The sequence below is a fragment of the Giraffa tippelskirchi genome, chromosome 14 (assembly GCF_054371585.1).
Source record: "Giraffa tippelskirchi isolate mGirTip1 chromosome 14, T2T-mGirTip1v1.2.pri, whole genome shotgun sequence".
Classification (NCBI taxonomy): domain Eukaryota; kingdom Metazoa; phylum Chordata; class Mammalia; order Artiodactyla; family Giraffidae; genus Giraffa; species Giraffa tippelskirchi.
In genome coordinates this window covers 41,128,136-41,704,851 of record NC_137288.1, presented here as the reverse complement: position 1 = coordinate 41,704,851, position 576,716 = coordinate 41,128,136, and the positions used below count along the sequence as shown (strand labels likewise).

Below are 576,716 nucleotides of genomic sequence, written 5' to 3'. Positions count from 1 at the left end.
TTCAGACATCACCTCTCCTGGGAGGTGTCCCAGCTTCATACAGCCTGGTCTCCTTTCTGTAGGCACCTTCATCTAGATTTTACTTTAGCCCTTGACACCTCTTCCCACCTGTCACCTTGCCACTCTTCCTCTGAACTTGACTTCATGTCAGAACTCCCAAGGATCGCCAATTTAAACCCAAAGTTAAAAACAAATTCAAGTAACAAATAATCGGCCTAAATTTAATAAGGATGTTGGTATCGTTTGCTTTTTGTTACAACGTCACCAGGTATAACAAAAGGTGATCAGTCAACAAGATGGTGATTTTCATCTTGAATATTCCTTGACCACTAATTTAAACAAAATCCTGGAAATATGATCTAAAACCATATTAAATGTCTGTCACAGGCCTTCTGTATTCCCTATTTGTAACTACAAAATAATGAATTCTGTACTACAGGAGTACCTGTGATCACCCATGTCACTGACATTCCCATTGTTTTCTGGACTGCAACCGCTTTTTAAGTAAAAGACATATAATAAATAGGGGCTTCCAGCTGTAACTTGCCACCTCTCCTCCAGTGTGACAGGTTTTTAGTGAAAATAATAAGGGTTTGGGGAACTTAGGACACTCAAGTCTTAACTTATATAGCTCTCCTCAGAGTTTCTTGGTAGAGAGATTTGTGTTGAAAATGTTTTTAGAACAACTGAAAGATAGAGGTCATTTTTCAAGCAATCATCACTTTTTTCAATACATATTTATCTTTGAACAGAGGAAATTCTAAGTTCCCTGAAGTTGAACTGTGATCTCACAAACCATCACGTGATGGACTGTGGCTCAGATGGTAAAGAATCTGCCTGCAATGCAGGAGACTGAGGTTTGATCCCTGGTCAGGAAGATCCCCTGGAGAAGGAAATGGCAACCCACTCCAGTATTCTTGCCTGGAGAATCCCATGGACAGAGGAGCCTGATGGGCTACCATCCATGGGTCTGCAAAGAGTCAAACAAGACTGAGTGACTAACATACACACAGAGGAAAGTCAGGGAGGTGGGAAGCTGAAGGGCTACACATTGCCTCCTGATTGTCATGTAGGAAATATAGGTTCTGATCAAAACCTTAGTTTCTAACTATACCTGCCTCATACAATCGTACTGTGAAGATTTACAGAATACATATGAATGTACCTAACACTTAAAAGTTACTCGAAAGGGTTTATTCTCTCCTTTTGTCTCCATCCTATCTCCACTCGACCCATCGTCATCTCCTTAGCACTTTCCATTTATGAGCCATAATTGTTACCTAGGAAATGTTGACATCTGAGATATTCTTTGTATTTAAAATATGATAGGCATTCAGAAACGTTATAAAATAATACATTAGTAAAACCAGTTCTGATCAAAAAGAAAGCTTTTACTGATTTATTCTGCAGTCACAAGAAATAAAATATATTTTCACTTCTTCACCCATCTTCTGCACAGAAGAGAGTATAATCAAAGTGTTCTAATATGTAATTTTGGTACCATGGTTCCTTCATGCTGCATGGGCAGATCGTGAATCCACAGAACTTCTCTGAACGTTGATATTCAGTCTGGCAACTCCACATCACAAACACTATAGAAAATGAGATCTAAACTGACATTCCCACGTGGCGGTCTATCTCCAGGTGTCTTCCATGCCCTGATTCTTTCAGCAACAGAAAAATCACAAAACATTCATCATAAGAAGTCCATCGCGTGTGTGGTTTATTCCCAACGCATTGAACTGTGAGGAGCTCTGACATTAAATGCAAACTAGTACAGCCACTATGGAGAACAGTGTGGAGATTCCTTAAAAAACTGGCAATAGAACTGCCATATGACCCAGCAATCCCACTGCTGGGCATATACACCGAGGAAACCAGAATTGAAAGAGACGCGTGTACCCCAATGTTCATCGCAGCACTGTTTACAATAGCCAGGACATGGAAGCAACCTAGATGTCCATCAGCAGTTGAATGGATAAGGAAGCTGTGGTACATATACACAATGGAATATTACTCAGCCATTGAAAAAAATACATTTGAATCGGTTCTACTGAGATGGATGAAACTGGAGCCCATTATACAGAGTGAAGTAAGCCAGAAAGAAAAACAACAATACAGTATACTAATGCATATATATGGAATTTGAAAGATGGTAACGATAACCCTATATGCCAGACAGAATAAGAGACACAGATGCATAGAACAATTTTATGGACTCTGAGGGAGAAGGTGAGGGTGGGACGTTCTGGGAGAATAGCATTGAAACATGTATATTATCATATGTGAAACAGAACACCATTCCATGTTCGATGCATGAGACAAAGGCTCAGGGCCGGGGCAATGGGATGACCCAGAGGGATGGGATGGGGAGGGAGGTGGGTGAGGGGTCCAGGAAGGGGAACACATGTAAACTCATGGCTGATTCATGTCAATGTATGGCAAAAACTATTACAATATTGTAAAGTAATTAGCCTCCAACTAAAATAAATAAATTTATTAAAAAAAACAAACAAACTAGTAATTGCTCATATTCAGATAGAATACATGAAAATCATACTGTGTTACAGTGCATACAAGGATGCCTTGCTGTCCTGCTCACATCTCTTAGTGGAAATGAAAGGATTATGTCACCCCTTCTTAGGATGGTCTCTGAATCTACATAGCCCTTTGGCTTTTTCAGGGAGGCTTTAAATTCTTAAATGAGAGTCGAGTCACTCTCAGATACCTACATCAGTGTCTTACCAGACTGCTGGAAATTTCTGATACTGGCATCGTTTCTTAGGGGCCTTTAAAAATCTTTATTATTTTAACTTGTTTTACGTATTGTAAAGTTATTGGGAACTACAACCTATCGGGTCATAGGATTCTTTGGTCTGATGAAGCCTGTATTACTTTCTTCCACAGAGAAAGCATGGTTCTGTAGAAATGGAGTGCAAAAGCCATGTAATTATATTTCAGAGGGAGAAGAGGAAAGGGAAAAGTTAGATTGTCTCTGAACGACCCTTTCAGGATGTAGCGAACACAGCAGGACAGACAGAGCAGAAGGCAAGCGGCTCCACAAAGCTGAGAGAGAGACTAGACTTTGCCTACTTCAAATTTTGCCTAGGCCTGAATATCTCTGCTTACCCTACAGACATTTGATAAGCACCAACTTCCTGCTGGGAGCAAAACTCCTTCTGTAATTTGTTTAAACTACTTCAGCTTCCATGAAGGCAAATGTTGACCTAAGCAAACTGATACATTCTACCTTCATGCTGGAAAAACCATCATGTAGATAACAACTGCTCATCAAGAACTTTGAAGATTTTTTATCACTTTCAAAAATATCCTGCCTACAGAAAATCAATAAGATAGACACTCATTATATGAAATTAATTTCTCCATGAAGAGACTTAAGTCTTTTTGCCTGTTATCTTTACTGTGTCCCTGCTGATACCAACTGCTGACTCAGGCCCACAATGCTGGAGTCCATACTTAGTCTTTCATAGACAACATCCAAGTCTGTGTCAAGTTCAAATGCTCTTTTCCTCAATTTTTTTTTTTTTTGCTTTATTTTTATTCATGTACTCAACAAATATTTAAAGAGTGCTCACAATGTGCCTAACTGATGCAGAACACTGGGCTATGGCTCTGAGCAAAACAGATCAAACTTCTAGCTTATATTCTAATGGGCACAAAAAGACAAACAAGTACAATATGGTAATTGATGGTAAAGAGGATAGGTATGCAACGGGTAAGGATAGGTGTGCAGCAGGTATGGGAAAAGGGATTAGAATTGGAGGAACAGGGCTTCCCTGGTGACTTAGTGGTTAGGAATCCACCTGCCAATGCAGGAGACATGGGTTCAGTCCCTGGTCCCGGAAAGCCCCACATGCCACGGAACAACTAAGTTGTGTGCCACAACTGCTGAGCCTGTGCTCTAGAGTCCATGAGCCACAGCTACTGAAGCCCACATGCTGCAATTACTGAAGCTTTCGCATCCTAGAGTCTGTGCTCCACAACGAGAGAAGCCACCACAACGAGAAACCCTCACACCACAACCAGAGTGTCGGAGTCGCCCCTGCTCACCACAACCAGAGAAAAGACCACGTGCAGGAACAAAAACCCATCGCAGCCAAAAATAAACTATTAATTAATTAGTTAAAAAAAAAAAAGAACTGGAGGAATGAAGGATGATGTGGGGGTCTCAGCTCCCATAGTGACTGATGTCAACAGGGATGGGAGATATATCAGTGCAGTCATACTCTCAAAGCAAATGCTGGCTTAGGTCTAGAGGGAAGGGATGTTATCCAAGCTCTATAGCTGACTGTTTTTGGAACACCTTCTTTATTCTTGCAAATGATGACACAAAGACAGTAGAGGGCCTCGGAAAGTGACCTTCTTATCTAGAGCCAGGGAACTCAAGGGCTCCCTCCTGCCTCCTTGGTGCACTGACAGATTCTTTGCTAAATTCCCTGGTGGAGTTGTATCCAGATCCCTGTCCTCCAGATAGACTGAAATAGAAAATTTCTTCTTTGAAATCCCTGGAGAAATTACTAAAAATATACATGCAAGTAAGAAAGCTCGAACGTCTTCTTAAAAATTTTGACATTTGATGGCTTTTGTCCTCCCAAAGAAATGAAATACTATCCATAACTAAATTTACTCTTCTTTTTATTTCGTTTCCAAGTGAGAAAGGAAAAAAAAAAGAAATCAATTATTCCTGTTTCTGGCATACTGTGATTAAACTGTGCGTTTCTAACTGTGAGCTATCTACTCAAATTGAGAAAAAAAAAAATGTGTTAAGTTTTCAAAACATAACGAACACCACAAAATTATACCTAAGTCCCAGAGTGCAGTGGCAGGAATTAGCTGACTGAGTACATCAACAAAGGATAAATGTTCTTTATAATGGGATTACTGGGCGCCTCACACATCAGCTGGGACTTTTCTACATGGATGCTTCTGTGGGCCCTGGGGAGGGAGTATTTGGAGAGAGCTCAGCTTTGGGCATCGACTAACTGATTTTCTGGCTATAAATAAGAAATACATCTTGAACAGAGGAAGGGAAGTGGCTGAGCACAGAGGACAAAGCGAGTGGCATGAACGTGGAGCATTTTCTCTAAGTGTTACTACAGCAGGTTGTATATGGAGAGTGCTGCCGCGTATCTTTGTATAGGTTGCAAGTTGCACATGGGAACCGAAATGAAGCCCTCACTTTTCTATTCACCAAACCATGTACTCCAGTGAGGGGGTCACAGTCTACATCCACCAAGGGATGTACTTTTGTCTAGACATCATGTGGACTATTGGAAGAGCTCTGTGTGTATGCGGTGTGTGTCTTACGACACTTTCCACCCTCCCCTATATACCTAAACTTCCTTTCTCTTGGGTATTTCCACGTAGCCAGGAAGCACTCTGTAAAATATGTATGCATTGAAACTTAGCACTCTGCTTATTCATTCCTCAAGCCCACTTCAGTCTTTAATTCCTCTTCATTCACCATCTCCAGCACCTGCCCCCTCTTCCTACCCTACAATCTGCATTCAGCTGCTCTGCTGAAATTTCACCTTCAATCTCAACATTCTTTCCCTTGGTATCAAATTTTCCCATCTCTTCAATGATCCTTTTCTTCTCCAACAGCCCACTGCTGATCAGTATCTCTTCATGGTAAATCTTTCCTCCCTGGCACTGTTCATCCTATTTCTTTCGTTCCTTGGAATCGTTTTTTCCCTGACCTCACCTCTGGTCTAGCTCTCTGTCTCAGGCCCCTGGAGTTCTCTATTAAGCCTTTGTCTCCATTCTCTGTCTTCTAGGAAAATGTATTTACTTTTATCATTTCAATTATCAGACTTCCAAATAGCTATGGAAACTTTTGACTTCTCTCTTGAGCTCTAATCTCAAATATTGAATTGTGTACTGGATCAACTGGCAAAACCAAACTGATGCAGCTTGCAGCTGGGCCTGGCAAAGGCACTTTTCTCCAACTAGAATAAGACCCAGAGCAGCCACAGCTTCACTCTTTTCTGAAGACTCTACAGAAAAGCAAATTGTGATGGAGGGAGATAGGAAAGAAAAGCTGGGGCAAGAAAGAGAGCTAGAATGATGCTTAGATGGGCATTGGCTCCCACTCAGTGCTCAAAGCTTGGATTTCTGCTAACAGTTCCAAGTTCATCTAGAATAAGTGAATTTGTCATCCTCCCTCCCATCTTTTAGTTCTTCTCTCTGGGTACCATGTTTATGTCAGTTCATCTTTTGATTCACCTGGGTTCCAAACATCTACACAACTAGTTCCTTTCCAGTTTTACCTAACCTGTATGTTTTCCATTATATCTTCTTCCATCTTTAGACTTCACCTTGGTTTCAGTTCCTGCTGCAACTAAGCCTGGACTGTTACAGTAGTGCTGCGTAACCATTACTCCCTACTCTAAAGATTCTACTTCTGTATGCCATTTTCAGAGGTCTAGTCTTACTCCAAACACTCCCTGTTTATATGGACATATTTTAATAAATACACAAGTTCTGAGAGGTCTCAAGACAAATAATTAAAACTATAAGGGTTGAAAATAATATAATGCTAAAAAATCAGGCAGGCAATTTCCTAAAGTAAGGTCATGCCCTGTTTCCGGGTGCCAGCACCCAAAGGGTAAATATTATAAATATTCTTCTTTCTATTGAATAGTGTACTCCTCCTAGCTATAAACAAGGGCCATTTATTACTATAATATATATATTTTTAAATGTTGTTGTAAAGATTCTTTGGTGATCCAGGAGAGAAAGTCTGGGAAAAGATCTACCAGTAAATAAAAGATTTTGTTTGTTGGGAGATGGAAATGTGTACCAACTAAAGAAAGTCTAAGTAAACCAGGAAAGCATGTTATTCTGCAGAATAAACTAGAGTCTAAAGTCTTACTGTGAGATAAGAGAATAGGGGAGGGTGTGTGTGAATGTGAATGTGTGTGTGTGTGTGTGTGTGTGTGTGTGTGTGTGTGTGTGTCCCCAGCTAAATAGAAGAGCTCCATTTCCTCAAAATCACCAACTTTGAGTGGGAAGAAACCAAACTCAGAGTAGTAAGCAGGAATTCCAGAACATAAGAAATCAATGTTAAGACTATTCTTCCTAATTAACGCTAAACTCTGTAAACACAATTTTCACAGTTGAACTTGGCCAATATGTGGTGCCTGATCACCATATATTGAAGAATGTTCTTTCAAAGAGGAGGGGCATCAGGGTCAGTCCTACAAACTTCTGGGACTTCCTTCACATTCTTGGAGAATGATGCCAATCACAACAGTACCATTTACACAGAATATAGTATGAATGTCCCCCTGGAGTTGTGTAAAAAAATCTGTCAATAAGGAGTCACTATCATGGGCCACTTTCCAATTCCCACATCCCCTACCCTGCAAAAGAACCAGGAAATGCCCCTAAATTAAGCATTTGTAAAAACAGAAGCCCCCTGCTAGTGAGAGAGAAGCAAGACAGAAATCTGCGATTTTGTTTGTATTTTCCCATGAGAAGTTTTAACAGTATTGGTGATCTAACATCGTATGTCCTTCTCCCAACATCCCACCTTCTTAGTCTCCTGGCTCACAGTCCATTCCCCACCTCCCAACTTCACCCCACCCCGCCACATTACACCATCAATCATCTCCTTGAAGGCAATCTGTCTTATTTACCTTTGATCTGGCACTTGTGTAATACTGTGTAAGTGAATCAATAAATTGATGAAATGGTTCTCAAAACATGAGGTTAAAATATCAAAATATGGTATTAATTGGACATAAATTATATTTGTATAAAAGTATTGCTATCCCAAATTGTAAATTTCAGAATTAAGTAGGAGAATACATACACCCAACGACACGCACTTTTCTCTATCTGATTATATCCAGCTGACCCCTGTCTACACTTTAACTCAAATCTTCCCAATTTCCTTCTTGCCTTTTAGACTCAGTCTTTAAACATCTTTCAATGCCTCCAACTCTCCGCAAGCTCACGGGTCTTTGTGACTCTACAGGCGAGGGAAATATTTGCCCCTTTTATCTTCTTAACACTCAGGTCTCAACTTGGAGATGATGTCCTAAGGAAGGCCATTTTTGACACCTTCTTTATTACATCTCTTATTTGTTACAGCCCTGGACAACTACATTCCTGAAGTCCTTCCTGTGTAAACATGATATTAACATTTGGCATCAATTAAGCTATTTTGCTATGTAACAACACACAGTACATTATGTAGTAGATAAGTTTCCAAAAACATCTAAAAAGAAAATTACCTTTTCCAAGTGAAGAGCATTGTCATCTCAAGGATTAAGTTTTCTTCATTTTTATTGTGCCTCTGTTGGCAGTACCTCTTCACACTTTGTTTCTCTAGAATCTTTATCTTGGTTCATTAGTTATGCACAAACTAGGCTTAAAAGTATTGGAGGAATAGCTATTTAAATAAATATTTCAATGAATCCTTTTGTGTTAATGAATGACACATGATTCAACTTTTGTGTAATGATTCTTCGCTAAAAAACCCACACATACCTGGGATGTGATATGCCCTTTCACTAAGAACGTATCAACGTTTCATTTTGCAGTGATGACATTCAGATTCAGTTTTCCCTTTTTTGAAGTTTTTTTCCTTCACTCTAACATTGCCAATATTGGAGTTGCCACTAACAGATTTTTCAGGAGTCAGGATGAAACGATGTGTGAGAGAAAAAAAAAATTATGTGATAGGAAAGTTTGACAAAGTGTTTTAACTAAGCAGAGGCTGAAATTAGAAGGTGGTTATATGAGACATAGCTAAGAAGACATGACATAAAATATGCAGTGATATACAGAAACCCTGTTCAAATAAGAGATCATCACAAGGAAAGGTATAGGAGTTTTTCCATGAAAAATAAAATAAGAATTAAAATATCAGAAACTTTCCGAATTTGAACCAGAATAATATTAATGCATTCATGACTGGAACAAGGGAAAGACGAATGTAGCCCCTGTGCGAACTCTGTGCTTCCTTGGTGGCTCTGGTGAAAAATCCACCCGCCAGTGCAGGAGACACGGGTTCAATCTCGTGACCAGGAAAATCCCACATGCCACAGAGCAACTAAGCCCATGTGCCACAACTTCTGATGCCCGCAAGTCTAGAGCCTGTGCTCCACAACAAAAGAAGCCACTGCAATGAGAAGCCTGCACACTGCAAGTAGGGAGTAGCCTGAGCAGCAGCGAAGACCCAGCACAGCCAAAACTAAATAAACAAAGCAAGGTGGACTGCTGAAGCAACACTTGCATTTTTATACCTATTTCTAAAATCCTGTGATCAAAAACATTTTATTCCCCATGTTAGGGAAGTTGATTCGTTCACCTTTAAACTCTACCAGCTCCTCAGAGAAAAGAACAAACAAAAAACATCCTAATACATCTCATATCTCTGCAGCCACAAACAGGAAGAGAATATGTCCATGACATGTGATGAAAAAATAGGTGACTTCTATTTGGAGGAAGAAAGAGCAAGTCATCTCAAAACACAGGTGAAGGCAGAAGTCATTTTTGAGGACTGTATACAAAGAAGCCGGGGACACAGAAGAAACCAATAAAAGGCAACATCTTGTCTCCTACTAGGTAGTGATTTATCATCAGTGCAAAGGGAGAAGTGCTGGTTGGCTTCCTAGCACCACTTACTGCAACTCCCCAGGAGATCCTGCATCTGCCACCCAGGAGCTGACTTGGTCTGCCCTTGTTTTATTTATAAGATCCGATGAGATTGTAGTCAAACGGATTTGACTGCAGGGTTCCTAAGTCCCTTGGCACACAGACACTTGGATCTTTTTCATCAAAAACACGATCAGCTCAACTTGTGGTGGTTTCGCTTTTTCCGTGTCCGTGCCCTGGAGGGCAGAGTCAGCCAAGGTGATATGATTCTCCTAATGCTGGTGTAATTTAGTTTGAATTTATAACATGACAAGAAACCCAAGATAGATCTCACAAGAGCCTGTTACTTCGTCTCTAGGATTGATGTGTGTGTTAGTTGCTTAGTTGTGTCAGACTCTTTACTACGCCATGGTCTGTAGCCAGCCAGCCTCCTCTGTCCGTGGAGTTCTCCAGGCAAGAATACTGGAGTGGGTAGCCATACCCTTCTCCAGGGGATCTTCCCGACCCAGGGATCAAACCCAGGTCTCCTGCATTGCTGGCAGATTCTTTACCATCTGAGCCACCAGGAAAACCCCTAGGATGACATATCCAGCTACAAATTGGAAAGTTAGCTGGCTTATATTTTGGTTGGTCCTCAACCAACCAGTATGACTAATAATTGTCACTAAAATGAATTATTTTTCCAAAGTCTCACCACATAGCTTGTCTAAATCATGAGATTTAGAGAGCCCAAGAGTAGCTGTCTGGTTGATGACTGGTACCAAGGGCAGTGCCTTCATCATGCACTGAGATGCTTGGTGATCTCTAGTTTCAAATCAGTGCTGACTTAAGCCTGGGAAAAAGCTGATCAGACAGTTTTAAAGGTCAGAGCAGAAGAAAAACTAGCACCCTCAGAAAGAGTCAATACCAACTAAATATGAATGATTCCAGTAATGCTACATTTACGGGTTCTTAGAATCAACAAATGACAGGTAAGTGTTATTCCTGTTGGGGCTGTTCCACTGCCTTGGTCACAGAATCACCTTGAAAAATCAGAGATTCTCATTTACCAGCTGAGAAGGATGTGAATCTACTACTTGGCTAGGGGAACATGTTAAATTGTAAATGGGAGCCTAACTCTAACATACATGGATGCTTCCCAAATGACCCTATACATGGAAAGGCTTTCTCCGCTTTGTCTGCAAGGAGATAGCCCTGCATGGAGCCAAAAATCTGCATTCTGAGTGGGCCTCTAGCCCGATCCCAAGGATGTATAAACAACTTGTGTATCAACTCTGGAGTCTCTTTCTCAGTTCAGTTCAGTCACTCAGTCATGTCCAACTCTTTGCACCTCCATGAACTGTAGCACATCAGGCTTCCCTGTCCATCACCAACTCCCAGACCTTGCTCAAATTCACATCCATTGAGTCGGTGATGCCATCCAACTATCTCATCCGCTGTCGTCCCCTTCTCCTCCTGCCCTCAACCTTTCCCAGCATCAGGGTCTTTTCAAATGAGTCAGTTCTTTGCATCAGGTGGCCAAAGTATTGGAGTTTCAGCTTCAGCATCAGTCCTTCCAATGAATATTCAGGACTGATTTCCTTTAGGATTGACTGGTTAGATCTCGTTACAGTCCAAGGGACTCTCAAGCATCTTCTCCAACCATGATCTTAGTTTTCTGAATGTTGAGTATTAAGCAAACTTTTTCACTCTCCTTTTTCACTTTCATCAAGGGGCTATTTAGTTCTTTTTAGCTTTCTACCACAAGGGTGGTGTCATCTGCATATCTGAGGTTATTGATATTTCTCCCAGCAATCTTGATTACAGCTTGTGCTTCATCCATCCCAGCATTTCGCATGATGTACTCTACATATAAGTTAAATAAGCAGCGTAACAATATACTGCCTTGATGTACCCCTTTCCCAATTTGGAACCAGTCTGTTGTTCCATGTTTGTTCCTAACTGTTGCTTCTTGACCTACATACAGATTTCTCAGGAGGCAGGTCAGGTGGTCTGGTATTCCCATCTCTTGAAGCATTTTCCACAGTTTTTTGTGATCCACACAGTCAAAGGCTTTGGCGTAGCCAATAAAGCAGATGTTTTTCTGGAACTCTCTTGCTTTTTCTATGATCCAACAGATGTTGGCAATTTGATCTCTGGTTCCTCTGCCTTTTTAAAGTCCAGCTTGAACATCTGGAAGTTCATGGTTCACGTACTGTTGAAGCCTGGCTTGGAGAATTTTGAGCATTACTTTGCTAGTGTGTGAGATGAGTGCAATCGTGTGGTAGTTTGAACATTCTTTGACATTGCCTTTCTTTGGGATTGGAATGAAAACTGACCTTTTCCAGTCCTGTGGCCACTGCTGAGTTTTCCAAATATGCTGGCATACTGAGTTCAGCTAGAGCAGTAAACAAACCTCCTGAGATTTCCCTGGTGGTACAGTGGATGGGAATCCACCCGCCAGTGCAGGTTTCAGTCTCTGGTCTGGGAAGATTCCATACCCTGAACAGTAATTAAAGCCGATGTGCCCACCACTGCTGAGCCTGCATGCTGCAACTACCAAAACCAGCACACCCTAGAGTCTGTGCTCTGTAACAAGAGAAGCCACTGCAGTGAATAACCCGTGCACCACAATGAAGAGAAGCCTTTACTCACTGCAACTAGAGAAAACCCATGTGCAACAAGGAAGACTCAGTGCAGCCAAAAATAAATGAGTTAAAAACAAAAAACTCCTAGAGTCAGATCTTCAGAAGTCATATAAATAAGGGATTCTTTGATCAAACTAAATGCAACCCAGATTCAAAGGATTAAGAGGAAATATACAAAGTTAGCTAAACTGTTTCAAATCCAACAAACATCTATGGTTATTGTCAGGAATATGCCTGCTATTTTTCACAATAAGCCTGTTGGGTAGCTTTTATTATCTCCAGGTGAGAAAAGTTTATCTCATCCATTGGTTAAGGAAGAAGGTACAGAGCTGAGATGCCAACCCAGTGCTATCTGCCTCTGAAGATTTATCTTTCCACTAAGAGCTGTTATTTCTCTGTTAAAGGCAAATTTAGAAGAAGACTGGCAGAATAATGCTAGCAGTGTTAATGGAAACATTAATTACAGTTACTGTTGCCATTGCTCAAACTCATTCTCCACCCCACCTCTGTGACGATGGTGCTCAGTTTTTTTTAATTTTCTAATCACCATATATAAAAAAAATCAAGGCTCACAAAGAGGAAATGATATACTCAAGTCCATGAACAAGTCACTGACAATGTTGTCACTCTGTTTCCATCACTAAATCTCTTCTTACCTCAATATTCTAATTAGTAAAAAGATCTCCCCTCCTCCTACATCAGTGGTCAGGGAAGGAGCCAAGAAAGAAATTCAGTATCCTTCTTTCTCTGTCTAAATGTTTTATCGACAAAACCATATCTACATGCTTGAATTCAAGCTAGGGCAGAAAAAAAAAAAAGAAAAAAAAAAACCTCAAAAAGAGCAGGAAGGGCGTGGAAAAAGCAGCTCATTTTCTCCTTCCTCAAGCAAAAGGAACAATGGCATTGATTCATTTGGAGGTAAAACTTTGGAAAATTCAAGAACTATGGCATTGACAGTTGAACTCTGTTACCCACTCTGCCTTGTCTGCCGATGGCAATTTAGGGCAGAAACTGCCCCATAAAACATGATCCCAGATGCAGGGCAGGGGTGCAGAGCTATGAAAGACACCCCCCACACACACCCCTAAATATTCAGTTGCATTCTTTATTTCTGATTCATGGAAAGGAATCATCTGGGTATGTTGATTACCTTGGGATTTGCAGACTCTTCTGCCAGAAGCACTATAAGCTTATTTCCAATTTACCCTCTTGGACAAATCAGGAAGCTTCTAGTTCATTCGCCCTTTTCTAGAGGATCTGAGCACCTTTGTGCCCAGAGTAAAATCATTCTAGCAAGTTTCCATCTGTGGGTATAACTAAGCAGTGGGTGTAACAATCTGGAATTTAAGAAACACAGTATCAAGACTCACACCGGGTGGACAGTATATGACTTTTTTCCCCAAACTTCCAATTTTCTCACCTGTAAATGGAAGTTTTAATATTATTTTCATAAACCATGGGAAGAATCTAATGAAACTATAGATAGGTCTCCAACATGAAATGAATGCCCGTTAACTTTCCTGATGTACTCTATACACTCGGATATATCTTTGGGGGCTCTGTACCCATTACAGATACCTACACCCTATTTATCCTACAGATCTCAACTCAAATATCTTTTCCTCAGAGCAGCATTCCTTCTCTAAATAAGCTCTCACAGTAACACTTTACTGTGCTTTGTGGTCTGCTGGCCAAGTCCTAAAGCAACAAAGGCAAGCTTCCTCCTCCATAATCACACTTGGGCACCCAGCACCAGGTACACACACGTGTAAGACAGCACACACACACGTGTGTGTGAAAGTGAAAATGTTAGTCGCTCAGTTGTGTCTGACCCTTTGCAACCCCATGGACTGTAGCCCACCAGACTCCTCTGTCCATGGGATTCTCCAGGCAAGAATACTGGAGTGGGTTGCCATGACATTCTCTAAGGGATCTTCCTGGCTCAGGGATCAAACTCAGGTCTCCTGCATTATAGGCAGATTCTTTATGGTTTGAGCCACCAGGCAGCTAAATGCAATCCTGATAGAATTCTTCGAAGTTTAATTTCCACTCTATCCCACACACACACACACAATGTAAATCTTGATGACTGCTGACTTGGGGCCTGGGATACATGTGGGATGAAAGTGGCTGGCATCCATGGAGTGTGTGTGTGTGGGTTTGCGAATGTTCCAGCCCCGCACTGACACCCACTGGAGAATTAAAAAGTTAACCTGGATCCCAGGTGGCCCCCAGAGTGCTTCTCTTTATATAGTAATTCTTTTCCTTGTTTACTCACTAAGTTATGTCCGACTCTTCTGAGACCCCATGGACTATAGCCCACAAGGCTCCTCTGTCCATGGGATTTCCCAGGCAAGAATACTAGAGTGGGTTGCCATGCCCTCCTCCAGGGAATCTTCCCAACCCAAGAATCGAATCCCCATCTCTTATGTCTTCTGCATTGGCAGTTGGGTTCTTTACCATTAGTGCTGCCCAAGAAGCCCACTGTCTGAACCCCACTGTGTGCCGTGCTGTGCTCAGTCACTTCAGTCGTGTCCACCTCTTTGTGACCCTATGGATTATGGCCCGCCAGGCTCCTCTGTCCATGAGACTCTCCAGGCAAGAATACTGGAGTGGGTTGCATGCCCTCCTCCAGGGATCTTCCCAACCCAGGGATCGAACTGGCCTCTCCTGTGTCTCCTGCACTGCAGGCAGATTCTTTACCGCTGAGCCACTGGAGAAGCCCGAGCCCCACTATAACCGTGTACTATTCCCTCTGTCACTCCACCCTGGCTGTGCCTTAAACATACTAAGTCTGCTCCCATGTTGTCTCTTCTGGAATACTGCCTCCTTCTGACCTTGTATATCTAGCTGCTTATTATTTAGGTCTCAGACTGAAAACAAACAAACAACAAACAAACAAACAAAAAACCACCTCCAATCCTATCTAAAACAGCCTCCACCTCAAACCATTATCATATCATCATATAGTTTTTTCTTTATATCAATTATCTCAGTCCAGGCTGCTATAACAAAACACAAGACTTTACATAACTTATAAACAACAAACATTTAATTCTTACAGTGCTGGAGGCTGAGAAGTCCAGGATCACTGTGCCAGCAGATTCCATGTCTGATGACACCTGCTTGCTCATTGACAGCTATTTGGTCACTATAATCTCACATGGCAGGAGAGGGCAGGGGGGCTCTCCAGGGTTCCCTTAGCAGGAGACATAAGAGACATGGGGTCTATCCCTGAGGCGGGAAAATCCCCTGGATGGAGGGCCCAGGAAGCCACTCCAATATTCTTGCCTAGGAAATCCCATAGACAGAGGAGCCTGGTGGACTACAGTTCATGGGGTCAAAAAGAGTTGGACTGAAGCGACGTAAGCACAGGAGCATGTGAGGGCACTGATCCTATTCATGAGGGCTCCAGCCACATTACCAAACACCTCCCAAAGGCCCACCTCCTAATACCATCACACCAGGCATTACATTGTCATTTAGTCACTAAGTCATGTCCAACTCTTTGAGACCCCATGAACTGCAGCACTCCAGGCTTCCCTGTCCTTCAATATCTCCCAAAGTTTGCTCAAATTCATGTCCACTGAGTCAGAGATGCTATTAAATTACATTATATACAGCAAAATATACAGTGTTATATTATGCATGTGAATTTTGAAGGGAGCAAATAATCAGTCCGTAGCAGCAATTATCACTATCTGAATTTATCTTGCCTCTTTATTATTTATTTCCTATACCCTTAGGAAAATATAAGCTTCATGAGACAGAGTTGGTCCACAATAAATGTTTAATGAATAAACAAGTGCTTGGCTCCACTAACTCTGCTGTGCACACATCTTGTGGACTTAGATAAACAGTGTGCCAGCAACCAGGACTGAGCCACAGAGACATTCACCTACATCGTCTTCCTAAGGTTTCTCCGTTTTTTTCTTTTCTTTATATTTTTGGGAGGAGGAAGCAGGCAAGGGTTCAATCCTTTTCATTCATTCGTTTATTTGGCTGTGCTGGGTCTTCATTGCTGTGAGCAGGCTTTCTCTAGTTGCTGTGTGTGGATTTCTCATTGCAGTGGCTTCTCTTGTTGAGGAGCATGGACTCTAGGGCAAATGGGCTTCATTAGTTGTGGTGCACAAGCTTAGTTGCTCTGTGGCATATTGAGTCTTCCCCAACCAGGGATCAAACTGATATCCCCTGCATTGGCAGGTGGATTATTAACCACTGCATCAGCAGGGAAGTTAGTTTTTCATTTCTTTAACCAGCAATAAAAGGCTAGAACTCAAGTCTTGGGTTCCTGTCTGCACTCCATTGTGTTACAGCCTTGAAGCCATTTGTTATTGTTGTTACTTTAAACAACATTTGAAGGTTCAGAGCACTGAGATAGTTTTCCCTTTCCCTGTGCAAAGGCATAGAGAAATTCACTCTACCTGTCCCTCTCTCCTGGAGAAAGCCCTTCCATAGCCTACTTCCCTGCCAGTTCCTTAATTCTTAACCCATCTACAGATTTAACTACATGCCTCTTTTCCATGCAGAAAAGACTATGTCTTACTCATCTTTCTAGACCCACACGCACCATAGGAATGAGCACATAGTAAGTATTCCACAATATTTATTAAAACAATTAAACATAGTTCAAAAACTTATGGAGAAGGCAATGGCACCCCAGTCCAGTACTCTTGCCTGGGAAATCCCATGAACGGAGGATCCTGGTAGGCTACAGTCCATGGGGTTGCAAAAAGTTGGACACGACTGAACGACTTCACTTTCACTTTTCACTTTCATGCATTGGAGAAGGAAATGGCAACCCACCCCAGTGTCCTTGCCTGGAGAATCCCAGGGATGGGGGAGCCTGGTGGGCTGCCGTCTATGGGGTCGCACAGAGTCGGACACGACTGAAGCGACTTAGCAGCAGCAGCAGCAAAAACTTATTAAGCTAAAGTCCTAGTCTCTCACTCATGTCCGACTATGTGCAACCCCATGGACTATAGCCCACTGGGCCCCCCGTCCATGGAATTCTCCAGGCAAGAAAACTGAAGTGGGTAGCCATTCCCTTCTCCAGGGGATCTCACTGATCCAGGGGTCAAATCGGCGTCTCCCACACTACAGGCATATTCTTTACTGTCTGAGCCACCAGGCAAGCCCCTATTAAGCTAAAAGAGAGAGACTAAAAGGGAAAAACAAGTCCCTCCCCATAGGGGGAAAATAACTCTCTTGGATGGAATGAAATTTACTGAATCAAAATATATATAACCAGTTAGACAGAAAAAGCCTTCCACAAGATCAAAATTACCTCCCAAAGGATATAATGAATGTTTCCATCTTGGAGTCACTTCAAACTATACTGAGTAATCTAAAACACACAATTATAAAGTCCTGTAGAAATAAAACTCTGGGTTCCAAAGAAAGATGCTGGGCTTCTGATTCAAATCCAAGATGGGCCAGCATTCACTGTGTGTTAATCTCCTCAAACCTCAGATTCCACATCTGATAGCACTTACCTGTCTCCCAGGACTGTCAGGAAGTGGATGAGCTCGTGTCTGCAAAGCACATGAAGACTTTTACATAAAAGGTGTTCCAGAAGGCCAAGAAATTCATCCTGGCATTTGTTTCCATTGGAAAATTCCTTCAATTATTATAGGAAAAAAATTCCACATGTGACTCACCAGGTTTTGACCCTTTGTAAATTTTAAAATCAAAAGATCTTTTAGCTTTACAATGTAAATCTAATTATAGATAAAGGTTATAGGAGATTCTGTAGCACTGTATAAGGCCAAGGGCTCTGGTAATGGCCAGCCTGAAACACTGGCATATATTGTCTCTAATGGCTGTGAATATTCATTGGAAGGACTGATGCTGGAGCTGAGGCTCCAATACTTTGACCACCTGATGTGAAGAATTGACTCACTGAAAAAATCCCTGATGCTGGGAAAGACTGAGGGCAGGAGGAGAAGGGGGCTGCAGAGTATGAGATGGCTAGATGACATCACCCACTCAATGGACATGAATTTGAGCAAACTCTGGGAGATGGTGGAGGACAGGGAGGCCTGGCATGCTGCAGTCCATGGGGTCAAAAAATCGGACATGACTGAGTGACTGAATAACAACAATGGCTGAAAGGGGGATCACCTCTTTATTCTTTGCTGTGGTTTTCAGGCAAAGGACCAATGCTTACATTAAAACATAATTATCACCAACCATCCTACAGACCCATGAAAGACACTGCAAGGAAAACTCCAAAGTGGATGCCCTTGTGGACAGAGTGGATAAACTCTGTCATTTATATTCTCCACTCTATATGACTGACGGAAACCAACCTTATCGCTAAAAGATGATTGTTATGAGAAAGTTTTTTCAAGTCTTTTCAGACTTCACATCAGGAAAAAAAAAATGCTGTCATTCTATCCTTTCCTTCTGAGTCTAATTCTCTGAAAAGAACAAGGTCATATATCATTTAAGTGTATGTACAGAGGAGAATATAGTTTTGTTACATTTCAAGATAAGATTTTTTCTTTAACTTCCCTTCTGTTGTATTATATAAAAGAAGATACAAAAAACTGTTTTTGAGTATTTTTTAAAAATATGTTTTTCTACAAAAACCATGCTTGCCTCAAATTTATATTAATGATAAATGGCAGTGGGTTAATAATATGAAAATTCAGAATGAAGGCATGGAATCAAAACATTTGAATTCCATCTCTGTGACTCCTATCCCACTAAAACATATGATTTTTATCAAGTTATAACATCCCTTAGTTTCCTCATCAATTTTAAAGGAGAATGTATTTGATCTAAAGTATTTGATCATTTAATAGTGTTGTTATAAAGGTTAAATAAAATAACTTATCAGAAAGCATTAGTAAAGGGTAATTTATAATATTTTTAAACAAAACACACAGACATCATTAATACTCCTGACATCTAGATCACTTAGTTCAAAAATTGTTCTTGTCATAATATATCAGTCAGAAAAATTGTATCCAATTTCTGCCCTTTTGAAAGAAAGGAACATTTTAATTACAATCATTGTGATCCTACCTTACTTTTTGTGTTGTTCAATATTTCAATTCTATCTTATTTTTCTCCCCAAATTTGATATTACTGTTGTTTTACTCAGTCAATATTGGTTTGCTGTGCTGAGCTTAGTTGTGTCCGACTCTGTGACTCCACGGACTGTAGCCCGTGAGGCTCCTCTGTGGGGATTCTCCAGGCAAGAATACTGGATGGGTTGCCATGCCCTCCTCCCAAGGATCTTCCCAACCCAAGGATCGAACCCAGGTCTCCTGCATTGCAGGCAATTTCTTTACTGTCTGAGCCACCAGAGAAGCCCAAGAATACTGGAATGGGTAGCCTATCCCTTCTCCAGGGGAACTTCCGACCCAAGAATCGAACCAGGGTCTCCTGCATTGTAGGATTCTTTACCAGCTGAGCTACCCAGGAAGCCCCCAGTATTGGTTTAGGTTAACCTAAAGTTCACCAAATGATTTGCTTGAGTTCCATTTTAGTCTCAGACCTCTCCTCAGAGATCTTTCTCTTCTGCCTCGTAAACTGCCTCAGGAACAGTGATTCTCCCATTGAAACAGCATCAGAGAACCTGGAAATGTGGATATAACACAATTACAACCCACTCGAGAGTTTCTGGGGCTTTCCAGGAGGCGCCAGTGGTAAAGGACCCACCTGCTAAAGCAGGAGACATAAGAGACATGGATTCGGTCCCTGGGTCGGGAAGATCCCCTGGAGGAAGGCATGGCAACCCACTCCAGTGTTCTTGCCTGGAGAATCCCAGAATGGACAGAGGAGCCTGGCGGGCTAGAGTCCATAGGGTCACACAGAGTTGGACACAACTGAAGCGACTTAACACGCACACACATTGGGCAGGGAACAGTGTCATTGTCACCCTGGAAGCTTATTGAGGTCTTTGCTAAATTGTTACTACCCCAAATACACCAGATCTCCTGTGACACTTTCTCTTCAGAGCACTAAATTAGGTTCCCTTATAACTTGCTAATGGGAATCTTCCTCTTACCCTGTTGTAACACTCCTCAAACATGATATTATTTGTGCCATGTCCATCTTCCCTGTCACACTGTAAACTCAATGAGGGCAAAGACTATGACTATTTTTGTTCAACACTTAATATGCATGATGAATACTAAATATATATTTGTTGAAAAAAAAAGCAAAATATCATAGGTCTCTACCCCTATTTTATTTCCAAACTTTCCTCTGAGCATCAGACCCAAATGTAGTCTACCAGACATTACCACTCAGGAATCTTGATACCGCTCTAAGATAAAACTCTCTTATGGAGGAGTACAATTTTACTATAGGGTTAGCTTCTAAAGCAAACACAAAAGCCACAATCAAAAATAGACAAGAGTGCCCTTAGAAATACTTAAAGCACAGTGATAATCAGAGACACTGTCTCTCAAGTAAAACCAACACAGTACCTAAGGCTTATAATGGAACTTTTCAGAAAGTAGGTAAGATAAATAATATTTATTTATTGACTATATGAAGTTGTACGTTTGGATGTAGTCAGGGAGCAGGGCAAACCAAAGAAAAATAATCATATTGCCAAAAAGGAAGCATTCCAAATTCCTCATGCCTTCTAATCATGCCTGTCTAGAAAAACCTGTCATCAGCTCTAAAATGCTGATTTACATCCTAATTATGCATTCACTAAGCCCAACAACACAACATGGATATTTTCTAGTTTTTCATTTGGACCTAAAGGACACAGACCCCATTAAACAATTAGAAATGCAAACCGCTATGGTGAAACTGCTTCCAGGCAAACAAATATACCCGGAAACAACCCATCAATTTTGGAGACTTGTCTTTAACTGTGAACATTGTCTTCTATTACTGGAAACCACTTAAGGATCCTCTAAAGTGGTCACTTAAAAAGAGGGTATTTCCTCTTACAGAGACAACTCTGTGATTCCTACCTTCTTAAGGTTCTCTTGAAAGACTGACCAAGGCTTTACTGTTTTACTGGTTAGGACAGAGGTGGGGTGGGAGATATGGAAATACACTTTTGTCAGGAATAGCACCTGGTATTCATTCAAAGTAACTATTTTAACCTGATTTTTTCTATCATGATTCATGAAATTCTTTCCTTCCGTGGATTTATGAGCTGGCACAGCTCCAGGCTCTGGGTCTAGGGAGATAAAATAGAGTTAAGTGGGAACAAGAGTATATCATTCTCTAGTGGAGAAGAAAGAAAATAACCTTATAGATGATAATACCACAGCAGCAGCATGAAAGAAAGAATTTCTCATGCCTTTCCCTGGTTCTACATTCATCTTAAGGCATTTCTTCCATAAAATGTCTATCGTGAATCATAGCTGAGAGATTCATGAGGACCATTTTCAGGCCCACCATGGAAGGATGCTGTGGTTGTACACTGCACAAAAGTGTGACAACTAGGGAGCCCATTCCCATCATGGACGTATCTTGACATGGGCAGATATGAAGGCCAAGTCTCCGGTGTATTCAGGCGTGTCTCCAGTCACTTCTTTCCTGTGCTTCTACTTGACAAGTCCAGTTCCTTTCATCCAGTTAGATTCAAATCTATTATGGTTGTTTACCCTGGGGGTAGGTCAGGAAGATCCACTGGAGAAGGGATAGGCTACCCACTCCACTATTCTTGGGCTTCCCTTGTGGTTCAGGTGGTAAAGAATCTGCCTGCAACGTGGGAGACCTGGGTTCGATCCCTGGGTTGGGAAGATCTCCTGGAGTAGGAAATGCCAACCCGTCCCAGTATTCTTGCCTAGAAAATCCCATGAACAGAAGAGACTAGTGGGCTACAGTCCATGGGAACTGCAGAGCTGCACATGACTGAGCACATACACACACACACACACGCTTTCTCCATCTCTTCAATCCCTCTGTTTGAGTCTTCCTGCTGCTGTTGGCTTTATAGGGTATGAGGGGGGCTGGAGGCTGGGGACTGGGGGCTAGGGTAGGGGCTGGGGATGGGGCGTGGGAGGTAAGCAGGCAAGCGTATAGGTATGGGTAAGTGTCTGGCTAATATCATTGTCTGTGGGGCTCCAGAAAACTCCCCTGATGTAGAGCTATTTAAGTTACCTAATTTTTTTTCTTTTTTTTTTTTTTTAACCTTAAGAACCAAACAACTCCTTGTAATTCCCAGACAGGTACTAACAGCAACCATCATCCCATTTCACTTTCCCACAAAACAAAACTGAACAAAATAAAACCAAAACCACACATCTTTCCCTTTCCTTTGTATACGCTCCTTGACAGAAGATGATGACAAGACAGCAGAAACCCCAGCATCTAACCAGCACCGCCTTCTGTGCTGCACACGTGTAAAACTCCTTTGATCTGCAGCTGCGGCTGCTATTTCTAGAGCTTGGCTCTGACTGAGGGATTCCTAGTCAGCCCAGAACTTTCACTCTTGAGAAGCTGTGCAGGGCTGCCCCAGCAGCCCCTCTGGTCTCCCAGCTGCTCATGACTCCCTGTGAAGTGGGACTGCCCTGGGCCTGCCCAGGATTCATCTGTCTCTCCTGCTTGTGGCAGCTTTGCTGCAATTCACTAAGAATCTAGGGAGCAGCTACAGCTCTTTTGCTTTCTTGCTTTTCTATCCCTCTGTGCTAAGCTGCTTCGGTCGTGTCTGACTCTTCGCAACCCCTTGGACCGTAGCCCACTGGGCTTCTCTGTCCATGGAATTCTCCAGGCAAGACTACTGGGTTGCCATTTCCTGCTCCAGGGGATCTTCCCAACCCAGGGTTCAAACCCACGTCTCCTGTGTCTCCTGCATTGTAGGTGGATTTTTTACCAGCTAAACCATAGGGGAAACACTCTAGGGCTGGGTTAAACAGGTATAGGTAGAAATGTGAGTTTTGTTTTATGGATACAAGCACTTTTCTGGAATACACACAGTTTCTGTCTCCCAAGTTACCTCCCTTGACTCAGTAAAAATCTTAAGACAACAAGAAAGGAAACAGTAGTGTGTAATTGTATTCATTCCCCAGAGGCCCATAGTAAAAGATCAGAAATGATGACCTTTGTTACCTGAAGCAAGAATAATTCCTGTGGCTCAGTAACGACCTCATCCCCATCAGACTGGATCCTCAGTAACTAGAAATCCTGAGCCATATAAACTGCACAGCCTGGGGAAATAGGACAAAGGGAAAAAACATTATCCGTGATCTGGATTTGAAGGACCTTAAGCCACCTTGCTTCTGATTTCAGGATGGTCACTGCTGCAGAAACCCTCCTGCATGAGCAAAACTGTTTGAAAAACTATCCCTTTAAGGTGTGATTGGTTTAGTCATAAATAAATCCTGGAGGGAGTGTCCTGCTTTTTGCCAGGATGGTCAGCTCACACGAAGAGCATGTTCTTTCACACGGAGATATTTGATAGGCCCCAGCACTGGCTAGAAAATGTAATTTGCTCAGTGAGGCGTGTCCATCCCTTTCTTCTGATGACTCCCCTATTCCTTTAACCAATGCACCAGCCCCTCCCTTCTTGGGATCCATCAGGGCTTATTATTCGCAGAGGGTGAATAGTTATCAGATTGGTGATCATTTTTATTATAAAGAAAATACATGGGCCAAACAGCCATGTTGATTCAATTATAGAAATAATATCTTTTCCTCCAGGTAATTCCTCACTAAGTAATGATAAGGCTTCCGATCCCCTGGAGGAGGAAATGGCAACTCACTCCAGTATTCTTGCCTGGGAAATCCCATGGACAGAGGAGCCCGTGGAGCTACAGTTCATGGGGTTGCAAAGAGTTAGACACGCCTTAGCAACTAAACAACAACAGCAAGGCTCATTGAGACTTTCCTGGACACCAGTGATCCCCTCGTCTTTTTCTATGAACCTTTTTCTTGGTATTTCTCTTCTGAGAGAAGGTTAATCTTTATCAGTAAAGTTTCAACTGAGAGGACATTGGTGCTCATCAGTGTTATCACTCTGGTGAGTCTGATTTTCATCAAGAGCCTTTTAAAATGAATAGCCTCTGGGTTTTCTGTAAACACCCAAATGCACTAACGTGAAATATTGCTGAGTGGGTCAGGGATCAAAGTGTGTTTCCATTTCTGCCAGCCTGCTACTGTTCTTTCAATTACTGCTCCTGCCTTCAGTCCCAGTTCTTAAGGTTTGTGTCCTATAGGCAGAGGGAATAGCTATTCTTATCTCTGCAGGAGTGGAGTGCTGTCTGGTTCTTTCAACTAGATAACAAGTGCAAATGATTATAATTTCTTGAGATTCAAATTTAAACTTTGCTATATAGCTAAGTGCATGATGAACACAGTTTTTTTTTATTGCTCAACCAGAGAAAAGAGTACCTTGACAAAGCACTAGAAAAATATGAATACTAAATAATGGTCTATAATAAGCATGTGTTTTTGAAAAGGAGATAAAAAGGCACGAACAGTGACATAAGTTGTCTCCAAATAATCCTCCAATTTTCAGTGAAGACCACTTCTGTTGCTATACTCTACTACTGAATATTGTTACATGCATGTTTGGACAGGGTTTGAGTCACAAATGGAGGGGATTTTTTGTAAGGACAATGATCCAATAGTCTGTGCTTACTCGTATCCAACTCTTTGGGACCCCATGGACTGTAGCCCGCCAGGCTCCTCTATCCATGGGATTCTCCAGGAAAGAATACTGGTGCGGGTAGCCATTCCCTTCTCCAGGGGATCTTCCTGACCCAGAGATCGAATCCTGGTCTCCTGAATTGCAAGCTGATTCTTTACTGTCAAGTTACCAGGGAAACTCAATTACACCTGTAACGACCCTATTTTGCAGTAAGGTCACATTCTGAAGTCTTGGGTGGGGAGTGGGGAGGGCATGAGGTGGGGAGTAGGACTTCAATATATAAAATTTGGAGGGATGGATTTCAGCGCATAACAGATTGGTAAAAAAGTCTCTAAATTCCCACTCAGGTTCCAAATTGTATGAGTTTTTCTTAATAATTCAGAAAAACAAACCATAATTGTCTTTTGAAGCCAAAAATGAGGAGTAGGTAAGCTAAATTCTATTAATTAGTTACTTGCAATAATAAAGTTACCAGGTCATGCCTCTTCTCTTTGCCACTCTCTTTAGAGTATAGAGACTCGCCAGCAGGTTCACTCACAGGTCTGTGTCCCAGCTGTCCCTTTGGGTGGTGCAGCCATAGTTGTTAAAATCCTGCCTTCCTCTGCTGACCCAGGCCCCGGGTCAGAACCTGTCACTGCTGCTCTGAATGACCAGAGACTTTATTTTATTTAATTTATTTTTTACTAACTGAATCACATTCCTAGATGTGTTTACTGTGAGTGCATCTTTTCTTCCTGAGCTCCAGAAATCAGAGCAGCTTGTAAAACACACAGTGGTAGGTGCTCCAACACTGTCTGGTGGTGACATGAAGCTTTACGTTGTGCAACTAACAGCTTTATCTGGGGCCTGAGTACGGTAGAATGTTTTGTAACTTCCATGTATTACACTGAGTATGTGCAAAGTACTATGTGTCCAAAACATACATATAAATGGTACATGTTCTTTTTAAAAAAATTTTTTATATTTATTTATTTATTTTTGTCTGTGCTGGCTCTTTGTTGCTGCACATGGGCTTTCTCTAGTTGCGGTGAGCAGAGGCTACTCTCTAGTTCTGTTGCCCGGGCATCTCACTGCGCTAGCTTCTCTTGTTGCAGAGCATGGGCTCTAGGACTCACTGGCTTCAGTAGCTGTGATGCATGTACTCACTTGCCCTGTGGTATATGGGATCTTAGTTCCCAGACCAGGAATCAAACCCCTGCCCACTGCATTGGCAGGCAGATTCTCAACCACTGGACTACCAGAGAAGTCCTCTAGGTGATCTAACAGTTGATGTGGTCAGATGGGGAGGGGTTGAGATGCTTTCCTAGCTGGGTAGAGGCACTGGTGAGGAATTAACTTAGAAATGATCTTTGGTTCATCTCTTTTCAAAATATATCTGCTGCAGAAGTGCTGAAGCATGATATTTTAAGAGAGGTTTTGGGTATTATTAAAAGAATATATCTTTAACTGGAATTTGGTAGTATACCCAAGTCACTTAAAGGGAAGATTAAGGTTTCTTTATATAGTCTGAACTAAAGGCTCAAAACCTTCAAAGTATCTTCATTCTGTACAGAGTCCATCACAAAGACAATTCAAGTAGGGAAAAGACGTACACAACCTGGGAGGATTTTGAATGTTCACATTTCCTTAACATTGGGAAATAGTTTTTACTCAATCTGATAGAAAAGTTGCAGTGACCCAGAAAGAATTGGATATTCACTTGATTTTTGAATGAGAAATGAAGTACCAGGACGTTTCATTATAGCCACGGGCTCTAGATTCATTCTGAACATGAACTCTTTGATTGATTTCTTTATGTGTACGTAGCCCCAGTGCCCTTCTCTGTACACATCTGATGCATGGGCACTGTTCCCCACCAGAGAAGATTCCTCTAAGTGGCTTCAGTGACTCCCAGTCTGAAGATGGCGATTGCTGAGCCACGTCTTGAAAGTATGTGATAAAGAAACAAAACAGTATAAGCCTTCTCTACGTGTGTACACCTTTTGTCTACTGAGGAGAAGAACCGTTCCTTGGAACTTATGTTCTGGATTATCAGTGTTAAGAAGTTCTCATGGGTTTCCCTGGTGGTCCAATGGTTAAGAATCTGCCTGTCAGTGAAGGGGCATGGATTCAATCCCTGGTCCAGGAGGATCCCCCATGCCTCAGGGCAGAAAAGCCTGTAAGCTACAACTTCTGAGCCCCAACTACTGAAACTGGTGGGCCTTAGAGCCTTAGAGAAGACAGCACAATGAGAAGCCTACACACCACAACAGAAAAAGCTTACAGGCAGCAATGAAGACCCAGCACAGCCAAAAATAAATAATAAATAAATAAATATATATATATATTAAAAAAGAAACGAATTCCTGACAAATTAGAGAGTAACTTTCGAATCTACAAATATTGCAGTTTTGGAGTAGAGCCCTAGAGATTTTTAATAAGTAAATCCTGTAGCTAAAGTATAGGGTGAGAGATGATTGTATTATGTTCCCCCCACAGATAAAATTTATAACTATTAATATGGTATAATATGTGAATACTGTATGTAGGATCTTCTTTAAAAGAGTATATGGATTGGATTCACACTTAGTATGCTTACTGTTAAAGCCTACGAATGCTGAAGATGAGTGGGTTAGAATTGTAAAGAAAATAAGTGATGTATCAATATGTAATCCAGTCATTTATAACATCATCTCTAAATGTAGGTAAATCTATTTTTTATTTAGCCCACCAGAAGCTTAGGAAACATGATCTTCCAAACATTCTTCAAAAACATAAAATAATCACTGTTAAAAATATACTTGTCAACTTTTGTTTATAAAGCATTTACACTGTTTCATAATTTAATAAATACATGATAGAAGCATTGAATTTTATGCTTAAAAAAGACATTCAGTTCAGTTCAGTTCAGTCACTCAGTCATGTCCGATTCTTTGCAACCCCATGAACTGCAGAATGCCAGGCTTCCCTGTCCATCACCAACTCCTGGAGCTTAGTCAAACTCACATCCATTGAGTAGGTGATGCCATCCAACCATTTCATTCTCTGTCATCCCCTTCTCCTCCTGCCTTCAACCTTTCCCATCATCAGGGTCTTTTCAAATAAGACAGTTCTTTGCATCAGGTGGCCCGAGTATTGGAGTTTCAGTTTCAGCATCAGTCCTTCCAATAAATATTCAGGACTGATCTTCTTTAGGATTGACTGGTTGGATCTTCTTGCAGTCCAAGAGACTCTTAAGAGTCTTCTCCAAGACCACAGTTCAAAAGCATTAATTCTTCAGCACTCAGCTTTCTTTATAGTCTAGCTCTCACATCCGTACATGACCACTAGAAAAGCCATAGCTTTGACTAGATGGACCTTTGTTGGCAAAGTAATATCTCTGCTTATTAATATGCTATCTAGGTTGGTCATAGCTTTTCTTCCAAGGAGCAAGCATCTTTTAATTTCATGACTGTAGTTACCATCTGCAGTGGTTTTGGAGCCCAAGAAAATAAAGTCTCTCACTGTTTCCATTGTTTCCCCATCTATTTGCCATGAAGTGATGGGACCAGATGCCATGATCTTGGTTTTCCGAATGTTGAGTTTTAAGCCAACTTTTTCACTCTCCTCTTTCACTTTCATCAAGAGGCTCTTTAGTTCTTTGCTTTCTGCCATAGGGTGGTATCATCTGCATATCTGACATTAGTGGTCACCGAATCCTCTTCTGTTATAGAAATACTTCATTTTATCATGCTCGACTTTGTTGCACTTCAAAGATGCTGTGTTTTTTACGAATTGAAGGCTCATGGCAACCCTGTATCAAACAAGTCTATTGGTATCATTTTTCCAACAGCATCTATTCGCTTCTTTTCTCTGTGTACAATTTTCACTTTTTCACTAGTATCATACTTGTTATGGTGATATGTGATCAGTGATCTTTGATGTTACCATTGTAATCGTTTTGGGGCACCACTAGCCATGCCCATATAAGACATTGAACATAACTGATAAATACTGTATGTGTTCTAACTTCTACCAACTAGCCATTCCCCCATCTCTCTCCCTCTCCTAAGTCCTCTCTGTTTCCTGAAAAACAACAATATTGAAATTAGGGCAATTGACAACCCTAAAATGGCCTCTAAGTGTTCAAGTAAAAGGAAGAGTCACTCATCTCTCACTTTAAATCAAATGCTAGAAATGAGTAAGTTGAATGGGGAAGGCATGTCTCAAAAACCAAGAGAGGCCAAAATCTAGGCCTCTTGCACCAGTTATCCAAGTTGTGAATGCAAAGGGAAAGTTCTTGAAAGAAATTCAAAGAGCCTCTCCAGTGAACACAAATAATAAGAAAGCAAAACAGCCTTATTGCTGATATGGAGAAATTTTGAGTGATCTGGATAGAAGATCAAACGAGCCCCACATTCCCTTCTGCTGCTGCTGCTGCTGCTAAGTCGCTTCAGTTGTGTCCGACTCTGTGCGACCCCATAGACAGCAGCCCACCAGGCTCCTCCATACCTGGGATTCTCCAGGCAAGAATACTGGAGTGGGTTGCCATTTCCTTCTCCAGTGCAAGAAAGGGAAAAGTGAAAGTGAAGTCGCTCAGTCGTGTCCGACTCTTAGTGACCCCATGGACTGTAGCCTACCAGGCTCCTCCATCCATGGGATTTTCCAGGCAAGAGTACTGGAGTGGGGTGCCATTGCCTTCTCCGCCACATTCCCTTCAGCCAAAGCCTAATCCTACATTTTAGTGAGGTCCTAAATCTCCTCAATCCTATGAAGTCTGAGAGAGGTGAGAAAGCTGCAGGAGAGCTTGAAGCTAGCAGAGGTTGTAAGGAGAAGTTATGGAGAGGAAGAAAGCCCTCTCCATAACATCAAAGTGCAAGGTGAAAAAGCAAGTGCTGATGCAGAAGCTACAGCAAGTTATACAGAGGATCTAGCTAAGATAATGAATGAAGGTGGCTACACTAAACAACAGATTTTCAGTGTAGGCAAACCAGCCTTCTATTGGAAGATGATACCATCTAGGACTTTCATAGGTAGAGAGGAGAAGTCAATGACTTGTTTCAAAGCTTCAAAGGATAGGCTGACTCTCTTGTTAGGGGCTAATGCTGCTGGTGACTTGAAGTTGGAGCCAATGGTCATTTACCATTCCAAAAATCCTGCAGCACTTAAGCATTATCTACTCTGCCTGTGCTCTATGGAACAACAAAGCTTGGATGACACCACGTCTGTTAACAACATGCTTTACTGAATATTTTAAGCCAACTGTTGTGACCAACTGCTCAGAGAAATGATGCAACATACATTGCTTGTTGACAATGTACCTGATTACCCAAAAACTCTAATGGAGACAAATAAGATTCATGTTTTCATGCTTGCTACCATACTACATTGGAGCTTCAGCTTCAGCATCAGTCCTTCCAATGAATATTCAGAGTTAATTTCCTATAAGATTGATTGATCTCCTTGCAGACCAAGGGGCTCTCAAGATTATTCTCCAGGATCACATTTCAAAGGCAGCAATTCTTCTGCACTCAGCCTTCTTTATGGTCCAACTCTCACATCCATACATGACTAGTGGAAAAATCATAGCTTTGACTCTATGGACCTTTGTTGGAAAGTGGTGTCTCTGTTTTAATACTCTGTCTAGGTTTGTCATAGCTTTCCTTCCAAGGAACATCTTTTAGTTTCATGGCTGCAGTCACTGTCTGCAGTGATTTTGGAGCCCATGGATCAAGGAGGCATTTTAATTCTCAAATGTTATTATTTAAGAAATACATTTCAAGAGGCTATAGCTGACAAAGATAGTGATCCTAACCATATAAATTCATAGGCCAAATACATTTCACTATTCTCATGACCCTTGAAAACTATTACACCTCTAGCCAAAATGGTATTTTACCATATTCTTAACATAAGTATGCACCTTGAAGTCTGTGATCCTAGTAGGGAATGTTAGAATGCCTAAAAAAGGATTGTGATTTGGGGAGAGGACTAAAAATGCAACACAATCTGTGATTTTGCATGAATCAGCAAATGATTTTTAATGTGATGTGTGTGTTAGTTGCTCAATCGTGTCCAACTCTTTGAGACCCCATGGACTGCAGCCAGCCAGGCTCCTCTGTCCATGGAATTCTCCAGGCAAAAATACTGGAGTGGGTTACCGTTCCCTTCTCCAGGGGATCTTCTGGACCTAGGGATCAAACCTGGATCTCCTGCATTGCAGGCATATTCTTTACCATCTTAGCCACCAGGGAAGCCCTTTTAATGTGATAAGAACCTCTAAATTTTAGAGGCTTTTAAATTCACACATCATTATAATGAAAACCTATCCATGTTAACTGGCTAATTATTGACTGATATATCAAAATCAGACATAAAATAATGTGTATGTGTATCTTCCTTTGAAAAATTAGTGATTTGTTCTTCTTAAAGGGATACAGTCAGGGCCAGTCACTGTAACATTCCAAAAAAATTGAGAATGTTTCCAAATGATCATTTTATTTATTATTTTTCCTCTACCAAGAAGATTCTCTAGAAACTTTGGTATTTTTCACATGCATTGTAAATGCCACAACCTCTCTTTGGGATGGTCATAATTTTATTTTGTGATGCTCTTAACATAATCTTGGCAGGAGAAAAGTTCCCAGGTGCACCTGCAGAGAGCAGATGGCTTGAATGGCCCTGCTTGAAGGGAGGTCTCCGTTCCCTGCGTGCATCACCCTTTCTGGGGAGCAAAGCACCAGGTGCTTCACAAGCTCCATTTATATTCCACACACACTGCATTTCTCTTTTGCATCCAAACTTGCAGAAAACTATTTTGCCATCATTTGGTATTGACAACATCTGTTTTTATTTTTTTCTTTTTTAGAGAGAGTTGGTGGGGATGACTGAAAGGGAGTCTTACTGATCAGAGGGCAGGGCAAGCTGGAATGGGAATGGAGATATTTCCACCAGTTCATCATAGAACTGAGAGGGGTATGGGAGGAATTTTAAAGAGAAAAATATTAAATAAAAAAATTATTTTTTGTTTTTTTTCTCAGTACTTATCCTACAAGCTGAGTTCATACAAATTAATAATATCACCAACAGATAAACTGAAGAAGGCTATGGCTATGGTCATCCCACAGAGGAGATAATACATTGTAGGCAAGCTTTTGAAAACAAGTAATCTCATTTTATTTTCTTGGACTCCAAAATCACGGCGGACAGTGACTGCAGTCATGAAACGAAAAGACCCTTGCTCCTTGGAAGAAAAGCTATGACAAACCTAGACAGCATATTAAAAGCAGACACATAACTTTGCCAACAAAGGTGCATATAGCCAAAGCTATGATTTTTCCAGTAGTCATGTATGGATGTGAGAGTTGAACCATAAAGAAGGGTGAGCACCGAAGGATGGACCTTCAAAAGTTCAAAAGTTCAAGGATGCTTTTGAACTGTGGTGCGGGAGAAGACTCTTGAGAGTCCTTTGGATTGCAAGGAGATCAAACCAGTCAATCCTAAAGGAAATCAATCCTGAATATTTATTGGAAGCACTGATGCTGAAGCTGAAACTTCAATACTCGGGCCACCTGATGCCAAGAGCCAACTCATTGGAAAAGACCTTGATGCTGGGAAAGATTGAGGGCAGGAGAAGAAGGGGGCAACAGAAGATGAGATGGTTGGATGGCATCATCAGCTCGATGGCCATGAGTTTGAGCAAACTGCAGGTGATGGTGATGGACAGGGAAGCCTAGCGTGCTGCAGTCCATGGGGTCACTAAGAGTCAGACACAACTTAGCAACTGAACAACATCTTTTTCAAAGGTATGAAAATTAAAATGCTGTATCATTATCTCTCTATTAAATTATTTAAACTTAAAAATAATCATACCCAACCCTGTTATATACTCATGTCCTGTAAGTAGCAGTTTTAAATTAGAAAGTAGAAACTCTATCTTAACATTTTTGATAATGCTTTTATCATTTTGCCAAGATTTCCAAATTGTTGGAATGTATCATTTTAAAAAAGTTACAAAAGACAGGATGATACCAACATACATCATGATATTCAGGGCAGTTATTATGTTAATAATAAATTGGAAAATAGAAACTTACAAGTTCAATAAGACAATAGTCAAGTCCATAGTTGCAGATCACCAACTTTACAGGATACAATGCTGTTAAAACAGTTCTTTAACATAATATAGCAATATGGAAATGCATTTATTATACAGTGCTACTTAATACAAATTATCTCTTGACTGTGATTACATCAGTGCATAACTATGAAATAGACTTGAGTAAATGAAAACAATTTGGGTATTAGAAAAATATAATTATGGATATTTGTTCTTTTTTGTTTTCTTTTTTTATAATATGACAATATTTTAAAGTTTTGTTGTTGTTCAGTTGCTAAGTTGTTCTGACTCTTTGCAACCTCATGGACTGCAGTACACAGTTTTAAAGTTTATGATACTAATATACTTGTCTCTCAAAGCCGTAGTCTAACCTTTAACAATTCATTCAGTCAAAATCTTCCTGATTGTCACCAAAATTCAAGTGTAACCAAAACAGCACATATAATAAGGAATGCTGTTTTTTAAGGAAAACTGCTTTTCCTAGTACCCACAATTTCAGTATTAATTTCATGTTAGAATATTATCTGTGGTAGTTAAACTGAAATAAAATAACTCAAGCAATATGAATGATTTAAAACTCAATTTGGTTTAGCTTCTTAGGCAGCTTCACTATGGCCTTTCTTATTGACTCTGGCAACTTTCCAGATTCTGAAGTATCGTTAAAAATTGTAAGAAAAAAAAAAAAAAAACTATACACATCAGGTATAACTTCGTCAAAATTAAGCTGAAAGCCCATCTGGCTCCATTGTCTTATTGAATTTGTCACATTTTATAAGCAGTTGAGTTTCTTTCCTAATAATCCATCTTTCCAAAGGATGACAAGAATTACTTCATTGTTTAAGTAAAGTGCTACAGTTGGTCACATCAACATTACATTTTCTCTCAGAATTTCACTGCTTATATAAATTTTGAAATTTTTATTTTGAAGATGTCATTTTGAAACCACCAATAGGCCTCAAAGGAGTCATGTTATCTCTACCACCACCCAACTCCAGCCACCATCACATCTCACCCTGAATTTCAAAGAGCCTCTTAATGGATCATCTCATATAAATGCCTTCTTACTTCAGTAAGTCCTCACTTAGGAGTCAGAGTGATATTTTCGAAACACAGTTTGAATCATTTTACAAAATCACCAACTTCACCCTCTATCCTCTTATTTTTCCCTGTGTGTGTGTGTTTGTGTGTGTATGTGTGCTAAGTTGCTTCAATCCTGTCTGAATCTTTGCAACCCCATGGACTGTAGCCCATCAGGCTCCTCTGTCCATAGGATTCTCCAGGCAAGAATACTGGAGTGGGTTGCCATGCTCTCTTCTGGGGGATCTTCTCAACCCAGGGATTGAACACAGGTCTCCCACATTGCAAGCGGATACCTTATCATCTGAGCCACAGGGATCTAACCCACATCCCCTGCATTGCAAGGCAGATTCTTAACCACTGGACCTTCAAGGATGTCTCAAAGACGATTTTACTTGCTTTTCTATTCATATTTTTTCCCTTTCTTGCTCTGACAGGTTTTATGTCAACTCCTTTTGGTATTTATCTAATCATATTTTTCTAAATTCTAGTTTAACGTTTAATTACTCAACCTCTATACAGTACTGGGCTTCCCTGATAGCTCAGTTGGTAAAGAATCCGTCTGCAATGCAGGAGACACTGGTTCGATTCCTGGGTTGGGAAGATCCACTGGAGAAGGGAAAGGCTACGCACTCCAGTATTCTGCCCTGGAGAACTCCATGGACTGCATAGTCCATGGGGTCCCAAAAAGTTGGACAAAACTAAGGGACTTTCACTATACAGTACTATCAATCTGTCTGATCTTTTCTTGTCTAATCTGATCTTTTCCTTATCTAATCTTGTTTGCTGTTGTTTAGTCGCTAAGCTGTGTCTGACTTTTTGCCACCCCATCAGCCTCCTCTGTCCATGGGATTCTCCAGGCAAGAATACTGGAGTGGGTTACCATTTCCTTCTTCAGGGGATCTTCCCAACCCAGGGATAGAACTTGTGTCTCCTTCTTGGCAGGCAGGTTCTTTACTGCTGAGCCACCCCAATTGCCTCCTATTAATATGGCCTCCCATTCCTTTCCTGATCTTGCCCCAACCTAACCCTCCAGCTCCATCTCATATCAACCTTTCACTGTTCTTGCTGCTTCATTCCCATTGGCCTTCCCCCATTTTCCTCAGTAGTTCCCCATCCCACCAATCCACTCAACACCACAGCTTTAGCTCCTACTGCTCTTTGTTCACCTGACTATTGCTTGATCCCTCACTGAGTAAACTCTATTGACCATTCAGATCTCAGTTAAAGGAAGGCTTGCCTGACTCTCCAGCACAGTTCAGATCAACCATTGTACTTACTCTTTGCACCCTCAACTTCTTCCTGATGCTTATCACCAGTTTATATAAACTGTGTACTTTATATAAACTTGTGTACTTGTTTGATTAATGTCTTATTCTTCACTATCTTCTGTTGGTTTGTTTGTTTCTTCCAACATTGTATTAAGAAATTTTTCAACTATGCAAAAAAGTTGAAAGAATTTCAGAGTGAACATGAAACCTATATCTACAATTTATAATTTTTTAATTGTAGTTACTTTACAACATTGTCTTAGTTTCTGCTGTACAGAAAAATGAATCAACCACACATACACATATATCCCCATTTTCCTTGGATTTCCTTCCCATTTAGGTCACCATGGAGCACAGAGTAGAGTTCCCTGTGCTCTATAGTCAGTTCTCATTAGTTACCTATTTTATATGTAGTAGTGTATCTATCTTTTAAGCCCCAGTAAAGCAGAGACCACATTAGATTTTCTTATTAGTATATTGTCAGCATTCAGCAGAGTTCTGCTCATTAAGTGAGAACTTGATAAACGAATGAATGTAAGCCAAGAATAGATTATATTTTCCTGTTTCTTTATGTTTCTGAGTTTTTCCCCCTAAAAGCCAAAATGGTGTTTTTGTTATTAACCTAATGCAGATTTTAGGGATTGCCCCAACGTTACTTTAAGTGATAGATATTGATATTACTTGCTAACACAAAATTTTGATGTTTGTATGATAGGCCCTCAGAAAAACTTTGGTGAGCAACAGAAATATCTGTATACATCTGGCCAACAAGTCAAATAAGGGCAAGGGTTAAATGTCAATGTCTCCAGTTATTATATTTCAGCTATGTGATGGGTAGAAGTCTAAAAACCAAAAATAGCCCTTTTGCTTCTTATTTTTCAAGAATCCTTTGGATAGAGTGTTGGTCTCAGACACTGCACAGCTTGGACACACAGGTGATATAAACACAACCCCAGTTCTCAAGGAACCCTGGTCTCACATGGTTCTTGCTCTGGATAGATCTTCTAATATTTATAGTCTTACAATCCAAAATTTTAAACCTGAAGTTCTTTCTCTGATATATATATATATATATATATATTCTAACTTAAATGTATTCCAGTTTTACAAATAGACTGATAACCTCTGTTTCCACAACAAGGAGAGTTAAAAAAAAAAATCTTTAACTACTCAATAAATTTTGGTTGAATGGACTAAATTACCTATCTATTCATCTATCTATCTGTTTTATAGCAATTTTAAAACAAAATTTTACTAACAGTTTTGTTCACCCTCCTTAGCTTTATCTGAAGTTTCTTCAAGATGTTGGTAACATGCAATTGTAGTGGAAAACAGGTAACTCTTAACTGTACTTGGGTACACTTATGGGTATGAGAAACATATAGGCCAGATCAGAACATCTTAGTTGCAAATGCCTATTCCCAACTCACTATATAACCTTCAGAAATCTCAAGATACCTTGAAATAACAGGAATGAGATGGCAACTTCTGATTAGAAGCAAATAACAGCAGGAGTCCAAGTCAGAAAATCAGACATGCACTAGATCAAGGATGTAAAAGTCTACGGATTTCCCTGGCAGTCCAGTGGTTAGGACTCTGCACTTCCAATACAGGGGGCACAGGTTCGATCCCTGGTCAGGGAACTAAGATCCATCATGACATGTGGCATGGCCCAAAAATAAATAAATAGTAAAAATTTACAGAAAATAATTTTAAAAACCCAATAATAAGCAACTCTGCTGAGAGAGATGTATCTTCAGCAGTAAAATAGGGGTAATAATAATTGTATTTTCTTCAAGAGTTTTCGAGGATGCCTGGGTTTGATCCCTGTGCACACCAGGACTCAGACGCCCCATGGAAACTGAGCCAGAACTGTGTTTGAGTGTCTCCTGTGGAGTATGGATCAACTACAGGGGTGGGGGCTCTGGGCGCAGCAGACCTGGGTATGGCATAAGGCCTCTTGGAGGAAGTTGCCATTAACCCCACCATAAAGCCATCAGAACTTACACAGGACTAGGGAAACAGACTCTTGGAGGGCACAGACAAAATCTTGTGCTCACCAGGACCCAGGAGAAAGGAGCAGTGACCCCACAAGAGACTGACCGAGACTTGCTCGTGAGTGTCCAGGAGTCTCTGGCGGAGGCGTGGGTCAGCAGTGGCCTGGTGCAGGGTCAGGGGCACTGAGTGTGGCAGTGCATGCATGGGACCTTTTGAAGGAGGTCACCATTATCTTCATTACCTCCACCATAGTTTGGTCTCAGGTCAAACAACGAGAAGGGAACACAGCCCTGCCCATCAACAGAAAATTGGATTAAAGATTTATGGAGCATGGCCCCGCCCATCAGGACAAGACCAAGTCTACCCCTCATCAGTCTCTCCCATCGGGAAGATTCCATAAGCCTCTTATCCTTATACATCAGAGGGTAGACAGAATGAAAACCACAATCACAGAAAACTAATCAAACTGATCACATGGACCACAGCCTTGTCTAATTCAATGAAACTATGAGCCATGCCGTGTAGGGCGACCCAAGATGAATGGGTCATGGTGGAGAGTTCTGACAAAATGTGGTCCACTGGAGAAGGGAATGTCAAACCACTTCAGTATTCTTGCCTTGAGAACCCCATGAAGAGTACAAAAAGGCAAAAAGATAGGACACTGAAAGATGAACTCCCCAGGTCGGTAGGTGCCCAATATGTTACTGGAGATCAGTGGAGAAATAATTACAGAAAGAATGAAGAGACAGAGCCAAGGCAAAAACAACACCCAACTGTGGATGTGACTGGTGATGGAAGTAAAGTCTGATGCCATAAAAAACAATATTGCATGGGAACCTGGAATGTTAGGTCCATGAAGCAAGATAAATTGGAAGTGGTCAAACAGGAGATGACAAGAGTGAACATTGACATTTTAGGAATCAGTGAACTAAAATGGACTGGAATGGGTGAATTTAACTCAGGTGACCATTGTATCTACCACTGTGGGCAAGAATCCCTAGGAGAAATGGAGTAGCCCTCATAGTCAACAAAAGAGTCCAAAATGCAGTACCTGTGTGCAATCTCAAAAATGGCAGAATGATCTCTGTTCATTTCCAAGGCAAACCATTCAATATTACGGTAATCCAAGTCTATGCCCCAACCAGTAATGCTGAAGAAGGTGAAGTTGAACATTCTTGGAAGACCTACAAGACCTTCTAGAACTAAGACCCAAAACAGACATCCTTTTCATTATAGGGGACTGGAATGCAAAAAATAGGAAAGTCAAGAGATACCTGGAATAACAAGCAAATTTTGCCTTGGTGTACAGAATGAAGCAGGGCAAAGGCTGATAGAGTTCTGCCAAGAGACCACACTGGTCACAGCAAACACCCTCTTCCAACAACACAAGAGAAGATTCTACACAGGGACATACTGAAATCAGATTGATTATATTTTTTGCAGCCAAAGACGGAGAAGCTCTATACAGTTAGCAAAAACAAGACCAGGAGATGACTGTGGCTCAGATTATGAACTCCTTATTGCCAAATTCAGACTTAAATTGAAGAAAGTAGGGAAAACCACTAGACCTCAGGTATGACTTAAGTCAAATCCCTTATGATTATACAGTAGAAGTGACAAATAGATTCAAGGGATTAGATCTGATAGAGTGCCTGAAGAACTATGGACGAAGGTTCATGACATTGTACAGGAGGCAGTGATCAAGACCATCCCCAAGGAAAAGAAATTCAAAAAGGCAAAATGGTTGTCTGAGAAGGGCTTACAAATAGCTGAGAAATAAGAAGAGAAGCAAAAGACAAAGGAGAAAAGGAAAGATATACCCAACTGAATGCAGAGTTCCAAAGAATGGCAAGGAGAGATAAGAAAGCCTTCCTCAGTGATCAATGCAAAGAAATAGAGGAAAACAAGAAATGGGAAAGACTAGAGATCTATTCAAGAAAATCAGAGATACCAAGGGAACATTTCATGCAAAGACAGGCACAATAAAGGACAGAAATAGTATGGACCTAACAGAAGCAGAAGATATTAGGAAGAAGGGGCAAGAATACACAGAAAAACTATACAAAAAAAGACCTTCATTACCCAGATAACCACAATGGTTTGATCATTCACCTAGAGCTAGACATCCTGGAATGTGAAGTCAAGTGGGCCTTAGGAAGCATCACTATGAACAAAGCTAGTGGAGGTAATGGGATTCCAGTTGAGCTATTTCAAATCTTAAAAGATGATGTTGTGAACGTGCTGCACTCAATATGCCAGCAATTCTGGAAAACTCAGCAGTGGCCACAGGACTGGAAAAGGTCAGTTTTCATTCCAATCCCAAAGAAAGGCAATGTCAAAGAATGTTCAAACTACCACATGATTGCACTCATCTCACACGCTAGCAGAGTAATGCTCAAAATCCTCCAAGCCAGGCTTCAATAGTACGTGAACCATGAACTTCCCGATGTCCAAGCTGGATTTAAAAAAGGCAGAGGAACCAGAGATCAAACTGCAAACATCCGTTGGTTCATAGAAAAAGCAAGAGAGTTCCAGAAAAACATCTGCTGCTGCTGCTGCTAAGTCGCTTCAGTCATGTCTGACTCTGTGCGACCCCATAGATGGCAGCCCACCAGGCTTTCTGCTTTATTGATTACGCCTAAGCCTTTGACTGTATGGATCACAAAAAAACTGGAAAATTCTTCAAGAGATGGGAATACCAGACCACCTGACCTGCCTCCTGAGAAATCTGTATGCAGGTCAAGAAGCAACAGTTAGAACTGGACATGGAACAACAGACTGATTTCAAAATGGGAAAGGAGTATGTCAAGGCTGTATATTGCCACGTTGCTTATTTAACTTATATGCAGAGTATGTAAGTTATATATACTTATATATGTAAGTACATGTATATATATATATATATATATATATATATACATATATATAAGTACATTTCAGGAAATGCTAGGTTCGATGAAGCACAAGCTGGAATCAAGATTGCTGGGAGAAATATCAGTAACCTCAGATATGCAGATAATACCACCCTAATGGCAGAAAGTGAAGAAGAACTAAAGAGTCTCTTGATGAAAGTGAACTCAATGTTCAGAAAACTAAGATCATGGCATCTGGTCCCATCACTTCAAGGCAAATAGATGGGGAAACAATGGAAACAGAGAGAGACTATTTCTTGGCCTCCAAAATCACTGCGGATGATGACTGCAGCCATGAAATTAAAAGACTCTTGCTCCTCAGAAGAAAAGCTGTGACTACCCTAGACAGCATATTAATAAGCAGAGACATTACTTTGCCAACAAAGTTCCATCTAGTCAAAGCTATGGTTTTTCCAGTAGTTATGTATGGATGTGAGAGTTGGACCATAAAGAAGGCTGAGTGCCAAAGAATTGATACTTTTGAACTGTGGTGTTGGAGAAGACTCCTGAGAATCCCTTGGACTGCAAGGAGAGCTAATCAGTCAATCCTAAAGGAAATCAGTCCTGAATATTCATTGGAAGGACTGATGCTGAAGCTGAAGCTCCAATACTTTGATTACCCGATGAGAAGAACTGACTCATTGGAAAAGACCCTGATGCTGGGAAAGATTGAAGGCAGGAGAAGGGGATGACAGAGGATGAGATGGTTAGATAGCATCACCGACTCGATGGGCTTGAGTTTGAGTAAGCTCTGGGAGTTGGTAATAGACAGGGAAGCCTGGCATGCTGTAGTCCTTGGGTCACAAAGAGTCAGACATTACTGAGTGACTAAACTGAACTGAACTGAACAGGAGTTTTAATTAATATTCGAAAAGTGCTTTAATCCAATGTTACAAAGGTGTTATGGAAGAAAAATATGTTTGAGGTGTGGCATGTGTGTTTGTGGTGTGTGGGAGAGTGTTGGTTCTTCTCAACAAGCATCCAGTCACAGCTTTTCAAGAAAGTGGGAATTCAAAGAGGTTTTATTTCCAAAGCTTATTTTAAAAGTGAGAAGATTTTTGCATGATTGTGTTTTTTTACATAACATTCCTTAAGCTATTTATCAAGGCACAGAATTGAAGAAACATGATAACAGCTGATACTGGCTAGGAATTACTGTACTTAATTAAAAATTAGATGTAGATACTGGCAGTTTTGGTTTCACAAGGTACCTGTCCTACCTACTGAGGAAAATTTAAATTTCACTTAGTAGAATCAGTACATCAATACAGGGAAGAGTGTTGTAAGCAGATACTCTGCAGGGAGACAGAAGACCATCTACAGCTGACTAGGAAAACAGATGGAGAACTATAAATATTTTTATTAAGACTATTTAAATTGTGTTTGTTTTTGAATGATGATCAGAAATATGTGCTAATTTTCATATTCAGAGGATTGGGAAATGTATAGGAAATAAGGCGGGCTTCCCTGGAGGCTCAGTAGTAAAGAGTCCACCTGCCAATGCAGGAGTTAGAGGTTCAATCACTGGGTCAGGAAGATCTGGAAAAGAAACTGGTAACCCACTCCAGTGTTCTTGCCTGAGAAATCCCTTGGACAGGAGCCTGGTGAGCTATAATCCATGGGGCTGCAAAAGAGTCATACATGACATAGCAACTTGATCAGAACAACAATAGGAAATAAGATCAATTCCTAGAGCTATGACAGTACTATAAACCACTGTTAAAATGCTATTGTTTCCCTTCCCATTTTTTGTATGCATATAGACATTTAATTTTTTATGCAAAATTGTGACTATGATTATATATTTAGATTGCAAAAATTAAATTTAATATTGAGTTTACAGATAGACAAGGTCAAGGTTATTGCTATAAAAACTTTATCTTACTGTAGTAAATTTTCTTATAGGTTTTTAATAACTATATAATAATTTTATAGTGATGCTATGTTTTAATCTGTTTCCTACTGTAGATATATAGAGGGTTAATATGTTTGTTTATTTCTCTTATACATTGCTAGGCTGTCTCTAAAAGTAGACTTTTGTGATCTAAATCTTTAAATATAATGTATAGGCTTTTTAACATGTATTACAAAACTGGTTAAAAGATTTGTAATGCCCATAAGAAATATATCAAAGGATCCATTTCTTCGCAAACTTGATATACTTGAATATCACAAATTTTATCTCTCTGCAAAATTAATAAAAAATATATACAAGTTTATTACTGTAATTGAATTTTTTATACAGTGCAGTTCCATCATTTTGTACATATATTTTTGTAAATTACTTAAAATATGATTTTATATATATATATATTTTTAATAAATTTATTTATTTTAGTTGGGGGCTAATTACTTTACAATATTGTAGTATATTTTTTAATAGAGATGTTAGTATTTTTATTTATCTTTAAATAAATACATCTCAAATATATTAATAAACGAATACATTTTAAACCATTTCCCCAATTTTTATTTCTGTCTTAATTTTATTCAGAGTACCTTTTGACATACATTCATGAAATAATTATTGAAATCTTGCTCTGGATTTCACACTGTTCTAAGTCCGGTGACACAGAAATGAAAAACAGTTAAAAAAAAAAAAATCTGGCCTTTCTGAAGCTAAAACAAAACAGTCAAAAACCCTGGAGTTCAGGAAGTTTGTATTCCAGTTGAAGGAGAAAGACAACAGATGTTTTTTAAAAGTAACAGATACTATGTTAGAAGATAGTGATGCTATGAATAAAAATAGAGGAGGAGATAAAAGATGCTAGTGATGGTGACTGCAGCTTTTAGTGGGGTGGTCAGAGGGATGACACCTGAGCAAAAACCTGAAGGAGAGGTGGGGCCAGCCAGGCAGAAGAAACAGGGAGTGCAGAGTCAACAGATGAGACACCACAGTTATGTTTAGGGAAGAGTGAGAAACCACTCATGCAGCTGGACTCAATCAAGGTTGAGATACCATTAGAGGTTACAGGGATCCAGATGGTGAAAAACCTAGTGCACCATTGTTAGCCTGAGGCATGCACTTTTTTGAATGAAGAATGGGTCATTGCAAAATTGTACATACATAAGTGCCATGGCTTGACTTACAGGCTCATTCTGGGTGCCATATTTAAAAAGGTGAAAGCAGGTACCATGGTTAGAAAGCTACTGCAATAATCCAAACAGGAGATCTAATAGGGTGATAGTAATTTGAAATGGCAGACACTAGATATACGTTGAGAAAGTGCTGGCAGGATTTACTCAAGGCAAGGTTTTAGAAGGTGAAACAAGTCAATGATGACCAAAAAAAAAAAAAAAAGATTTTTGGCCTGAGCGACTAGAAGGATGGAATGGTCATGAAGATAGTCAAGTGAAAGAAAAAAGGCTATCCGATGAGCTGAGATGACTCAAGGAATGATTGTAGATGTAAAAGAGAAGAGGAGAAAAGTCTGAAATCTGGGGAATGTCAGCCAGCAGAAGAGTCTGAGAAGTGGCCATCTGCGAGGAGGAAAGATAGAAGATTCTTGAAATATTAGGAAAGAAACAGTTTGAAGAAGAGAGAATAATCAGTTGGGCAAATGCTGGTGACTGATCGGACAAAGCAGTAACTGAGATTCAGACATGCCATAAAGATAACAACATGAAAGCTGTCAATCACCTTGCCGGAAGGATTTTAGTGAAAGCCTCTTGGAATGGGTTTGAGAGGAAAATAGGAGGAAAGAAGTTGGAAATAGTAAGTAAAGACCACACTTAGGTTGAGTTTTGCTGCAAAGAGGAGCAGCAGTAGCTAGAGGGGAAACTGGATGAGAGTTTTATTTGAGATGAGACTAAAGTGACTGGTTTTTATTTTGATGAGAAAGGTTTAGAGAGGTGAAAAAGATTCAGAATAAAGAAGATTTAATGGAGCACTATATTTACTTGGAAAGAGACCCAAGGATCTGCTAGATAAATGGAAGACTTTAGATAGAAATATGGACATTTTATTCATAGTGACATAGGAGAGAGGGGATAGATATGGACATAGGTGCTGGTATAGGGGTAGATACAGTGGTGGAAACTTGAATGTTTCATCTAATTGGACTTTATTTTCTTAGTAAAACAAAAGGCAAGTTTATCAGCTGAAAGTGACACATCTAATTTTTTATAAGGGCAAATCTGTTGAGTTTTGGCGGGAGTTGTTTTGGTGTGTTTTTTTTTTTTCATTGCTTGTCAGTTTTGGAGTCCTCTTTCACATTAAGGTCAGTTTTTTAAATTTCTCATATTTTCTTAAGATTTTTAATGTATAAGTTTTACTTTTAAATTTTAATTGGAGGACAACTGCTTTACAATATTGTGTTGGTTTCTGCCATACATCAACATGAATCAGCCATAGGTATACATATGTCCCCTCCTTCTTGAACCTCCCTCCCACCTCCGACCCCATCCCACCCCTCTAGATTGTCACAGAGCACCAGGTTGAGCTCCCTGCGTCATACTGCAAATTCCCACTGGCTATCTATTATACAGTTTAACTTTTGTTTTTAAGGGAAAAATAATCAAATAAACAAGTCTAACTAAGACACCAAACCCAGGATTCATAAATTATTAATTGGCAAATTTTACTACTTAAATATTTATGCATGGCAAAAGTGTACTACGATGCTGCTGCTGCTGCTAAGTCGCTTCAGTTGTGTCCGACTCTGTGCGACCCCATAGACGGCAGCCCACCAGGCTCCGCCGTCCCTGGGATTCTCCAGGCAAGAATACTGGAGTGGGTTGCCATTTCCTTCTCCAGTGCATGAAAGGGAAAAGTGAAAGTGAAGTTGCTCAGTCGTGTCCAACTCTTAGCGACCCCATGGACTGTAGCCTACCAGGCTCCTCCGTCCGTGGGATTTTCCAGGCAAGAGTACTGGAGTGGGGTGCCATTGCCTTCTCCAAAGTGTACTATAAGTAAGGTTAAAAGACAAACCTAAACTAATTCTGCATTAGCTGGCCTGCATTTGAGACTTATAAAATGTAACGGTGTGCCAGTTTTAATCCTAGGCAGGCTTCTATGTTGTCTCAACCATCATGTGAGCAACCCTGGGTTAGCCTCCTTGAGGATGAGAGGACATGTGGTGGAGAGTCCAGTTGACCTTATGCATCATGACCAAGTCATGTGAGAGACAAACTCCACTCTGCAGCCACATTTGCCTGCAGCCATGTGAATGAGCCCAGCAAAGACCAGAATAACCACCCAGCTGAGTCCAGTCTGAGTCATTAACCCATGAGTTAAATAGATGATTGTTACTGTTTTAAGCCCCTAAAGTTTGGTGGGCTTGTTATGCAAACACAGCTAACTCAAACACTTGTTATGAGTATTTCCAAATGTTGGTGAGAAGATAGAAAATGCTTACATAGCATCCTCTCCAGTCCTGAGAAAGATTTAACTCTGTAATTATTAACAAGCAGTTGGTCAACTTAAATCTGATGTTAATTATAAGGTGAAATGTGAGTTTAAGTCATTCTTTCCCAAACTGTTCTCTTCTATGCATTAGTGTTATTATGTGTTCATCAAAAGAGGGTTCTCCCTGGTGAAATAATTTTAAGAAAGGGTACATATTACAGTGTGTTACTGGAGCTTCACAATGTACATTAGCACAAAAAGCCTCTGAGAAGTTTTAGTTCATGGCCTAAAGCCTAGGAAACACTCAACAACAAATACTCACAACATCATCAGTAATCAACATCCTTATTATTTGCTGGCTACAAATTAAATATGTCAGTTCAGATCCTTGAAACTTCATAGTTAATTGAGTTAATTGATTTACCTCTCAGAGTCTTCCAGTCAGTTGAATTTTTGTCTTAATATAGACTAAACAATAATTTCATAAAATTATTTTATATACTAAATGATTTTGTCATTTTAGAAGTTAAAAGAAAGAAATGAACTTATATTGGTATGCCAGTGGGAGTTAGTTATATAACACACATTTCTCAAAAGAGAATTCTAAGTAAGTAAATACAATTCCTATGAATAGCCTATGAACCTGGAATTTGGTGACACTCGTTGGAATTCACTACTCCAATGTGATGATGGCTAACTGGAAAATGTCACAGGTAAATAGTCTCTGCTCTTTTAAAAAACTGGGTAAGTGAGAGGCAGATAAGTTAATCATCTTACTTCCCACCAAAAAACAAAAAGAACCAAGAAGCAAAGTTTTAAGTAACTCTGGAAAGTCCCCTTGAAAATTCAGCTCTGATGAATGCTAGTGGCCATGCATTGTAATAACGAACAGAGCAAAGAAAAGGAGGATACTTTTTCAGAGTTCAACTCGATCTATAAAAACAATGACCTTTCCTGAAAGAAATAAGAACCACAGTTTGCATCTTGCGTCTTCTCTTTAAGTATTTCTCATTTATTGAATTCTTCCTTTTTGGCGTTGATTCTCATTGGTTATTCAATGTTTATGTTTCTTCTGCCTTTTTACTTGCTCATTAATTATTATCAATCGATTAATTTTTATCTTATAGCCACTTTCTTCTTTGATCTAAGTACCAAAACACTTGGCAGTCTTTACTGGTCAACAGACAGAAGAAATGTCCTAGATTTAATTTATCTGTTTCTCCTGCCTAAGAGCTTGGAATGCAGTTGACTTAATACACTTGAATAGTAACAATTCTATTTATTTAGATAGCACCTCCAATTAATACTAGTCATAGGGATTATGGAATCAATTTATTCTACATGTTACCTTAAGCCCTTATCCTAGGCTTGTATTAGTTTACTAGGACTGCCATAAGAAAAAAAAAAAGTACCATAGACAGTGACTCAAATAGAAATTTTTTTTCTCATAATTCTGGAGGGAAAAGTCTGAGCTCAAGCCATTGGTAAGTTTACTTTCTCTGCAGTGTATCTTTACCCATGTTTTCATATGGTCTTCCCCACATCCCTGGCTGTGTACAAATTTCTTCTTCTTATAAGGACACTGGTCATAATGGAATAGAGCTTACCTTAATTATACCTATAAAGGCCCTATCTCCAAATAAAATCCCATTCGAGGGAACTAGTGGTTAGGACTTTTACATATGGATCTAGAAGGGCCACCGGGCTCCCTGAGAGCTCAGCTGGTAAAGAATCCGCCTGCAAGGCAGGAGACCTGTTTCGATTCCTGGGTCGGGAAGATCCCCTGGAGAAGGGATAGGCTACCCACTCCAGTATTCTGGGGCTTCCCTTGTGGCTCAGCTGGTAAAGAATCTGCCTGCAGTGCGGGAGACCTGGGTTCGATCCCTGGGTTGGGAAGAGCCCCTGGAGAAGGGAAAGGCTACCCACTTCAGTATTCTGGCCTAGAGAGTTCCACGGACTCTCTAGAGTCCATGGGGTCACAAAGATTCGGACACAACTGGGCGACTTTCACTTTCACTTTAGAAGGGCCACAACATCGTACTTCACAACTTCCTTCTTAGTCTTCTTCCTTAACCTTCTTACTCACATGCTCTGTTCTCTAGTCTTTAAAATAGGGATAATGAAGCAGTTAGAATAATGCTGGAAGTACCATAAACCATAAAGACTCAGTGAGTGTTAGCGTATCCTATCATGGTTGTTTTTGTAGTCGCTGTTGTGTTCGACTCTTTGTGACCCCATGGACCGCAGCACTCCAGGCTTCCCTGTCCTTCACTATCTCCCAGAGTTTGTTCAAATTCATATCCATTGAGTCAGTGATGCTATCTTACCATCTCGTCTTCTGCTGTCCATTTCTTCTTTGGCCTTCAATCTTGCCTAGCATCAGGGTCTTTTCTAATGAACTGACTCTCTGAATCAGGTGGCCAAAGTATTGGACCTTCAGCTGCAGCATCAGTTGCAGCATATTCAGCATATTCAGGGTTGATTTCCTTTAGGATTGATTAGTTTCTTCTCCTAGAAGTCCAAGGGACTCTCAAGAGTCTTCTCCAGCACCCCAATTCAAAAGCATCAATTCTTACTCACTCAGACTTCTTTATGGTCCAGCTCTCACATCTGTACACGACTACTGGAAAAACAGCTTTGATTATACAGACTTTGTTGGCAAAATGATGTCTCTGCTTTTTAATACGCTGTCTAGGTTTGTCGTAGCTTTCCTTCCATGGAGCAAGGAAGGCAATATTCTTGTGTGGTGAACCCCATGGATGGTAAGAAAAGGCTATACATTTTAGGTTTCTTATAAATCCATGTTTCTCATCAAGTTGTTGAAAAGATTAGAGGAGATAAAGGGAGGAGATGACTGGGGATGTTCTTGGCCCACCTGGGTGCTGGATAACCAGTGGCTGTTATTGTTAAACTGCCTCCAGGCTAATAAAGAGTTCCTTGTATTACACAAAAACAAGACCAGGAGCAGACTGTGGCTCAGATCATGAACTGCTTATTGCCAAATTCAGACTTAAATTGAAGAAAGTAGGGAAAACCACTAGACCATTCAGGTATGATCTAGATCAAATCCCTTATGAGTATACAGTGGAAGTGAGAAATAGATTTAAGGGACTAGATCTGATAGACAGAGTGCCTGATGAACTATGGACAGAGGTTCGTGACACTGTACAGGAGACAGGGATCAAGAAAATCCCCATGGAAAAGAAATGCAAAAAAGCAAAATGGCTGTCTGAGGAGGCCTTACAGATAGCTGGGAAGAGAAGAGAAGCGAAAAGCAAAGGAGAAAAGGAAAGATATTTCCATCTGAATGCAGAGTTCCAAAGAATAGCAAGGAGAGATAAGAAAGCCTTCCTCAGCGATCAGTGCAAAGAAATAGAGGAAAACAACAGATTGGGAAAGACTAGAGATCTCTTCAAGAAAATTAGAAATACCAAAGGAACATTTCATGCAAAGATGGGCTCGATAAAGGACAGAAATGGTATGGACCTAACAGAAGCAGAAGATATTAAGAAGAGGTGGCAAGAATACACAGAAGAACTGTACAAAAAAGATCTTCATGACCCAGATAATCATGACGGTGTGATCACTCACCTAGAGCCAGACATCCTGGAATGTGAAGTCAAGTGGGCCTTAGAAAGCATCACTACGAACAAAGCTAGTGGAGGTGATGGAATTCCAGTTGAGCTATTTCAAATCCTCAAAGGTGATGCTGTGAAAGTGCTACACTCGATATGCCAGCAAATTTGGAAAACTCAGCAGTGGCCACAGGACTGGAAGAGGTCAGTTTTTGTTCCAATCCCAAAGAAAGGCAATGCCAAAGAATGCTCAAACTACCGCACAATTGCACTCATCTCACATGCTAGTAAAGTAATGCTCAAAATTCTCCAAGCCAGGCTTCAGCAATACGTGAACTGTGAACTTCCAGATGTTCAAGCTGGTTTTAGAAAAGGCAGAGGAACCAGAGATCAAATTGCCAATATCCGCTGGATCATCGAAAAAGCAAGAGAGTTCCAGAAAAATATCTATTTCTGCTTTATTGACTATGCCAAAGCCTTTGACTGTGTGGATCACAATAAACTGTGGAAAATTCTGAAAGAGATGGGAATACCAAACCATCTGACCTGTCTCTTGAAAAACCTGTATGCAGGTCAGGAAGCAACAGTTAGAACTGGACATGGAACAACAGACTGGTTCCAAATAGGAAAAGGAGTGCGTCAAGGCTGTATATTGTCACCCTGCTTATTTAACTTATATGCAGAGTACATCATGAGAAACGCTGGGCTGGAAGAAACACAAGCTGGAATCAAGATTGCCGAAGAAATATCAATAACCTCAGATATGCGGATGACACCACCCTTATGGCAGAAAGTGAAGAAGAACTAAAGAGCCTCTTGATGAAGGTGAAGAAGGAGAGTGAAAACGTTGGCTTAAAGCTCAACGTTCAGAAAACCAAGATCATGGCATCTGGTCCCATCACTCCATGGGAAATAGATGGGGAAACAGTGGAAACAGTGTCAGACTTTATTTTTTGGGGCTCCAGAATCACTGCTGATGGTGACTGCAGCGATGAAATTGAAAGACGCTTACTCCTTGGCAGAAAGGTTATGGCCAACCTAGATAGCATATTTAAAAGCAGAGACATTACTTTGCCAACAAAAGTCCGTCTAGTCAAGGCTATGGTTTTTCCAGTGGGCATGTATGGATGTGAGAGTTGGACGGTGAAGAAAGCTGAGCGCCGAAGAATTGATGCTTTTGAACTGTGGTGTTGGAGAAGACTCTTGAGAGTCCCTTGGACTTCAAGGAGATCCAATCAATCCATCCTAAAAGAGATCAATCCTGGGTGTTCATTGGCAGGTCTGATGTTGAAGCTGAAACTCCAGTACTTTGGGCACCTCATGCGAAGGGTTGACTCATTGGAAAAGACCCTAATGCTGGGTAGGATTGGGGGCGGGAGGAGAAGAGGACGACAGAGGATGAGATGGTTGGATGGCATCACCAACTCGATGAACACGGGTTTGGGTGGACTCCGGGAGTTGGTGATGGACAGGGAGGCCTGGCGTGCTGTGGTTCATGGGGTTGCAGAGAGTCGGACACGACTGAGCGACTGAACTGAACTGAACTGTATTACACTTAACTTCTTTGTATCCAAAGAAGTGAATTTGAACATTTATCAAGCCAAACACTATATTATTGTTATTAAAAATGATAAGCCAAAGAAATGTATCCTTCTCACTTAGGAAAAGGAGTGATGACTATGAACACACTGTTTGTAAAGAGTTCTTAGACTTAAGGCTCAGTTCTCAAGCTTTGCAGGCTATTTCTTACATTCTGCACACAATTTCTTCAAGTCCAGGAAGTAACCTCACAAAAAATTTAGTTGATCCCATTCACTCACAAAATAAGTAATTGGTCGCTTAAAAAATGTCCAAATAAGTCCAAGTATTAGCAGAAAAACTTTTATTTTGGTTTTGAAATGTTGTATCTAGTGAGAAAATATATAACATTAGAAGTGCTGCTTGATGACAGTATGCATGATCAAAGCAAATTGCATAGATAATATAACTTTCCAAATATTATATATTTTAATGTATAATTTTAAAAGTATCTTGGAATACCTTTATTTTATTTCATAGTAGAAAGGGACAAAAAGAAAAAATATTTCTGTGTGATTGTAATGAAAGCACAAGTTAGCTTATCTACCTTTGAAAGGGAGAGAACTGCATCTAAATATTATATTTGGGGTATTTTATTTGCCTCTAAATTTTGAAACACAATAATAACATTTGCTTTTACCAAACTTCCATTGAATTGAAGTGATATTTATGTTAAAGTAAAAGTCACTCTAGAAGCAATACAATAGTGCTCAGAAATGTGAAATGATTCTTTTTCTTTGTGCTTAGACACCTCTAATGAGCTTCAATATGCAGTTCACTCATCTTTTTTAATAGTAGAAACTTTGGGGATTGAATGAAATAGCTGTGAACCTAGTAAAGAAAAATTAGGCAAGAGGTATTGAACAATCATGTCTTATTTATTCAGTTAACAATTCCTTTTATTAAAAATTTTATAGACAAATGAGAGGAATTAGAATGGGTTATCCAGGAAGTTTTCTATGAATTTCTTTTCAACTATGTTTGGCATTTAGCAGAGATTTGTCACAAAAGTGCATCTATTGCTTTCATCCTTAGGAGTCTAAGAATAAGGCAAGGAGCGTGCAATGAAGAAGATAACTCCAAAATTAAATGTTAAATTTTCATCTCTAGCAGAATCTTTGAGTGTTTCCATTATTGGAAATATCTTTTTTTTTTTTTTTTAGGGAGGAGAAAAATAATTCAGTGTTTCTTTTCTGAAGGTAAAGAGAAGTATTAATATTTCCTTAAATTCAGACTCTCTGTAATCATATCTATTTATATCAGCCTTACTGAATATAGCAATATCAGCATGTTATCTTGTAAAGAAGGATAAAATTATGCATCCCACTTGCTGAATTATTAATGGTGTTTAATTTCACCAACATTCACTTTTGATTTAAGGGTCATACACAGAAATGCATTTGCTGATTCACAAGAACAAAAGTGGAAGAATTAGCCAACACTCTCCAGTATCTATGGCCAATCATTGTCCTACTCTAAGGCCTATTTCAAACCAAGTATGTTATTCAGAAAAACTTTGGGGAATGAAAAAGTAGTCTTGAGTTTTTAATGCAGAGTGGTAAAGAAGAAATGGTGTTTGGAGGAGGCCAAAGAAGTGGAACAAAATCCTTTCAAATGCAAACAATCACAGTTTAGAGATATGCTTGCCACTCCAGAGTTCACTAGAAAGGGTAATCAGAATTTTATAGTGAATTTCAGTATATACACTTAATATGACTGTTAGAGTGTTTCATCAAGGTAGCCAAAGGCAATCCTTCTATTTCTGTCACTGGAGTTGGTTTAACTAAAGGAATAAAAGAATAAGGTGACCACATTAAATATGAAAGACAAATAATCCAACACATCAATAAACAACAAAACTGTCTCTTGAAAATGTAGCTTTCCAGAAAAATCTTAGGTTGTATGATTTCATTTAACCTCTCTATTCCTGCAAATGTGTATACAAAATGGTTCTTCTGTATGGTTGCCAGGGGGAAGGATGGGGGGAAGAGATATGTAGTTAGGGAGTTTGGAATGGATATGTACACACTGCTATATTTAAAAGGATCTATTGTATAACACATGGAACTCTGCTCAATGTTATATGGCAGCCTAGATGGGAGGCAAGTTTGGGGGAGATTGGGTACATGTACATGTGTGGCTGAATCCCTTTGCTATTCACCTGAAACTATCACAAGTTTGTTTGTTACTCTGCCAAACCCCAGGAGAAAATTAAAAGTTTAAAAAATATATTAATTAAAACAAACTAAAAGAGTAAAATCTGGTTAATTTCAGCCACAAGGGAAAAGGGGACATTGCAACCTACAGGGGATCAAAGAGCCAAAAAAAGGAGTCAGACCTAGGGGAAGCTAGGTGCTGGGGTAGCTTTGATGATGTCAACAAGAGGGACATCGGACCACCTTGTAGGCTCCTAGCATGAGAATAGTCAACTTCAGTCTCTTGTGCCCTTGGGTATCCTTGTTCAAATTCACATTATTGAGAAAAAATCCACAGCCCTTGCTTAGGAAGTGAGTATATCCCTGTGGTAAGCTAGGGGGGTAAGGCATGGGAGCAGGAATGGAGAAGAGAGCAGAGGGGAAAATTATAGGGAAGTATAGGATGACAGCGGAGAAGGCAATGGCACCCCACTCCAGTACTCTTGCCTGGAAAATCCCATGGACAGAGGAGCCTGGTAGGCTGCAGTCCATGGGGTCGCTAAGGGTCAGACGCAACTGAGCGACTTCACTTTCACTTTTCACTTTCATGCACTGGAGAAGGAAATGGCAACCCTCCAGTGATCTTGCCTGGAGAATCCCATGGACAGAAGAGCCTGGCGGGCTACAGCCCCTGGGGTTGCAAAGAGTCAGACACGACTGAGTGACTAGGCAAACATTCAACCTAATGATGTTTTTGGACATCTTCAGGATTATCAGGAGGCCTAGAATAAACTAAACAAACTCAGGAATGCAGAGTGTGTCTTTTTTGTGTGGCCGCAAATATTCTTTTTAAACATTTCCAAACTTAATTAATTTTCAGTTTCCCTAGGATTCTGGAAATCCTTTTGGAATTGCTCCACTGTCAGATGGAAATTTTTTTTTTTTTTAACCATGCCCTGCAGCATGTGTGGCTTCCCTGGTGGCTCAGCTGGTAAAGAATCTCCTGCAATGAAGGAGACCTGGGTTCGATCCCTGGGTTGGGAAGATTTGCTGGAGAAGTGAAAGGCTACCCACTCCAGTATTCTGGCCTGGAGAATTCCATGGACTCTTTAGTCCATGGTCCCAAAGAATCGGACATGACTGAGCGACTTTCACTTTCACTGTAGCATGTGGGATCTTAGTTCCCTGACCAAGGATCAAACCCATGCCCCCAGCACTGGAAATGTGGAGTCTTAGCCACTACACCACTAGGGAAGTCCCAGAAGGAGCCCTTTTTAATCAGTTTACCCACATGGTCAGTATCTTCCTACCCTTATCATCCAACCCTTATCAAAACTCCTCTTGAGTGCTTCCTCTGGACTGTTTACATTCAAACAGAAATAAGACACTTATAGGAAAAAGAAGAAAACTCTAACCTTAGAATTCCAGCTCCTTCAGAATGCACAAGATTTGATAGGTTGTCCATGTTTTAGAAACTGGGATGTTCTCAGGGGAAAAACACTGAAATAAGCAAGAGCCTGCTCTAATACAAGTCGTTCTTCTTGTCCACAATGTCAGTATGAGATGAAGATCTTCCCAAGTCATTCTAAATGGTTGATCTATCAGCCCCTCCAGTTTTCATTTTCAGAGTCCAATCACCATATGACATCACTCAAATGCAATATTTCATTTGAATTTGGTTACCTGGTGACTCTGGGTCATGTCCTCTGTGTTTGATCCTTTGTATTTTACTGTTGTTTTCTCCCTCCCTTCTTTCCTTCCTTCAACCTTATTTCTTTTTCTTTTTAACTAGACACAGGAAAATGCTATATAAAATCTGGCTTTAATGAGGACACAGTAGAGTGCAACAAAAATCATTTAAAAAGGTGAGACTTATAGTTTCTACATGTTAGTCGGTCACTAACTAGCTGTGGGATGAGAAGAAATCTCTTAACCTTTCTGACCCTGCGTTATCCTCTCTAAACTGAGAAGATTGTTTAAAACAACAATCCACTAATGTCCCCCTTGCTCTCTGCCCCAGCCAGTTCTGTGCCAAGTGGTGAATCAGAATGCCCTGCCTGGCACTGGCATTTAAAGTGATACAGGTGCTTTACTACCCTCCCAAAGTCCTGTAAGGCCCCTCTCTGGGCTCTCACCTGAAGAATCCCTTCACCATACTCCACACTCGATGTTACTGATGGGCTATGTTGTTTTCTTTAGGGGAATGGAGGCAAAGTCAAGTTTGGGAACCACTTCGAAAGTCTTTTCTGAAACCAATTCTACGTATCTTTGAGCTGGTGACATTCTTTCATCTCTTAGGCTTAATCAAGGACTCCTCTTACTCCAAGAGAGGAATATACTCCAAGGACACATAATTAGGCTACTGCACTAAGGCACATGGCTTCCCAGGTGGTAAAGAGTTTGACTGCCAATGCAGGAGACAAAGGTTCGATCCCTGGGTTAGGAAGATCCCCTGGAGGAGGCTATCGCAACCCACCCCAGTATTCTGGCCTGGGAAATCCCATGGACAGAGGAGCTTGGTGGGCTACAGGCCATGGGGTCACAAAGAGTCTAACATGACTGAGCAGCTGAGCAAGCACTAAAGCTCACACTAAGGGGTGTAGCTTTAAAGGGGAAATGAATTATAAAGAGTATAGGACTGGGACAAGTCCTTTAAAACTTAGTTTTTTCCCATAGTTCTCTGCTTTCCTCCTCCTTCTCTCCTACATGGCCAGTATCATAAGAGTCTTCTCTTCTTTTTGAAAATAGACTGTAGAAAACAAACTTAGGGTTATCATAGGGGAAAGGTAGAGGGGAGGGATAAACTAGGCATTTGGGATTAACATATATAACTACTATATATAAAATATTAATAGCTAATCAACAAGGGCCTACTGTATAGCACCAGGAATACTCAATATTTTGTATACTCAATATTTCATAATAACCTAAAAGAGAAAAGAATCTGAAAAAAATAGATATATATGTATGGATAAATTAATCACTTTGCTGTACACCTGAAATTGACCCAACAATTATACTTCTATGAAAATAAATATGTATATAAATAAATATATGCAGAAAAAAAATGAGTGGGACCAGGGGAGGGTTCAGAAAAATGAAGGCAGGATCAAGCCTTCTCCTGTCTGCTCTTCGCCAAGTGGACCACTGTACTGCACCCACGGAATAATGGAGTAACGCAGCTCAGCAGTGCAGAAGCCCAACCAGGGACTCAGAGATGAAACCCAGGCAAATATGAAGACTGTGTATCTGCCTGGTGTGCATTTTCTGCATGTATCCTATGGGAACGTAAAGAGCCCGTCAATAGCTAAATTAGTGTCTGAGTCAAGGACTGAGCATTTTAGATGACCTAGGAAAGATGACCAAAAATGGACTATTAGATGGCCCTGGTTTTCTAATGGCCAGAATTGTGACTGGCTAAAGTAAGATTTTTAAAATCGTGAGAAAGGTAAGTGTGTAATTTGAATTTCCTGATGTCATTCAGATATTAGAATTCCTTAAAAAAAAAAAGCCTGCAGTGGGTAAAAGAGTTTAATTTCTCACCTGGATGATACATAAACATTCCACCAAATCTTCCATAAAAACAAGTCTATTTAATAATAGCAAACTATTCCTTGTTTATTACTTCTTCTCATTTTTATTCATTGCTAGTTCTAGGATTATAGGAACAATTATGCTTGCAATTGAGGCTGTATCTGCAGCAAAGATCTGCTTGGAGAAATAAAAAGCATGTTTGAACTTGGCAAATAACTGCTTATTTTGTAAACAACTGTTTAGAAAGTAGTGTATTTGATCTATATTAAATATTTTTCCTTTAAAACAATGTGTGCTGATAATCAATTAAGTTCAAACAATATTTACATTACACCTACTATGGATGTGGTATGATAATCGAGATATTTTTATTACCTTAAAAGAATTTAGACTATAGCAAAAGAAACTGAGTTAAAATGGAAAATATCTCACATAACATAGGTCTTATGATTAGGCTATGCATAAACATTTTGGAGTCACTCTAATGATAGAACTGGTCAATCTTAAACATAAAATATAATACTTTAATGTTAAAATTCAGATCCTTCACATGATATACAAGGTTCTCGCTCATCTAGTCCATACTGACATTTCCAATCACTTGCTCTTGTTTCTATTTATAATACAAGAATACTGGCTCAGTTCAGTTCAGTCACTCAGTCTTGTATGACTCTGCAACCCCATGGACTGCAGCACGCCAGGCTTCCCTGTCCATCACCAGCTCCTGGAACTTGCTCAAACTCATGTCCATCGAGTTGGTGATGTTGGTGATGCCATCCAACCATCTCATCCTCTGTAATTTCTAAAGATGGACATTGTTCTTTTATGCCTCTATTCATGACTGACTGGTTATTTGTTTATGTGTCTGTTCCCTGGTTTGACTATGAGAGCCTTGCAGGGTGGCTTAATAGACTCTCATAACCCCAGCACCTCGCCACAGAACCAGGCATTTAATTGCTGTCCATAAAGATTTATGAAATTAAGCTGAGTTAATTGACTTATTCTCCACAAGATCTTGCAAGTAAAAATCATTGTTCTGTTCAGTGCTTGCACAATATTTTATTCTTCCTATCCTTTTATTTTTTCTTCTTTTTTATCATGTAAACTGTAGAGGACAAAATTGATGTCTTTTTTCTTCTTTCACCAGCTCCTTGCACAGTGCTCAACCTTCTACTGGTGTCAAATATATTAATGGAATTAATGAGAAGGAGTCTTGCCTGGGAAATACCATGTACAAAGGAGCTAAAGCTACAGCCATGGGGTCACAAAAGAGTCGGACACAACTTAGTGACTGAACAACAACAGACTAGGCTGATCAAACACCTTAGCCTGGAATCTCAGTGGATGACATCTTAATTATTTCTCCCAATTGCCATTTTTGAGGGGCTCCCAAAGCTTCAGACCCTATATTGGATGCCATGAAATGTAAAATATTATATTCAGGATCATTAAAATCTACCCTAGTGAGAAAAGCAGCAAAAGTTAAAATAGTCAAGTATTTAGAGGCTCAAATAATAAAACAAGAATATATAACAAGTGTTAGAAAATGCAGCTCTTAACCAAGTGATTTTTTCAGGAATGCACTCATCAGGACTACACTTGGTAGAACTTACTTGTTGTCACCAAGACAATTTCAGGCATAAATAGTGGTGAAAAAACACCATCCCCTGATCCCTCCCTGCAGTGCAGCATCCTCATCTCATGAAAGTGTAAGCTATACTAGAAATACAGTTTAAAATGTATGTTATACTAAAAACCTTTTTTAAATATATAAAATGTAAGTTATGCCAGAAGTAAATACATTTAATCTAATTTTCAAGAGTTTCATAAAGTGAAATGAGAAGACAAAATATTCCAGCACAAAAAGCTCAAATCTAATCAAAGCTAATTCTAATATAATTTCATTTAATACTTGACATGGGGCTTTCCCAGTGGCTCAGCAATAAAGAATTCACCTGCAATACGGGAGATTAGGGTTCAGTCCCTGTCTTGGGAAGATCCCCTGGAGAAAGAAATGGCAACTCAGTCCAATATTCTTGCCTGGGAAATCCCATGGACAGAGGAGACTGGCAGGCTGCAGTCCATGGGGTCTCAAAAGAGTGGGTCATGATTTAACAACCAAACAACCAACAATCCTTGATGTAGGCCACTAACAGAGCCAGAGTCTTCCCTGGTCTTGGATAAAGGAAAGTGGGTGTGGACGCCAAAAATAGGAGAGCAGGGAGGAGCAGACTGAAGTGACAGGAGGTAGGGGGGCGGCGGGGAAGATGGAGGAGAGCAAGGCAAATCAGGAGCCAGAGAGGCAAAGAAATACGCTACTTTTATTCTTTGTTACAGAAAATAGCTTCACTTTGAAGCAGTTGCTGCATGTTTTCTGCCCCTGGTTGCCTCTATATCTATCACCCCACTCACCACAAAATTTATAGACATTTAAGGGGAAACAGTGAACAAAAACATCAGAAGGTTACCTCTTACTTTTCACATTTTATTTTAAATCAAACATACAAAATGTAATTAGTTAGCTTTTAGTGGTAGCCTTTTTTGAAAGGTGGTTTTTATCTACCACTTAATTGACATCAAATCTTTGAAACTCTGTTGATTGGTGAGCACTCAAGAATATCCCTGCCCCCAAATTCTTACCTTGGCACTTGAGTGATTGTCAAACCTAGGAATGACAAAGAATATCCAGGCCTTCCTTTTCGAAGCAGACTTGATAATAGCAAGCCAAGGGTCTACCTTGTTTTTGTTATTGTTATTTGCTTGTCTGGTTGATTGATTTTTATTTGTGTATGTGGTTTGATCTAGTATCTGACAATATAACAGGTATTTGGGTACAAAGACTTGTCTTTCCCCTGAATAGCTCATAAAAGTCAAGCTCTTATTCAGTGACAAAAAATACATTTTTTTAAACTCTATCTTCTTCCCTATTTGGAAAAATTTCTAGCTAAACTACTGGGCTTTGCAATGATTATATGGTGATTTTCAACAAATTACTTGTGGTCTCTGTATTGAAGACAGCATGATTAAATTAAGGAGGAAGCATTCACGATTCATCTGTTTTTCAGTGTGAAGGGAAAGGTTCATTAGGTCATAGCTATATCATCCTTTGAGCAATTCAGTAGACAAGAAATATTTTGTTACAATTTCATTAATCATTCATCATCATCCATTAGATAATGGACATTAGAATATCCACATAAGTTGTATGTTCAAAATAAACCATTCTGGGCTGAAATCAAACCGTATCTGTCCAGCGGTACATTCTGAAGCAAAGCAAATTCAGCTGATCGTAGCAGCATAACTTTAAAACCTACTGAATTCCACTGAAGCCTTTCTCAAATTCACTTCTGAACCCAAAGTACAGAAGATAAATTATATATCCAAAGGTGTTCTTCTGAGAAAATTATTACAGAATAAAAATTAGAAGTGAGCTTGCCAGGGCCTCAGCATCACTACTGTTGTCCCTTAAATTAGATTTTCATCAAGGTCTGCTACTACTATTCTGGCCTTGGTCTTGGTACATGATGTGCCATGGAACTGAGGACATCAGAAGATGCAAATAGATCAGCTAAGGTGAGTGTGTGCTTCTGTGCTATATTTGTTGTGGTTGGACTACAAACAATATTAAACAGTAGATCATAAAGATCATAAGCTGATTCTACATCTGATTTCTTTAATGTACTATATTTCATTTTAATCTTGAGGTCTTAGTGGATCTAGAGAATAGTTCTTGGGGGACTGGCAATTAGGTCAAATAAGAATCACCTGTGGAGGTCTTCCCTGGTGTTCCAGTGGTTAAGAAACCACCCGTAATGGAGGGGACACAGGTTCGATCCCTGGTCTGGGAAGATTTCACATGCAGCTGGGCAACTAAACCCATGTGCTACCACTACTGAGCCTGTGCACTAGAGCCCATGCTCTGCAACAACAGAAGTCACCACAATGAGAACTGCATCCACCACAACTAGAGAGTAGCCTCTGCTCGCCACAACTAGAGAGAGGCTGAGTACAGCAACAGACAGAGCGCAGCCACAAATTAATTAGTTAACTTTAAAAATTATATTTAAAAAACCCTGAGTTCTAACAAAAATAATAAGAAAGAATCACCTAGGGAGTTTTGAAAGCATATAAAATACTCATACACCTAATTCAACCTTCCATCCCAATTCTCTAACTTTCTCCACCCCAAATGTGTGTAAGGTGAAAAAAATGTGATCTGATATTTTGGATACCCGGCAACTTCTAATATCACAAATTATAGAGCTTGCCACCCTGGGGTTTATGTTGCCAAACTTGGATCTGAAATAGCATGGAGTTTCTCACTCAGCAAAAATAATAAAAAAGGGAAATCTTTTTGCCCCCGATTATAGGTGACACTTGCTTGCTCCTTGGAAGAAAAGTTATGACCGACTTAGACATAATATTAAAAGGCAGAGACGTTACTTTGCCAACAAACTTCTGTCTAGTCAAGGCTATGGTTTTTCCAGTAGTTATGTATGGATGTGAGATAGAAAACTGAGCACCGAAGAACGGACACTTTTGAACTGTGGTGTTGGAGAAGACTCTTGAGAGTCCCTTGGACTGCCAGGAGGTCCACCCAATCCATCCTAAAGGAAATCAGTCCTGAATATTCATTGAATATTCATTGAAGCTGAAACTCCAATACTTTGGCCACCTGATGCAAAGAACTGACTCATTTGAAAAGACCCTGATGATGGGAAAGATTGAAGGCAGGAGGAGAAGGGGATGACAGAGGATGAGATGGTTGGATGGCATCACCGACTCAATGGACATGAGTTTGAGTAAACTCCAAGAGTTGGCAATGGACAGGGAAGCCTGGCGTGCTGCAGTCCATGGGATCTCAAAGAGTCGGACACAACTGAGCGATTGAACTGAACTGATAGATGACACTAGAGGTAAGAACCCACCTGCCAATGCAGGAGGAGCAAGAGATGCTGGTTCAGTCCCTTGGGTTGGGAAGATTATTTCCGGAGGAAAGCATAGCAACACACTCCAGTATTCTTGCCTGGGGAATCCCATGGACAGAGTCGCCTGGTGAGCTATAGTCCATGGGGTCACAAAGAGTCAGACATGACTGAAGTGACTTAGCATGCAACACATAGAGGAGAAGATCAAAAGGATGTGAGACAAAAAGAGTCAGGATTGTCGTGTCCCAATAGCCAGGAGTCACCGTTGTCCATAGCAGAATCAACATTCCTAAAATCAGTCTATAAACGGATGGTGCTTTCTAGGTTGGAAGGTATCATTCTCTTCCTGTAGATGAGGTTGACCAAAAACTTGTTTGGAATTTTCCATACGATATTATGGAAAAAGCCAAATGAACTTTTTGGCCCAATATATCAATCTTGAATTTTCTCTGAAACCCCATCCAAGAAAAAATAACACCATACATGTTGTTATCCACAAATTCTTGCTTTATGGTATTATATGAGTGGCTTCTTTTCTACTTGAAAAGAGGGAAATGTGAGCAACTATGAAAATATTCTAGTGCCCTTGACAGATTATTGACTAAAATAGAGAAGGACCTAGAAAATGACTAGTCCTGAAATGCATGTCTGAACTCAGAGGTGATCACTGAGTTAGCAGAATATAGCACTTGATCTTATTTACTAAATTTTATGAATTCACGATGATGACTCTTTCACTGAGACTTTTGTGACACCCATATCTTTTGGACCCACTTTAAAAAAATTTTCACCCACGAAATCAGTTTCCTTTTGCCATCTTCCTAGACATTAAAAGAAAGAAATCATTTCCCAATTCCTTAAAGGCTGAAAATCCTGCCATAGTTATTTTTGTATTCCACACAGTTAACATAGATAGTCTGTAGATATCCAAAGGAATTGCTACATTTGAAGTTTTCATACATTTATAGATCAACACCCTCCATTTGGTAGCTAAAGATTGACACCTGAGTATAGCAAAGTAAGAGAAAGGCCAGGAGACACCTGAGTATAACAAAGTAGGAGAAAGTTCAGTGTTATATTCTTTTAAAAGAGGAATAGATAAAGAAGATGTGGCACATATATACAATGGAATATTACTCAGCCATAAAAAAGGAATGAAACTGGGTCATTTGTAGAGACGTGGGTGAGTCTAGGGACTATTATACAGAGTGAAGTAAGTCAGAAAAACAAATATCATATATTAACACATATAGGAAGAATCTAGAAAAATGTCAAGATGGACCTATTTGCAGAGCAGAAATAGAGACATGACATAGAGGACAGATGTATAGACACTAAGCAGGGAAGTTGGGGACAGGAGGTAAATGTGAATTGGGAGATTGAAGTTGACGTATTTATACTACTGTGTATAAAATACTTACTGTATAGCAGGGGGAACTCTACCCAGTGCTCTATAGTGACCTCAATGGGAAGGAAATCCCAAAAAAGGGGGATATATGTAACCCATGTACATGTATACATATACCAGATTCACTTTGCTGTACAGCAGAAACTAACACAACATTGTAAAGCATCTATGTTGCTGTTTAGTCACTAAGTTGTGTCCGACTCTTTGTGACCTCATGGACTGTAGCCTTCCAGGCTCCTCTGTCCATGGGATTTCCTAGGCAAGAATACTGGAGTGAGTTCCCATTTCCTTCTTCACGGGATCTTCCTGACCCAGGGATTGAACCTGTGTCTCCTGTATCTCCTACACTTCGGGTGGATTCTTTACCACTGAGCCACCTGGGGGTGGGGGGAGGGAATTAAAACTGTGCTGTCCCTCATTCACTCAATAGTCTTTGATGGGTCCTCAATGATATGCCAGGCTCCATTAGACATTGGGGATACACAGAGAATCTCATAGTCTAATGAAAGCTAAAGCAAAGAGAGAAAAGATTAGCCTATCTACTGCATATTTTTCAATCCTCTTTTCTTTATCTCACACATTCTTTATTAGAACATTTATTCTTTGATTGTGTGAAACAAATATGCTTTAGCAGCTCGTTTGGGAGAAGATGTGATTCACTTTCTCCCTGGCTTCTGTTAGACTTGAGCAGACGTCCAGCCTAGTGACCACTGTCTGTTATGGGAGTTTGGTATGAATTTAGCCAGCACACTTTACCTAATTATTACTGCATCTCACACAGACCTGAGTCATAGAGAGGTATCTGAGTATTTTGACTTCTCTGCTGTCAAATAATCCTGTAAGGCTTGGTCATTACAGGATAGACTGACAACTGTAACAAGGAGAAAATATGTGATTTGAAATCATTTGTTGGAAAGAAGAGAAGACTCATGCTTTGTAAGAAATAGCCTCATTAACAACTTTACATTAAAAACAAAAGCTAGACTGCACTATTAAAGAGAAACAGAGGAGAGAAATAATCTTAAAAATATAACCCAGTAATTCATTTCCCAGAAAGCAATAACAGAATATTGAAAGGTCTGTAACTCAGATTTATTTTCCAAGTTTATGGCACATATGTGCAATATCATACTAGGAATACTAAATAATATTTGATTGCCTGGAACATCTTTGATTAATTAAAGAACAAAAGCTTTTAACAACTGCTTTTCTTGGAGCCCAGGAAATATCTGAAATATTCTCGGAGGAAGTAAAAGCACCTGAGGTAATGATCTGATATATAGTGAGGGATATTACACTCCACAGTCAAAAACCAGATCTAGCACCATGCAGTACTTGGCATGTGGGAAAAGAACGATAAAACAGAATGAACAGTGTCATTGCAGAAGAAGAGTTCATGGATACATCTCAGTGTTTGAGAAGTAAATATGCAACTTGACGAAAAAAGTTGAGATAGATATGTTCAAATTTGTCTGCAGGCTGCTTCCCAGATCCTCTGTACCAACTGGGAATTAGGAGATCTGTACTCACTTGGCTTCAGGAGGAAAGGAAACACCCACCCAAGGGCACAGAACCATTCTCTGCTGCTGTCCTAAGCCGGCATACTGGGTCCGATACTCCCATTTTCTGACATCATTTGCCCATCTTCAGTTCAGTCGCTCAGTCGGGTCTGACTCTTTGCGACCCCATGGAATGCAGCATGCCAGGCCTCCCTGTCCATCACCAACCCCCAGAGTTTACTCAAACTCATGTCCATTGAGTCGGTGATGCCATCCAACCATCTCATCCTCTGTCATCCCCTTCTCTTCCTGCCTTCAATCTTTCCCAGCATCAAGGTATTTTCAAGTGAGTCAGTTCTTTGCATCAGGTGGCCAAAGTATTGGAGTTTCAGCTTCAACATCAGTCCTTCCAATGAATATTCAGGACTGATTTCCTTTAGGATGGATTGGGTGGATCTCCTGGCAGTCCAATGGACTCTCAAGAGTCTTCTCCAACACCACAGTTCAAAAGCATCAGTTCTTCAGTGCTCAGCTTTCTTTATAGTCCAACTCTCACATCCATACATGACTACTAGAAAAACCATAGCCTTGACGAGACGGACCTTTGTTGACAAAGTAATGTCTCTGCTTTTTAATATGCTGTCTAGGTTGGTCACAACTTTCCTTCCAAGGACTAAGGGTCTTTTAATTTCATGGCTGCAGTCACCATCTGCAGTGATTCTGGAGCCCCCAAAAATAAAGTCAGCCACTATTTTCACTGTTTCCCACCTATTTGCCATGAAGTGATGGGACTGGATGCCATGACCTTAGTTTTCTGAATGTTGAGCTTTAAGCCAACTTTTTCACTCTCCTCTTTCACTTTCATCAAGAGGCTCTTTAGTTCTTTTTTACTTTCTGCCATAAGGGTGGTGTCATCTGCATATCTGAGGTTGTTGATATTTCTCCCTGCAATCTGGATTCCAGCTTGTGCTTCATCCAGCCCAGCATTTCTCATGATGTACTCTGCATACAAGCTAAATAAGCAGGGTGACAATATATAGCCTTGACATACTCCTTTTCCTATTTGGAACCAGTCTGTTGTTCCATGTCGAGTTCTAACTGTTGCTTCTTGACTTGCATACAGATTTCTCAAGAGGCAGGTCAAGTGGTCTGGATGTTGGTCAAATTCCCAACATCCACTGGATCATCGAAAAAGCAAGAGAGTTCCAGAAAAACATCTATTTCTGCTTTATTGACTATGCCAAAGCCTTCAACTGTGTGGATCACAATAAACTGTGGAAAATTCTTCAAGAGATGGGAATATCAGACCACCTGACTTGCCCATCTTATCAGCCTGGAAATGTTGCATGAACCCTCCCAAGGATGTTTGCAAACACTGTCACCTTTGGTAGGTACTGCTGTCTCTTTTCAAAGATTTCTATATTCTTACATTTAAAGGGCTTGTGACTTTGACTTTGGACCTTTTTCTTTTTTAATATTTATATATTTATTTGGCTACACCATATCTTAGTTGTGGCTTGCGAACCCTTAGTTGCGGCATGTGGGTTCTAGGTCCCTGACCAGAGATTGAACATGGGTTCGCTGCATTGGGAATGCAGAGTCATAGCCACTGGATCACCAGGGACATCTTGCCTTTGTTCCATTTGGTGAACAAATTACATCAGGACTGTAAAACGTGGTCAGCTTGAATAGTCACAGCTTGTCACTAGAGTGGAATCACATGGAACTAGAAATACTAATGTCACCATTTGTTGTGGCTTTCTGAGCTACAGACCAGTGAAATGACCTGGACAAGTGTCTCCTCATCCAATCATGCATCTGTCTGCCTGTGGCAGAACTCTAGAGTTTTCCCCGGGTTCAAACTTTACTAGAATTCAAAGTATGCAGGCAATTATTAATGCTCAGTGTGTCCTGTAATGGTTTTATCAATATTTTCCTGTTATTTATTATGCCCTTACCTCACAACAATTTTAAAACATGTTATAAAAGCAATTCTAGTTTGTGATGTAACAAACTGAGGTACAGACAATAGAAGTGCAGACTATAATTTATTTGCCAACACAAAGCTTGACATTTAAATATATTTTTATAATTTAATATTCACGGCAGTTAGGAAGGTTAGAAATTACTATACCCACTTTCAAGGTGAAGAAACTCAGTCTCCCAAAAAGACTATATAGCTAGCCCCAAGTAATAGAAATTGCTCTTTTTTTTTTTTAATTTACTTTTAATTGGAGCATAATTGCTTTATGATGTTGTGTTAGTTTCTGCAGTGCAACGTGAATCAGCCATAAGCACACATATATCCTCTCCCTCTTGAACCTCCATCCACCCTGCTATTTGAAATTATTAAAAATCATGGCACAAATAAAATTACTCTCTGCAATTCTAATTGAGATTTTAACTTGGACACAATGTTGTTTTGTTTTTGTTGGTAGTGTTTGTTTTGTTTGGCATCTACTTTATGCCTGCATTACATTTTTTAAGTACATTTCACTAAAATAGTCTAACACCCCATAAAAGCCATCTAAGGAATAGATCATGAATCAATTTGCTTTACAAAAAATGTAAGAGACATGTACTTTCCGGAAAAAGTCCAATATTTTGACATCACATTTGTAGGTTCATGGACATTTATAAGGTCTTACAAATCATAGGTTTTAAAGCTTGCACCATTGGTAAGAGATACAGAAAAGAGTGGACCCAAAGAGAGAGATAAAACTGAATGACACAAAGCTGCTCAGAGCCTGGGGACACAGTTTATTTATTCACACATGTTTATTCAATGCTACTGAATCCCTTGAGGAAGCTTCCATGTCCTCCTTCTAGGAACTTCTCTCTCTCTTTTTAAAATAATTTATTTACTTTTAGTTGAAGGATAATTGCTTTACAGTATTGTGTGGGTTTCTGCCATTTATCAACATGAATCAGCCATAGGCAGAAGGACTTCTCTCTTGAGTATGATGGATCTTGACTGAATCCAGGACTCTGCCCAGCCCATTTCTATTCCTGCTCTGTTAAAGTAAGAAAGAAAAAAACTCTTCTATTCACATCCTTTAGATCGTGGTAGTGGAGTTGGGTCTATCCTGAGAAGGCCTATGGATCAGACATTTGGATAATGACTCACTGCCCCTCAAGGAGGAATTTACCAAAGAATTTTCTAGGAATCATTTGCCTTTTGTCCCTTTTGTCTGGCTGGGGTTAATAAATTTTTAGGAAATAATTTCAGTTAATCTTTCCTGCATCACTTGTTTTGTTACATGGATGTCAATCTTACCAGGTCAACCTCCAAATGCTTCAGAGGTGCTTAGACTGTTGAAGCAAATGGAAATGATTTGCCCAGTCAGGGTTACACAAAGTCAGAGGCTAAACTTGAAAAGTATTTCCTCATTCCAAGACCAAAATTCTAACCTCTCTCACGGCCTTGCTTTTTCTTTTGCTGTTTTTGTTGTTTTGGTTTGGTTTTTTAATTAATAAAATTTATCTAGCTAATTACTGGATTAGTGAGCCTAAAACTACATAAACATCTCTAATGCCCACAGAGGTTAAAATGGGAAGAAGCAGGGTGCATTTGTGTGCTGATTACTATTGAAGGACAAAAGTCTTCTTGAAAGTTGTGTTCTTCTCTAGCAACTAGCCCTCGTAATGGGCCTCCACCCATAGAGATTAAAAGGCTGCAGGGCTGGACAAATAATAGTTATCAGATCAGGAACTGTTAAAAGCATGAGACAGATAAAACCCAATGAGAAACCTTCAGAGGGAAGCAGATAAGCATTGCATCAGAGGGAAAATGTCAGTGAAGCTATTCTGTTCTGAAATTTTGTGTTTTTTTTTTCTCTTCAAGAGAGTAGGAAGCACTGATTAGAAACAGAAAATCCGCATGCATTTTAAACAAAAAGATAAGTCCCATAGAAGACGTATGTGCCTGGTAGACTAATGTCCCTGAGAGTTTGGGGTTCCTTTTACATCTATCCTTGTGCCATGGGCTTCCCTGGTGGTTCGGCCAGTAAAGAATCTGCCTGCGATGCAGGAGACCTGGGTTTGATCCCTGGGTTGAGAAGATCCCCTGGAGAAGGGAACGGCTACTCAGTCCAGTATTCCGGCCTGGAGAATTCCATGGACTATAAGTCCATGGAGTCTAAAGAGTGGGACACTACTGAGCAACTTTCACTTTCACCAGAGGGTTTCCCTGGTGGCTCAGGCAGTAAAAGCATCTGCTTGCAATGCAGGAGATTCGGGTTTGACCCTAAGTCAAGAAGATCCCCTGGAGAAGAGAATGGCTACCCACTCCAGTCTTCTTGCCTGGAGAATCTCAAGGACAGAGGAGCCTGGTGGGCTAGAGTCTATGGTGTCGCAAAAAGTCGGACATGACTGAAGTGACTTAACACTTTTCCTCCATTATGCCATGGCAACTTCCTCATATCTTTTTTAAAAAGTTGGGCCCAGAAAATGCATGTCAGTCAGGTAGAAAAGTAGACATTAAAAACATTAGTGAATTTAAAATGAGGGAACAGGCGTGGCTGAAACACACTCATATTCAAAGTTGGGTTGTCAAATAGCAACAGATAAAGTGCTGATATATTTAACATTCCTTCACCCAGGTCAAGTATCTGGCAGGGCTTCTCTTTAATTTACCTCTTCAGAATCTTGATTGCTAAGGAAAAATATGACATGATTCCCTGATGTAGATACGTATTATATCTGCCTCAACATCAACACTTGCATTTGATACTGCCCTGAGTGTCTGACTCATTTCTTTAACAGGTTTATTAAGGTATAATTTACATACCATAACATTTACCCATTTTAATTGGACAATTCAGTAATGTCTTATAAATTAATAGAGTTGTGTAGGCATCACCACAACATTTTCTCTTTGTCTATGGCTTTCTGCAGTTTGAATATAACCTGCCTGGATATCCCCTGGAAGTGGGCATGGCTACTCACTCCAGTAGTCTTGGCTGGAGAATCCCATGGACAGAGGAGCCTGGTGGGCTACAATCCATGCATGCATGCTAATTCACTTCAGTCATGTCTGACTCTTTGTGACCCCATGGACTGTAGCCCCCAGGCTCCTCTGTCCATGGGATTCTCCAGGCAAGAATACTAGAGTGGTTTGACATGCCCTCCTCCAGGGGATTGTCCCCACCCAGAGATATAATCCGCTTCTCTTATGTCTCCTGCATTGACAGGTGGGTTCTTCACCACTAGTGCCACCTGGGAAGCCCAGGCTACAGTCCATAGGGTTGCAAAGAGTCAGACACAACTGAAGCGACATAACACGCACACACACACAGGTGTGTTTTATTTGGTATGTATTGTCCTAGATGTTCTCTGACACTCCTGGATCTAGGGTTTCCTATCTGCCATTAATTTTGAGAAGTTGTCGGTGCCATTTTTACTTCAACTGTATCTTCCTCTCCATTTTCTCCTTCTTATGATAATTCCAGTTATGTGTAGTGTAAGGTACTCCTTTTACAATTGCCCATGGTTCTTTCAGGCTTCCCAGGAGGAGGGAGATAGTGAAGGACAGGGAAGCCTGGTGTGCTGCAGTTCACGAGGTAGCAAAGAGTTAGACATGACTTAGCAACTGAACAACAACCATCATAAAAACAAAAAACAGTAAGTGTTGGTGAGGATGTGGAATAATTGGAAACTTTGCACCATTGCTGGGAATGTAAAATGGTACAGTCACTTTGGATGTGGCAGTTTCTCAAAAAATTAAAAGTAGAACTACCATGTGATCCAATAATCCCTCTTCTAGGTGTCCACCCAAAGGAATTGAAAGCAGCATCTCAAAGAGATATGGTTACATCCATTTTCAAAGCCACATTATTCACAGTAGCTAAAACACGCACACAACCCAGGTGTCCATTGACAGATGAGTCTATAAACAGAAGGTAGTAATTAATACAACAGAATATTATTCAATCTTATAGAGAAAGGAAAATTTGGCATATGCTACAATGTTGATAAAACTTCAGGTCATTAGGCTGTGTGAAATAAGGCAGTCACAAAATGACAAAAGTTTGTAATTTCACTTATATGAGATACATAGAATAGTCAAAAATCATAGACAGAAAGCATAATGGTGTTTGCCAGGGTCTGGAGAGAGTGAGGAATGAGCAGTTATTTTTTAACAAATGTGGAGTTTTCGATTTCACAGAATGTTCTCTACGAAGGTGATGGTGATGGTTGTACAACGTTATGAATATATTTAATACCACTGAACTATACACTTAAAAATACATAATATGGCAAATTTTATGTTATATTTTACCACAATAAAAAAAGAACAAGGAAGAAAAAATTAACTAGAAAACTCCATGTGATTAAAAGTTAACAAGCACTCTTTTTAAAACTACTGGAACTATGAATTGAAACAGCTTATTTGGAAAGAAAGTTGATATTATCTAGTTAGATTGAAAATGTTTATATTCTATCGTCCCCAAATTCCATTTATAAGTACATGCTCTAGGGAAATCTTTCATTTGTGTGATAAAGGACATACTCTAGATTGTCTAAAACAGCAGAGATTCTGATAATAAAATAGTAAGAAAATCTAAATGGCCATCAACTGTAGAATGGATAAATTGTGGTATATTCTATAATGGAATATTACACAATAGTGATAAATAACTGAATTATACCTATGCAAAAAGACCCAAAAATTAATAATAAAAATTGATATGATACTAAAGCCTATGTAGAAAAACACTGAGAGGAAAACTAAAAGGAAAACCACCAGTACCAGGTATTGAAACATAACGATTCTGTAATTATGTGCTCAGTACACTTCTACTGTAACACTCTGTTCTCTGCTAAAGTGTCTATAAATAAACTGTTGTGGTACTGGTACATGATTAGATAGAACAGTGAAATAAAATAGATACTCCTAAAATAAATTCAAATACATATACAAATTCAATATGTGATAAGGTGGCATTTCAAATCACTGGGACAAGATTGACTTAAAAATAAATGGTGCCAAGATAACTGTTTAGCAACTTGGAAAAAGATACAAGTAGATCTATATCTCACCCCATACACAAAAATATACTCCAAATGGTGTAGGTACTTACATGTAAAAAATTAAACCATACAAACACAAGAATAAATCACGGATAAATGAATCTTGAACTTCAGGGTAGATGAAATCTTTCTAACTATGACTCAAAATACAGATGCAATAAAAGATTAAGTTGGACCACATAAAAATTGAAATTTCACGTGGCACAAAATACCAAAAATAAAGTCAAAAGGAGAGAAAATATTTGCAACCTATGTAATAGAGGACTAAATTCCTAATTTATAAAGAACTCAAACATTGAGGAACAAAGAGTCAAATCTTCATAGAAAATTCTGAAAAGACATAAATAAACAATTCAAGCAAAAAAGGAGATAAAATAGTCCCAAAACATATGGGGAAATATTTAAATTCAATCACAGTGAGATATGTGAATTACAACAACAGTAAATGCAATGTAAGATCCTGGATTGGAATATGGAACTGAAAAGAGCATTGCTGGAAAAAATGGTGCGATTTGAAAAGGTCTGTAGTTCATAGTATTTTTCCAATGTTAGTTTCCTGGTTTTGGTAATTGAACTATGCAAGATGATAACTTTAGGGGAAGCTTCATGAAGATTACACTATACAGGAAAGCTCTGTTGTATTTTTGTAACATTTCAGTGAGTCTAAAATCAATTCTAAATTAAAAGTTGTTTTGTTTTTTTTTAACTGTATATTTAGGGTCACATTATTTGGGGAACACTGTTAAAAATCATGAAGGGATGATAAGTATAAAATATAGGCTGGTGGTAACATCTGAGGGTGACAGATGGGAAATGAATTGGGAAGGAACACTCAGGGGAGTTCAGTGATAATTTTAATATTATTGTTCATTGAATGGGCGTGAATACATGAGTGTTTATTATAACAGGATTATACCTTTTATATATTTGATAGGTGTTTTGAATTACTTAAATATATTTAATAAAAGTGAATGTGTGAGATACTAGCAGAAAGAGTGTTTACATTAGAAACAGACTTTTTGTAGCAACTTGAAGTCGAATCACATTAAATTAGAAGACTCCTAAAAAGACCTTTCGACATTACAACTTAAAGCATTAGGATTGCTTATTCCTCCATCTGTAGGTCCCTAATGTGAGCTGGCTTCCATTTGAATACAGTAAAATCTTGGCAGTAACACAGTTTAGTTCTGAGCATGGTATCAATGGAGAAAGGGAAGCAGTTGGAATATTTGCCTTTGGATACAATTTTGAGAAGAGCAAATGGAAGACACCACTTATTGGCACATCCTGGGAAAAGTCCCCCTGCAGTCAGTCTCAAGATACCTAATTAAGACAAAGTTAACTCATGCAAATATTGATCTAGCTAAATTTGCCAGGGGTGAGTCTTATCATCAGTCAACTTTCTTTATATCAAATGGCAAAGAACTGTAGAAAAAAGCCAAAAATGTTTTATATATTTTTTAAATCAGCAGGAAAAATAATCATGAAGAAAAACACTTCATTTCACGTTTATGACTTGCATTGGTTCTTGACTTGTAGTTTTGCTTATTATGACTGATTTCATGTAAAACATCACTCTTCCCCAGGTGTTTAGCACTATCGTAAGTAATGCTTTACCCTCAAGGAACTGGCAATTTTGTTTGAATAAGATACACTCAGTTTAGGTAGTTTGCACATAAAATAGGCAGCAGAGTATCAATGAGAACTACAATGGCGTATGTGTGCTGTGTGTCCTTAGAAAAATCTCAGTGATCATTGATCAAAGTAATTGTTTATACTTTCATCATTGATTAAAATCACTCTTTGGGTCCAACTGTGGTAGGAAAATATGTATTTATTTCCCCAAATGCGTTTGAACAAGTGTGTGTGAAATTCCTTCATAAAAATTTTCTCTTTAAGGATATAGCTTCCCAAAGCAAAAATTTGCATTACAATTTTGCAATAGAACAAACTCAAAATAAAAATCTTTCATAGGAAAGGTACAGGGGGACTTCCCTGGAGGTCCAGTGATTAAGATCTGAGCTCCCAATGCAGGGGGCACAGGTCTGATCCTCGGTTGGGGAACTAAGATCCCTCATGCCACGGGGTGTGGCAAAAAATAAAAAGGTACAGACAATAGTTCTGAGTTTGCTTAATATTGGTTTCATTGTTTACATCATTATTCCAATTTGTTGGCCATATAATCTAATAGGTATGTCTGATGAGGAAAGTGGCTGATTTATTTGAAGTCTACCAAATTTTACATGTTGGTGTGAGTATAGAGCACAGAAAGCACTACCTTTGGAGATCACATTTACCACGATGCTGAGCCCTGGCCAAAACACTTTGCAGTTCCTCTTGGAATTTCTCTCAGAGCTCACAAGCCATTCAGGGGAAACCTCAATGGAGAAGCTTAATCCTTTGACAGTGGATTCTATTTTTGCAAAGAAAGTTACATGGAGTTCAGAATGGTTCGTAAAATAGGTGATGAATCTGGTTAGTAGGATTCAGGGAGGAAAATGAGAGACATAGTGATGCATGATAGTGAATTTTGCACAAATGGCACCTTCATTAAAATGAGCATATAAACTTCCAGCAAATCTATTTTGCAGAACAATATTCATTTTTTTGTTGCATTCATCATGGTATTAACATTTCAACAAATTTGGTATGACATGGAGGGCTCGTTAGAGTTTGCTGTCTGGTGTTGAAGGAGACTTGCCGACCTCTCTGACCAAACTATTCTGTTTCTGCAAGGCTAGGGCTCTTCCTTAGAAGCCACTTCAGCACCAACACACCTGTGGAGCACTGTCACCTCCATGGAGCACTGTCACCTCCATGGAGCACTGCCACCTCCATGGAGCACTGCTCAGGGTTTCCATCTCTTCTTCCAGACCAGGTTGAAGCACAGAAGACTGAAGCTACCTTTTCTTTCTTTACCAAGCCCTCAACCTAAACGAAAGGAAGCCAGAAATCAAGAATGTGTCCAGTTGGAGTGATGACAATGAAAACCATAGGTCACCAATTCCCCCCAACCTGCCAACTTGTTGAAATTTGATTCAAATGAGATGGAAAACATGTTCACTGAAGGAAGACATACAGCTGAGAGATGTGTTAGGATGGAGGAAGGGATATTTTCACCCAAAAAAGCTAATCACACGCACATAAACCTCAGTTTCTATTCAGAGTCAGTTGGCAGAAAGTTTTCCTCTCCTATCCTGACTGCAACTTTCCTCCATAACTTGCAGCTCACCTCCTCCCTCCCCTCACCCCCCAACCCTCCGAATTGTCACAATCCAATCTGGCTGTCATCCCCCAGCTGGGGTCGGGGAACGGTCCACGGAGCTCAGGGCAGCTGATTGCTTGGGTTAGTTGGTCATATCCTGATTTTTCTGCTGCCTCTCTCCTGCACTTTTTTCTAAAATATCAGGCCAGTGTCTCTTTCCATTTTCATATTTCTTCCTCATTACTTTTCAGGCAGTAACAAAAGAGGTTAAGTGTGAGAGCTTGAATCCCAGCCTAAGAACTTAAATAACCTTTTGATCTACCTCACAGAGCTGTTACGAGGATTGAATGAGTTTGTGTACTAAAGCGTAGCCCAGATTAGGCCCCCAGTGAATGTTAGCTATTATTTTTATGAACACTTTATTTTCACTGTGCTCAACAAACACAACCTTCGTGGGCCACCACTGTAGACACACTAACATGCATTCAAGGGTTCAAGGTCCCACCCCCTTCGCCTCAGGCCTGTGAGGAGCAGGAGGGAAAAGGAATGCCTGTCACCTTCCAAGACTTTTATCTGGAACAGCCTTTATCTCTTTCACTGTGGGGATTTTCCCCAGGCTCTTTTGTCCTCTAGTTCAGAGCTTTATTTTTCCTCCCCTTTGTGTTACATTTGCTTCTATAGGGGGGTAGAGTTGCCCTATTTACAGGAGTAGCTATCACCATGGTGACTTGGTATTTTGATACAGGCATGAAACAATTCCGAAGGAAAAAGAGGTCCCTTATTTTTCAACTTTGGCATGTAGATGTATGGGAATCAAAATCCTTGCCCCACATTCTATAGCTGGTTCAAATGTCAAAGCAAAGAAACAAGTTTTGTTGGTATTTTAAATAAGTATTGAGCAACCCCAGCATGCCATCAACTGAGCGGAACATTCTCACAATTAATTTCTGCCTCTTAGGCACTGACGCTTGCAGACAACATGACATATACTTTAGTGAACTCATTCTCTGAATGAAAAAATTGGTACCCATGGTCAGACAAAGATTGTTGTGTTCACTCACATTGCAAACGGCATTGAGGCATTGAAAGGGCAGTAAAAGATGTCATTTGGAGTTTCTGGGAGATTTTGGTGGTTTATTGAGAGGAAACAAGACATAGACATGAAAGTTGGCCTGTTCTTAACGGTCAGAGGAACACAGTTGCTGTATAGGTAACTCACACATTGTATCTGGAAGCAGGAGCGGACTGGTTTTGATTACTAAATGCCTACTGTGTTCAAGGCTTCCTACTACGAGCTGTTAACATAGGTGAGTGCATTGTTACTTCTGCCTTTGACACCTTTCATTTGGTGAGGAAACACACTTAAAATACAATGTGATGTCTCTGTAAAGGTAGCTGTATTATAATACACTATCAGAGAAGAGAAGGAAAGAAGACTTCATAGTAATGAATTTTGAACTGTATTTTTAAAGGATGGCTAGCAGATGACATTAGAGGAAATAGCTTCTGCCTAGATACTGGTGGCGCTCACACACCTCACATGCATTTGTGCTCAGTCGTGTCCTATTCTTTACAATCCCATGGACTGTAGCCCTCCAGGCTCCTCTGTCCATGGGATTTGCCAGCCAAGAATACTGGAGTAGGTTGCCATTTCCTCCTCTAGGGGATCTTCCTGACTCAGGGATCAAACCAGAGTCTCCTGCATCTCCTGAATTGGCAGGTGGATTCTTTACCACTGACCCACCTAGGAAGCCAAGAACTGCTTTTATTCCCTCAGCCAAGAAAGGACAAACACAACCCTGATCTTCAGTTGTTGTTTAGTCACCAAGTCGTGTCCAACTCTTTGCAACCCTATGGACTGCAGCTCACAAGGCTTCACTGTCCCTCACCATCTTCCGGAGTTTGCCCAAGTTCATGTCCATTGATTCAGTGATGCCATCCAACCATCTCATCCTCCTGTCGCCCTCTTCTCCCAACCTTGGCATAATCCAATAACCTAGGTATTCTCAGAACCAGGCTTGCAAACAGGTCTTGTGTGAATTTCCAAGCTGAACTATTTCTAATTTGCCTACTGTGCTGTCTTTTTTTCCCTTATATTTGTTCATTTTGTTCCATCTATCTGAAATCTCCTGTCTCCTCCTCACGATGCCACACATGCATGCTTCCGCTATTAACCTCTGTTGAACTTCAGGCGTAGCTTTGATGTTTCTCCCTTGGGTTAACCATTGCTGAAGCCTGGAGTGTGCTCATCCTCCTATTTGTTGCTGCAGTATTCTCCATGTCTCCTTATACTGGTGTTTATAAAAGTGCTTTGTCATTGCCTATTTTCTGGTATGACTCATTCAATTTCATTCACTCCTTTCACTCACTTCACTAGGATGCAATCGGGATTTTTCCCTTTTGTGTTCCCAAGAGCCTAACTTAATTTTCATTGAATAGATGTACAAATGAATAAAATGAGACATTGTCTATTATGTTCAGCAATAGAAAGAGCTACCTTGTCATATAATGCTTTCTCAGATTTGTTATAGAGGATCTTCCTGCAAGATATTTTGATTTGGGAGTCATTTAATTATTGAGTTCTAAGAGTTAAATATTTTGTGTACAACTTATGTGTCGAAATATTTTGAAAATATTTTCTTCAAGGCTGAAATGTGTCTATTTATTTTCTTTAGAGTGTCTTTTGATGAGCAGAAAAATTTAGTTTTGATGAAGCCTAATTTATCAGTTTTTTCCTTTGTGATTGTTGCTTTCTGTGTCCAAGGAGTCAATGCCTGTTGTAGAAATATTTTCTTCTATTTTCCTTTAGAATCTGTATAGTTTTCCCATTTTTGTTTAGGTCTTTGATCCAACTCAAGTCAACTTTTGTGTACAGTGTGAGATAGGAGCCGAAGTTCACATTTTTGCATATGGGTATCCAGATCTAGTGCCTTAGTTAAAAGATTTTTCTTTCCACATTATGAATTGCTTTGGCAAATTTGTTGAAAATCAGTTGATTATTGTAGGACTATTTTGTTTCACTGATCTCTTTGGTCTATTCTCTAACAATACTACACTGACTTGATTATAGTATTTTTATATTAAGTCTTTAAGTCAAGTATTTAAGACCTCCCAAGTTTGCTGATATAATTATTGGTCAACCGATTAAGAACTGGCATCATAACAATATTATCTTACAATCCATGAGCATAGTGTATCTCCCTATGTAGGTAGCTCTTCACTTTCAATATGTTTTAGATTTTTACATATAAAGGTCATAAATATCTTGTGTTAAATTTATATCTAAAACTTTTACATTTTTCTCACCAGTATAAATAGAATTATATTTTACTTTTATTTCCCAATTGTTTGTTGCTAGCTTATAAAAAATAACAATGAGTTTTTTACATTGATACTGTATCTTATGACCCACTAAATTTACTTGTTCAATTGAATAGATTTTTTTAATGTCCCTTAGGATAGTCTATAATGCATTATCTCTTTCTAATGTAAAGATAAAGTATAAATCATTTGGAAAGTGATCACTCTCCAAGTGCTCTTTTTCATCAAGAAATAGTGTAATAATAATTAAAATGGTAGAAGCTAACATCCTATGAGCTGTCCCTGTATACTCAAGGTACTGTTCAAAGTACTTCATACATATTAACTCATTTAATGTACAGAACAATGCCATGAGATATGTATGATTGTTAATATCTCTATTTTCTGGTTGAGGAAATTGACACTTAGAATAAGCTGAAGATATTTTATGACCTTTATTTTTGTAACCAAGAACTTGCTCTGTGAATAAAGACTATAATCTCTATCCCCATACTTATTTCTTGTACCTTTATTTTACCCACCCTTTGCTTCTTTAATACCTTGTGTTTGCCTTTTACACATTTCACTTAATATAATTTTAGTAATGATAAGTTACCTAAAATTTAATTTTTCTTTATGCTTAAAAATACTCTCTGGTCTTGGCAAATATACTCTTATCTCCCTGCAGTGAGCTTCATTCCATTTTGTCTTTTTAACTGTCATACCTGCCTGTCACTAATACTAACTTTGGCTACAACAGGTAATCTTTTTCACACTTAAGAAGTGATAAGCAGTTTATGTTTGCAGAACAACAGTCTTCAACCTATTTTCAGTAGGTTGTCCTCCATGTGTAATTACCTGTAACAGGGAAATTGATGTGCATTGCTACCCAGTAAGGATTGACCTGGCACCGCCAACCTCTCTTTCACCGAGTCCTTAGGTCCTAACACCTTCCAAGTGGCAATGATAAGTTCTTTCCATTTTGGTTTATTTTGTCATCAAGCACTTAAAATTTGAAGTTTACTTTTGATAAGAGGTACAGTAAAAAATTTTTGCAAGCTCATAAGATATGCTTTACCAAAACTCAGGAAAGCAGTACTATGCTGTACACAAAGAACAATTAAATAATGATAGCTTACTGATGTTGCAATATCTGACATCATCTGTGTTCTAATATTAAAAACTAGTAATAGTCTTAAGTAGCTCACCATCTTGTTATGAGGAGATTTAATATACATTTAAATCAGTATACTTAGTTCTACCTGCAAAGAGCTGGCAACACACTCAGAAACATGGAGATGGCAACCAATAAAAGGGAAATGGTTTCTTTCCCTGAGATACTTATATGAGAAAATATTACTAACAATAATGGAAGTTAGTCATTCACATTGAGAGGGCACTACACCCATAAGTGCCCTTGAAACCACACGTCAAATTTGCCTGTTTTTAAAGTTCTGATTTATGTAGTGCCTTATTCACTGTGTAATAATATCAGTCTCTGAAGTGCATCCCATCATTATACCAGCAATAACCATTTCTTTTTGTTTATAAAAATAACAGTGAGTGAGCAGCTGAAATGTAATTTCCTGGAGCAGAGATCTAAGAATTGATAGTATCTTTTTAAAACTCTCTTTCTATCATATTCAAACCCCAGTTCAAAAGATCAAGGTTTCTGTTTGTGCAATTTCTAAACTATGTTGTCCCATAAAGTAATGGAATTAGCACTGATTGAAAATTACACATCTCTTTCATGAATAGCATTTAATGAATATGTGAAAATATTAAAATATAAGCACCCTTCAGTTATTCAGTATAGTATAAGGGACAAGACATTCTATGTCTTTGAATTTTCTGGTAGGCGAGGTTTGATTCATTTGTGCTAGACGTGTGAACCAGTTCACTCACCTTATCTCATGGAGTCACTTCATATATTTTAAAATATAGACATTAACAAAACACCAGTGTTGAATTTAGAGAATAAAATATTCATTACATGGTCAATAGTCTTTAGAGAAGTATTATAAACACAGAAATTTAAAGTTCCCTCCAAGTCTCATAGGAGAGAATAATTTTTCTCCCCAAATTGATTTGATTTAAAATATAAATTTTAACTCAAAGTTTAATGCAAAACAAAGTTTTAAAAACAACTGGATAACATAGAATTTATGCAATCTTATTTTAAGAGGTGATAATAAAAATGCAAATATGAAATTGCCTCTGGCTCTCTTAGTTAACAGAATAAATCTTAGTTGAATCATTTATCCCTCTTTATATGTATTCATACTCTTGCTGTAGCTTGAAAACTCAGGGCTAATAGTAAAGGTCTTTTGGGGTATCTAGCACACTATTGGTAAACAGATTTAAACTCATGATATTTGGCAATGTGCCTTCTTCCAGTGTCTTCTCATTATCTATGCTTATCTCCATATGGTACCTCTGTCTCAAGTTCAGTGGGATCTTGTCTTCCCCAAATGAACCAGGATCAAATACATATTTCATGTTAATCTGCTTATTCCAAGTAATAAATGCCACCATCCCACATGCAGAATGACATGTCTCCAGGTAAACTGTTAGCATAATATATGGCTTTACCCTCTTCGAATGGCATATTTATTTGGGGGGCTTATTGTGTAGAGAGACCAAGTTTACTAGAGATTTTTCTATTATGTCTTTAAGACAGTTGATTGATATCATATACTATATATTGAAAAATATTTAAATGAAGTTTACTTTGCTTTTTCAGGAAATTCTTCAGCTAGACTCTTTGAAGATTATGAATCAATTAACCTTCCTTGATTTATCTTTGAGACTTCCTGGCTACCAGTTATATTTCTTAGGGCTTCTTTGGTTTTAGGTTAAACAAAATTGTTTTAAGCAATGAGTCAAATTTAATGGTTCAGTGGTAAAGAATCCGCCTGCAATGTAGAAGACACACGTTCAATCACAGGGTTGGGGCAGATCCCCTGGAGGAGTAAATGGCAACCCACTCCAGTATTCTTGCCTGGAGAATCTCATGGACAGAGAAAGCTACTGGGCTACAGTCCATAGGGTTGTAAAGAGCTGAATATGATTGAGCACTCGCTCACCCACCCACCTACCAAATTTAGAACCAGGATTCAGGAGTCTCTTTTGGAACCTACAGAGGGCAATGGGGCTGGTGATAAAGAATGTTTGACAAGGAGGTACTGGACTCCTCTCTCAAGGAGTTTCCTATCCCCTCTGATTTCTGTCTGTGCACAGTTGCTGGATTAGTCCCAAGTGAAGGCCAGTTCCCTCTGTTTTTCAACCCATATGATAGAAAGTGGCTATTTAATAACTTTAAGCATACATTGGCCCCACTGACAGATGAACAAGGTGCAGCTGAAGTCTCACGTGCAATGAATGGCAAGTTTTCAGAAGCAAACTGGTATTAGCCCCATTCATTCTGGCTTGAAGGCTGAATTGTGTTGTATAGATATAGCTGCTCCAGTTAAAAAACATGTAAATGATGGAGAAAGTTGACACCAACACAAGATGCCTTGGTCTTAACTCTTAAATTACTTACATGGGGTTTTAACTTACAAAAGACATAGGTAAGTGGAATATTAGGTCAATCAGTTCTCTTCATTGATTTTTAGTACTTATGAATGACCAACCAGATACCATTCAAATAAATACAGAGCTTTATTTAAGAGAAAGCTAGAATTAGCTCTGATTTGTAACCAGGCCTACTGAATCCCACTACACTTGTCCAGAGATATTAATAACATTCGCCATTTGAAATCATATTTTATAGCAGATCACATAATATATTTGCTCCTTTTTATTTTAGAAATAAATAGCACTAGACATGGTTCTGAAGAATCTATTTACAGGGCAGCAATGGAGAAACAGACATAAAGAATAGACTTATGGACATGGAGAGAGGGGAGGAGAGGGTGAGATGTATGGAAAGGGTAACATGGAAACTTACATTACCATATGTAAAATGGCCAATGGGAATTTGCTGTATGGCTTAGGAAACTCAAACAGGGGCTCTGTATCAACCTAGAGGGGTGGAATGGGGAGGGAGATGGGAGGGAGGTTCAAAAGGGAGGAGATATATGTATACTTATGGCTGATTCATGTTGAGGTTTGACAGAAAACAGCAAAAATCTGTAAAGCAATTATCCTTCAATAAAAAAATTAATTAATTAAAAAAATAGCACTAGACAACGATATTACTGAAAATGCAAGCACACGGGTTCATATGTAGTTATAACTCTAAAATATTAATTGTCAACTGTGGCACTCTTCTCTGATGTAATGTGGTCATATTCCTTAGGTCAAAAGGCAGAGATGATAGATGGATTGCTGAGATCATGGTGTTGATGAAGCCAAGGTCAAAGGTGAAAGCTCTGCATGGGCCAGAATATTTTTAGAGAGAAAATGGAGAGCCTGAATCTCCAATCTCATCTATTCTTATTAACATACACCATCAAACAGGAAGGAAAACTGTGATAATGTTAATTAAGAGACTGCTTACACAAAAATGTATGTCTTTCTCTGTACCTAATGTCAACTTGATAGATAAAGAGAAATTTTCCCTTTAATCAAAGAATGTCTTGGTCAAGAGTAAATCCAAGGACTTCCCTGGTTGTTCAGCGGCTAAGACTCAGTGCTTCTAATGCAGGGGGCCTGGGTTCAATCCCTTGTCAGGGAACTAGATCCTGCATGCTGCAACTGAGAGTTTGCATGCCGTGATTAAAAGATACCACAGGCTACAACGAGGGTATAAGATCCAGCATACTGCAGCTAAGACCTGTGCAACCAAATCAATTAATTAAAAGAAACAATTAAAAAAAAGCAAATCCATACATTCTGGTCTTTATGGAAATGGCTCCTTTTCACTTTCAACTATAAATCTAAAAAATGTAAAGAATATTGTCAACTGATAATTGTTTAGCCATTCCTATGACCTAAATAAATCATAATATTATGATTTTGCTGCCATAACTAGCGATCTGTTTGAATTTGTGTAATTCCATTTCTTAGGCTGGAAAAAGAAACAAGAGAAGTAAAGAGTGAGAGAGATATTTATTTCCTTAGCAGAAAAGTTTTGTCTTCAGACCCAACACACTGCTTTTACTTTGAGATGTTAAACATTGTGCAACTCTAATCCATCCTGGATGTCCAAAGCCAATGAGTTTTGAAACTGACTGAGTCGGGGGATGTTTTAGGAGAAGCAAGCTAGAGGTGTTCGGGATTTAAACAACATGGCATTAGGCCTCAGTGTATATTTTCTTAGATATTTGAAATTATTCTTAACTAAGTCTTTCCAAATCTGGGTAAGAATTTACCACAACTTGTTGACTTTGATGCCACAATTCACTAGCAAGTGCCAATAATTTTAGGTAGCTTTGATTGAAGAGCTTGACCTATTTGGGTTCCATGTGAATAATTTCATTGAGATAATGTAAATGAAAATCAGAGAAGATACTGTCAGCTAGTACACACTAAGTATTTCTCACAATTGTGAAGGTGTGAAAAGATGAAAGACCTGCCTACATCCTCTTCATTTATATGAACGGGCTTCCCTGGTGGCTAAGATAGGAAAGAATCTGCCTTCAGTGTGGGAGACCTGGGTTCGATGTCTGGGTTGGGAAGATCCCCTGGAGAAAGGAACGGCTACCCACTCCAGTATTCTGGCCTGGAGAATACCAGGGACAGAGGAGCCTGGCAGGCTACAGTCCATAGGGTTGCAAAGAGTCAGACACGACTGAGCAACTTTCACATAATGGATAAAATATGCTCCAAAATTGTGATTGCTCTATTTTTTCATTCATTATTTCAAGTATGCTAATACTCTCATGTAGACACAGATATGTATTGTAAAGACTATTTCTTTTCCTGGTTCTGCCTATTTCCATTCTAGGTCTGATTTATGCTATTGTCTGTGTCTTTGTCCATCAAGCAAGCCAGTAGGTTGTGCAGTTAACTCCCCATTGCCTTCTGACATGATTCTGAGAGCAATCTCAGTGCCATTCATGCTCTGATGTATGGATTTCCTTTCAAGATAGAGAAGGTTCCATTACTGCAACTAGGAGGAATAGATTTCTTTTTCTACCAGAATCAGAGTGGTCTCTTGTCTCTCTGATACTACTGGATTTTCCTTCAGGGACCCTTTCCAATTTTAGCGTATCTCCTTCCTGCCCTAAAGATCAGTTATTTTCTAAATCAAAATCTCCCTTCAAAGGCCATATAACAATATTAATAATAGATTGATTATCAAATAAAGCAATCATATTAAGGACTGAACTATCCAATAACATGAAAATACAATGAAATAGTTATATACATGTACTTTATTTGGTCATTGGCCACAGAACTTTAGGAGAATCATTTTATTTTAATCTAACATTTTCCAGATTTTGAGATATAATTGACATGTAACATTGTATAAATTTAAGCTGTATAATATGTTGATTTGATACACTTGTATTAATACATTGCAAAATGATTACCACTTTAGCATTAAGGCTTTTGAACTGTGGTGCTGGAGAAGACTCTTGAGAGTCCCTTGGACTGCAAGCAGATCCAACCAGTCCATTCTAAAGGAGATCAGTCCGGGGTGTTCATTGGAAGGACTGATGTTGAAGCTGAAACTCCAATACTTTGGCCACCTGATTCGAAGAGCTGACTCATTTGAAAACACTCTGATGCTGGGAAAGATTGAGGCAGGAGGAGAAAGGGACAACAGAGGATGAGATGGCTGGATGGCATCACTGACTCGATGGACATGGGTTTGGGTGGACTCAGGGAGTTGGTGATGGACAAGGAGGCCTGTCGTGCTGCAGTTCATGGGGTTGCAAAGAGTTGAACATGACTGAGCGACTGAAATAAACTGAACTGAATACCTTCATCAAGTATTACAATTACCACTTCTTTTTTTTTCAATGAGAACACTTACGATTCACCCTCTCAGCAACTTTCTAGTATATAATACAGTATTATTAACTGTAATTACCATCAGTTCAATCAGTTCAGTTCAGTCGCTCAGTTGTGTCCGACTCTTTGCAATCCCATGGACTGAAGCACACCAGGCTTCCCTGTTCATCACCAACTCCCGGAGATTATTCAAACTCATGTCCATTGAGTCGGTGATCCCATCCAACCGTCTCATCCTCTGTCACCTCCTTCTCCTTCCGCCTTCAACTTTTCCCAGCATCAGGGTCTTTTCCAATGAGTCAGCTCTTCACATCAGGTGGCCAAAGTATTGGAGTTTCAGCTTCAACATCAGTCCTTCCAATGAACACTCAGGACTGATCTCCTTTAGGATGGACTGGTTGGATCGCCTTGCAGTCCAAGGGGCTCTCAAGAGTCTTCTCCAGCACCACAGTTCAAAAGCATCAATTTTTCTGCGCTCAGCTTTCTTTATAGTCCAACTCTCACATCCATACATGACTATTGGAAAAACTATAGCTTTGACCAGACAGACCTCTGTTGGCAAAGTAATGTCTCTGCTTTTTAATATACTGTCAAGGTTGGTTATAGCTTTTCTTCCAAGGAGCAAGTGTCTTTTAATTTCATGACTGCAGTCACCATCTGCAGTGATTTTGGCTGCTGCTGCTACTGCTGCTAAGTCGCTTCAGTCGTGTCCGACTCTGTGCGACCCCATAGACGGCAGCCCACCAGGCTCCGCCGTCCCTGGGATTCTCCAGGCAAGAATACTGGAGTGGGTTGCCAGTTCCTTCTCCAGTGCATGAACGGGAAAAGTGAAAGTGAAGTCGCTCAGTCGTGTCCGACTCTTAGCGACCCCATGGACTGTAGCCTACCAGGCTCCTCCGTCCATGGGATTTTCCAGGCAAGAGTACTGGAGTGGGGTCTCTCATTCTTTCCATTGTTTCCCCATCTATTTGCCATGAAGTGACGGGACCAGATGCCATGATCTGCATTTTTTGAATGTTGAGTTTTAAGCCAGCTTTTTCATTCTCCTCTTTCACTTTCAAGAGGCTGTTTAGTTCTTCACTTTCTGCCATAAGGGTGGTGTCATCTGCATACCTGAGGTTATTGATATTTCTCCTGGCAATCTTGATTCCAGCTTCTGCTTCATCCAGTCTGGCATTTCACATGATGTACTCTGCATATAAGTTAAATAATCATGGTGACAGTATACAGCCTTGATGTACTCTTATCCCAATTTGGAACTTGTCTGTTGTTCCATGTCTGGTTCTAACTGTTGCTTCTTGACCTGCATACAGATTTCTCAGGAGGCAGGAAAGGTAGTCTGGTATTTCCATCTCTTGAAGCATTTTCCAGTTTCTTGTGATCTACACAGTAAAAGGCTTTGGCATAATCAGTAAAGGAGAAGTAGATGTTTTTTCTGTAATTCTTTTGCTCTTTCGGTGATCCAACGGATGTTGGCAATTTGATCTCTCGTTCCTCTGCCTTTTCTAGATCCAGCTTGAACATCTGGAAGTTCATAGTTCATGTACTGTTGAAGCCTGGCGTGGAGAATTTTGAGCATTACTTTGCTAGCATGTGAAATGAGTGCAACTGTGTGATAGTTTGAACATTCATTGGGATTACCCTTCTTTGAGATCGGAATGAAAACTGACTGTTTCCACTCCTGTGGCTGCTGAGTTTTCCAAATTTGCAGCATCATAATTACAATGATGTACTTTAAATGTCCAAAATGTATTCACCTTATAAGTGAAAGTTTGTACATTTTGACCAACATCTCCTATTTCCCCAGCCCTTCAGCATCTGTTAACTACCATTCATTCCACTGTTTGTTTTGACAAATTCTTTTCTTTTTTTTTTTTGAGATTCTACAAATACATGAAATTGTACTTTGTCTGACATTTCACTTCACATAATACCTTCAAGGTCCATCCATTGTTGTTGTGAATGTCAGAATTTTCTTCTTTCTCAGGACTGAATCATAGTCCACTACATGTTTGTTATCCATGCATCTGCTGATGGACACAAGTTGATTCCATATCTTGACTATTGCATATAATGCTGCAATAAATAAGCAAGTGCAGATTATTTCCTCAAGATTCTGTTTTCATTTCCTTTGGATATATACTCAGAAGTGGCATTGATGAATCATATGGTAGATCACTGTTAATTACTTGAGGAATTTTCATACTGTTTTCCACAGAAAGTGAAGTGAAAGCGATAGTTGCTTAGTCGTGTCCAACTCTTTGTGACCCCATGGGTTATATAGTCCATGGAATTTTCCAGGCCAGAATACTGGAGTGGGTAGCCTTTCCCTTCTCCAGGGGATCTTCCCAACCCAGAGATCGAACCCAGGTCTCCTGCACTGCAGGCAGATTCTTTACCAGCTGAGTCACAAGGGAAGCCCAAGAATACTGGAGTGGGTAACCTATGCCTCCTCCAGCAGATGTTCCCAGCCCGGGAATCGAGCTGGGGTCTCCTGCATTGCAGGCAGATTCTTTACCAACTGAGCTATCAGGGAAGCCCATTTTCCACAGTGGTTGTGCCAATTTACATTCCCAATAACAGTGCACAGTGTTCTCCTTTCACCACATACTCACCAACACTTATTATTTCACCTTTTTGATAATAGCCATTCTAACATTTGATTTCTGTGATGATTACTGATGCTGAACACCTTTTCATGTTCCTGTTGGCCATTTTACTATGCTCTTTGGAAAAATGTCTATTTGATTTCTTTGCCCACTTAGTAGTCACATTATTTGGCATTTTGCTATTGAGTTTTATGAGTTCTTTATGTATTTGGATATTAACCCCTTATCACAACTTTCCATAACTTAAGGCATAAAAATCTAAAACTTTTTAGGATGCTATGCAGGGTTGAGCATTATCTGAACGAGACGTCACTTTAAGCAAATCTATTTCCTTGCCACTCCATTATATTCTACAGTCCCGTCAAATGACAAGATCATTCCGAAAATATCTGTTGCAATCTCACCTTGATGTTTTTGATTATGTTGTTCCCTTCTAGAATATTCTTTTTCTCCCTTTAGGGTTTGGGAAACTTATCCTTCTACACTCATGGTAAGTATTGCCATGATGAAGAGATAATCCAAAACAGAGTCGCATATTCTATTTCATAGTTCCAAGGGAAATCAGGTCCATTTCTGCCGTGCACTTACCACCTCATGTAGTAGCTAGTCATGTGACTTTTCTCTCCATAGAGACAGAAGCTGCTGGAGGGCAGATCTCAAGTCTTAATTACTTTGTAGATTTCACACATGGCATCTTGCTTGTACAGCAGTGAGGCTCAATCTACTGGCTGCTCAACAACTAAGTATCTTTCCAGGTTAAAGTACAAAGTAAAATATGTTTCCTTAATGCTTTGTAGTTTCTTGCACCACAAGATTTGTCTCTTAAGTATTAAAAAATATTTTCTATTCCCATCTATAAAGTGTTAATTTTAACAAAACCTTTTTAAGAATGCTTCACTGAAACTCAGACTCTTTGATTTATGTGAATGACTATATTATTCTGCTGTACTATAAACACAGCTATAATATTGACAGAAAGTAGATCATCTAGGGAAGGTCAGATATTTTTAGTTTAATGTTTTCAGTTTTTCTTTTGCTTGTCTGTGGAAAATTAAGCTGAAGTTATAGACTCAGTCTGTAGGCTTATTCATAATGAACAACTGCTGTGATAATCACCAGTCAGGTTAAAAGATCAAAATTAATATTTATATACATTTACATTTTACAATGAGTTTTCATATACCTATTCTTTTTGCCTCTCTTAATGGTGTGGTGTGTGTGCTCAGTCATGTCTGATTCTTTCACAAACCCATGGACTGTAGTCCCCCAGGCTCCTCTGCTCATGGGATTTCTCAGGCAAGAATACTGGAGTAGGTTGCCATTTCCTTCTCTAACCACTCATAATAATATTTTAAATTAAGAATATGACAGACATTGTTATGCCCATAATAGTAAAAAAGGATGCCAGTGCTGACAGAGTTTGTATGGTTCATATGTGGTCATGACATTAGTAACTGACAATTAATTCTGGAGTGATAACTCAGGACTTCTAGCCCTAAAATCCTTCTCTTTCCACTAAACTTTGTAACATCCCTGATTCCGTGATTCTGGCTACTTACAAACTCCTTCTAGAAACAGACTAATCTATTCCTCACTCATTCTTTCACAGATTATGTATTTTTCTTTCTTATTTCTTTTCCCCTATTGAACTACTTCTGTTACTTGCTGGGAATATTAGCAGCATTACAATTATAAGGTCAACTTTCAAATATATTAAAAGGTTGACTTCTTACCAGAACATGTACAATTTACAAGTGAAGCCTGAAATTTTGCTTTATTGGAGATAAAACCAGTTTTATGAATATTTATTACAATGAAAATGAAAATTTATTTAAAAGAATATGTGGTAGTTAAAAGTACTGGATTTTAGAATTAAATATGCATGAGTTTTCCTCCAAATCACATAATCCACAATGTGATTTTAGATAACTTGCTTATTTTTTTTTTTTGAACAGTAGTTTACTCAACTGTAAGATGGATTGATGTTTGGGTACTTTTAAAGGAAAACAATGCATTTCAAGCACATCAATAAGTGTAGGATATGTGTAACACAAATGACTATGTTATTGCTACTATGGCATTTAGCCTATTTATATTTTATTTTTAATATGTCTTTTTAGTGTTTTATTCAATAATCATTAACATGTACCACTGGATGACATGAAAACAGCCTACATTCTCAGTCACTTGGTCTAATTTTTTTCCCAAAATTCCATTCACTAATTGTTGGAAAACCTATAGTGTACACAACACAATGGTAGGATTAGAAGGAGTCAAAGATGTGAAACTACATTTTCAGCTTTCTTGATCTAAATTAAATAGCTCGGTACTTCAGGTAATCAAAAAATACATATAATCCAGATAATCAAGACAAAAAATCACCTGCTATAAATGAATTGCAGTTAGCATTTAATTTTGAAAACCCCAGTAAATTAGTTTTTACTTTCTTTAAAAATATAGGCAAACATTTTGAATACCACACATGGGGTACATAAGTTGGGTAGGCATTTCGACTATACAGTCAATATTTGTTGATCATGACTGTTCTCACATATCTTAATACATTTTATAATGGATAATTCTTACATCTGACACCTACGTTTCTAAGGTGATAACAAAGTTGGAAGAGAAAAATAAAATGAAGAAAACTTGGGTTATTTTTTCTAATTGCAAACATTTTTTTTCAAATCTCTGAGATTAATGTCAGTTTCAAATTTGCTCTGGAAGATGAGACTAATGTCTAGTAAGAATTAATTATCTACTATACTTCTTTACTCTAACAAATTGTACTCTATTACTGCCTGAATATTTCTTTTATCTTGAGGAACCAAACCTCTAAGAATTTTTTTTTAATTAGCTCCCTATGCAGCATCGAACAGTATGGTGCAATATCATATCTAAACTTCTGTATGTATAATCTAACAGAATTTAAGGCATGCTTATCAATCAGTTGGTCTACTAACATGTATGTGCATGCTAAGTTGTTTCAGTTGTGTCCGACTCTTTGTGACCCTGTGGACTGTAGCCTGCCAGCTCCTCTGTCCATGGGATTCTCCAGGCAAGAATGCTGGAGTGGGTTGCCATGTCCTCCTCCAGGGGATCTTCCCCACCCAGGTGACGAACCCGTGTCTCTTATGTCTCCTGCTTGGCAGGTGGGTCCTTTACCACTAGTGCCACCTGGGAAGCCCCTACTAACATGCAGGTATGCACATATTTTATCAGCTAAATTAGGATATTTGAAGGAAAGCAAAACCATTTTTAACAAGGAATTAAAAAATTCAGGGGGCATAGTATTTACAGTCTGGATAGAAGGAACTCCTTTAAATTATAGAAATACATCCCTAGAGGTTTACACAAAGAACTTACCTCTGTTTGTCAGGAGGATGTTTGTGGGCCTTCTGGATCAGATACGCCTTCTTTCAGTGTGTATTTTGGAATGAATCCTGCATTTCCCACCACTTTTTTCTCTTAGACACTCTCTCCTCCCAATTTTACTGTACATTAGGGTTCAATCTTTCCCCTCAATCTTTCTAAGCATCAGGGTCTTTTCCTATGAGTCAGCTGTTTGCATCAGATGATAGAGGGCAGAAGAAGAGGGTATCAGTGGATGAGATGGCTGGATAACATCACTGATGCAATGGACATGAACTTGGGCAAACTTTGGGAGATGGTGAGGTACAGAGAGGCCTGGCATGCTACAGTCCATGAGGTCACAAAGAGTTAGACATGACTAGGTGACTGAACAACAACAACTTAGCATTCAATCCCTGGGTCAAGAAGATCCCCTGGAGGAGGACATGGCAACCCACTCCAGTATTCTTGCCTGGAAAATTCTATGGATGGGGAGCCTGGCAAGCTATAGTCCATGGGGTTGCAAAGAGTTGGACACAACCGAGCATGCACACAGTAGAACCTAGTGAATTTCCTGTTTCTTCCTTGCATCTATGTGCTATTTGCCATTGACAAATGCTGGAGGTAATCAAAATAATAGCCATTTAAGATGTCTCCTGGTGTTTCAGAATCTTTAAGGGCTTCTCAGACAGCGGTACTTGTAAAGAACCCAACTACAATGCAGGAGACGTAAGAGACAAGAGACGTGGGTTCGATCCCTGGATCCAGAAGATACCCTGGAGGAGGGCTTGGCAACCCACTCCAGTATTTTTGCCTGGAGAATCCCATGGACAGAGGAGCCTAGCAAGTTACAGTCTATGGGGTCACAAAGAGTCGGACACGACTGAAGCGACTTAGCACACGTGCAACAGCTCCATTACTTCTGTGTCAAGATGTCACCTTCCCGCTGTATCAACATTTCTGTTGTATCTATAATTGATTTCCACAAAACACTGGAAACACACAATGAGACAAAAAAAAAAAAAGAGCACGCCCCCCAAACTCTCCTACATGTGTTTTATGGTGGAAATGGAGGGGGTAGTTTACACGCTAAAACAAACTGAATATCAAATATCCTTGATATTAATCTTTTTTTACCAGTGCTATTTAATCATATATATTCTCTAATCTTTATCCTTATGCTCTTCCTACCCCCTCCACCCTCAGCTGGTAAAGAATCCCCCTGCAGTAAGGGAGACCTGGGTTTGATCCCTGGGTTAGGATGATCCCCTGGAGAAGGGAAAGGCTACCCACTCCAGTATTCTGGCCTGGAGAATTCCATGGACTGTAGAGTCCATGGGGTCGCAAAGAGTTGGACACAACTGAGCAACTTTCACTTTCACTTTCACCCCCTCTACCACCAATCTCCTTCCTTTGGGTTTCAAATATGATTTTCTTTATTCATCTCTTTTGTACTCAGTCTCAACCCCAAGAAGTTATGTTCCTACACAAAGCCTCACTTCATATAAGAGGAATTTTTATACCAAGTGGCTTAATTTTATTTTTACTAGACCACATAATAAAATGGCTAAGTTACTGAAGTTAAAAAAAAATTAATAAGTATTTATTATGATGTGCCTCCCAAAACTTTCTAGACAATTGAAGAATGTCCTTCTCTCGTAGCTGTGAAAGCTGCTGGCAGACAGTCTTACTGACAGCCTTCTCTCAAGACTGCTTCCATCAAAGAGTGCCCAATTACTCTAGGTCAAAAACCCTCTAGGTGCCACGCATCCTGTGATTGGTCAACATAGGACTGCAGAGATCCAATGTCCTTGCCATATTTTGGAACAGCTCTGAAGAAATGCTGTACCTTTATAATAGCCTGACCCTTCAGCTGAGGTCTTCATTGAGTCTACATGGCAGCTCATCATCTCTTTATGCCTCATCTGCTTCTTTCACTTCTTTTTCACACACATCGATCCCCAAAGCCCTCCCTGATAACTTTCAGCATGCCAATCATCTCAGAATCCGCTTTCTTTGGAACGCATCCTGGGACATGTTCTTAATTAATCATTTCTCGAAGTAGTTATCAACTCTGTCAAGCCAGAAGGGACCCCAGCAATACATTTAGGCAAACCTGGTCTGGTTCTTTGCTTGAGTGATTCTGCATGGTAGGTTTACTTGCTCAGACTGTGGCCTTGGGTACTTTTGTGATGGGAGCCAGGCATTAGTATTTTGAAAATATTGCCAGTGATTCTAGTGTGTAGGTCAGTTCAGGAACTACTGGCCAATAACTCTATCACTCTTCATCAAGTCTGTCTTCCTGGTTGTGCATCCTTATTACAGCAACACTTACTATCTCTTTGGAGTTCTTGTATTTGATTTGGGGAATAGTTTATTTAATGCTCATTTGAGGAATCATGCTTTTTTCATCCTGAGACCCATGAGTGATTTCAGTCTCTTTGGCTCAGGTAAAGAATTAGTGTAGACATGCTAGAATTATGATTTGACAATAGAAGAATCAACTTAACATGCAAAAAATAGTAGAAGACACCAGGCATCAAAAGACAAGGGATTATTTTGTCACACCATTTAATTATTTTATCCCACCATTAAGAAATTTGTAGTGACAACAAATTATTTAAGAAAAATAAAAATTATCGAGCAAACAAATGCTGAAACAAAAGAAAAAAGTTAATAGCTTTATCTCTGTCCTCTCTGGGTTGTGACATCAGTAAATTCTAGGATAACTAGATATTAGCTTCTATTACACAAGAGAGACACACTTTTGAGATTTCAATTTAAGTAGTGTCTTTTTGAAGATACATCTGTTGTTCATTTTTCCAAGTTATGAATTTAATATTTGAGACCTAACATTTATACTGCCCTTTACACTTTATAAAATATCTTCACATCAATTATCTCATTTGACATTCTCCAATTGCACCGAATGATTTAATAAACTGGGTGATACTGGCATTAAGTTCTTGTATAGAATGTAATCATGATTAACAAAAAGCAATTTGATGTATTTGCTTCTATGCCCTGTACATCCAGTTATTAAGGTTTAATGTTGCATGATGACCTAATTTTTGAAAGATTTCTATATAAAGTCAAAGGGCTTAAGAGGAATGGTACTATTAAGAATGAAAATATTAGAAAGTGGATTTAGAATTAGGTGAGCCAAGCTAAAATAGATGATTCTGCTCACATAGCTGAGTTATTAAATCTGAATTTTTTATGCCGAGGTCCACAAGGAAAATCTCCAAAGTAATAAAGTTTGATCTCTTTAGGATCTATCATTTCCAGGGAATTTAATCAATTTTTAGAATTTCTGTAGTTCCAAGTTTCCTGGGTGTACTTGGATGTTCTTAGTCTTGGTGATTAAGGAAACAGTGTTGACAGGTATTGAAGCAGCCTGGTCATTGGGGCCTGGAATCATGGACTATTTTGCTTCAATAAACTTGACTATTAGACCCAAATACATTATATAAAACATATTTAATGCTGCTCTTAAAAAAGATAACCGAGTTTAAAACATAAACTGTAGAAAGCTAACACTGAGATTTTCTTCAACTTAAAGAAGTAAAATTAAGTCTTTCATCAAGGTAAGCACACACAATGAAAAAGGTGAAAAGAATATGTATTATAGAATCCGAAACTTTCTTATGAAAGTTCTGACTGAACTAGGTCAATAATCTTTGGAAAAAATAAGTGATGCCATTGAAATTTAAAGGAAAAATTTTCTGAGAGTGAAAGCATTTTATTCTTTTGTAAATTACAAGAGAACATATGGGTATGTAGATAAAGATCTCTTTCTCTCTCTCTTTAGTTGCTAAGTCATGTGGGACCCTTGCAACCACAAGGACTGTAGCCTGCCAGGCTCCTCTGTCCATGGAATTCTCCAGGCAAGAATACTGGAGTGGGTTGCCATTTTCTCTCCAGAGGATTTTCTCGACCCAGGGATCGAACTCGGGTCTCCTGCACCGACTGAGCTACAAGGGAAGCCCAGAGATAAAGATGACTGGGTCTTAATGACAGCAGATAACAACAGGTAACTTTTATGGAGCACTTCTATGATCCAGCTCACAGGCACTGTTCTCCCAACAGCCCTGTGATGTACCTCTCTATTTTATAGACAAGGACACTGAGAAACCAAGCAAACTATCAGAGGATATGCAGTCATTAAAGAACAGAAGCAGACTCTGAACTCAGGGAGGATCATGTTGACCTGTTCCTTCTGAGAAAGCTTAGTTTCCCCCTAAGGCACCTGAGGTTGTTGCAGTGTCCAGACCGTCAAGTCTACTGGAAAAACAAACCAGCTATGTTGGATAAAGGAACAGAATAAAAGATTCATCTTAGTCGAGAAGAAAATGAGTTTCTGCTGGCAGACTAAATGTTCCCCCAGAGCTTTGGAAATGTTACTTTTATTTCCAAAATTGTTCAGCCTACACCAGAAAATGAAACATTTGGACCAGAGATGGCAGGCTGGTCTCCTATGAATGAATGAGTGAGACCCTTAATAGAGGCTGCGAGTGAAAGGATGCGTGGAGCAGCTTTGCAAGTCCTAGGTTAACAAGGCACAGGGCCATCTGCTTAGGATTGGGGAAGGGATCAATGAGTAAGAATGCTAGGAGTGTACTAGTCTCGGTGTAAACAGTCTGGGAAATGGACTTAGTGATTATAGTGAAAAGTGAAAGTGTTAGTCACTCAGTCCCACTCTTTGCAACCCCGTAGATTGTAGCCTGCCAGGCTCCTCTGTTCATGGAATTCTCCAGGCAAGAATACTGGAGTGGGTATTCCCTTCTCTAGGGGATCTTCCTGGCCCAGGGATCTAACCCAGGTCTCCTGCATTGTAGGCAGATTCTTTACTGTCTGAGCCACCAGGGAAGCCCTTAGTGAGTATAAGTAATGATGAAATGAAAAAATTCCCCTCTCAACTTGGAATCTTCGATTCCCCTCCCTCCCACATACATTCTATGTTCTCAGTGTTTCATAGGATATGTATGTTTCCCCGTAAAATATTTTATTTATTTTTAAAATTTAGGTTAAACTAATTTAAACGTTTAACTGAAGTATATGTAAATTAAAGTTATTAGACTGTCTTGACATCCTCAAATGGTCATCCTATGTGGTACACCTAACATATAAGGAAGTGTGTGCAAGAGTTGCTTTTTCCTTTGTTCACTCAGCCCTGTGGTTTTTCACTCTTGCCTGCTGCCACCGAGTGACAGAGATAGTATCAACTCAGGAGCCAGACAGTTGGGCTTAAATCTTGGCTCTGTCGCTTACTAGCTGAGTGTTAGTGGACAAACCATGTAACTTCTGCTTTGGCTTCTTTATCTAAAGAAACTGGGGAAAACAGAAGTGAACTTGTTTTCCAGTTGCTAAGTTGTGTCTGACTCTTTGCGACCTCATGGACTGCAGCACGCCAGGCTTCCCTGTCCTTCACCATCTCATTTGCTCAAACTCATGTCCATTGAGTCAGCGATGCCATTCAACCATTTCATCCTTTGTTATCCCCTGTCCCCTTCTCCTCCTGCCTTCAATCTTTATGTACTTTAATATATGTATCATAGACTCCAAGACATTCTGATGCTAGTGTCTTATTGTTGTTACCAAAAGGTGTCACTGGGCGTTTTCATACAACTGTAACAGAGTAGGACTCTATGGTGCCTTCTTGAGACAGATTACCCCTCCACTCGCCCCCTACCTCTCATTGCCCCTACCCCCTGCCTCTCATGTCCTCTGCCTGTCTCTTGTTTGTTAAAAAAAAACAACAAAAAAACCCCAAAACTCTACCTCCTGGGGCTTCCACGAGTTCCAAGGAATAAACTTGATCAGAGATATGAGAAAATACAGAAACAAAGGAAAATAGTCAAGCAAGACAAAATAATAGTTTAGCCTTTGAACAATGGCTCCTCTTCAAGGGCCACACACATAATATTCTGAGCCTTATCTGCTAAGCTGTTTTGCAGATACTGAAACCCCCCTACCAGGTGAAATAAGTTAACTGTGTGCTGACCACAAGCATGTAGACCCTAGGCCAGATAGAACCAGAAGGACTAGCTGACCAGAGATTTATGACTCAGATAAAGTTCCAACCACAAATGAGACATGACAGCTACTTGAAACTGAGTTATGGAGATGATTATCTCTGAAAATAGGAGACATGTAGCCCCAGCATGTAGCCCTTTCTACTTTTCCCTGTATAATCTCCAAGCAAACCTGGGAAGTGATGAGTTGGTCCTTTGGAACATGAGACCACCTTCTCCCCAGGGTTTCTGGCTTCCTCAATAAAGCTATCTGTCCTTTTATCCAACACCTGTATCTTGGTATTGCTCTTTACAGCATCGGACTTTGTGTCTATCACCAGTCACACCCACAGCTGGGTATCATTTTTGCTTTGGCTCCATCCCATCATTCTTTCTGGAGTTATTTCTCCACTGATCTCCATTAGCATATTGGGCACCTACGGACCTGGGGAGCTCATCTTTCAGTGTCCTATCTTTTTGCCTTTTCATACTGTTCATGGGGTTCTCAAGGCAAGAATACTGAAGTGGTTTGCCATGCCCTTCTCCAGTCGACCACATTCTGTCAGACCTCTCCACCATGACCCATCCGTCTTGGGTGGCCCCACACGGCATGGCTTAGTTTCATTGAGATAGACAAGGCTGTGGTCCGTGTGATCAGATTAGCTAGTTTTCTGTAATTTTAGTTTCAGTGTGTCTGCCCTCTGACGCCCTCTCGCAACACTTACCGTCTTACTTGGGTTTCTCTTACCTTGGACGTGGGGTATTTCTTCATGGTTGCTCCAGCAAAGTGCAGCCGTTGCTCCTTACCTTGGACAACCGGTATCTACTCACGACGGCCCCTCCTGACTTTGAATGTGGAGTAACTCCTCTCGGTCCTCCTGTGCCCACGCAGCCCCTGCTCCTTGGGCCTTGCGTAATTCCTCTAGCCACCGCCGCCGGCCCCCGGCCCCTGGCCCGGCCTAGCCCCTGTCGGCCGCTGGCCCCCGGCCCGGCCTAGCCCCTGTCGGCCCCCGGCCCCGCCTAGCCCCTGTCGGCCGCCGCTCCCGGCCCCCGGCCCCGCCTAGCCCCTCTCGGCCGCCGCCCCCGGCTCCCGGCCCCCGGCCCCGCCTAGCTCCTTTCGGCCTCGCTTCCGCGCCGGGCCGTCGCAGCCGCCTCGCTTCCGCGCCGGGCCGTCGCAGCCGCCTCGCTTCTGCATAGGAACAGGTTCTGCATAGGAACCTGGAATGTTAGGTCCATGAATCAAGGCAAATTGGAAGTGGTCAAACAGGAGATGGCAAGAGTGAACGTCGACATTCTAGGAATCAGTGAACTAAGATGGACTGGAATGGGTGAATTTAACTCAGATGACCATTATATCTACTACTGTGGGCAGTCCCTTGGACTGCAAGGAGATCCAATCAATCCATCCTAAAGGAGATCAGTCCTGGGTGTTTATTGGAAGGACTGATGTTGAAGCTGAAACTCCAATACTTTGGCCACCTCATGCGAAGAGTTGACTCATTGGAAAAGACCCTAATGCTGGGAAGGATTGGGGGCGGGAGAAGGGGACGACAGAGGATGAGATGGCTGGATGGCATCACCGACTCGATGGATATGGGTTTGGGTAGACTCCGGGAGTTGGTGATGGACAGAGAGGCCTGGCGTGCTGCGATTCATGGGGTCGCAAAGAGTCGGACACGACTGAGTGACTGAACTGAACTGAACTGTATCTTGGTATAGAATTCTTGAATGATGAGCAGCTGAACTTGAGTTCTGTAGCACAAATACAGCATTGCTCTACCAGGTTGGGATTTACTCAGTAAGTGTCTATGATGCTTTCTGATTTTAGAATTGTTACATCGTGGGGGGAAATGATAAGTCTATTAGAAGCAATGAAATAGGGTAATCACTGTAAGGATTAAATGAACCAATATGGCAAGTGACTACAGAGGTGTCTTTGCACATAAGAAGAACTCAGCATGGTTAAAGTTTATCCATGTAGTTGAGTGTGGATGTTTTTATGGGTATAACTGAGCAACAGGTTTAGTTCAGTAGAGTCTATGAGGCCATATTTTCTCCAAACAAACAGAAGTAAACTGTAATTTATCAAGTTCACAGGGGACCTGGGAAGATACGGCATTTATTCAGTTTGACTTACTTCAAGGTCACAGAGATCCAAGGCAGGGATATGAACTAAGTAAGTAAAACAGGTGAAAAAGGTGCACGCTCAGTCATGTCCGACTCTTTGCAACCCCATGGACTATAACCCACAAAGCTCTTCTGTTCATGGAATTCTCCAGGCAAGAATACTGGAGTGGGTTGCCATTTCTTACTCCAAGGGATTTTCCCAACCCAGGGATCAAACCTGCATCTCTTGCGTCTCCTGCACTGGCAGGCGGATTCTTTACCACTGTGCCAGGTGGGAAGCATTAAGTAAGTTTGGAAGATGAAAATACCCTGGGGCAAAGGAAGAAGTTTCTTTCAGTCTCTGGTTATTGATGCCTTTATTGATACTAACAATCAAGAGGGAGTTAAAACAGGAAGGTAAAAAACAATCCTATGAAACAAAACATTATTAAAATAGAGTCTCAAGTAGCCCTCCAAATACAGAAGCCATTTAAAATGAAAATAAACTAGAAAAAATTCTCATCCAAACCAGTCAATATCTCTTCTGACTCAGATGTTACTATGATAAATGTCTTTGCCACACATGATCAAAAACCCTATTGGGAAAATGTAGCAAACTCTAAAATTGTACTATGTCAACTATCTTTCCCACAAAGTAGAAACTGAAAAAACAAACTATCATATATATATATATATATATATATATATATATATATATATATATATATAAACATACAAGATAAAGGTAATGTTTTTAAACTTGAAGATTCTTATTCAAAGTACATTAGTTTCAGAAAAAATAAAAAACTAAATTACTGTAGAAGCTGACTGGTGTCCATTTGGTAATTAAGTTTATAAAGCATTCCTGAACACATAAATATTTCTAAGAATTATCCTTAAGGTCATGTTCAAACTTTAAAAAATTGAATAAATTAAACAAATATATTAAAATACATATTGATTGGGTATTAGAATATCTCAAAAATATCTAACCATTAATGGTTCTGATTCATAAACATGTTTCTAGTCAAGAGACCCACTTCACCTCAGTTCATTCCCTATCTATGAGTAGGCACTTAAAATAATCAGTATCACAATCCTTATGTGGATTTGTATTTTGTTAAAGCAAATTATGAGGAGTAAATATATTTTCATACTTTTAAGTTGCACCTATAGTCAGCACAATCATTTGTTATTAAGAGAAATTAAGGAAATGTGAATTAGTTTAAATCTAGAGATAATCTTCCCCAAATTTATTTTAGCTGCTGTAGCAGCATCTCTTCCTCCACCCAGAGCTTTTAATTAGATCAGCTAACAGAGAAAAATGGTGATATATGAACTTTCATTACCAACTTTATAGAAAAGCTCATGATCAATCACAAAGTAGCATCTATAAAAGACTGAATTTGCTGCATCAAGAAAAAGAGAAATAGTTTTGTTGCTTTCTTTCTCCAAATACCTTCTTAAAGGAGGTCAATCAACTGATACTTTCCAAGAAGAGTTTTTTCTGTTGTTGAGCACATGGTAGAGATACACTCGTCAAGTATTTTATATTCATATGGCATCACTGACTCAATGGACATGAGTTTGAGTAAACTCCGGAAGTTGGTGATGGACAGGGATGCCTGGTGTGCTGCAGTCCACGGGGTCAAACAGAGTCGGATATGACTGAGCGACTGAACTGAACTGAACTGAACTGATTATCTCACCAGCATTCCCTAAGACAGTGACACTTCAGGTTAGTATGGCTTTCTTTAGGTTTTCCAGTTTTTTCCTTTGAATACAAAAATGATACATTCTCTCTCAATGATGAAAACCTATTTAAACAAACAACTGTAAAACTGCAAGGTAAAAACGAAAGTAGAAATGGACCTGTATTTTTAATGCCTTTACTACTTTTATGCCATTGAGGTCAATCAGTTCACATGCCATTGGTCTGGAGAAGAGTAGTGAAGTATTAGTGGGAGAGTTATCTCACTTGCCCAGTTCACTAGGTTACCTCCAAAAAATACACGATTGGAGATTACTGGTTCCAAAGATGGAGAATTGCAACGACCAAATCATTATCAAGACTGATGTTTTGGCCAATCCTAGTTTATAATGCCCATTTGAATATGGCAGTAAAACAAATCTAAATTTATATGCTGTTTTGAAGATATAAAAGGCAAAATTATTCAAAAATCCTTAACAGTAAAGAGATGGACCAAGTGATAATCAGACAAATGCAAAAACAAAACAAACAGAAAAAAGAAGACAGGTATGACTATATACAGGACAGACAAAATGCCCAAAGCACTAAAAGTCGTCAAGCAAGACATTTCTTATAAAAACTAAAATTCAAACTAGAGAACAGAACAGTTTTAAGCAGACATCAATATGGCCTGAAATACAGAAATTCAAAATGTTACAGAAATTGACAAATACTAAAAACAGTAAAACACTATAGATATTTGAAGAATAAAGCTAACAGGATTAAAAAAAGGTGTACACTATAATGAAGTGAATAAATAGTCTATATCAATAAATCAAAAAGTTAGGTCTTTGAACAGAAAAATAGAATTGTAACTACTCTGCTGAAGAAAAAAAAGAAAAAAGTAAAAGAAAGAAAAGGACACATAACTTCAGATATGAAATAGATTTTTTAAATGCTATATGGAACTTTCTATCAATAAAATTTTTAAATGTTAGATACTTTTTGAGGAAGATGTGAATTGTGAAAATTGGTCAAAAAGAAGGATAATGTCTAAATACACCAAGTCCTACCCAGGAAAGCCTGTTCTTACAATGGTAAAATTGTAGGAGAAGTATAACAAATTTTTGTGAGTAGATAATCCCAAATTTATATAAATTATTTCAGAGCACAAAACACAATGGCAGTCTTCCTAATTCTTTATTTGCAGCCATAATAAATTTAGGACTAATACTGAACAAGAATAATGGAAAAATACAAAAGTATAAAAAAATTGCATGTAATTTTAAAGTCTTAAGTAAAATCAGAGCAAATCAAATACATCAGTCCATTAAAAGAATAACATTATGACCAAGTTGCTTCAGTCGTGTCCAACTCTTTGTGACCCAGTGGCCTGTAGCCCATCAGGCTCCTCTGTTCATGGGCTTCTCTAGGGAAAAATACTGGAGTGGGTAGCCATTCCCTTTCCAGGGGATTTTCCTCACCCAAGGATCAAACCCGGGTCTCCTGCATTGCAGGCAGACTCTTTACCACTGAGCCACAGGGGAAGCCCTTGATCAAGGAGGGTTTATTCCAAAAAAGTCTGATTCAATATTGGAAAACCTAATGGGATATTTCACTGTATTAATGGATTAATATTTTATTATCTCTGCGGATGAAGGAAATGCATTTTATAAAATTCAACATGAATACTCATAAAATCTCTAAGTAAGCTAGCTATATCTATACTTACAGGGAATGTTATACATAATGATGAAATACACAAAACCATCCTATTATAAAAATGTTAAAGCTTATGATTTACATTACTACTAACTATACAGGAAATAAACTATTGATTTTGGAATAAGGACAAGAACCTCATTATATACAAAAATGATTATCAGAAAAACCTGAGAAAATCATTTAAAAGCTATTGAAAATCATACAAGAGTAAAATGAGGGTTAGAAACAAGAAAGATAAATAAACATGAATAAATTTCCAATACAGCGGTAAAAGAATCACTTGAAAAAATGCTGCAAAAGCATATTGTTTTAATAAAATTAAAATTACAATATAATAAAATGTCTAATGAAACTTTATGAAAGTGTATATATGATCTGAAAAGTGAAAAAGATTATAATATTAGATAGGATAATAGATGAAGCTATTAACTCTTCACAGCTGTGTAAAATTTCCAAGAAAAATTGTTATAGAAATTGACAAAACTTTCTAAAATTAATGCACACAAAAAATATAAATAAAGAAAATTTTTATTAGAAGTAAAGAACAGTGGGAGAAATGGCTTATCAGAAATGATATTTTAGTATAAAATACTAAACATTAGTGCAGGAATTAAGTAAATGATCAATAGAACAGAATAAATGATCTAGAAACAATCATACATTTCTATGTATAAGATAAAGGTTGGTTATGATTGGGTTAGGAGAAGGCAATGGCACCCCACTCCAGTACTCTTGCCTGGAAAATCCCATGGACGGAGGAGCCTGGTAGGCTACTGTCCATGGGGTTACTAAGAGTCGGACACGACTGAGCGACTTCACTTTCACTTTTCCCTTTCATGCACTGGAGAAGGAAATGGCAACCCACTCCAGTATTCTTGCCTGGAAAATGCCAGGGATGGCGGAGCCTGGTGGGCTGCCGTCTATGGGGTCCCACAGAGTCGGACATGACTGAAGCGACTTAGCAGCAGTAGCAGCACCATGATTGGGTTAATGAGTGGTGCTTAGAAAATAGACCACATATCTACAAGTATTTTAAAAGTTAGATTTCTACCTCATACAAAACAATTTCCAGGTGAATTAAAGAGCTACATAAGTGCAAAGCAAACAAAACAAAACAAAACAACAACAGAGGATAGTAATTGTATAATTTGGAGGTGAGAAGACTATCAAAAACCTACAGTTGAAAATACTGACAGAGTAGATCACAAAAAACAAATGTTTAACCAACAAATCACAGAAGAAATCAAAAAAGAAATAAAATTATGCATAGAAACGAATGAAAATGAAAACACAACAACCCAAAACCTATGGGACACTGTAAAAGCAATACTAAGGGGAAGGTTCATAGCAATACAGGCGTACCTCAAGAAACAAGAAAAAAATCAAATAAATCAACTAACTCTACACCTAAAGCAACTAGAGAAGGAAGAAATGAAAAACCCCAGGGTCACAATAGCCAGGACATGCAAGCAACCTAGATGTCCATCAGCAGACGAATGGATAAGGAAGCTGTGGTACATATACACAATGGAATATTACTCAGCCATTAAAAAAAATACATTTGAATCAGTTCTACTGAGATGGATGAAACTGGAGCCCATTATACAGAGTGAAGTAAGCCAGAAAGAAAAACAACAATACAGTATACTAATGCATATATATGGAATTTGAAAGATGGTAACGATAACCCTATATGCGAGACAGAATAAGAGACACAGATGCATAGAACAATTTTATGGACTCTGAGGGAGAAGGTGAGGGTGGGACGTTCTGGGAGAATAGCATTGAAACATGTATATTATCATCTGTGAAACAGAACACCATTCCATGTTCGATGCATGAGACAAGGGCTCAGGGCCGGGGCAATGGGATGACCCAGAGGGATGGGATGGGGAGGGAGGTGGGTGGGGGGTCCAGGAAGGGGAACACATGTAAACCCATGGCTGATTCATGTCAATGTATGGCAAAAACTATTACAATATTGTAAAGTAATTAGCCCCCAACTAAAATAAATAAATTTATAAAAACAAAACAAAACAAAACAAAAAACAAATGTTTATCAGTAAAACACCATAGGCAAATTTACAATATTGGCAAAAGACCAGGAAAAAAAATGCACATAAGTTCTTACTAATCAATTGGAAAAAGCCAACTACTTTAATAGGAAAACAAACATAGGCAATTCAAAGAAACACAAATGGCTAATAAACATAAGAAAAAAAATCACCAACTAATCTCATTAGTAACCAGGAAAGTCTTAATTACATGAGATTATTTTATGTTGTCTATCACATTGGCAAAACTTTTAAACATGTGTAATGTTTCAGATTGTTGAAGATGAGGATGCATAGACTTTTATATGGTGTTGTTGGGAGGGTCAATTGGAGTAGTATTTATTAGGGCAATTTGGCCATGTCTCATTAAAATTTAAAATGCACACATTTTTATCATGAAAAATAACCCATTTCACAGAGATTCTAGCACTTTATATGCAAGTTTATTATTGGCAATGTTGCAGAAGCGACTCAAATCACTAGAAACGACCTAGAAAAACATGTTTCTGGATGGGCTCCATAAACCACATTCATAAATATAGTTTTCAAGGTTTTATTACATCACATGGTTACAATCACTTTACAGAGTATTTGAAACTAGTACTGTGGCCTGACTTAAAGGCTACTTTCCAAAGAAAAAAGAAAAAAAAATCCTTGGCTAGATTGTCTTATATTCTGTGGTTACTATTTTGAGCAGCATAAAATCATTTTGCTAAAAAAGGAAGTTGTTGGCTTTTAGAAAGCCTTATCATCTTTTAGCTAAAAGGCACTTTAGAGTAACATTAAAACACTTATAACTTTAGCCATATTTAATTAACTACTCTCCATGTTCTTTCATCTAGCAATTCCATCTCCAAACATCTCATTTAGAGAATGCTCCCAGGCAGAGAAACATGAACAAGGCTATTAACCAACTGCAGCATTTTCTACAGCAGCGAAAACATCAGAAACAACCAGTTACTTAGGAAATGGTTAAACTATACGGCCACATTAAGGAATACTACATAGCAATGAAAAAGGATGAGGTAGATATATACACTCATACGAAAAAACTTCCAAGATTCACTCCTAGTGAAAAAGACAAGCTACAGAAAATACATAGTGTATCATTCCACTTTCATGAAAACAAAATAAAATCTTTATGGAAATCTGTGTGTAAAATGTTTTTTTGGAAAAGAATATAAATTACATGTCATTAATAAACAGCTAAACAGAAGTTCCTCCTGTATCAGAGCAGAGGGTTTCTACTTTCTGTTTCCCATTTTTTTTTTCCCCACAAAGGAAACCTAGTCATGCATTACTCCAGCAAAATACGGAAGTTTTGAAAACAACTGTGTTTACATTTACTGATTGCGTATATATAAAATGCTTATTATTACTGCTAAAAATTAGTACATTGAGAATTTGGTTACAGACCACTACAATAAAGTGAATATCACAATAGTCAGTCACAAAATTTTTAGGGGGTTTCCCAGTGCATATAGGTATGGTTATTATACTATACTGTATTAAGTAGGCAATAGCATTATGTCTAAAATATGCACATACCTTAATTAAAAAGTACTTTATTGTTAAAAATTGCTAACCATTATCTAGCCTTCAGTGAGTGATAATCATTTTTGTTGGTGCTGAGTTTAAAATGTTGCAGAAATTACCAAAATGTGGTAAACTTGACTCAATGGACATCAGTTTAAGCAAACTCCAGGAGATGGCAAAGGACAGTGAAGCATGGCATGCTGCAGTCCATGGGGTCGCAAAGAGTCGGACACAACTGAGTGACTGAACAACCACCAAAATGTGACACAGAAACAAGACCGAACAAATGGTGTAAAAATGGCACGATAGGCGTGCTTCACGCAGGGTTGCCACAAATTTTCAATTTGTTAAAAAAAAGCAGTATCTGTGAAGCCCAATAGGGCATAAAAGGGCATAAATGGCATAAAACGAGGTTTGCCTGTGTTAGAGATGTATGTACACGTTTAGTCGATCAGTTGTGTCCAACTCTTTGTGACCCCATGGACTGTAGCCCCCCAGGCTCCTCTGTCCATGTGATTTCCCAGGCAAGAATACTGGAGTGGGTTGCCATTTCCTTCTCCAGGGCATCTTCCTGACCCAGGGATCAAACCCAAGTCTCCTGAATTGGCAAATGGGTTATCACTGAACCATCAGGGAAGCCCCTGTGTTAGAAATAGTCTGTCACTGAACATCAATCCTAAGAAAATAATTGGAAGTGTTTGTTACCCGAATGCTATTAATTTTAAATGTTGAGATGTTTGAATTTAAAAAGACAGTTTTCATTTGAACGTACAGTAGTACAGAGGTGCAGTCTAAAGACTCATTTTAAAAAGACTATTCCAATCAGCAAATTTACTAAGTTTCATTACGGAAATTCCAGAGACAACCTCTGGCATTTAAAGATTAGAAAAGTGAGAAGAAAATATTGCTTACAGAGCAAATTGATAGAAAAGTAATTTTACTCTCTAGAATGAAATTAAAGTGAAAACCCACATGGAGTTAGAGGAGGTATACTGTATTAAGTTTTTTCCAAAGTGTACAATACAATATAAGTATATGTAATGCGATAATGATCATAAGGAATATAGGAAAAAAGCAGTGAGGATTTTTCAAGATTCTTAAAATTCATTTATGAACTACAGAGTGCACTGAACAATTTTACAAAACTGAATAAGGTGATTTTGCTTTTTTGTCCTCTGTGACTGTATCAGCTAATGCTGTACTGTGTGCTTGAACTTTGTTAAGTAGATTTTACATGTTCTCACCACATACACATACACACACACACAAAGTGTAACTATGTGAGGTGATAATATGTGGTAAGTGACATGACTGTGGAAATCATTTCATAATGTATACATACATCAAGTCATCACATCATATGCTTCAAATATACAAAATTTTATTTGTCCATTATACCTCTTTAAGAAAGTTAGGGAAAAAATTGGTCCAGTTAATGAACAGAAGTCCAGCCCAAGTGTATTTCACCAGATACATCGAACAATGGCTTCAATGGATTGCCTTGGAATTCCCAGCATCCACTGCACTTTCCAGGGCCAAGTCTATCACTTTTTGGTGAGGTTTTCCTGCAGTGGGCAGTCTAGTGCAGTGGTCCCCAACCTTTTTGACACCAGGGACCGATTCTGTGAAAGACAATTTTTTCACAGAATGGGACTAGATAGTTTCGGGATGATACACACACATAATATCTATGATGCTACTGCTAATCTGACAGGAGGCAGGGAGTTCAGATGGTAATGCGGGTGATAGGGAGTGGCTGTAAATACAGATACAGCTCTGTGGCCTGGAGGTTGGGGACCCCTGCTCTAGTGGGAAAAGCCTGTTAGAGTCAGCATAACCACAGACAGAAGCGGAAGGGAATAAAAGCACAAATGATGTTAAGAATTACACAAAGTTCACTGATGTGATTTGCATACACCACCTTCAGTGTAGTTGATTCCTGGGTGGCTTGATGTTTTCCTTCTATGATCAGGGTTTCTCCACTGCTCACCGGACACGGCTGGCTGCACGCTAAGGGCTTTTAGATGGTGAACAGTGCAAGAACCAATTCATACTTTTGTACTGCAGTTCTCAATGCAACTCCAGGACCTGGGATTTTTGAAACATTCAAAGCATCTCAAGTAGAAAAGAAAAAGTTCAAACCAGTCACCAGATCCAAAATTAGCATTTTATTCAGAATGCTGGGGTCAGAGGTGTATTATTTATATTCTGGTACACAATACAGAGGCAAAGCTGTTGTCAGAAGTCTCTCCAGTTTAAAAGCTTTTTTTTTTTCATTTTTTTTTAAAAACACACACTGCAGTAGTGCCACCAGTGTCAGGCCACCCCTTTCATTTCTTGTCTTTCCTTTTTTTTTTTTTTTTTGGTACAAATTATGTAAAACATTTGTGCTAAGAACTTTTCTCCCTTCCCAAACAAAAAAAGAAAATAAAAAATAAAAAAAAATTAAAAAATTAAAAATTGAGTATTCTAACTACAGCTCAACAATTGAATCAAATGTCACTTTGTTTTGTAAATACTTTATCCATAACGAAAGATATAAACATGCAAAAAACCTGAATCCATAGTCCAAATAATACATACACATGTTCTGAAGTTTCTGCACTTCTCCATAGACTATGCCAATAAAACATTATGTACACATACCATTTTTACAGTGAAGTGGAAAAAATACAGTAAATAAAAAAGTGTACATGGATTAAGACCAAAATGTGTCTAACATTCTAGTTTATGAAAAAATTCAATTTTGCTACAAATTGGTGATATGAAAACTCCCTTTATTTGCAACCAGCTGCGTAAGTTTTAAGATTTTAGTGGAAAAAAAAAAAACAAAACAAGAAACTAAAGTCTAAAACTAGAAGTAATGTACATTTTCCAATCTCATGGTCTCAGCCCCCAAGATAATAAAATTGCTCCATGAGTGGTTTGTCTGTTTAATTCCATATTTTTAATAAAAGCAAATGCGATGTAACAAAAAGCGTGTCGAAGCATATCATGGTTTAACTTACTGCTCCCACCACAAAATATTTTGTCTTTTACTTATCATTTCAGAAATCAGTACCATTAAAGCCTTAAACATAAAACTAATTCCAATCTGAAAAAGGTACAAAAAGGCACATAAAATCCCAGTGCTTCTGTACTGTAAAATTCAAGTGTAACTGAGCTCAGTGTTTTTCCAAACAGTATTGGATCACCGATATTCCCTCTGAGCCCAAATTGGTTTGCAGCCTCTGCCAAAGCCTCCAGCAAGCACTGTGCTAGTAGACTACAAAGTTAAAGCCTAGCTTCTGAATGCTTTTTGGGAATATCAGTTGCAATTGTTTGTACTTGTCCAAAAACCAAGTTCACCCTGAAGTTCAGTCATCACCTCCACCGTACATGTCAGCAAGTTTCTTGAAGCGGGGCCCCCAGTCGTTCAGATAGTCATAGTCCTGCTCACCTCCACTACTGGAGGAATTAAGGGAGCTCAAGGACCCGGCCGTGGAGCCACTGCCTTCATAGTCAAAGACTAAGAGGGAGTCGTAGGGCGGAGCGGTGGGATCGTTGTCAGCAGCTTTAAGGCCCTGCAGTTGGGAAGACAAGGAAAGGATGAAAAGAGGGTTACAGTGAGCGAATCCACAAGCAGACGCTAGTGGTCCTGTGGCATCAAACACCTGTTTGTAAGTTTCCATCTGCAGACCACCACATGCGCAACCCAGAGAAACTGGGGTTACCACCATGTTTGAAAGTTAGACAAAAATTAATGGATGTGTTTCCTCTGCAAAGAAAGAACTGTAAGGAATCTAGCTCAGTGAGGCTGAGACATACCACAGGACAGGGTTAACTGGAGAAGGCAGTTCACAGAAATGACAGAAATGAACCACCAATGGCCTGAAGCTAGAAAGGGAGGATCTTAAATGAAGTTTGGTAATGCATCAGTATAACACTGCATAGGACTAGTTTTGAATATCACTCGTGGAGTGAGTTACATGAAACAATATGGAAGGTTATGAAATCATGTGATATGCGGACCCTGATCTATGTCGAGTCAGAGTCATAAGATTTTGACAACGAACTGGTTTAGCGGGAATTATATGCAGGGCAAAAAGAGACATAGAAATGAGTGCCATAGTGTCCCTGCCCTCTATAATTTACAACCTAGTAACAGGCATTATTATAGTATGACACAAATGATAAATAGGTAACAAAACTATGAAATTTAGGCAAAAATCATCAGGATGCTAAAAACAAACACTGATTGGCTCGGAGAGCTGGGTATTCAAGGAAGAAGTGGCATTCTATCTGACATAAATTTGGAAGGGTATCAAAGGAATAATAAAGACAGGCCAGATGTGATTATAATACAAGGAAAGTTAGTCACTAAGTTAATAAAGAACAGAGTGACTTCTACCATCCACAGACTAGAAAAGTCATGATCCAATATCAATACACAGTATAAATATTGGGGAAGTGGATCCTAACAATCTAAAATTATATACATACACACACACACACACACACACAGCTCTTAAAAATAATTGAAAAAATAAGAATCAGTGAAATGATTATCAATAAACTTAACTCTTGCACAAAGATGCTTTTTTACATATAACCCATGTATCTCCAGTTAATTCATAATTACTCTACAAAACCTTAAGAATTTAATGTATGTCTATTTGCCACATACTAAGTATTTATTTAATTTTTTCCCACTTCCATTCTAGCTGTCCAAGATAAACCACGGTTAGTCTCCAAACAGTCACTCTCTCTCCCCACAACTCTGCTTTTTGAAATTTTGGAGGGCTCATTGTGGCTCCTCGTGTCCAAGATGTGATGAACTGTCCATCTTTAGATCAATCCTTCCAATCCACATGTGTTTCATGAATACATAATATTTTTTTTTAATTGGAGGAAGAGGAAAAAGAGCATGAAAATTATGGTCAGTATGTGTAGTGTTAGATAGAGGTCAGACACCGGGGTGACACCTCAGCTCTGCACAGTACAAGTTTTGGGACCTTGGCTGAGTTCCACCAGCCCCATTTCCTAATCTGCAACTGTAATCACAGTAGTACAATCATTATGAAGCCCAAATAAAATAAAGGCGACCCAAGGGTATCTTTCCACAGGATCTGGCACTTGTTACAGCTCAGGAATATTAGTGAATTTTTAAAAAAAATTTTAAGTTTAGATAAAAAAAAAAAAATTCTTGCTTTGGAATTTGAAAAAAGAAATGTGGAGACGTGTTTTAGGGGAATGATCGAAGGCAAAAGGAGAAGGGGACAGCAGAGATTGAGATGGTTAGATAGTATCACCAACTCAATGGACAAGAATTTGAGCAAATTCCGGGAGACGGTGAAGGAGAGGGGAGCCTGGCATGCTGCAGTCCATGGGGTTGCAGCGTTGGACTTAGAGATTAAACAAAAACAACAAAGGTTTTAAGAAACAAAATGGCAGCTGCTTGACTTCAACCAAAAACCTTGGAAAAAAGTACACATTACCACTTCCTCATGTCCGAGTCTGTCTCCCCAACAATCCTAACCTTTAATTAAATACCACTTCTTCTCAAGTACACTATAACCCAGACATGCCTGTGCAAAGTAAAATAAAGCCAGTCTTCCTCAAACTACATCCATATATAACACATAAATAATTTTAGATAGGATTTTCTTGACTATATTTATAGAATAAGCTAAAGGACAATTCTGTTAAGCCTGAGATGGGCAAACTCCAATTTCTCAAAATTCCTGATCTCTTTTTGTGGTAGATTGTGTTACTGTCCTCAATGATTCACCATCCTCTCCCCATGGGTGGATCACATGCCCACAGCACCACAAAGGGCCACCCCGGAGCCAGTTGACTTCCCCAACCCACGGTCAGGCTTGGCCACCCGACTGGCACTGGCCAATGAACGGAAACAGGAGCATGGAGACCAGAAGAGTCTAACGCTCTGTCAGCCCCCTCATATTTCCCCTCCGCCTGCCAGGAGAAGGGCCTGCCCCAGAGGCGAGTTTTCCTTCTGCCTGGATCCTGAAATACAGAAGACATGTGGATCATGGTATCAGCACAAAACTGGAAGTACAGAAAGGTGAACATGAAGATGAACTAGAAAGCGACAATGGTGTGGCACCACGTGTGCCTGGATCCCGGGATATGAAAGCCATGGCCTGTGTTTCCTGTGACTTAGAATAATTACTGGAAGCTGCCTGGTTTTCACTGGGGTGTTAAAGGGCCTGAGACGTTCATCAAATGTCAACAACACCTAATCGATATCCTCAAAATAGATACTAGTTCAGTTCAGTTCAGTTCCTCAGTCGTGTCCAACTCTTTGCAACCCCATGGACTGCAGCATGCCAGGCTTCCCAGTCCATCATCAACTCCCAGAGATAGCTCAAACTCATGTCCATAGAGTTGGTGATGCCACCCAACCATCTCATCCTCTGTGTAACCTTTATCCTCCTGCCCTCAAGCTTTCCCAGCATAAGGGTTTTCTCCAATGAGTCAGTTCTTATCAGGTGGCCAAAGTACTGGAGTTTCAGCTTTAGCATCAATCTGTCCAATGAATATTCAGGGTTGACTTCCTTTAGGATGGACTGGTTTGATCTCCTTGCAGTCCCAGAGACTCTCAAGAGTCTTTTCCAACACCACAGTTCAAAATCATCAATTCTTCAGCATTCAGCTTTCTTTATGGTCCAACTTTCCCATCAATACATCACTACTGGAAAAACCATAGCTTTGACTAGATGGACCTTTGTTGGCAAAGTAATGTCTCTACTTTTTAATATGCTTTATAGTAGGTTGGTCATAGCTTTTCATCCAAGGAGCAAGCATCTTTTCATGTCATGGCTGCAGTCACCATATGCACTGATTTTGGACCCCCTCAAAATGAAGTCTGCCACTGTTTCCCTTGTTTCCCCATCTATTTGCCATGAAGTGATAGGACCAGATGCCATGATCTTAGTTTTCTTAATGTTGAGTTTTGTGCCAACTTTTTCACTCTCCTCTTTCTCCTTCATCAAGAGGCTCTTTAATTTGTTATATCAAAACAGATATAACACTGGTGATAATCTAGTCCTATACTCATCATCAAGAGTCTCAGAAGTATTTCCCCCTTTTTTCTACTGGAGCTCTACAGTGTTGTATTAGTTCCTGCTGTACAGCAAAGTGAATCAGCTCTAAGTATACATATATTCCCTCTGTTTGGGATTTTCTTCTCATCTAGATGACCACAGAACACTAACTAGAGTCCCCTGTGCTATACAGTCAGTTCTCACTGGTTATCTATTTTATGCTTAGGAAGGTGGCACTAGCAGTAAAGAAGCCGCCTGCCAATGCAAGGGGTGCAGGTTTGATCTCTGGGTCAGGAAGATCCCTTTAAGTAGGAAATGGCAACCCACTCCAGTATTCTTGGCTGGAAAATTCCATGAGCAGAGGAGCTTGGCAGGCTACAGTCCATGGGGTCGAAAAGAGTCAGACGTGACTGAGCACAGCACAGCAGTGTATATATGTCAATTTTAAACTCCCAATCCATCCCACCCCATTACCCACTTGGTATCCATGTTTGTTATCTATGTCTGTGTCTCTATTTTCTGCTTTGAACATAGGTTCATCACTTTTCTAGATTGCACATATATGCATTCATATATGGGATCTGTTTTTCTGTTTCTGACTTACTTCACTATCTATGACAGTCTTTAGATTCATCAAAAATATTTCTTAAAAATTTTTAATTCCTACTGTGGCTTTCTGATCATTCTGTTAGTTGCTGAACCTATGTTTTATTTCTACATTGAAAAAAAAGAGGTTAAGGCTATAAAACCCATGAGAGGTCACTGCTAGCCAAAACATCAAACGCTGTCTCAGGTTCTTCTGATTACAAAAGGGCAAATCCCACTGAACTTTTCAAGAATTCTTAGGCGAGCCATCTTTCTGGGCTGAAGGTTAAGTACTTTAAATCCCTGCCACTTGGAGATCACCGATTTTTATCCGAGAATAAAATATGACTTTTCTGGGTAAGGCATTATATAAATTCCGGCTACTATTTTGGTAATTCTAAAAAGATCATAGTCAAGTCCTTAGAAAGTGATCATGACAGGCAGGCAACCAAGCGAACACACAGATAAATCCAGAGTGGTGGGGGCACAGAAGCTCTGGTTTTTCCTTATGGAATTCCTTTTTTTTTAAAATTTATTTTTGGCTGTGCTGGGTCTTCGTTGCTGCGCGGGTTTTCTCTAGTTGTGCTGAGTAGGGGCTACTCTTCTTTGCAGGGCACAGGCTTCTCACTGTGGTAGCTTCTCTTGTTGCAGAGCACAGGCTCTAGGGTGCTTGGGCTCAGTAGCCATGACACACAGGCTCTGTCCTTGCTCCACAGGACATAGAAGCTTCCGGGGACAGGAATGAAACCCAAGTCCCTTGCATTGGCAGGTGGATTCTTATCTACTGTACCACCAGGGAAGTCCCTGGGATTCCTTTATTTGTTGGTGTGGACACCATTTCACATGATGTCTGACACACTTTTGCCAAATTTACAAAAAAACTATCTGTGTTTCTCTCTCCCTACTGGGTCTGACTACATCTACAAGAGGATGTGTTTGTTTCACCTTTCCTGGAGAGGCAGATCTTGAACTCTGGATAAATTTGAACTAGTTTCTGCAGTCAGCTGCCTCTGTCAAATCAAAGCTGCAGCTCTGGCTGAATTCTTGCTGAGCTTATATTTATAGACTTCTGATCCCATGTTTTATGGTGGAGACATGCTTTACAGGGACCATAAACACCCACATTCTTGTGTGAAGGAACACATAAGGGATATAAAACCCAAGAGTCAATCCCTAACAGTCAGTCCCCTAAGGTCTCAAATCCACTGCCTCAGTTCAGGTCATCATTACATTCTGCCTCAAAGAGTTAGTTGCTCAGTGCAGTTCAGTTCAGTTCAGTTGCTCAGTTGTGTCTGACTCTTTGCGACCCCATGAACGGCAGCACGCCAGGCCTCCTTGTCCATCACTAATTCCCTGAGTCCACCCAAACCCATGTCCATCAAGTTGTTGATGCCATTCAGCCATCTCATCCTCTGTCGTCCCCTTCTCCTCCTGCCCTCAATCTTTCCCAGCATCAGGGTCTTTTCAAATGAGTCAGCTCTTCACATCAGGTGGCCAAAGTATTGGGGTTTCAGCTTCAACATCAGTCCTTCCAATGAACACCCAGGACTGATCTCCTTTAGGATGGACTGGTTGCATCTCCTTGCAGTCCAAGGCACTCTCAAGAGTCTTCTCCAACACCACAGTTCAAAAGCATCAATTCTTCAGTGCTCAGCTTTCTTTATAGTCCAACTCTCACATCCATACGTGACCACTGGAAAAACCATAGCCTTGACTAGACGGACCTTTGTTGGCAAAGTAATGTCTCTGCTTTTTAATATGCTATCTAGGTTGGTCATAACTTCCCTTCCAAGGAGTAAGCGTCTTTTAATTTCATGGCTGCAGTTGTATCCAACTCTCTGTGACTCCATGGACTGTGGCTCACCAAGCTCCTCCATCCATGGAATTCTCCAGGCAAGAATACTGAAGTGGGTTGCCATTTCCTTCTGCAGGGGATCTTCCTGACCCAGGGATGGAACCTGGGTCTCCTGCACTGCAGGCAGATTCTTTACTGTCTGAGCCACCAGGGAAAATCTCCAGGGAACATCCTGCCTGGACCATGGCAAAAGCCTCTCTAAGCGGGTTTCCATGTCCCCAGGACTCTATTTGCTTCTATCTTGCCAACTACTATTGGTTCCTCGCTCAGACATTATTTGATTATTTGATGTCACACCCCCAACCCCAATTAAAACTTTCTGAGTGCTATGCCCTGTAGCAATGCTTCCAAAATAAGGGAGGAGTCCCCCTGGGGGTATGCAAGATGATTTTTAAATGGCACACAGGCATTTTAAAACAATTATTTTTATGTAAAATAAGTTAAAATTGATAAAAAATTTAAATACATCATAAAAGCTGTTTGCTGACATGGAAAAGACTAGGAGGCCTTACCTAAATGCCTGAAGCTGGATGTTAGGGTAACCTACAGGATATAGTCAAAACCCTTCAAGGAGCATTCATTTCACCTTTCCCTTGCAACTCTTCTCAATTTCAGCAACCATAACTGAATTATTCACTAAATTATTCAGCAAAATCCCCTCAAACCTAAAAACACCTTATTTTTGGAGTATCTCTATGTTATTTACATATTCATTTCCTGCTAGCTGAAATGTGATTCCTTTTGCTTAAAATGTCCTATGTCAAATTTTTTTTCATTTGATTAATTTCTATCCATCTATCCATCTGCTTAAAGGCCATTAAAAATGTCACTTCTGTTTCCTGGAATTCTTCCCCAAACCGTGGCTGAGAGTAGTTCCTGGGGTCTCTCTGGTCCTCTTTATTTCCATCGCCATACTTGGTTATACTGGATCATGACATCCCTTTCTGCTGAGGTGGTTCTGTATTCATTTCAGATGCTGCACACGCTGCTTGACATCCAACAGCTATTCTAGATGGTAATTTGTACTGTTGTCCTGGGCCTCATTTGCTCACTTTGGCACCTTGCTCATGTTTATATTTATACCTTTCAGAAGAAGCCAGGATTTAGGTTCAAAATATCTGCAAATATAGAAGTATATCATGACCACATGACAGTGAAATTCTGTGACTTATGAGTACCAACATTACAACATCCTTTTCTGGAAAATTCACTTTACTTCAGCATTTTTTTTTTTTTTTTGGGAACTAGAGTTTTTTACTTGTTTTATTTACAATTAAAGGGCAGTACAAAGTTTTTACTCCTGAATAGTAACTTGTAATGATAATATGATACTGATAGTAATTAAGAGATTTTACAGTCACTATACTAAGCACTTTATGTGAACTGTATTATTTAATCCTCACTGCAATCTTAAAAGGAGGGTCTGTTATTATCCCCATTTTATAAATAAGGAAACTAGAAATCTAAGTGATTATATCCAAGGACCCTAACCTTGTACAAGGTAACAGAGCTGTTAAAGGAGGCACCTGGATTTGAACTTCAACGCCTAACTCTTGTAAGAGTGGACAGAGATATGTTTAAAAGAATATATTAAATTTAATTATTAGGAGAAAAAAGGCAAATATTTTAAACTTTGGTAGTTTTAAACAAGTTATTCCAGGAGTACCTTCCATACATTTTTAAATAATATTAATTGAAAGTTGGTCTTTTAACAGAAATATGCCCTTGGTTTTTATATTTCTGAGATAAAGAAATATACAGAATTAATATAGTTATTGGAGGTATGCTAACATCTACTGTTGGCCTGAGATTAAATTACTTTTAGTTTCAACTTTTCACCCTCCAAAGACCTTATTTAAAAGTCTCAAAACAGAATGAAATTCTGTGCTTGAAACTCAAAATGTGTGATTTGTTTTACGCTATCCACCAGTATAGAAATGTTATCATTTTTGAGATTCACTATTTAAATAAACAAAGTAGAAACTGTTCTCATGAGCTTACCTATTCTTTACATCTATAAAAACACTCCAATTATAATCTCTAGTATATCCTTCTTCCTTTGGAACATTCAGTACTATGCTAAATCAAATAAAACCTGGAGATAAAGAAATGTTTGCATTTTAAATGTAGTTATAAAACGTGCTTAAGTTCTTTCTAGGTGCCTTCAACTCAAAACTTTACCTGTATTTATTTTTATCAGTATAGTTATAGAAAGATACCGAACAAGTCTTAGTGAGTGTGTTAGATGGAAGAATCTACATAGTGAGTTTGAATGTTATCTTTGATTTAGGTCTTTTTTTTTTTTTTTAATTTTTTAATTTATTTTAGTTGGGGGCTAATTACTTTACAATATTGTAGTAGTTTTTGCCATATGTTGACATGAATCAGCCATGGGTTTACATGTGTTCCCCTTCCTGGACCCCCCACCCACCTCCCTCCCCATCCCATCCCTCTGGGTCATCCCATTGCCCCAGCCCTGAGCCTTTGTCTCATGCATCGAACATGGAATGGTGTTCTGTTTCACATATGATAATATACATGTTTCAATGCTATTCTCCCAGAACGTCCCACCCTCACCTTCTCCCTCAGAGTCCATAAGACTGTTCTATGCATCTGTGTCTCTTATTCTGTCTCGCATATAGGGTTATCGTTACCATCTTTCAAATTCCATATATATGCATTAGTATACTGTACTGGTGTTTTTCTTTCTGGCTTACTTCACTCTGTATAATGGGCTCCAGTTTCATCCATCTCAGTAGAACCGATTCAAATGTATTTTTTTCAATGGCTGAGTAATATTCCATTGTGTATATGTACCACAGCTTCCTTATCCATTCGTCTGCTGATGGACATCTAGGTTGCTTCCATGTCCTGGCTATTGTAAACAGTGCTGTGATGAACATTGGGGTACACGCATCTCTTTCAATTCTGGTTTCCTCAGTGTGTATGCCCAGCAGTGGGATTGCTGGGTTATATGGCAGGTCTTTTAACGGTTTGATTCCACTGAACTTTCTCACAGAACTGATCGTCACATCCCTGGACCCACTTTGTAGTTGTTTTCTGTGACACCTTAAACGCCTTAGACTTTCTTCTTTCTGTGCCCAAAAGTAGGGCATTTCTAGGTACAGACTCTGGGTTCCCCTTTCTCCTCCGTATTTCTCTGCCTTACAATCACGTTCAGTTTTGAGGATTTAGCAGTCATTTGGAGGATGATTTCCAAAAGCAGTCCTTTTGTCCATTCATGTACTCACCAAACCAGCTTGCCCACAAGGGTCCCCCAGGGATGCACCCTTCCCCCTGGACCACCGGAGGGCCCTGAGGGATGAGAAGGGATGCTTGGATAGGAGTAATGGAGGGAGGTGAGCTGTAGGTACAAGCGGATGCCGCTGGATGGCGCCCATCCGTACTCTGTGTGCCTGACCCTTCATGGGCTGATAAAGAGGGACTAATATATAGAAAAAGAGCAAAGGGCATTCCAGGCAGGAAAACTGTGTGGGGCCTGGCATTGGCATGGAATTACAAGCTGAGGTAGGGAACTAACTACAAGTAGAGGTCTCTGTTGCCTGCCTGTAGAATGCAAGTGGGGGAGAGGCCTGAGATGAAGCTGGATTGCCAAGTTAAGAACCAGATCCAATAGGGCATCCTGTGCCTGGCAAGGGGAGAATTCAGATTCTGGAATATTTGCCTGATATGGAGATTGTGCTAGGAGCAACTTGGGGAACTCATACCGAGAGCCTCGCCCTCTATTGTCTTATCTATGTATCACTGGCACTGGATGTACACAGTAGCTAGATGGTAGTTATCTGCTGAATGGATGATCCTAAACCAAGCTCAACAGGACTGCCAAATGAGCCATTTCTAACAAAGGCAGACAATTTTCAAATTATGAATGGGCTGTATTTCAGAAGTTGATGTGCAAAGTTAGTTGTTCGGAACAAACTTTTTCATTTAGGTATTCACACGTTTGTTATAATCTCCAGCCACTTTTCAAACTGTGTACCTGGGAAAGGAGATTTCCACATGGAAATTCCTACCGTGTACCTCTTCCTACTGTGCCATTAGAACGGTTGGGTAACTGAACCTTATTACCTAAATACTCTCCTCTCTTTACTGAAGGAAGTCCAGTCATATTTTTTCAAAAATGGGGACATCCTTGGGGGCTCAGTGGCTAAGAATCCGCCGGCCAATGCACGGGACACAGGTTCGATCCCTGGTCTGGGAAGATTTCTACATGCTGTGGGGCAACTAAGCCCGTGTGCTGCAACTACTGAAGCCCAAGTGCCCTAGAGCCCACGCTCCACAACAAGAGAAGCCACTGAAATAGTTCATGGTGCACAACTAGAGGGTAGCCCCTACTCGCTGCAACTGAAGAAAAGCTGCACAGCAATGAAGAACCAGCACAGCCAAAAATAAATAAATAAATAGTGCATGCCCCACACCTGTCACAGTCCTTGAATTCCTTGAAACAACAGAATCTAGGAGATACTCAACACAGTAGATGCTTAGGTTACACAAAGAAGGTCAGAAAATAACCCTCGTCCCAGAGAGAATGGACACGCTGACATAGGAGAAAGAAATACCAACAGTTACACCCCATGGGAGGGCTATGACCCAGGGAGCGTCTTGGTATTAATAATAACCCTTCACAAAGGTATCATAACAGCTTCAGAGAGAAGAGGATATTTGAGCTGCATCTGAAGGCTAAATGAGTATCTCCTGATAGTTAAGAAGGAAGGGCTTTGGAAAAGCTGTTGCTGTTGTGAAAGTTGTTGTTCAGTTGCTCAGTCTGAAAAGTTAATTTATATTTAAGCCTGTGATGCTTTTGAGGGACTACAAATAGTTTGGTGGGGCCACAGCACAAGAAGGGAATATGGATGGAAAGGAGGGCAGGACACAGATTACAAACAGCCTTAGAAATGACCCTTAGTGCTTGAACTTTGTCTTGAGAAAAGAGGAGTGTCCCAATGGAATGGAGGAGTCCCACAGAACAGTGATACTTCAGGGAAATCTTCAGGTGAGTATTTGTTGAATTTCACTGAAGCCAGAATTCTTGCTTTATGAAAGTCCAGTGACTACAACTACATTTAGAAGATTCACCGTGTCTTGAAATCCAACAATCACAGGAATAAATAATAAGGATGAAAGCTAAATTAGAAGTAAACTCATCAGGCATGCTTACATATTCAAAAATATCTAGTTATATACGTGTGTGTGTATGTATATTCCTGCTAATTTCCCTAACCAAGCATACTGTATAATAATCTGGAAAAGTCAGGGGATATTTTTATACATAAAGGAGTTACCTGCACTCTGTTTTTGCCTTCTGTTAGCTTTTAAATCATGTCTACTACAAATTAACCTATTAACTATTTAACAGAATTGAATAGATATGTTCAAAAAGCAGCATGTATTTTACGAATAGATAGTAATGAAAATTTTAAAGACAGATTAGCTAATTGTGTTTCAAAACTTTTCCTGCAAACTATAAGAGCAGCTAAAAACCTAAGGTAGATTGATTATGTAGATGTAATTTACGATTGTTTCAAGGAAGTCTACAAAATGGGGCTTCCCTGGTGGCTCAGATGGTAAAAAAAAAAAAAATCTGCCTGCAATGTGGGAGACCCAAGTTTGATCCCTGAGTCAGGAAGATCCCCTGGAGTAGGGAATGGCAACCCACTCCAGTATTCTGGCCTGGAGAATCCCAAGGACAGAGGACCTGGTGAGCTACAGTCCATGGGGTTGCAAAGAGTCGGACACGACTGAGCGACTAACCCTTTCATTTTCAGGACATGAATCTTATCAGCACAGGATTGAAGGCAATAATATACAACAGATGCTTTCCACTGAGAAAGGCACTGAGACCAATCCTGGTCTTGCTGTTTCTGAATGCCAGGACACGGCCAGAGAACATGAGTCCTGTCATATATTCAATCAATATCAATATCTATCATTCTCTTAAACTAACAATAAAAATTCCAAAGAAGAATTGCAGTAAAACTGTAGACATGATCAAAAGAAACAGTATTAAATCATTTGACTTCAAAACTTCAGGATTAAATGTAGCAGAACTCTTGGTCAGTAATGAAATAAAAGAATGCCATAATAATTTTGACAGTGGAAATCATTATCTGTTATATTCAACAAGGAATTAGCCTGTCTCTTGCAGAAGCTCTTAAAACTCCTCAACTAGACAAGTATTTAAATCACTTACATAATATTTAATTTAGCTGCGCTTCCTGCTAATCTTATTTGATGGAATTCTCTAGTTGTTGGGGGCATGCGTGCTCAGTTGCTTCAGTCCTGACTGACTCTTAGTGACCCTAGGAACTATAGCACATCAGGCTCCCCGGTCCATGGGATTTTCCAGGCAAGAATACTGGAGTGGGTTGCCATTTCCTCTTCCAGGGGATCTTCCTGATCCAGGGACCAAACTTGCATCTCCTTCACTGGCAGGTGAATTCTTTACCACTGAGCCACCCGGGAAGCCTCAATAGTACTAACTGTTAGCATCCAATAAACACCCTTATAAAGAAAGAGAGTCGCTCTCGGCACCTCATTAATGAAATCCCCGATGTCCCCTGGGTGTGGGGCTGCAGATCGAACTGGATACTGGGGCTCCGCATGGATGGGCCTCTCATCCAACCGTCGGATTCCAACCGGCTTGATGGCATCTGGCTCCACCGTATCAGGCTGCTGGAGCTGGCTCAAATCATAGTCCTGCAAGAGACAAGGCCAAAACCCCATGGGAGATGGGCATGAGGATGGAAACTTACAACCTCTGTTTTTAAATGCATACCCAGAATGCACAGAAATGAATGAAATTTAACATAATGGAAAAGTTGCCACTACGAGCTTTTCATGTTATGATTAAATATTGCTTTCACGCAGCTCTTTCTTCTGTGTTTTTCATTTTGACAGTCTGTGCGCCATCTGCTTTCCTATGTTCCTCATCAGCTTCCAATGGGAAACAGCAGTGAGAGGAGGTCCCACTACAAAATGACTAAAAAATCGACTAGGAAATACGGTAGTACCACAGAAGCAAAGTGCTCATTAAATGTTGATGAGGTTCAGAACAGGCTGCCCTCAGATATGGCAACGTGGCATATTAAATATCTGAAGCTCAAGCACTCTTTTAAAAAACAGCTGAAACAGGAAAGTCACTCTGACTCTCCCCATCTCACCCTTCTTCTCTGAAACAAGTCACAAAACCATCCTCATTACCAAAGACTCGCATTTGGGACTGAGAACTCTGTACAAAGAAATTTCCTTTTTTAATGATAGTACAATTATGTGTTTATGATATAAAACTCAGAAAATTAAAAATTATAAAGAGAAAGTGATCTCATCTATAATTCCACAATGTAACAGTCATATTTGGGTGTATTTAGTTATAATAAAATGCTATTATTTTTTAAAAAAATTTTATTGGAGTATAGTTGATTTACAATGTTGTATTGGTTTCTGCTGTACAGCAAAGTGAATCAGTTATACATATACATATATCCACTCTTTTTTAGATTATTTTCTCACATAGGTCATTATGTGAGCTACAGTCGGTCCTTATTAGTTATCTATTTTATATATAGTAGTGTGTATATGTCAACTCCAATCTCCCAATTTATCCCTCCCTGCTCTTACCCCCTGAGAGTCACAGGTTTGTTTTCTACATTTGTAACTCTATGTCTGTCTTGTTGATAAGTTCATTTGTGCTCTTTTTTAATGTCCCATATATAAGCAATCGGAGAAGGCAATGGCACCCCACTCCAGTACTCTTGCCTGGAAAATCCCATGGATGGAGAAGCCTGGTAGGCTACAGTCCATGGGGTCGCTGAGAGTCGGACACGACTGAGCGACTTCACTTTCACTTTTCCCTTTCATGCACTGGAGAAGGAAATGGCAACCCACTCCAGTATTCTTGCCTGGAGAATCCCAGGGATGGCGGAGCCTGGTGGGCTGCCGTCTATGGGGTCGCACAGAATCGGACACGACTGAAGCGACTTAGCAGCAGCAGCAGCAGCAGCAGCAGCATATAAGCGATATCATAATGATATTTGTCTTTCTCCAACTTACTTCACTCAATATGACAATCCATGTTGCTGCAAATGACATGATTAATATTTTTTAAATGGCAAACTTTCTCAAACTAACCCTTATTTTCCTAGTTACTTCTTCACCATTTACTACTCTAAGCCCAAGACCTTTGTCTTATTAATTCTCTACAAAGTTACTGTTTCTTCGTCTACAGGGTATAAACACTCCCGGTTGGGTCACTCCTTCCAGGGCCTGCATTCTCTTGTGGAGATTTCCACATGGAGGTAAAAGTTCCATCAAATGTGTTTGTTCTTCTCCTGTTAATCTGTCTTTGTTGGTTTAATTTTCAGACCAAGCCAGGGACACTAGGAGGATAGAGAAGACTTTTTCCTCCCCTACGATATTATATTGCTTTAATACTACAAAAAAAAAAAAAAAATTGTTGTAAGTGTATTTTCCTTTACTTAAAGGAAAGTGTTATATCATCAAGATTTCAAGACCACTCTTTCTTCTCTTCAAACGTCTGTAGGAAGTGTGTGCATGCTCAGTCGCGTCTACCTCTTTGCGACCCGGGGGACTGTAGACCGCCGGGCCCCTCTGTCCATGGCATTTTTCAGGCAAGAATACTGGAGTAGGTTGCCATTTCCTCCTCCAGGGGATCTTCCCAACCCAGGGATTAACCCGAATCTCCTGTGTCTCTTGCATCGGCAGACAGAATTTTTACCACTGCGCCACCTGGAAGGCCCCCTCAGTGCCTAGAGTCTGACACTATTATCGGTGGGACCAGTCTGATCTGTGGCCTTTTTTCTTAAAGAATGGCTTTGACATTTTTAAAGGATTATTTAAAACAGTGGTAACAACAAACAAGAAGAGTATCCTACCGAGACTATATATGGGCCCCGAAGCCTTACTATTCAGCCCTTTACAGAAAAAGCTTGCCAACCTCTGGCTCAGAGGTATGAGGACAGGGAGTGTGTCTTCTCTTCCAGAACATTCCTGGGAGCATGTCTTTGAAATACAGCCTGTCCACTTTGAGAGGCAGAGAAGAACTCGGGAAGACGGATGCTCTGGGCACTGGTTGGACCCTTAACTATTTTCAGCTTTAGCATCAGCCAGCTAGACAGGAATGTATAAAGACACTAAGTATAATGTGGAAATGTATCAAAATTTTAGGTTTGGGCAAATACTTTATAGTTTTCAAACCTCTAAATTCTGGTAATAAGAAACATCACATCCCCAGCTTAACCAAAATTATCTAATTCACTGTTGATATTTACAGAAAGTACAGATTTTATGGTACTCTTTTTAGTTCAGGCTTCATCTCTGTCTAAAACCAGCTCGAAACTGTTTACAGTATTTCTATAGTGGTTTTGATTCATTCAAAGCTTGAATATTTACCACGCTCTGGCAATGCTCAAGATCCTTTATATATGTTCACTCATTCATGCTCTGAACAACACTGTGACACTGAGTTTTATTATCCTCTTTTAAGAAATGAGGAAACTGAGTCTAAATCACTCAAGTCATTTGTCAAAGGCTCCAGATCTACTAAGACACAGAGATATGCCAGGACTTCAAACAGATTAGACTCCAAAGTTTAGCTCTTGTCCCAGCTACAAGGTTGGGATGGATGAGGGAGGAGGGGCAGGAATATGAGGAATGATTAAAACAACAGAGGAGACAAGAGGGGAAGGGTCACTGATATTCAACCCACTCTGTACCAGGTGCTACACCAGCCTCCTGTAAGTGTCTTCTCATTATCATAATCTGAGATAAAGAAACAGACTCAGAAAGGCTGAGTAACATGTACAAGGTCACACAGCTGTTATCCTATCGACATGAGCATCAGAACTAGGTGTGGCCGATTTCAAAATGTCAGTCTAAAACTGAACACTAGGAACTTCCCTTGTGGTCCAATACTTGAGACTCTGCCTTTCAATGAAGGGGGTGTGAGTTCAATCCTTGGTCAGGGAGCTAACATCCCACATGCCTCATGGCCCAAAAAACCCAAAACATAAAGCAGAAGCAATGCTGTAACAAATTCACTAAAGACTTTAAAAATGGTCCACATAAAAATAATCTAAAAAATATATTAAAATAAAAAAAAATAAAACTGAACTCGGTTGAGATGCCTTCATTCTACACTACCCTCCCCTAAACAACTCCTTACCAAGGGCGTCAGCTAAGCTAATGAGTGAAGGCACTCAGAAAAAGCTCCTCCTCTGAGGGATGGACACGGTGACACGGGAGGAGGTAGGCAGGTATACAGAGTAGGACAAGTCAGAGTGGGGTATAAACTCGGTACAGTGCCAAATATAACATGCTCAGAAAAGGAAAGAACACAGCAGATTTGCACCTTGAATGACATGTGGGTTCAGGAGAAAAGACCGTTCTGGGGGAATCCACATTGTGAGCAAAGGCATGCGGATGCTGTCTCCTGTCAGGGGAGCATATTTCAAAGCATCCATACAAAACTTGAGTGAAAACACCTTGATCTTGCACACATGTGCCTCCATTTAAAATTTTATAGAATGTATGAGTTATTTATAGAATATCTGAAAGCAGAGGCAGACAATGACACGACAGAGGCGAAAGCCTTTGAAATGTTAAAATGCTTTTCACAGAATAGAAAGAGGGATTCATTTAGAGAATTCTGAATGCTTGCATGCGAAGAAGCATGGTTTTCCATGCCATGTTTAACTACATAACTACCAAACTTAATAGAGGGGGTAACCATGAGTAAGCGTGTCTTCTGATGGAAGCTTTTTGCAGAAAGGGGAAAACAGACTGTAAGTATATGGATGATGACAGTTAATAAATATTTTTACACTGAGAGTGTAAAATGCTTTATTAGAGGTCTCAATTACATGAAATTAAGTAATTGAATCTTATGCTTAAGGACCGTCTTTAGTGTTAGTCACTCAGCCATGTCTGACTCTCTGTGACTCCATGGACTGTAGCCCACCAGGCTCCTCTGTCCATGGAATTCTCTAGGCAAGAATACCGGAGTGGGTTGCCATTAACCTGGTGACATATTTCTTGACAGTCCTCAGTATATCATAATCATTCCATGTAAGAATACAGAGTGATTTCTGTGGCGTAACTGAAGACATGAGAGGCGGTGAGATTTGCCTGTGCTATTTCTTACACGGAAAGAACTTGTCCACCCTCATTTCTTATGTAGCTCCCACCATACCAAAGTGACGAATAGAAATCCATTATGTTTGGTTGACAGTGCAGAAAAAGTTTTCTAATAAGTTGTCAATCTATAGATGTTGGGATATTTTACCTGAAAACAGGAAGATCTGGCATAAAACCAGGCTTCACTTCTGACACAGCTATTTGTTACAGCTGAGAGTATCTAGCTTCTTCAGACAGGGACAGCCTGTCTACCTGGTCTGTTTCACTTATTAGTGTACACCTACAACAGCACGTTCATTGATAGATTCTTACTTTCGACAGCCCTTTCCTACTATCCTAAGAACCAGAGCAGGTAGTTTCAAGATGTCTGTGGTCAATATGTCAGGCCCATAGAAAGTGCTCATTAAAAACGTGTTGAGAATGTCAGCGGATAAGAACCCTCCGGCCAATGCAGGTGACACGGGTTCAATCCCTGGTCCAGGAAGATCCCACATGCCGCAGAGCAACTAAGCCCATGTGCCACAACTTCTGAGCCCACACATTACAACCACTGAAGTCTGAGGGCCTAGAGGCTGTGCTCTATAACAAGAGATGCCACTGCAAGGAAGAACAGCTCCTGATCTCCCCAACTTAAGAAAGACCATGTACAGCAGCAAAGATTCAGTGCAGCCAAAAATAAAATAAATAAATATATAAATAAATAAAAGTTTTAGAAAATGTGTTGAATGAAAGTCTCAGGGATGATATTCAAGCTGGATGTGCACAAGAGCAACCAAATCAAGAAAGCTGCTTTGGATCACATGACATGCCATGGCAGTAATTCTTCAGGGGAAGGAAGAGAAAGACCCACTGCTGAGACTTATTGCCATGGTGAGTACCATCTCCCATGATGCAAACGTGTCATGTTCCTCAGATACACTGACATCATAAAAAGAGGCACAAAACCACTGATTTACAGGAAACTAGAGTCTAGTTTAGAACATGTGGCTTAACTTTTCTCTGTGATGGTTTGCCTTGTCAATTTCAAATACAGGATATAAAAATCTGATGGTGGGATGAAGTGGGCAGAAGTGTCCTCAGGACACAGGGATGGGATTTTTCTGTCCACATCCATCTGTGCTATATGGCAGAGTCCTGACCTGAGGATACAATTTTAAGCCTTTTGATAAGGGGTCAGTCTATGTGAACCTCTTAAATTATACATCTTCATAATCTCATGATGCTTTACTTACACACACAAATTACAACATGAAGGATAAAAATTATAAAGAGAATTGCGGAGACTGGAGACATTCTCAAGGTCATTGGGTTCATGGACTTATTTCTGAAGATTATAAAGACACAGCCCCAGAAGAAATCTTTGTTTGGTTCCTAAGAGTCTCTAGAGAAAAAGTGGATCTGAAAATTCTCTTATGATTGTCAACCTTTTTAACGTCAACTTTCCCTGAGAAATCTAACTTTCAAATGAAGGCCACAGAAAATCTTAATGTTTGGAATGTGTTATTTGTCAATGATCACGAGAAGTAGGGGTTTCCCTGGTAGCTCAGCTGGTAAAGAATCTGCCTGCAATGCAGGAGACCCCGGTTTGATTCCTGGATTGGGAAGATTCCCTGGAGAGGGAATAGGCTACCCACTCTGGTATTCATGGGCTTCCCTGGTGGCTCAGATGGTAAAGAATCTGCCTGCAATGTTAGAGACCTGGGTTTGATTCCTGGATTGGGAAGATCCCCTGGAGGAGGGTATGGCATCCCATTCCAGTATTCTGGCCTGGAGAATCCCCATGGACAGAGAAGCCTGGTGGGCTACAGTCCATGGGGTCACAAAGAGTTGGACACAACTGGGTGACTAAGCACATACACCCATGAAAAGTAGGCATGGAATTAGTGTTTTTCCAATATTAACATTGCAAGTAACTGAAAGACTTTGTTTGGGTCTAAGATTTAAAATATCTTAAAGGTGATACAATTCTGGGAGAGTCAGGAAGAAGTTAGTCAGCAGCTTAAACTCTGGTTCTGCCTTTTCTTATTAAATTCTCCTGACTTGAAATGATTTATAACTGGTTCAGAAAAAGATACCAGGAATTGACCTTAAAGCATTTGGTTATGTTTAAATAGAGTAAAATGCTGCTTCAAGATAAAGTGAAATTCTGGAGTCCCAGGCAAAAATTTTAGAAAGTCCCATGACCTGCAGAAACTACAGACTTGTGCAATTATGTGTTTTACAGAGTGATGGAAATACTCCTTTACCAATTCACAAGTATCCTAAGGGAGCCTACTGGGTGTCTGATGCCATTTTCAGCTCTGAGAGTGTGAAAGCAGGAAATCAGCCTTCATTGGTGTCCATCATCGGTCAGGAGTTACCTTAGGTGCCTCCTCACGGGATACCTCAGACACTCTGAGCAAAACCCTGCTGTTCTGTCCCACTAATTCCTATAACTTGGAGAGGTCAATGATTTGCCCAAGGTCTCGGACTGAGTTAGACAGTGTGGAAGAGGCAAACAGAGACCAGCAGAGCAAGCAAAGTAACACATACAAAAGCTGTATCTTCAGATACAGAGAACAGACTTGTGGTGGCCAAGGGGGCAGGGTGGGGGAGGGAGGGACGAGTTCAGGATTAGCAGATGCAAACTACTCTCTACAGGACGGATAAACCACAAGGTCCTACTGTGTAGACAGGCAACTATATTCAATATCTTGCAATAAACCATCATGGAAAAGAATATGAGAAAGAACATAAAAGTGAGTCACTTTACTATATAGGAGAAATTAAACACAACATTGTAAATCAACTAGACTGCAAAAAAATAAAAAGCTGTATCTTGTTGTCTGGGCCACTGAGGAAATGAATAGAAGAGTCTGCTGAGCGGGGTGGGACATGAGGCGCTTTAAGAGCCAGAAGGGAAGTTCAAGGTAATCATGCCAAGAAGGCACGGGGACCTAGGACTCTGATCTGTGCATAGCTCGCTAAAGCCTCACTGACTTTTAGTCAGAAATGAGTCTTCACTTGGGTCTGAGAGTCTGGCATGTGAGGCACGGGGAGGGGCCAAAGTTCCCGATCCTTTCTCAGCCTCCACGGGTGAGAACCGGGGGTGGAACACAAGAGCCAGTTTAGCTATATCCCAGGCAAGGGGTAGTTCAAGTGGAAAATATTCCTTTTACAGTAGCAAGTAAATTTTCAAATTCCCAAGTATATAAGGTCAACATTTTTTTTTTTTATTAAACTTTTTATTTTGTACTGGAGTATATCGCTGATGAACAACGTTGCGAGTATCTCAAGTGGACAGCAAAGGGACTCAGCCATACACAGATACGTATCCATTCTCCCCTCCCATCCAGGCTGCCACATAATGTTGAGCAGAGTTCGCTGCGCTAGACAGTAGGTCCTCGTTGGTTTGCTATATTTAAAATGGATAACCGGTAAGGTAAACATTTTGAATGTTTCAAGACTGAGAGAAATAAAAATACTAACATGAAAGTAAATGGACAAAATTCTCAAGGGGAAAAAAAAAAAGGTTACCCGGAAAAGAGCTGACCATGGGACAGGCAAGAAACTCTCAAAAAGAAACGGGAGACAGAAAAGGAGAACATTATCACCTCACCCTATATAGCTCCAGGCATTAAAAATAATTGAATAAAATAGCAATAAGGCGTCAACACATTACCATACAGCTGCTGAGAGGTAAGTCAAATACCTGTGCAACTTTATGTCAATTACATTACAACCTGATTTTCTTCCCCAGTGAGATATGGTTTTGATGGTAACTATCTACACAGGTGAATTGCTGTGGAAAACTAAGTGGATTCTATGGATTATGAAAGGCCCCAAAACAAAAAAAAAATTGCTAACATCTTTTCTGGTTTAACTGATAAGCCTAACATAAATAAAATAACTTGGAGATTTAATGTACAGATGAAGGTTCCCCATTCTCAGTTTTCATCCATGTTTGTCTCACTGCAGAGCCAGTTTTCCACTCCCCACAATGGAGGGAGGTGAGCCTCCATTAAACACATTGTTTCTGCTTCCTTGGTTTACTGTTCATGCTACTCTGGTGTCCACTGGTTAAGACTCTGCATTTCCAATGCAGGAGGTGCGTTTTGGGGAATAAAGATCCCACCCTCTAAGGGGCACAGCCAAAAGTATATATATATATGCATATACGGTTATATTTAAAAAATAAATATAATAAAAACTTTATAGGTAAAACTGTTATGAAGCTGTGAAAGAGGTGCTGTTGAAAGAAACGAGGATATGGCTACCAGTGCATTTCTAGCAGAGTAGAGGGCTTCCCTCATAGCTCAGTTGGTAAAGAATCTTCCTGCAATGCAGGAGACCCTGGTTAGATTCCTGGGTGGGGAAGATCCCCTGGAGATGGGAAAGGCTACCTACTCCACTATTCTTGGGCTTCCCTTGTGGCTCAGCTGGTAAAGAATCCGCCTGCAATGTGGGAGACCTGGGTTCGATCCCTGGGTTGGGAAGATTCCCAGGAGAAGGGAAAGGCTACCCACTCCTGTGTTCTGGTCTGGAGAATTCCATGGAATTCCATGGGGTCAAAAAGAGTCAGACACAACTGAACAACTTTCATTTCCACTTTCAACAGGGGCTTCAGAAAGATGATGTTTCTTCAGAAATTTGAGATTAATTATTATACTATATTTTAATTTCCCATTCTTTCCATGTCATTCAGTGACAAGTGACAGCCCTATATACATGGACGTATTTTCTTAACCCTTCCAAGCACTGTGTGTCTTGAGAGAAAAAGTGTAACCTTCCAAATGCATCTTCAGTAATATTTTTATCCCAAGCCCCAACTTTAAAAAAAACAAAAATGCCATCACACTGATAAGGTCAAAGTCATTCTATCTTAGCAGGACCTATTATTCTAGCTTGGAGGATATCTAAAAATAGGTAATGAAGTAATGGCAATATTTGGTTGGGAATATGGTGACAGAAGGAAAGTTATGACCAACCTAGATGGCATATTAAAAAGCAGAGATATTGCCAACAAAGGTCTGTCTAGTCAAGGCTATGGTTTTTCCAGTAGTCACGTATGGATGTGAGAGTTGGACCATAAAGAAAGCTGAGCGCTGAAGAATTGATACTTTTGAACTGTGGTGTTGGAGAATACCACAGAGAATGTTGAGAGTCCCTTGGACTGCAAGGAGATCCAACCAGTCCATCCTTAAGGAGATCAGTCCTGGGTGTTCATTGGAAGGACTGATGTTGAAGCTGAAACTCCAATACTTTGGCCACCTCATGTGAATAGTTGACTCACTGGAAAAGACCCTGATGCTAGGAAGGATTGGGGGCAGGAGGAGAAGGGGACGACAGAGGATGAGATGGCTGGATGGTATCACCGACTCGATGGACATGGGTTTGGGTAAACTCCGGGAGTTGGTTATGGACAGGGAGGCCTGGCGTGCTGTGGTTCATGGGGTCACAAAGAGTTCGACATGACTGAGTGACTGAACTGAACTGATGGTGACAGAGCAACCAAGTCCTTCACTTGTTTATGTCACATCGGTTTGGAATTTCCTTTAAGATAAATGTAAACATAAAATCAGTACAGAAAAGGGAGCTTCATGTCGTGACTTTAAAAAATGGATTCTAAAACCAGAGAATCTAGATTCAAATCCTGGCTCTCTCTGATCTAACTGAGGGACTTAGGTGGATTACATACATTTCCTGTGCTAACTTACGGAGTAGTCAGCCTTTGGACAAAAAATGTGAATGAAGACTTTATTAACAGAAAAAGTCTATAGCAGCGATCAGCTTTTTCTGCAATGACTTAACAGTAAATATCTGGGGCTTTGGGGGCCATAGAGTGTCTGTCAAAATATTGGGTTGGCCAAAAAGTTCGTTCAGATTTTTCAGTACTATTTTATGGGAAAACCCAGAATGAACTTTTTTGCCAACCCAATCCTTCACCTCTGCTGTTGCTGTGTATTAGTATCCATAGACAGTATGTAATCTATGGACTTGGTGCAAGGCTGTGTTCCAATACAACTTATAAAAATATATAGTCGGTAGATTGGGCCAATTGGTAGAACTTTGGTATATTTACCACTTAGCATCTTAGGTTTTGGTTTCTGTTTTCTTTTTGCTTGCTTTTGTACACTGGTAACACATACTTGGCATACAAATCTTTGCTACTTTATCATTGGGTAGTTTTCCATACTTCTTAAACCAAATGTGATAAACATAGTTAGGAAGAATGAATATTAAGATGAATTACATAAAATATGATGTTCATTTATGTGAAGTGATCAGGGTAGCAAATAAAAATTCACATGCAAATCAAGTCCATATTAAAAATACTGAGTACCAAGTAGGGAATGGATATCAGCCAGTTCAGAACATACGTTGTTTGTAGCCCACCACTGTGAGGCACCTGGCCAGGAAGGTTTTTGAAAATAGCATGAAAAAGGGATGGCAGTGTGCTAACCCAAATTCCTGGTGAAACTTTCCTCTGGTGAAATCAGTGTCACTCTTTCAATAACTAATATATTCTGCTGTTTGCAGGTGGGTATAAATGGATGAATAACTTGGGAACACATTTAACAGAGTGTGCTTCAGCCAACAATGAGAATGCTGAAAGTGGTCTCCATAGGTATGTCCAGAGTCAGCCATCTGTTTGCTTATAAAGCAGAAAGATTTTGTAAAGCAGTTATTTCAAAGGATCAAATACAGCAGTTCTATTCTCTGCTTGAGTCAGAGGGTCGGGCTTGGTTGCCCACACTGGGGGTAGTTCCTGAGACTGGAGGGTAAACTTTAGAGACCATCTTGGCTCAAGCAGAGATCTCTGGTCTCAGGCAAGTGGCTGGTTTGGTCTCCAGTGGTCTCTTGTACCTGTGCCTCACTCTTCTGTTTAGACATCCAGCCTGGATTTTAGATTTTAGTACCTGTTGCCCAGACTGTACCTCAGACCTCTTAATAACTTGGCTGCTCATATTGTTTCTCCAGATTCTACGTCTGTCAATGTCAAAATGTGCTCCATTTTGCAAGCCATGCTTAACGAATTAATTAGGTCTTACTCTTTGCCTGTTCTAAGGCAAGATTAGCAGTGGTCATCTAACAAGTTGAGGCTAAGTGTTCAGCCTCATTGATTTTATCTAGTAGTATCTGCCTGCCATAGACCAGCAAAAGTAAATAAAACATCTTTCATCTGACCTCTATACCAGCCCACACAAGAGCTGGGCCTCTCTAGTCACACAGACCTGGGTTTGAAAACTGGACTAATGCACAGGTTTGTTGGGAAGATTATAAAAGACACGTCAGCTGAGAGCAGAGCCCAGTGCCTGACACAGAATATGTAATAAACAAGTATGTAATGAATCACAAGTATTTATGAACATGATCATCATTTCCTGAAGCCATGAGAGATTTCAAAAAAATGAGAGCAAAGCTATCAGGCTGCAATGGCTCAATGAACCTTGTAGAAAGACTTACAAACTAAGAGATTCCAGAAGAGGGCCCAATGCACAAACATTCTATGTATGAGTGACTGCCAGGTGCCAATTGTCTTAGATAGTGGAATAAAAAATGAATGTGACAATTTCCTGCTCTCATGAGGTTTAAGGTCAGGACCAGTGCTGCACATAAGATCCCAAAATAGAGGCAGTCAGAGCATGCTGCTAGAGTACAGAGCAGACCCACTTGATTCAACCTGGGACCCCAAGAGAAGATGTCCTGAGATGGAATCTTGGTGGCTGGCTAGGCTGGGAAAGACCTCGAACTGAGCCATGAAAGTGGGAAATAGCATGACACAGGTTAGATGTACAGGAAGTTCAACTCTACTGTGGTTTAAAAGGCAAGGTGGAGGATCAATGAGAAGAGAAACTAAGTCATCACTCCAAAGAGACCCTCTTCCTCAAAGCCAAACCTGGAGTCACAGGAACTGTGGGTTCTTTCTCCATCTCAGGAGCTTCAACTCTGTTGAAAGTGCTTTCGGTGTCATGGGGCTGCTGGGGATCTGATCTACTGAAATACTGAGCCTAATTCCTAGAAATCACGCAAGACAATAATTTCACTGGGAAAAAAATTCAATTGACACTCATATGGCAATCACATCTTTTTTAACGACCTTTTATTTTTTTGTATATGGACCATCTTAAAAGCCTTTATTGAATTTGTTACAATATTGTTTCTGTTTTAAGTTTTGGGATTTTGGCCGTAATACATGCCGGATCATAGCTCCCCCGCCAGGGATTGAACCTGCACCCACCCCCTACATTGGAAGGCAAAGTCTTAACTGCTGGGCCACCAGGGAAATCCCAGCAATCACAACTGAGTCTCTTGGGTTTCGGAATCCAGGCCACTAAAAAGAGCTCCTGTCATGACGCCCTTTTATCCTGAAATGATATATGATGCCTCACACGTGCACGTCTGGGTCTCAATCAAGGAGACTTTATAGTATCCCCATGGTGTATGGACACCAGGTAGGGGAGAGCTGCTCTCTCTGGATTTGGGTGAGCCTGACACACCCTGTCCCATTTTTCTTAGCTGCTGGACCTCCTGCATCTCCTCTGTGTCCAGAGACCTCCTTCTTCCTGACACATCTGGATGAGTGAGATGGATCCTACGGATCTAGAACCTGCTTCATAGTTACTGTGAGAAACACTACTCTCACAGAACCTCAGAAGAGATTCTCTAACCTGGAGATCAGTGGAGAAATAACTACAGAAAGAATGAAGGGATGCAGCCAAAGCAAAAACAACACCCAGTTGTGAATTGGACTGGTGATAGAAGCAAGATTCGATGCTATAAAGAGCAACATTGCATAGGAACCTGGAATGTTAGGTCCATGAATCAGGGCAAATTGGAAGTGGTCAAACAGGAGATGACAAGAGTGAACATCAACATTCTAGGAATCAGTGAACTAAGATGGACTGGAACGGGTGAATTGAACTCATATGACCATTATATCTATTACTGTGGGCAAGACTCTTGAGAGTCCCTTGGACTGCAAGGAGATCCAACCAGTCCATCCTAAAGGAGATCAGTCCTGGATGTTCACTGGAAGGACTGATGCTGAAGCTGAAACTCCAATACTTTGGCCACCTGATGCGAAGAGCTGACTCATTGGAAAAGACCCTGATGCTGGGAAAGATTGAGGACAGGAGGGGAAGGGAACGACAGAGGATGAGATGGCTGGATAGCATCACCAACTCAATGGACATGGGTTTGGGTGGACTCAGGGAGTTGGTGATGGACAGGGAGGCCTGGAGTGCTGCGGTTCATGGGGTCGCAAAGAGTTGGACATGACTGAGCAGCTGAATTGAACTGAACTGAACCTCAGGAATCCAATCAGGGTGGGCAGAGTTTTCCAGTTGGTCATCAAACCCATTTATTCTTTTTAAAAGTACTTAAGTTATTCATGGACTTCCCAGGTGGCTCAGTGGGTAAAGGATCCGCCTGCAGTGCGAGAGACATAGGTTTGATCCCTGGGTTGGAAAGATCCCCTAGAGGAGGGCATGGCAACCAACTCTAGTATTCTTGCCTGGGAAAACCCATGGACAGAGGAGCTTGGTGGGCTACACTCTGTGGGGTCGCAAGAGTCAGACACGACTGAGCAACTAAACAACAACTGTGAGTATTATAATACACATTCAGTATATGTTTAATATAAGAACAACTATAGTTTGTTTAATCTAAGAACAACTATGTTCTTTAATATAAGAACAACAAGCTTTAAGTCCAAGCTTTAAAGAGCAAGAAGTTACCACTTACTGTTTTCCATCCTGGGGCTAAAAGGGGACGGTTCCAGAAGCAGTGTCAGTTATCAGTTGGCTATACTGTACATTCACCCTGATGTTATTAGTGATGCTGATAGGGAAGGAACTAGATACGAAGATCATTAAAAAGGATACAGTGTCTGCAACCAGTCCCACTGGCCAAAAGGGCACTGAAAGACATTTACTAATGAGGATAATTAAGCATGACTTGATAACCACCCAAAGTCCCGCTGGTCCCAGTAGTGAAACAGATAAAGTAGGGACCTCACCCTCTGAAAAGAGACTGGGCATTATACTGAGTCTGTCCAACTGCCAACGGCACTGTGAGGAAATGATGGTCGTGTTCAGAGCCCATCCAATGCCAGTCTCAAAGATGGGCCCGACCTCGTCTCCTGACTATGGAAACCAGAGAGGAATAGCCACACACACTGAGAAAAGTCCACCGAACATAAGACAAGGAAGAAAGACATAGAGGGCTTTGTTTGTTTGTTTGTTTCATTTCTCTTTTCTTGGGCTCTATATTTTCAGTATTTTTGTTAAAGAAACTAGCAACCTGTGTTTGGGCACAGAAATTAAACAGAGATGGTAATCAACAGCAGTGAAGATAAAGGCTTCCTTGTAAAGGACTGTTTTGCTTTGTGTTCTTTCTAAGCAGTTAGCTCCTTAAGGATACTTCCTCTTGGCAGCAAGAATAAGGATCTTGGCTAAGCCAGCTTTAAGCTAGGCATCCCAGCCTCCTGGCGACAGGTGCTGCAGACCTGACTTCCTCTATAGCCTCAAGCCTCCACTGACCACCTCCACTGACCTCTGAGATCTTCCCATCTTTGGATGCTGATGATTTTGTAAGACTGTCTGGCTGAGATGTCCAGGAGACCACAGCCTGATCATGACAAGCTGTCTGCTTCCTATAGCACAGTCTCCAGTCACATCACAAGGTAACACCCATGCTCCATAAAATACCAGTTATGTGTAGTAAAAATCGACCAAAACTTGTCTAGAATGTAACATGGCACCATTTCCATTTCCAAGGCTCACTCTTGTAAAGAAATAATGTCTTTAAAAAAAACTAACAAAAGAGTTTGAGCCAAAGTCTGTTGCCAAGAAGGCTTAATGCATGCTTCAAAGAAATAGAATTTCTAACAGGAAGCCACTTGTGAATTATGGACAATCGTATACAATATATTTCACAAAACTGAATTTCTCAGGAACCGACAACGATTTTCAGATTTAAAAGCAATGGCACCTTATTTAGAACATGGAGAAGCATTTGGCATAAATCCACTTAGAAAGTAAGAGTACTAAATAAAGGGTGTTTTTTTCCTTAAGGAAAAGAAGTAAATGATAAAATCCACCCAAAACTTTAAAAGACAAATCTTGATGAATTCAGTTGGAGAAATCACCCTAACAGAAAGATATATTAGAAAGCTACAGAAATGAAAAGAGCACGGTACTGGCCCAAGAGTAGACAAATAGGACAAATAGACTAAGAATACACAAATAGATCTGGAATCTTCCACATAGACCCACATGTATAAAACTGCCCGCTGAAGCGACTTAGCAGCAGCAGCAGCAGCTTATGACAAATGAACCCTCCCATGCAGTGGAGATGGGTTATCTGTTTCATAAACAGTGCTGGATAGCCCTCTAAGAAGATAAGGCACCCCTGATCCATAACTTATACCACATGAATGATCCACTACAAACGGATTGCAGATTTAATATGATAGGTTAAACAATAGTTCAAGAAGATTTTATTTTATTTTTTTTAGGGAGGGATCCATTAACTCAGGGAGATAAAGTTTTCTTAAATAGGTATAAATGCACTAACTATGATGGGAAAAATGGACAGGTTAGACCTCATTAAAATTAAAAACTTCTTTTCATCATAAGGTACCAGTAAGAGAATAAAAAAGCTACAGAACAGAAGATATTTATAATACATTTATCTGACAAAGAACTGATATCCATAATATATGAGGACCTCCTACAAATCAATAAGAAGACAACCCAATAGAAAAGTCAATAAATAAGCTGAACAGAAACTTCACAAAGAAGATACAAAAATGGCAAGTAAGTTGGTAGGAACATCCCAATTAAATCACAATGAGGCACACACCATCAGAGTGGCTAAAATTTTGAAAGGCTGAGAAAAATCCAAGTGCTAGTGAGGAGGTTGGGCAATTGGAATTCTCACACACCACTGTGGTTGGGGGAGGTATAAACTGGTATAATCACTTTGGAAAACTAGCAAGACTGTACTAAGCCTGCACATATATGCAAATTCCAGGACCTAGAAATTCAACCCCTGAGCACATACCAACAGAAATGCACCAAAACACATGCCTAAGAACACTCATAGCAGTTTTATTCATAACTCAAAGCCAAATCCACTGAAATGTCCAATTTTAGTAGAAATGATAAATGTGGTTAATTACCACAACAGAATAGTATTTGGCAATGACAAAAAAATGAACTACTTCCAAAGGTAGGATGGATGAGTCATACAGATAAAACTGAGTAAAAGAATCCAGACAGAGAGAGTATCTACTGTACACAACATTCATTTTTATAATAAAATCCAAAACCAGGTAATGCTGATCTATGCGATAGAAATAAAAACTACTGGTTACTTTTGACTGAGAGCATATTGCCTGGAAGTGGGGTACACAATAAGTTTCTGGGGTGAGGAAACATGCTCCTTTTTAAAGATTTTTTTGATGTGCACCATTTTTCAAGTCTTTATTAAATTTGTTACTATATTGTTTCTGCTTTATGCTTTGGTTGTTTGGCCATGAGGAATGTGGGGTTTTATCTTCCTGTACCAGGGATTGAACCCACACCCCCTGCATTGGAAGGTGAGGTCTTAACCACTGGACCTCCAGGGAAGTCCTAGTAACATGTTTTGTTGACATAAATGATGGTTCTACTCTTAAACCAGGAGGAAGCCTTCTGCTTCTGGTTGGAATGAAAAAAAAAAAAATCATGTGATTATCATTCATACTCTAATGCTAAGAATGAGCCCAATATGTTACTAAATCACAGATTTCTGAGACTATAAGATAGCCGAGAGCAAAATGAGATATAACCAAATGAAAATAAATTGATAAGCCCTTTCTAGAAGAAAGAAGTACCATAGCTGCTCTTATTCCTGGAGGAGGAGTGAGAAGAACTGTTATTAAGTGATGGAAGGACAAATCACCTTGACTTTGAAGGAAACTTTAATGGCCATGAGTGCACAGGCATGATGGAGTCACATCCCCGGGGAAGCTTTACCCACCACCAATTCTTCCCACAGGCCTTTATCCCACAGGCATGAGGAAGTCCATCAAAGGATGGGTGCAGGGCCACAGATATGTTATGCTAAAGAGGGGTTTGATAATTTCCAAAGAGCAGGAAAGTGAAAGTGAAAGTCGCTCAACCGTGTCCAACTCTTTGCGACCCCATAGACTATACAGTCTTTGGAATTCTCCAGGCCAGAATACTGGAGTGGGTAGCCTTTCCCTTCTCCAGGGTATCTTCCCAACCCAGGGATGGAACCCAGGTCTCTCACACTGCAGGTGGATTCTTTACAGGCTGAGCCACCAGGGAAGCCCAGGAAATCTACCCAGAATATTCACTGGAAGGACTGATGCTGAAGCTGAAGCTCCAATTCTATGGCTACCTGATGCGAAGAGATGACTCACCGGAAAAGACCCTGATGCTGGGAAAGGTTGAGGGCAGGAGGCGGAGAGGGAGACAGAGGATGAGATGGTTGGATGGCATCACGACTCAATGAACATGAGTTTGAGCAAACTCTGGGAAAGAGTGAAGGACAGGGAAGTCTGGCATGCTGCAGTCCAAGGGGTCACAAAACATCAGGCATGGCTGAGTGACTGAGCAACAACAACAGAGAGCAGATGGAGTGTGTATCTAGAGACAGGACACTCCTGAGAAGGCGAGGGATGATTATGACCTAAGGGAAGGCAGTGGCCTTGATGATGGTGAAAGTGAACGGATTTCATGAATCATTTTAGAGGCAGAGGAGACAGAACCTTTGGTGTAGCCTTCCAATGCTGCATATTTTATTCCACTATTATGAGGTAAAAATTAGAGTGAATTAAAAATCCATTATCAATTGTGTCTCAATCTTCTATAATGAGAACTGCAAATGGGAAACGTAACAGGATCGGAAATGGGCAGATCTCAATCTGGACTAAAATGCCATCAAGGAACCAAGAGGCAGCAACAACAAAAAATATGACAAGATTTCCAGGACTATTTCAATAAAGAAATGATTGAAAAAAAAATTAAAAAAGGAACTTCCCTGGTGGTCCAGTGGTTAAGAATCCACCTGCCAATTCAGGGGACACGGGTTCAATTCCTGTTTGGGGAACTAAGGTCCTTGGGGCAACTAGCCTTTGAGCTGTAACTGCTGAAGCCTATGCACTCTACAATCTGTGCTTCATAAGAGAAGCCACAGCAATGAGAAGGCCTTGCACGGCAACTAGAGAGTAGCCTCTGCTTGCTGCAACTAGAGAAAGCCCATGCAACAGCAACAACCACCTAGCATAGGCAAAGATAAATAAATAATTATAAAAAAAGAACATGAGCCACTGAGGTCAATACAGAGAGAGTTCCAGAAAAGTCTTTGGTCTATTAAAAAAGTGTGTAGGAAGCAACACATTCATGTCCAAGAGTTGATCTGGGAGCAAAGAAAACTTTCAGGGTCACGTAAAGAAGAGGTTGAAGATTTATGATAAGAGTTTTAATTAAACTGGCAATAGGTAAGTTTTACCATTTGACATCAAGCATCAATCTAAGCGGATAAAGTGAGGAAAGGCTATGTCCCAGGGCACATGGGATCTCAGTTCCTGAGCAGGGATCAAACCCATGTCCGCTGCATTGGAATCTCGGAGTCTTAACCACTAGACCGCCAAGGAAGTCCCAGTAATGGAAGTAAGTCTTTCCTAGAATAACTACGACAATAAAACTTCATTAAACAACTTTTTAAAGTAATTGGTGGGGAGGAAGGGGGGAGAAAAAGCCAATTCAGGTGACATCACGTGCCCTGGTCCAGACGTTCAGATGCTGAGAAATATCTCGCTTCTTGATTCTATGCAGCATCCAGTCATGACTAGTGTCCTTCTACTTATTGCTATTTCTACCGAAACTCCATGGAGTTGGGTTTAGGTTTATGACTAGAAAATTATGCACAGTGACATGAAAAATAAAATGCTGCAAGAAGAAGATTTACAAGATAATGTGATCAGATAACGTTTGCTGTTCTTGAACATAGCTCAGGAAAGTGAAAGGACAGATTAATGAGGGATTAAGCCAAACATGAATTTTAATATCCAAAGACATTCATAAGCAAGAAACCCTGGGGCATATTTATAGAGCCACTTTAATTAGTCAGTATTCAAAACAGCTTTACACACAAGTCAAGTTTTCAACAGATTTGAAATATGCAGCTTTCCTAAATGAGAGAGTCAAGGTATTGTAAACCAAGCACGGAATTGGATATCAGAAGACTGCGGGCTTGACTTCTGACTCTGCCAGTTACAGACTTGGAGAGTAAATCGCAAAACCTGTTCAAATGGAAAATGGAAAACTCTGATGGGCCCACCACCAAGATGAAACACAACAATGGGCGTGAATGTGCTTTGTAAAACAGAGAGTGATATATTATTTCCTCAAAGGAGTAAAGAAGAGAAAGAGAACTCATGTTCATGAAACTTGCTCTTTTTCAAGTTAACAGTCCTACCTCTAATACCTAGACAGAGGACCTTGAATTTACTGATAATGATTCAAGATCCAGGGATTCTTGGTTCTTCACCCAACTGCTACCCAAACACTTGTATCAGCAAATGGACCTGAGAGTTATCAAATGTACCTAAGAAATACCTGTCACAGTGGTCGCTCATGGTTTATACTCAAATCTCTCAGATAATTTCAAAAGGAACTAGATCAGAGCAGTGAGTTTAGACAGTAAAAACAAATAGACCTGGATTCAAATCCTACCTCTATCACTTCCTAGCTTTATGAGTTTACAGAATCCCACCAGGGCTTCCCAGGTAGGGATAATTGTAAAGAACTCACCTGTCAATGCAGAAGACATAAGAGACTTGGGTTCAGTTCCTAGGTCAGGAAGATCCCCTGGAGGAGGGCATGGCAATTCACTCCAGTATTCTTGTCTGGAAAATCCCATGGACAGAGGAGTCTGGTGGACTCCTATGGAGCCTACAGTCCATAGGGTCGCAAAGAGTCAGACACAACTGAGAGACTAAACACCATCCCTAGGCTCTGTTTTCTAACACAAAAGTGGAGATGGTCATAGTACAGTATGACAGGTTTCAAAGATTTAAGAGATAACAGCATTTAATGTACTTAGCAGAATGCCTATTAATAGTACAGATCTTTGGTATCTAAAATGTTGCTTCCCAGGAGATAAAATTTTTCACTTTCCACCTACTAGTCATTCCCATCCTTGAACAGGGATGCAGCTCCTTATATACACACAGAAACTCACGTTATTTTACAGCCAGTCATGAGCTCAATGCTTTCTGTGCTCAGTCACTTCAGTCATGTCCAGGTCTTTGTGACCCCATGGACTGTAGCCCACCAGGCTCCTCTGTCCATGGGATTTTCCAGGCAAGAATACTAGAGTGGGTTGCCATGCCCTCCTTTAGGGGTTTTTCTGACCCAGGGATTGAACCTGCATCTCCTGCCAGTGGATTCTTTACTGCTGAGCCACCAAGGAAGCCCCAACATTTATTAAGCAACTACGATAAGCCAGACCCCATGACAGACATCACGGATACAGATGTGAACTAGGTATTGTCTCTAACTGCGAATATTTCTCAAGAATATGACTCTTTGGAATTCCCTGGTGGTCCAGTGGTTGGGACTCTGAGCTTTCACTGCTATGGCCTGGGTTCAATCTTTGGCTGGGGAACTGAGATCCCACAAGCCATGTGCAGAGTGGCCAAAAAATGTAAGACTCTTCAGTGCAAATCATTGTTGGCTCTGCCCACCGCTGTATCCCCAATGATTAAAATAGTGCCTAGATTATTGACTATGCTTGGTAAATGTTTATGAAGTGAACAGTCTGTGCTTTTTCTGCCACAGAAATATCCAAATCTCAATGCAGAACTACTTTTACTTTTACTTTGGATATCCAGTGAAGAAACACTGCAATGAAAAACATTTTTATCAGTACAGCTATAACTGGCATTAGGTGTAAATCTTGGGCTCCTCAAAACAATGTTAACAATCCTCTCATAATAAATACAGTGACATTTAGCACTTTAGAAAAAAATTCAGTGGGCAGGTTGGAAAGAATTCACCAAGACTTTGATAGTGTGATCAAGGAAAAGACATTTGATACTATTCTTTTACTGTATGTATTAGTATTTTCCCCACCATTTTAAATGTAAGATGGTAAGATTTCACTTAGAGATTTAAAAACACTGCTCACCTGGTCTTCTTCTCCTCCACCTTCTTCATCATATTTTAAAATATTATCTCTTACATCGTCTTCTGGATCAATTAAAAGTTGTTTGGCCTGACGTTCTTTATCCCGGCGTTTCATCCATACCACGAACATCAGAACAAGAACTAGGCAGAAAGACAGTAAAGACATATGATACCATAATTTTAAAAACTTGACTTTATCTAATCACAGTTTTCAAGACTAATAATTTATATTCATATGGCTGGAAAACTTGCAATGCATCTTCTACACTGTTACCTAATCCTAGCCTCATATGACAAGAAACAATACAGTACGGATACCCTGAGAACTAGGTTTAGATTGTTCTAGAAACTAGTACCCTATGAATTCACTGAGTGGATGTCTGTCCTCAGTTTTACTATCTGCAAATGGGGACAATAACTATTTCTATCTTTTGCTTTGTCTTGCTAGAGGATAGGATATGCGTCATATAATGGATTGTAAATTCTAAAACAAAATACAATAGGTGAATTTGCCACTCATTATTTAATTGCTGTTTTATTCCAGTTGATCAGTCATCATTCTCCTCCCCAAATCAGAGAGAAGCACACTTATCAAGGAGGGGGAGTGCTTGCCAAGATGCCTCTGCAGCAAACTAGACCTGGATCAGAGACTTGATCTTGACGATTTTTGACTCCCAAGGGCCTGGGTCTTTCTATCACGCTGTTGTGCTTTTCTCTTTCCTGTTCAACAGCATGCTTCAGGTAAAAAGGCCAGGGGATTAGTTTGAGCACTGAAATAACATCCCTGGTTACGATGGTAAAAGAGTCTGCCTGTAATGTGGGAGACTTGGGTTCCATCCCTGGGTCGGGAAGATCCCCTGGAGAAGTAAATGGCAACCCACTCCAGTATTCATGCCTGCAGAATCCCATGGACAGAGGAGCCTGGTGGGCTACAGTCCACGGGGTCGAAAAGAGTCAGACACGAGTGAGTGACTATTACTAACACTTCCTGCTCTACATTTCTGCACCAGGATTAGAATCATAAATTTTCCAGCTGGTTGATGTTAAAATCAGCACTGATTCATTTTCCTTCAGAATGGCTCGAGTCACTTCTTCATGCCACAATCCATCAGCTCTAAGTTTTTCTTGATAAGGTTGGCTTGTATGCCTCTTGTTAGTTGAAACTGAAACATATCCCTAAGTGCACATCTAGGAATGCATTCCCTCTAAAATCTGGAGCTATCAGTTTACATCCTGAAGCAAAAAGATTTAATGACTCTTATTTGAGCACATTTTTATTATTGGCCATAAAAGTAAATATCCTCCTTTTAAAGCCAGATACATGATCTCATTTGCCATTGTTCCAGGACTAAATCTAGCAAGTGGATTATCAGTATAGCATGTAGGTTTCAAATTATAGTCAAAGTAGTCTCCACATAGGAAGTAAAAAATGCTCAGGCTTCTACAGTAATTGCTTAGGAAAAAAAAAAAGGACAGGATTCTAAATTACCAGAACACTCGTAAATGGAGAAAACATAAAAGAAATGGCCAACATTTTGAAGAAAGTGATTGGTGCATAGCATGACTGCACAATAAACTAAGTCCTGCTGCTACTCAACAATACAACATGGGGTCCAGGCAATTTGTTCTTTTAACCTGCATACTTACAAGTGGTTCCTAAAGTACTTTCCAGTGGTTAATTTCTTGCATTCCACTGAACCAAAGACTGCAAAGTATATTAAAAAGGAGCAATTCCTTAATCTAGACTGGCTCTAAAGACAGACAATGTATTGAGCTGTGTAATCATTTCTATTATCTAATGTGCTGTATGAAGTACAATCTCTCGCTATTTTATGCAGCCCATCAGAAACAAATACCTTGATCCCTGCATGACTGGAGCAGTTTGCTGACTGGGCTTTCTATAAAGGAAAGCAAAGGAAAGCAATATACTTATTTTCCTAAATCATCAACTACATGCCATAAATTCAGACACAAATCCTAAGAGAAGTGCTTCAACTTAGGACTGTCTAATATTTTTCTATGAAGAGTTTGCTGCAGCTCTGCAAGTGATCAACATCAGAAAACAGCAACGGGCGTGGAAGAGGCTGGCTGGCTGGGTTTGCTGCAAACAGGTAAGTGCATGCAAGGATGCTCAGGGTTTTCCTCATTCTAAAGTGGGCTTGGCTGTGAGAAATTATTCAGAGGTGGTAGAGAGTTGTTAGATTCCATTGAAAGGCAACAATAAAAATTACTTTTTATTGAGCACAGCTGGTGGGATGGCACAGGGATGGTCTCAGGATCTGTTCTGTCTCTTGCAGAGAGCACTGTCAAAGGAAGTGAAGGAGCAAGTGGCACTGACCAGTTAGGGAACAAACAGTTCTATATCCCTGAGTACAAGACCTGGAGAGGACAAACTATTCCAGAGAAAAGAATTATCTAGAAGTAGCAAATGAAAGAAACAGACTATGAAGTAGAGGATATCCCAACAGAATGGGAAGCTTGGATCAGAAAAAACAAGGACTCTGCCCACTATGGAGGAAATAATGAAAGAAATGAAGAATGAAAAATGCAGGGTAGAAACTAAAGGCAAAAGCGAAGATTTTTACAGCAAAGAAAAACTCCTTAGAGAAGAGAACAACAGGGAACTCTTGGCTCCACCGGTTCAAACTCAGATGAAAGCACATGCCTCCGCTCCATTCTTTGGGAAACAGGAACCCTTCGTGGCTCCCAGCATCACTGGCAAAAGCTTTCAGCCAGGATCCTGGATGCCACAAGATGGCAAGAGCCACAATCAGTGAATGCGCTGAGGTCAGCTCATGATATTTATATGTATGTGACTATTTTAACAAATAAAAGCAAAAAAAAAGTTGCTCTGTGTTTTCCAACTGTAAAGAAAAAAGTTACTTTGCTAAACATCCTGGAAGCAAAAGGAATTCAAGCTGAGAAACAGGGAAGTACTCACTGAGCAGGATGATGATGCAAAGCAGGATGGCGATGATGGCACCGGTGCCCAGCCCCGCTCCCACTATTCTATCCACATCCGTGCAGTCCCCGTTGGAATCACACTGGCAAACCTTCACCCGGAGGATGGAGATATTCGATTTGGGAGGATTACCCGAATCTGTGATTATGATTGGAACTTCGTAGATCCCGGCCTCAAGAAATTTTATCTTTAAGTTAAGCTGAGCAAAATCACCTATACAATAAACGGGAAAAATATAGTCGGAGAGTTTATATATCATAAGACTCAAAAACGCATAACATTTTCTAAACTGCATCATGGACTGAAGGGTACATATAAAGCAGGTTTCAACTATCCTGCACTGTAAAGTTTTTTTTTTTTTTTTTTTTGGCTTTAAGGGCTTTTCGTATCTTATTTAAACTTTAAGTAGCTTTTAAAATATATTTAAGGAGAAAGATGATAAAGCGCTTAAAATGGACTTTTCATACCGGGCTTCAAAGCCTCTCAGATGCACATATATTCAAATAATGAATCTGTCCTTACCATTAAGCCGAGTGATGGTCCAATTTCTCTTAATAGTCACTGGAGACAAAGGAAGATCAAAAGCAAATGGTCCAGCATTTGGATCAATGTCATAATCAAGCGCTGTGATGTTAATTGAATTGGGGTCCGGAGTTTCACAAATCTCTGCCTCTTGAGGTAATACTTGAGGGGCATTGTCATTAATATCAAGTAAATAGATCTGCAGTGTTCCCGTTCCACTCATAGGAGGAATTCCTGAAAAGGGAGAAAAATCACAAACCAATGCTCAACAATTCTCTCCCTTGAGTCTCAATTACAGTGAAACTCTCAACGTTTCTAGCTTTCCAGCCCTTATCACTGCATAACCTTGGAAAAATCTTGTTGCTACAGCATCTCTGCTGTTTTGGTACAAGGCCACTTCCTGCGTCTCTTCTAGGATGATCCTGCACTCCTCCCACTGGAGGTTCAGGCACAGAGGGAGGTAACAACGCACATGCGCCAGCCCCCATCCCCACCAGCTGTGGTCCTGTGCCCTTGCTGTACTTACTCTGCGCCCCCGTGTGCACGCGGCTCCTGTAGGCACTGGGGGATGTAAGCAAGCAGAAACCCGGGCTCATGATTGCATGGACCCTACTCACTGATGGAGAACCAAGAGGTGTGCTTTTCAAGCCCAGACACAACTCTGAAATATTGAAGCAGTCTGCAGACCCACAGACCTTATCTTGAGGAGGAGCCGGATCACTTGCTTGAGAGTATTAGGTTGCACTCTATACATCATTTCATTGTCATCCCATGAAGCTGGTTTAAACAGACAGGAACCTGAGTGTCTCTATAAACTGGTTATGGTTGCACCTTCTTAGAAGTATTGGGGTTGCTAGTGGAGATGGGTCTGCCTGACCCCAAATCCATTTTCATTCCACTATAACATGTTGTCTCTACACTTATCTTCTGATAATTTAGATCGGTGAGTTGGACTCTACTATGTTATAAATATTTATGAATAAATATATAATAAATATATAAAACATAATGGAAATGTTATATGTAAACATAATGATGATATTCTTTGAATATACAGTACATAATACAATTATATTTAACTATATAATGTATACACTTAAGAGAATAGAAATACAAGGATTTTCTAAATAAGGCTGCGTATTGAGACCCAGAGGTTTAAGTGACCTGCCCAAGGTCATGAAACTAGGAAGAGGCACACATACACTCCTCAGGAGACGACAAGGAGAAATCTCTGTGGACCTCTCTAAGGAGTAGGGATGGTTCTGAGAGCAGGGAGGTTAAGATGGAGGGCTAGCATGGCTGTTTACAATATTCTAATACTGTGGTCCAACCACGAGGGCCACTATGTTTCCCTGTAGTTTGAATTACTTTCATATTTATTATCACATTTCATATTATTTGACTCTCATAACGACTTCACAGAATAGCAAGCAGCAAAAACAATGATCAATAATGAAATGAAGGCACACAGATTATAGTAGTTTGTCCAGACATTAAGGAGCAGAACTGGGGCTCTAAATCCAGCCTTGTGATTTAACATCGAGTGCATTTGCAAAACATCACAGCTACACAGATTTAACTGCTCACTTCTCTCATATCAAACACCCTTTCAATTAGGAAACAATCCACCTTGGTGAATGAAAAATCTGGTTGTAACTCACAATTCACACATATACATATAATTTTATAGCTCTTTAAATCTCAACATAATGGTGCAAGATATATTACTAAAAGTTTCAGGGTGGAGAAAGCTACCACTTACAGAAAATGTAGAACAGACACAAATGCTCCGCTTTGATGCGAAATGGCAGAAGTGCTTCCCACCAAGTTTCAACTCTAAATATGTTAACAGTAGGCCTCACATTAGAAAGGATAAGAAATATTGTTTTGGTCTTGTCACCTCATAGATTTATAACAGATAATGATCTCATTGACTCTTATTATAACAGGATTAGGAATGGTTCTTTGAAACTGTTCTTATCAAAAATGTTGACAGGCAATGTTTTTCAAAAGGCACGTCTTGGCCACCAAATAGAAAAAGCCTACTATTTTTATTGGATGCTAACATTCACAGTCCAACATTAAAACTATTTTAAAAAGATGGCTGTGCTTTAGTTTTAAAACTACTAACACATCACAGAAATATTTACTTGAGTGTATAGTTTGTGCCAGGCGCTGTTTTAAAAGCTTTATGTATACAAGCCTTGTTATCTTCCCCTGTACATGAGGGGAAGATACACCATTATCCGTATTCAACTGAAAAAGGAAATGGACAGATTTAAAACCTCATTGCTAACCCTGCAGTTAGAAAAATGGTATAAATGGAGTCTGGATCCAGGGGGTGGGGAGGTCAGGTGGAATTTCAAAGCTTCACTCTTAAACCATATCATATTGAGACCTAAAATGAATCCAACTCCAGTTTAACGTAAGTCATTTTTATCTTATAGATCTAAAGAAAAAAGTGCTATCTATTAACCTTGGCCATTTAGAATTCAGAAGAGACCAAGAAAGAAAGAAAAAAAAGATGCTAAACTATATGTTTATGTTTTTCAAAACCAACATACTAAAGCTCAAATATTCAATTATTTTAACTTATGCAAGAAATTAAGAGTTTCCTAGCCATGGCAGACTAGAGTTAGAGAATTAGAGGAAAAATGCTAAAGACAGACAAACTGATGGTAGCAAACATGCTGATTAGAAGAAATCTAAAAAGATCACCTGGGAAAACACAGTGTGTGGGCTACTGTGCCATCAAGGTATATAGTGTATATAGTGAAGTCGCTCAGTTGTGTCCGACTCTTTGCGACCCCATGGACTGTAAGCTACCACGCTCCTCCGTCCATGGGATTTTCCAGGCAAGAGTACTGGAGTGGGGTGCCATTTCCTTCTCCAGAGGATCTTCCCAACCCGGGGATCGAACCCAGGTCTCCCACATTGTAGGCAGACGCTTTACCATCTGAGCCACCAGGGAAGCCCATCAAGGTACAGCAGGGCAGAACCATCACGAAGCTCTGTGATCACAGTACTAGGTGAACATGGAGGGTGTAAGGACACTGGGGACATTCATTACAGAAGACAGCAGATACAGAAAGCCCAAAGGAAGTGGAAAATAGAAGTTGGGGCCTCAGAGGAATGAGGGTCATTGGCGCCTTAGAAGGAATGAAATTTTTCTAGATAATTGGGTTTCCCAGAAAACCTCATTTCCTGATGATGTATTTGTGATGAGGATCTACTCTCTTTAACAACATCCAGGACAAGTACAGTGACTATATTTAATTACGTACCATTGTCAGAAGCAAGGAAAGTAGCATTGTATATATTGTTTTTCACATTCGGTGATTCTCTGTCCAAAACAGCAATGGTAGTTATCTGCCCATTCACAGAGTCTATTTTTAGCCAGTTGGCAGGATCAGATAATTTTGTGTATCTACAAAATGAAAGTGCAATAAGTTTATTCTTTTTGACACGAAATTTAAAACAGGAAGCTGATTTTTCTGGTTTAGTCCCAGACACAACCAGTGTGTTAACTTGCATTTCTGTAGGTGATGGTTGGGACAAACAGCTGTAATGTGGGTATTTCTGTGGCAGTGGTTTGGGAGGCAACATGAAGTTGGTGTGTTGCATGGCCAGGCATGAAGTAAACGTTACACAGGTGGTAGAGGGGAAAGATGAGGAACTCAGTTTCTGTACTGTGGGTTGGGGCTAGGGAAGATTTGACAGGTCTCATTATAAGCTCTTACGTAGTTCATAGGAGAGCAATGGTCCATATAAAATAGTTCTAATGTATCTTCTAAGTGAGCAGTAGCCCCAGTGTATAGGGCTCAAGAGAAATTATAATAGAAGTTGAATTTTCTATCACAGAACACTCCTTAAACATTTACTACCTTATCATGGTGAGGATTCGGTCACAGTGAGGAGACCACCTTCCTTTCCCCCCTCCCATAATCCCATCCCTCCCAGGATTGCCCACCTGGGCCAAGCCCCAGAACTACACCCTTCAAGGGGAATCCTGTGGTCTGAGTAGATTTATCTGTACTTGCTTAACCTCCTTTTTTATTTGGGGTGGGGGTGAGCTTTTCAAGCTTGGATAACCAATATGCAAATTGGAAAACATATCCCGTTGGAGAGGTAAAAAGTTACGAGTTCAATACACCTGTTCACTAGCTATTCACCTGTCTTGATTCCAGTGTACAGAGAAATGAAGAAGGAGATACACAGTTATCTGTTATCAACAGTACTGAAAGGAGTTAAATAAAATATGAGCTAATTTTAAAAATTACCATCACCAGCGATGGATAATAGTCGTGTGGGGTATGCTCTGCCAACCCTCATCAGGAAGGATAAATGAGATTTTGCTGAGGCTGGAAATCTTTACAGATATATTTTATAAGTCCTATAACCACTGCACAGGTGAGGGATGAAAATAATTAGCTCTTATATCTTGGTGCTGGCATGAGTTTTCTTTTCTTCCTGATGTGTGGAGAAGAGATAAATGTTATAAGCTTTCTGAGACTCTCCTATTTACTCATGGTAGAAGCTTTTTGTGATGGTTGGCATAAAAGCACAGGGTAAATTATTACTAAAGATGTTTTAAAAGGAGCAAGGACAGAAAAAAGAGGCTGAAAACTTTTGTTTCTTTAAATGATAAAGAGTAGATCCATTTATATATTTCCTGTCAAATAAACTCATTGATCCACTGAAAAAATTTCATCAAATAATTAAAAATAATCTTGTAATAAGGAGTATCGGTGTTAAGGAAAGTTTCTCACCCAAATGGTGAAAAAATTTTATGCACTCCATAGAAAATAATGTAAATGACAAAAACAACATAAATGGCATTTGATACCTAATATTTTGCTGCATATATCGATCTGGGTCCTGAGCAGTAAACGTTGTTAACATGGTACCGGCGTGAAGGCCTTCTTCTTGGCGAATGATCTTTGGATTTGGGGCAAAATAAGGATTTTCATTCACATCGATAACTGTGACAGACACAGTCGCAGTTGACTGAGGTGGATGCTGAATGCCCTTGGCTAATGGCACTTGATTTTCTGCAGCGACAGTAAGGACATACATCCTATTTGTTTCAAAGTCGATTGGCTGGAAAAACCAAAAAAAGAAAATTTTTTTTAAAGGGGAAACCATATTTTTGCAGGGAATAAGAGTATTTGCACTTTGCAGTTGATCCTTCTAGTAACTCCATTTCTAAAACATTAATTTTTTATTCACTACACCATAGGTTTCTCTCAAATTTCTGGAAAACAGGCATTAGCATGGCCAATGATTGAAATGTTTATCACAACATAATCTACTTCTACAAGATATTTATGTACCTTGTGCATTTCAAAGATTTACATTCACAAAATAATGCTTATTACTATTGCACACTGCATTTATTTAGCTACATCTAAGAATTTACATATTCTTAAGAGCAGCGTTGTTCACCAAAAAACAAAAAAAAAGCAACTAAATAATCTGGGATTAAGTGAGAATATGACGATCTAGATTGTACTCTCAAACATTGGTACAAAGAACATTCCTCACCCAGGAAAGCTTTTAATCAGTCTGCAATGAAGTGGGCAAAACAAAAACTAGAAAACGTGATTTTTTTTTCACAAAGCTAAACTTTTCCTATTTAAAAGTTCATTCATAATTTCAAGTGCACATTTTAGAGTACACACATATATACAATTAAAAAATAGTGTTCATAGATAGAAGGACTTTTCATTTTTTCCTTAGTTAGCAAACTAAATCTATGGCTGTTTTCCAAAGTAATTTTGAAGATTTTACTGGTCTGTACAAATTCCAAATCTAAGAATGCCACTCGAGATAAAGGCAATGCATAGATAATGTAAACATTAGCTCTCAAAGTTTCACTGAATCTCATTGTCAATAGAAAAGTTACCAGGAGTCAAGTGACCAGACTGGACTTGCCCTCTTAATTTCATTGATGATCTTCCAGTTAAGATACCCATAAGCATTACCACATGTAATATTAATAGTATGAGAAAAAGAGCTCTCCTGCCATCCTGGGGAGTCTAAGAAAGATCAAGGGCCAAAGCTACTGAGAAAGTCACGAAATGAGCACAGACCACACCAGTTTCTTCACCTAGACCCCCTCCTCTACTCTGATTCAGAAGTTTTTTTATTTTCACTCTAAAACCCCCAGTTCAACTTCCCTTTCTGAATTATTTTAAACAAGACAGCAAAGAAGCCAGGAAATACTACAGAATTCTTTTGAGTGAGTATACTAGACCCATGAAACATCGCTGACAACGTTTACTTATCTAAGATCTTTGGAAAAAAGTGAAAGTGTTAGTCACGTCTGACTTTTTGAGACCCCATGGACTGTAGCCCACCAGGCTCCTCTGTCCGTGGGATTTTCCAGGCAAGACTACTGGAGTAGGTTGCCATTTCCTCCTCTGAGATTTTCCCAACCCAGGGATTGAACCTGCATCTCTTGCATTGGCAGGCAGATTCTTTACCACCAGGGCAATCTGGGAAGCCCCAGAGTGCTGGAATGGGAGGCAAAGAAGCAAACTCTTGCCTGGGTGGCTAGAAAGAGATGCTCACTTCACAGAGGTTTTTCATTAGCACTGTCTGTTACACTTGAAGTTAACACCCCTTCTACTTTCAGAACTCAGCTTTGTTTTACTTTTTGACAATGAAAGATTAGAAGAACCAATTTCTTAAAAACGGCATTTAAAAATGGCAAAGTAAATTCAAAACCTTTTAAGAGCGTAGGCCTTCTCATCGCCTACACTCATCTAGTTATACATTGGTGGTATTTTCTGGTTTGTTGCTTGAGCCAATACTCTAAAAGCAATCTGTTGACATAAGAATAGCAGGTGTGTGGCATCCTTCCTAACAGGTATCAGTCGGCCATCAAAACTCTATGATGTGGGACTTCCCTGGTGATCCAGTGGTTAGGTTAAGGCTCCCAATGCATGGGGCACCAGTTCGATATCTAGTCAGGGAACTAAGATCCCACATGCCACACAGTCAAAATAAATAAAATAAAGAGATGTTACATACACACACACACACACACACACACACACACACACACACAAAACTCCACAACTTAACACTAACACATTCACTGCACTGACCATTAACACTGCTGAGGACTGTTGTATCTTCACTGTTAAAACACCTGGATGATTGAAAATCAATCATATTCCAGGGAGAGAGTGAAACTATGTTGGCCTTGGCATCAACATAAATGAAAAATAACAAACGTGACTCCCCCGAATATATTAACTCTGATTTAGAGAGGGGCTTCCCTCTCTAAATGGCTCAGATGGTAAAGAATCTGCCTGCAATGTGGGAGACCTGGGTTTGATCCCTGGGTTGGGAAGATCCTCTGGAGAAGGGCATGGCAACCCACTCCAGTATTCTTGCCTGGAGAATTCCATGGACAGAGGAGCCTGGCGGGCTGTAGTCCGTGCGGTCACAAAGAGTTGGATACAACTGAGCGACTAAGCACAGCATAGAGATGGTTGAAAGAAAATATCCTGAGTCAAGAACAAACGAGAAGGTGGGTGGCACATACGGTCGTGGCCGAGTGGCCATCAGAGAGACCATGGCACTTACTTTTACTACGGTGACTAAGCCGTCGTTGCTGTTGGGGTCAGTTTGAATGGCAAAGCGGCCGGCGGGGTCTCCACCGCTGATTCTATAGATGGCGTTCCAGGCCGGCGTGTGGGGCTGATCCTTATCTGTCACCGTTAGATTAGCGACTATGACATCTACCCTGTTTTCAGGGACTTCACCATAGAACTGCAAGAAAAGACAAAGCTGATTCAGAGCAGCGACGGGCACCCCTGAAGGACGGCGTGTCTCGATGATCACACTGCCTTGATTTTACTGCCCCATTAAATCTTTATTATCCACACTAAGCGAGGAGATTAGTAATGCAGGTAATCACAGCATTTATGTTTGACTTTAAAAATACTATAACTCTGTGCGGCCCTCAAATTATTTTTTCCAAATTATGTTATAGTTTCATTAAAATTAAAATATAAAATTAATTTCATTAATAGTAAATTCTGTGGGTATCTGGATGATTCATGAGTGGTGGTCAGAAGAAAGGACTTTGTCTGAAGGAAACCATTTTAGCCAAGAGATCATAATTATCTGCTGACAAAGTAGCATCAGTCAGTCACATGGTTTGTGGACCTGAAGATATTTATAAATATTTTGTTAAAACAGCCTAAAGTCTATTTAGGGCATTTCTACCAGGCAGGATGTTCTAATAACTTTATCAGTGGACTTGGAGAGGACAAAACAACAAATTAGTTCGGTGCCTCATTTAAAACTCTGGTGTAAGTGACAGAAAACATGGGAGTCAGTAGCCATTCTACAATGAGGTGAATGAAGCAAGTTCCGGCTCTATTTAACGCATCTATTATTCATGACGGAACTTCGTGGTAATGGACCACAGGCCTCGAGTTCTGTGACTGACAGTCTGTACTTACTGTCATGGCAGTAAACTCCGGAGGATTGTCGTTGACATCTGTCACCGTGATGACAGCCGTGGCTGTGTTGGAAAGGCCATATGTGGGATTGCCTTCCATGTCTGTAGCTTGAATTATTAACGTATACTGTTGTACTTTCTAAAAAGACATAAAGATAACAACTTAAATGAAACGAATTCCTCAAGAAGACATCACAGTTGTTCTGTAAGTGGCTCTTGATTACACCCAGAAAAGCACGGCATTATTCACTCTGATTAACAGGACTTGAAATTTCCCAAGTGGAGTTTACTTTAACTTGTGAAGCACAGGTCTGGTCCTTGTCTAGAGAGATTTAACTGGATGTTTTCACCTCGACTGGCAGAAAGGAACGTGTGGCAGATGTGTGAAATTCGCTGCTAAGCCGAAATTTCCATCTGGTTTCAGCGTTTCTTTTTCTTCTGAACTTCACAACACTGTCATCAAGCATTTGAGTCATGTGATGTGTATTTACTTTCTCAGATGTTAATTTCTACCCAGTTTAGGCTACTAAAAACAATCAAGAAACTTGAGAGGGAGAAGAAAGCATATATAATTCATAAAGTATATATGCTTTCCTTTTATACATCTTTACATATGTTCCTTCTATTATAGCAAAGTTGATACAGTATTTTCTTCTAATTTCCTTCAGTGCACACTATTTACAACTATAGAGGAGAGACACATTGTCAAATGAAGTGAAGACCAAAACAAAGGGCTTATGTTTATATTCTTCATCTTGGAACCTAGTAGGTATTTAATAGTTGCCCCTCAGTGGACCTCTATTTGAGTACAACACTCACTGAATCCATAGACCTATGATGAATATGGATATATTTTCACACAGATGGTTAAAATCAAATTTGCATCATTGCTTTCAAATTCCAGATTGAACCTTTTAAAGGGGAGCCAAGGTCAGTTGTAATGCATCTAATAGAAAAATCCTGAGAGTGTCTGAGACAGTCTACAGTACTGGCTGACTTAGTTTTATACTAGGAAAACCTAAACAAAACAAACTGGAGAAGGGAATGGCAACCCACTCCAGTATTCTTGCCTGGAGAATCCCATGGACAGAGGAGCCTGGCAGGCTACGGTCCATGGGATCACAAGAGTCGGACAAGACTTAGCAACTAAACCAAACCAAACAAAACAAATACCTAAAATCATTTGAAATCTCCACAGAAATTGGCACAGATAAAAAATATAGATCATTAAAAAACGCTAAAACATCCTGAACAATTAAATTCACTTCTTCATACAAAAAAATAAATGGTCACTGCAAAGACTGTTTCCTTTAACTCCAAATATAGCTGACATTATGAATGACCACTCTTGAGGGATTTTGGGAGCTGTGAGAGAACAGACACAAATTGTAGCTTTTGCTTTAGATGTTTGTGGGCAAGGCAAAGAAGGGGTAAGACTGAAAGTCAAACCTCACACATTCAATTTTTAGCCTTCCCACCACTATGCCAATCTCTTAGCAGTTATTTATTTCCGTTCCTTTTCATTTGTCTTAAAAAAAACCAAAAAACACTTTTTTGAATGGAAAAAAGAAACAAAGCAATAGGGCTGGTTGAGCCATTTTAATTTTTCTTAACTCATAACCCCTCACCATAATGCTTACATAGACTAACATTTCCCAATGATTTCCATTCCCAATCAAGAGTGTCATTTCAGCTTAATGCTCTCATGGTTATCGAGAGAATTTTGTAGGGTATTCTGTTCATCCTCCTAGCTGAAAATCATGAAAAATAAAAAATTTGTTATGACTTTGAAATGCCATTTTTGTTGGCTGTTATTTTCAGAAACAGATGAGCATTATCAAAAAAATAAATATTTTTACAGAAGATAAAAAACATACATCAGCATTATTTGGAGATAATGGGTTTTTGTTAATGTCTATTTTACAAAGATCTTTAGAATTATATAAGTATAATAGGCACAATTTTCCACTGAGCTGAAATATTGGGATCAATAGCTAATACCTGAAATTTCCTATTGCTGCAAGCTAGTCTGGAGAATTCTAAGTTACAAAAGAACATTGTTATTTCTAAAATACAGTGTTTATTCAAGTAAAGAAAAATGCCAACTTGTTAAATAACATAGTCTGAATTTAACTGCCTGATTGGTAAAACAATTTTGCATTTCATAAGGAAGACACGACAGCCTATGTTTTAGACTACCAAACTATTTAGAGCTTCTTGCCTAATTTAGTCACTGGGCATCTAGTTCTGAATGACTGACATTTAGATTTCATAAGACGTTGACTTCTGTGTCTGATCAAGGGTTCTGTTGACTCCTGTGTCTGATCAAGGGAGCTTTGCTTGAACATTTCCTTGCTTCCTGTTCTAGAAAGGATAAAATCTCAACTCCTCTCCTTGTTGTCAGTTCTTCCATCCCGACTCACCTTTCCCATCAAACCTCTCACTTTCCATTTGTTCACCCCATATCTTGAGCTGTTTGTATCGCGCTGGCCACAAAGGTCATTTGGGTTTGGGCATAAGATGGCACTGAAACACACAAATGTTTGGCCAACCCAGTATCTATTTCCAAACGCTCATCACATCTCTACACAACTGCATTTGCATTTTCCTCGGCCTAAACCACTGTTTTTAAACTGGGGTGATTTTGCTCCCTACCCTCATCACCCCCAAGGACATCTGTCAATATCCTGAGACATTTCTGGTTGTAACAGCTGGGCGGTGCTTCTGACATCTAATGTGTAGGGACCATAGATGCTACTAAACACCCTACAATGCACAGGACAGGCCCCCACAACAGAGGCTTATCCTGTCCAAAATGTCAACAGCACCAAGGTTGAGAAACCCTGGTCCAGAACACCTTTTCCCCTTTATCTGAGTCTGGCAAGCACGAAGCTTCAAGTTACCCCAGAGATGACATCTGAAAGTCCTTGAGGAAGAGTTGTTTTCCAACTCAGGACACACCTCTATCACTGTTTCCATTTCCATTTTAAGAGGCTGTTATCAGTCTATCTGTCTGTCTTCCCCAGCTACATACATGTATACAAACCCCTCCTCAGGGTCACTGCTTTGCAGATATTTATGTCCCTGGTATATAACATAATGCTTGCCACAGTGTAAGCAAGGGACAAATGCTTTTGAATTTGTGGCTGGATGGATGAATGTATGAGAAACCTTGGACCTTGTGTGATACTATAAAAATAATTTCAAGTTTGGGAAAAACCATCTTATTTACATGGCTGGCTATCATTTATTCATTAAAATATATACTGGGAGCATAAACTAGCTCATTGTTTCCCAAACTACTAAACTGATCCATATGCCATCTTCTCAATTCTGCTATATCCTCATCTTTCTACAGCGTGAGTCACTTACTATTTATCTTGACAGGAACTCTCTTTCAAGAAACAATTTATTGTAAAAGTACTGTAAATAGAAAACTAGCACCACTTACCATAAATATAACTAAAAATAAAGCCAATACAATGCTTGTTCTCTGGCAGTCTCTATTTGATGGAGTAAGCGTCTAAAAGACTTGGGGTTCTCTGGTTTTCCCTAGAGTCTTCCCTACATGTATCAATTAAAATCACTATACTTGTGTGACATACTTTTGAAACTACAGCACTGAACTAGAGTGCTCTAAGTGAATGAAGAGGTGAGAACATTCCGTCATCCACTTGGTACACATTTAATGAATGTCTACTGGATGCCAAGCAATATAGCATTTACCTGAATAAAATAATGAACAAAACCAGAGATAGCCTTGCTGCCATTAAATGAAAGAGACAAATATGAATGGATCATGTGGCCAAATGTGCAATGCAACCATAGTAAGAGCAGGAAGAAGTGATGCGAGCAGTCTTTAAGAGATGCATCTCAACCAGTCCTCCAAGCCTAGCTGCTGCTGCTAAGTCGCGTCAGTCGTGTCCGACTCTGTGCGACCCCATAGACGCAGGCAGCCCACCGGGCTCCTCCGTCCCTGGGATTCTCCAGGCAAGAACACTGGAGTGGGTTGCCATTTCCTTCTCCAATGCATGAAAGTGAAAAGTGAGAGTGAAGTCGCTCAGTTGCATCCGACTCTCAGCGACCCCATGGACTGCAGCCTACCAGGCTCCTCCGTCCATGGGATTTTCCAGGCAAGAGTACTGGAGTGGGTCGCCAGTGCCTTCCCCATTAAGATACTAAATGCTGAAATTAGACCAGGAAGAGCCTTTCTCTGTAAAGGCTGTCCCCTTCACAGCCAGGGGACTGTGAAGTAAGGCACAGTTCAGGTTGGCTGAACTCAGGCCAGCCAGGATATCTTGGGTTTAGCATATGAGATTTGGGAAAGTCAAGTTGAGGTCTTTTCAAAGACACTGAATTTGGGCTTTATTTGTTAGGCAAATGGGGAGAAGAGTCAGGCACTGAAGGTAAAGCTTTCATCAGAGACCTGTGTTTTGTTTGTGTGCTTATAGTCGCTCAGTCCTGACACTTTGTGACCCCGTGGACTGTAGCTCACCAGGCTCTTCTGTCCATGGGGTTCCAGTCTAGAATACTGGAGTGGATTGCCATGCCCTCCTCCAGGAGAACTTCCCAACCCAGGGATCAAACCCAGGTCTCCCATGGGAAGAATAAATGCAAGACGAACTTGGTGGGTAAATTGAGAAGAACTTGATTAAATCAATCAGTGGATGGATGGCAGGGCACAATGAAGTTGACCACTATCTTGGGAAACTGGGGAGGGGGCGCTGGTCACGTTGGAAATTCCTCAGGAAGCGCAGGTTTAGGGAGACGACAGGTTTGCTTTTGGATGCACTGGGTTAGGGGATGGACGAGTAAGTAATAACATCATGAGATCCTAGGAGGGAAGTGCAGGTTTGTGACCCTGTTCAAATTCTTAAATGCAAAGCCCTCAGTTCCCTCATTTGTGAGGCAGGGCTGACAGTCTATCTACCTTATAAATTTGTAGGCTAAAATTTTTTGAATGCTTACTGTCTGCCAGCATTGTTCTATGGGCCTTGATAATAAAAAATGACATCTATCGAGAATGAGCACTACGTATGATCCACACTTTATGTGGTGTCTCAAAATAAACTGATAAGGCAGGTGGACTGTTTTTATCCTCATTTTACAGAGGAGGAAACCAAGGCTTAGGGGAGCAGGGAAGCACCCACTGACGTGAGCTGTAAGTAGCAGAAAAAAGACTTGAATCCAGCTCTCTCTGAATCCAGAGTCTGTACCACTACCTGCTGCACTACGTGAGGCCTCTCCAATAAATGCACGGCGTGAGTGCGTCCTGAGATGGGGGAGCAGGTGGTAAGCCAGATCCCAAGGAGACCAAGAACGGGTGGGAGTGAAGTGCAAGTATGGCTGCCTTTAGGAGTCTGGCTTTGACACGAAGAAGAAAATCTAATAACTTGAACTTTTCTTCCAGGTTCCTGTTGAGGGTGAAAAGAAGAGGAACACAGGGAGCTCACTGAATATCGGGAGCTGGAAGGCAGATAAGATGTCCATGGAACACGGTCTGTATATCTGGAGGAATACAGGCCATTATGGGTAGGTAGCCCAGGGAGGGGCTGAGGGCCGGCCCTCAGAGAGCGAGTATTAGCCTGCTCTAGAGGAAGATGGGAAAGGAATCTTCAGGCAGAAGAAACAACAGACGCAGAAGAACAGAGAAGCTCAGACCTGTACAAGGACAGACAAGTGGTTGTATGGGCAGAGGCCATCACTGGCTTCCCACCAGGAAGTAAAGAATTCTCGGAGTTTAGACTAAGGAAGGCTTTGGGACCAGCATCCTAGAGGGTCTGGGGCACCACGTTAATGAGCTCTGACTTCAGGCTGTGGGTCTTGAAGGGCCCTTCAGCCAGAGGGGAGACTCAGCTGGTCGAGGATTATGCAGGAACCAGTCGTGGTTTCTAGGAAAGACCCTTCAGAAGAGGGAAGACCAAGAGCACAGAAGACAAGAGAACATTCCTTCAGGAAAGAACTCAGAATTGAGAGCCCAAGTGAACGTATTACTTGGCTTGGAAAACAAGAAGTGTAATTCTTTCTTTGCCATGAGAAAAATTATGAGAAGTCAAAGTGATGGTGATCACCCACCGGATGTTGAGGCTAGATCTGTGATGGCCGTGGGAAAATGAGAGCTAATATGTGTTGGACACTGTGCTGAATGCTATGTGCTTCGTGTTACGTAATCCTTCAAATCGTCCCATGAAGTAGATGTAATATTATTACCTCCATTTACAGATGGGGGAGCTGAGGTTTCAGGTTAATACACTAAAGGTCAAATAGCCCATCATAGTAAAGCCAGAATTATTCAAACCTAATGAAGCAGAGGGTAACTTATCAGTAGTCCTGACCAAAAAGGGCAGGATATGGGCATATAAAAGCTGGAGAAAAGAAGAAAATGCCAGGAATGGTTACCACCAAGTCAGGCAACAAGAAGTCAGATTGATAAACAACAAGGCCCTACTGTAAAGCACAAGGTATTAGATTTAATATCCAGTAATAAACCATATACATGTGTGCGTGTGTGCTCAGCTGCTCAGCTGTGTCTCACTCTTTGCGATACCATGGACTGTAGCCTATCATGGGATTTTCCAGGTAAGAATTCTGGAGTGGTTGCCATTTCCTCCTCTAGGGGATCTTCCCAACCCAGGGATAGAACCTGTGTCTCCAGCAGCTCCTGCAGTGGCAGGCAGATTCTTTCCACTGAGTCACCTGAGAATCCCAAACTACACACACACACACACACACACACACACACACACATATACACATATACATGTATATATACAAAATAGATAGATAGATAGATAGATAGATAGATAGATGGGCTTCCCTGGTGGCTCAGTTGGTAAAGAATCTGCCTGCAATGGGGGAGACCTGGGTACGATCCCTGTTGGGAAGATCCCCTAGAGGAGGAAATGGCAACCCACTCCAATATTCTTGCCAATGGAGATCCCAATGGACAGAGGAGCCTGGCAGGCTACAGTCCATGGTGTCGCAAAGAATCAGACACGACTGAGCAACTAAGCACAGCACAGCACATTTACATATACATATATATATACACACACGTATAACTGAATCAATTTGTTGTACAGCAGAAATTAACACACTTTAAAACAACTATACTTTAATAAAATAAATTTTAAAAATGCATTTAGAAAACTAAAAGATAAAACGTAAAAGAAATCAGATGGAGATTAAAAAATTGAAGACTGGCAAGTGTAGTGCGTGAAGCTTTAGGTCTGCAGAACCCCAAGAATTAAAACCTGGAGATGAAAGGAAAATAAAAAGCTAAATCTCAGAAAGCATTTCAATGATTAGGAGTTCAGTCACTTAAAGGTGTCATCCATCCTGAGATGACAACGGAAATGACTTTGGACAGAAAGAAAACTATGAGGTCTAATAGAAATAAAAGCATTTCCAGCTTACATGAGGCCTGGAGAAGTCAGCATAATTTATCCCTGGCCTTAGGCAGAATTACCATAAACCATCTGAGATAGATATATTTTGCCACGTTAAATGACTTTCAGAAAAGGAAGGTTTTCCATAATTTTCCCTAGTAACTCATTGTTGTGTTTAATAGTTTCACTGTCAAGAAGCAATTTCTCATGCTGAATCTAACTTGTGATTCTATAGCTTTGAATTCATGTCCACTTTCATTTCCTCAGGTTGTGCATAGTTGCTTCCGGCCACCGCAAGATACACTTAACCAAAGTACAGCCTGACTTCCAACTTTCACCCTCTAAACTAAAGACTCTCTTTGATTTTTAAATATGGTTGGTTTGCTTTTATAAAACTATCTTTCATTCTCTATGCCTCTTGCTCTTCATAAAACAGCCAGGCTAAATGTGATAGGAATATTACTATATGAAAACAAGATGAAGTCCCATTTCTGTATCTCACAATGAGAGTGTGAAATGAAAGAGAAATATTAGGTTTGGGAGATGAGCTATATACCTCCTTAGGATGTGAGCCACTGGCACTCCAGAGAATATTAAAAAAAAATATGCTATATTCTCCTATGAAATACAGTATTCATGCTGAATTTATTAACATTTAAGAATAGTATTTTATACAGTAATGGAAAAGGTGAAAAGATATATATGTTCCAGATATCACTGAACTAAAGGTATTACTGCAAAAGATAAATTTCAGCAATCTCTGGTGCAAAACATTCCTAGAACAAGGACTGTTGGCACCTGGGAGTTAACAGGCATACCGTACTAGCCATCCATCTAACTCCCAAGGAAGGCTCTGGGCTCAATTGTGAATTAAGTAATCTTGATTGGCTCATATCACTTTATTAAAGTGTTGCCACCTCTATCTTGTGTACATAATGAATTGCAATAGTAATGTTTTCTTCGATCCAATTCAAGTGGATGCTACTTACTAAGACAAATAAAACGTCATGAAAACCAACTCCTAAAATCCTTGTCAATAATATTTATGATGGTAGGTCTAATGTTTCCTTTTGACACACATAATATGAGGTCTCATTACGATAGAAGCTGGCTCAGCCAGAAACCTACAAGCACAGATCTCTAAGAGTTGGCACTTTGATAATTCACTGACACAATGATTACTGATGGTCAATGATGACCTTGAGAATCGCTAAGAAAACGGTTAGAACAGAATGGAGAAAGGGTGTAGGAAAATTCAGTAGGGCTGGAGTTTTCAGGAAAGGATATAAGCAGGGCTTGAATGGCAACATGAAGAACTGGAGGGTTCAAGATCAAGAAAAACGGGCAAGACGTTGCTGGCAGAAGGAATCACGCAAGCGGAACACAGCAGGGTGCCACAGCACGGTGGGCTCAGCTCTGTCAGAGCGAGACGACCCACCTAGAAGGAACTGAAACACCTATTCCTTCTCAGACTGTGGTCCGACATAATATTTCAATACTGTCAACACTGTATGCCTTTACAACAAAATATACGCCAGAACTGTGTTTCTCTGCGTTTGTAACTTGAAAGCCCTGTCAGTGGAATGCAGGCACTTCTTGGTGTTCAAACCTGTTAAGTTCATCTTAGAGTTAAAGGGAAGGAGATCATCTCCTCTGTACTAAATCAAGGATCACAAAAAAAAAAAAAACACCTCATCACACGTGTCATTTGTAGCCTCTTCAAAATACGAATGTTAAAAATTATCCTAAATGTATGTGTACTTTATTTGGACACAATTTTTAATTTAATTCCTCATGAAATCCTTTGAGTATGAGGGAAAACAGAAAATGCCAAGAATTTTAAAAAGTAGATACCAGAAGGTTACTGGCTTGACTTAGTCAATGACCATCCTAAATATTACATGGACCAGCAATGATTTATCCAGTTTACATACATTATTTAACCAACTTGAAATTCTGTAAAAAAGAGTACAATAGATTTACTCATGGCCATGAACACATGAATAATCTTGTGGAGATGTTACTGTGTGTGCCCAGTCACTCAGTCATGTCTGACTCTTTGTGACCCCACGGATCGTAGCCCACCAGGCTCCTCTGTCCATGGGATTTCCCAGGCAAGAACATTGGAGTCATTTCCTTCTCCAAGGGATCTTTTCGACCCAGGGATAGAACCCGCGTCTCCTGCATTGGCAGGGGGATTTTTTTTTTTTGTCTCCACTGAGCCTGGAGACAAAAGAGATGTGAGCTTGTGCACTTTTAAGATTACAAGCAAATTCAAATACAGATTTCGGTTGGCTTACTTCTCTGTCAAGTCCAGCTGCCACCGTGATAATGTCCCCAGTCTCATTGTTGATTGTAAACATGTTGGGCGAAGGGGTGCTTGGTGCCTGGGACAGGATTCTGTACCTCAACATCCCATTGAGGGCGTTTGGATCGTCAGCATCAATTGCAGTGACCGTCATCACATATGTTCCTAGACAGCAGACATGGAAAATGAATGGTTGCCTTTCATGTCAGGCTCTTCCAAACAGAAGCGATATTTACCTTCTTCATCAATCTTCATTCCACTTTTTCTTTTTTAAAAAAATAACTTCTGTTTTTAAAAATGTGGACCATTTTTAAAGTCTTTAGCAAATTTGTTACAGTATTGCTCTCATTTTATGTTTTGGGGTTTTGACCAAGAACATGCGGGATCTTGGCTCCCTGACCAGGATCAAACCTGCACTGGCATGCGAAATCTTAACCACTGGATCACCAAGGAAGTCCCTTTCCACTTTTTCAGACCAACATTTAATAATTTAGCCTTGATTAAAACACTATTGACAAGAACAGAACTCACTTCACAAAATATAAAATATGGTTGAGTTGCTTAAAAGGAAAATTGTTAAAAAAAATTTTTTTACAGATGTATAAAGACTAAATGCTTCTACATACTTAAAAGACAAACTCACTCTATGATTCAAAGAAAGGATCCCTTCAGATATATATTTTATATATCCCTTCGTTTATATAAAATTCAAATAATAAGTAAGATAGATGTCATTTGAAACATCTTTTATGGCCACCGATTCCTTCCCTCTGCCGTATTTTTTCCATTGTGCAGTAGCATCTAAAACAACATGCAGGGTATGATTCTCCACAAAGCCTAAGTCACTTTCTGAAAGTAAGCCGAGTGCATAACAACACATACTCCATTTACTGAGGTCATGAGGAATCATTTCATGCATGACTGTTTTGGTACATTGAATAGGGGGTTTTGCACTGGGGTTCATTATTTCTGAGGAGATTAAAAGAACTCCAGTTTATTAGATATTGTGGAAAGGAAGTCTACAAAGCATTACAATCAAATGCATTCAAACTAGTTAGACAAACTGTGCAACTGAGAAGTAAAGAGAAAATTAGTTACTATTTAAGATGGTTTGCTCCATGCAATTTTTGTAAGACTTGGATTATAAAATGTTCCATCTCCAGGCTACCTTCTTCTTTAGTACTCTTAAGATGAGTTTGATTTAGTGCCTTTACAGCTAGTGTTCCCTCTACAGGGTACATTTTTTTTTTTTCCCCCAGAATTAACTAAGGCTTGTTCACATAATTCAAATCTCTTTTCAGAGCCTGTCCCTCTAAACAAGACATCCTATTTGACTATGTGCCAAGTTTGATAATTTTTTTTCCAAAACTTTATTTTTTCGCCAAAACATTTGCTTGCTTGTTTGCCTTTTACTGTTCTCCTCTACTAGATCTCAAGCTCCAACAGGGCACAACTAACTTGTCACAGCTGTATCTACAGTGCTGGAGCAGTGTCTGGCATACAGTATGTACTCTATAAACATTTGTTGAATGAATGGTTAAAACAAAACAAAAATGTGTTTTGGAATCTTGAACCAAAATATTGCTTACAACATTGCATTTCAGTTTAACTTAAGATTCATGACTCTATCAAATCTTGCCTAGAAGGATGTTTTCAAACTTACAGAGCAAATGCAGGAAATCGACTCATGAAATGTCTTTACATCTCCTGGTCATTCAGAGTCACTTATAAAGTCACGGGAAGGCTTTATGGAAATTCATGTGCATATGCATAGTAAATATACCTGTAATGATTTACTTTTGGTAATTTTTATGAAACGATAATTCTGATAAAATTGGAAATAATAAAGAAAAAAAACCAATGAATGATTTTAAAAAACCAAAAGCGTTCCCCAGGCAAAAAAGCACAACGTTTATTTATCCTTAGAATATATATATAAGCCTTGTGTTTTAGTAAAGATATGTTTAACATGCTTCAATTTTTTTTCCTGTATTTTAAAATACCGACGAACTAGACTCTAAAATGTGACTCAGACAGAGCCACAGATGGTTGAACTTCCTGCACAGCCCTGTCTTCCCACCCCAGCTGCCCCCACCCCTCTGCTCTTCTGAGATACAGACAAGTGTATCTGAACCAGGAAAAGTGCCAGTTTAAGACAAAGTTATATCTATAAATTGGCTTATGTACAAACCAGTATAGATGGTGAAGGAAATATAGAGTGTTAAGTTTAAATGTCGAGGCTTTCTTAAATTCAAAATTAAATTTAAAAAATTAAATATAACAAATTAAGTCTTGCCTAAAAGCAGCATGAATGAAAGAAAATGACACTAAAGGCTCACGTGATTTCTCATCTAGCTTATATACGAGGGCTGGATAACATTGTATTTCCTCAAGGAACCTCCACAATTATGATCTTTGAACTTACCTGGCTTTGATCCCTCAGGAACTGTCCCATTCCAAACCTGGTGTAAGAACTCAGGTCTGTTATCATTCATGTCAATAACGTTGATGACGATGTCGATGGGGTTCTCCACTTGGTTTCCATTAATATCCACTGCATGTGCCCTCAACTGCAAGAGTAATTAGAAAATGAAACGATTTAACGGATTTAGGTCTCGTGTGAGAAGATAAAAGATACCATAACCATAGCCATAAACAGCACAGATGGATGAAAACCAAAAGCTATTCTTTCCATCAAAATTCAAGTTAGCCAAACTATATTATTAAGGGAGATACAGCTGATAGTCATCTGGCTCAGAGCTCTATGAATCTAATCTGTATACAAAAGAGTGAAGTAGAAACGATCCACCTTTGAAGGCGAAGAAATCAAGCTTCAGAAAAGCTAAGTAACTTTACTCAGTTTATTGACAGAGCCCCTGTCCTAAGCCAGTTCTGTCCAGCTCCCAAATCCTTTCGCTAAATCCATACAAAAGAGCCAGGGTAATTAAAAATACGGAACTGGCCTAAAGGAGTCATACGGAACAAGAGAAAAGATGAGAATCCAGAAAGAATGAAGTGTGCACAAGGAATTTTGACTCTTTTTATTGTAAAAGTCATTCACTCATAAACACTAAAAGCACATAAGACAGTTTGTTCCTCTCCCAAGGTTGAGTTCTCAGTATTACAGGTATTCTAGAAATTTTATCTTTTTTCTTCTTTTGTAAACAAATATAATCACTCAGCTACTCTTGGCAAAATATCTTCAAAATCTTTTCATCTGGCACTAGAAAACCATTTCAATCTTTTCAAAAGCTGTGTAGTGTTCCATTGAATTGTTTCTTTTTAAAGGCAATGCTTCTATGATTATCCTGTTAAGTATGATGGTTTCTGCTGGATATGCTTTATCAACTTAAAGAAGCATTAACATATCTTTTTTCCAATTTTGAGGTTATTTAGCACATGAAACTGTAAATTTTCTTAGACAAGCCTTTTCAACACGTATAGAGCCCCTTTTTCCCTTGACTTAATATATTACATTAAGAGATTTTAATACGGAACTGTCCCTGCCATTCTATAATTAATTCTATTTTGTTATCAATATTGCTCATTTACGTGCAAGTAGTGAGACTCTGGAGAGCAAGGATTTATCCCAACACTGACCTGAAAATATTTATTTTCTGAGATTTAACCACATGACTTCAGCCAGAATTCATACAGAAGAAATATTTATAATTTTTGGATTGGTATTTTTTGTGCTCATGAATTACAGACTAGTCTGATTAGAGACTGGTCCACTGCATGCTACCTGTACTCCACCCGTGGGTGCGCTCAGTCACGTCCTACTCTGTGCAACCCCATGGAGGGTAGCCCTCCAGGCTCCTCTGTCCATGGAATTTGCCTGCCAAAAATACTGGACTGGGTAGCTATTTCCTATGCCCCGGGATCTTCCCAACCCAGGGGTCAAATTGGTGTCTTTTGAATTTCCTGCATTAGCAGGTGGATTCTTTACCACTGCGTCACCTGGGAAGCCCTGCCACCTTTACTAAGTTTCCCTATTAACGTGATGCTATTTTGTAAAAGGCTTGAAAACGTCTTTATATTTTTAGAACAATATATTAATAAAAAGCATTAGAATTACGTGTTCATTAAGGCTTTTAAGAGAATTGGTTGGTAAAACAATCACGGCCCTTGGGAGGAGAGAATTGAGTGATACTCAGGATTTAAAATGCATTTTTAGTTTTTCATATGCTTATTTGCCAGTTTATGTCTAGGGTGTCTTGCTCTACCATATGTCTATATTTATCTATATAATAATTTTCAAAACTTAAATAATTTTAAAAGTTTGTACAAGTGCAAAAATTCAAAAAAATATATTAATGAGAAAAATAGTCTAAAAAACACATTAGCATAAGTGGCATAAAAAATATGGGACAACTAAGTATGATCATGACATTGATGCTGAATCAATCAGAATACTAAATCAATATACAGTGTTGGGACATCTGGGCTGGCCGTAAAGGAAAAGCAAAGTCAATCTATATACCTTTCTTCTTTTACTAAAATAAACTTCACAGAGGTTAAACATTTAGATGCAAAGATAAATAAATAAATGAAACAGATAAAATGCAGGAGATTAGCATCTTGGAGTAGAAAAGATCTCTTTAAACATCTCCAGAAAGCCAGAATGGGGAGCTTCCCTGGTAGCTCAATGGTAAAGAATTCACCTGACAATTCAGCAGATACTGGTTTGATCCCTGGTCTGCGAACTAAGATCCCACATGCCGCAGAGCAGCTAAGCACATGTGCCACAACTACTGAGCTTGTGCTCTAGAGCCTGGGAGCCACACGTCTGAAGCCCTTGCACCCTAGAGACCATGCTCTGCAAGAAGAGAAGCCACTGCAAAGAGAAGCCTGAGTGCCACAACTAGAGATAGCTCACCACAACTAGAGAAAAGTCCATGCAGCAACAAAGACCCAGCACAGCCAAAAATTAATAAATAAAAAAGCAAGCCAGAATGCATGATAAAATCAAAACAATGACAAATATCATAATGTAAAAACTGTAAGTTATAATAAGGGAAAAATTATAAATAAAGTTTGAAAACAAATAACAACCAAAGAAATATATGAAAATCATGTATCAACATCTCCAGTAGATGAAAGGTGATAAATGTGTGGAGGAAAAGGTAACAACTTTCCCACCCCAAATTTAACATAAGACAGGAATAGGGAATTTACTTTAACTGGATATTCAACATATGCAACTTAAAGCATCAAGATACATTTTTTAGAAATAGTACTGGCAATAAATAAAATAATGCCTGGAATTGATAATGGAATGAAAAGTATCTATTTTATAGTGGGGAGGTACTGCAACACAATACAACTCTTCAAGAGAACAATTCCACTATATTCATCAAATAATTCCAGTTTTAGGAATTTTTTCTGAGGACATGATGGGAAAATGTACAGAAAGCTGTTCATTGCTGCATGATTTACAGTTGTAAAATAAAGTAGAAAGAACTAAATCATCCAAGTATCTGCCAGTAGGTAATTAATTACAATTATGTTAGAGCAAGCAATCAAAGATAATAATAGAAATAAATAATGATTGCTGATGTGGAAAGATGCTAAATCTTATGATTGCTAAGTGACAAAAGTTGGTTTCAGAGAATAATCCCAATTTCACAAAAATATATTTATGAATCTATACACAAAGAAACATCTTACAGAATATTACCAAAGTTAAAGAAAAGTGACTAGTTTATGTACCAGGATTGCAAATTCTTCTTACTTTATTACTAATACTGTTTTATTTGAAAAGTTTTTACATTGTACCTATATTCTTTTCTAAGAGAAAATGATGCTTTCATTAAAAGTTTTAGCTATTCATATAGAAATTGGAGTAGGAATAAAGATCAATTTAGGTTTCTATATTAAACACATGAAAAAAACTGTTAAATCCTGTTCCAGAAAAATGTGCAAGCATGGCTAGAAAAAAAGGAAAGAAAAATGCTTTCTGGAATTTGTACTTTATTATTAAGAAATTCTTGATTTTTGAAATGCTCAATACAATTTTTAATTGGGAAAATCAGTTTTTAAATACATACATATATTAAAAATAGGAACATATAACTATATATAAGGGTTTCTCTGGTGGCTCAGATGGTAAAGAATCCTTCTGCAATGTGGAGGAGACCTGGATTTGATTCCTGGGTTGGGAAGATCCACTGGAGAAGGGCATGGCAACCCACTCCAGTATTCTTGCCTGGAGGATCCCCATGGACAAAGGAGCGTGGTGGGTTAAAGTCCATGGAGTTGCAAAGAGTCGGACACAGCACAACTATATATAAAAGCTGTTATAACTCAATCAAGAAATGAATAAAATAGAAATATAACATAAAATTAGCATAAGAAATATAACTGGATAATATATCTAAGAAAATATTGCTCAGATTGGCAGGTTAATGAAACCAAGTATTGGCAAGGTTATGCAGAAAAGGGAAATCTTAATTCTCAGTAGGCAGATAAAAACGGCAGATAATATGATCAACAAATAACAAAATGAAAATGTGCTATCCATTTTGTATGATGCTAATTAATGGTAATCATAATATCAGTAGACAAATCGACAAACATAAATGTACTTGGTTGGCCAAAATGTTCATTAGGGTTTTGCTATTAAGTCTTACAACGAACCCAAATGAACTTTTGGTCCAAACCAATATATTTATAAGAAACTGCTGTTAAAATTATAGTTTATATACATTCAGTGGAATACTATACAGCTATTAAAAATGTAATGATCTGTATATAATTTACATGAAATAGATCCCTTTCATGGAAATTTGTTCTTATAAGTTCTTAACCACATATCTGAAGGCAAGTATCAGCATGCAAATAGTAATATGACTTGAGGCAATTTTCAGTTTTTACTTGGCATTGTTTGTTTACCATGAGCATTCATCAATTTTATAAAAACAATTGTTTTATAAAAATAAAAAAATATTAAAATAAATTGAAAAGGCTACAAGTACATTTCTGGCATTAAAACATTAAGGATCAAAGCTTTAAGACTGATACGAGAGGCAAATGTTAAACCTTGGACATATTTGGAAGAGTGTTAAAGAATTAACAGCTGGTTGAAATCTTACATGAAACCGGGCTATCAGCTCGCGATCCAGAGGCTTGGTTACTGACAGCTGACCTGAGATGGGGTTGATAATGAAGATACCAGTTGGAGGCTGGTCAGCTCCTGGCCCAGTTACGCTGTACCGCAGAGAAAGGTTTTTATCTCTATCGGATCTGATCTGAGGGTCAAGAAGATAGTCACATTAACCAAGGGACTAAACGAGCTCATTATCAGAGACAGAGCATGCTACACCTCATGGCCTCTTCCAAATATACACCATTTCTTTCCAGAAAATTCTTGAAGCTCTCCCAGTCCTATTCCTTCTTCTTGGTTTTTGGTGATGGGCTTCAAAAAGAGATGACATCTGTCACTAGAAGGACTGGGACAATGTTAACATCTAAAAGAACACTCATTAGGAACAGTGCAAAAGTCAAAATTAAGGAGTGTCCATTTTTAAACAGAATCAAAGTCTCTCCTAGAAATTTGGAGGTTAGAATATTTAACCCAGTAACAGGTGTCCAATTTAATGAAGAAAAAACTATTCACTTTTTTGCATCAGTTAGGACACGAAATAACTCTCTAATCATAGTGTGAAAGAGCCTCAGGTGGGAACTCTAAGATTATGGTTGAGTCTGGGAGTCAGATTTCTGTACTTGCATTGTGCTGAAGTTTTTTATTGCAACCAAAGCTTCCCATATTATTTTAAGTTGGCACCCAATACCCCAAATTCTTTATTAATAACAAAACATGCAAGAAATGATTTTATAATAGATTTCTTTTATGCATAAAAATTGTATCTGTTACAGGCTCCCTGCTTTCTCCTCCAAATACAACACTTCCTGGAAAAACAGCTTACAGATGAGTGGAACATATATATCCTATGATGTTCTTAACATCAGAGGAACAGGCTGCAGAAAGGGAGGAATAATAGGACCGAAAAAAGGGCATTTGAGCAATACTGTTTGGAGGTGATAATAAGAAATATCTGTATATTAGACAAATATTTTTAATCCAGTAATAGAATTCAGTTTTTGTTTTGTTTTTTCAGTTAAGGCAAAACTCTTTAATTTTGTCATTCTCCGTTAAAGTAGAAACACAGAAAACACTTTGCTTTGGAGGTTACATATTTCATTGTTAAACTTAATTATAATGCATATTACCATAGACTGGACAACACAAATAAATGACATTAAAAAATACAGCTTTCAGTAAGTATGTATTGGGATGCTAAATTAATCATATACAGAAACGTTACTTTCTATTAAATTTGATAATACAACTAGTTGTCTTAGTTTTTTTTTGTAATAAATAAAAATTTGCTAATTTTACTAAGCATGTAGAAATGTCTGTCATTATTTTTTCCCCTGGGTCTGATAGCATGCATTTAGAGTAACTGGAAAAAAAAATCTTCCTCTTCAAATCTGAAAGCCTATGTTTTTTGTGCAGCCCCAGGGAGTCTGTTAATGGTATCAGAGGTCATTTTTTATTTCTTTAAAAAACTCTCAAATGCACTCAGTACCGGCATTTTTAGCAATGATTGCCCCTTTATTTTTTCTTTGGCCCAGAAGCTATCTGTAGAGGGCAGAGATCATCACGGGGAATGCAGCTTTCAGACAGGGAAGATAAGGTGGAAGGGGAAGGGTACAGTGTGGGTGTGAATGCATGCGGAGCTAGGGTGTATATATTCGGAGACCGAACAAGCTTCAGCATCCATGGCCCACTGGACAGACCCACAGGAAGCTCTGCCTATAAGTAAGCCAAGGTAATGAAAAAGAGACTCTTTACAACCCTAGAGACATTTCATCAATACAAAATAGTACATACATGTCTTAAACTCTACTTTGTGGAAAAAAGAGACAACAGCACTTCTAACATACACCAAACACATGCCACAGAGATCAATGAAATTGTGTCACCCTACCCTGACGAGCTCTTGAGGAAAAGGCCCTCTGGAGTTTTCCGGCAAGTTGATGGGAGGGATAACCCAGTCTCTCTTCTGCCTCTGCAGGTAGCCATTGTGCTTAGTCAATTGTCTTGGGAATACTATTTCTTCTATTTCTCGTGATTCCTTCACATGAAAATACAAGAAGACATTCCTGAGTATTAGAAAAACACTTTCTGAAAGTACATCAATATCAATGAATACCCGTAAGTGTAAAATCACACTTTATTATGGACAAGAAAATAAGTCTGGAGGCCCTCTCCTCATCTGCCTATTAAAATAATAGAAAACACCATAAAATTGTGGGCTTCCCTGGTGGCTCAGCTGGTAAAGAATCCACCTGCAACGTGGGATACCTGGGTTCGATCCCTGGGTTGGGAAGATCCCCTGGAGCAGGGAACAGCTACCCACTCCAGTATTCTTGCCTGGAGAATTTCATGAACCATATAGTCCATGGGGTTGCAAAGAGCTGGACACAACTGAGCTATTTTTTCCACTTTCACCATAAAATTGTGGGTGACACTGTTTATTGAAAAATGAAATACCAAACAATGTATTAGGTGGCTCAGCTGTGTAAACTATTTGCAGTTTCTATAAACCATCTTAGATACTAGTTAACATTGAGCAAAATTTAATAGTACCCTTTTATACATTTCTCATTAGTTTAAACCACAGTTCAGGTAATGTGCTACTGTACATTAAATTTAGATCTTGATGTGCTAAAATATAATTTGAATTCCAAGAGAAGTTTAATACATACTGCTAAGGAACGTCTCAAATATTTATGACCCTATTAAATCCCACAGAATTAATGCTGTAATTATTCTAAACCTATGTCAGCCATGATGGATGCTATAGATGACCCACTTTGCACATGGGGTATTAATCTCTGCTGGATGTCAACATCTTCTTCTGTTTTCCCCTGTGTCTGTGGACATTTTAGCCATTAGCCCAGCTGCTTCAATGCAAACATCCAAGCTGGTTTGCTAGAACACAGTGAATCCTCAACAACAAAAGCATCTTTTCACTCAGTTAGTTACCAGATCTTTATTTTATGTTACCCAAATGACATGATTTCCCTCCACAGTTAATAGATTAACAAATTACATTTCACATAATGAAAGCCCAACATTGGTATAAGAGAAAAAATGATATCTTTTTCTCTAATATTTATTCATATTTGATTATTGCTGTGGCTCTCACATTTACAATACCAGCAATGAATATGTGTCTTCTTATGTTTTCATGTAACAGTTATAGTTCATAAAATCATAGACCAATTATATGAGTATGGCATCGCCCCATATTTATTTCCAATTAACTCAAAGAACTATAATATTCAGAAACTAATATTGTTATCATAACTTTACTTAAGGAGTTATTATATTTTATTTAAAATTCATAAAATAGTGGCTTACACAAAAGAAGTACTTAGCAAATGTTCAGTTGAAATGAATTTTCTGTTAAAAGTATATCTTATTTGTTTTATCTTGGTTTATAGCAATTTCCACCAGAGGGAGTGTATTATTCCTAAAAGTCAAGTCCATAGTATAAATAATTCAAATTCCCCAATTTGATTATTGAGGAACAAGACAAAAACCCAATACTCCTTGGCAGAAATGTTTTCCTGTTACTACTATAAGTCTTTACTTCCCCTGCCATAAGTTTGGCTGATGACATCTTATAAACAACTGTTTATCTTGTGGTTAAGTTTAACAGCATGTAAAGCTTCTAAGTAATTTAAAACAGATAACTATTTCTAAGTAAATTTAAGTTATAAATCTCAAAGTCTAAACAAATCTTTCAAATACAGTTTAGGACTGCTGATAAAACATTTAATCTAAAGTATCTTGTAAGATCAAAAAAAAAAAAAAAACAACAGCAAAATAGTACTGCAGCAACTGAAGTTGATAAAAATTCCAGTACTGGCCACTTATTGATGTGATGCAAAGTATGCACGTAGTTCAAGCTGCACAATCCTGATTAAGTCCATCCAAAGTCATACTTAGATACTTTACCTTCACTGAATCCTCAGGTAAGACTGGTTTGAGGCTCAGTTTTACTGCTACTTGCCACTTTTCCTGAGTCTCTTTGTCTTGAGCGTATACCAGGAACTTCGAGCGCTCAGAGGAGAGGGGGAAGCTTCTCACGGCGTACACCATGCCGTCTTCATCCACCTTAAAATCCGCTGGCTCACTGCTCTCATACTGTACTTTCCTTTTCCCGTTGCAGTTGCTAAACTTCACTGTAAAAATAAATAAATAAACAAAACTAATTATACTACAAAGGCAAAAACAATTATTCATCTAAATCGACTGCAGCCATGAAATTAAAAGACGCTTACTCCTTGGAAGGAAGGTTATGGCCAACCTAGATAGCATATTTAAAAGCAGAGACATTACTTTGCCAACAAAGGTCCGTCTAGTCAAGGCTATGGTTTTTCCAGTGGTCATGTATGGATGTGAGAGTTGGACGGTGAAGAAAGCTGAGCGCCGAAGAATTGATGCTTTTGAACTGCGGTGTTGGAGAAGACTCTTGAGAGTCCCTTGGACTGCAAGGAGATCCAATCAGCCCATCCTAAAGGAGATCAGTCCTGAGTGTTCATCGGAAGGTCTGATGTTGAAGCTGAAACTCCAATACTTTGGCCACCTCATGCGAAGGGTTGACTTATTGGAAAAGACCCTGATGCTGGGTAGGATTGGGGGCGGGAGGAGAAGGGGACGACAGAGGATGAGATGGTTGGATGGCATCACCGACTTGATGGACATGGGTTTGGGTAGACTCCGGGGATTGGTGATGGACAGGGAGGCCTGGCATGCTGCGATTCATGGGGTCACAAAGAGTCAGACACAACTGAGCGACTGAACTGAACTGACTGATATCCAGCTTAGGGTAAAATAAAACTTAGTAACATGAAATGTTACTCATTGGAAAAGACCTTGATGCTGGGAAAGAATGAAGGAAGGAGGAGAAGGGAACAACAGAGGATGAGATGGTTGGATGGCCTTACCAACTCGATGGACATGAGTTTGAGCAAAGTCCAGGAGATGGTGAGGGACAAAGAAGTCTGGCATGCTGCAGTCCACGGCGTCACAAAGAGTTGGACACGACTGAGTGACTGAACTGAACGTGAAATGCAAAAATTTTATTTTTACATTATTCAAGGAATTTTTATCTTGAAATTTTTTATACAACTTTTAAAGGTTACACTCGATTTGCAGTTATTACGAAATATTGTTTACATTCCCCATGTTGCACATACTGTACGTGCCAAATCACTTCAGTTGTGTCAGACTCTTTGCGACCCAGGGACTATAGCCAGTGAGGTTCCTCTGTCCCTGGGATTCTCCAGGCAAGAACACTGAGTGGGTTGCTATGCCCTCCTCCAGGGGATCTTCCTGACACAGGGATCGAACCCGTGTCTCTTGTGTCTCCTGCCTCGCAGGCGGATTCTTTACTGGCTGAGCCACCAGGGAAGTAGTACATTCCTTTAGCCTGTCTTACATCCAGCAGTTTGTACCTACTACTTCTCCATCCCTAAATTTCCCCTCACTTCCATCCCCACTGGAAACCACTAGATTGTTCTATTTATCTGTGAGTCTGTTGCTTTTTTTGTTATACTCACTAGTCAATTTTAATTTTTGATTCCACATATAAGTGATATAATATAGTAATTGTCTTTTTCTAACTTATTTCACTCGGTGTAATCCCCTCTGAGTCCATCCATGTTGCTACAAGTGGTAAAACTTCCCTTTAGGTATGGCTGAGTAGTATTCCATTTTATATATATGTGACATCACATCTTCTTTATCCATTCATCTGTTGATGGACACTTAGGTTGCGTCCATATCTTGGCAACTGTAAATAATGCTGCAATGATCAGTGGAGTGCATGTTTTCTTTTCAAAAGAGTCTTTCTGATTTTTTTTTTTTAGATTTATACCCAGGAGTGGAATTGCTGGATCATATGGTTGTTCTATTTCAGGAATTTTCATTCTAGAGAATGTCAGATGTTCTGAGTTACTCCCCAGCATCTCCTTGTTCCAAAATCGTCCTCTTCCTTCCACAAGCCCCTGGATTCTGGACCCTCAGGAATACCTGTTCCTTCCCAGGTCTCACCGATGCCACCTTCCATTCCCTAACAAACTTCTACTCATCCTATACATCTCAGCTCCAGAGTCACTGAGGGCAGAACAAATTACTGCTTTTCAGTCTTTGTGTAGCAACCTGAACTCTTATCACCGTAGTTCTAAAGCCATGCCTGACATTCACCGTGCAAGTACTTCAGAGCAAATTTTCTTTGCTATCTTGTATACCCTGCATGTTTCCTGGCATGCAGCCTTAATATATAATTTTGGAATAAATTCTTAAAGGAATAAAACAATAAATTCACCAATACTGAATGCCCACTATGCACCAGAATGACAAAATCTCATGGTACTTAAAAGGTGAATAATTGGCCATTTCTAGTTCTTGTGGTGCTTATCGCAGCTTTATGGAGCCCTAACAGTTCTACAGATTTTCAAACAAATGAAAATAAAGGTATATCTCAAAATAAACAACTGAAAATGTCTTAAGAATAGAAAAAAATGAAAAAAATCTCAAATCTTCATTAGCTCTATCTTACATGTAATGACTTAAAATTTGAAAAAAATGAATGCTTTCTTAAAGCCAACATCAATCAGCTTATGTCTCATTGGAAACAAAACAAAGGTTAAAACCACATACTTATAAATGTAGAACTAGACCTATTCAAGCCAAAATATAGTTATAATAAAAATATTCTCCACGGAAGATGATTTTCTTTGAAATTCTTAATCATTCTTTTTGAAGAAAAATTCTATGAGAAGAACATAAAAGGATCAAAGAGAAAAAACAATTTTTCACTTCTCTAAACATGTGAGGTTATGTTCTGACCACAGTTACAATGGATACATTTTGAAATTCTATTAATAGTCACACATTACAAAGTAAAATCATATATATTTTTTACATTTTCCAAGGACCTAAGTTCATCTTTTGAACTCCCGCCCACATGTGAATTAATTAAATTCTTTTGTTTTCATTAGCATAAATTCAGAGATGCGCACCAGACCACAAATAACACACAAGCTTATTACCCTAAGTAACCGTAAAATCCTTGATAAGTCATAAAATACTTCACTGATTATTTTCCCACATAATCCACATATACCATCCTTCATCTTTCAAACATTGCAAAATGAAAAGTTGTATCTCCCACTAAATTATGATAAGTCAAAATATTTGTCCTTGAAGTAGAAATATCCCAGAAGATAACTTAATTACCCCATCTTACACACCATGTGATTTAAAAATGAAAAATGGGAATCTTTTCTATAGAACAATGCCATCTACTGCTTGTCTTTTATTAAGACAACAAAATGAAAAGTCAAATTGTTTGGGGGAGCCCTGCTGAGAAATCAAAATGAAAGACTTTTAGCATCTTCTTGTATAAAAAGTCCCTTTTATATCACAAAAGGTATTCATGATACTTAAAAACATACAATGTGGATGAGAAACGTTAAACACTTTTCTGCACTTTCTTGTTGACTTTTACACTCTGGTACTCCTTGTCCATTCACACCTGGACTGTTGTATCTGCCTGCTTGGGTGGTGTTTCTCCTGCTACAGGTCACTGCGTGTCCACTTCTAGAATAAACATCTGCAGTGATTTTCTCCTCCCTGCCTGCAATATTATATGTCAACTCTTTGACTTAGTATACGATGCTCTCTTAATTCTTAGTCACTTGGTCTTTTTGTTTTATCTATTGGGTTGGTGGAAAAGTTGAACAGGTTTTTCCATAGCATCTTAAGGAAAAACCCAAACGAACTTTTTCACTAACGCAATACATCATCTTTTACAATTTATTCTGCCTAGTCAGACAGATTTCTCAGACAGTTTCCACATCACTGTGGCCCACATTCTACGCATGGGTACTCAGTCACTTCAGCTGTGTCTGATCTTTGTGACCCATGGACTATAGCCCACCAGGCTCCTCTGTCCATGGGATTCTCCAGGCAGGAACACTGGAGCGGGTTGCCATGTCCTCCTCCAGGGGATCATCCCAACCCATGGATAGAAACTGCATCTCTTGCATTTCCTGCACTGCAGGCGGGTTCTTTACCCACTGAACCACCTGGGAAGCCCTTACACTCATATTTATCACCTTTTCTGGGCCTGGGCCACTCCCCTCCCCCTTCTCCTAGCCACAGCTTCAGAGTCAGGGGAAGGGTCCTCTTGGATGTCCTTAGGAAAATGGCAACCTGTGGCCTCATTTGGGAAGGCTCTGAATTTTTAAAAAAAATGTTGTTCCTATGTTTCCTGTCCATAGAAATACACATTAGCACTTTATTTATTATAATAATAATTATAATAAGTAATGTCTACTTATTAATGGTTTCGTGTGACTAGATCTTGTCTCTGTAAGTGGACCATAAACTCATTGTGGCTTCCTGACAGTGAGTCTTGATTCTTTTGTTTCTTTGACACTTAACAGTGATAGGACAGAATAAACATTCATTAAATATCTACAGACCAATTATATAGATTAATATCTAAAATTTTTTAAAAACTAGAAAGCAGGAAACTTAGATGTATGCTCAGCCTACTATAGCAACAGTCAACAACAACAAAACCCAGGGACTTCCAATAATTTGACTTTGTTTAGGTGGTTGGGTTATGAAAGAAAATGAATTAATACTTGTTGAATGCTAGGCACTGAACAAGACATTTAAGGTTAGGTTATTTACTTTAACCTTAAGAATAACCACCCAAAGTGAGAATTGTTTTCTCTGTTCTCCAGACGGGGCAGAAAATTCAGAAATCCATCTACACTCCGTGCTGCTTGACTCCTTGTGTCTGTCTGCCCCACAAAAACACAAAAGGATCTAACTCAACTCATGTCCTAAACCTTTAATAAACAATAAAAGTAAATAAACGACAAAGAGGCTTGATAGATGCTTGGGAAGAGAATAGTGCCACATTTAAATCTTTGAAAGTATCAAAGTAACTAGCATATTAAAAAGGAGTTCTTCGATTGGAGTACAGCCTAAAGGTCCCACTGAGGGGAGGAACTGAGCCCCTTAGGGACTGGTGAGTGTGTGTGACAGATGAAAAAAATCCATACTCACTGTTACTGTCATGGACTTTGGCTAATCTGGTACTCAGCTACCTATTTGGATTCAGGTGTCAAAAAGATACAAGCAAGCAAAGATGGAGGCCTTTGAAAAAAATGCATTAGCAAAGGAAAAAATGTGCCTTTTCCTACCAAGGGTCACCGCGGATCCTATGAACGAGAAGCGTGTGACCCCAGAGAGTCTGGCTCTGAGCGAACACTTTGGAGGAAATTGCATAAAGGTTGTCACTTAAAATCTTTTAGCTTTTCTAGCACTCTTGCCCCCATTGGTTTAATAATTCTGTCATCAAACTGTTCTGAGATTTTTAAACAAATGCTAATTTTCATTGCTCTGATATTAAAATAAGCAACATTTTGCACATTGCTCAGTTTTAAAGGACTGTGATGTATTATGTGTTGTATTAACTGTAAATGTGTTGTATTGGTATTAATTCCTTTTGTACATTCAACAAGTGGAATCAATACCTTAACTGAAAATAAGTCCATTGCCAACTGAAAAAGTTTTCCTTAGTGAGATACTGGTCCTGACTTCATCCTGTGGTTGTGATTTAATGCACAAACAGCACCTCGTTCACATGCTTAATCAGTAACTACCAGGTTTTACTGCTTTCAAAGTCACGCAAATTAAAAAGCTTGCTAATTTCAATGGTATTATGGACTACATTGCTTTCCCTTAAATTCACAGGCTGAAATTCTAATTCTTAATACCTCAGAATGTAAGTATTGGCATGGCCAAATATTTGTTTGAGTTGTAACATCTTACAGAAAAACCCAAACAAAATTTTGGCCAACCTAATGTATTTGGGGTCACAAAGAATCAGACACGTCTGAGCGACTGAACTTAATGTATTTGGAGATATGGTTTTTAAAGAGGTAACTAAGGTAAATGAGCCCATGAGTGGGCCCTCATCCAGTATTACTGGCATCTTATAAGAAGAGGACATTTGGACATAGTTGTACATGTACACAGAGGAAAGGTCATTGTATGCACACAGGGAAAGATGGCCATCTGCAAGACAAGGAAAAAGATCTCGAGAAAATCCAAACCTGTCGGCACCTTGATCTCAGACTTCCAGTCTCCAGAACTGTGAGATAAATTTCTGTCATTTAAACCACCCAAGTGGGTAATACATGAATTCCATTTATTAACAATCGGTCAATGTTTATTGAATGTTGTCTTGTTCACATTTGACTTAGCTGCACCATGAATATTTTCTCAAATTTGACAAGATTCACTTCTGCCCTAGCACTAAATGCTGAGACTTACTTAGAAGAAAATTTTTATAGAAACATAGACATTAACAGAAAAATAAAAAGTGGAAAACCACTATGTTATAGAACCTCAGTCACAGCACTATTATATATTTATAATTTATATATTACATTTATTTACTATTTATAGACTTTCAAAAAGTTTTCAGAAGGACTACGACAGAATATGTTTACCAAAAAAGTTGGTTAAAAATAAAAAGGAGAATAGACAGAAGCCACGTGAAAGGGAGAAAGAGATATTCAAGGGACATGGTAAAATTAGTAAGATCAGATTTAAAATTTAACTTTGAAGATGAGGAAAGCAAACACCACAGTCATATGACTTGTGGGGAGAAATATATAGTTCACTGAAACGAAGCTGCTTCTGTTATTAACACATTTTCCTAATGGATGTTAGGCAAAGAATTCTCAGTAACTTAATAATATTTTCAACTTTCATTTTCCAAAACAGGAAGCAGTTTGATCATTTTTTAATATGTAGGTTTTAAATAAAAGGTGATGATATGTTTATTTTAAAATAAAATACATCCTTAGCAGTGAAACCATTCTGTATGTTACGGTTATGGCAGATACATGACATCATGCATTTGTCAAAAGCCATAGCCTAAGCAACAACTACGGGTGAATCATCAGGTAAATTAAGGACTTTATAGTAATGTATCATTATTGGTTGCAGCAAATGTGCTACATTAATGCAAGATGTTAGTAACAGGGAAAATTTTCAAGATGGGGTGGATATGGAACTGTGTGTTTTGCACTCAATTTTTCTGTAAACTTATAACTTTTCTAAAAAATAGTCTATTAATAATTTAAAAAATATTTCCCTAAGGGGATGGTCTAACCAGCTATATTATCAGATATTTGAAAGAAGTAGATAGTTGTCAATATCCTCAGTCTCTGCCAAGCATGAGTGCCAGTGAATTACTCCAATATGATGTTAGCAGGAGCCAGATAATATAACTTAATCAATAACTTTACATAAACATCCTATGTATGGAGATACTGAATTGGTGTTTCATGAAAGTCATAATATTTTATTACATGTAAGAAAGTTGAAATTCTGTCATTTAAAAAAAGGAACTCAATTTGAAATATTTTTTATGACAATCTTCTTTACATTAGAATATTAATTTTTCTTAAGTGCTCAAATAACTTAAAGTAGAAACTCCAAAATTTCAAAACATAGGATAAAAGAACAAAAGTTGCTTTAGACAACTGAAAAAATAAGCTTGATCCACTGAATAATTCAAATTTAAAACAACTCTACACAAAATTAAATGTTTGTGCCTAAAAACATCATATTAAATAAGAAATGTATTATTAGAGCCACTGCACAGTTTCCATATGTAATATGTAGTTAATGTGTTCTAGACTACATAGAACTTTGTTAACATGATTAATAGAAAATTAAACACCAGTGAAATAATTATTTTAAAGTAATTTTGACTCTTAAAACAATACCTCAAATTAATGTTAACCATAAAAACATAATATCCTTATAAAATATTAACAGGAAACCACAGATCTTATACATTAAACGTATTAGCAGTTTAATAGCACACATTAACCATAGGAATGAAAATGGGAAAATATACACATATGGTTTATAATTTTTGCCTAAGTAAAGCATCAACCATATTTAGAAACAATTATGAGAGAATACTGTAAAAGTACTTTTGCGCCTAAATATCCCTTTGACTTTTATTGTATTTTTTCCCACATTAATTGCTATTTCTGAAGGCATACTAGAAAAACAGAAACAGTTTCACAGTGTTAACAGGTGTTCTCCTACCATGTGCACAGGGCAATATTTATTAAGGAACTAGATCTCTATTAATGAAGAAGTTATAGGGAGAAAAGTAAGGAAGAACTATCTTAACATTAAGAATTTCATGGGCTTTTTTCTTACAGATTCCAATGAAGAATGGTTATCAACTGCAGGTTTGCTCATAAATCTGCTTAGATATTCTTTGCTTACTCTAGACCCTTTCTGAGTTTCAACTTCAGCAACAATTATTCCTAGAACCACTTAGAGTCTACCAATCCTTTTCATACATGCACAGTGGATGCACTAGAGATAGTCTGGAAAAGTCCACATGGACTTTGGTAGAAAAAGTCAGTACACTTTCTGTTTCTTTTTAAGATTTTTTGTTTTGATGTGGACCATTTTAAAAGTCTTTATTGAATTTGTTACAATATTACTTTGGTTTTATGCTTGGTTTTTTGGCTGCAAGGCATGTGGGATCCTAGCTCCCCAACCACTGAGCAAACCCATACTCTCTGCATTGGAAGGTGAAGTCTTTACCGCTGGACTGCCTGGAAAGTCCCACATTTTCTTCATAGCTTCTAATTATAATAAGAAAAATGAAATACACAGTTGGGAAACACTATAAAATACACATAGAACTAACTTCTATCCAAAACTGAAAAAAAATCTTTAATAAGAAATTTCAGCTATTTGCATGAAATGCCTTTTCATAACATTTTAAGACTGAGAAATCAAATGCTTGATAATTTCCATTAAGGAAATCTATTCACAGAAGTTAGTGGTAGCAAATGGGTAGCATAGAGTACATTCGTTTTCTCCAATTGACAGAAAACTCTTTTTTGTCATGAACCATGAGGAATACATTGACTAAATTTCCTGGTCCTTCTTTAACTGACAAACACAACGTTGAAATTCCTTGGGGAAACGCAAAAGTTTTTCATATTTTTTATTATAAGTATTTTAAAATAACGATAAAATTCGACTTCACGCATAGATAAATATTGCTCTAACAGTCAATAATTTTCCTTAGGGTTTAAAATGTAACACCAACTAAATACAAAAAATATATCATTTTTATCCTTTTTCCAAAGCTGAATTTTGCTTCAAATCCATAAGCTCTGTGAGTATGTGTAATATTTACATGGCCTTTGTGATTTTCAATTAAGTTCATTCAGGTGCTCCAAGATGTCAGTTAAATAGGCTATTTTTTTCAAGCGAATTAGTCTCCTTCAACAAATCTGTAGTGAACAACAATTCAAACACACTCACAATCCATTTTTCTATTAGCCAATAAATTCTTGCCAAAAAAAAAGTGTCCTTTGGACAGCTTGTGTACTTTGGTATAGATCAGCAAATATGGTTTTCTAATCCCTGATCTTTGCATAAAGCTGTTGTCATTTATTTTCATAATATCAATTTCTATGGAGTTAAGATTTATGAGCAAACTTTTATATACAAGAGCTTCCAGGTGAGTAAAACTAACACTGATCATGGGACTCTCAGATTAAACTCCTGATGTTTATGTCTTCATGTCATTTACAGCCCTTACACCTTACGGCCAGAGCATCAGCCTTATGTAATATTTGCGTAAAATTTTCCTTTACAGTGTTCCTTTATCTCCTCAAATATTCGATTTATAAAAGTTTCTTTTGCTTTTTTTTTTCCAAAATAAATAATGCTCTTCAAGGATTCTAATGACTGCTATGAACCAACATATTTCAGTGTTAGCATTAGTCGCTCAGTTATGTCCAACTGTCTGCGACCCATGGACCGTAGCCCAGCAGGTCCCTCTGTCCATGGAATTCTCCAGGCAAGAATACTGGAGATCGCTAGGTTCAAACCCAGGTCTCCTGCATTGGAGGTAGATAGATTATTTACCATCTGAACCACCAGGGAGGCCCAAAGTTCATTAATAAATATGAACCAACATACTTCTTAATTCCTTCAAGTCACCAACATGCAATGATGGCTCCTTTTCTATTTCTTCCACTTCCCTGGTTTCCGGTATAGCACTGATGATGCATAGACAGACTGGTAACATAAATTCTCCCTTTGTGTGAGGCATTCTGGCTTAAAGCATTATGTGTAAAATTTTATAAATGGCTTTTAAAGCTTGATGCTAGCGTGCTGTACTCAATCTCATAAAGGAATTTCTTTACTTTCTGCTTAAGAGAATCCAAAATTTCTCCTGCTTAAATTAGGTGTTTTGGGTGCGGTGCCCTCAAAGTGAGTCCTGCAGGTAGCTTCACTTGATCATTTTTGCATGAAATTAAACCTTTAGATCAAATGTGAAAATAATTATAAGGACACATGGATTCCAATTTGAGCGAAAACATTTGAGGGGGTTCTGGTGACTGAAGTCTTTTCATTTTTCACTAGGCTGGGACAGTGAGCATAATTGAAAATGAAATCTAAACACAACAGAAACTACAGGCAGGTACAGCTTCAGAAAATCTATCTGTAAATAATACATAAAAAAAAACTTTAAGTAATATTGTCTAATAATATTACATATGTTATAATATAATAATATTGTCTAATTAATATAATACAAATGAGTATTATAAACATTACAACTAGAAAATACATGTTTCAGGTCTTCTGCATTTTTGAAACATTTAAAAATAAAGCATATGAAAAGCTAGGAAAATTAAATATATCATTATCTACATGATAATACTGAATATTAATTTTCATTTAATTTAATAACTGATAGGCTTTAAAATGCTCAAAATGTAATCACTATTTATAGTTCTGAATAATCAAAAAGTATTTTGAAAACAACCAATTTTTGCAACTTACAGTCCCCTTTAGTAATTTAGTAAATTTTATGTCCAGGAAAACCAACTTATTTCTAAGGAATCTGTTTTTAAAAACCTATGCAAATTTAACATAATAGAGACGCTTTAATTTTTTAAAAAAACACACAAAATTAACTATTGATTTTGACTGAGAAAGATTTGCTGTTAATTTTAAAATCCAATAGGAATGCTGCTGCTGCTGCTGCTAAGTCGCTTCAGTCGTGCCCGACTCTGTGCGACCCCATAGACGGCAGCCCACCAGGCTCCGCCGTCCCTGGGATTCTCCAGGCAAGAACACTGGAGTGGGTTGCCATTTCCTTCTCCAATGCATGAAAGTGAAAAGTGAAAGTGAAGTCGCTCAGTTGTGTCCAACTCTTAGCGACCTCATGGACTGCAGCCCACCAGGCTCCTCCATCCATGGGATTTTCCAGGCAAGAGTACTGGAGTGGGGTGCCATTGCCTTCTCCAATAGGAATAAACAACAACAAAAAAAAGCAAAAGAAGGAGGAAAAAATAAGGTGGGAAGAAGAAATAACAGAAAACTAAAAAAATTAATAATTCTCTGGCATACGATAAAAGATAAAATTTATACATAGCTTTTCTTTTAGAATTAATATTTTTTAAGATTTTTTTTTTTTATGTGGACCATCTTTAAAGTCTTTAATGAATGTGTTACACTACTGTTTCTGCTTTCTGTTTTGATTGTTTTCGGCCAGGAGGCATGTAGGATTTACGCTGCCTGGCTAGGGATCGAACCTGCAGCCCTTGCAGTGGAAGGTGAAGTCTTAACCACTGTACCACGGGGGAAGTCCTCTCTGTTAGAATTAAACAGAGAAAAGTATGAGCAAAAAAAATGCAAGCAAATTAAATAGAAAGAATCATAAAAGTAGCATCTGCATAAAATGTTCACTTAGGATAAAGACATGGATATAAAAACAGTGATCAGATAACAGAGGGGACTCAGTGAGAAAGAAGATTCTGGTGTAGGTGAGTACTTGATCAATGAAAAGATCTGGGGAGATGCTATGGGGAGACCTGGGTCTATACAAGTCTTACCAAAGTGGAAAAATAATAAAGTTTTTCAGTAAGTTTTTACCAAAAAAAAAAAAGAGCATTCAAATGTAATTTTCACTGTCATGAGTTAGTTTCTTGAACTATTCCCAGATGGTTCAGTGATAAAGAATCTGCCTGCCAGTGTAAGAGATGCAGGAGACTTGGGTTTGATCCCTGGGTCAGGAAGATTTCCTGGAGTAGGAAATGGCAACCCACTCCAGTGGTCTTGCCTGGGAAATCCCATGGGCAGAGAGCCTGGTGGGCTACAGTCCCTGGGTCTGCAAAGAGCTGCTTAGTAACTGACTGAGCAACTGACAGCACACAAACACATCATAAAAATGCCTTCACATTTTTAATACCATAAAAAAAGTTCAACCATGAGTATCTACAGCACATCTGTATCTCATTCTTGACAGCTGGTTGGGAAATACTGATCTATTCTGCCATACTGCTGTAATATAAAGGTTTAGGTTGGCATTGTGAATGATGACCAATATTTCCAGTTTTTCTCCTCTTTCTAAACATTCAGAAAGATAACATTTCTCATCTCCTTTACCCTTCGCATGACCACATAGCTTAATTTGGCCAGTAAAATCTGTAGATTAAAGTGACACACATGACTTCCCAGCAGCAGTATTTAAAACTTGATACCCTCTATACCCACTCAAAAAGTATCATTCAAAAGATAAATGCACCGCTATGCTTCAGTTCAGTTCAGTCACTCAGTCGTGTCCAACTCTTTGAGACCCCATGGACCACAGCACGCCAAGCCTCCCTGTCCATCACCAACTCCTGGAGTTTACCCAAACTCATGTCCATCGAGTCGGTGATGCCATCCAACCATCGCATCCTCTGTCGTCCCCTTCTCCTCCCGCCCTCTATCTTTCCCAGCATCAAGGTCTTTTCCAATGAGTCAGCTTTTTGCATCAGGTGGCCAAAGTACTGGAGTTTCAGCTTCAACATCAGTCCTTCCAATGAACACCCAGGACTGATCTCCTTTAGGATGGATTGGTTGGATCTCTTTGCAGTCCAAGGGACTCTCAAGATTCTTCTCCAACACCACAGTTCAAAAGCATCAATTAGTCAGCGCTCAGCTTTCTTTATAGTCCAACTCTCACATCCATACATGACTACTGGAAAAACCATAGCCTTGACTAGACGGACCTTTGTTGACAAAGTAATGTCTCTGCTTTTTAATATGCTGTCTAGGTTGGTCATAACTTTCCTTCCAAGGAGTAAGTGATAGCAGCACAATTCACAATAGCCAAGACATGGAAATAACATAGATGTCCATCAGCAGATGAGTGGATAAAGATGTGGTACAGATATACAAATGAATATTACTCAGCCATAAAAAAGAATGAAACAATTTCATCTGCAGCAACATGAATGCAACTAGAGATTATCATATTAAGTGAATGAAGTCAGAAAGAGAAAGACAAATACCATATGATATCACTTATATGTACAATCCAAAATATGACACAAATGAACCTATCTACAAAGTAGAAACAGACTCTCAGACATAGAGAACAGACTTGTGGATTTCAAGGGGTAAGGAGATTGGAGATGGATGAGCTAGAAGTTTAGGGCTGGTAGTTGCATACTATTACATATAGAATGGATGGAGAACAAAGTCCTACTGTATAACACAGGAACTATATCCAATATCCTGGGATAAACCATAATGAAAAAGAATATAAAAAAGAATGCATATGTATGTATAACTTAGTCACTTTGCTTTACAGCAGAAATTAAAAAAAAAAAAAAAAAAGCTGATGCTCTCTTTCCCTGCAGTGGTGATTATGAAAGAATATGTTAAATGCAGATGATAACAGGATTGAACCCTTGGGGATGAGTGAGCCCATCTATGGAGAACTGCCCTGGAGTCACCTGCTACCACAGTGGACTTCTTTGCAGGAAGAAGAAATTCACATTTTGTTGTGTTAGGCACAGAAGACTGGGGGTAATTGTTACTACAGCACATCCTAAGCTGTCCTGCATGATAATGAATCACCTTGAGTGAACTCAAAGCCTCTCAATGCAGTAGAACTAAGATGAAATGTCTATGAAATGAAATAAATCAAAATAAAAGTTATTTTAGGTCAAATTAACACAATTAAAATATTTCTTATTCCGGATTTCCCCAGCAAAAGAAAGAGGTTTTATTATAATGTTCTCCAAAGTATTATAAAATCTAGAGAAGCTGTTATTTTGTTTCCTTTCCAGGGCAAGTCATGTAATATTTAACTAACATCTGTATACAAGTTGTCACAAATAAAAAATAGAATAAAGAACCATGATACTCTTCTTGGATATGAAATTGAAAAAAATAAAAACAATTAGTAGGGATGATATGACATTCAAAATATGAAATTTAGATTTTCAGTCGTCCAATAATGCCCATGCATACAATTTCATATATTAAACTTTTGGAAAAGCAGCATGATTATTACATTCTTCCTTATATGCATTCTAATAACTCAAAAATTTTAAGCTGTTCTTCACTTCATTGATATTCTTCCTCCAGGCATCTCTGTGCAATGAAATGCAATGAAAACCTTTTCTTTTGACAGAATCCAGCTAAAAATATATAAAATGATCAATGTTCAGGCAGAATTACTCTCTCTCTCTCTCTCTCTTTTTTTTCCCCAGAATGTGCCCATTAACAAATTACATTGAAATATCACTACCGCTAATTAAATTACTCTGACAGAACACAGGTTGTGTAGAAGCTTCTTTTCCCAAATGTATGATTATTAGTCTCTGAAATTTGATGCAATTTAGTTAGCTTCATATTTCAGGCTACTCATGTCAACAAAGAAGGAATCCTAATTCCTAAGTTTAATGACAGGTTTTTTGTTATTTTTAAAAGAAAACAAGAGTTCTCCTAACAAACTTTACTGAAAAAAGAAGTTCTTGGTAACTAGAGTTTTCAAGTGCATCACTAGAAAGGAAAAAACAAAACTAAATTAATCTTGTTGTCTACATCAGTTTCAACAACGTGGCCTCAAAATGGGCCACAGAGGCCAGAAAAGAATAAATGTCCTCAGAAAGCCCAACTTACTAAGACATGGGCACACCAAGTAACAAAAAGATGTTATACATTTTATGAAACTTGAAGAAAAGAAAGAGGAACACAGAACACAATGTTCATTAAGTTAACTTAGCTCTACATTAATGGAAATTAAAGTTCGTTGAACTATTAAACTATTAAATCCTAAAGTATTTGCAGATAGTAAAGTTACAAAGCAAACAGGGTAATAGTTTTATCCTAAACACTTAGAACAAATTAAAAAAATATTTATTCTTTTACACACTTTTAGGAGGAAAAGATGCCTGTCATATGTGAACAAATGACAATGTATTTAAAATAGTTCTTGGAAATCTGCCATAATATATAACTCATAATTTAAAAGCCAAATTCCTAATTATTAATGCTAAATTCCCCCCAAAGATATACTGTGTCACCAGCTACTGGAAAGAACTCTGTGAAGAGCAAAGATGGACTTTCTACAGAAAGCAAACTATAAAAATCTTAACAAAAGCAACACCAAAACCCACAATATCACACGCCTTATTTCTAAAGACTGTCTATGTTTTTTGAACATGAACAAATTAAAGTGTATGTGTTGTCTTTAATATACAGCGGATTCCATAAAAATGTCATCAGTGTTACCACGTCTTTCACAGAGCCAATGAAGTTGTTCAAAGTAATTACATAAAATCCTTAAGCTGCCAATGGAAGTTAAGGAGTAAAAGCAATGAACAAATTTTAATATAAATTCAGTCAATGGGTTATTAGTTGGTAAACATCACCATATAACCTGGGGAAAAACATGGCCTCCATCTTTTTATTCGGTGAAGGCAGTGGCACCTCACTCCAGTACTCTTGCCTGGAAAATCCCATGGACGGAGGAGCCTGGTAGGCTGCAGTCCATGGGGTCTCGAAGAGTCAGACATGACTGAGCAACTTCACTTTCACTTTTCACTTTCATTGGAGAAGGAAATGGCAACCCACTCCAGTGTTCTTGCCTGGGGAATCCCAGGGACGGCAGAGCCTGGTGGGCTGCCATCTATGGGGTCGCACAGAGTTGGACATAACTGAAGCGACTTAGCAGTAGCGGCAGCATCTTTTTATTGTCTCAGTAGACCAATTTTCAACTTTCTGAAGAATTACTGTATAAACTTAAAAAGCGGCTCTGGTAGCATGAAAGCATCCTTCCAACAACATAAACAGATAGTTCTAGTTCAACTTACTCTGATCTACCACAGACAGTCACGAGAAAAACAAGGGCAAGTAATCTATGACATATAATTTAAAAAGTGGGCTACGATTTTAATGAATCATTATAACAATCGTAAAGGGCTATTTCAAGATTATTTGGTTTTACACAAATGCATAAATACCTGAGTAACCCTCTTTTAAATGTCAATTACTCATTTATATTTATAAATTATATTTTATGCTTACTTTTCTTTATAATGCCTAGAATTTCAGTCATTTCAAACTGCTGTCATTGGTTTAAAAGAACCAACCAAAAAAAATAAAACAAAAAAATCCTCTTCAGAAGTATTTCTCTTCTCTCTATCATAGTCTGAAATGAACATCTACCTCTGTGAACACACAACATCAGCGATCCAAAGAGCTGGGGAAAAATTTGCTGCTTCACCTGGCAATGGTAAGCCTTAGCCTCATCAATGGGTTGACATTTCCTCTTGGAGAAATGATTACATTTCTACTTCACCATTCTCATTAATTACATCAAAGTGCATGGGCTGAATGGTCACACACTGTAATACTATGGTCATCTCATGGATGCACCACACTGTGATTTATTTGAAACCATTTTAGGTACAGGAGTCTTCTGCCTGGGGGCATTATCCTTAAGCCCACTTTTCCAAATGACACTAAGACATGTAGTCCAGCTCTTATGTATCCTTATAAAGGGTCGGGATACCTTTAAATTTTACAGAGATAAAGATTTTGCATATTTGATTTACCCATAAATATACAGGCAGGTATTAAAGGATTTTCATTACATTAACCAAGATGATATCCAGGCAAGTATACAGTGTACACACTATTCATTCCCAACTTAACTAATTCCCAGTCTGCATGTGTTAGCTACAATAAATTGAACTAAGTTAAAATCGTATCCTTATCTTGTCCCCATAAGTAGATACAATAAGCAGACTAGTTGGAATCATATCTTTTTGCCTAAAAGCCCCAGAAGTACCCAGGTTTTAGGATAATACACTAATAGTCCTATTTTAAAAACAGTAACTTAGACATCTGACTTCCAGTCATTAAAATGAATTAAAACAACAGATGTAAGTAATTGAGACAAAGACAGAAAAACATACACCTAAACAAGAATGATGAAAAATCTATTAAATGTGAATTTTTCATCTAAAAAAAAATCCAATTTTTAAAAAGAGAGATATAAAAACCAAGAACAAAGAGAAGCCCAAGGTATGAAGGAGACTCTTAGACAGCATGGCATGGCATAGTCAGGTTATGTTTTCGGGGGACCACCTTGCTCCAAATAAGCTGCAAGGATAATAAAGTATAAAGAGCTTTTAAAAAGAGAGAAACAGGACTCCTCTGGTGGTTCAGTGATTAAGAATCCATCTGCCAATGTCAGAGAACATGGGTTCAATCCCTGATCCGGGAAGATTCCACATGCCGAGGAGCAACTAAGTCTGTGCAACCACAACTACTGAAGCTTGTCTGCCCAGAACCAGTGCTCTGCAACAAGGGAAGCCACTGCAACTGGGAAGCCACAGCAACAAGCACCCAGTACAGCCAAAATAATTTTTTTTTTTTTTTTAAAGAGAGCGAGAGAGAGACAAAACCTAGCCAGACTCAAAAACAAGATAAACATCTCTGTGGTCCAGAAATTACCTTAATGTAATCTGCCATCTGGACAGGAAGCTGTCAGGGACAATCTGAAGTTCAAGTTCTGTTCAAAGTCAGAGGAAGTAGACACAGCATCCAGGTTGCCACTTGACACCATGGAATAAGCTGAGACTGGACTCAGGGTGAGTTTGTGCAAGAACAAAGTGAGAGATGAAAACAAAAATTCCACAGTCTCAATTTATCACACATCAAAAAAGAAAATCTAACATAAAGTACAGCCAACAAAATCTACAATCAGAACTTAACACACTCCAAATGAATTTAATTAGATGGAACAGTCCCCTGGTTCACTCTATCCCACTGGCCACTCTGTCTCCAATTCTATAAGATGCATTGAGGTTCTGACCAGGATCTTCACTTCTCTCCATTCTCACCTTAACATGATTTCAACCATCCTCAAGGTTTTAAAAAGCAGCTACACAAAGATGAATGTTGGAAAAGTATATATAAACCTTGACTGTTCCCTGGAGATCTAAACTCCTATATTCAATTGCCTATGTGACACTTCCATTTGGATATCCAATGGGCAACTCAAACTGAACAGATGCCAAAGCCAACTCTTGATGTACTCCTGCCCCAGAGCCCCAACCAAGGACAAACGCCATGGTGAACAGTTTCACCCTCCACCCAAATGCTCTGACTACAAGTCTAGGAGTTACGCTTGATCCTTGTCTTAGTTCAAAAGGAAACTATCTGCAAGTTCTGTTAGCTCTGCTTTCAAAATATATCTCCAATATGACCATTTCTCATCACACCCATGGCAAACACCTTATCACCAGCCATTATCTGGGTTGAATTACAGCTGGAGCCTCTAACTCGTCCATCACTTCCACTCTTTGTGACACCCAGAGCGGCCTTTCAAAAACAAATTCGACCATGCTCAAAGACTTCCTATCACCTGCAGAACAAAACCCTTAACAAAGGCCCTTGGCTCTGCAACCTCTTCCTCCTGGAGCTCCTTGGGTGTCCACAGTCATATAGGTTGTCTGGTGACTCCTCCAACCATCCACACGGAATCCTGCCTCAGACCCTTTTCTGTTTATTTGAAATATTACACAGTGCAGCAGAGAGAGGAGGAAAGAGTAAGACAGGAAGCAAGAAAACCTGGACAACCAGGCAGGCAGGAGATTGAATCAACTGTCCAGGTAAAAGACCATTAGGTTAAATTTAGTCTTTTAAGCCGTTATGGTTAAAGTTACCTTTCCTTAATTTTTCCAACTTGCTTCCTTTTTTCTTTTTTTTTTTTTTTACTATGTCACTGATATCAATGGATGATTAGAACTGACTTTTTCCAATCAAACCAGATAATGAATAAAAGGAATGTGAGACCATCTTTTTATTTATTAGCTGGGTTCACTAGGGACAAGTGATAGGAGTCATAGAACACATAGGGAAGGGGTACAGCATGTCATGTATCTTAATAAGAGCTAGGCACACAGAGAGACAGCAAACAAAAGTGTCTTGATGCTTGCAGCCTTGTCATTGGTCTAAGGAGTAAAACCTGCAGCCAGGGCGGGGATGCCACAGACCACCCAGAGTTTGTGTTCTGCTGCACTATGTGACCTCTCACACAACAGTGGTGTGACAAGCTGCAGGAGGAATGGACAAATTCCAACCAGCTCCTCGACATTAGAGAATAAGGCCAACACCAACAGTCTGGTGCTGGGCTAGTATTCGTTCATGTATGCATGAAGTCTCCTCAAATTTGGGGACCACTAAGAATGAGCATAAAGAAACTTGGTTTCAGCATCTAACAACCCCAACAATAACCTGCTTCAATGAGAAGGTGGATAGGATGACTTTTTTAAAAAATATTTTTTAATGGATACATAGTTGATTTACAATGTTGCTTTAATTTTTGATGTACAGCAAAGTGACTCAGTTATGCATACATACCATAAATTCTCTTTTATATTCTTTGCATGACTCTTAATATGAAGAAACAGAAGACAAAGGTGGGGATTGTACCCTCTTCCTTAGGTCCAGCAGTACTAGTTAACGGTATCACATGAACTTGTTTTGTGTGTATGTGTGAATCTGTCTATCCGCTTGGTGCTGTATTCTGAATAAGTAATAACTACAGAGCAGGTAGTTGACTTACTTAACAGAGTAACTCAGTACGTATAGAGTAAGCAGTCAACTAATATTCTCACTACTACTGTTTCCAAGTCCAGAGTTCAGAATGTTTGTGATACGTCATCTTACTTAACTATCATCACCTGCTGTTGTTGTTTAGTGGCTAAGTCATGTCTGTCTCTTTGCAACCTCATGAACTGTAGCCTGCCAGGCTCCTCTGTCCATGAGATTTCCCAGGCAAGAAAACTGGAGTGGGTTGCCATTTCCTTCTTCAGGGGATCTTCCTAACCCAGGATTGAACCCATATCGCCTGCATTGGCAGTCAGATTCTTTACCACTGAGCCACCTGGGAAGCCCCAACTATCACTTGTGTGCTTAGTTGTTCAGTAGTATCTAACTCTTTGTGACCCTATGGACTGAATGTAGCCCGCCAGGTTCCTCTGTCCATGGGATTCTCCAGGCAAGAATACTGGAGTGGGTTGTCACTCCCTTTTCCAGGGGATCTCCCCCACCCAGGGATCGAACCCAGTCTTCCGCACTGCAGGTAGATTCTTTACCATCTGAACCACCAGGGAAGCCACAATGATCCAAATGCTTTCATCTACTTACTTCCTCATGTTTTTTCTGTAGTTTCCTATGGTTATATGTGGTGATCCAGAAGGCCACACAGTGTAAGTTCCTTGGTCACATTGACAGTGAGACCCCTGCTGCCCGAAATTCTTGGGGGGGCATCCTGAGAAGCACCCATTACATCTCGAGATGAAGAAAGAGTTCTACTTTTCCCCCAACGGCCCATACTCCACAAAAATTAACCAAACGATTTCTTATCTGCCATTGAAGGTGAATACAGAGATGAAGATAACAAGATCCCTAATCTCCAGGAGTTCAAAATTGGGAGGAAAGACTTTCAATAATCAACATCAAGTAAAACAATATATGACAAGATGGGCTAAACCAAAGCTCTGAATGATTACATCTGAAGGGCGAAAGGGGACCATTGAAGATGCAGTGAAATGGCAGCCATCTTTTTAATTTTATTAAATCTTCACCCTAGACTACACTTTTTTCTTTTTATAAAATCATTTTTAACTTAATTTAGTTATTTATTATTATTTTTGGCTGTACCGCACAGCACGCAGGATCCTAGTTCCCCAACCAGGAACTAAACACCTGTGCCCGCTGCACTGGAAGCTCAACGTCCTAACCACTGGACCTCCAGGGAAGTCCTCACGGCAGCCAGCTTTGGATCTGAGCAGGGAAGGATGAACAGGACACTGATAGATTGTGTGGGGACAGGTGAGAGGTGGTGCTTCCGCATGAATGGGGCATGGCAGCTTGGCACCGACGGTGCCTTCACAGAGACAGCAGTGTTTACGCAAAGAGCCACGTCTGGATCAGCTCAACAATTCCCCACTCAGTGCCTTTGTTAAGGATGAATATTTGTAAAGGAGCTTTTTTTAGGGCAAATTTGTTCGGCAAGGTGTTTTTAGGACATTTTATCTTTATAAGGGAGGGAGTTTTGTGGACTAAAGTCTCTCATGGAGAGACATGGTCCCCAGGTAGACTGAAACCCATCCAGCTGAAAGGAGAAATGTCAACAGAAGCACAAACTAAAGATCTGATCATTGACACACATGAAATTGGTTCGAAGAATTGAGGGACAGTATGTGTGTACACCACACTGGTGTGCAGTAGGATTCGGGTGTTAAAATTTAAATGCCATTCTAATTTTTAAAAAAAGACTTGGCATTTCCCCTTTGCTGGAGCTCCTGGGGTGAGACCTTTTAATTTAAAGAAGACCATGAGTGGCATTTTTTAAACATGGGGATTATTTTAAAAATATACAATATATTAATAATATGCAAGCTGTGATTATAAAGAAATAAGATTGATTCTGCAAGTCACACTGAAAAATCAGAGTCATTACATAACAAGCACGCCTTCAATAAATTATAGTCCAACCAACAGGGGCACTAAATATGCACTTTAATTTGGAGTACAGTACAGAAGTAACTTCAGTTTCTAATGAGATGAATTATTAATAAAGCTAAAAGACACTAAAAAAAAACCTGCTTTTATAAAAGCCAGCTCTAATCTCTTGTATATTATAAGCAATCTCCAAGAAAACACTACCATTTTATACTCAATTGAACCATATCCTCAAATAGTCTGACATAGTGTACTGTTCTCTGATAAAGAAGTAACTGCATTGATGATGATATTTTTTTCTTATCATTTTCTTCTTGTTTGCCAAGAAAAAAAGAGAAAGAGAGAGAAAACAGGGGACCACAAGTAAGTAAAGTCAGTTCTGGTTGTGGTTCCACTGATATCCAATAACCCTCTAAATAGCATTGGATTTTTGCTGCTTCTCATGCAGTGAACAGTCAATAATAAATGGTGGCTGCCACAAAAAAATATGCATACTTAAGGTCTAAAATTCAATATTATGACAAATTCCTGGGTGGATATTACCACTGAACGTGATACTCGAGTGTTTGTAGTTGTAGTAGTGTTTGTAGTTGTTTTGTTTTCAATGTTGTTGAGGAAGTTTCAGAAGACAATGGCTTCTCTGAGACAAAAAGCAAAGAATAACTCCTATAGGAGTTATTCCGATTCTGAGCTCCCTATGCAGGTAGCCCAGGTTCAATCCCTGGTCAGGGAACTAGATCCCACATGCTGCAATGAAGATCAAAGATCCTGCGTGCTGCAACTGAGACCCACTGCAGCCAAATAAATGAATAAATAATTTTAAAAATCCAAGTTTGACATTATTCCATGTAACAATGGATGAAAGGGGAGCAACAGCTAGAGTGATCAAAATCACAACAACGATTCAACGGTCACTTTTCCTCTCAAGAGGTTCACAAATTACATGGGCATTTTTAACAAATCATCATTCATAACCTAGCTGCTTTCCTTTGGCTAGAATTTGTGTGTCATCGAGAAAAGTAAAAGAAGCTCAAGTTATTCTGTTTGAAACACAGCTCTTCCTCCCATAGACCAGTCACCTTCTTTGCATGAAACAGATTTCAGTCATTTCTGCATGCAGGTGTCACAATGAGTATAAATCTTTGAAGATCAAACAATACGAGCAGTATTTCAAGTTCCCAATTCGATTCCTTATCCTTTTTTAAAAATAATGAATGTCAACAAGAAAAGGTAAAACTTCTTTAGAAGACACTTCCTTAGAATGGTTCTTTAGAATTATTTAGTAAGGAATACAAAACTGTTATCACTCTGGAAAATAAAAATATGCATTTGAGACAACTAAAGATGCAATCCATGTTTCTCCTAAGTTTGCAATTTTGATGGCCCAAAGAAAAACTGATGACCTACAAAGTTCCTGGGGAGATTACATGGCCAGAAGACCAATGACTATTTAGGGATTAGGTTATGGCAGAAAAGGTGCTACTTTAACTTCTTTGTGACCTCTTTTCTTTGAAAAGTTTCTAATAAAATAAACTCAATATTTGTCATAAAGAAGACAATCTCTATTCAGTTCTTATCATAATGGCTATACATAAACACTCTGTTGGAAGTTTTGGTTTCTGATGAGTAGCATTCTTCTTTTCAGGTTCAAAGTCAATTTCTTTAAACAGCCTGTTTTATATGCACACACCACCTTTTGATAATTCTTTCATGGATTACAGTTCAGCCTTTTAAACAAGCAACTTTGTTGAATATCTTATTGTTCTTCTAGGCAGTTTCAAGTCTCTTGATGTTTGGCAAATTTTTACAAAATTAATGAGGCTAACCTTCATTTATCAGACTTGTAGAGTTACTTCAGGTTAACAGAAGCATCTTATTTAAAGATGACTCATAGTCAAGGACTTTTAGATTTGACTTTACCTTTAGGAATATCTACTAAACTCAAAGTAGATCTTAAATAAGAGAGACTTATGCAACACATTCTTAATCTTAAACACATTTAGGCAATTAAAGGTTAATCCCACTGAAAATAAATTAGGTTTATAAAATATAGATACCTGAACTAAAATGTTAAAGGATGTTAATGATGTTTTTCAATTTATAAAGTTCCTTTTCATGGCTGCATGATATTCTGTTTTCTGCCTCCCTTCCATGTCTGAAGGTGTCTGTCTTCCTACAAGGAAGAAGCTGAAATCTAAACATAAACAATGGCAAGCATTCTACCATCAAGGAAGTCATAGTTTCATCTGAAATTTTCTCTAGCAAATTATGTGAATTAAGATGAAGATCTACATAGTAGGGATACGGGTAATTAGGCCAAGAAATTTAAAAATTGAAGTTGACATTTAAAAACACGATTAAATGGAGTATCACAAAAAAGGCTATTATTTGCCACAAAACACCTGTCTTGTAAACTTTCCACTTACTTGCAGTTTGTAGGAAAATGTCTACAATATACAGAAAGGGAGCCTGTATATACAATACACAGAGCCTGTTGCAAAGTGTTAGCAGCTGGGCTTGAAGATGTGCAATTCTCTATACTTACCACACTAAGGAAGGCAAAGGAGAAATATGGCTTTTAAGCATTCTTTCCTTAAACCATCATCCCTACCCCCAGAGAATACATCTGCACAGTTATTTGGTGATTATGTTTTTGTTTGATTTTAGACTAACAGAAATGCATAGCATCACTGACTTCTTTTTTTTAAATGTAAAATTCGCTTTGTACATAAGCAGTCTCATTTTATGTTACTCTGTTTTCCGGTTTAACTAAATCACTACTAGTGGGAATGAATCAGGCAATTTTGGTTACCTGAAAGGAAAACATAGGATTCTGCTCAGCTCTTTCATTTCTCCATGAAGATACACACGTAGCTCTTTAATCAAAACATGCCATTGAATTTCCATTTCCCATAATTCCTTCTGCTTAGTGAACAAAGTCCTAATAGGTATGTCAGAATAAAAACAGGGATAAAGTTCTTTGGAGTGGACGGAAATGCCTCTGCAACTTTTTATAACTGGAATACTGACCGTAAGCAAAACAGAGACTGGATGGCTCAACAGAGTCCACATTACATCTGATTCACTGATCCCTTTCAAATTCTTGCCCCTAACCTCTGTGCAACACAAAACCTTCCTGAGCTCTGCCGGTCCTTTTGTCTGTTTGAAAAACAAAATACAACAGAAGAATAAATTCTTCAGTGGAGGGGGGAATAGCATTTCTGTTTGGACAAATCTCTTCCTTCCAGTTCTCTTAAGATGCCTGTTCTACCTAGTTTTGCAAGTTAGTCCCTCTCCATCACCTGTTACTTAGCAAGTCGTTCAGTTAAAAATATCTGTAGCTCTTCTAGCTTTATCTAAAGAAGCAACTTGGATAAAAAGTCAATAATGAAGGTGCTTTGTGTCCCCAGCAGCACTCAAAGTACTTCTAAGATCATTAAGACCGGTAAGGACTCGTTGGTTTTATACCCAGAATTGGGTACGGATCCAAGATGAAATGCCAAAAAAGAGCATGTTGGAGAACACTTGTTTAAAAGTACAAAATTTCATAAAGAAATGTCCTCCATGCTCTAAACACATCTAAAAGGAAAGATGCTTGAAATGTAAAACATACCTAACAATAATTTTGCTAATGTCTCGATACAACACTCTTGAGTGCTTTGTCACTTGGATTTCTGTGAATGTTCAACACACCAAGAAACTTTACAAGATCTTCAGATGGGCTTCTTAACATGAAGGCAGAACTGCTTTTAACAATGGCTTGTTAGAGTCTGTCTTGTTCTGAAACATCCCCCTTTCCACAGTTAACTTTCCAGTTCATACCATATGCTCAACAGTTGATTACAGCATAAGACTACCACGGGACCCAGTGAGGAATTCTCTAGAAGTATTCTGGGACAAAATTTAACCGTGGAGGATTTGGGGAAGTGAGACTAGTTAGAAAGGGAATTCTGGTAGGTAACTGGAATAACCCAGAACAGAAGAAAGAAGACATGACATATGCAAGAAAAGGCCAAAGCTAACCATTGCTTGAAATATCAAGTTAATATACAGACAGGGTAGTGGTAATATACAGACAGACCTCACTGGTGGTCCAGTGGTTAAGACTCTACCCTTCCAATGCAGGGGGCATGGGTTTGATTCTTGGTCAGAGACATTCTGCATGCTGTGGGATGTGGCCAAAAATAAATTAATTAATTGATTTAATAAATATAGGGACAGGGTAGAAGATACATCTACAGATTTAGCATGGACAAACTGTAGAGCACTTTTAAAAACTTAGAAGGCAGATGTTGAAGATTTTTGGGGCTGGGGAAGAGCAAGTAGTGCTTTGGGACAAATGACCTAACAAACACACAGGCTGGAACTAGAGTGAGAGCCGAAGACTCAGTGTTGGAGCATGAACTAGGGCTCCAAGCCAGTGATGGCAACAGGAATCCCAAAGAAGAACATGTATTAAAAAAAAGTGGCTAAAAAGCAATCCATAAGAACAGATGGCTAATTAGATGTGAGGAAGAGGAATGGGCATGAAAGAGGCATAAAAAGTCAAAAAAGATTCCAGTGTTTTGAATCTAAAAAAAAAAGGAAGCGAAATGGGCTAAGGAGGAAATAGTTTCAGGAAAGACTGCTTTTCAGAACTGCTGATTGAATTTAGCATTTAAAAAATATACGAATTGTGCAGCTTCTAAATGCCTGATGTGGGGTTACGTAGAAGAAATTCATAAACAGATAAGGCCATACAGACTTTATCTGAAGGGGCTCTTGGTTTGCTTATAGAGACAGACACACAAATCATGTGCTCAGCTGAAGTTATGGGGATAGGGTAACATCTTGTAGGGAGAGTCATGTCTAATCTAAAATTTTCCTGCTGAGATGATCTTCTTTGTCTTATTGACAGAAAACATCTGATAGCCATCTCATCCACAGGCATCTCTCCAAAAAGATAAAAACTTCCTGAGTCAAACTCTTGTCTTTTCCCCCCTTTTATAAACTCTATTCACTTCTTTACTCCTGGACCTTTGGTAATGTGTGTTTTTCTCCTTGGCATCATATTCTAACTTGCTACTGCTGCTGCTGCTATTTAGCTGCCAAGTCATATCCTACTTTATGTGACCCCATAGACTATAGCCCACTAGGCTCCTCTGTCCATGGGATTCTCCAGACAAGAATACTGGAGTGGGTTGCCAGTTACTTCTTCAGATCTTCCCAACCAAGGATCAAACCTGTCTGTTGCATTGGCAGGCAGATTCTTTACCCTTCAGTCACCAGGGAACCCCTTGTGTTATCATGCCAAGTCCCTTCGGTCGTGTCCATCTCTTTGTGACCCCACGGGCTGTAGCCTACCAAGCTCCTCTGTCCATGGGATTTTCCAGGCAAGAATCCTGCAGTGGGTTGCCACTTTCTCCTTCAGGGGGATGCCCTTACCTTTTTCAAATGTAAAACTTACAAAATTAAATTCCTTAAGAACTCCCATGCTAATGTAAATTATCACCAACAACATTAGAGGACCTACTAAATGTAAAATAGTTGTCCACTTTCATACCTCTTAGGCAGACTTGACAATTTCCTGTGAGCCTAAAAATCTTTGGAAGGATTAACAATCATTGAGCCATGCATGCCCCGTCATGGACAACATCTCTGGTATTGTAAGCAAGGTAGCAGTGGCCCCTGAGAGTCATCCCTTAAGTTCTTGGTCCCTTGCTTACTGCTCTACCAGATTTATGTCTTAGGTCTAATGTCACGAAGAATGTCTTTATTTCTCTTCTTCCCACAGCCACTGAAAGTGATCTCCAGTAGGGCCATAACCGAAACCGCCTGGCCTCTTGCGTGAATCCAGTTCTGACATCTGAGGATTCTGAGGTTCAGGGGAGGGTGGGGACATATGATCCATTGGATGGCAGGTGTCTGAGCTCAGGGCACACCGACCCAGTGGTCCCCCTCACTTGGCTGCATTCTTCCAGGGCTCCTTTCAATCTGCTCTTGTACGGTGGAGACCGGCATTGATATTTCAGTGATTCCCAGACATGACCCTACTGGAAGCTGATGACTCACTGTGGCCTGAGTAGGCAGCAACTCATATTTCCAGTTCAGAAATGAATACGTTATGGCTCGGGGAGATGAAACAACCTGCTAGAGGTCCCACAACTGTCAAAGAGAACAAACTGCCATCATTAGGGACCAAATGAACTAAAATAATGATAGGTTTCTAGCTCACATTCAGTTGATGCCTTGTTACAATTACTTATTTTCTGCTCTATCAGTGCCAAGTCAGGATTTCACAGCCTGTATCATGTGTTTTGTTTTTTTTTTTTGTCAACTCGAGTTCTTCTCGCCACTAATTTGTGAGGATAATTTCCTTCCAATTCTACTAGTTGTAGGGATAAGCAATTCTCCCAAATTTGGAGTCTTGTGTGACTATGAAACTGGTCCTGGAATTTTACAGTGATACTGGAAACACAAAGGCAGCAAAATTAAAGTAAGTCAACATTCATGGTGCAAGAAAAGGAGATTATTAGGCAACCAACAATGAGTCAATGTCTTTTAAACTATACTCTGATGATGATGCATGCTTAACGATTGTCATGATGGATTGGGGCAATGCTCCAAATAGAAGCAAATACTTTTTGACTAAGTGAGCACAAATAAAAGTTGCAAATAGTTTTTATCCTGAGAACATCTTACGATGGTGCTACTGAAGGGTAAGTATTTATTTTCTTAGCTGGAGCCAGTGATGGTTATTGAAAGTCGACTAAGCATTTGTGCCCAGGGCCTTGGGGTTAAGTATACAAGCAAGTGTGTGTCACGCTGTTGTCCTCTCCACATGCTCTGTCCTTTACAGTTTAGACACTGCTCTTTAGCAAAACAAACTTTATCAGCTGTACTGTCTCATTAAGATAATAACAGGACCATGATCCTATAATGATATGGCGCATGAACAGCTACAAAACTGCCTTCACATAAGCAGAGGGTAAATTAGGATTTCTGACAGGGCAGTCCTCCAAAAACTTGACGCCAGTGGGGCGAGGTCCACATCAGCACATCAACAAAATAATTAACTCATTTCCCAGTAGCTAAAGTTCCGTGAGGCACGGAGCATGGTGATTTTTTTTAGGTCAGTGCCCTGCTAAACACTGTGTTCTTAAAATCTGCATCCAACATAAAAATTCTTAGCGTTGCCTCCCGTTAACAGAAGTGTCAGAAACAAGAGCATCTGCAGGTCGCAAAACTGATAACTGCTTGAAAAACATCAGATGCAGAAAGAAGAGGAAACAGTATTAAGCAGAAGTTGAACTGACGCAGTCCAGCTGAGCTCTGTAGCTCTGGAATTCTACAAAACCTCACTAAAGTGAGTATCACCCTACTAAGTGCAACAGTATTAAACACAGGACACCAAGATGGGGAGCTCCAGTCCTGGCCCCCCAGAGACCCACAGGATAGTAAAAGAAAAATAAATACCAAGGATTCTAGTTCATTATTCTCATATTGAAAGATCTTTGGCCCGTTGATTCAGCGATTATGCCAGCCAGACACACTACGTACACTATCTCATTTAATCCTAAGAATAATTCTAAAAGGTAGATACTGTTTTAGAGATGAAAAGAAAAAGAAGAAAGAAAACAAGTTACAGGGAGATAAAGTACCAGGTCCAAGGTCACACAGTGGTGGAACTAGTATTTGAACATGGGCTATGTGATTTGAACATGGCTTGGTACAATTTTTCAAAAACATCTCACTGCCTTTCAGTTTTGGAAGAGGAGTCTATAGTAAGCACAAGTGGAGAGTAAAAACATAAGCCATGAATCAATATATTTATGAATAAAAATATACTTCCTATAGAAACCACACTAAATTATACATTTATAAAATAATGAAACCTTTATCATTTGATACATTCTTGAGATGATCTCTTTTAGTCAGCAAGTTTGTAAAACTGGTTTCCTGCAGTGAAAATCTGTTAAAATAAAGTATCCATAGGCACCTGGGCTTCATACATATTTTTTCACTTTTCTTTAAAAACATAACAATTCATTCAATTTCTTACTAGAATCACACATCAAGCTTTATATGAAATAAGAAGAATGGACTGCTACTTACTGAGTACTTTCTGCTTTAATCAAAGCCTGAATCAGACCCAAGACTCACCAGGCAAAGTGAAAAAAAATGGACAGTCAGCAGGCATCTGTGTGTTTTCAATGGATAAGTGTCCATGACAACAGGAAAAAAATGCCACAGCAGTGCAAGCAACGCTGTTAGCAGACTCAAAGAGATTAGGAATAGAATTAGCCTAGAGATCAATCCACCTCCTTCCCCTCCTTCTTAGAGCTGAATCATTTCAGCAGAATTAAGAAGCACTGCAGAAACAAGGACCTGCCTCCACATCACTTTTATACCTGTTCTTGAACTGATAGAGGCCTTGAGTGCAAAGTGCTGCCCCCCTGGCACTTTTCAACAATCCTCCACTTTACATATTCTCCTGTAATTCATAAGCAGGTTATAAAGTTCCCACTCACAGTAAGCATGGATGAAATGAAAACGTGTGTTTATTTTCTACAAATAAGACACAGAGGTATGTACCATTTTATCAAAATGTTTCCAATTACCTTAACTGTTTAACTTTGATTTCATTTAAATACACTTTTTTTTTCATTCATTAGCCTGACGGAGGTAAAACTGATGAATAAAACTGTGAGATATTTAAAGTATACATTGTGATGATTTGATATACACGTACATTGTGAAAAGATTCCTCTCATGTAGTTAATGAACACGTGTCACCTCACAGTTTATATATATATATCTAGATATATGTATATATATTATGGTGAGGACCTTTAAGTTCTACTGTTTTAGTGAAATTCAATTAGACGATACAGTGTTACCAACTGTAGTCACCATGAAAGAAAAGGAAAGTGTTAATCGCTCTGTCGGTATACAACTCTTTGTGACCCCAGGGGCTGTAGCCTTCCCGGCTCCCCTGTCAATGGGGATTTTCCAGGCAAGAATACTGGAGTGGGTTGCCATTCCCTTCTCCAGGAGATCTTCTGAACCCAGGGATCGAACCCACGTGTCCTGCATTGCAGGCAGATCCTCAGACTTGACTCATCTTATAGCCAAAAGTTTAAAAACAAAAATTTTACAACTGAAACTAATTAATTAATACCAAGAATATTTTTATCTTTAAATAGTCATTGTTGTTTTTTTTTTTAGTTTTTAATTATTTATTTTTAGCTGTGCTCTGGGTCTTTGTTGTTGCATCAGGCTTTCTCTAGTTGTGGCGAGTGGGGACCACTCTTGAGCAGGGGCTACTCTTCCTTCGAGCGTGGGCTTCTCATTGAGGTGGCTTCTCTTGTGGAGAACAGGCATGGGGCTTCCGTAGTTGCAGCACTCGGGTTTAGCTGCTCAACAGCATGTGGATTCTTCCCGGACCAAGGGGCAAACCCGTGTTCCCTGCATTAGCAGGCGGATTCTTAGCCACTATGCCACCAGGGAAGTCCTGTTCTTAGGTTTTATTATACCCTTTGTAGTTACAACTGAGAAATAGCTGTCTACTAGGAGCGCAATCATCATAAAAATAGGAAATATGAAAGCTGTAGCTGGTATATTTGAAACACCAAATTGCTAATAAGCACCTTTTAATAATAACATATGTGCTTTTATGATTTACTAATACATTTTATTGTTGCTTTTTGACTGTATGTATAAAGGAAACAAAATTGTGAACATTATATTTAGACCAACTGATTTTTTTTTCTGTTGATTCACAAACAAGCTTTTCTGTTTTTATAATACCCAATAATATAGCATTGGAATTACTGGAACAATGCTTTAGAGTCCCTTTTACTTCAAGAGTATTCTGGGTTAGAGGTTCTTTGGTAATTCTGTGATTAGTATTTGTTTGATAATAAGATCCACTCTTTTCAAAATAATATCATAGTTGGTGTACCTCTATTGATGGCCTGACATTACACTCCCAAAGCATTGGCATACCTTAAACTTTGATAAATTCTGTTGTTTTCTTATGATGAAAGTAAGTAGACAAATTGCATCACTCTACCATGTTATAAAAGTATCTGTTCATTTAGCAATTACTTACTGAACACCTACCACGTGCCAGGCACTGTTATGAGCCTTAGGGATATAGCAGTGAAAAAAAACACTCCCATTCCCACAACACAGGATGTTTTTAAATGAATGAAGGCAATGTGTGCATGGATTTGAAAGTAAGGTTTTGAAAATATAATTTTAACCTAATTTCTGTATAAAGTCTATGAAATAAAGAGATTTCATCTTTTTCCATTAAAGAAGTAGAAGAACAAAATGCAGAGTACCTAGAACTAGTAAATTTTAGTGGGAATCTCAACCTGGCAGAGCAACGGAAGGATGAATCCCCTTCCTACCGAGGAGATAAAACGTGGCTCTCTGCAACACAGGTTTGATTTGGAGAAGCTGGTGGAGATTTGTGAGTTTTAAGGGCATTTACATAAGTTCTTTAGTGGCTGATAGCACCGAGTTTTCATTACATCTCATTTCACTTCTAACTTCATGGCTTTTCCTTATGAAATAAATATCCTATTATGGTCTGCATCTTTGAAAAATAAAATTTCCATTTCAAGTTAACGAATAAAATAAAGACAGAAGAAATAATCTCCCTAAGGCCAAAAGTTTGACAAGAGACCGGAAAGAGCTGGAGAGCTGGGTTTCCAAGTGAATAATCTCAAGTGACAGGGTCAGCGGTGAGGAACCACCCCCAGCTGCACTGTTCATCTTTCTCAGCTCCTTGGAATTTTGCAGAGAGATACACAAATCCAGGGACCTGCCGATAGCTTGTTAATTTTTGGCTGAACCCTGGAGGAGAAATTCCACAAACTGCTCCACTTCTTGTCTGTTAACCTTTTACTTTGTTTCTGGGAGACTTTCTTGGGATTCTTGCAATAAACAATCCCTTTGGCTTAAGCTGGTTTCTGTTACTTGTAACCAAAAGGACATTAATATTACATCCCTTTCCAGTGTCCGTTCTGTATACTTCATTTGAAATCACTTCCTTTTTTCCGAATTACCCTGCTAAATACTTTCACAGTTCCCTCCTGCCGATAAGATACAATCCCATCTGCCAACATTCCAATATTCTCTGTATGGCTCTCCAATCCAAGTGTACACATAGCCTGTCACCACTTCTATCCCCTGCTACCCATTTTCCTAAAACAAGATAATGGAAAAGACAGTGGACATAATTTTAATGATATGTGTTTGGTTTCAATGTTGGACCTGCTAATGGTTAGATGTGGAAGCTTGCACAAGTTTTCTCACCACTCTTAAGATGTAGTTATCCTTCAATAGAGTGAGGGTAATCATATATTGTTTCTAGAGTTATACTAAAGATGAAAAATAATATATATTTAATATATTATATATATAGTATATATACACACACACACACACATACAAAAAACTAGCACAGGGTCTGGGGTTTTGCTGGTGGCTCAGTGGTAAAGAATCTCCTGCCAGACGAATAGATAAGAAAGCTGCAGTACATAAATACAATGGAATACTACTCAGCTATTAAAAAGAATGCACTTGAATCAGTTCTAATAAGGTGGATGAAACTGGAATCTATTATACAGAGTGAAGTAAGTCAGAAAGAAAAACACCAATACAGTATATTAACGCATATATATGGAATTTAGAAAGATGGTTAATGATGACCCTATATGCGAGACAGCAAAAGAGACATCGACGTAACAGACAGACTTTTGGACTCTGTGGGAGAAGGCGAGGGTGAGATGATTTGAGAGAATAGCATTGAAACATGTATATTACCATATGTGAAACAGATCGCCAGTCCAGGTTCGATACAATAGATAGGGCGCTCAGGGCTGGTGCACTGGGATGACCCTGAGGGATGGGATGGGGAGGGAGGTGGGAGGGGGGTTCAGGATGGGGAACACATGTACACCCATGGCTGATTCATGTCAATGTATGGCAAAACCACTATAATACTGTAAAGTAATTAGCCTCCAATTAAAATAAATAAATTAATAAAAATTTTTTAAAAAGAGGAAAAAAAAAAAGAATCGCCTGTCAATGCAGGAAATTCAGGTTCAATCCCTGGGTCGGGAAGATCCCTTGGAGAAGGAAATGGCAACCCACTCCATTATTCTTGCCTGGAGAATCCCATGGACCGAGGAGCCTGGCTATAGCCCATGAAGTCGAAAAAGAGCTGGACACAACTTGGCGACTAATCAACAGCAACAGCACAGAGTCTAGCATATAGAATGTTTTCCATAAATGACAGTCATTTTACTTCATTATGACCTAAATCTGTATCTTTAACCCCAAGCCTTTTCTTGAGATTCAGAGCTACAGATTTAAGGGCCTCTATGACCTTGCCTGGAAAATCCCATGGATGTAGGAGCCTGGTAGGCTACAGTCCATGGGGTCGCTGGGAGTCGGACACGACTGAGCGACTTCACTTTCACTTTTCCCTTTCATGCACTGGAGAAGGAAATGGCAACCCACTCCAGTATTCTTGCCTGGAGAATCCCAGGGATGGCGGAGCCTGGTAGGCTGCCGTCTATGGGGTCGCAGAGAGTCGGACACGACTGAAGCGACTTAGCAGCAGCAGCAGCAGCATGACCTTTCCATGTAGACAGACCTCAAATTTCAAATTCAATCTATCCAAAAGGAAAACTGACATCTGCCTTCCTTTCAAGCTGTGTTCTCCTACATCCCTTACTTTGAAGAATGAAGGATATCACCATCCACCAGTCACCCAGCCACAAGTATGGTCATCTTAAACTCTTTCCTCATCCAGCTGGTCTCCCTGCCCTGTTAACTTGACCCCCTTAACATCTGTTGAACCCACCCTCTCTCCATCTCAGGGTACACAGATCTTCTACACCTCTAACAATAGCTTCCTATCTGATACGCTTTGCCTTTGTAGCATTCACCAAATTTATCCTTCCAACAGCTAATGAAGACGTCTTTCTAAAATTTAAAGTGGATCAAGTTTAAGTCTATTAATAGCTCTCCATTGATTAGAGAATAAAGATGTACTCTTTGGACTGTTACACACGTCCTTGACGATGTGGCCGCGGCCTAGAGTTAATTCTCTCATTCTCTCATCATGCCTTGTTAGTGAACTCTGCTCCAATCACATCTACTTGCTTACAGTTTCTGAACCACATCAGACTGTTCCCATTGGTCCACCTGACTGGAACGTCCTTCCTTCAGCACCCTGGCAAGCGGTTATGCATCTTTTGAGGGTCATTTCATTTATGAAGCCCAGGAAGATACTAAATCCTTCCACACATTAGTGTTCCAACTGTAACCAGTTGTAACTGTCACCTTAAACTCCTCCATCTCAGCATTCACACTTGTATTTAATGTGTATTTACTTTTCCAAACTGAAGGGCAGAGCTGTGCCTTTTTCCCTTAGGGTCACTGGTGATTAGCTCAGGCCTGGCCCATAACAGGCCCTTAATATATACTTGCTGAATGAAGGTAGGACTTCTCAGGTGGCACAGTGGTAAAGAATCCACCTGCCAATGCAGGAGATATAACAGATACAGGTTTGATCCCTGGGGCAGGAAGATCCCCTAGAGGAGGAAATGGCAACCCACTCCCATATTCTTCCCTGGTGAATTCCATGGACAGAGGAGCCTGACGGGCTACAGTCCATAGCGTCACTGAACAGTCAGACACGACTAAGTTGACATCACGGAACTCAGAATGAAGGTAACAAACAGAGACAGCTAAGGGAAGTTAAAATTTGAATTTCAAGAATGAAAAGTAAAGTTCAGAGCATGTTTTGGAGTATGTAGACATTCAGCATCTCACAGGACTCACAATAATACAGAATATGGTAATTGTTTATAATTACTGAACTGAATGATCGCTACTAATTAAGAAGACATTCATTCCATCATAGTTACTCAGAATACCCTATTAAAGATAATCACATGTGTGATGAAGCTGACACACCATTCCAAAAGGGGTTGAGTCAAGCATGTATTTTTGTAAGATGGCTATCGTCCCTTCAAATGACAATTTATTAGATATGTTTTCTCATCTAAATAATTTCAATGTGGTGCACTACTGTGCAACATCAGAAGAAAGTTTATTCTTATTGTTGTAATAACAACCACCACCTATGTTATTCTGAAATTTGGACAACTTTAGTGTAAATTTGCATAATGTCCTTAACGGGTAATGAAAGTTTTAGAAGAAAACTGGAAGATAAAAAATGCACTGGGAGAAACTGTTTGACAGCTGATTAAAATAGAGAATTATTTCTCTACAATGCTGATAGCTATGCTATAGCAAAACATGAAGAAAATATGCAAAGATATAGTCAGAAACCAAACAAAAATTAGTATTTTTTGACATAGGATGATTAAGGGCAGGGAAGTAAAACAGAACTCATAATTTCAAAGAATATCTTACATTCCTGAGTCAAATTATGTTGTAATATGAGACTTGGTGCTGAGAAAACCACTCTGCAAATTTACAGAATGCATGCTAGGTAACAGATCTACATATTGTCACAGACCAGAAAAAAACTGATATAATTTATCCACCAATTTCAACCTACTCAGTAAAAAAAATCTAAAGGAAATGAATGGACATGTTAATAGACTTTTAGATGCACTATCCACTCTAACTCTAATAAAAAAAAAATTGTTTAGACTTTCCAATGAACTTCCCTGGAAAGAAACAACATAATTTTGCATTTAAGATTTCACTTCTGTTGAACTGGAATAAGGGATGAAAGTGACAGGAGCCATGACTGACTAAGTAAAAGTAAATTTCTCTTTTTAAAGCCGCCTTAAGGCAGGTATACAATATCACCTTCGTGAAATGCAGTGGAAGGTTGGAAAAGGAAGACGATGAATTTCAGGAAGCAGCCATTACTGGGATGTGTGAGAAACCAAATGATTGTGTTTGATGGGGTTCCTAGAGGGATTCCTTACACTTCAGATCTTCTATGGCTTGTCATCTGCCACGCTCCAGGCAGCTCACAAACAAATTCACATCACTTGCAGAGGAAGTGGATTCTCAGCTGAAGGAGAGGGAAGTAAGCTACAAAACAGCACTAAAAGATTTAAATACCTAGAAGCTTGCTAGGAGCCAAGAAGAAATGAGACGCTGATAAAAGTTAAATATCTATCATAGAAAGCCTTGACCCACGATATTCACTGATGAGCGAGAAAACATGTCAAAATACTTTTCATTTTACATCCCAAGATGTTCTAAGACCAGAGGGTAAGACTGTCCTCCCAGGCACTCAGCCAATAGACTGCAATACTTATGACTATCCTGTTAAAACAATAATAATTTAAAAACAAAAAAAACAGGAACTTGCCTTCTAAAGGCAGGCTAGACTTCCGTTCCAAAAGTGTCAATAAAGGTAAAACCAAGTTTTCATCTGACTATTTAAGTTCTCATCACAAAAGATTTTAGATCTACTAAACAGCTCATTTCCATATGCAGAATAATACTTTGGTGAGTTTGAAATGTGGTATTTTTTTTAACCTTAATTTAGTGTTGAATGCCAAAAAGTAAAAGGGGAGGGGAGCTGAGCTGAAATAAAACTTCCCTTTACATTTTTCCTCCACGTCTCTGCTTCTCACCTGACATGATAGGCAAATATTTTATCATGTTAAACATATACACAAAAAACAAACAACCCCCCCAAAAAAAACCCAGAAAACAAAAAACTGTATACACAGAAACAACCCTGTCAAAATATGCCTCATGTGGTGATAAATAATTTGGCTTTTATAAAGAATAACTGAATTTGATATGTAAGATCAGTCCAATGTCCCCAAAGCATACAAAGTGGGTATCTAGAGACTGACATTAAAGTTTTTTTGGCATTTCTTCAAGACTACCATGTTATTCATGACGCTATTTTCCAACCTGCGTGGAGGTGTTCCTATTTAGTACATCAGAAGCAGGATACCCAGGCACGCGAATCTGAATGGAAGCAAAGCATGCTGAACACTTAACTAAATGCAGCAGTCTCTCCACTTCAGAAGACGCAAACACCACCAGCAAAAAAACCCCAACAAACTCAATTTCTGCTGAAACAAAAAATAGCAGAGCGTGAAATAGCAGCCTGCCATCAGACATTGGGAGTTTGATTTTCATCAATGGCAGCTAAAACAGCCCTCTCCGCCCACTCCAGTACAGAAAAAAATAAGAAAACAGACAATACCATCTGCAGGCAAGCAGGAAGACAAACTTTGCCAGTCCACTTGCTCCCTCCGGCACAAAACCCTCAGCAGCCTCCGACACCCCTTTAGGCTCGATTTCTCTCCCTGAACGTGTCTGATGCTCTGAGTTATTGTACATTCAGAGGGAAACACGGTTCCTTTTAAAGACATTCTGCTGGTGTCACATCATACATTGGAAGAGTTTTCAACCGGAGGGCTCCTGATTGATTTGTTTGGGGTCATGTGGAGGTAAAAGAAAAAGTCTGAAAAAAGAAGCGCTTACAAGTGGTGAGTGGCAAGTCCAACCAGCAAGGTGGATGCATTTTAAAAGCCTCCTCTGTGATGACTACACATAAATGTGCCATGGGCACGCAGTGGTACCTATGCCAAAACAACAGTCACTAGTTGCTTTACAGCTGTTTCCAATCCACCTGTTACAATGCTGAACGAGCTCCTGAAACTCTGCCTTCAGTGAGAGAGGAAACTCTCCACAAAGAAATGAAAAGAACAGTACAAATAGCAGCAGGACTAAAGGGTGAGTAAGATGGAATAATGAAGACTGATTAGACAAGCAGAAAACATCCCCAGATAGATGTGATCATTAACGATACCAGAGAAGCACCAGCGTGCTTTACAATTTTTATATGCATTTGTTCATGGGGCTTCATATATTGATCATAGGATGCTGAATGTTCTGTCGCTCAGTTGTGTCCAGCTCTTTGTAACCCTATGGATTGTAGCCCGCCAGGCTCCTCTGTCCATGGGATTCCCCAGGCAAGAATACTGGAGAGGGTGGCCATTTCCTTCTCCAAGGGATCTTCCCGACCCAGGGATCGAACCCAGGTCTCTGGTGTCTCTTGCACTGCAGGCGGATTCTTTACCACTGAGCCATCTGAGAAGCCCCCAGAATAAACAATCACCACCCAGAAACCTCAGCTGTATCCTGCAGACCGGCTCACTGCTCTTAGAAACTGTCAATGTATAATAATGTAACCAGATGCAATTAATAATAATGATGATGATGATCATTTTAATCACTTGAATCATTAGACAGGAAACATTCCCTTGCTTTTCCCCCTGTTATGGGCAGAATATTATTTTCCCACTCCAAGGATGCTGAGCTTGAATCTGTGTCTTGCTTTGGCCACTGGACATGATTGGACCTGACCCAAGCCAATGCTTGACACATGCTTGCACTGTGGGGGTTTTGCCTTCTCGGTGGACACCATCACCTTGCAAAGGTACGTGATCTGGCTACCAACAGGAGGATGGGAATGTGGAGCAGAGGGAAACTCAGCCTGCAGCTTATATCCAATACCATCCCGGAGCATCTGAGCCGTTGCCAGTCCACAGATCCATGAACAGGAATAATGATTGCTGCGTCTGCTCCAGAGTTTTACAGGGGTCTGTTATTTATGCAGTATTATTTTGACAAGAGCTCACAGAGATAATAGTATTAATAACAATATGATTAACACATCATCATAAATAGTGTCTCTATGTTAAGTACATGAAAGTGAAAGTGTTAAGTTGCTCAGCCCTGTCGGACTCTGCGACCCCATGAACTGTAGTCCATCAGGCTCCTCTGCCCATGAAATTCTCCAGGCAAGAATACTGGAGTGGGTTGCCATTTCCTTCTCCAGGGGATCTTCCCAATCCAGGGATAGAACCTTGGTCTCCTGCATTGGAGGCGGATTCTCTACCATCTGAGCCACCAGTGAAGCCCATTAAATACACGATATGGGGTGAAATAAAAATATAGAGATTTCGTTATTGCTGATAGAACATAGTTAAAAACTTTAATCAGATTGAACCGTCTTAGTTTTACCCCATCCAATCCTTCTCCATTCACGTAAGTGGTGGTGGTATAGTCGCTGAGTCATGTCTGACTCTTTGTGATTCCATAGACTGTAGCCTGCCAGATTCCTCTGTCCATGGGATTTCTCAGGCAAGAATACTTGAGTGGGTTGCCATTTCCTTCTCCAGGGGACCTTCCTGACCCAGGGATCAAACTTGCTTCCCTTCTTTCTCCTGCATTGCAGGTGAATTCTTTACCGACTGAGCCACCAGGGAAGCTCTGGTCACATAAGTAGCTGCTGCCATTTCTTAAGTATGACATCCCAGCCTCAGCGTCTCAGGCACTAAAGCAGTCACTTATTCCCGTAATGTAACTTTATCCCATTTCTGATAAGGGAATCAAGTCTCACAGAGGTTAAGTAACAGACCACAGAACTAATAGGCTGCAGCTCTAGATTTCAAGTAGGTGCTTCCTTAATACTTACCATATTTCAGTCAAGTTTTTTATTTTTTTCTATTTAAGAATGTTTAAAAGAGGAACAAGCCAACTCCACAGGGGAGACATAGTGTCTTTTTCAATTTTGTCGCTCTGTAGGGACTCATCTGGCCCTGAAATAGCTCTCCCATTCCCACCCCCAGATGGTCCACTTGACAAGGAGAGGCCCCTGGGGATGCCTGAAAGCTCTCTTCTTGCAAAGCAGAAGTGCCGCCTAGAAAATTCCTAAGATAGCAGTAAGTTTTAGCTCAAGAGGATACTTAAGTTTACTTCTTTCACCTATGGTCATTAAGTTAGTTCAGTCTTGATAAGGGCTACTACAAAGGAAAAATCATTCTTTTTTTAAATTTTAACTAAAACATACATCACCTACGCAGGTGTATTCCCAATCAATCCAGGTGCTCAGTCACTTCAGTTGTGACTGGCTTTTTGTGACTCTATGGACTGTAGCCCGCCAGGCTCCTCCGTCCATGGGATTCTTCAGGCAAGAATACTGGAGTGGGTTGCCATGCCCTTCTCCAGGGAATCTTCCAGACCCAGGGATCCTGTGTGTCTTGCATTGCATGTGAATTCTTTACCCACTGAGCCACTTGGAAAGCCCAATTAATCCATGCTATGGACTGAAAAGACAATTCTTTCAATTTTTCTTTCTCACTTCTACATCTTATACATATTATTTTTAAAAAAATAGATAACTCTGAACAGTATCCCATAAATGTTTTTTCTCAAGGTAGCTTTTACAAGGTTCTGATGCAGCGATTAAGTCCTTCTAAGCATAATACTAAACTATCATTAAATTTCTGTAGCTCATATAAGCTTTTATCTGATAGATGTCCTAATATGTCAGGGTAGTCGGGCTGTTTCATTGCAGTGGAAAGTAAAATAGAGCTAACGTGACACTGAGCAAGGATCTTTCAAAACTTTTAAGATGTGGTAAAACTAGATATCACGTGAGGAGTATCAAAATGACCTTGGGAAGATACCAAATACACTAAATATAACCCTTGCATAATTAATAGGATGACATCTCTATAGTCAATAATATCATGCTTGCAACTAAAAATGTCTGCTCAGCCTAAGAAATGACATCTATAAGGTAAACAGATGGAATTGCATGTAAGGTGACAGATTCTCAGTCAGAATCATCCTAATACTTAGTAGGAATGTCTGAAAAATTATGATTTTTTAGTGCCCAAGATTTTTAAAGAAAGCAAAATTATTTAATCTTTTGCTGAAAATGAGCCATACTCAAAAATGCTTCCTACCAACGGTAGAATTTTGACCTTCCTTTGATACAAGATTCTTAATGAGTACATTTCCCAGCACACTGTGTATATTAGGCCTGCTAGGAATGCCTCTATCTCTAGGAAAATAAACTGTTGGAATCAATGTGGCAAATATTAATACTTACTGGTATATATTTGTCTATGAAGTCACTATGTAGTAATGCTAATTATGTCATGACACTAACGTTTTGCTGGGAAGAGCTGTAAAATACACAAAAAGAGAGAGACTGCACAATGAACTCACACCAGTTACCCAGAGTGGACAATTATCAGAATTTTGCCATATGTGTATCTTCGATCTCTTTTGTTGTCTCTGCTTAAGTGTTTTAAAGAAAATCCTGATACCATTGGTATGTGTCTCAAAAAATGTGAACACTTTCTTAAAGAATCACAATGCCATCCATAATAGCCCTAATATAATCAGTGATAACTGTTTGGCATTCTGGAAAAACCAATCTATGAAGCTTAAAGCAAGTTTTTTTTCCCCCATCATAATTTAATATTTCACTAGGAAAATCATTTCCGTTTCCCAGTGCTACTTTTCCAAAAGGAACAATGAAGAAATGAAAAAGTAATTAGACAAGTCATAATTTCCATTTTCAACTTATTACACATGGAAAGTAATTTGTGTAAGGGATGTATGACTAAGAGAGACATGGTATCAATATGTATATCAAACTCATAATTAAACAGATAAAGGGAGCGAAGTCATTACTTGAACGTTAGTTTATATTTAGGCTGTAACAATAGCGAATGAAAAATTGTATTCAAAAAAAAAAAAAAGAAAAATTGTATTCAAACTTCTCAGAGCTCCTTGTCATTAAAAAGCCTACAGGATGGGGGGTGGGTGGTAGGGAGGCTCAAGAGGGAAGGGATATATACATATATACAGTTATGGCTGATTCACATTATTGTACAGCAGAAACCAGTGTAACACTGTAAAGCAATTATCTTCCAATTAAAAAAAAAGGCTACAGACATGAACTATGAGGAACATTCTTTCTCAAGTTAATTTAAGTGAAAAAAGTTAACATCATATTTAATGGTTTGCCTCTTCCTACAGGGTCTTACTCATAATTGTCTGCAAAGGGAAGAAAATTCCAAAAACTGTAGAGAACTGTTTTCATGTGATTAGATGATGCTCTAACTTCAGTGCTGCAAAAGTATCAAAAGAAAAGAGAAGGAAACCAGCATGGCAACAAAGCAGAAACTGTCAAATGACTGCAAGTGAAACTATGTACCATGACTCAGTGGCTAGGTGTTCTCCATGGGCTTCTGCTTGTTGGATATCAAGAAACAGGTCATTGAAATAATAAATGCTGAAGATGGTGTGAAGAAAAAGGAATGCCCCTACACTGTCGGTGGGAATGTAAATTGGTATAGCCGCTATGGAAAACAGTATGAGGTTCCTTAAAAAAACCAGAGTTGACATATGATTCAGCATTCACATTCCTGGGCATGTATCTGGAGAAAGCTCTAATTTGAAAAGATACAGGCATGCCAATGTTTACAGCAGTATTACTTAAATACAGTATTTACATACAGTATTACTTAAAATAGCCAAGACATGGAAGCAACCTAAGTGTCCATCAATAGATGAGTGGATAAAGATGTGGTATATATATATATATATATATATATATATATACACACAATGGAATACTACTCAGCCTTAAAAAGAATGAAACAATGCCATTTGAGGCAACATGGATGGACCTAGAGATTGTCATACTCAGTATGCAAGACTAATATCATATGATATCACTTATATGTGAAATCTAAAATATGATACAAATGAACTTATTTACAAAACAGAATAGACTCACAGATATAGGATATAGGATATGGGAGAAGGAAACGGCAACCCACTCCCGTATTCTTGCCTGGAGAGTCCCGTGGACCGAGATGCCTGGTGGGCTGTCCACGGGGTCGCACAGAGTTGGACATGACTGAAGCGACTTAGCAGCAGCAGCAGCACAGATATAGAAAACAAATTTATGGTTACCAAAGGGGAAGGTAGGGGGAGGGCTTGGGATTAGTAGATACAAGCTACTATTGTTACAAGTCCAAGCTTGCTATGCTCACCAGTGAATTGGAGGTGAGGTGTTGAGGCAAGGAAGACAAATTTATGGCAACTGATCAAAACATGGCACACTAATGTTTCAAAATAACCATCTTATCCAGGTCTGGATGCCAGGTTCTTTTATGGAACAGGGACTGGGGGAGGTAAGGAAACAGAAGAAAAAAGCCATTGTGGTTTAGTCACTGAGTTGTGTCAGATTCTTGCAACCCCATGGACTGCAGGCTCCTCTGTCCATGGGATGTCCCAGGCAAGAATACTGGAGTGAGTTGCAATTTCCTTCTCCAGGGGATCTTCCTGATCCACGAACTGAACCCAGGTTTCCTGCATTGTAGGCAGACTCCTGCATTGCAGGTGGATTCTCTACCAACTGAGGTATGAAGGAAGCCCAAAAAGGCCATTAATCTTGCAAATATCTCTTAGAATGGCAAGCCTCAGGCAGGGGATGTGTTAATTTCTTCCTTCCTGCCATCTACAGGTGGACACGGTTTTGAACAAAGGCAGTTCAGTTTAACAGTCTGGCAGAGGGGCAGGATTCTCTGAGGCAGGCCATTCTGTATGGTTATAAGAACAAAAAGAATGAAAAGCAAGTCAAAGAAAGAGTTACAGCATGGAATTAAGATGGGCTTTTCCCTGCAATGCCGTATCTAAAATAAAAAACGAGGTTCTACTCTATAGAACAGGGAACTATAATCAATATCCTATAATAAGCTATAAAAGACTATGAAAAAGAAGACACACACATACACACACACACACACAAATATATATAATAGATCACTGAAACTAGCTAACTTGTTTTTTGAACTTAAAGATATAAATCTCTCACCTCAGATCATTAAAACATATTCTGGGATGAGTTGAATTTTGTCCTCCACCCTCAAATTCATAAGTTGAAGCTCTAATCCTCAGTACCTTTGATAGAAATAATGACTGTATTTGGAGATAAGACCTTTAAAGAAGTCATGAAGGTAAAACGAACTGATAAGACATACTTATCTAGCATGACTGGAGTCCTTATAATTAGAGGAAATTTGGATACAGACAGGCACATACACAGCAGAAAGAACATGTGAGGACACAGCACAAGGGTGGCCGCCTGCAAGCCAGGGAGAAAAGTCTCAGTAGAAACTAAGCCGGTCAAGACCTTGATCTTGGCCTGGAGAACTATGAGAAAGTAAGTTTCTGTTGCTGAAGTCCCCCAGTCTGTAGTATTTTGTTATGACAGCCTAAACAAAATATCTTACATGATGTCAAAAACTCTAAAATTTAGTCATCGACTTCATTCATAATCATCAAGTTAGTATGATTAATTTTAATTTTTCGATAACTATTAAATAGTTTGTAAAGATATTAATGTGCATCATATATGAAAATATTCAGTTAGGAAGCAAATTTCCCTGTCATGTACATATATACATACCTATGTGTATGTACTAAGTTGCTTCAGTTTTGTCTGACTCTTTGTGACCCTATGGACAGTAGCTCGTCAGGCTCCTCTGTCCATGGGATTCTCAAGGCAAAAATACTGGAGTGGGAGAAGGCGAGGGTGGGATGATTTGAGAGAATAGCATTGAAACATGTATATTACTATATGTGAAATGGATCGCCAGTCCAGGTTTGATACGTGAGACAGGGTGCTCAGGGCCGGTGCACTGGGATGACCCTGAGGGATGGGATGGGGAGGGAGGTGGGAGGGGGGTTCAGGATGGGGGACACATATACACCCATGGCTGATTCATGTCAATATATAGCAAAAACCACTACAATAGTGTAAAGTAATTAGCCTCCTTGATGAAATTAGCCTCTTGATGAGAGTGAAAGAGAGTGAAAAAGTTGACTTAAAGCTCAACATTCAGAAAACTAAGATCATGGCATCTGGTCCCATCACTTCATGGCAAATAGGTGGGGAAACAATGGAAACAGTGGCAGACTATTTTTCTGGGCTCCAAAATCACTGCAGATGGTGACTGAAGCCATGAAATTAAAAGACACTTACTCCTTGGAAGGAAAGTTATGACCATCCTAGACAGCATATTAAAAAGTAGAGACATTACTTTGCCAACAAAGGTCCATCTAGTCAAGGCTATGGTTATTCCAGTAGTCATGTATGGATGTGAGAGTTGGACTATAAAGAAAGCTGAGCACTGAAGAATTGATGCTTTTGAACTGTGGTGTTGGAGAAGACTCTTGAGAATCCCTTGGACTACAAGGAGATCCAGCCAGTCCACCCTATAGGAAATCAGTCCTGAATATCCACTGGAAGGACTGATGTTGAAGCTGAAACCCCAATACTTTGGCCACCTGATGTGAAGAACTGACTCATTTGAAAAGACACTGATGCTGGGAAAGACTGAAGGCAGAAGAAGGGGACGACAGAGGATGAGATGGTTGGATGGCATCACCCAATCAATGGACATGAGTTCGAGTAAACTCTGGGAGTTGGTGATGGACAGGGAGGCCTGGTGTGCTGCAGTCCATGGGGTCGCAAAGAGTTGGACACGACTAAGCGACTGAACTGAACTGAACCGAATTAGCCTCCAATTAAAATAAATAAATACATTAAAAAAAAAGAATACTGGAGTGACTTGCCACTTCTTTCTCCAGGGAATCTTCCCAACTCAGGGATTGAACCCGTGTCTCTTATGTCTTCTGAATTGGCAGGCAGGCTCTTTACCACTAGTGCCACTATATATACATAAACATTTGCATGTAGATGTGTATTTCACATACAGATTTTATATGTATTTGTATATCTATTATAAGCCTGCACACACACAAACGCATTTGTTTGAATCAGATTTCAGTAAGTCTGGCTGAAAGGACTAACCTAATTCATAAGGTCTCTATCCCCATTTCCCTTTCAAGTTTTCTGCTTTTGTTGAAGAAACCAGATCATTTGGCCTACAGCACTTCCCCACAATCTAGATCTTGCTGGTGGTAATTCTATAACATCACGTAACATGATCCTCTGACCCCTGTGTTTCTTACAAGCTGACAGATCTGGAAGCTTGATCAAATCTAGGCTTATTAATTTTTTTTTTTGGTCAGGGGAGATTAGTTCACAGATGGTGTTGTGTATTCCTATGAGAAGGAAATAACAGATTTTCTTTCTTTTAGCGATTGGTAATCTTTGCCTTAGAAACACTATTTCAATAAGGATGCAAATGGTAAAAGATGCCCATAATTCCTTCTTCACGTATTAGCTGCCATACTTCCATAAAAAGGAACTTACTCTCGTCACCTATTCATATATAGAATTACCATGAAATGAAGCCTTACAGAAAAAAATAAGATAAATTCTTTATTATTTTCCTTTATTTAACATTTTCAAATCAGTGACCAAAACAGGTTAGTTCCCCCCCATCCCCACTGCAATCCATAATCTTGTTCATGCCCAAGCTGGCCCAACTTGGAGAGACTTTCTGATAAGACCAGTAATCGTTGATAGTTATGTTGCTGTGTGGTAGCGCAACAAGATATTCCAAGTCATCTCAAATATCTGTGGACAAAGAATGTCACCTACCATGTCAATAAACAAAGGATGTTTCTGCCATCAACCACTGCAGCCCCAGCTGTGTACCCAGAGGACAGTCAGGATGGAGGAAACCAGGATACTGGCCTTAGATAACTGAGGTGCATAGGCAAGGAATGATTTCAATGAGCTCAGACTCTTGCATCTTCCCATACATAGAAAAGCGCTAAATTCATTAACTTCAGATACCTTGTTTTCTTTAATTAACATAATCTTTTGTTGTTTCAACTACCTGGTTTTTGATGGAAAAACTATCCTGGCTCCTCCCTTACCTCTTCACAACTGCCCCTAAGAGCTATTAATATCTATCTAAGAGGCTGTCTCCCAGGCCCATCAGTTCAGTTCAATTGCTCAGTCATGTCCGATTCTTTGGGACCCCATGGACTGCAGCATGCCAGGTTTCCCTGTCCTTCACTATCTGCCAGAGCTTGCTCAGATTCATGTCCATTGAGTTGGTGATGCCATCCAACCATCTTATCCTCTGTCACCCACTTCTCCTCCTGCCCTCAATCTTTCCCAGCATCAGGGTCTTTTCCAATGAGTCAGTTCTTCGAATCAGGTGGCCAAAGTATTGGAGCTTCGGCTACAGCATCAGTCCTTCCAATGAATATTCAGGGTTGATTTCTTTTAGGATTGACTGGTGTGATCTCCTTGCAGTCCAAGGGACTCTCAAGAGTCTTCTCCAACACCACAGGTTTTGAAAGTATCAATCCTTTGGCACTCAGCCTTGTTTATGGTCCAACTCTCACATCCATACATGACTACTGGGAAAACCATAGCTTTGACTAGACAACGGCTTAAGTCCTCAGTATATCCACTGACTAAAACATAATTCTCTACTATTAAGTTGTGCATTTTTTTCAGTTAACTTCTTGCCATACATGTGAAATCAGCCATTCCTTCAAAGTGGTTCCTTCCAGTAAACCTCAGTGTGGACTCCAGTGTACTCTTGGCTACTTAGATGGATGATCATTGTTTTTAGGTACTTTTAAAGGATGACTTTAAGAAATCAGCATTTTAAAAATAAATTCATTTGGGGACTTCCTTGGCTATCCAGTGGCTAAGATTTTGCCTTCCAATGCAGAGGGTGCAGGTTCAATTTCTAGTTGGGGAGCTAAGACCCCACATGCCCCACGGCCAAAAAACCAAAACATAAAACAGAGGTAATATTGTAACAAATTCAAATAAGACCTTATAAATGGTCTACATCAAAACAATTATCGTATACTAATGCATATATGTAGAATCTAGAAAGACAGTACTGATGAAATTATTTGCAAGGCAGCAATGGGGACACAGACATAGAGAACAGACTTATGGACACAGTATTGGGTGAGGAAGGAGAGGGTGGGATGTATGAAGAGAGTAACATGGAAACTTACATTGCCATATATAAAAAAGACAGCCAATAGGAATTTGCTGTGTGACTCAGGGAACTCAAACAGGGTCTCTGTGACAACCTAGAGGGGTGAGATGGGGAGGGAGATGGGAGGGAGGTTCAGGAGGGAGGGGACATATGTATGCCTATGGCTGATACTTGTTGTTTGGCAGAAACCAACACAATTCTGGAAAGCAATTATCCTTCAATTAAAATATAGATTTAAAATTAAAAGATCTTTAAAAAAATAAATTCATTTCGATATTTCTGACTAAACTCAGAGTGTCAGGACTTTTTATACAATCATACTGATCTCACACCTCTATCTTCCTTCTGATCAAAAACATGGTCCCTTATTTGCTAGACCCACAATAATATGCACAACAGTTCCCAAACTAACACTGCTACTAAATAAGATTGTGAGAACATTGAAAATTTCTTTTGCCTCTTTTTTTTTCCTTTAAGATGTTAAGAGTATAATCAGCTGAGGCTGTAGAGTCAGACTTCTGTGGTTTTGTGTCATTTGAAATGATTCGTCTCTGACTGGTCAGACCAGCAACTAGATATACAATGAGTTTGTTTATTTCTTGTATAAGAGTTGCTTTCATTTTATCGACTTTGTTTTATACTTATGTAAAATATGGACACATTTTTGGAGTCAAATACATAAATCACCCCCATGCCCTCTTAGATAAGCAGTAGCACTATTTATTTAAGTATACTTTCCTGGGCTGTGCTGTTTCCACTTCTTTTATTCAAGAGATCTCTCCACAGAAATTTATAGACAGCCCTCATCCCTTTTATAGTCACAAAGTACTTGTTCAGATGCATGTACTATAATCTATTCAACCAGCCCCCACCTTAATAGTCATTTGGTTTGTTCCTGTCTTTAAATTTTACAGACAGCTGCAATGAGCAGCTTTGTTTCTTGCCATAGATTTGTGAGATATTCAATCTTTTTTTCTAGCCATTTATTTCTCTTTTAATTTTAAAAAAGTGGCTAACATTGTTTCAAAAGGAAGGGAACAGAATAGAATAGGGTAGGCTCCTGGCAACTTTTCATGCACTTGTCCACTAAATGAAAGGATCTAGTGATGTTTTCAACAAAAACTACAGAACATTCAACTAATAGACTACAATTTATAATCTAATATAGTCAACTTGAGTCAACAATGGAGTCTCAGTTTTGTGTGCCTTCATTGTTTTTATAGCAGACTACAGATGAAAATTCTTATAATTCTGAGGCTTTCTTTAAATTATAAAACTATCTTTAATACAGCGCTCAATACTGTCAATCAGGTAACCCACACCAGGCAGTGAACAATGCAAACAGATACCACATTCACATGAAACCAGGTGGCTGTGTATATGAAAACTTTCCAAATTTTAATGATAAAACGTTAAGCAAAAACATAGAATGGAGCATCACTAATTGTGAAATTCACATTTCATAAAAGCCTAACAGGCTCTCAAATTGTTCAGACTTTATTACTATATCATAAAAACAAAACAAAACAAAAAACGCAGTGCTTTAAAAAGTAGCCATTCCCTTTTAAGTCAGTCATTTTAATGGTGATTTTCTACAAAATAAAAGCATATAGCTTTGTAAAATTCCATTTGTTTCATGAAAAAGGATTTGGACAAAAATCACACCCTCAAATTGTTATAGGGCGATAGCAATGTTGACAATACTTTTCCTACATTTTGAATCTCAACCATTCTACTGAGTATTTCATTACTACTGTAAGTGGCTCAGATGGTAAAGAATCTGCCTGTAATGCAGGAGACCCAGGTTCAAACCCTGGGTCAGGAAGATCCCATGAAGAAGGGAATGGCTACCCACTCCACAGTGTTTTTGCCTGGAGAATTCCATGGACAGAGGAGCCTGGAGGGCTACAGTCCATGGGGTCGCAAAGAGTCGGACACGACTGAACAACTAACACATAACACAGTCACTATTTGATGTCAAAAAAAAAAAGAAAAGTGGGCAGGGATTCAGGACCCAACAACTAGGGAGGGAGTATGTGGACCAAGGGCAGAAGAACATCCCATTGTTTGGGGGGTGGGTGGGTGGAAGGAGAAGCAGTCCTTCTCATCTGAAATAAATACAAACGGGAACCTCTGGCAAGTTATTTATGGGGGCACACACCCAGCACTCTGGCAGATCCCTCTCCCCCATGATGGAACAGGAAAGCATCATTAAAACATCCTAATAAAAACTTTTACAAGGGTTCCTTTCTCATCTACATGCAAAACTAGAAGCCAGCAGGAGGCCTATAGCTTCAGAAAGCCATAAAGTGCAGCCTGAACCCAGTAATGATCTGCAGCGGGGTGTCTACTGAGACAAATTCCCTTGGCTAGGACAGATCTGACAGCGGAACTGTGTATGTATAAAACTTCACACCATTTAAGCTACACGTCCCTGGATTTGTAGACGAAACTATCCTCTTTCTTGCTTCAAAAAGCATTAATGGGTTTTTCTACATTTTCTTCCTAAAGGAGACTCCTATTATTATTGGCAATCGCTGATATTCTCCAATCTTCAAAAATCACTAACAACACATTAGACTGCCTACCACCAGCCCCAAGGTATGCTATCATTAAGATGGACTTGGGCAAAGGAAAAAGTAATATAATATTTATTGCCTGCCTGAGAGGCGTTAACAGCCAAAACAAGTTAAAATATATGCTGTCTTTCATTTATTTCTCTAGACATGTCTGGATGAGAAACATCTGGAAATCTCTTAAACCTAAGAATTCTGTAAAGAGGGGGAGGGAGAAGGGAGCGGGATTGTTTCCCTCCTGTCTCAAAAGGAGACTCGCTTCTGAATCTGGGGATTGTATGGAAGTGATCTCTGGGAATTAGAATAGTTTGCCCCAGTCTTTTCCTTTCACTGGCTTCCTAAGAGAGAAATTTTTCCATGAAATACCAGCCAGAGCTTATGGGGATATACCAGAGTATAATGAAGAAGAAAATAAGGAAGGAAGGGTGAAACAGAGGAAGAGAGAGGAAGGAAGGAAGGAAGGGGAAAAAAAGAAAGGAGGAAAGCAAGAAAGGAAGAAAGAAAAGAAACGAAAGAAGAAAACATTTAGAAACTAAAGTAGAAAGAAAGTGAAAGTGTTAGTTGCTCAGTTGAGTCTGATTCTTTGTGATGACCACCCTGGACTGTAGCCCTCCAGGCTCCTCTGTCCATGGGATTCTCCAGGTAAGAATACTGGAGTGGGTAGCCATTCCCTTCTCCAGGGGATCTTCCCCACCCAGGGATCAAACCCAGGTCTCCTGCATTGTAGGCTGATTCTTTACTGTCTGAGCCACCACGGAAGCCTAAAGTAGAAAAACAGGAACAAATAGGGCCACTTCCCCTAGTTCTGAGATATCTCAGAAGAAAGAGACCTGAATCTCTTAAGGCTCCAGTAATTCTGGAGATTTATTTTTCTCATGTTAAGTAAATATTCACTTTATCTTATACTTTGTGTTTTTGTTAAACAGGGCTTCAGGTTTCTGAATACTTCTGGCATGGTTACCATATTCATTTATTCTTTTCCTTTTCTTCAAACCATTTACCAGAAATGTATTCAGATGACAACCTAGCTTCTCATCCCCTCAGAGGACACTTTGGAATGACCCCCAATAAGTTCCACTCAGGGCCTAAAAGTGAGGAGCCTTGAACGTCCAACTTCCTTAGTTTCGTGATGAACTTGCCTCTACTGTTTCCTACTCCCTTGGCTTGTTCTGTTCAAGACCATGAATTTTCAGGTCCCTTCTTGGTTAGCAGTTGCCTACCATTATCAGATTTTTCAGACCCACGAATGTCACAAATGGTGTTGTGCTACAACTCAAGTGCTATGCTTGGTGGCTAGTAAAAAACTATAAATTATACTGACCTCCGTTGGTAGCTCATTTCAACACTCCTCAGTCCCGTTCAGAAAGGGAGCTCTTGGGAGGGGAGCCAGAAACTCAGCCACTAAGGGATTTATCTCCTGTTGACACTTAACTGTTCAGAGACATGATAAGATCTAAGCCAAGACCAAACCAGGATCTCAACTCTATTAGGCATCACAATTGAGAATCTATACAATATAACACCCAGATATTAGGATGCAGGTAATACATTCATTAAAGGGTATCCAAAACAATGCTTTAATAACAGAAGACGTGTTACCCAGAAAAGCACTCGAGTTATATGATAAAAAGAGTCCATCCCAGAGCAAATGTCATAGAGAAATTCTTTGAAAGGACTGCTATTTTCAAATATAAATGCTTCCCTCTCCTAATATGGAAGAGGGATTACTGTTCTACATTCTCAGACACTGGCTCAAGTGCTAAGAATGCTGGCTACACTGATAATCCCGTCATTGTCAACCTCCAAGGAAATCCATGGTCACTTACTACAGAATCGGTTCCTTGTTTTCCCAGAGTGCTGACATTATAGGAGATATTACATCAATATCTCCATGGCAGTCATCGTCATCATCATCATCCCGTCCAATTCTACAATATTAAATTCTGCAGGAGACCATAAGCAAGGGCATCTTAGAGATACAGGGAGACCTCAGTCAGTTCCCTGGGTAATGAGGTGATTAATGCCTCAGAAAAGGACCATCAGGAGCATTTATTTCTCACGCATGTGTGCAAGCTAAGTCACTTTAGTCGTGTCTGACGCTTTGTGACCCATGGACTGTAGCCCACCAGGCTCCACTGTCCATGGGATTCTCCAGGCAAGAATACTGGAGTCGGTTGCCATTTTCTCCTCCAGGGATTGAACCTGTGTCTCCGGTGGCTCCTGCATCGCAGGCAGATTCTTTACTGCTGAGCCACCGGGGAAGCCCTTTATTTCTTACAGGCAATGCCAGACTTGAATGCTGTCTGGGTGTTTGAAAAAGATCACAAAGTTTAATTTCACTCTCCACAGGCTCTGATGATTATTCCTTGAGACACACAGTAAATCTCAGGAAAGGGGCGTTCTGGGGCTTTCTGGTTAAAGTAGTAGTGGGAGGTGGTAGGGTTTGGAGCTACAAAGCCCCCCTCCACTTTCCCTACTTCTTCATCACATATTTGAGAGTCTGCTATGTTTCAAGATTTACATGTCAATTTCTGCCACAACTCTCTATGATAACCATTTGAAAGTACTTAATCATTGGCTTTAAAAGAATTTTTCTTAAGTTCAAAATGTTCATCTGAAAAGTCATAACGCAACTGAATTGAACTGAATGACCTACTTTAGCTGCACACAGGAAAAAGAAAAGACACAGCCAAAGAAGATACTAAATATAAAATAATTTTATCTTCAAAACTAGTTACAAATGAATGTCAAAACTGCAGATATTTCATAAAGAGAAACAGTGATTTTACATGATTTAAAGTAATACTTTTATTTCTAATCAGAGTATTTTTAGATTGTAAGGTTGCCACCTTTAGAGCAAGAGTTCGAACAAAGGCTCTTATGTTTAATGCATCAACAGTTTTCAGAATAATTCCTGATCGCAATGCATGGAATTGTATTGACAACCCCCTTTTCCAAATAGACTCCTTTCACTTTTCAAAGGCAAAACTCTCCCTTTTTTTTTTTTTTACTGCCTATCAAACAGACAAGCATGTAATTAAAACCATTTTATTAATTCTCTTTTCAGTTTAGGTGCCACTGAAAGACTGGTGCTACTCTACTGTTTGAATAATGATTTCTATTATAGTCAACTTGAATCTGAATGGTACAAGGGATAAGTTTTACCATTGGATCAGATGGAAAAAAAAATTAATCTGTAAGTTACAAAAATGTTTATTGTCAGAATCTGAAATCCACAACATGAACACATTTAGCATTTAGAAGGTTCAACTCTTGCAGCATTAATATACATGCTCCTTCAATATGAAAGAACTGCCAAAGCTCACAAAATATAAAAAACCAAAGTAAATTTCAACTAACACTTGAAATAAAAGTCTTAAAAGCATTATCGAAATTTAGTGTTCCACTTGGATCTTTCTTCTCATAAACCAGCAAACTTATAAAAACAAAACCTCATAAACTGGAGGGGAAAACAAACTCTATAAATGTACTAACAAGTAGATGACATGGATTTACATACTTCCTGGTAATGATAATAATCAGAAATTTATTTTCAAAATTCAGATTCTGAAAGCGAGTCTTAGTAAACTCATAATGCATATATTTGTGTGTTTATAGTTTTGGTTTTGTTTGTTCCTTATTTCTAGTGACATTGACATTTTTTCATACTTTTATTGTGATGTAATTCACACATTATGCAATTCACCCATTTAAAGCATACAATTCAACAGACTTTGTTGTATTCACAGAGTTGTACTCACATTATCACAATCAATTTTATTTTTTTAAAGATTTTTTGATATCGACCACTTTTAAAGTCTTTATTGAGTTTGTTACAATATTGCTTCTGTTTTATGTTTTGGTTTTTTGGTCGCAACGCATGCGGGATCTTTGCTCCCCAACTGGGGATCAAACCACACCCCGTGCACTGGAAGATGAAGTCTCAACCACTGGACCGCTAGGGAAATCCCACCGCAATCAATAAAAATTTACCTGAAAGGAAATTGCCCCTCTTGGCCATCACCTCCCTTATCACCCTCAGCCCAACTCTATCATCCAACCCTAGGCCATTTACTGATCTACTTTCTGCCTCTATAGGTCTACCTCCCTTGCTGCTGCTGCTGCTGCTAAGTCGCTTCAGTCGTGTCCGACTCTGTGCAACCCCATAGATGGCAGCCCACCAGGCTCCGCCATCCCTGGGATTCTCCAGGCAAGAATACTGGAGTGGGTTGCCATTGCCTTCTCCAGTGCATGAAAGGGAAAAGTGAAAGTGAAGTCGCTCAGTCGTGTCCGACTCCTAGCGACCCCATGGACTGCAGCCTACCAGGCTCCTCCATCCATGGGATTTTCCAGGCAAGAGTACTGGAGTGGGGTGCCATTGCCTTCTCCGCTACCTCCCTTAGACACCTTCATATAAATGGAATATAAGGTCCTTCGTGACTGGCTTCTTTCACTTAGCATAATGTTCTCAAGATTCACCCAGGTTGTAAAATTAACAGAACTTCATTTCTTTTTGTGGCTGAACGGTATTATTTTAGATGGTTATACCACAGTTTATGGACCCATTCATCAGCTGGTAGACATCTGGGCTACTTCCAACTGACTGCTTTTTAAAATAGTAACTTTTACCTTGTTTTACTTTCTTGACTAATGATAAGTCATCCTATCAAGCTCTATAAAGCATCCTCTCCACAAAGTAAAATAATTTACTTTCTGTTCACGATTATGGTCAAAGTACTAAATGTCCCTGAGAATCTAGGTGTAATAGTTAAAAGCAAGACTATCCATCTTATTGGACTCATTGGAAAAGACCCTGATGCTGGGGAAGATTGAAGGCAGGAGGAGAAGGGGATAACAGAGGATGAGATGGTTGGATGGCATCACCGACTCGAGGGACATGAGTCTGAACTAGCTCCAAGAGTTGGTGATAGACAGGGAAGCCTGGCGTGCTGTAGTCCATGGGGCTGCAAAGAGGCAGGCATGACTGAGTGACTGGACTGCCTGACTGATCCACCTTATACTGGCCTCAGTTTTCTCACTTATGAAATGATGGATTGTCTAGTAATGGTGAAATAAAAATTACTTCTGAGTTTCATGTTTTAGGAATCTACAAATTGATTCTCTACCAAGGATTTCATTGGCTAAATCCATCCAGAAACAGAGGACAAAGGAGCCCCATTGGTTGGTTGGAATAGATCTGGAGGAGTAAAGAGAAGATCCCTCATCCCCAAGCACTTCACACAGCATTTCAAATTTTGAAAGCTAGTGCAGAAGACGGAGAAGGCGATGGCACCCCACTCCAGTACTCTTGCATGGAAAAGCCCATGGATGGAGGAGCCTGCTAGGCTGCAGTCCATGGGGTCGCTAAGAGTTGGACACGACTGAGCAACTTCACTTTCACTTTTCACTTTCATGCATTGGAGAAGGAAATGGCAACCCACTCCAGTGTTCTTGCCTGGAGAATCCCAGGGACGGGGGAGCCTGGTGGGTTGTTGTCTGTGGGGTTGCACAGAGTCGGACACGACTGAAGTGACTTAGCAAGAGCAGCAGCAGCAGTGCAGAAGAGGAAACAAAAACATCAGGGTTGCCTGCTGTAAGTTGTCAACATTATGAGCAAGGATGGTGGTTATTTATAAACACAAAGAATGTTCCAGAGAGTCCAAATGATAAGTAGTCAGTGTGCATTTCTGAGGCTTCAAGTAAGTGAAATTAACAAGTACACACATACAAACACTCGTAATGTCACTATCATGACCACTTTGAACAATCTGAGAAGGAACACTCAGATAAATGTTCTCAACCAGCACAAAACTTATCAACAAATTAAAAATAAACCGACTTTACTCATACAGCCGATAATGCAGACACTTGGTATTAAAAGCAGAAGTGTTAACAGCATGACCAAAATAGCTTCATTAAGCCTTGTGGCAAGGTTATGACACCTAATGTTCATACATGAAGACAGTGACATTAGCTACTATCAATCAGTAGCAGAAGTTTTAAGACTAAACTTGGTCTTAAAAAGGTTGACAAGAAATGCCCTCTAGCTAAAGAGCCGTGGAGCCAAGAACTAACTCATCATGGTGAACTACATCCCAGGCTGTTCCATTAACTAGTGACTAATTTGACACAATCTGGTAGGCACCAAGCTGGTGAAAGGCTATTCAACCTGAAATCTGTTTAATAACATAAAAAACTTACATTAAATTAGAAAATGACAAGTCATTCCCTACCATATAATAAACCATCTTTATTCTTCCTTTCTCTTGCTATTTTTGGAGAATAGTCATGTATTACTCAAGGAGCATATTCCTGGATACTCCCTTAATTCTGAGACTAAGTCTGATAAATGATTGAATTACTTCTGTTTACCACAGGAAGTAGAACCACCATGAAAGCTCACTCAGAACAATCATTTTGAGATTATAGTAATCATGACACATATTTTTACTTGGGAAGATGCACATTATTTCAGAATTTATGCAAAAAATTTTCTATATATCTTTACAGTAAGTATTTTCAATTTTAGAAATTTGATAACACTGACACTGTAATGCTACCCTTCGCTTGTCTTCTTGATGTAGAATGACATGTTCCTTAGAATTTTTTCAAGGCAACAATTTAAAAAAGGTCTATATGATTATTCTTTCAGTGGAAAAAAAGAGTCAGTTTTTTTCTGAACCTCCAATAGTACTCCTACGCAATGGAAACTGAATTTCATTCTTCCCAAAGGAACTATCTTCCTCATTTTGTCCTCCATCTGTAATAGTAATCCTATTTTTTCATTCCAAGTGTCCGAAACCAAGAGACCCATTGACAACCAACTCATTTTAACCTTACTTTCCAGGCTATCTTTCAGGTGGACAGCCTTAAGCACTCCTCCCTAAGATCCTAAGAATAAAAGACATGCAATATCTTATCTGGAGATGAGTGGTTCTCAGTCCCTGAGCTTTCATAAGCTTATTTGATACCTGTTAGTACAGTACATGGGGATTCCCTGGTAGCTCAGCTGGTAAAGGATCCGCCTGTAATGCAGGAGAGCCCAGTTGGATTCCTGGGTTGGGAAGATCCCCTAGAGAAGGGATAGGCTACACATTCTAGTATTCTTGGGCTTCCCTGGTGGCTCAGATGGTAAAGAATCCACCCACAATGCAGTAGACCTGGGTTCAATCCCTAGGTTGGCGGGATCCCTTGGAGGAGGGCATGGCAACCCACTCCAGTATTCTTGCCTGGAGAATCCCCATGGACAGAGGAGCCTGCCCAGTCCATTGGGTCCCAAAGTGTTGGACACAACTGAGTGACTAAGCACAGTACAGTACAACACAGCACACACATAAAGGTAAGCTGCCCCACCGGAATGTGAGCTACATGGAGGCATCGACCACCTTTCATGTGGGGGTGGAGTCGCCTCCATAAAGAGCCTGAACTATGTCCAGTGTTGACCATCCAACTTATCTGGCTGTATCTGGAGAACGAGGTACCTCACCCTCCATTTGACCTTGAAAACCCCTGAAGGTTCCATTTCCCTGGAGGCTCTATTTAAAAATGTGATACACAAGCAGTGTCCCAATAGAGAATAATGCAAAAAAAGTGAAGGTCTAGTTTAAGGCCTCCAGTGCATCCCCAACCACAGGAAGCCAGGAGGCAAGGTGGTGGTGGGGGGATGGGGAGGGTAGTGGAGCAGAGGATAAGAAACATAGTGACCAGCCACACAGCTAACCCCATGTACACAGGATCAGAGATGGGAAAACTGGGATGTGGTTGGGGGATATGGCTTTGAATTAGGCAGAAACTCTGAAGATCCAGAAAATTTACACTACATCTATGTATATCTATCTATCTATAATCTATTTATCTATAACATTCTCTTTATGTTCCCTGGTGGCTCAGATGGTAAAGAATCTGCCTGTAATGCAGGAGATCTGGGTTTGATCCCTGGGTTGGAAAGCTCTCCGGGAGAAGGAAATGACAACCCACTCCAGTATTCTTGCTTGAAAAATCCCATGGACAGAGGAGTCTGTCAGGCTACAGTCCATGGAGTTGCAAAGAGTCAGACAGGATGGAGCGACTAATACTTTCACTTTCATTTTCTCTGTATCTATCTTTCTTCTATCTATAACCTTCTCTATATAAGGCACCTTGACAAGAGTAAACGTTGCACATGAAGTATAGTATTTGCAGTTATTGTTCTGCCCTCTTACAACCCCAACTATAACTACTGCCTTCATCATTTATAAAGTGGTTTCATAGTAATTATCTTGAGTCTTATTACCAGACAAGGGAGGTAGGTATAATTACCCTACTCAGTTGTTAAGGCTGGAAAAAGTATATAAAAGTTGCTAAGGTCCTTGTGTGTTGGTGCAGAGGTGGGCTTTGCAGTAGGGGTCCACTGACCACCACTCCCCACTCCAGTCAAGGGGTCATTCCATCCTGCTGCAAGAGATAAACTCCACCAGCCCTGGTAGCAGCCACGGCCCAAATGCAGAGAGCAAAGCATGGAGTCAGGGCATCTGCAAAGGGAACTCCACTAGTCCAGCTTCTGTTCTAAAGCTGGACCCCTCACTAGATCAATCTCTTCGAAATAAAAAAGGCTTGACTTTCTCTGATGCACAAAGGAACCTTCTGGAACATCTACTGTGGGTGGAGCACTGACAACACAGTACACCTGGTCTCAGCTTTCACAGCGCTCCTGGCCTAACTGTAGACAACCAAGTGTAAACAAGCAATTAAACATCCTAAGATAAATGTTTCAGGAGAGAGAGCATAGGTAGAGAGGTGAAATTTCAGGAAATGGTCAAAAAGCACGCCACGCCGCTAATCATGAGCAATCCATCAGTGGTAGGATTCGGATTAAATTACAACTAGATTTTACGTTATTTATTATTCATGAGACATTCTGTTTTCCAATTATTTTTTTCCCTCCTCCACATTAGCCCACCCATCTTAAAGCCTCCAGCATTAATTTGATTTCCCGCCAATAATTTGAAGATAATGATTTGTGTCTTGGTTCTGTCTGCATGGATCTTCCTCTGATAATTTGGAGAGAAAATGATGTGTGTCTCCCCTCTTTTCAGACTGTGGCCTTAGGGATTTTATTCATCGTGGGGGTAGGGCTTGAGCTTTTTCTGACAGATTTAGGGAACAGGAAGACAGAAATCCAGAACTGAACAAATCTGTCGAACTCATTTTCTTGCAGGGTTTTCTGCCAATTTTTGCTCCCTCCCCCCTCCTCCCTTTTTGGGGAAAGTATGCATTTCCCAGTTCCTAAAGGAACAGACTAAAAATGTGCTAGTGAGCAAAAAAGCAGGTGTGTGCAACCTGGAAGGTCATCTCTGCTCCCAGGAGAATGAAGCAGAAAGTTAACAAGGGCAAGTGAATGAGCAAAAGAAACAGGGACAGACGGACAGAAACACATCTGTCCATAACCATCACATAAGGCATCATCAATGCCTTCACAACAGAACACTGGGGACTGCAGGCCACCTCACCTTCCTGCATCTGCAGGACCCTGACTCACCCTCCCTTTATGCCCCCATTAGCTTGAAAGCAGACAAGGAATTAAACCTCTTTTACTGCTAAATAATTAAGAAACCGCTGGCATTCCGATAAGCTGGTGTGCATTTTCTTAATCAGCAACCAACCTGAGTAATTTTGTTTATAAGCTACTTAAGATAAATCCTACCACTTAAAAATTCGAGATGAGCCTATGTACTCTATCCATTTCCTTGAAGTAGTTTGAAGAAGGCTTTCTCCCCTCGTTTTCCCTTTTCATCTCAGGGACTTCACTAGTAACCCTAAAGGTGGTAAGAAAGATGCCTATGGTAGTTCCACTATCATTAGCAAAAGGGACTAGTTTTATACAGCTTTCTTATCAGTCAATTCCCCTTTTAAGATTCTAGATTCAGTCCTGAATATTCATTGGAAAGACTGATGCTGAAGCTGAAGGTCCGATACTTTGGCCACTTGATGTGAAGAACTGACTCATTAGAAAAGACCCTAATGCTGGGAAAGACTGAAGGGAGGAGGAGAAGGGGACGACAGAGGATGAGATGGTTAGATGGCACCACCGACTCAATGGACATGAGTTTGAGCAAGCTCCGGGAGTTGGTGATGGACAGGGAAGCCTGGCGTGTGTCCATGGGGTCGCAGAGAGTTGGACATGAACTGAGTGACTGAATTGAAGATTCTAGAAATTCACTAGACAATAGGAATTATGATACTGCTTTTGATAAAGTCACCAATGACCACTTAATTGCTGAAGTCAATGACTCTGTAGAGGGCTTGTCTTGAAACACACAGCCACATATGATACCTTGAATCCCTTATACCCTTGACCTTAAACTTGCACCCACCCACCCACAATCTAGTGTTGGTTAGTAACTTTCAGTTCCTCTCCCACTTTTCTGCCTTTTTCTTATCACTTTCTTATCTCTCTTTCATATAGGAGTGCCCCAGGGCACTGGCTGAATCTCCTTTGTTGTTGCTCAGTCCTTAAATCATGTCCAACTCTTTGAGATCCCATAAACTGCGCTGTGCTAGGCTTCCCTGTCCTTTACTATCTCCTGGAGTTGGCTCAGACTCAAGTCCGTTGAGTTGGTAATGCCATCCAACTATCTCGTCCTTTGTTGCCCCCTTCTCCTCCGGCCCTCAATCTTTCCCAACATTAGGGTCTTTTTCAATGAGTTGGCTCTTCACATCAGGTGGCCAAAGTATCAGAGCTTCAGCTTCAGCATCAGTCCTTCCAGTGAGTATTCAGGGTTGATTTCCTTTAGGATTGACTAGTTTGATCTCCTTGCTGTCCAAGGGACTCTCAAGGGTCTTCTCCAGCACCACAGTTCAAAAGCATCAATTCTTCGGCACTCAGCCAACTCTCACATCCATACATGAAAAGAGACCTTTGGCCTGTCCAAGCTAATGACCTATGTACCCCGGGGCTAGCCTTATGTAACCGCCATATTACATACCTTCCAGTTTCTATGCAGCATCTGCATCCACGTGACTCTCTTTCCTTTGCGAGCTGACAAAGACCTGCTCAACCTTGGAGACTCAGCCTGTCACAAGTCTTTTCCTTCATCCTCACCACAATTTGGGATGATGACTTGTTAACTGTCTGTCTAACCCACCATTTTCACCAGGTCAGGGACTCCATCCCTCTAGTTAACCAACCGACTCCTCTGGAATTTAGCAAGTAACCAATAAAGAGTTCTGAAACAGGTGAGAAGGTCATAGCTAAATGAAACAGACTAAAACCAAACCAAAACAATAACTTTCCATGAAACGTTTACATGTAGCATGAGGAGAACCTTTCTGAACTTTATATTTTCCATCACAATGTATCATCCTTCAAGCAGAAGTAATCAATTAAAAGACCTTAAATATTACATATTTATCCAGTCATGTATTGATAGACATTTAGGATGCTTCCATGTCTTGATTATTGTAAACAGTGCTGCTATGAACACTGAGGTGCATGTAGCTTGTTGAATTAAGAGTTTACAATGGAATACCATTCAACTATAAAAAAGAATGCAACCTGCAGTCATACGGATGGACCTAGAGATTATCATACTAAGTGAAGTTAGTGAAAACAAAGATAGATCAAACGATCATGTATATGTGGAATCTAAAACATGATACAAATGAATTTACTTACAAAGTAGAAAGAGACTCACAGATGTAGAAAACAAACTTACAGTTACCCAAGGAAACAGGGTAGGGGAAAGATAAATTAGGAGTTTGGGATTAGCAGATACAAATTACTATATAGAAAATAAACAACAAAGTCCTACTGTGTAGCACAAACTATATTCAATATATTGTAATAACATATAATGGAAAAGAAAATGAATATATATATATATACACATACATATATATATATATAACTGAATCACTTTGCTGTACGTCAGAAACTAACATAAGTTAGAAAAGAAAAGAAAAGAAAGATAGTGCTAAGTCGTGTCCGACTCTTGATCTATGGACTGATGGACTACAGACCTATGGACTGTAGCCTGCCAGGCTGCTCTGTCCATGGGATTTTCTAAGCAAGAATACTGGAATGGGTTGCCATTTTCTTCTCCAGGGGATCTTCCCGACCCATGAATTGAATCCAGGTCTCCAGCATCACAGGCAGTTTCTTTACCGACTGAGCTAGGCAGGAACAACATAAGTTAACTATATCTCAAAAAAAGAAAACTCAAAAAGACCTTAAAAAATTGTTTGCTCCCAAGGCAGTAATTTCTGCTCTGTGCTCATATTTGAACATGAGTGGTATCAGTAATTCAAAATAAAAATTCAATGTTCAAAAGCAAGTGAACTCTAGTTGGATTTGTGGGTCACACACAGGGTTATGTGTGTGTATACTTATATACACACATGTATACTCACACACACATACTCACCTAGAGTTCCTATTAGTATCAGAGCTTTTGATATATTAATAGTCAATAATCTTACATAAATTATATAGGTAGTGACACAGAGTATTTTTTTATAATCATGTTAGAGATGCACATAAGCCAGAGGGTACTACAAGAATATCAATGAGAATCAATTATGCCCTGTAATTTGGATTACATTTCCTTCAGTTCTCCAGTGTAAACAAGTCTTCTCCCAAACAGCCCTATTAGTAAATGACATATTTACCACATTGATAAATTTGCCACAAAATTTTCTGACCAAAAAATGTTTTTCTAATGTAGAAAACTTCATTTCACAAGGCTTTTGCTTCATATCCTTTGTTAAGGTTCACATACAATGGTGGCCTTTAAAAAATTTAACAGGCATGTTTTCTAATGATATCTTTCAAGGTTTTATTTTTTATAAAATCAGCATAAATAAAGGATCGCTAAGTTGATTGTTTCTCTTTGAAAAGTATAAATCAAGCTCCTGAAATTCTAGAAAATGAAGACATCGCTTTAAATTCTGGTTTTAAAACTGACCCTGACAATGAGTCTTTAAATCTTTGTATCTTTTAAGGTGGGGGCTGACCTTGAGCCTTCTTAGCTTACCAAAGGCAGACGACAGTGCCACTTTGCTGAGATTGCTGTAAAGATTATAATAAATGGGAAGCATCTGACATGGTACCTCCTGCATCATAAAGTACACCATATGTATGTATAGAATTAATAAAGAAATAAAGCGTGGGGGTGGGGGTATTACAGACTCTATAATCAACATAGATAACCAACAAGGACCTACTGTATAGCACATGGAACTCTACTCAATGTTATGTGGCAGCCTGGATGGGAGGGGAGTCTGGAGGAGAATGGATACATGTATATGTATGGCTGAGACCCTTTAACTGAAACCACTACAACATTGTTATTCGGCTATACCCCAGTACAAAATAAAAAGTTTAAAGTTTGGGGGAAAAAAAAGAAAGTCCCCGAGTTCAAAATCATTTGCCACTAGTCATGTGACCTTGGGAGGCATTACTCAGTATGTCCATGATTCGGAGTCTTAATCTACAAAAGAGGGATAACAAGATGACCTGGCTCCCAGGGTTGCTGCAAGATGCAATCAGATAGTGCCTATATTAGCACAGCACTTAGCCATTCATCCTTTTATTATTTCTACTGTATTCATTTCTTTAGCCTATTGAGGGTGATAGAGGGGCAGTCAGATGTGCCAAAAAAATTCTGGGAAACTAACAATTCTCTGTAAGAACTTTAAAATTAAATTTTGTTTTTAATTCACCAAGTTAGCAAGAGTATTTGATGCCCATCTGTGTCCACATGTACAAAGAGATACAAAGCAGTCATGGAAAGGTAGACTTGATATGCACATGATACTCTCTTCTCAAGCAAAAGTCAAATGTTGCTATGCCATGCTGTACGAAGTTCTGAAATAGTTTGAATGAGGAAAGTTGGTTGTCATATATGACACGTATATATATGAAAACATTCTGTGTAATGCTTGTTTCAACAAAATGGCATTATCTATGATGCTGAATTAACACTCCAGTTTCAACTTTAATGGCTTTTTAGTTTGCTGGTATGGGTTTAAAATTACTTTGCCTTTGTGAGCCATGGATTATAAGAAAGGCTTAACTAGTTTCATATTTTCCGTGTTATAACTAAAATGATAGAATTTAAATCTTCAGTGAAAGCGGCCCCTTTTAAAGTTTCAAGCTTGAGTAATAGTGTTTTTAGGAAATGCATCGATGAGTTCATCAGATCACTCACAAAATTATGCCCAAACATCTTTACCAATCTCTGATAGATGAAAAAGCAAAGAACTGGGAAAATTAAATGAGATGATGCATGAGAAATGCTCTATATGGTACCTGTCTCCTGTTCTTAATAAAGTTTTGTCATTATCATTATATTATGATCATTAATGTAATCACCAGTCATCATTACCTATTGACATATCTATTCATCTTCTACTGTAAGAAGGAAACCTGGGTGCTATTTGCATTAAGTAGCCAAATTGGCAATAAATGTTCATTTTATCTTTCCTATTTTAGATAATCATTGTTTTCTGGTACATTGGCCACACTGCTGTTCTAAGTATGTTCATACTGGGAAAAACCAACGAGTGAGTAACAACATTTAATCTACTTGTTAATAATGGAGTCATAATCTTAGAATAAATATTAAGTGAATGAGTCAGAGATTTCAGAATCTTCAAATTGACTAAAATGGAAATTTGTAAAGGAAGATGCTATCAAATCAGAAATTAAAACAAGATTGAAATAAGTCCTCTAGTAAAGGAAATTATCAGTATAAGGATATCCAAAAATGTCTGCTTCTGTTACACTAAAGCCTTCTATCAGAGTGCCATCTGAAAACCTGGAAAAATCATTATCTTTTAACTTCCTCTAAAATTCAACAGAAAAAAAAAATTAGAACAAATTGCAAACATCTATTGTGTTTTAAAAGAAAAGTAACATTTGTTATCACTAACACTGATTCTCCTTCAATAAAGGAGAAGCTTTGCAAAATTCTAGACACTAAATCAAATCTGTGGCCACTGCAAGGGAGAACCTCATTGGTTATCAAGATCAAAACAGATTAGACTGCATTCAGAGAACACCAAAGTTGGATGTAAGTTTTGTACCAGGAGACATCCATGCCATGACATATACACTTCACTACTCACAAAATGTTCTTGCACACAGAATACATTACCTTCCTTTTGCATTTCCCCTTGACATGAAAACATTTTTCAAAAGATGTGCTTTCCAAGACCCACTTTGTGCTTTCCAAGACCCACTCAAGATGCACTCTGGGCCCCAGAACTCTCCAGATTAACTAAAAGGATTCTCCAGAGCTGAAGGAATTTTTCTAGGTCATCTTAAGCTCCCTGACTTGGGTAAACATTACACTTACTCAATTCAGACATGGATGATGCTCCCGAGGGTCCTGGAGACGCAGAGCATGGCAGGGTGCTGACAATGAGGGGCAAGCACACCAAGACTTCATAAAGGGTGATGGAAAATCACTGCCTCTAAATTAATATCATTTACAGTAGGATTGGAGAAGCACACGTGTAATCATAATGAATAAATGTAAAGAGGTGTTTTTCTGTTTACGTACGTGTGCCCAATAAACAGTATTGGGTCAGCCAGCTAACCACTTAGGGAAAAATTAAGCTTGATCCCCCCCAAAAATTTGTACATGAAAATTGGCAATGCTCACGTACAAATGAGACAGAGAATTATTAATGGATTTCTTGATTCATTAATGTCTTGGAAAAAACAGAGGAGTTTCTGCACTTCAGCAATGGGAAAGGAAGAGCATTGAGGAAGGACTTAAGGAAAGATAGGTGTAGGTGGTAGAGGCCAGGTGGGTAAGGGAGTGGAATGAGGTCACTGCTGGCTTTGGGTCAGAGTGCTTCCTGATCTAACCTGCCTGCCTTACCTCTGAGCCCTGCCCCGCCCCCCCCCACTCCCACTTCCTCACATCTAATACCTCAGCTACACAAAATTCTCCCTTCCAGTACAGTAAGTCCCCTACATGCGAACATGTTCTGTTCTGAGAGTGCAATTGTAAATCCAATTTGTTCATAAGTCCAACAAAGTCAGCCCAGGTACTCAACTAACACAATTGGCTAGATAGTACTGTACTGTGATAGGTTTTGAATACTTTCCACACAAATATCACATAAACAACAAATGAAAAATAAAGAAAATATTTTTAATCTTACAGCACAGTACCTTGAAAAGTACAATAGTACAGTACAACAGTGGATGCATCTTAGCAATACCAGCTGTATCATCCTTGCTTTTATGCTTGCTTCTAGACATCCTGGGCTTGAAATAAAGATGCTGTACTACAGTACTCTATCCAGTATGGTACAATAAAGTACACAAACACCCAGCCACTTGCAGAGGATGCATGCACATGACACTGTACACCAGACATGTGAACCAATAAACCAATATATGTAATTGGACATTACGTATGAACACATGTTCGCATCTTTGAAAGTTCACAACTTGAAGGTTTGCATGTAGGGAATTTACTGTACTGTATTCTTTCAAGCACTCATGCATTTGCACATGGAATTTTTCTATCTGAAATATCTTTCTCCAGTGGAAGAACCCCTACTCATCTTTCCAGACCCTAGGAAAATATTCCCAAACATCCACAGCTTTCTGCACCCTTCCTCTCCTTTCATCCCATAAAAATGACTCCAAAGCCCACTTCTCACTCTTTCCTTGTGAGCATGCTTATTTCACACAGGACTGTGCACCAAATCTGGGTTGACTTAGAATGGGGCATGTCCTCTGGACATTCATAACATCAGTCTGCCACATATGAATCAGAATAAAGCCCACCTTGAGCTGTAATTATTTGTTTACCTGGTTTTAGTAGTGGACTTTCAGTTCCTTAAGCCTACAGGAATACTTCTTATTTATCTTGGCATCTAGCAACATGGTAAGTGCTCAACAACTTTTACAAAATAAATAATGAAAATAGTCTAACAATTACCTACTTATATTAAGATTCCTTCTTACACATAATTTTCAGCTTTTATGTTGTATATTTTTTTCAGTTGAGACTTGGCTAAGTTTCTCAAAGTAAAGATATAGTTCCAAAATAATTCACCTCTTCCTTCTCCTCCATAGGTGGAGATGAGCCATATTTCTCATCTACATTATAAAAACCCTTGTTCTCTAAGCACTCTTCCTATTCCTTTCTTTAACTTCTCCATTAATTCTTAAAATATGGCAAAATAGCCAGAAAATAATACTTTTACAATAGAGGCACAGTAAAAGGTTTACATTATTTCCAATCTTGTGTGGGTCAAAGTCCTGCTTGTATAAAATCAAAAACATATTTAGCTGAATTTGATTATTTGTTGTTCTATCACTATGAACAAAGCTAGTGGAGGTGATGGAATTCCAGGTGAGCTATTTCAAATCCTAAAAGATGACGCTGTTCAAGTGCTGCATTCAATATGCCAGCAAATTTGGAAAACTCAGCAGTAGCCACAGGACTGGAAAAGGTCAGTTTTCATTCCAATCGTAAAGAATGAAAATGCCAAAGAATGTTCAAACTACTGCATAATTGCACTCATTTCACATGCTAGCAAAGTAATGCTCAAAATTCTCCAAGCTAGGCTTCAACAGTATGTGAACCAAGAACTTCCAGATGTTCAAGCTGGATTTAGAAAAGGCAGAGGAACCAGAGATCAAATTGCCAACATTCGATGAATGATAGAAAAAGCAACATAATTCCAGGAATTAAGAAGGAATTGATAATTCCTTTTTGAATTGAAGGAATTAATTCCTTTAGGAATTGAAGTCTGCTTCATTGACTATGCTAAAGCCTTTGACTGTGTGGATCACAACAAACTGTGGAAAATTCTTCAAGAGATGGGAATACCAGACCACCTTACCTGCCTCCTGAGAAACCTGTATGCAGGTCAAGAAGCAGCAGTTAGAATTAGACATGGAACAACCAACAGGTTCCACATTGGGAAAGGAATATGTCAAAGCTGTATACTGTCACCCTGCTTATTTAACTTCTATGTAGAGTACATCATGTGAAACGCCGGGCTGGATGAAGCACAAGCTGGAATCAAGATTGCAGGGAGAAATATCAATAACATCAGATATGCAGATGGCACCACCCTTATGGCAGAAAGCGAAGAGGAACTAAAGAGCCTCTTGATGAAGGTGAAAGAGGAGAATGAAAAAGCTGGCTTAAAGCTCAACATTCAAAAAACAAAGATCACGGCATCCAATCCCATCAATTCATGGCAAATAGATGGAGAAACAATGGAAACAGTGACAGATTTTATTTTCTTGGGCTCCAAAATCACTGCAGTCCAAAATGGTGACTACAGCTATGAAATTAAAAGACGCTTTGCTCCTTGGAAGAAAAGTTATGACCAACTGAAACAGTGTATTAAAAAGCAGAGACGTTACTTTGCCGACAAAGGTGCTTATAGGCAAAGCTATGGTTTTTTATAGTAGTCATGAATGGATATGAGAATTGGACCATAAAGAAAGCTGAGCACTGAAGAATTCATGCTTTTGAACTGTGGTGTTGGAGAAGACTCTTTAGAGTCCCTTGAACTGCAAGCAGAACAAACCAGTCAATCCTAAAGGAAATCAATTCTGTATATTCATTGGAGGGACTGATGCTGAGACTGAAGCTCCAATACTTTGGCCACCTGATACGACAAGCCAACTCATTAGAAAAGACCCTGATGCTGGGAAAGATTTAAGACAGGAGAAGAAGGGGACGACAGAGAAGGAGATGGTTGGATGGCATCACCGACTCAATGGACATGAGTTTGAGCAAGCTCTGGGAGATGCTGAAGCACAGGGAAGCCTGCCGTGTTGCAGTCCATGAAGCCGCAAAGAGTTGTACATGACTGAGCAACTGGACAACAGCAGCAACAACATAGCTGTGTGTTTTCCCTTGATGCAAATTATCCTGATTTTTAATAGATCATGGCTTTAAATTCCATACTCCCAATAAATGTTTCTTTTTTTCCCTTTGTAGGATCAATTTACTTAAAAAAAAAAAAAAAAAAAAAAGATGCTCTGGTTAATGGCTTAAAGTGGAAAAGATTCCTAATTCCAGTTTTGTTATTAAATAAGAGGCAAGATATCACATCCTTAAGGAAAACCTCTGTCAACAAGATAATGTCCCCAAACCACAGCCCTGAACTGTTTAGCAATGCCCTAACATCAAGACTTTAATTCTTGCAGACACAGTGGATAACCTTTTTAAAATGTGAATTACGTTTTTCCAGAGTAAACGTGTCATATGATCACAGAAATTTAAATGATCTTTAAAAACTGGCTCATTAGTTTAGACGTAATATAAAATAAACTTTTAGGAAAGGGAATCACGAGGTCAAAAAACTATCTTCCTACATCTAGCATATAAACTGAAGTTCTCTAGCACAAATTTACCCAGAGTCTAATTCAGGGACTCTGAGGAGTTCTCAGTGACTAGTGACAGATTCCTCAGGGCTGATATTCAGAAGAGAAAGAATATTCTGGTAATTAATTTACCAGAAGGTGGAAGAAAGACAAGACCCTGAAGGCAAAGGAAAAAACTCAAAAGACACTTGCTCTAATGCCAAAGAGAAATGAGCCATGAATTTTGAAGGTCACTACCTGAAATTTAACACAGGCCCAGAGGCCTTGAAAGGGTATTCTAAAAACCTCGAATAACATCGGAATACAGAAACCTGTTTTCATTTCCTATTTAATAAAGCAACTTGAAATACCCCGTTCCTATTCAGAAAGAAATTAAAATTCCACAGATGTTACATTAAAACACAAGTTCACAATGCAAATTGGCTTTTATTCTAAAGATGTCTCACTTTCTAAAATTTTCAAGTTGTCAGGCAGTACCTTATAAATGTCATAATCAGGTCTTTCAAAAGTTAACAGGACAAGACAACAAAGGAAAAGTAAATACTTAAAAAAAAAAAAGTCTTACAACTTTGATTATCGAAGAATGGGGAAAGAAATTACTGAAAGTTTAAAAAGTTATTCTGTTCATAGAGTTTAAAAAGTTATTCTCTTCATGATACTTACAGCTTATCTGTAAAATCATGCTCATGCTAACATTTAACTCAATGACCAACATAATTTATGTATTATACAGTAAATTGCAAAAGGTGCATTTCTCCTACACACCATCAGTTCAGATAATTGAGCACCTAAGATATACCACATCCTGTAATACCAAGAAAGGTATTTAATGGTATTCAAAAGGGTCGTGCCTCATATCTAAATCAGATTTCCAGTACTGCACAGATTTCCCATCAGCTCAGCACCCACAGGAAGATCCCATGGTGTAGGAAATGGTGACCCACTCCAGTATTCTTGCCTGGAAAATTCCGTGGGCAGAGGAGCCTGCTGGACTCCAGTCCATGAAGTCGCAAAGAGTTGAACACTGTGAACAACTAAGCCCGCACACACACAGTACTCACTAACTTCTGAAAAGCACAGCTAAGCCTACTTTGGTGCCTTTTTAAAATATTCCTTCCACCTTGAATCTCTTCTTATCTCCCAAGCAAGCAGCCCACTAAGAAGCTTTGTGATCAAGGGGAAGTGACTGAGCTCTGAGTCTTAGGCTCTTCAATGAGAAAAGGCTGTTTTGAGTCTTAGCATCCACAAAGAGATGAGCAGGACTTCTTACAGACCACTGGAGTCACTTATACTTCCTCTCATCATCAGGTCCAGCCCAGGTCAGGATAAACTCTCTTTTTCTAGATTCTTTTAACTCTCACAATTTAGCACGTAACCGGTTTTAAATTATTTACTTAAGTTAGTAACTCTCCCCGATATATTTTATTCCATTAGGATAGGTCCATTTTAGATCCTGAAGCATTTGACAAAGTCCTAGTAAAGTTAAGTATTCACTGAAGCCTAGAATGGAGCCATTTAAAATATCTTTTAAGCAAACAGCTTATACCTAGGTATCAAAATTTACTTTTAGGGAACATTTTAATATTATAATGACTCTCTCATGAATGGTCTATTTTTTAAAGTTATTTACAAATCAGTTGTAATATTTTAGTTGCTAAGATTTCTTTTCAAATTGCAATATTATAAATCTTACTTCTTAGATTATTCCCCAGAAGCAAATTTTCTCCATTCTATGAGTAAAGCACAACTTTTATTGTATTATTTTACCTACCATGTGTAACAATGCTTCCTGGGGAAAATACCATTTGATTTCTGGATGGTTCATAAGACTTTCCTGAATAATGATTATGTTGCATTTGTAAAATTAATTATTTTCTATGCTACAATCATCAGCACAAGTCAGCATGGTTAAATGGTTAGCTTAGTGGCTATGGAACCTTACATATAATTTAACATTAAGGGAATGAAATATATGTGAATAAAATTTGCCAAAGGTGAAACATTTCAGAATTGGGGTATTTCATCTGATCAAAATACATAGCGTATGCAGGTCGGAAAGCAAGATGTTCATTTTTTTTTCACTGCCATCTCTTTAAATAGCACCTTTTTCTATATTAGCTCCTCACAAAACATAACCCAGTTCAAAATTAAGTGTACAGCTTGGTAAAAAAAAAATCTTGCTGTGAACCATTTGCAAGCTTATTGTAAAATCAAATGACTGATCCAAGTATTTTCTATGTATCATTATAAGGAACATAGCTACTTGAGGGTTTTGTTGTTGTTGTTGTTGTTAAGTTTTAAAAATGGAACCAAGGAAAAGAAAAATTACTATCAATACCCATAGGTGAGAATGAGAGGCTTCTCTGAGAGGAAACATTTCAGCACTGGTGGAGGCAGGGCTGGTCTGTACCACCTCCAAAGTTCTTTCCCACCCTGGCCTATGACCACAGGATTAGCGTTTGTTGTTCTTCACAGTGCACTAAACTAAAGGGCTCTAAAAATACTTTGAAGCAGCCTAAAAGCAAGTAAGAATTTATGCCAACCCCAGCAGAAAAGAATGCTGATATGAAATTTCCTGCCCATGAACTTCCTAGGGGAGAAGTCCTAGAAAACATGTATGTTGTTGTTGATCTGTTTGCAAAGCCATTTCTTCAATTAGTTCCTCGAGACACAGAAAGTATAATTAAGTAACTGAAGATAACATCCCCCAAGAAACTCATTTTCAACATCAGGACAAAGTCTACAGCACTACCTTGCCTAAATCTCATATTTTATCACCCTTATCCACCTCTGCCCGAGGTGCTAATGAAGAGACAAATTGTCAAAAGTCACAGGATGCATAGAAGACTAAGAATCTGAAAAGAAAAAGGCTTTGATCCAACAGAACCCTGGATAATCTACAGGTTAAGCACAAACCCTGCTGCACCAGGAAAAAAAGGTGGACCCCATTGACCTGAGCAGAAAACAGCAAGAAAATACTTTTGCAACACAACTGAAAGGATCATGAATTATTGAGAGCTGGAAAAGACCTTAAAGATTATTTTATGGCAGAGGAAACTAAGACCCCAGAGATAAGTGACTCACTCGAGGTCATGAAGTTGGTTAGCTGCTGAACAAAAACCAGAATCCAGATTTCCTTCCTTTCAGTCCAAGATTTACTCACAAAGTCCCCACCCTCCTAAAGCTTGATTTCAATATATTCTCTCATTCCTCAAAGGTATGATCAATTTTAAGGTTGACTGTAATTATACACACACGCTATCGTCAAATGAGTTCAACCATGATTTTCTTTAAGGCAAACGGAAATAGGCATAGATATTACAAAGTCAGGGTGAGCAATAATCACCTAAATTCAATGTTTGGAAGACACACTAGGTTGGTGCTATGACCAACTCCCCACATTCAGATTTTTACCTGGGGGTGAGAAGGTATATATTTTGCTTTAGTTAGTTCCCCAGCTGCCTTGCAGAGTTCAGCGGAGAGCAATTTTGCAGAATTTAAGAGAGCTGTCTCCAGCTGAGTTCACATATTATCTGCAGCCTGTCCAGGGTAGCCAGTAAGCAAATCAGCCATGAAGACTTTTGTCTGACAAATTTAAATTACCAAATACCAACAATATTTGGTGCTAGCATGACTCGGTGCTAGCAGCTAGCATAAATGAAAACTGTAGATTTAATTCTCTTTATACCTATTAGCCCCTGAGCCTTTACTAATATCACTCAAAAGCAGTACCTGAAAACTAGCAAGCAATATTGAAGATAGAATTCAACAGCTTACTCAGAATTCTACAGATATCCATGGGATGGATGTGGCAAAAGAAGTCACTGAGCTCAAACACACCAGGAAAAGGAATTTTATATTTCTTTGTTATTTTGCTCTCATGGAAGACTCAGAAGTACCAAATGATGACAGAATCACCAACACTTTTGGATGTACTTTTAGTGTCTTCATCTGTTGTCAAGCATCTGATAAATGGCCAGAGAATCTCCCTGTTGATCTGGTTTCTCCAAGCCACTATCAACACATTTCACAGAGAAGGAAGGGTACTGAGAATCCACGGAACACACACACACACACACATACCCATCAGGGTCAGCAGGCCACTCTTACTAGGTTATTGATCAGCTAAATAATTGTTCCATTTTGCCCTGACCCTTCAACCTTATCCACCCAGCAAAACTTCAAATCTGGGATCAATATAGCAAAGCACCACGTCTCACCCAGATGCAGGAAGCTGAGAGTTCCTGGAAAAAATCTTGCAGCTATGTTTCTCCGCCAATGCATGCCTTGAATCCTAACTGGGTAACCAGTAGGCATGAACGTTTTGGTAACACTTGTTTCTCCCCGCTCCTCAGGGACCATACTGAACCTTCATTAGACTCTCGCCCAACCAATGGGTGCCTTAACCTCCTACTCTCTTGGGAAGTTGGAGCCCGTCAGCCATGGTTAAAATTCAATTCCCCTCTTTTCTACCTTCGACCTTTGTTCTAACAACAGTGCCTCCCTGGTGGCTCAGACAGTAAAGAATCTGTCTGCAATCAACCCAGGTTTGATCCGTGAGTTAGGAAGATCCCTGGAGAAGGGAATGGCTACCCACTCCAGCATTCTTGCCTGGGAAATCCCATGGACAGAGGAGCCTGGTGGGATGCAGTCCATGGGGTCACAATAGTTGGACACGACTGAGCGACTAACAGTGTTATTTTCACTACCTCTAAAGTTATCAGCATTCACACCCATTCTGAACTCCAGTTGAAAGTTCTCTTCCTATTGGTATCTATCCTTCCAATTGTTTCCCTGACCTTAATTTTACCTAGAGACATAGGTCACCCTTCCTTCCTTTTTTTCAACTACTCTTTTTTAATATTTTGATGTTCCCAGGCCATAAAGATACTCCAAAATGACCGTTTTTCTCTCCAGGCTAATTACCACACTTCTTGGCTTTACTTTGGCAGACCCCTGCTCCCACACCCCCTCCCACAATTCATGCATACAGACAGACACATGCCCCCTTAACTCAAACATCCTGAGAACACACTCTGCTGCTCAGTCATCACAGCTCTGCCTCTACCTATTTCCCCCTGCTTCTCTGAACAGGCTTGATTTTCCTTTTCAGGCTCCTCAGTTTCCCACCTGTCCCTTGAATCTTAATACCCTGGGGCCATCATTCCCAAGTCATGTCTCTCCTCACCCATCCTGAATGAATCCACCCATTACAGGATGGTGGGCGCTCCTAAATTTGGACCTATTCGCCCAGACTTAACCTCTATCTTCAGAAAACCATGTTCAGTGATGCACTCGGCACTGATTGACACTGCCACGTTCACGGACATCTCTATCTGATGAACTTTCTTCCTAGTTTGGTCCTGTACTTGCGATCCTTTTTCTCACAGTAATCCTTGAATCCCTCCTGTATAACACTGTGTTTGGGACTTAATATGTACTTAATGGGCTGAATGAATGAACTAAGCAATTACTTCTAATATTGTAATTTTCTATAAAATTAGCATTTGAGTCGTGAACTCATAGCATTATAGTTAAGGACATAGGACACAGGATATAAACTCCTACTGCACCCATATCTCAAAGGAGAATGAAAATATTATCCACTAGGAAGCATGTTTCCCACTATATTATAAACTTATTCTACAGACTAATGACATTTAGTGACCAGACTATAGGACCTTTGAGACCTCATTAATTTCTGCCTAACACAATGGAGAAGAGTTCAACTTTCTAGCAGGCAGAAACAGTGAGGCTAAATTTACTCTGGAACAACCTGGTTTGCCATTGAGAAGTTGATGTAATTAAGAACATGTGTTTATACATTTCTAAAGAAAGGATTAATGGGGTTACTATTTTCTTAGCCTAATGAAGTAGCTTTTCAGTTCGAGAATTACCCTAAGGTCCCTTCCAACAGGAGAATTCTGTACTTCTCCAGTTATTGTTAAGCTTAAACAATTTCTCTCCTTCTGTTTAACTCCTCAAGTCTCTGGATCAAACTTTGCTAATTTCCTGATTTATTAAGCCTTCATTGTTCTTAAGTTAAAAGGTCCATTTACTTATCATTCAATCACGGTTGAGGCCTTTCATCTCCCACTGAGAACAGACTGTGTACACAACAAAAATCTTCAGAGCGGAATTAGGAACAGAAAAGAAGAGCGAATCTCCTGGATCAGCCTCACATCCTGTCAAAATCAGGACCCTATGAGCTCTGTGGGGGCATTGACCACAGTTGTAAATAGTATATGAATCTGGACAATTACAAATGTATGTTTTTGCTTTTTCGCTCATACACAAGCCCTACTAGGGGCTCGCCTCAAGTTGAATGGCTCCTTGTGTTCAGTCCAGTTTCCCAGCCCATGCCCTCATCTCATTAGAATTTCTGTATCCTCTGGTCTAGCTGAGTTCCCTTTACCTTCTTTTGTATCAGACAAAAGATGGTAATTTACGTCTAATTAACGGAACTGAGTCATAATGAGTTCTCTTCTCTTAGACAGCATTTGAATGTCCAAAATAACCAGCGAGATTGGGCTTTTAAGACTCCCTCCAGCTTAAGGTTTTTCTAACACAATGCTCTTATTCAGGCCTTCTGCTTTGCATACAGTCAGAGGGCTGGAGGTTATCCACATTGTGAAATTCTTTGGCTAGCCCTGCCCTGAGTGATTTCATGGCACACAGGCCGATTTCATATTTTCTGCTGAGAAGCTCTGTTGAAACAGTCAAGCTTACGATGGCATCCTTTTTATGCTTCTTCTTTAGACTTTGAAATGCCAGCTTTTGCCAGTTGATGAACTTGATAGCATTCTTTATGAGATCAATTTCCTTGTGAAAGATACAAAAGACAGGCTTAAAGAGAAGTCTGATGCAAAAGCACACAAGGGCTGTGCATCTGTGTGAAGAGAGGTGTGGGGAGGCATAAAGCCTTTCTCTCCACGCCATGAGGAGGGACAAAGATGGAATGGTATAAACACAAGCCTGCCTGAAGAAAACAGAGCACATGTTCTAACAAAAACAGTAACCGGGTTAAAGGACTAAAAGCATTTTCTTGCTCTCTCACATGCCGGGGTATTTTAAACTGCCCTCTATATGTGCCCGCATGCCAACACAAACAAACCACAAACTCATGCCCTCCTGTAATGACACCATTTGGACACAGTGAGTTTCGTTCTGTTTTTTGTTTTGCCTTTGTTTTTTTTTTTTCTTTTGTTTTTTGTTTGCTTTTTAAAATTTTTATTTTCTATTGGGCTACAGTTGATAACGTTGTGATAGTTTCAGGTGGACAGCAAAGGGACTCAGCCAATACGTATGCATGTATCCATTCTCCCCACAAACTCCCCTCCTATCCAGGCGGCCACGTAACATGGAATAGGGTTCCATGTGCTATACAGTAGGTCCTAGTAAGTTAAGCATTTGAAATATAGCAATGTTGGATACAATGAATTTTTATTCCTGGGACTGGCTTCATCCATTTTTTTATCACATTGGACTAAAAAGCAAAAAAAAAAAAACAAACTTTCTCTCTACACCTCGAATACCTCAATACCCAAATATATTAAAATATATTCCTTGGATATAAGACTGTTATATTTTAAAAACTGTGGTACTTCCCTGGTTAAGATTCTGTGTTCCCAAATGAAAGGGACATGGTTGAGGAATCAAGATCCCACATGGCACAAGGTATGGCCTTAAAAAAAATAGTACAACAATTTAAAAAAAAGTGTGGCTAGACCACTTAACCATTATCCTCTTCTACTGAAATACATATTCTCTGCTGTTCCAATCTTTAAAACAATAAGAAAACAGAACAAAAAATAATGTTGACTTCCAAAAATAATCCAGACTTTCATCATGGGAGCCATGGGGCAGGGAAATTATAGCTGGGTTGCAAAAGAAGGACAGGGCAAATGCAGGCTAGTGATTTTTTATTGTTTGTCTCCTTATTTTTTCCCCAATCTCAGAGGGAGTAGAATGAAAAATTGACAAACACAAGCTTCTCCATAGATGTATTTAATTTAACAAAGTGGAAAGATGATTCTTTGGTAACTAGGTTCCCTGATGAAAATGTTAAACTAGACAGTAAGTCAGAGAAAATGAACTACTTTGATCAATTAGGCTTAATGGGTGAGGAAGCAACTAACTTACACAGCTAAGTTGACAAAAACAGGTTAAAGAAAAAAGACTGTTTCATATGAAATTAAAGTATAATTTTTTTTTCTTTTCTGGGGAGTGGGGTAGGGGTAGATTGGTACTCAGAAAATGAATAACATTTTTGAGTATATAAGCAAAAATCACTATAAGTATTTTTAAGCAAATGCCTTTACCCACTGAGTCTGAAGATCTAGTATCAGAAATATGACATGTGAGCTCTGGACATGCAAATGGGTGTGGAAGTTAATTTATAAATCTGACTCGTGAACCCCAGCTTTTATTTCAAATTAAATTGGAAATCATGGAGATGTCTCCAAGCTAGTTCAGAGAATCCTTTCCAATTAATAGCACAGGAAATCCTATGTACTTGAAGGCAGGCATATCCTGACAGTAATGGCAAAGGAAAGGTCCTTCTTGGGTGTAGGTGTACCCTAGAGGGGTCTGGTGAGCTGTAAAAGTAAAAAAGTAAAGGGTTAGCCACTCAGTCGTATCCAAATCTTTGCAATCCCATAGACTGTAGCCTTCCAGGCTTTTCTGTACATGGAATTCTCCAGGCGACAACAGTGGAGTGGGTTGCATTCTCTTCTTCAGGGGACCTTCTTGACCCAGGGATTGAACTCAGGTCTCCTGTATTGCAGGCAGATTTGCTAAAGTAGCAGACAGAAAGTAAAGGTTTCCAGTTCCAACAGCACCCCCAGTGGTGGGGAAGGGCTCCAAAGAGGGTGAGGGAGGTTTCCATGACAGCCATCTTCCCAGCAAGTCAAGTGTTTCTAAACTGGGGGCTGTCTGTACATACCAGAGATAAGGAGGATACAAACAGTGTAAGTGCAAACTGAGTGGAAGCAGAGTCTGTGTACTGTGAAAGAAAGCATGAGTTCCCTGCTGGGTGTCAGGTAAAGACTGTGGGCAAATTCAAAGGAAAACCAAGGCTGACTTTAAAAAAATATTAATACACAGATTGTTATACTTATGTGTTAATTTATAAGAGTGGCTCTAAAAGAGCTTTATAAACAAAAAAATTACTTAGTTTTCTATGTTGAAGCTGAAACTCCAATACTTTGGCTACCTGATGCGAAGAGCTGACTCATTTGAAAAGACCCTGATGCTGGGAAAGATTGAAGGCGGTAGGAGAAGGGGACGACAGAGGATGAGATGGTTGGCTGGCATCACCGACTCAATGGACACGAGTTTGGGTAAACGCCAGCAGCTGGTGATAGACAGGGAGGCCTGGCGTGCTGCAGGCCATGGGGTCGCAAAGAGTCAGACACGACTGAGTGACTGAACTGAACTGATTCATTATTATCTATGTAACTTAGTTTTACTCATTTCTCTTTTCTCATAACTGAATATACATAGAATAGAAAAGTGAAGCTGAGTTTGAAAACAGATCAAAAGTAAGTTCCCTTTATTTGCCATTCAAAACCATCTACTTTGAGAAGATGTTTTACAATAAAGAGCAGCTGGAAACAACCTTCATAAAAACCTGAACACCAAACAAACTTCTCTGAGTTGAAGGCCAATAAGGACACCGTGAACTGCTAACTTTCTGAAAAAATATATTAGGATTTCAAACAAGTCAGAAACCATGTAACAATTACCACAGAAAAACCAAATAATAATATTCAGCCACAATTTAGAAAGATTATGGAAGATATAGAAGTTATAATTATATAATCTTTATATCATAATTATTATTATAACCAATCACATTTCCCAGCTCTAAGAAAAATTTTAAATCATTGTGTCTCTTTATATACAAGAATATCTAGGCATTTCCCTGGTGGTCCAGTGGCTAAGACTCCGAGCTCCCAGTGCAGAGGGCCCGGTTCAAACCCTGGTCAGGGAACTTGTTCCCACCTGCTGCAACTAAGACCTGACACAGCCAAATAAATAAATACATATATATTTAAAAAAAAGGAGTATCTAGTTTTTCACAATCTTGTTCCCAAAAAGCCTATATGATAGATAGTCTGTACAGAAAGTCACACTTTAATTATTAAATTATTATTATTGAATAAAGTTAAATTATTTAAAAATCTGAAATTTTCACAATTTTCACTGCAATTTGATTCGAGTCCAATAATCTTTCTAAAGCAAATGGTTATATCTAATTCATCAACTTCCTATTTATACCAAGTTATACCTATAACTGCTTTTTGTTTTTAAAGAAAGATTGAAGGAAGCAAGTTAGCTGAAATTATGATTAGTACTCTTAGCAGGTCTTATTCCTAGAAATACAGTCAGCAACAAATATTGTGCTGGCACGTAACACCTAACGCTGTATGACAGGTGCCAGGAATACAGCAGGAAGCAAGACAGAGCTCACGCCTGTCGCCCTGGAGCGGTCAGCACTTTGGCAGACAGAGAATCTTCAAACCCATGGCAAATTGTGCTTTTATAAACTTTTTGATTATACCCTTTTAATAAATCTTCAAGTCTTCAGTGATGAGAAGCTAAAGTGTAGACAGCAACTTTCAAAAAATTACTGAATGCCATAGATACAAGCATCTTGGAGATCAACGAGGCTGTTCCTTTCCTTTTTGAATATAAGTTCTAATGTTTCACTTATCACCTATGTACACAAAAAAACCTGACTTCCTCCCGCATATTATCAACTCTCTTTTTTGCATGTGTGGACTAAGTGATGATAATTAAAAAACATATTGAATTCAGTATGTTTTAAAATGCCTGCATATAACAATGATCTCAATCATATCTAAATTAACAGGAAGAACAGTGGCAAATGTGTAATGATATTAATAATGTGGATTCATATATTGGGAAATAGTTCTGAGGCCCCTAAAAGGAAAGAACCAAAATCTCATCCAGCTTCTCAATGCCACCCCTGAAGGACAACTTGAGGGGCAGAAATGACGGAAGCAGTTTGCCAAGGCGAACTCTCCCTCTAGCAGGATAACACTGAGGTCTACCAGCTTTCACCCAGGTAAGATCTATAAACTCTGTTTAGGTGCCACCACAACCTTCTTTCCCAAGAGAACATTTCTCCTCTATCTACAAAATTCAAAACTCAACTCTGTGTATCTATTTGACTTCATTCCCATACACTCTTAGAAATGCTCTAAAACCTTTTCTCCTTCCAATCTTACGGGAGATAAGAACTTAACGAAAGCTAAAATACAACTTCAGGGCAAAAGACAAATTTTCTTTTATTGTGCTGTAGAATGTTGCATCTATCATGGCCTAAAAATATCCTGAAGTGAGTATAATATTTCGAATGCAACTCTCTGGTTTAGGGAAGAAAAAAACAAAGTCCTTTTATTCCTTTTCACTCTTCCTACAAGTAAAACATTGAGATAATAGAGATTAAGCCTTAAATTTCCACGTCCAATAGTAGTAGAATCACAAGAGGACTGAAAAACCATTTGTCTCTACAAGGTAATATCCAATACGTTAGTCCTTTGGGCAGTTTACATTGATTTTGCATTCAATTGCATAGGTCAACTTTCCCATTTTTTTCTAGGACAAAGTTGTAAAAATGATAGAATCTAGATATATTCTGATTTGAAGACACAAGAAGAAGGTAAACTTAAGAGTACCATTTTCGGTAATACCTAGATGATTACAAAGAGGTTTATTTTTGTTTTGTTTTTCCTGTCAATACTAGAAATTGACACTAGGGATCATAAACCAAATGGAGAGCAGAGGTGTTAAGATTGTACTTCTTCCCTCTCCCTCACCACCCCCACCCCACTATTCTTAAATTACTTTGAGAAAAAGGAAAATGAAAAATGACCCCTGAAACTTAACTGCCTTTCACCTAGTCTATAACTAAGTGGGTTTAATTCCCTCTAGTTCAGTCAACCAGAGACTTTGTCCTTCAGTCTGTCTGGCAAATATTTCACAATCCTTTCAATGTGTTTTTGTAAAGTATTAAAGAAAAAAAAACTCATTAATCTAAACCATCAAAAAGATAAAATAATATTTTGATGGGAATGAAGCAATTAATCCTAATGATTAACTCCAATTATTTTTCGAAGTATACGTTTCCTCAAGCTTCACAGAAAAAAAGATACTTGAAAGAAAACCTACTGATCTGCTCTTTGAAGGAGCTGCCACTGGAAAATCAATTAACAAAATACCAATATGTATCTTTAGGTGGTCTTCCCTCTGGGTACAACTGGGTCTGGATCTCCTCTTATAAGGACTCAGACCTCATCAGATTAGGGCTCACCCTGATGAACACAGGGCTCCCCTGGTGGCTCAAATGGTAGAGTCTGCCTGCAGTGCAGACCGGGGTTCGATCCCTGGGTTGGGAAGAGCTGCAGAAACGAATGGCAACCCACTCCAGTATTCTTGTCTGGAGAATCCCATGGACAGAGGAGCCTGATGGGCTACAGTTTATGGAGTTGCAGAAGTCAGACACGACTAAGGAACTAACACTTCCACTGATGACCTCACTTTGACTCAATGGCCTTATTTTGCCTTAATTACCTCTAGAAAGATCTTATTTTCAAATAGAGTCATTTTTTCATGTACTGTTGGGTTCAATATATGTATTTGGAGGGACAAATTCAGCCCATAACATCCCCACTAGCCAAAAATTAACCCTTCCTTTCTGAGTGCCTCTACACTGTCTAATTTTCTCAGCCCAACATTGTTTATCTCCAAGACCGATGAAAGAAGACTGTGGGAAAGTCAGAGAAATTACTGACCCTGACGCCAAACCAATAACGGTCAGAGCTAGTCGCGGTCTAACCTTAGCCTTTTCATAATTGAAGGAATGACTATTTTTGTGTATCAATTTGGAATGGTTATGATCAAATAAACATAAATATGTCAGAGGAACAGTTGGACAAAGAAATTTTACTTGTTAGCACTCAGAAGCCCAGGGTAAGGCATTCAATCCAATGATCAAAATTCTTTAACAGCCATATCTCAAGAAATAGGAATAAAATGCCGATCAGAAGAGGAAAAAACACACAAAAATCCCAAAGCATGAAAACTGTAAAGCCTCACAAAAACTGAGCAGTTGTAAAATCCTACTATATAAATATTGTTTTTGTCAGAGACCATATTTTTAGGGAAAACCACAGGAAGACAAAAATCATACTGATAGTATTTATTTCTAATTTTATTTACATTCCAGAGAATGCATGAAATTACAGGAGAAAGAATTACAGAAATCTCCACATCTTTCCCCTCATTTTAACAGTAAAGGATGAGGTCCATTAAAAAGACCACCTGGAACTTCCCTGGTGGTCCAGTGGTTAAGAATCCACCTTGCAATGCAGGGGACACGGGTTCGATCCCCAGTTGGGGAACTAAGATCATACACACTACAGAGCAACTAAGCCTGCATGCCACAACTGGAGAGTCCATGCACCACAACAAAAGATCCCACATGCTGCAACTAAGACCTCATGCAGCCAAATGAACAAATAAATACAAAAAAACCCAAAGATATGTTCTTGACACTCAGGTAGATGCATTCAATATTCAAGCTGAGGCCACCACCCTACATCTAAGTTGAATGCTCTTTCCAAAGACGACCAATGAATCTAAATGCTTTTCATGTTGTGGAACAGATCACAAATGTAGGTGGCACTGAACCATCACCTCTGTCATTCTGAAGGGGTTGTTCAGAAAGACAGTGACAAAAGGAGCTGTTCACCTTTTCGTAAGTCACCACATTCACCTTTGAAAATACTGTTGATGATGTCACAAATCCCATTCTCCAAAAAATAAAAATACACCAACATACAAAATTTGGCATTTCGGAAAAATCAAATACTCCCCTACAAAACACTCAAGAAGTAAAACCTCTGACAAATCAGAAACAAAGCCCAAGTTAGAAGATTTTAAGTGAAGTTTTTTGCCCCTGAGTCCTATCGAAACGGCAAGAGTTTCTAGGTAATAATGTAATAAGCTGAGAGTTCTAAGTTTTTGGAATTCAGTGAATAGATAATACAGAGTTTCAAAGCTTTCTTTCTGCCCTCTACTCCATTCTGATCCTATATGGAGGCTACTGTTGGCTGTGTCTGGTGTGATTAAGAAAAAAATATGTCTTTATCTTTTAAAGTCTAAGCAAAGTTAAAGACAAAACATTCAATTGTTCTCAAAAACAATAAAACACTTGACAAAGTTCAGACAAAACATTGTGAAAAGCACTAACACTGCAAGCCAGTTGCATGATTAAGACAATTTCCTGGACATATTCTATTTCATTCCTTTATGTATTATATAATATATCGAAAAACTAAAACTCAAAACTCAGTAGCAATTTGTACAGGTATTTGTCACAAAGAGAACTATAACTAAACCCCCAGAGTAAACTTCAATCCCACTTTTTAAAAAAAGCAAAGAGCATACAGATATAAGAAATGCCGGTGCTCAGATCCAGGAAACATTTCTGGAGGAACATACAGAATGATGAGAGATGGGCAGCATATGAGCTACAGACTGTCCTTAAGGCCAACTAGACACACTGTCACAGCTCACGAAAGAGCGAACCTAAGTTATTCTTGCATCTGATTAAACACTCTTAGGCTCAAATATGCAAAGAGATGCCTAAAGTTCATTATATTTCTTAAGAAATACATTCTATATTTTTGAAATATTATCCTTTCAGAAAAAAAAAAAAAAAAACAAACCCTCTAGCCTGGGGAAGGTCACGATTGTTTTGGAGTTTGGCTTCCCCAATTATAAAAAGGAGTTTTAAATAGATGATTTCTAAGATCTCTGCCAGCTCTAAGGGCTACATTTCTAAGACTTCGAGGTTTTAACGGGTGAGGTTGGGGATTTATAGCTGGCCAGGCCAATTTAACTAAAAGTTGATCAAGTTGGGGAAAATAAGCTTTGATGAATTTGTAACATGTTATTACATAATTTTTCTAATAATTCCTGATCACTGCTGCTCTACAAAAGTGTCTCAGCTCATGTTTTTTAGTGTTCTTTTAAGCTCTAAAACCAGACTTGTCAATTACCTAGAGACCCAGGTTTTCCCTCCATAAATGGTCTGGCCAGACTTCAGGCACCAGAGCTTTCTCATCGGTACTGCTGTGTCCAATAAATCCTAGGACAGCACTCAGACATCCAATAAATACTTGACCAATTAATGAACAGACTTAGGAGGCACTGCATTGCTATGTGCTAGGCGTGAGGAATTAAACAAAAGAATCTGACTATGGGTTTCTACCTCCCAAGAAGCGCCCAGAAAAGAGAACACAGACACATAAAAAAGAATTACAATGTACTGAGATTAAGTTCCACAATGGAGAGAGTACAGAAGGTATAATGACAACACAGAGAAGGGATAAACGAGTTGGTATGGGGCCTAAGAGGTGATTACTGTGAATAACTGTGTGCATACCAATGTCAGAAAACGAACTATTTGGGGAATTAAGCCCTTTGTACCAGCCATGCTTCTTTTACTGGTTATTAGGAGGGTGGCTCACACATGTTTTTATTCTTTAGTCTAGGTCCAAATGAAAACCCAATAACATGAGGTGCAATTCCCTCTGTATTACTAGGTCTGTAAAGGTACACGTTACAGAATTTAAATTTTACATACATAAAAAGCATATGGAATAACCCCATAAAAAAATGTAATGACCTTCATTGCGGCAAAGAAAAGGCTCCACTAGGCAACTATTCGGGCAAAAATTATGAATAACGATTTTACACAAGACAAAATTCCAACAGTATTAGGGCTGTCCTTAGTAGTAATCAAAGATTTATAATATGAAGTAACCGTGAGATGCCATTTTATGGCTGCTAAGGAAGCAAGATTCTTTTTTTTTTTTTTTAATAACACACATAACACACAATGAGGGGAAATTATTGTAAAGAATACTATTAATTAACAACACATTTCTGGAAAGCAGTATGAAAATAAATGACAAAAGCAATAAAATAGCTTCAAGTAATTCCACTCCTAGGAATATAGGCTCTAAAAATACCCCAAAAGAAATAAAAAAAGATAAAAGCACCAAATTGTTCATTTGCCATTATCTGTAATAAAAAGTGGAACGAAATCCAAAAGGATCAAATTAGGGAAAAACACTAACAAATTAAAATAGAGTGACACAATTTAATATTATGTATTCAATAATTTAGGATCTTAAAGGCACTGCAGATAGAAACCAAAAAATATGACACCAGGAAAATGTACAAAATATGAAACTTTGCAAATAAGTTGTTGTGGGTATGCTATGTCACTTCAGTCGTATCTGACTCTTTGGGACCCCATGGACTGTAGCCCATCAGGCTCCTCTGTCCATGGGATTTTCCAGACAAGAATACTGGAGTGTGTTGCCATTTCCTTCTCCAGGGGATCTTCCCAACCCAGGGGTCAAAAACCATGTCTTCTGCACTGCAGGTGGATTTTTCCTGGCTGAGCTATTGGTGAAGCCCAAGTAAGAAGTAAATAGCATAAATCAACATTTGTTCTCTTGTAGCAGCAATGCTTAAAACAAATGATAAGCTAGACACACTCCCTACTCAAGACCGATCATATGCAAAATTAAAAATCTGCCAATGGAGTACAGGCATGCAAATTTATAGCATTAGATAATTTTTCCCATGAACATAAATCATCATTCAAAGTCCAGAGCACATGTCACTTCTTTGAGCCGCCAATTCTCACAGCAGAAAGTAACATTTACTCTGACCTCGGTATTTCCAGTACATTCTGTTAGGTTTCTCCCGAGGCATTAAATCAGGATCTCCCTTGCTGCAGAGGGTCTAAATGTACCTATTCTGACTTCTGGGGCGGGGTGTGGGGAGAGGGGGAGAAAGGAGGAGGGAGGGGTGCAGGAGGAGTGATACCCTTTCTGAGCTTACACACCTGCATCTACAAAGAACAGATGTGTGATTTTTTGCTTCCTGAATTTTTACATCTCTAACAGATTTAGAAGAAGGAAACCAGAGACGCTGTAAATGGAGGTTAACAGTCTGAATTCTCCTCCTTACCTATGGGCTACAATATTCAGAAGAAATCAAAGCATAATTTGGTTCCTTTGTTCTTTTGGAAAGGAACTATTTAATTAATTAATTTCTTTGTACTGAAGTATGGTTGATTTACAATCTTGTGTTAGTTTCTGGTGTACAGCAGAGTGATTTGGTTATACTTATATCTATTCATTTTCATAATCTTTTTCATTACAGTTTATGGCAGGATATTGAATATAATTCCCTGTGCTACACAGTAGGACCTCAATGTTTATCCATTCTATATATAACAGTTTACATCTGCTAATCCCAGACTCCCAATCCATTCCCTCATCCCCCATTTGCTTTTTTAAAAAATTTTGAATTCATATTAAAATATTCAAACCAGTCTCCAAATTTATCAATGCAAAGTGATGGTTAAACTAAAAAACCCTAAGGGCTCTTGCAAGTGCATTCTTATCTAATCTGAAATTCTCTCCATATCTAAAGTATACTGCATTGCTACTAAAATACATTAGAAAACAGTTGCTATAAAGGGCCACTGAAATAAAAGATAAAAATAACCTTTATAATTTTCTCAAAATATCATAAAGGTTTTCAAAATGTGATAAAAATGGATAGTTTTTTTGTTAATTTCCTTTTATTTTGAAAAGAATACATTAGGAAAGATCACAAAGGAATCTTACAAACAGCAAAATTCTCAATGTGCATATCCTGTGTTCCAAAATTTCATTTGCAGAAAATTTATCCTGAGAAAATAATCATGTACATGATAAAGATTAAGCTACAAGGATGTTTATTCCAGAATTGCATACATTAGCAAAAAGTTGGGGGAGGGTTAGTAAGTGCTCTATAAAAAGACTTATTAAATAAACTGACAGCCCATCTGTATACTGTATTGCTACACAGACATTAAAAAGATATTGAATATTTAATGACATGGGAAAATATTCAAAATACACTATTAAGGAAAAATACACACGTGTACAGTGGAAGTCAATTCCTGGAAAAAAAAAAAGTAAAGTTGATTCTTGTTATTCTCTGTAGCTATATTCTATAAAATCATTTCAAACACTGAGTTAGTGAATATTTAATTATTCCTCCTAGGAGAAATTAGCAGTGAGGGTCCTATAAGTCGGTGGTCACATTTTTGTCAACTAATCAATACATAACTTTGTTGTATGTGTGTTTCTGTTCAAAGGCACTTATTAAAGCGAAAAGCAAAGGAGAAAAGGAAAGATATTCTCATCTGAATGCAGAGTTCCAAAGAATAGCAAGGAGAGATAAGAAAGCCTTCCTCAGCGATCAGTGCAAAGAAATAGAGGAAAACAACAGATTGGGAAAGACTAGAGATCTCTTCAAGAAAATTAGAGATACCAAAGGAACATTTCATGCAAAGATAGGCTCGATAAAGGACAGAAATGGTATGGACCTAACAGAAGCAGAAGATATTAAGAGGTGGCAAGAATACACAGAAGAACTGTACAAAAAAGATCTTCACGACCCAGATAATCACGATGGTGTGATCACTCACCTAGAGCCAGACATCCTGGAATGGGAAGTCAAGTGGGCCTTAGAAAGCATCACTATGAACAAAGCTAGTGGAGGGGATGGAATTCCAGTTGAGCTATTTCATATCCTCAAAGGTGATGCTGTGAAAGTGCTGCACTCGATATGCCAGCAAATTTGGAAAACTCAGCAGTGGCCACAGGACTGGAAAAGGTCAGTTTTCGTTCCAATCCCAAAGAAAGGCAATGCCAAAGAATGCTCAAACTACCGCACAATTGCACTCATCTCACATGCTAGTAAAGTAATGCTCAAAATTCTCCAAGGCAGGCTTCAGCAATATGTGAACCGTGAACTTCCAGTTGTTCAAGCTGGTTTTAGAAAAGGCAGAGGAACCAGAGATCAAATTGCCAATATCCGCTGGATCATCGAAAAAGCAAGAGAGTTCCAGAAAAACATCTATTTCTGCTTTATTGACTATGCCAAAGCCTTTGACTGTGTGGATCACAATAAACTGTGGAAAATTCTGAAAGAGATGGGAATACCAGACCATCTGACCTGTCTCTTGAGAAACCTGTATGCAGGTCAGGAAGCAACAGTTAGAACTGGACATGGAACAACAGACTGGTTCCAAATAGGAAAAGGAGTACGTCAAGGCTGTATATTGTTACCCTGCTTATTTAACTTATATGCAGAGTACATCATGAGAAACGCTGGGCTGGAAGAAACACAAGCTGGAATCAAGATTGCCGGGAGAAATATCAATAACCTCAGATATGCGGATGACACTACCCTTATGGCAGAAAGTGAAGAACTAAAGAGCCTCTTGATGAAGGTGAAAGAGGAGAGTGAAAAAGTTGGCTTAAAGCTCAACGTTCAGAAAACTAAGATCATGGCATCTGGTCCCATCACTTCATGGGAAATAGATGGGGAAACAGTGGAAACAGTGTCAGACTTTATTTTTTTGGGCTCCAGAATCACTCCAGATGGTGACTGCAGCCATGAAATTAAAAGACACTTAGACTCCTTGGAAGGAAGGTTATGGTCAACCTAGATAGCATATTTAAAAGCATAGACATTACTTTGCCAACAAAAGTACGTCTAGTCAAAGCTATGGTTTTCCCAGTGGTCATGTATGGATGTGAGAGTTGGATGGTGAAGAAAGCTGAGCGCCGAAGAATTGATGCTTTTGAACTGTGGTGTTGGAGAAGACTCTTGAGAGTCCCTTGGACTGCAAGGAGATCCAATCAATCCATCTTAAAAGAGTTCAATCTTGGGTGTTCATTGGAAGGTCTGATGTTGAAGCTGAAACTCCAATACTTTGGCCACCTCATGCGAAGGGTTGACTCATTGGAAAAGATCCTGATGCTGGGTAGGTTTGGGGGTGGGAGAAGAAGGCGACGACAGAGGATGAGATGGTTGGATGGCATCACCGACTCGATGGACATGGGTTTGGGTAGACTCCGGGAGTTGGTGATGGACAGAGAGGCCTGGCGTGCTGCAATTCATGGGGTCGCAAAGAGTCGGACATGACTGAGCGACTGAACTGAACTGAACTGAACTGATTGCTGATTCATTAACATTGAGCATACAGCCAACAGTATGAATGGTGTAGAGAAAGTTCTTAAAAATGAAGAAAAAAGTGCAAGTGTTAGTTTCTCAGTTGTGTCTGACTCTTTGTGACCCCACAGACTGTAGCCCAGCAGGATCCTCTGTCCACAGAATTCTCCAGGCAAAAATACTGGAGTGGACAGTCTTTCCTTTCTCCAGGGGATCTTCTTGACCCAAGGATGAAACCTGGGTCTCCTGCATTACAGGCAGATTCTGTACCAACTGAGCCACCAGGGAAGCCCCTACTCAAAATTAACCCCCTTACTAAAGCCTAAATAAAGCTTATCTGACACACATATTTTCTCCCAAAGGCACATCCACAGCCTTCTTGCCCTTAGGAACAGTTGATAGCACTTCGGTCCCACGCCTGCAGTACAACAAAATCACCATCGCAGAGTACAACCAACCAGACTGTAGAAAGGATGCCCTTTTACAGGATGAGGACTGAAAGAAAGCCGTGATGCTTTGTTCAGTATCAGCCGGACAGTGGGTGACTCAAATTTTTGCCACGCTGCACTTGGGTGTGGATGACCTTGAGGGGGCTGGGAGTACTGATTAAGGGGTCACAAATAAATTCTAGGGAGGAGATGAATTCACAAGTACAGAATCCATGAATAACAAGGATTGCTTGTCTAGATACAAAGTCATAGGGGAGAACCAGGTGGATAAACTGGGAACAGAAGTCTCTCCAAGGTGGCAGCCAAGGAGGTCTTTCTGGAGGGGTATTTACTTTCTTCTCTTTTCTCATCTGCTGTTTGAAGGTAAGCTTATCGTATTTCAGTTGTTTTTGAAAAATACATGATTATCAATTCAAATTTTCTACAGCAAATGTTAACTTTTTGATTAAGGGATATAAAAGATTACTAGCAAAATCCTTTAAATTATGATGCTTTCATCATATTTTCAGAACTCCCTTTATACCAGTAAACATTCTATGATATTGACAGTTACTTAACATAAAACAACATCCCCTAAATATTGACTGTGTCTGTTCTGTAGGAATTAAAAGGGATGCAGGTCAAGAAAATGTTATCATTCTGATTAAGAGAAAATAAACTCAAGTTATTCATATAATAAATAATTTTCAAAATACTGATGTTATATCTCATTTTTTATGTTTGTAGTCCTATTAAAAAGTTCATTATCAGTTGGAGGATTTCATTGAACTCTTTTTCATCAATTAAAATCTGAAAACTTTTTATCAACACAGTAAAAATAAAGTCAACTGGTAAGAATCCACTAGAAAGAAGCTTATTAAGGTCAGAAACCTTCAAAACCAAAATGATTTAGAGCGGAGAGAAGATAAATGTTAAGTATAAATAAAGACAAAATTAAATACAAATATTAATACCACGAGGATAAGGAAAAAAAGGCTACAGAAATATAAGAAAATTTGAGAGGCAGTGTGATATAAAGGGAAGCAAATAGCAAGTAAAATGAATGGTGTACAGTTTCAGAGAACAGACAAACTTAGATTCTTTTGAGTACATTCAAAGGTAGGAATAACCTTCACCTTAGCCCATATGTTAAATACAAGGTTCAAAGAATATTATATTTCAAACATCTGTGAAATTACGGCTTTTCAACCAGCAAAAACAAAAGTATTTCCAGATTTCCAAGATGGAAACTTACGATTCTTTGACTTCTATAATGAACATTCATTCAGTTATCCATTCATCATCCATCCATCCATCCATCCATCCATATTTATTGGGCTCTGGTGTTTGCGAAGTATTGTCATGTACAGATACCATGTGTGATGTTAAAATTTTATGTGTCAACTTGACTGGGCCACAGAGTGCCCAGATATTTGGTAAAACATGACTTTGGTGTAGGGACTTCCCTGGTGGTCCAGTGACTAAGATTCCTTCATCCCAATGCAAGAGGCCCAGGATCCAACCTGGATCCCTGGTCAGGAAGCTGGATTCCACATGCTACAACTAAGTGTTTGCATGCTGCACCTAAGAACCTGCACGGCAAAATCAAGATTAAGATCCCATGTAACCCAACTAAAACCCCAGATAAAAAACAGATTTTAAAAAATTACTCTGAATGCTTCTATGAGGGTGTTTTTGGAAGAAATTGACATTTAAATAGATAGACTGAGTAAAGCAGATCCTAATGTGGGTGGACCTCATCTAATCAGTTAAAAGCCTGAATAGAACCAAAAAAGCTAATTCTCACCTTCAAGTAAAAGAGAATCCCTCCCACCAGACAGCCTTTGAACTTGGAAAGCGAAAGTGAAGTCGCTCAGTCGTGTTCGACTCTTTGCGACCCCATGGACTGTAACCTGTCAGGCTCCTCTGTCCATGGGATTTTCCAGGCAAGAACACTGGAGTGGGTTGCCATTTCCTTCTCCAGGAGATCTTCCCCACCCAGGGATAGAACCCGGGTCTCCCACATTGTAGACAGACGCTTTACCGTCTGAGCCACCAGGGAACTTGGAAATGAGCTTTTTCCTCCTTTCAGACTTGAACTGAAACATTGACTTTTCCTGGATCTTGAGTCTATCTATGGCCTTTGGGCCAGAACTACCCTATCTGCTCTCCTGGGTTTCCAGCTTGCAGATCTTTGGAATTAGGCTTCAAATCACTTGAGCCAATTCCTTATAATAAATCACATATAAGTTCAGTTCAGTCACTCAGTCGTGTCCGACTCTTTGCGACCCCATGAATTACAGCACGCCAGGCCTCCTTGTCCATCACCAGCTCCCAGAGTTTACCCAAACCCATGTCCATCGAGTCAGTGATGCCATCCAACCATCTCAAAGGTTTGTATAATAAAACATACATGAGGGTTTCTCTGGAAAACCTTACTAATACAATAACACACTGTGCTAGACAACTATGGTATATATGAGCAAGACAGAGGGCCCAAGTTTCCCCTAATCTAGTATATGACACAACTTCTCTGGTCTTCAGTCTAGCTTGGCAGACGTTTCAACCAAGAGACAATCCAATGTCACTCATATTTAAGATTTATGCATCATGAATGCATATTTTAAACATTTTAATAAAACCTAAAAACCTTTTTTTGAAACTGAAAGGACTACAATTATTAGAATCTCTCATTATTATGGAAAACTTCACAAGCTAGCTCACAGGTCACTACATGGCAATGCCATGTGCTAATTCCCTAAATGACACTTTATTCCTGTCTGTCCTGCTGAGCAAGAAGGTCTGAACACAGTTGAGCAAAACTAACTCCAAGAAGAGGGATAAACCAGAATTCATTGACACGTCTCAAAAAAGGGAAATTCTGTAAAATTTGTTAACAATTATCAGTATCCATTATTAATACTCGCAGCACTTCATGTCTGATGCTAGTTATGCCCCCGCCCCCCCAGTAGAGAACAGACCATCTGGCGTCCATGGTGATTTGGGAATCTAAAATATAACATAGCTATTGCTAATGATTAAAATTCATGTGAATGATTTACATAACTTTCCAGTTACATTATACCTAGAAAACCTCAGTAGGTTGCTTCCCACTTAATATTTTTTTATATCCAAACTTCTGTTCTAGAACAGTCCAGAATTTCCCATGTTCCACAATTTTCAACTACACATACAGCCCCTACTTCCCTGGCAGTGTCATGTGACCCCCAGAGTTATTTACATGACCCTCCTGACTACACACAACTTATTTTCATCTCCCATAATGAAGTTAGTTGTGAATTTTCCTGCTTCTAGAAGCCATCTGCACCTGTATGCATTTCTTTAACAGCACCCTATTAACTTAAATTTCTCCAAAAACCACCTGGAGACTTGACTGTATCCACACCTGTGATGTATAAACAAATACACCACAACACATTTTGGAATTTAATCTCACCCAGCTTATTTAGTACCTACGTGCAAATTTATTGGAGTAAAATGTTATGTTCTGAAATAGCAGTTTGTGGGGACTCAGAGTTTTAAAAAGAGAAAGAATTGATTAAAGGACAGGAATAAACTTCTCTGGAATCCAGGAAACCAAACACAATAGATTACAAAAATCTGGCCTAAGTATAAAAGGGTTTCTAATTTCCTTGATTGCTTAAGAAGGATTCCAAATAGTAAAAGTAAAAAATAAAATTACTTCACCCTACAAAGGCTCCCTACTTTGGTCTTAATGGATATCCTACCAAAGCCAAAATTAGCCACTTGGGCACCTGTTTCAGGTTTTCTCTGCCTTCTCTGCTTCCACCTACATCTTTTCCTGTTTCTCAAACTCCAAGAGGGAGCCAGCAATGGAAGTGCAGTGTGAGAAGCTTATGATATTTGCTTTCCCTAGGCCATCTGTGCAGAAATGTCCCCCAACCCTAGCAACTCACTCCAGGGGAGGGGCTGAAACCACTTTCGACTATGAAATTGGCCTGGGACCTCATTTCCCCATTAGAAGAGAGAGCAAAAGTGAGTAGGTTTCCCTCTCTTTGGGGGAAACTGTGATGTTTTCCATAAACAAAAAAATCATGAGTTAACTGTAGCAGAAAAAATAAAATCTTTTTTTAACTTTATTAAAAATGTAGAAATGAAACTCCAAGCGTTTGTAATTGACTGACTGCAAAATGCCTAAAGAATTAAGCCATGAAAAGTTTCAAGCACAGCCAGGGTACTCTGATCCATCTTTGCAGAATCATTTCTTTAAATGTTTTCTTTTGTTTTGTTCTATTTGAGTTAGAAATACAAGGTACACTAACCAGAGACCAAAATCTCTGCTTTCTGGTTCTCTGTTTCCAGCCCTGCAGTCAAAACTGTGGAACCTTATGCAGGACAAGAGGCCCATTCGCACACTGAGCGTCCATTAGTGAGTGATTGTAGCTAGTTAGTACCTTGGGGAAGGGCAATGGCAGAGCAGATTATTATTTATTTTTTAATGAATATGCAAATCTCCCCCTAGCCTTTTTAAGTCAAGAGTTTAGGCACTTAATGTAAATTAACATAGAACATCCTAAAACTTATCTTGTGGTTTGAAGCCAATTATTGTCATTAGAGGCCTTATTTATTTGGCTTATTTGTGGGAGAGGTGGTGAGGGGTGGGGGTTGCAGCCCCAAAACTACTTATCTGAGAAATGAGAATTAGAAGGAACTGTAAAGTAGAAAAAAAGGCTACTAATAAATCCTGACAGATTGTGGTCCACTGGAGAAGGGCATGGCAAACCACTTCAGTATTCTTGCCTTGAGAACCCCATGAACAGTATGAAAAGGCAAAAGGATAGGACACTGAAAGATGAACTCCCCAGGTCAGTAGGTGCCCAATATGCTAATAGAGATCAGTGGAGAAATAACTCCAGAAAGAATGATGGGATGGAGCCAAAGCAAAAACGATACCCAACTGTGGATGTGACTGGTGATAGACGCAAAGTCCGATGCTGTAAAGAGCAATATTGCATAGGAACCTGGAATGTTAGGTCCATGAATCAAGGCAAACTGGAAGTGGTCAAACAGGAGATGGCAAGAGTGAACGTTGACATTCTAGGAATCAGCGAACTAAGATGGACTGGAATGGGTGAATTTAACTCAGATGACCATTATATCTACTACTGTGGGCAAGAATCCCTTAGAAGAAATGGAGTAGCCATCATGGTCAACAAAAGAGTCCGAAATGCAGTACTTGGATGCAATCTCAAAAACGACAGAATGATCTCTGTTCATTTCCAAGGCAAACCATTCAATATCATGGTAATCCAAGTCTATGCCCCGACCAGTAACGCCGAAGAAGCTGAAGTTGAACGGTTCTATGAAGACCTACAAGACCTTCTAGAACTAACACCCAAAAAAGATGTCCTTTTCATTATAGGGGACTGGAATGCAAAAGTAGGAAGTCAAGAAACACCTGGCGTAACAGGCAAGTTTGGCCTTGGAGTACAGAATGAAGCAGGGCAAAGGCTGATAGAGTTTTGCCACGAGAACGCACTGGTAATAGCAAACACCCTATTCCAACAACACAAGAGAAGACTCTACACATGGACATCACCAGATGGTCAATACCGAAATCAGATTGATTATATTCTTTGCAGCCAAGGATGGAGAAGCTCTATACAGTCAGCAAAAACAAGACCAGGAGCAGACTGTGGCTCAGATCATGAACTGCTTATTGCCAAATTCAGACTTAAATTGAAGAAAGTAGGGAAAACCACTAGACCATTCAGGTATGACCTAGATCAGATCCCTTATGAGTATACAGTGGAAGTGACAAATAGATTTAAGGGACTAGACCTGATAGACAGAGTGCCTGACGAACTATGGACAGAGGTTCGTGACATTGTACAGGAGACAGGGATCAAGAAAATCCCCATGGAAAAGAAATGCAAAAAAGCAAAATGGCTGTCTGAGGAGGCCTTACAGATAGCTGGGAAGAGAAGAGAAGCGAAAAGCAAAGGAGAAAAGGAAAGATATTCTCATCTGAATGCAGAGTTCCAAAGAATAGCAAGGAGAGATAAGAAAGCCTTCCTCAGCGATCAGTGCAAAGAAATAGAGGAAAACAACAGATTGGGAAAGACTAGAGACCTCTTCAAGAAAATTAGAGATACCAAAGGAACATTTCATGCAAAGATAGGCTCGATAAAGGACAGAAATGGTATGGACCTAACAGAAGCAGAAGATATTAAGAGGAGGTGGCAAGAATACACAGAAGAACTGTACAAAAAAGATCTTCACGACCCAGATGATCACGATGGTGTGATCACTCACCTAGAGCCAGACATCCTGGAATGTGAAGTCAAGTGGGCCTTAGAAAGCATCACTACGAACAAAGCTAGTGGAGGTGATGGAATTCCAGTTGAGCTATTTCAAATCCTCAAAGGTGATGCTGTGAAAGTGCTGCACTCGATATGCCAGCAAATTTGGAAAACTCAGCAGTGGCCACAGGACTGGAAAAGGTCAGTTTTCGTTCCAATCCCAAAGAAAGGCAATGCCAAAGAATGCTCAAACTACCGCACAATTGCACTCATCTCACATGCTAGTAAAGTAATGCTCAAAATTCTCCAAGGCAGGCTTCAGCAATACGTGAACCGTGAACTTCCAGATGTTCAAGCTGGTTTTAGAAAAGGCAGAGGAACCAGAGATCAAATTGCCAATATCCGCTGGATCATCGAAAAAGCAAGAGAGTTCCAGAAAAACATCTATTTCTGCTTTATTGACTATGCCAAAGCCTTTGACTGTGTGGATCACAATAAACTGTGGAAAATTCTGAAAGAGATGGGAATACCAGACCATCTGACCTGTCTCTTGAGAAACCTGTATGCAGGTCAGGAAGCAACAGTTAGAACTGGACATGGAACAACAGACTGGTTCCAAATAGGAAAAGGAGTACGTCAAGGCTGTATATTGTTACCCTGCTTATTTAACTTATATGCAGAGTACATCATGAGAAACGCTGGGCTGGAAGAAACACAAGCTGGAATCAAGATTGCCGGGAGAAATATCAATAACCTCAGATATGCAGATGACACCACCCTTATGGCAGAAAGTGAAGAAGAACTAAAGAGCCTTTGATGAAGGTGAAGGAGGAGAGTGAAGAAGTTGGCTTAAAGCTCAACGTTCAGAAAACTAAGATCATGGCATCTGGTCCCATCACTCCATGGGAAATAGATGGGGAAACAGTGGAAACAGTGTCAGACTTTACTTTTTCGGACTCCAGAATCACTGCAGATGGTGACTGCAGCCATGAAATTAAAAGACGCTTACTCCTTGGAAGGAAGGTTATGGCCAACCTAGATGGCATGTTTAAAAGCAGAGACATTACTTTGCCAACAAAAGTACGTCTAGTCAAGGCTATGGTTTTTCCAGTGGTCATGTATGGATGTGAGAGTTGGACGGTGAAGAAAGCTGAGCGCCGAAGAATTGATGCTTTTGAACTGTGGTGTTGGAGAAGACTCTTGAGAGTCCCTTGGACTGCAAGGAGATCCAATCAATCCATCCTAAAAGAGATCAATCCTGGGTGTTCATTGGAAGGTCTGATGTTGAAGCTGAAACTCCAATATTTTGGCCACCTCATGCGAAGGGTTGACTCATTGGAAAAGACCCTAATGCTGGGTAGGATTGGCGGCGGGAGGAGAAGGGGATGACAGAGGATGAGATGGTTGGATGCGATCACCGACTAGATGAACATGGGTTTCGGTAGACTCCGGGAGTTGGTGATGGACAGGGAGGCCTGGCGTGCTGCAGTTCATGGGGTCGCGGAGAGTCGGACACGACTGAGCGACTGAACTGAACTGAAAGTAGAAAAAAAGGCTACTAATAAATCCTGAGCAATGCTAATTACCTAAGAATCCCTAATTATCTCACATTGCAATTTCAATCTGGTTTTGAAGAGTATACACAAATTTGGAGCCTAAATTTAGAGTCAGGAAAAATACATACATAACGGCGCTGATTGTAATCATCAAAATATGATTTGCCTAGAAAGCGCACCCTGTTTTCATTAGTTACTTAATTGGTACTTGTACTAGGTAGGTATTCAATAAAAAGCCAGGTCAGAAATAAATGGTATAAGGAAGGATCTTTGTTGTTGTTCACTCGCTATGTTGTGTTCTACACTTTGCGAATCCATGGACTCCAGCATGCCAGGCTTCCTTGTTCTTCACTATCTCCCCAAGTTTGTTCAAACTCATGTCCATTGAGTCACTGATGCCATTCAACCATCCCTTCCTCTGTCACCCCCTTCTCCTCCTGCCCTCAATCTTTCCCATCATCAGGGTCTTTTCCAATGAATCAGCTCTTCAGCCCAACTGATAAACTCTTATATATTTATATATGCCAAAAAATGTTCAGTAGGATTTGAAAATGCAATTTTAAAAAAGTTTTTGACTCTATAATACAAAAACAGTCTGCACATGTGAATATCAATGGTCTGATAGAAGCTGGAACAACACTTTTTTTGGCAAGCCCCACCAGCTGTGGCCAGCAGCACTGCTGCTGCTGCTAAGTCACTTCAGTCGTGTCAGACTCTGTGCGACCCCATAGACGGCAGCCCACCAGGCTCCGCCGTCCCTGGGATTCTCCAGGCAAGAATACTGGAGTGGGGTGCCATTTCCTTCTCCAGTGCATGAAAGGGAAAAGTGAAAGTGAAGTCACTCAGTCGTGTCTGACTCTTAGCGACCCCATGGACTGCAGCCTACAGGCTCCTCCGTCCATGGGATTTTCCAGGCAAGAGTACTGGAGTGGGTGCCATTGCCTTCTCCTCCAGCAGCACTAGGCTTTTACTATACTTTGATGCCAACTGGTTGTGACTATTTTCTGTCTGCCCCTCCAAGAAAACAATCATTGTTAATTCCAGTTGCTTATATTATTGATTCTGGTTATTTAAACAGATTTATAATGAAAGAATACTATAAATAATGTTATCAACAGTTTCTGTTGGTTCTGTACCAAATATGATGACTGTGAAAATATTCATCACATATCTATACACTAAAGGGTTCCTCAAACATTTGCTTCTGAAGAAATGAACTAAAACAAAATTAATTAAAAGTGCACAAGTATTTGTCCTGTATCATAAAATTCAGTTACATGGAAGTTGAAGTTATAACTTAGCATTTTGAAATTGAGTCATAAACAGATGATAATAAATTTTCACCTTTCTTCAAAAAATTTTGTAAAACCCATGAAGTAACCCCAAAATTTAAACTAATTGCTTTACACAGTATCCCAATACCTATCCACTATCTTATAGAGGTTTTATGAGCTAAAGTTCTAAAATTGGGTCATAAGAATAAGTAAAATTATTCTCACCCAAGTAAATTTATCCTTGTAATTAATTCACAAATTAAACATACTTTAATAAACAAAAAATAACTTAACTCCTGAAACATATTTGTTGTTTTTCAGTCGTGTCCAACTCTTTGAGACCCCATGGACTGCAGCACACCAGGTTTCCCTGTCCTTCACCATCTCCCGGAGTTTGCTCAAACTCATGTCCATTGAATTGGTGATGATATCCAACCATCTTGTCCTCTGTCATCCCCTTCTCTTCCTGCCTTCGATCTTTCTCAGCATCAGGGTCTTTTCCAATGAGTTGGCTCTTTGCATTAGGTGGCCAAAGTACTGACGCTTCAGCTTCAGTCTTTCTAATGAATATTCAGGTTGATTTCCTTTAGGACTGACTAGTTTCATCTCCTTGCTGCCCAAGGGACTCTCAAGAGTCTTCTCCAACACCATAATTCAAAAGCATCAATTCTTCGGTGCTCAGCTTTCTTTATGGTCCAACTCTCACATCCATACATGACTACTGGAAAAACCACAGCTTTGACTAGACAGACTTTTAATGGCAAAGCGATGTCTCTGCTTTTTAATATGCTGTCTAGGTTGGTCACAGTTTTTCTTCCAAGGAGCAAGCATCTTTTAATCTCATGGCTGCAATCATCATCCTCAGTGATTTTGGAGTCCAGGAAAACAAAGTTTGCCACTGTTTCCCCATCTATTTGCCATGAAGTGATAAGACTGGATGCCATGATCTTAGTTTTTCAAATGCTGAGTTTTAAGCCAGCTTTTTCACTCTTGTTTTTCAGCTTTATCAAGAGGCTCTTTAGCTCCTCTTTACTTTCTGCCATAAAAGTGGTATAACTTGCATATCTAAGGTTATTGATATTTCTCCCAGAAATCTTGATTCCAACTTGTGCTACATCCAGCCCGTCATTTCACATGATGTACTCTACATAGAAGTTAAATAAGCAGGGTGGCAATATACAGCCTTGACGTACTCCTTTCCCAATTTGGAACCAGTCCGTTGTTCACTGTCTGGTTTTAACTGTTGCTTCTTGACCTGCATACAGGTTTCTTAGGAAGCAGGTAAGGTGGTCTGGCATTCCCATCTCTTGAAGAATTTTCCAGTTTGTTGTGATCCACATAGTTAAAGACTTCAGCGTAGTCAGTGAAGCAGAAGTAGATGCTTTTCTGGAATTCCCTTACTTTTTCTATGATCCAATGGATGTTGGCAATTTGATCTCTGGTTCCTCCGCCTTTTCCAAATCAGGCTTATACATCTGGAAGTTCTTGGTTCAAGTACTGTTGCAGCCTAGCTTGGAGAATTTTGAGCACTACCTTGCTCACATGTGAGATGAGTGCAATTGTGCAGTAGTCGGAACATGGTTTGACACTGCCTTTCTTCGGGATTGAAATAAAAACTGACCTTTTTGAGTCCTGTGGCCACTGCTGAGTTTTCCAAACTGAAACGTATATGTGGATTCAAAAACTATTTCACTATGAGATATACTTAAAATAAAATTCACCCCTCTCCAGCTGCATGTCATAATTTCTGAGGTTATTGTACATTTATTGGAGAGAATTTTCCATGGTAAAAATATCTGACCTGGAGCCAGGAGTCCAGGGCTACAGACCTTTTTATACAGTTCTTCAGCTGTGTGTCCTTGGGCAAGTCATTTAATTTCTCTGGACCTCATTTCCTTCCACTGTAAATGGAGAAGGTTGTGGTTGAAAAGCGCTAATGTTCCATCCTGTTCTAATAACCTATGAATCTGTGTGAGAGAAAGTTCATAAATATTCCATAATCTTCCTTTTACCAAAATGTTACTTCCAAATATAGATAACCTTTCATGACACAAAGCAAATGTTATGACAAGGTACTTTTCAATTAATGCAAATTTTAAAGTTACTATTTAAAACAATTCAAAAATAGAGCATACTCTATCAAGATGTTGTGATTTCGGATATTTCAGAACACAACATAGGGATTGGATGCCAATCAAGTTAAATCTGAATGAAGCAAACTATCAAGTATGAATTTTACAGAGTTCTGGAACACTTCCAGATTCCTTCTATCAATTTCAAAACAAGATTTTTGAAAGAAAAAAAAAATAAAGTAAGCCACAATTAAATGGAAACCACCAATTATATACATTTCAAATTTAAAAATTATTTTTTTTAGTCTCATCTTAGAGAAAAAGTTCAATTCGACATCAGAATAAATTCTTATCAGTCATTCAGTAAAACTTTTCTGCTCTCCTCTAACTTCTGGGGTATGGTCTGTGACACAGAACACTAAAATGAAAATTCAAATTCAGAAAAATGTTCACTCAGGTCAATGAACAGTCCTTAATTTAAAATATAATCGCATTTACTATTGGTGTTATAATTAGTAGCCAAAGTCTCCTAACAGGTTTTATAAAAATGTTTAAAAATAAAGCTTGAATATAAATAGGTTCCTGGTTAACCCCTTACATGACTATAATGAGCCAGGAAAAAAAAAAAAGAATGTGTGGATTAGTTGAGGATCTACCATAAAAGCGATAATTGGATGTTGTAATAAACGGGAAAAGAGTAGAATATGTTGTCTTGAATAATATCCTCATGCTATTACTTCACTCGCAGTGCTTATTCACAAGTTCTCTGCTCTGAGATTCTGAATGTGAGATTCTTGAAAATGTTTATTTCCTGCCAACAGTCAGTCACCATGAGCAAATGTGGGGTTGGAAAGTGTTATCTGCATTTTATGAGTGTCAACCTGCAGTGTTTTTCCTTCTTCCAAGATGGGTGGTCTGAACTTAATTTTTCATCTGAGAAAGAAAAAAAAAATATATATATATATAGAAATTATCCATGATAGTTATAAATTTATAGATATGATTTTTTAAAATCATGTAACTTTTAAGTACTCAACCGTGAGGAAGTCCACAGAGCTAGTCATCTGAGATTCAGAGCATCTATCTCATTTCACAGGCTCTTGTTTCTGGCTTAACTATTCTTTAAAGGCTATTTTTCTATAGGAGGCTAAGTATACATCAACTTTAAAAAAAATCAAGTTCAAGTCCTTAAAATAATTTACAACTTAGATTTAGCACATCTAATTGTATTAATTATATTCCAGTTAACATGAGATAGTTATTTTTTTTTACAGTTTAGCTACACACATATTTAGTGAAAATTGTTTTGTATATAAGTACAAAAATAAAAATTACACACAAAGAGGTGTGAGTAGAAACGTGTGCAGGTGTACACACACAGACACACACACACACACAGACACATACACAAAACTAAGCACTTATTACCAATTCCCTGCCAAATATTTTCTGAGATAGTGAAACACTTGGATGGTAAAATTGGTAAAATGGTAAAAGAAACCCACAGGTTGGACAGTTAGAAGCAGACCAAACTAGAATGTTCTGCTATAGTTTACTGGCTGGAGTAAATGTCTCAAAAAAACTTAGCACCTATAAAATCAAAGCTCATCAGGAATAAGATATTTGAATCAAGATGCCTAAAACTTAAAAATGAACCTAGACATATAGCTACAACAACCCACTATCTAGAGATATTGTGTTTAAAATGCTCAGAAGTTAGTTGGTTCTTGGTGTGATAGTAAAGTCCAGAATGAACGATGCTACACATATTATTATAGAAACCATTGAATCAGAGACACATTGTAATAAGGAAAACTGTAGGAATACTATTTCCTAAGGCACTTAAAATGACACTAGACTAAGTAAGAAAAAGCCCTGTGTAAAAAACTAGGGAAAGAATTGAATTAATGGCTTCATAGGAGTGTAATATTGCTACAGACCTTGCATTTACAAGTGGATCTCATTTCCCCTAACGCTTAAGAGTTACAAATAACCATATTAGAGTTCCTCTCAATTGTATAAAGAATCAGTCAATAAAACAAAGAGGTTTGCAGAGAAGCGGGCAGAAGGTCAGAAAGGCAGCTGTTAAAAGAAGTATGTTTCCCTTTGGGGGGGAAAAAAGTGAAAGATTATATGCATTTTAATTAGCCTGCTTGCAAAAAAAGGAGAACATATCAGGTGAAGAGTACTAATTATCACCTTCCAGCCCCACTAACACTGTGGAGTCTAGCAAAACGGAAGGAAAAGGGGTGGGAAAAAAAAGAAAGAAAAACACCCTCTCACTATAGGCCATTAAATATATATATATATGTATGTATCAGGGTTTCTTCTAACATCCTTACAACAACTCCTGACAAAATTTATCTTCAAAGAACTTTCTTGTTTACAAAATAAATTTTCCCCTCTGTTTCAAATTAAGCCCAATTATCTGGTGAACAGTTTCCATAATAAAACTTGGTAGACAGAGGAAACATTTCCATTTTTTCCTCCTCCATTTGAGAGCATGCAGGTTCCAAGAAGTGAAAACCATTCTTACTTATCCCATTAACACACAGGTGTTGAGAGGGCATGGAAGCCCCTGGAAAGAAAAATGGCCTCATTTTCCTTGGATCAGGTTTTTGCGATAACTTCCAAAGAAAGTGCTGAAAACTCCCAGTTGCTTATTTGATCCATAAATTTAAAAACTACTATGGGAAACATAACATTGTCCTGAAAAGCATCATTGACTTTTTCTGGTCAGTGGCAACAAGTCATTGGTGTATCTAGTCATTGCTGAAGGACAAACTACAAATACTCAAATATTAATAGGCCCATCTGTTGAGATGGCAAATAGATTAAATGCACTCAGAGACCCTTGAGTCCTGACCAATTCTCACTCACCCAGAGAGACTGGGTTCAGCTTTTCACCAAGCAGCTGTTCAAAGATACGTGTGCCGCTTTACCAGTCAAACACAGCACCCATCCAAGGAGGAATTTCAGAAAAATCAAGTGTGTTCTACCTCTTCAAAAATACACTTATGTGTGCCTGATATCCACAAACCTTAACTACAAAATTACAAATTTTAGTCTATCCTATGATAATATTTTGTGTTAGGCAGATGACTTACCAGAAAGTTTTTAACTAGCCATTTCCTATTGATGTGAACTCTGCTTTGCAAAAACAAAAAGGGATACTTTTAATAAAACCAGGTCACGGTTACAACAGAAGAGCTTTCCCCAAATTTTCTTGACCTAAACTAGAAGCAAGAGAAATGTCTAAACAAATTTTAAATGCTTCCTTCTCTTCCTAGTCTATAAAATTGCATTTACCTGACCGGCCAAGAAGGCTTCCCAGGTGACACCAGTGTTAAAAACCCATCTGCCAATGCAGGAGACATAAGAACTGTGGGTTCGATCCCTGAGTCAGGAAGATCCCCTGGAGGAGGGCATAGCAATCCACTCCAGCGTTCTTGCCTAGGAAATCCCATGGACAGAGGAGCCTGGAGGGCTACAGTCACCAGGGTTGCAAAGAGTCGGATGCGACTGAGCTGACTTAGCAACACACATGAGCTCTCAAGAAAGGAAGAATAATAAAACCCAAGTCCAGTCCTCCCTCAACAGGCCCCCTTCGTGTTGAGCATCAAACAATAATTTGACAACAGGGCAGAGCCTTCTCCAGTACTAAAGCAGTCTGACTGATCTTATTAAAGCCGCATCTGAACCATGGCCATCGTGGAATGGGAAACTAATTACACTGCTACGCCATCAATACCGTATCTACAAACTTCTATGACCGGAGACAACAAGGGGCAAAAGAGAAAGTTCTGAAATGCCCGATACAAGTTAAGAAAACTTCCCATAGAAACAAGACTCCCAGGCTGCAAAACAAATGAATGTTGGTAGATAGGCCTGTGACCCTAAATTGCCCTTAGTGTCAGTTTTAACACTGTTAGGACAGAAGGAAGTTTTACCAGTTTACAAAGGACTAACGAACGAATAAATAAATAATGGAGTGCTGTCTAACTCCCCCCAGTTAGGGGGAATTCATTTAAAGATAAAGACATATTTAGAAGAATTATGCTTTCTTCCTCCTTATAGCTCATGAAAGATTTAAAGAGAAAGGTTTATTGAGTATAATGAAAACTTAAAGTGGAACTCCCTGGCTGTGTCTCTTATTTTATTTATTTATTTTAATTAAAGTCGAGTTGATTTACAAGGCTGTGTTGGTTTCCATGTCTCCTTCTAAGTATTATCATAACAAACAATCTGAGAAGCTAAACATGGAATAATCATACAAATAAAACAGTTTGCGCTATTAGTCTCCCAAACTGAGGAATGATTTATTACTGCAAATTTCAATATCAAGCAAGACAGAACCAAGTCTTCCCTTCATGGTGATTTCACAAATAACTGGTGTCAAATTCTCTTTGACACTTTGCCCTACTACTATGCAATATGAAACTCAAAGAAAAAAAACAAAAAACAAGCTTTCATGTTTAGAGAAGCAGAACAGGAAGAAAGCTTTCTTCACTGATTATAAAATGATGTATTCTTATTATCATTAAAAGCACATAAACAGTGTCAACACTTACGGGAGGTTGTTAATTCCTCTTTCAGATGTCAAAGCCGTATTTTCAAAAATGCTAGTTAACACACACATCTCCCCTTCCTTTTTTGAATGGTCAGCCAAAAATTTACATACTATCCTGGAAAAAATCATTTTTGACAGAAGGAACTGTCAGGGCAGGCATACGCACAAACAGGGCCATGTGCTGTCCATCTTGAGATAAGATGTGAAAGGCAATAAACCCGACACACTTAGGAACTGACTGCCTTTCTGAATTCTGTGAACTTGGTGTTGCCCCTGTGAACCTCTGAAACAAGAACACTCTCAGGCTGGACTAATTACATCCAGGACCTCTGCTCTTACAGCCACTGCAGTACACTGTCCTCTGGTTAATCCTGCTTTGTTTTAATTCCAGCCAAAGACTAACAGAAAACAGCGTCTCCTTACATGGCACCCTCGGTCAGCTACATCTTCACTGCATCAATTGTTTCTTGAGAATAAACCTTTGCCTTTGTTCGCCGATCCTTAAATATCCATTCTGCACTGCCAGCTAGCAGGCCGACCCGGTAAGCAACAGTAGGGGTTATCCAGAGACGGTGCACATACATGCTATTGAGGAGTAGCCAAAGGCAGGCAGAGGATGCCTTTTTGCTGCCAAATAGGGCAATGATGACCATGAAGTAAGTGCAGGACATAAGTGCTAAAGTGAACGTGTTATTACTACCTCAAGAGTTTAAAAGACAGGACGTTCTGGTGGTCTAGTGGTTAAGACTTTGCCTTCCAGTGTAGGGGGTATGGGTTTGATCCCTGGTCAGGAAGCTAAGATTCCACATGTCTCATGCCAAAAAAAAATGGAACATAACAAAAGAAATGTTGTAACAAATTCAATAAACACTAAAAATGGTCCACATTAAAAAAAAAGAAAAAGAGTTCAAAAGAGAAAGATACCCGCCCTCTGTAGGCTGCAGCTGCAACTGAGGCCAGAGAGAGGTGGCCAGGCTTGGCCAAGGATACTCAGCTGGCTGTAGAACCCACATCTCCATTCTCCAAATCTTGGGCCCTCTTCACCGGGCCACCCTGTCTCCACGGTCCAATTCAGAGATGCAGCAGTACTGAAGGTAACTCAAGTTGAACTGGGTTGGTATGGCAGAGCAATTAAAGAAGAGGATGAAGAAAGGACACGTCTATCTGACAGCACGCAATCAGGGAAGGGGGCCTTCCTACTGAGCGTTTTAAGAGTGCTTATTGGTTCTATCAACTCCCAAGCTGCTGCTGCTGCTGCTGTTGCGTCGCTTCAGTCGTGTCCGACTCTGTGAGACCCCATAGACGGCAGCCCATCAGGCTCCTCCATCCCTGGGATTCTCCAGGCAAGAACACTGGAGTGGGTTGCCATTTCCTTCTCCAGTGCACGAAAGAGAAAAGTGAAAGTGAAGTCGCTCAGTCGTGTCCGACTCTTAGTGACCCCATGGACTGCAGCCTACCAGGCTCCTCCGTCCATGGGACTGTCCAGGCAAGAGCACTGGAGTGGGGTGCCATTGCCTTCTCCGTCAACTCCCAAGGCTGACCTTCAATTTCAGTGGCTCGCCTGGCCTGACTTACTGGCCTTGGAAACAGGCAAGACAAATACAGAGAGAGCCAGGGAAGAAAACTACAGAGCAGGACTTCTATCACTAATCTCAAAGCTCAGCAACCTGGCCTTGAACTCAGCCTCCCGCTGACCCAGATGAAGATGGTCGGAGCTCGTGAGGCGCATCCACGTCATGTGCTCGTGTTCCTCCTCCCCACCCAGGCGAGGGACTCCCACATTCCTTCTCCTCTGTTCTGTCTCATCTGTAATTTGAAATGTTACTTAACGTGACCTTGAAATAGAAGTGGCTTTTTCAAAGATTGGAAACATATGCATTTGAGGTAATGACACTGTCCACATTATAAAAAAAAAAAAAAGAAATAGCTTGTGTGCTATAATTTGTGTGAGGGCAAAAAAGAATCTTAGGAATCATCTAACCAAGACCTATCGTTTTATAAGAAATAATTGAGGATCAGAGAGGCAGGTGTTGTTTCTTTGGAATTAAAAACACAGATGTCTGGATGTGCCTGAAACTTTCCGAGCGAGAAGAGTCAAATGCCAGCAGAAAGAACACCCAACTGAAATGTCAGAAATTCAAATTTTCATTTAACCTATGTTATTCATTCTTTACCGACTGAATAACTCTCTTGGTAAAGGATCTGTCTGCAATGCAGGAGACCCAGGTTAGATTCCTGGGTCGGGAAGATCCCCCGGAGAAGGAAATGGCAACCTGCTCCAGCATTCTTGCCTGGAGAATCCCATGGACAGAGGAGTTTGGCAGGCTACAGTCCTTGGGGTCGCAAGAGTAGGACACGACTTAGCGACTACCATGTTATCCATTAGCCTGGAGCCTTGAAAGAAGGCTTATCTTCTTCAACCTGGTTTACTAATATGCAACCTGCAAAGATTAAGGGCTTGACACAGACAATCTCTAAAGTTCCCCCCCGCCCAACGGATCTAAAAAGTTCTATCATTCAGTTCCAAACTCAAGAAGAGTAGATAACAAGAATAAAGTAAATAACAAAAATAAGAGTAAATGGCTTAAGTGCATTTACAGTGATTGCTTTCAAAATCTTCAGCTCATCAGGTTATACAAGCATACATTTATTTTTTAATATATTTTCTTTCCTAGTGTCTGTCACAGAGTCTCACATCTACAAAACTAGAAGCTCAGTTTGACCTTAACATTTAAGGGTAGCAGACAATGACCCTGACAAACAATTAGCTGATAAGAGTTAGATATATTTAGCATCTAAGAAATGCATTATCAGTACACTGGAACTATTTGGAGCCTTTCGTCACCAGGAGATAGAGTATGAATCAGGTCTGTGTTACTACCGAACCACTCATCAAATCTCTTCCACTACGAATGCAAGACGCTATGTCTCCATGGCTGGTTTGTTTCATGTTTCAGCTCCACAGCCACAGAGAAATGCACTGATCCAAAATAAAACCTCCTGACTTTCTGTACTCCCTGTGCTCAGATGTTAGTGATGCCTCCACCCGCAGAATTCCACATCAGGCTTTTAATGAGCAGAAGAACATTCTGAGCTGCTCTCAGAAGACAGGACACCTAATGACCAGTGAAAAGGCCAGACCCGAATTCCTTTGAAGGAGGCACCGAGGTGACAGATTCAGCAAAAGGCTATGAAGTTCAGGCAGAATTTCACTAAAGAAATTACCAGGCTGGTTTGAAAAAACAAAGTTGCTTAAGACTACATTGTAGTGCTTACTTGGGCATCTTTTAATATCCAAGAAGTCATGTATGGGACTTGTGACAAACGTCCTCTAATTGGTCACTCAAAATTTCTTTTAAAAGAGAAGAACAAAAAGCTTCCTGAGGATCTCCGCCCACATTCAAGTAGCAGGTTTACAAACTCAAACAAAGAGATCAAAAGCCCACAGTCTAAGACCCTTATCTCTTCAGGCTGGCAAGCAAACAAGGTTCAGCCATTGAAAGGGTGTCTACCCATTCTCTTATGGAAGAAACTCAATGGAATAGAGACAACACAGGGAAGGATATCAAAGAGGCCACCTTTGTAGAACAAAAAAAGTTTTTTAAAAATATCTTTTTTGCTAAAATTTAAGAATACTAGAGGAGTGGCTAAAACTACAGAGAAGCATTCACAGAATATGAAGACAGGAAATATTGTTTCCACACCACCTACATTTATCAAGTCTTGACTAAAATACTGAGTCTGGGTGCTAAGATGCAAATATATAGATTCTGGAGCAGTGCTGTCCAATGGAAATATTGTGTCAGCTGCATGTGCAATTTTACAATTTCCAATAGCCAGTTTTGCTTAAGAAAAAAGATAAAAAGAAGGTGAAATTAATTTTAATAGTAGACTTTATTTCACCCAACCTATCCAAGATATCATTTTAATATGTAATCAAAAAAGGAGACCTTTTATATATATATATTTTTTCTTTGTAGTTCATCTTCAAAAAAACTGCCACATTAATTGCAATGGCTGCTGGCCACTGTATTAAACAGAACATTTAAATATACACAGTTAATTGTCTGAAAATTGGAAGCATCAAAATACTGTGATAAGCCAGGAGAAGGAAAAAAAAAAACAAAACAAGATGAAATAAAGGCATATGTTCACCAAAGATGTGGCACAAAATTCTCTGCTGCCTGAGAAAGGAAGAGTGAGATAGAGCGAGATTAGGCATAAATGAAATATGAACAATTTAAATTTAGAAATCAGAAAGAACTTCAGAGCAACAGGAACTGAAACATCCCAACTGTAGGCATTTACACTCTTCCTCAGAATATTGTATAAAGTTAGCGTGATTTTTTAAAATAACTTAGAATCAGCTCTGAAAAAAAAGGACAGGGACTATGGAATACTACTGCTATACATTTCACTGAGCTTTGCACAGTGACTCCTCGAGTATGTGTATAAAGTTACCCTCCACAAAAGACTAAGTTTGTACTCTAAGGAGGTATGATGAAGATAATGCATTTTCCTTTTAAAAAACTTAAGGACAAATGAAAGTATCTTGAAAGGACAAAGAGGAAAAGAGTATGGACAACAGGAGCAGTCATTTGGAAAGAAATCAGATTCCACAGCGTTTGGTGGCATCATCTTCTTCTCCAACAAGTAAGATGTTAAGTGGGACAAGAAAACCAGTCCTAAAATATTTCCAAATTGTCACAGGCCTATATGCACAATTATTTTTGCACTGATCCTCCAATATACAATCAGTACAGAAACATGTGATGAATAAGAACAAAAAAAATAAGCGATTAAGTATATCATATCTGGATTACTTAAGTTTTTATTTGAATTTATTTCTAAATTTAACTGACAACTGATGAGCAATAAGATCAGCTTTAGTTTCATTCGGATTGTATGCTTTTCCTTTACTTTCTATGTCATGTAGCTGTCAAAGATGGTTTTGAATAATGACTCATATTGAAGTGCAGCTCAACATTATCACCATCTAGATCTGATGTTGGTAACATCCTTAAGTTATTATGTCATGAGAGGTTTTAGTTATGAGGCCTCTAAAATTGTGAGGCCTTGAATCAGTCATTAATATGCTGTAACCTAAGGTACACTGTAAACTTAGGCTCAGCCTGTCCATCTTCAAAAAAAAAAAAAAAAACTTGTAATACTCTATAAATTGTAGGCTGCCTTCATATGGAAACAAATATTGGGAAAATATTTTGTAAGAAACAGCATTAAGGTTTAGCTTCCATTTGCCAAAAATGTTTAGCTCCCCCCACTCCAAGTTCTCAACCATTTTCTTATCTGAAGCACCGGAAGGGGATGGCAAATCCCTAAGAATAAAATGGGGTCCTAAGTGGTGACTCAGTGATGTCGAAGCAGGAGGACCAGTCTCACTCTTGGAAGATGTATCTTGTCTATTAAAACTCAATGAGTCAAGAACCATGGAGTGCCAGGCACTTTCAACCTTTGCTTGAAGCCTGGGAACTAAAGTGAAACCCTGGAATGAACTGGATTTACCTAGAAAGTTGGATCCTGGCTGGGAGTGATGGCTGAAAAATTTAATGGAGGATATTCCTGACAATGAATCCGCAACCCACAGGTGCCATGCTGATGACTTTTGTAAGAAATGCCGGGTGGGAAGGGGCCATGAGTCAGACCAGTTTCATTCCTGCCCCATTCTTCAGACCTTGCCAACTGGAGAATGTAGGAATGTCCCCAGCATGAATCACCATGCTCTTTGGGGTCTGACCACACTCCAGCACCTATTAGTGACTGAGAAGAGAAAAATCACATGACTCAACCCGTAAGAACCCACACCAGAACCACCACAACCACTGTACTGGCCCTTTCTAGTTTGCCCAAAATATTCCAAAGTCAAGTAACAGATGTTAAAATTACTACCTCCGTTTATACAAACATGTCCATGTGAGTTAGAATTTTTACAGTGATTTTTTTCAGAATTGGTCATGTGAACTCAACTTCACCATGTACAATCTGATTCTGATCTGTCAAACATATAATTCAGAAAACAATACATACAGTAAATCTCATAAAATTTTAATACTGCCTTTTTATCAGGTCAGCTTAAGTTTCCCACACTACTCTTCCTTGAAAAAGCTTGTCCTTTATTCTGACATTTCTGGTGTTAAATGATGGTAATAATTGTTTAATGCAATGATTCTTAACTGTGGGTGATTCTGTTCTCCAGGTAACACTGCTGGCTTTAGAGGTATTTTTGGTTATCACCAAAATATTAGGGCATCTAATGGGTAGAGGTCAAAGATGCTGCAGAACACGGAACACTGCTCAGGGCAGTCACACACATCAAAGAGTTATCTGGTCCAAAATGTCACCAGTGCTGAGGCTGAGAAACAGAAGTTAAAGTCTTCCCTTGTTGTTCAGCAGCTCAAGTTAGCAGGCTTCCCTGTCCTTCATCATTTCCTAGAGTTTGCTCAAACTCATGTCCATTGAGTCAGTGATGCCACCCAATTATCTCATCCTCTGTCGTCCCCTTCGCCTCCCTGCCTTCAATCTTTCCCAGCATCAAGGTCTTTCATCAAGGTCTTCTCCAATGAGTCAGCTCTTTACATCAGGTGGCCAAAGTATCAGAGCTTCAGCTTCAGCATCAGTCCTTCCAATGAATATTCAGGGTTGAAAGAAAGAGTCTTCTCTAGCACCATAACTGGAAGTCTTCCCTAGGCAATTTTTCTTTTTTTGGAAATTTTACTTATTTTTCAATCCAAATGACCTCAAATTGCTAGGCTAAGAAGGACAACTTGTTAGGGAGAGGTCACTGGTTGGCAGAGTAATAATCAAATAAGTTTCAGACTCAGATAACTTTTAAGCCTGAGCATCTATAAGAATGAAGGTGAAAATAGAGAGATATTTGCGTAATGTTTTAAATTTTACTAACTGCTTTAACTTGTTTTCTGATCAGATGCTAGGTGCATTTTGAATGCCCTTTATGAACCATTTCAGATCACACCATGTGGATTTTAGCTTAGTACAAGCAAAGTTTCTCATGGAAATAACTACTTCAGTAGAAATGGGTTCCTTATCACTATAAGATTTTACATGGAGAGTGAATGAACCCTAACTCTAACCATGCATGTGCCTATTTTAGAAAGAACTCCCAAAGGCCAGAGGATTAAACAAGATGATACTAAAGGCCACTGACGACATTCAAGGTTTCCCTCTAAAACTAGTCAAGAGCAAAAACTATGTGTTTCATACTTTTCCAAACAACACTTTGATTAATTAACAGTTTTCAAGCTCTTTCCCTGTTGGTCTTTGAACGTGAGCTCAGAGTCAAGGTAACACAATAGACACTCAATGTTTGAACCACTGGAAGTCTGAACACCTGACTTCCTGAACCAAACCCTAACCGTCCCTTACTGAAACAAACTGAAAAAATTCATATGGGCATACTCCAAAGGAATAACTACTTGTTTCATGTAATAAGTATTAATATCCGTCTTAGGAATGAAGAGAGAAGAATCAGTATTTCATCTTTTCGAAAGTAACAACTGATAGGACTGCCCACACCAAGCTCACATGCACAGCTGCACTTGTGAACTAGTTCAAAGAGGTTTGATGTAAGTGCTCCTGGATCATAGTCAGAGGAGGCAGAAAGCTATCACCCAGGGACGAAAGCTTAATATCACTAGGTCACAAATTTTATTCATGAAGCATTTAAGCTATCAAGAAGTGTGTATCTTTAAGATTAAGATGAATTGTACAGATTTACGCACAAATCCTGCTTTGTAGAAAGTGGCTCTAAAAACTGCTGACTTTCTGTTTTACTTCGTATTAAGTGTAAGATAAAAGTAGCCAGTAAAATGATAATCACAGACTTGGGAGAAATCTTAGTAATCACACAGTTCAAGCCTTGCAGTTTACAAATAAGAAAACAGGCAACCAGGACGTTGCAAGCACGGTAAGATTACACTGAAGTTAGGAGCCGAGCTGACCCTGAAACTCAAGTTTCCTTACTGATAGGTTAGGCTGCCTGTCATCTAATAATATGTTCAATCCTAGGGGAAAAAAGAATAAGAGTTTTCATATACCCCAAGACAGGCATTTATCTGACTTAATTTATTAAAAATAAAAGCAAAGATTAGTGATGTGATACCTCTCATCTTCATTTAAATCTTATCTCCCTTCTGCCACATGTATGGCAATAAAGATCATTTCTTTTTCTGGAAAAGAAAAAACAACTGAGTTTTTTTTTCCCTATGATATGATTCTATCCATACCATAAAACAAAATCTTTCAAGATTTCTCTATATGATAATTAATATCCACATAGTTATATGTTAAAGGACAGAGTAGACTGAGGTCAAAACAAGAGTAAGAAATGAAAGGACAGAGGTGTAATTGGAAAAAAAGAATTAGGAACAAATGCTGATTTTGCCACAAATGTACTGATACACTTTTACAGCCAAGCAAAGCGTTCCAACTTTTAATAAACATAACCTTTAGTAACATCAGTTTTGGTCCTCTGTTCTGACCTAATCAAAGAGAATAAACTATTTCAAAAGAATACTGCTAAAAAGAACAAGATTCAAAGTTCTCATTAAAGAGAAACAAAGATAAAACGAAGTGACCAGTTCTTTGTTTCTTTTTTGTTAATCCCAGAGTCCTAACTTATCTCTCCTTGCCTGCCTCTTCCCACCCTGGTAACCATAAGTTTGTTTTCTATGTCTGTGAGTTGATTTCTGTTTTGTATATATGTTCATTTGTACCATTTTTTTAGATTCCACATATAAGTGACATGATATTTATCTTTCTCTGACTTACTTCACTTAGTATGATCATCTCGAGGTCCATTCATGTTGCTGCAAATGGCACTATCTGTTCTTTTTATGGCTATGTTATTGTTTCATAATACATTTAAAGTTTGAAGAGTGATTTGTGTGTGTGTGTGTGTGTGTGTGTGTGTGCTGACTTCAGGATGTAAGCCATATGAAGGTCAGTCCGGGTTTTGCTGTGTTTGGGATTTTAAGAATCAAACCCAAGTATACCTAAGAGAGGCTTAGTCAGTATATCTTAATGATTATTGATGCATTCCATTAACTTGTACTAAAACTAGCCTTGGGAGCTTCCCTGGTGGCTCAGTGGTAAAGAATTCACCTGCTAATGCAGGAGAGAGAGGTTTGATCCCTGGTCCTAGAAGATCCCACAGGCGGAGAAGCAGCTACCAAACCAGTGCTCTAGAGCCCGCAAGCCGCAACTACTGAACCCACACACCTCAAGTACTGAAGCCTGTGCACCTAGAACCCGTGCTCTGCAACAAGAAGCTTGCTCACCGCAACTAGAAAAAGCCCACACACAGCAACAAAGACCTAGTGCAACCAAAAATAAATAAATCTTAAAAAAAAAAAATTAAAACTAGCCTTTTATTTCTTAAGATTGTTCATTCTAAAAAATCCATAAGTTGTAGTGTGATTAAATGGGAACTTTTAAAATCTTAATTGCTTAAGAAAGACTCTACATAATTACTAGCTAAGAGTGCATTTTGTTATGCTAAAAAAAAGAACTTTCTGAATCTTGAAAATTCCGTAATTAAATAGACATAAATAAAAGTTATTTTCTTTGCTCCTTGACATGACCAACTGAATACAGCGGGGGCAACTTCAAAATACATTAGGAAATTCAAAACCAAAAACTAATCCAAGAAACAAAGAATTTGAATCTTCAAAAACTATTTTGCACAATAACAATCTGGTCAAAAGTAGATCATGTTCAGGGAATCTGGTACAGAGAAGACTCTGAGTGAATGGAATAAGGAGGAAGATACTTTTGGTCAGTTTTCCCAGTGATTTTCACCAGGTACAACCACAATCGTCAGGGTCAGTTTTTCACAGGGACGTAGTGGTGGTTTAGTCACTAAGTCATGTTCGACTCTTGTGACCCTATGGGCTGTAGCCTGCCAGGCTCCTCTGTCCATGGGATTTTCCAGGCAAGAATACTGGAGTGGGTTGCCATTTACAGCCCTGACTGTCAAGGCCAGTTTTTCACAGGGATGTAGAGACAAGTATAAACGCCGTAATGCGAAAGCCTGTCTCCCATTCATTTCTTATCTCAGGCAGTGCCTACTACAGGACCACCACGTAAGAGAGTTTAATAAAGAACCAAAATAAATGAATGAGTAGAACAGCATTCCAGAAGTCATCAAACTTACGCCCACCCTAACCTCTGAGGAAACAAATGGGCCTCCACCAGTAATTCAGTGCCATCTACCACACAACCAAATCCCGCAGAGATCCAAGTTCTGGGATTTGAGACCATCACGTTTTCCAGTGGAAGGCGATGTCTTATGCAGAATTCATAAAGCACTCAATAATGCCTTACTGAATCACTGACCATTATTGAGCAGACATTCAATAGATGACCTGTAATAATGAGAATATAGAAAATGACATTCCTGCTTTTTAGATACACACACTCTACTGTCCCCTAGGACAGACACTGTAGCCCAGGATTTAATTTCACTTTCTTCCAAAGTAACAGAAGTTTTAGCTGGACATACAGCAGCTCAGAATAAAGTTTTCCCTACCTTCCTTCAGATGGTTGTGTCTCCCATGAAACCTCTGGTCAGTGAGGTGAGAGGGTTAGTGATATGAGTGACTTCCAAATCATGCCTTTATAAAGTAGGGTTTGGGGACTTCCCTGGTGGCCCAGTGGTTAAGACTTTGCCTTCCAAGGCAGGAGGTGTGGGTTCAATCCCTGGTCCGGTAGCTAAGATCCCACTTACCTCACAGCCAAAAAGCCAAAAGATAAAACAGAAGCAATACTGTAATAAATTCAGTAAAGACTTAAAAAAGTGGTCCACATAAAATGTTTGGAAAAAAGGCAAATAAATTGAAAAGGAATATTTTTTACCTTTCCACTGCTGGGCTTGTGAACTTCACTAGGAGCTCTCTTGGAGTGTGCAAATGAAGGCAACATTCTAGGAAGGCAAGCTGGTAACAAAGCAGCCAGATCTCTGGATGAGTTCATGAAGCAAAGCCACCCTATCTTCCCTGAATGTCCAAAGGCAACTTCTAAATGGTCACACGTGAGGGAAATCAACATCTTTCCTGTTTAAGTCACAGTAATGTTATTTCTAGTTTCTGTTTCACACAGCCAACTTTGTATCTTACCTAATTCGTAAGCCAAGAGAAGAAAAACCACTTTTTTTAACTGTCCCTATGCATTCTGGCTAAATTATGTCAAACACACACACACGGCTGAAACAATACATGCAGACACACATATATGTATGTGTCATACACATATGTTGTGTGGGTGTAGGCCCTAGTCATTTTCAGATGCAAAATGATGGTGACAGATACAACATAGTCTTAAACTTCCTCTCCCTAATACTTCTGTCTGGATTAGATGCTTTCAAATATGACTAGCCAAGAACTTGAGCCAAGAAATTACAGGATATTCCAGCACAGAAAAGATACAGATTTTGATAAGTAAGTTGTATACATCACTTAGTTTTCTCCAGAAAGTTTTGTTGTTACCTACTCATAGATATAAAACACATCATATATCTGTCTATGACCAGAACTGATATTTCATCCAATAGGACATGTGTATATGGCTAAATGGCCTGTGTATACTGAAAATAAGAGATATGATCCTAAGAAAGAAGACAGATGAGCAGTGATATAAAAGTGATAGATATAAAAGGAAGACATGATTTATGCCCAAGTCAAACAGAACACCTATGGTAGTCCATCGACCACATCTATCCTGTTCTAAATTGTAAACCTAACAGTGAAAAAACACTCTTTTATGAAAATACAAGTATTTCCTGTAGAAATACTCAGACACAACAAGAAATGGTCATCCTCAAACACAGATATCACCCGTCCTACCAAAAGCTGTCTTGCTGTTTTTATTTCCTTTGATAACAACTTCCTGATTCAAAAATTAAATCGTTTGGCAAGGGTTTCAGGCCTTCTCAAGAGAAAGTCCCTTTGGTCACAGGTGTAAGCTCTTACTCATGGAATCTGACTCTACCCACAGGCACCAGGACAGCTTACAGCTAACAGGCTTATTACAAGTCAAGGACAAACACAGAAATCCATGGAAACCACAGTGAAACACTAATGTTATTCTTCTGCACAGTTTCACGTAAGTATCCAGTACTCAGAATATGTTTGACTCAGTAACCAGCTTTCAATCAACTAAAACGACCACAAGAAATCCTCAGCCTGCTGGTTACCCAAGGGTGAAGGGTCAATAGAAAACACTTAAATAAACTAAATTGTCCAGCACATCATTACAAATGACACGTGAAAGCATGGGAATGTTTTCTTAAAGAAAAACATATTTTCATCTTAACCGCTCAATTTAAACTACTCTCCAAGGGCCTCAAAAGGCTGCCCATTCAACAAATGCAACCTTTTCATTATGTCTCATTTTTCTTGGCCTCCCTGCAGTATTTTAACTCCTTAGTCATTCTTTCATTCTTGAAATTTTTTTTTTTTTTTTTGTCCTTTGCTTATGTTGTACTGACTTCTCCCTTTACCTTGTTCGGCTCCACATCTGGGTCCTGGTGGGTCCTGCGATGCAGGCCTATGCTTACTTTTCTCTAGATTCTAGGCTTTAAAGCACCAACTGTAACTAACTATATAGATAAGAATCTCAAACCTCTTCCCCAACTCCAAGCAAACCCAAGTCATGCCACTGGATCAGTTATCTTTCCAATGATCAGAATTCTTCATTCTCTTTCATTAATCCAATAGAAATTTACTCAGTATTGACTGTATGCCCAGGATTAGTGTTACCAAGAAAAACAAGGTCACTGCCATGCCATAAAACAAACCATGGAACTATGAAAGGTTCAACAGAACCACACATCCTTCTCTCTGCAGAGCCATAGGTTCTAGAAAAGGTGAGTGGCCTTCCTTGCTTACTCCTGAAACTTGGTTTTGGTCATTTCAGTTGGTGGTATCAGCAATCTTCTAGTTACTCATATCTTGAAAGTCTTAGCCCCATGATACCCCCTGCCCAATGAATGCCAAGCAGTCAACCTAGTTGGGTTTCATCAAATTCAGGCCTCTGTTTTAAGGCCAAGCCCCACTGCCACGTCTTCAGGAAGCCTTTCCCAACCTCCACCTCAGACACAAGCAATCACTCCTTCAAGATCCCCTAAAACAACTGTCTGCCTTTGTGCTCAGCTTTACTATTTGATGAAAAGTTCAGAGAAAGTAAAACTGTTATATGTGCTAAAGTATTCGCACACAGCAGGTGCTCAAAGGTGCTGTTCTTTCTCCAAGTAGAGTTTTTATTTCCTATTCATCCTCACACTGGCTCTTATTAGAGAGAGTATGTTCACAACCTCATTTTACTCTACAAGCAATGTCAACGTAAGTTAGCTAAATTGTGTTCTTATTTTTGTTTTAATTCATTGACTCTATGGAAGAAGGGGCTGGCCTACACCATGTGCAAAATTCCTTTGGAGTCTAGAATTCTAGTCCTTTTCTACAGTCGTATAAACTATGGTTAAGTAGAAATTGTCAGTATTAAAGATTTCTTTTTATATATTTATTTACTGGGTTGCCAAAGGTCTTAGTTGCAGTGTGCAGAATCTTCAGTCAAGGCATGTGGGATCTAGTTCCCTGATAAGGGATCGAACCTGGGCCCCTTGCATTGGGAGTGTGGAGTCTTGCCCACCAGACTACCTGGAAGTCCTGAAGATTTCTAATTACAAAACACTGAGGAAATTCCCTGGTGGTCTAGTGGTTAAGACCCTTTCACAGGGAAGACTTCACCCTTAGCCCAGAGAACTAAGATCCCAGGTAATAAGCCCACAGCATGGCCAAAAATAATAATAAAATGAAATTTCAAAAGCACTGAGAAATAAACATTTCTAATTCAACAACTTATAAGGTGATTCCTCCAAACTTTCTTACACATAACTCTTTTAGCACACTAGTAGTCATATACTTCATTTTTGCCTAGGAATATAAACAGTAGCTTACAACACTTCATAAAGCAGAAACTAGAAAATGGAAAAATCTCCAGTGGGTCTCATATTAATGATTTGCTGGCACATGAAAAAACAGTAATTTCTAATAAATAGGACCACCTTTACTGAGATAGAATATGGGAAGAAATAACAATCCCAGGGCATTTTTAGTTCATGCTGAAAGTTTATAAAAGTATATGAAGCCAACAAGTATACGTAGCCAACAAGGTGGCACATTGTGTTTTAGCTCTTTGTATAAGGGATCAGTTTTCAGGCTTCAGTTCTGCCTGCATATCTTGATGCAAGGGTCAGAAAACTGATACCCCAAATGCCCTAGAACACTGTCCCAAATATACAAATATTTTCTAAGTTAAGATGAAAACTGTTTAAAAGTCTCACTAAGAGCAAATCCTGAACAAACCATCAAAAACTCAGAAGAAAGTATGATACATTCCAATTTGTAGTCTTCCTGCTGCAAATGAATCTATACAAAAAATTATGGTTGACAGATCACCTCTTCAATAATCTATAGACTTTTCACAAGCACGCAGCTAACCTGTGGGCATACTTTCATACAAAGAAGGGATTTATTCCCAACCCTTTAGCAGCAATCATCTTATGTGATTAAGTCATAGATATTATTGAAGCAGTATTTTGCTGAAACTAATTTTTCCCTCTGGAATCACATGATTTCTCTTCACACCTTATTTATTATGGGAGACCTGTCTTTGGGTGGACTAGAGAGAGTGATCTGTGGAATTTGTTCAGTGGGAACTTAAAAGTGTAGCTCTGTCCCTGGGTAATAAGAAAAGTCCTTCACCATAATTTTGATTGTGCTTTAGAACAGAAAAACAGACACCTTTCTGGCCCGGCTGGGCTGCCTGGAAAGGAGCTGGAATGCAGACTTCATTACACTGTATTGATCTCACTAAATAAAGGGTTTGGAATGTATTGATCGGCTCAGATTAAACCCCTGAATGTTCGCCGGACTCTGGGCAATGTGAAGGCCGGTTCACTGAAGGAGGAAGAACAGAAAGCACTTTTGTTCTGGGGTGGCCACAGAGCAGCGTTTTCCACTAAGTAGTAGATTAACATGATTTAAAATAATAGACAGCATTCAGTTAGAGAACAGGCCGGGAGATACGACTCATGTTCAATTCAAAGATTTCTCTCAGTTTTAAAAATGATCTCACAACAAGGCAAAGGTAAAATGGCTTTAAAAAGAGTATTTTCTTGCCAGACTTCTAAGCAGACAGGCAATTTCGTCTTGATACAGTTGTTCTCCGGAAACCCCCAAATTATGTAATTTTTTTAAAAACTAAATCTGCAGCAGCTTCCCCTTCACCCTTGTCAGTTTCAATACAATGGTGAAATGATGCATTCACATTATCACATGCCTTACAAGGAGGGGTAAATCCAAGATTAATTTTAAGGTTCGTTTTGTACATCTGCTCATTTTCATTTGGAAGGACATGATTTTCTTCAGTCAAACTCAATTTTCATTCAATATGCCTGAATATGCTGTGGACTAATCTCATGACAATAAAAAAGTTGCTGCCAAAATTTTCAGCAGACTTCAATCTCAGAAAAAGAGAAACCATACCCCTTTATCCTGGTTTCCAGAACCCAGACCAAGCATGAGTTTCCCAATTTCATGAGTGTCCGTCTTTACATTTTCAAATTTTCAATTTTAAAACAAATGAAAGAAAAACCTGTTTTTCTAAACATCAGCCAAAGAAATATTTCTAAAAAGCTCTTTCACCTTCTCTTCCAAATTCAACTGGTTAAGTATTCTGATCTAATCTACATTTATTGTGCTGTGAGTTGTGCTTAGTCGATCAGTCGTGTCCGACCCTTTGCAACACCAGGGAATGTAGCCTGCCAGGCTCCTCTGTCCATGGGGATTCTCCAGGCAAGAATACTGGAGACGGTTGCCATGCTCTCCTCCGGGGGACTCTTTCAACCCAGGGATCGGACCCAGGTCTCGCTCATTGCAGGCGGATTCTTTACCACCTGAACCACCAGAGAAGTCCAAGAATACTGGAGTGGGTAGCCTATCCCTTCTCCCGGGGAACTTCCAGACCCAGGTATGGAATCGGGGTCTCCTGCGGATTCTTTACCAGCTGAGATACCAGGAAAGCCCCATACCATATTTACTCACGATTAATACCTAAATTTCGGAGAAGGAAATGGCAACCCACTCCAGTACTCTTGCCTGGAAAATCCTATGGACAGAGGAGCCTAGTAGGCTGTAGTCCATGGGCTCGCTAAGGGTCAGACATGACTGAGCGACTTCACTTTCACTTTTCACTTTCATGCATTGGAGAAGGAAATGGCAACCCACTCCAGTGTTCTTGCCTGGAGAATCCCAGGGACGGGGGAGCCTGGTGGGCTGCCGTCTGTGGGGTCGCACAGAGTCGGACATGACCGAAGTGACTTAGCAGCAGCAATACCTAAATTTACTCCTCTAGGATTACTGTAGTTAAAAGACAGGAAGACAATGACTTAGTATTAAATCAGGGCATTTACCTCCTCCTATCTCTTATGTCTTTTTAGCCTTACTGACTAATAATGATTAAAAGATGACTCATTTAAAGAAATAAGATAATTGGCTGTAGTTCAGAGGGGGATGGTAGTGGAGGGGAAATCCAGCCCAGGAAATGGATTCAATCTTGATGGCTACTAAAGGGCTGTGCAGTGCAGTATCTCAGGTCAATTGCCAAGCTTTTCATATTATGGAGTACACACTGCCTACTCACTGTGTTCGTTCTGAAATTTTAAGAGAGTTATTTAAGAGTGTTAGATACAAATACAAATTTTAAGAGTGTTAGATACAAATATGAGTTATTTAAAAAACTGCCTGAGTTTTAGATAGTAATAGCTTATGTTGTTGCTATTTGGTCATGTCCAACTCTTTGCAACCCCATGGACTATATAGCCCTCCAGGCTCCTCTGTCCATTGAATTCTCCAGGCAAGAATACTAGAGAAGGTTACTATTTCCTTCTGTAGGGGATCTTCTCGACCAAGGGATCAAACCTGCCTCTCCTACACTGGCAGGCAGATTCTTTATCACAGCCACCAGGGAAGTCCCAAGTAATAGCTTTATGTCCATTTTATCAGGAGAACGCCATACTGTGACTCGGATATTAGTTGGGGAAGGAGGAGGAAGAGACTTCTACTTTAATATTTATGTTTCAGACTATGAAGTATGAGAAAACTCTTTTAAGTTTCTTCCTCTGAAGGTCAAGAAGTCAGAAACCCAGCACATTACTGCCCAGTCATTGATTCATTTAACCAATATTTACAAAGTACTTAGAATGAATACAGAAGCTGCAACCGCTCAATTAATACACTGAATACAAAAACTAATATTGTGGAATAGTGATTTCAAAGACAAGAAGTGGAAGAGAGTAAGACTCAAAGAAAATACTTTAAAATTTATTTTCTTCTTAAAAAGGAGGCCAGGATTAAGTGGACATACAACGAGGAGGGAGAGGAATGAGGAATTCAATCCAAATACTTGTTTTATAAGAATGAACTTATCCACCCTAATACAGTTAAATGCAAATTAACTTGCTTTCTGAAAATCAAGTTTGAAAAGGAAAGTGTGGAAGAAAACCCCTAAATCATCATAATAAACATTTATTTAGAGCTTCCTAGGTGGCACGGTGGTAAAGAGAATTCCAGGGACTGTATAGTCCATGGGTCGCAAAGAGTCGTATTCTTCCCGGGGAAATCCCAGGGACAGAGGAGCCTGGCGGTTAGGCTACAGTCCATGGGGTCGCAAAGAATCTGACGCGACTGAGGGACTGAGCATGCATGCATAATATGATCGGGCATTGTTCTAAACACTTTATAGATATTAACTTGTTAACTCATCCTAACAGGTTTGCAAAATAGGGGCTGTCATTATCCTCTATTTAAAGGAGAGTAAAGGAGCTAAGGAACTTCCCAGGTGACGCAGTGGTAAAGAAGCTGCCTACCAATGCAGGAGATGCAGAAGATGTGGGTTTAATCCCCCTGGGTCGGAAAGATCCCCTAGAGGAGGAAATGGCAACTGACTCCAGTATTTTTGCCTGGAGAATTCCATGGACAGAGGAGCCTGGCGGGCTACAGTCCACGGGGTCGCAGAGTTGGACGTGACTGAGCACACACGCACAGCAGGTAGGAAGAGGCTGAATCTCAGATACCATTTATGACTTACAACTCAGAGCTCCTAATTATAAAACACTTTGTTCACCATTTAAGAAATATTTGGGGGTGTAGAAAATAAGTAAGATGTTGTCATCATTCTCCTTAAATTGAGCTGAAAATAGTATGGAAAATGAAAACCATGAAAACTTATCTTAAGTAGAGCAGTTTTACAGGAAACGAGATGAAATCTATAGTTAAACCTGTATTGTTTAAACACTTAGAACTTCTCAGATAGACAGCACAAGCGTTCACATTTAAAGAAAAACAGGGAAACTTTTAATAAAAATGAGACCGTTAAAAGGTCATACATTGTTATTCTAGAGGAAGTATCCAGATGCGATGGTCTTAAAACTGTACCAACATTTTTCATTTTGAAGACTGCCATCATTCAGAGAAAAACAGACCATGACATCCATGACTGTTTGCTTAATTATACACTATCCTCAAATGGATATGGGCTTCCCAGGTGGCACAGTGGTAAAGAATCCATCTGGTAATGCAAGAGATACAAGAGACATGGGTTCAATCCCTGAGTCGGGAAGGTCTCCTGGAGTAGGAATTGTCAACCTGCTAAAGTATTCCTGCCTGGAAAATTCCATGGACAGAGAAGCCTGGCAGGCTACAGTACAGGGGTTGCAAAGAGTCAGACACGACTGAGCGATTAAGCATGTACATGCAAATAAACGGGTATATAAATAAAACCTAAACAGAATAATTCTGGAAGGTGATATGACTGCATAATCAACTTTGAAAAATCAAAATGAATCATTTCTTTAAAATACAGAGCAGTGTATACTCCAGCCTTAGAGAGACGGCACATGGCCTTTGATAAAATATAGTATCTTTCCTTTACTGGCTTGGTGCTTGTGCAAACTCTTCAGGTTTTCTGAGTTTGTTTACTCAATCCCTTTAAAGTATATATAAAACTTACCCCACTGTTTGTTATGATAATTAAGCTAACCATCTAGGCCACTAGCCTAGTGTCTGGAACTCAAGCAAATTTGCTACACATAAGATAAATATAAAACACAGCCAGGAGGCTTCTAATCTCTCATCGACAAACAGTAATTACCTTTGAAAAAAATCTTAATATTGGGTAAATCTCTCCAATTTTCTAATCTCCTGGATAAAGAGAATAAGTAAGTGAAATCCATCATTGATTTCAAATATTACTGAGTGTAAGCTGTGCTCAGCAAAGGGGATAAAGATGTAAACAAGACACAGGCCAGCATGCCAGAACTACAAAGCTAGTATGGAAAAGTGACTTCCAAGTTCCTAGAACTGCAAGGTGGTCAGAGAGGGCTAGTAGGTTCTGGAACAACAGATCAGCACCTGCAATGATACAGCGTACATGCTGGTTGTGTCCCACTCTTTGCGACCCCATGGACTGTACTCACCAGGCTCTGTTCATGGAATTTTCCAGGCAAGAGTACTAGAGTGCGTTGCCATTTCCTACTCTAGAGGATCTTCCCAACCCAGAGATTAAACAGGAGTCTCCTGTGTCTCCTGCATTGGCAAGTGGATTCTTTACCATTGCACCACCTGGGAAGCCACAAAGATATGGCAACATGGTTCAATTTGTAGCCAGGACCCATCAATAATAGGAGCCCAAGAATGTCCCCAAAGGCTATGGGGTGAGTTTTAGGACCAGATCCTGTAGCTGAAGGCATTGCGTGGTGGCCTCAGGCAGCTAGACTTTGTCCCTAAGGCACCTCCAACCCATGGAGCCCCATGGGGAGTCCTTAGGCAAGAGGCAAACACAAAATCTGCTCTGTACACGGAATTCCAGCAGCAGTATAGAATACGGCTTGAAGAGGAATTTTTACTATAAAGAAAAGATAAACACTGTATTACTTATTACATCATCTTATTTTGTGTAGAAAAAGAATGAACATCAGGTTATCCAATCCACCAACGTGATATAGAAGACATAACACTAAAACCTGCTTTTTCCCTAATTTCTGTGGGAGCAGTTTTAGATTTGGCTGATGGACTCAACTTCCTAGTGCTTTGGCAATTATATGCTTCCCCTAATAACAGCAAATTAAAATTCTGGTGGCCAGAATGACAGGTTGCCCAAGTCTGAGCTGAAACTTGGGAAGCAGCCATCAATACAAGGCCCTGAAATGAAGGAAAAACACTTTTTAGTGAGCAATGGTCAAACCAATTTACCTATCCACCCATACATATAAGATTTTACTTGGTGTTATTAAAATAATGCTGATTCCACTTTTTAATAAGGAAAATAATCTTTTGAAGAAGCGGAGCACTAAGGCTTGTTACAATACAGTAATTTAAGCCGTAACAAAAAACCCTTACAAGCATATATAAATATAATTAGGTCTGAAAAAAGCAAGGTTTATTATGGTTGGAAGCAGAGTTGCCCTAATGTATACAAGACCTTCAAGGCTATTTTAGTACAAACTTAATTAGAAAAATTTTTCAAAAGAAACACATATGTGTGCCATTTCCTCTCTCACTTCATATAATCACATGAACTCATCGAATTGTATGGTTAACATATTGCGAGGCACTATGTGCTCAGTCATCAAAGGACATGGGTGTTGCTGGCCAAGGGTGATGATGGTCAAATATTTTGCAAAGTTGAACTATTACCTATTAACTTATAACCCTAAAAAGATGCGCTGTGGCAAATATTTGAGTTAATGAATGAAAAGATAAAGAAATGACCGAAGACGAGTTAGCTGATGTTCTAGGACACTTGTGATGTTCCCAGGACATGTGACTGTGTATGTGTGGAAAAGAAAATAATAAAGGTGTTCTTTGTCAAAAAATAAAAATAAAGGAACAGTACAAACAATATAGTCAGTAGGATATGAATAACTACATGGAGTTCAACTATACAGAGTTTATGGCAACTCATTACCATACTTCTGATGTACTTTAATAATGTTATGAAACTCCACGTCAGCTTTTCATTTGGTTTTTCTGGAACCAAATGCAAAATTAAAATAAATTAATAGGTTCTGAAAAATTTAAATTGTAACTAATTTTAATAATCTTATCATGTATGTAATTTCTTAGATTCCACATCAAGAACTGTGTGTACAAAATACTATGTGTGTACCTAAAATATCAGAAGTATACATATTTATTTCTCAGATGTTTAGCTAGCCTCCAAAGAACCTTGATGGATAAACTATAATATTCCAAGTTTTATTATAATATGTTTCAAAGGCATTTACGAATTAAGGAACTAACCAACTGCTGGATTTAGCATTAATCCTGTTACTAATGAGCCTACCTCCCAAAGGACACAAAGACACAATAAATAGAATGAGCTTTTGCTGCATGTTCAATACGCACCCTATTTACTTGGTTTCTGCAGATATACCAGTGGTACAAGACATGGCCTATCTGAATTGCTATTTTGTTTATATTTGAAAGTATAATTGCCGATGCAACCAACCATGAACAGATCATACCCATCATCTCCAATAACTTCAGACTTTCCTATGCAGGTTTCAGATGTATCCTAGCCCACTTGAAACAATTTGGCATCAATTGTTTCTTGAATTAGGTGATTTATGTCCCTTCTATATGCAAACAGACCTTAGAACTGCCTTTGTGTGATATGGTTATTAGCTACTCCAGTGACAATTGCAATTTGCCTTTCAAAACATCGAGTCCAAAGTTGACATATTCCTAATGCTAAATTATTTTTCTCTGAAAATGAATGCTTCCATCACTTTAATACTTTAAAATTACAGCTATAAACATTTTAAACTCACAAACGAAGCATAACTGCGTATGTATAAAAATCTATCTACGATATAAGTAAGTATGCTTTAATTGTGGAAATCATCAAAAATAATGTGTAAGAAGATGGCCTTGATGCTGTTGGTAAACACAGACCAAAGATCAACTATCAACATTTTGTTTTTAATGGAAGTTCAGCTTATGATTTGCAAATCAGATGAATATCCCTGAGACTTTAGTCCTTTCCACAACTTGGAAAATACAAATTATTAACTTGTAAAAAATGAATGATGACTCTATATGTCAATAGCATAATTCATATACCTTTCTAATTACATATTTTTAAGAAATCTAGAGCTACATAAAAGATTTATTAGGTTGAAAAAATAGAATTGGGGGAATAATTCAGACTTAAACACAGTGTCCCTTCTCTGCTACATTCTTGGTAGAATGATGAACTTCTCTTCATTTGTAAAACAGACATAGACTCGACTGTAAGGCAAACAGGTGGTAATTCACAAACATGGAATGCTTTCATATCTAGTACATAATGTTCAATAAATAAATATTCTCCAGAAGCATATGAGCCCTTTAGGATGGCACGAGCACTAACAGAGTGACCGCGGGCATGGCTAAGTCACAGCCGTCATCAGAGGACCACTTCTGCTGGAGAACAGTCAGGAACCCTGCTGAAGACTCTGGGGCTGAGTACTCCATCCTAGAAAGCAGGGCCAACACACTGCTCTTCAAACTACAGATAATGACAGATTCTTAGTATTAATTCGGAATGGAATGGAAAAGGGAGTCCATCACGTGCTAAGCTGCTTCAGTCGTGTTTGACTCTTTGCAACCCCACGGACTGTAGCCCGCCAGGCTCCTCTGTCTATCGGATTCTCCAGGCAAGAATACTGGAGGGGTTGCGATTCCCTCCTCCAGGGGATCTTCCTGACAAAGGGATCGAAGGCTTATCTCTTATGTCCCCTGCATTACCGGGTCCTTAACTACTAGCACCACCTGGAAAGCCCACATCACAGTTAAGGGTAAGTGTACTGTCTTGTGAAATACAGATATACATCATAAAATGTGTTTCTGACAACGCCTTCCAGTCATAACAATTGAAAATTACTATCCTAAAAGACAGGGGTATACACCTACCCCACACAGGACACCCATGAAGTAATTACATCAAGCCTAGCTGGGGTCTAAGCTGTATACTGTATATACTCAGTTGTGTCCAACTCTATGACCCCATGGATTGTAGACCGTCAGGCAAGAATACTGGAGTGGGGTGCCATTTCCTCCTCCAGGGGATCTTCCTGACCCAGGGATCAAATCTGCGTCTCTCTCCTGCATTGGCAAGCAGGTTCTTTATCACTAGTGCCACCTGGGAAGCCCCTGGGGTCTATGTGGCAGGATTAATTGGCAAAAGTCCTGAGAAAACAGAGCATCACAGCAGCTGAGCAGGCCTCTTCCAGGGAGCCCTGCAGGAGACGATTTGGGTTCCATCTCTAGAGACTAAAGTCTAAAATTATGTTACCTCCATTGGGGCACAGTGTTGTAATGCTGCCAAGATTTTCCAAAGTGGAGTTCCACTGTGAGGGCAACAAGCCCTCTTTGAAATCAGTGGAGAAGAGTAAAAGGATTACATTTCCATGAGAGGCTGAGTATTCAATTTTGATGAGCTCCCTTTAAGAGTTAGTTAAAAATTTAGAATCAAGTGCATATCTGAACACACATACTCTTCCTTCAATGGAATCTTTATTTTTAAAACCAACTTTTTACACCATGTTCTCAGCTAACTGGACATATAACCAAAAAATAGTTCCAGAAATCTGAGAAAGCAAATGTCATTTTGGGCCCCATAGATACCAGATAATTTGTTGGCAGAATGACCTATGCAAAAAAGTTCAAAGTTCTATAGCGCTTGAAAGTGATAATTTCCTTTTAAGGTTCTTCTGCCCTTTTTACAAATCTAGAATTATATATCTTTTTCTTCCCCAAAATACTAAAATTCATGTTTAGTAAATACTAAATTTTATGTTAGGAACTTGTTAAAGACTAAATACTTTCAGCTTCCCCAAAATTCATATGTTGAACACTATCCCCTGATATGATTTGGAGGTGGGAACTTCAGGAGGTGATGAGGTCGTGAGGGTGGAGTCCCCACGATGGGATTAGTGTCCTTATGGGAAAAAAAAAAAAAAACAACAACAATGAGCTCCCTTGTCCTTTCCACCATGTAAGCACCCAATGAGAAGACATGCCTGTGAAACAGGAAGAAGATCATCAATGAATCAGCCAGAGTCTTGATCTTGGACTTCCCAGCCTCCAGAGAAGTGAGAAATAAATTTCTCTGTATAAGTTTACAGCACTCGGTTACAGCAGCCTGAAAGCTCTAAGACAGAAACCAAAGGAAAAATTTTTCTGAGGGTGAATTTCCTTTCAATTTTTAAAAATCTAACCCTCTGAATGACTTTTGTATCATTACTTTGTAAGAAAAGAGGCCATAGGTGTGAAGACAATCACAGCAAGGTCCCTATGCAAGCACTCTGAGGGTTTTAAGTGATAACACCTTACTATACTTATAGGCAACTCACAAGAACACTTTGATAGAATCTTCACTTAGCACATCAATCACTGCCATGGTGAGTTTCTATTAAGATCTCACTTAGAAAAAGCCCTTAATTTTTCTTCCTGTACTTCTCTATCTTATATTCTTATAAGAAAAATAAAAATATTTTGGAAGAGATTTAGAAAAAAAGAAATGATCCATTTAAACAGAGAGGAAAAAACAAAACAAGGGATAGAGAAGAAATTGTTGCCAAAACAGTTTTTTGTAGACTAAAGGAGTAAGACCCTAGAGCTTAGTCAAAATTTCCTTTTGCCCAAGTACTTTTCATCATTTCACAAGCTAGCATCCCATTTCCATCTTTATAAATTACAGCAGACTTCATTTTTCTTTTAATTTCCATACTGTTCCCTGCAACAGATGATACTGTCCTTGACCTCATTTCCTGTTTCTCGGTACATCGCCAAACTTTTGTTCAGACTCATTGACTCATTTAATCTATCACCTACGGTTACAGCCAGGACCTGGCCGGCATCGTATGAGGCCCTGGGGATACTGGGTAAATAAGTGACCTGGTTCCACCACATAGAGGTGACCATCACCTCAGACCCAGGACAGAAAAGCAGAGGCCCTTGAGCAAAGCAGCACCTTTTCGATCCCTGTCTTGATACTTCCCCTTCCTAGCTATAACCCTGTAAACCAGCTTTTCCTGCCCCTGCAGTCATGAAGTCTGTGCTCCCACCATCACAGCGACCCTCATCAACCAGGATGCAACTCACTGAGAGTAACAGAAATGCCTCTCTCACTGCCTGACACAGTCATTGGGGCTTATTGGCTAACATGACGGGAAGCCCAGGGATGGAAAAAGCTCCGGATTATATTAATTCAGCAGCTGAGTAATCGCATCGGAGGCCAAGCTTCTCTCCATCTCTCCTCTCTGCCTGGAAGTGATGGACTGGCAAGAACTGTCGAGATTATTTAATTCCTCGCCTTCATCCAGAGAAGAAGAGAACCATGGAGGCAAAGGGAAGGAGGTGTGGGGTACAGTGATGAGGGGGCAAAGACCTAGAGAGAAAGGTTGAGAGGAAGCAAAATTTCCCTAAACTTGACCTCACTGATCCAAAAATTTCCACTGCGGTCATAGGAATAAGGCTATGATGTCTTGTCCCTAGAACCGTAGGTGAATCAAGCTTCTAAATCTATGGACTGTACAGTAATCGAGGAACAAATCTCAGGAAAGGCCACCATGATGCCAACTACACAACAGACTTGCACAGCTTTATTCACGGACTGTTCACAGCTTTTCAAGTCTGCTTCATCCATATGGTCCTCTCCAGAATTCTTAATTGCCTAATTCTCCTCCCATCACTGGATGATTCCGACCTCAAGAGCCAGCTCAGTTGCTCACTCCGGAACTCAAGGGTCTTTGGGACGTGATAAGTGTGTAAGTGTTAGTTGCTCAGTCGTGTCCAGTTCTTTGCAACCCTATGGACTGTAGCCAGCCAGGCTCCTCTGTCCATGGGGATTCTCCAGGCAAGCATACTGGATTGGGTTGCCATTCCCTTCTCCAGGGGATCTTCCCAACCCAGGAATCAAACCTGGGTCTCTCACATTGCAGGCAGATTCTTAACCATCTGAGCTACCAGGGAAGCCCAGATGGGATATGGGGGTCACAAAGAGTCGGACTAACACTGTGCGACTAACACTTCCACTTTTGTCCCGTCAGTCTAGATTTTGGTAAGTTTTCTCCAATAAAAATCGTCCTCCCATGTCCATCTGATCTCAGACACACACCCCTTAACTACTGCCTCCTTATCAATCCAAAATACCACTCTGCAAAGTATAGTTCTCAAAGTATGCCTCCTCCAATACCTCATCCCTGTGAGGGACCAGTGGCTCTGGTCCCTCACAGACCTGACTTTTCAGTACACACTATGGAGGCAGAGTGGTCCATCAGGAAGAGCATGGGAGCGGACATCCCATTGACCCGGACTCAACCTGGTGCCACCGCCTGCTAGTGGAACAGCTGGGGGAAATCCCTTTAAACTGTTTGCATCTGAATTTCCTTACCTGCAACAAAAGTAGAAACGAAAGTGTCTATTAAGCACCTGGAACATGCAGACAGTTGATAAATTTAAAAAATCTATTATCATTATTGGGCTTCCCAGGTGGCGTTAGTGGTAAGGAATCCACCTGCCAATGCAGGAGACCCGAGTTCGATCCCCGGGTCAAGAAGATCCCCTGGAGAAGGAAATGGCAACCCACTCCAGTATTCTTGCCTGAAATTTCCATGGGCAGAGGAGCCTGCAGTTCAGGGTGCTGCAAAAAGAGTTGGACATGACTGAGCATCACATATTATCATTATAGAACCTTGGAAACTTTTGCTTTTATACAGTCTTCTGATGCTGTCAAGAGCTCTCACACACTAGATCTTCCCTTCACAGCAAGTACTCTGGGAAAACAAAAGATTCATCAATTTCTCCCCTATGAGCTGCATCTGGCAAAACCAAGATGGGGCTTTATGTGGGCTACCTACATCTTCTCTCATCTTCCATAGCAATGACTTTCTACTTCTTAAGTAGAAAACATTCCGGGGCATATAGTTTGCCAGGTAGTGATTTGTGGTCATTTTGGAAAAGAGAGGTTGAGACAATGGACCTTGTGCACGTTGACTGGCAACAAGGATTTTAAAACCCCAGGCAAGTAAGTGGATTCCGGCACATGCAGGGGGAGGTGAGAGAGCTGAAGGGGCATGAAATGTTCCACCTGAAGCAGGCCTTCTGGGCAGCACTGCTCTCATGAGCCGGAGAGGAAGGACTCTGTGCAAGGGACAGAAATCAGAAGACAACATCCAGACTACCTCCAGCCACTTATTACTCTTACAAGTGAGTTACCTCAGCTTTGTGAACTCAGTTTCATTACATGAACACAGAAACACTCCCCTTCCCCACCCCCAGATGCACCCCATCTTAGCTGTCCCTTGGAATTTGGGGCAATCAATATAAACGTTTATGAAATTTCTCAAGAAGCATAACATGTCTTATGCAAATGTAAAAAGCAAAGGCATCACTCTGCCGAAAAAGGTCCGTAATAGTCAAGGCTATGGTTTTTCCAGTTGTTGTGTGCAGATGTGAGAGCTGGACCATAAAAAAAGCTGAGCGCTGAAGAATTGATGCTTTTGAACTGCAGTGCTGGAGAAGACTCATGAGAGTCCCCTGGAAAGCAAGGAGATTAAACTGGACAATCTTAAAGGAAATCAACCCCGAATACTCTTTGAAAGGACTGACGCCGAAACTCCAATTCTCGCACCACCTGATGCGAAGAGCTGACTCATAGGAAAAGACCCTGATGCTGGGAAAGATTGAGGGCAGGAGGAGAAGGAGGCAACAGAGGATGAGATGGTTGGATAGCATCACCAAATCAACGGACAGAGACAGTCCATGGGGTCTCAAAGAGTCGGACATGACTTGGCGACTGAACAACAACAAAAATACACTTATAAATAAACAATCTGAATATCAAAGGTAAGGTGATTCTTATACATTTCAACACAGCCTCGCCCAAATATGCATATTGCAACCACCAGACATTATATATCGATAATCAGCAAAACAAACGATGTATCCTGTTCTTAATTGCTTAGCTTGTTTAAATGGTTGCCTGGAAAATAATAAATTATGATTTATGGGTTAAGTCATTAGGACATTTAAATATCAAACTACTAAACTCCTGAGAATGTGGCACTAATAGGGATTGAGAGTTCACACCATCTACTAATTTGCTAATCATTAGTAAAGTGACAATACCATACTGAGGCTTCATCAGTTTGAGTAGTCAGTGTGAGATTACTTCATAAGGGAACATTTTCCTACAATATAAATGCAACAAGATGCTTTAATAAATGTCTTCTACATTGACAGAATAGATGACAAGTCAACAAAAGACGCCATAGCAAATCAAAGTGCCTGAGCTGAAGGAATAATTACATATATGCATAATGTGAAAATCTGCAGGATTTAATTTCACAAAGGAATCAGGAGAACAAATATTCAGCTCTGTCAAATTTTTGCTCCAATCATTCCATGAAGGTGGAATTTTTGCCCTTTAAAACCGCACAGAAATGTTCCAAAGAAACATTTATAATTTAAATAATTGCTACAAATGGGGACTGTTTTCCCCACTCCCATAAGTAATAAGTGTGAGCTGGGCTCTGGTATTTTCCAAAGTAACGCAGGCAGACTTCCTTAGCCAGGAGAGAAAACAAATATTTGCTGAATACATGGTGGGAACACAAATACTCCCCAAGCTCTGAAAATTTCCACATCAACACTCTGTTAAATTTGTAATACCTATTAATCTGAGAATATTTAATTTACAGAGAAATTCTGAAATAAAAGACAAAAATAATGAACTTACTTGAATAATGAACTTGCCCTTATTTGTTGGGCTTGAAAATACCATTCAATGCACAGCTCAATAAGGTCAAGAGCAGATGGGAAAGGAGAACTTCGAAGAGACCAACTGATGTCAGAGGAAGATCAAACACAGCCTATCGCGTGCTTCCCCTCAGACAGAAATGCCCTTGGTTAGACCACGACATGAGCCAGCGAATGAAGGGGCCAGGGCAAAAGAAATTTCAACCCTAGGAATCAGAACTTATGGGCTATTTTCTGTGAAGAAGTTTGTTTTTTTTTTTTTTTCTACCAGATAAGTGAAGAGCCTTGTTCTCCATGTATTAGCACTTTTTAGAACTTAATAGTCTCCTCATCTGAGCATCTGGTAAAATGAATATTGAGATGTTCAAAAACTAACAAGAATATAATGATAGTGGACACAGATATGTTCCAAGTGTTAACATGAACAAAGGTTTCATCAACATCTATTTTAGAAGTCGATCCAACTCTGTTCCAAAGACAGAAAGTAGGCTTCTACTTTCTAAAAAAGGCACTAGAGAAGAGGCGAGGCACAACCTCCAAAATATAACACCTCTAAACATCCATCTGATCTATGTTTCTGTCATGTAAATACACACTAAGCACCAACTGTGGAAGTCAGGCAGAGACTACCTTTATTGAAGTCACCTGGAGTCCACCTGTAAAATCCTGAACGTCTGAAAACTGATCATATTGTTTTTTAAAAAAAGAAAGAAACAGAACTTTGGCAGAGTAGTCTCCTGTACTTTTTAACACAGACACGAGGAACAAAAGTTACACTTGAAAGAAGAAGAGCATATGAAGAGTGCAGAGCCATGTAACAGTCAACCTAGAAGGTAGTGCGATTAAAATCTGAGGAATTCGTAGGTTACAGGGACACTTCCTCACAGACTGGGAACCTTACGGGGAGGAGAAACCACCTCCCTCACAAAGACTGTCTGGCCACTGAGTGAGGCCCAGAGGAGGCGTGGCCTGGTGCAAAGACACCCGTCTTCAAAAGTGGCTGGCCATCTCGATTCTACTCTTGAAACAACAGGGTATGATGGTGATTCCATTTGAGGGAAAAAAGCCTAAAAGACATATTTCCCCCCCAAATTACAGCAAACTAAAGCATCCGCAGAAGGGACCGCACTGTAGAAAGAAAAAGAGTCCACACGGAAGAAAGAACAATAATAGAATGAGGTGTCAGTGATGCTGCCCTAACAAGTGAGCAAACCCTCACCAGAGTGCTCTACAAAAGATTCAACGGGGAATACTTAAAACAAGCAAACTTGAGAATCCTGAGAGACAGTGTTCAAAACACAGAGTTACCAAAGTCCAAACAACACTAATAAACAAACAAACAAAAAAAACCGTGTTCACATCTGCAAATGCAATATAAGGTTCATTTCTGTTCTATCAATTTAGGGGATAGCCATCTACTCAGATCGAAGTCCTCAAGATGAGGACTTATGAAAACAACTACAGAAGTGCTTTAATAAGATATATGCCTTCTCAAAAATGGATGATTTCTATTTTCTGTTAAAATGAATGAAATTCACTTTTCAGCAGGAATGTCAAACAGTAATAATTGGGGTGATCTAAATCCCCTGTTGGAGAAGGCAATGGCAACCCACTCCAGTACTCTTGCCTGGAAAATCCCATGGACAGAGGAGCCTGGTAGGCTGCAGTCCACGGGGTTGCGAAGAGTCGGACATGACTGAGCGACTTCACTTTCACTTTTCCCTTTCATGCATTGGAGAAGGAAATGGCAACCCACTCCAGCGTTCTTGCCTGGGGAATCCCAGGGACGGCGGAGCCTGGTGGGCTGCTGTCTATGGGGTTGCACAGAGTCAGACACGACTGAAGCGACTTAGCAGCAAATCCCCTGTTATTTATACCTACACATGTCTGCAATGGATCACAATAAACTGTGGGAAATTCTGAAAGAGATGGAAATACCAGACAACCTGACCTGCCTCTTGAGAAATCTGTATGCAGACAAGGAAGCAACAGTTAGAACTGGACATGGAACAACAGACTGGTTCCAAATAGGAAAAGGAGTGCGTCAAGGCTATATATTGTCACCCTGCTTATTTAACTTATATGCAGAGTACATCATGAGAAATGCTGGGCTGGAGGAAGCACAAGCTGGAATCAAGATTGCCGGGAGAAATAATAACCTCAGATATACAGATGACGCCATCCTTATGGCAGAAAGTGAAGAAGAACTAAGGAGTTTCTTGATGAAAATGAAAGAGGAGAATGAAAAAGTTGGCTTAAAGCTCAACATTCAGAAAACTAAGATCATGGCATCCGGTCCCATCACTTCATGGCAAATTGATGGGCAAACAGTGGAAATGGTGAGAGACTTTATTTTTGGGGGCTCCAAAATCACTGCAGATGGTGACTGCAGCCATGAAATTATAAGATGCTTACTCCTTGTAAGGAAAGCTATGACCAAGCTAGACAGCATATTAAAAAGCAGAGACATTACTTTGCCAACAAAGGTCCATCTCGTCAAGGCTATGGTTTTTCCAGTAGTCATGTATGGATGTGAGAGTTGGACTATAAAGAAAGCTGAGTGCCGAAGAATTGATGCTTTTGAACTGTGGTGTTGGAGAAGACTTTTGAGAGTTCCTTGGACTGCAAGGAGATCCAAACAGTCCATCATAAAGGAAATCAGTCCTGAATGTTCATTGGAAGAACTCATGTGGAAGTTGAAACTCCAATACTTTGGCCACCTGATGCAAAGAGCTGACTCATTTGAAAAGACCCTGATGCTGGGGAAGACTGAAGGCAGGAGGAGAAGGGGACGACAGAGGATGAGATGGTTGGATGGCATCACTGACTCAATGGAGATGAGTCTGAGTAACCTCTGGGAGTTGGTGATGGACAGGGAGGCCTGGGGTGCTGCGGTCCATGGGGTCGCAAAGAGTCGGACATGACTGAGCGACTGAACTGAACTGAACTGAATGTCTACAATGGATCTTTTCTCCATTGCCTGACATGGAGAAATCCTATTTTAAGAAAACCATAGACCATGAATTGAAATAAAATCTTAACATTGTCTCAAAGTTGCTGTAGGCTGAAACTCATCAACTACTTTTTGATCATTTAAAAATTTAAAGAATGTGTGTGTGTGTGTGTATCTGTGTATCTACACATTTGTGTGTATTGTTTATTCCACTGATTTGGCAGCTATTGTCACCTACAACTTATAGATGTTGTCATATGCCCCTCTGTTCAAATAAGGATTTATAACAAATACTGGCATTGATTCTTGGGGCTTCTATGTGTCTAGGTTGGCAGTTGGGGTCTCCAGATGGTGTTGATGTTAGGGCCTTTTTTTTTTTTGCAAAAAAAAAAAATCTACTTACAGGTCTAACGTGTGAGTTCAAAAATCATTTTTTAAAGTGCAAGATGGTAAACAGTTCATCTGAAAAACACCCACGAGCTTTTGTTAACCACAGTCTTATTAATAAGAGCCAACAGGATGACGGAGTGGTGCACAACCACTGCAGCATCTGAGTCAAAGGCAAGAAGGATGGCGTGACGGCACAGGCAGGACTCAGAGGGTGTGCGTCCAGTTGTGGAGGGAAGCTCACTTTCCTCTGGTTGAAAGGGAAGGATGAACCAGAATGTCCAATCCCCACTGAAGAAACGGTCTGCTGTGTAGCTGCAGCAGAGATTTCAGGAGCCAAGATGCTGCTGCTCAAGTATTTGAAGGATCTCTCAAGGTAAGTTTCCACTGCAAGGAGTTTGCCCGTCTTGCTAACCAGCATTGCCCTGTTCCTTGAAAAAGACCCGGCATGTGACGAACAACCAAGAATACTTGTCAAACGAAAAATGATGAAATGAATGACCTCAGAGGAAAAGAAAACGCACTCGCTGCTCTGTGCGGTGCCAAATGACGAAACAGGCACCAGAGCGGGTAAAGATTTTAGGAACATATGTTTCAGTTCAACTTTTCCAGAAATCGCTTTTTAACAGCGAGAGCTCTTTGGTGATGGAGCAGACTCTGTAAAGGAATGATCGCTTCCTCCTGGGGGGAGGGGACGAGCACTGGTACTCTCGCAGAAACTGGATAACCATCTGTCAAGGATGCTCCAGCAATGAAAACCCTGTTTACATCATTGAACGCACAAGGGTTTCATTTTTATCCTAGCTGCCATTTCTGAAGAGCAAACCTTCTGCTGACATAAAATCATCAAGCTGAAAGGAAGGATTTTTAAAACCCTTTCAGGAGTGACTCAACAAAAAGTGAGAGAGTGGTTCCCAAATGTAGGTATATAAGAACATCTGTGCGGCTCGTCTTAAGGACAGATTTCTAAGTCCCACATGATCTCATTTCTTTAGTCCACTCCAGGATATCGTCCTAGTAATCGTCTCCTCTCTTCTGCACCATCACTTTTCCCCTCCCTACTGGAGTCTTTGCCATAAACATGCAACCATGTTGCGTGGGATGTTACTCCCCCATCCTTAAAAATCATCCTCATTTTTATTTTAAATTTTTAATTGGAGAATAATTGCTCCACAACATTGTTTTGGTTTCTGCCATACATCAACACGAATCTGCCATAGGTATACATATGACCCCTCCCTCTTAAGCCTCCCTCCCAACTCCTACCCCATCCCACCACTCTAGGTAGTCACAGAGCACCTGATTTGAGCTCCCTGGGTCACACAGTAAATTTCCACTGGCTATCTATTTAATTTTTTAATTAATTTATTTTTTAATTGAAGGATAACTGCTTTACAGAATTTTGATGGCTTCTATCAAGTTAGCTATCTATTTTATATATGGTAATTTATATGTTTTCATGTTTCTCTTTCAATTTGTCCCAACCTCTCCTTCCCCCACTGTGCCCACAAGTCTGTTCTCCATTTGTGTCCTACCAAAAAAAACCCAAAAAAACAAAACACCATCCTCGGTTGAATCTGCTTCCCTCTCAATCGCCACTCAATTTCTCTTCGTTCTTCTAAAGGAAAACTCGATCTGTGGCCAGCTTCCCGCCTACACATAACTATAGAATATACCAGAATCGAACTCACCCAGTTACCATCATGCTGTGAAATCCATGGTGAATTCTCAGTCCTCATCTGAGCTGACCCTTCAGTAGCACTGGGTACAGAGGGTCACTCCCTTCTTTGAAATACAACTTCACTTGCCTGTGAAGGTACCACATCCTACTGAGTTTTCTCCTAATTCTCTCCAGTCACTCTTTCTCAGTCTTCATCACCTCTCTGTCTTTTGTCTTCTGAATTGTATCTCTAAGATGAGAAATCACAGGGGACTTCCCTGGTGGTCCAGGGTTAAGAATCCTCCTTCCAATGCAGGGAACATGGGTTCGATTCCTGGTCAGGGAACTAAGAGCTCACATGCTGCAAGGCAACCAAGCCCAGATGCCGCAACAAAGACCTAGCACAGCCAAAACTTTTTTTAAAAAAGTAAGAAATCAAAACTGTAAAGGGATGAAAAAGCTCCTGTATAAAATTTTAACAGCCATGTATCCCAAACATTTGAGACCCTAGTCAAAAAAATATCTAAATATTTTACAGGAAATGCCCACTATCATGTTGATAAAGGCATAAAACCATCTTTGGGGTTTTTAAAAAACTTCTTTTATTGAATACAGTTGATTTACAACATTGTGTTAATTTCTACTTTACAGCAAAGTCTTCAGTTATACACATATAAATATCTATACACTCAATCATATTCTTTTCCATTATGGTTTATCACAGGATATTGAATATAGTTCCCTGTGCTATATAGTGGGACCTTGTTTACCTCCATTCCGCCTCTTAATCCTGACTTCCTCATCCCAGAGTGCTGAAAGGCTCCATATGAAACCATTTCTTTCTTTGGTCTCTTCCTCACACTTAGTGAAAATCCTCTTAATGATTTCACCCTGAGTCATGTCTGTCCTTCATACACTTAGAACTACCCACACTGCAGCCCAGACTACTCCACTAAACCCCAAACCTATACCAAAATGTCTTCATTTATCTTTGACATTCATCTCCACACACTCAAACCAACTCCCGATCATTTGCGTCATAGTGACTAACAGCCTTCCCAGGATTCAGACCAAATATCACAGAGTCATCCTTGACCCCTCTTTTCTCTCACCATCCATCCAATCCATCAAACTCTGCCAGCTCGATTGCCAAAATATATTCCGAGAATAAAGTTGGGCTTCTATCTACCACTACACACAAAAATTAACTCAAAATGAGTCAGTGACCTAAATAGAACTAAAATCATGAAATATCTTAGAAGAAAACACAGGAATAAATCTTTATGACCTTGGATTTTGCAAGCTTCTTAGATGTGACACCAAAAGCAAGAGCAACAAGAAGAAAAACAGGTAAGCTGTACATCATCAAAGTCAAAAACTTTGGTGCATAAAAGGACATTATCAAGAAAATGAAAAGACAGCCTAGAGAATGGGAGAAATATTTACAAATCATCTATCTGATAAAGATCTAGTATCCAGAACATATATAAAAAAGCTTTTAAAATGAAAACCAAACAATTAAAATACGGGCAAAGGACCTAAACAGACATTTCTTCAAAGAAGATACACAAATGTCACACAGCCTTTGCATTGGCAGTTCACTGTTATTCTGAATGTTCCTCTCCCAGTTATCTATAGCGCTTGAACCACCTGCAATATCAGTTCTTACTCAAATGTCTCCCATACAATGACACTCCCCCTGACCATCTTATTTAAACAACAAAACCACACATTCTTCCTATATCCCTTCCCTGTCTTATTTTTCTCCATAGCATCTAACATAAAGTAAATCTTATTTATTGTGTTTATTTTCTACTTTCCACCAGAGGCTTACTATTTAGTCTAAAAGGACAGACAGAAAGGGGCCCTCAGATCTTAGGAGGGCAGATTTTAAACCATTCAGTGCCTGCTTGTTAACACGTTTGCACAGGTGAAGTGTGACTTTCTTCAACACAGATATGGTTGCTACTTTGTGAGACAGCAGATCTTGGCTACTCCAAATTACTGAAAGATATAAATAACTGCAAAAGAACTTAAAACAAAGAAGTGAGCACCCAAACTGGCTTATCTTGGTTTGTGGGATTGCATTAAGAAACCTAGACCTAAAACACATCGCATCAAAAGGGATATAAAAGCATGCCAAGTATTAAATAAAGTCTAAATGGTTATGAAGAAAACAAGCATGAAATTTCTTAGTGCTTATGTTGATATTACTATATACCTAATGGCTCTTAAAAAATAACTGCCACAAGGTATTAAAAATAAAAGCTCTCCACCCCGGAGAATCTACATGGCTGTATTTCATTTGTAATTCCTAAGACCCTATCATCAATATCCAAGAGAACCATCTAGAAACTTAACGCCTTTTCTCACAATTGGAAATCAGTGGCTCAAACGATAAAGAATCTGCCTGCAATACAGAAGACCCGGGTTCAGTCCCTGGGTTGGAAGATCCCCTGGAGAAGGGAATAACAATCCACTTCATATTCTTGCCTGGAGAATCCCAGGGACAGAGGAGCCTGGTGGGCTACAGTCCATGGTGTTACAAAGAGTCAGACACAACTGAGCAACTAACACACACACATAAAGTTAGCAAAAGGCTGTATAAACAAGATGCTTCTAACCCTTCCTTTTAAATATCTTAAGATATTTACACAAAACAACAACAACAAAAAAAAGATCTGTCAAAATACAAAAGGCTAATTATAACAAAAGCCAAGGTTTCTTAACATATTAGTACAAGCCTGGGACAGAGAAGATCTGCTTAAGATATAGATGGCTCCCAAATTCAGTAATGCATATCATACATGAGCAGTCAGATTATTTTTTAAAAAAGCAGTGCAGCTGTATAGTCCTTCTAAATAATAAAAACAATTTCAATACTGTTATCTGAAGATACCATATGACAGCTTCCTCCCAGAGTGTTAATGCAGAGAGGAGCCTCAATCAGTAAGTAAACTAATCTAAATCAAATTCCATCTAGTTGAAAATAGTCATCATGGGCGGCCCAGAGTTGGTGAGTCTGAATGCATTACTGAAGAGCTTCTTGGTAATTGCAGGTTGCTATTTATGTTGACCAGAGTCGGAGGAGTTTACTTAAGTGAGATGTCTAAGCATACAGACCACCAGTGCAAAACATACAGGAAAATCACTCATAACATCCACACTAAAAACAGCCTAGGATGCTCTCTGTGATGTCTCAGCGTGGTTGTTATTTCCTAGTGTCAGATGCACTGCTGGTGACAGAATGAAAATTTATGATTTCAGTTATTTTATTTTCAAGTAATGTGCTACCACAAGAGATTCTTTCTAGTTCAGTGGAGTGTAAGTTAAATATTTGAGACTAAATATTATTTTCAAACCTAAATTTCTGCTTGTAAACAGGTATGCACAAAAAATACTCATGGTGACAATCATCAGGAGATATTTTTTAATCATAGGGGGACCCCATGGTCTGTAGCCTGCCAGGCTCCTCTGGCCATGGAATTCTTTAGCCAAGAATACTGGAGTGGGTAGCCATTCCCTTCTCCAGGGGATCTTTCCGACTCAGGGATAGAACCCAGGTCTCCTGCACTGCAGGCAGATTCCTTACTGTCTGAGCCATCAGGGAAGCCCTGCCTTAGAGTCACCAACTCCCAAATGTGTCTAATAACACAAAAGCCATGGTGCTAAGTGGGAAATAAAGACCAGTTCTAAGATAGACTTGTCACAAGACACATGCACAAGTAGGCTAGCTCTTATTCTTCCCTATGTTACTCCAGTTTTTTTTTTAATCATCATCATTAGCATCATCACTAAATTAAGTATCAGAAACCTGAGTTCTAATTCCAAATCTGTAGCTAACAATCTAAAGCACCGTATAATCATGGGAAAAGCCTATATCTCTCTGAGCTTCAATTTGCTCATCTGTAAAATGACGGAGTTGGTAAGAAATGCTCTGAAAACAGAATAGAAAAATGCAAGGTAAAAATTATGACCTAAATGTATTAAAATTGATCCTAACTTACAAAAGGCAAACCCAGAAGATACCACAGGATAAAAAAAGGAATGTTTTTCATCTTAGGGGAAGTAGGAAAATGAAAAACATTGTAAAATTCAGTGGTTATGAGGATGGAGAAAAGAACAAACATACTTTTAGCCATTAAAAGAAGAGTTCTACAAAAATGTAAAAAAAAAAAAAGTCATACTTTCCATTTCCTTTGGCCTAGGAATTTTACTTTTGAGCACAAATCCCCAAAGAAAATATCCGTAAATAAAAATCAAAGTTCTCTAAAAAAGAATCTCCATAGCAGCACAATATGTATAAGAGAAAAATTGGAAACAACCTGTAAGTGTAAAAATAGAGGCACAGTTAAGCAAAATCTGGTTTTGCTAACAAAATGGAACAGAGGCCTGGATAGCCACTTTCTTTAAATTACTGAACTCTTTTTTCAAAAGAGTGGAAATATTTGACATGATATAATAGGAAATATGAAGGTTGATCACAAAATACCTTTGCCCTCTTTATGATATTACCAAAAACTCACTGATGAAAACCAGAAGAGAAATTGGAGGCATGAAACTAGCTCACTGGGTCCATTCTTTCTATGAGATTCATTACAACAGCAGAAAATAGAAGGGGCGGGTGGAGAGAAAAGAATGCTCTTTAGACAAGAGTCCAGCTTTTCTAACATGCCTCTAACATCTTCTCTCTCCCGCTAATGCTTCATGTTTTTCAAGCACTTTCAGAAAGATTGTGACTTCACTGTTTGAAGAAGAATCAGCATTCATGGCACTTATATACTTGAAAGTTAAACTTTTGTACAAGGTTCAGTGCACCAGGAATCTACTCTACAAAACCATTCTATACCTATGTTTGGACAATGGTCCCCCTTTCCCCAAAAGTCACCAGGGGGGAATGAAAGGGAGCATCCAGGGTTAGGAGGTACGATCTCAACAGGCTTTTAGACTATAACCTTAATAAGGTAGAAACCCGTCACAAGGCAAATGCCTTGGAAAACTGTTGCATACTTCTTATGCATAATTACTTCTTTCCTTGAACACTATAAATCACAAAACCATGGCCAAAGTGATCACTCTGGTTGGCCCAGCCACAGATTACTCTCAACTTGAGAATATACATGGTAAATTTACTTAGCGCAGAACACAGAATTCATGAACATAATTATGACTTGGTATTTATTTGGGTTAAGTGCACACAGCCACCTTTGGATTATCATGTCACTAAAAACTCCAAAAAGGTATTAATAGAAACTTTTTTCTTTTTTTAAAAAAAGGAGAATTCTTCTCAGTAACGATTCTCCCAAATACACATAACTGGTGACAACACTCTTGTAGAAAGGAATGGTGATGCTTCACAAGAATCTTCATCCTTCTAAAAGAATAGTTTTTTCTATGAGTCAATACTATGAACTTTATGTTTGAAGCATTAAGATGCTGGTGTCCATTAACATATTTTATGAATGATAAAGAAAAAAAGCAATGATGTGTCAGAAGAGAAACAGCTTTATCAAATAGGCTAAAAGATCAAAATGGTAACAACTAGGTATACCAAACGAGGAGAAATTCTCCCAGAGACTGCCATGTCATACAGACTTCCCCCAGCGATCGCTAGGGCACAGAGTTAAAAGTATTCTCAATCTTTTATATTGACAACTCTAGCAAAGTCCCAAGTTTCTGGGTTTTACTAAAATGATACTGGCAGTTATGCCCAGTTTCTACTGTCACCAGCATAATCTAATAATTTAAAAACAGGCTTTCATTTTCAAAACTATTCATCATACCAGTGTATTTCACTTTAAATCAATGGCTTCCAGAGACAGACCATATGTTTATTCTTAACCAGGAAATTTCAACAAGCTTTTAGAAGAAGGAACTAGAAGAAGGAATTATCCACTTAAGAATGAATCTCAAAAGTAAAATGTAAAAATGCAAACAATTACAGTGAAATTTTTGATCTGGAGAAATTACTCTCTAGGATCATATCAAAATATTTTTCAGCATTCAAATACTATTTAAGATCACATAGGTAGGTCCTAAGATGCCACATAATAATTTACAGATTTGAAGAAGATGACAAATGTGCAGAACTCTGAGACTTGTATTAAATTTTTTAAAATATCTACACACTTTGGTTTGAATTAAACCTCTATTGCATCAACCATTAGCTACTAGATGAGATAGCAATTCAGCATTGAGACAGACTGATTTAATATTTACTCATTAAAATATCATGTGATGAGAAAGGATGTCTTAAAAATAACTTCAGAAAGATCACATATGTGTGAGCAAATCACAATCAGAATAGAAATGAAAATAAAAGGACAACTGGCAACAAGGAACTTCAGTAGCTAAGGAGCTATTTACATTTCAAAGTCCTCTGTCTATGGTATTCTTAAGTATGATCCCACAAAGGTCTGTCAGAGCGACAGAGAGCCTTCAATTAAGGCTGTGTGCTATAGGCCTGTGTCAATTAATTAGTTGAGGTTGCACAGATTTTCTGAAAGTGGTTATCTAAAACAGCCTCAGAGATATGCACGATTTGTGGGGAATTAGACTTTAAATACAACTTACTAATCAATTCTTCCTGCTTTCCCATTTCTATGACATTTTGTGTAATGATAAATAAGTCCATGAAAACATGACTAACCAAAATTTTATTTGCTTTCAATTAGAGGTAACAGAAGGAGCTTTCAATTTCGCTTTTGATTTCAACTTTTACTTAGATTTTATCTAGACTTATTGGCAAGAATCTTCATATGATATCCATCAATATAATGAATCTGATCCATATTTAGATAGGAGATGAGTCTATATTGGAAATTCACATGTATTACAACTAAATCAGCTATCCAGTAATTTCTATAAACAACGGTATAATAAAAATACAGATTTCATGCTTTTGCCTTGAGATTTTACCTGCTAAATCTGTTCATTATAATTTTGCCACATGTTAGTTTGACATGTCTTAGCAATTCTTTGATTCAAAATACTAAGTAGGTGATGGCTGTAAATAATGTTTAAAACAGCAGAATCAGATATTCGGTAAATATGATTTTTACCAGAAGTAAAATGTAGGCAGAAAATTGTAAAAATTAACTGTGTGATGGTTTCCACCATAAATGAAAAATGGAAGAGGTTTTCAGGAGATCAGGAGCCTTCTAGTTGTGTACATAAGAGATTTATGAGCTCTTCTGTAATCCTAAAATAAAGTCCCTACAGTCTCATTATAAGGACTGTGAAAAATTCATACTTGTACAGTGGAGATCATTTAGCGACTTTTTAACAGTGAACAGTATTTCAAGAGCATTGGCGCTGCATCTACAAATGTATCTTTTGAGATCGTACCATTGAGAAGGGGCTGTCCTTCCAGCACATCCCGGGACAAGACTGCACTGTAAACATCTTCAGGAAATCCAGTCTTGCATAACGCGATCTCCCCAGAAGCCTCCACGGAAGCCTGCAACACAAGGAAAAAAATGTGTGCCGTGATCGCCACCTCCTCCAACGGAGAAACATCCCACTTGGCATAAAGCCTCGCTTTTCCCACTATTTTGTACAAATAACCCCTTTGTTTTCGGAGTGGTTACAATTAGAATGTAGAGGGCAAAGGGTTAATCTTTTTGATAACTGGAGTAGAAGAAACAAATCCCACTTGTCTTAAACAGCAAAATTGAAATAATGCACATTCCAGGATCTTCCCAGGACTGAACATTTCCATTAAAATGGTCACTGTGAATGAAAAACTCTCAAGTGAAGCCGAGGGGGGAGAAAGTAGGGGTGAGGGGACAGTCAGAAAGTTTTGACCATAGATCACCATCACTAACTCAACTTTTCAAGAAAAATGTACACATTCCAGCATATTGATTTGTATATTCTCATCTAATTCTCTATGAAGTTTGTTTCAATATGTTCTTGAACTAAAAAAACAAAATTGTGATATATTTACTGCAGGGTAGAGAGTGTTTTATACCAAGTAAAACCAATCAATTGAAAGTATTTATTTCTCTAGACTCATGGACATAGAAAGAAAACAAACATGGTTACCAAAGGAGAAAGGCAGGGGAGGGATAAATTAGGAATTTGAGATTAACAGATACACACTACAACATAGAAAACAGACAAACAAGAAGGACCTACTGTAAGCACAAGGAACTATATTCAATATCTTCTAATAACCTACAATAGGCTTCCCTGGTGGCTCAGATGGTAAAGAATCTGTCTGAAATGCAGGAGACCCAGGTTCGATCTCTGGGTTGGGAAGATCCCCTGGAGAAGGGAATGGCAACCCACTCCAGCATTCTTGCCTGGAGAATCCTCATGGACAGAGAAGCCTGGCAGGCTACAGTCCAAAGGGTCACGAAGAGTTGGACCACGACTGAGCGACTATCAATTTCAATAACCTATAATGGAACAGAATTTGAAAGAGAATATATAAACTGAATCACTTTGCTGTACAGCTGAAACTAACACACCATTGTAAATCAACTATCCTTCAGTTAAAAAAGGAAAGTGTATTTTTCTCTAATTTGAGGGCAAGGACACATTAAAAATGTAAATAAAGATTAATACAATTATGTTTCCTTTTTACACTTAAAAACTAGAAAGTTGCTATCTCTTGCCATCTTCCTCCCTCTCATCACACAAACTCAGTGGGCTTAACACTCAATCATACCAAGTGCTATCCACCTACCCCTCTGAGTTAATTTCCTCACTACTTCCCTTTCTTTCCTGCTTCCTACTGACATCATCATAGGATGATTAAGCCTCGGTAGAACTCAGGCATCTTTTGCATTAATTATAAAAATCTTTGGGAGGTGGGAGAGAGGTTCAAGAGGGAGGGCACCTATATATATATCTATGGCTGATTCATGTTGATGTGTGGCAGAAGTCAACACAACACTGTAAAGCAATAATCCTTCATTTAAAAATAAATAAATTATTTAAAATAATCTTCACCTGGCCCTGATGGGAATCCAAATACAGGAGGAAGAGAGTGGATAGAAGCTGCCCAAGGGAGCAGCTTAATTTCAAAGTTAAGGAGGAGGCATAAATTTCAAAAGCTGCAGGGCCAGCCTTGTGAGCAGTCTGAACTGCAGAGAAGAACCAGAAATTGGAAGGAAGGAGAAAGGGAGACCCCAGAGATAGAGAGACCTCAAAGCAATTGTTTGAAGGAAGTCATACAGTGCAGATTCACAACTGGACTTCCTGGGTGATGCATGGGAAGTGTTGCAGACACTGAAGTTGCAAGAATCCAAACTGACCTAAAATGTAAACAGTTCTTTTCACATCTGAGAAAAACAAGAAAAAAAGGACATGGGCTTTGCTAATCTCTCAGTATCTAATCTCAAAAATGTGTTAGGAGCAACAGTGAGATATTAGATCAGACCCACCAAAGTAACAAAAATTATTAAGTCTGTTATGGGCAAGAAAAGATCGTCTCAAATCAAGGGTACAGAGCAATCAATCCCTTCACAGAGGTATCAGTGGATGCGGCTACAGTCACCACAGAAAATTCTAGTAAAGATAATAGTAGACATATCCTGCAGGTATGTGCTTGGGAAAGTCTCCCATGGGTGCCCTAGTCAACATGTGTAGGAATGTTCACTTCAGCACAGTTGTAACCGTAAGACCTAGAAACTACCTAAACGCCCATCAATAGGAGAAGTGGACCAAAAGATTTTCACTTAGTCAAGGGAAAAATAGCATTAAAATGGAAGAATTGGAGCTACATTTATTCACAAGGTTCCATCACAAAACAGATAAATACTGAGCTACTTTAACTTTCATGTAAGGTTGAGAGAGAAATGTAACTATAAATCAACCTAGGAATGATTTTATCTTTAGTAAGTTCAGAAATCTATTTATAAAACATTTCAAAATCAGATTGGTACCAAGATACACTGCAGTCTTAATCTTTACAAACCAAAAGCAAAAATCCAAAGCGTGATTGATGACAGTTTTTATATATAAGGTTTAAATTCAAAAGGTAATGTAATACATACATAGTAAGAATATAAAAATATACAAGGTACTGATAAGCACCAAATTTAGGAGAGTGGCTACCCCAAGGAAGCGAGTGAGGAAAAGCACCAGAAAGAATCCTACAGGCAGTTTTGATTTTATTTGTCGTAATTCACTTCTTTCCAACAGAATCTAAAGCAAACAGGGTAAAATGTGAAGGTGTGCATAGGCACAGAATGATATGTATGTATCGTCTCCTATATACCCTGCCTGCTCTGCGTATTTCAAAATGAGAAAGAGGTAATATCTAGGGCTCTCAAATCAGTAAGAACTTGGGCTTTCAACAGCCATCAAGTTTGGGACACTGGGTGATATTTTGCTGTTTGCCAGCTGCAGATATCCAGCCATTCATCCTGGGCCTGACACAGAGTAAGCACTACTAGTTAGCTTTTCTTTAGCTAACTAAAATAAAGAGAAGTCCCAAGTTTACTGTGGCAATTGGACCAATGTGTTGTAAACCTGTGTTCCAGTGATAGGTTAGAGGCCAGGGGCCTCTTGATCTCCAGTCCTCTTGCTACAGAGGTGGGGACAGGGCAGGGATCCAACCCCAGGAGGTGGATGAGAGCAGAGGGGAGAGCAGGACAGAAGCAGACAAAGGTCACACTCCATCCTGGGGGGTGGGGTCAGGGCAGCATGCGGTTTTCTAGGTGAGCTCTCAGAGGTCAGTGGAATCTACAGACTAATGGAGGTCTGTCAGTCATCTCATATTTAACTCCACTCCTAGTGTCTTATTTTTCAATGGACCTGCCCTGAGTGCGTGCGTGTTCAGTCCCTCGGTCATGTCCGACTCTCTGCGACCCCATGAACTGCAGCCCTCCAGGCTCCTCTGTCCACGGGATTTTCCAGGCAAGAATACTGGAGTGGGTTGCCATTTCCTCCTCCAGGAGATCTTCCCGACCCAGGGACTGAACCTGAATCTCCTATTTCTCCTGCATTGGCAGGCAGATTCTTTACCACTGAGCCACTTGGGAAGCCCTCTGCCCTAAGTGAGTCCTAAGTTGCTACAGTGTGTCTGACTCTGTGCAACCCTATGGACTGTAGCCTGGCAGGTTCCTCTGTCAGAGGGATTCTCCAGACAAGAATATTGGAGTGGGATGCTATTGCCTTTTCAGGGGATCTTCCTGACCCAGGGATCAAATCCTCGTCTCTTGCCTCTCCTGCATTGGCAGGCGGGTTCTTTACCAGCTGAGCCAGCACCAGGCTTCTGGAAAGGGCCAGAGAGTAAATATTTGAGGCTTTTCGGGCTACAGAGTCTCTATGGCTCTGCTGCCATAGTGCAAAAGTAGGTAAAAGAATAAATGTGGCTCTGATCATCCAAATAAAACTTCACTCATGGACACTGATATTGAAATTTCATGTAATTCTCAAGTGTCAAAAAGTAGTATTCTCTTCATGATTTTTTAAAAAGCATTTTAAAACTTGAAGATTCTTGGCCCCAAATCCGGCATCGAGATTGAAGTTTGTGGATCCCTAGACCAGAAAGCTAAGTTCTATAAAACATGGCCATTTCCCTTAGTTCTCACAGTAGCCCCCTGAGGGGAGTGAGAAGAGCTGCAGTTTACAAATGAGCAAAGAGATGCTCACTCAAAGGTGAATACCCAGGCTCTCACCTCCAGGAAGAGGAAGAGGCAAGAGTCTAACCCTGGAGTCTTGCCAAGTAGGACAAATAATTACAATTCTCTGCAGAAACATACACTGCGTGTCCACTTGCCAGAAACAGATAGAAACATTGCCCTGCCCTTAAGAAGTTCAAGGCTTCAAGTGAGAGCAAAGGAGAGATGATTGCAATAGAAAGCGGCAAGTCAGAGGTAGCAGGATGCAGAGGGGGGTGAAGAGAGCCCAGGGCAGGGATCTGGGGCCTCCACAGATCCCAGGGGGAGCCAGGCAAGGGGATGGGGTACGGGGAAACCATCCCAGGCGGTCACTGCTCGAGCCAGAACGAGGCAGCAAGAAACAGCACACTGCCTGGGGAATTACAATGAGTTCTGTGTCACTGGAGTCTAAGAAGCAAGGCAGGGAGTCAAAAGTTGAGGCTGGTGAGTTAGACGAGGTTAGATCATAGATGGCTGCGGGCTTGGGGTTATTCTCTTGGCTGGGGAGAACCAGGCATATGTTTCCAGCACAGGCAGACTGTGTTTGATAGAGAACTCTCTGATGGCTTCATGGGAAACGTGTGTGTGTGTGTATGGGTGGGACAACGAGTGACAGGTTGGGGACAAGTTAGGGCACAGATGTGAATCAGGCAGGGGCTGCAGGATTGAGAAAAGGGGTGACTGTATCAATATGAAGACAGTTAAAAATGATGCATCGGGCTCAGTGAGGGCAGGGCCTCAGAGTGGAAGGGAGGGTGGGAGGGAGGGAAGGAAGGAGGGAGGAGGTTTTGCCCTCCTCCGTGTTTCCAGCTGGGTGACCGTGGACATAAGTGGCAAAAACTAAGAAAGCTAATCGCAAAATTATAACATCAAGAACAAAGTGCTAAAGCAGCAGAAAAGGATGATAAATCTGCCTGTGGAAATCAAAGAAGACTGCATAGCTGCAGTGACATTTAGGCGCTGTCTTTAAAGATGATTAAAAATTTGCCAGGAGAAAAGAGGAGGAAGTGGGAAAGGGCATCCCAGGCGAAAGGTGCAGCAGAGACAAAGGCCCTGTTGATTTATACTGAGCGAGCAGTCAACCCAAACAACCCAGGGCTTTTCTACCAGGCAACTGTTGAGCCGTGGCTTCCAGTTTCTTTGCTTTGATTCGGGGCCCCAAGGGGCAGCAATTATATTTAACCCTCCAAGATTTTATCTCAATAAATTAATAACTCCATCCAGATTTAGTCATTATTCCTGTCTTCATCACCCCAATGTCTTCACAGTGATGCTGCTGAGATTCTAAAGACAGGGCGTGATGCATGCCCAGACACGGCCCTTCCCACCAATCCAGAGCCATAAACCAGGCTCTTGGAGGGGCAGCTCAGGTTTTCAACATGCCAGAGTGCCTGAGTTTGAATCCTGCCCATACGGAGTAGGAAGTGGAAACCCACTCCAGTATCCTTGCCTGGAAAACCCCATGGAGAGAGGAGCCTAGCAGGCTACAGTCCATGGGGTCGCAAAGAGTGAGGTACGACTGAGCACACACACCTCAGAAGTCCCAGTTCCCCGGTGTGTGTATAATGAGACAGCACCCACTCAGAGGGTGGGTGTGAGGATTACACGAGACAATGTGTAAAGCGCTTAGAATAGTGTCTGGCAATTGGTTATTCGATGCATTAGCCATTACTAGTAACAGTATTAATACTATCATGACAACATGGCTCTACCTCGTGGTATGTCTGTCCTAAGGCCCAGTTATTCCTAAACTTACTCAGCATAGCAAGTCATCTGGGACAGTCGCCAAAATTTCTGATTCCTGGGCCCTGACCCAAGATTCACTAAAACATAATCTCAAGAGATGTGGCGGATGAGTTGGTATATTTAACAAGTGCCCATGGAGCAATGGGAGGGAGGGGGTCACATATTCAACCCAATACCCCCATCTCCCCAATTCTTTCTGAACTCCACATACAAGCATTCTTGCCTTTCTGCCCCAGTCTCCAAGTTGAATATCTTTGCCACAAAAGGGAATAAAGAAACAATTATTTTTTTCTGTTCTGAACAACTTCACACTGTCTCCTAGCCACTGTGTACATCTGAAAATGAAATTTGCCAGCCAACCTGTCCTCATTACTGGTTGGAGAATTCTGCCCCAGGTCAGCATGGGGTCCTCTCTTCTTTTATCTGATCACCACATCCTCTGAATTTGGCTTTTCTTTTAATTGGGACATTATCCCATCCCCAGTTCACTAGTAATTTCCCAGTTCTCCACAATTCTTCAAAGATAAAGCAGTGGGCGAGTCCTCCCGGCCCACCGGGAGGAAATTCACAAAATTCACACTGGCCAGAGGCTCCCAACTCATTCAGTGCTGCTCTGTGAGCCTGCACAATCAGCTCCCCTATCTCCTGTTTCAATTTCCTCTTACAAGTATTCTACTCTCCCTGGGCTGAAGATCGACCTCCTTGTCTTAAAAGGAAAGTAGCATAATGGCAGTGGAGGAGTTCTGCGTGCCTGTTAGGATCAGTCTATCTGTTCCGGTTCTGAACCTGTGATGACATCACTTTTCGTTCTCATTATATTTTTCCCATAGTCTCAGGACCATGAGCTTTCAGGCTGAGTCCACGACTCTTTGAGGTTCCTATTATCGGAGCTGTTTTTTTAATAGTCTTCCTTGGTCACTGACTCCGTTTCCCAATTTTCTCCAAGTCACTCCTGAATCCAAGCTCTTAAAACACTCCAGCAAGGCCATGGTGGATCCTCCCACCCCTCTTCTTTCTGATCAAGATCATTTATGGTGTCTGGCTCCACACTGCACATCTGAAGCTGCTGCTGCTAAGTCACTTCAGTCGTGTCCTACTCTGTGCGACCCCAAAGACGGCAGCCCACTAGGCTCTGCCGTCCCTGGGATTCTCCAGGCAAAAACACTGGAGTGGGTTGCCATTTCCTTCTCCAATGCATGAAAGTGAAAAGTGAAAGTGAAGTCGCTCAGTCGTGTCTGACTCTTAGAGACTCCATGGACTGCAGCCCACCAGGCTCCTCCGTCCATGGGATTTTCCAGGCAAGAGTCCTGGAGTGGGGTGCCATTGCAGCACAAGCCTAATGGAAGCTTTCTCTTTTCTTTCTGGTTCTGAAGACGACCTACCCAAAACCTAGGCTTTGCTGATTATCATAAACTCTGAAATGTCATTAACTAGATGTTTGGATTTCCCCCGCCCCCCTAAACATCAAGGTCTTCCGTTGTTCCCTTCCAGATATGCTATGGTCAGAATGCAGTAACAAAGTACTGAGAAGCAGGTGATCAAATGCAGTCCACCTGATTTCCCTGGTGGTCCAGTAGTTAGGAATCCATGCTTCCACTGCAGAGGGTGTGAGTTTCGATCCCTGGTCAGGAAACTAAGATCCCATATGACCCGCAGTGCAGTCAGAAACAAAGACAAAAAAATGCAGTCCACGAAGCTGGAGACCTGTTTTCACTTTATATATCTGTTCCCCTTATTCTTTATGGAAATAAAAGCAGGACTGTGTGCAATACCTTAAGACTGGGGGCTCTGAACAAACCTGCTTAAGTTTAAACCCTGGCTCCCCTCCTGCTACCGATGTGACCTTGACATGCTTTAACTTCATCTTTGCCTCAGCCTCTTCCTTAATAATAGTACCAGCCTCAAAGGATGGCTAGGAAGCTTAAAAACAACACCTGATTCACCATAATACAAGGGTTAGCTACTGTCATGATATTATTGTTTTTTTGTGTGTGTGAAGAATTTTTATCTCTTTGCTACATGAATACCTGGGAAATATTTTTAAAGAATTTTGTAGAAGGAGAAATATTGAAAAGAAATCAAGGTGACAGAGAATAAAAATTCATTTACAAACATGGTACAAAAGAAAACGAGTAAAATCCTTTCAAAAGAGGTGATGCATGAAGTGAGGGTGGAAAGTGGAAGAGGGGACAGCCTTAATAATACTTTTATTACACCTTTATGTCCTTCAAACAACATAAGCAAATACAAACAGTAAGTGAAGACATCATGGTAACAGAATAATGGAACTCTTCAAGACCACTTTCACATAACTGATTTTTTAAAATTTTTTAATCTAATTTATTACCATACAGGTACATTGGCCAGATTCTCTACATTTCACAGGATTCCATCCACGATGGGGGAAGGCTATGTTAAGATTATTCAAGAGATAGTGCCACTCTTTAAAGATTTTTCTCTGTGTCAATCATGCCATTGATGACACGTTGAATTTCAGATCCCAGGAAACATGCGTGAAACGTGCAGACGTTTAACCCTGGACTCTAATATTTTTTATTTTGTCACGTACAATCCTGCGGGGAGAGCACAGTATTTTGAACAGGTTCTTGAACTCCTTCTTGCCTCCGTGATACGATCTAGACCAGCTTAGGTGCAAAGAATACCTGACGGACGCCAAAACACTGCCCCCTGTGACTCTCCTGGTGATTTCCATCTTTATTTCAATTCTTCTATCAGTATGGGTCCTCAAATATCTCTAGTAACGATTCTTTTTATTTTTTCTGATTTTCACTTCTTTTAATCAAGTAACGACAAAATAGTCTGGTCCAGGAACCTGACAATCATGCTGATGCTGAACGCTGAGCTGGAAGACAGCACCGCAATACGACTACTCGATGGACAAAAATCAGAGTGCCTCATCGGAGATGTGGTTTAGAGTGTGGACTTTCCAGGAGCTGAACCTATCAAATCTCAGGACTATATATCCTGATCAAGTCAAGTCCACATAAGTCTTGCAGTCCCCCGATCTATACAGCCCCTGTGAAGGGAGGCTTCCTAGGCACCCAGGCTTTGTGGAATGGAGTCCCGAAAGACAGGCAACAGTTTACAATAAGCTTCCCGGATGGTTAATGGCAGGGGTAACAACACTACATCTACAGCTTGACTTGGCTTGTAAAAGTCTACCACTATCATGAGACAGTGTGGCTCAGGCAGTTAGGCAATTCAACTGCCACTGCAAGTTCCAGAAATGCCTACAGCAATTCCAGTTCACGTGGCCAATCTTGCCTTTGATTGATTCTGTCCCATTCAGCAGAGATTGCAGCATGCTTATTACACACAAGGTTCAAAATGCCATCAAGTAGTAGAGCACGTAGCATCAGACTGTGGTTATAATCAACTTGGGAATTCATTTAACTAAATACACTGAATATCGCTGATGGTTAATATTTATCAACTACCTAGGAAGGGTGCTATAATGCTTTCCACACGTGTATCTTAACAGTCCTCACAACTCTAAACAGAAAGTACTATTATTAGTGCTATTTTGCAGGCAAGGAAGCAAACTGAAAGGAAACTGACATAGGTCTTTTAGCTAGTCAATTTAGTGGTGATATTCAAACCTATAACAAAGGCTTTGGGGACCCTGCTAGTCACTGCCTCCCCCTCAACACACACCCCATCAGGAAGCATCCTCAGGCATTGGCTAATGGCTGGAAATCATCCTATTTAAATATACAAATTAACCAGGGACTTCCCTGGTTAAGATGCTGCACTCCCAGTGCTGGGGGCCTGTGTTCAAATCCAGGTCAGGGAACTAAGATCCCACATGCCACAACTAAGACCCAAACAGAGCCAAATAAAAAATAAATAAAGACCAAGTGACAAAATTTACCCGCAACCACTGTGAATTTTTTCCAAAACTATGATTCTCAAATATGACTGTGATATGTTAATAGAATAATTTCAAACGTTTCTGTTCACCATGGGAAAAAAACGGAAAGAAAAAGCCACCAGGTCAAACTTCTGTAAACGTCTTGTTTTTAAGTCACCTAAATTCCCTCCATACCCCCCGCTGCCACAACAAACCCCAAACTCTTCTAAAAGCACAAGTGGAAAATTATCAGCAAACACTCATTATGGTGAGTATATCCATTTTCAGTGACAAGGGCATAATTACATCCTGTGATAGACTCTTCGTACACTTTTTGTACCCCATGCTCCTTGGTCTCCATGTACACAGTTAAGTCCGTTTCATAAAACCTGGAGCATGAATTCACTTTTTAAAAATGGTTACCGACACTTCCAGTCCCTGAAACTCTGATTTAATTTGAATGGCTGGCCATGGTGATGATTTATCTAATTCCAAGTCCTTGATAAGATAAGCTCAACCCAATTATACCATTATTGTTGGGAGAAAATCGCATTCACAGCGCAGCTTCCAGAAATGTGCTGCCGTGAAGAAGGCTCTGTCAAGAACGTCAAAGTCCTTCCTGAACGTGTTCCCAAAACAGCACCCTGCCCAGTGGTTGTTCTCCAAGGTTAAGACACTAAGAAGCCAGCCCACAAGTCCTGCCTGCTAACCCACAGGTTACAGAGCTGTTAGCACTAGCTCCAGGTTCAACGTGGGGGGCTGAAGACTAGCATTTTTTTCCACCTAAGTTTATCTTGAGTAGTTTATGTCTGGTCTTTGAACAACTGCACTGTATAACCCATAGATGGGGACTGCTTCTTCCCTTCTCGAAGCTTCTTTCCATGTGGAAGGAATTCTACTTTTCTAATTCACTCACCTCTTCCAGGCTTCCCAGGTGGCACTAGTGGTAAAGAACCTGCCTGCCATTGCAGAAGACGTAAGAGACGTGGGTTTGATCCTTGGGTTGGGAAGATCCCCTGGAGGAGGGCATGGCAACCCACTCCAACATTCTTGCCTGGAGAATCCCATGGACAGAAGAGTCTGGCGGGCTACAGTCCATACGGTCGCACATGACTGAAGTGACTTAGCACGCATGCACGCATATTCTCATGAGTGTAAAGTGGAGTTTTCTAAAGGGTGGAGGATGTGTGATACCTTCACAGAGTAAATGCAGAAGCAGGTACAGGAAACCCACTGTCTTCTATTAAGCCAGACTGGAGATTTGCAAAAATATAAAAGCACAATGCTACTCTTCCCACTGATTTCGCTGCTCTATTTTGGAAAATATAGTTATATTTTTCATATAAATTGGTCTTTGTGTTACATAGGTAATGGGTTTAATACGTTTAAATGAATTAAATCGATACAATTTCCTCAGTTTAATTTCTAATATGCTAAACAACGATAGATATTACCCACATTATAGAAGCTCATGAGGGCACTTAATGATTTTTTTTAGAGTGGAAAAGGGTCCTGTGACCAACAAATGTGTGAATTGCTGCCCTAGAGAGGAGAGGGATAAACTGAACTTATCTGAAGGCTAAATTCGAAAGAACAATCTGGGCAGCTGGTGCCCGGCTCTGGCCCCTATCCTCCCACCTGGGAGTTGCAGGCCCACAGAAAACAAGCGTGGTGATCTCATTTTCCATGCTGGGAGTTCATGGATCCCTGGCAGCACTTGTGGGGGAGGGGGGTTCAGCACCACCTGCAACTGAGTTGAGCCTGACTGTGAAATTCCAGGGTTCAACATTGGCGAGAGACAAACCCAAGGATAAAGGCCATGCTCTCCAAACCAGATCTTATCAAAACCATGGGGAGATTTTCCCTTTCAGAACTGCTGACTCTTCTGGCTTCTCTTTTACTCAGTTCAGAACTTGGTTCAGGGAGGAGAGGTCTCACTTACTGGGCCCCTGCAGAGACTTCGCCCTTGGTGTATGAATTGGAGACCTTGAGAAGGAGTGGAAAAGGAATCCAATGTTGGAGAAGAAAACAGTCTCAGAGGTTCTGGGGCTCCGGGTAGAGGAGAAAGGGTGCTTTCCTAGGGCCCTGTCTGTTTTTTAACTTGGTGGTTTACAGCCTTGATTGTGCTGTGTGGTGGGTTTTTATAGGCGGGCAGGTAGCTTTTAACATCAAGAGGCTTTAATTCCTAAACCACAGGGTATTTTGATCTTGATGTGTGACCACAACTCATGGTGGTTATTCTCCAAGAAAGTGGCTGTTTACAGAGCTGGGACCCAGAACAAAGACGGTGGACTTCAGGGAAGGCCAAGGAGACGGACCACTGGGTGACCCCAGCCAAGGGGCAAAGGCCTCCGGGTGAGGACTGCAGCAGAACAGCCTTGGGAAAGGCCTGAGACAGCTCAGGACACAGTGAGGTGGCCATGAATTAGCAGAGACCACTGAAGCACAGAAAAGGGGGATTCTTTCAACATCTCCAGCCTAAAAACGAGTGAACAAAACACTATTTGCTATTTTTAAATGGCAGTGAATTTAAGAACCCTAGGGAAGTTCTCACTTTAAATTATGAATGACAGGCCTAGGAGGGCGGCACGGATCATCCACTTCTAATTCCGCTCTGCACTCAGAGACCAAGAAGGCACCTCTCCGCTTCTTGGCCCTTGGCCACAGGCTCAAGGGCCCGCCTCCACCAAGTGGTCCGGACCAGTCTTTACAAACTAAGGAGAAATCTTCCCCTGCAGATGGCCTTTTTTGGCCAAAGCAACTCCACAGCAGGTGGTGAGAGATGGAAAACACATGCTTCCAAGACAGTGTGTCCCCCAGCCACCCACCCAATGGAGCCCACACGGGGGACAGCACCGGGCTGAGACCCTCAAGGGGCTCACAGCTGGAGGCCAGGTAGGAGGTCTGAATGCACTGGCTGCCAAATCTCATCTGGGAGTGGCTCCCTGGGGGAGGTTAAATTTAGCATTTTGTATCTACCTGGGGGAGGAGATCCACCTGTGTATTCTTGGTTCTCTTTCAGAAAGCTGGCATTTGCAAGGTCAGAAATACCCCTTGGTGGTGATCCCATTTGGAGTGTCCCCTGCCTTCTCATGCAGCATAGGTGAGCGCTGTTAAGTCTTCATTTTCCCTTTGAACCCAGTGCTCACTTCAAAGGTCGTGACTTACAGACCAGAGGTTTAACCTGATTAGCATCAGGGGAAGGTTCTCACCACCCACTGGGAGTCCTTCCCTCAGATGTCACCTGCTTCCTATCTCGGGACATTGAAGAATAGGCTCTAAGGTCATAACGTTGCTTAGGAAAATTCTTCCAAGGAAAACTGGTGATCCCATTGACTATATATTTGCTTTACTGCAGCACTCTAGAATTGAACACGCAATATCTCCGAGGTGTGCTCATGCTCCAGTTAGGTCTGAAGATTGTTTATTGAGTACACGTGTGTGCTCAGTCGCTCAGTTGTGTCCGTCGCCTCTTCGCGACCCTACAGACTGTAGCCCAGGCTCCTCCGGCCATGGGATTTCCTGGAGTGGGTTGCCATTTCCTCCCCTGGGGTGGGAAGAGCCCCTGGAGAAGGACTCTCTCTAAAGTCAAGATACAGTATTCTCTCTGTATCTTTTAAAACTTCAAGAGGTCGAGAGCAAGACAGTGCTGAGAGAGTCCGTCTCCCCCTCTGCGGGTGATTGCCCCTCTTCTGGATGAGCACACACCTGATGAGTAAGAACATACCTTCCACGGTTAATCCAAACTCTGCAGAAGGTTTAGTGGAGCCCTGACTCGCCACCTTCCATGTAGAGGAGCTACAGAGGCAACAGAGTGCCTGATCTCTGTCAACCTTTCTGGCCAGTTTGGATGAAATGACTGGGCATACAGAGCCTGGCCCCTTTTTCACCTGTTTTCTCTTGGGAGCCCAGCCTCCCTGCATAGTGCAGCTGTTGCTAGGCTGTGGATGAACTGTAACAGTAGGTTCCCTAGGTGGGAGGCTAGTCTTCATCTAGCAGTGTTAAAGATGGGAGGCTGGGGGCACGGAGGGTATTAAGTCGGAGATCCAAAGTATTTAAACCGCATTCTCCATCCTTGTCTTGGTCACTAATAAAGGTTGCATTTTGGTCGTCTGGGCTCCTCTGGTGGCTCAGATTGTTAAAGAATCTGCCCAAAAGGTGGGAGACCCAGGTTCGATCCCTGGGTCGGAAAGATACCCTGGAGAAGGAAATGGCTACACACTCCAGTATTTTTGCCTAGAGAATCCCTTGGACAGAGGAGCCTGGCAGGCTAGAGTCCATGAGGTCACAAAGAGTCAGACACAACTTAGCGACTGAGCACACCCACTGATTCATCTCATTTGTCCAGAACTTGGATGGATAAGAAGAATTATTTATTAGGGTCTCTTCACTGGCCCCAGAATGACCTACAAAATCTCAACATTACTGAATACTCAGTAATGGCCAAGGCTAAAGATCAAAAAGAAGCCAGGACAAATAATATCCTTCTGTCACTAGCAGGGCCGCAAGCAAGTCCACTAGGATGGCTGGATGATGAGGGTCCAAGATCAGACCACCAAGCCTCTACAAGTGCTCAGAGAAGCCCAAGTCCTGGGAACAGAGTCATATGTGTCTCTGCATTACCGAGTGTCTACAGTTCTAAGCCAAGTCAGCTTGAGGTCAAGAAAAATTGCAATTGACAGCACTGTCAACCACTCATCAGTTACTTATATTTCTTAAAATCACCACTAGGGGGTTGTTTGACCACAGATGGGATTACCTACTTCCAGGGTCTGTGCGTGAGTGCTCAGTAGTATCTGACTGAGCCTTCCCATGGACTGTAGCCTGTCTGGCTGCTCTTGCCATGGAATTTTTCAGGCAACAATACTGGAGCAGGTTGCCATTTCCTCCTCCAGGGGACCTTCCCAACCCAGGGATGGAACCCGCGTCTCCTGCATCTCCTGCACTGCAGGCAGATTCTTTACCGCTGAGCCATCGGGGGAAGCCCACTTCCATGGTAGCCTATCCTAATTCTAGCTCAATATTAGATTTTCCCATTCATAAGTCCCAAGGTTGCTCCCTGGAATGGAGACACCTTGAAGCCTTTGTTCTAAAGTCCAAATTCTCCTCCAGGCTGCAATCCTATAAAATCTTGAATAGAAAGATTTATCTTCCTCCCACTGGGTCAGCTCTCGGAGATTCTGAGGACCTGACTGTTACCAGGAAGAACACTGCACAAGCCCTGGGAGGTGTGCCTTTGGGTGAATGGGTTAAGACAGGCTGCATTCAGTTAGCTGTAAAATGGATAATGATAACAATGCCGACTTATCTCAGGGACATGAGATAAGTAATCTTCAAAGGCGAAGATTACATGAGACAATGCAGGTAGACTACCTGGCCTGGTACATAGTAAGCACTCCTCAAATATTAGATTTAATCACATGAGTTTGCTATCCAGAAACCACGCTGTGTGGAAAGATACCACACAAGCCATGATTGAAAATGTTAGGCAAAGAGAGCGGGCAACAAGTCGCAAAGCCAAGCTACAGATGAGTTACAAACTTCATGCGGTAGGGTTCATAGAGACAACTCAAGGAGGACGAAAGACCAGAAGACATACAAAAACAATCTCCGTCTCCTTGGTAACTGAAAGAATGCAAATTGAACCCAAAAAGAGATACCATTATGCAGTCCACCATATTGTTAAAAAATGTTAAAGCTTAACAAGAACATGTATACTAAGTTATGGAAAAAGAAAAATATGTACGTGGTGGACCAGGTATTTTTATATATACATATATATATATATACACATATACATACACACACACATATACACAGTACATTTCCACATAGATGCATGATATGTACATTTACATAAACATGTCTCTATACATAAACACATTTCTACATATTTACATATATTAGTATATATAAAACTTAATATGCAAAAGGACTATATACACAGATGATATAACTATAAAGAAAATCAATGAATAATTATCACAAAAATGAAGATAACGGTTATGTCTGGGAGCAAGGAAGGAAATGGGAACAGTACTCTGGAGACTTCCAAGGCACTGGTAATAGTCTACTTCTCAACCTGTCTAGTAGTTGTATTGACATATTTTGTATACTTTATTATTTAAACTGCATACATGCTTTACATACTTCTCTATATGTACCACATTTTACGATAGAAAAAGTTTTTCTAAAAAGTCAATCTTGCCTTCATATTTTTACCTCCATTCAAATAAATACCAAAACTAGGAACACAGGCTCAGACATCAGGCTGCTGGCATTCGCATCCTAGCTCCATCACTTAGCTCAGATGCAAAAGAATCTGCCTGCAATGTAGGAGACCGGGGTTTGATCCCTGAAGATCCCCCTGGAGTAGGGAATGGCTACCCACTCCAGTACTCTTGCCTGGAGAATTCCATGGAGAGAGGAGCCTGGCAGGCCCATGGGGTCACAAAGAGTAGGACACAACTGAGTGACTTTCACTCACTCCATCACTTAACGAAATAACTTTGGGCGCCTCAGTTTAACCTGTGCTTTGCTCTCTTCTTCTGTAAACAGGTACAATTTTCTTGCAAATTAAATGAGTGAATACAAGTAAAGTACTTAGAACAGTGTCTGGCACATAGTAATTACTCAAAAATGATGCAATATTATTAAGACAGGATGAAACTAAGCTAAATGCAACAGTTCCTGCATCTAATCATCAATAAATCACCAGAATCTACAAGAACAATGAATCTGTCTTTACTCTGTTTTCGCCAATTCTGTACTGGCATCAACAGTATGATAAGAATACCCTCAAGTCTCTAGTCTCCACTGAGTTATCATGTTAAAAGCATTCAGAGACTGAATAACTTCCTCTGGTTTCAGGCTAGTCTCAACACACACACATACACCCATACACGCTTGTGTCCATAGCATAACACTAAAGAATTAAAAGACTGAATGGGAAGGGATTTTGGGGGAGAATGGATAACTATATATGTATGGTTGAGTCCATTCAGTGTTCACCTGAAACTATCATAACAGTGTTAATCAGCATCAATACAAAATGGTTTTGGTGTTAAAAAAAAAAAAATTTTTTTAATCTTTTAAAAAACTTAAATCACAGAAGCAAAGAGGCAGACTTGGAAGACACCAGAATAGCTCCTGTTTTATTACCTGTAATTCCCAAATCAAACTGCTGGCAGAATAACACTCCATATAGATTAATCCCTTTCCTTAATTGTATCAGCTTAGGCAACATCTGTTAAAACTGAAGGAGGAATGTTAAAATATGTGTCCTTCAGTTGTGGCTTCTGCATGTGGTCTAAGGCGCACGGGCAGCCTCCCATGCAGAGGATGAGTTATCCCACTGGAACACAGAACAGAGCTTTGAACATATCAAGTACTCAAACTCAGTCAAATAATTAAATTACTCCTTGATTATGTTTGTGTAAAGCAAGGGTAATGATTATGCCCCCAAATCTTCAATTAAAGATCTTACATCTTGTTTACCATATGAAAGCACTTTTCTAAGTGATGTAGATATATCAGCCCACTTACTCTTCCTAACAACCTTATGACAGATACTATTTATTATCTCCATTTTACAAATGGATGTACAGCGAGATAGAAATGCCACATGTGCTGTCCAGGTTCACACAACAACCTAGTGTCAAAACCAAGGACCCCAAAACAGGTCATCCAGCCTGAGTTAACATTCTTAGCCACGTACACACTGCCTCCCTAGGCAATCACCACAATCGGAGAGAGAAAAACAGACATCCAAAACTCTATGGCAGAAAGCATTTCTGTTGAGAAAAACAGAAATTTTATTTGATAAAGGACAGACACCCACTTGTTACTCTGTGTGTGTTATATGCATAAATTCTGGGGATAAAAATAAAGCAAAGCCCTCTACCTCATACTAAGTACAAAAGTAAACTTCAGATAAGTAAAATATTTCAATGTAAAAACATAAAGTGGTAAGTACAATTTGATATAGCACGAGGTTTGAGAAGACTGTGTTTGGAGATGGACAGTCTCAATTTACATCTTGGCATAACCACCAGAGTAGTATTCCAGAAACACAAACACACATTATACATATATATGATATATATATATATAAATAAATATATATATGAATAATAATATATTAGTATATATTATGTATATGATTTATTATATACATGATTTACTATATAATTTAATATATCATCATATAATATATAATACATATTACATGTAATTTGTACTAAATATAATATATACATAGCATATACATGGTGTGTGTGGCCAGTTGCTCAGTCATGTCCAACTCTCCGACTTTATGGACTGTAGCCTATCAGGCTCCCCTGTCCATGGGGATTCTCCAGGCAAGAATACTGGAGTGGGTTGCCATTTCCTCTTCCAGGGGATCTTCTTGACCCAAGGATCGAACCAGGGTCTCCTGCACTGGCACGTGCATCCTTTATCACTGTGCCACCAACATATTTTAATTATGAAGAACCAGTAAATAAGATATCAGAATCTGAACAATTCTTGACAAATCCATTACATACACAAAAACACTAGAAAAAGTTATTTCACTGTTTTCCAAAATGCTTTTACTCTAGGCCATAAAATGTTATATGTCATGCATACATAATCCATTGTTATCTACATTCAAACATACCACTATCTCCCTTTTAAACCAAGTTCCATCAAGATAGCCTCTAATAAAGGGGAAGACCATAAACCAAATCATAGATTTAATTCAGTTTCATTTACAAGGTACTCAGCTATGAATCAACTGGAAAATTACCTTAATGGCTATGCTAGTCTCCCCAAATGTTCTTAGTTATTTGTCGAACAAAAAAGAACTGTAAATAAAATTTAATGCTGAAAACATAAACACTATATGTATTCAATTGCTTTTATGGTAGAAAACTGTGTCCAAGGGTTAAACACAAGTGAAATATCAAAGAGGTATCAATAAGCTAAAGTCATACAAAGGGTACAATCTTTTTAAACACTGAAAAATAAACACACACTCATATATATGTCGGAGAAAGCAATGGCACCCCACTCCAGTACTCTTGCCTGGAAAATCCCACGGACGGAGGAGCCTGGTAGGCTGCAGTCCACGGGGTCATGAAGAGTCGGACACGACTGAGCGACTTCACTTTCACTTTTCATTTCATGCATTGGAGAAGGAAATGGCAACCCACTCCAGTGTGCTTTCCTGGAGAATCCCAGGGATTGGGGAGCCTGGTGGGCTACTATCTATGGGGTCGCACAGTCGGACACGACTGAAGCGACTTAGCAGCAGCAGCAGCGTGTGTGTGTGTGTGTGTGTGTGTGTGCGCGCGCGCGCTTTGTTGCTCAGTTGTGTCCAACTCTGCAATCCCATGGACTGTAGCCCACCAGGCTCCTCTGTCTATGGGATTTCCGATGCAAGAATACTGGAGTGGGTCACCATTTACCTTTTCAGAGGATCTTCCTGACTCAGAGATCGAATCTGCATCTCTTGTATCTCCTGTATTGGCAGGAGGATTCTTTACTACTGTGTCACCTGGGAAGCACAAAGTCCACTTGTGTACAAACATAAATAAATTAGAGCTGCCTTGAAGCAAACAAACCCTGCTGGGCCATTACCTCTGGATGTGGATCCTTTAGTCCTCATCCTTATGCATGGACTCCTCCACCTAGATTCTAGGTCTTCTCAATAAGTATTATACACGGAGAGAAAACGCCTCCAGAAAGAAGGAACTTGGGACAAGTATGGAGCTCTGTATCCTTCATGGCAACCTCTCAGATCTTTAAAAATGCTACACAAACACAGAAGAGGATCAGCTATACCCAAAGATGCACCGACCTTCTGGAAAACTAGCAGTCTGTGGTATTGTAACCCCCAATTGAAACTTTTTTAGGTAAAAATAAATCTGGGTAGGGCCTCCTTGAGAAGTGGGTCACTAGGAAGCTCAGAGCATTAAGAAGCATTGCTGCAAAGATTAGTCTTAACACCTAAACCTTCTGCATGAAGACCTCAAGTCAAAAAGATATTGAGTGTTTTGTCTCTACCTTCCTTCTGATAAAAAGGGAAGGGCAAGATAAGGTGCAACTTACTAAATTCCAAACATCTTCAGCTTTTGGCTGAAGCAACACTGCCAATTTACCAGAACTACAGGAGAAGATATCTAGATAGGAAAATCCACAAAAGTTTTTTCATGGTTTGACACCACAAACACTACAAACACTCAACTGACCTTTAGTTGCAATGAAATGGTCTGTTTTTATTGTTGTTTTTAAATCAGTTTTCACCTTCCTCAACGTCCCAGATACTTCCATAGCATCCAGAAGCCTTTCCTAACCTTGTGACTATTAAAAAAGACATAAGACACACATACACAAACAATTCTACAAATTGAGTGAAAAGTACAAAACAGTATATAGGGGATGACTTCATAAAGTATGGGAATAAGCTAAACTGATCTCTGCTATTAGAAGTCAAGTTGGATGGCATCACTGACTCTACGGACATGAATTTGTACAAACTCTGGGAGATAGTGAAGGACAGGGAAGCCTGGTGTGCTGCAGACCATGGGGTCACAAAGAGTTAGACGCGACTCAGTGACTGGACAACAACATGTAGTTGCCACTGAAGGGATAGTTAAAATTGCAGAGGGTGCTATAAAACTCCTAGAGGAAAACATAGGCAAAACACTCTCCGACATAAATCACAGTAGGATCCTCCATGACCCACCCAGAATATTGGAAATAAAAGCAAAAATAAACAAATGGGACCTAATTAAAATTAAAAGCTTTTGCACAACAAAGGAAACTATAAGCAAGGTGAAAAGACAGCCTTCAGAATGGGAGAAAATAATAGCAAACGAAGCAACAGACAAACAATTAATCTCAAAAATATACAAGCAACTTCTGCAGCTGAAATCCAGAAAAATAAACGACCCAATCAAAAAATGGGCCAAAGAACTAAACAGACATTTCTCCAAAGAAGACATACAGATGGCTAACAAACACATGAAAAGATGCTCAACATCACTCATTATTAGAGAAATGCAAATCAAAACCACAATGAGGTATCATTTCACACCAGTCAGAATGGCTGCTATCCAAAAGTCTACAAGCAATAAATGCTGGGGAGGGTGTGGAGAAAAGGGAACCCTCTTACACTGTTGGTGGGAATGCAAACTAGTACAGCCACTATGGAGAACAGTGTGGAGATTCCTTAAAAAACTGGGAATAGAACTGCCATATGACCCAGCAATCCCACTGCTGGGCATACACACCGAGGAAACCAGAATTGAAAGAGACGCGTGTACCCCAGTGTTCATCGCAGCACTGTTTACAATAGCCAGGACACGGAAGCAACCTAGATGTCCATCAGCAGACGAATGGATAAGGAAGCTGTGGTACATATACACAATGGAATATTACTCAGCCATTAAAAAAATACATTTGAATCGGTTCTACTGAGATGGATGAAACTGGAGCCCATTATACAGAGTGAAGTAAGCCAGAAAGAAAAACACCAATACAGTATACTAATGCATATATATGGAATTTGAAAGATGGTAACGATAACCCTATATGCGAGACAGAATAAGAGACACAGATGCATAGAACAATTTTATGGACTCTGAGGGAGAAGGTGAGGGTGGGACGTTCTGGGAGAATAGCATTGAAACACGTATATTATCATATGTGAAACAGAACACCATTCCATGTTCGATGCATGGGACAAAGGCTCAGGGCCGGGGCAATGGGATGACCCAGAGGGATGGGATGGGGAGGGAGGTGGGTGGGGGGTCCAGGAAGGGGAACACATGTAAACCCATGGCTGATTCATGTCAATGTATGGCAAAAACTATTACAATATTGTAAAGTAATTAGCCCCCAACTAAAATAAATAAATTTATTAAAAAAAAAAAAATTGCAGAGGGTGTCCCTTGGAGGCTGGAAATGCTGTGTCTTGACTGAGCACTGATTCCATACTATGATCAATTAATGAACACTCAGCACAGTCCCATAAACATCTGCTACTTCCATAAAGGGTGAGTGTGAGCATGCGAAATTTAAATTCTGAATTCCCTGAAGTATAAGAAGACGTGAGAACCTAATCTTGGAGATGCTCTTGTTGGTACCAAAGGAGCTGTGAAAGCCTAATATTTTGGTTGCACAAAACACACTTTACTTACTGGACTGGAAAGCCATAAAGAATGAACTGCAGACTTTGAACTGTTGTGTTAACCAATAAGACAACAAAAGAAAAAAAAAATTAAAGTGGTCACAGCCTCTGGTTTATTAAAGATTTGTGTTAAGCAGAGGGATTAAATCACATTCTTCAAACTTAATACATTTAATGTTTGTTTAAGTCATTTATTTCAGAGTTTGCTTTAACAGCTCCCTGACCCAACTAAGAGACATTTAGTTCGCAATTACAGTCAAGCCAAGTGTATCTACCCACCAACAATAGGTCAAGTTACAAAAAAAACAGTTCTAGGCTTTCTTTCAGCAAACAAATCAGTGTGTACTCAGTAATCCCACAAAACAGTCCCATAAACTTGTTGTAGGTGTGGGCATCTTTATTTTTAAAAGAGGCCAACTAATTTCATTTGTGGGAGAAAAGGTAATTCAAACTATTCAAACGTGGAAAACCTGCCATGGAACATTAAAATATTCTAATACTTAATGACAGAATCTCTTGAATGTACTTTTATAAAGAAAAGAACACCGAACAGACACAGTTTCAAAAAAAACAACACACACAAAAAACCCCAAACAACAAAAAATGTGGTTTGGGTGAGGTTTTTGTGGCTCTTACAAAGTGTTTTAAGTTCCAAAATTCATTCAAAAATTATTTTTTGAGTACTTATCAACACATTATTTGTTGATCAAGACAATTTGAAGAACATCAGGAAACTGATTATGAATCATTTACCTGGGATTATTTTTTCTTCTTTCTCTAAGGAAAAAAGAGAAATATATATATAATGAAAATCCTAACCAAATATTAAATTTTGGTTTCAGATGTCAAAATAAATCAAAATATTTAAGGTCAAAATCAAAGAATGAAACTCAAAAGTTAACTACTTTATAAAAATCTTATAAACTCAGTAGTGAGGAACTGAAATTTCCTTCTACTGTGGTATTTGTTCCCTGAATATCAGATTAAAAGCGTCCCAGCCTGGTGGAAGGAGAAAACCACTGGCTTTGCAGTCAGGCTTACCTCCACTATAAAGAGATATCGTTCCACTCAGGATTCTCACAATAAGTACTCAGACTGTCTGACTTTCTCTTTCATCATCTCTATAAAATGGGAATAAAACCACCTATGTCACAAGGTTATGGAAATAATTAACTAAGGTAATTTATTAGTTTCTTCCCTGAAATTAAAAATATTTCATCTTTAAGGTTTAGTATTATTATACCAGACATTTAAAAAAAAAAGATTTGAAGTGATGGCGGCAAATTATCTGAAGTTTCAAATGGTTTTATTTGGTGTATGTGCTCTTTTGAGTTATATGAATGACCTACTGATTATTACTAAAAATAAACTTAAAAGTCTTAGAATTGAATATTAGGAAAAAAAAACAAAGTAAAACACTGAAAAGGCATTTCTTAGAATCCTTACTGGAAGTAATAATATGAATTTAGATACTTTTTTTTTTTTAATGTGTGAATCACCATTTATTTTTTAACCAATTTTACTGTGGTATAATTTACATACAATAAAAATGCACCCATTTTAAGAGTACAGTTCAAAGAGTTTCAAAAAGTATACATTTGTCAACCCACCACCATCAAGATCTAGACTATTTCTGTCACCCCCCCAAATTACCTCCTTGCCCCTTTGTAACCAATCTCTTGTCTCCATGTCCAGCCCCAGACAACCATTAAACTATTTCCTGTCCCTACAATTTATATTTCCCTTTTCCAAAATTTTACAAATTTCAACACTAAAGCAACAGAAGAACATTGAATAAACTCAAAACTTATTTTAATAGTAAGGATAAAAGAGTCATTTCACATTTTCAGTTCCATTAATTTCTGGAACGAAGATTCCAAATTATGATCCTTTAACTTTTTCTTTTTTTTTTTTTTACTAATTCTTTAATCCAACAAAACATTAAATTATATATCAGCATGGGGGTATGGAAACTTCATGTAAAAGTTTTAAATGATGATGATCAAGTACAATTTTTTAAAAAACACAAAAGCAAATATTAAAACTACAACCATAAAAATATATGATTGTACATAAACATGCTATGGTCAAGTTAATTTCTTAAATTAACATAAAAACAATACTAAAATTATATAGTAGTATAGAAGTACACTATTACTGCCTATTATTTTTAGCATAGGCAGGTATATTTTGTAAAAGAAAATCTAAGAACGGATCATGGATCAAATACTTCTCCAAGTCACTCAATTATGAATGCCATACTGTATTTATAATAGCACCTCCTTTTAAATGACTCAAGCTGTTTTTTAAAACTCCACTAATTCTCCCAATGCTACTTGGAAAAACCCAAGTTCAACAGCTTCCTTATTCTAGAGTGTAGACCAAAACATCCGACTCTAATGCTGAATGTTTTTCTGAATCGCAAGTTCTAGGTACTAGGTAAAGTCTACTTTAGACGACTTTTTCACTATCAGAACAGATGAAAAATTAAATATTCAGTCAGTCAAGAGAATGGAAGAAATATCATAATGGGTTAACCAGCTAGTATAATCTCTCAGGTGGTTAACTCAGCCTAGTGTGGTCACTTCATGATACAACATGGAAACTATTACATAACTATACATTATATTTAGCCAATCTTTCTTGAATTTACTTATAAGCTCAGCCTACTACAGGCTGTTCTCAACTCAACTTTAGGATGTTCTCGTAGGTCATCTTCATCTTATTTCTACTCTGCTTAATTTTCTATTCAGCAATAGCTTCTATCTGTGGTCTACATCCAACTCTTCTTCATTCAGAGGCCCTCAAATCCTACTGATGATTTTGGTGGTCCTAACCTGAAGCTTTTCTAGGTACCTGAGTATGCCAAAAACATTCGGTGGCTTAATAATAATTTTCTTGACTGGAACCAGAGGTTCTCAAATCTGACTGCGTATTAATCCATAATTTATTAAATCAGTCTCTACTGATGGACTTTCAGAGGTCATCTAATCCGATCTTTAGGAGTTATAAACAGTGCCTCAATGCATTTACCTATATTTGTAAATATCACATATATATCACGAATACAAACATATCTGTAAAAATGACTAGAGAAGAACTTGCTAGGTCAAGGCACCATATTCTTTTTTAAAAAAGTTTGGTTTTTTTTTTTTAATTCACAAAGTGTTAGTTTCAGCTGTACAGCAAAGTGATTCAGTTAAACACACGTACATATAAATATAAGTATACACGTTCTTTTTCAGATTCTTTTCCCTAATAGGTTATTACAAGATACTGAATATAGGTCCCTGTGCTATATAGGGAAGTCCATCAGTAGAGCTAGGTCTACTAATAGGTCCTTGTTGTTTATCTGTTTTATATATAGTAGTGTGTTATCTCTTAATCCCAAACTCCTAATTTATCCCTCACCCCTTTCCCCTTTCGCAACTGTAAGTGTACTTTCTATGTGCGTCTATTCCTGCTGTGTAAATAAGTTCATTTGTATTATTTTGTTAGATTCCACATATAAGAGGTATCATATGACATTTTTCTCTGACTTACTTCACTTAATATGATAATCTCTAGGTTCATCCAAAAGGGCTGTATTCTTAGTGCTGAGTGATATATTATCATATATAATATATACAATATATAAAATTATCATATATAATCATATATAATCAATATATAATATTGTCAACAGCCCCCAAAAATCATACTCAGTCCTCTGAGTACCTGAAAATCCCTGCATTTCAGGTTAAAAATTAAAGTCATTCCAAAGTCTTTGAAAAGGAATCATTTTGGGATATTTTAAGCAGTCCCAAGTGTCACAGAACTAGACAGTCCCTGAGAGATCAACTAATCCAACCAGGCCTATGGTTTTATTATTGAGGAAAATGAGGTCAGCAGAGTTTAAGAGACTAAACTACATCTGGACCAGATTAGAACCTCAGGCTTCCTGCCCTTGACCCTCGCTCTTGCCCTTGACACTATGTCAGGGCAGCTCACTTGCCCAGAACAAAGGTATTATTTACTCTCCGTGCCCAAATCACCTTGGATGACACACACAGAGTTATCAATTAACTATCAGTTCATGCCAAACTGTTGTAAATGTCGCAGGGGACATGTATGTGGATAGCAGTTCTCAACATGTATACTGTGTGTATATATATGCAACCCAAGAGCCTGGGTGCTGTAAAATACAGTTGGAAGCTCAGACAAGAAGTACACTGGGTCCTAAAGAGAGTAACAAGGAAGAACTGAGCTCTATTCATGCACAACCTAAAATAGAGCTTAAAAACTTGATTGTAACAAAATCATAATCTTTAAGTTCAAATTTTTCAAAAGGCCCATTTAGATCCTGAATTCACCTTCTGCCTGCTTTAAACTCATCACTTTATATGTGTAGAAGATGTAGCTTTTACTACAATATTTATCTGTATCTTCCTCCTCCCTGGCATGAATAGGTTTGTTTAATTTAAAACTTATCTACATTTAGTTAAATATACAAAGACTAGCATCCGCTCAAATTAACTGAAAAATTCAAACAAAAGTAAGTTTGTAGAAGAAAACAAACAGAAATGGGAGGCGTAATGATTTGTTGGTACAAATTATGTTTCAACTTACAGTTCTAAACCCAACTTGAAAACAGATTCTAGAAGGTGTACTCATGGCAGATGTGAAATAATTACTCAAATAACAAAATCTAAATTTCAAATCTATCCTATCGGATGGATAAAATTCACCACAAGTCTGTGCAGTGCTTCAGTCAGTCAGTCAGTTCAGTCGCTCAGTCGTGTCCGACTCTTTGCGACCCCATGAACCGCAGCACGCCAGGCCTCCCTGTCCATCACCAACTCCCGGAGTCTACACAAACCCATGTCCATCGAGTCAGTGATCCCACCCAGCCATCTCATCCTCTGTCGTCCCCTTCTCCTCCTGCCCCCAATCCTTCCCAGCATCAGGGTCTTTTCCAATGAGTCACCTCTTCGCATGAGGTGGCCAAAGTATTGGAACTTCAGCTTCAGCATCAGTCCTTTCAATGAACACCCAGGACTGCGTGCTTAAACTTGATTAATTCTTGTATTTGAGCCAAAAGAGCAAATTTGAATAATGTTAACTTAGGCAAAGCCATACAAAGTAGATACAAACACTACATTTCTTAAATAACAGCTGATTTTTCTTTAAAATCACCCTTCTAACTTGAGACTATCCCTTTGAAAACAGGATGGAGATTTGAGTTACTTAGGATTTCTTTAAAAGACATTTTAAAGCAAGATTAACTGTTGGTTTAAGTCTTGACATTTCCCGATTAATAACCCTAAAGCTTAATGAGGCACAACAGATTTAAGAATTGAAGATTTTTAATGAAAACGGATATTAAGGACAGTTTGGTGCAACACACTGTCACCAAAAATCTGTTTCAAATAGAATTGAATCTCTACATGTAAAAAATGCAAACTATCTAAGAAGACTTTCCCCTTAAAATCTCAGTCCAAACTTTTAGAAGGCTAGGGCAGACTTTGATAAAAGTATGACACTATACTCTGCAAGTAAATTCTAAACTTGCAACTAAGGCCTAAAAAATCATATGTAATTTTAATTTGTGTGTATATATATATCATTTTAAGATATGTGTATAATATTTTATGACACACTAATTATTTTTCAAATTGCATTGAGTGCATTTGCAGTGTACTACTGTCAGCAAGGGGGCTTCCGTGGTGACTCAGTGGTAGAAGAACCCACCTGCAAGGCAGGAAACGTGGGTTCAATCCCTGGGTCGGGAAGATCCCCTGGAGAAGGAAATGGCAACCCACTCTAGTATTCTTGCCTGGAAAACTCCATTGACAAGAGGAGCCTGGTAGGCTACAGTTAACGGGGTGGCAAAAGAGTTGGACACAACTTAACGACTAAACAACAACATCTGTTAGTAATGACCACACGCCAGAAGTTTTAAAAAGGGCAAAGATACACAGACAGAGAAGAAACTGTGAATGCCAAGTAAGTTAATTCTTACTTTCAAATGAACTTGAAATTCAGATAAACATAGAGAATACATATATGTTTTATTCTTAAAATGATTGTGGTATCCTAGATTTTCCAGTCTAAAACAAAGCCCCTTTTTTCACATTTTATGTATTGAAATTAATGCCATGAAAGCCCATACTTAACATGAGAAAATCACATATGGTTTGTGCATCTTTTTTCATAGGTCCTCATTCAGCATTGAAAGCAGAAATCTATGTGATAAGACTAAGAATCTAAAATATTCGTGAAACTTAAGGTGATGTCTTTGATGTTTCATAACCCATACAAGTGTTATTTAAAATAGAATAATGGAGCTATACAGTTAAAATGAGAACCAGAAAAACAAAGCAGGCTTCTAACCTATTCATGACTGGATGGGTAGTAAAAGTATAATTGATCTTTTTTCCCTGATGATAAATCTATTTAAGGATTTGAAAGTCACTTGTATGAAAGGAAAGCTTGTCATAACTTTGTGATATCCCTTGATCAGTGAAGTTTAATGCTCAAATTCTGCTTTTTTTCATTTTTAGAGGACAATGCTAATGCCTCAAGCTAAAATGAGCAAGAATAGAGAAAATCTTAAAAGCTGAACATCATAATATGCAAAATTGACTAGAATTATGTAAATCTAGGTAACAGAATAACTCAACTAGTAAAGATTCTCTTAAAGTGAAAAAAAAAAAGTGTTCCAAGTAAAAAAAAGAACACTTCAGTTAATTAAAGGCATAAAGTCCTTTTGAATATTTAATTATTTTTCTTTAACTGGTCTGAAAAAATAAGGCAGCTCAGTATCTAAACTGATAACTTGCTCATTCTTTTTTCTAAAACTCTTTGACTCCTTAGTCTGGCCTGAAGCTTAAAAAAAAAGCTAGAGTTTTAAAAAGCAGATGACTGCAGAGTGCAGAGGGGCCATTTTCACATTGCAGATACATCTATGTTATTCCAGTGTGTAAAGCAGACCATTAGCACAAAGTCATTTCCAATCTCGGTGTGTACAATCCACATAGCACACTTAACCCTAAAACTCATGTTGCATGAACTGCTCTGCTTCCACTTATAATGACCTTGTAAATCACTCAGTGTTATTGCTTGACTCATACCCATGAATTACCCAAATAACTTGAGGACAAAGTTTTAATCTCCCCTTTCCTCGAGGTTTTTGAAAGTCAACCTCGGGTTGGCCTGGAAGAAACTGAGAAAGAACATTCAACAGAAAAGGGAAGTGCACGATTTAACGTTTATAAATTATATATATATGTATATAATGCTTAACAAAGAAAGAAAGAAAATGGCCTACAAAATCCACACCTGGTTTCAAAGCAGATGACTCAAAAAGGAAATGAGATTGTTCCGTGGTACACAGATTAGTCTCATGTTATTAGTGACCAAGAAACGTCTCCTCCTATCCTAACTTCACTGCACAGTATTCAATTAAAACTTACTTTCAGATCAAAAAGTTAGTGAGCATACCATCCAGAGCTGGACTGACCCGCTTAGGATTTACTATAAATTGCCTATAAATAAGTAAGACCACGCTATGATGTCCAAAACAACATGTTTTTTAAAGCAAGATTTTTCTAATCTACGACGTATTTGTTTTTTAAATCTGATGTCTGGGAGGATTCTTAAGTTTATCTTGTTTTCCCCTTAACTTCAAACACTTGGAGTAGCACTTTTTTCCTTCCTCCCCTTCAGCCAAAACCTCTTCAATAAACCCCATTTTAAAAGAAGAAACAATAAATGAACTGACAGGAGGTGAAAGAATGAGGAGTGTGCGCTCCAAGAATAAAGGGCGGTTTTATAACAGGAGGTACTTTTGTTAGCAAGTGACTGGCAGGTCTCCTCCCCCAAGTTAGAAGAAATTCCATCCACTCTCCAAAAGTGCAGAGGCCAAAAATGTCCAGTGGAACAGTCCCGAGACCCCAGCGTCTGCAGAGAGCCGAGGGGGGCGGACTGGTGAATGGGGGAAGGGGAAAGAGAAAGAGACCAGCAGGAGAGGAAAGAACAAAAGGAGAAACCCAAGAAAGGAGAAAGGAACGGCGGGACCTGGGCGGCCCGCATGCCAGTGGGAGGGAGAGAGCCTGAGAGTAGGCGAGCACGACCCGGGGGAGGCGAGCGCGGAACGGGCGCACCATGGACAGGGCTCGGCGCGGCCCACACCCCTCTAGGGGGCGGCGGGAGGGAGCGCGCGAGACCGCGGGCGCCAGTCCGGTCCAGCCCCCGGCGCCCGCGGCCGGAGCGCGCCAGGCCCTGACCCGTGATGACCACGGAGGGGGGCGATCCGCACCATCTGTCCCTGCCCCGGTCGCCCCGGGCGCAGCGGCACTTCCGAACCGCGCCCGCACTTTTTGGAGCAGTCGCCGGCCGGCCACCCCCAGCCGCTGGCGGTGCGCTCGGGGCCCCCTCGGGCGGATTCCCCTCGAGACCCCTTCAGGCCGTGAGGGCAGACACGCCCCTCTCCCGCAGCCACCTCGGGCCCCCACTGCCCGCGGCGGCAGAAGCGGGACCCCCGGCCGGACCCCGCCCAGCGCGGGGGGTCTCGGCCGCGGCGCGCGGCTTCCCTTCGCCAGACCCCGCTGGCGGGCGAGGAAGGGCCTCGGGGCATCCTCTGGCCGGACGCCGCGGGAAAGTTGGACGCTCGGCCGGGCTGGAGACCCGCGCGGAGTGTGGGGAGGGAGGCTGAGACCTGCCTGGAGCAGGTGCTTCCCGCCGCCGAGGAGCCTCCCGGTACCGATCCCAGGGAAAGGCTGTCTGGCGCTCTCCCGAAGGCATGAAAAGTGCGAGGCTCCCGCTTAAGGCGCCCCCAGGACGCACGCAGGGCAGAGGCAGTCGGACAGAGGGAGAGGAAAAATAGCCGAGTAACGGAACTTCTCCCCGCCTGGCGGGATAAGGGGCGTGCGGGGCCAGGGGCTGGGTGCGGAGGCGCGGACCCGCGTAGACTCGTCGGGGCAAGGGAGTGAGGCTTTCTTTTCAGGTAGGACCGACAGAGAAAATTTCGAGGGCAGGAAAACAGAAATAGGCAGCAATTCGACGCTGGGGTACAGACAATAGGACACTGGAGCCCTCGGGCACCGGGAGCCGCACGGGTGCCAGAGTGAGGTGGGGTGGAGGCAAGTCCCGTAACTAAGATACCAGAGTGAGAATTCCGACTGCAAACTCGAAACCCATGCCTGCAGAAATAAACAAAAAAATTGAAGCAAAGTGCTACGCGAGGGGTGAGAAGCGTAGAAAACTGCAAAACCAGAGTGCTAGCCTAGCTCACCCTTCTGCTGCCTAGAGACACCCCCCCCCCGGGAGCTGGCTGGACCCCCGCAGGGGCAGTGGGGAGACCGCGATCAGCTCCTTTGGGCACCCGCCAAGAGAGGCGCGGGAGACCGGCTGGCCCCGGACGCCCTGCCCCGGCGCCCGGCCCGAGCCTCGTGTCTGCGCAGTTCCCGGCCGCGCGGTGCGGCACCTCCCTTCCCGGGTGCGCAGCCCGGCCCCGCAGCGGCGCGGGGAACAAAGGGACCCGGCGCCGCCCGCCCCACCCCGCCCGCGGCCCGGCCCGCGGGGACCGACGCGTACCTGAAGCAGGGCCGCCAGCAGCGGCAGCAGGGTCCGCGGCGCTCCCACTATCCGGCACATGGAGGCGGAGAGGGGCCGAGCGAGGAGCCGGAGGCGGCGGCAGCGGCAGCACCAACAGCGGCGCGGAGAGACGGCTCCAGGCAGTTTCCACCCCCTTCCCTTCCCTCCCCACCCCACCCCCTTCTCCGCTGCTCCGCGCTCCCCGCCAATGGAGAGCGAGCTGATGACAAATAGCGGGCCGCGGAGTCCGCGGGACTCGCACGAGTAATAAAACAGACCGAGATCAAGGAGCTGGGGAGGGGGCGGGGGAGAAGGCGGGCGTGCGCGTGAGGGTGTGAGTGTGTGCGTGTGTGGCCGCGGCGGCAGCGCAGGCTGCTCTGCTTCGGCCCCGAGCGCAGCGAAGCCAGGAGGGATGCAGGCGGCGGGGACCTTGGCCGGTGGAAGATGCGGAGGTGCAAGCGGAGCGGCGAGAGCTCCCTAGAAGCTCCGCAACGCGAGGTTTCGGGCTCGGGGTTTTGCTTCCTCCGGGTCCCCTCTCCAGGGCCGCCGGGCTCGACGAAGACGCTGGCGAGAGCGCCACGGGGAGGGCGCTCGGGGCCGTGCGCGCTGCGCCCACAAAGGGCAGCAGTCCCGTCGCCCGGCGCCTCCGCTGCGTGGGGGCGGAGGACCGCTTCTTGGCGCCCCTTGCCGGTCCCCCCGGAGAGTTGGAGACTGTTCTCCGGCCTCGGACGCGCGGGGATGAGGCCAGGGGCCGGCGCGGCCGCTCCCGCCGCGGCTCCGTCCCGCGCAGTTGCCGCCGCGGCCGCCCCCGCTGCCCGCACGCCGGTTTTCGGCCCGCGCCGCTCACTCGCGCGCGCCGCCCCACCCCCGCGTCGCTGCCGCCGCCCGCGCGCCCCGCTCGGCCTCCGCGAGCGCGACCAGGGCGAGCCGCCGCCGCCGCTGTCCCCGCGTTCGCCCGCCCCGCGCGCTGCCCGCTCCCGGCTCGGATTGCCTCCCGCCGCCGCCGCCGCCCTCGCCCCCGCCTCCCTCCTCCGCCGAGCCTACCCGCCCGCGTCGTGGCCAATCGGAGGCCACCAAGCTGCAGCGGTAGCCGGCCGGATCCGCGGCAGCCGCCCGCCCCCGCCCAGCCGAAGCGCCCCATTTTTGCTGCAGCCCGCGGGGGGTCGCCGGAGGGAAGCCTGGGGTGCGCGGAGCACAGCCCCGGCAGGTGGAGGGGCTGCGGGAAAGAAAAAGAACTTGCGCAGGAACTTGATTGGGTGGCAGGTTCATTTTTGGACCGCGATGGGGATCGGATAGAGATGAAGCTTTGGAGAGGGAATGACTCCTCCGAAGCTTTACGCACGCTTTTCTTTCCGTTCTGTCATTCTTTAGAGATAGACTGTTATTATTATTATTTTTTTTGGTTTTGTTTTTTCTGGGCAGGGCAGACACTGCAAACTGGCGACGCAGGCCATTGTCTGCGGCGCTCGCCGCAAGCCACCTGCGGGCCGGGAGGGCGGAGGCCGGGCACCTCTCCCTTCTTGGCGGATGTACTGAAACTGGGAAGTTTGGGTGTGCTTGTTTTGTTGTTTCTCCCTGTCGGGGGTTGAGAGTGTGTGTTATTGTTTTTGAAATCCCCCGTTTTCTGTTTCTATGCGTTCGTGACACTGTTCACAATTTTTAGCAAATGGTCTAAGGGACTTTGACTCCCTCCCTAAACCACTGCCAACAACAACAAAAAGTATAGAAAGAAAGAAAAAGAAAGGGGGAAAAGGAGCTAAAAGCCAGAACTTGCCCTGAAGAATAGGATTATCTAAGAGATTATCCACGAGATGCCCTGACTGATTCTGAGTTCGCACCAAGTAAAGGATTTTTGCTTCGTCCTTGTATGGCATAAACTTGGAGTGGATCACAAAAAAAAAGTGAGAGACTTCACAAGTTTAGGTCACAGGCATTTGTGGAATGGAGGGAGAGGTGAGGAGCAGTAGATTTTGGTGAGGTATTAAGTTTTTGTCAGTATTTTTTTTTTTTTAAGGTTTTTTCAGGTAAAGAAAAATACCTTTTTTTCCCCCCAAAGCTTTTCAGCACTTAGGAAATCATCAAACTTCGTTGCAATTAATGTGCATTCCTCTTCTGCTTTGGATAACTGAAGAACTAAGATTATTTGAATTTGAGTTTCAAGATGCTGATCATTTAAGAACTTGATAATCTCTAAAAATCAAGTACTAATTTCTTTGACATAAGTGATGCAGCTTTTAATAATGTACTGTCTCTAGCTCGGCTTTTAAAAATTCAGTATTCATAGGGAAGTTGATTCAATTTTAATTAAAACATAATATTGTAGGCCTTTTAAAAATGAAACTCAAAATTTTTTTCCTGGATTTTCTTTCCAAAGAATAAGAAAGATCATGTTAATTAAATTTAAAGACAAAAGGCTCCACTTGTTCTTTCTCTTCCTTCTTTGCTAGATAGTATTGTCACATTACTGCTAATTGACCTAAAATTTCTCCTTATAATTGGTATTTATGAGTTCCACTTTCAAGGAGTCATGCATAATAGAAAAACATTTAGCAGCAATATTGGGGATATCCTTTGTTGTATTCAAAAATGTAATCTATAGAGCTCATCTCTGTGCCTAAGAATTAAGCTGTGATCCCAGACTTGAGGCTTTAGTTAACAGCCTCACCACTCCCAGCAATAGCCACTGATGTTTATTGCCATTCTGATTAACTTAAAGGTAGAAGAGATTTCAGTATAAATAACTATTGCTTATTAGTAGTATTTGCTTGAAGCTTTAAAAATTGTTCCCTTTATAAATAAAACTCTGTGACTTCAAAATCTGCTTTTTTGAAAAGTCTGTCAATTAATTCTCTTGATTCCAGTGGTTTTCAATCAACCACGCAAGCACTGACAGCATTTTATTTTTTAATTTATAAAAATTTTATGTCCAGCTTCCATGAGTCTCATTCTTCAGTGGTTATAGACTGCTTTGGAATCTTACCTGAGTTTAGCTTGATCACGAGCTCGGCCCAATCTTGCTAATCAGCCTTTGATCAGCAGAAGGGAGAACCTAGTCGAAGATCATCTTAGTGGAGATTGGCGCATCCATTTGATGCTAATGAAAGTAGATATAGTATTGACTTTGGTGCCCAAGACAAACAGTACCTCCATTTTGCCATTCTAAAGGTAATCTACTGGGTCATTCATTTCTTTGGGCCAGCTCTCAGGATTTTGGCTTCTGCTTAAAGCATTGCCAGTCTGAAGACTAACTTGCTATCATCTTGCACAGCTCCAGGGCTGAAGGGGCCTAGGCAGTGACCTAGAGAAACAGCTTGATTGTGAGGGGAGAGGGGAACACAAGAAAAATAATAATTAAAACTAAAGCTTGGCTCATACTCTGAAAATCAGCTTAATCCCTTGGTTTCTGAACTAGACACTGCTGCTGATCTGCTCCAAGAGGTCTGAAATGAATACCTGGGTCAAACATTATAGACAGACTGAATAAATGACAACTCCTGCACACATAGAAAGTTTTCATATCCATGTAAATGATAACTCCTGCACATACAGCAAGTTTTCACATGCATGTAAATGCCATGGTGGTTCATTTTAAAACATTCATTTCAAGGAAAAGTCAGAATAACTTCATGTTCTGGTGTGTATTCTCAAACAAGAGATGCTAAACATACAAATACATCACATGAGTATTTTTCTAAAAGGGTCCTAACTTTGGAAAGAAATGCAAACAGTAGTTGTCAAGTCTGCAACACTCCCCCTCCCCCTGCCACAAACACACAGACACACACCTCTGGGACAGGATACACACTAGTCTTGGCTTCTGACACCCAGCTGAGAGCCCTTCCCACATGTTGACTCAAGACCCTCCTCCATGGTTCCCTTTCCTTGCCTGGTCTACAGGGTAAACTAGAATCATCCCTTCTCCCTTAGGAAGTCGCTCTAGCATTTGCAAGTTTCTTCCCAACTAGCTTTAATGTGTTAACACTGACCTTCCCTGGGTTCACAGGTCTTGTAGAGTCACAGGCTGTTGTAAATGAAATGTAAAGGTGGTCTATGCAGCTCCTTCATTTTATAGGAACACTAAAGCTTAAATATATACACAAGACTACCAGAGGCAAATGGAGAACACTGACTGGGACTCAGCCTTACTGCCAGTCTTCCGATGTGTGTGTGTGTGTGGGGGGGGGTAGTTGTTCAGTTGTGTCTGACTCTTTATAACCTCATAGACTGTAGCCCGCCAGGCTCCTCTGTCCGTGGGATTCTCCAGTTAAGAATACTGGAGTGGGTTGCCATTTCTTTCTCCAGGGGATCTTCCCAACGCAGGGATCAAACCCAGGTCTTCTGCATTGCTTGCAGAATCTTTACCATCTGAGCCGCTAGGGAAACCCAGTCTTCCCTACAGAGTCCCTTTTAACTTTAGAAAAATTCACCCATGTGGAATGAGAATGGTTTAAAAAACAAAAGGAAAATTTAATGATGCTGGGGATTTGTCCAGTATTCCTCTCAGGTTTTTGTTCTTCAAAGCAGGTGTGATTGGAGATGTAACTCTGCATTTCCTTTCACTGGTCTCCATCCTCAGGTGCCTTTCTCATTGTGATCATCTCACCTACTGAGTGTGATTCTAGCATTTCAAGATTCATATCTTTGATATAACCTGGAGCCAGGTGCAACCCAACCGTTCATCTGGTCCTCACCCGGAGAAGACATGCTGTGCTTCAATACTGGAAAAAAAAATCCTGGCTTTTAAAATAATCCACTCTGGTTTGGAAATATTACTTAGGTTTCTTTCTCTTTTTTTTAGTATTTGAAAACCAAATTCAAAAGTTTTCATGGACAGTATCACCAAATTTATAACTTGAAGTATATATGGTCAAGGAAGTGAGTAAATGAGTTAGTTTTACATTTGCATGATGAGGGGCGTAACTCACAGGCAGCCCCTGTATTGGGAGAAGCACCACAGAGAAAGAATCACTTTCTGGAAAGTAGAAGGGTGTGATAAACAGATTATGGATTTGAGTTCAGGTGGACTTAAACTCCATGAACTTGAGTGAGTGAGTTTCTGAAGATTTCTAAGATTCTTTTTCCCTATTCCCAATTTGGATAATATACCAGAATTTCTTGAGAAAGCCTGAAATGAACACAGAGCAACACAGTAGGAGCTTAGCTTTTTATCTATACAGTGAGTCATGTCCAACTCTTTTGCGACCCCATGGACTATAGCCCACCAGGCTCCTCTGTCCATGGGATTTCCCAGGCAAGAATAGTGGAGTGGATAGCCTATCCCTTCTCCAGGGGATCTTTCTGACCCAGGGATAGAAGTCTCCTGAATTGGCAAGCAGATTCTTTTCCACTGAGCCACAAGGGAAGCCCACCTATATGTGTATTAAGTATGCCCACCAGACTCCTCTGCCCATGGAATTCTCCAGGGAAGAATACTGGAGTGAGTAGGCATTTCCTTCAGGAGATCTTCCTGAGGCATCGAACCTGGGTCTCCCGCACTGCAGGCAGATTCTTTACCATCTGAGCCACCAGAGAAGCTAGCAAATAATAATATGCAGGCTAGTACAAGTAATAAAAAATTTAACGGGTTATAAGTTGCATAAAAACAAATTTGAGAATGTGAAACTATTCAGAGGAACAATATAGACAATGTTAATACATTGATTTCATAGTGGAAAACGAATTCATTTTTGAATTATCTTGGAAGTTGACAATACCAAGACCAGGATTAAAACCCATTTTTCTCTGAGTCCTTCTCCTGTGAACCTAGTTCTTATCATTTCTTGAACCACGTTCTGCCTACACATTTGCAGAGTCCAGGTTTCCTAGTTGACTTCATGAGTTCTGGTTGAAGATCAGCTGTCTTTGAGAAAATCTGATTTGCATGATATTCAAGAAATCTACCTTCTGCAGCAGCACTGTGAGTATTTATGGGGCATCACGTTGTATTACTTAAAAGTCAGAAGGCCTATTTCTCAAGATAAATGTCTCTTCAGAAAATAAAACAAATCACACTGAAGGCTTTTTTGTAACGTTTAGTGGTGCCAAACTTTTGTCCCCATGTCCTTTTAAAAGCAGCAAAGATGTGCCTTCTGGAAAGTTCTGAAATGCAACTGTCAGTGTTGAGAGGACAGTAAAACATCTTTAGTATCTGAATTTACCCTTTCCTCCAGTGAAAACTGTTTAAGTATTTATCAGGGTTGGAATACCTGTGTTCTCTCCCTGAGTAATCTTAAATACGCCACTTCATTTCTTTACGTGTTTTCTCATCTACAGAAGAGAAATCGTCCCACTTGCCTCAAAAAATGCCGAGAGGACTAACAAAAGGATGTCACTGAAGCCTATTTAGTTCTTTAGAGAGAAGTTCTGGATAAAATACATGGAATTCTCTAAGACTATGGATTCAGCTCTCACAAGAGGAATGATTAATTGGTTTCAAAAGTTTAAGTCACATTTTAATGATGTGGCATAACCAGCAAGCCACCAAGTGCTTATTAAATCTTTCTTCTTAATTTTCATTTATCCAAAAAGTTTTTTTTTAATTTATTTATTTTAATTGGAGGCTAATTACTTTACAATATTGTGGTGGTTTTTGCCATTCAGTGATATGAATCAGCCATGGGTGTACATGTGTCCCCCATTTATCCACAAAGTTTAAAAATAACATATTTATCTTTCTGTTACAAAAGCAGCACATGTTCACGTGTAGATATTTGAGAAAATTATATTGTTATGTGCGCCATGATCATTCACAGATGATTCAGAGTTGATGCTTTATTTTATAGCGCTCACCGGAAAGATACAGCCCTAGTTTTCCTTTTCAACGGTGAATGCAAAAAAATCAACCATAGTCCCATTTATCACAGAATTTATAATGTATGTTACTGTAATTCATTCTTTACATAGCTCAAACGGGCCGAGTGATTATCACAAATAAGCATTATCTTTCTGGGAGGTCTGTTATTTTGAGTCATCCCTGAGAAAGGTTTTTCAAAAAAACGAGTTTGCAGGAGATGGGAATATTCTCACTTCTGAAGTTGTTAGGAGGGCCAATAATAAACATGTATTTGCATTGCAAAACGTATTTATCCAAGCCAGATGAAATTTCAGACTCTTTGAGGATACTTAGGCCCCCTGATATCACCAGTTGAGGAGTGAGTTCTTTAAGGTGTCTGATCACCAGGGTTTGGAGGGAAGGGGCGAGCAGAGGCAGGGACAAATGGACACAAGTGGACAAATGGACATCAGAAGAAGGTGGGGACTCAAGAAAACACCCGAGGTCTGTGCTCTCTAATGAGAAGGGGTTCGTATGTGGATAGAATGTGGAGTGTGGCCAAACTACAGGATAGGGGTGAGGTCATAATCTTGGTAATTGTTCAGTAAACATTTGCCCAGTTTTTACAACAAAACACAGGACTTGGTGTTTGGACAAGAGTGTGGGGATGGTCTTTCGGCATCTAGAATTGATAGGAAGGGCCACACAGCAGGGCAACTGATAAGGAACAGTTCATCCAGTCCTCGCCCAAAATTTGCACATCTCTTGATAAAGGCAAGTCCTCTTCAACAGAAAGTTTCACTCTGAGATGTCTTGCTGGTGAGGATGTTCTCAAAGAAATCTTAAAACTCTATTTATACTTCAAAAATTCCCCTATCGAATTATTTTTGTAAAGGTAGAAATGATGTAAAAAATGGCTTTTTGTTTGTAAGTCAAAAAATAAGCACCATCTACTCATTAATGAGGTAGTATAAGCTTTAACTAAAGAAGATATCAGAGAAGGCGATGGCACCCCACTCCAGTACTCTTGCCTGGAAAATCCCATGGACGGAGGAGCCTGGTAGGCTGCAGTCCATGGGGTCGCGAAGAGTCAGACACGACTGAGCAACTTCACTTTCACTTTTCACTTTCATGCATTGGAGAAGCAAATGGCAACCCACTCCAGTGTTCTTGCCTGGAGAATCCCAGGGATGGCGGAGCCTGGTGGGCTGCCGTCTATGGGGTCGCACAGAGTCGGACGCGACTGAGGTGACTTAGCAGCAGCAGCAGCAGCAGCAGCAGCAAAGAAAATATACATTGGCTTCTTTAAATTTTTTTCTCATTTTCTAGAAGTGTTCTTTAGAACTTCACAGATCAGTTAATTTTCTTATCTCTCTTACCTCCCCTGTCCCCAGAATTTCTTTCTCTCTCTTTTCAAAATATATTTCCTGGGAGATGTCTTTAGCTCTGTCTTCTAGCCTTTCTATTGAAAAATTGGATATATTTTTGATTTCCAGAGCTTTGCGTTCTCTGATGATTTCTTCCTAGAAACTCAGTCTTATTTCATGGATGTGAGAGCTTCTCTTATCTCTTAACATGTTGTTGAAAAGCTGTCTTCTGTTCCCTGGATTATCTTGGTTTCCTCTCTGTGGCTTTTCCTGCAGGGGTTATCGTCGTGTCTGTCTTTGATGTCAGAGAGACTTGGGGAAAATGTTCAATATGTAGAATTTCACTTAATCCTCCCAGATTTTTGATAAGCCACCCTACCCTGCCTCAGTTTTTCTTGACTCATGTGAGTTCAGAACAGCCTGGCACAAGTGTATAAAGAGCCTCCCCAGCTGGGACAGGCTCACACCACACTGCACTGTTCCTGGCTTGACCTGCCTTGTCTCTGTCCAGGTTTGTGATTTGTTCCTCAACCAAAGAAAGAAGGAGCTATAGGTGATTTTCTGGAGGCTGGATGAGTGCCGATATTGATATTTCCCCCTATCTAAGTCTGTCATCTTCCCTTTCCCAAGGATGAGATACACATCAGTCTCCAGGAAGACTCTTGTCCCTGGCAGCAGCTTAGAACTCCCACTGGGACCGAGCCCCTCCTCTGGTTAATTAAGAACCCCTTCCCCATTCTCCATGTTCTATGAGAAATAGTATCACCTCCACCTACTATTAATAGGTCGGCCCAAATCGCTGTTTTAGCCCCTATAGTTTTCAAATTAAAAAATATATGTATATATGCTCTATCTTCATCGAGAAGATCCCCCTGAGCAAATGGCAACCCACTCCAGTATTCTTGCCTGGGAAATCCCAGGGACAGAGGAGTCTGGTGGGCTCCAGTCCACGGGGTCACAAAGAGTCAGATGAAACTGAGCATGCATGCGTGCACACACATACACACACACACACACACACTCTCTCTCTCTCTCTCACTCACTCTATCCTCAGCATACATAATAGTTATGAAAAGTATTTTAAGGTTTTACTACCTGCTTTTGAAGCAATTCATGGGTGTGCCTTCACCCTCATGTGTTCACTTGAATTCTCACTAACCAAAATAATGCAGAATGAATTACTGTCTATATACTTCGTGGTTCCAGTGGACAATAGTGAAATACAAATTTATAACATTGGTAATCCAAACCTGAAATTTAGAGTAGATGAGAAACAAATATCTCATTAAAACATTTAGTACAGTTGTCTTCAACCGTTTTTTTTGTTTTGTTTTGGTTTTGTCATACTGTATGTGTGTGCTAAAATGTCCTAGAGAAAACATCTTTCATTAGGGGAGGTGTATCCTATAAATGTATGTGAATCAATAGGTACTTTTACTATACCTTGCCCCTCAAATGTCTCATGTTCCTGGTGGGGACAGTCATTGTTACTTTCCCCACTAACATACCTGGTGTTGAGAATCACTGGTTGAATTTTAATTGCTCTTCACTCTCACTTAGTGTAAATCTTCTATTTGTTTGAATTCTTATGAGGTTGAATTTCATCATCTTGCTATTCAATAGGGTACCATCACTTCACTTTATAGGGATTTATAAAGACTTTAGCCACAAGACGATTTCAAGCTTGGAGTTGATAAGGATATTAGCATCCATTGAACAGATGCACACAAATCATTCACCATTTCCCCAAATTTTTATCTCCAGATGATCAATTCTAAGAAATATATCTCTTCTGCTGAGAGTACCGGGTTTTACATTTCATTAGGATTGGGTAGGTAACCACTCAGAGGTAATAATACATTTATTAACATATGGGAGGGAAAAGCCTGACTTTTAGTAATAAAGGAAAGAATTACTGTTAAAAGAGATGACCTTTTAAAGGATTGTGTGCAAACTGCAGAACTTTTCTGAGTGAGAACAAACTACAAGACCAAACTGTCAATCTGTTTCTTTTACCCTTAGCTCTGTGGACACCAGGTCGACTTAGAGCAGCTCTGTACAGTTTATGGGGAAAGAAACTCTACAGAGTTTATGGGGAAGAAACAGTGGGGCAGGGGACACGCTGGTGGGGAGGGAGAAACACGGTGAGAGAACGGACAAGGAAGACTCTAATGAGACTTTTTATACTTCGTGTGCCTGGCAAGAGCGAGTGATGAGTAGATGATGAGTTCATATAGCTCCTGCTTGAAGGCAGGGAGGATCAGAAAAGGCAGGGAACTATTTAGTTTGATCAGCAGAGCCTAGAAAATCTAACCCAAGACTTTGATCAGAATCTTAAAGGCATTCCTCTGCGGTACATGATTTTTTCTTGATTGTTTTGTTTGTCTGTTTTTAAAAATCACAAAATCAATCCAGTTGTTTGGATGATGTACACCTTTAAGAAATCTTTCATTTCTCTATAGGCGCTGTGGTTCAGACCACCGACAGCACCTCCTATAATCAATATAGCAAAATCAGATTATTATGAAAGTTAAAGTAAAAGTATATTTGCTATTCTTAGTTTCCCAAAGTTAATGTTAGAAAAACCTTTACTATCTGACAATAAAAGATATGCGATCCTCCAAAATATTGAATTTATTATGAACAACCAGTATCATAATCAACATTTTTCCAGAAATAAAATTCTTAACCCTGTGCAAAATTTCCAACATAAAAATAAATGTTTTTATCCTTAGTTACCATTTTCCCAACTTGTTTTATTTGAAAAATATTTGCTTTTGACTGCAGTTGTCTTCACTAAACATTTCTCCACCTTTGTCCTCCTTTGAGTCAAAACCCATGGCTAATATAATTTCTAAGCTCTGTGATTGATGCTATGTTTAAAAATCTGTATTTCTTCTGAGTCAGCTTACAATATCTTAAAAACAAGCAAGCAGGACAAAACATAAAGGAGGGGGTAGGTGGGGGAGAAAAGAACAAAGGGATACTCAGCAATCACACTGTTGACTTGTTTTTATGGTTTGTTTAAATGTCAATTTCTGAGACTGGAAATGAGTGGCCTTGTGCTTTGAACCAGCCATTAGGAGGTGCTCATACTTTAAAACAAACTCTTCTAAACCTTTAAAGCTACATAGAGTCTAGGTTTTATGTTTTGTAGAACTGATCTTTAATTTTAGTAATTTTATTTCCCTGAACTTAACAACTTGTAAAAATTGTCAAGTGAACAGTTCTGGAAACTCATGTCATCCAATTAGTCCAAAACACAAATGTTTTTGTGTCATCTATCACCACAGAACACTAGACAGACTCATCAGGTTCAAAGGAAAACATGTATTTGAGAAAGAACAACCTTTCAGCTACTTTACCTTCAGAGGAATATAGTTGATGTTAGTTGGTGTAGAGCAGGGGTCTCCAGGAAGTCTTCCCTGGGGCTGTATCTACTTTTGTAATATAGAAGGGTTTGTTTGTATCCTGAATATTCTCCAGGGTAGATCCTGCTTTTGTAATGCAGTTTCACAGCTGTTTATTATGGACACCATTCAGACTGTTAACTATCCATTTTGTTTCCCACCATTATTGCTTTTTATTTGTTGTCCAGCCCCACACTGGCTACTTGACAAGTGTTAGGTGCAAATATGAACACGCATGGAACAAAAGGCTAAAGAACAAGTAAAGCCACCAGAAAACCTGGAAGGTTTCCCTGGTCTCCGAGGCAGTGTTTGGAGGAGAGTAAAGGATTTTAGGCTGGGTATTTGTAGTAGACATTCTTGTTAAGGGGTTATAGGTGTTGGTACAAGTACTAACATTTTACAATGCTGTGAATTACTTACCTGATTAAACACAACGGCTTCAGTAACTTCATGTCAAATCTCAAGTTCCATGTGACTCAAACATTGACACTAAACATTTTTTTTAAAATTTCGATATTGAAGAAGACCCATGCACAAAAGTTTAAAATTATACCACTAATAAATAGAGATCTTTTTTTTTTTTTCCCTAGGCCATGCTACTTGGCTTCCGGGATATTTCCCTGACCCAGGATTGAACCTGTGCCCTTGGCAGTGAAAGAAGATAGTCCTAACCACTGAGCAGTCACGGCATTCCCACAGACAGCTAATTTTTTAAAAAGAATTATTATTACTAGGAGTTAACTCCTGATGAGTAGGAATACTTATCTTACTTTCATATCTTTGGCACTCATAAATAAGTCTGAAGCTCAGGCTCCCCCCGCCCCCCCACCCTGACCCAGCCAGCACCACATAATGTAAATCATGACACCTACTGGCAGCATAGGGTTCTGCACCCTAGTTCCATAAGACATTCAAGCCCCTTGTTACTTAAGATAGGTTTTTCAAATGTATGTTTATGTTGAGTCACCATTAAAATTTACTAGAAAAATTATATCTTGGAGCACGATTATAAGTGTGGATAGGCTAAATTATGCTGTGCTAACAAACAGTTCCTGAAACTCAGTGGCTTAAATTAACAAAGATTTAATTATTGCACACACTGTATCTGTTACACATTATTAATAATGAAAAGTGCGAAGTAAAGATTGAAAGTCAATTCCACCTCCAACCCCACAGTTAATTACTAGCCTGCTGTTCCAGGGATAGTCACTAAAGGCTTGAGATATCATTTTCTATTCATTGATCAGGGTCTTTCCAATTTGCATCAATTCCACACCACTTTAATTGACGTAGCTTTATAATGTATTAACTATTTGAGAAGATATATCTCTTCCTCTTACTGTTCTTTATTTTAAAAAATATTATTCTCACATGATTACTCTTCCAGAAGTTTAGTATTATTTGGCTAAATTACTCCAAATCATATTTGACTTTTATTTGAATAGCATTAAGCTACTGATTGGCTTCCCAGGTGGCTCAGTGGTAAAGAATCCACCTGCCAGTGCAGGAGACATAGGAGACGTGGGTTCGATGCCTGGGTTGGAAAGATGCCCTGGAGAAGGAAATGACAACTCCATTATTCTTGCTTGAAAAATCCCATGGACAGAGAGAGGACCCTGGTGGGCTACAGTCCATGAAGTCACAAAATTTGGACATGACTGAGCACACCAATAAGCTACTCATTAATCTGGCAATAATTTTATCTGTAAAATAGTCTTCCCATAAGAGTCCTTTCTGTCTCTCAAAATATTTTTCATGTTCTTCATATGTTAAATGTGTTTTTATTGAACTCGATCTTTGGAATTTTATATTTTTGTTGCAACGAGTGAAATTATTTACATACTTTTATTTCCACATTTGCTATTACTTGCCTATGGACATGCTATTGTTTTTGTATTTTTCTCTTGTAATAAATGAAATAATTCTACAGGTTTTCCATAAGGTGTCGTTTTGAATTTTCTTTAAATGAATCATTGTTGTTTATGTCTTTTACTTATCTCTTAGCTCTGGGTCATGTCTTCTAGTATTGACCAAAGCCTTCTAATAAGGATGTTAAAAATTATTATTGACTTTTCCACATGTAATGCAAATCCCCCTTGGTTTTAACCATTAGAAATGTATGAAAGTGACTATTTTTAATCATGTTGATGGCATATTGTAAGCTATGAGTGTTTTCAATAATTGTGACAGTTGAATTTTTTAATGGCTTCCTCAAACATTATTATGGTTATATTTTTCTTAGTTGACTTAATACTTTAATTATATATGCTAATAAAGTATGTAATATTATTTTTGCATTCCTGAAATAAATCCTATTTGATGATTTTTTTAATGTAGTGTCAAGTTCTATTTCTAGGACTTTATTCATGATTTTAAAACTTCATATTCATTTGGAGATATATTGATGTTTTTCTTATATTGATACCCTTGAAAAATTTTAGTAGTTTATTTAGTTCTGAAACTACTGTATTAGAAGTACTTGTAAATAGTAAATACTTGTAAAAGTATTGTATTGTGCTTATTTACATAATTTTATTTAGCATTTGCTAATATTAGAAATTTGCTTTTATTCTATTTTTTAAAAAGTATTTGGATCTATTTAATTTTATTTTAATTTTGTAACTCAATTCTTCCTTTCTAAAAATTGATCCTGTTTTCTTTTTCTAAAATTTAGTTTGTTTGGGTTCTTCGTAACACACAGAAAAATATTTATACTTAAGAATTCACTTTTGCATACCACCTCTGTTTGAACATTTTTGTATATTACTTTTTAATCTCTTCCCTAGTTCAGTAGTTCTTAGAGAGGTGTGTTTTCATTTCTAAGTGGTTGAACCTTGTTTTCAGTAACAAAAATTTTACATTTTCATCCCATTGTTGTGGAGTTAATGTAGTACATGATTTTGGTTTCTTTGGATTACTGACTTTACTTTTAGTCTAGTATCTATTGCCATACATGCTTCTAGCATATTTTACAGAAAGAAATTTACTAGTAATGTCAAGATCTGTGACAGGTTGGGCTGTTGCCCTACTCAATGGCTAACAAGTTGGCTTCCATGGTTGTATGAATGTTTGAAGACAAGTGATTCCTGTGTCAGAGAGAAAGGATTTTACTACTCACAGCAATAGCAATCGCTAGAATGTCATCATTCCTGTGTCAGTTCCCCATGCTGAGATTTCCACAGGACCAGGTGAAGAGGGTCAGGTGACACCTATACACAGAAGAGGAACCCTGAGTTTAGAGAACCCAATTCTTTTATAAAACGCAATAAGCACGCCATTCCTTTGTTCCAAAAGTGTGCTGTCTCTATCCCCCAAAACTTTAAGCAAGCTCTTTGCTCCAGAAGGAGATAACATCTCTCTCTTCCAAAGTTATTTTCTCTAAAAAGCAGCCTTGGAAGAATGGTCTGAAATAAAGGCATCCAGTGCCTCTGCTCGTAAGATGTGCAGAAATGCAAGACTGCTGTGGGGAATTATCTCCCACCTGGAAAGCAGAGGACAAATATGCTTATATATTGCATTGGCCAAAAAGTTTGTTTGAGTTTGTCCATAGCACCTTATGGAATTTTTTGGCCAATCCATTATATTAGTTCTACCTTGTTCAGATGTTTAATAATTTTTATAAAATTTATAATTTATAATATATAAATATATTAAATAATTTATAATTTTATAATATATAATATACTTATGTATAATTATATAATTGATAATTTATATAATTTATAATTTTAAAAATATATAATATATAAGTTTTATAATATAGACACTGATATAAAGAGATATTTGATATGTCTATCTATCTATCTATAATCTTTTGATGTTTAACAGGGTAGACAGATAAGGTTATGTGTTTAAAATACCATGTCCTACGTTTTAAATACTCATGTGTTTTAAGCTATTAAGCTTTAGTACTCAGTATTTTTATTTCTTTACTGTTTGTGATTATGATTTTGTCAATATATAAGAACACTTTTAAGTCCCATTTGTGTAGGTTGCTACCTCAGCTATAATTATTTCAATTATTATTTAGATCTCTCTTAAAAGTATTAAATCTCTGGATTATTTTTATTCAACCTGGATACACTTTGCCTTTTAATAGGGAGATTTATACTATATTCATTAATTTTGTTGGTCTCACTCAGATAATTTTTTTGTCTGGTTTTTGTTTGCTTACCATTTAACCTCTGTTCTACAGGCTATTTTGTTTATTTTTATATTCTCAATGTTTTAGACAGCAGACTTCCTGTGTTTGGTTCTGTTAGTGGCTATCTCATAATAACATATGCTCATAACTACTTTTTATTAATCGAAATAGCAACAAAGAGGCTCTTATTTATTAATTGTGTTTCCTTTATCCATTTCTTCCCCACTCTTAGTCTTTAAAAATTAATCCAGGGTCTTCCCTTGTGGTCCAGTGGCTAAGACTCAGTGCTCCTAATATGGGAGGCCTGGGTTCAATCCCTAGTTGGGGAACTAAGATACCACACATTGCAACTAGGAGTCTGAATGCCACAGCTAAGACCTGGTGCAGCCAAATAAATAAAAAATAAATATTAAAAAATTAATCTAAATTAATATTAAGAAATTAATCATTTAAACTTGATCATCAATATATCTATACATATTCTTCTTTTCAAGACACTGGAATTTCTAAGCTGTTGCATTTTATTACCCTGATGTTCAATTTTCAGCATTAGCTTTGTTCTCTACAGTCACATTTTGCAACAACTGCTGCAACACTAACTTCACTGGTTCAAAGGCCAAGAGAAATTTCCCTAAACTCTCCAGTTTCTCTGTGCTTTGGAGCCAAGGTGGAAGTGAACCAGAATTCCAGTGAATCTATACAGCCAGCACAAGGGAACAAAGTTGACCCTTTTGCAAACTGGGGCAGAATAAAGAGGAAGAAAGCAAGCTGAGAGTTCCCCTCTGTGGATGCCAGAATTCATGGAATATTTCCCAGAGCCCTAGGAATGATCTTCTCCTTTTCCATCATCCAAAGTTTCTCTGGGGAGTTATGTCCTTACATATTCCCCGTTCTGTTCTTTTCACCTCTCCACTACTTCCTTAGATCTCCCACTTCAAACTTCATAGCCTAATAAGTATACATTTTAACATAACCCAAATGCATGGGAGCACTTGTCTTAGTAATGTTTCTCGCTTCCATGAAAGAATACCGTAGACTGGGGGGCTTAAACAACACAAATCTCTTTCCTCACTGTTCTAGAGGCTAGAAGAGATCAGGATGTCAGCCTGACTGGGTTCTGGAAAGCAAAAGTGAAAGTTAGTTGCACAGTCATGTCTGACTCTGCGATTCCACAGACTACAGCCTGTCCTGCCCCTCTGTCCATGGTTTTCTCCAGGCAAGAGTACTAGAGTGGGTTGCCATTTCCTTCTCCAGGGACTGGGTTCTGGGGACAGCTCTTTTTCTGGTTTGCAGGTAGTCTTCTTGCTGTGGGCTCTCAGGGCCTCTCCTTGGTGTGTGCCCTTGGAGAAAGAGAGAAGGCCCGCTGTTCTTATAAAGTCACCAATCCCATTGGATTAGGACCCCACCCTAATGGCTTTATTTAACTTCAATTATTTAAAAGTCCTATCTCAAAGTATGGGCTTCCCTGTTGACTCAGATAGTAAAGAATCTGTCTGCAATGCAGGGTACCCAGGCTCGATCCCTGGGTTAAGAAGATCCCCTGGAGAAGGGAATACCTACCCACACCAGTATTCTTGCCTGAAAAATCCCATGAACAGAGGAGTGCAGACTACAGTCCATGGGGTCACAAAGAGTCAGACACAACTGAGCAGCTAACACACACACATCTCAAAATACAGTCATTTTAGGGGTTAAAGCTTCAACATATGAATTTAAGGGGAGACATGTAAGGCTTCCCAAGTGGCACTAGTGGTAAAGAACCCACCTGCCAGTGCAGGAGACATAAGAGACTCAAGTTCCATCCCTGGGTTGGGAAGATCCCCTGGAGGAGGGCTTGCAACCTATTCCAGTATTCTTGCCTGGAAGATTCCATGGACAGAGGAGCCTAGTGCAGTCCATGGGGTTGCAAAGAGTTAGACACGACAGAAGTGACTTAGCATGCACATAACAACATTATAACCCTTAAGACCTTCATTTATGATGCAGTTGGGGTTTAAAAGTCCTCCCCATTTTTTCTTAAGTTGCCTTCTTTTTTCAAGACTTGTTCAGGGACATGTCGAGGAAGCACTGATTGAATCCGTAGGTGATGCTACAGGCTCTGGTGTATATGGTCCTTCCCTGTGAATAGCTCTGCCCTGTTTGTTAGTCTCGGACTAGCCCCTGTTTACCATAAGCTCTTTAAGGCCAGGACTGATTGATTTTTATTTGCCTTGGTGCCTAGGGCAGTGTCTAGCTCAGTGTATGCCTGTAATCAATGCTGGATAAATGTAAAGCATGAATACTAGACAATCTGTATTGAATGAGGCATATGGAAATCTTAGGAGAGACAAAGAGGAGGAATGGTTGGTGAGGGGGGAGGGTGTGGTACCCTGTGGGGACAGGACCTGAGCTCTGGGTGACTGAGGACTGGATCTCACTGCTTCATCACCAGGGTGTCCTGGGTGCTGTTAGGGGAGTCACAAGTTTTCCACCCGGCAATGACATTCCAAGCCCCTTTCAGAAATAAACATTTTGTGAATTAGTAAAAAAATTGCCACAAAGGGTACTAGTCTGCAGTCTAGCATCTGGGAAAATCAGCAGCAATAGCTAAGTTGCCCGGAGGACATATACCTCATAAAGTAGTAGAAATCAGTATAGCAAAACTGTCAGTGGTCTTTAGGGAATAATATTAATCTCCCCATGCAGTCTTTTCTCGTAGAAGTTCTTTGTAGGAAAGAAGGCCTTGTGGTGATAAGCTTATGTCCTTTATAGATGAAATTGGGACCAGTGACCCTTAAATTTAGCTAGAAAATAATAATACATTTTTAACTCGAGTCTGATCAGAAAGACTGAATGTGCCTTGTGCGAAGATAAAGATGGAAAAAAATTATCACCAGCCTAAGTATTTCCACCGCTGTTTTGCATGCTTCGCATATGCATCACAGAAAAAAGGGAAAGTTTAGGGGTCAAATCTTTTAGCCAGAGTCTTTTCTCTCTCTCAGAAACATACTGTACCCAAACTGCATTCCTTTTTCAGATTTAAAAATAATCCGAGACCTTTGATCAACAGAGTTTTTCACAAGATGCTAAACATTTGGGGTGAAAGGAAACGTTCTTACATTCACTTAACAGCACTGCTCTTTTAGTTGTTGGCATAGATTTATTTTTGAAGCTTGAAGTGCTTGCTAATTTCCCAATTAGAAGCTCCTGTAATTGCCATATTAGCACCATCTTCTCTACCTTTTCTGTATGCTCTGCTCTTACCTGGCTTCTGCCGCATCCTCCCTGGGAACCCGGTTTCACACTCCTGGGCTGTGGTGGAGACCACCTTCACCAGGAAGAGCCAACATTAGCAACAGAATACCTTGCGAACCTCCCAACACTCTCCTCCTTCATCTCCCCTTCCCATTGATTCCAGCTCCATTCCTGAACAACCAGGGGCTAAAACCCATGAAGCTTTTTTCACCGGCAGAGTCTGAAGAAGGCTTTATCTTGGCAAGGCGTAGATCCCTTACGATTATACAGTGGAAGTGAGAAATAGATTCAAGGGATTAGATCTGATAGAGTGCCTGAAGAACTATGGACGGAGGTTTGTGACATTATACAGGAGGCAATGACCAAGGCCATCCCCAAGAAAAAGAAGTGCAAAAAGGCAAAATGGTTGTCTGAGGAGGCCTTACAAATAGCTGAGAAAAGAAGAGAAGCTAAAGGCAAAGGAGAAAAGGAAAGATATAACCATTTCAATGCAGAGTTCCAAAGAATAGCAAGGAGAGATACGAAAAACTTCCTCAGTGATCAATGCAAAGAAACAGAGGAAAACAATAGAATGGGAAAGACAAGGAATCTCTCCAAGTAAATTATAGATACCAAGGGAACATTTCACGCAAAGATGGGCACAATAAAGGACAGAAATGGTATGGACCTAACAGAAGAAGAAGATATTAAGAAGAGGTGGCAAGAATACACAGAAGACAAAAAAGATCTTCACAACCCACATAATCATGATGGTATGATCACTCACCTAGAGCCAGACATCCTGGAATGTGAAGTCAAGTGGGCTTTAGGAAGCATCACTATGAACAAAGCTAGTGGAGGTGATGGAATACTAGTTGAGCTATTTCAAATCCTGAAAGATGATGCTGTGAAAGTGCTGCACTCAATATGCCAGCAAATTTGGAAACTCAGCAGTGGTCACAGGACTGGAAAAGGTCAGTTTTCATTCCAAGCTCAAAGAAAGGCAATGCCAAAGAATGTTCAAACTACGGCACAATTGCACTCATCTCACCCGCTAGCAACGTAATGCTCAAAATTCTCCAAGTCAGACTTCAACAGTATGTGTGTGAATCATGAACTTCCAGACCTTCAAGCTGATTTAGAAAAGGCAGAGGAACCAGAGATCAAATTGCCAACATCTGCTGGATCATTGAAAAAGCAAGAGAGTTCCAGAAAAACATCTATTTCTGCTTTACTGACGACACCAAAGCCTTTGACTGTGCGGATCACAACAAACTGGAAAATTCTTCAAGAGATGGGAATACCAGACCACCTGACCTGCCTCTTGAGAAATCTGTATGCAGGTCAAGAAGCAACAGTTAGAACTGGACATGGAACAACACACTGGTTCCAAATAGGAAAAGGAGTACGTCAAGGCTGTATATTGTCACCCTGCTGATTTAACTTATATGCAGAGTACATCATGAGAAATGCCGGGCTGGATAAAGTACAAGCTAGAATCAAGATTGCTAGGAGAAATATCAATAACCTCAGATATGCAGATGACACTACCCTCATGGCAGAAAGCGAAGAAGAACTAAAGAGCCTCTTGATGAAAGTGAAAGGGGAGAGTGAAGAAGTTAGCTTAAAGCTCAACATTCAGAAAACTAAGATCATAGCATCTGGTCCCATCACTTCATGGCAAATAGATGGGAAACAGTGGAAACAGTGACAGACTTGATTTTTGGGGGCTCTAAAATCACTGCAGATGGTGACTGCAGCCATGAAATTAAAAGACGCTTGCTCCCTGGAAGAAGAGTTATGACCAACCTAAGCAGCATATTTAAAAGCAGAGACATTACTTTGCCAACAAAGTCCATCTAGTCAAAGCTATGGTTTTTCCATTAGTCATGTATGGATGTGAGAGTTGGACCATAAAGAAACCTGAGCACCAAAGAATTGATTCTTTTGAACATTGGTGTTGGAGAAGACTCTTGAGAGTCCCTTGGACAGCAAGGAGATCCAACCAGTCAATCCTAAAGGAAATCAGTCTGAATGTTCTTTGGAATGACTCATGCTGAAGCTGAAACTCCAATACTTTGGCTACCTCATGCAAAGAACTGACTCATTTGAAAAGACCCTGATGCTGGGACAAGTTGAAGGTAGGAGGAGAAGGGGACAACAGAGGATGAGATGGTTGGATGGCATCACTGATTCAATGGATATGAGTTTGAGTAAGCTCAGGGAGTTGCTGATGGACAGTGAAGCCTGGCATGCTGCAGTCCATGGGGTCACAAAGAGTCTGACACGACTGAGCGACTGAACTGAACTGAGTGTCTTTTATTTCATTGAAGACTTAAATCATTTTAATATAAAATACTATAATCTCTTGAGAGTATACTTCAGTGCTTTTCTATTTCAGTTGACTGCCATAAATATCTCATCTTGATTTATTTTTTTAAAGCTGATTTTCCAAAGAAAATAACTCTCCTTAAGAAAGTGGGGGGATATTTATTCGCATTAAGGAGAAATTTAAAAGAATCAACTATTAGTACAAGCTTTGTTAAATAAACCTGTATATAATTTATAATTAGCATCACGAAGAGTTTTTCTATAGCTGGTGAATCTCCTGAGTGTGTTGATTGCTACTTTTAAATATAAGTATTTTTTTTTCTTTAGAACTTTTCTTCTTGGAATTGAAATACTAAATAAATGGGAAGGTGGTTGGGACAGAAGACTGCTATTAGCTCAGGCAGCAATTTACACCAGACAATGAACTGGGTTTCGTTGGCATAAGAGTTGTAATGGTGGTTTTGATTCTGCAAATAAAAAGCACCAACTTCTCCAAAAGTTCTTGTCATAATATTAGTTATATGCTTCTATGTTCTTATAATACATCTGAGAGATGATTTTAATCATTTCCTAAATAGAAGATTAAGAAAAAAGATTCAGGTGCATCTAGACATTCTTTTCTGAAGTGCTAGAGTAATGACAAAAGTCTAGGGTATTTAGAAATATTTCAAACTATGAATGGATGCTCAGGAAAAATTGCCTTCATTGACAACTCAGTTAATTATAGCAGTTCTGTTTTGTTCAAAGCCCCATTATTTGGCTGTAAAAAAAATCACTGTAGGTTAAAAATGGACTCACGTTAACTTCTTTATAGGTATAGCATTTTACATAGTTTTTTCTTTTTTAACAAAAAAATCTTGATTCTTTTCAAAATCCACTGAATATAAATACTCTAAAAATACATACACTCAAAAATAGTATTCTGTGACATAAAATCACAGTATTATTTTATACACTGTAATATATTTCTTTCAGATTTTTAAAGCAACTTTTGTTAAGAATGAGCTTGACCTGAGTAGAGATACATGAGGTACACACATTTGAATGTGCATTTTGTAAATTATATTTATGAGAGTGTTAGCGAATCTATGTCTTTCGTTTTCCAAGCAGCTCTCCGGGAGACCAGAGTGTGGCTATCACGGAGTCCTTCGATTTGAACAGAGATCCTTTCTCTATAACTAATTCAACGCATGGCTATATGGGTAATTTTGAACAAGTGGATCTTTCTCCAACCTGAAAGGCTGCCAGGAGGGAGAATGAGTGAGAAAAAGAGGGCTTCAAAGGCGTCTCAGAGAACCACAAAGCAATCACGAAGCACCACTGGATTGCCACAATCTCCTTACAGAAGTGCATTGAGAGGTAGTGATACAGAAAAGTTGAGGACGCGTCATCACAATAAAATACTCTATAATACCTGGGACACTGTTGGAAATGATTCTGTCATCAAACAGAGTGCCCCAAACCGTGGAAACTCACTATATCTCCCATGAGGAATTTTTTAAAGAACTGTGATAGTCTCCCCTCCCCATTATTTCACAGAATTTCAGAAAGCAGTGAAATATGAAATACAGAAGACTAGAAAAGTAAAATAGGAACTGCTATTGTAACCTTTATATGTCACATTTAACGGAAAAAAATCCTTTTAGCCAAAGATTACATTATACAAGTGTATAAATTATGATTAGTTACTCTAAATTTAGATATGACTGTTTTATTAAACCCAAAGTGTGGGAATAAATCATTAAAGAGGGTGTAGTCTTCTGGCCCTTTGATGTCCTGACAAATGGAATACATTCTGGGTTGTATCAGAGCTCCAGTACCACAGTAAATGGAGGATAACCTGACTTTGCAAATGTCAATGAAAACACTTTAATAGTGCCAATAAAGTGAACAATCCCAATGAATTAAAACAGTATCATTGAATACTTAATGGTGCTATTGTTTTTGAATATTGGAAAAAGAAGAAAATAGAACAGAAAGAAAGCCAAGCAAATAATGATGAGGAATAAGGTGGGAATTGATTATTGAGAACAAAGCAAAAACTCTGTTATAAAAGGGCTTTGGGGCCATAAGAGTGACTTATTGTAAGCCTAGATCTTTATGCTGCTTGAATACTCCTTGCCAAGGAGAGGAATGATGCCAGGTCCTAGACTCAGGCTGAGCCCACAAATGGGGACTACATTTTTAATGTGAATCGTGCTATGATGTAAATTATGCTGAGCATAAGTGATATGCCGGAAGTAATGTTTAATACAAGAGTCAAAACCACATCAGGGATGGTTCAGAATCCATTAATTCATTTTCAAGCATTGTACATGTACCTGGAAATACGAATTTTAGACTAAAGACTTGTCTAAAAATTATGTTAAAGGGGGATGTGTTGAATGAACCCAAGGAAGCAAATACGTTAAAAGCAGTATTTTATATAGTTTAGTAGCAGAAGGACTTCAATGTGAAATGATTATAATTGGGTAGTACACTTGGGAAATTATTAGAGTGCTTCAAATTAAGATGTGGTGTGTACCAGTATCTTAAAATTTTAATTAGTGTGTTTGCTTTTCTACACATCCTTATACTTCATCTTCCTCTCTTCAGTCAGGGTTATCATTGATTGTCTAAAGGAAAGTGAAGATTATCAAGGTAAAAATGCAAAGAAACAATCGACGCTAAAGTTTTGAGATATAAAACAGATTTTGAAACTTTTGAAGGGCCAATAGAATTGCAAGTTAACGTCCTTGATGACAAGAGTAGACATTATTAGAGAAAAGAGTGGTTTGTATAAAGAAGAGGGTTCCTATCAAAAATGGCAAGTTTAGAAGTCTATGTGTCTAACCAGGATTTTTTTTTTCTTTCCATAGGATGCACAGATAAAAAACAAAACAACTTCCTGACCAGAAGAGCAATGAAATAAAGTAGAATAAATTATGACTCAGGGGCCTGAGAACTGGGTCTTCCCCTCTGCCCTCTCCTAAGATCAATCCCTAATGAGTAAGGATGATGGAAACCCCACTGATATTTGGGGGATTCCAAGAAAGAGATGCACGGCCCAGCTTTCAGATAGAGTAGGAAGGTCTCAAGCATTTGCAGGGCTCTGTGTTGAGCATGGAACCCAGGCTATAGAGTAGGAACGGCTGGAGAAGAGCATGCAAGAATATTCCTACCTCCGAGTAGGTACAGATATAGAGGAGCAGAGCAGACGAGTCTAAGGAGGAAGCAGAATGAACACAGAGGTGGCCCATGAGCAGAGAAGGGCATTTCAGTTATGCACACGATGACCTGGGTGCCACAAGACCAAAGGCCAGTAATGATCTCATCAGAGGCCAATGCGGCTGGATGCTGATGGATTTGGACCAGTGCTTCTCAAAGGTGAGTGCACACCAGAATCACCTGGAGGCCTGTTAGATTCCTGGGCCCTTGTCCAGAGTTTCTGATTCAGCAGGTCCATGTGGTATGGGGCCCAATGATTGGCATTTCTAACAAGTCCCTGGGTGGCACTAGTGTGCTGGTTGAAAACCTCACTTTGAAAAACGATGCTGTTGCTGCTGCTAAGTCGCTTCAGTCATGTCTGACTCTGTGCGACCCCATAGATGGCAGCCCACCAGGCTCCACCGTCCCTGGGATTCTCCAGGCAAGAACACTGGAGTGGGTTGCCATTTCCTTCTCCAATGCATGGAAGTGAAAAGTGAAAGTTAAATCGCTCAATGCTACTCTGGATCAAATGTCTTTCCCCCAAACTTAAGATGGTATATACAACACCCTCCTCCCTTGACCCCCCCCCCACACAGATGCACACTCAGAATTTAAATGGCCCCTGGAGAGATGTGAGAGAGAAAGAGAAGGGGACACATTCTGATACTCTGAGAAATTACCCCAAAGAGTGTATACCCAAAAGTACTAAGTAATCATAAATCTGAGTGCACCTTGATTTCCATATAAAATTCACCACCATTAGCAGAAATCGGTGCTTGGGTGCTAAGTTCATTGCAGTTATAGAGAAGTAAAGAAATTTACCATTTGCACAGCTAAATTTTGCTACTGTGAAAATTAGTGCCCATTTGCAACTGAGCACACGCATACACACACACACACACAAACACTGCTAGCATTTAGTTCAAACTTTGTACTGATATTGAAATACAAATTTAGGACTTCTAGAGATGAAATATTCAGAAAGGATGTGTGGGTCCTTGGACAGAGTGAAGCTCTGTTAGACCACATGTTGCTTTTTAACCCACCTAAAAGTGAGATGCTTCCATACCCCCAAACCAGCATTGTGCTGCCTCTGCCCTGGGCCTCTTCAGAGAACAGAGGAAACTGGAGCTCTGTCTGAGTGGACAGCCCTTCTGAGAGCTACAAGAAGGCAGAGCATCTGTGTGCTGGGATGTGCCCCCAGTCACAGTCCTCCATCTGGGCTCCCATACAAACAGACTTAGTGTTCCATTTGTGACTTGCTCTGGGTCCTTGAGCAAAATAAAAATAACAATGTTGAGCCCCTATAGGAGGGGTTTCCACTCTTTTCAAGGGTCCAGTGTAAAATGTAAGAATGGGTCAGACGGCAGTTACATGGAGCTCACCTGGTAGGGCTTGTTTCTTTTCTTCTATTTCTTCTTTTTTTTATTGGAGTTTAGTTGCCCCACAATGTTTGGTTAGTTTCTTCTGTACAGCAAAGTGAATCAGCTCAGCTCAGTTCAGTTCAGTCATTCAGTCGTGTCTGACTCTCTGTGACCCCCTGGACTGCAGCATGCCTCCCTGTCAATCACCAACTCCGGAGCTTAATCAAACTCATGGCCATCGAGTTGGTGATGCCATCCAACCATCTCATCCTCTGTCGTCCCCTTCTCCTCCAACATTCAGTATTTCCCAGCATCAGGGTCTTTTCCAATGAGTCAGTTCGTCGCATCAGGTGGCCAAGGTATTGGGAGTTTCAGCTTCAGTATTAGTCCTTCCAATGAATATTCAGGACTGATTTCCTTTAGGATGGACTGGTTGGATCTGCTTGCAGTCCAAGGGACTCTCAAGAGTCTACTCCAACACCAATGTTCAAAAGAATCAATTCTTTGGTGCTCAGGTTTCTTTATGGTCAAACTCTCACATCCATACATGACTAATGGAAAAACCATAGCTTTGACTAGACAGACCCTTTGTTGGTAAATTAATGTCTCTGCTTTTTAATATACTGCTTAGGTTGGTCATAACTTTTCTTCCAAGGAGCAAGCGTCTTTTAATTTCATGACTGCAGTCACCATCTGCAGTGATTTTGGAACCCAAGAAAACAAAGTATCTTACTGTTTCCATTGTTTCCCATTGATTTGCCATGAAGTGATGGCACCAGATGCCATGATCTTAGCTTTCTGAACGTTGAGTTTTAAGCCAACTTTTTCACTCTTCTCTTTCACTTTCATCAAGAGGCTCTTTAGTTCTTCTTCGCTTTCTGCCATAAGAGTGGTGTCATCTGCATACCTGAGGTTATTGATATTTCTCCCGGCAATCTTGATTCTAGCTTGTGCTTCATCCAGCCTGGCATTTCTCATGATGTCCTCTGCATATAACTTAAATAAGCAGGGTGAGAATATACAGCCCTGACATACTCCTTTCCCTATTTGGAACCAGTGTGTTGTTCCATGTCCAGTTCTAATTGTTGTTTCCTGACCTACATACAAATTTCTCAAGAGGCAGGTCAGGTGGTCTGGTATTCCCATCTCTTTCTGAATTTTCCACAGTTTGTTGTGATCCGCACAGTCAAAGGCTTTGGCATAGTCAATAAAGCAGACGTAGAATTTTTTTTCTGGAACTCTCTCGCTTTTTCGATGATCCAGTGGATGTTGGCAATTTGATCTCTGGTTCCTCTGCCTTTTCTAAAACCAGCTTGGAACACCTGGAAGTTCATGGTTCATGTACTGGTGAAGCCTGGCTTGGAGACATTTGAGCATTACTTTGCTAGCATGTGAGATGAGTGCAATTGTGCAGTAGTTTGAACGTTCTTTGGCATTGCCTTTCTTTGGGATTGGAATGAAAACTGACCTTTTCCAGTCCTGTGGCCACTGCTGAGTTTTCCAAATTTGCTGGCATATTGAGTGCAGCACTTTCACAGCTTGAAATAGCTCAACTGGAATTCCCATCACCACCACTAGCTTTGTTCATGGTGATGCTTCCTAAGGTCCACTTGACTTCACATTCCAGGATGTTTGGTTCTAGGTGAGTGATCACACCATCATGGTTATCTAGGTCATGAAAATCTTTTTTGTACAGTTCATCTGTGTATTCTTGCCACCTCTTCTTAATATCTTCTGCTTCTGTTAGGCCCATACCATTTCTGTCCTTTATTGTGCCCATCTTTGCATGAGATGTTCCCTTGGTATCTATAATTTTCTTGAAGAGATTTCTAGTCTTTCCCATTCTATTGTTTTCCTCTGTTTCTTTGCATTGATCACTGAGGAAGGCTTTCTTATCTCTCCTTGCTATTCTTTGGAAGTCTGCATTCAAATGGGTGTATCTTTCCTTTTCTCCTTTGCCTTTAGCTTCTCTTCTTTTCTCAGCTATTTGTAAGGCATCCTCAGACAACCATTTTTCCTTTTTGCATTTCTTTTTCTTGAGGATGGAATCAGCTACATGTACACATATATCCCCTCTTTGTTACCACAGAAGACTGAGTATGATTCCCTGTGCTATACAGTAGGTTCTTGTTAATGATCTGTTTTATACATAGTAGTATATATGTTTTATCCCAATCTCCCAATCCATCTCACTCTTCTTTCCTCCTTAGAGTTCATATGTTTGTTTTCTACATCTATGTAGCAGTTGTCTCTTCAACTGCATATTGGTTTGGTTTACAATCTAACTCTACACCTTTGCTTTTTGCATTTTCCCTTTGCAGAAAAGAGCTGGGTCAGTGATTTAGAACTCTCACCAAGCTGAGTGCACATTTCTGAGATTTAACTGCCATTAATCTATTCTGTGTCACCTAATATGCCCGGGTCCTTCAAGCTCTTGAAGTCAGCCTTCCCTTTGATACTTTCACACAGTCACATGAGCCTCCATTTCCAGTCGTTGGTGGAAAATCAATGCTTTTCTCAGTATTTCTAAAGATTCTTCCATAAGTGAAGAGTACAAGTGCCAGAATACACGGCTGTCTACATGCCAACTCTGATCTCTGAATCACTGCTAGTGTTTTCACCTTTATTTGTCTTTATATCAAGCAATCTTCACTTTTTATATTTTATTCCAAACACAGATAAAACATCATGTACACATTTCCAAAAGCATCATTAATCTAGTCATTTATACCTTTTCTTTCTTTTTTAATTTTAACTGAGTAACTGCTACATGCCAGGTGATATTCTTGTCCTTGGAAACAGCACTGAAAAAAAAAAAAAAACCAACAACCAAAAAACAGAGTGTCCCATGGCAATGTCTACAATGTATGGAGATTTTCCCAAAGGTTAATGGATAACAGTTGCAGCAGGGAACAATAACAACTGACTCTTACGTACCAGTATCAGGCATCATGCTTTCTAAGCCACAGGTATTCCCTTCATGAGGACCCTGCCCTGTGCCTATGCGGTGTGACTGACTCCTACCCTCACTCTCTGCAGAAGTCTTTCTTCATCATCTCTCTCCCTCAAGTCCAAGAGCTCCTCTAAAACTTTTCTCTCTTGAGCTACCAAAAGAAAATTTAAAATTATTTTTAAAAAAGATAGAAGGAGGTCATTTAGCTTACTCTGTTTTCTTTTAGTACCTTTTTATAACCAAAAGTCCCAGGACAGTGTGTGTACAAACAGAAGAGCCAAGTGCCTTGGATTGGATTCTCAGAGGTTAAGAGAAGCCTTCGGAGACCACCTTTCAATCTTGGAAAATGCAATCTATCACATCAGTGTAGTGGATCAATGAAATGTCTCATACTACGGCAGATTGATTAAACTCTGTGGATTAGATTGTGATGAAGGGCAGAGGGTTGGCCTAGTCCTAAGGTCAAGCGGAGTGAAGATAAATTGCTGCCCTACTAGGGGAAATCAAACCTCTTTGTTGTATTTTTTTTTCCTGATAACATATTGAAAAAGCATTTGCCTGATCAATTGCCACACACCAGAACTCAGCGACATGTTGATTTACACCAAAACAGAGACCACATATGGAGAAGCAGCTGCAATTGGAGTTACTTCCTGATTATATTTACAATAATTCACCATCTTTCCCTAAGGCCATCTATTTCCAGCCCTGGTCAAATAGATCACTTAATATAAGTGTGACAGGAAGCCTACATCTGTATTATTCTAGTCTTATTTTGATGGCATAGACCTGTGCCATCCTTCAGTTTAGTTCATACTTTGGAAGAGAAAAGCAATTCCAGGGGCTCATAATCGTTCCTTCCTAATACCCCGGGCATCGACAAACCAATGTGCATGTCCTGGCATTGGCAGAGTGTATCTTTGCCCACTACACATTCAGAAAACGAAGAAATCACCTCATTTTATATAATGCACAGTCACCCTGGTTGATGACTATAGGTCCCTTTGAGAAATCTCTAGGAGAGTTTAGAGTTTATTTTTTTGGCAAAAACACAGGGTACTTCTTCCGAAGAACCTGGCATACTTTTCATTTCAGGGGCTCTAAGCCTAAAATTAAGCAACAAGTCATGACTCTCTCTTATGTCAAAAATCTGAAAATGAGATCTAAAATGTTTTAAATTATAATAATCAAGTAGTTCTATTTCAGTCCAGTGGACACTATGATTTATATGCGTCCACCCATGATTCCCTGGCTTAAGGCATTTAGATCACTGTTTAGCCTGCTGCCCACTTGGGAATTGTGTCCACTTGCCTCTGGCTTTCAAGCCTCAGCACAGTCTCTTGGACTCTGTCCCTCTCCAGGAACCCATTTTCTGCACTGCATTTAGGAAGCCCATTTCCTTTCTTTTTAAAAAAATTTTGCATTCCAATGTTTAAAAATTTTTTACTGGAGTATAAAATTGATTTACAATGTTGTGTTACTTTCTGCTATACAGCAAACAAACAGTGATAAAAATCACAAATGCACAACTAGCTACAGTTCTGTACCTACACTGTCAGCCACCTTTAACATGATTCTGAGGGAGCAGGACTGACTTTATGTACAAGCAAAGTGAGTTATAATACATATATATATTATACATATATACATATATGTATGTATATGTATATATATGTGTATATATACGTGTGTGTGTGTGTGTGTGTGTATATATATGTGTGTGTGTGTGTGTGTGTGTGTGTGTAGATTACTTTTGCATATAGGTCATTACAGAATACTGAATTGAGTTCCTTGTGCCATACAGCAAGTCTGAGGTTTTATTTATTTTGCCACACCACACAGCATGGGGGTATTAGTTCCCCAACCAAGGGTTGAACCCTTGCCCCTTGCAGTGAGAGCCTAGATTCTTAACTGCTGTACTGCCAAGGAAGTCCCAGGAAGGCCATTTCAATGGAGTTCCTTCCTGTAGCCATCCATGGCCTCACTGGGTGTTTGTTAGTGCTCTGATGGAGGAATGTTCTTAGAATTCATCTGGGTAACCATGGCCAGGGTATGAATAGCAAGCCATACCTGATAAATCAGCCCTAGCACTGCTGTCTTTCTTTGTAAACCTCCATCTACGTTATGCCTGGCAAATCCTTGCACCTCAGTTTCTTTTAGCTGTAGTCACCGTGGTGCCAGGTTTCAGTCTACTGACCAAGTGATCTGATGAACCACAATTTTGTACCCAAATATCAAACATCTTCAATCCATTCCATCTAGGAAAGTGTAATTATGTTAATACATGTGACTTAATCCAACTTTGTTTCTGTCTTTCTGTACTAGGACCCTCAGAATCCATTTGTAGCATTTCTCCCCAGCTTCCCACCAATATAAATGCACAAAATCTTCCAGTTCTTTTGATGGATGAGCTGTCCCCTCCCAAGTCAGACTCTGTACCCATTCTCCAGTGATCTGAGAGTGGTGATGGGTCTGGAAGCAACATAAGGGGAGGAGAAACACCTTGTGGCAAATCACACCAACTCCAAGCAAAATAACTGCCTCAAATGCAGCTCTGTAGGTTCTTCAGTTGGGGAGGAAGGGCTTCTTGCACTTTCAAGGTGGTTCAGTGGAATTTGGAGGATCAAATCCATCATATCCACCCCAAATTTCCCACTTTTCCCTAATACATACCCTAACTTTCACATTAACTTAGTAAAGCCTTACCAAGAAAGGCTGTGCGTTCTATGTGCTTTGTAATTCTACAATAGGCATCATCAGACAACAAGCCCATTTTTCCAAATACACTGGCCACGTACTTGTTTACAAGGGCAAGATAAATTTTAGGGAGCTCTGCTGTTTTTTGATCATGTTTTGAGTTAAAAATATAAAACCCTGAGCTTGTTAATTTCTCTTTGTAGAAAGAAGTATTGCAATGTCCATTGACAGGTGAATAGATAAAGAAGATTTGGTATGTATATAAATAGAATATTATTTAACCATAAAAAATAATGAAATAATGTCATTTGCAGCAACATGGATGGACCTAGAGATTATCCTACTAAGTAAAGTCAGAAAGACAAATATCATATGATATCCCTTATATGTGGAATCTAAAATAGGACACAAATGAACATATCTACAAAGAAGAAATAGACTCACAGACATAGAGAACAAACTTGTGGTTGACAAGGTTGGGGGTATGGGAGAGAAGGATTAGGATTTTGGGATTAGCGGAGGTAAATATATAGGATGGACGAACAACAAGGTGCTTCTGTATAGCTGCTGATGCTGCTGCGAAGTTGCTTCCATCGTGTCCGACTCTGGGAGACCCCATAGACGGCAGCCCACCAGGCTCCCCCGTCCCTGGGATTCTCCAGGCAAGAACACTGGAGTGGGTTGCCATTTCCTTCTCCAATGCATGAAAGTGAAAAGTGAAAGTTAACTCTCTCAGTCGTGTCCGACTCTTAGCGACCCCATGGACTACAGCCTACCAGGCTCCTCCGTCCATGGGATTTTCCAGGCAAGAGTACTGGAGTAGGGTGCCATCGCCTTCTCTGCTTCTGTATAGCAAGGGAACTATGTTCACTATCCTGTGATAAATCATAATGGTAAAGAATATGAAATAAATACATAAATAAATATACATAACTGAATCACTTCGCTGTACAGAAGTTAATACAACACTGTAAATCAAGTATACTTCAGTAAAATAAATTAAAAAATAAAGTATTGCAGTCGCAAGCAGGTAGGTTGCTCCATAGTTCTTGACGTCATCACCTACAACACAATGCTTTATTATAGTGGCCTCTTTGCATCCCAAATCCTTATCTTCAATAGGCACTTCCTTTCAGCCAACCACAGTGCTATATTAATGATCATTTAAAAGTCTTTGAATATACTGGATCATGGCAATGAGGTTATTTTATCTCCTCACTGAACCAGGCACTTCTCATTTTTCAAAGTCCATTTTTTAGGACCACTTTCGGAACTGAGTATTTTTTCAGGAGGTCCTACCTGGATAAGAACAGCTCCTTGAATTATTTAAGACAGGAGAGAATTTTGTCTTCCCAGTTGCTAGAACGCCTAGGGAAGCCAAGGTCATGGAAAATCTCTGTTAACTCTCAGTTTACTACAGCCTTAGAGTGTCAGGGGATTTCATGAGCTGTGGAAAACTATTAGTAATTAACACAATTTCCTACAAAACCACAAATCCTACAATTTTCCTAGAAAATACCTGGAGGACACTGTAAAACCTCCAAACCTGCTGAAGACCCAAGTTTCTGCCCACAACTGACATAATGATATGAATACTGCTTTCTCTTTTGCACGTTTCAGATCTCTTAACAAATGCTGCTTCTTGGCAAAATGCAACCTGGAATCTAACTGGTAAGGAATTCTGAGAAATGTAATGGGTTTAGGGTTCTAACCACTGAAAAAAGGGGGAGGTCGAGGTGGGGAACAGTGCTGGGTTGCACAGACAGCATAATGAGCCTTTCTGACATACTCTATGAGTCTGTTTTTCTTTTTATGACTTTGTACAAAAATAGGTAATTAAAAGTATTTATGTATTTACATCTTTACTTATATGCTACACTGTGGATGTTGATTAAAATGTTCACGGTTCAACTAACACAGAACAAACACCATCAGTGCCTACATGCATTCATTCTAAGGTTGATTTTTGCTAACACTATTTTGTGGTTTGGGGGAAAAAACACAAAAAGAATGACATCTTGGCTGATTACAGTGATGTACAAAACAGATTCATGCATGGCAAACAACAAAAAGCAAAAGCAATGTAATACTACTAAAATGCTGGCAAAGTTTAATTATATCCTTTAAAAATGAAAACCACACAACAGAATGAAGAATTAAATATCTAAATAAAAACAGAATAAGTCCTTAGCATCCAGATGAAAATCTTTTTTTATTGTTGTTTATAATCAGTGAGATAGAGCATATTTTGGCTGAATAGAACTTGAATTAGTCAAGAATGATCATGGCTCCCTGTTTCTTTCCTCCACCTCTAGGAAAGGTAACATTAAAATATTTCAATATTTGTACTAGTAACAAAATTAAATCATTAAATGATGTTGTCACAATCACTAGTATACTTAACATATATGACCATTCTGATAGTTTATAATCTTTGAATCTGTATGACATCATCTAACACAGTGCCTGGACAGAGTAGCTACCAGATATTTGTTGAATTAACAAAAAAGAATGTCGATTGTACATTTTAAGGATTATACAAACAATGGTAAAGTGAAAGTGGCTCAGTTGTGTTCGACTCTTTGAGACCTCATGGACTATACAGTCCATGGAATTCTCCAGGCCAGAATACTGGAGTGGGTAGCCTTTCCCTTCTCCAGGGGATCTTCCCAAACCAGGGATGGAACCCAGGTCTCCCGCATTGTGCCTGATTCTTTACCAGCCAAGCCACAAGGAGAACCCAAGAATACTAGAGTGGTTAGTCTATCCCTTCTCCAGTGGATCTTCCCGACTCAGGAATTGAACTGGAGTCTCCTGAATTGCAGGCGGATTCCTTACTAACTGAGCTATCAGGGAAGCCCAAACAATGGTAAACAAGCATGTTAATGCTCTGAAGCACTGAGGGAGAAATCAAAAAAGAGGCAGTTAGCTTTAGTTGCCACAAGTCAGTTTATTGCATGAACTTGGGAAAATCATTTCAAATCTCTGTGACTTATTTATTTTCATAATAATGAGCTCTTCTGCCTACTGCACAGAAACACCTGAGATACTTTGTTTTGATCTCTTTGGATGACACATGAACTATAGAGTCACAGTGTTTATTAATAACAATGGTAGACTTTCATCCTAGTCAACAAACATACTTTATATATGAGTGAGGTTTCATTGTTAACTAAATATCTGTTATACTAATATAAGAAACATTTATTTTCATTTAGTTGCTCAGTCATGTCTGACTCTTTGTGACCCCATGGACTGCAGCACACTAGGCTTCCTTGTTCTTCAGTATCTCCTGGAGTTTGCTCAAACTCTTGTCCATTGAGTTGATGATGCCATCCAACCATTTCATCCTCTATCGTCCCCTTCTCCTCCTGACCTCAATCTTGCCCAGCATCAGGGTCTTTTCCAATGAGTCGGCTCTTTGCATCAGGTGGCCAACGTATTGGAGCTTCAGATTTAGCATTAGCCCTTCCTTCCAATGAATATTCAGGTCTGATTTCCTTTAGGACTGACTGGTTTGATCTCCTTGCTGCCCTAGGGACTCTCAAGAGTCTTCTCGAGCACAACAGTTCAAAAGCCCAATTCTTCAGTGTTCAACCTTCTTTATGGTCCAACTCTCACATCCATACATGACTACTGGAAAAACCATAGCTTTCACTATGTGTACCTTTGTCAGCAAAGTGATATCTCTGCCTTTTAATACACTGTCCAGGTTTGTCATAGCTTTCCTTCCAAGGAGAAAGCCTCTTTCAAATTCATGGCTGATTTAGATTATAACAAGTTTCAAAAGCTTAGATAGTAGATCTATATTTATGAAGACTGTTCACGTATTCAACAAACTTTTCCTAAGTGTCTATGAAATCTATTTATTCTTTTATCTTCAATAAAAATTTTTATTTTTATTGGTGTACAGTTGATTTACAACGTTGTGTTAGTCTCTGCTGCACAACAAAGTCAATCAGCTATGTATACATATATCCCCTCCCTCTTGTACCTCCTTCCTACCCCCCTGAAGTCTGTTTATTTTTTCTTTTGCTTTCACAGTTCTTCGTGTCTTGCCCAGACCCAAATTCTACTGTGGGTTATAAGAATAATGTCATTGTTTCAAAGTGGGCAGCTTTTTAACCCATCAAATAAAGAACAATCTTTTGCTCCAAAGGGCCTTTTCTTTTTCAGCCTCTCAATCTCTTGGTAGTGCTGAGATGTTCTAACTGAGATCTTTCCTCCTCCATAAGGATTTTATCATATGAATGTTTAAAAAAATACTCAGTAATGTTTAAAATTATTAGATAACTTTTTATATGGACTTTCATCATCATCCCTTTTAAACTTGTGTTTAGTGAGAAAATGTCTTACTGTTTCAATCTCCAATTGAAAACTTGGTTACTTCCATGACTTTTACAATCAATCTTAGGTTAAAAAAAAAAAAAGATCCACAAGTTCCTCTTAATTATTAAAGCCTGAGATTAGAACTCACAAAATTTAAAACTCTTAAACTCAAAATGTCCCCTTTCCCCAACGAGAACCTGTTACAACGGGTACCCTGTTAGTGAAGGAGGACTTACTTGGTCAGCACTTTCTTTCTTTTCAAGGTCTTCCTCTTCCACTCTGCTAGCTTTGGTTTCTGGTCAGTCATGGGTTTAATCAAAGGGTTGCTGGGAAATGCCTACTTACCCTATCCTCTCTCCTCTGGCTCTCCCACAGTTGGGGGGAATCTGGCTCAGCTTCTCTGTCCTAAGGACTATTCATCTGTTATGTCAGTGGTCCTCAACCTTTTTGGCACCAGGGACCAGCTTCACGGAAGACAGTTTTTCCACTGACTGGGGTTGGGTGAGGCTGTTTCAGGATGATGTAAACACATTAAATTTATTATGCACTTTACTTCTATTATTATTACATATGCTCCACCTCAGATCCTCAGGCGTTCGATCCTGGAGGTTGAGGACCCCTGGTTTATGTGGCCTGTCTTTGCTGGGGCTGATATAACCTACCTCCAGATCACATCTGTGTATATGGTGTATTTTTTGTTCAAGGAAAATATATCCCCTTTGCTCAATGCCGTACGAACTTGTCCTTCACTCCTATTGGGAAAGAAACTTGTGCAAGGACAAGGGTTAGACACAGCTTACAGTGCCCCTGGATTGCAGGGGACACACATGAAGATTCCCCAATGATTTGTTTGAAGCCTCTTTTATTAAGATGAAGATGAGCAGCCAATGGCTACTTCCAACTCTGTCTAGGGAGAAATAGGACTCACGCCACTTGAACCATTCTCTCCTTTTATGCCTGCTCTGTGATTGAGTTTGAGTTATACTACACGTTTCCAATATTTTTAAAAATGTTTACTGAGATGCATCTCCATCTGACACCTCAGTTTAGAATTTCATATCTGGTTATTTTGGTGTCACCATAAAATTCCAGTTTAACGTTCCGTTATATTTCTGTTCATTACAACAGAAAGAGATCTTTCTCTTTATGTTTTAATCATTCATGGAAGACTAAGGAAAGTTTTAGATGCTTAAAGGAGAGACTGTTTATGTATCCTTGCGCATTTCTTAAATTTATTTTTTTATTTTTTGGTGGATCACATGTGAGATCTTAGTTCCTTGACCAGGGATCAAAACCACGTCCCCTCCATTGGATGCACAGAGTCTTGACCACTGGGCCACCAGAGAAGTCCCCATGTGCGTTTTTGTTTGAGAAGATAAAGTCACACATTTTTGGTTGTTGACTCTATCTGAGACTACTAGAAGATTCTTACAGCTTTTCCATCTTCCCTGGTGTCCAAGATTGGAAGGATGGAAGAAAGCCTCTCTCCACTGGTTTGGAACGCCTAGGTTGGTGATGGCATCAGCCACTGCCAAGGTCCTGAAGGAGGGAGAATTTCAGGTGCTTCTTCTCTTTCTCTTTCTGGCTTCATCCTTTACTCTCTGAAAATCTGGTTAAACCCAGACTTTCTATGAAACTTGGTGAATGGCTGAAAGCACAAAATCTCAGGTGTTTTAGTTATTCACTGTAGTGGGACCAAAAAGGAATGAAGTTGTTCTCTTATTTTCTAGAATGTTCCTCTTTTGGCATAAAGGTCTTCACTGGTTGGGAAGACCAATGTAAGGAGGAGCTGGGGAGGCCGCATTTCAAGTTGTCATGGTTGTTTTAAGAGACTCTATCTAGGTCTTCTCAGATTTGAAGGGACTTTGCTTCACTGTAATTGTATTATGGGATGAGCCAAAGCAGAATGGCTAAGATGTAGAGAACCTACCCGAAATGCAGAAGACCTGGGTTCAATCCCTGGGTCAGGAAGATCCCCTATAGAAGGAAACGGCAACCCACTCCAGTATTCTTGCCTGAAGAATTCCATGGACAGAGGAGCCTGGTGGCCTACAGTCCATAGGATCACAAAGATTGGGACACGACTGAGTGACCAACAGTTTCACCTTCAAAGCAGACTGTCTGCTTAGGTGACAGAAGCGGGGAGGACATACATAGGTAGCTCAGTATGTCCCCATCTCCCAGTGGGATGATAAATCAGAGGATGAACTGCACTCAAGGCACAACGTGTGCCGGGTCAGTAATTCTCTCTTGCTCTGGGAAACAGAAAACACACCGATTGACTTCAGCCGGATTCTGGATGAACATCCAGAACATCTGGATGAACAATCAGGTCAGCCCATCCCCCAATTTCAGTTAGGATGCTTTAGGTTGCAACTAATTGGCTTAAACACTAAAGAGGATTTATTGTGTCACATAACTAAAATATTCACAAGTGGAGGAGAATTCAGGCATGGTCTCGCTTCTCTCTGACCCCTTGTGGATCTGCTCTCTGCCATGGGTTTGCATGAATGAAAGACTACTGGACCAACCAGAGCTCCACATTTCCTTATTCATGTCCAAGGAAGAAATATTCGATCGATCATCTCAGACCACGTGTCCAGCCTTCCTGTAGATCTATGACTTTTGTAGGAGACATGCATTACGCTAATCGGTGAAGACTAGTTTGGAGTCTGTGTCAAGTCATACTCTCAGCCAAAATTCATGACTACTTCCCAGTGGAGGGGAGTGACAACTGCTTTGCTTGATCATTCCCAATCAATGGGGAGATTCTTTTAATAAAGTAAGGAACTGTACCCTAGATTTCCTCAAAGTCTTTGAGACTCCTCTCTCAGACATTCAGGTTATCTCCTGTTTAAGATGGCCCAATAACTTATCTTTATTTCTTCATTTACCTGGGGGCATGGGGGTCAGATACACTGCAATCTGGCCCAATGAGACTTAGACTGGAATAATTTTCCCTGTGGTTTTAGAATAATTTTTTATTCCTTTCAAAAGCATTGATTGATCCAAGATTTAATCAAGATTTTGTATTAGTGTAGGTATACGTGTCAATTGTTCAATGATTATGACAAAAGTTCTAAATGATGATTATTATCTAAATTCTAACGATTATGACAAAAATAGAATCTTTAGGTAATTTTTCACCTGATTGTGGTTACTTTAATTTTAATTCAGCACACTTCTAAAAGGCCATGGATATGGCTACATGGAATTGTTTCTTAGATCATATTGCCTATCAATACAAGTAACCTATTTTGTTTGTGTTAGATTAATTTGGCTTTAATTAATTGCTTGCTTTAAACAGGCTACCAACGTACCTATTAGGGCTGGTATTGACCTGGTCATATGTAAACGAAATTACTATTATGATTTCTAACCATGGAAATGTAAACATTATTCTAAGAAAACTAGAAATTGACACATGTATTCAGGTTTCCAGATAGCCATTAATTTTAATGATATAGAATATAATAATTAAAAGTTGCTCCAATGATATAATTGAAAATAAAGCATTTCTTTAAAATTGTCAGGGTTCTTGCTTTTTAAAGGCCGAATTCCCCAAACAATGACCCTCCTTGTTTTCATAAAAACATTTTCTTGAGAAACATCAGGGACATTTGCTTGTTTAAATTTTGACATCCCAGAATTTTGTTGATCTGATTTTTCTAAGCTTTTCTTATTTTTCATACACTGTCAATATGACAGCACATATAACTGAAGGAAAAAGAAAAGAAAAATGAAGTCCACCAGAGCATTTCTAAGCTACAATGGAGTACAACCGAGACAGAGTGAATTTAATGTAGGCAAATGTAATCAGCCACAGTATAAGAAAGCTTAGTTTATTATATCCTTAGGGAGAAACAAAATCTAAGTCTAAAGATCATTATAAGTATAAGAGACACGAAGAGCAAATTAAAACAAGCAAACAAACAAAACTCATCCTACAACAGATTATTCCTCAAAAAAACCCAATATATTAAAATGTATGGCCATCAATTGTCCTTTTCCCTTGAATTTGACACTAAGATTCATGAATCTTAAATTCAAGTCAAATACTGTACACTCCACTTTCGTTTTCATTCATGGTGTCATCAATGCATTTTTTAACCCGTTTATCTAGAAACTAGCTTCAAATTTATTCATTATTTTGTTCAATATTTTCATTAGTTCTATACCATTGGCACATTATCACCAGAGAGATATACGGTTGATATCAGTGAGGAAGGAAGAGACAATTAATTTATTTGGGATTGGAGAGAACATTTTGCCTTTAATTTTAACACTGAAAACTCACCTGATATAATTTAATAGTCTCTCAATCCTCATATATTCTCCTAAGGTCTGGTTTATTGAACAGTTCCTTGGGTCAGAAATTGTGGTCGGTGCTACACAGAAATGACTGCATCCAACCCTCACAAGAAACCTGATGGCTCAGTATCACTCTTATTTTATAGATAAAACAATGGGAGATTAAAAGATTTAACAATTGTTTTTTTATGTTATATATTTAGCATGGGGCTGGAGTGAAAAGCCAAGTAGCTTTTATTACAAAATCCATACTCTATGTATTCTATTAATACAATACTTTGCTATTCCTTTATGGTTATATTATTATTTTAATGTAGATTATCTGTCAGACTTTTCCATTCTTGGTTTATGTCTGGTCATGCAGATTTTCATTAGTTCAGAATATAGTTGCAGACTAGCTAAGATAAAGTCCTAGTTGAGGACTGTATCATGTAATATTTCATTGCCTGGAATATGCTCATTTGTTCACATTTTAACATCTTTGAAATCACGATGGCCTTATTAATTGATGATGAAGAGAAGTGAAGTGAAAGTCACTCAGTTGTCTCTGCCTCTTTGCAACCCATGGACTATACAGTCCATGGAATTCTCCAGGCTAAAATATTGGAATGGGCAGCCTTTCCCTTCTTCAGGAGATCTTCCCAAGCCAGGAATCAAACCCAGGTCTCCTGCATTGTAGGCGGATTCTTTACTAGCTGAGCCAGCAGGGAAGCCCATAATTGATGATAAGGAAGTATTTGTCATTGTTTGATTATGATAGTTTAACTTTTCTTTCTTAGTGGCAGTTAAAATAAAGGTGCCTTTCAATTGGCAGTTCTTTAGATTAGATGAAATATGGTACTTAGCTCTTCAGCGAAGAGAAATTAGGCAAAACAGGGTAAGCCTGATTCATGTCCAGATCCACTCCATGTCATTCCCTCTACAGGGCTGGGAGAAAAGCTGCTCTGTTTAGGGGTGGGTTGAGTTTGGGAGTCTTATCTCTCTTTGCTGTTGTTACCCATTTACTTCACCCATGGGCAGGTTCTAACAATGGAATTTCCTTTTTTTTTAAAAAAAAATATTGAAGTATAGTTGATTTACAATGTTGTGTTAATTTCTGCTGCACAGCAAAGTGACTCAGTTATACATATATTTATTCTTGTTCATATTCTTTTCCATTATGGCTTATTATAGGATACTGAATATAGTTCCCTGTGCTATATAGGAGGGCCTTGTTGTTTATCCATGTTATATATAGTAGTTGGCATCTACTAATCCCCAACTCCCAATCTTTCCCTCACCCATCTCCTCTTTCCCTTAGCAACCACAAGTCTGTTCTCTGTGTCTGTGAGCCTGTTTCTGTTTCATAAGGGTGTTCATTTGTGTCATATTTTAGATTCCACATTTAAGTGATATCATATGATATTTGTCTCTTTCTGACTTACTTCACTTAGTATGATTATCTTTAGGTCCATCTACATTGCTGCAAATGGCAATGCTTCATTCTTTTTAATGGTTGAGTAATATTCTACCGACAACAGAATTTCTGCTCCTTCCAATTTTCCCCAGATATTTGAAAAATGACATTAACTTTAAATTATTTTAAGTAATCTATATTCTTTTCCTTCTACTTCTTGTCATGTTAACTAAGAGTCCTTCTTATTAAGAGTTCTTTTCAGAATTTCTTTAAAAAATAAATAAAAGTAGAATTTTTGGCTGTGCTCTATATATGTAGGATTTTATATATATGAACGATTTTAAGTGATTATTATATAAACTGTTTATTCTTGTTGCTTCTTTATTACTGCCTATTTGTATATAAAGATATCAGAATTTTTCCATTATGTCAATTTACTGTTACTAAAGGGCTTAATAAGCTATTGAAATGAAAACGATTTTTATTGTTGACCGAAATATGATCCATTTTGAAGCCTCTCTAAAGCTCTGTCCCCTTCCTTTCCTATTTCCAAAAATGTTTCACTAATGCCTTGAGGAAAATTAATCTTTTCATCCTCAGAATATCTTTATAGCCTATGTTGTAGAGAACTCTCCCAGTTTCCTCTTATATAAGATGGGGGACAATGACATTACCCACCTATCTTCCATATAGAATGTTAGCTAATACACACAAAGCTTAAAAAAAGTGTCTGACACCAAATATGCTTACCAACTATATGCTATTATTAAAAGTCATTTAATTTATATCACAATGGCCACTCTAGTATTTTTTCAGGGTATTTTACAGATAATGAATCCCTAAGAAGGCAAAGTCTATGTTTTATCTTGCTATCCCTTTTAATGTCTACAATTGTGCCTTGAGGTATTCTGAAAATCCTATATTTTTTTAAATTGATGGGAAAAACACCCCATTCAGCACCCACTGTGATTGGATCTGTAAGGCTTACTAATACTTGTGGGAACCAGATTGTGTAGATCTCCTCATTTAAACTTGGTATAGTGGAAATAAAATAGGCTTTGAACTCAGACTAACCTAAATTAAATCGCAGTTGCTTTCTACCTTTGACATTAAAAACTTGGAACCCTCTTAGAACTTTAAGAGAGTCACTTAGAACTCTCAGAGTTCCAGATTGCTTTCATAAAAAATGAGTAATATTTACCCTATGTGGTGGAATTTCAATTATATAATATATGTAAGGACTTACCCCAAGGCCTGACATATAGTAGGCTTTCCATAAATAGTAACTATGCTAATTATTATTGGTGCTGTTAAAAATTATTACCTTTAGCAGATTCCATAAGACCATTAAATCTCAATGTCTTCATTCATTAATGGGATTATCATTGCATTATTTAAACAATTAAAAAGAGAATCAAGTTATATACATAAAGTTCTTATTAAAATGTCTTCAAGGGGACTTCCCTGGTGGTCGAGTGGTTAAGAATTTAACTTCTAATGCAAGGGACATCGGTTTGATCCCTGGTTGGGGAACTAAGATCCCACATGTTGTAGGGCAACTAACCCTGCATGCTGCCAACTACTGAGCCTGCAGACTCTGGAACATGAGTGCCATGACTAGAGAGAACCCCACACACTGGAATGAAAAATCCCATGTGCTACAACTAAGATACAACACAGCCAAATAAATAAATAAATATTAAAAAAAATACAAATAAAATGTCTTCACAGAGTACATGCTCCATGAATGATTTCTATTGTCCACTGTCCTACTTCTTTTCTCACATCTTAATCCTTGATATGGACTTCCCAGGTGGTGGTGGTGGTATGGAACCCACCTGACAATGCAGAAGACACAAGAGACGCGGGTTTGATCCCTGGGTCAGGAAGATCCCTTGGAGGAGGGCACTGGCAACCCAGTTCAGTATTCTTGCCTAGAGAATTCCATGGACAGAGGAGCCTGGAGAGATACAGTCTATAGGGGCACAGAAAGTTGGACACGACTGAAGGGATTTAGCACACACAAACGCATTCCTTGATATAAGAAAGGAGTCATTCCCTTGCTCTTTTGAGATATTTCCCAAAGTTCCTTACTCAAGCCTATCATGCTATTGTAGAAACTAGCAAAATGATAGTCTAAGGACTTTAGATCTTTAGGGTTAGAAAAGTTATGGAAACTTTTTATTTGAAATAACCTTGACTGATCACCCATCACCATTACCATGGAGCATTCTAAAATTTCCCATGGGTGTCTGCAGTCTTAGATTTACAATGGTGTAGAGAGAATTGACCCATCAGCTCTTATAGATAGTATTTCTGAGGAGTCCAGTATGTAGTTTCTATATTTGTTCCTCAGGGTTTTTTTTTTTTTTTTTAAGAGTTGCGGTTCCTTTGTCTGAACAAAAAGAAAAGATCGTAAAACAAAAACAGAAACAGATGATAGACCCCCTCTTCTGACTTTCTGAAGGAAAAGTGCCAGGAAAAATCCTCGACGCTGTATTTCTATAAAGTTCCCCAAGTAAGATGAGAAAGCTTGAACTGGTCTGCAGATGTGCACTGGGACACCACTGTTACAGAGGATGGAATTTTACACTGATGGCATAATTTGTCACTAAATCGCTATTATTATTATTATTATTATTATTATTAGATCAGAATTTAGAGCACAACTGTCACGCTTGCCAACCTGTCCATGACGTCGTTAGTGATACCAACAGTCCAATTATGCTGGTGCTTATTTCTTCACTGATTGGAATCATGGCCATTTCAGAGGCTGTGAAAGCACTAGGATACCTGTAAACTGAGTGGGACTGGTAGGAGTCTTCTACATTTAGGGACGCAATCGTGGGCATGTCCATTTCAGACTACACGGCAGGATCATTGTAAACTTTGTTTTATGTGCCATGTTTGTGACACTGTACAGGAGACAGGGATCAAGACTATCCCATGGAAAAGAAATGCAAAAAAGCAAAATGGCTGTCTGAGGAGGCCTTACAAATAGCTGTGAAAAGAAGAGAAGCAAAAAGCAAAGAGAAAAGGAAAGATACTCGCATCTGAATGCAGAGTTCCAAAGAATAGCAGGGAGAGATAAGAAAGCCTTCCTCAGTGATCAATGCAAAGAAATAGAGGAAAACAACAGAATGGGAAAGACTAGAGATCTCTTCAAGAAAATTAGAGATACCAAGGGAACATTTCATGCAAAGATGGGCTCGATAAAGGACAGAAATGGTATGGATCTAACAGAAACAGAAGATATTAAGAAGAGGTGGCAAGAATACACAGAAGAACTGAACAAAAAAGATCTTCACAACCCAGATAATCACGATGGTGTGATCACTCGCCTAGACCCAGACATCCTGGAATGTGAAGTCAAGTGGGCCTTAGGAAGCATCACTATGAACAAAGCTAGTGGAGGTGATGGAATTCCAGTTGAGCTATTTCAAATTCTAAATGATGATGCTGTAAAAGTGCTGCACTCAATATGCCAGCAAATTTGGAAACCTCAGCAGTGGCCACAGAACTGGAAAAGGTCAGTTTTCATTCCAATCCCAAAGAAAGGCAATGCCAAAGAATGCTCAAGCTACCGCACAATTGCACTCATCTCACATGCTAGTAAAATAATGCTCAAAATTCTCCAAGCCAGGCTTGCCTGAAGTTTGAACAACTTCCAGATGTTCAAACTGGTTTTAGAAAAGGCAGAGGAACCAGAGGTCAAATTGTCAACATCCTCTGGATCATCGAAAAAGCAACAGAGTTCCAGAAAAACATCTACTTCTGCTTTATTGACTATGCCAAAGCCTTTGACCGTGTAGATCACAATAAACTGTGGGAAATTCTTAAAGAGAAGGGAATACCAGACCATATGACCTGTCTCTTGAGAAACGTGTATGCAGGTCAGGAAGCAACAGTTAGAACTGGACATGAAACAACAGACTGGTTCCAAATAGGAAAAGGAGGTCAAGGCTATATATTGTCACCCTGCTTATTTAACTTATATGCAGAGTACATCATGAGAAATGCTGGGCTGGAAGAAAAACAAGCTGGAATCAAGATTGCTGGGAGAAATATCAACAACCTCAGATATGCAGATGACACCACCCTTATGGCAGAAAGTGAAGAAGACCTAAAGAGCCTCTTGATGAAAGTGAAAGAAGAGAGTGAAAAAGTTGGCTTAAATCTCAATGTTCAGAAAACTAAGATCATGGCATCTGGTCCCATCACTTCATGGGAAATAGATGGGGAAACAGCGGAAACAGCGTCAGACTTTATTTTTTTGGGCTCCAAAATCACTGCTGATGGTGACTGCAGCCATGAAATTAAAAGATGCTTACTCCTTGGAAAGAAAGTTATGACCAACCTAGATAGCATATTTAAAAGCAGAGACATTACTTTGCCAACAAAGGTCCATCTAGTCAAGGCTATGGTTTTTCTGGTAGCCATGTATGGATGTGAGAGTGGACTGTGAAGAAAGCTTAGCACCGCAGAATTGATGCTTTTGAACTGTGGTGTTGGAGAAGACTCTTGAGAGTCCCTTGGATTGCAAGGAGATCCAACCAGTCCATCCTAAAGGAGATCAGTCCTGAGTGTTCATTGGAAGGACTGATGTTGAAGCTGAAACTCCAATACTTTGGCCACCTCATGTGAAGAGTTTACTCATTGGAAAAGACCCTAACGCTGGGAAGGATTGGGGGCAGGAGGAAAAGGGGATGACAGAGGATAAGATGGCTGGATGGCTTCACCGACTCGATGGAAATGGGTTTGAGTAGACTCCGGGAGTTGGTGATGGACAGGGAGGCCTGGCGTGCTGCGATGCATGGGGTCACAAAGAGTCGGACACGACTGAGCGACTGAACTGAACTGAACTGAACTGCCCTAAGAAGCACAGTGTGTGACACCCACATACAGTGAAAAGCTCTAACTAGAATCATAACACCTATGAATTCCTTTTCTGGACCCTACTTTAAGAAGAAAGAAGCAATGTACTATGAAATAAACCAATATCTGGTCCATTCATATTCAGAGTTCAATACACTACAGCTTATTACCTCAGCAACAATTCATCCTGACCTCCGGGCATTGCAGAGTCATCAATCATAAAAGAAATATTAAGTTAGCCTAAGCATACTGTACTTAGCAAGGCTGTAAAGTGAAATAATGCATTTTGCAAAGATTTTTTTTCAGCTACTTAGGTTGAAACCAAACAGATATTTCTTTTTAACCCCTCAGTTATCTAGAAAAATTCAATTCATGAGAAGTGAAGAGAATTCTTTTCATGAGATGTTAATGGTTCCCTAATCATACATGACTGAGTGACTGAACTGAACTGAATCATACACATGATCGCTAAAATGGTCTTGCTGGGATTTTTAACTTTACCAGTGGGTATGGTATACATTATGAAATGTAAAGCCCATGTCCAGGATGGGCTCACCTTGAGGCATTCATTATGATGCCTCTAAGTCTCATTTGGATACTCAAGAGCATGTCAGATGCTCAACTCCAGCATCAGGGCTGCTATCATCAGGGGAGGGGACATCATTAGAGGGAAAGGTAACCCTAGCCCCCTATGAACCTTTGCAGAGGGAAGATAATTAATCACTCCCAACTGTCCTAACCATGCATTTGTAGTTCCTGACTTGAGTGGAATATACTTACCATTTATCTTCATTACTGCCCAGCAACCTTAATAAAAATCAGCTTAAGATCTGAGCACAGAATCACTTCCTATAGATTCCAATTTAATTTGGGAATGTCTAAATGGAGGGAAACATCCTTTCTCTGTCTTTGAGAAATGAGTTGGTTTTCCTGTGATGCCCAGCTATGTAATAAACAAAGATGATGCAGATGCAAAGATTTGCAGCCAGTTCTTCCATTGATTACCTCCAGACATTAATTTCCCATCTAATTGCTTTGGTTGGCATTTTCACCTCCAGAGGTACTTACATATGCCTACAGATCTGTTTGATCACAACACTTGAGTTTTGAATTATTTAATACCCAATCAGTTTTAGAAATATTGTCCTTCATAGTCTATCCTGAATTTCTGCAGAGGAATAAATATAATGTTATATTTAATAAAGTGAACATTTTAAATCCTGGATCTCCTTAACAGGTTACCATCTTTGTAATCCTGAATTCTTTCCTTTGTTCATAAACAAATGCTTTGGTAAAATTGAAATAACAAAACACTTCCACATTCCATCTGGCTTTAAAGAGTGTTAGAACACATTATACATAAAATATGATAAAATGTACTTGTCTCATGAAATTTCAGCTTTGCACAATTTTATTCTTTCTATTTAGTGGCAATCTTATGATTTTTTAATTCTTAATCGTGACTTTATACATTTTTAAAACAGTCCACACCAGCCTTCTCCCACCCCTCCCCATCAAATCAATGCTATATTTTATCTCAGACTGAACATATAACACTGGCTAGTTCTTTCATTGTGTGGGCATGGGCATGGGCCTCAGGCAGTACATATTTTCTTTGTGCTTTAGATGCACGAAACAACATCACCATCTTTAGGTGGGCAGATGCCATCGCCTCAGCTCTCTTGCTCTCCTTCCAAAAGTACTTAATGGCATTTTAATGGCACCATTAACTGTTAGTTGCATGATTTCCTCTGCTTAGTTGTGACATGACATTATACTTATTCAGTATTTTCCAAAAAGGAAAGCTCTGAGGAAAGCATATGATAATTAGTCTCTCAGTTCAGTTCAGTCACTCAGTAGTGTCCGACTCTTTGCAACTCCATGGACTGCAGCACGCGAAGCTTCCCTATCCATCACCAACTCCCGGAGCTTGCTCAAACTCATGTCCATTGAGTTGGTGATGCCATCCAACCATCTCATCCTCTGTCGTCCCCTTTGCCTCCTGCCTGCAATCTTTCCCAGCATCAGGGTCATTTCCAATGAGTCAGTTCTTTGTATCAGGTGGCCCAAGTATTGGAGTTTCAGCTTCAGCATCAGTCCTTCCAATGAATGTTCAGGAGAGATTTCCTTTAGGATTGACTGGTTGGATCTCCTTGCAATCCAAGGGACTCTCAAGGGTCTTCTCCAACACCATAGTTTAAAAGCATCAATTCTTCAGTGCTCAGTTTTCTTTATGGTTCAACTCTCATATCCATGCATGACTACTGGAAAAACCATGGCTTTGACTAGACAGACCTTTGTCGGCAAAGTAACGTCTCTGCTTTTTAATATGCTATCTAGGTTGATCATAGCTTTCCTTCCAAGGAGCAAGCATCTTTTAATTTCACGGCTGCAGTCACCATCTGCAGTGATTTTGGAGCCCCCCCAAAAATAAAGTGTCTCACTGTTTCCATTGTTTCCCCATCTATTTGCCACGAAGTGATGGGACCAGATGCCATGATCTTAGGTTTTTGAATGTTGAGTTTTAAGCCAACTTTTTCACTCTCATCAAGAGGCTCTTTAGTTCCTCATCACTTTCTACTATAAGGGTGATGTCATCTGCGTATCTGAGGTTATTGCTATTTCTTCCAACAATCTCGATTCCAGTTTGTACTTCATCCAGCCTGGCATTTCACATGATGTACTCTGCATATAAGTTAAATAAGCAGGGTGACAATATACAGCCTTGATATACTCCTTTACCAATTTAGAACCAGTCTGTTGTTCCATGTCCAGTTCTAACTGTTGTTTCTTGACCTGCATATAGATTTCTCAGGAGGCAGGTAAGGTGGTCTAGTAATCCCATCTCTTGAAGAATTTCCCACAGTTTGTTGTGATCTGCACAGTCAAAGGCTTTGACATAGTCAATAAAGCAGAAGTAGATATTTCTCTTTAACTCTCTTGCTTTTTTGACGATCCAATGGATGTTGGCAATTTGATCTCTGGTTCCTCTGCCTTTTCTAAATTCAGCTTGAACATCTCTAAGTTCATGGTTCACATAATGTTGCAGCCTGGCTTGGAGAATTTTGAGCATTACTTTGGTAGTATCTGAGATGAGTGCAACTGTGCAGAAGTTTTTACATTCTTTGGCATTGCCCTTCTTAGGGATTGGAATGAAAACTAACCTTTTCCAGTCCTGTGACCACTGCAGAGTTTTCCAACTTTGCTGGCATATTGAGTGCAGCACTTTCACAGCATCATCTTTCAGGATTTGAAATAGCTCAACTGGAATTCCATCACCTCCACTAGCTTTGTTCATGGTGATGCTTCCTAAGGTCCACTTGACTTCACATTTCAGGATGTCTGGCTCTAGGTGAGTGATCACCATTGTGGTTATCTAGGTCCTGAAGATCTTTTTTGTACAGTTTTTCTGTGTATTCTTGCCAACTCTTCTTAATATCTTCTGTTTATGTTAGGTCCATACCATTTCTGTGCCCATCTTTGCATGAAATGTTCCCTTGGTATCTCTAATTTTCTTGAAGAGATCTCTAGTCTTTCCCATTCTATTGTTTTCCTCTATTTCTTTGCACTGATCGCTGAGGAAGGCTTTCTTATCTCTCCTTGCTATTCTTTGGAACTCTGCATTCAAATGGGTATATCTTTCCTTTTCTCCTTTGCCTTTCACTTCTCTTCTTTTCTCAGCTATTTGTAAGGCCTCCTCAGACAACCATTTTGCCCTTTTGCATTTCTTTTTCTTGGGGATGGTCTTGATCACTGCCTCCTGTGCAATGTCACAAACCTTCTTTCATAGTTCTTCAGGTACTCTATCAGATAGAATTCCTTGAATCTATTTGTCACTTCCACTGTATAGTCATAAGGACTTTGATCTAGGTCATACCTGAGCAATCTAGTGGTTTTCCCTACTTTCTTCAATTGAAGTCTGAATTTGGCAACATGGAGTTTATGAGTCACAGTCATCTCCTGGTCTTGATTTTGCTGACTATACAGAGCTTCTCCATTTTTGGCTGCAAAGAACATAATCAATCTGATTTTGGTATTGACCATCTGGTGATGTTCATGCTTAGAGTCTTCTCTTGTGTTTGTGGAAGAGGGTGTTTGCTATGACCAGTGCGTTCTCTTGGGAAAACTCTGTTAGCCTTTGTCCTGCTTCATTTTGTGCTCCAAGGTCAAATTTGCCTGTTACTCCAGGTATCTCCTGACTGCCTACTTTTGGATTCCAGTCCCCTATAATGAAAAGGACATCTTTTTTGGGTATTAGTTCTAGAAGGTCTTGCAGGTCTTCATGGAACTGTTCAACTTCAGCTTCTTCAGCATTACTGATCAGTGGCGTAGACTTGGATTACTGTGATATTGAATGGTCTGCCTTTGGAATGCAGAGATCATTCTGTCATTTTTGAGATTGCATCTACGTACTGCATTTCGGACTCTTGTTGACTATGAGGACTACTCGATTTCTTCTAAGGGATTCTTGTCCACAGTAGTAGATATAATGGTCATCTGAGTTAAATTTGCTCTAGGCCAGTTCTTATGAATCAGTTAGCAAAATCTGTTCCCTTCTTTGCTAATAACAGTTTCTTTCCATTGTGGTATCAATGATCTTATTAAATATTAATCTTTCTAGCTAACTTTTTTTTGCTTTCAAAACAATAGCAATAACCTTTATATGTATATAGACACATCTAATACATACACATTTCTTGATATATGTGTGTTAATTGCTCAGTCATGTCCTACTCTTTGCGACCCCCATGGATTGTATAGCCTGCCAGGCTCCTCCTCCATGAAATTCTCCAGGCAAGAATACTGGAGTGGGTTGTCACTTCTTTCCCCAGGGGTTCTTCTTGACTCAAGGATTGAACCTGGATCTTCTTCACTGCAGGCAGATTCTTAACCATCTTGATGTGTAGACACTCATTAATTGGTTTATTTCTGTTCACGGCTGTATCACTTGTCACCTGGAGACCATTTGAAACAACTGGCAACCTGCTTTGGCCACTGCCTGGCTCACCTTGGAGAACATTTAACCTGAGGCACTGGAGAAAGGCTCTGTGCACCAACCTCAGCTTCTGATGTTTGAGGTACAGGGCAGTTGGCTTTTCCGGCCCAGCCCTGCCCCCAAATTTCTGAGGCCCAGAACAGTGACAGAGAACTTCCTTTAGCAGAACTTTCATTGGTTATCTGCTTCTGAAATGGAAAGTGGTTAATTCCTATGAGAATGTTTGCTTTTTTAGTACCATACTGACTGGCATTGGCAGTAAGCAGCACCACACTTGGATGGTTTCCAAGTATGTGCCCAATAGAGCCTTGGTCTAAGTATAATGGTTCTGCTCTCAAGTTCTCATGGGAAATAGTTTTACTACATTGTCCTTACCACATAACAAGAGTCATCAGCTTTTGATCTGACCATTACACACTGCTGCATATTTGAAGTTTTAGTTAGGGCAACACCAATTAGAGCACAGACCATGACATTTTAACAGAAACCAAGGGTCTCAGATGAGATGGAATGTGATATCTCTTGTCCAGATAGTTCAGAGGCAGGAGGATATAAAGGCAAGGAGAGGATTTTGCTCCTGAAGATCACTCGCAACCCACCTCTGCATGTGGTTACATGGTTTCCATTTCTCTTCCATTGTTTTTTTTTTTTTTTGCATACTTTCTTTTCTTAAAATTGATGTAGCTGATTTATAATGTTTTAGGTGTACAGCAAAAGGATTCAGTTATATATATATATATATATATATATATATATAATTTTTCAGATTCTTTTCCATTATAGGCTCTTACAATATATTTAATATAGTTCCCTGTGCTACACAGTAAGTGCTTGTTGTTTATTTCTTTTATAGATGGTAGTGCTGCTGCTGCTGCTGTTAAGTCGCTTCAGTCGTGTCTGACTCTGTGCAACCTCATAGATGGAAGCCCACCAGGCGCCCCCAGCCCTGGGATTCTCCAGGTGAGAACACTAGAGTGGGTTGCCATTTCCTTCTCCAATGCATGAAAGTGAAAAGTGAAAGTGAAGCCACTCAGTTGTGTCCGACTCTTAGCGACCCCATGGACTGCAGCCTACCAGGCTCCTTTGTCCATGGGATTTTCCTGGCCAGAGTACAGGAGCAGGTTGCCATTGCCTTCTCCGAGATGGTAGTGTGTATCTGATAATTTCAAATTCTCAATTTATCCCTCCTGGAAGCCCATTATTGATAAGAAGAAGGAGAGAATAGATATAGGTGAAGAATTAACATACAACATATCATTTTATAAAGAGTATTTTTTAAAAGTTGACTCCTGATTCTTAATTTTTCTAAATTCTACATTCTGGATTTAATACACTTTTATTAATAATTAAATTAGACCCTAAAATAGTAAGTTCTATGCTTACTTGAGTGTTTTAGGGGTGTATTTACATAAGAAATATTAACCTAACTTCATTACTGCCTATTTTCAAATCAGTTTCCAGGGAAGGATAGATGGAATGATAAAGAAAGAAACATAAGGTAAAATGTTAAAATGTTATTCAGTCAATTCAATGGTTTCTAAGTATGTACCCATAGAGCCTTGGTCTAAGTAGATAAAGGTTCTGCTCTGAAGTTCTCATGGGAAACAGTTTTACTGCATCTTTCCTACTGCATAACAAGTTATGGCTTATAAGTAAATCTACTAAACAATTTTGTGATTAATCTATACCCTTCATAATGACTTAAAATATTAAAAACATTAAGAATATCAACAAATGAAGCTGGAACAACTGGATATATATATATATATATATATATATATATATATATATATATGCAACTGGGTTTATATATATCTATATATGCAAAAACGAACTTTCATCCTTTTCTTGCATTGTTAACACAATTAAATACAAAGTAAATACAAAAACTTAAAACAGAATCTTTAAAAGTAAACAGAGGAGAAAAATCTTCTTGACCTTGAGTTAGGTATAAATTTCTTCTTTTTTTTTAATAAATTTCTCAGGTATAAAACCAAATGCACATGGTATAAAAGAAAAAAAAGATAAATTAGACTTTATTAAGATATGTCCTTTAAAGGCACTGTAAAAAGGATAAAAAGACAAGCTACAAATTGGGAGAAAATATTTGCAAAACAAATATAGCAAAAAATTTCTATCTAGAATATATAGTTATTAATAACTCTTTAAACTCAAAAATAAGAAAACAACAACCCAGTAAAAATGGATAAAAGATTTGTACAGAGACTTCATGTCACCAAAGAAGATACACAGATGGCAGACAAACACACAAAGTGACGGTCAACATCACTAGCCATTGGGGAGTTACAAATAAAAATTACAATGAGACACCATTTCACATCTATTAAGATAAAATTGCTAAGGTTAAGACTGACCATGGGCTTCCCTCATAGCTCAGTTGGTAAAAGAACCCGCCTGCAGTATAGGAGTCCTGGGTTTGATCCCTGGGTCGGGAAGATCCCCTGTAGAAGGAAATGGCAACCCGCTCCATTTTTCTTGCCTGGAAAACCCTATGCAGAGAGGAACCTGGTGGGCTACAGTCCATGGGGTTGCAATGAGTCAGACACGACTTAGCAACTAAACTACTAAGACTGACCATACCAAATGCGAGTGAGGACTTTGGAACAACTGAACCTGTCACGCACTGCTGGTGGCAATGAAAAATGATACTGCCATTTTGAAATAGTTTGACAGTTTCTTAAGGAGTTAATAATATACCTATCATATAACCAGCTATTCTACTCCTGTGTATTTGCCCAAGATAAATAAAAATATATATTCACACAAAGATTTGTCCATGAATCATCATAGCAGCTTTATTTTTTATAACCTCAAATTGGAAAAAAATGCAAATGTCCATCAATAGATGAATGGATAAAACAAATGGTAGTATATTCATATAACAGAACTTATTGGCAATTAAAAATTAACTATTAATATGCCACAAAGTGTACAAATCTCAAGCTGATTATGATGAGTAAAAGAAGCTAGAACAAAAACAAACAGTGCATTTTGTCATTTAAGTCATTATATTCATTTATATTATTTCACTTGTATATACTTTTAGAAGATGCAAGCAAACCTGTGGTGACAGAGAGAAGGTAACTGATGATGAGAGAATGAGGAGGACAGATTAGAAGAGTGGGAGAGGAGGATTTCAAGGGGTCTGAGAAAACTGGATGTAAAAGATATATTAATTATTTTGATTATGGTTTCACAGGTGTATACAGAAGGCAAAACTTGTCAAAATGTACACTTTAAGTATTTGTGGTTTATTGCATACTTTTATTTCTCAATATAATTGTTAAAAATTAAATATAAACATTTAAGTAGTGTCTTTATTAAGTTTTTATGTTCCATAATCTAAGAAGTCCTATGTATAATGATATAAATATTAGATTTTAATGAAATTATTAAGAATAGTTTTCTCTTTGTAACTCCCTGTTATAAAGATTGACCACTGCATTTCTTGTAACATATTTTTTTGTGCTGTCAAGCCAAAAATAGGCTCAGAAGCACTCATTTTCAAAAAGTCTTTTAAATTTACAAAATACTTCATGTATCATTTAAGATAATTGTTAACTCAAGTGAAAGTATATTTATTCAGAGTAGCAACAAGGTCATGCAAATCAGTGTAAAATGAAAACAAAAATTTTATTTTGCTTTTTACAAATATCATCACCTCTCCATTAGATTTGGTGCGTTTATATGTTCTATCTTAAATTTTTACACTTTAGATCAAATCTTTAAATACTTAACAAGTCTATATGGCACAGAATGAATTATTTTGGTATTACCTATTAACTTTAAACCTGAGTTTCTTTTACTGATTCATGCTCCTTAGAAACACTCATTAAAAATAATATTTTTAAAAACTGGTTTAATAATTTAAGTTAAATGTTTAATAATATACATTGTAGCCCATCCTTCCTCTCTTATTTCCTTCCTCCTTCCCTTTTTCCTTTCCCTCCTTTTCTTTCTTCCTTCTACCCTTCCCTTCCTCCTCATGTCACTTTTTTCACTTACTTTACTTTTTCTTTCTTTCATTTTATTTTTTTGGTTACTTTTTAAAAACTTATTTGTTAAGAACTTGTGATTCCGAGTTCTTTGGATGTGAGCTATGAGACTTATCCTCACTGGTAGATATTTACCTTCCTGTTAGTGAGAAGAGGCAGTGACACAGTGCTGAAAGGGGAAGTTTGTGGGAATGAATGGAGGGCAGATGGCCTGGACTGTGTATAGATGCTGGAGGACGGAGTTAGTGTATAGATGCTCCAGATGCTGGAGCATGGAGTGAGTCCAGACACTACAGTGGTCTTTTATGAAGAATACAGTTCATCATTCCAAGTCAGATACTGTTAAGTTTACAGTGATCATGCCCAATGATTTTATTGATTTTAAAAAGTAACCACTTTAGTAATTTCCTGTCTTCCTAAAACTTACTGTTTGTAAAAAGTCAGAAGGCCTAAATTGTTATAATTTGATTTCTCAAAAATGTCCATTAGAATAAAAATTAGATTTACAGAGGCCTTTTACTAGAGAAACTACATATCATGATTTCTGTTAAGACTGTCCTCATTGGACCTGCACTCATTTCTTCCAGTCATCACTGAAAAGTCATGTGAGCTTGAAAAATTATATAACCTCTCTGAGCCTTATAGTTTTAGAGCTGCTTTGAGAAACAAAAAATAAATCAGATAATGGATATGCCATCATAATGCCTGGTCTAAAACAGTGGGCAAAAGAATGAAAGTATTACTCCTTCTACTGTCATTAATTATTTGAGTCAGATAGTTATGAGTCAGTTTTGAGTCACGTAGTCAGTTTAGTACAATTGAACCCCATTTTTTACAATGAAGAAGTATTTTATGTAAATGTTATTTTAATTGTTAGAGTCATATATTACTATTAAGACCAACTGTTTAGTGTATTGAGCACTCAGTGGTCTTCATTATTACAAATTAAATTAAATGACTCACACTGTCGACTGACAAAGCCAATCTTTTGGATGCTGAATGATAGGGGTTGAATATAATCTTTCCTGATTGTTCGCTTTCTAGAAGGCCCCTTTTGGAAGCTGAGACTGCTGTATCAGCTCCCCTGAGACAGACAGATTTCAGGCTTTTGCTGATTTAACTTTAGCTTCTGTTATCTTGATATGTTGGTTTTATATTTAGGAGCCATATATTTAAATCGTTCAGAACAATCTTAGCTTCCAATGTGCTGTCCCATTTTACCCCCTCAGGTACACTCAAGACTTATTATAGGACATTTTATGCTTTTTGGTGTTGAACGTGAGATCAATGTGTTGACAGCACTCAGCTTTTCTGGCTTTATCACTGCTCCACATTATGACCTTGTTCCTGGATTCAAGGTCATATGGATTCTCTTTGCTTTGAGCCTTGATTTCCTATTTCAGTTTATTCATTCAATTTGCTTTCATTAATTTTGGAGTATATTTATTTTTATTATTACTACATTATAGTATTAGCAAGTTCATACCTATATTGTGAATAGTTTGATTTTGTGTGTGGGTGAAGATTTGAGAATTATACCAAAGTATCTTGAAGAAAGTTTTTGAACCTTCATGAAAATATACAAGAAGGTACAGTCAAGGATCCAAATAGCCATTTGAATGTCCATGGGAGAGTTAATTATTTTGTGAAACTAGTCATTTAATTTTTTGCAAAAATCCAAACAAATTTTTAAGCAGGCAGTCTCACCGAAAGCATGTCAAGCCGCACTCTTCATGAAGTTCACTCATCATTTAATAAAACACTGAACCTAACTATTCCATCATGGGGATGAGAAATTAGATCTGGTAATTCTTGGGTTTAGTGAATTAATGTTTTTAATGACCTAACTTTATCTACCATTTAGATCTTTCTTTTTTAAGCCATCTTTTATTTATTTATTTATTTTTGGCTGCTCTGGGTCTTCGTTGCTTTGCACGGGCTTTCTCTAGCTGCAGTGAGGAGCGGTTACTCCTCCTTTTGGTGCACGGGCTTCTCATTGCAGTGACTTTTTCTGTTGCGGAGCATGGGCTCTAGGCATGCAGGCTTTAGTAGTTGCAGCACACGAGCTCAGTATTTGTGGCTTGCGGGCTCTAGAGGGCAGGTTCAGCAGTCGTGGTACACAGGCTTCATTGTTCTGAGGCATGTGGAATCTTCCCAGATCAGGGACTGAACCTGTGTCCCCTGAATTGGCATGTGAATTCCTATTCACTGGGCCACCAGGGAAGTCCCCTTTTAGGTCTTAACATTTGTGATTAACCAAGAAACAACTAAATCAGCCCTTCGTTTTAATTGGTACTAGTGGCTGATTTATATATTATAATTGATTGGGTTTACCACACAGCAATATAAACTGTTGATTGGACCTGCATCTAATGTGACATTTCATTTATTCAATGCCATTTAATGATTATTATGGGCTTCCCTGATAGCTCAGTTGGTAAAGAATTCACCTGCAATGCAGGAGACCCCAGTTCAATTCCTGGGTCAGGAAGATTCGCTGGAGAAGGGATAGGCTACCTACTCCAGTATTCTTGGGCTTCCTTTGTGACTCAGCTGGTAAAGAATCCACCTGCAATGCGAGAGACCTGGGTTCAACCCCTGGGTTGGGAAGATCCCCTGGAGAAGGGAAAGGCTACCCACTCCAGTATTCTGGCCTGGAGAATTCCATGGACTGTGTAGTCCTTGGGGTCGCAAAGACTCGCACATGACTGAATGACTTTCACTTCACTTCACAATGACTATTATATATACCACAGTGATCATAGAGCTGAGACTAAAAAGACACTAGGATAAGATACTGTTCTTAAATTCAGGGAACCCATATTCCAGATAATAACTAGCTGACTCACTTGGAGAGGCAATCATACTCATCAATGTGAAAAGCCATTATTTGGATTTGCATAACTTCAACAGATAGCATCACCAATTCAGTGAACATGGACTTTGGCAAACTCATGGAGATAGTGAGGGACAGTCCATGGGATTGCAAAGAGTCAGACATGACTTAGCAACTGAACAACTTCAGAATAATCATTAGATTAAATTTTAATCCTTCACTTTTAACTGGTTGCCTTGGCAATGTGAACAGATGACCTAAGAGAGCTAAAAACAATCACAGTGTTTTGTTTTGGTCCATTCTTTTGGTCCATCCTCCAGTTATCACCTTACTGTCGATGAAAAGAAGTTATTGAAGCAGTTCAGGTAAGAAGTGATGACTGAATAAACCAGAGTGGTAGCACAAAGACAGAGAACAGCAGGCAAGAGTAAAATAAATGTTGGAAGAAGATATGTTGAAATTTCCTGATGGATGGCCTATGGGGCTGAGGAAAAGTTAATTTTGAGATGTTCATTAGACAACCAAGGGAAATTAAGGAGGTAGTTAAATGTAGAAATCTTAGCTTCAAGGGAGCAATGAGGTCTGGAAATGGATAGGTAATCAGGTTCTTGTTGAGATACTTTTGCTCAGTAAGACTGATGTCCATGCTAAACTTAAGATGTTTCACTATTTGAAGGATGTAAGTTAAGTAGATGTCCAAGTTGATAGATTGGTTAGGAGGGTGAACCTCAAACAGTATTTAAACTAAATTTCACCTCATATTTTCTGTGTAACCTTGAACACTTTTAAAATTAATTTTTATTGGAATATAGTTGACTTACAATGTTGTGTCAGTTTCTAACGAAAAGCAAAGTGAATCAGTTATACATACACATACAGACATAGCTACTCTTTTTAAGATTCTTCTCCCATATAGGCCATCACAGAGTTTGAGCAGAGTTCCCTGTGCTATGCACTGGGTTATTAGTTATCTATTTTATATAATAGAAGTGTATATGTCAATCCCCAGGGCTTCCCAGGTGGCACTGGTGGTAAAGAACCCACCTGCCAATAAGAGACGTGGGTCCAATGCCTGCATCAGGAAGATCCCCTGGAAGATGTCATGACAACCCACTCTAGTATTCTTGCCTGGGGAATCCCATGGACAGAGGAGCCTGGCAGGCTACAGTCCATGGGGTTGCAAAGAGTCAGACATGACTGAAGCGAATTAGCACAACACAGCACATATGTCAATCCCAACTCCCAAATTTATGCCCCTCTTTTCTTCTGTATAACCATAAATCTGTTTTCTACATCTGTGACTGCTTCTATTTGTGTGACCTTGAAGACTTAATCACTTGGAATCTCAGTATCCTCATCTGGTTATAAGATATTATCACATTTGTGAGGCTTAACTGAAATAATGCATATAAGCATTTAGCACAGCATTAAGTATATAGTAATCACTCAGTAATTAAAGGAGCAGTAATCTAAGGTGAAATCATAAAGTATGTAGATCTTAAAAAGGTAATGGATACAAAGAAAAGCAGTTGTTCATAGCGGTTAAATTAAAGGGGATTGTTTGCATTTAAAAAGTGTCAGTAAAGATTGTGAAAGATTTAGAAATAGGAGAAAACATTATTCCTGGGTACTCTCTACCCTTCTAGGTTAGTTTCACTTTGTCTTTTATAGCTGTTAAATTGCAGAAAAATTAATAATACAGAATGGTTCTTGTCCACGGAAATGCTCATTTGCGCTCTACCTGTAAATTTATTTCAGCATTCATGATGGCTTTTATATGTGCAACCTCTGAATTCTTTGAACTGGCTCCAACATCTTAATTACCTGGTTCCCCTACTAATTAATGGGTTAAATAAGCTCTTGAACATGTGTTTATTTTATATTTGTGTGAAGGTTATGTTTTTAAACAATATCCTTTAACAATAGGAAAAAGTAATTCTTATCTATTACTCTTTGATGAAGAAAATTATAAGTAATATAGATATAAAAAGTTACTAAATCATTTAATTAGAAGGAGGGATATAGGTACATACTTTGATAAATGTTATTGGATCTGGACCATATTTCCAATAGGATGAAACATTATGTATATCTTCAAGTGCTTTAAGCAATGTTTCCTGAATGTGTCCTGTGAAACATGAATATATTATGAAACGTTTATATCAGTAGATGTTGTGGAAAAAAGTAATTTCAACTTTAAGTTAGTTTGGGAAAAGACTATGTGTGTTCTGTCACACCTGACTCTTTGCAACCCTATGGACTGTAGCCTGCCAGGCTCCTCTGTCCATGGGTTTCTCCAGGCAAGAATATTGGAGTGGGTTGGCATGTCCTCCTCTAGGGGATCTTCCTGACCCAGGGATCAAACCACATCTCCTGCATCTCCTGCATTGCAGGTGGATTCTTAACTCACAGAACCATCTGGGAAGTCTGTGTGTGTGTTAGTCACGCAGTTGTGTCCGGCTCTTTGTGACCCCATGCACTGTAGCCCGCCAGGCTCCTCTGTCCATGGGATTTTCCAGGCAAGAATACTGGAGTGGGTTGCCATTTTCTTCTCCAGGGGATCTTCCCGACCCAGGCACTGAACCTGGGTCTCCTGCATTGCAGGCACTCTTTACCAACTGAGCCATAGGGAATACTGGGAAGCCTAGATTAAATAGATTTCTTTACTACAGATCTCAGATTTTTCACTAAGTTAAATGCATTGTTAACTTCTGAGAGAGAATTTATAAAGCTGTAAAATCTCTTCGTTTTACTTTTGGAGTCTATTGACATTTACATTTCTCAGGACACAAATTTAAACAAATCAATTTATTTAAAACCAGATTTAAAGGAAGGCTTATGAAATTTCTAGTAAAGAAAGGATGCATGTGTGTACTCGGAGGCTTCAGTCGCGTCCAACTCTTTGCAACCCTATGGACTGTAGCCTGCCAGGGTCCTCTGTCCATAGGATTCTCCAGGCAAGAATACTGGAGTGGGTTGCCATGAATTCGTCTAGGCAATCCCCTCAACTGGGGGATCAAACCCACCATTCCTGTGTCTCCTGCATTGCAGGCAGGTTCTTTACACAATGAGCCACCTGAGAGGTCCAAACGAAAGGATATGGACATTCTAACAGCAGAGAAGGGTGAGGTGGCATCGTCCTTCCTGTAATCTGGTTTTTGACGTCCTCCTTACTCTGTCCTGAGCAGCTCAGCTTCCTCCCAGTGGGCCTTGCCTGCAGCACAGCAGTGGCAGGAACCGGCCACTGGAATCTTTCTATTTATGGGGTCGCCTGGGTGCAGCTGTGCCTCTCTCCACAGTGGCAGGGCACAGTCAACACCATGGAGCTTCTAAAACATGCTGTTAAAAGACCTCATGCTCTTACATCTCAAACCTCACATTTGTGTCTAAACTCAAATTGCTTTGTTATAAATAAGTTGCAACCCTTGCTTAATAATTAAAGCTCTCTGCTGCTGCTAAGTTGCTTCAGTCCTGTCCGACTCTGTGCGACCCCATAGACGGAAGCCCACCAGGCTCCGCTGTCCCTGGGATTCTCCAGGCAAGAACACTGGAGTGGGTTGCCATTTCCTTCTCCAATGCATGAAAGTGAAAAATGAAAGTGAAGTCGCTCAGTCGTGTCTGACTCTTCGCAACCCCACGGACTGAATTAAAGCCCTCACACCTCAAGTAATTTAGAGAACAGTTTCATGACCAAAGAAAAAAAGTGAAGCAGTGGTATTTGATATGGGGGCGTAGGCCCTAAAATCTGTCCCCAAATCTCTACAACACATCAGGATAAAAAAAAAAAATCCCATCTTGCAGGGACTCATATAACTATCCCATATTGTACTTTGGAGATCTTTATTGAAATTATTCATCAGATAAATCCACAATGTGTTTAGTGTTCTGTTTTTTTCAAATAATTATTATATTAAACCAAAAGAGATACATCATTAAAAAAGGATAAATACGTGTGATTTCCTCATAATGCAATGTTCAGAATGATGTATTTCTGAGTTTAGCATTAACTGAAGGGGTTGTGGAATATGTAATGTGGAAGAGGCTGTTTTCATTGAGAGCTACTTCCAGTCAGACTGAAAAGTTAATAACATATGTAACAACAACAACAACAACAACAAACCAGTTGAAAACACAACAGTGCATGTAAACAGGTGAGAAGTGTGAATACTCTAAGTTAAAAAGTGAGAAAAGCACTTGTCTGTGTAGGCTAGGATAGGGAGAACGGAAATAATGAATTTAAAAGAGGGAAGTTCCAGGGATATCGATCCAGGCAGGTGACTTAATAGGTGTGTGGAGTAGGAGGTAGGAAGCAGAGGAAAAAAAAAAAAAGATAAATAGAATATTTTTGGACTTTCCTGGCAGTTGACTGCTTAAAACTCCACTCTTCCAATGCAGAGGGCAGGCGTTTGATTCCTGTTCGGGGCTCTAAGATCTCACATGTCATGCAGCATGGCCAAAATTAAAAAAGAAAATTTTTAAATATAGAGTTTTTCTGTAATGAAGACCTTGTGCTGAGGAAAAATAGCAAGTAGTCAGGATAGGAGGTAGTGAAGTCAGATAAGAAATTTTGAAGAATTTAGATATATATTCATATTATTCTATATTAAAAAATCACTCAATTTTATGGATATTTTGATAGATATCAATTAATACTTTATACTACTTCATCAAAAATTGGCACATGTAGAACTTCTACTATATATGCAGAGTTTGGAGCTGATAGTACCTAAAAGCATCATTTCATATTTTTTTTCATATTTGAAAGAAAAGTGTGCTAAAGTCCGAGTTAATAGTTTTAGATCACTTTACATTTATCATACACAGTCTATGTATCAATGGCAGTACAGTATAATTGTGTAAGTGCTGATTTGCATAGTGTATAATAGTGCATAATGAAAAGAATACAAAAGTAAAAATAATTAATCAAAACTGGTATTTTGACTGCTCAGGGTATTAGCTTTCCCTCATCCAAGTGTTGTATAAATGTTTGGGTCCTCATGTGTGGCCGCCAAAGACTTGTCTCTTTCAGAGCATTACAATAGCATGTTAATTACAGTTTCATTGACTTAAACTGCAGAAATCGTTTAGATATATATTTTTACATACATATAGATATAGATATATATACACTCTTTGTGTACTTGATCATCATAATATTGCTCCTAATTGAAAGTGACAAATTATTTAAAGATTCTTTGTTTACTAATTTCTTATTGCAGAAAATTTGCAAACTGAAATCCAAATGTTTCAAAAATTCACTCCAAACGCCATTTTTTCTATCTCCTACTTTGAATAGACTCAAGGAAACATAAGTAAAAATGAAGATGAAAACAGGCATTTATTTTTTTAAATTTCTAGTAGATCTGTTCAATCTTCCATATAAACAATACAGATTGTTGGCTTCAGTGGGCACTGGCTGCACTGACTATATATATTAGTACATTGTCAGCTCTATCAGTGGAAAGAAAAATAGCTCTGTGATTTGTTTCAAGTTAGGCAGTGAGTTCAATTACCCCCAACACTCAAAATAAATTAGCCCCCAAATAATTAGTTTGCTGATTATTTGATTTAAAGGATTTAGCTCTACTTTGGGATAGTATAAAATAGAGTGAAGTCATAAGTTTTGCAACTATTTCCTAGTGGAAGAGTGAGAATTTTGCTTTCCTCCGTGTAAACTCAGAATTGGAAACTACAATGACACTGAAGCTTGAAGCTGATGATGACTCCATAGTCCTTCATTACAGGTATATTATTGATTGTCACACCACCACTTTAAGAGAGCTTGAGGACAGAAAATGAAAGAATATCTTGTTCTCAGATCAAGATGGTCAATCAGGGACTTCCCTGGTGGTCCAGGGGTTAAGAATGTGCCTTGCAATGCAGGGGATGCAGGTTCAATCCGTGGTGGGGGAATTAAGATCCCACATGCCAAGAAGCAGCTATGCCTGGGTGCCGGAACTAGAGACCCCATGTGCCACAACTAGAGAGCCTGTGTACAGCAAGGAAAGACCCACATGAAGATCCTGCATGCCGCAACTAAGACCCAATATAGCCAAATAAGTAAATAAATATTTTAAAAGACTATTAATCAATATATCCTCAGATTGATAGGAAATGGTTTTAGCAAATGACACGCCATCATTATCCAGCTTTCTCATAAGACTTTTCACCACTGAACTGCATATAGGTCCCTTTTGTCCAGGAACTCTATACCTGAAAGTTCAGTTACAGGCCTCATTCTTCACACACATAGGTTTAGTATTAAAAAACATCATGGCAATAAGGGCAGCAGCAGGAAACAAATGCAATTAGCAAAGGAAGAAGGTAAAACATTTAAATCCATAACTTTTATACATTAGCTCAATGATTCATTTCAAATTTAGCTCTTCAATTCATCTGTCTCCAGGTGTCCTCTATCTCATATCTAGATCTACTTTTTTTTTTTTTTTATGGAATTATGTGTCATTGGAGCAGCTGAGAAAATAAGATTTCACCCTCCCAAAGTGTTTGCAACATCAAGGAGCATAATACAATGTTATTTTTATACAGAAAGTTCTATCCTTTTTACTTCCAAGAGCAGTTTTTAGATTTTCAGCACATTATTACTATTTTGGGTCTTGCATAAAACCTATCATTTGAGGGATTTTCAGTGGACTGCCACAATAATTTTTAAGAGTATTTTGAGATCACAATCACTATTATCACTTAACAGAAAGAATGTAATGCTTGTGATTTCCTTGAGAATTAGTGTTCTGTAAATGACCAGATTCTGTGGGGTCTGATGATCAATTATTTATTAAAATATTATATTCTTCCAATTTATTATTCTGCTAACTAGAACATGGTAACTTTTCTTAGACAGATAGGCTAGATACACTGAAATTAAATATATACTAAAACAAAATTACATGTGTCTAGACTACTAAAAATATCAGGTAATTGTTTTGTATCTCCAAAGGGGCACAGAAATCTTCACAAGTATTCAGAATCCTGAAGATTTCTATTCTGTGTAGATTATTGAATTATAAGTTTTTTGAAACTCTAATTCTTAGTTTACATCTCATTATATATTTTCAGCCTCCACTTTCTTGAAATTCATTGAGGCAACTTCTTCTGTCTCCTGCTTTCCAACTTTTAAGGCTTCATAATATCATGGGAGTGCTTACATCTTCTCCAGAGATCACTATATAATGAGTATTGTATCAAAATTTGTATCGTAATAACTGAAAAATTATTAATCAATAATAACTGGATTTAGAAAAGGCAGAGGAACCAGAGATCAAATTGGCAACATCTGTTGGATCATAGAAAAACAAGAGAATTCCAGAAAAACATCTACTTCTGCTTTACTGACTATGCCAAAGCCTTTGACTGTGTGGATCACAACAAAACGTGGAAAATTCTTAAAGAGATGGGATTGCCAGACCACCTTACCTGCCTCCTAGCAAATCTGTATGCAGGTCAAGAAGCAACAGTTAGAACCAGATATGGAAAATCAGACTGGTTCAAAATTGGGAAAGGAGTAGGTCAAGGCTGTATATTGTCACCCTGCTTATTCAACTTATATGCAGAGTATATCATGTGAATTGCCAGACTGGATGAAGCACAAGTTGGAATCAAGATTGCCGGGAGAAATATCAATAACCTCACATATTCAGATGACACCACCCTTATGGCAGAAAGTGAAGAAGAACTAAAGAGCCTCTTGATGAAAGTGAAAGAGGAGAGTGAAAAAGTTGGCTTTAAAGTCAACATTCAAAAAACAAAGATCATGGCATCCGGTCCCACCACCTCATGGCAAATAGATGGGGAAACAATGGAAACAGTGAGAGACTTTATTTTCTTGGGCTCCAAAATCACTGCAGATGGTGATTGCAGCCATGAAATTAAAAGATGCTTGCTCCTTGGAAGAAAAGCTATGATCAACCTATACAGCATATTAAAAAGCAGTTACTTTGCCGACAAAGGTCTGTTTTGTCAAAGCTATGGTTTTTCCAGTAGTCATGTACAGATGTGAGAGTTGGACCATAAAGAAAGCTGAGCACTAAAGAATTGATGCTTTTGAACTGTGGTTTGGAGATGACTCTTGAGAGTCCCTTGGACAGCAAGGAGATCCAACCAGCCAATCCTAAAGGAAATCAGTCCTGAATATTCACTGGAAGGACTGATGCTGAGGCTGAAACTCCAATACTGTGGCCACCTTACGCGAAGAACTGACTCATTGGAAAAGACCCTGACGCTGGGAAAGATTGAAGGCAGGAGCAGAAGGGGACAACAGAGGATGAGATGGTTGAATGGTATCACCGACTTGATGGACATGAGTTTGAGTACGCTCAGGGAGTTGGTTTGGATAGGGAAGCCTTGTGTGCTGCAGTCCATGGGGTCGCAAAGAGTCAGATGCGACTGAACGACTAAACTGAATGGAAAAAAACTGTGTAAAATTTCTCTTCCATTCTAGAAGTGGTGAAGGGCAGCCACGGTGTGCCAAATGAGCGTGTGTCTCAGTTTAGCTTCCAAGTAACATTTGACCATTTTTTAGGCTATTTTTTTTTTAGATTCTGGCATTACTCAACAACTCCTGCTTATAATCTCAGATTGGTCACTGGCAGCAAAAAAAGGAGGTTATTTAAATCTCTTATAGAAGTGTAATAAAAGTATTTCCATTTTAGAAGAAAAATGTAAAGTGGATCTATACACCAACCATGATCTTCCTATTTAATTAGAAAGTTTTGAGAGAGAGAGAGATACTTTGGGATGATATCAGGCGTCATGAAAATAGAATAAAATTTCAAACATCATGATTTTCTTTATGAACATCTTCAAAGTGCCACAGATCCTTTCATAAGTATTTTTAAGTACTATCTATGGTGCTGTAAAAATATTACAGCACATATTACTTATAATAGAAAGTTGTAATAACTTTAGGATAACTTTCATATTGGGTTTTCCTGGTGGCTCCAATGGTAAAGAATCTGTCCAAGATGCAGGGGACCCAGGTTTGATCCCTACGTTGGGAAGATCCCCTGGAGAAGAAAATGGCTACCCACTCCAGTATTCTTGGCTGAGAAATCCCATGGACACAGGAAGCCTGGAGAAGCTACAGTACTTAGGGTCACAAAATAGCTGGACACGACTTAGCAACTAAACAACAACAGCTGATGAGCAATGCTGTGACAGTTTCAGATGGACATCAAAGGGACTCAGTCATACATATACATGTATCCATTCTCCCCGAAACTCCCCTCCCATCCAGGCTGCCACATAACATTGAACAGAGTTCCCTGTGCTATACAGTAGTTCCTTGTTGCTTACCCATTTTAAATATAGCCATGTGTACATGTCGATCCCAAACTCTCTAACTAGCCCTTCCCTCCATCCTTCCTGGGAACTATACATTTGTTCTCTAAGTCTGAAGTATATGTTTTATATGTTGTCAATCTGAGCACATCCGCCTAGATCTGTGCAGTAGGAAGGGTCACGAGAGATGGCAGGGAAGGGGAGGTAAGAGAGAATATTCTTTTTAAGATTCTTTTTAAAGATTTTTTTTTAACCTCTTTCTTTTTTTTTTTTTTTTTAACATTATTTTAGTATAACACTCTCTACATAGCTCATTTCTTCTAAAATACGTTAAAAAATCCAAATGCACTCTACATCTCAAGCTATTGTTTTACTAAAGCCTTACTTTGGATTTCATATATGCCATGTGCATAGCTTTGAAGAAGCAATTTCAACCGCAGCATATACTTTAAAAGTGATAGCTTTTTTTAAAAAGGAGATTGCATGAGAAGCAAAAGAAAAATATGTTCTCTAAAACTATTATTATCCCATCTGTGTCTGTAGAGAGTAAGGTGATTTAATTTTGGAATGTATCTTTAGAGAATGGGTAATATCAATTTATTTTTTTAAAAAGCTAACTTTTTCTGTATACTATATTTGTTTCCACTTCTAAAATGTACTCTATTGGCATCTCTTCCTTTTCTTTCTCATCAAGTATTTATTAATAATCATTTTTTTGCATGAAAATATGAAAAACAAGATCCAGTCTTTAATTTGCAATGGTTTAACATCTAGTTACAAAGACAGCACATTCACAATCAAGGTAAGTAATAATTTAAGGTAGCACATCTTAAAAGCAATATAACGTATATGGCAACCATATGGACTGAGGCTGCCCCTTCTATCTTGTGCTCCAGGTAGACACTGATGATCAATCATGATACTTTCCTGCTGTGTATGGACATGGGGAAGAGTGAAACTACCTTAGTACTGACCTCTAGGTTGGTGTTACTTGTGAATTAGCATTTCCATTCAAGATGTAACCTACTTGTTATTCCTTTTCTATGGGATGGTACAGTGATGCAGTGGTACAAATTCCACAGGCAAAATAAGTTTTGCACTTGTACTTAAGATATTAATAAGACACAAGTTAATAGGTTAAGGGAACAGGACATTCTAGACTAGAGAACAGGTAGGAACAAAAATCACAGGTATTCTCACTTGTGATGCATAGTGCAATAGTCAAGAAACAAGTTAGACTGGTAGCATGACAAAGGTTTCAAGGATTAGAGGATGCCTAGCTAAAGACAGAGAATTTCACCTTGTTGCCATATATCAGCCTTAGACAAAGTTCTGTGCCAGAGATATAGATTTGGGAATCGTCAATGCAAAATAATAATCAACAAGAGTAAATGACACCACACAAGGAGGTGTGCAGAGTAAAAGAGTATCAGCCTTTGAGGGACAAGAGAGAACCCTGTGAAGGATCAACAACCAGGAGATTAGCTGTCAGTAAGTTGAGAGAAGGCTTCCAGAAGGCGGCAGTGGTCAGTGGTATCCAGTGATGCTCAGAGTGCTGATGACGAGGACGGAGAAGAATTGTGGAACTTTGCAGGAAAGCAAGCAGTACAATTGCTTGGGAAAGTGGACAGAATAAGTATGGTGGAATAATGGCACTGGAGGTGAAGGTAAAGAACAGAAGCCAAACTTTAGAAGAAACTGGAAAGTGGAAGCTTAGACAATTCTTTTAAGAAGGAAGGATATAGGATGGTTACTAGGAGGCAAAGGCTTTACTTGTCTGCTTCCTTGTTGATAAACATGAAAGGAACTTTAGCATATATAAATGATAGAAAGGAGCCAGTAGGGAAGAGGAGGATGAAAATATAGGGTAATGAATAATTGATAGGATCCTGAGCAGGTGGGAGGCATTGAAATCTCACACAAAGGTGGATAGATAAATAGGAATGGGAAGAATAAATGCATAGAGTCTTTAACTCTTATAAATGCACAGGTTATGTAATGCTTTGCAATTTCTCCAATTTGGATCTCTGCCACATATGTTTTTCTGGAGTTTTATATCTACATGTGCAACTGTCTGTCCTACATGTATACTTGATTATCACAGAAATGCATAAAATTCAATATGTAAAACATTTAATTAGTGATCTTCCTTTCCTGTGAATCAAACCTTCATAACTAAGTGCCACACACAGTTGTTCAAGGTCAGAATCAGTTTGCATTAGATCTGCCTCTTCAGTCTTCCTCCCTGAAAGCACGCTTAGTCAATTACCAGATTCTGTTGTCTCTGCTTCTTGAGTGTCTCTGTACTTTGTCTATTTTTCTCCTTCTTCACTGTTGGTGACTTAGTTTCTCCCTGTATCATTTCCTTCCTCGATGACTGCAACAATGACGGTGGCCTTCCTGCTTCTAGTTTTACAAAAATTGTCCCTTCTCCAGTCCACTCTCTGGTTCAAGGGTCCCTTCACGGGACAGTGGATCCCAGCATCAGCAGGGAAAATGAACAGCAAGTGACTCATCAAAAATACGTTTGTCTCACTTCACTCATATAATAGGTTCCAGGTTCCTCCATCTACACTACTATATGTAAAAAAGACAGCCAACGGGAATTGGGAATTTTCTGTATGGCTCAGGAAACTCAAACAGGGGCTCTGTATCAACCTAGAGGTGTGGGATGGGGAAGGAGATGGCAGGGAGGTTCAAAAGGGAGGGGATATATGTATACCTATGGCTGATTCATGTTGAGGTTTGACAGAAAACAATAAAATTCTGTAAAGCAATTATCCATCAATTAAAAAATACACGAATTTATATAAAAAAGAATATGATCCAATGACAAATATTTCTTTAAAATTCTTGAAATCAAAGCACATGTTTTATTTTCTCTTATCCTTCAATAAAAAAATAAAATTAACAAAAGTTTGTTTTTGAAAGTTCTATTGTACTATTAACTGCAGCAATGGCTCCCCCTGCTCCTAAAATGGTTTACAAGATCTTTCACAACCACTGCCCATCTTTACTTCTCTTGTCTTATCTTTTAAATCTCCAGTGACCTTCTGGGATGCATGTTTTACCACACTTATCTAGCCAATCACTGTATATTATTTACTGCTGTGTATCTTGGAAACAATTTAATCTGGTAAATCTTCTCTACATCCAATCTTCTCTGTCTGTTTAGGTGGCTCTCTTAATGAGCTTCTATTTTTTTTTAACTTTTCCTTTTATATTGGAGTCCAGTTGATTAACAGAGCTTCCTGGTGGCTCAGCTGGTAAAGAATCCACCAGCCAATGCAGAAGACGCAAGAGATGCAGGTTCAATCCCTGGGTTGGGAAGATCCCCTGGAGCAGGAAATGGCAACCCACGCCAGTATTCTTGCCATAGACAGAGGAGCCTGGCAGGCTACAGTCCATGACTCTGCAAAGAGTCAGACACAACCGAGTACTCATGCGCACACACACACACACACACACACACACACAGCTGATTAACAATGTTTTGTTAGTTTCAGGTGTATAGCAAAGTGATTCAGTTGTGCATGTATATATATCTATTCTTTTTCAAATTACTTTCCCAATTAGGTTATTATATAACATTGAGCAGAGTTCTTTGTGCTGTACAGTATGTCCTTGTTGGTTATCTATTTTAAATATAGCAGTGTGTACATGTCAATCTTATGTTCTTCTTAACCTTGTCCCATCATATGTGTGTTTATCTTTTACAAGGTGGTTTCCTGTTTTCTTAATTGTTTCTCCAGTGAACTCTAAGAACTTGAGGACAAGATCGGCCATTCATTATTACATACACATACTTAGTACACTTCCTGGTACATATTTATTCCATAAATATATATATATATTTAATTAAATTGACTCTGCCAGTAATGTACAGGATAAATTAGAGGAAAGGGTGGGGAAAAAACTGAATGTAGGGCTGTCAGGAAGCCATAAATGTTTCCTGCTCATCTCTGTATTTACATGTGCAAGTCTAATTATAAGTATACCAGAAAAAAGTAAACTTTACTAAATCAAGTTGCTCGTGCTATTATTTAGCAGGTTTTTCCTCCTTGGAGTTTCTGAATCTTGACTACAGTGATCAGGTATGGTCCATCTGTTTGAGAAATATAACAATACATGAATGAACTTTATCTCAGAATCTTATTAAGATAATAAAAGAATCCTATTAAGATGAGAAGGAACTGAAACTCAAGAGTTGAGAATGACAGTATTTTGCCTACAGTTGGCCACCTGATGCAAAGAGCTGACTCACTGGAAAGACCCTGATGCTGGAACGATTGAGGGAGTAGAAGGGGGTGACGGATGATGAAATGGTTGGATGGCATCACCGACTCAGCAGACGTGAGTTTGAGCATACTCTGGGAGGTAGTGAAGGACAGGGAAGCCAAGTGTGCTGCAGTTCATGGCATCACAAAGAGCTGCACATGACTTAGAGACTGAACAACAACAACAAAAAGACCTGAGCATGCTTACTTACTATGTAATACAAATAATATACTATTTATTTCTGATAGAAATTTCAAATTCCTCTCCTTCCAGAAACAATGATAACATTTGGATAGATATGGTCTAAAGAAAGCTTTTTTCTCACCAGTTTTCCTTCTCTCGCAAATTCTACTGATCTTTTCCTCTGTTACTCAATATTCATTTTCCATATGGTCTCTGCTAGAATCTCCCTTCTTGATTTAGGTCCATTTTCACTCTTTACAGAAAATTCTTACTCTTTGCCTACTAGGGTTCACTAAGTTCACTTTAAATACTGAGTTTTAATCAATGGGGGCTTTTAAGGAGGTATCATCTCTCAATTATGCTCTGTAAAATGCCAGCACTAATTACTTATTATCTTGAAATGGTGTCTTTTTCTGCTGACATGATTTTCTAGCATGTTGGGTTTTGCTCCTGGGCCCTTGATTGCTCAGAGGAGAAAGGGTTTTATCTTACAAATGTTTTTGCAGGAAGATTAATATTCTGAGAGGAGTCTGAGCTGCAAACAGTTTCCTCATGGTCAGAAATAAGAACTTCTTGCTATATCCTGTTCAACTCCCTTAACTATCTCCTTTCCTCATTCTCCACCTAGCAGTTTGTAAATATCACTGTTTAATTTCATCAGTGTGGTATCAATTCCACAAGCACAACGTTTGCCTGATTATTTACCTTTTCAAAATTAATTTTCATTGGGGTACAGTTGCTTTACAATGTTGTATTCATTTCCTGCTGTACAATGAAGTCAATCAGCTATAATGTATACACATATCCACTGTTTTTCAGATTTTCTTCCCATTTAGGCTCGATAATTTACCTTTATGAATAACCCATATGGATATATGAGAACAATAAAGCAAGAATGGGGAAATTTTTAAAAAATGAAATGAATTTAGTTTGTTGGAAGAAAGGAAATTGTAATAAAGTATGTTGAAGACAATATTTTCTACATAATCTTTAGATGAAATTTCTATAATCATGAGTATACAACAGAAAGAGATTCCCCCAAACCTTCCCTCATTATTTTCTTATCTTTCTGATGGCTCTACCACTTAGGAAAAAGGGCATGGATAGAGAGTTAATATTTCTTGATTACCTTTTATGTGCAAGACAGCTGTATAAATTAGCCACCTCATTTTTAACTTTCACAAAAATTCCATTACATTTAGTATCCATATTTTACAGGGAAGAAAAAAAGGGTCAGAGAGGTTAAATAATACTTTTCAAAGGTACATAATGAATATTTATTTATTAAAATTTATTATCCTAGCATGGTCAGTGACAAGCACAATCTCCGGCCTCCCCAAGAAAATAAATGAGCAGATGGGGAGAAAAAAAGCTGTTTTCCAGGGAGATACAGCTGTGTATAAAGAAATTTGCTGCTGTTGCTGCGCTAAATCACTTCAGTTGTGTCCGACTCTTTGTGATCCCATAGATCGTAGCCCACCAAGTTACTCTGTCCATGGGATTTCCCAGGCAAGAATACTGGAGTGGGTTGTTATGCCCTTCTCCAGGGGATCTTCCCAGCCTAGTGATCAAACCCACGTCTCTTATGTCTCCTGTATTGGCAGGCAGGTTCTTTACCACTAGCACCACCTGGGACGCCAATAAAGAAGTTTATAGTATTAGTGAAAAATGAGCAAAAGAAAAAAAAAAAAACATAAAATAGTGTTTGGGATTCTGAAGAACTTAGAGAATATATCTGGAATAGTTGGATAAGCCCAAGGCAGGAGAGGTAGTTGTGGTTACAGTATCCTGGACTAACTGTTGCAGAGGTGCATGACATTTATGAAGACCATCCAGGGTAAGCCCATGGCAGGGGTGTCTAATGGCTTGGTGAATATTAGAGAGCTGAGAGTTAAATTCAGATCTATCTTATCTTAAGCCTCCACTTTTCACTATGTCACATCGAATTCACATATTAAATGACAGATATTTGAGAGCAGAGCTCAGCATCATAGACATTAAGATACTTCAAAAGTTTTTTTAAAATCTCTTCTGCAACTATTTGGAAGCAAAACAGGGACCAAATTATAAGATCTTAAACATGGAACTTTAGCATCCCATTCTTCATTTTATGTCTCCTTTTCAGTTTTCTTCCTACCTCCTCTCTTTTGCTTTGCCACCTCAGTGTCCCAGGATCTCATAGGTTCTAGACAGAAATTAGAAATTTAAGTTATTTCCAAGGCAAGCTATTCCAATTTCTTACTAAAACAAAACTGCATTGTCTTATCATTTTAAGAGATGTGTTTCAGTGTACCCAAAGAAATGTGTTAGTGAGGGAACTAGAAGACATTTTCTGGGTCACCCAAAGCCATCATTTCAAAAGTTCAGACAGAGGAAAGGGTAGTACTGGGCTAGAGATTAAGAGAATATGAGTGTTGTTACACAAACCTTTCCTTCAAATTTTAATGTTGAGGCAGAAGTCTTATTTGCTTCTGCTGAAACCAGAAACTTATGCTAATAGAGAAGTCCGGAGTCAGGGACAGTGCTGGAGAAATGACTTCAGCCTTGGAGACTGACACAAGATACAGATATGGACATCTTCTTCCTCTTTACATTTATATTTGCATATATTTGGCTTATTTTGTGTATGGGTACGGGGAAACTAGAAGAGATGAGATACAGGATCCAGATGTTCTCTGTTAGACTATTTGTTCAAATTTGGCTTTGATTAGTAATTACAAAATGACCTCAATAACTGGTCCTGTGCTTCATGTCAACTGATGGTCATGTCAGTCCATTTCCTGGTGGGCAGGGAGCCATGTCCCTACCATCACCACCGCAATTACTAACGCTTCAGTCGTTCTGAGGAGCAATGCTGATTAAATTGGTCAGATCTACACTGAGTTTTTAAATCTGTTAATCTACCTATTGTTGGGAATGTTTGGTTGATAATTGTTTACACAGCATTTATTTGTAAGGTATAAGGAGGATTTGAATTTTTAGTAATTATCTATTTAACACTCTTTTGTGCTCAATTTTTATTAAAAGGAATAATTTTGACAAAGCTATGTAATCAGTCATAATTTTGTGGCTCTCATTACTGGGTACAGTGTATATCAGTCATATTTCCATTATCATAGTTTGTAACTAGGAACAAATTTACCCTGCCACAGATAGAAGGTGATTATCATTTCAACATTCCCAGCAATGTGTCAGAGGTGTTACTAAAAACATGGTTATGAGGACAAATAACTCCTGGAAATGCTGGCTTTTAGAAAAATTTCTCAACTCTGAAACTTTTTAAAGGCTTTAATATGCTAATACAAGCCTGGGGTTCCTAAGAGGGCAGTATGAGATGCTGAGTTTCCCAAACCAGTTTGACTACAAAAATCCTTTTTAACAGAACATCTTATCAGACCACCAAAGTGAAAACATTTTGGAGAGGGCTGAATTAAACATCCAGTCAGCCAGCTTCAAGTCACTTCAAGAGTGTTGGCCGACCTTCACCTGCCTTAGTTGCTTGGAAAACGTTATTAAAATATCTCGGTTCCTAAAATGTGTTTGAGTAAACTCCAGGAGTTGGCGATGGACAGGAAGGCCTGGCATGCTGTAGTCCATGGGGTCGCAAAGAGTCGGAAACGACTGAGCAACTGAACTGAAAATGTTTCCTTTCTCTGAATATACCTGAGATCCAGGTTCTTGGCAAAATTATGAAATTGGCCATATTTGCCTTTCTATGGTCTCACCACTGAGCACATCACTATTTATCATGCGTTTTCTCTTAGTTTCCTTGCTTGTCATAACTTGTCTCTTGACACCACATGTTCTTATTCCGACTTCATAATGTCCTGAGTCACCCACTGACACCATTTCCTGCTATTTCTTCCCATTGGGGTACACCATTCAGGACGTAAATGCCCACTTTCCCCATCATCACAGTTGGCTTCCACTGCATTTTCCACGGCAGCTCAGCTGTTACCTGCCAGGTGTCACAGAACCTGTACTATGGTGATGTGCTCATGACTAATAAATAGCTTAAAGGTGCCCATGGTGGAGAGGAGCCAAGAACATTTGTATTTATACTTTAATAAAATATGAATGTTTTATTTTTTATTTATTTATTTTTTTAATAAATTTATTTATTTTAGTTGGGGTAATTACTTTACAATATTGTAGTGGTTTTTGCCATACATTGACATGAATCAGCCATGGGTTTACATGTGTTCCCCATCCTGAACCCCCCTCCCACCTCCCTCCCCATCCCATCCTTCTGGATCATCCCATTGCCCCGGCCCTGAGCCCTTGTCACATGCATCGAACCTGGAATGGTGTTCTGTTTCACATATGATAATATACACGTTTCAATGCTATTCTCTCAGAACGTCCCACCCTCAAAAATGAATGTTTTAAAATTAATTAATTATTATTTAAATTGGAACACAGTTGCTTTTTGCCTCAAGGGCAGGCGGGTGGTGACAGAGAACGAGATGGTTGGATGGCATCATCGACTCAATGGACATGAGTATGAACAAAGTCTGGGAGATAGTAAAGGACAGGGAAGCCTGATGTCTATGGGACTGAAAAGAGTCAGACACGACTTAGCAACTGAACAACAAATAGCTGCTTTACAATTCTGTGTTAGTTTCTACAGGATTCCCTGGTGACTCAGATGGAAAAGAATCTGCCTGTGATGCAGGAGACTGGAGTTCCATCCCTGGGTCAGGAAGAACCTCTGGAAAAGGAAATAGCTACCCACTCCAGTATATCCTTGCCTAGGAAATCCCATGGACAGAGGAGCCTAGAGGACTACAGTCCATGGGGTTACAAAAAAGTCAAACATGTCCAACACTTTCTACAGCAAAGTGAATATGCTACACATATATACATATCCCCTCTTTTTTGGATTTCCTTCCCATTTAGGTCATGAATTTCACACACTTCAGCAGGATGTCAGGTACTTTTGGTCACTGAGATCTGAAGACACCCCTGAATAAGTATCACAAAAATGTGTGACATGAGGAATGGCAGAAATCTATTTTTTTAAAAATTTCTAATTTTATAAGTTTAAGACAAACTGGGTTATAATCAAATAACTTAAAAAGTTTGTTTCCTTAAGTATTGAAATAGCTATGAGAATCTAACTGTAAAGGAATGCTCTAGAAAACCAAGAAGTACCTGAAGAATATAAAATATACAGGAAAATACCATATTTTGCTGAAAGTGCTTAATTTCAGAAAGTGTTTTAAAAGTTAGAATCAAATAAAAATAAGAAAATTCTTAAGTATTCAGATTGCATATATAATCGTCAAACAAAATTAACTTGAATATGCAAATATTTTATGCTGAAAAACATCCATCAAGCTATAAACCAACAGCTCAAGATGACTTTTTAGTTGACTTCAGAGTTCTAATTTTACTGTCTAGCTAGAAGATATCCCAAACAAAATTACATCCTGTATGTTTTTTGACTTATAATGACATGAAATGCAGTAACAGATTCAGTAGTGCCAGAATATTTAGTGTCTAACAATATTACCATTTTATCACTCTGGCCTTAAACATTCATCCAGCAAAACATATCAGGAGATAGTTATAAATCCTCTAAAAATAATGTCCCTAAATTTCTCACACTGGAAAAAACTATTTTCTGATTGGTTGCTTTGTTTCATTTTGCTTAAAAACAAACAAACAAACAAATTTATTTAAAGAAAGAGTGCAAGATTACTCTGTCTCTTTTATTCCATATATATATTTTTTACAAAAAATGAATTAAGAAATGAGCTCACTAAATATAGAAATATAAGACCCTTATATTTATATTGTTTATAAGTAAAACAACTTTTGTAATTAATAAATTAATATGAATAGGTTTGCTCACCTCAAATATTCTCACATTTAATGAATGTTAGTCCTTTTGTAATTATCTGTGAGTCTCCTAATAAAGTGGTTTATTTCAAGAGTTTTTACATTTCTGTTGTTCATGTTTTGAGCTGAGATTCTGAGGGACTTTAGTAGTGTGTGCTGTGTGCTCAGTCGCTGTTATGTCCCACTCTTCTGCGACCCCATGAATTGTAGCCCACCAGGCTCCTCTGCCCGTGGGATTTCCCAGGCAAGAATGCTGGAGTGGGTTGCCATTTCCTTCTCCAGGGGACCTTCCCAACCCAAGAATCAAACCCATGTCCTCTGTGTCTCTTGCATTGGCAGGTGGATTCTTTACCACTGAGCCACTTGGGAAGTCAGCAGGTGGGAGATCATATATCTGTTATTCCCCAAAACACCAGTGAATTTCAACTTAGCATTTTAACTTTAGAGAAGCATGCTACTATTATATGGGCATCTTAAAGCACTGCTAGCATGAATCCAAAATGCCATGCTTGCTGGAATAAATGTTTTACTTTGAAGTCTCCTCCCATAGTGCGTAAAAATTCTGTGTTTACATTCCAATAAAAGTGAGTGGATCTTTAAGCTAGAATTTTAGACTTCAGCAGGTTAGGAGATATTTTTGATCACTGAGATTGGAAGATGCCCTCAATAAATGTCACAAAAATGCCTGGTTTGAAGAATGACAGAATTCAGAAACTTGGTATGTGCTGCCCAGTTAATGGTTAAATTTTCCAGCTTTCCTTACCATTGCATGTAGTCATGTGACAAACATTCTGGTCAACGGAAAGAAAGTAGACATGATCAGTTCAATTTTTTTAGTCATTTTTTTAAATAATGAAAGGATGCCTTCTCTTTCTTTTTCTTCCTTTTGATGACTGGAATGTGGAAATGCCTTCCTGGACCGTATGGGCAATGGCAAAACCATGGACACCAGAGCAGTAAGATGGAAGGACGCGTAGCCCCACATGACCCCATGGAGCAGAGTCACCACCTCATCAGCTCAGACTAGATGCATGAGAGAAATAAACTTTTATCTTTTAAAAGACATTATCATTTGTGTCTCATTTACAGCAGCTAAGCTCATATCATAACTGAAATGGTTACTGAGCAGAAGAGGCATTTTTAATGAGCCAATTATTTGTTATGATGCCTTGTACACAGGGCTCATTTTTGTACAGTTGTTAATATGCTATCAATCTGAGAGCTTGTTGTATAGGGGAAATACGATTTGGAATGAACTGGTTTTTATCTTTCATATTAATTGAAAAATATTTATTGTGTGTCTTTTCATATGAAATAAAATAATGAAGGGTCTTCCTAATATGTTCCTAGTCTACAACATCTCAAAATTTTATATTTTTAGACATTGTCTTCACGTTCATTTATTACACTTTCAGAATCTAACATTTAGGACAAAAGGTGTGCTCATGCTGGTACCCCTTCTGTCTTATTCTTTTATGTTTACAGTGACTTCTGTCTGGTTTGAAAAGTAGTAGGGAGAATTTATTGGACTTTTTTCTCTCAGAACAGAACAAGGAGTAATCAAACATGACTATTTGGGCAGGATTATTGTGAGATGAGTATCCACCATCACACGGCCAACAATTTGCTGGAAGATTTAACTTAGCAAATAAAAATTGAATTTTTGTGGACTCATAGCAGTCACATATTGGATAATTTTTTTAATAATCTTAAAGCGTAGAAGTTTCTTAGTTCAATAGTTTTTCTGGAAACAAAAGCAATATTTTTTTGCTAATTTAAATATATTAAGCCAGGTAGAAATGTGCTTGACAGTTTGATGTTTCTTTTGCTTTCCAAGGTTAAACTCTATGGTTTATTTAGATTTGTGCTACACCTTGGAAATGGACTCAAGTCTTCGAGAACATGTTTTATTTTGGTTCATTAAAATAATATTCTTTCTTTAGTTGTAAATGTGAGAGTTTATAAATAAATAAAAATTTGATAAATACATCTTGGAGGCCTATTTCTTTCTTAAATCTAAAGATAATTAGTGGTGTTAAAAACTCATACAACTTTTCAGGGAGAAAAAAGGATAAGTTCTGAAAAACAGGTTTATAATTGGCATTATATCTCAAATTAAAGGATTTAATTTATTTAGTAGTGAACTTTATTTTAAATATATCTGACCTTTCAGCTATATTCTTATTTAATGGAAGGATGTTCTAATGCTTCACTATTCCACAGTAATTTGTAATAATTTCCTTTGAGATTGTATTCCTTTGGAAGTAAATCCAGGCTTTTGTTACAAGACCACATCCTCCCCCTGCTTTTTTTTTGTCTGTGCTATATTTAGTTTTACAGATTTCCCTTTGTTATGACTGATCAATCAGTAATCCATGACATTTAGAGCTGATGAAGAATTCTAAATCCATCATGTTTTAAAATAAGTACTTTATTGAAACTTAACACAACTTAAGGAAATCTACAGGTAGAAATAGGTATGTTTCAAGAATAAAGATCCTTCTTTTGATTTTACGGACTCTTGAATAATTTTATTGTGATCATTTAGGCTCAATATAATCCAAGCACTTTAAGCAGTTTAAGCAGATATTCTGATACTGCTCAGAAAAATGTTGTGCTTGCTGCTTTTGTTTAGTTGGAAGTCATGGCTGATTTTTTTGCGACCCCATGGACAGCAGCTTGCCAGGCTCCTCTGTCCATGGAATTTCCCAGGCCATACTGAAATGGGTTGCCATTTCCTACTCCAGGGGATCTTCCTGACCCAAGGATCGAACCAGCATCTTCTGCATTGGCTGGCAGATTCTTTACCACTGAGCCACTAGGGAAGCCCCATGCAGATATGTAAATACAAAACAGGTTTTCTAGTTTCTTCTGGTTTGAAAGTTGTATTGTTTTGTCAGTCATTTTATCCTCTTTTTTTTTTTTTCACCAAGGTATTCAATTCAGTTCAGTTGCTCAGTTGTGTCTGACTCTTTGCGACCCCACGGACTGCAGCATGCCAGGCTTCCATATCCATCACCAACTCCTGTTCAAACTCAGGTCCATCGAATGGGTGATGCCATCCAACCATCTCATCCTCTGTTGTCCCCTTCTCCTCCTGCCTTCAATCTTTTTCAGCATCAGGGTCTTTTCCAATGAGTCAGTTCTTTGTATCAGGTGGCCTCAGTATTGGAGTTTCAGCTTCAGCATCAGTCCTTCCAGTGAATATTCAGGACTGATTTGCTTTACAATTGACTGGTTTGATCTCCTTGGTGTCCAAGGGACTCTCAAGAGTCTTCTCCAACACCACAGTTCAAAAGCATCAATTCTTCGGCACTCAGCTTTCTTTGGCACCCTACTCCAGTACTCTTGCCTGGAAAATCCCATGGATGGAGGAGTCTGATAGGCTGCAGTCCATGGGGTCGCTAGGAGTCGGAGACGACTGAGCGACTTCACTTTCATGCATTGGAGAAGGAAATGGCAACCCACTCCAGTGTTCTTGCCTGGAGAATCCCGGGGACGGCAAAGCCTGATGGGCTGCCATCTATGGGGTCATGCAGAGTCAGACACGATTGAAGTGACTTAGCAGCAGCAGCAGCTTTCTTTATGGCCCAACTCTCACATCTGCACGTGACTACTGGAAAAACCATAGCTTTGACAGAACAGACCTTTGTCGGCAAAGTAACCACTTTTTAATATGCTGTCTAGGTTGGTCATAGCTTTTCTTCCAAGGAGCAGGCATCTTTTCATTTCATGGCGGTAGTCACCATCTGCAGTGATTTTGGACTCCTTAAAATAAAGTCTCTCACTGTTTTCATTGTTTCCCTATCTATTTACCATGAAGTGATGGGACCGGATGCCATGATCTTCACTTTCTGAATGTTGAGTTCTAAGCTAACTTCTTCAGTCTCCTTTTTTACTTTCATCAAGAGACTCTTCAGTAACCTTTAAAGAACTAAAGTAGTAGTGTGTGTATGTTAATCCTAAACTCCTAAACTCCTAATTTATCCCTCCCCGCCTTCTCCTTTGGTAAGTATGTGTATTTTCTGTGCCTGTGAGTCTCTTTCTGTTTTGCAAAAATGAGACATGGAAGCAACCTAAATGTCTATCAATAGATGAATGGCTAAAGAAGATATGGTATATGTATACAATGGGATATTACTCAGCCATAAAAAAGAATGAAATAGTGCTATTTGTAGCAACATGGAATAGATTGTAACATATTAAGTGAAATAATTCAGAGAAAGACAAATATCATATGATATTGCTTATATGTGGAATCTAAAAATGAGATACAAATGAACTTTAATTTTTGATAGAAACATTTAACATGAGATCTACCCATTCAACAAATTTTGAAGAGCATGATACTGTATGGTTGCCTGAAGGCATTATGTTGTACAGTAGATCTCTGAAACTCATTCCTCCTGCATAACTGAAATATTATAGCCATTGAACAACCACTCTCCTTTTCCCTTCCCCCACAGTCACCAGCAGTCAACATTCATGTCTCTGTTTCTGTGAATTTGACTATTTTAGATTCTTCACATAAGTGAAATCATGCAGTATTTGTTCTTCTATGCCTAGCTTATTTCAGTGAGCATGGACTTCCCAGGTAAAGAACCCACCTGCCAATGCAGGAGACATAAGAGATGCTGGTTCGATCCCTGGGTTGGGAAGATCCCCTGGAGGAAAGCATGGCTAACCCACTCCAGTATTCTTGCCTGGAGAATCCTATGGACAGAGAAACCTGGCAGGTTACAGTCCATGGGGTCGCAAAGAGTCAGACACAACTGAAGTGACTTAGCACAATGTCAGTCCTACAGGTTCATCCATATTGTAAAAAATGATAGGATTTCTGTCTTTCTTAAGACTGAATAATATTCTGTGTTGAACATCATCATTACCACTATAGTCACCACCACCATCATCATCACCACCACCACTCCAGCTAACATTTATTGGACTTGGACTATGACCCAGATATTGTTATAGAGCTTAATTTATGAAGACTCTTCAGATCCATCTGAGATTCTGTAATCCTTAATCCTTAAAATGACCTACTTCTTACCTGTCTTTCCCAAACTTCCTTTGTTAGAGAAACTCTGCCATACCAGAAACAAACAAAAATCTCTGTGTTGAATGTACATATCCACATTTTCCTTATTCATTCATCTGTTGGATGTTTGGGTTGTTTCCTTATCTTGGCTCTTGTGAATAATGTAGATTTTTACTTATTAGATTGTTTTCAGTTCATTTGCCATTGAATAAAACACAAATTTGTGTACTCTCCTTACTATACAAAAGGGCTTCCCAGGTGGCACAGGGGTAAAGGTCCACCTGCCAAGGCAGGAGATGCAGGAGACCTGGGTTTGATCCCTGGGTCGGGGAGATCCCCTGGAATAGGAAATGGCAATCCACTCGATATTCTTGCCTGGAGAATTCCATGGACAGAGGAGCCTGGCGGGCTACAGTTCATGGCACTGCAAAGAGTTAGACATGACTAGGCCACTACACACTTACTATACAAAGTATGATTGAAGGACCAGCCACTTAGGTATCACCTGGGAACTTTAGAGAAGCAGAATCTCAACTTCTTTTCAGATTCCCAGGTGACTGGCATTTAACTTTGAGAGTTCAGTTCAGTTCAGTCACTCAGTCGTGTCCGACTCTTTGTGACTCCATGGACTGCAGCACACCAGGCCTCCCTGTCCATCACCAACTCCTGGAGTTTACTCAAACTCATGTCCATTGAGTCAGTGATGCCATTCAGCCATCTCATCCTCTGTCATCCCCTTCTCCTCCTGCCTTCAATCTTTCCCAGCATCAGGGTCTTTTTAAATGAGTCAGTTCTTTATATCAGGTGGCCAAAGGATTGGAGTTTCAGCTTCAAGATCAGTCCTTCCAATGAATATTCAGGACTGATTTCTTTTAGGATGGACTGGTTGGATCTCCTTGCAGTCCAAGGAACTCTCAAGAGTCTTTCTTCTCCAACACCACAGGCCAAAAGCATCAATTCTTCGGCGCTCAGATTTCTTTACAGTCCAACTCTCACGTCCATACATGACTACTGGAAAAACCATAACTTTGAGAAGTACTGCTCAAAAAGACAAGCCAGAATTGAGAGAGTAGGATTGACATATATACACTCCCATATGTAAAACAGATAGCTAGCAGGAAGCTGCAGTGTAGCACAGGGAGCTCAGCTCAGTGCTCTGTGATAGTCTAGAGGGATGGGATGGGAGGAGAGGGTGGGAGGTTCAAAAGGGAGAGGATATATGTAAACTTACAGCTGATTCACTTTGTACAGCATTGGAAAGCAATTATACTTCAATTAAGAAAAAATGACAAGCCATCATAATTGGACCTAAGTGTGTGCCTGCCTTTAAGAAGGTTATATTTGTTAACAGGAGTGACAATTATCATTGTTTTCCTATTATAATAACTAACTTCAATTTATAATCAATAAGATCACAGAGGAACCGACCTGTACAATTGATTCAGGGTGTTTCATACTCCTGAATTGAAAGTAATCAGAACACTCCCAATACTCATTCCTTAGCTATTAGCCACACTTCATGGGGCTTTCCGATTCCCTATAACTCTGTCCTTTTGTGGGGGGAGTCCCTATTAGTCTCTGCTGGAAAGAGGGCAGGCTGCTAATACACTCTGCCACAATGCATGCTTTACCTCTGGGAAAGCCAAACAAGCTTAGGTTACATTCCTTGCCTTTGTACTCTTTCAGCTTTATATAAGCAAGCTTTTTCAATCCAAGCTATCTTCCTGGACAGCTGCTCTGGAGGCAAGACTTCCTGGGCTGCTTGAAATCACACCACATTTTAACTGGCTTCATAAATATGACACTAATTGACTGGGTCTTTGTGTGTGTGTGTGTGTGTGTGTGTGTTACTACTTTCCCTTTCATTTGTTACTCTTGCACAATTTACCTTTATCACACGTTCAACATTTTTAGTCTCCATTATATGCTCTCTTCTAGCAAGTGGGCTTCTTTTCCTCAACCACAGAAGACTGTTGTAGAATTTGTTCATCCCTCAGTTCTGCTTGAATCCTGCAGCTCAGCAATTATCATGGGACTTTCCTTAATATCTTGGGTGGACATTTCACTATCTCATTCAGTCTCTGTGTTTTTTGCTTTATTCCCCTATATGTTGTATAAGGCCACATAGTCTAAATGATTCCAAAAGGAAAAGTCAGAGTAAATCCTGAAAAGTCAGGTTGAGCCCTAGTTCAAGCCAGGTTTAGAGAGACCTACAATTGGACTGTTCAGTTATTTGACCTAATACATTCTCCTTTTGCTAAATACAGTTTGGGCTGCATTTCTGTCATGAAAACCTGAAGACTCTCAACAAACATGTTCCAAACCCTAGGTAACACAAACCTAAAGGAACCAAATGTATCATTGGGTTTAAAATGGATATACACATTATTGTTGTTTTACCTTGATTGCTAAGTCAAGATGATAATTTCGTATTGCCATTTCACATTGCCTACCTTGTATATTGTAGCTTATACAGATCTTGGAAAGCATTATTCTATTTTAACATAATTTAAAATTTTTAAAATACATTCTCAAATATGTATGCATATGTTTACGCTCCACAATCCTGCTAAAAGAATGAAAGTGTTTCTCATTTGTGGTCATCTTCTTAACCTATGGCAATGATTGAGGTGCTTGTATTATATGCATTTAACATATTACATTTTTCCTCCAAAATCTCATGATTACTCTAAACAAAATAACCATGTAACAATCTTCAAAGTTAATCTTTGATTTTATTTGTGTACGTATCTCCAAGGAATATCTGTGATCTTTAGGAAGGAGAGGGTAGTGCCACTTCAGTAAATACCATTCTTGCCATGAACTCAGTATTGAATTCATTTTCAGTATGAGTGTCCTGTGTAATCAGAGGTTTTTGACTTTCAGAAAGAATAGGGGTATTAGTCACCGGCCAACTCTGGAACTCTTCACTATATTTTGAATGTTGGTTTTATTTTTTTTTTATATTTATTGTTTTTGAATTAATATTTTTATGTGTTTCTCAATGTTTCAGTCACATCATATTCTAGTGTATCTACATGTCCGTAACTAGGGATATTACCCCTTTATAGACAGTGCTGTTCAGTCATTTAGGGATGCAGTTACTTATACATCCTGCTACTTATTTCTAACATATACTTTTTAAGTGTGCCTAATTTGATCATGCAAAGAACTTTAGAATTTGTCTACATAGAGGATGGTAGATGATGATGGTGATAATTAGTTAATGCAATTAGTTTATCTTTTACCCAAAAGCTCTTGTATTACTTTCCATTATTTTGGATTTCTCATATAGCATCCATTCATGTTTTCATGTTAATATTTTACAATTCATTTGCTCTGTTACATAAGTATATGATGTATGTGCATGTGTGTGTGGCTTCAGTCGTGTCTGACTCTGTGCAACCCTATGGACTGTAGCCCACCAGGCTCCTCTGTCCATGGGATTCTCCAGGCAAGAATACTGGAGTGGGTTGCCATGCCCTCCTCCAGGGGATCTTCCTGACCCAAGGATCAAACCTGTGTCTCTTAAGTCTCCTGTATTAGCAGGCAGGTTCTTTACCACTAGCACCACCTGGGAAAGCCTAAGTATACGATATTCTGGAATGAATGTTTTCTGAGACATCTAAAACAAAAATAGGCCAGTGCGGTGGCTGTAACTCTGCAAACACCACTACGTATTCCTTCTGGCATATTCTCCAGTAAGGAGCAGGAGCATGGTGGCCCACAACATTCACCGATCCTATCATCCCTTGATTTTCTGTTTCTCCCCCTTATCCTTAAGATTCACTATAGAAGGACGTGACCTTTTATCAAAATTAATTATCCATGCTAAGTATCAGAAACTGACGAAAATAATATCATAGCTGCTATGAGGAAATATTGCACCACCCAGGGAATATAGCCAATATTTTATAATAACTATAAATGGAGTCTAACCTTTAAAATTCTTGAATCACTAAACTGCACACTTGTAACATATAATATTATATATCAGCTACACTTCAATTTAAAAAAAGCATACTGATTTTTTCTCATTTTTTTTAGTACTAAATGCTAAATAACACATCAGAAAGATACAGTGTGCTTTTTTGTTTTTGCCCTCAAAAGGGGTAAAAAGATATAAACTATCTTTTAAATTAATACCACTGTTTTTCCAATTAGATACAGATTTTTTTAGTCACTATGACTGGGGTTTCTTTTTCATCCTTTAGGAGAGTCAGGACTCAGAATCAGAAAGAGACGGGCAGTGTAACGAATGGGCACAGGCAGAACAGATCTTGCAACCAATCAGGGTCTTCCACTTGACCATTTGTTTGGCCACATCAGGTCTTAGTTTCGGGGCACGGGCTCTTTGTTGCAGTGTGTGGTCTTCTCTAGCTGCTGTGTGTGGTCTTCTTGAGCTGTGGCGTGCTGGCTTCTCTCTAGTTGTGGTGCATGGGCTTAGCTGCCCAGCTGCATATGGGATCTTAGTTCCCGGACCAGGGATGGAATTGATTGTTCCCTGCATCGGAAGGCAGATTCTTCACCACGGGACCACCAGGGAAGTCCACTACTCGATTCTTGGAATCCTTGCTCTTACAGCATGAAAACTTCATCAGTATAATAGCGGGCTCTCCGAAAGGGGAAGGAAACAGTGCTGTTGCCACTTGGCTGGCTGCCAAGCATGGGGCCCTTTTATCACTAATTTATTATTTCATGATTTTTTGTTATTTTTACTTATTACTTCTTTTGCCTGAAAATTTCTCATTTCTCCTTTTCATCTAGTTGAAATCCTAGTCATATGTGAGAACTTGTTAATATACATCTTCCCTCTAAAGACATTTCTTACCTTTGATGCACATACGGGTCTAACGTTCATTGAATCCACATTGTTAAGAATTAATAAGGTTAGTATTAAAATTTCCTGAACTGTTCAGGTGTTGTTGATTCAGACAGCACATAAGCTCCAAAAGAATACGGAGGTTACTCTTTACTCTTTTTAGTACCTAGCAAAACACTGGACACAGATTAGGTTCTTAATATGTATTGCTTTCTTATCATTTCAAACAATTTTTATGACTCTGTAACACTATGAGGGAGATAACCTTCTGTCAGCTTTCTCTGTTTCAGTGAAGAGAAAATTTTGGGTTCAGAGAAGAACGTTTAATGACCCTAAAGCCCATTAACATTAGGGCTAACAGAAGTTACTCTAAGTTTTAGTTCACTTTATTTAGCTGAGTTATGGAATTGATTTATAACATCAGTAGGCTTATTTTATAGAAATAAAAATTGCACTGCCTCGTTAGTACAACATAAAAGTATCTAGTAACTAACTAATTTAAGTCAAATCACTAATTATAGTTCTTGAGCTTCTTATTTCTTTGCAGATAACAAAGCCATGCAACTTGTTTCTTTTTATTTTCCCTTTTAAAATATTTTAGGAAGTAATCAGTTGTAGTGTCACTTTCTCTACTTCATGTATTAAAAAATGACTGGAGTAGACTTCCCTGGTGGTCCAGCGGTTAAGAATCTGCCTGCCAATGCAGGCGACCCGGGTTCAATCCCTAGTCCAGGAAGATTCCCCATGCCTCAGGGCAACTAAGCCCATGCACCACAACTACTGAGCCCACATGCCCTAGAGCCTGAGCTCTGCGACAAGAGAAGCCACCACAATGAAAAGGCTGTGCATTGTAACTAGAGAAAGCCTCGTGCAGCAACGAAGACCCAGTGCAACCAAAAAGGAAACAAAAGACAGGGCTAACTATTACTCCCTGTGAAATTTAATTTCTATGGCTTAGAAGTTTGAAAAGGCTCTTTTGTTATTCAGTCTCTAAGTCATGTTCCACTCTTTGTGACCACCATGAACTGCAGCACGCCAGGCTTCCCCATCCTTCACTATCTCCCAGAATTTACTCAAATGTATGCCCATTGATTCAGTGATGCCATCCAACCATCTCATCATCTGTTGCCCCCTTCTCCTCCTGTCCTCCATGTTTCCCAGCATTAGAGTCTTTTCCAAAAGGCTCTACCTATTTATCAAACTTCAGAGACTTCTATCAGTCATTTAAATCAATGTACAATGTATTTCTTACTGTTGAAACATGCTTTTAAGCATTTCCTTCCCAGAGTACAGAGTTAGTGTTTTATTTCAGTATCATTTGGAACAAGAAGATTTTTTCAAAAGGAAGACTGTTTGAAGGTATGCTTGCCCTTGCCACCCACTAACTCTATAAGGCAGGGCGGTGATATACAAAGGGTACCAGAGTCTTGGAATTGGAGAGATCTGTATGAGAATCCTAGCTCACAGCCAAGAGAGGTTACTGTTTGGCCTCTGGTTCAGCCCGTATGATTCATGAATTGTTTTGGTCTCTAGTCCTGTTGACCTGTAGGCTCATCCTATTGGCCATTTCTGCAAGTGTTTGCCCTTCTGCCCATCTCTTCCTCACTACAGCCCGTGACTTAGCTCAGCCATCATGTTTTGGCTTGAAGTGCTTTTCTAGGCACTTGAGTTAAATGTGCTGTCTTGGTCTCTGACTCTTCAGTTTATAATTGGGCTGAAAAATGTTGTTGTGGAAAGGTTAGTAATGTGCTAAGGAAATTAAGTTAAAGTTTTTATATTAAAGTATTAAACTATTTATATTATATAAACATTAGTTCGGGCAGAAAGGAACATGACCCAGACTAAAATTTTCATGTTCTCGAAGTGTTTTATTTCCTTGCACAGTCTTTAGAAGTTAATTTCAGCTCACAGTGGTGCTCCCAAGCATAATCTGAAATATTTGAAGTTATATCCATAATAGCTGGCAGACTGATGTATAAGAAAAAAATGGTATGACCTCACACATATGCTGTTCTCAATCAATGTAAGAGATATTACATTTATGAGGCTTAATCAAAGAAGCAGCTAGATAGGTTGGATAGAAACATAAAGTAATGGCATCTAAGGAAGTCTTTCAAATCAGCTAATTTATGCATCTCATTAAAATCTCTGTTCTGGTTAGAATGTTGGGAGTGAGGACAGCCATTGAATTCCTTGCAATTCATTCACTCAAGACAAGGAAATGGAGAAACTGATGTATCCCTCAGGGTGGCCATCAGGCCTGCTGGAAAAAATGGACCATCAGAATGTCTTTTCTGAAGACATGTTTTCTGAAGGCATGTCTTTTCTCATCTTCCCTATACCTACACAGGATTTATAGTAAGAACAAGGCAAATAAATGCTTATGATATATAAAGATTCAGAAAATTACAACCAAGATCATGTGATATTTTATTGGAATAATACTTTTAGAAGGAGGAGAGAAAGTGATTGAAGACAGTCCTCTTGACAGTTATGTGTATTTAGTTTATCCTGGTCTTACGCACAGGCTTTGGACAAAATTCGTTTTGACATGTTTAAGAGCACCAGGATATAAAATACTGACTGTAGCATTTACTGCTTGGACAAGTCAACAAACTCTGGCAATTTTCACTGTTCTTCATTGCCTAAGTAAATGGTAGTATGGTTGATGAAATAATAACTCAGTACAGGGCTATTTCTCTAAAGGACACATCATCTCAAGTTGAATGCTTTTGTCACCATGCATTCTTATTGTAGTTTTGAGAAATAATAATAACAGAATACATGATATATTTCTCTACATACACACACATACAAATACATACACATATATGTTCTTTCAGGACAATTGTTTTGCAATACGTTATCTGAGGGCAACTATTTTAAAAATTCTGTTTAAAAATATGTTACAAACTATTTTTTAAAAGGTATAATTTGCATACAAAAACTATACCTATTTAATGTACCCAATTTGATGAGTTTAGAGATTAATATACATATATTCATAAAGGTATATGAAAATGTCTATGCCATAAGCTCCAAAAGTTTCCTTCTTCCCTCTTTAATTATTCTTATTAGTATTATTATTATCATCATTGGGCTTCCCCAGTGACTCAGTGGTAAAGAATCCACTTGCAATTCAGGAGACACAGGGATGCGGGTTCGATCCATGGATTGGGAAGATTCCCTGGAGTAGGAAATGACAACCCACTCCAGTAATTTTGCCTGGAAAATTCCATGAGCAGAGGAGCCTGATGGGCTACAGTCTATGGGGTCTCAAAGAGCCTGCCACAACTGAAGTGACTAAGCAAGCAAGCACACCTCATTATTACTATTTGTGTGAAAATTTGTACTCAACATAAGATCTATCCACTTAGAAAAAAATGTAAGTATACAGCAGTATAGTTCTTATAGTTATATAAGAACCATGCTGTGCAGTAGACCTCCAGGACTTGTTTAATCAGACTTAAACCCTTTGATAATAAAAATCCACCCTTTACCATTGTGTTTTATATTTCATGCCCTGTGTAATCTCACCTTGGATGTGAGTAAGGCCTATGACTCAGTTCTAATCAATGGGATATGACAAAGGTGACTAGATGAACATTATTAGCAATGTACACTATCATTCAAAACAAGATTGTAATATCCATCTGGTTAGCTGACTCCCCTTATTGGCTTTGAAGAAACCTATTGCCATGTTCTGAGCAGCCACGGGGAGAGCGTAATACAGTATGGACCTGTGGCAGTCTTTGGCCAACACCTATCATGAAACTGAGACTCTTATACTTACAATACGAAAGGAACTGAATTCTGCCTGTAATCACAGGAACTAGGAATCAGACCCTTCCCCTGTGAGCTTCTGATGAGAACTCAGCCCTTGCTTATACCTTGATGACAGATTGCAGAGGATCCACTAAGCTACGTCTGGACACCTACTTCACAAAAAGTGTGAGGTGATGGATGTGTGTTGATTTAAGCAGCTGAATTTGAGATAGTAATGTTACACAGTAATAGATAACTAATCAAATTTTAATATGTGGAGCCTGGTGTATTAGCTGGGTCTGTAGAAACAAGATACAACAAACTGAATGGCTTAAACAAAAGAAGTTGATCATCTCACAGATCAGAAAGTTAGAAGTTCAAGATCTTAACTTGCTTATTTGCAAAGACTTTATTCCCAAATAAGGTCATGTTCACAAGTGCCAGGGGAGGGTAGAGTGACAGTGCCTTTCGGGGAGATATGATTCAACCCACAAAAGTGGTTACTGCATTAACAATGTCTAAAACTGTTGCGGTGGCTTCGATTCAGTCAGAGGGAAGACAGAAAGGATTATTTTTTTGGCTGTAACCAACAGTTTTCATTCCAATCCCAAAGAAAGGCAATGCCAAAGAATGCTCAAACTACTGCACAATTGCACTCATCTCACATGCTAGTAGTGTAATGCTCAAAATTCTTCAAGCCAGGCTCCAGCAATACATGAACCATGAATTTCCAGATGTTCAAGCCGGTTTTAGAAAACGCAGAGGAATCAGAGATCAAATTGCCAACATCTGCTGGATCATCGAAAAAGCAAGCGAGTTCCAGAAAAACATCTACTTCTGCTTTATTGACTATGCCAAAGCCTTTGACTGTGTGGATCACCATAAACTGTGGAAAATTCTGAAAGAGATGGGAATACCAGACAATCTGATCTGTCTCTTGAGAAACCTGTATGCAGGTCAGGAAGCCACAGTTAGAACTGGACATGGAACAACAGACTGGTTCCAAACAGGAAAAGGACTACGTCAAGGCTGTATATTGTCACCCTGCTTATTTAACTTATATGCAGAGTACATCATGAGAAACGCTGGGCTGGAAGAAGCACAAGATGGAATCAAGACTGCCGGGAGAAATATCAATAACCTCACATATTCAGATGACACCACCCTTGTGGCAGAGAGTGAAGAAGAACTAAAGAGCCTCTTGATGAAAGTGAAGAGGAGAGTGAAAAAGTTGGCTTAAAGCTCAACATTCAGAAAACTAAGACCATGGCATCTGGTCCCATCACTTCATGGCAGATAGATAGGGAAACAGTGGAAACAGTGGCTGACTTTATTTTTCTGGGCTCAAAAATCACTGCAGATGGTGACTGCAGCCATGAAATTAAAAGATGCTTACTCCTTGGAAGGAAACTTATAACCAACCTAGATAGCATATTAAAAAGCAGAGACATTACCTTGCCAACAAAGGTCCGTCTAGTCAAGGCTATTGTTTTTCCAGTGGTCATGTATGGATGTGAGAGTTGGACTGTGAAGAAAGCTGAGCACCGAAGAATTGATGCTTTTGAACTGTGGTGTTGGAGAAGACTCTTGAGAGTCCCTTGGACTGCAAAGAGATCTATCCGGTCCATCCTAAAGGAGATCAGTCCTGTGTGTTCATTGGAAGGACTGATGTTGAAGCTGAAACTCCAATACTTTGGCCACCTCATGCGAAGAGCTGACTCATTGGAAAAGACCTTGATGCTGGGAAAGATTGAGGGCTGGAGGAGAAGGGGATGACAGAGGATGAGATGGCTGGATATCATCACCGACTTGATGGACATGGGTTTGGGTAGACTCAGGGAGTTGGTGATGGACAGGGAGGCCTGGCGTGCTGCGGTTCATGGGGTCGCAAAGAGTTGGACACGACTGAGTGACTGAACTGAACTGAACTGAACTGAACCAACAGTATGTGGTGGAGAAGGCAATGGCAACCCACTCCAGTACTCTTGCCTGGAGGGTCCCATGGACGGAGGAGCCTGGTGGGCTGCAGTCCATAGGGTCACGGACACGACTGAGTGACTTCCCTTTCACTTTTCACTTTCATGCATTGGAGAAGGAAATGGCAACCCACTCCAATGTTCTTGCCTGGAGAATCCCAGGGACGGGGGAGCCTGGTGGGTTGCCGTCTATGGGGTCACACAGAGTCGGACACGACTGAAGCGACTTAGCAGCAGCAGCAGCAACAGTATGTGGGATCTTAGTTTCTGGCCAGAGATTAAACCCATGCCCCCTGCATCGGAAGGGCAGAGTCTTGACCAGTGCACTGCCAGGGAAGTCCCAAGACTGAAAGGACTTTGAGAACTATGCTTAAAAAAAAAACAAACTAAACTTCCTTGAACACTTAGTAGAACTCTGAACTTTGAGGGCACTTTCAGTGAGGGCGTCAAAGAAAGTGCTGCTGTTTAGTTAGTAAGTTGTGTCAGACTCTCTTGAAACCCCATGGACTGGAGCCGCAAGTCTTTTCTGTCCCTGGGATGTCCCAGGCAAGAATACTGGAGTGGGTTGCCATTTCCTTCTCCAGGGGATCTTTCCAACCTAGGGATGCAACCCATGTCTCCTGCACTGCAGGTGGATTCTGTAGCACTGAGCCACCTGCGAAGCTCTCAAAGAAAGTGAAGAATACGTTATTAGAAATTTGTGATGGGGGAACTCATGTTATGTAGCAACAAAAAGCTTAATAAAATTCACTTGTAGTTATGTAGAAAAAATATATACATAATGAGCTTGGTTATTTCAATAAGGAGATATCTAAGCAAAGTGTTGAAAGTACTGACGGTTTCTCTTGCTGCTTATAGTAAAATGTGACAAGGAGATAATTTGAAGGAAGACTTGCTAAGCAAAAAGGAACCAGGACTAGATGCTTTAAAAAATGTTTTAGCCTCTCAAAATGGCAAAACATTCTATAGTTAATTAATAACTTACCAGCAGTCAGCAGCATCAGGAAAGAGATATAGTCTTGTCTTCACAAGAAGGAATGTATAAGTTTGAAAGGACTGGGACCTGCCACATGGAGAGAGCCAATCCATAAAGTTTGACAACACAGTCAAAGCAGAATTGTGAGATAAAGAGGTGATCAATGATAAAACAGTTAAATCCCTGCATTTGGCCACCATTGCTTTATCTTAGAATTTGTGAACCAGCAAACAGTGTGAGCTGGGCTTTTGTCATGTAAACATTGAGTAAAATGACTGAAATCAAACAAAAGTAAATTAAAAGGCCCATGAAAATCATAAGAATAAAGCTCTGTATGCGTGTGTGGATGTATGTATAGATTGAATAAAAATTAAAATATCAAGTATAGCAAAGAGTTGGGCATGACACAGCGACTGAGCCTACACACACACATACTAATCGCACATAATTTGAAACTTATGCCCAGCAAAATACGGTTGGGAATAGAGTGATTATTACTGGAGTCAACACACAACTCGTTTTCCTGAGGGTGAAGATAAGACTTATGCTACTGGAGAAAGTTATGACAATACTTGATATCCTCAGATTTTGAACAAGGAAAGCCTAAGACATGGGTAGACAATGTACACAACTGGGACTGCAACACTTACTGATATTCTAATACTACTGTAGTACTGCTGAAAGACACAAGTCATTTCTCATCTTCTCCTAACACAAGAGAAGATTCTCGTGTTTGTCATTCTTAGTCTTGAATATTGGTATTAATCATGTTCTAGGGTAAATGAATGACTCTAGACTTGGAAATTAGGAGCAAGATTAAGAGCAGACTGTAGGAAAGCCAATGATTTTTCCATAAGGGGACTAAAAAATGAAAGACAATATAGAACTGGATGTGCCAAAGAGCCAGTAACTTGGGGCTTGCGAGGAACAATGAATGTTTTAGAATTCTCCATTCAATCTAAATTAAGTTCCTTGGCAATTTCTCTTTCTTAAAGCCAATATTAACTTTCAAGAATAACTTTCTTGCCCACAGAAATTATTCACATGACAGCTGGTAATGCCCCCAGTGATAGAACAATAATACGTGATCATTAGAAACTGACTCAACTATGAGGTGGGCTGGCCATTCCCAAATGCAGCAAACAATGCCAACACCCGGCCCAGCCTTTGCACGAAAAGGTTTAGTTCTGAGTTCTTAGTTATGTATCTGGACTACTCGTTCTGCGTGTGCACACAGGTATCATCAGTTACGTGACTTCATATGGGAAAGCTTTAATGAAATGCATTCCTTTCTAAAACCAAGACTTTCCTGGTGGCTCAGATAGTAAAGAACCTGCCTGCAATGCGGGAGACCTAAGTCAGTCCCTGGGTTGGGAAGATCCCCTGGAGAAGGGAATGGCAACCCACTTAAGTATTTTTGCCTGGAGAATTCCATGGACAGAGGAGGCTAGCCGGCTACAATCCATGGGGTCACACAGACTTAGACACAATTGAGCAACTAACACACACACACACACACACACACACTACCACCATGACAGAAAGTCTTAAGGTATTCAATATATGGTATTTCCTTCTCTCCATTTCCAGCCCGTAGGAATACTCTAAAGCTATTTGATTGTCTCTCTCTAGAGAAATAGAAATTGTCTATGAAAATAGACATATAGTACTAACACATTATCATATAGGATTCACAGTATAAATTTTTCATAATTTAAAAATGTTACATTTGTTGTTCTATAAGAAATTAAAAAAAAATCTATTCTAACCTATTTTAGTCTAGTGTTCTTGAATAAAACCCTGATTTTCTGTTGTGTTATTTCTAAGAAATACTATTCAGCTTGCTATTCTGTGAATGATTTGCAATATCTTTTGTATTTAATATCTTGCTGCTTTTTAATTCTAAAACGCTGGCCTCTTTTTTAACTTAATAAAGAAAATTGAAGGAAAAAACCATAAGGAAAGTCATTATCCTAGGTTGGAGTCAATACTATCACTGCTATTCAAAGGCAAGAATTAATCAGATGTTAGCTTGCAGCCAAGGAAACCGTTTTATTTATAATGGAAGGAAACAAAAGCCAAAGTAGGTAATGCATTAGGACCTGAAAGAAGCAAGAGGGGAAAAGAATAGGCTCACTCTTACTAGTTCCTTTTTTCCTTTTGCTTGACACATTTGAACTATTATACTTCCAAATTATAGCAGATAGATATATTGTAGGCCATTAATCAATCAATATATTGTTAAAGCATGTCAATCTTGACAAAGTATCATCTTATTTATGCCATACTAAATACTGGATTTTATTTCACCCTCATGAGAGTATGAATATTTCCAGCTTCTAAAGTAACTTGGTCTTGTTACCTTGTTCAGTAGTTTGTGTTCATTCAATAAATATTCATTGATTTCACAGTCTATGCAATCATTTGGGTTGTCTTCTATATAGGGCTTCCTAGGTGGTACAGGCATAAAGAAACTGCCTGCCAATACAGGAGACCCAAGAGATGCAGGTTCGATTCCTGGGGTTGGGAAGACTCCCTAGAGTAGAAAATGGCAACCCATTCTTGCCATTCTTGCCTCCAGCATTCTTGCCTGGGAAATCCCTTGGACAGAGGAGCCTAGCAGGCTTTCGTACATGGGATCCCAAAGAGTTGAACACGAGTGAGCACACATGAGTTTACACTATATGCTAGTGAACATCACTATACAACAGTGAATAAAATAGAAAATCCAATGGCATTAATGGAGCCAAGATTCTAATGTTTCCAAATATAACCAATTTTCTAATTAGCTTAGATTCAATTAAAGAGTGTTCAGGGCACTTCATCTCTTTCTATGACTCAAAATCAATTATTCTTGCAGGTGCTCTAAATTGTTAAACAGATGGGGGGGGGTTTCAGATTTTAACCACTTATTGTCCCTGAATCTTTGAACTGGGATGTGTGTGTGTGTGTGTGTGTGTGTGTGTGTGTGTGTGTGTGAAACTAAGTCGGTTGCTGTGTTTTTGTATTATTTTTTATTCTACTCTCTGCTCCTTTCCTCCTGGACTTAACTACTTGACTGCTTGACTTCTAGGCCTCATTCATTCACTCAAGACAACATGTTTCAATTTTGCTCTGATAAAATGCATTTATTTTTCAAAAAGAAGATACAGTGTTATACATCAAGTAGGAGACATAATACTATTCCCATATTATCCCTGAAGAAACTGAGACTCCAATTTGTTGTGTAGTTTGAGCAATGTCATGTGGTTAATAAGAGAAACTGTTGTAATTTCAACTCAAATCTGTTTGGTGTTAAACATTGTGCTCTATCTCCTACATATACCTGTAGGTCTTCCCTGTAGCTCAAATTGTAAAGAATCTGCCTGCAGTGCAGGAGAACTGGGTTCAATCCTTGGGCCAGGAAGGTCCCCTGGAGAAGGAAATGGCAATCCATTCCTGTATTCGTGTCTGGGAAATCTCACAGACAGAGGAGCCTGCTAGGTTTTTGTCCATGGGGTCACAAAGAGTCAGACATGATTGAGTGACTACCAGTATCTCCTACACATCCTGCATACATTGGCATGCACATGTATGGTTTGAGGAATTTTCTAGCCTTGATTTATAGACCTCTTATCCCTACCTTGTTGGTTGCAAATTTAAAATTTGAGAAGATTTGAGTCTGTAAAAGAAAGTCAAATCTAACCTTACATGTATAAGACCTACATGAGAAAAATTCTTACTAAAAGAACAAAATAAAGGAGTTTTCAATTTCACGGGTAGGAACTCAGTAATGTTAAGATGTTAGCTCTTCCCAACTCAATACATAAATTCAGTGCAATCTCAATCAAAATCACAGCAAGTTTACATGGGATATTGACAAAATGTTTCTAAAATTTATATGGAGAGGCAAAAAACCCAGAATAGCCAACTCAATATTGGACAAAAAGAACAAAGTTGGAAGATCAAAACTATTCAGCTCAAGACTTACTGTAAAGTTACAGCAATCAAGACAGTGTGGTATCAGGAAAAGAATAGATGAAGAGATCAATGGACTAAAATAGACAGCCTAGAAATAGACGCACACAAGAATAGTCAACTGATCTTTGACAAAGGGACAAAGGCAACACAATGGCTGAAAGATGGTCTTTTCAACAAAGAGTGTTGGGATAACTGGACAATCACATGCAAAAAAAAATCAGTCTTTACACTTTTGACAAAAATTAATTCAAAATAGATCATAGATCTAAATGTAAAGCATGAAATTATAAAACTCCTGGAGAAAATCTAGATGACCTTTGGTTTGGTGATGACTTTTTAGTTACAACTCCAAACTGAATTTCATTAAAATTAAAAATTATGCTCTGTGAAAGGCAATGTTAGGAGAATTTGCAGACAAGCCCAGACAAGGGGAAACATTTTGCAAAATACACATCTGATAAAGGACTGTTGTCCAATGTACACAAAATCTCTTAAAAATCAACAATAAGAAAATAAATGACTCATTTAAAAAGTGGGTCAAAGAGCTGAACAGACATTTCACAAAAGAAGATATACAGATGGAAAATAATATGAAATAGAGGAAATAATATTATAGAGGCAATATAAAATATAAAAATGTTCAACATCATTTTGTCATTAAAGAATTGCAAATTAAAACAACAAGGAGATATTAATATCTCTATACACCAATATGATTGGTGAAAACCCAAAACACTGACAACACCAAATCCTGGATAGGATATGGAGCAACAGAAACTCTCATTTGTGGCTGGTGGAAATGCAAAATGGCACAAATAGTTTGGCAATATTTTACCAGGCTGAACATACTCTTAACCACATGTCAAGCAATCTCTCTCCTTGGTATTTACCCAAATATATAAAAAACTTATGTTTACACAAAAACCTGCACACAGATGCTTGTAGCAGCTTTATTCATGACTGCTAAAACTTGGAAGCAATCAGAATGTCTTTCAATGGGTTAACTATGATACCTCCTGCAAATGGAATATTATTCAGCACTAAAAAGAAATGAGCTATAAAGCCATTAAGGACATGGAAGGAGAAGTGCATACTAATAAGTGAAAGAAGTCAATCTGAAAAGGCTGTATACTATACAGTGCATATATATGACATTCTGGAAAAGGCAAAGCTATAGAGACAGTACAAAGACACTGGTTGCCAGGGGTTGAGGGGACAGAAGAGGATAAACAGACATAGAACAGAGGATTATTAAGGGAAAGAAATTATTATGTATAAAGCAGTAATGGTGGATACATGTCATTATACAGTTTTCAAAACTCATGAGATGTACAATACTAAGAGTGATCACTAATGTAAATTGCAGACTTTGAGTAATAATGATGTGCCAGTGTAGGTTCATGGACTGTAACAAATGCACTACTTTGGTCAATGGTGTGGATAGTAGGGAGGTTGTAGATATATGGGGGGCGGCAGGAAATATATGGGAATTGTGCACTTTCCACTCAATTTTGCTGTGAGGCTAAAATCGCTTTAAAATATAGTCTACTAAAAACAAACAAGAAGAAGATGGCCTTTTAAGAAACATTAGTATGGAATATTCTCCAAGAGATATTTCACAATGAAAACAGCATAGAAACAAAAAAAAACCCAATACATGTTGATTTATATTTTATTGTCTTTCCTAGAAAATTGTGCTATTCTAGTATTTTAACACGTGAACTCAACTGGGGTTGGACAAAGATTTGGCAACTATTTTATGAAATTATTAAAACACTGTGCACTTGACACAAAAATGGCAAGTATTGTATTGTTGTTGTTTAGTCGCTGAGTTGTGTCCGACTCTTTGTGATCTCATGGACTGTATTTCTCCAGGGTCCTTTGTCCATGGGATTTCCCAGGCAAGAAAAATGGAGTGGACTGTTATTTCCTTTTCCACGGGATTTTCCCAACCCAGGGATTGAAGACATGTCTCCTACATTGGCAGGTGGATTCTTCACCATCTGAGCCACCAGGGAATATAGATTTCTGCATCAAAGACATGTCAAAAGTACTATAGAATACTTACAAATACAGTTTAAAGACATCCACAGTGGATAGATGATAGAAGTTTAGAGAAGAAAAAGCTACAATAAATATCTGTTGTTTTAATATATTTAATAGCTGTTCAGTCACTAAGTCGTGTCCAACTATTTGCAACCCCATGGGCTGTAGGCCACAGACTCCTCTGTCCATAGGATTCTCCAAGCAAGAATAATGGAGTGGGTTGCCATTTCCTTCTCCAGGGAATCTTCCTGACCCGGGATTGAACTCAAGTCTCGTGCACTGGCAGGTGGATTCTTTACTGTTAGAGCCACTAACAAAGCATATTTAATAGAAGTTTCATTATATTTGAATGCTAAAGAGAATAATATAGTGATGGCTCATATATGTGACAGGACAAAAGATATTAGCTCCTTTATATGAATAAAGTAAAAGTTATTTTGAAACTGTTTCATTAAATGGTCCAAACAATGCAAAGATTTCTTTTTTTCAACTTTCTTGTTTGATTTTTCCCCCCAGCTTTATTGAGATATGATTTACATATAACATTGTGTAAGTTGAAGGTGCACACTATGTTGATTTCATGATTACCACTGCAAAATGAACCAACACTTCCATCACATCATATAATTACCATGATGAGAACATTTACAATCAACTCTGTTAGCAACTTTCAAGTATATAACACAAGACAGTGTTGCTAACTATGGGCACAATGCTGTGCTTGAGAGCATCAGAACTTAATCATCTTTTTACTGGAAGTTTTATACTCTTCAGCTGACATATCACCATTCCCCATCCCCTCTCCCCAGTCCCTAGTAACCATCATCTACTCTTTGTTTTTAGGAGTTAGGCTTTTTTTTAGATTCCACATAAAATACAGTACTTGTCTTTCTCTGTGTGACTTACTTCACTTGGCATAATGATCTCAAGGTCCATCCATGTGGTTGCAACTGGCAGGACTTCTGTCTTTCTAATGGCTGAATTATATATATCTATATATATACATAAACACACACACACATATATACATACATCTTTATTTATTCATCCATTGACAGACACTTGGGTTGTTTCCATATCTTGGCTACTGTGAATAATCATATAATAAACATACATACATACAGATGCTTATTTTGTATCCTGTTTCCATTTCCTTTGGCTATATACCCAGAAGTGGGATTACTGGATCATGTGATAGTTTTATTTTTAATTTTTTGAAGAGACTTCAGACTCTTTTCCATAGTGGTTGTACAGTTTACAATCCCACTAACAGAAATCAAACAATTCTTATAATGTGAGATAAAAATTTTTGTGAAAGTTGAAGAGGCAATTCATTTCAGTTCATTTCAGTTGCTCAGTCGTGTCCGACTCTTTGCGACCCCATGAATTACAGCACACCAGGCCTCCCTGTCCATTAGCAACTCCCAAAGTTTACTCAAACTCATGTCCATCGAGTCGTGATGCCATCCAGCCATCCCATCCTCTGTCGTCCCCTTCTCCTCCTGCCCCCAATTCTTCCCAGCATCAAGGTCTTTTCCAATGAGTCACCTCTTCACATGAGGTGGCCAAAGTATTGGGGCTTCAGCTTCAACATCAGTCCTTCCAATGAACACCCAGGATTGATCTCCTTTAGGATGGACCGGTTGGATCTCCTTGCAGTCCAAGGGACTCTCAAGAGTCTTCTCCAACACCATAGTTCAAAAGCATCAATTCTTCAGCGCTCAGCTTTCTTCACTGTCCAACTCTCACATCCATACATGACCACTGGAAAAACCATAGCCCTGACTAGACGGACCTTTGTTGACAAAGTAATGTCTCTGCTTTTTAATATTCTATCTAGGTTGGTCATAACTTTCCTTCCAAGGAGTAAGCGTCTTTTAATTTCATGGCTGCAATCACCATCTGCAATGATTTTGGAGCCCAAAACAATAAAGTCTCTCACTGTTTCCACTATTTCCCCATCTATTTCCCATGAAGTGATGGGATCAGATGCCATGATGTTAGCTTTCTGAACGTTGAGCTTTAAGCCAACTTTTTCACTCTCCTCTTTCACATTCATCAAGAGGCTCTTTAGTTCCTCTTCACTTTCTGCCACAAGGGTGGTGTCATCTGCATATCTGAGGTTATTGATATTTCTCCCAGCAATCTTGATTCCAGCTTGTGCTTCATCCAACCCAGCGTTTCTCATGATGTACTCTGCATATAAGTTAAATAAGCAGGGTGACAATATACAGCCTTGACATACTCCTTTTCCTATTTGGAACAAGTCTGTTGTTCCATGTCCAGTTCTAACTGTGGCTTCCTGACCTGCATACAGGTTTCTCAAGAGGCAGGTCAGGTGGTCTGGTATTCCCATCTATTTCAGAATTTTCCAGTTTATTGTGATCCACACTGTCAAAGGCTGTGGCATAGTCAATAAAGCAGAAGTAGATGTTTTTCTGGAACTCTCTTGCTTTTTCGATGATTCAGCTAATGTTGGCAATTTGATCTCTGGTTCCTCTGCCTTTTCTAAAACCAGTTTGAACATCTGGAAGTTCATGGTTCACGTATTGCTGAAGCCTGGCTTGGAGAATTTTGAGCGTTACTTTACTAGCGTGTGAGATGAGTGCAATTTGTGGTAGTTTGAGCATTCTTTGGCATTGCCTTTCTTTGGGATTGGAATGAAAACTGACCTTTTCCAGTCCTGTGGCCACTGCTGAGTTTTCCAAATTTGCTGTCATATTGAGTGCAGAACTTTCACAGCATCATCTTTCAGGATTTGAAATAGCTCAACTGTAATTCCATCACCTCCACTAGTTTTGTTCGTACTAAGGCTTTCTAAAGCCCACTTGACTTCACATTCTAGGATGTCTGGCTCTAGGTGAGTGATCACACCATCGTGATTATCTGGGTCATGAAGATCTTTTTTGTGCAGGTCTTCTGTGTATTCTTGCCACTTCTTCTTAATATCTTCTGCTTCTGTGAGGTCCATACCATTTCTGTCCTTTTTCGAGCCCATCTTTGCATGAAATGTTCCCTTGGTATGTCTAATTTTCTTGAAGAGGCAATTAACTTGTAACAAAAATTGTGACTTTCAATCAAAAAGTGCTTCAGAAAGCCAATAGCCTTTCAAACAATTTCTGAGAACCAATCAATAGTGAGGACACTAGTATAATTACATTTTACTACATTTCATGGTCTGAATGATTTATCAGTGTGTATTGTGACATATACAGTGCAGTCCAGAAGACAAGGTCCCTCCAGAGAGCTCTGCCGAATGTCAGAGATCTAATGAACTTGACCTCATTACTTCTCAAAATCACCATATATCACAAGGAATGTTCTATTCCCTTCAGAGATAAGAAAGCCCTGGCACAGACAGCTTGAATCAATTGCTCAAGGTCACACAATAAGCAAGCATTGGAATCAGAGTTTGAGCCCAGTTCCATACAATTCCGGTTATTCCAAGTATACAAAGTTAGAAAAGATCCACAAATTGAAGAATATTAGCATCTAAGGGGCAGTTGTAATACAAATATAATGCGATGCTTTTCACAAGTTACACAACAAATACCTAAGGGAGGGATTAGCAAACTGCTCTACAGACCCTAAGCTTTCAATGATAAGTCTTCCAAAGCAAAGAATTCAGTCTCTTGAGAAAACAGTTCACCTTTTCCTAGTTGGTGTGCTGTGTGCTTTTGAACAATTGTGTTTAAAAAAAGAATAAATTCCACTCTACATACTTTGAAAACCATTGGTCTTGCTCGGAGGAGAAAAATCTGTCATTCCAGCGCAGGAAATATTGAATTAAACAGGGGAAGAAAACTTCCTGAATAGAAGTTATATAATTTTCAAAGCTCACTTTTAACACACAGCGACAGATGAAATCCCTGAGATGGGGCATAATTGAGGACAAGGAAAGAATATTGCTAATCTGCATGGAGATGCTAACTCTCAGCATTATTACTGGTGCTGCAGACAATGTTTTCCATTTTTTGTAAGATGATAGCTACCAGAGATAGCAGTAGTGATGTATTTGGAAAACATGACAAAGATGAGTATGTCAGAGTGATTTAAAAGAGAATATTCTGTCCAGGTAAAGTGCCGCCCACCAAGAGAAGAGGAGTCAAAGATAAGCATATGATTACACCTGGCTGAAGAATTTGACAGAGCTAATCAAAAAAGACAGTCTAATAGAGCCAGCTAAGTACTGTTGAAACCCCAATACTTTGGCCACCTGATGTGAAGAGTCAGCTCATTACAAAAGGCCCTGATGCTGGGAAAGATTGAGATTGAAAGAAGGGGGTGACAGAAGATGAGATGGTTAGATAGCATCACTGATTCAATGGACATGAACTTAGGCTAACTCTGGGAGATAGTGAGGGACAGGGAGACCTGGCGTGCTGCAGTCCATGGGGTCGCAAAGAGTGGGACATGACTGAGCAACTGAACAACAACAATGACAAGTACTTCTTGCTCATCCATTCTCTGGAACTCTGGGACATTTTGAATTTTCATGTCTGCAACATGCGAGCTCATGCTGGTCAGAGCTAGTTAGCATTCCAGATAAAATATCATTTACAGAGTTTGGTTTATAGATGAATTAACTGTTGACTGAATAGTTTCTGGAAGATTATTGATGAAGGTAATAGGTCTACACTCTGCAGTATGTGTATTTGTTAAAGTCATCATCTTTTAGAGGTGATAGAATAAACTTTACCTTGCAGGTGGAATTATCTAGCTCAACATAATAGGCATGTTCTATACCTATCAAAGAATGAGAAATATTGTCAGGCTGATGATTTTTCACACCACATTTCATTGTGTATTTTGTATACCAATACCTTAATCATTATTTACCAATGAACAATTACTATAATCATTATTTACATTTTCAAATAGATTTTTTGAAAAATAATAACATGGTGTTACAGCAGATGACAAAATATGATTCAGTTGAGCCTAAATCATGAGCCTCTCAGGTCTCCAATGATGTCTTATTTATCTTTGCCTTGACCCCCAGCACCATCCCCAGGTATCACTCATTAATTTTTGCTGAGATGTATCAGCAATATGTAGACATACATATCAGCCTTTCATAAATTTAGTGAGAGTGGAAATAAAGCTCATCAAAATGGTGTCAGTTAATTAGGCTGATGACCTTGTAAAAGTGGAGGATGTAGGAGGGTAAAATTAAAGGCAGAACAAGCCTTGGAGTTAGACAGTTCTTTGGTTAAAATTTTTGCTCTGCTATTTATTGGCTGTGAAATACTGGTCTAATTACTTCATCCTGAAGCTTTAGTTTTCTCATCCATAAAATAGGATAAAATAAGACCAGCTTCATAGTTGCTGGGAAGTATATTATAAAGTACATAAAACAGGATAGTACCTTTCCTTTTGGTTAATTATAGTTTAAGGAAAAACCTAAGAGTCCTCAAAAGTCCTCAAAAGGTACAGAGATTCTTTGACTTAAATGTCTGTATATTTATTCTATATGACTGTGACTTAATTCCTTCCAGCCACACCCACCCTCTCAAAAGCCAATTTCACACGTTGTAAAATTCTCCCTAAACAATAAACAGTAGTTAAAAAAAAAAAAAATCCAGGGACTTCCCTGGTGGTTCAGTGGCTAAGATTCTGCACTCCAAATACAGGGGGCCCAAGTTCGATCCCTGGTCAGGGAACTAGGTCCCACATGGAGCAACTAAAGATCCCATGTGCCAAATTTAAGACTCCACACCACCAAATAAATAAATGTTTGTTTTAAAAATCCAAAAAGGACAATTGATATTTATGTTCTCAGAGGAAATGAAGAAAAGAATAATATAGTATTAACAGTTGGTAAAGAATCTGCCTGCAATGCAGATTGCAGGAGACCTGGGTTTGATCTCCGGGTTGGGAAGACCCCTGGAGAAGGGAATGGCTACCCACTCCAGTATTCTTGCCTGGAGAATTCCATGGAGAGAGGAGTCTACTAAGGTCATAAAGAGTGGGACATGACTGAGTCACTAACACTTTTACTTTCAGTAGTTTTTACAGTACAATTTCCAAAACAAAACCAAAAAATCCCCCAGAACAACTGTTTAGCCACATGTTTTCTTCAGCTTTCTTCTGCCCAGACCAGCTGCTTCCTTCTCTTCTCTCCACTCTAATTGTTCAGCTTCCCCAGTCATGCTTATTCCAGTCACCCTCCTCATCCACCAATTCTGTTTCCAAAACACATCAGATCAACAGCACACAGAAAAACAAAACTAAGCAAAACAAGCTGGACCGTGGACTGCTCCTCAAGAGAATTCTCAGTCAGTCGGAGAGGTGAAGGTTGGGGCAGGAAGGAGCCCTCATCTTTCTGTACAAACAAGTTTCTAAAAGGTAGCTGGTAGTTGACTTCCAGAACAGTGCTCCCCTTTATCCTTGATGCCACAACCCAACTTGTCCAACTCTATACACCTGACTTGCTTTTAATAATAGCACCCCTGAGTGGCAGCTGGGCCCATGGATGCCCAAGGTGACATTTCTCAGCCTGTGTCATGGTGGTTGTAGCACTGAGACTAAGTATAGGCCAAAGAGATGCACATGGAAGTGATCCTGGGAAATCTTAACCAGAGGGAGAGAAAGCTCTTAATTGTTATTATTGAAAAGTGAAAGTGTTAGTCACTTAGTCGTGTCCTACTCTTTCCAAACCCATGAACTGTAGCCTGCTAGGCTCCTCTGTCCATGGGATTCTTCAGGCAAGAATACTGGATTGGGTTGCCATTTCCTTCTCCAGGGGATCTTCCTGACCCAGGGATCGAATCTGGGTCTTCCACATTGCAGGTAGTTTCTTTCACCATCTATGCCACCAGGGAGGTCATTATCAGCTTAAGAGAATTTATCAGCCAGATATTGAAGAGAGAGCGTTAGATCTGGTAGGTACAGAGGTCCAAGAGAGGAGAGAGGAAAAAAGAGTAGAACTGTGGGATGGTTTGTTTTCTCTTGATGTCAAGATAGAGCAAAGTCTATATCATAGTATGGCTCTCACTAAGCCGAGTTATGTTTGGGGCAATCCTGTACCTGGAATGCTTCACTCACCTCAACCCCAGCCCTGCCTCACTACAACTGATGCTAATGAGAAAACACATATGCAAATGAAAATCCCAGTAATTAGAAGCTGGGCCTCAACGACTCGAGTAATTCTGCCTTTGAGGAAAGTCTGGGGAAAAGTTTAGGAGGATTTTGCACCACCAACAAAGCACTGAGGAACGCGTTTGTAAGATTTTCCTCTTGAGTTCATGGGTTGGAGAGAACTTCTAGGTCCGGCAGACCTGGCCAAGTCAGGGAAGGAAAAAACCAACGTTCGAATTTCAATATTGCTGCTTAGAAAACCCCAGGAACCAGGAATGGAGGTCTGACTAAAGCAGGGGCTCCTCACGTCCTGTGAAGCGTGGCGGTGGTTCAAGGCAACCTAGGCTCCCTCTCTGTGATTGCGCTCCCTGGTTCCTACCACCTGTAAGGATGGATGAGGGTAGACACGGGCAGGGGGAGGACCTCAGGAGCTGACAGATGGAGCATCACGCAGGGAGCCCTGTGTGTGAGCAAGTCACAGCACAATCACAGAAACACAAGTCGCAGAGGCTCCTGACTTCCCTCTGATGAGTCAGGGTAACACCACATGCTGAACAGACATGTCCAATACGTCAGGAGGTTATCACAGAGAAGTTGATTTTACATTTGTGTCAAGTCCTGTTGGAGGTGTGGGGGGATAATGCGGGATGGTTATGGACTCTGCAATCAGATTGCCTGAGCTCGGCTCCGGCCTCAACACAGACTAAATCTGTGACCTTGATTAATCTCTCTCAGCTTTGATTTTCTAACCTGTAAAAGTAATAATTTTATATTGCGATGCCACGACAATATGGCTTTAATAGGAGTGAGAGACTGATGGTATCCTAGTTTATAGAAATGTGAATATTAAACAAGATAATTCATGAAAAGGACTTAAACTATAACTGACACATAATAAACATTCAATGCATGTAAGTTATTACAGTTTTTATTAGAATTGACAATTACATTTTTAACCTTCTTCTAGATGCCAATATTTATGTACTTTTGTTATCTATTATGTGGGTGTGCTAAGTCACTTCAGTCATGCCTGACTCTGTGCGACCCTATGGACTGAACCCCACCAGGCTCCTCTGTCCATGGGACTCTCCAAGCAAGAATACTGGGGTGGGTTGCCATGCCCTCCTCCAGGGGAGCTTCCTGACCCAGGGATTGAACCCATGTCTCTTACATCTCCTGCTTTGGCAGGCAGGTTCTTTACCATTAGCACCACCTGGGAAGCCCTTTGTTATCTATTACTTAACTCTGATTGTAGGTAGGAACTGCTCTATCTCATAACTAGATAATGTCCAGGAATAGAATGTTAGCAACTTGTTCGTTGTGCCTACTGCAGTGTCGGTCTTTTATTGTTCTTCCTACTTCCTTCATCACCGACACACAGTGTAAAGATTCTCTTAGAGGAAAATGGAGCAGGGAATACTAATGAACAACATGATTATTTAACACAACTTCCTCTGTCTAATGGGCAGGCATCCAACTCCTCATTCCTCACACTGGAAGCTGTAATTTCCTTTTATTTTGATGTTGACCTTCATCATATTTCACTAGCGGGTACATGTCCAGGGGTAAAGATGAAGTTTTATTCAATGTCATGACACAAATATTTACTGAGACCTACTGTGTGTCAAGTAATATCCTAGGAACCCACCAGTAAACAAAACAAAGATTCTTGTCATTGTTGAGTTTACATTATAGGAGGGGGACATGTCCAATAAAAAGCAAGATAATATAAAAAAATAAATAACGTAATATGCTAGGAAACGATCTATGCCAAAGAAGGAAGCAAATGTAGCATAAGGTAAAGAGGATGTGGAGCAAAGGATGGGAATTGGTTGCAATTTCACATATCTTGTTCAGATTCAGAAGCTGATGGTTGACTGAAGACTTGAAGAAGTAAGAGAGTTACTTGGACAGGGCACTGAGGGAAGAGGGTTCATAGTAGAGGTGAGAGGTTGTGCAAAGGCCCTGTGCAGAACACATGCATATCTACCCTATAAGATCACTGTGAGGGTTAAGTTAGTTCTCCTTGGACTTCCCTGGTGGTGCAGTGGGTAAGAATCTGCCTGCCAAAGCAGGGGACACATGTTCGATCTCTGATCCAGGAAGATTCCACTTTCCTCGAAACAACAAAGCCACAACTACTGAGCCCACACTCTAGGGCCCACGAGCTGCACCTACTGAAGCTTGCACACCCTAGAGCTCCATGCTCTGCAACAAGAGAAGCCACTGCAGTGAGAAGCCTGAGCACCAAAACTAGAGAGTAGCCCCTGCTCTCCATGACTACAGAAAGCCCGTGTGTAGCAACAAAGATTCAGTGCAAGCAAAAAGAAATTTAAAAAAGTTCTCCTTGAAGTAGAACTGGAGATGTGCTGCCTAGCTCTTTCTTCAACGAAGGACCTGCTGCCGATGGTGGAAAGAGTGATCAGCAGGCAGATTCCAGCTGTGTGCTCTTTTCAGCTATGGAGGGTCACCTCTCTCCACATCCTCTCCTTCTCAGCACAGCCCGAGTCCAGAGCTGAGTGGTATAAAAACTCACCCACTCAGGCTCAGTGATGGACCAAAGGTCCCTGCCAGGCTGACTGAGGTGTTTTTGGGAGAAAGACCTCTCTTCCCTCGGGCCCATCCTGCTTCCTTCCTTTCCTTTCACAGGTTTTGACCCAATCTGTGACAACATTGAATTAAGCTAGCTTATTATGAATTATTACAACGTGGATTAGCTCTAAAAATCCATAACTTTTAGGAGGAAAAATTACATGGTAGGAAGATCATAGACTGAATTACAGCTCTCATCATTAACTAACTGCGCTTTTGACAAGTTTCTTAAACTCTTTAATCCTTAATTGCTTCCCCGGGAAACTGAGACTAATAATACCAACTCCCTTGATTTTTTTTCTGTGAATTAAGTTTTATAATAAATAAAGTTCTATGAGTGTCTTGCACACAGTTATTTGGCAGAGTACAATCATTCATGTACTCTTCACAAGATACTATCCTAGGTATATGCTGTGATCAATTTTTTGAACTTTTTATAAGGTATAATGTTATACACGACCAAACAATGCACAAATCCATAAATAAATTTTAGAAAGTGAACAGATTCATGTCATTAGAATACAGACCAGCATCCAGGCTCAGAGACCGTGACTCAGAATTCGGAAGCCACTCTCAGGTCTCCTTGTAGTCACTGGCTCAGCAAAGGTAATGCCAGGGATCAGTTCTTCCATTTCAAAAATACTTATATTTCTTTTATTATTCATTTGGCTGCACTGGATCTTAGTTGCAGCATGTGGGATCTTCTTTTGCGACATGAAGGATCTAGTTCCCCGACCAGGGATCAAACCTGAGTCTCAGCATTGGGAGCATGGAGTCTTAGCCACTGGACCACAAGGGAAGTCCCAACTCCCCAATTTTTGACGTGTATAAAAATGGAATCAAACAATATATGTTCTTTTGTGTCTGCCTTCTTTTTCTCACACTCTGTTAGATTCACCCACATTGTTAGGTATAGTTGTAGTACATTTATTTTGCTGCTTCAAAACCACAGAAGCTTTCGAGGTAAAATCTAAAATTGGCCCCCAAACACAGAGGGCAAGGAGAAACCAAAGAAAGAAGCAGATCGTCCCACGTTGGTAGATGTCAGCTTGTCTTGGTGGCCACAAAATAAGCAGATACTTGTATACACCTGCCAGAACCTTAAAAGTTTATACAGAGAACTTAACTGGGTTCAGATACACACTCAATTCAGATGGTCTCAACAACACCTTACTTGCTCAAGGCTGTGTTTTAGAAATAGCTCCTAGTGTGGGAATGGCAGACAGAAAGTACATGTCAAGGATGGGGAGGGTGTGAGGCGTCTCTGATTGCCTGGATCCAGCTCATAGGTCCACCAGCAGCCATGTCCTTTTGAAGACATCCTCCAAACTTTCATTACTGTATAATATTCCACCTAGGGAATGTCCTACAGTTTATTTGTGCTTCTTTTGCTGATGAGCATTTGGGACTATTGCAAGTATTGCTGTATTGAATACTTTTATGCTCATCTCTTTTGGGGAGTGAATGTATGCATTTATCCAGGGTATTTTCTAGAATTGAAATCACTGAATTATAAAGTAGGCATATACTTAGTAGATACACTCAAACAGTTTTCTGAAGTCAGTATGGCAATTTGCCCTCCTACATGAGTGTATGAGACTTCTGGTTGTTTCACATTTTTGCCAATCCTGAATTGTGTTAAAAATTTTTTAGCTATTTTGACAGGGGTGTATTGGTGTCATATTGTGGTTTTAATTTGCATTTACTGAAGACTAACGAAGTTAACCATCTATCTATTTGTTCGATTATATTTTAAAATTTCTATTTATTGTTTTTATTGAAGTACACTTTTCAGGTGGGCTACATAGTGATTCGACATTTGTATATATTATGAAATGACCACCATGACAAGGCAAGTGACAATCTGCCCCCATACAAGGTTATTATAATATTATTGAGCATACTCTTTGTGCTTTATATTACATCCCTGTGGTTTATTTATTTTATAGCTGGAGGTCTGGATCTCTAAATCTACTTCACTCCTTCACCCCATGACAACCACCTGTTTATCCCATGAGTCTGTTTTTGTTTTATAATTGAATTTTGCCTTATAAATTCAATAATATATTTTATTCTTTATTTTGCTGATGCTAAAAAATTATTCATTTCATTCAAATTACAATCTTTATTGATATAAAATTACTTAGAATCTAACTTGTAGTGTCTCCAAAATTTGTACTGATTTCTCTTTTCTTAATTTCTGATATTGATAATTTGGGTTTTCTCTACTCTTAACTTAATATGCCTTGCCAGGACTCCATCAATTTTACTAATATTTTTTAAAAAACAACTTTTTGCCTGTTGATTTTTTATATTACATGCTTTAAATTTTTTCATTAATTTGTGCTTGCAGTTTTTATATTTCTAAATGTTTACTTAATTCATTATTTTTGTTTTGGTTCCTTAAAATAAAAGCTTCAGTCCCTGAATTTTAGACTTCTTTTCTTTTCTAATGCAGGAAGTGTTCTCTGGACATGGATTTGGCTGCATCCCACGAGTTCTGATAATAATGTGTCTCATTATCAGTCAGTTAAAAATATTTTCTAATTTATTTTTTGGTTTCTGCTTTGGCTTATAGATTAATTATATTTGTTTTTTTCCAGTCAATATTTCTTTTAGTTTAGTTACATATTTGCCCTTCCTGGACTGCTTCACTGTTTCCTGGTCTTGTTTTGCTTTGAATGGTCTAGGGAAATGTTTCTTTAGAAGAACTGCCCCTCCCCAGCCTTTTAGTTGTCTGTGGCAGTAGATACTTTCATTGAACAAAAAGATCTAAAGCATATTTCTTTAATATTTAAAGAATATTTTGGTGTTCAGAGTTATAGATTAGTATTTATTTTCTTTCAACACTTGTCTTTCTATTGTCTTCTCTTTGAAGACATTTTTATTGTTGAGAAGTTGATTACTGAAAGTAATCAATCTTATTGGCGTTCTTTGACGATTGCTTTCTGCTTCAAAGACTTTTCTCAAGTGCTTAGCAATTTTACCAAGAGGAGTCTATGTGTGTTTTCTTTGTATTTATCCTACTAAGTGTTTGCTGAGCTTTGTGATTTTGTAGGTTTATGCCTTTTATATGATTTTTTAAATGCTTGGTTATTATTTCTGCAATAATTGTTTTACTCTTTTTTTCTCAATTCTTTTTCATACTCTAAGTTTTATAAATATTATATTTTCTGCTTTTCCCACATGTCCTGTAGGCTCTTGTCCATTTTTAATTTTTAATTTTAATTAAAATTTTTAATTTGTTTCTGTGCTTCAGTTTTTATTTTTTAAATTTGTTTTGAGCCTGCTGTGTTCAAGGTGCTACTGAACCTATATATTGAGGTCCTAATTTTAGATATTTTTTAAGTTATGGAATTCCCATTGCTACCTTTTTTTTTAATCACTTTTGATACTTCCTCATAATTCTTCATCTTTCATCATTTTTCCCATCATTTCCTCTACTATCTTGAACTCTTAAGTTGTTCTTCTCAGTTTGCTCCAACACTGGCCTATGTGTGGGTCTACTTCTGCAATATGACTTTCCTCAAAATTGTCCCTTAGCAGGTCAGTGCCCTGGGTCACTTATAAATAAGACTAAATGATCTCTGCAAAGCGATAATGGCTCTTAGATATTTTATCCTTCACAACTCAGGAAGTGCTGTCTGGTTCAAGTTATTGCACACCTACCCTTATGGCAGAAAGTGAAGAGGAACTAAAAAGCCTCTTGATAAAAGTGAAAGAGGAGAGTGAAAAAGTTGGCTTAAAGCTCAACATTCAGAAAACTAAGATCATGGCATCTGGTCCCATCACTTCATGGCAAATAGATGGGGAAATAGTGGAAACAGTGAGAGACTTTATTTTTGGGGGCTCCAAAATCACTGCAGATGGTGATTGCAGCCATGAAATTAAAAGACGCTTACTCCTTGGAAGGAAAGTTATGACCAACATAGATAGCATATTAAAAAGCCAAGATATTACTTTGCCAACAAAGGTCCATCTAGTCAAGGCTATGGTTTTTCCAGTAGTCATGCATGGATGTGAGAGTTGCACTGTGAAGAAAGTTGAGCGCCGAAGAATTGATGCTTTTGAACTGTGGTGTTGGAGAAGACTCTTGAGAGTCCCTTGGACTGCAAGGAAATCCAAACAGTCCATCCTAAAGGAGATCAGTCCTGGGTGTTCATTGGAAGGACTGATATTGAAGCTGAAACTCCAATACTTTGGCCATCTTATACGAAGAGCTGACTCACTGGAAAAGACCCTGATGCTGGGAAGGATTGGGGGCAGGAAGAGAAGGGGCTGACAGAGGATGAGATGGTTGGATGGCATCACCAACTCGATGGGCATGGGTTTGGGTAAATTCTGGGAGTTGGTGATGGACAGGGAGGCCTCGTGTGCTGCAATTCATGGGGTCGCAAAGAGTTGGACATGACCTAGTGACTGAACTGAACTGATCCTTCTAGTGTTGCCAGGGACATAGGAGCCTACAAAAACACGTCTTGGTCTTTGCAGAGACTATAAAAAAATTAATGAGAGAAATAAGCATACATGAAATAACTGTAGAAGGATTAAGTGTCCTGTGATGGTAACCTTCCCACCACAGGACAGGGAAGCCTGGTGAACTGCAGCACAGGGTTCAAAGAGTCGGACATGACTTAGTGATTGAACATCAACCTTAAAGGTAATAGCTCCGTAAAAAGAGACATCTGTGTGAACTGTAGTGAAAGCAGCAACTGCAATAGTAGACTGGAGCAAGAATCCAATTCTTACAAAATATCTGATAACATAACTTATATACAACTGTACTGAGAGTTAATTGTCCCTTTTTAAAATCCAGAAGAGATCTCTTATTATCACAAGAGAACAGCTGCTGATGACATTAGGTTCTTAAACATTTTAATGAATATTTCTGACTTTCAGACTTCTAATCTCAAATTTGATGTTAATATTGATGTTAAGTTTGAATCCATATGGGGGCTCTAGCCTCCTCTGGTTCTATCTCTTTTTCCATGCCTGTCATTAGCTCTTTGTCTTCATGTGTCTGCTTTTTCAGAACTAGAATGTGATTAAATTAATTGGTTTAAAAATACAGTCTATGTCATGCTGTGAATATTGGGTTTAAAGACAATTGCAGTAGGTTGCACTAATTAATTGGGTTTTATTTTACAAGATTATAGAGTTAAGGATGCTTGAACATAATATGTAAATTTATGCAGAATGTGTAAATCAGTATTTTGATTCAAGCATCTTGTCACATAGAAAAAAAATGAATTGAATGTAAACATATGATGCAAGTGCTTCCTATGGGTTGAATGATCATCTAAGCAACAGTGATGAAGGCTGGGTTGGGTGGGGCTGATGTGAAGGAGAGATGACTTTGGAAACCTAGAACTTAGAAAATTCAAAATTAATTTATTCAAACTTCAAATGATGAAAGGTAGGAGAAAAGATATTGATCAAAGAGAGCTTTTCAGAATTGACTTTGAAGAACCTGTATTTACACCTGAACTGGTAGTTCCTCTTTTTATTGCTTTGTTGTCTTTTGCTCAGCCAGCATTTAGTAAGCTGCTACAGTATACCTACTATTTGTTATAAGATTGTTGTTCAGTAGCCAAGTCATGTCTGACTCTTGGCGATCCCATGGACTGCAGCATGCCAGGAGGTTATAAGATTAGACACAGGCAAACTAACAGAAGACGAGCTTTCTTTTTGAGGCTTTCCCAACTTGGTCACATAGATATTTTGCTTTGTGATAACAAAGCTAATTAATACCAGAGATGCTAACAGTTCTAGCTTGAAATGATACTTTATTCATTCCTAGAGATACTGCTAGCAATCTAGAAGGATCTCTACTTGATAAGCTAAAAATACACTCAGTGATAAGTAATAAAAAACCAATGACAGTGGTTTAAACAATTAGGAATTTACTTCTACTCACACTATAGAAAAATCCTAAAGCAGTGGTCAATGGCATTAGGTCAGTGGTTCAATAACTAGTGTTTAACTTAATAAGTCGGAACATAAGTCTGTGGGATTTTTGATGTTCTTAGCTTTTATTTTCATGGTCCAAGATGGCTGCTGCAGCCTCAGACATCCATTTTGCTTCAAGGCAGAAAGAATGGAACAAGGAGAAAGGGGAAAAGAGCTTTATCTGTAATAATTTTGCATTTGTATTCTGGAGTAGAGGCCCTTCATCTCTTTTGGTCAGACTTTCCCTTTCAGCTGTTTGTCAGACCCAGGACACATGATCAAGTTTAAAGCCATTACAGGCCAAGAACAATGCTAGTGCAGAGACCCATGATCAGGTCATGACTGGTACAGATAGATATTCTCTCAGATAAACATCTCCCTTAACTTGCTATCTAATCTTTTTTAATCAGGGAAAAAGAAGAATAGTAGTGACTTTTATATAAGGAAATGACCATGTTTTTCACAAGGTATAACCTTTAACGAATATTAATAGAAGTAGCTTTATAACCCACAGCAACATTTCTCAAGACCCCCCTTCACCATTTCTCCTGAGTGTCAGCCTCCTCCGAATCACACGGTTGCTCCAAAGCCTTCTCTTTGTCCCTCACTCTCAGATTCCCATCAAAACCCAACTCTCTCTTTGCTGACACACAGCACAGCTCTCTTTTGACAAGCCACCAAGTTCCCTTCCTCTCAATCACCGACATGGCCACACTAATGTCTTTTATCCACATCATCTTTTCTTCCACGAGATAATTCTGTCTACTCTTTCCTTCTCAGAAGCTTCACTTGATGTTCCCAATTGAGCAGGGACCAGCTCCTTAGCTCTGCCAGCCTTCCTCAAGAAACTCAACCTGTCACTTAAATTCTGCACCACAAAATGATGATCCAACGACTAATCAAAAAACATCTTTTCTTTTCTTTAGAAAGGGAGAAGAACAAGAGGGAAAGGGAGAGGGAAAGCAAGGAATACTTACATATAAATAATTTCATTCTGGTTACATGATAAATTCTGTAACAGATGTTTGAATGAATATTAATTAGTTCACACAGAGAATAAAATGATACATTGAGTGGATGACAGACTCTTTCGAAGTTAAGAAATGAAATGGGTTCCAGGGAATATGGCAGAGGAGGAGGTAAGGTTCAGTCAAATTAGGAATAAATTATGGGATAAAATATGGAAAGGTAATTTGCATACCAGTTTCTTCTCCAAATTTATTTCCCCTTCCTTTTTTATCTTTAATTTCAACCACTCAATACTTCCAACTTTTTTTCTGATTAATCTTGGTCTATAAATTTTTTCTCACTAAAAAAATAGACTTAATAAACTCCTCTCTGCTCATTTACCTCTTTCTATACCAGTTCTTAGTGAGATCTTTTTACATCAAAGGGCTTTGTAGGAAAAGGCAGAATAATTGTATAATTTGCCTGTGTTTCCTATATTGCAGACTTGGAAATACACCCCCTCTTAATTAGTGACGCACATGCATTTAATTTTGGCTCAGTAAAGGTGCAATTTCTTCATGGTTACCTGGCCTATAACCCTTCCAGTGCATACGTCGATTTTGTAGGAACTTCTGATTGAGTTTTATTAGAATCTGACTTCAATGACAATATCAGAAGTCTTCAACAAGGACTTAATTAATTTATTCATGCATGCAGTCATCAAATGAATATTGAGGAGTTCCAACAAATATATTGAATTTGTTGGACTCAATATAGAGCCAGGAGAAGACATTTTCCCCATAGCCCACTCCAACCCCATCTGTAGACAAGAGATTACCTGGTCCATGAATGAAATGTCAGGGAGGTCACATAAGATTTTCTTGTAATGTTGAGACTTAAAAAAAAAACAAAACCTTGACTGTCTTTGGAACCAAGAACAACATACTAGAGATCAACGTGTTTGGTTCAGTATCATAATTAAAGCTCTGAAAGCTAATATGGTTTTCTGTCTTGCATCAGCTTACTACTACTTAGGTATGGAAACTGTAACACTTGCCTTGGTTCCTGGTGGCCCCTAAAGGAGATTTGGGAGTAAGGAGAGCGGAGGAATGACATATTCTTGCCTTGGGCTTCTTTTGCCTTTGTGTTTTTCCTCCAAATTCCTTTGATGAATAGCCTTCATTCAAAGTCTTCAAAATGTGGCTTATATGTCTCTTGTGGTTTGCTGTTCATCACATCCTATCTCTATCCACCTCACAAAGACTTGCCTTTTGGCGGGTATCAAAGGCCCTCTTAGATTCTACTTGGCTTTGGGGGGAAAAAAAAAAACAACTTATAACACTTTTTCTCCTGCCATCTGTGAAAGTACAGTTTGCTCCTAGAGAGCCCTCTAATTCTCTCTCCTCTTCGGTCAGGCCAGTGACAGTGGCAATGTATCATCTCTTCGGTAATTATCAGGCCTGAGTCAGATTCCACACCTCAGGACCTGCTAAACTCAAGAGGACACTACAGATAACACATTTTTTAGACACAAAACACATCTCCACTAAATCTCCTCTTTTCTTTGGTGCATACATGCTAAGTCGCTTCAGTCGTGTTCAATTCTTTGTGATCCTATGGACTGTAGCCCACCAGGCTCCTCTGTCCATGGGCTTCTCCAGGCAAGAATACTGGAGTGGGTTGCCATGCCCTCCTCCAGGGGATCTTCCTGACCCAGGGATCAAGCCTGCGTTTCTTAAGTCCCCTTAAGAATTGGCAGGCAGGCTCTTTATACCACTGGCAACACTTGGGAAGCCCCTTTTTCTCTGGAGGTGAAGGCAAAGCACCTCCCCACTGCCCCACAACTCACTCCAAAGAATGGGTGTCCTTCTGGCAGACGCTGGAAGTTGTGGAAATGGTGGAGAGTGGGGCATCCATGAGGGCCATGGTCAAATGCCCCAAGCATGGTTTGCCTGAGAGGCCTGGCGCTGTGCCCTGGGACATGGCAGCTCTTGTCACTTACTATTTTGTCTAAGCATGCAGGGTCTCAAGACTAATCTGAATAAGCTGAACTGTATTTTGACACCCCCTTTGTTTATGTCTACATGTTACAAACTACATCTGACACTGGAGGTACATGTTGAGTAAGCTATAACTTTTGCTTTATAGAAGCATTCCTTTTAAGTGATTCAAACAGACACCTCAAGAGATAATATAAATGCAAGTCAGAAAGGACAGAGTTTTGAGGAACTGGGAACTTCTCAAGGGCTATCCTTCACCAGGGAGGATGGGAGCAAATGGATATAGGTTGTGCTTCTCTTCCTTGGGGAGATGGTCTGTGGGGCTCTTCAGGAGGTCCATGGGATGAGCATTCTGCATTTGTGCTGTAGGAAACTTGATTACACGTCCATATTTGGGTCTATGGGCTTCCCAAGTGGCACTAGTGGTAAAGAACCCGCCTGCCAATGCAGGAGACCTAAGAAACGTGGGTTCGATCCCTGGGTTGGGAAGATCCCCTGGAGGAGGTTGTGGCAATCCACTCCGGTATTCTTGCTTGGAGAATCCCATGGACAGAGGGGCCTGGCGGGCTACAGTCCCTAGGGTCACAGAGTTGGGCACTGAAGAGTCACCGAAGTGACTGAGCATGGCATGACATATGAATCTACTGTCCTTCCCAGCTTTAGTCCCCAGACCCTCAAATAAAACACATGCAGGAAGGGGAACACATGTAAACCCATGGCTGATTCATGTCAATGTATGGCAAAAACTATTACAATATTGTAAAGTAATTAGCCCCCAACTAAAATAAATAAATTTATAAAACAAACAAACAAACAAACAAACATAAAAAGACAAATATCATATGGAAAAAAAAAAAACACATGCACTTAAGCTTTTGTCTCAGGCTCTGATATCAGAGAGACCTAGGTTGAGACAAGTACAGAGAAGAGAGAGTAGAGGAAGAACAACTCACTTTAGAAACTAATGCATTACTTGGAAATAATTACATTGCATCACCAGTAATCTTTATATACAGATTCACCAATGAGTTAACTTGTAAATAATTTTGGAAATAATGTACACAGCACTGGCTACCTAATCTGTGAGGCCAGTGAAAAATGAAAATGTGGGGCCCCTTTAATGAGAATTATTAAAAATTCATTCCAAGATGGTGACAACAGAACCTTAAATCAAACGTTGTTGTTGCTGTTATTGTTGAGTCGCTAAGTCATGTCCATCTCTTTTGAGACCCCAGGGACTGTAGCTCGCCAGGCTTCTCTGTTCATGGGATTTTCCAGGCAAGAATACTGGAGTGGGTAGCCATTTCCTTCTCCAGAGGATCCTCCTGACCCAGTGATCGAACCACATCTCCTATATCTCCTGCATTGGCAGGTGGATTCTTTACCACAGAACCAGGGAAACTCTAAACAAAGCATGGCTCCTTTAAATGCTGAGACTTGTGCAATCACACTGGTCACATACTCCTGAAACCAGCCTTGAATGCCTACACGGGTTTTCATTATAACCCCTCAATCCAACTCATTAGGAACTAGTAAAGCATGTATAATTACTTCTTAATTACCGTTCTACTCGACCTGACCACATGGTACTTTTAGTAAATTCCATTCTGTCTTCCCTGCATGGGTTGCAATTCACTTCTGTACAGGCTGTGGCCGTGTGTTGTTCGGAAAAACTCAGACTCCCTGCCCTACTCAGCGGTCAGAAACTTCCACTGTTGTTTTTCTTTTGAAGGTTACCACCTTTGCAATTATCTTTTGAGTGTCTGCTGCAGAGAAGTTCCTAGGCTTAGACACAGAGGATAAAAAAAGATCCCGGCACTTGAGAGCTTACAGGGGAGGAAAGAAAATGGATAAGTAACCACAGAATTAAAAGAAGTAGTTAGAGGCAGACATGGAGAACAGACTTATGGATGTGGTGAGAGGGGGTGAGGGGAAGGAAAGAGGGGGCGGGACGAATGGAGAGAGCAACGTGGAAACGTGTACACTACCATATATAAAATAGACAGTGGCAATTTGCTGTATGACACAAGGAGCTCAACTCAGTGCTCTGTGATGACCTAGAGGGATGGGATGGGGTGGGAGGTGGGAGGCAGGAGGCAGGGGGAACATGCTTACCAATGGCTGATTCATGTTGATGTATAGCAGAAACCAACACAATATTGTAAAGCAATAATTCTTCAATTACAAAAAAACAAAAAAAGAAACACAACACAGGGAGCTCAGTTCGGTGCTGTGTGATGACCTAGAGGAGGGTGTTGAGTGGTGGGAAGGAGGCTCAGAAGGGAGGGGATTTATGTATCAGTTCAGTTCAGTTCAGTTCAGTCGCTCACTCGTGTCCGACTCTCTGCGACCCCATGAATTGCAGCACGCCAGGCCTCTCTGTCCATCACCAACTCCCGGAGTCTACCCAAACCCATGTTCATCGAGTTGGTGATGCCATCCAACCATCTCATCCTCTGTCATCCCCTTCTCCTCCCGCCCCCAATCCTACCCAGCATTAGGGTCTTTTCCAATGAGTCAACCCTTCGCATGAGGTGGCCAAAGTATTGGAGCTTCAGCTTCAACATCAGACCCTCCAATGAACACCCAGGATTGATCTCTTTTAGGATGGATTGATTGGATCTCCTTGCAGTCCAAGGGACTCTCAAGAGTCTTCTCCAACACCACAGTTCAAAAGCATCAATTCTGCGGCGCTCAGCTTTCTTCACCGTCCAACTCTCACATCCATACATGACCACTGGAAAAACCATAGCCTTGACTAGACTGACTTTTGTTGGTAAAGTAATGTCTCTGCTTCTAAACATGCTATCTAGGTTGGCCATAACCTTCCTTCCAAGGAGTAAGTGTCTTTTAATTTCATGGCTGCAGTCACCATCAGCAGTGATTCTGGAGCCCAAAAAAGTAAAGTCTGACACTGTTTCCACTGTTTCCCCATCTATTTCCCATGGAGTGATGGGACCAGATGCCATGATATTAGTTTTCTGAACATTGAACTTTAAGCCAACTTTTTCACTCTCCTCCTTCACCTTCATCAAGAGGCTCTTTAGTTCGTCTTCACTTTCTGCCATAAGGGTGGTGTCATCCGCATATCTGAGGTTATTGATATTTCTCCCGGCAATCTTGATTCCAGCTTGTGTTTCTTCCAGCCCAGCGTTTCTCATGATGTACTCTGCATATAAGTTAAATAAGCAGGGTGACAATATACAGCCTTGACGCACTCCTTGTCCTATTTGGAACCAGTCTGTTGTTCCATGTCCAGTTCTAACTGTTGCTTCCTGACCTGCATACAGGGTTCTCAAGAGACACTTATGGCTAATTCATGTTGTATAGCAGAAACCACCACACTGTAAAGCAATTACCCTCCAATTAAAATAAATAAATAATTTAAAAAACAAATAAATAATTTAAAAAACAAATAAAAGAAGTATTTAGACAGATGCAGAGGAACACACGGGAGGTACATATTTTATCTTTCTGAGTTAATTTTCTATTTTCCACTTCAAAACTGACCCATCAGGACTAAATCTGAGATTGTGCTCCAGGATCTCAATCACTTTTCGCCCTTTCCCTCTTTTTGATGGGCTTCCCTGGGGGCTCAGAGAGTAAAGAATTTGCCTGCAATGCAGGAGGTCCAATTTGTGGGTCAGGAAGATCCCCTGGAGGAGGAAATGACAACCCACTCCAGTATTCTTTTTTTTTTTTTTTTATAAATTTATTTATTTTAGTTGGGGGCTAATTACTTTACAATATTGTAATAGTTTTTGCCATACATTGACATGAATCAGCCATGGGTTTACATGTGTTCCCCTTCCTGGACCCCCCACCCACCTCCCTCCCCATCCCATCCTTCTAGATCATCCCATTGCCCCGGCCCTGAGCCCTTGTCACATGCATCGAACATGGAATGGTGTTCTGTTTCACATATGATAATATACATGTTTCAATGCTATTCTCCCAGAACGTCCCACCCTCACCTTCTCCCTCAGAGTCCATAAAATTGTTCCATGCATCTGTGTCTCTTATTCTGTCTCGCATATATTCTTGCCTGGAGAATCCTGTGGACTGAGGAGCCTGGTGGACTACAGTCCATGGGGTCACAAACAATTGGGCATGACTGAGTGACTAACACTTCCAGGGTCTACATTTTTCTACAAACACATCGCCGGTTTCATCCTTTATGAGAAGTTCACACATCTAGTCCCCAAAATGCTGAAATGATTTCAAAGAGCCCTTTTTTCAAGAAATCCTAATTTATGTAAGAAAGGTATCTTGTTAGAATACTTAGTACCATGCTGTATCTTACTTGGGATTCCTTGGGAAATACTGATTTACCACAGAGTATGTGGTTATCTCAGGGATAAACTCAGTGAAAAAAATTTTTTTTAATAGAATCTGTGTAATTTCCTTGGAGATAAAAATATATAATTGAGATGCTTAAATATCAAAGTAGTATAGAACAAGTCATCATCAAATTAGTAGTACATATAAAAATACTTATAAAAACTGTAGTTAGAATTCAAATGATCAATAAATGGTTGCAAGGTTCTAGAGTGGGAGACCCATGAGAGATGAGGGCCTTAACTTAGGCACCACAAAGAAACTCCACACAGCCTTTTCTTAGGCAATTCATTTTGGATGAGGACGTTACTTGGCGGTGGTAAATAAAACAAACTCAAAGTTAATAATGTTAGTATAGAGGTTTTAGTTAGGTTTCAATTCAATATGTTTAAATTCAATCTCTGTCTGGTCATTTTCTAGTCTGTTTGGTAACAGCATGCAGGAAATAAGAAAGCATTTTTATTTTAAACCAAGACTAGTGACCCAAGGTGTTGTTTTAATGAGTAAACTCCAGTTCTGTAAGAGAAAAACACATTTCGCAGCCCACAAATCCATTTACTTAGGAGACTTTATTCTGGTAGAATCCTACAATTGCAACTCACTGATATGTAGGTGTGTCTACTGTCCAGTTGGGGATCAACAGGTACATGATAACTTACCTGTTGAAACCATTTTTGTCCCCATTCACTAAAACTTGTGGTGAAAAGTACTTCACTAGTTCACCTGCTACAGTTCTATTTGATGCCCAAAGGACTTTTGGAAAGACATGTAAAAAACCCAAAAAGATTCCCAAGGAAAGGCTATTTTATATTCCGTGGTTGTGTCTGGGTCATATCAAACCCTTTTTTGTTTCCCTTTTCTGGGCTCCTAGTTTGTTAGTATGAGAGATACGTAAGACTGTTCTATAACACTGTCCTACCACCATCTGACTGGAAATGCAAAATTAATAACTATGAAAGAGTAACAAGCAATAGATCATCTATTTAGACAATACAACTGTTTTTTGTTAATTTCCCTCTTCTAAAAAGAATTAGTCCCAATACTTATAGCCATGTTTTGTATATAAGTTCACCAGCACTAAATGATCAGTTGAGTCTTCAGTGGGAAGGGGAAATTTCCTGGAGGAAGGGATTTGAGACGATGACAACAAGATAGGAAGGAAGACAGACGATCAGGCAGTCCAAGCTAAGGAAGTCACAGGAACAAAGACCTGATCTGAAAGTGAGAAACACTGTGTGTACAGTGGGGAGGAGAGCTAGGTGACTAGAGCAGAGGGTGCTTATTTTAGATTCCTAAGAAGGAGGTCAAGGGGAAGGGTCAAGGTTCACATTTAGATTGATTTATGGGTCTATGTGTTCATATGTTAAGAACTAGAGGAGTATTGGGAGTTATTGAGTGATAAAGTGGTTGGTGATATCTTATTTTTAGAAGAATTGTTGTGGCTCAGATGGTAAAGAATCTGCCTGCGATGTAGGAGACTCAGATTCAATCTCCGGATTGGGAAGATCCCCTGGAGGAAGGTATGGCAACCCACTCCAGTATGCTTGCCTGGAGAATTCCATGGACAGAGGAGCCTGGCAGGCTACAATCATAGGGCAGCAGAGAGTCAGACAGGACTGAGAGACTAACACTTTCACTTTAGGCCACCTAATCTGATGGGAAAGTCATAGGCAGGGGCAGCAGTCTTCAAAATGGGGTACTTGTATCCTTGAGGTTCCATGGAGACCTTTCAAGGGCATGGTTCTATGGAAATTAGTTTCGAAATCCTCAACTTCCATTTTTACTTTTCTGAAAATTTATCTGTGGTTGAGGTGTCATGAAGATTCTCACCATGATCCTCCTCCTACTTTAAGAAAGAACAGGTTTCCTCTTCCCAGTCCAGGATCTCATTCTGATGTACTGCTCTGGGGTGAATAAATGTCCTGAATGTCAAACAAGGAGACAGTCTGAAATATTGTTGTTGATGTTAAGAAAGTGAGCACCACTAATGAAGGGCCTGGTAAGAAATCCTTTGTAAGACAAGTAGCTTCCAACGTATTTCTTTCACTAAAATGTAAAGAACCTACCCAGGTGGACACTTGATTATTAATTTTGATTTTGATAGGGTGTGATTTTTTTACGTAACATTTGGAGGCAGTTTAAATAATTGTGTGATGTTACTACAGGAAAAAAGGATTTCTATTCTCAACTACTTATTTAATTCAACAAGGCTACTGAATGCTAACTTCTGCAAATAAGTAAAAAGAATAGAATTGATATAGAACTGTCTTTTTCTATCAGTAATTAATAAGTGTTCAGAGATACTAAGATAATTATTAAAAAGTTTCATCTCCTTCACTGGTAATATTTTACATTGTATGCTTACTAATTATCGATCAAAATGTCAGATGCATTTATGTTGGTTTGACAAATTATATATCAATTATAAAAATATTAATTTAATTAAAATATTTAGAATCTTAAATGTCCTAGAAAACAGAAATATACGAATGGGTTACCAATACAAAACTTCATGCATAAAAATATATTACATAAAGTTAAATTTCTGCAGTGAAATGGAATGGAAATATGAAGTTAAGGAGAAAAAAAGTGGTGTAAACAACAATTTGGTCATGTACTTTTTTTAAATTTCTTTTTAAATTGGAGGATGGTTGCTTTACAATGTTGTGTTAGTTTCTGGGTCATGTACTTTTTAAATGGATATTGAAGGGTATGAAATTGCTATGGTAATTTCCCATTGGATATATTTAAATAAGCTAGATAAATTTTTTTTTTCTTAAACAAGTAAATATATACAATTTGCTAGAGATTACATCCTTTGCAACTACTTGAAGATATATAGAAAAGTTTTAGATGTCAACTTAAAAATATGAGAAGGCTGTATACCTTTTAAGAATTATTTCTGGAAGTATGTGAACAAGATATTTGGAAGGACTTGTCCTTAAAATTCCTTTGCATACTACACACTTTGCTTGCACTCAGCTTGTATGTTTTTCAGTATTGAAAATAAGCTTTTCTAAAAATGTCCATATTGACTTTTTGCACAAGATTTAGAAAACATCAATTACTACAGTGGTGGCAACAGGGGAAGGGGGCTGGAGGTTACTAAGTAGGATGGCAGGACAAGGAGAGGGCTAGAGTCAGGGACACGGGCAGTGTGATGCTTATTTTTGTGCTTATCATTCCATATCTTTATATATTATCTCCCAAACCAAATGCTTTGCTTTTTGAGAACCTGGTCTTCATTTCACATTGTGTTTTTTGTTTTTTAACTTTTTCTCAACTTTTTATACTATATTCCCTGGTACACTATTTATTTACTTATTTAAATTTCATCTCAATTCACAAAGAGCACCAAAACTGGTGATTGACTGAGGAGCTAAAGGGGCTGGTAGAGTCAAAACTAATACCCTACTCTTGAACAAACAAGCTGGGGATGATGACTGTATAATTAAAAAGAGAGAGGCATAGGATGGACAGCTTATTTGAATATATTGAATTTGAAGTGAGCTTGAGGTCAAGGCTGCTGTTGACCCAGAGAGACCTTTCAGTAAATTGAAAAAGGTGCTTCCTTTGGGTCAACTCCTTCTGGGTCTATTAATTACACCTTTACTTGAATTTAAAAAGTACCCTCTTCAGGTACACGTAGTCCCATGTCAAGGTTTAAGTTTGGCAAGAAAAGCCATCTCTGCCCCACTATGGATCAAGGGTCTTTGTGCAGTGCACTGACTGCACAGCTGTGCTTGTCCCTCTGCCTGTGACAGCTAAGTAATAGCTGGCTCCAATTTATCAATATACATTTGCTTTGTTCAAAACAGGAAAACTTTATTCTGGTCAAAAAATATGTTAGGTTGTACACATGGTCATGTGTAGGGATTTCCTGCTAAATTTATGCTAACTTTTGTGTTCAACTCAAGCAAATTCTAGTTGACAAGTTAGGAAACTTCATAGATATGTCTGCCTCCAAACAGATACAGTATATATTTTATCACACTTCCACAAACTCCTTTTTTTCCTTTTATCTTGCTATGACTAAAATTCACACTATCAAATCAAGACTGTTATAATTTGACAAATGCTAGGGTACTACTTATGAAATGTCATGATTAAACAACACATATTTTATCAGGAAAAGAAGGATGATATCATAAATTAGCTTATATATCTGTGAAAGGACGGTTCTTTAAAGAATTTGATCCTGATCAGGGGAGAAAAGATATTTATTCATTTATTGGTTCATTCAGTCATCATGCTATATTTTAGGGATTGTCACTGATGTCAGAAAAAAAAATTTTTTTTTCTTTCTTCTTAAGGCACTTAGGCCAGTGAAAGTAAGACATTTGCAGTAAAACATGTATACTTAAGGCTGATTCATGTTGTTGTATGGCAGGAACCAACACAACATTATAAAGCAATTTTCCTCCAATTACAAATAAATTAAAAAAATAGAATAGAATATTTGTATGGTTAAGTCCTGGCAGGAGAGGGTGGGAAGAGGCTTTGAAGAAGACTTGGTGCATCTTCATGCAGACATGACAGGATCCTAGAGGAGAAATCACTAGCTAGGGGATCTAGGCAGAAATACCAGACTGCCTCACAGTTTCAGAGTGAGGCAGAAGTAGCAGACTAAATACTCCAGTGACTAAGAAGGGCATGGAAATGGCACGGAATTCCCAAGACTGCCTGATAGATGACCAAGGGCTAGATGAAGACAGTACAATTACCGGGATTCAAGCACAAGCTGATAAAGATCACTGAACAACTGCGCCTTCCCAGCACTTCGGTGCAATGTGAGTGTCTCAGAACTGAACAGCCCTGTGTGCACATGTGCTCAGTCATGTCCGACTCTTTGTAACCCCATGGACTGTAGCCCGCCATGCTCCTCTGTCCATGGGATTTTTCCAGGCAAGAATACTGGAGCAGGTTGCCATTTCCTTCTGCAGGTGATCTTCCCGATCCAGGGATCAAACCCATGTCTCCTCAGTCTCCTGCATTGGCAGACAGATTCTTTACCACTGAGCCACCTGGGAAGCCCCAACACAGCCCCGAGGAGAAGGTAAAAGGGAGGTGGATTCAGGCACTGATTGACAGTAAGTTTTCACTCCTTAGAAAAATGGAGGTCACAAAAGAAAATTAATTCTAGTTATACTAAAATGTCTTATTTCTTGCATGCCCAAGATTGTGGGCATCGCTTCATATGAGCTTTGCATTGTTAATGTTATTATAACTGTTAATAATAAAGTGAGCAGTGATGGAGAATCCTCAAGGTAGAAGTTTTATATGTTTTAAGGTGAAGAGGTCTGCAAGTGTGTTAACCCATCAGGAAATCTCCGGTGGGTGGAGTTGGACAGGGAGAAGTTGACAATGAGGGTAGGTTACAACATTAGGAAGAGTGATAGGGCTTCTCTGGTGGTCCAGTGGCTAAGATTCCTCACTCTCAAAAGGAGGGGGCCTGGTCAGGGAACTAGTCCCGCATGCCACAACTAAGAATTTGCATGCCACCACTAAAGACCATGCATGCTGCAACTAAGATCTGATGCAGACAACTAAACATTAAAAAAATAGTGATAACCATTTGTCAAGAGATTTCTATGTGGGAAGCCCTCTGCTAGTCACTGTAAATTCATCAGTGTATTTAATGCTGCACATAATCCTAATTTTACAGAGAGAAACCAAAGCTAAAGAAGTTGGATCAGTATAAGAGACACACGGCTGGTAAGGGCTGCAAGCCAAGGAGTTAGCAATTCTGAAACCCAAACTCTGGCCCCTGTACAAACCTACCTTCTCTGGAGAGCACAGGCAGTCATGCCCTAGACTTGGAATTTCACTAAGCCAACAAAGGAAAAAAAGATTTACCAAGTTGGTTCTATGGTGAGATTTGTGCTTTAAAGAAAACAGTCAGTTAACGGTGGGGAGAAAAAACGCAGAGGTGCAGGACTAGAGGCAAGAAGACCAATTTGGAGGCTTTACGATGGGTCAAGGGAGGAGTGGCAGGCCATGAAAGGTCATGGATTAAGGAAGTGACACAGGTAACAGCCCAAGGTGGCCTCAGGATGACTTGCAAGAAGATGAAATAAAGAAGATGAAACCAATCCCGAGGTTTCTGGCATGTGTCAATACAGAAGCAACAACGTTGTACTTGCTTGTCAAGAATAATTACAGTAAAAATACATGTCATTATATTACAGTGATAGTTATAAGTGAAAGTTGCTCAGTTATATCCAACTATTTGCAACCCCACGGACTATACAGTCCATGGAATTCTCCAGGACAGTACACTGGAGTGGGTAGCCTTTCCCTTCTCCAGGGGATCTTCCCAACCCAGGGGTCAAACCCAGGTCTCCCACATTGCAGGCGCATTCTTTACCAATTGAGCCACAAGGGAAACCCAAGAATACTGGAGTAGGCAGCCTTCTCCCGCGGATCTTCTATACAGTCCATGGAATCCTCCAGGCCACTATACTGGAGTGGGTAGCCTTTCTCTTCTCCAGCAGATCTTCCCAGCCCAGGAATTGAACCGGGGTCTCCTGCATTGCAGGTGGATTTTTTTTACCAACTGAGCTAATATAAAGGAGACAGGAATTGTCTTTCAAGGAAGAGCTGAGCTTTGCAAATGTATAGAATTGGGACTTCCAGTGATAAGAGAGGGACAAGGAAGAAGATAGGAGAAATATGGGAAAAGGGGACACCGATTTGTCAGAGATTTATTTCCTAGTAAGTTTTGAGTAGTTTTCTTCAAACAACTTTGAACTACATGTACATATTTATTTACAATTTACTGGTGCCTCTTTAAACACAAATTATGATAAGAGCTGTTAAATGAACGCTGCATACAAGAAAACATTGGAGAAAGTGGAAAAGAGGATGAGCCATTTTTACTGGTTCATGTGACAGTAGTTTGTTGTTCAGTAGCTAAGCTGTGTTCTACTTTTGTGACACCATGGGACTCCACGGACTGTAGTACACCAGGCTCCTCCGTCCTCCATTATCTCCTGGAGTTTGCTCAAACTCATGTCCATTGCATTGGAAATGCTATCTAATCATCGCATCCTCTGCCACCCTCTTCTCCTTTTGCCTTCAGTTTTTCCAGGCATCAAGGTCTTTTCTAATAAGTCCGCTTTCCCATCAGATGGCCAGAGTATCAGAGTTTCAGTTTCAGCATCAATCCTTCCAATGAATATTCTGGGCTGATTTCCTTTAGGATTGACTGGTTTGATCCTTGACTGGTTTGATCTCCTTGTTGTCCAAGGAATTCTTAAGAGTCTTCTCCAGCACCATAGTTTGAAAGCATTAATTCTTCAGTGCCCATCCTTCTTTAGGTCCAACTCTCACATCCATACATGATGACTGGAAAAACCACAGCTTTGCCTAGAGGGACCTTTGTCAGCAAAGTGATGTATCTGCTTTTTAATATGCTGTCTAGGCTGGTGCTCAGGTGGTAAAGTATCTGTCTACAATGAGGGAGACCTGGGTTTGATTCCTGGGTCAGGAAGATCCCCTGGAGAAGGAAATGGCAACCCACTCCAGTACTATTGCCTGGAAAATCCCATGGATGGAGGAGCGTGGTAGGCTACAGTCCATGGGGTTGCAAAGAGTCGGACATGACTGAGCAACTTCACTTTCACTTTCAGGCTTGTCATAGTTTTCCTCCTAATGAGCACGTCTTTTAATTTCATGGCTGCAGTCATCATCCGTAGTGATTTTGCAGCCCAAGGAAATAAAATCTGTCCCTGCTTCCACTTCCCCTCATCTATTTGCCATGAAGTGATGGGACCTGATGCCATGATCTTAGTTTTCTGGATGCTGAGTTTTAAGCCAGCTTATTCACTCTCCTCTTTCACCCTCATCAAGAGGCTCTTTAGTTCCTTTTCACCTTCTGCCATAAGGGTGGTGTCATCTGCATATCTGAAGTTGATATTTCTTCTGGCAATCATGATTCCAGCTTGGGCTTCATCCAGCCTGGCATTTCACATGATGCACTCTACATACAAGTTCAATAAGCAGGGTGACAACATACAGCTTTGTCATACTCCTTTCCCAATTTTGAACCAGTCAGTTGTTCCATGTAAAGTTCTAACTGTTGCTTCTCGACCCACATACAAAGTTTCCATTTATTTCAGAATTGTGACCACCAAGTTCCAATTCACACCTAAATCCAGTGTAACCTGGCTTCTTCTTAGAGGAAGAACAATGACAAATCATACCTGTGATGCTCTTGGATATAAACAAGGAGGTACTGTTGACTAAATCTGAGGGCAGGCATGTGAATTCTACTTTTTCCTAGAATATCAGCAATGTAATGAAGTACTGACCATCTATTAAGTGTCAAAAACTGTGTTATCAACTTATACACATTATCTCTGATCCTCCCAACATCCTTGAAAGCTAGGTATTACTCCCATTTTAGAGAGGGGAAAATTGAAACTGAGGGAGATCTTACTTAGTAAGCATTGGAATTAGAATTCAACCCCAATTCTCCCAGATCAAAATTCTGGTTTTTCTCTTTTCTGTTACATTGTTACTATATCAGTAAGCTGCAGCTTGCATTCACTGTGCTAAAGAGGGATGGATTTGTCATAAAAAATGTAAATCTCAAATTATTTTATGATTCTGAATATTTTTTGGTTTCAAAAGAGAAAAGCATTCTGTGAAAGAATGAAGCACATGTACTCTTTTCATATTTCCTTTTCCTAAGGCAGGAGACACTGCATCTGGTAATACAACAAAAAGGTCCAAAAAAATGGAAAGGAATAGGAACACAGAGACAATACAGATGATTTGCTTGGATCTGCCCTGTAGTGTTCCAACTAATGGATTTAGACCCAAACTTTCCTTTTGAACTTGATGCTATGCTTCATGAAAAAAAAGCTGTGTTTCCTATTTATTTAGGTCTCCGAAAGTAGACTATGGTTGTTTTAGGAATTGACAGAAATTCTATAGCATCCATGATAAACATTCTCCAAGGAGCCAAGAGACCAAAAATATAGACTTTTGGCAGATTCTGAGCCTTCACTTTGCCTTAGCCTACAGATTCCATAATCCAATGGAACAGTTCTGAATTCTAGGCTCTATTTTTGAGTTTTGACTCTCATCTGGAAACCATTTGTTCTACACTATATAAAGGAACCTATTTCAAACATAATTTCAACTCAGTGTATAATTTCAGGTCTAGCTTGCAAAAGTTTTTCAACTGTGTATTGAATTGTACTCTCTCTAAAACAAATAGGTGAGGTCAAATACTTTTTTTTTTAATAATAAAAAGTGTAAATGCCTTTGAAAGGCAGTAACAGAAGGGAGGTAAATAGTTCTTTTATTGATGACTTTTTTTTTTCATGATCATAGTAATGTTACTTGTGTGACAGAGACTGCTTGAAGCACATTATTGTGTTGCAGCATTCAATTTCTTGGATCAGAGGTGACAGAGGGGTAGGGGAAGGTGGGCAAGATGTTATCAGGAGTCAGAGTGTTAGGAAGGCAAGTGAAGTCTCTAGCCAGGGAGCTGAAGGAGTAAGAAGCTTGTCTTCTCAATTCCTTTTCCATTCACATTTAAATTCATACATATGCAAATTCTATGTACATATATATATATATATATATATACACACACATCTATCCTATGTATCATCTATCTTTCTAAATATTTATTTATCTACCATTTATTGTCTATCTATTATGTGGTATTGTTTCATTTGGGGTCAATTTGCCTAAAATGTTAAGGCTTTTTCCAAAGATAAAACATAATACAATAACACGTCTCCATACCACCTACCAAATTTACATTACAAAATTTCCATAGCATTCTTGTTGCACATTTTAAAGTTCGATGTTCTACAAAATTTGGACTGATGTTCTCCAAATTTTGAACTGATATTCTCCTGCACAATTTTTCATAAGTGGAACTATCTTTATGTGAGCAGCAACTATAAAAAAGATGAGCAGACATCACACACACCTGCTGTGACATGTGCCTGATGATGAAATTCAATGTAAGTAGAGACTGTAATTCAAAGAGGTGGGATGCAAAAAGGGACCCTCAGAATACATGGCTGTGATTTAAGGGTTCTGGTTTAAATAGTCAGACAGTCACTCATGGACTATAGCCCACCAGGATCCTTTGTCTATGAGATTTTCCAGGTAAGAATATTGGAGTGGGTTACCATTTCCTTCTTCAAGAGATCTTCCTGACCCAGGGACTGAACCCACGTCTCTTGTAAATCTCCTGCGCTGGCAGGTGAGTTCTTTACCAGCTGAGCCACCAGGGAATTATTTATTTTTATTTCGGCTGCGCTAGGTCTTCCTTGCTTTGCTCTGTCTTTGTTTAGTTGCAGTGAGCAGGGGCTACTCTCCATTGTGGCGTTGGGGCTTGTTGCGGAGCACAGGCTCTAGAGTACACGGGCTTCAACAGTTGGAGTACAACAGCTCAGTATTTGTGGCTCCAGGGCTTCAAAGCACAGGCTCAGCAGTGGAGATTCACAGGCTTACTTGTTCTGTGCACATGGGATCTTTCCAGATCAGGAATAGAATGCATGCCCCCTGCATTAGCAGGCAAATTCTTAAGTACTGCACCATCAGGAAAGTCTGGGTTAGTTTAATTAAGTTATTTGGGGGCAAATCCTTCTTTAGAATTTAAAAATCCACATGTTAAAACACTGGAGTATGAAGATATTTAAGCTCAATGGAGAAAGTTTTGCAGTGCTAGTAATCCTTGCTGTTTGGAAAATAATGAGGTGGAAAAAACTTCTCTCTGTGCTACTTTAAACATTTTTTTAAGTCATCTTTTCAAAATACTCATGCAAATTTGTGTAATCTGCCTGATATTAAGGGTGTGTTATTCTTTCATATAGTGCCCAAGAAATGAAAGCTATGGTTTTTCAGTAGTCATGTATGGATGTGAGAGTTGGACCATAAAGAAGGCTCAGCGCTGAAGAATTAATACCTTAGAATTATGGTGCTGGAGAAGACTCTTGAAAGTCCCTTGGACTGCAAGGAGATCAAACCAGTCAACCATAAAGGAAATAAGCCCTGAATATTCACTGGAAGGACTCATGCTGAAGCTCAAGCTCTGATACTTTGGCCAGCTGATATGAAGAGCCGACTCATTGGAAAAGACCTTGATGCTGGGAAAGATTGAAGGCAAAAAGAGAAGAGGGAGGCAGAAGATGAAATGGTTAAGTAGCTCAATGGACATGAATCTGAGCAAACTCTGGAAGATAGTGAAGGGCAGGGAAGTCTTGCATGCTGCAGTCCATGCGGTTGCAGAGTCAGACACGACTTAGTGCCTGAACAACAATAAAAACAAGAACCTCAGAAAAGAAGCACATATCTTTGTGTAAACATCAGTAGAAACTGTCTGTTTCATTTCTTATGCAATGATGAGAAAGGATCTTAAACTGTCTAAAATTCATCTTTCTAATACAATCTGATATGAGAGAGATCAATAGAAAGGGATTTTAAAGATCAGGGTACAGTTTTGGTGTTAAAAAAACTGGCAATAGCAACTATTTCCTGGTAATAGATCCAATTTATCTTTCTTGAAAATGACAACAGGCACTATTATAGGGCAAAGGGACTTCAGAAAATTTTCTATAAAATTTGCTGTTTGTGACAGAGCAGTTTTTCTATGCAGAAAAAAATACACGATATTTCTCAGGTGGAGGTAATGTCATGGACCATGACATACACATATTAATTAGGGTTACAATTAGTGTGCGATCATAATAATGGGTTGGTTTGAATTAGAAGCGTTCATTTGATAAGTAAATATCTGGAGCTGAGTGGCAACAAGTGTGTATTTAACTTTGACCTTGAATTGAACTTGATGACAAATAAACAACAAAACAGAATAATTGAAAGACGGGTGGAGGCAAAAGAAGGCTCGGGGAATGGAGAGGGAGGGACAATAGGGGAGAATTCACAGAGCAGATTTGTGGAACAAAAGGCAGACAGACAAAGATGACTAGAAGGGGAAAAAAAGGCCAGAAAGAAGAGTCTGTGTTTTCACTGCTATATTTTTACTCCCTTTGGTCTCCCTTTCTTCTTTTCCCATTCACTTTCCCATTTCTTGAATCAGTTAATATTCTTTTCATTAGCATTAGCTCTGTTGTGGTGGTCTGAGAGGCTGGTAGGATTTGCCCAGCTAAAACTATTGATGCATAATACATTATATGGAATAATATTCTTACTGTCCTTTGAGCCTTGAGTTTCATTATCAGTGGAGTACTTTGATAGCATTAAGCTACATGAGAGACATTGAGAAACTCTACGAGCACTGCATATGGTTGTATAGGCCTGCTTGTGTATTTAAAAAGGTAGGTAAGCTACCAACTGCTAATAAAGGCAAAATCATATAAATTCAAGCTATATTTCTTTCTGTTTAAATTTTGTATCTAGCTACCTGTACCCTCTATCTATTAGTAACAGCAAATATATATAATTATAAACAGCACAAATGAATATTTTGAATTATATAAGCTAAATCACAAATATCGGTCTCCCTTTATTCTATTCATATAAGAGAGTATACATACTCATTAAAGATTAATTAATTTTAATTAAATTGTGACTTTTTTCTGTCGAAGAGATGTAGCAGCATTTCCACGCTAATGATACGGCCAAGCTCTGTCCTTGAGAAGCTGATTACCTACAATATTGTAATTGATTAGTGCCTGCGTGGGTGCTCAGGCATGTCCAACTCTTTGTGACTCCATGGACTATAGCCCGCCAGGCTCCTCTGTCCATGGGATTTCCCAGGCAAGAATACTGGAGCAGGTTGCCATTTCCTTCTCCAGGGCATCTTCCTGACCCAGGGATTGAACCCTCGTCTCCTGCATTGGCAGGTGGATCTTTACCACTGAGCCACCAGGAAAGCCCTTGTAATTGATTACGAAACATCAAAACGTTGGAAAAGGGAGTGTTGAAATGGATGAAACTTTGTAAAAATGATGAGAAAAATTGTCATAAAGACCATCATAAATTGAAATGATTCTAAGTTAGCAATAAGAAATCAAGAAATCAAAGTTAGTTTAAGATAAAATAATTTAAGTGAGCAAAACTTAGGTCATCAAAATTGTATAGTGTTTTATTATGGTGAATAAAAAGTTTTTTCATTCCATGCATCATGAATTCATTAAAGGGACGTACTTTTAATTATTTAACTATGCTGATGACTTTGTGTTCATCTACCTACTCTGTTGCAACTTGCTTTTAACATTTATGCATATATTTCCACGCTAGTTGGCTTGGGTATGGGCTGCAGTAACTGTTAAGGAATTATGTAGGAGAAAGAGTCCTCAAAGGACAGAAACTCTGTCCTTGACCCAGGGCACAATAATTACTTAACACAGCTGATAATAGGATTAATTCACTAGCAAAACCAACTATATAGGTTTCAGGATCTGGAGCCTACTTTCTAGGAGCTAATGACCAAGCAAAATAAATAGTTTATAAACTAAAAAGACAAATTTTAAAATGTCACTTATGAATGACCTCTTTTATCCATTTCTTTTTTTCCCTCCACTTTATTGTGTGACATCAAACTTTGTTGATGTCTTTTATTGAGGATTTAAGATGTTTGAGGTGGAGGGTCATGAAGTAAGGAATTAAATTCTGCTTCTGGGGCTTCCCCGGTGGCTCAGACAGTAAAAAATATGTCTGCAATGCAGGAGACCCGGGTTTGATCCCTGGGTTGGGAAGATCCCCTGGAGAAGGGAATGCCTACCTACTCCAGTATTCTTGCCTGGAGAATTCCATCGACAGAGGAGCCTGCTGGGGCTACAGTCTGACCGCAAAGAGTTGGACATGACTGAGCAACTACACTTTCTTTCTTTCTGGATTTCATAACCAAAGACATGTAGAGGACTTTATGGATTCTCAAAGTAACAGTTTTCTCTTCTACATTTTGATTGAAAGTGCCCAGCCATGAGATAGATGGGTAAGGGTGGAAAAAGCATTTATTTTACAGTATTGTTGTGTTTTTTAACATGTGTTTAAAAAAATCCTAGTTAGTAAGATTCTTGGTCCTGCTCTATATTCAAAGAGACTCTGGGGGACTTCCCTGGCAGCTGAGTGATTAAGAATCTGCCTTCCAATGCAGGGGAAGCAGGTTCAATTCCTGGTCTGGGGACAAGATCCCACATGGCTGAGGCAACTAAGCCTGAGCACGGCAACTACTGGGTCCCCACTCGAGCTCACGTGCCGCAGCCAGAGAGAAGCCGGCGTGCCACGACAAAAGATCCCAAGTGCCGTAACTAAGGCCTAACACGGCCAAATAAATAAATAATATTTACAAAGAAAAGAGAGACTGCCATTATCTCTACCTATTGGTCAACTTCCAAACTGAGGAACCTCGCCTTGTTTAGACTCCTTAGTAGGAATTAAAATGTCAATAATTTAATTTTTTGGTAGAAATCTGCATTCATAAAAATGGATTTATTTCTAAAAATCAATTCTAAAGTCATAATGTCTGAATATTTCAGACCCAGACTCAAGATAATCAATATCACCAACATTGGAGAGAATCCATACACACAGGCTCTGAGTTCCTTCAGAGATAAGTCACGCTGTGAAATAACACAGGGCTTCTCAAATGTTGATGTGCATATAAGGCACTAAAACTCTTGCTGAAATGTATGTATGAATTCAGCTGATATGAGGTGGGGACTGTAATTCTTCATTTCTAACAAGTTCCTGGGTGATACTGTAAGCCTGCGTTCCATATTTTATATAACAAAAGAATAAAGATGCAACAGTTTGACTGTCCTAATGGAAAGAAGCAGATGAATAGTCCAAAATCATTGCTAAACGGCCTCAGAATATTCTCTTGTACTTATCTGATTGTGAATTTATATTACATTTAAAAAATTTAGAGCACTTTAATTGAAATATTCTAAGGAACAGCTACAAAGACTTTGGAAACCCCAGAGTGTGGCAATAATCCTCTCCTATACTCCTAATAACTGCAGTTTTTTGATAGGCAATATAATCAGTTTTGGGGGGCCCTCCTGGGTGGCTCAGTGGTAAAAAAATCCATCTGCCAGTGCAGGAGACACAGGAGATAGGGTTTCCATCCCTGGGTCAGGAAGATTCTCTGGAGGAGACAACCCACTCCGGTATTCTTGCCTGGAGAATCCCATGGACAGAAGAGCCTGGTGGGCTCCAGTCCATGGGGGTGCAGAGAGTCAGACATGACTGAGTGACTGAGCATGCATGTAATCAATTTACATGCGGTTCTTAACAAAGAAGAGTTGCTTCATTTTTTTCTTGGCATTTTGTCCATCTGATTTCCTTTTTAGTATGCATTTAAGTTTCTATTTTTTAGGAAGGGGTGTGTTGGATTGCTTATACTTTACAAATTTTCTTATTGAAGTAATGTTAAAATGATCAACAGATTCCCAAGGTAACAGAAAAAACTATTTTGTTTATAGACTATCAATCTGGGCAAGACAGATTCTAGACTGTGGCAGCAGTGAGTTTTGTGGAAGTAGAGCAGGAGAAGAAAGAAGAGGAGGAAGAAAATGGGAGGTTGCTGCTCTCCTGGATGCAAAGCCAACCTTTGATGAAATTTTGAAATGGCACCGAGTCATTTTCAAATATTCATCTCCCCCTCCATTCCAGCCCTTTCCTCGGGTTCCCCTATGGTCTGTGTATTCAAATCACCTACACCCTTATGAAAATGGGAGAAATGCAGAACCTCATGTAAGGTGCACACCTGCAGGGCATACCATTTCCCAGACCCAAATAACACGCATTAGCATCACCTAGAGACACTTGCTTGAATGCAAATCCCTGTACACACCTCAAACTTACCAATTTAGAATCTCTGAGGTGGAGTCAAAAATTCTGCATTTTCCCCAAGTCTAGAATTTGATGTTACACATTCTGAAGTATGAAAAATAATTCCATTTCTGGCAACATGGATGGACCTAGAGATTGTCAGACTGAGTTAAGTAAGTCAGAGAAAGAAAAATATGATATCCCTTCTGTGTGGAATCTAAAAAAGAAGTGGTACAAATGAACTGATTTACAAAACAGAACCAGACTCACAGACTTAGAGAATGAACTTATGGTCACCTGGGGAAAGGTGGGGGGATAGTTAGGGAGTTTGGAATCAATATGTACACACTGCTATATTTAAAATGGAAAACCAACAAGGACCTACTATACAGCATGGGGAATTCTGATCAATGTTTTGTGGCAGCCTGGATGGGAGGGGATTTGGGGGAGAGTGCAATATGTGTATTTATGACTGAGTCCTTTGTTGTCCACCTGAACTATCACAACATTGTTAACTGGCTGTGCTCCAATATAAAATAAAAAGTTTTTTAAAAAGTATGAGGACCACTAGTCTACATTTTGCATGCTTATCCATGCTTGCTCTAGTGCACATAATTGTTCTGCAGCCCTCACAAATTAATTTCTTTAACAAAGCTCGTTGGGGTGTCAGTAGAGGGACAGATCTATAATATTCTCAAAGATATTTGGGTTTTAAAAGAGAATTACTGTTAACTAAAATGTAATTCCATTTGGCAGAATTTTAGGCATGATAACAGAGAGAAGGGATTTCTGAGACATATTAAAGAAGAAAATGTATTTAAGAAGAAAAGGCTTTGGGATAGCTGAAACTGTATGGACAGGATATTTATATCCGTGACTCTCCTCTGGAATAACATCTTCAAAGATGGTTCTCAAAAGAGAAACAACTTCCTCTCTTTTGTATGAATGTAAAGATTCTTGAAATAGTTACACACGCACACACATCCATCCACACACCATTAGGTATAGTTATCTTTATAGTGATCAGGCAGGTGATACAGGCAATAGATTTGGGAGCAGAGGCTAATCTCTGTGTGTGGATGATTTATAAACCAAGTGATGTGTGGTTTCATGGTATTTTCCAGGTGACTAAACCAGGGTGGAGGAAGTAGCAATACCCCTTGTTCCATACATATTTATTTCTGAGTTCTTCCTATGGAACGAGTCAACAAAATATTTGATGGAATTAATAGCACATTGTGGCTATTCATCATGTCTTATAAGTTTCTTTCTTTCCTTCTTCCTCCCTCCCTTCCTTCTCCTCCCTTCCTTCTTCTTTTCTTCTTTTGGAAGGCTGTTTGTCATATAAAATATACTCACAGTTAATAGAGAGTGAATTATAGTTATAATTTTAAATAGAGTGAGGACAGGTCTGAGGTTGAAATGAAAAATCACAGACCTTAAAAGTCCAACTTTGATTCCAGCTAGGGCTCCAGATACAGATATTCTCCTTTTTAGTCACTACTCATTTCCTCTTCTCCCTCTTCATCTGCAAAATGGTAAAGTAATAACTACTGTGCAGCAGCGTTCTCTGGGAATAATCAATGTTTGTCCCCAGGTGAAAAATATTTTGTATGTGGAATGAACAGTATTATTTTAATTTTAACCACATGCTCTGCATAAAATAGGTCATTAGGTAGAACAATTTTTTAACTCAAAAGGAGAATATGATAAGGAGCACTGAAAATGCAGTATTTAGAGACACAATAAGATTAGAAACTGAATATCTGCAACTGCAAAGCTCACACATTTAACAAACAGCTTGAAGTTTAGGTGTTTGTTTTTATGAGAGCAGATCTTGCTAGTTGTGGGGGAGGGATGATGAAGACTACTGAAATCACTTGATGGCTAACTCTTTAGAATTTTTCCACGAATGGAAGGGACTTGAGGGAATAAAAGACAATGTGAAGATAAAGGAGCCCAGTTTCTCCCTAAAGTCTTTGTCAAACTTACAGTGTCCTCAAATCAGCCTACTAGCTCATACTTGACCATGAATTGTGGTGTAGCCGGGAGGCAAGGCTGAGAATTCCTGGAGGAAACAGGCTGACACTTCCTTCCTTCAACCTTCTGGATCCAACGCACTTGGTCTTTTAAAGTCTAGAGTGATCTATCTATCTAAACAAATGAACAAAAAACCAAAAACAAACAAAACCCACAAAACTGTGAGAAAGTTAATAGCTTGCTTCAAGTCTCCTTGAAATAAACTGGGGGTTGTTGGAGGATTGGATTTTATGAGAGGCAAGTCTACTAAAAACAAGGATTTGCCCAGGTGTTTGCTGTTCAATGCATGTGGCTAATTAAAATAAAATTAAAAATACAGTTTCTCAGTCATTCTGGCATATTCCAAGGGCTCAACAGCCACTTGTGGCCAATGGCTACTGTATCATATTTGAAGATATAAAACATGTCTATCATTGCCCAAAGTTATATAAGCCAGCACTGGACTAGATTTTCATTGACCAAATAAATAGCCCACCAGGAAAGGTCCTGGCTCTGAACAGACCTCACTTCTGACCTAGTACACATACTTAGCTTTCTTTCTAAAGTAATGTTACAACTGTATCTACAGATTTCTTATTGGTCACTTATCTTTTCATCAGCTTGAAGGAGGTAAAATGAAATACAGCAGATCAGACAGAATAAAGCAATGGGATGTGTACTGAGATATGAGTTCCATGTTCTTTCTTTTACTAGTGTATTGAAATATAATCAACAAAGGTTCTAAGCTTCAGGACTCCTTAAAATCAGCAGTATGCATCTACATTTGAAATGAGAATCCCATACACCAGACTGCTGGTAGTAATAGGAGCTTCTCTGATCAACCTGTCAGCCATGAGAGTAAGGAAGCAAACAAATACTCAACAGTTATCTGTTGAGCAATGTTTGGGTACAATGGAGACAGAAAACAAGGTTTGACCTTTATTCTAAAGGTATCCCTCATATGAGTCTGAGGAGCAGTTTACCTGAGTAGAAAAAAAAAAACATGGAATTAATTATATACAAACTTAAATATGTGCTCTAGAGTTTTTACTTTGGAAAGGAAAAGGCAACTGCCGAAACCTTCAGGGCTCTTTTGTGGTGAGATTGATGGCAACCAGGTGGAATTGAGTGTATATATGCCAGAAGGCCTAAGCTTAGGTGGAGGGTAAAGATAGAGGGTGAGCAGATTTTGACAGGTTTCTTCTCTTTTTGCCTTTTTAGAAACAGAAATTCTTTCTTGAGGCAGTTGGTAATAACATTAAGATGCTGGATCTGATGTGCAGTATAAGATATTTTTATCTTTTCTATTTATAGAAACACTGAAAGACAGTTTTCCCACTGGCCATAATTCTTTGTCTGTATCCTTCAGGCTTTCAGATAACAGAAAACAACCAATCAACTAACTGTCCAACTTTAGATCAAATGAGAGGAAATCACTGGTGTTCAATCGAAGAATGAGAGTTCCCCAAATCATACAGTTCTCTGTTTTGCCAAAAAATAGATGCCTGTCTAGAAATATCACCATTCTGGCAAATATGAAGGAAAAACCAAATAAAGTCACTTTATGCCTATGAAGAGATTTGGTAATGAAAAGAAAGAATAAATAATACATACATAATAAATAAATATGTATTTGTTACAGTTTAGTCAATATAAAACTTTAAAACCAAGCAAATGTTATAAAACATTGCATTTATGTATGACAATATAAAAAAGAGATGACATAAGGTGATAGGGATGAAAAATAAATGTGTGGACCAAGAAATATAAAGCAATATAAAGATTAAGTAAAATAAATTAAAATGTTATAAAATTTATTAAAAAGCGGAAATAAATGTTTTACCTATTGTAGACAAGGTAAAGAATAGGACCCACGTGGCAGAAGATCAAGAATTATCTAAAAGATTAACTTAAGGTGGTGCATTTTAGGCAGGGGAAAGCAAAAAGAGGTGCAAACGACAAATGGAAAAATGATAAGCACAAAAGATAAAAAAGTATGGAAACTTGTTCTTTTCCAAAGAAGAACCCGGACAAATGACCTAAGAGAAATATGTAAAACTATTATGAGAGAAAGCACTCAAACTGAAGAATAAACTTACTATGTAAACTCAAATGGCCCATAAGTTGTCAAATTCAAACTACAAGTAACTGAATATAAACACACTTTGATAAAGTCAGGGCACTTAACAATAACAAAGAAACTGCGAGCATCTAGGATGAAGAAAAAAATTAAACAGAATGAAAGAAAAACTACTTGGGTTTCAAACTTCTCCAAAACTATAAAGAAAACAACCGTGCAAGACCTACAGTAGAATTTTCCAACATTTTTGCAACATGGCACTAGAAGAATGAAATGTCACCTGCTCAGTGCTCAGGGCCATTTGCAGTCAGGTGACTAGCGTGGTGTCCCAACTGCCTAAGTGTTTGCTCAGCCACCTTCAGGTTGAGTGGATTCCTGCCCTGTTACCATTCCTAAACCCGTTCTTGACACACCAGGTTGAAAAGTTTGTTATGAGGAATTTTAAAGGAAAGGGCTGTGATGAAAGAGATCTGAACCCATTTGAGTTTTCATTTATATTGGGAAAAGTAAAGGGAAAGACTAAAAAGCCAGCATTCATTCTATTCTGAAAACAACTATCAAGGAATTTAAAGTCCTGTTTAAGTCAAGTGGCCCACAATTAAATTAACATTTTAACGATGAATTTGTGATGTTCAGAAAAAATGATAGAAAACTGCAAGATTATATCAAAGTTCTAGTAATAAAATAGCTTAAAAATGATAATCAAGGTTTAAATACAGATTATAACAAAAATTTTAAAGAATAGAAGGGTAGAAATGGAATAAAATGGTTTGGTAATTTTCTCCTTCTCCATAGGGGAGGTTAGGATAGGCCTTCAAATCATTAATATTCATAAATAAAGACATTTTAAGTCTAATATTTCTAAAATGTAAGCTTAACAGTTATAAAACAAAACCAGGATGTTTACCTTTAAAATAAAAAGGAAAAGTTAAATAAAGCATAATATAAAGGAAGTGCAATAAATCTAAAGTATAAAATTAAAGTATAAAACTAGATTAAAAAAGACCAGACATATTAATCATGAAAATATATTTAAATACTTTGAAATTTTCTATTAATAGGCAACTCTCAGACTGTGTGCAAATATCAAAACACAGATGCCACTGGCAGGATTATTTTGATATCAAAATAGCTCAAAATCTATTCAGAAGAAAGATAAAGTTTTAAATATACCATTTAAATAAAAAATATGTTTAAAAATAAGAAAAACTCCTTAAAAAACTGGGAATAGAACTGCCATATGACCCAGCAATCCCACTGCTGGGCATATACACCGAGGAAACCAGAATTGAAAGAGACGCGTGTACCCCAATGTTCATCGCAGCACTGTTTACAATAGCCAGGACATGGAAGCAACCTAGATGTCCATCAGCAGATGAATGGATAAGGAAGCTGTGGTACATATACACAATGGAATATTACTCAGCCATTAAAAAAAATACATTTGAACCGGTTCTACTGAGATGGATGAAACTGGAGCCCATTATACAGAGTGAAGTAAGCCAGAAAGAAAAACAACAATACAGTATACTAATGCATATATATGGAATCTGAAAGATGGTAACGATAACCCTATATGCGGGACAGAATGAGAGACACAGATGCATGGAACAATTTTATGGACTCTGAGGGAGAAGGTGAGGGTGGGTCGTTCTGGGAGAATGGCATTGAGACATGTGTATTGTCATATGTGAAACAGAGCACCATTCCATGTTCGATGCATGTGACAAGGGCTCGGGGCCGGGGCAGTGGGATGATCCAGAGGGATGGGAGGGGGAGGGAGGTGGGTGGGGGGTTCGGGAAGGGGAACACATGTAAACCCATGGCTGATTCTTGTCAATGTATGGCAAAAACTATTACAATATTGTAAAGTAATTAGCCCCCAAGTAAAATAAATAAATTTATAAAAAAAAAAAAAAAAAAAAAAAAAAAAAAAAAAAGAAAAACTGAATATAAAGAAGAAATTAACATGAATTCAGATGCTAGGAAAATAATAAAATAAAACTAAAGAAAATAGAATGAAATCATTAATAAAATTAATGACAAGATTTAAAGTATTTCTGAACTTTTTTTTAAATTATAGCTTCACTGAGTATTAGGGCTTGGATGATACACATGGGTCAACCATCACCAGCCACTCATCTGCTCTCCTTCTCCATGTGATCATCCTGTGTAGGCGATTCTAAATTTAGCTCAAGATCAGGATCAAGCCGGAAACAAACAAACAAACAAACAAAAAAAAGGATCTTGGCTACATCACTACTCTGGCTGCTTGTGAAAGCAACAAGTGACTTCATCCATACCTGCGCAAGACAGTTCCTAAGCGGGAACACTCACCTGCCCATGACAGTTGCGAGGAGACCCGAGGCTCTGCTGGGGAAAACCCCTTGGTCTGCCAAAGCTTTTTCCTTTCCGCATAAAAGGTCAGCCGGCTCCTAGGGGCAAGTGTGGAATTACAGAAGGTGTCGAGGACTAAGCACAAGCCGGCTGCTACCGGCTGCTTTCCCACAATGCTGTAAAGCTTCTCCTTGAGTCACAGCTCTTTTTTTCAGACGTTCCAAAGCGGTTGGAGAGCTCCAGAAATGTGAGCTCCAGAGATGTGAGTCTCTGTTTCCGGTCCTGAGCGCTCAGACACCACCTGGCAGCCTCCTGCCCCAGACACCGGCCTGGACAGGCCGGCCTCTCCGTCGAAGTCTCGAGAAGCGGCAGTTGCAGAAGGCTGCAGGTGTGTGCGGAGTTTGTCGCCCGGATGGAGCGCTGGTGGGAGGACAGCCCGCGGGTGCTGACCTCCATTCCGGTCAAGTTATCCAGCCTGGCGCGTGCTGCCCTGAATTTGCTACGTGAGCGTCCCGGATCTCACGTGCCATCTGCATGGCGTCTGAAGGCTAATTTAGCGGGAGTTTGGTAAGTTTTCGGGAGTAAGAGCCACGCCTGAGGGGAATGTTTCTTCCTTTAGTTCGTGATCCCTCATCTTCTCCAGCTTTTCTGTGTCCGTCCACTCGACCTTTCATGGTCACAGAGAGGCACCTGTTCTGGTGAGCCACTGCGGAAAGGCCCCAGACCTGCCCCAAGCGGTAGCGCTGGTCCAGACTTAAATTCAGGATCATGGGGACCATCTCCTTCCTGGCGCTGCTTCCCGCCCTTCTGCTTCCGGGAAAAGGCGCTGCGACCCCGCTTTCCCTCCAGCGCGCAGGGCTAGCCCCTGAACTGTTTTTAGAGTTATTTTGCCCTTAAAACTAAAAGCTAAAAAAAATCGATAAAATACATTTAACGTTGGCAAATCTTATCTAGTGAAACATGGAATACATCCTTTTAAAATTAGAATTTGGAATGGTTTTATTTATCAATATTGACGTGATTAAAGCACTATCTAAAAATAACGGATAAACTGTGTGGCAACAAGTGGAAAAATCCAGAAAAAATAGTATTTCTCTAGAAACTGTATGCGAGAAGTTGAAAAGATAATGTCGTACATAAACAATAAAATAATAAGAGAAGATAATTCAATTATTTTTTAACATAACAGAAAATTTCTTCATTAAAAACCACAAAACACAAAAGCCTTAAAAATGACTGGCACTTTTTTAATACAAAATTTAAATTTTCTATTAAAAATATCTCGAAAATAATAAAAAGGAAAAAATGTTGGCCACACATCAATAGATAATGGATAAATAAGTATAAATATAAAGGGCTACTATTAATCTAAAGTAAAAGACAAACAGGAAAATGAATAATGGATATGAACAGGCAATTGTTGAAGGTACACAAATGGATGATAAACATTTGAAACTGAATACCCTTCTAAATGCAAATTAAAATACTGAAGACACTTTTCTTTCATAAAGTTGACAAATTTGAAGTAATTGATGAGAACTATGTTTGGCCAGAATGTGAGCAAACATTGTTGATGGGATATACATTAGTGAAGTCTTTGAAAATGGACAGAAGTTTTACATGAAGATATCATTGGATTGGTGTAAATATATTTTCCTGTCTATGTGTGTGAGTGTGTTGTGTATATGTATACATGTATACATATGTATATATGAGTATATAGATAAGTCATATGTACCATTCTCATATGTACCATATGCAAACATATATCTGTATGTGTGTATTTTGCATTTATATGAATTTGTGGAAAGTAGAATAGAAAGATTCACCCTCTGATTTCCTCTGAGAAAAGGAATAGGGTCTGGTGTGGTGGCAAATGAGGCTTTATGTTATGCTTCATATGCTAGGTATTGTCCTGTCCTGTTGTGTTTTTAGCAAAGAGAATATAGTTTATTACTTATTTAAGTAAAAATACAACTTCTTGTAAAAGAATGAGTAGAGATGATTTATATTTTAAGGAAGGGCACAGAGACATTCTCAGGGATACCCCAATGGATATTTTGTTTATGAAATAGAGAACTGTGGAATATTCTATATTAATAAAATTGGTTAGCAGAATAAACATTTTACAACTGTCTCATGATAATTTGAAAGAGCCTAAAGCTGTGGTGCATTTTCCCAAGTCTTTGTACATTTAATTTAAAATTACTGCCTAACATTAGGGTAATATTTCTCTGTCATTCAATTTTGAGTTTCTTACTATTTGCCTTTTAAAATACTCCAGCCATGAAGTGACTTAGCAGCAGCCATGAAGTGTCATTTCTGTGTGTACATTCGTTGTCATGTCGATTTATTTTTCAGATTGAAAGACTATATAGCCTGTGAAAGACTGTATAGCCTGTGAGCTCCCCCACCCATATTTCAGTATTTTGGATTTTCATAGGCTATTAGGAAGATGTTCTTGTGGAGAGCTGCTTGGGTTGAGAATTTCTTTTGGTTGTTATGTGAAATAGTAAAAAGAAAAAAGGGGGGGGGGCTTTTTGTAGCTGCTTTTCTGTTTTTTATAGGTGTATGTTCATCAGAAGTATTTTCTGTCTTCAACTGCATTCTTCAACTCTGAACTATGTAGATCTGTCAGATTTAGTCTCATAATTTTGCCTTTTTATACTTCTTTTCAAGACCAGCTTCCTCCTTGGGTTGCCCCCACCCTCTATCTGAAGCTTCACTCTCTTTTTTACCCTCAAGGTTCCTCTTCCATTTACTTTAGCATGTATTTCCAATAGTGTTCCTTGAGAGGAAGCTTTTTCACTTCTGAAAATGAGTGTTTGTCCTGTATTTCTCAAGGGCTTACCTTGACAAAGCTGTGTTTGGTCTGCTCACGTTCATAAGCTCTATTTGTTCTCTGTGAATCTTGTATCCTGTAAGGACGTTTAGGTTGTTCCCAGATCCTTTCATCTCTGCTTCTGTAGGGTTGTCTCATTTTGGTTGTGATTATTTTGGAGTAAAATTTGGTTCCCATGGCATGTGGTATAAGTGGGTCTCACTCTTTCGCTCTTCAGTTCTCCAATCGCACGATTATTATACTGTGCAGGGCACACAGATGTTGGTGCAAGGGCCTCAGTCATGCCTATCCTGAAGTTCATGAGAATCCCTTGTAGCTCATTTTTTAGAGGATATTCTCCAAAGTTTTGTTTGTTTTCTTTAATACTCCTGATTTATTATTTAGGAAAGTTTTTTGGGGGGATATTTGAAAAACTGTACTGCTAGCATCATCACTTTGCCAATTACTGGTTTATTTGAAGTCAGAAGGCTTCAGCTTTTGTTTATAAGGTGAAATCTATCAACATTTTCATCACCAGTTTATTTAGAAATATGAAAATAAAGACACTTTGATATTTTATTTTTAGCTCATGTGTTAGCTTTTTTGGAATGTAATTACTGATTGTTGACATTCTCTCTCTACTTAATGGTCAATGTGAGGGTGGTGATACTGATTTATTCATTTCTGGTTCACATTACCTGGTACCTACCAAAAATGCTTGTTGGAAAAAAATGAATAAAATTATTATTACTGTAATTCAATAAAGTTTTCATTCTTGCTCCATCTGTATAAAATTCTAGTACTTACATCTTCACACCTCTAAATTTCTACCCTCCCTTTTTCTGCTTTCTTGTTCTCCTTAGCAGGGTTATTTCTATCATATTATAGTTTATTTATCTTGTTTATTGTGTCTCTTTATTGTCACCCCCCAACAGGAATGTAAGCTTCATGAAGGTAGGAATTTTACCTGTTTTCTTCACTGCTATATCTGTAATATCTCAATAAGTATATGGCAAAGAATTGATATTCAATAAATAATTCTTGGGGTGACTTTCATCCTTAAGAATAAATTTTTATAATCCTCATTCTTACAAGTGTGAAGTATTATCACTTGAAATCATGGGATTTCTAGCTTTTCAGAAACATGGTTAAAATTAAGGGAAAAAGAAAGCTGAGATCACATATTTGTTATAAGCAGACCTAATTAACAGAAAATAACTCATTAACTATAAAAAAATTTTTGTATCATTTGCAGAATGTTAAATTGTTTTAATAGAAATGCTCTAAGTTGAAAAATGAATCTACTAATTTTTCTATATTGTATCATTTGCATTACTACCTGGCTTTAGAAAATGGCTGACATAACTGTTTTCTTTTCTTCTTATTCAAGTGTTTTATTAAATGTTTCATTGGGTGAATGTCATAAGCATGTTAAAGGATTCCCATGTTATGATAGAATATATTTTATTTGTTTTTAGTATGCAATGCACATCTGCTGTTTATTGTTTTCTGTCATGTAAAACTGTGTGTGCAGGTTCCTTGAGGTTGGTATTGTGTTTTAATAACTTTTCTATCCATGGCAACTGGCTTAGTAACTGCTTATTGTATGTGCTTATTAAAAGTTTATGAAAGAAATGAATCTCCATTATACATCCTTGGTATTACTTATGTTTTAAATGGATTGAAGACAGTGATTTAGCCAATCTCTTATTTGAGCTAAAATGGAATGTTGCAAAGTAACACTAACTATGGTGGCCATGAAAATATACCCATCAAATCCTCATTGCTGGAGCATAATTGACTGACAACGCTAGCAGCCGCCCCACTGGCTCCCTCATGATGTTTGCCTTGAGACTGTACTTCCTGGTGGGCTGCTCCCAGCCAATGACTAAGCAGAGTGAGTTTACTATGGCAGCCCCTTCCTGTGAGATATAGGACTGCTTTTATGAGTAACTTTGACTTGAGGAGTTCCCATCAACCTTGCTGAAACTTTTGAAACTCTGTCACAGTTGGGAATTCCTTCTGTGCAATCACCTTCCCTCATCTTTCTCCTTTCACAGGTGTCAGACCTGCATCATGTTCTCTCTTCCCCAATAAATCTTTTGCACATCTCAATCCATCTTGTCTGCACATCTGAATTCACACAGAATGCTCACTTTTTTTCTCTTCAAGTTCCTAGATAGGTCACACAAATATACAGCATAATGCACATTTGAGACACAAACTGATATTGATCTTAGATCCATTGTTATCTGGTTTACAGCTCACATGAAATCAAATAATCACAGAGGAATGACAGTGTGGAAAGGTAATATCTGTGTTTTAATCATCCCTGACACCAGTATACTACCTTTGATGGAAATACTGGTAAAAAATGGAAATGTCAATCCACCTACCTAGTCAAACATTATAGCTTTGGTTCACTACGTAAAGGTTTGAAATTGGAAGGGCTTAAGCTTTAGAAGAAGAAAAGAGCTTCTTGATGAAAGTGAAAGAGGAGAGTGAAAAAGTTGGCTTAAAACTCAGCATTCAGAAAACTAAGGTCATGGCATCTGGTCCAATCACTTCATGGCAAATAGATGGGGAAACAATGGAAACAGTGACAGACTCTATTTTGTGGGGCTCCAAAATCACTGCAGATGGTGACTGCAGCCATGAAATTAAAAGACACTTGCTCCTTGGAAGAAAAGTTATGACCCACCTAGACAGCATATTAAAAAACAGAGACATTACTTTGCCAACAAAGGTCCATCTAGCCAAGGCTATGGTCTTCCCAATAGTCATGTATGAATGTGATAGTTGGACTATAAAGAAAGCTGAGCGCCGAAGAATTGATGCTTTTGAACTGTGGTGTTGTAGAAGACTCTTGAGAGTCCCTTGGACTACAAGGAGATCCAACCAGTCGATCCTAAACAAGATAAGTCCTGAATATTCATTGGAAGGACTGATGCTGAAGCTGAAACTCCAATAGTTTGGCCACCTGATGCAAAGAACTGACTCATTTGAAAAGACCCTGATGCTGGGAAAGATTGAAGGTGGGAGGAAAAGGGGACGACAAAGGATGAGATGGTTGGATGGTATCACTGACTCAATGGACGTGAGTTTGAGTAAACTCTGGGAGTTGGTGATGGTCAGGGAGGCCTGGCATGCTGCTGTCCATGGGGTCGCAAAGAGCCTGACACGACTGAGCGAATGAACTGAACTGAACTGAAGCTTTAGAATAAGAAAATGAGTTCATAGAAAATTATGTAAGTGGCAGAAATCCTGAGGCTTCATGGAGTGACCAGTTAATTAGTTAGTTAATTAAAAGTATTTTTCCAAATATCATATTATGAAACCAACTGATCTAGTCTGAAGTATAATGACCTCATTTAATAGACCTTCTTCTAAATTCTTCATGAAATTAGTTGATGATAAAGAGAATAATGAGATTAACAACAACTAAAACCTACAGTAAAATTTCTTTTTTATAGATTGTGACTTTTCTGCTATGTCAAGTCTAAAAAAAAATCTCTAAATTCATACTAAATATTCTTTTCTTTCAGTTGGCATTATTTATATAAAAAGGAAACCAACTCATAATATTTTAAAAACCCTATAAAACAAATAAGATAACTCCTTTAGATCCATTAGTTGTGTAAATTCAACTTTTGAAAGTATAAAAATAAGCCACAATGAATATGAATTTCTTTATAATCTTTCTCCTTTCTGAAATTCAGTCTTGGATGGCTTCTCCTCATGGAATGAAAGTGAAAATTAGATGTGATGGAGCTAATTATAGATGCTAGCTGAACTTTATCAACCTATGAAACAGCCATATCCTTAGGGTGCAATTGTGTGATAGGCCTGTAAGGTTTGAAATATCATCTTCAGTGATTTAGATATGGCCCCACCTTACACTGGGACACTTTGCTGCCCACTTTAGGGAGTGACCCAAGTTGCATTGTTAGACAGTGTTGGGCCCAGGCTGATGGGCACCCTCCTGCTCTAGGGGAAGTGTTGAGAGGTGACTCCATTTCAGTAAATAGATGAAACAAGTGGTTCATCAAAGGAGAAAACCTGGTTTATTTTACCGCTCGTGATGGACTTTTCTACACCTAGATTCCATCTGCTTAGCTTTCAGACATGAGCCTTGTCACTCTTTGTAGAGGAAGCACCTATAGAAAGTGGGAGTGAATGGCATTTTGACACGTAAGAGAGAAAAAGGAGGTGTGATGAAGTGTTTTGTTTCGCCTAGAGAACTTGACAGGCTCAGAGGCTACTCAATCAACAAATGCCCCACCCACAATCAGTAGAGAGCCATCTTCTTTCTCTTCCCCAGATGCTTATAACTTTCTTAATCAAATTGGAATTTATTGGTCATACATTCTCTTCTCTGGTCTTATTCAATAGCAGGTCTTTATCTGCAGTTGTCCCACTTCTATTCAGTTTCCTATTACTTTTCAGTATGTGTTGTCCCTACTACCTACTTCTGTTTGATTATAGCCATTTCTGCTCTGATTGTAATTTTTCTGTTGATGGAATTAACCTTTTATTCCAAACAATTTGTGTCCTAGTGACGACCCATCAGCTCTTGTTATTTCTTCACAAATTGTTTTTATAGTTTTCCTCTTACCTTGTGAAGCTGACAAAATTTCTGTTTAGAAAGGAAACCTACTTGGTTGTATGACTTAAACTGCTGTCAAATTGTAACTCTAATTTGGACATCATGCATGAGGAAAATGTATGTTATATTTTGTACAAAGTCTGGATTGTGCTGCAGTGCAGTGGTAGGAAATAAGAACTGATTTGGGCGAGGTTAGCATAGTGAAACAAAGCCATAAAATTCTACTGTTTTTGGCGAAAACGGGTATTTCATTCTGTTATTAAAATGAAGCTCTTCTTACTTTTAAAACAGATTATAAAAATGGAATTGCCTCTAGCAACCTCCTTTTCCTCTTGCTCCTTTAACATTTAAACATCCTGTGCTTCTGTAATGGATGACAAAGCCTGTTACTTGGCACAAACAGAGGAAAGACAGGATTTCAAATTATGAATAAGTTTATTTTCTCGTCAAAACCTGCCTCTTCAACACTTTAAGATATGCCTACTCATTCTTCATGGTGCTCATATCTGGCATTGATCTTTAAAACACAAATCCTCTTGCTAGAGTTTTTTTAAAGGAAAGGAGAAAGAACGACATAGGAGATAATGCCCTAGATTGCTTTTCTATGTAGCAGGAGCCAGCATGCTGCTTTGAGTTTTGGCTGCAATATGGTAAAGTCTGCTTGCTTTCAATTATTCAAAACCATTTATGTTTTTCATGCCAAGTTGGATAGGTTCGTATTTTTATTTTTCCCATTCTGAATGACGTTCTTTGGATGCACTATAGCCTCCCTAGGCTACTGCATGGGAAGGTAGCTTCCAACATCCTTTAAAGAGTCCACCTACTTCAAAGTAAGGAGTCTCTCCTTCTTACTTTCTAGATAACTCTACCCTTTTGTCTCTTGCCTTGCAGTAACCCATGCTAGGGGCTCTCACCCAATGATGCCGTAGTCAGTAGATTTTCTTTTCAGGAAGAAAAGTATTACCTAGAGCAAGCTCCTTTTCAAAGAGGTAATTTCATGGGTCACGATCTATTAGCTGACAAAGTATAAACAAAAAAAGAAAGAAAAGGCAAAAAAAAAAATTCAAGAATTGATTAGTCTATTTAGATGCTGGCAGGCTGTACTGCTGTTGTGTATGTATTCCCAGCATCAGCCAGAACCTGCACTAGCCCACATTTGTTATTTATGTGTTTTCACCCTGAAGCACTAGCACTGATTGCAACAATTGAGAGAGGTGGACGGCAAGGTGTGCTGTGAAATAACAAAGTCTCTGTCTGACTGGTCATGTGAATAATACCGACTTGCACCAGCCAGGTCCTGCCTGTGGCTATGTCAGCTGAGCTATCTAGAAACATTTTTTTTTCTCTCATTGATTTTTTTTTTTTTAATTTCTATAAAACCAGGATTGGGACCCAGCAGGTTTGGAGTGATGCCAGCATCCTGTGGAGTCAGAAGAAAAGGCTGAGAATAGGAAGTATATTGACCCAATTTATGGGACAAAGTGCAATAGAGGTGACAGAACAAGCTACCAAGGTGTTCGCTCTGTGAAGACTTTTTAGGACAAGAGATTTGGGACAATGAAGTACAAATGGAACCTGTGGTCAGGGTCAAAAGAAGTCTCTTTTGACTCCTTTTGATAGAACAACTCCTTTTGGTTGCTGGGTAAAATAAAATCTTTGCATTTGGTGTTTGTTTTTTTTTTTTTTTTTAATATACTGTTAATTGTTAAAGCCTTTTTAAAATAGCAGAATTTCCAGCTGTTGCCTGAATGAAATGACCTCTAAAACAGAATTGAATTAGTATTCTTCCCTTGCATATATGATGGTTGCACGTAAAAATTAAGGTCTTAGAATATGTTCTCTTCCTTGCAGAATACCTCCAAATATGCCTTAAAAATAAAACAAATAATACCTAAGTTACTCAGTCTGCCTCATAAAAGGTTTTGTAGATTAACATTTTTCATGTTGTGTTAAATAGATATAGCTCAAAGCCTTGCACTGTCCCCTGAGCCAACTCCATGCTACTTCTCCACACAGTAATTTATAAATTCAAGAATCCATACTGACTTCCCTGGAAAAGCTCCTGTAAGGACATTTGGTCAGATCCTTCCTGGTGAGCAGCCCTTCTTCTGTGTGTACATTGGGAACTTCGTGAAAAGCATGGATATGAAACAAATATTTGAGAAATGTTTAGATAAGAAAACAGTGATCACAGAAACGCAGCTCATGTTAACAAAGAACAAGTCATGCAATGTATGGCAAAACAAATACAATATTGTAAAGTTAAAAAATAGAAAGTAAACTAATTAAAAAAAAAGAACAAGTCATGGAAATATCTAGTTTACCTTTTTATTATAGATAATGCTGCTCTGCTCAGTCGCTTCAGTCGTGTCCGACTCTGTGCGACCCCATAGACGGCAGCCCACCAGGCTCCGCCGTCCCTGGGATTCTCCAGGCAAGAATACTGGAGTGGGTTGCCATTTCCTTCTCCAGTGCATGAAAGGGAAAAGTGAAAGTGAAGTCGCCCAGTCGTGTCCGACTCTTCGCGACCCCATGGACTGCAGCCTACCAGGCTCCTCCGTCCATGGGATTTTCCAGGCAAGAGTACTGGAGTGGGGTGCCATTGCCTTCTCCAATTATAGATAATGGGGCAGGTAAATTACATCCTGATTGGGTGGCATATATGATCCCAAGTGTCCAGATAGCCTTTTGAACAAAAAAGATGTGCAAACATTAAGAAAAGTCTAGCCAGTTGAATGATCGTAGCCTAATAGTGTTGATTAATGGGTTGATAAAACAGAGGGGACCCATAAAGCCATCTAGTTCAGAACTTTTTTTTTTGCTCTAACCCATTTTTAGTGATTAGTTCAATGCTTCTCTAATAGTTCAGATGATAAAGAATCCACCTGCAATGCGGGAGACTCAGGGATCCATCTGTTCAATCCCTGGGTCGGGAAAATCCCTTGGGGAAGGGAATGGTTAACCCCTTCAGTATTCTTGCCTGGAGATTCCCATGGACAGAGGAGCCTGGCAGGCTACATGCCATGGTGTCCCAGAGTTGGACACGACTGGACAACTAGCACTCTCACTTTTTTTTTTTCAATGCTTATCAAATGCTGAGGTGATGTATAGTTAAAATATTAGATCATATTAATACTTTTAGGAAGAGTTCTGTAAGGAAAAGTTTGATTGAAATTAATAAAATTAAATGAACATTGATGGTGTAAATGTCTACATTTAGGAAAAGAATAATTGCACGAGGACAGGATTCAGGAGGCTGGCCAGGGCAGGTATAGTATTTATAAAAAGTCCTTTAGGTTTTACCTGAATAGAAGATTAATATTAAATATCAATGTGGTTTGTTTGCCAGGAAGGCCAGTGCAATCACAGAAATAGGAAAAGAGCTGAAGGGACAGAAGTATTCACAGATGCTCAACTGAACAGATGTGGAAGCCCTTTTGTCACAATCGAAGGGGCAAAAATGATTTAGAAGTTGTTCCAGTGTGCACAGAGTGAGTTATAAGAAATGTAAAAGTCTTTGACTATTTACTAATTTAACACTAATATTGTTTCCTAGTCTGGAGAAGGAACTGACAACCCACTCCAGCATTCTTACCTGGAAAATCCCACAGACAGAGGAGGCTGGCGGGCTGCTGTCCATGGGATTACCAAAGAGTCAGACACAATTAGTGACTAAATAACAACATTTCCTAGCACCTACTATCACCAGCCTCAATGTCAATTCTCCTTTTTTAATCATTGCTTTGTTTAATCATCACAACCTCTTGATATGTAGTTTTTATATCCATTATCATTTCACAGATAAGGAAACGCAGATTTAGAATGGTTATGTGACTTTCTCAGAGTCACTGAAATACTCGGGCAAAGCTGGAAATCTGTCTCACTCCAGCATTTCTTTTTTAACCACTTGCTATGTAACAAAAATAATGCCATTCCCTTCCACTGGTTAATGCAGAGTAAAATGCAGGGCTGTACATTCAAGGTGCAGTGGCTTCCAGATGATTCCTTGCTACATTTTTTAATACATCCACTGCTCCAGCCAAGCTAGATGAATGTTCTGCTTTGTCATAGCCCATCTTTTGATCTTGATTTTTGCTTAACCTGGAATAGCGTCTTTCTTTGGTACTCCGACTTAAATGCAGCTTTCTTTACAGAGCACAATCCCTCCTCTAAACGTCAATAGTTTTTAAATACATGGTGGTTTAGTCACTAAGTCGTGTTCGACTCTTGTGATCCCGTGGATTGTAGCCTGCCAGGCTCCTCTGTCCATGGGATTCTCCAGGCAAGAATACTTGAGTGGGTTGCCATTCCCTTCACTTTCTGCAATTAATAATGTGCTCCATCCCTTAGTTGTGTCCAACTCTTCGCGACCACATAGACTGTACCCCACCAGGCTCCTCTGTCCATGGAATTTTCCAGGCAAGAATACTTGAGTGGGTTGCCATGCCCTTTTCCAGGGGATCTTCCCAAACCAGAGATCGAAACCATGTCTCCTATATCTCCTGCACTGCAGGTGAATTCTTTACTGCTGAGCCACCAGGGAAGCCCCACAATTAATAATGCTTTTAATACTCATTTTCATACATATTTTAAGTAGTAAGAGCTTGACAACAATGACTATGCCTTTCCCTTGTTTCTCAAAGGAATCAGCTAAACTTGTGGTTCAATAAATATTTATTGAATTAGTGGTTCAAATAAATATTAGTGATTTAATAAATATTTATTGAATGAAAGAGTAACATGGATGATTGTGGTGGGTGATCTGGGGAGAGAATACTCAAAAATATATCACAAAAGTTTCCATTACATGAGATACCTATTTCAATTGAAATACAGCTTGATATCTAATAAGTAGATCTGAAATCTGAGAAATGCAAAGGTGGGGCATTATTCATTGCTTGGTATTCTGATGGAATTGTCTTTCAATAGCATAAAATTTCATCTCATGTTGTCTGTTATAACTGGGATTTCTCAGAAGCAGTTTGAATCAGAATAGGGAAATCTAGAATTGGGAATTTAGGTGTCAATTTTGGGGATTGTCCTTATCTTAGAAAGTATAAATTGACACATGTGGTGGAGTTGGAGGAAGTGACAGATTTCCTAGCACAAGCATGATGAGTTGTGAGCATAGAAACCAAATCTCAAACTTGGCTACTAAACCAAGTGGAAAAGATGCCTTTTGCACATGACAAATCAAGCTGGAAGAAGAAATCAAGATTTATGGTGTCTAGCCAGGCAAGGGTTTTCATATATTTCTAATATAACATAGGGTAAAATCATAGGTTTTGGGTGTTCAGGTTTAATTTCTGGCTTTCCTACTTCCTAACCATGTGACCTTGAACAATGTGCATAATTTCTCTAAGGTCTATTTTCTTTACTTGTACATTGAGAATAATAATTTGTACTAACGTCATAAGGACTGGACAGATTGCCTAGCATGGTACCTTTCACTTAGTAAGAACTGCATAACTGTTAGTTATTGTATTATTATTTATTTACATCTGTCTTGAGTGGCACCTTATAGGTAACATGGCATTAGTGATACGTCCAGGTTAAAAATATTCTCAGTCACATTTTTGAGTGTGTTGTGGCTTGGTTGATTGCTTACATCGTGATCCCAAATCAACAAAACATTATGGCAGTTTTTTTCATCTATAAAATGGATATATAAACTTTCATATGCCCCCTTAGTATTGTAAAGAATCAAAAAGGATAATGCTTGAGAGTTCCTTGGTGGTCAACAGCTAAGATTCTGCACTTCCAATGCAGGGGGCCCAAGGTTTGATCCCTGGTCAGCGAACTAGAGCCTGCAGGCCACAACAAAGGTCTAAGATACCATATGCTACAATTAAGACTCGGCAGAGCCAAATAAATAAGTATTTTTTAAAAAATAAAATTTCAGAGATCATTGCAGAGATCTTGCATTGAACTACAGTAGAATAAATGCAGGCCTTTTTTTTTATTTTAAAGTAAGATAATGCTTGGGGACTTGTTTGTAGCCTAAACAGTGCTGTTGTTTTTGTTGTTTAGTCATATCCGACTCTTTTGGGACCCCACAGATTGTGGCCTACCAGGTTCCTCTGTGGGCTTCCCAGGTCGCTCTGTGGTAAAGGACCTGCCTCCCACTGCAGGAGATGCAGGTTTGATCCCTGGGTTGAGAAGTTCTCCTGGAGAAGGGAATGGCAACCCAGTCTAGTATTCTTGCCTGGGAAATCCCTTGGATGGAGGAACCTGGTGAGTTACAATCCATGGGGTTGCAAAGAGTTGAATACAACCAAAGTGACTCAGTAACAACAACAAGGTTCTTCTGTCTCTGGGATTTCCCAGGCGAGGGCAGTGCAGTGGGTTGCCATTTCCTTCTCCAGGGGATCTTTGTGACCCAGGGATCGAACCCATATCTCCTATTTCTCCTGCATTGCAGGCAGATTCTTTACTGCTGAGCCACCAGGGTGGAAAAGGGTTAATCATTCAACAATTCAAGGCTACTGAGCTCCTGTAAAGGTTCAGACTGAAAAAGAGATGAAGCAAGAGCATCTGAGGACTCTGGGAGAGCCTGTAGGGACAGCTTCCCTGTGGTCTCACAAGGCTGTCTGTGGTGGCATGACCCCAATGTGGTCTTCCACCTCCCACGTATTGTCAGCCCGTACATAGGGAATCCATTTCTCTAGTCGAAGGTGCACGTTATCAAAGCTCCTGAGACTAATTTACAAAACCAGAATGCCAACTTATTACTCCACCGTAAGAAAACACAACTGTCATGCAGGCTGGAATCAGCACTCAGGCATGCCTGTCACATTTCATCCTCATCAGCAGAGCTACAGAAAACGCCAAGCTACAGTGAGAAGGGTTTGGGGGGTAAATCTGGAACTCATGCACAGGAAATAGAAGTCTTTGAATGCTGACCTAACACAGTGACTCTTCACAAATGTGTCAGTGCTGCAGAGGAGCTACAACACCTGAAGACACTCGGCTAAGGTTGCCTCTTCTCAGGTGTGTCTTTGAATTAGTGCTTACAGCGCTTGCCTCAGTGAGCCCTTGTTTCTGCTGACATGGCTGACTAGTCATTTCCTTTGAAGGATGCTTAACAAGTGAGCTAATAGAAAATAAAAAGAAACTATTTGTGGTTAACATCTCCTCTCCCACTCACACATCAGGAAAGAACAGCCAGCATTGTATCAGGTGAATTGTCCTTATGCTACTTCCATCCCCCAGGGGAAAGTTCATGTTGAGGAAAGATAAGGGCGACCTAGGCTAAAGGGAAAAAGAGGGAGGTGAGAGACTTCCCTAGTGAAATGCCAACTTATTACATAACCAGAATGCCAACTTATTACTCCATTATAAGAAAACACAACTGTCATGCAGGCTGGAATCAGCACTCAGGCATGCCTGTCATACTTTGTCCTCGTCAGCATAACTACAGAGGGAGCCAAGCTACAGTGAGAAGAGTTTTGGGGGTAAATCTGGAACTCGAATCACAGGAAATAGAGGACTTACAAAACCTAGTGGAGACTTATAAGACTTACAAAAGCTAGTGGAGGTGATGGAATTCCAGTTGAGCTATTTCAAATCCTAAAAGATGATGCTGTGAAAGTGCTACACTCAATATGCCAGCAAATTTGGAAAACTCAGCAGTGGCCATAGGACTGGAAAAGGTCAGTTTTCATTCCAAGCCCAAAGAAAGGCAATGCCAAAGAATGCTCAAACTTCTGCACAGTTGCACTCATCTCACATGCTAGCAACAACTAATGCTGAAAATTCTTCAAGCCAGGCTTCAACAGTACGGGAACTGTGAACTTCCAGATGTTCAGGCTGGATTTAGAAAAGGCAGAGGAACCAGAGATCAAATTGCCAACATCCGTTGGATCATCAAAAAAGCAGGAGAGTTCCAGAAAAACATCTGCTTTATTGACTATGCCAAAGCCTTACTGTATGGATCATAACAAACTGTGGAAAATTCTTTTAAGAGATGAATACCAGACCACCTGACCTGCCTCCTGAGAAATCTGTATGCAGGTCAAAAAACAACAGTTAGAACTGGATATGAAACAATAGACTGGTTCCAAATTGGGAAAGGAGTACGTCAAGGCTGCATATTGTCACCCTGCTTGTTTAATTTATGTGCAGAGTACATTATGCGAAATGCCAGGCTGGATGAAGCACAAATTGGAATCAAGATTGCTGGAAGGAATATCAATAACCTCAGATGCAGTTGATACCACCCTTATGGCAGAAAGCAAAGAAGAAATAAAGAGCTCCTTGATGAAAGTGAAAGAGGAGAGTGAAAAAGTTGACTTAAAACTCAACATTCAGAAAATTAAAATCATGGCATCCGGTCCAGTCACTTCTTGGCAAATAGATGGGGAAACAATGCAAACAGTGAGACTTTATTTTTCTGGGCTCCAAAATCACTGCAGATGGTAACTGCAGCCATGAAATTAAAAGATGCTTGCTCCTTGGAAGAAAAGCTGTGACCAACATAAAGTGAAAGTCGTTCCGTTGTGTTGGATTCTTCACAATCCCAGACTATAGTCCATTGAATTCTCCAGGCCAGAATACTGGAGTGGGTAGCATTTCCCTTCTCCAGGGCTTCTTCCCAGCCCAGGGATTGAACTCAGGTATCCCGCATTGCAGGCACATTCTTTACCAGCTGAGCCACAAAGGAAGCCCTGACCCACCTAGACAGCATATTAAAAAGCAGACATTACTTTGCCAACAAAAGTCCGTCTAGTAAAGCGGTGGTTTTTCCAGTAGTCATGTATGGATGTGAGAGTTGGACTATAAATAAAGCTGAGCACCAAAGAGCACCAAAGAATTGATGCTTTTAAACTGTGGTATTGGAGAAGACTTTTGAGAGTCCCTTGGTCTGCAAGGAGATCCAACCAGTCTATACTAGAGGAAATCAGTCTTGAATATTCACTGGAAGGACTGATGCTGAAGCTGAAACTCCTACACTTTGGCCACCTGATGCGAAGAACTGACTCAGTGGAAAAGACCCTGATGCTGGGAAAGATTGAAGGCAGAAGGAGAAGGGGACAACTGAGGACTAGATGGTTGGATGGCATCACTGACTTCTGGACATGAGTTTGTGCAGGCTCTGGGAGTTGGTGATGGACAGGGAAGCCTGGCATGCTGCAGTCTATGGGGTCGCAAAGAGTTGGACAGGACTGAGTGACTAAACTGAACTGAGGTGAGAGACTTCCCTGGCAGTCCATGCATGCATGCTGAAGTCAGTTCAGTCGTGTCCAACTCTATGAACTGTAGCCCGCCATGTCCGACTGTCCTTGGGATTCTCCAGTCAAGAATACTGGAGTGTGTTGCCATTACCTTCTCCAGGGAATCTTCCTGACCCTGAGATCGAACCCATGTCTCTCAAGTCTCCTGCATTGGTAGGCGATGTCTTTACCACTAGTGCCACATGGGAAGCCCCCTGGCGGTCTAATGGTTAGGATTCTGTGCGGGGAGTATAGTTCCGACACCTGGTCAGGGAATAAAGATGCTGCATGCTACACACTGTGGCCAAAAAACCAAAAATGAACAAACAAAAAAACCCCTAGACACTAGGTGGACAATTAGGAGTGCATGTGGGGTACCTATGGATTTCCCAGGTGGTGCTAGTGGTAAAGAACCTACCTGCCAGTGCAGGAGAGGTAAGAGATGAGGGTTTGATCCTTGGGTCCGGAAGATCCCCTGGAGGAGGACATGGCAATCCACCCTAGTGTTCTTGCTTGGAGAATCCCATGAAAGAGGAGCCTAGCAGTTACAGTCCACAGGGACCCAAAGAGTTGGACACAACTAAAGTGACTTAGCATGCTTGCATGCACACATGTGGGGTACCTGGAATGGGCTCTCATGCAACATTCTAAGAGTATAAAGAGCCTCTGATGTGTGACACAGGGATGCTGATGGCCTGAACATTAAACCATTGAGACCTCGAGACTGTTGGTAAAACATTTCTGTGTCCAGCCTTAGCAGGGGGATGGAGGGCTGCTCTGTAAGCTCAGATGGTATCAACTGTGTCCTAAGTAGATTGGAGAGCAGGACATACCTGAACTGACTGTTTTGGTCTGTCTAAAACCCCTGGGACTCTTCTTGCATGATCTTAGAGAACTGGAGAGATGCCTCCTCCCATCAGTTCAGTTCAGTTGCTCAGTCATGTCCGACTCTTCGCAACCCCATGGACCACAGCACGCCAGGCCTCCCTCTCCATCACCAACTCCCGGAGTCTACTCAAACTCACCTCCATTGAGTCGGTGATGCCATCCAACCATCTCATCCTCTGTCGTCTCCTTCTCCTCTTGCCTTCAATCTTTCCCAGCATCAGGGTCTTTTCAAATGAGTCAGCTCTTTGCATCAGGTAGCCAAAGTATTAGAGTTTCAGCTTCAACATCAGTCCTTCCAATGAACACTCAGGACTGATCTCGTTTAGGATGGACTTGTTGGATCTCCTTGCAGTCCAAGGGACTCTCAAAAGTCTTCTCCAACACCACAGTTCAAAAGCATCAATTCTTCAGTGCTCAGCTTTCTTCACAGTCCAACTCTCACATCCATACATGACTACTGGAAAAACCATAGCCTTGGTGAGACAGACGTTTGTTGGTGACATAATGTCTCTGCTTTTTAATATGCTATCTAGGTTGGTCATAACTTTCCTTCCAAGGAGTAAGTGTCTTTTAATTTCATGGCTGCAGTCACCATCTGCAGTGATTTTGGAGCCTTCTCCCATGACAGACTATTAGTAGGGCTAATTTTCAGACCCCCAGATATGTATGTGAAGGCTCAGAGTTGATTGATATGATTTTACAAACTAAAAAGATATATTCATTTCCATCTTTTGTTGATTTTGAATCTCAGTGTAAAGATCTTTGTCTCAATTCTGTGGAGAAAACTTCTTATGGAATGAGAACACAGAGAGGAAATCCCCAATTCTGCCATTCAGGAAAGCACTGTCTTTTGGAGACAAAATACAAATAGTTATGCCATTGGTTCATGAGGGTGCTACTGTTAAATGGCATTTCAAAAATTATGTGTAGAGTACATGTGCTCAGTTGCTTCAGTCATGTCCTACTCTTTGCAACCTATAGACTATAGCCCACCAGGCTCCTCTGTCCATGGGCTTCTCCAGAGAAGAATACTGGAGTGAGTTTCCATGCTCTCCTCCAGGGGATCTTCCTGACCCAGGGATCAAACCCACATCTCTTGCATTACAGGCAAATTCTTTACCGCTGAGCCACTGGGTACGTAGATATTCATATTCCAGGGTTGGGTGGGAAAAGTGTGCAAGTCAGTGAGAGCTCCCTAAGAAGAAGGTGCCCTTAACTCTTACTGAAGGCAGAGAGAAGGTCATGAGTATGTTCTTGAAGGAAGCTGCATTTGACCTTTTTCAAAGAAAGAAGCGTAAATGACTTAACTAGGAGAAGGAATTTGCATGTACAAATTCCAATGGGTTTGAATCAACACAAACATTTTGGAAGCGTCTAATTTGAATGAATAAAAGCTTTGCAAATATGTATGAAAATGACATTTCCTCAGTGAGATGTTTATTATAGCAGTTTTGTTTTTCTTTTGTGAAGATTCATCCATATTCTCTTATCCAGGCAACCAGCTGACCATACTGGCTTGGATTATGTGTGTTGCTTCTGATTAGGAAACTGTCCATAGTCTCTTGATCCCTTAGAAGTCTTGAACCTAAAATATTGTGTGTTTTTTTAAGCAAAGCACTGAAGATCTGAGCCAATCAAATCAAACCACTTCAAAGATATAATTTATTTACCTGTTAAAGCATAGTGAAATGTGTTTTTTTTTGTAATCATTATTTATTGACCCATGGCTTTATCTCTCTTTATTGTTCTATCTGTTGGAAGAACTTATGAAAATATAAAACAGTGAAATTATGTAGAACCTGGAAATTAACTTTGAAGCTTCTGGTTTCTGTTATGGGACATTTCTCCTTTAATAATGTCTTTTGAGATTGTGATGATAATTTTATTTCTTTAGTAGTATTTATTTTCTCACTTGTTTGGATTTTGCATTGCTGATAAACCAAAGGTTTAAGAAAAAAGTGTGATGGGTGAGCAATCAAAATTGCAGAAGTTAGTGAAGATGAAATGATCCACTTAGAAGTAATCAGGAGACGGATGTCGTCACAAAGGAGTTGATTAGAAGGCAAAGGTGCAGTATTTGATGAGGTCTTTTGGCTGTTTAGTTTGCCCTCAGATGATCAGGTATTTGAAAACTTTGTATTTGAATGTTAGTTAGAAGAACACAGGATGAAGATACAAGTGTGGCATATACCTGTGATATCTGAGAAGACTATCAGAAGGTCCAGACAGAGCCAAGAAATGCTTTAGAAAAATGCTAAGAAAAATATAAAATGTGCATTTAAGGTCTGTTTGGAACAAGAGAAAAAGTTCAACTTACATTTTTGTCTTCTCAATCAAAAAGACCTCTGAGTGCATAAAAGTTGCCTCCTTCGTCAGGGCAGATCCTACACTGAACATCTTACCTAAAACACAGCCTGTGTTCTCTCTGATTCCTTTTTGTTCTCCTCTTATTGGTATTAAGTTAAATTAATGAAAATATACCTCCAAGATGGGACTTCCCAGGTGGTGCAGTGGTAGTTTCCATCTGCCAGTGCAGGAGCTGCAAGAGAGGAGGGTTCAATCCCTGCTGGGAAGATCCCCTGGAGTAGGAAATTATAACCCACTCCAGTATTCTTTCCTGGCAGATTTCCATAGACAGAAGAGCCTGGTGGGCGACAGTCCATGGGGTTGCAAAGAGTTGGCCATAACTGAGTGACTGAGCACAGGCACGTACGTCCAAGACAGACTGAATTCGGGGCAATGAGAAATTTCAAGTTTGAGACTTCTTTGCAATTGGCATACTAGGTATGATACACAGAAGTAACCATGGTGGGGCATGGGGAGCAGTGTGGGCCACAGACCTGAGGGGGAACTGTAAGATGAGGAGGGTCACATCCCCAGGCATCCTTGGCCAAGGGTTTCTCCAGGGAGGAGGGAGTGTTCAGACAACCATTTATGTATAAGTGAAGGGTCCTTTTGTTTGTTTGGTTGTTTGAGCACTTTTTCATGCAGTTTATTTCTTTCTTTTTTATAATAAATTAATTTATTTTAGTTGGGGGCTAATTACTTTACAACATTGTAGTGGTTTTTGCCATACATTGACGTGACTCAGCCATGGGTTTACATGTGTTCCCCATCCTGAACCCCCCTCCCACCTCCCTCCCCATCCCATCCCTCTGGGTCATCCCATTGCCTCAGTCCTGAGCATTTGTCTCATGCATCAAACCAGTTTATTTCTATGAATAGTAGACTTGTCCGTTTCAAAGTTAAGTCAGTAGAGGGACTTCCCTGGTGAACCAGTGGTTAAGACTCCGTGCTTCCAGTATAGGGAGCATGGGTTCAATCCCCATTTGGGGAACTAAGATCTCACATGCCCTGTGGCATGGCCAAAAACAATATATTAAAGAAAATAAATAGAAGTTAAGTCAATAGAAATGGTGTTTCCTTCAAGGTAGTCTATGGCATTTCTCTTAGTGATTCAGACAGTAAAAAATCTGCCTGCAATTTGGAGACCTGGATTCGATCCCTGGGTTAGGAAGATCCCCTAGGGAATGGTTACCCACTCCAGTATTCTTGCCTGGAGGATTCCATGGACAGAGGTGCTTGGCAGGCTTCAGTCCATGGGGTCATAAGAGTTGGACACAACTGAACGATTAACACTTACTTACTTAGAGTGCTCTACGGTAACATAAATTTGGGGAATCTTGGATTATATGAAGTTATATAAATGTGTGCATGAGAGTGCAGATCTTAGGGATTTCAATATCTATCCAGCTGAGAGTGGAGCACTGGATGTAATAGGACCATGAAACATCTGCCTCTCTGTGGACAGGGCAGTTAAGCTCCTGGGAGTGACAGAGGCTTATGGCACCCTGTTCATTGAAATCAGCTGCATCTTCTGAGTTAAGGAGAAGGAGGTCAAGATATTTAGAATCTAATACACTAGTGGGTACCATTTTCCTGAAAGCAAGACATACATCATCCTACCTTTTAAGGTCACATGAGCTATACTCTAGTATTTTATTTCAGGCTGTTTTGTTTGCTAGTAACATTCAACCAATTCAAACTAGCGGGGGATAAGAACATAAGAGCATTTTCCAAATGTGTTTTTCATGAAAACTCTGCCAAGTATTTCCTGTGACTAGAATTCTGTGAAATTCACTTTGGAAAATATAGGTAAAGGTACAACATTTAAATTAAAATTCCTCATAAATTGTTAGCATCATAATGTAGTACATGTAATAGAGGAAAATTCAAAGTATACAAAATATTGTTTTTATTTAATTTTTTAATAAATTGCATATATTTTATAGAAAAAGAAAATGTAAAATGATATTTCTTGGAACTATTGACTGTGAAATAACTTAGCTTCACTTTCGACCAAAAGTAGGAGACAATTGCTTATTGAATTAAGACAAGTGAAGAAAATATGATTCCTTTTATTATATAGAAAGATGTAAATGGCACAAAGAAACGAGTTTCTTATTTGATTTGGATATCACACTTTATTTTTGCTAAGTCATTTCAGTGGCTTGTGTCTGTTACAGCTGAAGTGCCACAGTGCCTTTCTGATCTGGAGAATTCCGAGAAAAATACCCTGTAACACTCTTCCCACTGTGATATTTTATGAAAATAATGAGACAGTCTCAGGGAGACAAACATACACACAATATGCAAACAAACAACTATACACATACAAGCGTAAACTGAACTTGAAACAGACATATTTTAAAATTTGCTACACAAATTATGTATAATACAGAAAGAGGACATTAAATTTCATTTAACCCCTCCCCTCTTTTATTTATTTATTTATTTATTTCAGTTTTATCTGTAGTTTTATTTCTCTAAAACTATTATTTGAAGGACATCCAGTAAAACATTATAAATTATTAGTACTGATAAGTGGGAACACAACATTACATTATTTTCTATTCCAATTTTTAGTTTTAACATTTCTTTAAAAATTCCCTCTCTATTCTATTTTTCTTTCTCTGTAACACCTGTTAGAAGGAGATTAGAACTTTAGAATTTATTTTCCACATCTCTTAAATTAATTCATATTTTCCTCTTCTTGTGCAGCATTCCAGAAGAATCCCTCAGCTCAATTTTCCAACTCAGTAATTCTTACAAACTGTCATTACTTTGTTAGCAGCTCATCAGCTTAATTTTTTAATTTTTTTATCTTTATTTTTTTTTTTAAATTTTAATTAGAGGCTAATTACTTTACAATATTGTAGTGGTTTTGCCACACATTCACATGAATCAGCCATGGGTGTACATGTGTTCCCCATCCTGACCCTCCCTTCTACCTCCCTCCCCATCCCATCCCTCAGGGTCATCCCAGTGCACCAGCCCTGAGCACCCTGCCTCATGCATCGAACCTGGACTGACGATCTATTTCACACATGTTTCAATGCTATTCTCTCAAACCATCCCACCCTCACCTTCTCCCACAGAGTCCAACAATCTGTTCTTTACATCTGTGTCTCTTTTGCTGTCTCGCATATAGGGTCATCGTTACCATCTTTCTAAATTCCATATATATACGTTAATATATATTGGTGTTAATATGTATTGGTGTTTTTCTTTCTGACTTACTTCGCTCTGTATAATAGGCTCCAGTTTCATCCACCTCATTAGAATGGATTCAAATGCATTCTTTTTAGTGGCTGAGTAATATTCCATTGTGTATGTGTACCACAGCTTTCTTATCCATTCGTCTGCTGATGGACATCTAGTTTGCTTCCATGTCCTGGATATTATAAACAGTGCTGCGATGAACATTGGGGTACATGTGTCTCTTTCAATTCTGGTTTCCTCGGTGTGTATGTCCAGCAGTGGGATTGCTGGGTCGTATGGCAGTTCTATTTCCAGCTTTTTAAGGAATCTCCACACTGTTCTCCATAGTGGCTGTACTAGTTTGCATTCCCACCAACAGTGTAAGAGGGTTCCCTTTTCTCTGCACCCTCTCCAGCATTTATTGTTTGTAGACTTTTGGATAGCAGCCATTCTGACTGGCATGAGATGGTATCTCATTGTGGTTTTGATTTGCATTTCTCTGATAATGACTAATGTTGAGCATCTTTTCATGTGTTTGTTAGCCATTTGTATGTCTTCTTTGGAGAAATGTCTGTTTAGTTCTTTGGCCCATTTTTTGATTGGGTAGCTTATTTTTCTGGAATTGAGCTGCAGGAGCTGCTTGTATATTTTTGAGATTAATTCTTTGTCAGTTGTTTTGTTTGCCGTTATTTTCTCCCATTCTGAAGGCTGTCTTTTCACCTTGCTTATAGTTTCCTTTGTTGTGCAAAAGCTTTTAAATTTAATTAGGTCCCATTTGTTTATTTTTGCTTTTATTTCCATTACTCTGGGAGGTGGGTCATAGAGGATCCTGCTGTGATTTATGTCAGAGAGTGTTTTGCCTATGTTTTCATCTAGGAGTTTTATAGTTTCTGGTCTTACGTTTAGATCTTTAATCCATTTTGAGTTTATTTTGTGTGTGGTGTTAGAAAGTGTTTTACTTTCATTCTTTTACAAGTGGTTGACCAGTTTTCCCAGCACCACTTGTTAAAGAGATTGTCCTTTCTCCATTGTATATTCTTGCCTCCTTTGTCAAAGATAAGGTGTCCATAGGTGTCTGGGCTTTCTATTTTGTTCCATTGATCTATGTTTCTGTCTTTGTGCCAGTACCATACCATCTTGATGACTGTTGCTATGTAGTAGAGCCTGATGTCAGGCAGGTTGATTCCTCCAGTTCCATTCTTTCTCAAGATTGCTTTGGCTATTCGAGGTTTTTTGTAATTCCATACAAATTGTGAAATTATTTGTTCTAATTCTCTGAAAAATACCATTGGTAGCTTGATAGGGATTGCATGATATTTTATAAAAATAATGAGACAGTCTCAGGGAGACAAACATACACACAGTACACAAACAACTATACACATACAAGCATAAACTCAATTTGAAACAGACATATTTTAAAATTTGCTACATAAATTATGTATTATACAGAAAGAGGACATTAAATTTCATTTGACCCCTCCCCTCTTTTTTTTTTTTAATGTATAAAGTCCCAAAGAGCTCTCTCAGGCAACATTGTGCATTATAGAAAGGATTTGAATGGGGCCGACTCCACTGATTTCTTGGTCTGTTTCATTGCAGAATGACTAGTCACCATATATATGCTCCTGACAGAATGAAGGCTGAAATAGGCGTTTATCTGTGTCTGGATATGCAGTCCTTAAGATAGACTAAGTCTAATTTGAAATGCTGTTAATACGCTTACAATTTCCTGTGGTATTACCAATAATGGAATAGTAAATTACTTCACATGTTATAGTTTGATGTGATTTCATCCTTTTCCCTCTATAGTTGGTGGTTCTCTTTTAAGAGCCTAAACAAACCTTTCTCTTTACCTTTTAGAAAATCCTTTCTTATTTGTTGAGCATTGATCACTGGTCCTGGCTCTCCAAAAGAAACGTCAACATTGCCCTGGTGTGTGAAGTGTTTTCTGGAAGCATCTTTGATAATGTCAGAAATGAGGTCATACTGTTCTGGGAAGAGAGTGTTTTTCATGAACTTTTGTTTATTCTTCCATAAGGCACCAATAATGGCAGAAAACAAGTCTTTGTCAAAGATAAGACTTTGTAAAACTGAAAATTTTTTGATAGTTGAATGTATTTTTAAAAAGCAGAAACTTTGACATTGTCTCATTAAGGTAGTTTCAGCTTTGTTTTACATCATTCACTAAAGTAATTGGTGATGCCCTTTAAGAAAGAGAAACAAAGTAGGTACTGTTTAACATGACTCATCACTTTACAGAGAAAGAGATAGAAATGTATAGTTGTCTTTTTTTTTTTTTAGTGTCACATAATTATAATTTACACATACAAATCCCACAGGCATATGTCATAAACAGATGGCATTTATTAAAAATCCACATGTGTTCTTGGATAGTTTGTGTCATTCTGCTTGAAAGCAAAGGAATGACTTAGACGACCTTTCAAGGACATTCTTCTGAAACATTCAAGAATATGATCTGGAAGTGTCCCACTGGTTGAAATGGGTTTATTTTAAATATATGTCCAGGTTGAGTATGTTAGCTGCAAGGGACACACATCCATCTTGATCAGAGTAATAGAAAAAGTACAATGTATGACCCACTTATGAAAGAGTATGTTCCATGTCAGTGTTAGAGACAAATGAATCCAGAGATGGAAATGTGTAAAGTCTACTTTTCCTCTTTCTTCTTTGCTTCTCTCTCTGGGGCGTCCATTCCCTCCTCAGCAGATAGACTTGGCAGGGGACATGGCTCCAGTAACTGATGCCTCAGTCACCAAAGAGAAAAGACGATGAACATGAATTTGAGCAAACTCTGGGTAATAGTGGAGGACAGAGGAGCCTGGCATGCTACAATCCATGGGGTCACAGAGAGTCGGATACAATTTAGCAACTGAACAACAACAACAAAATCTGGACTGATATACTGGAAAGTGAATGTGAAAGTTGCTCAGTCGTGTCTGACTCTCTGCACCCCATGGCCTATACAGTCCATGGAATTCTCCAGGCCAGAATACTGGAGTGGGTAACCTTTCCCTTCTCCAGGGGATCTTCCCAACTCAGGGATCAAACCCAGGTCTTCAGCATTGCAGGCGGATTCTTTACCAGCTGAGCCACCAGGGAAGCCCAAGAATACTGGAGTGGGAAGCCTATCCCTTCTTTAGCGGATCTTCCCAACCCAGGAATCAAACCAGAGTCTCCTGTATTGCAGGTGGATTCTTTACCAACTGAGCTATCAGGGAAGCTCTTTAAAAAAGAAAAAAAAAGAGCATGAACACAGTCCCCCACTATCAGAAATTGTGCCGTCAAGTTTCCCGCATTTGGGGAAATCACAGAGGTCAACACACCCGCAGTGCAATAGCTAAGCCTCTCCCTGGGAGAACCACCTTCTTGATCATGGTACCTCCCCTGCCAGGTAAGTATATACTGGAAAATATGATAATTCAAGCTTTTTGTGAACCATCTGTGCTTGTAGTAGTGGTTCATGCCTCCTATTTCTACTTTATTGAAGATGATGAAAAGCCTCTGCTTTGCAAAATGGGACAGATTCCCACCCTGACCTTTAGAATAGAACCCTTCCTCTCTCCCTTAGGTCACTAGAGTGAAGTCATAGAATGAACTGGCTAGAGAAATGAAGTGCTGAGCCTGTAAAGGGAGGAAATAAACAGCTGAAAGTCCTAGCCAAAACCCCCTGGCAGGGGTCTGATGGTATCTCTCAGACTAGATTATGAGAGTAATAGAACAAGAGAACTGTTACTGAAGGCCAGATAAAGAAGAGTTTGTTGATACAAAGCATTCTCCCACACTAGAAGGTTTAATTACCTGGCAAAGGCTGTGGAACTGACATGATGCTGCTCTGACTCTTGAAATTTTGAAGAGAGTATTGGCCCTTTCTAAGTGCAATAAAAATGCCAGAACTGCTGCTGAAAATGGTAGAAGAAGGCTCAAAAAACTCACATAAGTGAGGCTGGGAATCTCTCCAGATGGTCATGTTCAAAGGGAGAGGACACTGTCTGCCAGCATCGCTGGGAATACATTAGTCCAAGGGCCACCTGCATCACCAAGAAGGGGCAGCTGTCATCTACAAGCCAGGACTGAGAGGAGAGGACAGTCTTACAGAACTGGGCTCGCCGATAGCAAAGGGAGTCATCAGATCCCAAAATAAACAGAGGCCCAGTGACAGGACATAACCATCAGAGGCAAAGTTTCCCTGGAAATAGATTTGGGACTGGAAAACTTAGGGTAGAAGGTTTATTTCCTTGCTAATTGTCTATCCGTTAGTGTATTATAAGATATTTTACTGTTGTTTAGTCGCTAAGTCGTGCCCAGCTCTTTTGCATTCCCATGGACTGTAGCCCACCAGGCTCCTCTGTCCATGGGATTTTCCAGGCAAGAATAGTGGAGTGGGTTGCCCTTTCCTTTTCCAGGGGATCTTCCCCAATCAGGGACCAAACCTGTGTCTCCTGCATTGGCAGGCAGATTCTTTACCATCTGAGCCACCAGGGAAGCCCCTATTCTAAGACACTTGGGGGCAGGGAATTGCCTACCTCCTTCTTATCTTCTACCTTGCCTTTCTCCTTGCATATCTTTAAGTACAGAAAATTTGTCTGGACTCATAAAAGACTTCCAACAATTATTTGGAAGTGAGGTTATTCTAAAACAGTGAGAGTGAGGGGAGTGAATATAGGCAGCCCTGATGCTGGAGTCCTTGTGAGATTGTGAGTGACTCAGATTTGGAATTTTCATAATATGTTTTGAAACATATCATTTCAAAAATTAAAAGTGGGTTTTTAAATTATAACCCTTAATAAAGTCATCTATCTCAATGTTGAAGTGTTAAAACATTTCCTTAGGTTTTTGGTAAGCTCTTTATTGAGAGGTATGGCTCCCGAACAGAAGGCCAGAAGAAAATCTTTCTCCGTGTTGCAAGCACAGCCGTTGTGAGAAGGGAGGAGGGTGGTCATGATCATTTTTGCTCCAGTTAAGAAAACGAAGCCTTGAACATTAGGAAGGAAAGTGTTGAGATAGCTGGATGCATTTCTTGGTGAAAAAATGTGGGAAAACTTAAACCAGTATTTTCAAAACTATGTGTTCCTGAGAATATGAATTTTGTGAGTGATTAATGCATGTTCTGTGTTCAAAGGGTTTATAGCTGTATCTAAGGTCAAGAAAATCTTCCCTAGTATTCTGTGTGTTACGGTCAAGATGAAAGCACACATATTAACTATTTGACTTTCACAAACTATTATAACATTCAAAAAAGATTATATTTCCAGTGGGTGGTATGATTTCCCATGTCTCATCGTCTTATTAAAGAATTAGGGAAAAGAAAATCTAAGATTATGATTAAGAAGAAGACTATAAAATAACCTCATTAAACCTAGAGTTTTTAGATTTTTTACTATCATGTTTTAAATAATTTTCAAGAGTTGGAGTGTTTAGTGTTTCCCATGTTTCCCAGCTTCCATTTTAGGCACGTCAGAAAAATAGAAATCAATATGGTTCCCCTTTGAAGGAGGTTACACTTTAATAGTTTAGCAATAATTTTATGTTTATGTGATTAAGATGATCAAGAGCAGCATCACTTTGTAACATTTATTAGAATATGTGTTCATTAAATCAAACCTACATTAAAATGGTCTTTTGGTCAACAGAGACCAGTAATTCAGACACTGTTGTCACCTAGATATCAGTTTCTTGAAACTTTTGGCAGAGTATTTAAAGCAAATATAATTTTGTTGATAATCTCCATTCATGTCTTTAAAACGTTCACAAATGTCATTTAAGCCCTTCCAGTAAGGTGGAAAATAAGTAAAAGTCATCAAGTTAAAGAATTTACTTTTGGCAAATTCAGTCTCCCTGTTTGGTACTGTTTTATCAACCCACAGGTCTGGGAAATGTACATGGTCCCCCCTCCCTTCACTCCTCAATAAATGTACAAATTGTTCATTTCCATCAAGGTGTGCATTATAGAAAACAGTGTAAAACATTGCCTTTTGTTGGAGATTTTCATTCATAATGGATTCACTTTTTAAGAGAATGATGAAATTTCTTTATGAATCAATGGATGAGGAATCCATTGATGTAAGCACTTTCTTTAATGTGTAAGTCAATCCTACCCCTCTTGGCATGTATTCTAAGTTGATTTTCATTAACTTTAGTCTTGGGATTGAGTGGATTTTGCTGTGGGTCCTGCCTTATAAAGCACAGATCCAAACACAGATCTACCTTAAACTTCTCAGAGTAGAAAATTTTATAGGGTAGCACTGCAGAGAACCCTGCAACTAGTAGCTAGGCAACCAGAAGTAACTGTAAGGGAAGAAAATTTAGAAAAGGCCAAGCCAGTGTTATCTACATAATATTTGGTATTAAAAAGGTTAAAAATATTATCCTGTGTTTATTAGTAAAATTTGCTTTTGCTACTCAGTGTCTTTCACATATACCTTTACCTGAAATTTATTATGTCAGTCTGTCTTATATCAGGCTTATCTGGAGGCTCTTTTAGAGAATTCGTTTAGCAGCTTGGCTCAGGCTACCTTGGTAAGAACTATAAATTAGTCCATGTTAAGCACTATCATCCTGAGAGTGAAGCACAAACGTAATAGGACTGTGAAACATCTGCCTTTTGGTGAACAGTGCAGTTAAGCTCCTCGGGATGACAGAGGCTCATGGCATCCTGTTCATTAAAGTCAGCTGCATCTCCTGAGTTAAGGAGAAAGAGGTCTATATAGTTAGAATCTAATACACTAGTGGGTACCATTTTCCAGAAAGTAAGACATCCATCCTACCTTTTAAGGTCACATGAGCTACATGCTAATGTTTCATTTCAGGCTGTTTTGTTTGCTAGTAACATTCAACCAGTTCAAAATAGGGGGGTTAGGAACATCCAAGTATCACCAAACCTGGGGAGAGAAATGGGGCTAGATATTTAAAACTATCAAACATTATTCTAATACCCTTGCCATACTGTGTTTTGTTTGACTCATTCTTCCCTTTTATCACAACTTCCTTTTCTCTACTTCTTTAGTCAATGGCACCAGCCTATGACCAGCTCCCTTCCTTTTTATCATATAAGCTAAATGTAAGTTCTTCAGTCCTTGTTGCAAAATTTCCAGTTAAGTACTCATACAGGCTCATCTGGGGTCCAGTGCTCATCTCTGAATCAGTGAACTATCACCATAGCATGAAGTCACAGAAGGTATGCAAGCTCCTGCAAGAATCAGAGTGCATGTGTATCTGTGTGAATGAAATTCCCATAGGCAAGCGTGAAGAAGGAAAAGAATTGGCATCCACTGCAGCTTCCACCTCATGATATTCTTTAGATAAAGATGAATCACCTCATTGTATTCTCTTTAAGAAAAGTGATACCTACCCCTGCCAGGGATATGTTATATAAAGAGTATAATAGCCTTACAGAAGAGTTCATTTTCATTTCCCTCATCAAGTTTAAAGTGACTCTTTCTATGGAGAGAAATATTTCCCTTTTCATTGAATACAGTGACTAACAATGGAAAATAATTGTAGCCAACAGAGCAAACAAACACACAGGGAATCAACAAAGAGATGCAAGCCATATGCATTCATTCCTGCGTTTACAGTCAACTCCCATGAAGCCTACAGTTAGTGACAACAAAGTCTGTATTTCAGGGTAGACTGGACTCTAAGGAAGAAGACCAGTACTAATGAACACAGAAGAACATCCGGTGGTTTAGAATGTAACCACGTGATGGAACATTTTACTTTCTAATTTTAACAAGATGAGCTAGAATTTGTTATAAAAACCTTATAGTTCACATTGTATAAGTAGGCATAAAAATGTATATGATTCTCAAAAGAGTGTGAGAGTGAAACTTTATTTTGCAATACGCAGAACACAGTTTAAAGACCCACTCTAGGTACTATTTATTACTGATACCTAACCACATCAACTATAAAGTTTAAAATTTTGGTGTTTGTATAAATTAGGAAGAATTTTTCCTCCATAGCTATGGTTTAAAGAACTTTATTTTTACTTGAGAACGCTACAATATAGATTAAATTAGGCAACCCTCCTGCTGGATTGTGAAGAGCGACTAGAGAAAGCTTGCACACAGAAGAGTGATTTGAGATAAGTTTTAGATGTAATGCCCTTCCACCATGGCCCTGTGGTCTCAATTATATAATTACAAGTGTAATCTTGGATAAACATAGTTATACATGTTAGAAGTTTCTTTGAACCTCCATACTTTGGTTTTGCTAAAACTAGGTAGCATGTAAAGGCTACTCCAGTGTGTTGAGGTTATGGACAAATAATAACTTTCTTGGGTTTTGTTCTGTATATGTCTTTAGAGTGGTCACTTGGTGAAACAGATACACAAGTCTAAGTGAATGACATAGACACAGCATTCCAACATTGAAGGTTAACCATTTGCCTAAAGGGTAGAAGTTATGTTTGAAAAAAGTTAGTGTCCCACATAAATCTGGGGTACAAATGTCCATTTAAGTCACCAATATTCAAATAATGTTACTCCACCTCCCCTCTTTGGAGGGTTTGCCTAAAGTACTTTCCCCATGTTCACTTAGCTTGTCACCAAGACAAACACGTGTGTCATCCAACTGAACACTAAAACATACGATAACGCTTATATAACACCAACAAAAACAACAAAAATAGACATATATATGTCAAGGAAGGATAAATAAAATTTTATTTCTTTTGTATTCAAATAAGGTAGGTGTAAATTAACAAAACTAATCACATTGATTTTTAATTTTAATTTCATTGCATCCTTTTTCATCCTCCTACCTGTATGTCAATTTCCCCCACAATGCCTGTCTGTGCTTGAATTATCCAATCACAAGCTATTCTGGTTAAAGATTTTGTAATGTATTTTGGCCACTATGCCTCTGGGTCAAATCTGTTTTCAGAGAATGTGACTAAAAGCATGCCAGGTCTCAGTTTCTTTGGTTCCTAAAGGTGGGGCATCTTCTGTGTCTCGCATTGATTACTCTTTCAATGTTAGATGCAAACTTTTCCTCACAGGCATTTGAAGTCCAATTGTGGGTCTATTTTAATACCTTATAGTCACATGTTTTTCCCTTTCTTCATCCACTCTTCAGGAGAAATGTCTTAGAGAGGTTATTCCATCTTCTCCTTCATCTGTCTTCCTTGCCTCTCATGCCCTAAATATTCCAGAAATCCAGAAAACTTCCTCTATCATCTTCTTTCCTCTGTGTTCCCGGTGACATTATTTGTTATTCTGCCTGACCTATTGGGTCAACAGAACTTGGAACTTGTTTCTCAAATATATTTCACTGTACTTTTAAAACAAAAGAATTGTGTATTTTTCAATACACATTCTTAATCTACATTATTATCATGGTGAGTTTTCCCTACAAAGGCCCAGATTTTCAATCTGAGAGTTTCCTGTTTCATTCCCAAGAAGGTTTTATTGAAAATTTAGATAGTTAAGTAATAATGATCTTTGTGTAAAGGACAACTTCAGGTTAAGATAATTTAGACTAGAGATTATGATTGCCTTCAAGATACAAAGATTCTGCTTATTGCTAAGGGAAGCAATAATACTTCAAAAGCACACTCTGTAGTTACTTTATGAATCAAACTGTAAAATGCTCAGATTGCAGCTGCCATTCTTTGAACTCTAGTTTTTTTTCTCCACTTAAAATAGATTTGGTTTGCTTTTTCTTAGGTTGGCACTCTGGCAGAATCTTGCATTAGAAGCAGCCATCTCTATGGAGATACGGATTATAGTTCATGTTAAAATATGTTTGCTGTTGACATGCTTTTGGCTTAAATTGGTGGCACATTTAGTGGAAGTTTAGTGTTACAGAAGTTTCTTAAGATGATTTTGACAAGAGAAAAATGGTGCCATAAATATTATTTGAAAGAAACATTTTTTCAAACATTAATGTATTTCAGTTCTTGACTACCAAGGTAAAAGAATGGGGAATTCTGGAATGCTGGTTGTTAAGTTTTACACAATCGCTGGACCTCTCAGCAGATATAAATCAAGACAGCACTCACATAGAGTTTGCAAAATTTTCCATTGAATCTAAGAACAATTTTGGTTATATGGAAGATCCCTGAAAGGAAAATATTAGTTTTAAAAAACTCCAGAGCATGTTGTCTCTTCAAAATAAAGAATTTTTGTGTTAAACTTCCTGAATATTCCTACCAACTAGAAATAGATGAAGATGTGCCATCTGGGGAGAAATTTTTTACAAATGTCTTATCATAAGGATATCTGATAACTGTGGTATTAGAGAAGACTCTTGACAGCCCTTTGGACAGCAGGGAGATCAAACCAGTCAATCCTTAAGGAAATCAACCCTGAATATTCATTGGAAGGACTGATGCTGAAGCTGAAGCTCCAGTACTTTGGCCACATGATGCAAAGAGCCAACTCATCAGAAAAGACCCTGATGCTGGGAAAGATTGAGGGCAAGAGGAGAAGGGAACAACAGAGGATGAGATGGTTGGATGGTATCACCGACTCAATGGACATGAGTCTGAGCAAACTCCAGGAGATAGTGAAGGACAGGGAAGTCTGATGTGCTTCAGTCCATGGGATCGCAGAGAGGCGGACACAACTTAGCAAGAGAACAGCAATAACAACAAGGATATCTGTGAACAAGAGCTATCCCGTTCCAGTTAACTGTAGAGAGATCTCTTCCAAGACTGTTCTAACATTAATGAGCCCACACTAAATAAATATGAAGGCTCTTTTTTATGTGTCCTGCAACTATCATTAGAAGCTTTACTGGGGTATTTGGGAAGCTTGGGTATTTGGAAGAAAAAAATTTTCTTTTTAAAGTCTTAAAAATTATATCTTTCACCATCATAAATTACTTTCATCTTTGTCTCTGGTCTGTCTAAATGAAATAGACATTTGGGAGGCAATGATTTTCCTGCTTAAATAGAAAGAGCATGATTACTTGACTAGTGTTTTAGAAAGAATTCAAGTATCAGACAGAATAGTCTCTAGGTTATCATCAAAACCTGATATCCTGTTGTTATATAATTGAGGCCACAATGTTGTCAATATCAAACACATCCATTGCTTCCTGAAATCTGCAACCTGAAACTAAAGCCAGAATTTTAAGTCACAAAGACATCCCTGAAGCACGTGGGACGTTTTCAGAGCTGTGTCAGGGGATTTAAGGAGCATTGCTCCCATTAATCTTGCTGAAAGTCTCATGACTAAATTCCTACGCATTGCTTTTAAGATTTGCTCAAAAATGTCTCAGCATACAAAGTATGGACAAGTTATTCATTATAGCTCTTTACATCATTCTGAAACCATTTCTAAGTAATTCAGCACTGACTCTCCTCTTTTATAAAATATCATAAAATACTTTTGCCTACTTGAAATAGTTACTTTTTGATTACATGAAATTTCACGAAGAGTGAAAACTAGTTTTTACATTGAGCGTGACTGAAAGAAAAAAAATAGTAGTAAAGTTGAAAGAAATTATGGCAGGTTTTTTTTTTTGTTTGTTTGCTTGGTTTGATTTTTTATAAAAATGATAGAAGCTTGGAATTTTTTATTGCTTAGACTACATAGATGGATAGATAGATTGATCACATATTGCAACTACCAAGTTTAATGAGACAGAGAGTAGTTCATGGTGTAGTTGATGAGACAGGGAGATGGAAACATAAGGGTAGTAAAGAAATGCAACAAAAAAGAGGAACCTTAAGAATTATATATGGATTTGAAGCATACAGCGTCATCTGAGGTTTTGGATTTTAGAATTAGGTGCGTGGTGTTATTCAGTTACTCGGTCGTGTCCAACTCTTTGCTGGGTAAGTGTAGGACATAAAACAAAAATGTTATAAAGTCAGTTTTAGAGAGTTTTGTAATGCAATGATAATCTGCATTTCATTTTATAGGGAATATATAATTAAAAATTGAGAGAGATAATTTAGGTGATCTCATAAATGAGTTCACATAAGTAAACAAAGAGGCAGAGAGATCAGTAAGGTGGCTATGCAGAGAGCAAGTAGAGATGAAACAAATATGAACAACAGAATTGCCAGTTATAATGCAGAGAAAGAAATAGGTTGAAGGACCTGTTTGGAGATGAGAGAAAGAGGAGTCCAGAATCACTGGGGGTTTTAGCACATTAGGTTGAGATATGATAGAAAATAGAAGAAAGTGAAGTCACTCAGCCGTGTCCAACTCTTTGCGAGCCCATGGACTATATAGTCCATGGAATTCTCCAGGCCAGAAAACTGGAGTGAGTAGTCATTCCCTTCTCCAGGGGATCTTCCCAACCCAAGAATGAAACCTAGGTCTCCCTCATTGCAGGCAGATTCTTTACCAGCTGAGCCACAAGGGAAGCCCAGAAAACAGAAGAAGCCCCCGGTTGAGGCAGAAGATAATAATTTCTGCTTTAGTTATGAGAACCTAGAGCTCTGTGAAGTTTGTGAATAATTGCTGAGTGATTTGGGGGCTATAAATACAGATTTTGAGACATCAGTTCATAGATGATTGTGTTGATGAGCCCATCTGGAGAAATTTTTTTAAAAAAAGAGTAAATATAAAGGAAATTTTTGGGAGAATCTTGGTGGCGGCCGAGGTTAGAAAATGTAATCAGGAAAGGAGACGGAGAAAAGTGGTTAGAGAGATAAGAGGGCCAGGAAAAGCCTCTCTAGAGGAGCTTTATCTTTAAACTATGGAGAAACGTCATCAGGGGCCCAAGGGGCAAAGTAGTTGAGGAGGATGAAGCCTGTAGTTTTGGTCAGTATGAAGTCATTGATATTTTTACAGACAGTGTTTTCAGCAGAGTGGTGGGGATAAGACCTGCAGGGGATTTGGGGATGACCTGGATAAAAATGATGAGAGCTATGAGTAGGTGGAGGGAGGTAGTCGAGAGTTACCTTCATAGATATTTTGAAACAAAACTAAGATACATGGGTCAATGTCTTGAAAAGGCACATATTGGAAGATGCTTGGGATGGAAGAGAGACCTGAAAGTGTTTGCATGGTCATACTGGAGAGTCCAGTGGAGACAGAAAACCCTTAGGAAAGAAATTAGACATTTCAGTTGGTTCAGTCTTTAAGAAAGTGTTAAATTCAATTTTCTGCCTCCTCCTCCGTATACAGTCATGCACAGGATGATTTGCATCTTAATATATGCTCAGAGAATTGCATATATCAGTCAGGATAGGCTAATTTTTGCTGCAAGAACAACATCCCCCCCACCCAAATTAATGTTTCAATGAAATAAAGATTAGTTCTTATTTTGCATCATTTTTTTCTGTGGGTTGCCAAAGGCAATCATAACATTTATTTAGGGATTCAAAGTGACAGAGGTACAATCTTGGTAAATACTCTTATAATCTCTACTGTGGGAGAAAGTGGGCATTGTGAAAGACACACAGGTTCTTAAAGCATTCTCATGGAAGTGACAATCTTGGTAAATACTCTTATAATCTCTACTGTGGGAGAAAGTGGGCATTGTGAAAGACACACAGGTTCTTAAAGCATTCTCATGCAAGTGGAAGTTACTTCTGCTTGTATTTCATTGGCTAAGCTAGCCATAGAGCCATCTGATTCAAGTGGTCAGGGAAGGGCAAGCCAACAGATGTCTGGAAGGTGAAGCAGAAATGCTGTGAACATTTATAATGATTACAACGCTGCATTAAAAGCTTAAAAGGGAACTGTAGGATTCAGAGAACATGGATGAGGGAGCAAAATGGATTGAATTAATTACATTCTCCGTTGTTATTATACTCCTTGAAATGCATATAATGTTGGAATCATCTCATAGGAACACCTGTGAAAGAGAGTTTTTCATAATTGTTTCTGGATTTCTGGATGCGTCTAATCAAATGAGACAATTAGCCTTCTCTAATGTATTAGTTATGATTAGTTTCATCTGCCTGTGACAAGCAACATATATAACAGTTACTGAAATAAGACACAATTATTTTTCTCTTATGTAAAAGTCTGTAAGAGATCCAGGACTTCCATGATCAGGTCAAGATTTCTTCTACATAGTTTCTTTTTTTTTTACTTTTATTTTGTATTGGTGTATGTGCGTGTCTGCTAAATCACTTCAGTTCTGTTTGACTCTTTGTGACCCTATGCACTGTAGCCTGCCAGGCTCCTCTGTCCATGGGATTCTCCAGGCTAGAATACTGGAGTGGGTTGCCATGCCCTCCTCCAGGGAATCTTCCTGACCCAGGGATCAAACCTGCATCTCTTATGTCTCCTGCATTGGCAGGTGGGTTCTTTACCACTGAGCCACCTGGGAATCCTGTACTGAAGAATAGCTGTTTAAAAATGTGATAGTTTCAGATGGACAGCAAAAGGGATGCAGCCGTACATATACATGTATCTATACTCCCTCATCTACCTAGTTTCTTCATCAGCTTCCATTTTGACTTCCATTTTGTGGTCCAAAATGCCTAGCAAAAGGGATGCAGCCATACATATACATGTATCTATACTCCCTCATCTACCTAGTTTCTTCATCAGCTTCCATTTTGACTTCCATTTTGTGGTCCAAAATGCCTCATTCAGCTTCAGCCATTTCATCTTTATTTTGGTAGCAGATCACTTCTTAAAAGTTCCACCACCACTTCTGGATGTATTGCATTGACGAGAACTTAAGAGACTCAAAATGAAGGCTGGTCTATGTGGTCTTGATTCTGGGGGCCCATGCACTCTATTACCATTTGGGGGTTCAACTTCTAAGTAAGAGGAAATTGATAGCACATGACTGTCCATTTTACATACTTCACCATGCCTGTGTGGAGCTTCCTCTTTTTTGATTTGAGGTTTCCTCCTGTTTCTAGCAATTCTTATCATAGCCTGGAATCCAAGACTCCACGTTTCACATCAGAAAGGGGACAACTCAGTAGGGATACATTGTTAGAACTAGAATACTTCCCTAACCTCTGACTCAGAGTTGGAACAGCACTTTGAGAGTGAATGAGCATCACTTTAGGCTTTGGTGTGATTTTACTGTTAGTCACGTCCTAGCTTTACATAATTCACAACTCATGGTGGGATGTGATAGCGGAATTGAAAAAATTGGCCAGTATTTTCTGTTGCCTCTGGGTTTAACTGACAATGTCCTGTGCAGAACTGGGTTCCATGTGGACTCCCTGCTGTAGAACTCCAAAGAGACAGTGAGATTTGGAGAGTGGTAGAGGTTTTTCATTTTTGCTTGACTCCCATTATGGGAGATGTAAGATGGAACGGATTTTGTAGCCCAAAGAAAGAAGAGATGAAGCACATGGAACTTCAAAAGCAGAAGAGGTTGACAGCTGCGTTTGACCCAATGTTAGACCTGGCACAGACTTCAGGAAACAGTTGAGATGTTTGGCTTTATACTTTTGTTTTTCAAGTGTTCCTTTTTAGAGCCTTTCCACCTCATACACCAGATGTTGCACTTACGTTATTGTTGTGTTGGTAGTAGTAACACAAATTTGAATTATAGGAGAATGTATTATTCAAGTTGCAAATGAGATAAACCTTGCCAAATATGTATGAATTAAACATCCAGTAGCCCACGGCTTGATGGAGTTCTGAGTCAGGAAAAGAGGGTGATTAGGAAATTGTGATGGCTCAGATTCCTGAGAATATAGGTACCCCATCTGTTGTTTTGTACTTTACAATAGAATAATGATGGACAGCAGAAAAAAAAAAATTAAACCTGAAGATTTACATCTATTAGGAATTGAATCATAGTCTTATTTAAGTCATAAGATAGTAAAAGATGCATTTAAATTGATGCTAAGTATAGGTCCAACTCTTTGTGACCCCCTGGACTGCAATATACCAGGCTTCTCTGTCTTTCACCATTTCCTGGAGCTTACTCAAATTCATGTCCATTAACTCAGTGATGCCATCCAACCATCTCATCCTATATACCCTCTTCTCCTGTGCTCAATCTTTCCCAGCATCAGGGTCTTTTCCAGTGAGTCAGCTCTTTGCATCAGGTGGCCAAAGTAATGGAGCTTCAGCTTCAGCATCAGTCCTTCCAATGAATATTCAGGACTAATTTCCTTTGGGATTGAGTGGTTTAATCTCCTTGCAGTCCAAGGGACTCTCAAGAGTCTTCTCCAACACCACAGTTCAAAAGCATCAATTCTTCGGTGCTCAGCCTTCTTTATGGTCCAGCTCTCACATCTGTACATGACTACTGGAAAAACCATATCTTTGACATTGCAGACCTTTGTTGGCAAAATGATGTGTCTGCTTTTTAATATGCTGTCTAGGTTGGTCATAGCTATTCCTCCAAGGAGCAAGTGTCTTTTAATTTCATAGCTGCAGTCATCACCTGCAGTGATTTTGGAGCCCTAGAAAATAAAGTCTGTTACTGTTTCCATTTTTTATCCATCTATTTGCCATGAAGTGATAGGCCCAGATGCCATGATCTTCCTTTTTTGAAGTGTTAAGCCAGCTTTTTCATTCTCCTCTTTCACCTTCATCAAGAGGCTCTTCAGCTCCTCTTAGCTTTCTGCTATAAGGGTGGTGTCATATGCATATTTGAAGTTATTGCTGTTTTTCCCTGCAATCTTGATTCCAGCTTGTGCTTCACCCAGCCCGACTTTTCACATGATGTACTCTGCATATAAGTTAAATAAGCAGGGTGGCAATATAAAGCCTCAATGCTCCTTTCCCAATTTTGAACCAGTCCATTGCTCCATGTCTCATTTTAACTGTTGCTTCTTGACCTGCATACAAGTTTCTCAGGAGGCAGGTAAGGTGATCTAGTATTCTCATATCTGTAAGAATTTTCCATATTTTGTTGTGATCCACACATTCAAAGGCTTTGGTATAGTTGATAAAGCAGAAGGAGGTGTTTTTCTGGAATTCCCTTGCTTTCTCTGTGATCCAATGGATGTTGGCAATTTGACCTCCGATTGCTCTGCCTTTTCTAAATCCAACTTGTACATCTGGAAGTTCTTGGTTCACATACTGTTGAAGCCTAGCTTGAAGGATTTTGAGTATCACCTTGTTAACATGTGAAATGAGCACAATTGTGCAGTAGTTTAAACAGTCTTTGGCATTGCCCTTCTTTGGGACTGGAATGAAAACTGACCTTTTCAAGTCCTGTGGCCACTGCTGAGTTTTCCAAGTTTGCTGGCATATTGAGTGCAGCACTTGAACAGCATCATCTTTTAGGATTTGAAATAGCTCATCTGGAATTCCATCACCTCCATTAACTTTGTTCTAATTAGAGGGGTAAAGCAAAAATAAATAATTCTTATTTTTCAATTACTATTTAATTTACTCATTATCTTTAAATCTCATATAATATTACAAATCCCTTTTACAATTAAATACAATTTAGTTTCCTCTCAAGTTTGTTCAAATCTTCATTGTTATGCTTTATATGATAAAATTCAATACTGATGTTTTTCTGTTGGTATTACTGACCAACTCATATCCTTTTTGTAATTTCATAGGCTTTTCACATCCACAACTTTATCTGGATGTTAAATAGCCCTTCTTTCTGACAAATAAAAATAAATTAAGAAAATGTCTTACAACTTGACCCCGAATCTGATACACTACAATTTGTTTTTAAGTCACTTTAAAAAATTTATGTGATCCTGTCTATATCACAAAGAAATATTTGAAAGTAAGATTTTATTATAGGATGTCAAACCACCTTTAACAGTTCAAGGACATATAGCTTAGCATATTTATTTATCCACAGCTTATGTTGGTTTTATTTTAAGTGGATATGCATTAATAAAAATAACTGTTGTTTATCCCAAACCTCATCTTTTTCCTTCATCTGGAGGGGAAGCAAAACAATCAATTATTTTATACAGTTGTTAGTAGAGAGAAAACACATCAGTTATATTACTTTATCTTATTTGTAAGAAGTCTCTTGACAAGAAATTTAGCACCAAAATTGATAGTGCACTGTGTATAGTAGATTATAGTCTCTAGTGAAGGAAATGTGGATAAAATCAAATAATATTCAAAGGATGCTATGTCCTGAATGATATCAAGTGCCCTATTTTACATCTATATTTTTAGCACAACTGATTTAGGTATATGTACCTGTTAGCAACAGAATAACACAGTAAATTGTCCTAGTCACTGTGAAAAGAAATATTAGCAAGTGACTAGCATATGAATGAAAACTTATTCAATGATGAGAATAAAATATGACATATTTTATTCATTGTGCTTCCTATCTGTGTTTGCATGTATGTATACAAGTTTAAGTTTTGTGGCTGGTATTTTTAATACATCTCAAATTAAGTTAGAAAAATACTAAAATTTCAAAAGGGTCCTGAACTTTAAGATACAATAACCTTGGTGTCAGTATTTCCATAGATTTTCTTATGAGGAGGAGGAATTGCTGGCTCTTAATAAGAATGAACTAAATGTCTTCTCTCCTTTGCTCTCTCTTATGAATTAATTGGCTTTAGCTGGCCAGAATCACAGTGCAGACTATAAAGAACGGAAGGGCTTGGCATGTACCATGTTTTCTCCACTGCATTAATTGAACTGAAAATGAGATTTTTGTCAATAAAATAAAACATGTTGCCCAGAGCACATGGAGAAAAGCAACGGAGAGAGTCAAGAGCTTAGCAATATAAGGGATATGAACACAACTTAAAGCTTCTCCCCTAAATCAATTCAAAGAAAAGTATGATGTGTGCTCCTTGTTAATCTAGTCCCTTAAGTCATTTTACAAATTGTTGGACACCCATTAAAAAAATAAATTTCAAGAACTTTGTGTGTTTTTCTTCCCCCTAACATGGCACTCACTCTCAAACACTGCTCTTGGCACAATTTGTCATGATTTCAATATTCATGTAAATTGTTTCTCCAATACCCTGGACTTCTTTGACTTCCTCTCCTCGTAAGATCTTGTCCAACAACTTCCTTCCACCCCTCACACTCACGCTTATACCCTCGGTCTCGGCATCTCCCATAAATATGACTCCATACTTCTAATGTTAAGCATCCCACATTCAAACTACCACCCGTTTTTCCTTTTCACTTCCTCTGGTGCCCTTATGTCAGCAGTCTTTCTTTGTTTCTCATTGGGGCTTAAAAACACATTGATTTCACTTGTCTTCCTTCCCTTCTCATTTTCATTCCTCTCTTCCCACCTTCCATTCTGTGGGCACTTGTCATCACGCCCTTGCGCAGATGTTTGACATCCTTGGCCTTCTCTCATTTCCTCTTTCTTCTCTCGTTTCCTCACACTCATCTCAATTCTGGTTAAATCCCACTCTCTGCTTACTCCTAGGGTACCTTCCATGGCTCAGTATGTTTGGAGGAAAAGATATACTTTGGCTGACTCATCTCGCTTGAAATACTTTATAAAAATTTAATTAATATATTATTTTCGGCTCTGCTGGGTCTTTGTTGCTGCACGTGGTCTTTCTCTAGTTGTGTGCTGCCTTCTCATTGTGGCTTCTGTTTTTGCAGAGCATGGGCTCTAGGTGTGTGCGGGCTTCAACAGTTATGGCACGCAGTCTCAGCAGTTGTGGGGCACACGGGCTTACTTGCCCCCAGGGCATGTAGAATCTTCCCGGACCAGAGATTGGACCCATGTCCTCTGAATTGGCAGGCAGACTCTCAGCCACTGGATCACCAGGGAAGTCCCCACTTGAAATTCTTGGTTGCTAGCACAGGTGGAATCCTGAAACCAGGAGCCACACTGTACATACCTCACCCATTCCCTCTTCCTCTTTTCTGGCAAACAGCTGTATACTTCCCTGTCTCCACAAACCCCCAACACCTCTTCCCTTCCCTCTCTCTCAACTGATAGCTTTTCTCTCTGCAGTGAGAGAACAGCGCTCCTTCAACACTCTACGTCGCTAAATCTGATGGCTGTTTCTCAGTTGATTCCCCTAAATCCCTTCTCCTTGAAGCCCTCTCTTCACTTGTCTTCCAAGACACAACATTCTCCTTATCTTGTTACTGATCTTAAAAGAAACACTTTTGGCTTTTCACCATTGAATATGGTGTTAGCTGTGGGCTTGTCATGTGTGCGTGGTAAGTCGCCTCAGTCGTGTCTGACTCTGCGATTCTATGGACTCAGCATCATTACAGCCTCTTGTTCCTTTTGTGTGGAAGGTTCATTCCCTCAACCTGTTGTAGGTAATTCTTTGAAGGTCAATTAAACTCACCCTGAGCAGTTTGGATTCTTCCTCAAATATCTCATGACCCCTTGACCCTCAGTTTTTCTCCAAAACACTTATATCTTCTAATATGTTTGTTTACTTCTGTTTATTAAGTAATAATTACTTAATTATTTGTATTTGTTCAGTTCACCCCATTAGAATGCAAGTTCCATGAGAATTAGGATTTTTATTTTTTCTGTATTTGTCTGGGTTCAGTGATCTATCCCCAACACCTAAAATAATACATATAACAGGTGCTCCAAAATGTTTATGGAACTAATTAATTAATTAATAAGTTCAATTCTAATGTTAGTGTGTATATGATTGTGGGGAAAATTGTACTTTAAACATTATAGCCCATTTGGAAAAAAATAAGTTTGACAGTGTTAGTCTAGCTTTATGGCAACCAAATGGATGGATGGAAATCCATGTTAAAATTTTAGGGCCACCTTGTTGTTGAAGGCACAGAAAAAACTTCTGGATTTTCTGTACTTTTATAAAAACTCCTGTGATAATTTCTGTGCTGCTTTTTATTCTTGCCTTGCAGCGTTTTTATAGAGCTATGTTTCTGGTCATAAACTCAGTAACAAATAACATGTCTTTAATTGAGCCTCCTTGCTTTCACCCAGGAGATATTAAATGCCCGTGTTCGGGCTTCTCACAGCTCTGGGACGAGTATTCAAAACCTCTTACTATTTCTTTTTAGATGTTTTGATTATAATTGCTTCCCCCATCAAATTTAAGAAAAGTTAGACCCATTCAGCTTGGAACTCTAAAGGCAGACCAAAAGAATCAATTCTTAGAGAAGTGAGTAGGTGATGATGGCTCATCCCTATGTAGGTATGAAGTGGGAATAATGTGATTCTGATCTACGAAGTCACTCATCAGCAGTAGCAGATGAAGGCTTTTAATTGCACAAACCAAACAGAACTTATAAGAGTGACTGTTTATTTCTTAAATCATGTGTCTCGTTGTGATGCTTTCCTTATAATTTGCTCTTTTGTTGTTTACAGAATTATTCTCATTAGTCCTGTTGTCCTCATCCTTGCTTCTGAACCACTTGTGTTTGTGTGCATTAAATCAGAGGCAACCTCTTGCCCTCTAGAACTATCTCTCCTGCTTTTCATCTTGGAAGGTCTTGGAGCTTGGGGCACAGTTTGCTGGAGGGCTCTCCCTAGCTCCAGCTCACTTTCACAGGTAGAAAAGATGTTCTCTTGGGTATTGATCTCTCTCCAATGACATTATTCCTCATATTGCCACACATTAGTAAAAAATAAAATCCTAAAATATTTCTAATCATTATCCCCAGAATACAAAAATGCAGGAATCCTTTCTAATAGATCTTGCAGGTTTCAGTTAGCCCCTGGCATTTGATTGTCAACTGTTTTTATTTTGCCCGGCTTCAGATGCTAGAGCTGTTGAATATTGTAACACTTATCTGCCTTTAAGCTGAAAAGGATTCCTGTCTGTTTCTGGTTCTACTGAGCTCTGTAGACTTTTTCATTCTTCCTTCTCTGTTACATTTGATTTGGGACACTCGTCTTTGCCACCCTACATCACTACCAGCATAGACTTTCTAGAGACCCAAATTCTATCACTTGTAGCAGCAATCAGCCATCTCATAGAAGCCCTCATACAACTTGCTTTATTTTACTCAGGGTAAAAGAAAGTCACAAAAATTTCAGAAATACTGACTTTAAAACTTTCATTAGGGACTCTCCTGGTGGTTCAGTGTTTTGAAATCTGCCTTCTAATGCAGGGGATGTGGGTTCTATCCCTGGCTGGGGACCTAAGATCCCACGTGTGTGTGTGTGTTAAGTTGATTCAGTCATGTCCGACTCTCTGTGACCCTGTGGACCATAGACCACCAGGATTCTCTGTCTGTGGGATTTTCCAGGCAAGAATACTGCAGTGGGTTGCTGTGCCCTCCTCCAGGGGATCTTCCTGACCCAGGGAAAGAACCCCTGTCTCCTATGTCTCCTGCATTGGCAGGCAGGTTCTTTACTTCTCGCACCACATGGGAAGCCCCAAGATCCCACATACCTCAGAGCAACTAAGCCTGGGCACCACTGAGCCTGCAACAAAGATCCCACATGATGCAACTGGGACCCAATGCAGCCAGATAAGTAATAGATAAATAAATATTAAAAACTTTCATTAAAATGATTCACCAGGATTATTTAATTTCACCTCCCATTTCCCCCTTCAGCATGCTAATACTCAGGATGACCTTTTCTGTCCTAGGTCTCACCCACAGGGCTCTCACCACCTCAGGTTTCCTGCAAGGTATTTCATATGGGCCCTCGGGCTGACAAAGATAGTGTACCTCTCTGCTTTTTTGAGTTAAACCACCAGATTTTAAAGTTTATTCATGCTATGGAACTTTTTTTCAGCTTCCAAAGTGACGGTTAGCTAATTTGTTATCAAACAATTCATTTGTGCTAATAAAAGGAGGCCATGGGAGACAGATTCTTGCACTTGGGGCCCTGAAGACCTCCTTGAGTAACAAGTGCATTTTAGCGGAAATTTTTCGGCCACCATGCCCTGCTTTTGTTGTCAAAATGAAAAGTGTAGTTAATAGATAAAATAATAAATTTTTTTCCCTCAAGAATAACAGACTTTATTTTTAACATGAAATATCTATTTTCTGTGAAGTAGCAAAAAATGTTCAGATATAGGGAATATATGAGGACACAATTTATCACCATTGGAAATGCTGTTTTGGGGGAGAATTTTGTCAGAAAAACAAAACTGTAAAAGTTGCATTTTAAAAAGATTTACACAGCTACAACAGAGATAAAAAAGAATTTATATAAAAGTTATATTCTTTAACAGGATTATGTAAATAAAATATTTTTCAGGGCTGATCAGCTTATCATTAATTTATGCAGAGTAAAACTCAGACCTTAAAGTGCAAAATTAAAGTATTTTATTTTTTTTAATGCAAATTCAGGACTTTCACTGGTTAAACAAATAATAAAACAATAATAATAAAATGATAAATTTTAATATATATTGAGCACTTTCTAACTGCTAAGCTCTGTTAAGTGTTTTATATCCCCCCCTTTTTTTTAAAAAAAAAAAAAAGCCTTCACAATTACTCTAGAGGGATAACAACCATTCTAAACTTCATTTTACTAATGAAAAGTAAGATTAAGCGATTAAGTAATTTGCCCAGGGTCATACAACAAGTTTGGCATAACATAGCTTTTAATCCTCACAATTACCCAGTTGGCTGGTGCAGAGAATTTAAATACTTTTCCATGTGTCACAAAACTAGTAAGTAGCAGAGCAGGCACTCGAAGTGAATCTTCTGACTTAAGATACTTTGGATTCTTCTGTGATATTTCTGTCTTTATGACATCATATTAACCTTGTAGAACCTATTAAGGTACTTTCAAATCTGTTTAAAAGATGAGAAGGGTGTATCATGTATCTAATGCCACAATAATGCTGTATAACACCCAGTTATGAAGCTTCAGTTATACCCACACAACAACTGTTTATTTAGCTTATGTGTTGGAGGGGCTTAGCTGATCTGGGCTGGGTTGGCTTACTTGTCTGCAGTCAGCTGTGGGCCACTTAGGCAACTGTGCTCATCCTGACGTGGCTAGTTCATGTGTCTGGAGATAGGCTGGCTGCTGGCAGACCTAGATAGTCTGGAATGACTACAGTGACTCTCATTATTCTAACTCGGGAATATTCTCCCGGAAATCTTACAGCAGCAAGGAGTAGAGAAGCCCAGTCATGCAAGCACTTTTCAACCTTCTGTTTGTGTTACGTTTGCTGAGATCCATTGGCCAAACCAAATCACATGGTCAGACTCAGCATCAGAGTAGGAGAACCCTACAAAGTTTAACAGTGATGAAACTTCCCCAGTGGTCCAGTGGTTAAGACTTTACCTTCCAATATGGAGGGTGAGGATTCATCCCTGGTTAGGGAGCTAAAATCCCACATGCCTTGTGGCAAAAAACAAAACAAAACAAAACAAATCCAGAAGCATAAAGCATAAAAAAGAAGCAATGTTGTAACAAAATATATAATAAAGACTTTTAAAATGGTCCATATTAAAAAAATCTAAAAAAAAAGTTTACAGTGAAGGTCATAGGAGGTACGTGGAAGGGTGAAGAATTGTGTCATTTTTTTGCAAATTATCACCAAGGTCTAGTAAATTTTTAGCAAAAACAGAAAAGGAACCAATGTCCTCTGAGGCTCTCTCTTCAAGCAATTTACACTTTAAAAAAGTAAGATTTTCTTTGCTTTATTGTCCAGCGTTAATATAACCCTCATATATCCAAGTTCTATGAATCCAATTTAGTGAAAATTGAACGTGTGGTCTCTGGTGACATAAATGCATTCATACTCTTAATTATGAACCATAAAATACACATCACATTTGAGTAGTGCCAAAGTGATGCTGCTTGAATTTATAATTCTCTTTCAAATAAGAATGTTGGCCCAACTCGCCTAGCGTCTAGTGATTTCATGGTTTAGAAGTTTGTTTTTTGGAATTCGATACAGCTGTTCTTTCTGAGTGAAGCTCCATGGGGAGAGGTGGATAAACACATCCCTCAGAGTCAGCCCCCAGCTTAATGTCTGGGTCAGAAGTGTAACAAAGTTAGTCTTGATAATTGTTCATGAATTTTAAGAGACTCATGATCAACATTCTCAACCTGGGTTTGGTCCGGTGGAAATTTATGAGGTTAAATTCTAAGCAACATCAAAATTGTTGTTCAGCTGCTGAGTCCGTGTCTGACTGTTTACTACCCCATGGACTGCAACATGCCAGGCTTCCCTATCCACCATCTCCTGGAGCTTGTTCAAACTCATGTCCATTGCCTTGGTGATGCCATCCAGACATCTCCTCATCAGTCATCTCTGTCTCCTCCTGCCTTCAATATTTCCCAGCATCAGGGTCTTTTCCAATGAGTCACCTCTTGGCATCAGGTGGCCAAAGTATTGGAGCTTCAGTTTCAGCAGCAGTCCTTCCAGAGAATATTTAGGACTGATTTCCTTTAGGATTGACTGGTTGGATCTCCTTGCAGTCCAATGGACTCTCAAGAGTCTTCTCCTGCACCTCAGTTCAAAAGCATCAATTCTTTGGCACTCAGCCTTCTTTATGGTCCAGCTCTCACATCCATACATGACTACTGGAAAAACCATAGCTTTGACTTTATAGACCTTTGTCAGCAAAGTGATGTCTCTGCTTTTTAATATGCTCTCTAGGTTTGTCATCACTTTTCTTCCAAGGAGCAAGCGTCTTTTAATTTCATGGCTGCAGTCACCATCCTCAGTGATTTTGGAGCCCAAGACAATAAAGTCTGTCACTGTTTTCATTTTTTTCTTCATCCATGAAGTGATGGGACCATGATGCCATGATCTTCGTTCTTTGAATGTTGAGTTTTAAGCCAGCTTTTTCACTCTCTGCTTTCACCTTCATCAAGAGGCTCTTTAGTTCCTCTTATCTTTCTGCTGTATGGGTGGTGTCATTTGCATATCTGAGCATCAAAATACCTGAGAATAAAAAGCTCAGCAAGGAGAACTGAGGCTTACAGTAGGGTATAGGTAAGGTTTTCTTAGGACCAGTTAACAGTGTTTTATTTATTTGATATACCAAAAGGCAAAGGCAGTCAAAATTAATCTTTTTCCTTAAATCATGGGACTATAACAGTAAAGCAAACACAGCTGAAGTGCTCTGAAGCTAAATGAAATATCTAGGCTTGCTGTGCAAATCACTTATACAAATGATTCATTGTAAAAACTTTTATTTCCCTACAACAAGATAGTGGACTATACTCTCTTTTGTCACATCTGTTCTTTATGTCCTTGTTTCTACTTATTTCTTCTTCCCTTTATAATTCTTTATGTCACTTGAGTCGTACTCTTCCAATGGACTTTATGTTGATATCTGAAAAGAGTTCTAAGCTTTCGGTATAATTAGAGGGGTCTGTTGGAGGGGAGGAGGGTGCGGCATCTTGGGAAGGACATTCACTTTTTCCCTCCCACCCACACTCAGTCTTACCTTGTGTGCCCTTAAGGTCTCTCATCACTGTGGATCTCAGAAAATATTAAGAAAAAAAAAATGTCTTTGGTTTCACTTTATTTTTAACCATGTACTTTTCTCTTTTCTCCTTATTTTAGGTCACCACTAACATTCTTTAGACTAGATTTATTAGAGTTAGGACTGGAGCCCGGGTCTATTTTGGAGGAAGAAGCCACAGAAGTTAGTGATGGATGTTAAATGAGGAGTCGTGAGGGAAGGAGAGGAATCAGATACGCCTCTTCACTTTCTAAAATAGACAGAGGGAGGGACGGAAATATCATTTACTGAGATTAGAAAAAACACAGGAGGGGTGGATTTTGGCAAGAATATCAGATGTCCAGTTTAAGATATGTTAGACTTGAAATGACTTAGAATGGAAATGTCAAGAAAAAGGAGGTTGAATACTAAGGTCTGGTTCTGACCACCATATACCAAGATGGAGGGATAATATTTTAAAATGATCCTCTTCTCTATATGACCAAATTAGTTTCAGTACTAATTCCGGTATGAAACAGATAATAAAAACAGCTAGAAAGATTACAGGGAAAACTTTTTTATTGAGTATTTGTATTTCTGGTTCACAGGAAGAAAAAGTAATATAACAATACTTTTAATTAAAGTATCGTGAGAAAAGTGGAATGAGTTGTGCTTACTCATTGTTTTGCAAACATAATGGATAATGACATTACAGTTTCTGGTTTTGAACTTTCTGTAAATTTATCAAAGGTTTTCTGAAAATATGTGTATTTATCATACATGCTTCATTCAATAAGTAGGGCAGCAAAATTGGGTAATATATCTTCCTCCCTGGATAGTTGAAGAATTCTTTTTACTCATTTTATTGTTAGAAAGCTTCTTTCCCATGAAAGAAAAGATATGCAAAGAGAACTTTAAATGTAATGTTAAGTTTGAGGTAGATTCATAAAAATCCCATTTCATAATAAATTCTAAACATTAAAATAATGTTCATGTCTTTGTTTCTTCAGGATTGATTATAGAGGTTTTGAAATATTTCTGCAGTTGAAAACCTGCAAACCTGAATTAAAATATCAAGTGGTCATATAGAATGATAGAATTGAAATAATTCAAGTTCTGTTTCTTCATCTTTATAATTACTGTGCTATCACTGGCTATTTGGAATCTGCTATTTAGAAGTGAGAATATGTTTGCTGTACCATTGGATTTGAAGAATGTATGAGTCAAGTTCAAACTGTTTTTAACCTTTATGAAATCAATCTCGAAAACAATATATCTAGGTGACTCCAGGTAACCAGAGACTGACCCAGTTAATTTCCAGTAGAATATAATCTTTATTAAAGGGCATGAAATTAAGATGTGGTAGTTTGATGCTTACATATACATTATTGAAACTCAACAATAATTATAGCAATTGTTTAGAGCTTAACCCATCAAGTTTTATTGTTAAACTCTTTTGGAAAGAAGTATTTTATCACTGATGTTTACAATTTTCAGTGAATGGTGATACATTGCAGGAAGGGGGATCCCCTTCCAGGGCCCAAAAATGGGCTCTTACCGAACACTAGGAAATGAATTGTCTGATGAGACACACGTGCTGACAAAACAAGAGACTTTATTGGGAAGGGGTGCCCAGGCAGACTGCAATAGGGTAAGGGAAACCAGGAGGACTGGCTCACTCTTGCACCTTGAGAAGATAGTCCCCAAAAGTAGATAACCTGTGTCCCAGACTCTCCTTTTGGGAGGAACCCAGACCAAGTCAGATGGGCCATGTAGTCAGTTCAGTTCAGTTCAGTTCAGTTCAGTCACTCAGTCGTGTCCGACTCTTTGTGACCCCATGGACTGCCGCACGCCAAGCTTCCCTGTCCATCACCAACTCCCAAAGCTTGCTCAAACTCATGTCCATTGAGTTAGTGATGCCATCCAACCATCTCATCCTCTGTCGTCCCCTTCTCCTCCTGCCTTCATTCTTTCCCAGCATCAGGGTCTTTTCCAGTGAGTCAGTTCTTTGCATCAGGTGGCCAAAGTATTGGAAGTTTCAACTTCAGCATCAGTCCTTCTAATGGGAAAAAGATTAAAGATGTATCTATACAAATCAACAAATTCAGAAAAAAGTTTAAAAAAGGTAAATGTAACAATAGAACCAAAGAAAACAAAGTATCTGAAAACACTGCCAAAATGGAGATAGACTTAAAAATGGAAGTCTCTTCCACTTCCATTTTCTCCTGTGCCTGTTTTAGGCTCTTTGTCAATGCGGTTTCAATTGTTCTGTCACCCAGATATTTGTCAAAATATCATGTTTGCTAAAGGGCCCCTCTCATTTTTAGTATTGTTACAGATTTATTATTTTCTTTATATCTTCCTTGTATTGCAGTTGGATTTGGAGTAAGCAGTTGAAATAAATGCAAATATTTAGGCTACCATTTGAACTCGTGAATTTTAAATTTTGCATTAGTTATATCTTTTGTTAACAGCATACAGCTGCATTAAAAAAGTCTAATTTGAGCGCCTCTGACAAGTAGAATTGTATTAAACTATGACTATTTCTATTCACTAATTAAGCTATTCTCACTTGTCCTGCTGAGACAAAAATGTCGCCTGATGTTGCACAGTCTTTATTACAGTGTTTTAGAGCTAGTAGGTCCTAAGAGATCATTGAGTCCCTGGATAGCCAACTTATGGCTTTCTGACAAAATTAGTCTATGCTTCACTGAGGGTCTGTTTTAAAAATTACATGAATTAGCACTCATGTGCTAGTAAGCTTGCAGTTCCTCACTATCTGCTAATACCCAATTAAACTAAAGAGTAAGTAATAATTATTATGTGGTTTAATACCATATAATGAAATTTTGTAAAGAACTTATTAAAAATTAAGTAGACATGCAAAAACCACCACATACATTGGGCTGATGTTTTAACTGTATGTAATATGTCTACATTAAACAAATATACTCAAGACTCATTATTATGTAAGTTAATATGGTCTACATTTACATAGATATCTGTTCAAGTAGCTCATCTTTAAATATTTTATATTCATAATATGTAATCAAAATATTTCATTTAAAATTAGAGAGCCTTGGACTTCCCTGGTAGTGCAGTGGATAAGAATCTGCCTGCTAGTGTAGGGGACACGGGTTTGATCCCTGATCCAGGAAGATTACACATGCCGCAGAGCAACTGAGCCCATGTGCCTCAACTTCTGAGCCTGTGCTCTACGGCCCACAAGCCACAGCTAATGAGTCCCTGTGTCGCAACTACTGAAGCCCGCGAGTGTTAGAGCCAGCAAGTTCCAACTACTGAGCCCACGTGCTGCAACTGCTGAAGCCCATATGCCTAGAGGCCATGCTCTGTAGCAAGAGAAGCCACAGCAAGTCCATGCACCGCAGCTAGAGAGTAGCCCCTACTCTCCGCAACTAGAGGAAAAAAAATAGAGTTAGAGAGCTTTGAGAACAAAAGATTTTACCCAAATGTCACTTGCAGATGAGTTTGAAAGTTGCTATGAACAGATTTTTTTATGGTTTATAAAATGATAAACCATAAAAATGGTTTCAGAAAATGGTTTTTATAAACCATAAAAGAAAATCAGAAAACTTTCTTTCTTTATCCAGATATAGATGACTTTGAGTATTGAGTAGTATTTAATTAGATAGAGGCCTGGAACTATTTAGGCTACATAGTTTAATTAAAAAAAAATAATTATAGAGTCAAAAGAACTTGCAAAGATAGTACAGACAACTCCCCTAGATCCTTCAACCAGTTTTCTCCAATGTCTACATCTGGCATAACAGTGGTAAAATAACAAAGCCTGGAAATTGACATTAGCACACTGTGTAGTCCTATTTCTGTGTCATTTTATCATGTGTGCAAATTTGTGTAACAACCACTGCAGTCAAGAATGAACTGTCCCCTTGCAACAATGATCTACCTTGATCACTCATCCTCCTTCTCACCCTACCATCTCTCTTTAACCATGCCTAAGTTCTGCCACGCCCAATCTGCTCTCCATATCCATAATTTTATCATTTTAAGCATATTTTCAAATGGATTCATGAAGGATGTGGCTTGTTGAGATTGGCTTTTTAAACTTAGCACTTAGGAATGATCCAAGTTGTCGCATATGTCAAAATTTTTATTTATTTGATTTTCCTTGGTACGCCTCTTTTAATCACATGATATAGATGTACCACAGTTTGTTTGACCATTCATCTATTGAAGGACATTTTGGTTGTTCCAGTTTAGTGGCTACTGCAAATAAAGTTACTATATACAATCATACACAGGTTTTGTGTGGATATGTTTTCATTTCTCTGGGATAAATGCCCGGGAGTGAGGTTGCTGTGTTAAATGGTGAGTGTATGTTTAAGTTTATTTTTTTAATTTTTTTTTAATTTTTAAAGAAACTTCTTAACTGTTTTCCATACTAAATTCCTACAAGTGATGAGGAATCCAGTTTCTCAGTATCCTTGCCAATATTCAATATTGTCACTATTTTTTATTTTGACTGTTCTGATAGGAGTATAGCCATATCTCATATTCACTTTGCATTTCTCTGATAGCTGGGGATGTTGAACAATTTTTCATGTGCTCATCTTTCTATCCATAAGTCCTGTTCTGGGAAATGTGTCTTTATATCTTTTGGCGGTTTTCTAACTGCATTATTATTATTTTTATTTTTGAGTCTTGGGAGTACTTAAAAATTTTTAGGTATGAGTCCTTTGTTAGAAATGTGGTTCATAAACATGTTCTCCCAGATTGTGGTTTGTTGTTACAAACTACACCTTTAACTCTTTAAAAGAGTCTTTTACAATGCAAAAATATTTTAATTTTGATAGTGTACAACTTACTAATTGTTTTTGGTGTGAAGTCTAAGAAATTTTCACCAAGTCCTAGGTCCTGAACATTTTCTCCTATTTTTCTTTTAGATGATATGTAATTTTACGTTTAATTTTTAAATCTCTGATTCATTTGGTTAATTATTGTATAAGGTGTAAGTTTTAGATTAAGGTTGATATTTTTGGCTATGAACATTCAGCTGCTCTACTCCTGTTTGTGGAAAAGAATACCTTCCTCCATTGAACTTGCTGTATTTTTCTTAAAAGTTAGTTAACTGTATTTTTTATTATTTCAGAGTTCTCTATTCTGTTCCATTGATCTAAATGCCTGTTCTTCTGCTAATAATCTCACCATCTTGATGAGTGTAGCTAATAAGTCTTGAAATTGGGTGGACCAATTTTTACTATTTACTTTTTCTTTTTTTAAAATTGTTTAAGCTATTCTATCTAGTTCCTCTTCCCTTCTGTACATTTCAGAATAATCTTGCATATACCTAAAAAAAAATCTTGCTGATATTTTGATAGAAACTGAAGCAAATCTGTTTATCTACTTGGGGAGAATTGACATCTTTACTATTTGAGTCTTCCAGTCTATGAACATGCTATGTCTTTCCATTTATTTAGATCTTCTTTGATTTCATTAAAAATTTGTGATTTTCAGCATATAACCCCTGCACATTTTCTGTTAGATGTACACTTTTTCTTTCTTTTTTAGCTGTTTATAAATGGTGCCTTTTTTATTTCCATTGCTAGTAAATAGACACAATTGATATTTTGTATGTTGATCTTATAAATGAACATGTGACATTGCTAATTTCACTCAGTAGTTCAGTTTTATGTAAACCTCATTGTAACTACAAAGCAAAAACTTAGAGTAGATACATAAAAGATAAAGAAATGAAATCGAAGGATACCACCATGGGCAATCATCAAATCACAAAAGAAGATAGCAAAAGAGGAAAAAAGGAACTGAAAACCAACCAGGAAAAAATTAAGAAGATGGTGATAGTAAGTTCTTACCAATGAATAATTACTTTTAATGTAAATGTATTAAACTCTCCAATCAAAAGATATATAATGCATGAATGAATAAAAAATCAAGACCTAGTTATATTCTGCTTAGACTAACTTTAGCATTAAGAACACACATAGGCTGAAAGTGAAGGGATGGAAAAAGATATCCCAGGCAAATGGAAATAAAAAATTAGCAGGGATAGCCATACTTATATCAGAAAAAATAGACTTTAAGTAAAAAATTGGTAACAAGAGGCAAAGAAGGTCATTATATAATGGTAAAGAGGTCAGTTTATCAAGCGAATATAACAAATGTAAATATATTTGCATACAACATGGGAGCACCTAAATATATTAAGCAAGTATTAACAGATCTGCCGTGAGAAATAGATAGTAATGTAACAATAAAGAGGACCTCAGCACCTCATTTTCAATAATGACTGGGTCATTTAGACAAAAAAAAAAAAAACAGTAAGGAAATATTGAACTTTATATTTAGAGCAAATAAGCCTAATAGATAGATGTATACAAAATATTTCCAACCAAATGCAATAGAGTACACCTTCTTCTTAAGCCTACATGGAATATTCCCTAGAATAGATTACATGTTATGCCTCAAAACAAATCTGAACAAATTTGGTTGAAATAAAGTAGTTTTGTCTAAAGTTTTCAGTTATGGTAAGTTGCCTTTTTACTGGTCTTTGAACAGAGAAAACAAGCTTTCTTTGGGCTTCTTTTGTCTGTGCCTGTTGGCATTTCTGGTTGCTTGTTTCTCCAACATTTAGTCTCAGAAATTCAAGGCAAAAAGAAAACAGAATTCACTGCTATGTTGTTCCTTGAATTCCCAAGTCCCTAGCCTGTCTGCTGTTTTCATTTTTTTTTTTTTTGTAGTCTTCTGTATGTTTTATAGGTAATGTCCAGGGATTTAAACTGTACCAAGAGGAAAGCAAAAGTCTTAACATGATGTATATGAATTATTAACAACCCAGAAAATAACAGCCAGAGAGTTATGATCGATCATCTCTGTCATTTAAAATGTTTCTTGTTTCTCTTTGCTAATATTGTTGCCCATATATTCACACAGAGAAAGAAAAAACAAGTGAACAGGAGCCAAACTAAGATATTCAATAACTTAAAAATATTAAAAATAGCTTATGAAAGCCATTGTTTATGGACTGAGACAATGGTAATTCCCAACCTCTCCTTCCTCGTGTTAAAATTTAGATACTCACTGTTTCAACCTCCCTTATAGATAAGTTCTGGCTAATGTGATAGGATCTTTTGAGAAGGCTTTAGATTTTCCTGATGACAGAGGCCAGATATAGTTAGTTATATCAATTATTCACTTTCTGTTTTTCTCTCCAATGGGATGGGATGGCCATAGCTTCCATCTTGCAACCTTGGAAAATGTCGAGAAAGCACCGAGATTCCAAAACTTATATCAGTGATTGGCAAGATTTCCTGTAAAATGCCAGGTTTTAGGTTTTATAGGCTGTGTCATCTCTGTCGCAAACACTCAGTTCTTCTTTGTTCTGTTGTGAAAGTATTCATACACAATATTTGAATAAATGGATATGGCCATGTGTCAATAAAACTTCACTTATGAAAATAGATGGTGAACCAGATTTGGTCAATGGATATAGTCTGTCCATTCCTGCTTTATATCTTTTAGCAGCTGAACAGGTGTCAGCAACTGTCAAGTCTAGACTCCTTGTTATAGGAGGAAAATAAATGTGCTTTTGGTTAAGTCATTGTAGTTGGAGTTTCTTACTTGTAGCTGAAACTATTGTTTATCCAAAACCTATATGCAGTATCTCCAAGTTTCCCACTAGTGTGAAGATAAAAAATGTTGAAATTCACAGCATAGAAAATTAAAAGAAACCTTTATGAAGAGTTTCATTAAAAAAAAACAACAATGTCTCACTCAGGCATTTTCTTCTTCAAAAAATAGAAGCATTGTCTCCTAGGAACAAGATCAAAAGATATTTTGTCTTTATTCATCTACCTGCCCCTATCCCAGGTAATCAAGGTAAATCATAAAACCAGAGAACTCTATTTTTATAGCATGGATACTCTTCGTGTGATGATCAGGGTTCTTTTTATGTTTCTGCTTTCCCCCACCCTAGGGAAAAAAATAAAAGACACACAAGTTCTCTATCTAATGAAAAAGTATAACTTCCAAAAAGCAATGGGACAACAAGTGAAAGGTGCTGGGGGCTTGTGAGCAAAGGCTTACCGTTTCTGTCTTCTTTCCTAGGAATGGTGTGCTGCCCCTAAATGTAATGAGCGCTCATCAAAAACTAACCATTACCAAAATGCTGAGATAGAGCTTTACGTTAGTAAACTAGCAAATATATTTTAAGAGTATAATAATATTCAGTGTTGGTAAGAATATAGTAAGATTGTCCTGTTACTTGTAGAAGTGTAAATCATCACCATTTAAAACATAAAAATTTAGTACTATATATAAAAAGTTTGAAGGATTCATATATTTTAATCCATTTATTTTGCTTGTAGGAAATTTTCTTACAAAAAAAATCACCATGAAAACAAAGCTTTGTGTATAAAGAGTCCACTGTAACATGAGCTCAATAGGAAAAAATTAGAAATAAGCAGATATTCAACAATAGACAAATAACTAAATTAAGTATGATATATTCTTGAGAAGGAATGTCTTGAACCCACTTAGAAACTTTTTCACTAACAAGGGAATGCTTAAATGGAAAAAGCAGAACAGAGGTCTGTGGTAAGAATCTATTCTGCTTTTACCTTGAATAGTTTTGTGCCCTTGCTTTAACTTTGGTTTTTCTTCTATTGTGATTGCACTCTAAACATGATCTCTCTAACTCTATTTCTCTCCATATTTTTCATAGATACTCGTTGTTCAGTAGCTAGGTCATGACTGGCTCTCTGCGACCCCATGGACTGCAGCACACCAGGCTTCCCTGTCCTTCACTATCTCCTGGAGTTTGCTCAAGCTCATGTCTATCGAGTCAGTGATGCCATCCAACCATATCGTGTTCTGTTGTCCCCTTCTCCTTCTGCCCTCAATCTTTCCCAGCATCAGGGTCTTTTCCAGTGAGTCGGCTCTTCGCATCAGGTGGCCAAAGCATTGGAGCTTCAGCATCAATCCTTTCAATGAATACTGAGGGTTGATTTCTTTTAGGATTGACTGGTTTGATCTCTTTGCTGTCCAAGGGACTCTCAAGAGTCTTCGACACCACAGTTGAAAAGCATCAATTCTTTGGCACTCTCACATCTGTACACAGCTACTGGAACAACCATAGCTTTGACTATGATTGCTGGCAAAGTATACTCATGTGTCTACATAAAAAAGATAAGAGGTTGCAGCCATGTGTAAGCAGTGTTTTTGTTGTGAGTATATGTGTTTGTCATTTCTGTCCTTATAATTTGTGTTTTCTTAATTGCACGTCATGAGCAGACATCAGGAAAATAATTTCAAATTCAATGAGAATCATGACTTAAAAAGAAAGATTCTGCATGTATGACAAAATATGGCTTGTTAGACATTAACAAATCTGTAACCTACTTATGTGTCTCTTAGACAGCTAAACATTTTTATTCACAGAGAACAAGTTCTTAGCTCTGTACCTTAGAACTTTTCTCTTAATTCACTGTTCCTCTTCTCTTAGATTTTAAGGCCAGAGGGAGGGGAGTGAGAAAAGCTTCCCCTTGGTATAAATTTCTCTCCATCAAGTTTTAAAAATATCCCAATATCATCCATAATAGATGTACTCTTTAGAATCACACATACTAAAGTGTTGCTTTACACACTTGCCCATTACTTTCTTCCCCAAATAAGTCCAGGAATAGGTTCAGAGAAGAGGAGCTAAGCCTAAATAACTTTAAAAGAATAGGAGTTTAAAATCTGAGATCTTCTATTTTGGAAGAATTTAATTCATTCCTTTATAAATTAAAAATATATTTTGATAACTATTAATTTCTTTTTATGATGGTTGAGGATGATATAAAGATAAAATAATTATGTTCTCCTATCCCACGAGAACTTACAATCTAAAACCAGAGAAAAGTATGCTGAGTGAGTAAACAGATTATATTTACTGAAAAACATAAAATAAAAATAATAAAAAGCTATAAAACCCCCTAACTCCATATCCAAAAAGTAACTCAAAATAGATCAAAGATCTAAATGTAAGACCTACAACTACAAAACGCTTAGAAGAAGACATAGGGCAAGGGCTTCACAGCATCAGATTTAGCAATAATGTTCTGAACAGAACACCAGAGTTATAGGCAACAAAAGAAAAATAAAACAAATTTGACTTCATGAAAATTTTAAAAATTATGCATCAAAAGATAATATCAGATGAGTAAAAAGGCAACCCATGGAATGAGAGAAAATATTTGCAAGTCTCGTATTTGATAAGGGATTAATACTTGGAATACATAAAGAACTCTTAAAACTGAAAAACAACAACAAAAACAACTCAGTTCGAAAGATGAGCAAAGGGGTTGTGTAGACATTTCTCCAAAGAAGATACCCCTGTAACCAATAAGCACATGAAAAGATGCTTGACATCACTAACCATCAGGGAAAAGAAATCAGAGCTGCACTGAGATTACGCGCCACGCCCACTAGGGTGGCATCTATCAAAGAATAAACAACAAAAAAACAGAGAATAATACAAAACCAAAAATGACAGGTCTAGGTGAGGATGTGGAGAAATTGGAACTCTTGTGTACTATTGATAGGATTGTAAAATGGAACTGCAACTGTGGAAAACAGTACAATGATTCCTCAAAAAAATTAAAAATAGAATTACCATATTACCCAGCAATTCTGCTTTTGGGATATAAACCCAAAAATAATTGAAATCAGGATCTCAAGAGGTATCTGTACAACCATGATTATAGCAGCATTATTCACAATAGCTAAAATGTGGAAGCAAGCCAAGTGGTCCAGCAATTGACAAATGAACAAACAAAATGTGTTTCATATATAAAGCAGAATATTATTCATACTTAAAAGTGAAGAAAATTCTGACATGTACTACAACACAAGTGAACCTTGAGAACATGACTAAGTGAATTAAGCCAGTCACAAAAAGACAAATAGTATATGATTCCACCTATACAGAGCACTTAACAGTAGTCAAAATCATAGAGAAAACAGAAAGGGGGTTTCCAGGAGTAGGAATAAGGGACTGTTGTTGAAAGAGTATAGAGTTTCAGTTTTACAAGATGAAAAATGTTCTGGAGATGGATGGTACTAATGGTTGCACAACATTATAAAAAATACCACTTAGCTGTCTCTTAAAACTAGTTTTAAGGTAGTTCAATTTTATATTTCATCACAAACAAAAAATAGGAAAATAATGTTATTATAAATCTTTAACAAATCAAATGAATATATGTTCAAAACTATAATATGTATTATATACAAATGAATAAGATAGTACACAGTAGGAAAAAAAATGAAGATTTTGATTAAACCAGTCTTTAATAAGAAGAAATAAATGTTAGCACCTTCAAACTGTTTTAAAAAGTAGATTACAGTAATTCAGAGAGGAATTTTCTCATGCAAAGTCAAGACAGAAACCTGGCTCACTGTTTCTTACACACCGCAATCTCTGACACCATTTATCTCCTTCTCCAAATAAAGACAAAATGAAATATCTGGTTACAATTTGAGAGTATCCAATAGTCATATTTTAATCAGTAACCCATTTGCTAGCATCAAATGTACATAAAAATAGAAATAGAACAGGATTATTAGCAATATGGAAATATAGATGCAACCAACTGAAATTGCTGGCCTATAAAATTGAATAGTTTTTGACTTATAAAAATGATAGTTTCATATGGTTCATTCTAATAGTTGATTACTAAAAAATAGAATTTTGAAAAGAGATCTGTAAATGAGGTACTTGACAACATAAAGTATATTTTAAGAGTATAGTTTTTAGAATTAGTTGGTGTAACTGGGACTCCATATTCATAATAATTGCTTCCAAGAAACTTTTGTACTTTTGTTTAAATGGAGAGGGCAATCCACGGTATAATTTTGACATGTATTAATTTGACATCTCTTAAATTCCTACAGCCACTCTTAAATTATTCAGACATTTTTAGACATAGAAATAATAAATGTTTAGTAAAACTAATTTGCTGCCTCTTTGATGCACCTGGACATTTTGATTTCTATTATGGGACTACACACCAATTTGATAAGTTTGTAATTTTGCTGATAATGTTATAATCATAAATTGCTTATTTCTGTATTATATTGTTATTCAGCCTGGTCTACTTCTTAGGAAACTAGAATTTAAGAGTCTAGTTCAAATTCTCATCCATTTTCGTCTTAACATAGCAGATTTCCTTTAACGCTTTCCATATGCATTTAGATAACAGGGACACATTTGGGAAATGTTAGTTGATTTGCTATTGTTGATATAACAACACTGCTTGATATAAATATTTAGAGCTTTCCTGGTGGCTCAAACGGCAAAGAATCTGCCTACAATTCAGGAGACCAAGGTTCAGTTCCTAGGTTGGGAAGATCCCCTTGGACAAGAGAATGGCTACCCACTCCAGTATTCTTGCCTGGATAATTCCATGGACAGAGGAGGCTGGTGGGCTACATTCAGCGGGGTCACAAAGAGTTGGACACAACTGAGCAACTCATCTTACATTATAAATATTTAATCTATCTATCTGATTTTGGTGTTGGACTGAGTCATACCATGGTATAACAATTCTTGATCTTTGTAATGGGCTTTATTTTTTGGATTGTTTCATTTTATTAGGCAAACATGTTTTCTTTCCTAATGAGAAAAAGAGAGCATGCTCATCTCTAACAACTGTTCTTCTGGTACCCTCTTTCCACCTTCCTCCTCTGCAACAGTTGAAGCATTAAATCTAATCTTTTGCATTTGAAGGAAGATTTTCCTTCTTTTTATTGAGAGACCACCTTTGTCTTTATAATTTTTAAATGATGTGCAGTCAGACCTGGTGAATCTGAATAAGTATGCAAAATTCATTTTAGAATGAATTAGAAATCAGCATAGCAAGTCAAAGGGACATGTGCAGAAAACGGTAGAAAAGCTGAATCACTTTTATCATGACACTCAGAAATATTTTTCTTCCTAACAGCACATTTATATGTCTTTCCTTACAAAACCCCAGATTTCTGAACCTCAGCACTAAAACCTCAGCACTTGATAGGTTGGACCAGATAATTCTTGTTCCTGGCAGCTGTCCTATGCATTGTGGGATATTTAGCATCTTCCCTCGTCTCAGATGCTAGTGACACCCATACCTAGTTGCATGCATTGTCAGATGTCTCCTATGGGCCCAAATTGCCCCAGTTTGAGAACAACTGCTGTGACCCTTCTAAAACCTTGATTTAACTATAGGCAGCCAGGATAAAAAAAGCACAAATTTATATTCCTTATGTTTCAAAATCAATTAAAGTTGACTGTGACAGCTAGTAAAAAGACTCAAAATGCTGCACAAGACTGTACTTGGCAACCAGTAATAGGCTCAAAGGGATCTCAATGTGGTGTCATCAAGATTGGAAGACACTTTTTTTTTTGTACATGTTAGCAGCTAATAAATGCCACACACTGAGATGATGGCTAGTAAAAAGGGCTTATTACTGGATGCTCATCGAGTACAAATACAACTGTAATTTTGATACATAGACATACTGTTTACGGAAAACCTTTATCTGAATGTTTAAATAGGTGCCAATAGATAGGCACTGTGTTCCTGCTATTTCAGTTACTAAAACTATTCTTACCACCACAGAGCGGTGTGATAGATGTGGAACAAGATGGAAGAATTGACACATCATCTACTCCTGGTGAATATCCACAGCCATGGCCTCTCTAGCCCCAGACTCAGACCAAGCCGTTTACCCTGGAGCAGTCAACTCTGTCTGCTTCACAGAGTTAACCTGCCCATCCTTGTAGGTATTTACATCCCAGCGTGCATGAGTGTGTGCTCAGATGCTCAGTTGTGACCCCATGGACTATAGCCCGCCAGGCTCCTCTATCCATGGAATTAGCCCAGCAAGAATACAGGAGTGGGTTGCCATTTCCTCCTCCAGGGGATCTTTCCCACCCAGGGATTGAACCCGCATCTCCTACGGCTTCCATATTGTCAGGCAGATTCTTTACCACTGAGCCACCTGGGAAGCCCTTAGATCCCAGTCCTACTGGATAAAGATGTATAGGTGTATCTGGATAATGTGTATGTTAGTATATCTTTAAGTGACAACATAAACAAGTTTCCCCCCAAATAAAAGTGAACAGAACAAATATTGTGAACTCCTCCCCTCTTTTTGCTAAGGTGAGTTGTAACAAATCCTTTTGTTCACGCCAAGCAAGATGGGATTATGAATGAGGAAATTGAGGGAAAGGATATAATGGTACATAGGAGGAAGTTTCAGAGAAGGCAATGGCACCCCACTCCAGTACTCTTGCCTGGAAAATCCCATGGTCGGAGGAACCTGGTGGGCTGCAGTCCATGGGGTCGCACAGAGTCGGACATGACTGAAGCGACTTAGCAGCAGCAGCAGGAGGAAATTTAGTGAGAAGGTCTGTGTGGAAGAGGATTGATAAAACACGGAGAGCCAGGCCGGTGTGAGACAAAGGCTTTGGAGATATCTGGAGCAAGGGACTGCTGCTGAGAATTGTGAAATTTTGAACTCTTAAGAAATCGATCTATCTTAATAGGAAATTTCAACACAATTATTAATAATGTCAGTTCTTTTAATTGAAGTATAGGTGATTTATAATATGTCAGTTTCAGGTATACAGAAAGTGATTCAGATACCATATATATATATATATATATATATATATATATATATATATACACACATATATACACATATATACATATATATACTCTTTTTCAGGTTCTTTCTCATTACAGGTTATTACAAGATATTGAGTATAGTTCCCTGTGCTATTCAGTAGGTTCTTGGTGTTTATCTGTTTCATATATAGTAATGTGTATCTGTTTGTCCCACACTCTAATTTATGTTTCCCTCGCCTCTGCTTTCCCTCTGATATTCTTTGTTTTTCTACGTCTGTGAATCTATTTCTGTTTTGTGAATGTCAATTATTTACTAGTCAGACAAAAAACAATTAGTAAAGAGTCACTGACAATCAACATTGCTGTGATAGGCTTACCTGCTAGTTCAATTTTCTCAGCCCCTTTAGAGAGAGACTCCATACCTGCAAAAAATTCATGGGAGCAAGTACGAAATGGTACCAGAAATGGTACCAAGAGCCTCCTTTTCTTTCATTTGACCCCATAGCTTTTTAGTCTCATTTACCCTGTGTATCTGACAATACACAGACATTGACTTTTGATGCTTATCTTGGACTGTCAGATGTGGTGAAGCATTTTATTGGACATGCTGCTTCTGTCATGGGAGGGGTTTATTGGCCACGTAACTGAATTTAAAATCCATTGGTAGGTCCATGGCTTCAAGCTGTAGTAGCTGCAACAGTTTCATTGTATTTTCAGAACTCTCTCTCTCTCTGTTTTCCTTTCACAGACACAATATTTTCATATAGCAAAAAAATCACCATTATCAATTCAAGATTTACATCTCATGAGTTCACAAAATTGCATGCACCAAAAAGGATTCTTTGTTACAAAACAGAAGCTAACTGCAAAACTTACATAAAGAAGAAAAACTAAATTTATTGGAAGACTATTCAGTCTTCTGTCAAATTAATGGTGGGGGGGATTGAGTCTAGAGGACTGACCTGGATAAATGGACGTAAGATACAGAGGCTAAGCCACCACCAGTCATTGCCTACTGCTGCTGATTCTTCCAGCACTGGACAATAGAGAATTGGCTCAGTAATTCCTGTTCTCCAAACTAAACCCACAAAAGTCTCTAAGTATTTCTTGACAGCAGCAGCTGATTGGAGTATTCTGGATGTCATGTCTGTGTCTTAACTGCCAGAGAGCAGATAAAGAGGTGTTGTACCCCTTTAGATTTCACAAGTGGTGCCTGCCAATGAGGAGTCCATCCAATAGGAAGTATTTTCAAACACCATGTAGCAGAAGCTGCCAAATATCTACTAAAGTCTACCATTTTGGTAAAGAGGAAGATAAAATCAATTTGAGTGTTTTATACGTAGATGACAGATCAAAGAAGGGAAGAAGTATAATAAGGTGTTACAGTCCTTGTCTCTTAACTGATCTTGAGATTGGAGCTACTATTTTCAAGTTCTCTTCTATAGTATATTTTGTGTCTCATTTTACTTCAACTAGTAACTCAGCGAAGTTCTTTATTCAGTGGAGTGAAATAGATGTAGTTTCTGGGGTATGGTGAAAGTGAAAGTCACTCAGTCATGTCCCACTCTGACCCCCATGGATTATACAGTCCATGAAATTCTCTAGGCCAGAATCCTGGAGTGGATAGCCTTTCCCTTCTCCAGGGGATCATCCCAACCCAGGGATCGAACCCAGGTCTCCCACACTGCAGGCAGATTCTTTACCAGCTGAGCCCATATGGGAAACCCAAGAATACTGGAGTGGGTAACTTATCCCTTCTCCAGCGGATCTTCCCGACCCAGAAATTGAACCAAAGTCTCCTGCATTGCAGGCGGATTCTTTACCAATTGAGCTATCAGGGAAGCCTGGGGGTATGGTAGCGTCTTACTTGTTTAGGGTTGCTGTAGTTTTCCATTCACGGATACTACCGAACATGGTTGTATAGAGAGTTGTCCCAGGCAATCTCTTTATTTCATTCATACATCTTCTTTCTTCCACTGTAAAGTTGCAGTGTTTGTTTTCTAACTGATAGTCAATACCATAACCCTAGAAGTGATATGATCTTGTTACCTTATCTCCCAGTTGACTAAAAGGTCCAATGGTCTCAACTTTGAACTTCATGCAACCATTGGTGAGCAGTGTTCTTTTCAAATGAGAACATTCTTTTAAGTCTTTTATATGTCATTCCATTTTTCTGTAAGACCATCTGTTTTTGTCTGACTTTCATGTGAAACCAATGAATCTTTGGACTATCAGTCCAATTATTTACTTATTTTGCTGTGCAATGACTTCTTCATCATAAGCAATGAGGTTAGCATAAAATGTTGGCATAGAAGGCAGATGATAAGACTATAACTGGTATGGTTTGCAGAAAGATAAAATCCAAATTAGAATTCAATTTCTATTCTAGTGATGGCAAATTGCTTCTCTCTAGGGTGGAAAGTGTTAAAGGCAATGAGCTCGTCCCCAGACGTCTGGTGGTTCTTAGGTAGGGGGTTCAAGTTTGGTCACTGCTGCTATATACTAGGCTCTCACTGGGGTGGTAGACAAATCAGCTAATATGACAAGATTTATATGTTGTTGTGCCAAGTCTTGTCAACATATTTTTGTGAGCTCTTGGCAGTTTTTCAATTGACTTCATATCTGATTAAGCTAGCTGATATAAGTCTGGTTTACTATCAAGAATCCTCAGTATCTCAGACACTTGTTTCCCAGAATGGCTTAAAAGAATACCTCTCTTGCCCTTTTCAAAGAGCGACAAAACCTTGCTTTCCAGCAGTTTCCATGCAGTGGGAAAGTGAAAGTTGCTCAGTCGTGTCTGACTCTTTGCGACCCTGTGGACTATACAGCTCATGGAATTCTCTAGGCCAGAATACTGAAATGGGTAGCCTATCCCTTCTCCAGTGGATCTTCCAAATCCAGGAATCGAGCCAGGGTCTCCTGCATTGCAAGCAGATTCTTTACCAACTGAGCTATGAGGGAAGCCCTACCATGCAATGAGGGGTGGTTCTAAAACAGGAAGTGTGTTCAGATGGTCGGGCACTCTATTGGTTTCCTATGACTGCTGTGACAAATTACCACAAACTCGATGTTTTGAAACAACAGGAGAGACTTCCTTGATGGTCCAGTGGTTGGAAGCCTACCTTCCAATGCAGGTTTGGTCCCTGGTCGGGAACTAACATCCTGCATAGTGCCGGGCAGTTAAACCCACGTGTCACAACAAAGAGCCCACACACCACAAGGAAGACCCAGTGCAGTCCCAAAAACAAAAAACACAGAATTACTATTTTATGGTTCTGGAGGTCAGAAGTCCAGAATCAGTTTCACTGAGCTAAAGTCGCGATGTCAACCAGTCTGATTCCTTCTGAAGATGTCTGTGTGCATGCTCAGTGACTAAGTTATGTCCAACTCTTTGCGACCCCATGGACTAGCCCACCAGCCTCCTCTGTCTATGGGATTTTCCTGGCAAGAACGCTAGAGTGGGTTGCCATTTCCTTCTCCAGGAATCTTCCCGATCCAGTGATCAAACCCACATCTCCCTGTATTGTAGTGGGTTCTTTATTGCTGAGCCACCCTTTTGAAGACATTGAGGGGAAAATCAGTTTCTTTGCCTTTTCCAGTTTCTAGTGGCTGTTGGTGTTCTTTGGTTTGTGGCCCTTTCCTCCATCTTCAAAGTACGTCACTCTAAATTTTATTTCCATTGTCATATGACCTTGTTTGGGCCTCCTTCTTACACAGACACCTTGTGATGGTGTTTAAGACTCAACCTGGGCAATACAGGGTAATAGTCTCATCTCAGAATCTTCAGCTGAATCCTACTTGCCAAGTCCCTTTTGCCACTTAAACTATCATTCACAGGTTCCAGCAACTGGAACCTGGGTATCTTGGGAGCCGTTATTCAGCTTCCCACAGAAATAGATCTACTCCAGTGGAAAATGAAAAAAATAAAACCCTTCAAAAAAAAAAAAAAAAAAACCCACCCCAGGAAGAACTTTGCTGTTTGTTTGTTTTTTTTAATTCATTTATTTATTTTTGGCTGGGTCAGCATTGGTTGAGGCACTCAGGATCTCTATTAGGGCCGATGGGATCTTTGGCTGCAGAGCCAGGGCTCCAGAGCATGGGGGCTCTGTATTTGCATCACCTGCAGTGTGTGGGATCTTAGTTTTCTGACTCAGGGTCAAGGCTGCATCCTCTGCATTAGAAGGCGGATTCTTAACCTCTGGAGCACCAGGGAATTCTCTCCCCAAAAAGAATTTTGAAAGCCTTGACTCACAGGTCCATCATTGAATCTAGGCATGGGTTGAGGACATTCCTATTCAACTCACATAGAATTAATTTCACCCAGAAACTGGCTACAATTTATGAAGCACTTGATATGTGCCTTTCACTGTGCTAAGAATGATTCTTAGACTATATCATTTAATCCTTATGATTATCTTGCAATTAAGGAACAACAGTTATATCTTACAGGTGAGAAAACCAAGGCACAGATAAGTTAATAACTGGTAATAAAGTCACAGAGAAGTGGGATATGAATTCAAGAATTTTAATTCTACAGTCTGAATGCTTAACCTTGAAGTAACACTAGGTTAAAAAGGAGGGGCAGGCAAAATTTGCAGATCTTACCATCATCCATGATGGTATCATGATACCTACCATTTCTTCTCACAGAATGAATTCTCTAGAAGCAGATGCTCTGATGAAGTTTGAGGCGCAAAAAAAAAAGTTTATTTGGGATCCACGTCTGTGAAAGTTAGGGGTAGGGAGGGGATTTGGGCAGAAGAAGTCAAATTCTGACACACATTTGATAAACCTCGGTCAGCTTAGTGAGAATCTAGAGCGAATTCTGCCCATCAGGAAGGTCTTTGCCTTGTCTCAATCATGAGTGAGTGAGCATTAGTCACAGAGTTGTATCTGACTCTTTATGACCCCATGGACTGTAGCCCACCAGGCTCCTCTGTTCATGGAATTTTCCAGGCAAGAAGACTGGGTTGGGTAGCTGTTCTCTTCTCCAGGGGATCTTCTTGACCCCAGAATTGAACCCGGGCCTCCATCATTGCAGGCAGATTCTTTACCGTCTAAACTTCATTGTGGCTCAGTGGCAAAGATTCCACTTGCAATGCAGGAGACTCAGGAGATGCCTGGAACGTCCCATGGGCAGAGGAGCCTGGCAGACTAGAGTCCATAGGATCCCAAAGATCAGACATGACTAAAGCCACTTAACTCGTCTCAGTTATAGCTGGACTTTATTTATTCCCTCACATCTGGGAAGGGCGTGGCCCTAGACAAGACTTTTAGCAGCTGAAGCAAACTCTCAAAGAGCCAATTGCTGGGCTGTTCACTGATCTCAATTCTTACAGCTAGACAGAGAGTCCTCTCTTGGAGGGAGATTTGGGGTGAGGGCACATCATTGTGTCCACCACACATATCATTTAGAGCAGTTTTCAACTTTGACCATATATTAGAATCACGTGGGAAACTTGAAAAATACCAGTATGATACTATAATTAAATCCAAATCTCTGTAGTAGGTTATGATATTAGTTTTTAATAAAATCTCCAAGGTGACTCTAATGTGCAACCAAGGTTGAGAATCACTGATTGACAGTGTGCCTGAGAAGGGCTTACCAGGTGGCCCAGTTGTAAAGAATTCGCCTGCCAATGCAGGAGACGCAGGAGACACAGCTTCTATCCCTGGATCAGAAAAGATCTCTTGCAGGAGGGCATGGCAACCCATTCCAGTGTTCTTGCCTGGGAAATCCCATGGACAGAGGAACCTGGCAGGCGACAGTCCATAGGGTCGCAAAGAATCAGACATGACTGAAGCGACTTAACACACATGCACGCAAACACATAGTTTAATTAGTTTTACTATAACCAGTTTTCATACTCACAGATATAATTATAAAAAAACACATACACACATTTACACAAACATATAACTTCATATAATTTTTGCTTAAGTATTCCAAAATCTCGACCCCCCTCTGCCAAGCCAGCTCATATGGTGTTGAAAAGAAGATCCTTTTGGTATTTTAATAGCTATCTCTGAAAAACTTAGTTCTTCAGCACCATGGACTCTCAGATGGATGAATTTCCAATTATCTATTTATAAATGAAATTCTGACCTCACTGCTGGAAAGGTCACGTCTAGTATGATCTGTGAGCCATATGGCTGAGAAAATGAAGCGGTGAGTTTATTCTTCTGAGATATATGTTATGCCTCAGCTAATTAGTCTTCTCTAAATTTATGTCACTGTTATTAGAAGACATGAGACAGAGAAAATCTGTGTTATTTAGTTAATAATATACCAGCTTACTTTGAAATGAAGCCAGGTAGACCAACTGGTAATCTTAATTAGGGGAGAGATGAGTAAACTCTTATAATGCTGAATTACACAGATTAATCACTGTTGTTTTCACTTGAAGTGGAATACTTTTATAGCCAAGATTTAATTTGTCTATAATTGTAACAGTTATTTTCATAAAAATTCCTAATTATGTTGTATTGGAGTGCCTGGCTCTGCTTCTACATTTTCTGTTCTTCATGGTCAAGATCACCTTTACTTCTGCTTATAGAAAGTGAAAGTGTTAGTTGCTCAGTCGTGTCCAGCTCTTTGGGACCCCATGGACTGTAGCCCACCAGGCTTCTCTGTCCATGGCTTTCTCTAAGCAAGAATACTGGAGTGGGTTGCCATTTCCTTCTCCAGGGGATCTTCCTGACCCAGGGATCAAATCTGGATCTCCTGCACTGCAGGCAGATTCTTTACCATACGCCCATCAGGAAAGCACTGCACTTACAGATGTAGTCCTAACTCAGAATTTGGAACCAACTCATGGCTCAATGGTAAAGAATCTGTCTGCAATGCAGGAGACCCAAGTTCAATCTCTGGGTCAGGAAGATCCCCTGGAGTAGGAAATGGCAACCCACTCCAGTATTCTTGCCTGGAAAATTCAATGGACAGAGGAGCCTGGCGGGCTATAGTCCATGGGGTCCCAAAGAGTCAGACATGACTGAGCATGCACGTACTACTGAGTCAAAGACCAAGGTGACTGTGAAAGACTTTAGTAAGAAAATTTCTGGATTGGCGTTATTACTGTAGTGATGGTCTTGGTAGATATTAATAATACGTCTTTTCTCCTTGAACCCCTAACTTTGTCTCCATTGCCTGATACCAGTCATTTGAAATGTCATGAGTTTACTTAATTTTCTGTGACACTTGAATCTTTGTTACCTTTTGTAACCAACATCCATTTCTTTATTTGGAGTAAGAACATTGAATCTTGGTCTTGGCACTGACTTGGAAAATAGAATATTTTTTGTTCTTTTAATTTTCTTGTCTTTTTTCCTAATAAATGGATATCTGGGATTTGATGATGTATCTTCAGGTTCCTCTTTCTGAATATCTACCCATCTTCTGCATAATATTTTCTTGCTTTCAGAACTGACCAACATAGAAATTCTTTTGGAAATGCTGCTGCTGCTGCTAAGTCACTTCAGTCATGTCCGACTCTGTGCGACCCCATAGACAGCAGCCCACCAGGCTCCGCCGTCCCTGGGATTCTCCAGGCAAGAACACTGGAGTGGGTTGCCATTTCCTTCTCCAATGCATGAAAGTGAAAAGTGAAAGTGAAGTCGCTCAGTCGTCTCCGACTCCTAGCGACCCCATGGACTGCAGCCCACCAGGCTCCTCCATCCATGGGATTCTCCAGGCAAGAGTACTGGAGTGGGGTGCCATTGCCTTCTCCATTGGAAATGCTACTAGTTTAAATAAGCACTATATACCTTCCAGGGCTTCCCACGTGGCACTAGTGGTAAAGAATCCCCTGTCAATGCAGGAGAGGTAAAAGATGAATGTTTGATCCCTGGATTGGGAAGATCCCCTGGAGGAGGGCACAGCAACCCACTCCAGTATTCTTGCCTGGAGAATCCCATGGACAGAGGAGCCTGGTGGGCTATAGTCTATAGGGTCTCAAAGAGTCAGACACTACTGAAACGACTTAGCACACTTGCATGCATGTACCTTCCAAATCATTAACCTTATCTTAATATAACTACAGACCTTAAACATCATTCTCCCCTGGCTTAGAATTTGGCTTAGATGTTATATATAGGAGCAGATTTTAAATCTCAAATTTAGTATCACAGGTGTAAATATACATGTAACGGTTAACCCTATTATAACACAATATGAATGATGGCTAGTAAACAAAAAGAGTTGAAGAAAGGAGTCAGGGTTCGTATGTTCTAAAGCATCCTGTGAGTTGCTGACAGACTGCTCTCGCTGAATCATCAAGTGTAGCACAGCAGTCATTTAGCGCCTGTGCCTATAGATGGTCGGCGACAGAGGCAAGAAAGCTGATACGAGGTGCATGAGTCAAGTGTCTTTCAAAGTCTGTGTTTATTTTGGTGTTATTAAATGGAAGAGGATTATGTCTATTTTTCCTTTTCATACCTGTTAATATGGTTTCTATCACATAAATATGTATATCAAATAGGTCATATTTACCCTAATATATTAACATGTATCTTCAGGCTAAAATAAAAAAGATAGTCTGTATGGAAAGCATTCTACAGCCTGAATGTTCCAATGATTTATGAAAAAATAAGCAACACTTGAAGCAGAAATGGAAATACACCTAGGAAAATATTGAGGAAAATAAAGTTTGCATGGATAGTGTACATAAACCATTAACTCTTCTAATATTTAATCCTGCATCTTCTCTTTCAAGTGTTGTCTCTAGAATAAAGTTTTCAGCCTGACCTTTAAGTCCATCAGTAACATGGTGTAACCTGCTTCTTCCCTTTTCTCACGTGGTGTTTGGAGAGAACTAAAATCTTTAGGTTAAAACAAACAAACAAACAAACATATATATATATATATACACACACACAAATATGGATATATGTAGGTCTTCCCAGGTGGCTCAGTGGTAAAGAATATGCCTATCAATGTAAGAGACACAAGAGATGCAGTTTCGATCCCTGGGTAGGGAAGATCCCCTGGAGAAGGAAATAGCAATTCACTCCAATATTCTTGCCTGGGAAATCCCATGGACAGAAGAGCCTGGTGGGCTGCAGTCCATGGGGTTGCAAAAGAGCTGGACACAACTTGGTGACTAAACAGCAATATGTGTATATATACACACATATACATAAGTGTGCAGTTATGCATGTATGTATGATCTGTAAGCTGAGCACCGAAGAATTGAAAAATGCTTTTGAACTGTGGTGTTGGAGAAGACTCTTGAGAGTCCCTTGGACAACAAGGAGATCCAACCAGTCCATCCTAAAGGAGATCAACCCTGAGTATTCATTGGAAGGACTGATGATGCTGAAGCTGAAACTCCAATACTTAGGCCACCTGATGTGAAAAACTGACTCATTTGAAAACACCCTGATGCTGGGAAAGATTGAAGGTAGGAGGAGAAGGGGACAACAGGGGATGAGATGGTTGGAGGGCATCACTGACTCAATGGACATGAGTGTGAGTAAGCTCCAGGAGTTGGTGATGGACAAGGAAGCCTGGCGTGCTACAGTCCATGGGGTGGCAGAGTCAGACACGACTGAGCAACTGAACTGAACTGATTTATCTATCTATCCATCCATGCTCTATCTATCCACCTATATATTTAATACACACTGGTCAAGACCTCCAGTAACACATTTGTACTGAAAATTTTGTTTATTGGTGCTTCTTGCAATAAGAGAGACTACACAATGTAGGGAACCAGAAAAGGGGTGTTAGGAAGGGCTTCCTATAGGATCAGACTTTGTGTCAGGGTTTTAATGGTCTAGTGAAGCTTTAGTTAGGTGCTCTCTGAAAGGGGATAATTCTATCAATTATTATCTGAATACATTTTATGTGGGATTCAGGGTGGACAGAGTGAGGCTAAAACCCCATTTGGTAAGGAAACAGCAGTCACTGATGTTAGCTGGAGGAATGCCATGTTTAATCATTTTTATTGTTTGGTTTTTCATTGCAGTATCACTTTGTGTTTGTCTGTTCTTGTTTTATTTGTGCTCCAACATGACTTTGAAGTGGTCTTGCATCTGTTGCGGCATGGTCACAGAGAAGTCTTTTTCCATGCTGGTGTGCTGTGAAATTGTTTATGTTCAGTAGGGAAAGCCATGGCCTGGCTGACAATTGTCTGGACTCCTCTTCCTGCACTCTCTCCAAATATATGTGCATGTGTATCTAACTGTATGTAGGATCATCTGTTGTGTTATTTTCATTTTTTATTTGTATTTTTGCTTATGATAATATTGGCAGCAAGAAGGACTGACTTAAATGTTGAAAGGAAATTAGAAGAGAAATTGGCATGTAAATATATAGAATTTAAAAATTAATTATATATTAATTATTTATGTAGAATATAGGTAATTAATTTATATAGAAATTAAAACATAAATATAATTATATATTCAAACTTACAATGTATAAATATATAATGTAATAAATTTATAACATTATAATTTATATAAATATAATTTCTACATGATAATATTTATAGCATATATAAATCAACAGTTGCTAATCAATGTCTTTGTGTGCTCTGTAAGCAAGGGCATCCTGATGGTTTGAGCATAGAAGAGTGGGAGAACTGGGTTTTCACAAGACATATGGTAATATGCCGACATGGCAAATTCAGAGGGACCTGCACTTGAATGTTTTCCTATTTTGAGCAGTGATTTTCTTGCAAATATATCATTCATTAGATTGCACTCATGTTCTTGGTATGAATTTTACTGGTTTGGTAGTTTTTAATGTAATTTATAACAGCTTTGGTTTCCAAATCTAGTTCTGGCTCCACAGTCAATAACATAATTGAAGAAATTAAATAAATAGTGAAAATAATTCTATTTGGATAATATAAAGCTACTTTGAAAAGTCAAAGATACCTGGATCTGGAAATGATTACAAGAGAATATTGTGGACTCTTTTTAGGGCGTCTGAAGTAAATGACCTGGGAAATTTTTACTGGGACCTACATTTTAAAGATTATGTATGTGTTATAGTTTCCTTAAATTTAAGATATTTAATGTGTCTACACATTTCCTCCTTGACTATTTTAGAAAAATAATTATGACCTTCAATTTCAATACATATGCAAAGATTTTCCTATGAAATGAATTTGAAAGCCCAAAGTGCTCAATATTGTCACACAGTTAGAGGTCATTATTAGTCCCTATCAGCTCATAAATGAGATCTCATTGATGGAGTGTTATAACACTATTTCTAGTTATGTAGAAATCTTATCTATTCACAGTAAGAATCTAAAGCTTTATTATAATAATCTGC

General features: G+C 39.2%; 2 protein-coding genes, 3 long non-coding RNA genes, 2 other non-coding genes and 1 pseudogene across 13 annotated transcripts; 4 read left to right on the top strand and 4 right to left on the bottom strand.

Annotated features, from left to right (window-relative positions):
• Positions 1-36,823: 36,823 nt before the first annotated feature.
• Positions 36,824-36,896, top strand: TRNAG-UCC (transfer RNA glycine (anticodon UCC)). Its single transcript has one exon. It is a non-coding gene; the product is annotated as a tRNA-Gly (tRNA).
• Positions 36,897-107,843: 70,947 nt separating this feature from the next.
• CDH2 (cadherin 2) lies at positions 107,844-501,935 on the bottom strand. Of its 4 annotated transcripts, XM_081563143.1 has the most exons (17): positions 501,576-501,935; positions 370,745-370,835; positions 324,442-324,553; positions 176,231-176,457; positions 174,192-174,338; positions 172,293-172,448; positions 167,624-167,768; positions 165,191-165,363; positions 155,504-155,641; positions 154,620-154,805; positions 151,870-152,123; positions 150,308-150,450; positions 147,024-147,257; positions 146,481-146,714; positions 143,541-143,680; positions 121,734-121,898; positions 107,844-109,258 (listed from the first exon to the last, which is right to left on the bottom strand). In XM_081563143.1, exons 4-17 carry the CDS (start codon positions 176,372-176,374, stop codon positions 109,052-109,054), a joined length of 2,466 nt encoding a protein of 821 aa, XP_081419269.1. In that variant the 5' UTR covers positions 176,375-176,457; positions 324,442-324,553; positions 370,745-370,835; positions 501,576-501,935; the 3' UTR covers positions 107,844-109,051. The 4 variants fall into 4 exon arrangements, with proteins under 4 accessions (XP_081419269.1, XP_081419268.1, XP_081419271.1 ...); XM_081563142.1 differs by lacking the exons at positions 370,745-370,835; positions 501,576-501,935 and adding an exon at positions 356,078-356,209; XM_081563145.1 differs by lacking the exons at positions 324,442-324,553; positions 370,745-370,835; positions 501,576-501,935 and adding an exon at positions 283,201-283,292.
• LOC145534821 (NADH dehydrogenase [ubiquinone] 1 alpha subcomplex assembly factor 2 pseudogene) lies at positions 145,795-146,316 on the top strand (annotated as a pseudogene).
• LOC145534852 (uncharacterized) lies at positions 316,799-321,716 on the bottom strand. The gene is made up of 2 exons (XR_014075021.1): positions 321,098-321,716; positions 316,799-319,550 (listed from the first exon to the last, which is right to left on the bottom strand). It is a non-coding gene; the product is annotated as an uncharacterized LOC145534852 (long non-coding RNA).
• On the top strand, positions 363,468-434,943 carry LOC145534850 (uncharacterized). 4 transcript variants are annotated; one of them, XR_014075018.1, is made up of 7 exons: positions 363,468-363,623; positions 378,425-378,673; positions 380,173-380,680; positions 387,721-387,770; positions 389,138-389,188; positions 408,278-408,384; positions 434,831-434,941. XR_014075018.1 is itself a non-coding variant. In XM_081563147.1 (7 exons), exons 3-7 carry the CDS (start codon positions 380,638-380,640, stop codon positions 421,376-421,378), a joined length of 330 nt encoding a protein of 109 aa, XP_081419273.1. In that variant the 5' UTR covers positions 363,487-363,623; positions 378,425-378,673; positions 380,173-380,637; the 3' UTR covers positions 421,379-422,953. The 4 variants fall into 4 exon arrangements, 2 of the variants coding, with proteins under 2 accessions (XP_081419273.1, XP_081419272.1); XM_081563147.1 differs by lacking the exons at positions 387,721-387,770; positions 434,831-434,941 and adding exons at positions 419,917-420,020; positions 421,354-422,953 and having other exon boundaries at positions 363,487-363,623; XR_014075019.1 differs by having other exon boundaries at positions 363,488-363,623; positions 378,422-378,673; positions 434,831-434,943.
• Positions 501,582-510,668, top strand: LOC145534851 (uncharacterized). Its single transcript, XR_014075020.1, has 2 exons — positions 501,582-502,142; positions 510,386-510,668. It is a non-coding gene; the product is annotated as an uncharacterized LOC145534851 (long non-coding RNA).
• Positions 510,669-527,902: 17,234 nt separating this feature from the next.
• On the bottom strand, positions 527,903-528,066 carry LOC145534992 (U1 spliceosomal RNA). Its single transcript, XR_014075161.1, has one exon. It is a non-coding gene; the product is annotated as a U1 spliceosomal RNA (small nuclear RNA).
• A 10,583-nt stretch (positions 528,067-538,649) lies between these two features.
• LOC145534853 (uncharacterized) lies at positions 538,650-548,102 on the bottom strand. Its single transcript, XR_014075022.1, has 2 exons — positions 547,990-548,102; positions 538,650-541,835 (listed from the first exon to the last, which is right to left on the bottom strand). It is a non-coding gene; the product is annotated as an uncharacterized LOC145534853 (long non-coding RNA).
• Positions 548,103-576,716: the final 28,614 nt, after the last annotated feature.

What these genes read in the sequence shown, in the direction of transcription:
- CDH2 (XM_081563142.1), bottom strand. Translation starts at nt 356,137, where the DNA reads ATGTGCCGGATAGTGGGAGCGCCGCGGACCCTGCTGCCGCTGCTGGCG. An exon ending in TGCTGGCGGCCCTGCTTCAG is followed by an intron (nt 324,554 to 356,077) that starts GTACGCGTCGGT and finishes CTTGTGTTGCAG; the next exon opens with GCTTCCGTGGAGGCTTCTGG. An exon ending in GCTTAGTCACCGTAGTAAAA is followed by an intron (nt 152,124 to 154,619) that starts GTAAGTGCCATG and finishes TGGTTTTTCCAG; the next exon opens with CCAATCGACTTTGAAACAAA.
- LOC145534850 (XM_081563147.1), top strand. Translation starts at nt 380,638, where the DNA reads ATGCGGCTGGATGCTGATGGATTTGGACCAGTGCTTCTCAAAG. An exon ending in CCAGCCCTGGGATTCTCCAG is followed by an intron (nt 408,385 to 419,916) that starts GTGAGAACACTA and finishes ACTATTTCCTAG; the next exon opens with TGGAAGAGTGAGAATTTTGC. An exon ending in TCCATAGTCCTTCATTACAG is followed by an intron (nt 420,021 to 421,353) that starts GTATATTATTGA and finishes ATATATTTTCAG; the next exon opens with CCTCCACTTTCTTGAAATTC.